Below are 576,716 nucleotides of genomic sequence, written 5' to 3'. Positions count from 1 at the left end.
TGTGGGGATATATATGTGTATGTATGTGTGTATCTGTATGTGTGTGCATGTACAATTCTAGATTATGTGAAATCAAAGTTTCTACTACTTCAGGGTTCCAATAAAGGAATGTATCACCTTCAACTATATGTCCTTTCTTTTTTTTTTTTTTTTTTTTTTTTTTTTGAGACAGAGTCTCGCTCTGTTGCCCAGGCTAGAGTGAGTGCTGTGACGTCAGTCTAGCTCACAGCAACCTCAAACTCCTGGGCTTAAGCGATCCTACTGCCTCAGCCTTCTGAGTAGCTGGGACTACAGGCATGCGCCACGATGCCCGGCTAATTTTTTGTATATATATATTTTAGTTGTCCATATAATTTCTTTCTATTTTTAGTAGAGACGGGGTCTCGCTCTTGCTCAGGCTGGTCTCGAACTCCTGACCTTGAGCGATCCACCCACCTCGGCCTCCCAGAGTGCTAGGATTACAGGCGTGAGCCACCGCGCCCGGCCTATATGTCCTTTCTTGAGCAACACCATTCATTTTGAAATCATAAGAGAGAGAACCTAACTGGCCCAACCTGGAACACATAATACTCACTGACTAGAAGAGATCAAGATATATTCCCTGCAATGAGGAAAAGATATCTCCTCAAAACAGAAATAGAGATGCATTTACCAAAATAAGAGGAGATGCATGCTGGCAAGGGTGAAATAACAGGTGTCCACTACTGTCCTCTAGATTTTCCCCTTAGCTTTCTTTCCCATACCATTGTAATATGTTGGGAAACAGCAAGGTGTAGGGCAAAGAAACCTGGACTTGGATTTAAAGACTTGAATTTGACTGTCAGCTCTCTATAACCTTTGACAAGTCATATATAACCTTTTTGGGCTTTATTTTCTTTATCTGTAAACTTAGAGGGCTTTAGTATATTATTGCAAAGATTCCTTCCTGCTTCAGATGTTAAGAATTTATCATGCAAACCTGGGTGCTGTCCATGGTTCTGCCAATTTACAGTGAAAATTTGATAACTGTATGTCAGAGACTTTAGTGTTTACCCTGGTTAACAGCAAGATTCCAAAGTCAGGGACCCAAATAGCCACTCATTTAGGGGTGACAGGGGGGTGTGGAAGAAATATTGGTCCAGGAATTGAAGGATGTAGTGCAATGCTCATCTGTGCTTTTGTCTGTGTGGCATTCAATGACCCTTCTTCAGTTAACAGCACCAGAATTTTCCTTTGGAAAATCATCCCTCTTCACTCCATGTGATTCAGGTAGGGCTGGCCTCCTCCCCATTTCTCCCCTGCTTGCTTTACTCTTCACTGCTGCAGTGAGGAATTGTAGTTCTGTATGCAATTCCAAACTGTACTAACCAAAGCTAGTGAAAGTCAGCCCTGGGATTTAAGCTGGAATTATTTTTAAAACTAACTTTCCTTCCTTCCTTCCCTTTCTGCCTCCCTCCCTCCCTCCCTCCCTCCCTCCTTTCCTTCCTTCCTTCCTTCCTCAGAATCTGGCCCTGGCACCCAGGCTGGAAGCAGTGATGCAGGCATAGCTCACTGTGGCCTTGAATTCCTGGGCTCAGGTGATCCTTCCTGCCTCAGCCTCCTGAATACCTGGGACTATAGACTTGCACTACAACACCAGGATAATTTTTAAATTTTTTCTAGAGATGAGATCTCACTATGTTTCTCAGGCTGGTCTCAAACTCCTCAAGCAATCTTCCCACCTTGCCTCCCAAATGAGGTCTGTCAGACATTCGTGACCTTCCACTGCCCTGCTCAAGTGGTCACTAATTTAGTTTGGTATGGACTTGTGTCCATAATACTTCTTCTGGTACAGCACCCTGTCTATTCTCTGAGGAACAAATTTGTTCCCCAATTCATGTGGTCCTGGAAGGACTGTCAGTCAAGGTATCCCACCACCCTCCTTCTCCAGCTGTTCGTGACTTTCAGAGGAATGTGAGTCCTGAGTGACACAAGCTTGAAAAAACAGTTGTAGCTGATTCCTTCTTTATGAATAATGAAAAATGAGCAATTTTTAAAAAAAACATTTATTTTGAAATATTACATACTTACAGAAAATTTACAAGAATAGGACAAAAATTCTTATATACCCTTCACCCAGATTTCCTAAATGTTAACATTTTGTCATTTCCCCTTTTATTTTCTGACTACAAAGACCCAGAAGAGATTACCACTTCTCTTTTGATCTATGTCTCTCTTTCTCTCTCTTGTCCATGTATCTCTATTTGTCTATGTATCTATTTATTTATCAATTATATATCTCTCTATCTATCATCTATCTACCTAATTTTTCTGGATCATTTGATAGTAAGATATAGACAAAACACTCCTTCAACTTTAAAGATGTTAGTACTTAAAAACAAGGCCATTCTCTTATATAACTACAGAAGAATTATCAAAATTAGGCAATTAAGATTTATACAATGCTCTTATGTAATCTACAGATTGTATTCAAATTTCGCCTATTGTCTCAATGATATTCATTACGTAGTGCCTCGCTCTGAGGGTGGTGCTCTAAAGAGACATCACCATTAGTTTTGTCTCCCAAGAAACCTGGAGTTGCCCCAATTTCCTGCCTTTCATATGGCCTGGTGGTTTAACTCTTCCTTTGAATCTCTGGGTCACAAAGGGTAGAAGAGATAGCTGTGTTTACCAAATATGCTGTATGCACTCCTACATTTCCCACACTCCTTATGTTTTGGTGGGGCCATCTTATTAGTTTTGGCCAATGAGCTGTAAGTGAAAGTGACACGTACTGGCCAACTCAGAAATCAAGCAGGGAAACTGAACTTTTGGCATGAGTTATTTGAAGCTTAGCCTTTCGGTAAAAGTGGAATTTAAACTAAAATGCAAACTACTCTGCATACTCAGGGAATTATGAACTAGTAGATGCTCTTCTATCTCTAGATTTTTTTTTTTTTTGAAAATTTCCTTTCCTTGTATACATTCATGGCAACAGAATACATATTGCATGAAGAACCAGTATGATCTCCTGATTTTGAATTTTTGCTCATTAGGAGAAAGAAAGAAAAATCATTTTAAAAATGAAAATGAAACATGCTCTTCTTGACTGAAGCGGATTTGTTGGGAGGCAGTTTTTACAAAGGTCAGAAAGTTACACTAATCCAAGTGTAGATGTTACTAATGCGACATGTTTTCCAGAGTATAAACATTTACAAAAATTGATCAAGCATTATGTCAAAAAGGAAAACTCATTAAAATCTCAAATGTAGAAACCTTCAGGTTACATTTTCTAAGTTATGAATTATGGTAGATAATATTTTAAAACCTAACCACCTGGGATTTTAAAAATACAATAAAAGCAACAATTTTCCAAATAATTCTTAAAAGAATGTGGAAAATAATTCATGGTGAGCTCCCATGTAGAAGCTATATGACTTCATAATCAACATTTTTGTGTGTATAATCAGGATAGGCTGGGTTGCAGTGACAAATAATTCCAAAATATTTATGTCTTTATAAAACAAAAGGTTATTTCTCCCTCAACCTGTATGGCCAAAGTATGTTGGTAAAATTTATCATGGTCATCCAGGGATCCAGGCTGTTGGAGACTTCGGTTCAATGCTTGTTGGTTGAATGATTCCTTGATTGTTGAGGCAGGAATCAAGAGGACATAATGATTCTTATATAGGCCTTTAGAGTTTCTGCCCAGAAGTGATCAAAGTTGCTTTGACTCATAGTTTATTGTCTAAAGCAAGTTATCTGGCCATACCTACTTCAAAGCAGGAGGGGACGAGCGTCCCACCATGTGCCCAGAAGAGACTAGAAATATCTCTAATGACAACCACAATGCACAAAAGAAAAAAACATGGAGTTAAAGTGGAGAGACCACTTAAATATCTGACTGCCTATAAGTTACTTTAGTAGCTGGCTCAGTTTTGAGAAGGGGCTCAACTTCTCTGCCATCAGAAGATTGTGCAGCTGATGAGACACCCTCAGCCACTATGCTCACAGGCATGGGGTTGAGTTCTGGCTGCCTGCATAGCTAGGCTGGCAGCTCTACTTGTGTGAGTTTGTTAGAAATGGATTTGCTCCTGGGTTCTCAAGTCCTAGGCACACACTAGATGAAAAGATCTCCAATGGATGGATAGACAAATGGGCATGGGGACTTAGCAGGGAGTCAGATTACATCTGCACCTAAGGAGATTGTCTTGGAAGACAATCAGCCTTAGGCTGGAGTAGGAAACAAGGAATCATAGGAGAGCTCTAAGGAGTTGACTTCAGTGACTAGCAATAGTCAGGGAAAGGTGGACTCCACTGAAGCACACATAGGACAGAAACAAACAGAGAAAAGTCATGTAAAAGGGAGCCAGGAAAAGAAGAACCAGAACATGGAACAGGCTGGTCTCAGGTGCTGAACGGCTCAGCTCAGGAGACTCACCACTTTCCATAACCTCTTATCAAAAGAAGAGGTAGAGTCACCTGCATCCCTGGAGGAAATGTTCTTCATGAAGCCATCTATTGGGGAAAAAAAAAATTCAGCATCTCTTCCAGAAGATCGGCAACACTTGGAGTCAAAGACCAGTCTAGAAGCAGAAAGAGGTTCAGGAAGGCAGGTCAGTAGTCTCTTCTGGGCAAGAATGAACAGTTTAATTTCAATGCAACATTAGTTGCGATTCTGGGTAGGACAACCGGCAACGGGCATAAAACAAGTACTTGCAGTGGCATGAGGTAAATGAAATAAGATGTGCAAGATATTGTGAGAATATAATGGATGGACATGTTGGGTGGTGGTAGTGTGGTGGAAAGACTGTTCAGAGACTATTTCCTGTGGAAATAATATCTGAAGTATCTTATAATAAAGGAAAAGGAGTTATGGCACAGAGGTTCATTGCAGGCATACGGTACGTTATGAGCAAGGAGTAAGGGGAGCAGAGTGAGAACCAAGCACGTATGCAAGAGTTGGAGGTGTGTTTGTTGAAGCACAAGCTGTTCAGTGCAGTTGGAACCTAAGTACAGGCAAAAAGAGGTAGGGAGTGAACTGGAGAAGGAAGCAGGGGCCAGATCATGAGATGCCTTTGACACCATGAGAAAGAATTTGGATGTTTCCCTATTGTCTTAATGCACTTGGGCTGATATAACAAACTACCTTAGACTGGGTAATTTGTAAATAATAGCAATGTATTTCTCACAGCTCCAGAGGCTGGGGAATACAAGATCAAGGCATCAGCAGATTCAGTGTCTGGTGAAGGATTGCTTTCTGCTTCATCAATGTGCCTCTAGCTGCATCCTCACGTGGTGGAAGGGGGCAAGGGCACTCCCTTTAACTCCTCTTATAAGAGCAATAATCCCATTCATGACTTCATCACTTCCCCAAAGGCCCCACCTTTTAATACCACCACAGTGGAGATTACGTTTCGACATGAATTTTGGAGGAACACAGTCAGACACAGCACCTGCAAATCAGAGAACACAAACTGGTAAACTGTGGGCCGATCTTGACTCTTGGATATTTTGTTTGGCAACATATTTTAAAAATTAAAATATCATTAAAAATTGGGAGATTTTACATATAAAAAAATCTAGATTTCTGGTCTTTCTGGAAAAGATAACATCTAACAATCCTGGGCCTATACTCTGATATGGTGAAAATTACCTGGAGACAAATATTAGCTGTCCTCTCTGGGTAGGGCAGGTCCATTTCCAGTTCCCCACAGTCCCCACCATGCTCTACTAATTCCCCACTGGCAGGCAGCTTTTCTCTCTCCTCTTATCTGCGTGGCCCTTATGGAGGAGAGAGTACCTGAGAAGGATTCAGACACCTGCATTGGAAGTCTGAGTTGCCCCCAACAAGCTCTATGTCCATCAGTAGATCACTTGATCCTTCTGGTCCTCTGTTTCCTCAGCTCTGAAATCCAGACTGGTTTGTTTCTAATGTCCCTTCCTGCTCCATCACTGTATGATTCTATCATAATGAAAATAGTGATGAAAAACTCTACAATACTTTACAGTTTTCAAAGATTTCATATATATTTTTTACAGCCTCTGTGAGATAAATAATATGTTCCTGATTGAACAGATGAATAAACTGAGGTACAATGAGGCTAGCAAACAAATCCTGCACCTTTTCTCCTACACCTCACTGCTCCACTGTGCTGTGCTTGAATTTTCCTCTTTCTAATATTCCCCAGGGCTGATGTATAATGATTAGAATAATGCAACCAACCAGCATGCGTGAGATAAAATGTATGAGATGTAACTCCAAGGCAACAGGAGAGATTCTATGTGAAAAACAAAAACAAACAAAAAAAATAGCCTTATATATATTTTTAACCCTCCTGTTTCTTGTAAAACGTTTTTGGCAAGAAGGAGCTAAACTGAGCCTATTAGAAGGTTTTTCACTTACCTCTTTTCAGATAATTTATCCAAGCATGAAATCTTTGAAGCAATTTTGTAATCAAGTCTGAAAAAAATTTTCAATCCCCAGATGCATTAAAGCCTTGAGCAGTTAGAGACAGAGTGTAGGTAGGGAATGCAAATGCCATTAGTTCCATATACCCCAGGGGCTTGGCTCTTACATGTTTATCTGAAGGGAGAGGAAGCCAGACTTTTAATGGTGGAATGGCTTGCTTTCTTCATGATAAACAACAAAGCAATCAGCATACCAGACCTGCGAAGTCAAGTCCAGCAGCCAGTGTCTTGCTTCATATACAGGTGAGTATGAAGTTGTTGGAATACAAAGGAATTCAGCAGATACAGTGGAATTACCAGGGGTCTGGCTTCATGATTCGCAGAGGACACACACACCAGAGCCAAGAGTTCATCATTCTGTTCATTCAGGAAAAGTGTGTGAACTGAAGATAATTGAGATAATGATACTAAATAACCCAGACAGAAAGACTAGAAAACAAACAAGCTTGGCATGTGATTATACATTACCTCTGATGGGGAGGCAGAAAGACATTGCTTAGGTATCTTTATTATCATGTACAAGAAACATAGTAATTATTATGATGCTCTTGTGAATTAAGATAAGTGCTGTATGTTATTTTGTAGAAGAGCCTTTTTATGTCTGAGATGCTGATTAGTAGAAGGGTGTCCTGAACTGAATGAAAACTTGGATCACATTTCAGACAAAATAGCTCCCATCACTTTCTCCTTGTCATCCCTCCAGTGATCACCTGCCAGATCAAGAGATTTCTTTTCTTTCGATCATGGTCCCATCCTTTCCAGGGCTCTTCCTTTGTAGCGAATCACCAAAACATCACACAGCCTTAAGGAATCAAGTCTTCCTGACTCTGTAGTAGAAAAGATTGGGGTGTAACTACCCTATAGCCAGACAGTAGATAGGGACACACACATTACAGAGCATCAACCTGAGACAGAGTAATACAATTTTGACTTCTTTGAGCCGACCTCTTTGACCTCAGGCCTGCTAAGCTATTTCCTCCTGTATTTGGAAAAAACAAAGACCTTTCTGAGTTCCTGGGGCAATTGGGAATTTAGGTGAAAGCTGTTTTGTTTTGCTTTTGATTTGCAATCACTTAACATATAAACTTAGTTTTTTTCCTGGCCCCCCATCTATGTCTTGGACTGGCTTCTGGAAACCAGTGTTACAAGTGATTTCTCCAACTGTGTGCTCTTGGTTTCTTACTCTCATCCTGTTCCCGTTTTAAACTTTGGGTATGTTCTTTTTCATCATTTCTCCTTCCTAATTTAGCCTCCTTAGCTGGGTGACACTTCTTTCCCTTGATCTTTCTCTTTGATCTTAAGCACTCTGCATCCTCATTTTTATTTTCTTCTGCTAATCAACTTCTAACTCATTATGAGTGAGAATTCTCTTTTAAGGGAGAGAAGAGATTCCTGGTCAAATTGGAAAAGGAAATTCATATTTTGACACATTCTCTCTCCTCTAAAATGCAGCTATGACAGATAAAATACGAAAAAAGAAAGCAAAAAATATTAAATTGAAACTTCTGTGATTGCAGCTTCCATTAAATTAAAATTTAATTAAAATTAAAATTGTCAAATTGTAGACATTTTATATGGTTCACCTTAAAATATAATTAGACTGAAAAAGTTAGCAAAATGTCCTTGTTTACCAGAAGTGAACAAACAATGTAAGCAGTGAGTGGAGCTGGAATTACAGGCTTGTTGGGCCCTGGGTCTGGAAGCAGACAGTAGCTTGTTATTGGAAACAGAGACTCTAGAATGTTCTATGAGAGTTGGAGGATGGGATACAGGTTTGTTACTTGAAGCCAGATACTGGAATGGAACTCAATGTCTCATCAAAGAAGGTTAGAGGGAAAAAGCTGCCACCAAGCAATGCTTGGAGCCTCTACTTCCTGGTAAATGCGTGATTTGGGAGGTAAGAGAACACAGACTCAAGAATTATGAGCCACAGCTGAATCAAGCTGCCTGCTGACTCAGTGACTTGATTTGCAGCATTTCAATGATCACCCTAGGGCATCTCTAAACTATCATTATGAGGTTGTGTTCTGGATTGCGGTCTGGGAGACCAGATGGCAGCAAAGAGGGAGAATGAAGGAAAGCAAAGAGGGAGAAAGAAATTGAAAACAAAATTTATTCAATTTAAAATAGGCCTCATTTTAATTATTGTAAACACATAAAGGAATCTAATGGTAAAAAAGACATGGATTAATTATAGGTGAGATTAATTTATACATTTATTAATATATGTTTAAGGTATTTAAGGAGAAAAAGGAATTCATAAAATTTATAAAAATAAGAAATAATAAAACAAAAGTAACAAAAACAAAATCTGAAATGAAAAGGAATGAATTAGAAATCTTGGAAAATAGAGCATTGTTTCCCTTACCATCTGGTGGAGGCTTTTCTTGGCTTTGTGCTCCAAGGAGACATCACAGCTTTGCTCCCAAGTTCTGGTATGTTCAAGGTGGTAAACCTGCCACTGGATAGTCACTAGTCAAAATTCTGCGGAGGGGAGAAGCTGGAGAACTTTTGAGAAAATAAACAAAATTGATAAACCTTCAGTGAGACTAAGAAAAAAAGGAAAAAGACCAAATGAATAAAATTAGAGATGAAAAGGGAGGTATTACAACTGATACCACAGAAATACAAAGGATCATAAGAGACTATTATGAACAAATTGAAAAATCTTCAAGAAATGGATAAATTCCAGGACATGTACTATCGACCAAGATTGAATTATAAAGAAAGAAAATCTGGGCAGTCCAATAATGAGAAGAAAATTGAATCAGTAAGAAAAAGTTTCCCATCAAAGAAAAGCCTATGACCCAACGGCTTCACTGCTGAATTCTACCGAACATTTAAAGAAGAAATGATACCAAATTCTCAAGCTATTCTGAAAAACTCATTCTATGAGGGCAGTATTACCCTGATACCAAAACCTAACAAGGACAACCAAAAAAACAAAACAAAACAAAACAAAAAAAACTACAAGCCAATATCCCTGATGAACATAGACACAAAAATCCTCAACCAAATACTAGCAAACCAAATTCAGTAGCACATTAAAAAGATCATTTACCGTGATTAAGTGGGATCAAGAAGAATTCATCCCAGTGATGCAAGGATAGTTCAACATACACAGATCAATAAATGTGATATATCACATTAACAAAATGAAGGACAAAAACAATTGATCATTTCAATAGATGCAGAAAAAGCATTTGACAAAAGTCAACATTCCTTCATGAAAAAAAACTATTAACAAATTAGGTATGGAAGGAACGTTCCTCAATATAATAAAGGCCATATATGACATACCCACAGCTAACATCATATTGAATGGGGTAAAAGGTGAAAGATCTAAGATCTGGAATAAGACAAGGATGCCCACTTTTACTACTTCTATTCAATATAGTACTTAAAGTCCTCACCAGAGCAATTAGGCAAGAGAAAGAAATAAAAGGCATTCACATTGGAAAGGAGGAAGTTAAATTGTTCCTGTTTCCAGACTACATGTTCTTATATATAGAAAACTCTAAGGAATCCACCCAAAAACTGTTAGAACTAATAAATGAACTCAGTAAAGTTGTAGGATAAAAAATCAACACACAAAAATCAGGAGCACTCCTATATGTGAATCGTGAACTATCTGAAAAAGACATTAAGAAAATAATCCCATTTACAAGAGCTACAAAAAATACTTAGGAATAAATTTAACCAAGGAGGTGAAAGATCTCTACAATGAAAACTATAGAGCACTGATGAAAGAAATTGAAAAAGACACAAATAAATGGAAAGATATTCTGTGTGCATGGATTGGAAGAATTCATATTGCTAAAATGTCCACAGTACTCAAGGAAATCCACAGATTCAATGAAATATCCATCAAAATATCAGTAAAAATTTTCACATAAATAGAAAAAACAATCCTAGAATTTGTGTGGAACCACAAAAGACCCTGAATAGTTAAAGCAATCTTGAGCAAAAAGAACAAAGCTGGAGGCATCACACTACCTGACTTCAAAATATGCTATTAATACAAAGCTTATAACCAAAATAGCATGGTACTGGCAAAAGCACAACCAATGGGACAGAACAGAGAGCCCAGAAATAAATCCAGGAATTTACGGCCAACTGATATTTGGCAAAGGTGCCAAGAACACACATTAGGAAAGGACAGCCTCTTCAATAAATTGTGTTGGAAAAACCGAATATCCACATGCAAAAGAATGAAGTTAGACCCATATCTCTCACCATACACAAAAATAAACTCAAAATGGATTGAAGACTTAAATGTAAGACCCCAAATTATGAAAATACTAAAAGAAAACATAGGGGAAATGCTTCATGATATGGGTATGAGCAAAGATTTTTTGGATAAGACCCCAAAAGCAAGGCAAAAAACCCCAAAATTGGGCAAGTGGGATTACATCTAACTAAAAAGCTCCTGTATAGTAAAAGAAATAATTAGCAGAGTGAAGAGACAACCTACAGAATGGAAGAAAATATTTCCAAACTATATATCTGACAAGAGGTTAATATCCAAAATATGGGCAGAATCAACATTATTAAAATGTCTATACTAACCAAAGTGATTTATATATTCAATGCAATCCCCATTAAAGTGCCAATGTCATTTTTTGCAATATAGAAAAAATAATTCTATGTTTTATATGGAGTGAGAAAAGACCCCAAAGGGCCAAAGCAATCTTAAGCAAAAAAGACAAGTAAGGAGGCATCACTTTACCCAACTTCAAGCTATACTGCAAGGCTATAGTAATCAAAACAGCATGGCACTGGCACAAGAACAGAGACTTAGACCAATGGATCAGAACAGAGAACCCAGATATAAAGCCATCCTCACCTTGGCATCTGATCTTTGACAAGGCAGACAAAAACATATACTGGGGAAAAGAATCCCTATTCAACAAATGGTTCATGGAAAATTGGATAGCCACATGTAGAAGACTGAAACTGGATCTGCACCTCTCACCACTCATAAAAATTAATTCATGATGGATAACAGACTTAAACCTAAGGCATGAAACTATAAGAATTCTAGAACAAGAGGTCGGAAAAACTCTTATAGATGTCAGTCTAGGCAAAGAATTTATGAAGAAGGCCCCAAAACAATCACAGCAACAACCAAAATAAATAAATGGGACCTGATTAAATTAAAAAGCTTCTGCATAGCTGAGGAGACAGTCAAAGAGCAAATAGACAACCTACAGAATGGTAGAAAATATTTGCATGCTACACATCAGATAAGGGGCTAGTAACCAGAATTTACAAAGAACTCAAGCAAATCAGCAAGAAAACATCAAACAACCCCATTAAAAAGTGGGCAAAAGACACAAACAGAAGCTTTTCAAAAGAAGTTAGACTAATGGCCAATAAACATATGAAAAAATGCTCAATGTCTCTAATCATCAAGGAAATGCAAATCAAAACCACAATGAGATATCACCTAACTCCAGTGAGAATGGCTTTTATCAAAAGTCCCAATAACGTGGATGCAGAGCGATAGGAACACTTATAAACATGTATAAACTGTTGGAGAAACTGCAAATTAGTACAACCTCTATGGAAAGTAGTATGGAGATACCTCAAAGAATTAAAAGTATGCCTAACATTTGGTCCAGCAATCCCACTACTGGGTATTTACCCAAAGGAAAAAAAAAAAAGACATTTTATTAAAAATACACTTGAATGTTTATACCAGCACAATTCACAATTGCAAAAATGTGGAAACAACCCAAGTGCCCATCAATACATGAGTGGATCTATAAAATGTGGTATATATATACCATGGAGTATTACTCAGCCATAAAAAAATGGTGAACTAATACCTTTTGTAACAACCTGGATGGAACTGGAGACCATCTTTTAAGTGAAGTATCACAAGAATGGAAGAAAAAAACCCATATGTACTCACTACCAAACTGAAACTTACAGATCAACACTCATGTGCATAGATGGTAGTAAAATTCAATGGAAATCAAGCAGGTGGGAGGAGGGAGGAGGGGATGGGTAAATAAATGCACACCTAACGGGTATAATGCATACTGTATGGGTGATTTACACACTTATAACTTTGACTCAAACTGTACAAAAGCAATTCATGTAACCAAAATATTTGTACCCCCATAATATTCCAAAATTTTAAAAAAATCCAAAATATGTAAGGACCTCAAACAACTCAATAGCAAGAAAACAAATAGCCCTATTGAAAATTGGGCAAAAGATCTGAATAGAAACTTCTAGAAAGAAGATGTAAAAATGGCCAACAGGTATGTGTAAAAATGCTCAAAATCACTAATGATCAGGGAAATGCAAATCAAATGACAATGACTTATCACCTCACACCTGTTAGAATGGCTATTATCAAAAAGAAAAAGATAATAAAGGCTGGCGAAGATGTGGAGAAAAGGGAACCCATACACACTAGTGGTGGAAATGTAAATTATTTCAGCCACTGTGGAAAACAGTATGGAGGTTCTCAAAATATTAAAAATAGAACTACCATGTCATCCAGCAATTCCACTACTGGGTATATATCCAAAGGACCTGAAATCAGTATGGTGAAAAGACATGGGTACTCGCCTGTTTATCACAGCACTATTCACAATAGCCAAAACATGGAATCAAGCTAAGTTTCTATGAATGGATGAATGAATAAAGAAAATATGGTATATATGCACAATGTGTAACCGAGCGCAAGTCTGGCTGCCTGCTGCTCGAAAATCCAGACTTGAGAAACAAATGCTGGTGATAGGAAAAGCAGTTTTATTCAAGAGCTGGCACCCTGAGGAGATGGCAAACTCTTGTCTCAAAGACCCTCTCAAATTCCTCAGACTGCCTGATGGGTCTCAAAGGGAAAAGGAGTTCTGGGAAACTAGGTGCAGGAGCTGGCTAGGGCAAGTCAGTATATCTTGTTCCAAGTGTTATCTTGAGTAGTAACTATCTGGCAGTCTGGCCTGCGTCAGCTAGACCACAACAGAATTGAAGGTTAAGTGTTCAGCACTTTCCTTCAAGGGAGGAGTCCTGCAATCTTGGTTTCAGGGTTAGATGTTCAAGGCCAGTTCCTGAGGACTTTTAAGCAAGCACACAATTAAGCAGCGTAAAAGAAAGAGGCATTAGTTAGCTTTAAGATGGAGTGACACTTACTGTTACAAATGGAATACTATGCAGCCATAAAAAATAATAAAATCCTATCATTTGTGACAACTTGGAAAAACCTGGAAGACATTATGTTAAGTGAAATAAGCTAGGCACAGAAAGACAAATACCATATGATCTCACCCTTATGTGAAATCTAAAAAAGCTGATCTCATAGAAGAAGAAAGTAGAATGACGGTTACCAGAGGCTTGGTGATTAGGAAAGAGGGAAGATGGAGAGATATTGGTTAAAGGGTACACAATCACAGTTAGACAGGAGGAGTAAAAGTAATGGTCCAGAATAGGCAAATATACAGAAACAGAAAGTAGACAACTGATTACCTGTGGCCAGAGGAAGAGGATAGAAGATGGTGGAGGTGCAGGGAGAGAAATGGGGAATGACTACTGAAGATAATGGAGTTTCTTCATTGAATGATGAAAATGTTCCAAAATTGATAGTGGTGATGGTTGCACAGTTCTGTGAACATACTGAAAACCACTGAATTGTGCATTTTAAATGGTGCATTGTATATGTGAATTATATCTCATGAAAACTGTTGAAAGAAGGAATCTTGGAAAATAGAAAAAATTATAGTCTTTGAAATGCAAAGTTTCATACTGGTAGGGATAATTGATGAATTGGAAGGTAGTACTTAAAAATTCAGTCAGAATGCAGCACTGAGAGACAAAGGGATAAAAACCTCAAAGCAAGCTGAAGAGACAGCAGATGCCAGGTTGCCAGGGATCAACACTGACCACCAGATTTTGGTGGCACACTATGATTCCATGCATATAATCCTTAAAAGCAGGCAAAGCAATGCTGTGTTTAAAGAAAATCTATATATGTAGTAGGATTACACAAAGCATGCAGGGAAATGATAAATACCAAATTCCAGATAAGCTGTTTTTTCTGAAGTGTGTGTGCGGCCAGTCAGGGTGAAAAAAGCTTTACACTTCTGCCATTTTATAATCCCTTTGGCTCATTCCACCCTCCTTAGGAAAATGATCACCAGGTGGGAGGGCTTTACTGGGACATGAACAGATGTAGGCTATTTGTTATTTCACCTTTCATTGCTTTTAATTAATACAATGTTCATTACTAAAACATTTTAGCTATATCTGCATTTTTTCTTTAAATATTATATATCTAAAAATTATGGCAAAATATTATGATTTACTAGTGTAGCATGATGGGTACCTGAGCATTCATCATTTTACTCTCATCATCATTCTTCTTTATAGAATGAAAATATTTCATGTGAAAATAAATTTATGAAATAAGAATTAAAAGCTGTGTATATTTAGCATATTTAGCACTGGTTCTGGACTTAGGTTGCTGGGGTCACTTCCTAATTCTTCAATTACAGTTGACCTTTGAACAAGGCAGGGGTTAGGGGTGGGAACCCCCCACACAGTTAAAAATCTGTGCATGTATGACTTTTGATGCTCCCAAAACACTTTACTAAAAGCCTATTAACCAGAAGCCTTACTATAACATAAACAGTTGATTAACACATATTTTACATGTTATATGTATTATATACTGTACTCTTATAAAAAAGCTATAGAAAAGAAAATGTTACTAAGAAAATCATAAGGAAGAGAAAATATATTTACTATCCATTAGGTGGAAGTGGAGCATCATAAAGATTTTCATTCTCTTTTCTTCACACTGAGTAGGCTGAGGAAGAGGAGGAGGAGGAAGAGGGGCTCGACTTGCTGTTTCAGGGGTGGCGGAGGCAGAAGAGGTAGAGAAGGTGGAAGGGGAGGCAGGAGAGGCAGGCACGCTCGGAGTAGCTTTTATGGAAAAAAAAAATCTATTTCAGTGCACCCATGCAGTTCAAACTCACGTTGTTCAAGTGTCAAATGTACTATCTTTGTGACTTTGGGCAAGTTGCCAAATCTCTCCTTCTATGCCTCAGTTTCCTCATTTGTAAAATAGCTGTCATCATGGTGCATACTTCTTGGAGTTATTTGAGAACTAAATGAAAAAATCACATATATAAACATGCACAGACTCATACCCAGAAAATTTAGAAAATATAGATATGTAAAAATAATAAAACCAGCAGTCCCTGGCCATTTTGGCACCAGGGACCAGTTTCATGGAAGACAATTTTTCCACTGAGGGTGGCTGAGCTCAGACAGTGATTTGAGGGATGGGGACAGCTCTAAATACAGATGAAGTTTGAAGCTTCGCTAGCGAACTGCTCACCTCCTGCTATGCAGCCTGGTTCCTACGTTTCATGGGAGGCAATTTTTCCACAGACTGGGGCAGGCGCTGGGGGCAGGGCTCAGGCAGTGAAGTGCCAGCGACCATTCCTAACAGACTGTGGCCCGGGGGTTGGGGACCACTGAATAAAACAGTTTCATTCAAATCACATTAGTATCTTGGTGAATACATCTGCTGTCTTTTATTTCCTTGTGGTTCTGTACATAAATATAACCCTGATAAATTCAAGACCCTCATACAGTTTGGGGTCCAGCAACCAAAATTAATATTTAAAGAACTCAGAAATATTAATACCACTTCTCTGAAACCATGAAAAGATTCACATACATTTCCATAACAAGGTTTCACAACCCTCTTCCTCCTCTATCCAATTTCCTCACACCCTGATGCTGTTCCACACCCCCTAGAAAACGCTTCCTGCTCTCCAGCTCTAGATTCCTTCTCCTTAGGGTGCAGCACTTTGTTATACGGACTTAGCTGCCCTTTACATAGAAATCCTTCTTTTTCTCCCTCTTTAGTTTGAGCTCTTTCTGCATTATTCTCATTACACATCACAAAACTCAAAAGAATTTGAGGAAAAACAGGTAAATTCTGAGCTTCTCTTAAGGTAAGATGTCATTGATGGGGACAATAAAGGTAGCTCGGCGTCCTGGCGGCAACGGTGTGAGGAACCCGGGCAGGCAGACTGAATTTGCTCTGCAGGTAGAGGGAAGAATGGGAATATTGTGATGTTATAATTTTTAATCCTACTTCTTATTAACATGAGCTCATACTGTTTATATTAATTTAAAATCAACTTTTCAAACTTAATATATTATGAATATTTCCCTTGTCTATATTTTTTCTATAACACCATTTTCTTTGCATAGTATCCCATAATATTAATTAAAAATTTCTCCATGGTTGTTTCCAATTTTTTATTACTATCCACAAAGCTTTAATGACCATCCTTATAGCTAGATCCATGGTCATACTTAAATTCTTATCAGAGGCATTGTTGGGTCCAAGTTTATACCAAATATCTAAGGATTTTTTTTAATAGTAAAAACATTTCTGTACCAGTATTGTGAGTCACAAATGAGCTTTTTTTAAATATTCACACCTACACCTAGTAACCTGTAGATAGCTACAAATCCACAGCTAATTTAGAGGAAGATTCCTGTTACAGGCTGCTGTCTCAGCTATCTCTGCGGAGATTTAAATAGCAGTCTTTTCCGTGGAGTGATAAATCTATCTTTAAATACTAGGCAGATTCAAGATCAAACAAAATTAATATCAAAGGACATTTGTAAGAGGATGCCTTTTGACAATCTTGTGACAACAGTCGGAGATGCAGACAAGGCAAAGGGACATTTGGTGTGGCAGACCAGGGAATATGTCCCACCCCCACGTGAAGAAATGAGGATCTGCTCAGCTTCTGGGAACTCTGCCTCATGACTTGTCATTGTGGGATTGTATGCAGCCTCCCTTGTGTCTGTCTCTGGCTACTGAGTTTCACAATGTCATTCAATTTACACTGCCAGCTGCAATTCTGGGCGTGAGACAGGAAATGGGGAGAGGAGAGAGTGATGGGGGTGGGGAACGAAGAAGGAAAAAAGCAAGCAAAGAAAGCATCCACCGGACCAAATAGTAGAAGGAGGAAACTGAAGTTCTTCAGGTTGGCCACATTCCTACCAACCTATCAACCAGCTCAAAGAGTCTTATCTCCACAAAGTGTTCCAGAGATTTATCTGGGAGAGGCAGAACTTTGAAGCTTCTGTTGTATTAGTGATTGTGAACGACCCAGATTCTTGCATAACTTTGAGTCCAAATCATGCAATTTGGAACTTGCTAGCTTTGTTCTGATTTATTTCTTGAGTGTAACTCTTGGTTCTCCAATGGGATGATAATTTGTTGGTGGCCCAGATCATGTATCCTTTGAAATCTCTCTCTAGCAGCCAGCTCAGCTCTGGGCTCATGTGGGTTACAGTCAGTATCCTATTTGCTTAAAATGGGCATTGGAATGAAAACCTCTCAATGTCAGGATTTTTAAGTTTTAACTTAATGGAGTGAGAAAAGCTAAATGTCTGGAGAGTTACAAATAAAGTTGAAACCAAACTTCAAGCCACAGAGATCTGTGAGGAAGGAGGGGCTGGCTTATGTCTGGGTAGAGGGGAGAATTGGGCAATACCCAACTTCTAAAGAAGGTCTCCTCACATCTTTCCATCCATTCATTCATCCACCTACCTATCCATCCCCTAAGCAAACATTCATTGACTGTACACAACACTCTATAATCATATGCCTTTGGTGTTTGCTGTTTTCTCTGCCTGAGATGCTGTCCTCTCATTGTCTATTTATCTTCATAATAATATCTCAGCTCAGATATTATTTCCTAGAAAAATCTTTTTTCTGATCCCATAGACAGTTTTAAATGCTTCTTTTCCTATGTACCATTTTGGCATGGACATACCCCCATAAAATAAATTATAATATTGCTGCTTTAGCCTTTATTTTAGGTCTAACTCTCATGGACTACCCCTAGCACCAGTATAGTATCTGGAACACAGCAGATGCTCAGATATACATGTGGAATAAATGAAAGGATAAATGACTGTACACATTAAATGTTAGAATGAGGCACTGGACTTGGGTCCCCCCAGTTTCGAGGCTTTCCACACAATTGCAATTTAGGTGGAACACTCTTGAATATCAGAACAGATTTCTCCAGCAGGAGGTGGAAGAGGGGATTTCTGTGCAAAAGGCAGCCACAGTCAAGCTTTCAACACAGATGGCTCCGACAAAGAAGCCCAACAGGTTTGCATCAGTTAGGGATAACTAGTTCTTTTTAGGGATCTAGAAGTGCAGGCCTATCTAAACATGCTTCTGACTTCATAGTTCCACCTTATGCAAATCATTTCTCAGTGTCCAAATCAGTTGGCAAAAAATTGAGTCTGTATTTTATCATGGCACACCCTCCCAGGAATTTCAATAGTTGGCTATAAATCTCTGTACATGTTAACTGAGAAACTTGTCCTATGAAAGCTCATTTCAGATTAAAACAGTGATAGAGCAACATTTATGTAATTCTATAGCTGAATAATTTTCTGGGCATGTTGGTTGAGATGTTGGTTGAGTAAAACAATTCTCTTTTGCATATACTTAAGGGCTATAAATACCTGAAAGCAGGCTTCTGTGGACCAGCCTGGGATTCTAACTCTTACTGCTTACACTATGTTAGGAAATATAGTCTGTGTTTCAAACAATGAATTTACAAACAGATTCTTGAAACACAAAACTGTGTACCCACTTCTCAACAACTTTAAATGGCTCCCTATAGTCACTGAATGTCTGAACTTTAAACCTGGCATTTGAGGCCTTCTGACCTTTCCAGGCTTATCTCCCATGATCCGTCCATGTAGCACAGTGTTCTGGCCAAACTGAACAACATGCACATACTCAACCTACAATGCTACATGTTTGTTTATGATGTCCACCCACTTCTGTTTGTTAAAATCCTATCCTAGCTTTAAGAATCAGCTGTAGCCTTTCCTGATACCCTTCAATTAAACATGACCACTTCTTCCTGTAAATATCAAAAGTACTTTATTATTTAAAAATGATGACAGTTGTCATTTATTGAGCTACTCCTATATACTGACCTTTGCATGGAGCACTTTACGTTGTGCAATAACATCCTCAGGACATTTGCATGAGGATAGGCATTAATTTTACATGTGTCTCTTGCATGGTGCTCTCTCTTTCTCTATACACTGGCTGAATGCACAGGAGGACAATGTCCAAGAGAAGATGTTGGCAAATGATGGTCCACAGGTCAAATCCTTCCTGCTGCCTATTTTTGTAAATAAAGTTTTATTGAAACACAGCCATGCTCATTCATTTCCATATTATGTCTGGCTGCTCTTGTGTTACCCTGGCAGAGTTAAATAGTTGTGACAGAGACTGCATGGCTCACAAAGCCTAAAATATTTAATATATGGTTCTTTACAGAGAAGGTTTGCTGACTCTGGACTAATAGGATGGTGGAACTGCAGGATAGAAGGATCCTGAGTCTCTGATTGGCTCCTCTGTCTCTGATTGGAGCAGAACTCCTCATCCTCCTATCCTACCAATCTGCATTGAACTGTAATAGAAGAAACACATTTGTATTCTGTTAATATACCAAAACTTCCCAGTTATTTGTTCTAATAGTTAGCCTAGCTTCAGTAAACACAAGAGCGATGTAAGTATGCTAACTATCCGGAACAGCAATCAAATGATTCTTCTTTCCATGATCCAGGAATACGTGAGGTTGTTGCTGAATTCGTCTATTGGCTTCTGATGCCTTTTAAAATTATAGATGAAGGCCAAGAGCAGTGGCTCTCACCTGTAATGCCAGAACTTTGGGAAGCTGAGGCAGGAGGGTCACTTGAGGCCAGGATTCTGAGACCAGCCAGGGCAACATAGCGAGACCCTGTCTCTACAAAAAATTTTTGAAAAATTTGCTGTGTATAGTGGTGCTCGCCTCTGTCCCAGCTACTCAAGAGGCTGAGGCAGGGGGATCCTCTGAGCCCAGGAGTTCGAGGCTACAGTGAGCTATGATCATACCACTGTGTTCCAGCCTGGGTGACAGAGCAAGACTGTCTTAAAAGAAAAAAAAAAATTACAGATGACCATAGGAGAAATTCTAAGACCTCAAATCAAGAATGTGTGCCACAAAATAACTTTCATGAAGTCCATGGTGACTGAGTTGCTAGTGATTTAACTGAGTAAATAACACTATAGGAAAAAAGGCTCCAACAATTTCTGATACATGTACTTGATTAGAGTTCAAGTGAGGAAGGACAAATTGAGAAAATGTGTGAAGCTCTTCTGCATGCCAGGATCCTCCAGAGTGAGAGGAACTGAAACTGAAAAGCAGATATTCATTTTATTAGAGCTTCTCTCTTGGAAGAGCAGTTGGTGACATCCTCTTCTTTCTTCAGTGAGAAATGCTAGGGAAAGGAACCCAGAGATAAAGATGAACTTTCCCATGATCTCTGGCATATTGAAAGTGACTATAATGTATGTCCTGGTGGGAGTTTGAATTAAATTAAGGGCTGTTACCAGCTTATCTTTGGATTGTATTTTCTTAGAAAGGAGAATGGCTTAGTCAGCAATCTGCACATTGTCCAACAGTGGCCATTGAGGTTCCTTATCTGCCTTGGGGGTCATGGAATGAAGATGTTTATCTTCCTGTTAGCTGTTGTTCCTTTGCTTTAACGGAGCACAGTGATCTTAGACTCATAAAACCAGTTATAGATTAACTGCTCCTAGCTTCTCAGAAGCATGGAATCATGAAAGTTCAAGTTGGATAACTGTTGCTAAGATTATTTATGAGGGCTCCACCCAAATATTTTCCATAGGTGGGTACTGACAGCAGTGCATCTTTACTGCTGATCTCCCATGCTTCTAGACTGGGGGCTACAGATTGGTACTCACAGCACACATTCCTCCTGCAGACACATTCTGTGTGTTCCACGTGGTGTTTTAACATCAAGACGATTTCATTTGAAAACCCAGGTTTGAAATTCTCTCAAAAAATAGGATAATCTAAAAATACTGAGCCCGCATTCCCATGCATCAACAATCAGTTAGAGCTAGAGTAGATGGGCGTGCACCTTCCAGCTCGGTGTGGTTCCCCCACACCCCACTTATCTTTGCCTGTCTCAGTCTTTACTTTATCTTTCTGGCATCAGTAGACATCAGAGTTCCTGGCTTGCATTCCTGGCCTCCTTGTTATCTCCATCGCTTGTCTCAACTTTTTTTAATAAAAAAAGGACTGAATTTGGAGTCAGATAGCCTGGATTGTCATCTTAGCTCTACCATTGTTTGACCCTGGGCATGAGTTATTTGATATCTCTGGTTTCCTTGTTTACAAAATCCCCAAAGCAAAAGATGGAATGTACAGAAGATTAGCCAAGGCAATACATGAAAAACACACCTTAGATTCAGGCCCTCGCCTTCTCCTACACCAGTCTCCACCCTTGTCGCTCTGCATGTAGTCTCTCCACTCTTCCCTTTTATAGTTTTAAATGTTTATTTGAAAACATGTTCAACACTTACTCTGTGTTTGGCACTGGCCTGGGGATTCAATGGTCAGTGAAAACAAATTCAGTCTCTATTCTCATGAAACTTACAGTTCTATTGGGAGAGACAGACTTAAATCAAATAATCATACACACAAAGGTAAAATTGTCCTGGCACAAGTGCTATGAAGGAGATGACCTTGGCATTAAGAGAATGTGTGACCAGGTTCTTGAGGAGGCCAGGAAGTTCAGACTAAGGCTCTTGAGGGGAGCATTGCTAAAGATGAGATCCAAAGCTAAGAAGAAATCGTACAATTGAAGAGGGGTGAGAAGAATATTCTAGGCAGTGGGAACTGCATGTAAAAGTCTTTGTGGGAAGAGAAAACCTGAGAACACAAGGCACTAGAAAAAACCCAGAGGGTCAAGAGGAGAGGGGATAAGGGAAGGGGGAGGCATGAGGCTGGAAAGAGAAGGAAGTTAGGGGCCAGATGGCATTGCAGGGGTGCTTAGGAGCTTTATCTTTAGAACAGTGGGAATGCCACAAAAGGTTTAGGCAGGGGGCAGGTGTAACCTGATCAAATTTCCTTTATGTAAAGGTAACTCTATCTGCAGTGTGGAAATCAGATGGGAAGAAATAGTAGGTCGAACCCTATGAAATTGCCTCTTCCAGACTGTTTTTGACCTACAGGATGGCAATTTATATGGTACCACCTGATAGAGTGGATGCAGGTAGACCAGTTAGGAGACTGGTGAGAGGAAAGTGGTTTGGACTAGGATGGGGTATTGGAAATGGACAGATGCCATAGATATTTACAAGGTAAAATCAATGAGCCTTAATGACGAATAGGTGTGGGATATCAAGACAACTCCTAGATTTGTGTGCCTGAATGGGAAGTGGTGTCATTCATGAGTAGGGTACCTTGGCAGATGACCTGGTTTTGTAAGCAGGCATGATTTCCTGTTGAGTTCAAAGTGGCCTCACAACAAGCAAGAGGAGAAAGCCTCTGAGATGTCGCTACAGAAATATCTTGCCTTGGCTATAGCTGGATTCCTGGGGGTTTGAATGAACCTATACTGTTAAATCACCAGTTCAACTTCCATACCATCAAAGTTTCGTAAGTCAAGGCCCCAAATCTGTGTATAGTATGGGATCAGAGTTTGATTTTCACGAGTGATTTTTTTTTTTTTTTTTTTTTTTTACTTCTCCAACCCTCAGGTGATGGTTTGTTTATACAAAGAGCTCAATTCCATTCTTTCCATCCTTTAGGCCTGGAAATTTTATGTTTTTTTTTTTTTTTTGTAGGTGTAAGAAACCTAGCTCCCTTGTCCTAGGGGCTCCATATGGCTTTCTGAAACTCCGATGGCCTCGTCCTGGGATCAGCTCGTATTTTTTCCTCTGATTTGATTTCATGCTATTACTGGCACCTGAGAGTTTCTTTTTTTCTGATCAAACTTGGTTGTGTGGAAAACATTTTTGTTACATTTTATTCAGCATTCCTATGAGACAAGGGGCTTGTCTGGGTCAGCCCAGTAGGCTGGGTGGTCAGAGGTGGTCTAGTAAATTTTCTACACATATTAGTACAATTATTTTATAATGAAGGATGACATACTGTTCTGCCATTTAACAGAAGTATGCACCTCTTGTCACAAGGGAGGGAAATCCTGCAGACCTCTTGTCATCTGGCACTGGCTTCAAGCTCATGAAATATAAAAGTGTGCATGTATCTTAGGTCCTGAGCTTGAAGTTTGATGGCAGATGGCAGCTGGTTTACTGGAACCCAAGAAAGACATCTCTAATTTCTACCCTTTACCACACTGACCCCCAACAGTTGCTAAATAAATGTCTGTGTAATTGAATAGGAATTGAAAAAAATGTAATTGAAAAGATAGGAATTCTTGGCATGTGCTTCATGGCAGAATAAAAATCCTAGGATTAGAACAGAGAGTTGCAATCAGGATTATCTTTCAAGATCCAGAATGATTTGTCGTCTCAGTACAACACGAATCTTACTATTCCATGGCCTCTCGCCCATTGATAAAATACAGATGACAACAATGCTGTCTAAAGTTCTTAGATAAAATGTTTATGAACAATTCATTTTCATTCAAATATCATGTTATGTGCAAAGCTGTTTTTGCTAGGTTCTGTGAGGTATGAAATGATGGCTAAGACCCAGGCTCTACCCTCTCACCTTCAACGACTTTACAATTTAATGGTAGTGGGTGTGGGCAAAACTATACAATTAACTAAAGTAAAAATAACTATTCCTTATCAAATGTTTTCAAAGTGCCACACACCGTGCTAAGAATTTTTCATGAATTAGCTCATTAAATCCTTCCACAATCCTATAAAGTGGAAACTGTTATTGTCTCCACTTTATCGATGAGGGAACTGAAGCACAGAAAGGTTAAGAAACATACACAAGGTCACACAGCACAAAAGGGACAGAACCAGGTTTGAAACCTAGTCATTCCAATTCCAGACCTCAGGGGTTCAAATATTCTACTGTATGGTTGCCCAAATAATCCATAAGGGAAGGTGATAACAGGTGTTCAAGCTCAGGCTGAGTGCACAAAGGAAGGTTCAAGAAAAACTTCATAGAGAAATCTATTTTTCCAGGATCATAAAGAATGAGTAACATTTTGACAGATGGCGATGGGCAAAGGTATCCTAGGAGAAGGAAATTGCTTGAGCAAAGGCAGAGTGCAGAAGAAGGCATGTGGCATGTTTGAGAAACTGCAAAAAAGGGTCCAAGATGGCTGAGTGTGGGTGGTTTGTCTGAGATAAGGTAGGAAAGGAGAGTTAGTGTGGACTTAAATTTCAGATGAAGAACTTTGGAGCAGGAAGTGGGGAGGAGGCATGTGGCATTTCTCTTACTGTTGGTCATAAATAACAGTAAATAAAGGCTGTGAACAATTGAAGCCTCTAAAATCGACTTAGTCTACTCTCTGTCAGGAGCAGTAGTGGGGAATTTGTCTCAAGGAGGAAATTAGGTGACTTTGGGGGTTTTAAAATCTGTTCTGAGGTCTTGACCTGGGGGCTCTGGACTCATGGGTGGGTGTCAGGGGGCTTAGAATCTTAGCAACTTTTAGATAAAGTTTCATGTTCCATGAACACATGTGTTTCTTGTCTAGAGAGATGGTCCATTAGATACATCACTTTCTCTAACAATTCCTGATCAAATAAATGTTGCAAACCACTGTTCTAAGGAGAGAGAGACAGCAGCCATCTCCCTGAAGCCTTCCTTAGAGCCAGAAACTGGAACCAATGTCCTACTGAGTATCCTATAGCTTCTAGATTCTGCAGAAGTCAAAACTGAGAGTTTAAGTCCCAGATTCACAAGCAAACTTTCCACAGAAATATTATCACTGTGCATCAGTAGATACCTGCCTTGTGTCACCCCCACCCCAGGATTGCAAGCTAACTTGGTTAGCACTCCCAACCTGGTAGGTATTAGGCAAAGGCAAATCTTATTGTGAAAGTGTTAGTAGGAAATAGGTCACTTTGAGCTTCTGTCCCGGGAGGTTTACAACAGTAATAGGAAGCTGAACTTTCCAGACTGATGACAGCTCTTGAAGGATCTCTACTCATTGCACTTTTAACCCAACCACAATCACTCAGCATTAAAGCAGTCTTGAGAACTATGCAACCTGTGGGCAAAGTCTAAGAGAAAATCCTTCATTTCCTTCTCTGTCATGTCATTTCAAAACTTGCCCAGCAGGCCCGGCCATCCCCGATACCAGCTGAGGTGACTGAAGGCAGGAAGGCAGAAATGCCAGTGCTGAAAACAAGGTTTCCAGTCAAATCTTGTGATTCATGGAAATAGTTGTGGCAGAGGGTGGTTTGGCCATTAGTGGCATGTTTTGCATAATGATACTCTGATAAACGGAAACAGAGTCTTGTGTGGATTAGTTAGGAGTAAGACTGTCTGCATGTCGCAGAAAACTCAAGACGATGACTTAAACATGACAGAAATTTGTATCTGTCTCATGTAAATCAAATCTGAAGTTGGGCAATCGGGGCTGGTTTGGCAACTCCACGGTTAGCAGGGATCCGGGCTCCCTCTAGTTTGTTTCACCAGACTTAGGAGGCTGCTTCATGATCCAAGGGGGCTCCTCAACTTCCAGTCGTAGTGTTCACATAGCAGGCTGAGGAAGGAGGAAGAGGGGAAGAAGGGAGCTCCCTTCCTTTTAAGAACACTCCCCCAGAAGTCTCAAGCGACAGTTCTGTTTACGTTCCCTTGTCTAGAACACATTGGCCACAAATACAATGCCTGACATGTTCTTTTAGTCAGCAAATCTCTGATTTAAGAAAAATCCAGAAACTGCTGAAATTTCCCAATGAATGTGACAAAGATCGGGCAACCCCTTGTAGACCACGTTGGAAGTTTGAAGATTATTTTCTAGGATTGTTCCCCTGAGGAATGTAGGTTAGAATCTGTTGCCTGGTACTTACAGGCTTATTCTACTCAGAGAGGCAGAGATTCATAGAATTTTAGAGCTCTAGGAGGCCTTAAAAGTCACCCATCTGAGCTCGTAATTTTATAGATAGGGAAACAGAGGCCCCAGAGGGACTAAGGATTACAAAATGAAACCAGTTCATCGTCATAAAGAGAGTTAGTGGCAGAGTGAGATCTGGAACCTACATCAACTGATTGTAAGTCCAAATGCTTCTCGCTACATTAGGCTTCCATTAAAATATCACTTAGGAAGGGAATACCTTTATATTAATGGTTCACTAAAAATTTAAGGGTATTGGGGATTTTCTCATAACTGAACTTTCTGCCAAAAGTCCTATTGCTTCAACCATTGATTTTGGAAAATATGTGTGTATGTGGATGTTATGAACAAGAGTAAGGCAATTAAAGGTTTAGAAATATCAGGAAAGGTAGCCTGATAGAAGAAATTGGCCCATTTTTCAATAAAAATGATCCGGTGTACCCTGTATGGTATTTGTGCTATAACTTAGCCAACATTTATTACAGGGCATTGGGCTGAACGTTCTGTGATCTTGTGATATCCCCTAGAAATCATTGGTTTTTAAAAAATAAATCCCTTATATGAGCTTGTTTAATGGCTGCTGGGTAGGATTTTTCGTGGATTTTGATAAGTTATAAGTGGTGTCTTTTAGGTAGATAGGAGCTTTGGTGTCATTTTCCATTAGGAAAGAGAGGGGTTTTCCTAAAGGCCAAAGGAAGAGGGCAAATGAGAAGCTTTCCCTGCATCCAGCTGGGAAGAGATGGGTTGAGTCAACTCTTGTGCCTACCAGGAGACCTTGGAAGGTAACATTGAAATGCACTTAGAGGTAAATAGCAGCCTTTCCCTGTGGTAGAGAGGTTATTCAACTGCTTTAGCGCTCTGAAAATCAGGGGTCTTCAGTTCTGTGATGTCAGGTCCAAAATTGAGGAGGATCTCTGATAATAGGAACTTGTTGTTTGAGAGGCAGATGGTGATAAACTGGGCTAGGAAAGGCTCAGAGGTGCCCAGAGTCAGGGAGGTGCCCTTCGACCTTCCTCAAGGCACCCCACCTGCAGAGGGTCCAGACACGACATGGACTCGGGCATCCAGTGCACATCCTGCTGCTGCCTCTGGCCTCTTGTGTTCATCCGTCCCTTAGACCAGCCCCAATTTTCTCTCCTGACTCCTGTGATTTGTTTCTTTCTCCAAAAGTAGGCATGGCAGGGAAATTGTTACCACAATTTGAGAGGTCTGGGTCCTGGGATTCCAGGGGACTGAGGGTTTACCTGTTTTCATCTCAAAGTCCCCCAAATCTCTTCCTCTAGGTCTCAGTGCATCAATCCCCTCTGCACAAGAGACCTTCCCAGTCCTCTCCCCACTCAGGGTGTCCCGCAGTACCCCTGGCATCCACTCTTTCTCTCATGACCCTGGTTCACTTTCTTCGGGGCTCTGATCTCTACCTGATATTATCTCGGTTTAGTATTTCTTCATGTGTGGTTGGTTTGCTGAGACTTCCCCGACTGGATTGGCAGGCAGAGATGCTATGTCCCCAGTGCCTACACAGGGCCTGGCACAGGAGAGATGCTTAATCAATATTTTTAACTGCAGAAGAGTATGGTGTCTTCCTGGGGACGTGGAATCCAGGTGGATCCCACTGGACGACTGGGGGTCATCTACCACCCCAGATCCCACTAGAAACTGGGCGACCACGTCTTCCTTCTTTTGACATCTCACATACCTGGACTTTTTCTTTAGAGCTCTTATCACTGTTGTAATTACAAATAGGTAAGATTATTTCTTTAACGCCTGTCTCTCTTACTAGGACAAGGATCCATTCTGTGCCAAGGTTTGCTTTGGTGTTTGGTGAAGCCTATAGACTCCTTCTTAGAATAATGTCTTTAAATGCATAAAATAAAACATATAGGATAATAAGGGAAACCAATTATATTGAAATAAAATCTCCAAAATGTTAAAATACAAATTCATGATATTGTTACAGATGTGCTTCTTCATCAACATATTAAAGAACAAAATCTGGTGGAGGAACGAAAACCCACCATAATTTCTGAGTGGTGATGGAGCACAATCAACTTTTTGAGATATCTGCAAAACTATGAATTGATATGAAAATGTCTGTGATTTCTATTGGTGACAGAGGCACAGGTACATTTAATACTGCTGTGGTTTGTTGTCTAGATTCACAATTAAATAAAATGCTAACTTTCCCCCATCCACTTTTAATGACTCCCTGAAGCCCACCCATTTCTAGGGTGTTCTTGGATCCCAGGTTAAGAATTCCTGTGCAGGAATATATCACTTAGGTTTGGTTCACCATTTTAACTTAAGAGGTAGTAGGCACTCTGTACATATTTGTGGAGGGAAGGAATGGAGGAAGAAAAGAAGGGAGGAAGGAAGGAAGGAAGGAAGGATGGAAGGATGGGAGGGGAATTTTTCTGTGCCTGACACTGTTCGCAGAACAAGTTTGTGGAATGAATGAGTGAATTCTACAGGCAAAGCAGGAGCTAGTCAGTAATAAATGAGAATGCTCCCTTCCCCCACCGTTCCCAATAGTGATTGTATCTTGGGTGAGACCCTTTGTATTCTAGTGAAACTCAGGGAGCACCTCACCCACAGCTGACAAGTATTTGAATGATGAAATGCCTCTTTAGCCGAAAGAGACAAACGGCCAGCTGTAATCCATCAGGTATGACGGACGAGTGTTTTGAGACTTCCTTTAGAGCAATCAGCTTTCTCCTTGGGTTCCCTTTCCCATCAGCAGCATCAGCAGCTTTTGTCAGCCACTGCCCTTTACTTGACAGCGTGTCTCAGGTGGAACCAGCCCTGCCTTCACCACCTGGTCTCAGTCTTGGGCGGACCCCTTTTCCTGTTCTGTGGGAAGAGATGGCCCTGTGGGACAGCAGGCTCACTGGGAATTTGGCCCTGTCATCTGACAGAGATTATTTCAGGTGCTCATGGATAGCAATTGGTGAGATCGGTGCTATGTGGATTATTGCTCTCACGGTGCGTTGCAAGTCAACAGTCACCAACAGGACCTAAGTGAAAATTTAGTGCTAGTGGAGACACCAAATTGAATGCTTCCTCCCCACCCCCCCCCCCAAAAATCCCCAATATCAGCAGTGCAGAAGCCAACATGCAACTCTTGGTCTTAAATATTTTGGAATGCTAAGACAGTTAAGGATAAGTAAATATCCATGCAAGTGCCATAAAAATGAAGGATTGATTTTTTAATAGGGGAAAGATAAATAGCTTAGGGGAAATAAACAGCAATTCAAGTTGGCTGTAAAAACTAGATGTTACTCATGGACCTGCTTTATTGTAATTGCACAGGGGAATCCATCTTTCTGTTATGATGCAGACCAAGCAGGAAACATGCTCTGCCCCGCCACCCTACCCCCCAAGTTGATTGGCTTGCTTAACCTGATACTTAGTGGTGATTAATGATACCTTCCTTAGATCACAATACCTTACAGGTAATAGTTGGGGGGCTAGAAAGCTTGTCTGGCTATATAATCATCTAATTATCCTTCTTCTCTTTAGGTTTGTGGGGTATACACTTTCTCAGTTAAGATATTCAAGGTAGTAGTATATGGGTTAAGCGATGGAAGAAAATGATTTCCCCTCTTCTTGAACTCCATAAAACTGGCCTGTTCTGCAAATGTGGCACTCAGCGGACCTGTGGATTCTCAGACTGCTTCTCCTTCTCCACGTGGGGTCAGTGGCCTCCTTTTCAATGATTCTTTGGGAATCTGTGATGTTCCATCCTGGTTGCCCATTAGAATCACACATGCTTGGACTTCACTCCAGGAGTTTATAAATGCTTCCCAGGTGGTTGCATTGAGCAGCCAGGATTCAGGACGACAGCTCTAAATCCCCACTACTCACAATGACTTTTTCTGCTCAGAGCCCTGTTGATGGCTCCCAGCCTGGGCCCTTGCTCCTTTTTCAAAAGAAATTTGCAGCTGTTCAAACCAGATGAGCACCTATTGGAATCTTTCTCCCTGATGTCATCAGAAGGAGTAAACATCTGGGAGAGAAAGTGAACATAGGTTTCTCATATTTGAGGTCAGAAAGCAATACTCATGGACTACTCCTTTCTAAGCATTTTAAAATTCTAGCCGTCAGCGCTGGTGAGATTATTGTGCAATTTATTGGATTATAGTCTAATTGCTTAATGACAGATTGCAAGGCCTACATCATATTTCCAAAAGATTCAGCTATTTGGTCTCCACCTTCCTCTCTAGCCTTATCTTGAGTTGACTGTGCTCCACACTCTGCATTTCTACCACTCAGGGCAGCAACCTGTTCCCTGAAGAAGGTCTGAGCCTTGTCACCCCCTGTCCTGGCCACATTGCTCCTCCTACGTGCAGTGCCTTTCTCCTCATCCCCACCATTTGAAATCTTACTCATCCTTAAAGACTCAAATACTACTTTTTCCATGAAGGCCTTTCTCCCTCCAACACCTGAATCTTTCTCCAATGTGTTTTTCTTTTCTTTAAGTTTGCACTATCTTGCAATGTGTTCGGTTGCATTGTTTGACCATTAGTCCACATTTCACATCTAAGTGTGGATACACAGACCATGTAGGAAAGAGATTAGCAATGTTTTAACAAGAGGGGCAAAATGCTCACTGATTTTCTTCTGACATTAAAAGTGTGTGTGTATGTGGATGTTCTGAACAAGAGTAAGGCAATTAAAAGTTTAGAAATATCAGGAAAGGTAACCTCATAGAAGAAATTGGTCCATTTTTCAATAAAAATGATCCGGTGTACCCTGTATGGTATTTGTGCTATAACTTAGCCAACATTTATTACAGGGCATTGGGCTGAATGTTCTGTGATCATCCCCTAGAAATCATTGGTTTTTAAAAAATAAATCCCTTATATGAGCTTGTTTAATGGCTGCTGGGTAGGATTTTTTGTGGATTCTGATAAGTTATAAGTGGTATCTTATAGGTAGATGGGAGCTTTGGTGTCATTTTTCATTAGGAAAGAGAGGGATTTTCCTAAAGTGGTTGTGATAAAAAAGGATAAAGGTGTCTCAGAGGAAGTGACACCAGCAAAAGTCTTCACATCAAAGGAACTCTTGGAGTTACTGCATGACACTGAAAGAGTAAAGAAAAGAATGTTAGAAGCTGATCCAAATTTAGAAAGAAATATGACAATTTATAAAGGCATAAAAAGATACTCCGTATCATTAAGTTATATGACAAAAGGAAAGCAAGCACTGTCCAAATTAATCTTGATAAAGTTTTTACAACAAAGAAGACACTTTAATTTTCAATATTTCTAATGTTTTAAATTACAGTGTACTAAATAATACTGTTATTATTTTTTTGTTTTCCCCTACACTTATAACCAACAGTAGGAGAGGTTTTAATGTTTTCACAAAAAAAAATTTTTTTTTTTTTTTTTTTGAGACAGTCTCACTCTGTCTCCAGGGCCGGAATGCAGTAGCACCATCATAGCTCACTGCGACGTCAAACTCCTGGGCTCAAGCAATCCTCCTGCCTCAGCCTCCTGAGTAACTGGGACTACAGGCATGCCCCACCATGCCCCGCTAATTTTTATTTTTTTATTTTTTGTAGAGTCAGGGTCTCACTATGTTACTTAGGCTGGTGTTGAATTCTGGCTTCAAACAATCCTCTCCACTTGTCCTCCCAAAGTGCTAGGATTACAGGTGTGAGCCACTGTGTCCGGCCTTGACAAAACAGTTTAAAGGTGACGGAATGGTTATAATTTTTCCCATTGAATACTAAGAGCACTTCACACAATTTCAGTTTGTAGTCATTTGGTCCCGTGCTACTGTAGAAAGTGAGGACTGCTTGTACATGTAAAATACAAATATATTTTATACATGTATACATCTTTGTTTTATTTTGCCTTTTTTTTTTTTTTTTGATACAAGGTATCGCTTTGGTCATCTAGGCTGGAATGTAGTGGTGTGATCATAGCTTACTGCAGCCTTGAACTCCTGGGCTCAGACGATCTTCCTTCCTCAGCCTCTGGATTAGCTGGGACTACAGGTGTGCACCACTATGACTTGCTATTTCATTTTTATTTATTACTTTTTTTGTAGAGACGAGGACTCACTATGTTGCCCAGGCTTGGTCTGGAACTCCTGGGCTCAAGCAATCCTGCCCCCTACTCCTCCTAAAGTGCTGGGATTACAACAGGGAGCCACTGGGCCCAGCCTATATGTGTATTTTTAAATGGCAGCATATAGTCAAGGAATTATTGATTACTTCCGAGGAGTGGGGCTGAGGAAGAGTGGAGGGAAGGGAAAATTTTATTTGAATTCTGTGCCTTTCTGAACATTTTGACTTTTGTCCTTTACTATATATTTCTTTTTAACATAAAACGTAATTAATAAAAATATAATGATAAGTTAATAAATAAAAAAAAATTGTGTATATGATCTGTGCTTTTGTATTTGTTTTTGCTTTCTGGGGACATAATCCAAAACTTTCATTAAGAATCCCAAAAGAATTCATGACACCAAAGAGGTTAAAATCCATTGCTGTAAGGTCACATTCACGCTGTTCCCATGCAGAAAGATTGCAAAATACGCTATTTCTTCAGGCATGAATATGATCTGAGTTGTTGATTTCTTTTATCTGTGGGAAAATTGGCCTGAGAACAAGACCAGCTGATGGTGATGTTCAAGTGTAATTTGCAAACAGATGCCCTAAACAAAATGCCTCTGCGGTCAGTGTCCGGTGACTAACACGCATCTGTGTAAAAGGTAACACAGTGGAAGAAAAGTATGACCTTGTGCATACTTTGCTGAAAGTTTACTGGCTGGCAAACAAAATGTCAAATGCGTGGTGAGGAGCATTTGGAGAAATCATATTGAGGTTATTGGTATATTTACCCTGCCAGGACTTAGATACAGAGAGAATAAAGGATCCCATGTGGGCGAGGCTGAGGACTTAACCACTGATGCGGGATGGGCAACCAGGACTTGGTCTGCGGGAGTTTACAGGGTGGAAAGACCCTGGCAGATCCCTAAATCCACTTATGCAATAGGTTTCCACCCTTCTATCATAGTCCCTGAGACCTCCTGGCTACAGGAGGAGGTACGTCAGGAGATATAAGTTTATTCTAACCAGTGTCCAAGAAAACCAGAGTCCAAGAAAACCAGAGTCCAACAGTAGTTTGAAATGATACAAAGAGATTTTATTCAAAATTATCACAATAGGAGAAAAGAGGCCTCGGAATAGAATGGGCTCAATTCCAAATACAAGAACAAGTGGGGATTTATAGCCAAGGAGCAGGGTGAGGGTCAGTGGATGAAAAATGACTAAAAGGAAACATCAGGGGTGATGGGGATTCCGGCTAAACCGACCCAACAGGATTCTTGCTGCAGATAGGCCATGGTGACCAGGCAGCCCCTGGGGGATGGTGGAGGATAAGGAACCCGATTAGATATTGAGGGTGGTCAGATAACAAGGATGGGGGATTCTGGCTAAACGATTCAGCACGGTTCTTGCTAAAACTGGATTTTTCAAGGAAGTACACAGATGGGCCTAGGAGGAGGTTCAGGAGCCTGTACAAAGATGGGTCAAACAAAGAATCTTTGTCACCGGAAAGAGTTCTTAAAGGACTAGTCAGTGGTCAGGAATGGCCAGGTAATTCTGAAGCATGCAGGATAAAAACCGTCAACTGGCATCATGCATGCATCATCTTATTTAAGCCTTAAAACGATCCTGTGATTGTTTTATCACCCTGGTATCACTGAGACAACTGAGACAACGAGTTTTAAGGCAGGTAAGTAACTTGCTTACTCCCACACAGGTGGTGAGTGGTAGGCCTGGGACTTGAAGGCTAATTCGCGAAGTCGTACACATCCCCATTGAACTATACTGTCTCCAAAGGGCTTGGAAACACCTCTGGGCTATGCCTGTTTTGCTGTGTCTTCCATTTATCAGAAACCTTGCTAATTCCAGATTATCTAATCTAAAATCTGCCCAGGCCTGCCACGTCATTCTGAACCATGCTGAGCTGATGCCTGCCCTTGTGGGCGTTCGAGCCTTTTGTCCCTGGATTTCACCCTATTGTGTTTCCCTCTTCTGGCCTCTGTGGCTGGGCATCATTTTGCTTTTGCCAGCTTCACATTCCACTTGGTACGGAGAAAATGTACATGAGCTTTTAGTGTTTCCACTGAAAGTACGGTGTGGTTCTGGCTTTCATTGACTTGGCCAAGACGTCTGCGTCTGCAAATAAGAAACATCTGACTACCATCTGACTACAGGTCTATAAAGGCAAATGATGATGACATTGGGTAGAGTTAAATTCTATAATCTGGCAAGGTTGAGTCTATTTGGATAGCCAGAACCTCATTTAGCAAAATCCAAGATTTCAGTTGGATTAAATTTTATATGGTCTTGGTTAATGGTTTGGAAAATGAAGATGTGTTCTTTTAGGGTTTTCTTGTTTCTATGTTTTACCAACCAAGAAGAAGCACTGATCTTTTGAGGGTATTTTAAGTAGTGGTCAGGATGGTCAGTGGAAAACATTCCCTACCAGGTATAAGACCCATGGGTCTTAAATGAGTCCCCCTTTTAATGTCATGTGAGGTCTAGATGGCAGTGTTCAAGATGCTATTGGGGTTCCTTCCTAAATAATGGAGTAAAATCTGGGCACTTTATGGAACTTTCCTTGTAAGAGCATTGAAGAGTTTGGCAATCTAATGATTGCCCATAAACAGCACATATTGAAGAGGATGATTCTTTAGAGGTAGAAACCGGAGCTTGCACAGCCTTTGAGATAATATATAGCTGAAAAATAATCAGAGTTCAAAATGTGCAGGTTTAGAAGGCAAGTCCAAGTCTCAAGTCTGGCAGAAACTCCTTTCTTAATTAGACCAGGGATTAAGAGCAAGACTTTGAGATTAGAAGAGATCAAGAATGAGTTAAGCAGAGAAGACTGTACTTCTCACAGCCATAGCAGTCACACCACAGGTGTGATTTAATGTGCTAGGCACTATGCTAGGATACAGCCATATGTGGTCTCATTTACTTGTCTCAACAACCCTGATTTGGGATCATGATGTTAAATGTACATCCAAAGTCTCTGAGTTAGTGGCTATCAAATCCAAAACTCAAGCTCAGGTCTAACTCTATTTAGCACACTTACCATTATGATACCTTGTCTTTAATAATGCCAGTAAAGCATCAGCTATTTAATGTGTTGTATTAGGGTAGTGCTAGTTGCTGAAGTAGACAAACACTAAATCTCAGTGGCTTAACAAGACAGAAATTTATTTCTTACTCGTATTAAGTCTAATTGGTAGAGGGGGCTGGCAAAGCAGTCTGTGCCCCACATAGCCACTCAAGGATCCAAGCTGATATAGGCTCTGCCATCTTCCACACTGGCTTCCAAAGTCACTCTACTCTGGGTGCCAACATCCAGAGGTAGATGGGGGAAGACAGATAGTGGTGGATCATATGATAACTTTTTATGGGCCAGACCTGGAAATGGCACATTCATTTTTGCCCATAATCTACTGGCCAGATTCTGTCATATGGATATACTTAACTGCAAGGGATTCTGGGAAATGTAGACTAGTTGTGGGCCCAGGAGGAGCGGGGAAAAGGGTTTGGTGAACAGCCAGCCAGTCTCTACCACGTTTATGTTTTTCTACAGTTATCAGAACTTAAGTATAATAAATAAATGTTGCCACTTACTATGTGCCACATACCGTCCCAGGTTCTGGGGATATCCAAATGAACAAGCATGAATCCCGGTCTGTAAGTCTAATAGGGGAATATACAGAGATACACACACAAGAGTGATATGGATGGATTCTTATATAGATAACTTTGTAGCTCATTTGTCTCTTATGTTGCATTTATATGTGGTGGGATACTCTACTCTCTAGCTCAGAATTAATGATTTACCCCCTTTTGAACTCCCAGAATTGTCCGCTACAGGATCAGAACTTAGATGCCAGTCTAGGGTAGCTTTTACCCCAATAAAAAACTTTGATTAAAGAAATCCATTTGAAGATACCCCAATGCAACACAAAAGTCACATTGTTCCCCTCCTGGGACTTGCTTTCCTACACCAGTATTAAGCTATGACAGCGGGGTAAGCTCTCCGCCTTGCTAGGCCTGGAGATATGCGTTCTTGGAAGAGTGCCACCTCACCTTCGGGCTGGCTCTTGGGCTGTGGGGGTGGTAGAATGAGTGATATACTCTCAGAATGTCACTGAGGACAGAGGTGCTGTTTAGAGACTCAGACAATTTTGATTAGATAATTTGACAACTTTCTCTCATGATACCCATATTAAGATTGTGTGCTGTCTCTTAAAATAAATATTTTCTGTGTTTAAAGCTCATCTGGCATTAGGCCAGGTTATTTTATCTAAACTAGTCAAGACTATACATGAGCCAAGATATTAAATGGCATTTTTAACAGAAGACATCTTTAAAAATTATTTGATTAGCTTTCTATGACTTTGAGACCACACATTGAAAGCTTGTAGGAGAGGAGGGCTGCAGATAAAAAGAGCAAAAATTTCAGCATAAGAATGTGGTGGATGGTTCTTTAAGTCAATTGCCCACAGGTTATTTCATTGGGAGCATGAGCTGTTGGGTTTTATTCTATTCTGTTTCAGAAGGAGTATTAAGGTAGTTTACCACAGAGCAGCGGTCCCCAACCTTTTTGGCACCAGGGACTGTTTTCATGGAAGACAATTTTTCTATGGACTGGAGAGAGGGGGAGGGATGGTTTGAGATGATTCAAGCACATTACATTTATTGTGCACTTTATTTCCGTTATTATTAACATTAAATTGTAATATATAATGAAATAATTGTACAACTCACCATAGGTTGGGGACCCCTGCTATATAGAGCACACAGTATCATAAACCAAAATATGGATTTTCTAAAAGTAAGGTCAAGTGGAAAAATAAAAGTAAAATGGGGAGATGGGACCAAAGAAAAAAAACTGATGTCACTAGCCTCTAAATCGGTGGTTCCCAAACTGGAATATGCAGATAAATTCTCAGGGAATGTTAGTTTTCTGTGAGTATTTAATTCTTTTGTATGTTGATTTTCATGGCAATTGAAACAGATAATGTAAGAACATTATGGGTCATCTGTATGACCACCTCCTAACCCAGTACTGCTGTGAAATTTTCATCCCTGGGATTGTGTTTATGTTTGCAGTCAGGTGTTTGTGTAGACTAATGCAAAAAGTGTAGAAATAGACCTAAAATCTAAATACTGTGTTTGCACCAAATGAAGGATAAAAGCTATTACAACGCATTGTATGAGTGAAGTTTTCACAGCAATTTAAATGGAGAAAAGTGTGAGAGAATTGAGTCATCACATCACTTGCCCTCCAGGCCCCTTTGCAACGTCCAGGCCACCAAAGCATCACCAGCCTGAGTGGTAAGGGAGGGTGGGGGTAGAGGGCACTTTAGTGTGCACTGGAATCCCCTGGGGATATTGTTAAAAATACGGATTCTGATTCAGTAGACCTGGAGTGGAGCCCGAGATTCTGCATCTCTAACAAGCTCCCAGGTCATGCTAATGCTGCTGATTGAGGGAACATATTTCGAGTAGCAAGGATGTGGAAAATAACCGCTTATGCTACCTCTTATTGCTAGAACGATATGGAAAACCCATTAGCCTCTCAGCTAGCAACTGTGTGAGGATCCCTTTGGGAGCAATATTCTGTGTGTTTGGGAAAAATACTGTGATAAATCACTTGGGGTTCAGGTGGGGGTGGATTGACTCACCAAAGCGCGTTGAAGTAATAACCGTTGATCTTACACTGCTTTCCCAGAGGGAGTCTCATTGACTTTGTGCATCAGCGTGGGTGGGGCATCTGGGTTTGGGGGCACAGCAGAATAGCTCTGCTTCGGAGAGGGGAGTCAGGGGAACAGAAGTTGAGTGGGGAACTGGAGAAACAGGGACCCACATTGGAGAAATGTCTATATAGATATTCAGAAGTTGGTGAGAACAAGGCCCCCACCAAGCATGAAAAGAAAGGAAAGTTTTGAATCCCTTCAGGGGAAGTCCTGGGCCACGGCTGGCCTTGAGAAGTGAGTGGGCAACCTAATTAGAACAATGGCCCTCCAAGCCAGCCAGAGTTTCCTATGGAAACTGAAAGTTGGCACCTTAACATGTTCTTGGGTTGTTTTTCAGAAACTCACACCTGAAAGCAGATAAGGGGGAACTGAGGGACTGAACTCTGACTGCCATTCTTTGTTCTAGATTTCTGCACGAGGGGCCTGTCGCATTTACCCTAACATTCCTTTTTGCTAACCTGAGAATCTCTGAATCCACCTCTGCACCCCTCCCCCTTCAAGATATTCTGCCCTTTGCGGCTAGGCCTGCCTGAAATGTGCACCCCTGATTTTGAAAATCCTGACTGGTTAGCCATCAGGGAGTTGGGGTTTAAGCCTCAGCTGCCTGTGCTGCTTGCGTGGCGCCCTGCAAGTCTCGCCTCCTTCCGCCACTGCAACTCTCCACTTCAGTGTCTGGCTTTACTGTGCCAGTGAGTGGACCCCAGTTTGGCTTGGTAACATTTGCTTGACAGTATATGCATCTTCCTTCATCTCTTTCCAATGCTTTTGTGCATGTGATTTCGTTCTTTATTTCCTTGCAGGGGGAATGAGCCTGGAGCTGTGGATGAGGGGGACAGCTCCCAGCAGGGTGTGACTAGCCTTGGAGGCCCCTGCTGGGTTCTCTTCAGCAGCTGCTGGTGGTGGGTAGACAGGAAAGGAGGGTGGGGCACATCCCACCTTCTAAGTAATATGACTCTACTGCTATCAGAATCAGTAATTAAAGCAAAGATCAATAATGGGTTGGCAAAATACAGGAGAACATAGTGACAAGGGACACAAGAGAACAGGCTGACTACGAAAAGGCTAACCCTGCCTGGGGCATTTACCTAGAAAAGAGGCCCCCAGGAGCAAAGCCCTCTGAAGTCTAACTTCCTCAGCTGTATTTAGATTTGCTTTATCCACAACCTTGCAAAACCAGAATTCAAGGCACTGGCTTTAAAACAGAATTTTAATCTGGGGTTCACGGAAGGGCTAAAGAGGGGGTATCCTTGAATCTCCTAATATATGCAAAATTTATATGTATATGCATGTGCATATCTTTATAGGGAGATGGAGAAATTGTTAGGAATCACTGACTTCAAGATGATAGCTAGTTAGAAATCTGTCTTTGATAATCTTGCTTATGAAAATAACAAAAAAGTGGAAAAGAGAGGAAACTAGAAAGTTTGTCAGTAAGAAATCAAAATAATCGGTCCAGAGGTAAATTGCCATTCATTTAAAAATAGTGAAGTCCAATCAGAGAATGAAGAAACTTTTATATCTGTTTAGAAAAGTAACAATAGCCTCTTTTGATATTATTCAATAGAATATCATGGCCAGTTATTCTCAATGTCCATAGCAAACAACAACAGAAACTTGACATCAGACTGTGGAAGAATAGAATCAAGTTAGGTCACTAGTTTTACCCCCCAGAGAGCATTTGACAATGTCTGGAGATATTTTTGATTGTCTTGACTAGGGGGATACTACTATAACCAGCTCCATGAATAAATTTAAATGGTCCCTATATGATTTTTATAATTATTAATAGTAAGTGAGAAGGGGTAAATATTAATAGAAAATCATGTCAGCAACTCAACAAAATATGAGTGAGACATCTGAGACTCATGTGAGACTCACCTTGCTTTGAAGGTCATATAAGAAATTACAAATAATGAATACATTTATATTCTACTTGTAAAATAGTGCCTTTTAAGGGAGAAGATGTGATTGGAGTTTAATAAGCTGAATTACTAAGATTTAAATTCATGGGCACAATTTGTAAATTTATGAACATGCTCTGCATCAAACCCTCAACATTAACCTTTAGTATGTTGGAGACACACAATAAATGCCCATTTTATTCTTAATGAATAATTAGAAAGTATTTTACACTGTTAGAGATATTCTAGAGTTGTGGTTCTGAATTTTTAAATCGGCAATTAGTCATCCAGTGGATATTCAGTGCAAGAATAGCACTCACAGTGTATTTTCCCAAGCCGGACTGATTAGGCAGCTAATTATAGTGCTAGCTGATGCAGCTATGGTCTCCGAGCTTGAAGATATTCATAATAGTTAGACACGGCTATATTTGGCAGCGTTTTGCTATTGCTGTAATACAGGGAGAGCTATATGAGGTTATAATCTTTCTCATTAGTGGTGAAAGAAGCGAAAAGTGTGCTTGCATAAGTCTGTGTTCAGTAAAAACAAATGTAGAGGCAGATGTGCAAAATCAGGTTTTCTTCAGAAAAATCAAATGAATGCAGCGGGCTGCCTTTTCTGAAACACTTTGGGATAGGATACGAAGCTTACTTTCAGCATGGCTATGAATTGTCTCTCACATACATTTCACCCAAGTGAAGGGTACGTCTTCCTTCCGCCCACTCAACAATACATAAAACCACTGAATCAAAGCTTGAAGTTTATGGTTTTCCTTTGCTTGTTGTTCAAGAACTACAACCGTAAAGAATTCTTCCATATTTGACACACAGACCCCAAAGCCTAGCCCCATGTTCCCTGAGAGAATAAAGGCTCAGAACTGTCCCAGGTGGCTCCTTTCATCCTTGAGTTAGGAGCTCTGAAATAATAAAAAACAATTTTTTAATTGAATCATGGTCTCCTGAAAAAATGATATGAAAGCCCCAAACTTGAACTCAAGCTGTTCTGTGCTTTACACTATAATTCCTTGAGATGAATCCCAGGTCCTCAGTGTTAGCAGCCAAGGGCAATCATAATAAATTTAGAAATAAATTCAGTGAAAAATAAAATCCGAGCATGAACTGTTTTTTTGTTTGTTTGTTTGTTTTTTAGAGAGAGTCATTTTCCTGGGATTAGGCCTTTAATGGAACTGGGTCTAGCAAGTCCACCACATTCTACCCCCTACTGGCTCACCCAGAAGGAACATTTTCTGTTCCAGTTTTGACAACTCTGTACTTACGGTGAAAAATTCAAATTCAGGCCCATCGAGCCATAGAGTTCACAGGAAAGATAATATTATTGGCAGCAAAACCAGAATCAGATTAAAATAGAGCCCTTCTTACATGTTCAACAATAACAGTAAAAAAGAACAAAAACTCCTCCTCTTAACTAAATGATCAAAGTTAGTATCACTAAAAACGGACAAACTAACATCATGCGCCTCCTGATATGATCTACGGAGAAGGACACAGCATTACTTTTTTTGTTTTCTTGCCAAAAATACATAACCTGAATCTAATCATAAAGAAACCCAATCCAGGGGACAGTTTTACAAAATAACTGGCTTGTAGTGTTTACAAATATCAAGGCCAAAGACAGAAAGAAAGACTGAGAAACTGTTCTAGATTAAAGAGGACTAATGAAACATGACAACTAATGCAATGCGGGATGAGATCCTGGACTGGGAAAAAACAAATGGTTAGGAAAGATATTAGGCAACTGATGAAAAATGGATATAGAATGTGGATTAGATAACAATATTGTATAAATGTTCAATTTCCTGGTTTTGAAAATCACAGCATGGTTATGTAAGAGAATATCCTTTTTCTTGTGAAATACACACTGAATTATTTAGTGAAGTGACATAGTGTCTCCAAACTTACTCTCAAATGACTTATGGGGAAAAAGTCATAGCGAGAGCTAGAAATAGAAACAGAAATGTGTGTGTAGAGAGAGGCAGACAAGCCTGTATAACAAATGGGGAAAAATGGAAAATGTAAGCAAAGGATGAATCTGTATAAAAGATATACAGGAGTTCCCTGTACTATTATTGCAAAATAAAAAATTAATTTATAACATAAAAAGGCTGCACTTATCTATGACAATAAACAATTTTACACACACATTTTATACATTATGCCAAAGTGATTTTTTTTTCTATCAAATCTTCCAAAATGGAATTGCTGGATCAAGTAAGACTCCCTTACTTTAAAAAACAAATTAAGGTCCAATACATCCAAAGCAGTGATTCAGGAGGAGCAGTGACCTAAAGAAGCAGTTCTGGATTTTTCCCAGCTATTTCATTCTGGTACATGGTTCCTATGTATAATCTTGTGTGGTTCCATTTTTCATGATAGGCACCTATAGGATTTACTCAGAGAACGGACCACTTTGAGGTACTTTCTCGGGTGATAGCAAAAGCAAATGATTCATTCATCAGGAAACAAAAGGATGTCATGAACAGTGTGTTCCTCCTCCCTTAATTTCAATACTTTATTTATTTCATTTTATTATTCTTTCTTTCTTTCTTTCTTTCTTTATTATTATTCTTTTTCTTGAGACAGGGTCTCACTCTGTTGTCCAGGCTACAATGCCATGGCGTCAGCTTAGCTCACAGCAACCTCAAACTCCTGGGCTCAAGTGATCCTCCTGCTTTAGCCTCCCAAGTAGCTGGGACTATAGGCATGCGCCACCATGCCTGGCTAATTTGTTTTCTATTTTTAGTAGAGATGGGGTCTCGCTCTTGCTCATGCTGGTCTCAAACCCTTGACCTCAAGTAATCCTCCTGTCTCAGTCTCCCAGAGTGCTAGGATTACAGTCATGAGCCACCACGCCTGGCCAGTTTCAATACTTTAGAGGACCTTGCATTTGTGGGGTGATCTTGGAGGGAGAAGAAAACATTCTGAAGTCCTGGACCAGGTAAGAAACAAAAAGCTGAAACTGTGTCCCCCAATAGAATCTGAGGTTTGGGACCATACTGAGAGGTAATTCACTTCAGTATCCCTTCCCCAGAAGAGGGTACAGACCCCAGCTAAGTGGGGAGGAGGTAGGTCCTACATAGACCAGTGCATCCTAAAGTCCCCTGGGGAGATGACATTTGTAAAAATAACAGTCACTAGGTACTGGATGTGTGTTTCATTGTGCTAAGTGCTTTACCAAATTCCTTTTGATGGTACAAGACTCCATCTGGATTCCCCGTCTACAATGGAAATGGAAAAATGTGATTTTTTTTTTTCCATTTCAAATAAATCTTTACATATCTGGTAGAATATGTAAAGAATAAACTGAACACCTTACCCTACAACCCTACCCATGCCTGACACACACACACACACACACACACACACACACATAAACCCGAAGAAACCTTGAAGAAACCTGGCAATGAGGAAGAAACTACTTGAACCTGGTGCCAGGTGGCCCAAGCAGAGCCATTTTTCAGATATTCTGGAAAACCTTAATGAAAACAGGGTCAAGAAAGAGGTCTAGTGCTACTGATTCAAAGGAGTGGGGTTAAAGCTATATTAATAAGAGAACACATCCCTTGTATAGACTAGACAAGGCAATCTTTGGAAGAAATTGCTACTCTCAAAGTTTGTCTTTAAGCAACTTCTGAAGGCAAACTAGAGGCATGGCTCTTCTGAAGGTGAAGTGTCCCTCCCATGAGATACGAGGGCATCTGTGGACGGTGACTCAGAGGAAGGCTCCACTGGCATCCGGCTGAAAACTGATGTGGCGGAATATTCCAGACTGAAGAAGTGACTGGGCCCAGGGCACTCCATCCTGGGGGACTGGGGGCAGTGACAGCCAGGGAGAGGGCAGATACACAGGAAGGGGTGGTGCCCAAACAGAAGGCAAGAAGACAGGAAGATGGGGAGACAGAGGAATGGTCAGGCAGGAAGTGAGCCTTCAAGGAGATAACTTCTCAAATGCCCCAAACATGGAGCATTCTGAGATACAAGGAAGAACATTAACTTTTTTTTTTTTTTAAGGCAAAATTCCCGTTTCTGCCTCCAGCTCTGTATTGCTTTGGGTTGGAAATGAGTCTGTCAGGAAGAGAATGACCATCTCCCAATAGAGTCCAAGGGCGGTAGGAAGTTACTCTAAGGAGAAGTAGCCACGTTGTATCCGACGGGCATTCTTCCTGTCCCATAGTGGACAACTGGGTGGGCAAGAGCCACTAACAACTGCAGACCCTCCAGCCTGAGGGAGACTAAGGAGATGGCCTAACTCCCCCGACCCTTCTCACCCTCTTCAGAGGGGCCCTGTTTGAGGCCAGAAAGGTCAGGCACTCCAGTGGGTAAGCATATGTACCCCACTAGCAGTTTAAGACTTTTATCAAACACCTGATACTATATACTGTCAAAGGAAAAGAAGCCAAACCCTGTAAACTAATTTTGAAGACATTTATTCTGAGCCAAATTTGAGTACCATGACCCAGAGCCACGCCCAAAAAGCCTTGAGCAAGGGGACTTGCTGTGGCTGGGTTACAGTTTGGTTTTATTCATTTCAGGGAGACAGGAGTTACAGGTAAAGTCATAAATCAATACACGGAAGGCATACATTGGTTTGGCCTGAAAAGTTGGTCCATCTCAAAGCGGGGGCTTACAGGTTACATGTGGGTTTAAAGATTCTTTGGCTTGTAATTGGCTAAAGACATGAAGCTTTGTCTAAAGGCTTGGAATGTTTTAAGATAAGGAGCTCTGTTAATCAGAGACAAACTACCAGACATTTATTTGTTGTATAAATTGAGGACCTGCAGGTTTGTCTTGCATAGCTTTAGGCCTGTTAATGGGTTACAAAGGATATCTCCAAGAAGGGAGGGGGGCATGATGAGGCATGTCCGACCTCCCTCCTCGTGGCAGGCAGTTTAGTTTTAAGATATCCCCTTGACCAAGAAGGGGTCCATTCAGTCAGCTGGTGGCAGGGGAAGCCTTAAGATTTTATTTTAGTGCATAATACAAACAATACCTGGGACTGTGCTGTTTCCTGCACATAATGTGATTTGTTGCTCCCAATACACAGTAGGAGTGATTGCATACTTCAGCCACAGCTGCTGCTCTTCCCCTTTAATTTTATTCTCCATAATTTGGAATGTCTTAGAGTTCCTCAAACACACCGTGATCTTTCAGGCATCTATACATGTCTGTGGTTTTCTCTACCTGGAATGTGTGTCTTTTCTTCTCTGCGGGAAATGTTTTATTTGTCTGGGTTTTAGCCCACTGGAGCACATACTATTTGTTCAGGAAGTGATTATGGAATGAATGAATGAATAAACGAATGACTCCCTTATCCCTATACCAAGTTAATTACTTCCTTCTCCACTATCTTAGAACCTTCCTTATGTGTCATTCATTTCACTTATCACACTGTGTTGCTTCTTATTTCTCGGCTGCCGACAGATTCTTGATGGCCGGCACTATTGCCTGGCAGGATAAACAAGAGAGTGCCTGAGGTATAGTAGATGCTCAGTAAATCCTTGTTGAATTGATTTGAAGCTTTGTTCACTCTTGGACATGTGCTTATCCACTGCACTTGGGCATCAGGGCAGTCTGTGTCTGTCCTCAAATACAGGCATCTTTTTTTTTTTTTTAAATATCAAAGTATTATGGGGGCACAAGTATTTTTGGCTACATGGATCACTTTCATAATGCTTGAGTCCATGGTTTTAAGTGTGCCTGTCACCCAGATAGTATTTATTGTACCCATTAAGTAGATTATCGCCCATCCCTTCCTCCCCGCTGCTGGATTTCTGTTGAGTTTTACTGCCCTCTGTGCACATGTGTGCTCGTCGGTTAGTTCCAATTTCATAGTCTTTCTGGCTTCACATGATATGATTGGTAAGTCCTTCTGATGAATTTTTCATATCTCATTGGCCTTATGCTTTGTCAGGGAAGATCTATGGAAAGCTCAAGGTATGTCCCAAGCCCCTCTAACCTGGCAGGACTCATCTTCTAAACTCTGTCTCCTCTGTGGATCTTGCCGCGGTTTTGCTATGGGCATTGTTAGGGCAGGTCCAGAGCAAGCCTTGCTCCAGATCATGCTCCTTGCTCCTAAGGCGTAGCCATGCTGGTGTCTCAGCTGGTTCCCAACTTTGTTAAAAGAGACTCAGCCTAGAATATGGTGAGAAGGGCCCCCAGTAGTGAGGACATTCAATGACCTATGATAGAAAGAATAAAGAAATGCCGGGCTTGAGAAAGACCTGAGTCAGGAGGGCGTGGGGGATGGACGGCACATGGGAGGACTGCTCCATCACAGGAAGGATGGTTATGTCCTTGTGCCCAGCACTGTGGATGGAGGCTAAAAGGAAATCATTTTTAGCTCAAAATAAAATGAATTTTCTAATTGTTAGAATTGTCCAAAGGTGAAATGTAAGCCAGGAATGGTGGTGAGTACCTGTAGTCCCAGCTACTTGGGAAGCTGAGGTGGAAGGATCGCTTAAGCCCACAAGGTCAAGTCTAGCCTGGGCAACATAGCAAGATCTCATATCTAAAATAAAAAAAAAAAAAAAAATGAAAAAAAAGAAAAACAAAAACAAAGGTGAAATGTCTAGGATGAGAGAGAGAGACAGAGAGATTGCTATCAGTAGCAATAACTAAATAAAAGTTATATAATCCCTGTGAATGTTGAGAGGATGATTTACATATCAGATGAGGGTTGAATTAAGCACTTTTGTGGCTCCTCCCAATATGATATCATTTGGTTCATTGAACTTAAGTTCTTTTAGTAAAAACATTACTCATGTATTCATTGTAGCATAGTGAGGGAATCTTCCTTCATGGGTATGATGGAAAGAGCATGGTTTGTATAAATAGATCTGAGTTTGGACCCCGATTGGTAATTTTCTGGGACACTTTCTGAGAGATTTTAGGCAAGTTTCCAAGCCTCAGTTTCTTTTTTTTTTTTTTTTTTTTGAGACAGAGTCTCACTCTGTTGCCCCGGCTAGAGTGAGTGCCTTGGCGTCAGCCTAGCTCACAGCAACCTCAAACTCCTGGGCTCAAGCGATCCTCCTGCCTCAGCCTCCCGAGTAGCTGGCACTACAGGCATGCACCACTATGCCCGGCTAATTTTTTCTATATATATTTTTAGCTGTCCATATAATTTCTTTCTATGTTTAGTAGAGATGGGGTCTCGCTTTTGCTCAGGCTGATCTCGAACTCCTGAGCTCAAACGATCCGCCCACCTCAGCTTCCCAGAGTGCTAGGATTACAGGCGTGAGCCACCGCGCCCGGCCTAAGCCTCAGTTTCTTTATATTTAAAATGAAGGTATTCCCACTATATCCATCCACCACCTAGAATTGTAAGTATAAAGTACTTGATAGAGTACCTGGCATACAGTGTGCTTAGTGAATACTAGCTGATTGTCATAATGTTAATGGCATTGTTGTGATTGCTATTGTTAGACAGATTAAAATTTTGATCCATCAATTCTACCAATTTATTTTTAAAAATATTCCTGGCTACACACAAAGATTTGGACATGAAAATGTTCATTGCAGTCCTGTAATACATATTTATATATACAATTTTTATTATTATAATGGGATAACACCATAATGCAGCTTAGTTACTAAAGTTACTAAAGAAGGGTGATTAGAGGAGATTTTATTTTTATTCTATTTTTTCCCCCCTTTAAATTTCTACTGTGGATATGTGTTATTATAATAATGAGAATAATCAAAATAAAGCATGTAAGGAGGGAGTCAGTTCCTCATCCCCAGGGTGGGGTTATTGCTATTTGGCTATGAGTAGTGAGATGGGGATAGGGATGAATAATCTTAAGGCTGTGGTCCCCAACCCCCAGCCCTGGAGGGTACTGGTTCATGGCCTGTTAGGAATTGGGCTGCAGAGCTCCACTGCCCTCCCACCCCCCATACCCCATCTCCATGGAAAATTTGTCTTCCATTAACCTTAGGGAGGGGCAGTGCACAGCAGGAGGTGAGCGGGTGGGCTAGCCAGTGAAGCTTCATCTGTATTTACAGCCACTCCCCATCGCTCCCATCACCACCCTCCCCCAACCCCAACCATGGAAAAATTGTCTACTGTGAAACTGGTTCCTGGTGCCCAAAAGGTTGGGGACTGTGTCTTATGTATTTATTTGTTCCTAAAGGATTTTATACTAAGTGTCACCTGGGTGGAACAGATGGTAAGTGCTACAGGAGATTAGAAAAGTGTCTGGATGGGCTCCAGGATGGGGTGAACTTCATGGACCAGGAAAAAGAACTGCCTTTTCTAGAATGTCAGGCTAAGTCTGTGGTCTAGGAAGGAGTCTAACATTTATGTGGCTTGGAAATACAGCTGTTAAGTATCAGGTAGCAACTTTTATCTTTGGGGTTGGGGAAATCCTTGAAATTTTTGTTTGCAAAGGGAAGCGGAGGAGAAACTGAGTGCGGGAAATACAAGGGACAGCAGAAACAGTCCTGCAGTCAACCTGTAACAAATGCTATCCTAGCTGCTATCAGTTCACCGGCGACAGCAAATTGTTCCTGATGTGCGTCAGGAGATTTTCCTCCGTTTAGAAATTCAAAACACTCTTCAAACTCTCTTGCTCCATCATCATTTCACAAGCAATTTCTAAAAGGCTGAGGCATCTGTCCATGGTTTCTGGTCCTCTGCAGGGCAACATTATGAGGCTGGAGGAGCTGAATGCTGACAGGTGAGTTGAAATGGCAACAAGGACGGGTTATAACCCAATATTGTGAGACAGCATCCGGACCGAGGCTCCAGATTCCTGGTTCAGATCTCAAGGAATGTAAAGCCTTTTATCCAATGCGTTTTGGACATCTGATAGGTTTTGAATGTGTTCAGAGGGCCGGAGGTTGAGTGAGTGGGAGTGAGAGCAAAGGGTGGGGGTAAGGGGGAGACACACCACTTTGTGGATATTAACCAGCTGGTGTCAGAAATTTTTCAAAAGCAAAGGTAATTTATTACCTAGCCCCTGAATTTGCAATAAGCTGGGAGACTATGATTAGGTCCGGGGTAAGGCAGTGGGTGGCATCTTGCTGTCCAGAGAAGAAGTGAGATAGTGACATTTTTTTTTAAGACAAGAAAAGAGAAAGAAAGAAAGGGGGGTGGAGACAGAGAGAGAGAGAGAGAGAGAAAGCGAGAAAGAGAATGAATTTTAATTGGCAAACAATGGCCCATGAGTAATAGTCCTTGTTAAAGACCACAAAGCTCATATTGACAACTTAAAAAATGAACTTTGAGCTATATTTGGAATTTATAGAAAGTTCTTTCCCAAAGAGGGTAAGTCTTGACTAAATGAAGAGTATTACCTGAAAAGTAGCTTCCATTGCTATTGTTTCAAAAGATCCCTCCGTGATGAAAGCACGTAATCAAGGCCCAGCACCCTGGATTCACTGCAAGTGTGGGCTCCACAAAGTGACCAGGAGGAAAATTTGTAAACGTCACAGGCATAATCTTTGAACAGAGTGCTGGGCAGCAACCCCCAAAGGCCACAACCTCTTTCGTACCAAGTGGGAGACAGGAGACTAGTCCCGTCTGCCCTGTAAGTGAAACGACTGATCGGTAGCCAAGGACACACAACTCTCCCACACCCCCAGCAGAGTATTGTGAAATGTAGGTGGAAGCTGGCTCTTCCCTGAGAAAGTGGGGGTAGTTCAATGGGTATTTAGGGGTGTAAGTCTTAAAGAGAGGAATCTCGGGGTAATTAGGGATTCAAGTTCTCTCTAGCACCACCCGGCTAACAAGGCCTTCAGACAAGGGGGGGAGCGTTTCTACAACTGCAGATCCATTTACCATTCAATACCTCCCTTTTAATTAAACTGTAAGCCTCTGAACACAGAATAATTTTGTGGTTAATCAACACAAAGAAAGGGCTGATTTTCCAGGAAATCTATTTTTCTGGAAGCAGGTGCTCAAATAGAGAAGATCAAGTTGCAGTGTTACTTAAGAAGGGTTATACAGGACATTTGAAGGCCCCTTTTGGACCCATAAATTTAGATTGCATTTCCTTTCAACCATCTTGATAGATTTTTAATATATCCAGGAATTAGAATTCGGAAATCCTAAAATACAGCTAGGTCTGAGCTTGTATGGAAACTGCTTTTGGAACACATGCTGTTCTCAACCTGTTAGTAATTACAAGTAATTACTAAACAGTTTCTGCCAGAAGCGAAGGGTTCTATGTCACCTTAGATGTAACATAATAAACAACTCATGGTAAAGCTACATTAGTTTGCTCATCCAAGAATCAGGAATGATTTAAGTCAATAACGAGAAAGTAGTAGACATAAAAGGAAAATTAAACTTTTAAACAACAGCCTCAAATGTGACTGAGAACTAATGAGATTACAAAAGGTGAATAAGAAATGCAATCTGGCTGGAGTTTAGTTTTGCTTGCAAGTTTGTTAAGAATTTGTTTCTGAAGCTTGCTCTTCAGAATGCTAATGCCAAGAACCTAGTGCAATGAAATTTTAGGCCTTGGGCCAATAAGAGGCCTACTTCTGCTATTTTCAGTTCTTGCTTTCTCACATGAAGCCTAGCAGCCTCAGGGCATGCCATCATTTCCTTTCAGAGAACCCAAGTTATTTGCACTGTTTGGGTTTTGCTTTCCTCTATCTTCCTGGCGAAGCTTATGCAGCTCCTTCTTAGGGAAGAAGACAGATGGGAAAGTGGATTCAAGTGTAGAATCGGTGAGTCCAGGGAAGGTCAAATTTTGCTGGGTGAGATGTTTTTCACTGGGCCAGAAATATTAATTAGGCAGTAGTGACACCACCTGGCCTTCCTGGGAATCTTCCCCCATTCGATGCATTGGAAAAATGGACAGATTTTTGTTGTCTGTTTAAACTGTATTAGGCACAGTGAAAGTGACGTAAGAAATAAGAAGGCCCTGGTCTTGAATGGTTTATTCTCTGAGGAATATAAAAAATATAGAGATGCCTTCTCTACCCCATACCACCCACCTCTCATTCCAGAAATTTTGATTCAGGAGATTAGGAGAGGCAGTGAGGTCCTGGTATCTGTATTTTTCTGAGAATTCTGATGATCACTCAGGTTTGGAGAGTGATTAGGGGAAGACTCTGTATGGTAAAATACCTGAAGAAATGCTCAAGAAATCAGAGAACCAGAGAACCATAGGAATTCAGAATAAACAAGATCAAGTTTGGGTGGGGTAATCAGAAAGGCTTCCAGGAGATTCTCATAGATCTGTATGAAAAAGCAGACAGGTTAAAAAAAAAATAATAATAACAATACTACTAAGGTAATATAAGCAGGGAGATATTCCAGAATGGAGGAAAGGCATTTTATTCCCTGTATGTGCATTTAATAATGATCTAATTCTCCAATTTATGGAATAATTTAGTTTTATTCTGGTGTCTTCTGGAACAAATGAAATATTCTCCAACCTGTGCTTTCAATACCTTGTGTGGTCGTATTTACCCTGGTTTTACTGGGTGTGTCATTCAAATTCTAGTCAGAAAAACAGAAACAACTCTAGAAGTTTCAAAGAGATTTTAATACAGATCTTGGTTTTACGAGTATTGGAACAGATGAGAGAACTAAAGAAAAAAAAAATGGGAGCTTGAGAAGCAAAAGAGGAACAAGGTAACATCCAGAAATTAGTATCTGTAGGAAGCAGCTACCAGCCTTAGGAACTGGGGGGACAAAAAGGAAGAGTTTTTTTTTTTTGTTTTTTGTTTATTTGCCTTGCGGGGGTAAGAGGAATTGCTATCAAAGCCTAAGAGCAGACTTCTGGGGATCCCGCCCAGCCAATGCTAGAACTGCCAAGAATGGTCTTCCAGCTAGTGCTGGGACCAATAACAGAAATTTGTGTCACTGAAGGGACACAGCCACTTTCAGAAGCACCAGCAGAAACAAGAGTATGAGAAACGAAATAATGGCTCTTCCTCTTGCCCGAACATAAAAGAAAGCTAGTAAGTGAATCTGGGATGTACAGAATAGCAACACAGAATAGGTGGAAGAAGGTTGTGGGTGTGCAGCTGAGGGACAACAAGTAGACAACTGGTATACCAAGTAAAATGAATCACAGTTGGACACCTGTAATACCAGCACGCTGGGAGGCCAAGGCAGGAGAATCACTTAAGGCCATGAATTTGAGACCAGCATGGGCAGCATAACAAGACCCCATCTCTACAAAAAAAAATTTTAATTAGCTAGGCATGGTGATGTGCACCTGTAGCCCCAGCTACTTGGGAGGCTGAGCCAGGAGAATTGCTTGAGCCTGGGAGTTGGAGGTTGCAGTGGGCTGTGTTAGTGCCACTGCACTCCAGTCTGGGTGACAGAGTGAGAACTTGTCTCAAAATAAAATAAAATAAAATAAATCAAGATGTACTTCCTTCAGGAAGACAAAAATGCCCCAGTCAGAGGTTCATGCATGCATGTGTCAATTCTAAAATATGCCCTAGTCCTGTGACAACCACTTAGCAAGCAGCTCAATCCATGAAGAGTAGAGAATAAAGCCTATGAAATTTTGTGAGTACTCTGTGACCACGCAATTCTTATCTTGTCTATTCCTGGCAAGGAAACTTGATTCATCTATTCACCCATCCATCCATCCATCCATCCATCCATTTGTCTGTCCTATTAGTGCCTTTCATATGCCAGACACTGTATTTGGCACTGAGGAGCCAAAGGTAATGCTATACAGCCCTATTAACTAGCTTCTAAACCAGGCAGGCAATGAACAAATTTAGTAATCACAGAAAACACTACAAGTAACTACTACTTGTTGTTCATTCATTCAATCACTCATTCTTTATTCTTTTCAAAGTACTTTCTCATCTTCTATCCTAATATTATAGGATATTTTTAAAAGAAATTCTCTTTTTGAACATATTTTTTTCATTTTTATGTATTGTCCCACAAACTTTCCATGAACATACTGTATAGCTTTTTTTTTTTTTAATAAATATAAGGGCACTCACATTTTTGCTGTTTTCTCACTCACTTGGTTCTTACTCTCCTTTTTGATGAGTCAGTTTTCCCCTCTGACCAGTGACTGCCCTAAATCTCTTCCATCTTTTTAGGCCTCAGCAATTCTACCATCCCAGAGACTATCCTGTGGCCCTCTCTGTCTGTCCTCATACAGTTTCCCTCTAATTTTATATGGCCTCTTTGGTTCTTGGGTTTTTCCATTTTCCTAAATTGTCTTCATCAACTAAATCTTGTAGATCCCTCTTAGAGACATTTTGAGAGATGACACTTTGTTGTGAATTCTCTCCTCACCCTACTCTTAGGAGGGTCTTGTCTCTTCTGTCCCAGAACTTTATATGGAATTAAGTGCACATTCTGCTTTCTACCAGTTTCTTTTCACTTCAATTTATTAAAAAATCTTGGGCTGCACACTGAGGAGATCTAGGCAGTAGAGGCTGCTATGGTGAACGCTCCGTGGGCCGAAGTCTGTGAGAAATTCCAGGCGGCGCTGGCCTTGTCACGGGTGGAATTGCATAAAAACCCGGAGAAGGAACCGTACAAGTCCAAATACAGTGCCCGAGGGCTGCTGGAAGAGGTCAAGGCGCTGCTCGGCCCCGCGCCCGAGGACGAAGATGAGAGGCCTGAGGCTGATGACGGCTTGGTTGCGGGAGACCACGCCCTGGGGCTGCCAACCGAAGTGGTGGAGGCCGAGGGGCCCATCGCCCAGCGGGCGATCAGGCTGGCGGTTATTGAGTTCCACCTCCGCGTGAACCACATCGACACTGAGGAGCTGTCGGCGGGGGAGGAGCATCTGGTGAAATGCCTGAGGCTGCTGCGCAGGTACCAGCTCTCGCACGACTGCGTCTCCCTCTACATCCAGGCGCAGAATAATCTGGGTATCTTGTGGTCTGAAAGAGAAGAAATTGAAACTGCACAGGCTTACCTAGAGTCATCAGAAGCACTATATAATCAGTATATGAAAGAGATTGGGAGTCCTCCTCTTGATCCTGCAGAGCATTTTCTTCCTGAAGAAGAGAAACTTACTGAACAAGAGAGATCAAAAAGATTTGAGAAGGTTTATACTCATAATCTATATTATCTGGCTCAAGTCTACCAGCACATGGAAATGTTTGAGAAGGCTGCTCATTATTGCCACAGCACACTAAAACGCCAGCTTGAGTACAATGCCTACCATCCTATAGAGTGGGCTATTAATGCTGCTACCTTGTCACAATTTTACATTAATAAGCTATGCTTTATGGAGGCCAGGCACTGTTTATAAGCTGCTAATGTCATTTTTGGTCAAACTGGAAAGGTGTCAGCTACAGAAGACACTCCTGAAGCTGAAGGAGATGTACCAGAACTTTATCATCAAAGGAAAGGGGAAATAGCAAGATGTTGGATCAAATACTGTTTGACTCTCATGCAAAATGCCCAACTCGCCATGCAGGACAACATAGGAGAGCTTGATCTTGATAAACAGTCTGAACTTAGAGCTTTAAGGAAAAAAGAGCTAGATGAGGAAGAAAGCATTAGGAAAAAAGCTGTGCAGTTTGGAACCGGTGAACTGTGTGATGCCATCTCTGCAGTAGAAGAGAAAGTGAGCTATTTGAGACCTTTAGATTTTGAAGAAGCCAGAGAACTTTTCTTATTGGGTCAGCACTATGTCTTTGAGGCAAAAGAGTTCTTTCAGATTGATGGTTATGTCACTGACCATATTGAAGTTGTCCAAGACCACAGTGCTCTGTTTAAGGTGCTTGCATTCTTTGAAACTGACATGGAGAGACGGTGCAAGATGCATAAATGCAGAATAGCCATGCTAGAGCCCCTAATTGTAGACCTGAATCCACAGTATTACCTGTTGGTCAACAGACAGATTCAGTTTGAAATTGCACATGCTTACTATGATATGATGGATCTTAAGGTTGCCATTGCAGACAAGCTAAGGGATCCTGACTCACACATCATTAAAAAAATAAATAGCCTTAATAAGTCAGCATTGAAGTACTACCAGCTCTTCTTAGACTCCCTAAGAGACCCAAATAAAGTATTTCCTGAGCATATAGGGGAAGATGTTCTTCGCCCTGCCATGTTAGCTAAGTTCCGAGTTGCCCGTCTCTATGGCAAAATCATCACTGCAGATCCCAAGAAAGAACTAGAGAATCTGGCAACATCACTGGAACATTACAGATTTATCGTTGATTACTGTGAAAAGCACCCTGAGGCTGCCCAGGAAATAGAAGTTGAGCTAGAACTTAGCAAAGAGATGGTTAGTCTTCTCCCAACAAAAATGGAGAGATTCAGAACCAAGATGGCCCTGACTTAATCTTTGTTTTTAAAGAAAGGAAATGTGCAATATGGAAGTGATTTTTTCCCTTAGTCAAACAGGCCCAATTCCATTGTAATATTTACCTGTACAGCCAGATGAGTGCAGTTTGAGCTTGAGATACAGTCAGATCAAGCGAGTCTTTGCCAGGACCTTAATCAACATAAAGTTAATTAATAATTGACAGCTAATTATGTAAATTGCCTTGTAAAAGTGACATGTGATTTGTATTTTGGATTGCTTGTTTCCTATTTAAATATAAACATTTCTTGCCTCAATTTCTAAATGTAGATTCTTCATTGGCTAGTACTTGATAGACTCCTAACAAAGAAAAATGCTGGGTAATGTACCTGGTAGAGACGACTGTTATTATATTAAAATACAAAAACTTCCTGTAGTTATTCTTTCTAAAATATTTGCTTTCCTAAATTCCCAAAGAAATCTTTCCCTTTTGAAAATACTAAAAACTAAGTTATGTTGTTGTAAAGTGTTGTAAAATAGTTTGTCTTAATTGTAGGGTGAAAAGACCTTCCTGGAAATACAAAAAATTGACTTGTTTCACTAATAAAAACTTCCATTTCCTCTTTTGTTTTCTTGTAAAAAAAAAAAAAATCTTAACTATATATTTATATTAATATTTGGTTGGTAACGACCAGTGTTTCTCAAAGGTCCTCAATGGACTACCTGTGTCTGAATCACCCAGGCAGCTTGCTAAATATGCAGATTTCTTGGCCAACTGCAGTCCTACTGATTCAGAATGTCTGGTGTGAGGCCCAGACATCTGCATGTTTAGCAAGTTCTCTGGGTGATTCTGATCCCACAAAAGTGCGAGATGTACCGATAAAGACCTTTGTCTTCAGCTCTGACATTTTCATTCTTGCCTCCTTTGGTGCTTAGCAAAAAAAGTTTGACTTGGAGGCAGACACAATGAAAGGGCACCAGGAGGACGGGTTTCCAATCTTGGCTTTGCAATTAACTAGTTGTGTGACCTTCCACAAAGAGGTAGGTGACCTGTGTGTGACAGAGGTGCTTATTACATATAATAGGCAGAAATCAAACAACAGCAGAGAGTCATTTAAAAAAGAGACAGTTAAATAATTATCTAATTAGCAGGCTCCAAGAAGGCAAAATTTATTCAATTAGAACTTTTTAAGGAAGAGTCCATAATGAACCAATGATAATCTTTCTTCTCCTACTAGCATAGAGCTAAGATGTCTTCTAGGTTTAAAACTTTGTCCCAAAATATTCCTGCGGAGTAGAGCAGATTTTGATGTGCTGCAGATGATGAAAATGAAGCTCACAAAGCGTAGGGGACTTGCGGGAGATCACACACTAGTTAATTGCAAAGCTGAGACTGGAACCCAGCCCTCCTGGGGCCGTTTCACTTTGTCTACCTCCAATTCAAGCCTCCTTATTTGATTTGGTGTCTGTGCTAAAACACACCCAGACACACGCTTGCGGGCACACACACATACTCTCCCACCCTTTGCAATATAATATTGGTCCTTTTTTGCACCCACCTTTTACAAAAGTAAAGTGACATTTTTTTCTCTAAGGCCAAAAAGATATTTGAAAATGCCTCTGTCATCGCTAGGGCCACTGTGAACTAATACATTTTATTCCCTGAGTGGTGCTGCTTGCAAACGGCGAGAGATAGTGCACACTGAAGTGAAGCAAGGAGTCATGATAATTTCAAGGTCCACTGACACAGCAGAAAACAAGTCAACTGCCACCACCCATGGAAATGAAGTACCTTGAGGTGCTGAAATCTCATCAACTCAAGACAGCTTATAAGCATTTACACATTTACTCTCCCATCTCTAGATAACTTGCACTAAAAGAAGAGACGAATGTCAATCTTCCAAAATGACTGAAAATTCCAAAGTCATTTACATTTGGTTTTGCAACATGTTTTTATGTTTAGTACTTTAATTTGGGATTAATGTATTTTGAGAAGATTATAACATTTTAAATAACACAGTAATGAGAACCAGGGAAATAATATCTGGCTTTCTTATTCTACCTCTGGATTTAGGATTTCCTCCTCACCAGGCATAGTAGCACATGTCTGTAATTCCAGTATGTTGGGAGGCTGAGGCAGGAGGATTGCTTGAGGCCACGAGTTGGAGACCAGCCTGGGCAACACAGAAAGACTCCATTTCTTAAAAAAAAAACAAAAATTAAATTAGCCAGGCATGGTGGTGAGCACCTATATATAGTCTTAGCTACTCAGGAGGCTGAGCCAGGAGGATAGCATGAGCCCTGGACTTTGAGGTTGAGCTATGATCGCACCATTGCACTCCCTCCAGGTGACAGAGTGAGACCCTGTCTTGTAAAAAAAAAAAAAAGAAGAAAGAGATTTCCTCCTCTACATAATCCATAGTAGGAATGATGGGTGATTTCCTATTGTACCCACCAAAATTGAATCTCCCTCCATTACATGTATAATTATTGTCCCTATTTCATAGGATTGATGTATGGTTGCTAGATAAAACACAGAATTCCCAGTTAAGTTTTAATTTCAGATGAACAACAAATAAATTTTTAGTATGTTTCAAATGTTTCAGATAAACAATGAGTAAATTTTAGAATATGTCCCAAATATTTCTGATAAGCATTGAATAATTGCATCTGAGATGTACTTAAACTAAAAAATTATTCATTGTTTGCCTGAAATTAAAATTTAACTGGCATTGTACAATTTTGTTTTCTAAAGCTGGCAACTCAGACTGAGGATTAAATGAGATAATATGTGTACAGTATCTGGCAGTAAATGTTTATTAAAATTGTTTTCATAATTGAGCTGCTACAGACCCTAACACACAGTAATAATTAGCATTTGTAGACTACTTTACTGTTTTCAAAGCTCTCTCATGTTCACAATCGTTCTGATTCTCTTAATGATTCTGTGCTATCTCCATTTACCAAATAAAGAAATTAAGCCTCATAAACATAAGTTTTACTAATTATAGAGTAATCCAGAGTATACTTTATAGACATGTATTTTTGAATAGTGATTTAATATTGATTGCTACTATAAATATTTTTAGATGACCATCTAAGAGCATAATTTTTTTAAACAACTACTTTATAAGCATCTTCAGTCAGAGATCATGACTATTTTGTTCTCCATTGCCCAACCAAAAATAGTGCTCAATAAATATTGTCTAAACAAGCACAACTTTTATTTTTTTTATTTATTTTTTTTTTCTTTTTTTTTTTTTTTTTTTGAGACAGAGTCTCACTCTGTTGCCCGGGCTAGAGTGAGTGCCGTGGCGTCAGCCTAGCTCACAGCAACCTCAAACTCCTGGGCTCAAGCGATCCTCCTGCCTCAGCCTCCCGAGTAGCTGGGACTACAGGCATGCACCACCATGCCCGGCTAATTTTTTTTTTTTTTTGTATATATATATTTTAGTTGTCCATATAATTTCTTTCTATTTTTAGTAGAGACGGGGTCTCACTCTTGCTCAGGCTGGTCTCGAACTCCTGACCTCGAGCGATCCACCCGCCTCGGCCTCCCAGAGTGCTAGGATTACAGGCGTGAGCCACCGCGCCCGGCCCACAACTTTTATTTTTAAACATATTTATTTATTTATTTATATCTTTTGTAGAGATGGGATCTTGCTATATTGCCCAGGCTGGTCTCAAACTCCCAAGGTGCTGGCATTGCAGGCGTGAGCCACTGCTGTGCCCAGCCAGCAAATACGACTTTTAGATTATTGCTAGCTTCTTCAAATAAGGGGAATAATAACAATAATATTAATGCCATTTTATGATGTACCAGGCATATTCCAGATGGCCCACATTTACGAATATAGTCTTCACCCTACTTTGTGAAATAGGTAGCATTATCATTCCATTCTACAGGACTCTGAGACATGAAGAGGTTAGGCAATTTCCTGCCCAGTTATTTGGCTGGTAAGTTGGAGCAGGGAGGCAATCCCAGGTGGTCTGTCTCAGAGTCTGCATTCTTTGCCATTGCACTATTCATCTCCCAGCAGTGGAATCAATAGCTCAAAGAACATGCACATTGGTGAGCATCTTGATACATATTGCCAAGTCACTCTTTAGAAAGATTGCACCTATGTACACATGAGTGTCTCAGTGCAGCTCTTCCAGCATAGGGTGTTCTCACTAAAACTTTTTTCCTCATATGTGATAGGTAAGAAGTAGTATCTAATAGTTTTTAAGTTGTATTTACTTGATTACAATAAGTTGAGCTTTCTTTTTCCTATGGCTTAAAATTATATTTCTTCTTTTACAAGGTGTATATTTACATCAGTTCCCTTTTGCATATTAGGACTAAACAAATTACCAACATGACTTCTGTTTTCGTTTGTTGCAAACGACTTGCAGAGGTCAAGTTTGCTTATCTTTTAGTTTTGTATTTGAACCTTTGGTTTATGAAGTTTAAATGTAAATAACGAGAAATATGTCTGCCTTTTGTGATTTCTGCCATTGCTCTTGTGTTTAGAAAGAAAGCATCTAGGTCCTACTTTTTAAACTGGATATTGCCCTCCATTGCTTTTTCAAAGGCTCTCCCTGGAAAAACCGTCTTCAGCCTCTGAAAGCTCTCCTGGGATCTTCCTAATGCTTTAAATGCTGGACACCTGAAAAGATGGGTTAATTTTTCTTTTAAACCTTTCCCCACCAACCTGTTTCCTTCCTAACAGCTTCCCCTGGGAGGAACACTTTGCTCTTCCTGCAGGACAATCTTTCTTCCACTAGGATCATGTCCGAGAACATTTAAGGAGCACACACTAAAGTATTTTAAAAATAATAATAGCAATAGTAATAAGGCTTTATATTATGTCTGGTGTTTTAACAGACTTCAGCACATTTCCCATAGGTGACCTCAGCAGCCCTGTGAAGCCCCCAGGTCAGGAACTCTCTTCCTTTTACAGACGAACAATCAGAGATGGAGAGGTTAAGTGACCCAGTGAAACCGTAGCTGGCACTGGAAATTGATAACTCTAACACCCGCTCTCGTGATCCTTTCGCTAGTCCAGAGTTTCTTAGGAATGACTTACTATCACAGCAGGAGAGCTAGATACTCACACAACCACTTTTCCTGTCAAGTACTAGGGTTTTAGACGGTTCTAAAACTTCCACTCACTCTGGATTGTTACCAGTTGGGAACAGGGAATTCTCCGAGCATTTGTTTTAAGTGCACACATCCTTAAATGCCAATAAACAACGATGAGCCCTTGCTATTACTGCAGAAGCAAACATTCCCTTCAAGAAGGGCTTGCAGTCGTACTTAAGCTGGTGTGTCTCACAACCTCTCGCACTGGAAAGCCACGTGTCCTCTGATTATCTTTCGTGTCAGCCACAAGATGGTACCATTGCACAGCCTAGAGGGAGCGCCAGTCGGCAGAGAATTCAACAGAAAGGACATGAATCCTAACTGTAGCACGAACACAGACGAAACCTTTTCTTTATGTTATAAAACAGCCCAAACTTGTTTTCATTCTTCATTAAAGGTATAATGGAAATTTGTATATACTATAATTTGATCTACCCCTTTTCTCTACAGCCACACTCTCACCCTATAAAAAGCCAAGTTTGTTTGTTCTACAAGAACATTATGATGTCCTTCACTTCTGCTGAAGGAGAAATTTGTCACTGTAAGGTTGGGAGTTGATTACTCCCCCACTCTAAGGTTGGGGCTTGATTGAAACTTCCCTTCCCTTCAAACCTGGGAGTGTTCATTCTCTTTCCGACAGGGCTGACTACAGGGGGTCAGCTCTCCAGAAAGAATTTTAAATTCGGTTTGACAACATGGTAAATGACTAAGGACAATGTGTCATGTCAGGAGAAGACAGGATTTGCATTTAAGATCAGTCAGAGAGAGCTATCAGAGGACCATTTATAATAGCGAAAAGTTAGAAACAATGCAAATGTCCAACAGTAGAGGGCAGGGTGGAGCAACCATCCAGAGGCATATTGCAGATAATAAATATCCAGTAGCAGAAAAATATTTCGTCATGTGGGAAAATGTTCAAGATGGATTGTTCAGTTGGAAAAAATGGATTGCAATACAGTATATTCAATTGTGTGCACGTGTATTAATGGGAGGGATGCACAGTAAATAACCGTGGTTCTCTCTGAGTGTAGCTAATTTACTTTCTTGGATCTTTGAGTATTACATACATTTTCTGTTATAAACCTGCTTTGTGTGTATGAGATCATTCAGTTAGGAGATCAGAGGGCTCTGCTGCCAGTGCTTTCCTCGTGAAGGGGGAGATGGGATGCTTTGATTTACAGCCTCATCGGAATCACACAGTAGGGAGGTGAGAGTAGTTACCCAAGAAAGGGACGTGAGGGAGACAGCTGCCATCTGTGAGCTTTACCTGGACAGGCCTAGTGGTCTTAAGAGCCTCAGGCTGGGCCTGTGTGAGATGCTGTTTTAGGGACTGGCCAATAATTGTTTCTTTTGGCTGGGTGCAGTGTCTCTAGCACTTTGGAAAGCTGAGGTGAGAGGATCCATTGAAGCTAGGAGTAGGAGACCAGTCTGAGCAACAAAGTGAGACCCCATCTCCACACAAGATTTAAAAATTTTCTGGGCTTGGTGGCATGTGCTTGTAGTCCCAGCTACTCAGGAGGCTGAGGCAGGAGGAGAGCTTGAGCCCAGGAGTTTGAGGTTGCAGTGAGCTATGATCATGCCTCACTGTACTCTAGCCCTTGCAAAAGAGTGAGACCCTGCCTCTAAAAAATAAAAAATAAAATTGGTTCTTTTGAAATATGCTATGAGGTGAGCAAGAGACCCAGAGAACAGTCAAAATTGACTACCAGCCCTTTCCATCTTTTTACTTTACAGGGGTGGGTAGAGCAAGGAGTGGGATATAGACAGTTTTGGCTATGACAGTCATTGCTGCAGAGAAGGAGAGTTGTTCTAACTCATTTTGTAACTTCCCTTGGAGCAGAAATACCTGGTAGTGATGGCAATGGCATCCAATTAGAAGGCAGTATCACTGGGGCAGTTTCAACAGGCAAATTCTTCTCTGCACTTCAGTAGCACAATTACATAGCAGAGGTATGTGTGTGGACTGAAATTTCTTCTTTTTTTTTCCCCTTTCCCCCAAAATGTCACTGTAAACCTGTTTGGATACCAAGAACGAATATTCCTAGTGACCCTAACATGATTCGAACACGCAACCTTCTGACCTGGAGTCAGATGCACTACTGTTGCACCATGAGGCCTCCCTGGAGATTTCCTATATTACCTGAAAGCATCACTGTGCCTGTTCCATTCATTGCAAAATGTCAAATGTCTCTGTCAAAAAGGTGCACATGTATGACGTCAATTGTTCAATAGTCACAGTTGGAAAATTTCATGTTTTTTCCCCAGATAACAAAAGATCATTAATTTTACACTGAGTGTTAAGGAATCTTTTTTGGGTCCCAAAAGGAGAATTTGGCCAGGAGTTTTGCATAACATTTATATAATTCAAATTGATTCTTGGTGTAAATTGAATGGTCCCAGAAATATACATGGCTTCAACAGTTTGTCATCCCAGAGCAGTTGTTTCCAAATGCTACTTGTGAATCAATTATATCAGAATCATGTGGAAGAGCTTTTTAAAAATCCCCCACACCACTCCAGATTCTGAATTAGTGGTTCTTAAGTGAGTACTGAGACTCCCAGCTTTCCCAGGTGACTCTGAAATACAGTCAGGATGGGACACTGCTGATCCAGACCGTGGGGACCTGGAAGCTGTCAACTGCTCATATGCCATGTTTAGTGCAGTGTGTGATCAGTGATGTCTGAGAATGACGTCCTGCATTCCCAGGTCCTGTCCCTGTGCTAGGAAAGTCCAGTTTTATGTAAGTATCATTTAAAGATGCATAAATCACAGAACCTCATATTTTCATGGGCTTGGAACTTAGGAAATAGGAAAGCCACTTTCCTCGGAGCAATGCCTATTTCTGAGATGTGGATTTGATATTCCAACCTGTGTTTTTCTTTCTGGTACATTTTTGCCTTCTGTAAACATTTATGCAGTGCCTACTAGTACCAGTCACTGCATGGGGCACTGAGGTGGCTAGAAATATCAGCCATCCTCCCTGTCCCTGAGAAGTCACTGTCCATTAGAGGCTGGGGAAGGACCGTGGAGTCCCTACCACTACACTTCAAGGGTTAGACGAGTTATTATAACTATAACTTCTTTCCCAATTCTTGATTCTATTTTGTGGAGTCTCTAGGAAAATCATCTATTTGAGCAGATCTGGGTCCTTCCAAGCAACAAGATTTTCTCCTTTTGGTCATCAGTCCCCCAAATTAGTTGAATCTAGGAAGTCTTAAATTTGAAACAACTTCTTTAACTGTAATAGTTAGAATTTTGGTGCAAATGCTGTGTTATTTTTTATTGGAGGGTTACTGCACATAGGTGGCCTAGCCCACGAGAGCCTGGCTACTCCTCATTAGCTTCCTCACTAGACCTTTGGCCTCCGTATGAGGCAGCTGCTGTGGCAGGACATGTCCTCCATGCAGGCAGCAATAGGCCTGACGGAAGCCTTTGGTGGACTTGCTTTCTCTTTTCTAACCAGATCCTGTTCTTACTTCCACTGACCAAAACACATCACATAGTAGGCACTCAGTAAGACTTCCCTCCCTCACATCCACCACTATAAGTGTACTTTGGGGCTCAGCCTTAATCACAGGGGTAAGTGACATTCTTTCCCCAGAGTTGGTCACATAGTTTATAGGTTCAGTGAAAAATAAAAGTGCAGGACCCCTTGTTCAAAAAGCAGAAAAAAAGTGCCATCAAAGATTTTAAACTGGGCCGGGCACGGTGGCTCACGCCTGTAATCCTAGCACTCTGGGAGGCCGAGGTGGGCGGATTGTTTGAGCTCAGGAGTTCGAGACCAGCCTGAGCAAGAGCGAGACCCCACCTCTACTAAAAAATAGAAAGAAATTAGCTGGACAACTAAAATACATAGAAAAAATTAGCCAGGCATGGTGGTACATGCCTGTAGTCCCAGCTACTCGGGAGGCTGAGGCAGAAGGATTGCTTGAGCCCAGGAGTTTGAGGTTGCTGAGCTAGGCTGACGCCACGGCACTCTGGCCAGGGTGACAGAGTGGGACTCTGCCTCAAAAAAAAAAAAAAAAAAAAAAAGATTTTAAACTATAAAGTGTTTTCCTTTCTTCCATAGTCTCTCTCTCTTGTCTGTCACAGTGTTTAAAATTTGCTCTTAAGTACCATTCCGGGTAATGAAAATTAACATTTTAAATTATTAGCATGAATTTTACCATTCATCTCTACATTGTGCAATGTCAGTTTTAAATGCAAATATAAGAGCATTTAACTTATATGTGAAATCAATGTAATTGTATAATTTGTATTTTTTAGCTTGTACATACATGTGTATTTCACTGTTATCACAGCAGTGGAAATGCTGCACAGAACTAACTCAACTTTTTAATTTCACTTCTTGATATGCATACAGTCTACCAACAACACTCTTTACCTTCAACTTATTGATGAGTAAAGAATGACTTGAAGGAAAAGGAGCTATGAGTTGCTCTATCTTTTGGTTTCCTTCTATGTCATCATTTTTAGCAAAAGTGGTTGGGTAATACGGGAAAGTAGCATGAATAAGAAAGGATATGATAAGGCCCTTGGTCGCTCATGTTTCTAAGAATGCCATTGCCTTCTTTGCCATTGCATTTGAAGCAAATTCCAGATTTCACATGCAAACAGTGGCCTCTCTAGACTGTCAGTGTACTCAGTTGTAGATGCAACATGCTCCCCTTGTAGTCTAGTTGAATCTTGCTGAACTCCCGTGTACGCAGTTTCACCAGGAATCTGCTCACGGCACATTGCACGTGCTGTTTGTGAACTGGGCTGCAGGAAGCAGTGGTAGACACGCATGCTGTGTGCATCTCCTCTGCTCACACTCACATGCCATTGTTCCATCAAGCTTCACTTATGTTTAACCCATTCCCGGGATTTATTTTAATCATGTATGGTAAGATAAGTACACGTGGAAATGACTGTCAGGAAGGAAGAAGTTTTAACACAGTTTCTTAGAAACAGGCGGCTTGGTGCACCATGCAGGGCCACATTGGGAAGCCCCAGGGTTGGTCAGGAGGCAGAAGGGGTGAAGGGAATACATGGACCGGAGTTTTTATTGTGATTTTTGTGACAAGGAATGTGCAAGGGAGGAGAAGGAGCTGAGCTTGGTTAAGATTATTTAGTTTTAAGAATTTTGATAGGCTCTGGGCTATGGGGGTGGCCCCTAGTTATACAAGACTGGCCCTGGGGTGATTAGGGCAGAAGATATTGCCCCCTGAAGTGTAAAACCTGGACAGGGCAGGTGATTTGGAGTGTTGGATCTGGATTGGCTGGTTTGCATACCAAAGGCATGCTCACAGGCAAGTTGTTCCTTATCTCTAGGAATTAGCTAACCACGGGACAGGCAGTCCTGCTCCAGGTCCACAAGGCCCTAAGGTGTCAAAGCACCATAAAATACAAAAAATAAAACACCATTATTAGTATAACTCATATAAGAGAAGTTCAAAAATAAAATTAAAATAAAAATTTCAAGATGGCAACAGCAGAGCATTGCACGTGCTGTATGCAAATTGGGCTGCAGGAAGAAGTTTTAACACAGTTTTAACCAAGCACTTCTGAGCACAGGGCCCCTGTGCAACACCGTGAAGCTGGCACTGTCTCTTCTTTTATGAGTTCTTTCTAGACTAATTCCTCCTGCCTGTGGACACTTCAGCTACCCTCACAGCGTAAGCAGAGTTGGTTGAACAGTAGTTACACAGTCACATCTTCAAAATAGCAGGGATCCCATAGGAGAGGAGGGGCCAAGACCCAGGACCAGGCTGCACCAGAAAGGGGCTGAAAAAGACCCAGGTGCGGCTATGTCCTGAGAAGGTGTAAGCAGACAGGCAGGGCTGAGCATCCATTGGGTGCTGGTGGGAGGAAACGTAGTTTGGTTCTACTCGCATTTATTGTGTGACATACACAAAGATTAAGATGTGGCCTGTACCTTTGAAGTAAAAAGTCAGGTCTTCAGGGGGACTTGAGCTGGGCTAAGGACTTAAAATTCATTTTGTAGGAAATGAGAAACCACTGAAGAGCCTGAGAGAGGTAACATGGTGTGATTTCTGTTTTTGAAAGATGACTTTGGCCACAGTGGAGCAGTGGGTGGCCCGAGAGACAAGGCCAGAGGCTTGGGCCAGTTGGACAGCTGCAGCAATAGTCCAGTACCTAGTGAATCTGAACGAAAGGGCCTCAGGAGGGGCATGGGCTGGGAGTGGTGGGCTGTCCCCATTGGCAAGTCCAGGCAAGGAAAAGCAGAACTGCCTTCACTGGGCCAGGATTTGTGGTCAGGACTCTTGCCCTTGGGTGTGGGAGTGTCCAAAGCAACGCAGGCCACATACAAAAGCTTGAGGGGAAGAATGAGTACATATGGGCAGGAAGAGCCTGGAGCTTAGGACTGAGGTGGTATCTGGTAGAAGAAGTGGTGGAGAGCTGCAGGGACAGACCATAAGAGGTTACGGGCACTGTGCTATGGCTACTTAAATGCCTCCTGTCCCAGTCAGTCGGGGTTTGTCCTGAGCATGCTCTCAGTCAGCAGGTGGAAACATTGTGCTTCCTCCTGTGAGGCACGGAGGGGCTGCCAAGCCTGGGAACCAGGCCTGACCAAAGGGTTTATGTATGCATTTTTTTAAAAATAAAAATTTATATTTTTGCCTATTACACAAAAATCAGAATTTTAGACAATATAAATAAGATGAAAAATCCAAAGTAAAATTCTCCCCATCCTGGGTCACTGCTAACATTTGGGGGTATGCACCTTTAGTATTTTATCTTTGCAATTTTTCCCTTCAATTTACAAGCACAGAAGTCTTTTACACTGGTGTGGAGGAGTTATTGCATCTTTTACTTTTTGAGGTTTCGCTAATTTGTGGTTCCTATATATTCATATGTGTTTATCTTGAGTCCCTCTCCTTAGAAGCAGGCTCAGGTCTGCTGTTTTCTTTTGCCTTCCCCAGAGCATTCTAATCCTCCCTCCAAAGTATCATGAAATGGTAAGTCTTGTTGACTAGACAACTAGTTACCTCAAGAAATGTACATTGAGTGTGGTCGAACTTTATACCTTAGTTGAAAGAAAGATATAATATAATGATATACTAAATTTAATTAATTAGAAAAATATATTTTATTTATATTATAGAAAATAATCAAATAATAAAATATAGTATTTTATTCTATGTATTGCATGCATGTTAGATACAGCATATTTAATTTTTAGAAATCTTGACACTAAGCAGCTCCTGTTCCTTCTGTCCTTCCACAGGAGCCACAGTCTGAGATCCACCATGATCCACAGGAAAAGAGGCTGTGACCAAAGCAAAATCCCCAGAGATCATGATGATTTGAAATAATGAACCAAATGAACCAAATCTAAAAAGATTTAACGAAGAAACATGAAGTCCCGTATTTATAGAAGCAGCATCGGACATTGGGGTAGTGACCAGGTGACGAACCGCAGCTCACGGGGAAGGGCTGGAAGAACAACGCGGCTGTCCATGGAGGAGTCTGAAGTGAAGCTGCTCACTCGCCTGAAGACTGTCATGGAGAAGAGAAGGCTCCCCACTGATCCAGAAGCCCATGACAATGTGACCTTTTGATTATATCGATTCTCCGATTCTTTTCACTATCTCCATTTGTGTTCTCCTGCAAGTGCATGTTTTCTTCTTAGTTGTCATTGCTTTTTGGCCATGAACATAGGACTTTATCTCTATTTGATAAACTCTCTTTATTTCTGGTTCATGGTTCCAACGTGCCAGGATCCTTTAAGATTTTGACCTTGTCAGTGAGCCTGCAAGACAAGTCCTCCAGTCATATGCACATTTGATCAGCATGCCATCATTATACCATAATCCTCCATGAACAGGTGAGAAATGGAGGCCTAAGACGAATGACTGCTTGCCCAGGGCCTTATGGCTAGGGTGTATCAGAGACAGGACTACATCCAGGTCTTTTGATTTTCAGGCTAATGTTCTTCCCCTGGCACCATATTCTCTCAAGACAGTTTGGAACTTACGGTAGAACTTACAGGTAAAGTCCTAGAAATGATGTAACAGAAACTTGCCCTTTGAGTAGGTCGTTCACAAACATTTTGTAATCAATACTTCTAACAACATTAGAGTTGGTATTATTGCTCTCATTTTACAGATGCGAGGACAAGGAAAGTTAAGCATTTTTATTTCATGTCAGAGAACAAATGGCATGCTATATACAATTAGGTTGGAAAGATATCATTCCTTTCTTGGATACTTTTTTTTTTTTTTTGAGACAGAGTCTCACTCTGTTGCCTGGGTAGAGTGCTGTGGCATCATTGTAGCTCATTGTAACCCCAAACTCCTGGGCTCAATGGATCCTCCTGCCTCAGCCTCTCCAGTAGCTGGGACTACAAGTACGTGCCACTACACCAAGCTAATTTTTCTATTTTAATAGAGATGCGGGTCTCACTCTTGTTCAGGCTGGTCTCGAAATCCTGAGCTCAAGCAATCCTCCCACCTCCAACACCCAGAGTGCTGGAATTACAGGTGTGAGCCACTGCACCTGGCCCCTTTCTGGGATTCTTAAAACATTTTTGGGAATACTTCTTTAGAAGTCCTAGAAGAATGGCTGAATAATCCATCAGGAATTACTAAAATGGAAAGACTTCAAGATTGGAGAAGATATTATACTAGAGAGTCTTTTAACAATGTGCAAAAATTCAAGATGAAACTGATTTCCAAAGAGATATATAACAAGAAAGCATGTAAGCACCATTTGGGATCTGATTAGAATTCTGAGTCCAGTTTCCTACATTTAGAATTAGAGAAGTGGAGAAAATTTTCAGGAAAAGTCTTTTTGTATCTTTTAGGATTTAACTTAAACACCATTACCTTCTGGAGGCCTTTCTTGATCCCCTAAACTACATCTCCTTTCTTGATCGCCCTTAGCCCCTGGAATTTCCTTAACCTAAGCACTCATAACATTCAATCATAATTGCTTATTTAATGCCTATCTTCCCAGGTAAAAAAAAAAATCAAAATTTTGGTTATTTTCATTGCAGAGCTTTGAAGAGGTCTTTTAACACCAAACAAAATTACCACCTTGTTTCAAGTATAAACCAGCAAGATTGTAGAGGCCAGTTTCACTTTGAATTAGAACAGTAGAATTTGAAAGGAAGAAGGGTCTTTGAAAATCCACTCTAATCCATACTTCCATACTATTCCTTTTAAAGATGAAGAACCAAGGTTCAGAGACATAAAGTGGCTTAGAGTCACACATTAGGCTTGGGCCAGTGTGTGGCTTAAGAATAGAGGCCTCATTGGTCTATGTTGCTATTTTTGTGCCAGTACCATGCTCTTTTGGTTACTATAGCCTTGTAGTATAGCTTAAAGTCTGGTAAAGTGATGACTCCAGATTTGTTCCTTTTCTTAAGGTTGCTTTAGCTATTTTGGCTCTTTTCTGGTTCTAAACAAAGCATAGAATTATTTTTTCTAGATCTGGGAAAAATAGCTTTGGTATTTTGATGGGGGTTGTATTGAATCTGTAAATCACTTTGGGTTGTGTGGACATTTTAACAATGTTGATTTTGCAAATCCATAAACATGATATCTTTTTCCATTTGTTTACATAACCTGCAATTTCCTTCCTCAGTGATTCGTAGTTCTCTTTGCAGAGATCTTTCACCTCCTTGGTTAGATATATTCCTAGGTATTTTATTTTCTTTGTCTATTGTGAAAGGTATTGAGTCTTTGATTTGATTCTCAGCGTGACTGTTGTTTGTGTATAGGAATGCTACTGATTTGTATACGTTGATTTTGTAGCCCGAGACTTTGCTGAATTTATCAATTCCAGGAGTCTCTTGGCAGAATCTTTGTTTTTTTCTAGACATAAGGTCATATAATCAGCAGAGAGTGATAGGTTGACCTCCTCTTTTCCCATTTGGATACGCTTAATTTCCTTCTCTTGCCTGATTGCTCTAGCTAGGACTTCCAGCACTATGTTGAACAGAAGTGGTGGCAGTGGGCATCCTTGTCTTCTTCCAGTTCTGAGTGGGAATGCTTTCAACTTTTCTCCATTCACTATAATGTTTGCTGTAGGTTTGTCATATATGGCTTTTGTAATTTTGAGGTATGTTCCATCTATGACTATTTTGTTAAGAGTTTTTATCATAAATGGGTGCTGAATTTTGTTGAATGCTTTTTCTGCATCTATTGAGATGATCATATGATCTTTTTTTGCTTCTGTTTATGTGGTGAATCACATTTATGGATTTACATATGTTGAACGATCCTTGCATATCTGGTATGAAGCCCACTTGGTCGTGGTAAACTATTTTTTTGATGTTCTGCTGAATTCAGTTTGCTAGAATTTTATTGAGGATTTTTCATCTGTATTCATAAGGGATATTGGTCTATAGTTTTCTTTTTTTGTTGTTGTTGTGTCCTTTCCTGGCTTTGGTATCAAGATGGCACTGGCTTCATAGAATGAGTTGGGGAGTATATAAAATCATCCATATATTGCCATCTGATCTTTGACAAAGGAGATAGCAGTATACAATGGGGAAAAGAATCCCTGTTTAATAAATGGTGCTGGGAAAGTTGGATAGCCATATGCAGAAGACTGAAACAGGATCCATATCTCTCACCACTCACTAAAATTAATTTAAGATGGATAAAGGAATTAAATCTAAGACATGAAACCATGAGAATTCCAGAAGAAAATGTTGGAAAAACTCTTCTAGATATTGGCCTAGGGAAAGAATTTATGAAGAAGACCCCAAGGGCAATCACAGCAACAACAAAAATAAATAAATGGGACTTGATTAAATTAAAATCTTCTGCACAGCCAAGGAAATAATCAACAGAGCAAATAGACAACCTACAGAATGGGAGAAAATATTTGTATGCTATACATCCAATAAAGGGCTAATAACCAGAATCTACAAAGAACTCAAGCAAATCAGCAAGAAAACATCAGATAACCCCATTAAAAAGTGGGTAACAGACATGAACAGAAGCTTTTCAAAAAAAGATAGACTAACGGCCAATAAACATAGGAAAAAATGCTCAACATCACTAATCATCAGAGAAATGCAAATCAAAACCACAATGACATATCACCTAACTCCAATGAGAATGGCTTTCTTCAAGATGGCCCAAAACAATAGATGCTGGCATGGATGTGGAGAGAAAGGAACACTTATACACTGTTGGTGGGACTGCAAACTAGTGCAACCTCTTTGGAAAATAGTACAGAGGTTCCTCAAAGAACTAAAAGTAGGCATACCATTTGATCCAACAATCCTACTACTGGGTATTTACCCAAAGGGAAAAAAGTCATTTCATCAAAAAGACACTTGCACTAGAATGCTTATTGCAGCACAATTCACAAACACAAAGATGTGGAATCAACCCAAGTGCTGATAAATTCTTGAGTGGATTAATAAAATTTGGCTTATGCATACCATAGAGTACTACTCAGCCATAAAAAAAATGAATGAATACCTTTTGAAGCAACGTGGATGGAACTGGAGACCATTCTTCTAAGTGAAGTATCGCAAGAATGGAAAAATGAACACCGCATGTACTTAGCCAGATTAAATGGGGTGAGGATGGGGAAGGGAAGTCACAATTATCCGAAACAGAGGTGGCAATCAAGTGTGAAATGCTGAAGGAAGAGAGTTCAAGAAATACAAAGTCTGAGGGAGAGTGGTGATTGATGCAGCTAGAGAGGTGAGTGGAAGATATATCATCAGCAGTTTACAAGCCATGATAATGATTTTGGAAGTTAATTTTAAGGGCAACGGAGAATCATTGGCGAGATTTATGAATTCAAGTGATATGATTTTTGTTATTGAAAGTAGAAGAAATATCAGCTGTCTGGAAAGGTATAGGTAAAAGCCACTATTCCAATTTGCTGACAGGATTGCTTTAGGAAGTGCCTTCATCCTTTGTGGGCAAAAAATTTAGCCATGTGTGCTCCACCACAAGAGGGAGCTAGTGGTCTTCCACAATCGTTATTTTCTCTTGGCCCATTGTCTACTGACAACAACATGGTGGCAGTGGCAGTTGACTCAACAGTTTGGCCATTTTCCAGCGACAAGGCCGTTATGGCAGTTGGTGGTTGGTAAATTCAGTCCCCGCTCTCTGTGCCCAACCATATGTCCAGACCCTACTGGCAGTCCTAGGCCTGGAGCCTCCAGCCAGCTCAGAACAAAGACTTAGTCTAAAAAGGCCTCTCCCCATCATCATCGCAATCACTTGAGCATTTATGCTCAAAACAGCTCTCTTACAGGAAAACGTTTGTGTTCCTGCAGAATGTGAAGGAAGGTTCATGGTTTTTAAAATTCATGAATTGCGTGGAATGGAACGTTCCTTCTCTGAGTACAGGAAAGAAACAGAGAGGCTGTGTATTCATGACACTCAAGCTGTGGGTCATCTCAGGCAGGAAAAATCTAGTAAAACCAATTATTTGGCACGGCATAGACCCCCTTTTCCTCCCATCTCAAGAAAAGGTTGTAAATTTTTTTCACTTATTTTAACTAGTTGCCTTGGATTCACAGGCTTAGGCAATCAGCTGAAGAAATTCAGTATTTCTTTTTTCCATTTTAAATTATTTGAAGACAATGGTTTTGTCTGGGTATATGATCAAAGAAAAATCCAATTAAAAGATTCAGGTGCCCTCATTTGCTTTGGCTGATTTAAATACAACCATGAAGACAGGGTAGACCTTGGACAATTGTGGTATTGGTCTTTAACCATCCTTATCACCTTTTTTATGCTCTGTGACGTCTCATTGGACCCATTTTTTGCTGTCTCCTGGGTACCCAATACCCACATGCCCAGGATCAGACCTCAGTTCCCCACCAAAGCATTTCCAATGGCCGTTCCTTCCCTGACAGCTCACTCTCTCTTACACCTTTGCATGAAACTTTGGAATCTGAGTTTGACACAAAGAAATTTGATTAAATTGATTTTAATAGACTCCAATGTGTCTCACTACACTCTCTCTAGCTCCTTGACCCTTTGAGGTAGGGAGTGCCAAATTTTAAAAGAAGATTTTGATACCCCAAAGGAATACTTGGTGGTGACATTTTAGATGTACAGTATAAAGTGATTTCCCCCCTGTACTATGTAAAAGAAATGCTTTGGCAGTCAGTGGAGGAGAGTGAGCTGGAGCAGGGCTCCTCGGGACTGCAAAGGGGTAGTTATCTACATTTGATGCTGTTTTTGGAGTCTCAACTTCTCTCCATCCACATGAAAAAGTCAGGGTGATAAGATATAACCAAGGTTTTTATTTTGTTTTTCTGTTTTGTTTGGTTTTGATGGGAGTAGGGGTCACTCTATTGTTCAGGCTGGTCTCAAACTCCTGGACTCAAGTGATCTTCCTGCCTCAGCCTCCTGAGTAACTGGGACTACAGGTGTGCACCACTGTGCCCAGCACACAAGGTTTTTATTACATCTGATTTGATCTTTCTGATTTGCATATGATCTTTCTCGTATGCTTAAGTCATCTCTATTCCAACTATCTTCTTCTCCTCACACACAACCCTTAGCAGCATGTCCGTGGAAACTGGAATTACTGTTTGATGATAGTGCCTGGGAAAGACCTACACCAGACAGGATTCTCTAAAGGGGGAAATTCCTCTCTTATAAAGAAATTGTCTTCAACGAGCATGGAATTTTTTGATAAGTTTAAAACATCTTATTTCTTTTCACTCCAAAATAGAAATCATTGCATAGTTTTCTTATTAAAAAAAAAAAAAAACATGCCAGATATAGTGGCGTGCTTTTGTAATCTCAGCTACTCCAGAGGCTGAGGCAGGAGAATCACTTGAGCCCAGGAGTTCAAGGCTGTAGTATGCAATGATTATGCCTGTGAATAGCCACTGCATTTTAGCCTGGGCAACACAGTGAGACTCCATATCTGAAAAAGCAAAAGCAATATGATGACAGCATAAAGCCATAAAATATATATGAAATGTAATAAAAATATAAAGAAGAAAATAAAAAGAGCAGCATCCTATCTTTAGATGATAATCATTGTTAAAGTATTAACATTTGGGAACATAACATTTGAGATATTTTTCTATGCATACATACATATTTTGAGCATGAGCAATATTACATTATGAATATTATTTTGTAACTTGATTTTATTCACTCAATTACTATTGTGAACATAATTTATGTCATCATTTTAATTAGTAGCATACAATTCCTTTGACCAAAAATACTATTTAAGCAATTTAAGCAATGTCCTATTAATGGAACTGTTCACATTGAAAAATGTCCAGATATCATACCCAAAGACTTACTCTTGCCCAAGGTATACTGCACACTGTTTCTGAAGTGTAAGCTGAAAATACCTTGGTTCTGTCCAGATTTTTAGAATTAACTTCAAAGAGAGGACCACAAAGGGCTACAGAGATTTGGGGAAGGATTAGTTGTCCTGTTTGTTAATAGTTCCTCAGTCGACTCAGGGATATCTGAAGATCAAATGAGAATTATCAAGTGTTTACACTCTTAGAATGAGACTCTTGAATATTTAAATTTTCAGCTGAGGTTTAACAGGGAAGGGAAGATTTTATAACTTGACCACACGTTTTGTGCTAATGGTATATGTTTTTAATATTTAATAATAGGTAAGTCTCCGTAGGGGTTCTATGCAGCCTACTGTTGAACCAAGGTTACCAAAGGGAAATTTAAGCATAGGATTGAGAACTCTTGAAACCTTTTTTGTAATATTGGACTAGGAGTCCTGCCCTGTTTCCTTATAACTGGAAACACTATTGGAGTCCAGCATGAAGAATTGCTTCAAGAGGCTGTAACCCAACCTATTAACCTCAACAACCATCCAGCTCTTGCAAGATTATTCTAGCTGTACTAAGGGTTGATCACTGGTAGTTACATATTTGTAGGCATGTATTTTCAGAGCAGAAGAATTAAATGAAATTTCTATGGGTAGAGCAAAGATGTGAATGGAAAACAGTATCCTCAGAAATGTGGCTGAGTGCCTATTTGTTGAGGATGTCATAGAGGTGGGGAGAATCCAGTTCTGGATTAAAAAGGGATCACTAAGGTCCCTTTCAATGCCATTGAGAGTCTAGGAAACAGCCTTGGACAGGATTCTTGCTGCCGCAACACATAGAATTTCTACTCTCAAATTTGTGTTTAGTTTATAAATACCTTAAACATATTTGGAAAAATTTAATTGTTTTTGTTAAAAAAAGCAAATTAATTTTGATCATTTATGCACTATCATTTCTCAGTTTCTTGGTGTTAAAACAACCAAGTGATTTAAAACCGCCTTTTTTTGTTATTGATTATTGCTATAGATCACTTCTATTCTTGGTGGTTTCCTAGACCAAAGCTGCCTCTTGAGACTAACGGAGCTGATCTCCAATTTATAGAGTAGATAGTGGAGCAGTGTTCGCCTCTCTCTTCTCTTCCCCTTTTCTCTCTTTTTCTTCTACCTCCATCTTCTCTTTGCATTACCAGTATTTCTCCTTTGCTACCCTTTTCCTTCCTCTAAATCCTCAAATTCTACTTCTTTCTGAGCCAGTCTCCTTGAAATTAGGCTTTTTTCTTTTTAATGTTTCCCCATCATTCTCCAACACAATAGCTGGGTTTTCTGGCGAGCTTGCTGGGTCCTACTCTACTCTGTTGTTTGTCAAATAAAGTGACTGTACTGACAGCTCAGTCCCTCTGTGCCTTCGTGCCCATCCTCTTCTTTGGTGGAGTGTTACCTGAGGGCCCCTAAATGCTTTTGATCTCAATAACACTGTCCAGGCATTGCCTCATGAGGTAAGATCCTTTCCCATCAGAGTCCTTGAAGGTGGCAAGCGCATGACCATGAGCAACTTTGAGGGAAATTCATCATAAAATGCCTGTTTTTGAGTGCTGTTTGAAAAATAAGCTGTTGCTATAGGATTTTAATAAAACTGGCCCCATGCCGAGATGGAAATCGTGTGGTCATCAACTACAAAGGGAGCTTCAGCTGAGAGGGCTCATTTTGGGATGAAAATTGTCTTCCTGTTTTCTTACTACATCAATGATACAGCAATTTCTTTTATAATTTCCAGTTGTGCACAAGCCAGTCAGCAGAAAAATGAGAGTTTTCTTTCCTCCCTAGCTGAGAGAATATTCTTTTAAAAGAAAAGGAAAAAGATAAAAAGAAAGAAGGAAAGAAAGACGTAAGGAAAAAAAAATCAGTAGATAAAACACATTGAACACCCCTCCACCTCCCCACCCCCACCCCGCCACTGGTTTCAGGGAAAAGAGACTGGTTTGACACACAGTGATCTGTCCTAGCTCTTGTCTTGGCAGTTGCTTCTCCAGGCATGAGCAGCTATTAGGAGGGAACTGATAAACACCCTTCAGTGATTCAATATTGTCTAAGTAAATGTATCCTCCTTAACTGACCATTTATGTCTTACTTCTGCTTTATAAGCTAGAAAGAGGTTATCAATTGATCATTGGAATTTCACTTAGATGTTTCTCATTAAACTGTTCACACATTTTATTTCTTTTGGATGGGGAGAAGACAGATAACATTTCAAGTTTGTAAAAACAAAATAAAAACTTCAAAGATGAGAAAAGCTTTCCCTTTACCATCGGGGAAGAAGCTTCATATTAGGCTGCAGATTTTCTGATCTGCAACCAGATTTAGGGTTTTAATATGTAATAAAATCATCATGCTACAACAAGGTCAGGGATGTGGTTAGAGCTTTCACTGACTTTTGATGCCAACTTTTCCAATTGTGTTTTCAAGGTCAGAGCAAACTCAAATCAGGACTGTGTATGGAGGGGCTGAGGTAGAAATGTGGGGATCAGGAAGTTGGGCTTCTACTTACGCTCTATCCCAGGGTTGATCTTGGCACCTCAGATGAGTCACCAAGGGAAGAGTGGTTCACACACCACAGTCTTATAAATCTAAATCTTGCATGTAGAACCTCATTGACACTAGAGAGTGCAAGCTCGAAAGAGACCAACCCTAAAATCAACTTATTTACAAGAACTGTTAACTTAGATTGGGTTCCATAGGAAAGGAAAGGAAACTACCTTTAAAAGGGTGAGGGAAGCAGGACTGGTTGGAAGAAGAACAGCGATGCAGTTGCAAGAGAGGCTTTAGGGGATGCCACCGGGAACTTTGGAACTGGGATGACCTGTCAGAGGAGTCCCTTCTTGAGACAAGGGGGTCAGTCCTTGGTACTAGCCTACATCCACCAGTCCTTATGTGAAGGCTGCCCAGAAGAAGGGGTGAAACTGCTCCCTTTAGCAGAGGGCAGTTCCCGAGGAGGGACTGAGTGCATCAACCCTAACGGAGGGACCAAAGGTGTTCCACAGCATCCAGTGACACCTGTGTGGAGTTTCACGCGAACTCTTGATGGATATTGCAACATGGGTCCTCTTGACAATGTCAAGACTAGGATAAAGGCATTGGGACCACGTGGGAATGAGGTCAAGGCAACTGGAGACATCTAGGGGGGAAATAAAGCCCCTATTTCCTTTTGCTTTGCCTCCCTTAGGAGTCGGCCAGCTCCTCTGCCTCAGCAGCAACCTTCCCGGAAGCCTGGGGCTAGGAAGTTCCTAGTCAGGGTTAACACCTCCTACAGCACCCTCCAAGGCCTCTGCACCTCCACACAGCTCTTGCTGTGTCAGGAAAAGGCAACACAACCCAATTTTAGGAACATAAGCTTTGGCATCAAACAGCATTGATTCAAATGCCAACTCTGACACTTAATAACTGTGTGGCCATGAGCAAAGACTTAATATCGCTCAGTCTCAATTTTTTTTCTTTTATAAAATAGGGCCAATAATATTGACCTCGTGGGGTTGTGACGAAGAATAAATGAGATAAGCCTTGTAAAAGGCCAAAGCTGGCATGGTAAATGCAAACGGCTTAATGTATGGCATCAGTTATTATTGAAATGACAGCCACTAATATTACTAATAATATTTGTATTAGCATTATTAGCCCCCAGCTACATCTGCCTGGGCTGGTGGGTATGATCTTCTGCGTGGGATGCAAGTGGACTTTGGCTGGGAGGGTGGCAATCTCTCTGAGACGGATCACGTTTTTCTAGTAACAACCTTACTCGGTTATATGCTCTTTTGTTGTTCCTCTTCACACGTGGAGGACATGCCGAGACACAGAGTGCTTTGATTTTAAACGGAGTAAAAGCCGGAGGTGGGTCAAATGATTAGGTGATGATTCCAATCTTTCTTGCTGCTGCCGAGCCGGGAGCAAACAGCACAAATTGCGTTAGGCAAGTGCCCTGGTTGAATAAAGACAGCAGAGGGAAATAATGACTTCATTATGAGACGGGGAATACCATTGCATTGGTGGGCTTCTGTGTTTGTAATTTAAGCTTTTTTGCAAATTCTGATATTCCATTAAAATGCTTAAAATATATATAAACATATGTATAACACATACATAAAATGAATGTATATGTAAACACAAGTACATATAAAATACATTTATATGTACATATATTCAATATTCACCTTAGCATGGAACAAAGGAGGAATACATATATTGGTGCCTGCTTTTATTTAACATCAAGATTAATTATTTTTCAAGGTAAATATTGACTAAAGTGGAGACCAGAGCAGCGTGTACCTCTCAGCTCAATAATTCTTGATGTTAACTTCAGCAGAAATCAATGTCTGCTTATTGTACTCCCAAGAGCCAATGCAGGCAACTCTACCATTTTAAATACATTTTAGTTTCAAAATTAAATTAAAATCTGGGTCTTGGATCTCACGGGTACCATGTACGCCCAAGTTTTTTCTACAAAATGTTAAATAAAACATTTATTGGGTATGTGGCTCCTATCAACAGTCAGAAGCGATTCTTCCTCCACAGCTGGGAAGGAATTGTTACCAGGTAGTTCAACAAGCAGCAGCTACTCAGAGGAGTCAGCAGAGACTGTGGGACATGGTTGCATTACAGTAGCAATAGCAGTCAGACGTCTGTCCTACTCTTTGCCGTGAAGGAAGGTAAGCGGCTGTTTCTGACTTCCTAACGCCAGTGGTTCTACAAGTTTGGGTGCAGGAAAGAGAAAAGTTTTGATGAGCCTCGTGCCAGTTCTAGCCACTCAGGCAATGGAGCTAGGAGGGGCTGTGAAGCGGGAGGTGCACCTGGAGATTCACACCTGTACATCTCTGTGTGGGCACAGTGGTGAGCTTCCTGGACGTGTGGGGTTTGGTACATACTGGAACAACTGCAGGAATGACTTAGCTGAAAGAAGCCGCTTTCAACTCTGGGAGAGTTGTAAACCAAGACAACAAGCAAACCAGAATGAGGTTCTTGTAACTTCTCTTTAGTTATATGTGGAAGCCTCTGTCTCTACAAGCTGCTGTGGTCTTACCAGTTGGGAATGTCAGAGTGTTGAGGACTTAGGGATTCAGCCACCTCTGGAACCGCAGCTGGCCAGAAGGGTTGGGAGTGGAGGAATGGAGGCAGCAGCAGTAGAGCCAGCCCACGTTGAGCTCTGTAAGATGATTCTGGTCATTGCTAAGATTTTACATGGGACACACCTACCTCATCTGCTCACTGTGCAGGGTTGTCTATGTGAATGCCAGTCAGACTATAACCTGGACACATACATGTACACACACATGAACACACATATGTGTACACATACACACATGTGTGCCCATCCCTCATTTGTAGAATGACTGCTTTACTGCATGAGGTATCCTAAGGCCACAGGCCTCTAATGCGTAGACTGCAAAATTTCTAATCTAAACAGGGAGACTGTAAGAACTATGAAGGCCAAGGGCTCTGTTTCTTCTTAGGCACTGATATATCCCCAGCACCAAAAGAGTGCTGGCACATAGTAGGTACACAAAAATATTTGTCGAATTTCAGCACCCATAACAGCAACACCAATTATACTACCAGCAACAACTGTACCAACAAATGAGAGAATTTCACTGGACAAGGAGCACTTCAATTTGTGAAGATACTTATTACATTGCTTGGTACATGATCCTTAACTAGTGAATGAATGGATGAATTTTGTATTAGTCTAGTTTTTTTTTAATTACCAAAGTAATACTTGTCCATGGTTTAAAAAAAAAAAACCCAAACATTAAAAAAGGGTATACAACAAAAAATAGAATTCCTTGTTGTTCTGGCCACCAGTCTAGTCTCTCTTTGCAGCAGCAACTGGTGTTTATAGTTTATGTGCCTTTCTAGAAATTTTCTTTGCATATATTATACACATATACATATATATATATATACATATTATATGTATACCACATATACATGTGCATACAAATAAATGGGAATGTACTCCACACACTGTTCTGCCCTTGTTCTTGCTTTTCTTATCTTGGACATCTTTTCTTCTCAGATCATATAGATCTATCTCATTTTTTAAAAAACTAAGGCATAATATCCACAGTATCCTGTCAAGTAGACGTCACATAATTTATTTAATCATCCTCCAATGGTGGAAATTTGCACTGTTCTGAGTCATCTGCCATTTCAAACTATTTAATTGTGAACATCTTTGTCATGCTTCAGAGGCATGATTAACACAGACTCAAAGGGAATGGTGCCTCCTGCTACACAATGCAGTGGCCCCAGTCCTTACCCTTAGTTCTTTAACCATGTCCAAGTATTTCTGCAGGATAAATTCCTGGAAGGCCAATTGCAGAATCAAAGGCTATGCACAATGTAAACTTTGATACCTAATCCCGCAAAAGTTGAATGATGCTAACATGAGCCAAGTAATGAGTTATTTGAGGGGTTCTCTAGAGAAAGAACTAAGAGGATTACATATACACACATACATGAATGTGCAATATATATACATATATATGTAAAATAAGGAATCAGCTCACGTGATTATGAAGGCTGAGAAGTCCCAAGATCTGCAGTCAGCAAGCTGGAGAGCAGGAGAGCTTATGGTATAGTTCCGGTCTGAGTGCAGAGGCCCGAGAAGCTAGAGAGCCATGGTGTAACATCTAGTCCAAATGTGAGTTCAAGTCTGAAGGCAGGAGAAGATCAATGCTCCAGCTTGAAGACAGGGAGGCAGAGAGAGGTAATTCTTCCTTACTTAGATTTTTGTTCTAGTAAGGCTTCCAAAGGATTGGATGAGGCCCACCCACTTTGGGGAGGGCAATCTGCTTTACTCAATCTACTGATTCAAATGTTAATTAATCCAGAAACATCCTCACAGACACACCCAGAATAATGTTTAACCAAACATCTGGGTACCTTGTGACACAGTGAAGTTGACACAAAATTAGCCACTATAGGGTTAGTCCCTAAAGATTTTAAATGAGAACGAATTCCATTTACTTCTTAATGCAACTTAAAACTAAAATAGGACCTTTTTTTAGTTCTATTTGCATAAGTAAATTCACTAATTTTCAATGATTTGTATGTGTTTGATTTCATTTTTAGATTCTTAGTCACTGAATAAGATTTAGTGCCAGTGAATATAGTCTACCTTTTAAACAATCATTAATATATTATAATAATGCCAACCCCAGCTCTTGGCATAATGCTCTCCCTTGAAAGTCCAATTTAACCTTCCTTTTACATGTGTAATCTTGCAAACATTGATGAGCATTTTACATCCAAAGGGCTTTGGGATCAAACCTTTAGAGACTTCCTTACTGCTATTTTTCAGCTTTTGGTTCATCAGCAAATTCCAAATTCATCCTTGAGGATTTTTATTGCCCTCACAGTCATCCAATTTCATTTGTAAATGAAACAAGTGGCCTTTGATCACATACTCTTTGCAAAGTCTGATGCACTCTGTAGAATCTGCCATGTTCCCTTTGTATTTTAAAAGCAATAGCTGCAATAGAGACAGCTTGACCTTACCGTGAGAAATAGCATTTTATCATGAAACTTGGCAGAGCCTTCAATTTCCTCCCATCTAATATTTGTCAGTCATTCCCATTGTCCAGGAAACATTTTCTCTGGTCTCCATGTGAAAATTCTTATCTCTGGTGGCAGATATAACTTTTCTGAGGCCAGATCATTCTCATCCCACAGCTCAATCATATTGCATTGCTAGATCCCTGCGGAAAGCCAATCGTGATCTTTAAAGTGTGTCTGCAAAGTTAGTGATGCAATAGAAAGACATTGGGTCCCTTGCCTATACCATTAAGTTACTGCTCACTTCCCCTAAATTGTGTGCCAGTCTCTCTGATCCTGCTGCTGAACCTACTGGGCATAAAATAGAGGCTGACGTGAAAGAAAGAAGTTCTGTTTACCAAATCCTATCATTGAGCTGGCATGAAGTTGGTCTAATTATAATCTTCATTATAAGGACAAGAAAGCTGAAGCCCAGAGAGTTGACTTGGATTGAGTTGGCCAAGACCACTCAGCTCATTAATGTCAGAGCTGGGGCTGGAAGGCATATTTTTTGATTAATTTAACTGAAGTATAATTTGTGTACCATAAAATGTACAGAACTGAAGTGCCAGTTGGTTCATTTTGATAAATGTATATATCTATGCAACTGTAACCAACACATGCCAATCAAGATACAGAATATTTCATCACCCATAGGAATTTCCCACATGCCCCTTTCTATGAATAGTTGGAAAGCAGGTCTTTGATTCTTGATCTAGGCTTTTGCCACCACTGACCCTTTCACCAATATATCGAGTACACTCATCATTTGGTGAAAAGAGCCCAAGGCTGGAAACAGGCTGTATGGGTTCTCATTCTGGTTCTTGCTCAATTAATTATATGACATTAGGCAAGCAGTTTCACTGAGTTAGGGTCTTAAGCTGTTATAGAATGGGGTATGAGTGAGGAGCCAGATTGCAAAGGTGTTAAAGCTTGTCTTTGGTTCATCCTACCCCTCTTTTCTAAGCTCCTTCTTACAGCTCCTGGGCTGTGAGGTGTCACTAGGACTGTCTAACTCCCCCTTCATTCTTCACCTGGTTTTGAGCCAGCTAGGTACTATTACAAAGTGAACTGAGTAGTCTATTTCATGTCAAGGTATTAATAACTGTGTTCCTAGAGTGCTTGTATTTATTAATCATAGTGGCACCTATAGTTCACTGGGTACCCATAGGTATCGGGCGTGTGTTTAGTCCCATATATACATTGCCTAAATGAACCCTGACTATAGAAGCCCTGTAAGTTTGTTGTATTTCGCAGTAAGCCGGTCTGAGGCTCAAGGACATTAAATCACTTGCGTGTAGTCACACAGCTGGTAAGTGGCAGAGTTTGCACTGGAAGCCAGATCTGCCCAACTCCAAAGCCAAGACACTTTCCATCTCTGCTGCGCTGCCTCAGGGAACTCTTAAAGATGACAGTGGCTTAACCCAAAGGAATTTGAGGTAGCCTGTCTTCCCACAGGGAAAGTGACACCTGGTCAGGGAGCTCACTGACATTTATGCATCACCCCAGTGCTGCCAATGGGGTTGCCGTCCTGCTCCCAGGACGACAGCGAGAGGCCTGAGAAAGTCCCATGAATGGTGCACTGTTCCACGTGAGTGTGACTGTGCTGAACTGTGGCTGGGACAACCTTGTGCACTGGGATTTTGACCTGAATGAGATGGAGCAGTTGGATTCTGGAGGGAAAGCAGTGATTAGAGGCAACATTGCCACAGAGAGGAAGCTTCTGGGCTGGAGTATGTAACTCTTGGTTAATTATAGCAACGGGAAAGAAATCATCACCCACTCACTCAAGGAAGGGACTCTTGCTAGGGACCCTATGCCTGCTGACGGGGAGCAATAGCCTCCTCCTTATAGCACGAAGAAAGGTGATCTGTTTTAAGAGTGTGAGCTAAATCTTATTCACAAAAAAATGCTTAGGAAGTTTGGCCTGAAAGAGTACTCAGAGATTCAGTTGGGGCATCTAATTTCACCTACTTGCCATTGTCTGACTTGCAAGTTTAGCATAGCACTCCTTTTTAAAAAGCCCTCTTATCTATTAAGAGTTTTCTTGTAGCGGTACATAGGAGATTGTGAGAAACAAAAGCAGCTCAACAAACACAGGCACCCAATTGAGTATGGCACATGTAATTCAGAACATATTTCTCTGTGCAAGGGCTAAGCAGGCCCCAGGGGAAACAACTGAGAGCTCTTCTGCTGTGTGGTTTCGGGGAGGGGTCTGGGTCTTTCTCAAGAGCAACAAAGGCTGTAGCCTACGCCAGATTAAGGCTGTTTTTTGATACCTTCTTGACTTTGAACCTGCTGAGAGATACTCTTAGGTGAGGAATCAGAATGCAGTTCTTAGTTTTGTTGGCAACACACAACAGTTTTGTTGGTACACGTGCCAATGCCCAGAGGCAGTTCTGGAAATGCCTTAATCATTTCTTAGCTGGGCTGAGTCCAGAGACAAACCCTGGCCCCTGAACTTTGGAAATCCAGAGGCTCAATAGAGATTAGTTTTGCTGCTGGTGAACTCCTCCACCACCTTTTCATATTTTAAAGAAAGCTGTCTGAGGTCAAAGGACTGAGACTTCACAAAAGCAGATCATATAGGAAGCAGTTTCATGAACAAGACATGGAGGCTCTGAGGGTTGCTGGGCCACAGACGTCTGTACCCGGCCTGTGGTTTTACTCGGCTGGTGGGGCACAGAAGTCTGGTCTCCTCTGCCACAGAGTTTTAGCCTTTAATGGCACAGGGATGTCAGGAGAGGGAGCTTCTCAGAGACCGAGAGAAATAGAGAGGTTGTTGGGTCAAGCTGTGTTGTTCACTCAGGGATGAAAAGACAAAGCTGAGCCTTGGGAGGTGACCACGATGGCCCAGGCTGAAATAACTTGCCAAAGAGCTAAGTGACCTCCTACCCAAACCAACGAGCCCACAAACCGCGATGGGCCGGAGCTTTGAAGAAGCGAGAGGACCCAGTATCTCAGCGTAAAGAGTGGCTCCTTACACCAGTTAAATGTGTAGAAAACTTGACTTTTCCTGTGTACTAGAGGATATATTTTTCTTTTAAAATTCACAAAATCTTTCCATAGTTCACCAAACTAAGAATATTCATTGTTGGCCAATGTCCGGGAATATTCATTTACGACCAATTCAGTATTTTGATCTGTCCATCAACGTGTTGTTTCCTAGAGCCAGTGGCGCGAAGGAACGAGGGCCAGCCGAACTGCTCGTCGCCACACCTGGCCCATTGGCTTTGGTCCTCTAGCCTGGTCTCTGCCCACAAAAGCCCCTGGTGGCCAAAGGAAGAAACCTCCCTGCACAGAGGAAGCCTAACCTAAAGCAGAGTTCGCTTAAGCGACCTCTGTAAGAGACAAGGCTGTTGGTTTCCACTCTGCGCTCTCTAATACTGGGGATCAGAAAAAGTTCTTGTTTTTACCCCAAGAAAATGCCCTGCCATGCTTTACCCTCTGTGTTCCCATGTCCTCACAGGCCAAAAGGACCCGGGGTGAATCGTGAAATATTGTAATTTGGAGCTAGATGACTGAGGGACCCTGCACTAAGAGCCCAGTGTAATTTTAGTAGTCACAGGCCTCCCTCAGGTGTCCCCCTTGTTCCTGGGCCATGTTCCTGCACGACCTTGAGAACATCAGTCAGCCACCTAAAAGGGGGCACTGGGTGTTGCCTGAGTTTCACTGATGTTGGCAAAGCTTAATACAATGACTGTATTTTTTATGTAAAGGATAAAGAGAGTGGAATGAGACTTCCTCTATCATGACAAAAATCTCCTTTCCCATCCCAGTTATGAGTCAAACTTCACGAACACCATACATAGCTCAGGCCTGTGCTGGCACTTACTTCATGAACAGGAGGAGATTTTAGAAAATGATCTCGTTTATTTACTTTTTAACCAAGCACAGCTATTAACCCTCTAGGGATTAAATCAAACCCTTTAGATCCAAAATACAACTCAAATAGAAGCAATTTGAGTTTCATTTTTTTTTTCTGCAGATTCAGAATCCTGCATGCCTTTTTTTTTTTAAAGAAAACTGTGCATTCATTTTCTCTGAAAATGACTTCTTTGTGCTCCAGTTTTCTAGCTTATAGATAAAATTGGATTCTTTGAATAGGTTCAGAAACTAATTTTAAAAATCTTAGACCCATCAGTAAGTAACAGAGAGTCCTTTGGGCACCGTTTTATACTCCCTGGTTCAAGGAACCACAATATTTTTTTCAAAACGAAATCTTTCCTTGTCATTTGATGTTCATCATTAAGCAATCCAAATTACATACTCTTTTCTGTTTCTGCTCATGAAAATTTCACTAATTCTGAGAAGTTAAATGGAATGTTCATTTTCAATTAATGTAAAATCTGAGTAATAAATAATTCCTAGAGAAAGGTATTTTTGTTTTTTTAAGTATTTATCCTATTACCTTGTAACAAGTTAAGCACTCAACATTTTATGGGATATGTAAAAGATTTCTCCTCATATTCCAAAATCTTGACTTTTTGATTAATTTTTGTAATTTTGGAAATTTAAAAAACATAGAACAGTATGAAGAATGATAAACAACCTATATACTCACTACTCATTAACACTTTATTATATTTGCTTTCAGTCTTTTTAAATAAAAAAAAAAAATCTGGGCACAGTGGCTCATGCCTCTAATCCCAGCACTTTGGGAAGCCAAGGCAGGAGGATTGCTTGAGGCCAGGAGTTTGAGACAAGCCTGGACAACATAGTGAGACCCTGTCTCTACAAAAAATAAGAAAAACTAGTCAGGCATGGTGGTATGCACTTATAGTCCCAGCTACTTGGGAGACTGAGGCGGGAGGATTGCTAGAGCTCAGGAGTTCAAGGTTTCAGTGAGCTACATTCACACTACTGCACTCTAGCCTGGGTGACAGAGTAAGACTCAGTCTCTTAAAAAAAAAAATTAAAATTAAAAAATAAAACATTACAAATTAAAGTCCTCTTTGTTCCCCATTCTGTCTCATCCCCTTTCCAGAGACAGTTAATGTTATGAATTTGAGGTATATTCTTAAAATATTTTTAATACTTTTTACATGCATTGTTATGTATCAAAGGACAATATATGCATATGTGTGTGCATGTGCTTGTGTTTTAAATGTATATAAAGGGCAGTTTACATACTTTTTGTGTATATTATCTTAGAAGTCCCTTTTTAGTCAACATTGATTTATCCATGAATATATCTATTAGTGGATGAGTCTTATTTGTATTATTTATGGTATCTGACATATTTTAAATCACCTATAACATTTTGGTTTGGTTGGTTTTGTTTGCTTTTTTCCTCTCTTCTTGTCTTCTTTTGAATTAGTCTGTTTTTCTTTATTTCCTCTTCTAGTTTGAAAGTTACACATTTTATTTCTAGTCCTTCAGCAGGTACCTTTAAAATTTTGTTACACACAATTCATATTATTTAAAAAAAATACTAAATTTAATTTATATTCTTCTAAATAAGCAAGAAATTTAGTACAGTTGTATTTTACTCCAAACAATCCCCTTCAGTCTCTCATATTACTGTTGTCTGTTTTATTACTACCTTGTTTTTAAAGATTGGTTATCATTATTAGTTAACATATTTTCCCCTATCTCACTGTTGTTTTTGAATTCCAATTTTCACTTTGGTTTCTTATTCTTTCTTGCAAAAGTCTCTCTTTCAGTAGTTCTTTTGGTGAGAGTCAATTAACTCTCTTGGGCTTTGGATGTATAAAAATATATATATTATTAATATTACTTTCACTCTTGAATGATCACTTCTCTGGGGATAGAATTCTATTGTCAGTTTTCCTCCCTGAACACTTTGAAGATAGAATTCATTCTCTTCTGGCACTTGCTGCTTCCAAGGAGAGATTTGTTGTCTGTCTGGATGTGTGATTTTTCATTTGGAGATGGTTTGCCTTCTCTTTCTGATCGCTTTTAAGATTTTCTCTTAATATTCTGTAGTTTCACTACATGTGTCTGTGGTTGGAATTTTTTTTATTGATCCTGCTCATGACTCAGTGTGGTTTTTATTTATTTATTTTTAAATCTTAAGTATTTCTTTGTTTCTGAGAAATTCTCATTCATTGTCTCTATTCTATTCTTCTGGAATTTCTATAATAGAAATGTACTGAATGGTCCCCTTTCTATCCTTCATATCTTTTAGTGTCTTGCTCCTATTCTTAATTTGTTTTTTTTGTGCTATGTTTGCTGGCTTTTTTCCAGCTTTCAGTTCATTAATTCTCTTTTCAATTGTTTATTTTTTGTTTCAATGAGTATATTTTCATTTCTTGGCTTTCTACTTAGTTCTTTTTCAAATCCAATTGTTCTTGTTTCATAATTTCCTAATCTTAGACTGGGGATTTGCATTCTTTTCCTTTATAACAAGGATCCTACGTTTAAAATATTTTCAGATGTATTGTTTCCCTATCCTGAGTCCTCACATTGCAGTGTGACTGCAGGGCTTCTAGAAAGAACTATTAGTTAAAAAAAAAAAATCAACCCACTTTTATCATCAAGTTAGATTTTGTTTGACTTCACAATAAAAAAATAATCTTGATGTCCAGTTTCCTGTAAGTACAGAGAAACCACCCCAACTGCCTTAAGGTGTAAGCACGAAGGCAGAATCAGAAAGGAAGAGGTTAGTATGCAGGAAAGTGAAGCCTGAAGCCCACCTATAGGTAGGACCGGCTTCCTGGGGATGTGCCCGGCACAGTCACACAGGACCCCACACTTGGTTTAATGCTCTGCTGTTGTTACTACCCTGAAGCCCTTAAGTATTTTGATCAAAGAGCCCTTGTTCATTTTGAATTGGGCCCCCCAAATTATGTAGCTGGTCCTGGTACTAGGGGAAGCCCTGAGGAGACAGGAAGAGGAAGTAAAAGAAAACTGACCTTTTTGACCCCAGGGCATTGTGGGCAGAACAGACATAGAGGCAGGAGAGGCGCATGGATTCCAAGTCTTCCTCGGTCCAGAAACGAGGAGGATATTATCTGATTTGAGAGAAACACTAAAGGTGGGTCCTTTTGGCCCATTTAACACTTTGGATTCTGGAAGGAGAATCCACTTCCCTGCCCCCCCACCCCTGCCGACTTGAAAACAGAAATAATAAAGCCATCTGAAAGGGACATTAAAACAAAAAAAAATTTTTTTAATTTAATGATATATAGTACAGTAGGATTATAAATTTACTTACACTGTGCTCGGGTGAATAGCGAAAATGTAGTTTAAGGAAATTTTCTATTAATTGATCTAATTTTCAACTAACATCCATAAAGAAGTGGGAGGAAAAAACATAAATTTTAAGTCAAATCCAGTAAGTACGGTCCAGTGCAATAATTGAAATAGTCCCTTTAAGTTTAAATTTCAGTCTTTTGATTTAAATATGCCCAGTTCCTCACATTTCCACCTACACCCCTTTTGCTCTCCGAGGTGGTGAATGCGTGTAGCAAACATGGCCATATGGTGGCAGAGGCAGGGAGTGTCCCGTCTCCACTGGGCCCTGGGGTGGGCTCTGGGTCTTCGCTGACCTCTACAGCAATGGCACTCCTCCTTTGCCTGGCCCCTCCTCACTGTGCAGCTATCAGTTGCACATCCCTGGAATCTCTCAGTTTGGTCAAAGTCAGTTTTGCCCCACTGCTCTTGACCCCTCTATGGCTCTTCCACATTCTCTAAGCTTCCTGGCCTGGGCTGTCCACCCATGGCCTCTGCAGCAGATTGTCCCATTCTTGCTAGGACAGGCCCCATGGGAGGCCCACTGACTCCCAGCTCAACTGCCTTCCAGATAAACTCAAGGCTGGTGACCAATTCAGGACACCCTGAGGGCTTCATACCTTCCTCTCCTCTTGCCGCTGTGGGTTTAGTTTCCTTCTTCATTTCTGGCATCAGGAGATTCCTCTTTTTTGCTGTCAAGCCATTCTTGAAATAATTTTTCTCTTCATTTTATTCAACATTTCTGTGTGCTTAGAGAGATGTTCTATCTGCCATCTTGTCTGGAAGTCCTGGAATCTTATTTTTTGCTAATTTGCTTTCAAGTCATCTTTTCCAGGGATAAAGAAAGGTAAGTACTTCAGTTTGTCCTCTAAGTAACCACAATCTGAATTAACAAAGCTTTGGTGTGTATATATATATATATTTTTTTTTTTTTTTTGGTCACCTAGAATACAAGGACATTTTTTTCAGTGCAATGACATTTCTCATTCGTCTCATTTATTATCAATATAAATCCTCGATAGCAATTAGACCCCATGAGAGGCTATTGTATATAATGTGCATACCAGGATACAAATAAAATTTTTCCTGCTAGTCATTAAGTAAGTAACTACGGGAGCATTTACTATTATAAGGCACCAGAAGGGGCAAATGCCCTGTCTTTATGGATCATATAAACTACTTGGAGAAATAAGGTTGCATGAAATATTTAAATAACCTTACAAGTCTTCAGTTTAGCAGGTGTCTGTACCAGTGCCACTAAAACCACCTATCATAAACTTGGAAAAGGAGAGATTACTGTCAACTGGGGTGTTCACTAGAGCCCTTATGGAGAAAGCTTGTCTTGAGTTGAAAGTTTAGGGATGAACTGGGGTCTAGAAAGCTTAGAAAAGGAGTAGTGTTGCATTCTCATATTCATTTAGCACTGAGTATCATAAATGTTTCCTTCTTCAGCTTCTTTTCCAATGAGAAATAATGTTTATTGGATACTTTCTGATGACAAATGTAACACATGTTTACTGTGGAAAACACGAAAAAGCATAAAGAAGAAGATAAAGTATCATTCATAAATTTTATTAATACTTTACAGACCCAACTAATAACATTTTGACTTTATAATTTCAGTCTTTTCTATGCATATTATGTTTTATAAAAGTAAAAGTTGGAATCATATTGAACTTATATCTTTTAATCTGCTTTTTTCACTTATGATCATAAGCATTTTCCTTTTTAAATAAAATTTCTGTAAATCATGACTTTGTTTCACCAATATCATATTGTGAGTCACTCGGGGAAAGTCAGGTAGCTGAGTGCTCAAGATTCATTCTCACTCTCTTTCATAATAAGAGAACCCTGATTTCATTTAGGAATATATTATGTCCAGTTAAATGTTATATCTCCCAGACTCCTTGGAGTAGTTGTGGCCATTGACAAAGTTTTGGCCAATGAGATGTAATGGAACAGTTACTAGCACTTTGAAGAAAAACTACTCAAAGGAAGCTGACTGAGTTGAGAGCAGCTCTCTTTTGCTTTTGCCTCCTGTCAACTTCCTATTGCATGGAATGAAGAGGTGATGGCTGGAGATCCAGCAGCATCTTGGATCATGAGATGACCTTGAAGGATGGAAGCTGCTTCCTGAGAATGGTGAACTGGCAAGATAGAAACTTTGGTCCTTGACGACACTGTGAAGATACTATATTGGCCCTGGATGGCCTACCTCTGAACTTCTTTTATGTGAGAAAGAAATATATTTCTATCTTATTTCAATATTCTCCTGTATGCAGATAAACCCAATTCTAATTGACACAGATACTTAGGCTGATTCCAATTATTTGCCGTTAGAAGCTATGTTGCAATTAACGTACTTGTTCAAACATCTCTGCACATTTGTCTCAGAATTTTAGAATATATTTCTGGAAGTTGAATTATCAATTAAAAGATTTATGAACTTTTAAAAACTATCTTGCCTAACTTGGGAAGGCATTCTTAGGTTCTTAGTGGAGGTCCTCCTGGACAATGGACAAATGAGATGTGAATATATATCCTGACTGTTCCCTCTACTAGAATGGCTAAGGAGGCACAGTCAAAATGATGAAAAATAACCCAGTAAAATAGTTGTGTTTCAGGCCTATCAGGTATTATTCTTAAGATTTGCATTTGAATTAAACTGTAAAGCAATAGACAAAAAAAAAAAAAAAAAAATCCCCAAACAAAACAAAAACAAAAGCTACCACTTGGAGTCCATTTCCTTCTTTGATTTTAGTTCACTCTGGGTTATTTGACAGATGATTATTGTTAGGGAATTATGTGAGTCAGAGGTTTTCAACCTTCAGCCCACTTAAAAGTCCATCTAAAGCCTGTTGGAAAATGTAGATTCCTGAGCTTCACCTGCAGGTATTCCTCAGTTGGTCTGGAGGGGGGCCTAGGAATATGCATTTCAGCAGGAACCAACTTGAGAAGCACTGATCCAGATATTTTAAATATTTTTTCAGCCTGGATGTATGTCTCAAACCTTATGTTGAAACCTTACGTTGGAATCTGATCCCAATGTTGTAGGAGGGGGCCTAGAGGTAGGTGTTTGGGTCACGAATAGAATAAAGCCCTCCCTGGTGAGGGGAGTGAGTTTTTGCACTAATAGTTCCTATGAGAGGTGGTTGTTAAAAGGAGCCTGACACCCCACCCCCTTGCTGCCTCTCTTGCCATGTGATTCCTGCACCAACTGGGCAGCTCCTGTGTGGCTTCTGCCACGAGTGGAAGCAGTCTGAGGCCCTCACCAGAGGCCAAGCAGATGCTGGCCCTATGCTTTCTACACAGCCTACAGAACAGTGAGCCACGTAAAATTCTTTTCTTTATAAATTATCCAGCCTCAGGTATTCCTTTATAGCAACACATAATGGACTAAGACACAGCTATTGCCTAAAATTCCATCTATTAGTAGATCTTGTTGTCTTTCTGCTTGTTAGTTCTTCCAGAGAAGCTGACCAAGGATGGACATAGACGTGCAACTGAGATTGGCAATTCTGCTCTTTTCCATCAGTTGATTGACATTTTGTGGCTCTGGATATAAAGTAATGGCCATACGTATGAATAATGGATATGATATTTTCAAAATTATTTAATGTATTTTTTATTCCCCTTAAATCAAGATGCCATATGGCTCCCCATCCTTTTAATCAATGCGTTTCAATGCTTCAGGGGCAGGGTAGTCACTGGCTCGAACACCAAAGTCATCACTCAGCTTTGACTGTCAAATGAAGCTTTTTATGTATCGTATCCCCAGGGAGAAAGTGCTGTTGAAAGCTAGTCTGTGTCAAGAGAGAAAAGGAATTTCTAAATTTCCGAAGTTCCCTTTATGTATCATTTATTTCTAATCTTATTGGATTCTTATTAAGAGAATGAGGTCTGTAAAAATCTCTACTTTTTGTATTTTCTTGAGATTTTCTTTGCAGCTAAGTACATGATCGATCTTTGTAATATGTCTCTCCTTCAATGGATGTCAGGTTCTTTAGCTATTAAAACAAGTGAGTTGATCATAATGTTCAGTTCCTCTGTGTCTGTATTTATTTCTTGTCTCCTAGATCTCACTGATTTGAAAGAATTGCATTAGAATCTCCCACTCTAACTGAATTTTATTCGTTCTTTTTGAATATTGAATATGCTTTTTGAATTCGTTTCATTTTTATCAAAGTAAAATTCTTTTGCAGCCAAATTGTACTCTGATGCTTAAAACAACAAGAAAAAAAGCCACATAGTCCCCTGCCTTGCTCCTCCTCCTCCTCCCCAAATTCTCAATCCCCGGAAGCAACCACTTTCAACTCTTTTTGCTTTATCTTCTTGTGGTTACCTACATATTTCAAAATTGCACATAATTTTTGTTTTTAAATTTTAAGTATTATCTATTAATTTGGAATATCAGTTTGAGGAGAAATGGAGATAAATACCTATATTCAATCTGCCACACTTAAAGTCTTTAAGGAGTGGGGAAATGAGGAACGAAGGCAAGTGGCAAGATATGTGAACCCTGGTTCCTCCTGTTGAGGCCAAAACCTCACTTGGGGTGATGAATAGAAATTATAAGATATATTTTTTTCTTTTCTTTTCTTTTCTTTTCTTTTCTTTTCTTTTCTTTTCTCTCTCTCTCTCTCTTTTTTTTTTTTTTTTTAAGAGAGGGTCTCACTCTGTCTCCCAGGCTGGAGTGCAGTGGCCTGATTATAGCTCACTGTATTTCAAACTCCTGGGCTCAAGCAATCCTCCTGCCTCAGCCTCCCAAGTAGCTGGTACTACAGGTACACACCACCACATCTGGCTAATTTTAAACTTTTTGTAGAGACTGCATCTTGCTATGTTGCCCAGGCTCGTCTTAAACTCCTGGCCTCAAGTGATCCTCCCTCCTTGGCCTCCCAAAACACTAGAATTACAGGTCTCAGCCATCATGCCTGGCATGATAAACATTTAAAAATATTTCTTGAGCACTTACCATTCCAGTGCAAATGCCCTCATGAGCTTGCATTCTGATGTGAGAGTCAGACAATAAAAAAATATGGAAAATACATGTCAATTGGTAAAAAAAAAAAAATGGTATGGATAAAATAAACAAAGTAAGGTGGTGGATAGGAGGGGGAGGTGGGGTTGGGGAGAGGCTTGTAATTTTAAGTAGGGTCAATATAGAAGGCCTGACTGAGCAGGTAACATTTGAGCAAAGTATGAAATAGGTGAGGGAACCAGCTAAGTGTGTTCCAAGAAGAGCAGAATGAAGGAAGGGCAGAGGAAGGAAATGAGGCCAGGGAGGTAATGGCAGGGTCCAGTGGTAGGAAGAGGTGAGAGTCAGATTGTGTAGGGTCTTTAAGCACTTTGGCTTTTACTCTGAGATGGAAACTTCTGGAGACTTTTGAACAGAGAGTGATTGATTTAACTTCAGTTTAAAGGCATCACTCTGGCCGTTGTATTAAGGATAGACTGGAGGGAGGCAAGGTGGAAGCTGGACACCAGCCAGGTAACTAATGCCATAAGCCAAGTGAGGGGTAAGTACGACTTGGACTAGAGTGCAATGGTGAAGATAGCGAGAAGTGTGAATTCTGGACACATTTTGAAGGTAGAGCCGATAAGATTTGCTAATGGATGGGCTTTGGCAATCTGAGAAGACAGCACATGAGGAATTTTGCCCTGAGGAACTGGAAGGATAGAATTGCTATTTCCTGCAATGGGGAAGTTATGGAAGGATCCTATTTTAGGGGCGAAATTCCATTGTGGGCGTGTCATGTTTGGGGTGCCTCTTGGTCATGCAAGTGAAGCTGTGGACTAGATGGTTGGATATTTGAATCTAGAGTTCATGTGAAAGGTTTAGACTTAAAATGAAATTTTGGAGTTATAAGCATAGATGGTATTTAGAGCCAGGAGAGTGGATGAGAACACCCAGGGGGAGTGAGGATAAGAGGGAAGAGAAGAGAAATGAAGAGGTCTCAGGACTGCGCTCTGGGTCACTCCACACTTAGATGTCAGAGGAGGAGTCAGAGAAGAGTTGATAATGAAGTCAGAAGAAAACCAGGACTTCCAGTAAAGAAAGCATTTCAAGAAGAAAACACAACTTTGTCAAACACTGCTGGTGCACTGGACAGGATGAGTACTGAGAATTGACCACTGGATTTAGCACTGGTGGCCTTGAAAGAAGGGGGTTCAGTGGCATGATGGTGGGAGTGGGAGGGAGGAATGGTGAGTACAGGCAAGTCTGGTCAGGAGCTTTGGTGAGAGGGGGAGGAGAGAAGTGGGGTGGTGGATGGAAGGGGATGGAAGAGGATGCAGGTTCAAGGTAGGATGCTAAATTGCAGTGCGTTTAAATGTTATGGGATTGAATCAACAAACAAAAAAGAGGCGATGATGCAGGAGGGGAGCATTGCTGGCAATGGGATCTCATGCTGGAGTGGAGGAGTCTTCCTTAGTTAGGAGAATGGATTGCTGGTCCGTAGTAACAAGAGGGAAGGAAGACTCTATGGGCACAAATAGAAGAGCTGGGTAGAGGGTGGTGCAAGCCTGAGGGAGCTTTTCTATCAGTTTCCATATTCTCAGTGAATGAGATGAGCTTGGATTGAATGAATTGGGTGGACTTGATGAAAGTGAGTATGGCTGAGGAAGTGCTGGGGGTTGGAGGAAAGAATAGATGGAGTGAAATAAGTCATGGAAGTGAGTGGGAGAAGAATGATCTAGGCAACATTAGGGCCTACTTGATATCATGACCTTGAATGTAAAATGAGACCAGTCTTTGCAGTGGTGAGTTTTTCTCTAGCCACACTGAGCTGTGTGCATGTCAGCCTGGAGCAGATGGAAAGTTCAATTTGAAGAGGGAGAGATGTTGCCAGACAACTACCTGTGAGTTTATAATCCCAGAGTAATGGGGTTTATCCCTCACTTCCTTGGGTGCAGACTGGGAAAACTTGAAACTCCTGTGCTGCCAGAGTAGTCGGTTGGGAATGGCTGAAGAAGCGTGGAGGTGGTTGGTAGAGAGCAGTCTTGGTCTCACAGAATGTAGCACGTGCCCATGGGGCAGCAAATGCCACTAGGAAAATCTGTGCCCTCAAAGGGAACACCGAAATGCTAAGGAAACCAATGGAGCAGAAGAGATAAGAGATCATTTAGATTAGAGAGAAGTAAGACTTGCAACCAGAGGCTACCTCAAGGATAACAAATGCCAGCTCTGGGTGTTAGTGCAGTTTCCAAAAGAATCAGGTGGGATCAGGTTCCCACAATGGTTTCCAGGTTCAGGTGTCCATGGTGGTGAACAGCAAGGACTTGGAGATCAGCACCTGGGCCATCCTCTGTACTCCTGCCGTCCTGCCACCACAAGTACACATAAGCTTACCCCAAGACCCAGGAGCCATCTGGGCAAGAAGAACAGAGAAGGAGCATGCATCCTGAAAGCTGGGGAATTTACTCCAAAGGCACTGGGGTGAGACAAAATAACAGTGTTTCATACTGGAGTTAACTGAGTTACCTTTTAATTGGTAAGTTGAAGTTTGCCCCTACCCTTCTCACTTCTACCCAGCTCAAAAATCAGACATCATTACTCACGGGAAATAAGGGAAAGTGACATAATTTTTTTCTCATTTGATTTGTAATTCATAAACTTCTACCTGGGTACAGATGTTTTGGATTATTCAGAGATTTAAAGCAGACATATTACTCCTGTTCCCCTGTGGTAATTAAAAGTTGGCCATGTAACAAAAGATTAAAAGCATGAAGAAGTCTGCAGAAAAAGGGAATAGATCCAGACATCGTAGGGGAATACCAACCTCCCTCTAGGCCAAGCCACGAAGATCTCGTGCATTCACTGATGAGCAAGAAGAAAAGCCACTTGTCACAGCTGGTATTAAATGTTGACTTCTCCCTGGTTTTTGTGTCTTGGTTAATACCAACACAAAAATGTCTGCTCTTAAGTTCATTCTAGGAAAGTAATCACCAAAAACATGCTTTCCTTTTCTTTTTTTTTTTTGAACAAAAACTGGCATGGTTTTTCAGTATCAGATGCATTAGGGAGATTTCCAGTTTTGAACTTTGCTCCTGGGGTGCGTTAGTGATCCCATCACCATCACCCCGCCCATTAGCTATTGGGCTGCATCCTAGATGTCACCAGGGCCTGAATGTGCAGTGTCCTGAGAGTTGATGGTGCCACAGCTGTTTGAGAATTTTGCCTTTTACTGAATTCCAGCCCAAGACCACCACAGCTCAGAGGAATCATGTGTACTCAATAGTAGAGGGGAAAAGAGCACAAAGTAGTTTTTCCACAGGCTCTGTGCAGAGCTCAAAGCTGTGTATTCATCCAGCAACCCAATGCAAAGGACAATAAGGAAGCTTCCCTGTGGAATGCAAGGCAAAAGCACTTGAGAAAATAGGTCATCCAGAACAATCTTGAGGTCACATCTCCATTTTTACCAAGAGCCCAGTGGGGCAGAATGTTCTACCTTACAACTGGAGCTGTTTCATGATACCTAGCATCTGGATTTGAACAAATCTGCTATTCTTCCTGCTGTCTTAGTCCATTAAGGCTGCTATAACAACATACCAAGACTGAGTAGCTTATAAACAAAAGAAATTTATTTCTCATAGTTCTAAAGGCTGGGAAGCCCAAGACCAAGGTGCTGGCAGATAGGGTGTCTAGTAAGGCCCTGCTTTCTGGTTCATAGAAGGCATCTTCTTGCTTTGTCCTCACGTGGTGGAAGGAAGGGATAAAGGGTCTCTCTAGGTCCTCCTTTGAAAGGGCACTAATCCCATTTATGCGGGCTCTTCCCTCATGACCTAATCATCTCCCAAAGTCCCACATCCAAATATTCTCACATTAAGGATTAGGCTTCAATGTATCAATTTTGTGGAGACACAAACATTCAGACTGTGGCACCTACTTTCCTCCCCAAATTCAATCTACCAAGTTTCTGTAAAGATAAGAAAACATGTATTTAAAGCAGCAGGCAATATTAGGTGCTCAATAAATGCTTGATATTTTAAACAGAAACCATGAGAATAGCAATGGTATATAGCTCTCAAAGATTTTCTCAGAAGCCCATGATAAAAAAGGGAAATTTAATTAATATCAATGGTCTTCAAATATGGTTATGCATCAGAATATCCTATGAGGCTATACATATACTGGTCTCAGTCCTAGACATTCTGATTCACTAGCTTCGAGGTAGGGAGTGGGCATCTATGTAAGTTAACAGTTCCACGGAAAATACTGACATACAAACCATTGGCTCTCAAGTCTGGCCTTATATTGAACTATTAAAATAACTGGGGAGCTTATAAAAATTGCAGGTGCCAAGGCCACACTCTGGATCAACTGAATTAAAATCTCTGGATGGGCAGACACTGGACTTTAAAGAGCTTTCCATGGGATTTAACGTGCCATTAAAGGTTCTATGCTTTGGATTGTATCATTATCTAAAAATGCCAACGCCCAGGCCCCATTGATATCATTCTGAATCAGACCTCTTTGGGTAGTTGCCCAGGAATCTGCATTCTAGCAAAGCCCACAGGTTTGTATGCACAATCAGCTTTGAGAACCGCAGTTCTAGACCAACAATTCTCAAACTTGGCTGCATGTGGGAAGCACTGGGATAAAAGTTCTGGTAGCCTGGTCCCACCTGCGGATATCCTAATTGAATTGGGAGGGGGTGGGCCTGTTCATCAAGATTTTTAAAAGCTCTCTAATAGCTTTTAAATCACCCCAGGTGATTCCCATGTGCACTAAGATTTGAGAACCAGGAGACCAGGCCTTGCTAATTAGCACTAATCAGTTAGCAAGGATGAATGGATCAGATTAGCCGGTTGGCACCTTGAGTCAAGGAGCTCAGCCCGGTCAATTTTGGTTGAGACAGTGTGGAAAAGCTTACAGGACACAGCCCTGGATGAGGGGTGCCCAGTACAATGCTGCTTGTCCAGACGTCAGCCTTGGGGTGTGTGTGGCAAACGAAGAGCTCTAATCTCTGCCCTGGAACACACTGGCTCTTCCTCAATTGAACCCTGTGCTCTGTAAAAAGAGAGCCCAACCCATCCTTCATTCAGGGCAACTCGAGAGCTCTCCACAGCTGTTCTGAGGCTTGGTGGGAACTAAACACTAGCCACAGCTTGCGGTGGCCTATTAAAATTCAGCTTCCTGAGCCCCATGCCAACAGATTCGGGTTCTCTGGGTATGGGATGCAAGGTAAACCAAAGGTGTATAAATCAAACTTTGAAAAACACTGGTGTACAGGCTGCTGTCTCAGGCTTTGTGAGAAAAACTTATGAGCCCTTCAGATCTCATCCGTGGTTCAGCTTTCAGAAGCTCTGGGCTCCTCCATCATTATATGGGTAGCAAACCCAGGTCAGGTGTGCAAAGCCACTGGCCAAGCTCTTCGTCCACCATCAGGTTCCAAAGCACAGTTTTGATGCTACTGAGAAGCTTCTTTTGTCTCAGGCTTTCCCAGTCCCATCACTGCATTGCTGCCTGGCTTTGAAATGCCACTCTGGCATCCCCACCCTTGCTTGGGAAACTTTGCTGTGTGAAAAGTCCCATTTGCTTCACCTGAGCCTAAATCCAAAACGCTACCCATGTTTGGCCTCTAGGCGGCGCCAACCCTTTGGAAAACAAGGCTGTTTATGTAACAGATTGGCAGTTGGAGAGGCTGTATAAATGTCATTCTTTAAAAATAAAGACAAAACTCTTGGTTAACTCAAACAGGAGCAAATTAAAAAGTAGAGTGAAGCATCTATTGCATGAACACAATTCTTCGGCTGTCTTTGGTACTTCAAAATGATACCTTTTCTCCAAATGATAACTGGCACCCTCCCACTGGCTTTAGCGACGCAGTGACAAAACAGATGTATTCGCTCACTTCGGTGAAGAAGAAAAATCCAGTCAGTGAGGAGGGGCTTCATGTGACTCACACACCTGGAGACAGAATTCTTTCAATGTCACCAAATATATAAGCCAAGCCACTAAACCATGACTGAGGTGTTGAATTTATTCCCCAAAATGTACTGAGGAAGTTTTGTATTGAGAGTCTCAGTTGTTTTAAACATAATTATTTTTCCTCATAACTCACCAGAAGGGTCCTTGAAATACCAATTTTCAACAGAGCTTTAAGGGTATGTCTATAACACATAAACCCATCTCATTTTGAGGGTTTTGTGTCCCTGGGTGCTAATGCAGAATCTCAACCTTAGCTTCAAAATGGAATCACCTGGGAGCTTTAAAAAACTCCAGAGGCTCAGGCGCATACCCGAAACCAATTCAGTAGGGATCTCTGGAGGTGGGACCCAGGCAACAGTATTTTTTTTAAAGCTCCTTAGGTGATGTAATGTGAGGCCACCCTTTTGGTTCCTTTACTTTCTACTTGCAGCTTTTTGCCCCTGGGGCTGGGTGCAGGGTCCAATCTTTAAGACTCACTCTGCTTTCCCCCAGTTCCTCTTGCTCCTGGGGGCTGCCCCAAACTTTACGCAGGCTGTTCCCTGTGAACAAGTCACATGTCCTCAAGATTCTGCTCAGACCTATCTGAAATCCAATGGTGTCTACATCTCGACCTCAAGTTTGGGACCCGACACAGTTATTGACTGGTGGATATGAACAGTAAGTACCTCGTAAGTCATCTACTATGGTGGCTTCCCAAATACCAGTCCTGAGACTAATTCTTATTCTGAATAAAAATATCCCAGAGAGCTTATTTAAAAAAAAAAAAATTGGACTCAACCCCAGAAAGTCCCATTCGGTAGGTCTGGAGAAAGTCCTGAAAGCTACGTTTTAACAAGATAAGCTTGCGGGGAAACTGACCTAGTCCAACACCTGTAACACGTAGAAATCACAGAATCTCAAGGGGATGTGGCTTGTTCAAGGACACGTGGCTAGTCAGCAGAAGAGATAGGATTAGAATCAGGTGTCCTGATTCCTGTGCAATGAAGTCATGCTGTAGACAAATACAATTTTTGCATTTCAAAATTAAAAAAAAAAAAACACAGCCAGTGAATTTTCTTGCCAGCCTTACCAATCAGACATCAGGGAAAGAGCAAAGTACCCTGGAAAGCCAGATCTTGGTTCTAGCCTTTGTGTGGCCACACATTAGAGGTTTGGGGAAAATATTTGTTTCTCTCTGAGCCCCAATTTCTTCATTTTTCAAATGGGGTAATGCTTGTCTCATAGGGTTTTGTGAGGATTAAATGATGCAACATATATAAAGGAACAGTAATGGAACCTGAAACTGAGTAAACAAAACTGGTTGGTACCATTCTATTATTAGGGTGATCATTTATGTTAATGAGAATTTGTCTAGCTTTGTGATACGGTAGAAAGAAAGTCAGAATGATGGCCCAAAGGGATGCACCATATTGTTTTAGCTTAGTGACACTGCAGACCCGCATCCAACTCAGCATGTCAGGAACAAAGACCTGCTGAGGTCTTTTTCGCTAGATATATTTTTCTGATTGCAAAGTAAATACACATTATTGTAGAGAACACTAGAAATGTTCAGAATCATTGAAAAATATCACCTTCAGTCTTTTAAGTAGAAGGTATGATAATACTGTCCAAAGAGTTTTGTATCTTTATTTTCAAATTAATACTATGTTGTGAGCACTTCACTATGTCATTTGTTTTTTGATTCTATCACTTTAATAGCTGCATAATATCCATTCCTAAGGCTGTATTTAATTAGCTATTTTCTAATTGTGAGACATTTATATTATTTCTAGCTTTGTTACAATAATTAACACTTTGATGAACGTCTGTGTAGGTAAATCTTTTTCTGAGTTTCTGGTTATTTCTTTAGGATTGAGTCCAAGAATTTTCAGGTTAAATAATTTGTACTTTTAAAGATTCTTGCTATGGGTTGCCAAATTACCTGCTGGAAAAGTTGTACCAGTTTGTGCACTAGAAACCAATGACACTACCAACTTCAAGTTTTTATTTTTCTAATTTAATAGGTAAAAAATAGTGTCTCGTTTTAGTACATTTAAGAACATTTACTAATGACATTTGATTTTTATATAGTTATTAGTCATTTATATTTAGTCCCCTGGGAATTGTCCATTTAGTTGGCCTATTTTTCTCTTGGAATTTAGCGAGTTAGTGTTTTCCTTTTCAGATTGAACAGGTATATCATACATAACTGACAGATGATTTTGTAGACCTTTCTTCATAGATCCTTTTAACCAACATATGATGCAATTAGTATGCACATGTCTACTATCAAAAAGGCTTGCTCACTAAATAAGATAATATATAAACTGTGTGGGACTTGGGGCATTAGCTCCTGAACAGCTAACACCTCATGCTTCCCATAAGTGGCTTGGTGTAATGGCAGGGTTTGCAGTTATATGAACCTGGGTCTAAATCCTGGTTTTGTCACTATGGGTCTTGCAGTCTTGGTTTTGTTTTTTAATCTTTATGAGACTTATTTTCCCTTTCCATAAAATGGAAATTATATATCTAATTTGCAGGGATCATATGAGGATTCCAAGAGATGGGCTTATATAAACATCCTGACACATATATCAGTGCCCTCAGGGTCAGGCACCAGAAGCTGTAGCAATGATACTAAAGTATTGAGGGCCCTGGTACAGAACTGGCACCCAGAGTATTGGTGGCCTGGTCTAGCAGTGGGGGTTTAGTAGACAGAAGAGCCCTTGGCCACGGAGAGCTCTGAAAGGATCCAGTACCAAAGAGGAGCAAAGCTGTGGATCCTCCATGACAGTTGAAGGGACTTCTTTGGAACTCACATGAGATACTCTTTGGAAACTCCTAAAATTAGGGCAGAGAGAGAATTCTACAGTGGGCTATAGCCAGAGAAATGCTGCTTTCTACTGTGATTGTGACCCCACTTTAACATCCTGCAGTGTGGCTTACAGGTAACAGATGGGGAAATGGAGGCCCAGAGAGGTGCAGCGACTTGCTCAAGATCACACAGCCCATCGTCTACAGGCTTAGGTCTCCTCACTCTCTGCTCCCTGCTCTTTCTTCTCCATTGCCCATCACCAAGTAAGTTTCTCCAAGTTGGCAAATTTTTACCTTAGGTGGTCATAAATCTGTATTAACTACTTGAATTTCTGGAAGGGGATACAGACTCTGAGGCTGAGATGAGGGAAGGATCACCTTGTCCTCTTAAATCTGGTTCCACTGAGGAGGGGACCCTAGGGCACTTTAGAGAAGGACAAGGGAGTCAGGGGAGACCCAGTGGGTTCTGAGACTTCTTGGAGGGGCTGGATCCTTCTAAGACAGGTCTAAATGGCTCCTGATGTTTCAGGTTTAAACTAAACCCTAAGTGATGTTGAAAATGCCTGTGTTTAACCCGGGGCTAGCTAGGGTCCTGCAGGTGAGATGCCAGGCGTAAGCTAGGTTAACATCATCCCCAGGGCTGGTGGGGTGGGGATGGACACCAGAACCAGCGAATTTTGCCTGTTTTCCACACTTGAGGGCTTTGTCTACACAGGAAAGCACATGGAGCAGAGGTGACATTTCAGGTTTGAGCAGAAAAGCTTTCTAAGTAGCATTGCCGGATATTTTTATTTGCTGAATCTGGCAACCCTTGAGCCACTGAGGATTTACTTTAACTGAACTGTTTGGTTTAGCTTTCTACAATTAACTGATCAATTTCACAGGTTAATTGGCTTAGGGCTTCATTTCACTTTGTGGTATAGACTTTGATCATCACTAGAGGTATTTCTTAGGCTTCTAATTTGTTTCAATTATGGCACTAAGACGTTCAGTAAAAATGGGTGGAAAAGGTTTCTCTGCAGAGAGCTGTCTCATTTTAGCTGTGGGTTGAAAGGAGCGGGCATGGCTGCTCATGGCTGGCCACGCTTTTCAAGGTCAGGAGTAGAAAAGGGCCATGGACAACCCCCCTCGTGCAAGTGGCCTTCTGTAGTGTCTTTGTGCATAAGAATGAGTGCTGCCTCTTGTAAAGGCGGTGGTGTGGATTCAGGGAGTGAGAGAGTGAAAGGAGAGGGCGGGCAAGGCAGTGTGGGGACAGCAGCTGCACAGGCCCACTGCTCATTGGGCCGGGTTGGGCTGTTTGGTGTTCACCTAGGAAACCTGTTGCCAGGAGGATAACAATAACTTCCCCATGACAACACCAGAGCAAGGTCCCTGGCATTGCAAACAGGGCCAGAAAAGTCTGCCCTAGAGTGGGCTGGCTGCTTGCTGAGCGTGCATTTGCACTGCAATCATTTCAGGAAGGGACAGAGGGCACGAAGCAGCTTCCTAGCCTCTCCAGACACCAGCTCCTTGACAACCCACCTTTTCTGTCCACCCACATACCCCGGACCTCCCAGTTTTTACTGTTGCTGGTTTTGAGAGGTTCTATGCTTTCTTTTTAATTTGTAGAAGGACTGAATGTTATATCCAGAAAGCTCCTGGAGAAAAAGATTTAGAACCTGCCTGGAACTTACCCCATCAGGTGATCTTTCATTGTCCCCTTGACTCAGTTTCTTCACCTGTAAAAGAATCAATTCCTATTTCCCAAATTTGGATGAACTTATATAAGATCACACTGCCCAGTCACACTCTCTATAACTGTTTATCTTGAGATTTAAATATAAACTGTCCCCCCACCCCCGAGTTATGAGACTAGTACATTATTGCCTGTCTCATGAAGAGGTCACTTTTGTTCTGAAGCGCTTAACAGGAACCCTAGTCCTTTCCTCTCCCTGCAGAGGTCGTCAGAGCGGACATGGTGGCAGCATTCCAGGTAGGATTTGAGGGATGCAAGAAATTCCCTAAGCAAAATGGTTTTCCCTGGCATTGCCTGAAATTCTACCTTTTTGTAAAGCATTATTTGGAGGTTTCTAATAATATAATTTCTCTTGGAGGGATATTTCCAATCAGGTGTAACATCTGGATGTGACGGGGAATGAAAACAGGTGGAACGGGAAGGTCGCTCATCTCTGTGCTTTGCAGTTGTGTCTAGAGCAGCCCTTCTCAGAGTTCTGGGGGAAGCTAACGCATTACCTGAAAAAAGGGTCTCATAGGCAGGTATGTTAGGGACATGTTGGGTTAAATCAAGTTGAACAGATCTTTCTTCTGGACTGTTGTTCAATGGATCAAATTTGGGAAACATGTTGAAAGGTCATTGAACAAAATCTTGTGTCACTCTTAACTGCACAGAAGACTCTAGAAATCACTCCCTGTCTTTTAAGATATTTGCTAATTCTTATGCAAATTAAAGTCAATTTTTTTTTTTTTTAAAAAGGCTTACTTTCTTTTTCTTTTCTTTTCTTTTTCTTCAGCCGTGGAGTCTAGCTATATTGCCCAGGCTGGTCTCAAACTCCTTGGCTCAAGCAACCGTCCCACCTCAGCTTCCCAAGTCGTTGGGACTCCAGGCACACACTGAGGCTTAGTTTTTTAATTTGTAAAATTGGAATAATAATACCAGGTTGTTCTGAAGATTGAAGGAGATGGCTTAGACAAAACGGCTGTCACAGAATATGCACTCGATGTTACAAAAATCAAGGCGCTGAAATCACTAATGTTGAACCAAGAGTCTCCTGGCAGTCACAATGATAAAGACTGAAAACAAAGATTAATATATGCCCATCTCACAAATATTGATGCCGCCACGTGTAAGGTTCAGAATATGGAGTGTCTAGCACCTAGTAGACATTTTGACATATTTACTGGATGGCTGTACAGGTAGATGAACCCCCAAGTCTACGTTTGTACCAAATTTGCCTATATGAATAGGGAGCACATGAGGCTGAGTCCTGCATTAGCTACAATGGCGAAAGGTTAGAGAACTTTCTTTCCATCTCATTTAACAGTCCAGAGGTGGGTCAGCAGTCTAGAGTGGGCAGACTGCTGTCTGCCACAAGAAGTCCCCCAGAGACCCAGGTGGGCTGTTCTGCCCTGCTGTCCTCACCGTGGGGCTTCCATCTCTGGGTGCAAGGCTGCTCCAGTTGTCACTGTTTCTAGCCAGCAACATAGGGAAGGGTGAAGACAAGAGTAAATGGATTTGTTAAAAAAGATTCTATGAACCAGAACTTATCACATGACTGCAGTCAGCTGCAGGGATGTTAGTCTCTGGCTGGGCAACTATGTGCTTGGCTAAAACCTGGGGAGCTTATATCACTAAGAGAAAGAAGGTGATACTGGATAATGAAGGCTAGTTAACAGTCTCTGCCTCAGAAACCTGGCCCAATTCTACACCTGGATCTAGGAAGGAAAGGTGCTGTCAGTGAACATTGACCATTAGGGTCAGAGTGTCGATCCTATAGTGTTGGGTTGAGGTACTGTCTTTTATTTGGGGATTTAGATAAGCTGGAGTGGACTTGCAGGACACTTCAACCAGGATAGTAAGGGAAGGGATGAAAATCCATAGCATATGGGAAATCCTTGGAGGAATTAAGAATATTTAACCAGGAAAAGAGAAGATTTAGGGATAAGAAGATACCTGTCTTTAGGTATATAAGGACTGCCAAGTTGAAGAAGGGCCAGGATTATTCTGTGCGGCTTCAATAAACAAGGACGGGGCTCGTGCTTTGGTCTCCCAGTTGCCCTTCCACCCCTACTCCTGCACCATGTGACAGCCCAGCCATTGTGAATTTCCTTTGCTCCTGTAATCAATCACATTTTCTCTCACTTTTCCATGTGCTCCCTATGTCTGGAGCACTCCCAGGTTCTCTGTTCCCACCCAGGTCTTCATCTGGCTATTTCCTGCTCATCCTTCAGGTCTTACCTTAGACATTCTAACCTTTGGGAAACTTTGCCGAACACCCAAGTCTGTGCCTAGTGCCTGTCTTCCGCATTCCCATGGTACTCCACGTTTCCTCATCATAATGCATCACACTCTATCACAGTTATGTAATGGGGATTTGCCACTGACCCCTCTCACCCAAGTACAGGCTCATAGATTTCCCTGCAACTCCGTCATTTCTCTGGTTGTCAAGAACCCCACCCTTTGTTTCAGGGACTAATGAATGTCCTGAGCTCCTGAAAAGAGAGAGAAAGGGAAGTTGAGTGATGGTAGTTTGGATGGTATAGTGGGTTGAATAGTGTGCCCCCAAAATTCATGTGCACCTGGAACCTTAGAATGTGACCTTATTTGGAAATATGGTCTTTATAGATGTAATCAGTTAAGGTGAGGTCATATTGGATAAAGTGGGCCCTAAAACCAATGATTGATGTTTTTACAATCAAAGGAAAGGACACAGAGAGACACATACAGAGAAAAAGGCCTGTGAAGATGGAGACAGATTAGAACTATGTTGCCACAAGCCAAGGATGCCTGTGGCTTCCAGAAGCTGGAAGGACAAAGAAGGTTCATCTCTAGAGCTTTTAGAAGGAGCATGGCCCTGCTGACACCTTGACTTCAGACTTACAGTTTCCAAAATTGTGACAGAATAAATTTCTGTTGCTTTGCCTTCTAGTGTATGCTAATTTGTTACGGTAGCCTTAGGAAACTAACGCAAATGGCTCAAGGCAAGGTGGTTCTCTTTGCTACTGGACAGTCTGCGGGTGACACACATGTAGCCACCACTACAGAGTCCTAACCATACAGCAATGGGAAGAACAGCTAACGTGGTCCTTCAGCACGAGTGACAAGCAGCTCTTGCTCAAATGGCAATAGGTGATCTGCAGGCAGCCACTTGGCTTCCTCCTGCTCCCCTGGTGCTTACAGTGGATGATTCTGAAAAGTCTCTCAGCACCAATTCCACTTTTTCCAAGTTATGCCCTGAGTCCAGCCCTTCTCCTCAGCAAGCTCCCACCTCCTCCCAGGTAGTGCCTCCCACTTCATCCGCACCTCGCCTACTAGCCCAGGTGAAGGTCATTTACTCTCCCCGGTCTTTTTCTTTTCCGTCAACTGTCGAGGCCTAAACTCCACAATGATAGTTTTCAAAGTGTGGTCCCTGGACCAACAGTATCAGCAACATCTGGGAAGGTTTTAACAATGTAAGTAGCTACTCAGGGCCTGTGCCAGCTGCACCGAAGCAGAAACTGTGCATGGGTACCCACAATCTGTGTTTTAAATGCCCCCCAGGGGAGTCTAATGTGCACCAAAGTTTGAGGACCGTTGTCTACACCTTGCTGTCATGAGAGCCCTGCTTCTTGATTTTTCTTCAGTTCTTTTGGCAAAATCCAGACATCACAAATCAAAAAGCATTTGGCTTTCAAAATCATTATTTCTGATGTAGGTTTCAGATGTGGCTTGGATATCACAAAAGTAAATTTTAACCATTTCTATTTGCATTTCTGCTACAAAAAAAAGTTAATTTTTATCAAAGATAAGTACAAACCTCCAGCTGACTTGGGAAGGGTCCTGTTCAGTGTCATATGGAAAAGAAAAGCACAAAGATTAATTGATATTCTAAAATAAATATAGTATCTCACTGCATTCACTTATTTATCTGTTATCTCCCTCTACACTATAAGCTCTTTGATGGCAGGAATTGTTTCAGTTTGATTCACCATTGTATTACTAGCACCAGATGCAGATCTGGTCACTTATTGAAGAAAAAAAAGTATTAATAGATTATAAAGATTGTGAGTTCCCTGTCACTAGAGGTGTTCAAGCACAGGCTAGAAGCTACTGGCAGGGGTATTGTGGAAGAAGTTCACATATCAGACTGGTGGTCAGACTCCATGAATTTTAAAGGTCTCTCCCACCCTGCAGAGACAGAGGGTGAGGTTGTGGCTTACTTGGCAGAGTGTCTAGCACATTCGTACTGATAGATGCTTTCTAACCTACTGACTTCTTCAAGGAGGGTGAGGTAGGTAGGGTTAGGATGACTCCATTATAGGTCCCCAGGCATGACCTAGTTCTAGGACAAATAGTGAGAATTGTTTGAAAAACCCATTGGGAAACATTTTAGCTTTCAGAGGTATCCTTTTCCAGTTTTCAACATTTATAAATTTGGAGAATTATCCAGACTTCAAAATTAAACATTGGTTATCAGAAACTAGCTGAAAAAGAAAAACAAAACAAAACAAAACAGAACTGAGAGTCTCAGTGGGAAAAGAATGGTACTACACACACGCACACCTGCAAAAGTGCCCCTGGCTAGTTCCATACAGATCTGGGGTCATGGACTCATAGAAGTATTATTGCTGGAGGGGGCCTCAGAGAGCTTTTGGTTCAAGGAAACTGAGGCCCACAGAGGTAGAAAACTGCCGACCCCACACAGCTGCCCATGTAAGCGATATATTGGTGGAATGAAAAAGGTTCAGGCCATTTCTTTGTGTTAAACTGTAGCCTGGCAAGCAAGCGAGATTTGAGAGAATCTTACTCATCTTCATAAGCCTTTTGTAACAAGTGCTGTTGGTGCCTTGCTCATGTCCCCTGACATACACTTCACAAGCTGTGGTCATTGGAGTTTATGAGCAGCAGGCAGGGAACTGCAACCTGTCAACCTGCTGTCTGTGGCCTGGGAGCTGTGAGCGTCAGACTCTTGTTCTAACAGAGTAACGACAGCGAACATCTCTTGGATGCTTCCCATGAGCCAGGCACTGAGCTAAGTGTTCTATGTGCCTTAACGCTTTCAATCCTCGTGACACCCTGTGTGATAGAGATGATCATTATTATCCCCATTTTATAGAGGAGAAAACTGAGGCACAGAAAGCTTAACAAACTCATCCAAGGTCATAAGCCATAAACAGGCAGAGCAGGATTCCAACACGCGCTGTCTGGTTTTGAGACTTCCTGTAAACTTCTTAACATATATGATCACATTTGGATTCAGGAGTTGGGAGCATCACCTTTCTTGGGGCCCAGGGCTTGGCTTCTCTAGGTTTCCCCTTCATGGGGGGCTGATCTGTCAGTGCACCATGGTTTGGGGCACAGCCACAGTTTGCCTGTCCACACCGGTGAGAAGGCAGGAGCAAAGGGGGAGGTTTAGGCTCCATCGGTTCCACCCAGTGCTCCCTGTTTTGCTGTGACTCTCTGAGGCGTGAGCACCTCTAACCGCTGCTAGTTCGTGTAGAATGGCTTCTGACTTTATTGAACTGGAACCTCGGGTGGAGCTGTGGCCAAGTCATTTTGTAAGGGCCCCGGCATAATCCAGGCTGCCTTAGAGTCCCTGGGGGACCCCTGGAGAAGTCTTCGTTCTCTTGCTCCTGCCCTCGTAAGCTGCAAGCGGTGAGTCAGCCTCAGGTCTTGGGGCAGATTCTAATGGGACACGACTTACTGGCACTGGGTCCCTGGAGTAGCAGCATCCAGGGCTTTCCCACCAGTGGAGCACATGACCAGACGACCATTCATGCGGGGCTATGCGACACTGATAACAGTGGGGAGTGGGGAGACAGCCAGCAGCCCGGGCTGTGCCGCCAACATGAGTCACGTGCATACCGAGGCTTTCGCCTTCCTGCTTCCCTTCTGCCCAGGATCCTCTGAAGGCCCAGGTTCATGACGCAGTTTCAGTGGAATTAATTTGAACAGCTCAACATGAGACTCTTGATCCCACTTGGCTTCAGGCGTGCTGGTCACTGATCACAGCCCTCGGGTACACCTCTAGGAGAGTGACACAGAGGAGGACGTTAGGCCCGGGTCAGGGGAGACACTTCTTGCTGAGGGCCTGCTGGTGGTGACACGTGGGCTGTTGCTTGTGCACAACTCCAGGGGCACCGTTCCCATTGACTGCAAAGTGGATGGCACCCCCAGGAGCTGTGCGGTGTGGTGACTGAGTTTGAAGGCCCTCTCCAGCCAGCGTCACAGAGCAGAAAGCTCTGAGTTATCTGTGAGCCCTCCTCTCTCCTGCTTCCGACCCAATTCATCTCGATTCATCCTTTTGGTTCCTAAATCCGCTTGGATCTGCCTGGTCGCTTCCTTTCCTGAACACTTCCCTAGTGGCCCCTTCCACCCTCCCTCTCCTAGACTACTGCAGCAGCCTCCTGGCTGGCCTCCGCACATCTCTCTTGAGCCCTCTGTCCAAAACACAAACCTGATGGCAACATCCTCCCCTCCTTCTATCCCTGACCTTACCCTGTGAGCACCACTCTAATGATGCCTCTTTACTCCACGGAGAAAGAAAGCCCACAGGTTTGAACATGGCGTCGTGCCCTGACCTCTGTCCCCTGCCCACCTCCCCGGAATCCCCCGGCTCTCTTTGCTCTCTGTCTCACTGCTCTGGCCTTTTTGCTCAGGTCCTCAGAGGCTGCCAGTCCCTCTGCAGAGGACACAGCACACTCTCCCTTCTCACCTCCACCCCCTCTCATTGCATCATTAACTCTCACTCATTCTTGCTCTCAGCTCATGTGTCACTTCCTCTTGTGACCTCCTTGACTCAGATCACACTGTAACCTCACTTTATGAGATTGTTTAATGTCTGCCTCCCCCGTGTGACTCTAAGCCATACATCTTGCTCTGTGCTGCACCCCCAGTGTCAGCACAGGGAACTCAATAAATATTTGTTGTTGTTAAAGGGATTGCTCTGTCCTCTGGTGGGGAGAAGGGAAACCTCGCCACCACCAGAGGACAGGCCAGACCACAGCACACGTGCTCCACAGCAGTGCCGGCCCCTGTGTACTCATCCCTCCAAACCAAGCCTCAGTCCTCCCTCCTTTGCACTCACTTCCAGCCTGGGTACATTTGCAGATCTCTCTTGTTCTTTGTCCTCCCTATTATTATAGATTCTTTTTTTTTTTATTTTGGTAAAATATATATAACATAAAAATTACCATTTTAACAGTTTTTAAGTGTATAGTTCAGTGGCATTGAGCATATTCACATTGTCGTGTACCCATTATTACCATCCATCTCCAGAATTTTTTATTGTCCCAAACTGAAACTCTGTACCTATTAAACAATTGCTTCCTATTCTTCCTTCCCCCAACCCCAGGAACCACACTTTCTGTCTCTATGAATTTTACTACTTTAGATACTTCATGTAAGTAGTATCTTACAGTATCTTTTTGTGACTCTATTATTTCACTTAACTTAGTGTCTTCAGGGTTCATCCATGCTGAAGCATGTGTCCAAATTTCCTTCCTTTTTAAGGCTGAGTAATATTCCATTTTATGTATATACCACATTTTGTTTATCTATTTGTCCAGTGATGGGCATTTGGGTTGTTTCCATCTTTTGACTATTGTGAATAATGCTGCTGTGAATGTCGGTGCACAAATATTTGTTCAACAGACTATTTTTAATGACATGCAGTAATGGTCAGATCAAAGGCTATCTCCCTCTTTTTCATATAATCAAGTCTTTAAAAAAAATTTTTTTTTTATTTCAGCATATTATGGGGGTACAAATGTTTAGGTTACATATATTGCCTTCGCCCCACCCGAGTCAGAGCTTCAAGCATGTCCATCCCCCAGACGGTGCACACTGCACCCATTAGGTGTGTCATATAATCAAGTCTTAAACCAAATATTTACTTCCTCCCGGCAAGTATCTGCTAACCCTTCCATCTAGCTGGCCCCACGTTAGATGTTCTGTCCCCTGAGAAATTAAACAAGTACAGGGCAGTCCATGCACTAAAGGGGTTCACGCTTGGATGAGGGAGCAGACTGTGGAGTCTTGAATGCTATGTTGTATCTTCAAACATAATCAAGATGCAGAGAAGGGGGAGATCAGTGAGGACCTGAGTATCAAAGAAGGTGTGTTAGTTTCCTATTGTAACAAATTACCACAAACTTAGTGACATAAAACAACACAAATTCATTCTCGTAGTTCTAGAGGCCAAAAGAAGTCTAAAATCAGTTTCACGGAGCTAACGTCATGGTGTCAGCAGGGCTGGTCCCTTCTGGAGGCTCTGAGGGGAAAATCATTTCCTTGTTTTTTCCAGCTTCTAGCGGCCTCCTCGCTTCCTTGGTTTGAGGCCCCTTCCTCTGTCTTCAATGTGCGTCAGTCCAATTGCTGCTTTCATCATCATGTCACCTTCTCCTCTGAATATGACTCTTCCTGCCTGCCTCTTAAATACGAAATGTCTGATTTTGAATCAAAAGTGTAGTTTGTTATATCTCAAACATGAAGCAGTACAATTAACCAAAGTACGCACCTAAACTGGCGACACAGTTTTGCCATCTTAACAGTAGCCTGTGTATACCAGCAGCAAAGAAGCCTGGAGAACGAGCGGGGATGAAATCGCAAAAGGCGTTTTTCCACCGCTTGCTGAGAATTGAATATTTTTCCTTGTAAGAAGTGGTCCAAAGCCTAGAAGTGGTAGTCAGTTGGTGCAAGGTCGGGTGAATATGGTGGATGACAGAGAGTTTCCAAGTCCAGCCTCTGTAGTTTGAGCAGTGTTGTTGGTGCGACATGTGGTCAAGCGTTGTCTTGCAAGAGGATTGGCCTATCTCTATTGTCCAATCTTGGCTGCTGAATCACAAGCATTATTTCATCCAATTTGGTTGCAGTGGACATCTGCTGTAATGGATTGACCAGATTTCATGAAGCTGGAGTAGATAATACTCGACCAACAGACACCATTAGAATTTTTTGATGAATATTTGGTTTTTGACTGTGTTTCAACACTTCATCTTTATCCAACCACTGTGCCAAATGCTTCCAATTGTCAAAAAGAATCCATTTTTCATTACACGTAACAATACAGTATAGAAATGGTTTGCCTTTATGTCATGACAGCAAAGAAAGGCAAGCTCTTCTGACGCTCATTTAATTCATGTGGAACCCATCTATCCAGCTTCTTTACCTTGCGGATTTGTTCCAAATAGTCCAATATTGTTGGACTAGTAATGTTACACCTTGCTGCTAATTCATGAGTCCGTTGAGGTGGATTTGCTTCCACTATAGCTCATCATTATACAACTTGGTCTCAGGTCACCCACACGGCTCATTCTCAAGATTAAAATCACCAGAATGGAACTTCTTTTTTTCCCCAGCATATTAAGGGGGTACAAATGCTTAGGTTACATATATTGCCTTGCCCTACCCAAGTCAGAGCTTCAAGTGTGTCTAGAATGGAATTTCTTAAACCATTGACATACTGTGCATTCATTAGCCACACCCTTTCCAAACACTCTGTTGATATTTTGGGATGTCTGGGCTGCATTGGCTCTACGATGGAATTCATAATTGAAAATAACAAGAATTTTTGTCTTATCCACGGTTTGATAAAAATTGCTCTTAAAAAAATTTGAAAGATAATCACAAGCCAAAAGGTGCATTTGAAAGACTGAGGACGTACCTTCACAATAAAAATACAACAGGAAGTATCAAAGTGAAATGTCAGAGATGTCAACTGTCAAACTTAGTACTTAAGGGAATCGGACATTTCATACTTAATAACCTAATATAAGGACTGTGATTACACCACACCCACCTGGATAATCCAGGGTAATCTCCCACTGTAAAATCCTTAATTTAATCACATCTGCAAAATCCCTTTTGCCATATAAGGTAACACATTCCACAGGCTCTGGGGATTAGGATGTGTGTTGTGTATTCTGCCCCCAACTAGACAGTAGGCTTTGTGGGATCCTCTTTCTGCCACATATGACTCAACAAACAACTGTGAGCCTGGCCCTGGACTCCCCTCATTGCATCCACTCGAATGTTCTGTGTTCTGCAAGTGCCCGGTGTTTCTGGCCAGATCCCTGGAAACACAGCAGCAATGGAGAGCGTTTGCAACAAATGCTTGTGGGTCTGTAACAAATTCACTCCTCACCAACGTTTATGGAGCCCCCGCAAGTGCCAGGCACCGTCCTAGGCTCTGTGGACACAGATAACTGAGATACGGCCCCTGTGCCCAGGACGTCTTTTTCTTCTTTATTTCTCAAGCTTCATAGTACAAACAGGATTACTTCCATAATTGAAAAAAATACAAACAAAACATGGTATGTATCTTAACAAAAGAGAAAAGGAGTTGATTCTGGCTCAAACTCTAGGTGAGAGTGAATCTCCAGATTCACTCTCTGGTTCCAGTGGTGGGGAGGGTTAAGGAGGGTAGAGGAGGCATCCTGGGGGCGGTTAGCAGAAATGTGTATGTTTTTCAGGAAAAGGAAGAATCTCAGGGAAACAGAGAGCAGCTAGAAGGTTAAGGAGGGATGGGTTTTGAGGGAAGCGGGCTTAGAAAAATTTTTGTAGGCTCTGAAAGTCCGTCACAAATGCTGATGTAAAGATGAACTGTGTGTTGTTCCTTAAACCTTTAGTTCTTTCATGTTTGCCCAAGCACATTTCTCAGGGTTCTAGTCACCACCTTAGGGGGTCCTCTACCCTTTAAAGTGGTTTCAAGGAGAACTTGTCACTCATCACGAACATACATACAGCCCCAGAATAGGTCCGGTGCTAGCCTCAAAAGTAAAACATAAAGGAGAAAAAATGTGATTGGGTTTGCAGAAAGCCCAGAGGTACACATTTGAAGGTGGAGAGAATGCTGAAGCTATGGGCTTTATAGATACACCAGTTGGGTTCATGTCCCAGTTTGAGGATTTACCAGCTATGTGGCCTAGGCAAATTATTTAATTTCTCAGTGATTCTGTGATCTCATCAATAAATTGGGGACAAAAATAGTACCTATGGCATCAGGCTGTTGTTGAGGATTAATTGACATATTACCCAGCACATAGGAAATTCTAAATAAATGTTAGCTGCCATCCAGTGCATAAAGATGCTATCTAAGGTTGCAGAGGCTCATCTTTTACTCTTTAAAGCAAGGTAAGAGAAAATGATGACTGAAGTTATTCCTTTCTTAGAAACTTGAAACAAATCACTCAAAGCCAAAACAAATCAAATGACTTACAGAAAATGGTTCAAAACAAATCAAATGATTTACAGAAAATGGTGCTTACTGAGTCATTGGCAAGCTTCCTGCTTCCTTGCGTTTTCTTCAGTGATTTATTTGAATCCTGGATTACGTGTTCAGATTGACCTCAGTCTCTTTGTGAGAAGATATTTCAGAGCCCAAATCTATTGCCAAACTTATGTGTAAAAGGAGGGGAAAAAGTTTGAAACCATCAAGGAAGAATATTAATCATAACTACCATAATACAATTAACATTTGTATTGCCCCTTACATTTGACAAAGAGCTTTTTCACCTGTTTTATCTCATGATTCTCAAAAAACTCCTTTGTGGTATTTAGGGCAGGTGTTATTATTAATCCTATTTTACTGATGAAAATACTGAGGTTGAAAGAGGTTAAATAATTTATCTAAGATGATACAGAAAATAAGTGACGGGCTTATGACTCCACATCCTCTGTCTTTAGAAAAAGTCAGCATCCCTGGCTAGTAGCATCCTTATGAAGTGATTTTAAAAATAAACACACCCAGTATTATGTAGCCCAGTGATTGCTGTCTTTCAGCAGAGGGCACAGCATAAGCAAAGGCAAGGAGATGGGAAATTACCTGGCACAGTTTAGGGAACAAAGAGTAGTGCAGCTTTTCTAAATATGAGTGTTGTGCGTGGGAGTCACATAGGGTTGAAATGGCATATTGGGGTAAGCACCATTTTCAACGGAAAATAAAGAAAAGTGAGCAAATGATGAGATACGAGGGATGAGGAAAAGACCAGAATCAGACCTAATATCAACAATTTTGATCCTGGGTGACTGAAAGAATGATGACGGTACTAACAACATAAGAAGATCAGGAAGAGAGACTGATTTTATGGTCATTTAGCTCTGAACGTGTTCAGTTAGATGTACTGTTAGTAGAGATAAATGCTTATTTTCATGATTCATTCATTCATTCAAGCAACAAATTCCCCTGAGCCCTTATGATATGCTAAAAGCTGAGGATTTAACAGCAATCAAACACAGCCCTGGGGCCTGCCCTTAAGGAGCTTATATTCATAGTTGAGTGGGGGAGACAGATCGAAACCAATCGCACAATCGCACAATCATGAGATTGCGACTGTTGTAATGGCTACTAAGGAGATACACATGTGCTTTGAAGGGGTCTGACCTAGTTAGGAAGGTCAGGAAACATCTACTGAGGAAGTGACACCCGTACTGAGATCTGAAGGTTAAGTAGGAGTTCACTAGGCTAAGAGGAGACAGAGCATTGTCACAGGGTGGAGTGTTAACACAGCAAATAAAAATGAATGTGTCCCCGCCACCCACAAATATGTGGATGAGTATGGGCCGCATAATACGGGGTAGAAAAAAACAACTTCTAGAGACTATACCCAGCATGATACTCTTTTTATGAAGTTTAAAAACATGAGGAATGAAACAATATATTGTTTAAATATACAAATACATGTGACAAAACCAAACAAAAAAGATAATAAAAATAAACACAAAATGTAGGGATGGTAGTTATCTTCAGAGGAGGAGTGATGAGGAAGAGTTGGGAGGTTTACAAAGGGACATGCAAATTATGGGTAATGTTCTAGGTGCTGGGGCGGACTGGGAGTTCTCAAAAGTTCAACGTATTATTTTAAACATATAAACAAAGAGGGCTATGCATTGGCCAATTTAATGGCGTGGCATAAAGCAAGGATTATGATTAATCCAACTCTGGGCACCTGAGATTTAAAAAAAACAAGGGGTCATGCTGATTATTAGGGACTTAAAGAATAGCAGGATGGCTGGAGTAGAAAGGCAGAGGGGGGAAGATAGGAAATGAGGCTGCAGAGATGGCTGGACCATGCAGTGCCTTGCGCGCATTTTCAAGCAATTTTCCCTTTATCCCAAGGGCTGTGGGAACCATTGAAGAATTTTTAAGCAAGAGACAGACTTCAAAATTCGCAGTTTGAAATAAAAAATTCTGGCTTCAATGTAATGACCAGGTTGAAGAGAGGCCAGAGCAAATGCAGATGAACCATTCTCTACACATAAGACACCGTTGTCTAGACATAAGACGATTGGTGCTTGTTCAACAGGGTGGAAATTGCAGTGGTAGTGGTGATGGTGGTGGTAATAATAGTGGTTATGATGGTGGTGGTGGTGGTGGTGATGCTTCTGGTGTTGATAGAGACAGTCGTGGTGGTGGAGGTAGTAATGATGGTGATGGTGCAGGTGGTAATGGGAGTATTGTTAGTGCTGGTGATCATGGTGGTTTTTGTGTTAGAAATAGAGATAAATGGACAAATTGGAGAATATTTAAGAAGTAAAATCTTCCTAGATTTCAGGAATAGATCTAATCTATGTGTCAACAGAGAGGATCACGTCAAGGATAAATTCCTCAATTTCTGGCTTGTCAATAAAGTCTGGGGGTGGGGTGGAAATTAAGAGCTCAGTATGGGGCATGCTGAATTTGAGATGCCTTTTCAGGTTCCAACTCTTTCTCAACCTTTTCCCAGAGATGATGAGTTCACTTTCCTCTTTATTCTTTATTGCCTAAAAGACAGCTCACAACTCAGATTCTTCTCAGGGCCAGGCAGGAAAGCGAAGTGAGTAAAGCAGGCTGGGTCACGTAGTCATTCAGAGTGGCTGGGACTTTGGTGACCTGTAGAGAACGTGACATATCAAAGGAGGGTGGCTGCAACTCAGATTAGCCCATTGGGAAGTCAAGTGTTGCCAGCTCTTGATTTTTCAAGAGGAGCTGAAAATCATGATTTTTATTTTTCTTAGATAGCAACTAATTCAACTCTCTCCCTCTCTCCCCCCCCCACACATACAAACACACACACACACACACACACACACACTGCTATTGACCTACTGTAAGGGCCAATCCTATGGACCAAACAAAACAAATCTGTGACCCATGGGTAGCCAGATTAGAATTTAATTATTGATCAAGTATATTTCTTTTCTTTTCTTTTCTTTTTTTTTTTTTTTTTGAGACAGGGTCTCGCTCTATTGCCTGGGCTAGATTGCAGTGGGATCAGCCTAGCTCACAGCAACCTCAAACTCCTGGGCTCAAGCGATCCTCCTGCCTCAGCCTCCCAAGTATCATCATGCCCAGCTAATTATTTTATTTTTTATAGAGACGGGGTCTCACTATTGCCTAGGCTTGATCAAGTATATTTCAATAACATTATTGGGATAGACATTTTCTGATAACATAGCACTATTAAGAGGTACTAGTATTTGGATTTTACCAAAATGCACTATATAATCAATTTTAAATCATTAAAAAAATTTTATTTAGCAAAAAATATAAAACCTTAGAAAAGTTGCAAGAATAGAACAATGAACTCCCATATACCTTCACTCAGATTCACCAGTTGTGAATCAGCATTTTGCCACATTTGGATTCTCTTTCTTCACCCCCCATCTGAGAGTAAGCTGTGGATACCATGACCACTAATACTTCAGTGTGTATCCCCTAAGTACAATGATATTTTCTTACATAACCACAACACAGTGATCAAATTCAGGATCAATATAATACTATTGTCTAATATACAGTTAATATTCAATTTTGTGATTTTTTTGTGATCCAGGATCGAGCCAGGACCACCCATTGCATTGGTTGTCATGTACACCTAGCCTCCTTTACCCCAAAACAGTTCCTCGTGTCTTTCATGACAAAGGCATTTTTGAAGAATACAAGCTAGCTGTTTTATAGAATATCCCTCAATTTGAGTTTGCTTGATTGTTTCCTCGGGATCGGACTCAGGCTGCACATTTTTGGCAGGACTGCTATGGAGTATCACTGTGTCCTCAGCACCTCCCCCCGGGGGGAACATGATGTCGTTTCGATGAGCCCCCTGCACCGGAACATCCCCCCTACCCCTGCAATCGGCAGTAATCTGTGGGGAGATAGTGTGAGACTCTGGAAATATCCTGCTCACCGACAAACTTTCACTAAGTGGTTTTAATACCCATTAAAGATTCTTGTCTGAATCTATTATTACTGCAGAGGCTGTATGTTTGTGATTTTTAAAAACTATTATTTCTTCTACATTTATTAGCATGCTTCTGTAAAGAAGAGCCTGCTTTTCCCCATTATTTTTTTTTTATATTTTTTAAAAACTCCTTTTGTGGCCAATGTTTTATAACCTATTATTGTTATTTTAATGCTAAAATTTCCACTATTGGCCGGTGGGAGCCCTTTCAAGCTGGCTCCTCTGTTCTGTTGACAAGGCCCCTGACACTTTTGAGGATTTACTTTCTGTCACAAGATGCTTAGGGCTCATTTTATGCTTTCCCTGCCCTAACCTGAGAGGCTGCTCCCTTTTAGGGGGGAAGGTGTTAATATTTGGAAACTAAACTCTGGGCCCTAGGTTTGCTCATGGCCACTGAGATGTCATTGATTCCAGGTGCTTTCCGTGAGCAGAACTGGGAGGTACGTACTTTTTAAAAAATTTGTGGATTCATACTGGTGCCTCTAATTCCAATCAAACACCAGAGGACTCTTCCTTGCTGCCCCTCGTTCCATCCCCGTATTCCCCTTCTCCCATAGTGAGTACCCCGGCTCCCAGAACACCAGCACATTGAATCACAGAATGAACTTGAAGCAGAAGTACTTCTCTCCTTTCCTTCCTCCTTTCCCTGTGGCTGAGATAACGTATTTTGACGTTTCTCATTTCTATAATTTTTTCTAGTTAATTTGCTCATATTATAAGCATGTTCAGGTTTTTCTAAGCATATCTTTGCAGAGACTTTTACTGCGTAGAAGCGCTATATGAATATTATTTATCATCAATCATACAGGGAACAATTCCCTGGGCTTGAGTAAGGCTGAAATGGGAGCTGTTGATAATAACATCCATCTGCTTGGCAGCTGACAGTTCACAAAGTACTTCTTTGCATGTACTACTCCATTCACTCTTAATGGTTTGAATTCTTTAGGTCCCAGACAAAGCAAACAATAGATAAGCTCTGAGTTTTATGAATGTTTCACGTAGTAGGGACTCAAATAATACCTGCCTAGTTTTAGAATCTACAACTGATGAAAACAGGTATCATATAAAAGCACGAGTAAAATTTTTTATGCTCACTTCAGCATTTCTTTTTTGCCATTGTTATTTCCCAGGAAATTTTGTGTCTTCTTTAGATTGATATTTTAAAAAGACATCTGCTTCCTAAAGACATACCAAATTACATACGTGTTTAAAGCAGTGGTTCTCAAATGTGGCTGCACATAGAACCTCTAGGGGACCTGGGAGTAGGGTCCACACCCCACAGTGATTACATTGGAATGTTTAGGGTAAGCATTGGTACTTTTTAAACCTGTCTAGGAAAACAGAGGGGAAAAAAAAACCCATCTAGGAGATTCCACTTAGCAGCCACTGCATTTGGGAGGGAAGACTGTGCTAAGGATTGGTGAGGGTGGCCTGGGAACTTGAGCACCTCATTTCTGGTTTAAAGACCGGTACTTAAAGTATGCAAGAATATATTTTGAGCTTAACCTTGCTTGCAGTTGAAAGGCACTGAATACATTCCTTAGCGGATATGATATTAAAAACCATTTTCTCTGTTTTCTAAGTGCCCTGTTTAGGCATCCTAATCTTTCATCTAGATTAAACTCCTTGAAAGTACAGTAAGTCCTCACTTAATGTCATCAACAGGTTCTTGAAAACTGCAACTTTAAACCAAATAGCGTATAATGGAACCAATTTTACCACAGGCTAATTGATAAAATAAGAGTTAAGCTCCTACAGCATATTTCTGGTTACAAAAACATCACCAAACTTCCAAGTAAAGACCAAAACACTTGAAATATTAAACATTGAGATAAATAGGAGCTATATGTACATTGAAGAAATATTAATAAAGAAAATTATAATATTTGCCCACTAATTCAAGTTCAGGGTGGTGGGTGGCCAGAACCTGGCAGCTCAGGGCCAAGGCAAAAACCAGACCCTAGCCAGGACGTCATTCCATTGCAGGGCACAGTCACACATACACCCAAACTCACTCAGACAGGGACCATTTAGACATCCTGATTTGCCAAACATGCGCATCTTAGGGATGTAGGAAGGAATGCGTACCCGGAGAAAACCCACACAGACATGGGGAGAATGTGCACACACCACACAGACCATGGCTCCAGCTGGGAATCGATTTTTTTCCTCATCAATGTTATAATGAACAGAAAGATGTTATTCAGGGTCGTGCTGTATGTACTACTCTGTCCCAGGCAAGTAGTCAGAGCTGCTAAAATATCTGTTGACTTGCAATAAAGTCAATTCAGTTAAAGACCCAAAGAAAATGAAAATGGATTTTAAAATCGAAACAAGTTGTTGGACCTTATGGGAAATCTGTGAAAAGGTTACATGAGCAATCATTGGATTTGCAAAGGTAACTAGAGGAATTTAATGATTATTCTTTAGAATTTAGTTTGTAGGAATCTTAACCTCTCTTCCAAAACTAGAAAAAAGGTGGGGAAATCCTTTTTGGTGGGGATAGAATGACAGTGGCCTTAGGAGAGGCGGTGGTGGGGAGGTGTGTGCTTCAGAAAGAGGATTAGCTTTAATGTATTAAAAAAAAAAATATATATATATATATATATATATAGTCACCCTAGGTAGCATGCAGTGGTGTCATGATAGCTCACTGCAACCTCAAACTCCCTGGCTCAAGCAATCCTCCTGCCTCAGCCTCCGGAGTAGCTGGGACTACAGGTATACGCCACAACACCCGGCTAATTTTTCTATTATTTAGTAGAGACAGGGTCTTGCTCTTGCTCAGGCTGGCCTCAAACTCCTGAGCTCAAACAATCCTCCTGCCTTGGTTTCCCAGAGTGCTAGGATTAGAGACATGAGCTGCCCCACCTGGCCAGTATATATATATTAATTGCCATTGTGATCATCATGTCAGATGAGAATGTGTTTTCTTTTAAAAATACAAAATAGAATATCTATTCTGGTTTCCTTCCAAACTTTAGGGTAGCAGAGTTTTCTGAATGACTTAGTGTTTCAGGACAACAGCATTCTAATAGGTAACATGAGACGTCTGGTCTGAAAGGCATGCATTCTAGAAGCCCATACCTGGAAGGGCCCGTCCAGGTATCTCTGAGCTAGGATCAGGGCTAATGCTGGAAAAAGGGCGCCACCTACTGACCAGCCAAAGTCACCCTTTTTCCTGCCAGGAACCTCCCATTTGGTTAGAGCAGATGTCCCAAAGAGGCTGGCCGGGGAGACCTAGGGAGGTCGTCTGCAGACCCCACTGTGTTTCATGGGGAAGTTCATGAGGATATAGTCACACAAAGTGAGGTGTTTTGAGTGTATGACTTCTATAAGAATCTCAGGAAAAGAGTTCTTTGAGGAAAGATACCAACAGCCTTGATGCAGAAAATGATAGAACCAATATTTGGTTGAATGCTGTTATGTAAAGTAAAATTATGGGTTCCACAACATGGGATTTAAAGACAATTGTGTTGTTAAGGGGTGTAAGGGGCAGAGTGTGAAGTTTAGGAATTAATTGTTTTAGAGGGGTTTGAATCAGTTTAAAGGTTTTAAAAAATAGAGCTTTATTTTATTTAAAAATAAAACTTTAACCTCTAACACATTATTAAATGGAGAGTTCGTATATAGAAAAGTGCCATTGCATACAGAGTAGAGTTTTAGAATGCTGACTGAAGTGACAAGGCACTGGGACACTAACAGTAAGGGCACCAGAGTCCTGGAAAACCATTCAGCCTCCAGCTCCTCATGTAGGAGATGGTCATAATCATTTGTCCTTTCAACACCACGTCGGGTCAACTTGAACAGTGTATTAGAGGTTGACAAGATGGATGCATGGGCTTTGCATCCTCCACCAGAAAATGCATGATTTTAAGTGTGAGAAAGGCCACTTTCCTAAATCAACTGAGATCCAAAATTAGATTCTTTTTTGTCTTTGACGGGAGTTGTTATCTTAAAGACAAGACGCTGGTTGAGTCAGTACACAAAAGAGTGGAGGAGAGTGGAAGGAACCTGAGGGAAGGGAAGAAATGTTCCTTCAGCAGCTAGAGAAGGGCTTCACAAGCTGTGATCTTGGCAAACGGGCTTGTGGGGGCTTCCAACTTTCACCTTCAGCAGCACTTAACCCCCGGAAACTCTAGCACTGCTTAGCCCATAGAGATAGGACTAACAGCAATGCTCACGGGTGCCAGGCACTTTTTCAGTGCCTTCCACACGTCAGTGCGTCTGCTCTCCCTCCAGCCCTGTGAAGCAGGAATCACACAGGCTCAGGGACAAACTTGCCCCATGTCTCAGCTAAGGAGTGAGAAAGCCGACATCTAAACCCAGTTCTGTGTGGCTCTGCAATCAGTACTTTTGTCTGTGTGATATTCTGAACCTCTCACAGTGGCTTTTCAGAAATTGCCAGTGGAATTATCTTGGTCCCAGAGAAGTTATGAAAAACCCTACGGCTCCCTTTTTCTTAGATATAAGAGGCTTATCCTGCACTGTGGGTGACAGAGGATCTTCCACTTTCTTTTCTTTTGTTTGATTGAAGACCACACAGCTTCATCAAGATTCTAGACTGCCTTAAATGGAAAAGCAATATTTACCTATTGACTTGGACATGCACGCATATATCGTTTGCATGCATCTCTTGTGCATGGAGTGGGGAGGTTGAAAAAAGGAGTAGGGACACTGAAGCAGCAGAGAGCAGTGAGTGACAGGTAGCTACATGGTATCAGAACATGGAGCCTGGTAGAGAAAGCACCAGACCGGAAGTTAAGGGTCCTCAATTCTAATTCTGATTCTGCCATTAGTAACAACAACAGTAGCTAACATTTGAGTGCTTACCATGTGGGAAGTATGGTTCCAAACATTTTATATACATTAATTCACTAAATCCTCATGACCATCCTATGTACAATGATAATTCCCATTTTACTGATGAGAAAACTGAGGCACACAGAGGTTAAGTTACTTGCCCCAGGTCGCATCAGGTAAGAAGTGACAGAAAGTGGGCTTAAACTCAGGCAATTTGACTTACTATATTAACTATTATGTAATATTCTCTGTTAACTAACTGGTTTGTCAGTTAATCTCTCTGGGGTCTTAGTTTTAAAATTCATATTTTTAAAACAGATAGTGAGGCCCAAGCCTGTGTAAGACCTTATAAATCAGACAGAAATGAAGAAGACCACGCACATAGATTCTTTTCCTCCCCGAGCACACACCTGGTGCAAAACGCAAAGGGGAGAAAGTCCATGTGTGGCTGAGACTCCCAGGGAAGCTGCAGGAGGAGTTGGCTTTGGAACTTGACCTTAAGGTGGGAGACTGGTCCAGAAAGGGCATCTCAGGCAGAGTTAAGGCTCAAGGTGAGTTTGGAGACTCTAGCAACTAGTCCCTTTTGGCTCAAGGACAGGATATTGAGCAGGGGACAGGCTAGAGGGAAGCATCAGAGTCTGCAGTTAAGGAGTCATATCTAAGATGACTAATCTGACAGAACTTAGCCAACTTTGTGTGTGGGGAGACTGGAGGCAGGGAGACCCGTGAGGAAGCCAGAGAAATGGCCATCTGGCTGAGAGAATCGAGGACCTCAGGTTGGGTGGCAGTGGGGAAAGGGGTCTGAACAGTGGGGATTGATGCCAGCAACATCAGGGAAGCAGATGTGGGGGGTGAGATGGGACAGAGGAGGTGGCACAGTGGACAGAATGGCTGAGTGAGAGAGCAGCAATGACTTGCAAAGGAAGACAGTTGCTCAAACTAAGACCCCTGTGGGCTATGTAGGCGGACACACTTGCACAGAGTTACTGGAGTTGTGTGGTGGAAACTTACTTAGGGTAATGCTCATTAGAGGACTATGATAATGACAGCTACCTGCTACGAGCCAGGCATTCTGTTCGTCCAGCATCCTCCCCTACCATGTTATCTCCAATCAGCAGAAGACTGCTGCTATGCAGGTATGTGGACTTACCTCATTTTAGAGAGTCTTTTCTTCCCCAAAGAGGCAGCATAGCATAGTACTAACAGGGCCGACTCTGAAGCCAGAAGACTAGAATTAGCAGAGGAGCTACTGTTAACATATCCTGGGCAAGAGAGTTAATCTTTCTGTACCTCAGTGTGTGAGTGTGTAAAATGGGCTGATGTTACCCAGCTCACAGAGTGATTGTGAGAATTAAATGAGTTCATATATGTAATGTGTCTGGCCTGAGTGAGCACGTGGGAAACACTAGCTCTCCCTATGGATGAGTAAACCGAGAAGCAGAGAGATGAAGTGATCCAGCCGAGGACACACAGAGGCAGAGCCAGCAAACCCTGGCCCGCCAGCCCCCAGGCCTCCCTCAGGTCCATGAAGCCACACTGAAGTGGGAGCAGAGCCACAAAACAGAGCTGAGGGAGAATTGAAGAGGACGGTGGGAATAGCATGTTCAGGTGGAGGCAGGAGGACAAGGAGTGCAAGTGGGATCAAGGAGAAATTAGGAAGGACAGGAATAAAGCACTTTAAAAAATCTTTTCTGTTTTCCTGATCGTTTAACTCAAACAGCCTTACTCTAAAAATTAAGACACCGCAGAACTACATTCCTGTTATCTAACCACCTCCCCTGCTCCCCAGTCAGACAACCACTGCTAACAGACTTTAAAAAGCCAACACCAAAACCCCAGGACATGGCCAGGTGCGGTGGCTCACACCTGTAATCCTAGCACTCTGGGAGGCCGAGGCAGGAGGATCGTTTGAGCTCAGGAGTTCGAGACCAGCATGAGCAAGAGCAAGACCCTGTCTCTACTAAAAATAGAAAGAAATTATATGGACAGCTAAAAATATATATAGAAAAATTAGCTGGGCATGGTGGCGCATGCCTGTCATCCCAGCTACTCGGGAGGCTGAGGCAGGAGGATCACTTGAGCCCAGGAGTTTGAGGTTGCTGTGAGCTAGGCTGACGCCACGGCACTCTAGCCCAGGCAACAGAGCAAGACTCTGTCTGAAAAAAAAAAAAAAAAAAAAAAGAAAAAAAAAAAAATCCCAAATCCAGGACACTACAGTATTATGGAAAGTGTGTGTGGTGGGGGGATTCAAATGAGGGGGATGTTGGCTAACAAGGCTGATGCAGGAGGGTTGGGGGCAGGGTTTGCCGACTTGGAGTTGGGAAGGAAGACCAGGGAGGTCAGGCCAGGGCTGGAGTGGGGGCGATGCAGACCCGGGGCCGGCTCTGGAATGAATCTGGCGTGGGAGGGAGGGCCAGTGGGCACAGACAGTTGCAGGGGGAAGAACATTCTTTGTGCAACGGACCCCTTTGGGAGTCTGGTGAAGCTTATGGACTGCTCCTGAGAATAAAGTTTTAACGCCTAAAGTGAAATACATGGGATTACAAAAAGTAAACACTTCTATCCACAGACTCCTTGGAATTAAGAACTTCTATAAAGTTCTGGCTGTAAGAGTTGTAACTTCTGTGATGGCTCCATCCTTGGAAGTTGCCCGCTGCCCTTCAAGTCCTCTACCCACTGTCCATATCGAAACCCGAAGGCGCACCCAGAATGCAGAACAGGTCCAGTAGCTCCGGATTAGGCTTTTAGGCAAGGATTTACCTTCTGCTAATTTGGATGCCCTAAAATGTAGAGGACGTGTGTAAAACATCAACCTCATAACCCCCGTTTTCTTGTTTCAGGGTGTTGGCAGAGCAGAAAGTGCTTCGGAGACTTTATATGCAGATCAAGCTTCATAGCATTCCAAAAAAAAAAAAAAAAAAATCCCACTGAGACCCAAAGGCGGGTAATCTTGGGTGATTGGCTCATTACCGGAGGTTCTTGGTATGTCCCACATGCTTGCAAGATGGCTGTGCGTGTCCTTATGGGGCTGGATCCGTTCCCCACATGTGCGCATCTTCACACACACAGTTTGGCCGTGGAGGCAGGGAGAAGCAGAGCAAATGAGATTCGGCACTGAGACTAATGGGCATATTTGGGGTTTAAGTTTGCAAATGAAATTCAGAAAACCAGCAATGACTCCTTGGACCAGGAGGAGGGCGGGAGGAAGATTGGCAGCAGGCACGGCTCTGGACGGGTTTGAGAGGCACACTGGGGCACGTTAGCTAGACAAGTGAGTTTCTGAAATTTTTCTTATCCCTTCTTCAATTGGAAACTGACTGAGCCTGCCTAAGAAGGCTATGAATACAATATAGAAGGGGTTTTACATCAAAGAATCCCATTTACTGTTCAGTGATTTTTTTTTTTTTTGTATATTTTTTAGGCCACGTGAATATATCAATAAGAAAAGGGCCCATCTACCCCTTGTCCATAACTGGATGTGAAATTATCATACCAACCACATCCATTGTTGGAAGTACTATTTTGGGTTGGCCCTATGTAATGTGAAATGGAGAGAAAAAGTGTGTAGCAGAATCCCGATATGGAAACCCAGACTTAAAAACATTCTCTGATGGTTTGGCATCCTCAGGATAAATTGGTCATAGTTTTCAGCAACTCAGATCAAAGCCAAATGCTGTTTGCATTCAGACAGTGATTCAGGGACCATGTCTTATTTGGTTTCTTTGAAAATAGAGCACAGACATTTTTTCATACCTTTGAGAGAAATTGCTTGGCCGCCAAATTTGTACATTGTAAATTTTATTGTACTCTAATACCAAGTTCTACATCTCGTCTCAAATGTCTCTTTCCGAGTTATCCCAGCATCCCCAAGCTGAGTTGCTTGTTGCAATGATGATCTCCTGATGTCATGTGAAGAAAAAAAAAATAGGCCAACTGGTAAAGATAAAAAATAAATGAGAGTAAATAAAACACATATGGAACTTCTATTTTCAGAGTTTAAATGTATATGAGTGTGTATGCAAATCAGCCATCTAAATAGAAATCTAGACTGGGCCAGACTTAGGCACAATTATGAAGTAGCAAAGTTTGCCTTCTGTGGCCTTTATTCCTCTGATGTGGATATTTTTCCATAACCTCCACCTCTCTTCTTTTCCAGCCTACTTTGTGGCCTTCTGTAACCTCAGCCAGAGAATCAGAATTGTCCAGTTTTGGTACCCACTTGGGGACTCTCCCCTCTGCCACACATTTCCTTTCACTTCCACGCCTCCCTCCTTAAAACCCATGTGTTCTGGGTCCCTTGTCCGTGGGCCTTGCTCATAAGTGGGAATTGTTTAAATGACTATTCTTTAAAAAATTATTAACTCCTAGCCAAGTCTTGATTTTAATGAACAGATCATAGGTGTTTTGGAATGACTTCCTGATTTTGCTTTGTTCACAGAACAGACTCCATTGAAATGCCTGTTATGCAGCGAGCAATGGCTTTGGTGCCGTGGGAACGACAGGAGGGTGCAGCTGTAAATGGAGGTGGGGGCGTTCATAAAAGGTTAAGCAGCATGACAAGGTAGAGGAACAATTCAGAGATGACACAAGCTGATTTCATTTTATCTAACAAATGCTTTTATGGTGCATTCTGTGTGGCAGACGCTGTTCTAAGCCCTTAACAAATATGAACTCATTTAGTCTTCAAAACAATACTCTAAGGCAAGTACCCTTACTATAGTCTCCTTTTGCAGATGGACAGATAGGCACAGAGAGGTTTAGCGACTTCCCCAAAGTCGCTCAGCTATTAAATGTGGAGCCAGGACCGAATCCCAGCAGTTTGGCTCCAGGGTCTGGGTTCTGAAATCATCTCAGTTCGGACTCTCCAGCTGCCAAGTGTGAGACACAGACAGGGGCTCTGAGTTTGTGGGCAGGAGACATTCCAGGTGAGCTGAAGAGGTCAAAGCAGGCTTGATGACAGTGGTTCTTCACCCTGCCTGCCAGGAGAGACACCTGGGAAGCTTAAAAAAAGGCCTGATGCTCAGATTCCATCCACGTGGACTGAATCAGAATCTCTGGGGGAGAGGCCAGGCCAATCACAAGCTTCTCTGGGGATTCCAAAGGGTGGCCAGCGCTGGGAGCCCCTGCAGGGAAGAGGTGCTGGCGCTGGATCCTCAAGGCTGGGAGAGCTTAGGGAGGAAGGACAAGGGGGTGTTCATGTGGGAGGTGGGGACACGGAGTACAAGGTCCCTGCTCCTTATTCTCCCTCTCCTCTGCTCTGAACTTCTCATCTTCCTCCCGCCCTCTTCCTTCGCTCCCTCCACCCTTGTCTTCTCCTTCGTTCCTCCCTCCCTCCCCTTTGTTCTCTCACCTCCTCTCCTGTCAACCCCTCTTCCCTCCTCCCCCCTTCATCCTCCTGCTGCTCTCCTTCTCGTTTCCTCTTTCTCCTGCCCTACCTTTTCCTTCCAGTCCATGGGCTTTTGGTCATTTCACTTACTAGTGCCCGTCCTCCCAGCAGAAGGTGGGCAGAGGCAGGTTAAGGCTCTCAGACAGTCAAGGAGTTAAGGGAAGGATGGGATGAACTCACCCAGGCCGCAAACAGTATCGTTAGTGTTAAATACTGTAAGGACCATGTTCTGCGGGGACCCAGAGCATATGGTGTGTGGCTCTGGGGGTGAAGGGAGAGAAGAAAGCTAGGAAGGTGCATTCGTTTTCTATTGCTGCTGTAACAAATTACCCTAAACAGCATCTTAAATAACCCAAATTTATATCTTTCAATTCTGTAGACTAGAAGTCCAACACAGGTCTCACTGGACTACAATCAAATTGTGGCAGGGCGGCATTCCTTTCTGGAGGCTCTAGGGAAGAATCTGTTTCATTGCCTTTTCCAGTTTCCAGAGGCCGCCCACATTCCTTGGTTAATAGCCCCTTCCTTCATCTTCAAAGCCAGCAACGTAGCATCCCTGTGGCCCGGCTTCCATGGCTATCACGCTACTCATCTGGAGCTCACTCTGATTATCCAGGAGAGTGTCCCTATTTTAAGGTCAACTGATTAGCGACCTTAATTCTATCTACAACCTTAAGTCCCTTTTGCCCTATAACCTAACATAATCACAGATTCCAGGGGTTACGATGTGGACATTTTGGGGGGTACAGTATTCTCCCTACCAGAGACAGCCCCACAGAATAGGAGGGAGGTGGATAGTGAAGGTCACTCCATGTAGATGGAACAGCAGGAGCAACGGCTTAGAGGCTTCGGAGAGGGTGCAAGGCAAGCTTTGAGGAGCTATGGTAGCTCAGTATCACCTGGTAGTGTCATACAACAGGTTATTACATATACAGTTTATACCATGTATTTTGTTCTTAAATTTTACATATAATTATATTTATCACATATCTCATCAAAATGTCTATGCAGTACTTTATGGAGGTGGGATAGTGTTACAGTTCTAAGCATGCGCCCTGGAGCCATGGGGGACTGGGTCTTAGTTTTACCTCTGCCACTCATTAGCCCCATACCTGTGAGAATTAAATGAGATCAAGAATCTCAAGTATTTTGCTCAGCCCTGGCACATAATAAGCCCCTAATAAATGTGAGTTGTTTTTGCCATAACTAAACTGTGTTTTAACCTGATTGCTTATAACTCGCCACCCACGCTTTCTCTTTAATGTCCACTTCTTGCTGGAAGGAAAAAGAAAGCAGTGACAGGAGCCCATTTCTGACCTATGCAACCTGCAGAGATAACATCATTATTATCAAGTTCAAATTGTCTAACTGCTCAGCCCTAAATTCAATCTACAATCTAAGGACTCTCTGCCCCTGCTGCTTATGCCAACAGCCCCGAATGGTATCTATAGCTAGAGTTTTAAATGCCATTTAGTTATGAAACAGAAAACAGAAAAGCCTGGGGGTGGGGAGGTTGTTCAAGGATGAACTGAAACCTTCCAAGGTGGGATTAATAACAACAGCAGCAAGAAAAAAAATACGTGGGACTCAGAGATGCCTGGGCAGGCACTTCTGTAAGACTCCTTTTCTATTTTTGAATAGCATTCCAGGGAAATCTTGGAGTCTCTGTTTTATCTGGGAATGAGAAAAAAAATCTACTTTCAATAGGAATTTGAGAATGCATATATTTCTTACTAGGTGCTGAGTTCCAGGACAACGTTTGTTAACCAGTAGAAATGGCCTCGCTTTTCAAGGCAGTTGTCTGACAATCAAATGGATAAGCTACTCTAGCTGACCCTCAAAGGTTGACCAGCTGATCTGAAAGGGGGCATTGTGTAATTACTGGGGAGGCAGAATTTCTCTTGCTTAATATTATACACCAAATGGTAGGAGGATCCTGAAGAGAGCATGAGCCAAAATTTAATTAAAAAAAAAAAAAAGGTCAAAATGATGCCACAAAATCTATTTTAAGTATTTATTAGGTGATGAGCCCCTTGAAGTTTGTCTTGATTATCTTTGTGTCCTTGATGGTGCCTTGACTATCTTAGGTACTTATATAAGTTGCTGTCAGCTATTTGTTTGAAAAATAAGATGGATTTCTTGGCTCTCACCAAATGAAATATCAAGAGGTCAGGTGGAGATCAGGTGTGGTTCCATCCAGGCTCTGGATCTTGTTCTCTGCAACCTTCTCTCACTCTGCCTTCCTCTGAGTATCGGCCCCCTTCACAAGCTGAGAAAAATATAGCTTCACTTTTTTCTCTCCACAACAGAGGAGGAAAGGCCACCTCTCCAGTGGCTCTCTAGAAACAGGAGAAGCCACCTTCCTCAGAAGCCATGGAAGAACTTTCCTGTTCACATCTCATTAGCCCAAATTGGGTCCTATGCCCACTCTTGAACCAATCCCTGTGGCCAGGGGATACCCTGTGTCGGTTGGCTGAGGCCCTGATTTATGAGCTGTTCACCTTGACCAGAGGAGTGAGATTCCTCCCAGAACCATCAAGCCCATCCCTGGAGCTGAGATTGGGATCAATTTCCCCTGAAGCTCCCGGCTGTGCCCCTAATCAATAGGGGAAGCCCCTGGCTGCACATGTGTGCTGGCCAGTGTCACAATTTCCGTTCAATCTTTGCAATAACTCAGGCAGTGGAACTGAAGTCCCCAGTGGTTCAGGAACCAGCCCAAGTTCTCACAGTAAGTGGTAAAGTTGGAATTTACAGGTTTTCTGATCCCAAAGTCCGGTATCCCTCCAACATACCCCCTGCCTGAGTGAATAAGCAAATAAATGTCTGGTGGAAGCAGGGTTTCCTGCCCTGAAAGAGTAATAGAGCAATGGTTAATATGGGAGGCTGTTTCTGTTTGAAGTCTGGCCATTTCCACATGAGTTAGGTGACACTGGGAAGATAGTCCACCTTCTACGCCTCTGTTTTCTCATCTGTAAAATGGAAGTTGTGCTGTGAGAATTAAGTGAAGTAATGCAGATAATAAACTTGGAGCAGAGCCCCAGCCTGAAGGAACTCTTACCCTGGGCAGGTCTGCTTTGGGATCAATTGGTCATTTGTCCAAGGCACAATAAAATCCCACTCTTCCTTGCTCTACAGGGTTAAAAGTACAGAAGCGTGTACATACGAAAACCTCCTGAGTGCTTTAACTGCATGGGGAGTTAGGGTTTGTAGAAAATTTCCAAGTTTATTTACACTCCTTTGCAGGTGTATTTAAGATTTGAGGTGAGTTGGGGAGGAGTCTGAAAAGCCACCAAATCACTTCCCCACCTCATCTTAATTCTATTCCAAACTAATTTGTTGCTTTCAATTCCCCTGATGGTGTCCTAATGCTGTCCTGCTTTCTTTATTTTCACCTTTTTTTATTTAAGAATTCACATTCCTCCCTGCACTCTTATTCTCTATTTTCCTTCTCTTTTCTTCCTTTTTCTCCCCAACAATTTGGTATATGTTTTTCTTTTTTTGTGTAGAATTTATGGCATGCTGCAAATGACCTGGTTTGATGTGGTGTGAAGGGGATAGTGGGTGTCAGAGAGGTAAGGGGTATTGTGGCGGGAAAGGGGGGTGGCTCTCCCCTAACTCTAAACACTGCATAGAGACTTTGAATTTTCTTCTTCAGAAACAGGAAGTACTATTTTAATCTTCAGTTTATAATAAAGAGCCTGGGGGCACAGAAAGAAAAGGACAGGTGTTCAGACTCTTTTGAGAGTGTTGACATGATTTACACACATACACGAAGACCAGTTGTAAGTGCTCGTCACTATCTCTGAAAGTAAGGAACCCATTCTTTCACTCCTTCATTAATTAATCCACTCATTTGATAAGCATTAATTACTTACTAGTGCTCAGTGCTATTGGTAGGCTGTGAAAGGCTTATGAGGAGAAGTTAAGCTACTAAAAGGCACTTACATGAGACACTTATAGATAAGATAGCATCTTGATTAGGTAATTACTTTTACAACACCTTACGTAGGTGTTCAGTATGGATATTAAGTGGTCAAAGAATAACTGACTGCCTGTGGAATATTGTATATACCTATAGACTTATTTTCATTTTGGTAAGCTCTTTATAGATACACCTTAGTACTATGTTGAAAAATATCCCATCAACCTTTGTAGAATTTTAGATGCATTTTAGGTGGGTTCGTATAAAATAGGAAGAAAATTATTACCAATCAGACAAGATTGAGAGACATTGTATGGAGGAAGATATTTCACATCTTGGTCAGTTGCATTTGGTGTGATACCTTTTAGAATGTGCTTTATGGTTTTGACCTTAGGAAGAGAAAACGATATGATGCTATGAATGTAATAGGTGTAAATAAACATTTTTAAAAATTGCATCACTGATGTGTAAGCCAAAAAGTCGGGCTGACTATATTTGTGGCAAATCAGTAGAAAGACTAACTTAAGTTCTATCAGTGTATCACATACTGATAGCATAATGTGAAATTTGCTGCATTCCACTGTTTGTACTACTCACTCAGGAAGGTAAAGTGGAAATTTTCCATCTTACACATTTAGTTCCCCTCTTAAAGCTGGCAAACACTGACTTTTTCCACCGCATTTCTACATAACTGGACTCTTGCCAGCTTGTGTGTCTGAGTGTGAGCGTGTGTGTATTTTAGTAGCTAAGCATACTATCACTGGTGCTGTTAGCTAGACTTATCTGCATTTTGGGGTTCACATTTGTTTCTCTCTAGGGACACATTATGAGAATAGGAATCTGATCATAGTTCTCTGTAAGTTTGTAAATGGTTTGCTGTCAGATCACTCAGACTGACACAAATAACAGTTCTCCCGAAGTTTTGCTATTGGGCTGTTCCTTCTGGAAGTGTTCCGTTGCTCTAGCTATGAGATTGTGAATGTCCCTATTTTGTACTCTAGCTTTGAGTGAGCTCCTACATAGGATCTGTGTCTGCTGCGCCCCTTCTGACGCTGGCTCCTCCACTTGGAACAGTCTCCTTTGCTTATCAGTTTTCTATGCATTCTTTGATGTCCAGCTCAAACAGCCAAGCTACTCTGTCACATTGTAGGAAATTATGCCTGCCTCCTCCACACTCCCTACACACTTAACTGCGCTTATCTGACATTAATCACAAGATGCCTTGCACTTTATAGGCCTGCAATATGCTTTGTACACATGCAAAGAGCATGCACAGTTTGTTTGCAGGACAGCAATGTTGAAAGCACTTGGAGCTGAGGAACAGTTGAGATAATATATGTAAAGAATTGCCATTTCTTGAAGGTTTGCTATGACCCAGGCACTGGGCAAAAAGCTTTATGTAACATCCTCCCATGTACAATGCCTGCAGGTGTTAGTTCCTTTAGTCCCAAATCCTTGGACAGAGTAGGTACTCACTGAATATTTCTCAAATGAATGAGAACTGGACATGAGCTGGCAGCAAGGTCCTGTCTGCTGAGTCAGCTGGCCTGAGTCAGCGGTTGAGGCACATACAACATAGGTCTCCAGAGAGTGAAGATACTGACTGGGTTGCAGTTCCCATCTATCTGGCTGAAAGGCTGCCAGGGTGTGATTCCAAAGCATAATGGAGAGCTCGCAGAGAGGGGAAAGTATATTTATGAAGGACATTATTTCCTTTCCCACTGTCTCTCGTTACTCCCCCTCCCCCACCCATGCTGACCAAGTCAGCCCAGAAGAGGTACAGATCTCATTCTGAGTCACTCCAGGGTTGTATTGGTACAACAACAAAACTGCATTTTTACTATATCCCATGGACTATAAAGACATTGAAGATCTACATTCTTGCACCCGCCCAAAAAAAGAACTCATACAAAGCCCTGTACCTATTTAGTGGTAAATGTCTTAGGAATATTAGAGGCTCATGAAAATCACAACTAAATAAAATGACATTCCTACCCTTAGGCTCTTATAAATGAAGAAATTTTGGGGATCTTCAGGTTGATGACTCATAACTTTCCCAGTGTTTTATTTCCATGAGCCATTGATTAAAGTAGGGTGTAGCACTATGTTTTTTTCTCCTCCAGCTAAGCTGTTCCCACCAAGTGGGAAATTTTGGAAGCTTCTGCAAGGCTCTAGGATACAATTTCATGCATCGTAACCATTGTATTTGAAACAGTATTTGAGGGACATTGGAAAGGTTTTTTTGTAGCCTCCACCCAAGCTTGTCCACAACAACTTCCTGGGGAGCAGTTGTATAGCACAAAATCCTGATGAACACAAGTTCCCATGATGCGTGGAAGGGTTAGTGTTCCCATCTTGCTCTGCTCCTGAAGGCCGGAGTTAATGAGGAGGAGTTTTTATGTGAATGTCAGGCATGTTGCAATAACTAGCCACAATGGAATAGTTATGGCAATTTCTACCACTTGGTTTCTTTGTTTTTGTGATGTTGCTGTATGCTTCATTTTATGAGTATTAATAGATGGGTTGAACCCATCTATTGCCATCTTGAGTTTGGATACTTGTATTTGCAAGGAGATGAAGAGCAGAGAGAGAAACTGGAAAATTGACAGAACGACATCCCCTAAACACTTACTAATTTATTTCCCTCCCTCTACTTGTGCTGACAAATATTCTGATGATGGATATTCTGATGAGTTTCTGTCCTAAGGAGAAGGAAAAGAGGATTATAACAAGACTATGTAAGAAAAAGTACTGTGAAAACTTGACTTCTTTGGTGATGTTAATATTAATCCAGTAATATTGCTGCTGAAATAAGATCAATGAAAATTGCCAACAATCTTTTTGGTTTGCCTTACTTGAGGGCTTCTGTCTTGATCATGGCATCTACTACCTGAACGCTAATTTATATTTGAGTGAGAGCAGTAGAACAAAATGTAAGGACTGCTGAAATTCTAAAAGCATCTTGTGACATTCCCATTCGTTTCATTCGTGAAGGCGAATTAAATACTCTCACTGAAGAAAGGTCTAACTGGAGGATATTGTGTGCGTTACATATACTGATTCCCAAGATGGAAGTCCTTGCGTATGTGGCAATACATACGGGTGCCACAAAAGCAGGCTTTTTGGTGACAAGCTTTTGAAGGCTCTTATCAAGCCAAATAGAAGGGCTGGAGGTCACGACTTAGGTGGGGAATGAGGCTGAGGATGCTGAATTCTTAAGAAGAAAGCACCATTATATAGCTGCAACACGTGCATGGAATGTGCCTCTGTTCCTAGCAGCCTGTGTTCAGAATTTTTCACCCTTGCAAAACTTCCATCACCTTTCTCTCTTCCCTGCCTATATTTTGAAAAGATGCCAAAGGTATCCTTTGTGCTTCATTTATCCAGTTTTGAAGTTGTCCTGCGCATACAATCCCTAAGAAACTCTTGCCACTCTTCAGTTTTTAGTTTCTGCTCTCTGTTTTACTTCTAGATATTTTTTTCCTCTTGTTCTTTATGATTTGACATCAAATCTTGTCGAAACACTCATACTTTTCTTGTTTAAAAAAAAGTCAGTTTAATAAGGCCAAGAAGAAGGCGAAGTGTCTCCCCACTGTAACCCGTTCTGGAGTTCCTCGACCCCCTGGCGCACGGGGAGTGTGCGAGTGAACGCGTCGAGAGGGAGACACAAGCTGGGCCTTCGAATTGGCCAGTCTGGTGACCAGCGAGCCCGCCCCCACTCCTCCCCCTCCCCCTTCGGCGCTCACACTCAGGAAGCAGCTGGCTACAGGCCGGCCCTCGCGGCCGCACACACATCCACACTCCTCGCCGGGCTGCCTCCCTCCCTCCTTCTTCCCCCTTCCCCTCTCCCTGCAGCCGCGTCCACACTGCGCCGCCTGGGCAGCCCAGAGCGCGGCGCGCACGGGCACCGGGTGCCGCCGCCGCCGCCCCTCTCGGTACCCCCTGCAGGCCGTCCGCGCCGTCCAGGGTCTCACCGGCGCTCCCCCGACGGAACCCGCCAGCAGCAATTAGCCAGCATCCCGGGGCCGGCCCCCGGACGCATCCCCCGGCCCAAGACGAGGATGAGCAGGACAGGCGAGGCACAAAGTCGCAACTGAACTTTTTAAAAACATTATTTGCGTGTGTTCGTGTGTAGCGGGGGAGAATGAGCTGATGCCTAGGGTCCAGCCACCCGCCTCCTGCCTCCTCCTCCTCCTGCCGCCGCTGCCCTCGCAGACGCGCGCGCACACACGGCACTTGGGCCGGGTTTCCGCGCTCCGTCCCCCGGCTTGGATGGGAGTTTTCATTTCCGAAGGAGGCAGAGCCGGTGGAGCGCGCTGAAGGGCTGGAGCCCCAAGTTACTACTCCTCGCCAGCGCTGGCCGCCTGCTGTCACTCGCGCAGGCTGGCCGGGGGAAGGGACCCGCACGCCCGGCTTTGTTGTGGAAATCCCAGTTACCTGGTAAGTGGATGCCATAGGAACTTTGCTCGCAGGCGAGAGACTGGGAGGACCCGAGCGCTTGGGAGTGTGGGGGGAGGTAAGGCTCGGAGACGCAAACTCGGGATTAGAAATAGTTTTCCACGCTGAGCCGGTGGCGTTCGCGCGGGTTTAAGGATGGGCGCACCCCATCCCCCAGATTCATAGGTCATTTAGAGACCTGAGCTTATGGAGGTAGATAGCAACACTCAATTAGGAATCAAGCTGTGCTCTTGTCAGTTGCCCAAAAGCGCCGAGGGTGGAAGACGGAAAGGAAATCAACAGGGTTTTAAAGTTCGGTTAATTGGGAAGAGTTTTTGTTTTTGTTTTTCCTTTTAAAGTACAGGGGCCAGAGGGCTACAAAATCAGGACAAGTTACAGTTATCACGGGCACGCCACCCCCGTGTCCCCACTGAAGGGAAACTTTGGCCAAGTGGGAATTGATGGGGTGACGTGAGGTCTCTCGCGCACACACGGGGCTATAGTTGCCTCTTCCAGTTCCACGTGTTTGTTGAGCTCCACGAAGGCTGTTTTCCACGCTTGCGTCTCATCCAAGCCGGTGTCCCCATAGTTCCGGGAGGTCATCGGGCTGAGGGTACCCCTACTCGTCTCGGTACGGGTCCAGCTACCCGCAGCTGCCGGGTCTGTAAATATAACCTCCCACGCCGCAAACGCGCAGACACATTCAGACGCGAGCACTCCCCGCCGGGTTCGTCACCTTGCGTTTACATTTTATGGGGCCGGACAAAATGTCAGCACTGTTTGGAAAATGTCTCAGTCTGAGACTCTGTCCTGCGCAGGGCTCCAGTCCCTATAAATGACCCTGTGTGTATTTTGAAGTCGTCCGGGGCCGCTCTCTGGAAAGCGTGAGTGAGCTGCCGGCTCTCTCCTAGACACACACCTTGCCCCGAGCGACAGTTCCAAGTTACTCACTGGAGCTGACAAGTCACCTCGGGGACGAGGAAGTCACCCAAGTGTCTGGAAATCTTGGCCCTGGCTGATTTGTCATCCTATGGGTGATTCAATTAGGTACCTGGAGGGAGAAACTTTGGGGAAGAGTTTCTGGCTCCGCCGGTCGCGCCCTCTGACTCGTTCGGGGTGTTTGAGAGGCGAGAAGCGAAAGGAGACCCGAGGTCAGGACTCGCTGGGTGGGGGATCGGGGCCAGGGACCGGCGACGCTCTCCCGGGGGCAGCGGGCCTGGCCGTGGCTCCCCGCTCCAGCTGGGCCGGGCGGCGCGCGCGGGTCCCCGCCACCCGGCTTCCTCGCTGCAGCGCCCTTTCGGCCTTCGACTTACTCAGGACTGGGTTGCACAACAGGAAGCCGGCACTAGTTTGTTTTGTTTTGCTGCGTTTGCTCGCTCGCGGACAGGGCCGAGGGTTAGGGGCGGAGGCGGCGGGGGAGTGACGGGGTCGCAGCGGCGCGCACCCCGCCGGGCGCTGTCGCCTCCGCCTCCGGACCCGCCCCTAGCTCCGAGCGGGGGAGCCCAGGGGCCCCGGCCGCCAACCCCAGGGGCCAAGCTAGTGGGGTAGGGAACCAATAAGGGCTGCCCTCCTCCTGGCTGGTCCCTCGCGCCTCTCCCCAGCCTGGCTGCCCGGTCACCTCTCCCGACCTCTCCGGCCCTTCTCCTAGCAGGAGAGGTCTCCGCCCCCCTACTCTGTGTGCCTCCCCATCCCCCAACCCCGCTGGGCTTCCCTGGCATCAGCTTGGCCCTCATCCCTGGAGCATCTAAACCCGGGGCAGGAGGAAGGGGAGTTACTTCCGGAATCTCAGGGAGCAGAGGCCGTAGGGACTGGACTCCTGCGATTGCGGCCCCGTTTTACAGAAAGGAAGGCTCTTGCACCCTCTCTCTGGGCGGGCAGAGTCACCTTCTTCCAGGACAGCAGCATCTCCCAAGTGTTGGGGCCCCTGGGGCCCTGGAGTTTGTGAGGAGAGGGAAGTTCTGCAGCTCCCCCCAGTGGAACAATTCCCTTTAGATTTATGGGACCGGGAATCTCAAGTATAGACTGTTACAGCTAGAGGGGGACCTTGGCGATCACCTACCGATGAGGAAACCGAGCCTCAGAAACTTTAGGGGTTTTGCCTACGGTCTCACAGCCAGTTGTTTCAGGCCCGGGACAAACACTTAAAATTCCCAGTTCCCAGTTCAGACAGCATTTCTTGGCCCAAAGGGCCAAGAACTCAAGAGAAATGCATTCTCATTCCGTCCCCTCTGAAAGCTTTTGATGAGTCATGATTTGGCCTTGGGAGTTAGCCAGATGTCTGTTTCCCCCTCTGTCTTGTTCCTCACCGGACCTTCCTTTTTAGACTAAACTGGGGGACTGTTTTTTTGTTTTTTTTTTTGTTGTTGTTGTTTGTTTGTTTTTTGGTACAAAATTGATGTGTGTTGGTTTAAATCTTCGTATTTCTTCTCTCTCCTCCAAGTTTGCTTCCAGTGGTGCTGTGTGAAGCAGGTGCAATCTGCAAAAGTTTGCAGAAAAGGGATCTGCCACAATGAAGGTTGTTCTGGGAAAGTTTGGAGTGATTTAGGGACAAGAGAGCGTGATATTATATGCTATTTTGTGCAACCAAGAACAAGCTGAAGTTTAAGGACCATCATTACACTTACTACAGTTTTTATGTATTTTCACTAATTGTGCAGCCAGACTAGCTCTGACACTATCTTTGAAAGAAAGGGTGGGGGACATTTCTTTCCCAGTTATTTCCAAAAACACCTTTCCTCATTGGTAGTTAGGTAACTCCTTTCCTTTCTTGCCCAGAGAACTCAGTAATCCTTGAGTATGAGAAGTTAAATCTAACTGCTGCTGTAACTTCCTCTCTCCTTGGTTCACCTTTGGCCAATTTGGGGAGGGCATCTTTTCCTTAATCCCCATATTCCACCCAAGTTCTGTAATAGTAGTCATGTTATCAGAGATTGAATACTTGTGATCATTATTTCAAATAGGAAAGGCAACTTTTTTGGAGGAGGAAGACTCCAGGATCCACCAGGTGGGTGAAATTCCTACTGGGCCAAAATAGTCAGGGTGGGGGAGGTTAAATAATATCAAATTAATGTTTTGTATCAGCTCTGCCTTGATTGACATAGCAGAAAATGGTCTTTCCATGGTTTCAGAAGAGAGCTCAGTGTTCTCAGTCTTTTTTCTTCTGATATTCTTTTCTGCTAGAAAATTAAGCCTGAGGACATTCATTCTTTCCCCTGTTGTCCCTCTCATGTTGTAGTTATTGATCTTTGGAGGTGGAATGTTAATAATTTGCATTTCTTCCAGATTATAGGAGTACTTCTTGAGGGAGATAATTTAGAAAGTGGCATCCCATGCACATTCTCATCTCTGGAGAAGTCATCCTGTGTTTCTGTAATTATTTTCTATAGAGGCTATTATATTGTACAGAAGGTGGAAATACAGAACTTAACTCTTTAACTTTTCCCTAAGTTGGATAGGTTCAGAGACTTAATCTATGAGACTGGGGGAAAAAGGCACACAGGAAATCTGTGCAATAAAATTATGTTGCCATTATCATTAAAGGAAAATGAGACAGAATGAAACTTTTAAAATGTCATTAACGCACAGTTTGATCAAAAGATGCCCAAGTTCCAAGTTTTCCTAGTTTCCCACTTACTTTAGGCAGAGTTGACACAAAAGCCCAATTTTTTTTTATTGAGATGAAATAAAATATCCTTACAGAAAAGCACATCAATATTAAGCTTGATGAATTTTCACAAACTGAACACACCTGCATAACTAGCATCTGGATCAGGAAACAGAACATTACCAACACACCAGAAATATCCTTCATACTCTGTTCCAATTACCACCTTCACCTAAGGTGACCACTGCCCTGACTTCTAACAGATATATTAGTTTTTCCTGTTTTAAAAATATCTTATGTAAATGGAATAATTCAATAGGCACTCTTGGGTCTGTCTGGCTTCTTTCTCTCTGCACAACAAACTTTTAGTAGGTCAAATAATTTGGACTCCCCTTTAAAGATGATGGAAACAGTTTGGCTTGCAGAAATGACTTGGTGAGGCATTACTTAATATGATAGAATTAAGGAAAAACACTAACGAAACATAAAGCCATATTTATATTCTGATGACAGTCTGGTCGGGGAGACCAAACAGACACAAGTGAAACGTCTCGTGTGACACCAGTGGAGGTAGAGCAAGAGTATGCTGAGGAGCTCCTTCCTCTGTGACAACCCAGAATGTATTTCACAGCCCCTTTGTGAGGGCCAACAACCCTCACAATGGGAAGAAAGGTACCTGGTCTCAGTACAGAAGCAACTCTATTTGTTCGGCTGCTTTGAGCCAGGATTTTAATTGTTCACCAGTATGCCAAGTTAAAGACAAGAGTAACATGCCTGCCCAGAAGAGTGCAATAGAATTTCTATGATACTTTTTCCCAGTAGAGAAAGGAATAGACTAGGAAACAATGCATTTGTAATTAAGTTGCATAAGCCACAGAACATGGGATTCATGATTATATGTTCGTACCTCACTTTTGTATTTATTCAGGCAACAAATGATAAATGTGGGTTATAATTACATATTTCACTTATACCATATTTTTCAGTATAAATGATCAGTGTGGCATGAATAATATAAATAGTAATAAATGTATGTGAATATATAAATAGTATAAAATATATATGTATGATAAATACAGTATGAGAAAATATAAATATATAGGTATAGTATAAAATAATCTATGTACATGTAAAGGCTAGGGAGAGTTCAAAGATAAATTAGACATAACCCCAAAACTTAATGAAATTAGAACTTAGGGAGATGAAACAGGCAAATAAGTATAATGCATTGTAGAAAGTTTTGAATGTTAATAGGTGTGTAGTGTAAAATATTTAGCACTTATTGGGTCCTTTTATGTACTGAGCAGCAGGCTAAGCATACAACACGCATTTTTCTCATTTACTATTCTGTGATGTTATGAACTGCACAATAGCATAATTATCCCCATTTTACAGATCAGAGATGTGGAGACTAAGAAAAATGATCAGGGAGGGCCTAATGTGGGTATTTGGGGTGGGCCTGGAGGTTAAATAGGATCTGAATTTGGGGAAAAAGAGGACAAAAGAAGGGAGGAGGGAAATGACCATCAAGGTAGAATCCAAGGCAATGTGTAGAATGAAGGGAACCAGGATCCAATCCTGTTGTTCCATTTGGGAACAAAATCAGAGTTTTGTCTGTAAAACTTGAATCCTGAAGGCTCTAAGTAGCTGAGGAGAGAATTGAGACAAAGAGAGCTGCTGGGGGCTCCTTGTCTGACGTGATCTCTTCAAGGCCAAGAACACGAACAACTGCACATTCCTTCAGACGCAGCCAGCCTTGCTGAACTGCAGATGGGCAGAAAGGGTCACAGTGCAAGGTCAGACCCTGTTCTAGGCTCCTTGATAAAGAGATCAGACTTTCTGAATACCAGTTATTTCTGAAGTTGTGAGCCAGATCTATGAAGTTTCGTTTCTAGACCTGCTGAATACTTTACACAGAAAATCAACTAGATGCCAGGGCTAGGTATGAATTCTTGTTATTCTTGTGTGTGAAGAAACGGATTAATGTTTTCCCAACCTTTTCAGCATGACCAATAGATTCCAGTTCTGTCTGTAACTTGGCTGAGTCATTCATGGGGGTTTAAAAAAATTTCTTTAATAAATATGTTGTCATGTTGGTTAAGGGCCTAGTCATTGTTGTGGACGTTCATACTTCTGTAGTGATGTCAGTGAACATAATTTAGCTTGTATAAAGCTTCTGTCTACCAACAGCCAAAAATAGTTACATTGGTCACTTTTAAGCAATAACTACACTGAAGGAAAAAATCACTCAGTTACATGTGTGATAGGTACATGTTAATATCCCTGAATATTTGGTTTAAGGAGTGGTAAATTTTATTTCTAGAATCTTCCATAGGTACATGTTTATTGCCTTTTTAAAAGGATTGTGATTTTTAGCCTTGTACACAGCTGTTCACATGGACTGAGTTGTTAGTTACACAGACTAAATGACAAAGAATGCTCTTTTCATTTGCTGTATTTTACTACCTACGTACCTCCTTGTGTAAGGATTTTTTTTTTTTTAAGAAAAATCTCCAGCTAGTTATTTTGCTTTTATATTTCTGAAGAAGAAGCCTTTGTGTATCAAACCATAGCCATGTGGTGTTCACTCGTTGCAATTCAGGTAATTAATTCAGCAGTGACATCATAGGGAATGTGCTCATTTTTCCATTTCAAATTCCTTTTCTTAGGATCTGATGGTTAACTCATATTAAGAACACATTTTGAAAGACTCAGTTCTCAAAGACATTATGTGTTAATTTAAACTTTTCCTTCTTTAGCTGTGTAAGAATAGGGGTTTTATTCCAGGGAAGATTGTCTACCCCCTGCAACGAGAAAGATCTAAAATTATCAGTCATTTTGATCCTGATTCTGTTAGTTGGTTGATCAATTGGTACTTATTGAGCACAGTTGATCAATTGGTATTTACTGAGTAAAAGGCACAGTGAAAGATAGCAGTGGTAGAAATGTGGCTTTGTATTATTTAATCTTTATTTTCTTATAAAGCCAAAAGTGTTGAACTTTTAGATCTTTTCCATTCTTCATTCCAGCTATATTTTGGTATTTATTTTACTTTGACTGTTTAACTCTGTCTTTACCTGCAGCTGTTCTTTTTAAGTACTTGGGTAGGCATGTAGTCTAAATGCTTTTATAACAGTGGCTTTTATGCTATTTTGATTGTGACTCACCCTAAAATATATTTTATATCTCACCCAGAAGACATATATGCATATGACTATGCAGATACATAACCCACAAATAAACTGAAATAAAACAAATACCTGACCATTAATCCATCTGATGCACTGATGGCTTCTATTTTATTCTAATAGTTCTATTTCATTAAAAAATGCTCTCTCTATTGAATGATTGAGTTCATAAAACATCAGTGAATTGCATCCCACTTTGAAAAACACGGCTTTAGAAAGGTTACTTCGTTGAACATAGATCTAGGAACTTATAGCATATTCATAATCTAGACTGGGCCAATGCATGGATCAAAGTATGGTGCTTTCTGAACTTATTCGTGTTGGTCTTAAAAATCTTTTGGTCCCAAGTTCATTCTCATTTTGTGTGATTTCTTATAGCTGACCAAGGAAATCCCTAATTATATTCCTCTCCCTTGCCATTTTTGGTAGGACCAGAGTTCTCTAGACCTTTCTGTGCTCATTGATGAGTTAATGACTGAAGCAAAGTAAATGAAACACTTCTAAGTAATTACCACTAAACGTAGTGACATTTAGTAAACTAGGAGGATATGAGAGTTGTATAGATGCATTGAAGTGTGGAAAGTGGATTCTAAGAGAGGTTATTGAACTTTTAATATTGCCCTCCAGCAGTGTTTTCCCGAAGGTTCTGAATTTCCTCCAGCAATCTGCGGTCATTGTCATTGTGTGGCGGGTTCTCATTGCTGCTTCTGATTTTCCAGGTAGGATTGACTGACTAGGAATAAATTCCTGAATTGGACTTGGTCGTTCCTTTTTTCCCACTCTCTTTTCTTTCCATTTCCCTTCCTCTTTCTTTCCTCTGTGTCCTGTCTATATTTACTACCTATATTTTGAATATCATAGCCATTAATTTAAATTTACAATGACACTGCCAGTTGTTTCACTCCATAAACTTAGGAAAGATTAGTTTTATTTTTTGAGAAAATTTTATAAAATAAAAGCTTAAACATGTATCTAATTAGGTAGCTAAGAGTTTGAATCCACAGATAAAACAAAGTTAGCGTTTCTATTAGATAGGATCCATAATATTCATTATGTTATCATTATTTTTATTATTATTTTGAGACAGGGTCTTGCTCTGTTACCTGGGCTAGAGTGCAGTGGCATCATCATAGCTCACTGCAGCCTTGAATTCCTGGGCTCAAGTGATCCTCCTGCCTCAGTCTCCTGAGTAGCTGGAACTATAGGCGCATGCCACCATGCCCAGATAATCTTTTAAAAAAATTTTTGTAGAGCTGGGGTCTTGCTATTGCCCAAGCCAGTCTCTATCTCTTGGCCTCAAGCAATCCTTCCACCTCGGCCTCCCCAAGTGCTAGGAATACCAGACGTGAGCCACTGTGCCCAGCCACATTATATTACCTTTTCTGACTGGTCTTTGGAAGAATGCTCTTGAATCTCTGGAGGGAACACTAATTTGTCTTCATATTTTTAATTGGTATACCTCTTTGATTTCATCTTAATGGTGATTATATTGCTTAAGTAACATCTGTACATCTCAGTGTTCAGAATAAATATGTTAATATTCTTAGAATTGCCAACATTAGACCTTGTGAGTACCCAAGTGAATAGGTCTATACATACTAGCTGTTAGGTGTAACCTCCCTAAGTTTTTCCTCCACATCTCATTAATGAGGAATTATCTTAGCTCTGTTTCTGTGTAACTTCTGTTGTAAATTCTTTGAATTTGTCAGTGTCACTGAATAAAGTTATAGAACCACAGTAATGATCAACTATTCCTTGTTGTGGGTTACTCTAGCATAATATAGTACCCTCCAGTTTCAATTTAGAGAAATAATACTGTACACATCCAATACGTTTCCTCTATAATATCCTCTAGCCTCACAGGCACATGTTTGCACTTTCCTCTTGTTAAAATTGCAGACAAGAATAATTTTGATTTATTGGTGACATCTAATATAGCTGTGTTTATATTGTTGCCAATAAAATGACTTACATGATTGGTTTTTGTTTATACAATCTTTTCTGAGGAGTCAGTCACCTGTGTTAGGACAAGGTACATTCTGCTTATTAAAATGAACTCCTGGGATCTAAGAACATTCAGCTCTCTCTGTCCTTGATTGAATTGCAAAATGTGCTTCACACTGCAGCCGTTCATGAGAATAACTTATATTATCTATCAATAGGCTTTTCATTTCTATATTCTTCTGGCTACAAAGGCTGTAACAAGAGAAGCCCATGGGAATAACATGGGCCTATTAAGGATCAAGGCAGCGGTGTTGAAAAGGCAGTGTTAATGAAATTATACAATCATGAACCTAAAGGGAAAAAATAAAAGAATCAATAAAAACTCCATTTTAGATGGCTTAGACATGTATGTACACGGCAGACTCAGGAGCAGTTTGTTTGCTCACCAGTATTTTGTGCCTCATTATCAGGTTTTATATGCAAAGTAAGAAATGCTTGTGGCATAAGAAATGGAAAATGTAACAAAGGCTAAATGTAGCCTAAGGAAATGAAATGATGTATGAAAATTAATAATTAACTGGCTCATCAGATGAATTATGACTCTAGATGAGTCTATTAATGGTATTTACTAAGAAAGGGCCTTTGGCTGTAAATAGGCATTTTGGAAGTCCTGTTTTCGAAATTTTCTTGAATGGATGAGTTAACATTGCTTTTTGTTTGTTTAATCTTTTAATCCATGAGGAACAGTGGCTGGAGCCTCGGGTAAAAGGTGGAGTCATGATTTGATATTTTGATTAAAGTCAGGCTTTTCCAGAATAGTAGTGGAATTATTAAATGGTTTGGTGCCTGAGTTTCCTTAGGGGTTAAGTAACTTCCTCTCTGACCTGATTTACAGGAGTGTATTTTAAGAGTTTGAAAGTGGTCAAAAGGAAAGATTTATTAACTCTCATGTTGACTCATATTAGTAGAATGAACATTTCCATTGTGTGAACTAACAGAGCATTAAAAATGTAAATAAGTTAATATGTCAGATCCAAAATATTCTAAATTTATACTTCTAGATTCTCCTTGAGTTTTCTTTTTCTTGTTTCTTTTGTTGGTGATGATGGTGGTACCCTGGGGTAGAGTAGTTGGATAGAGGATAGAGGAGAAAATGTTGGAGAATTTGATCAAGTTTTTAAATAGAAAGATGCCCTTCCAGTGGAATCCCACCAGTTAGGTTGTTGATACTGATTAGTTGAGATTTTACTTTTTTGGCAAAGTGTAATTTCAATCCTAAAATTCGTTCTTCATGGTTAGTGTTGCCTATCAGCATGTTGCTGGTGGGAGAACCTTTCTACCAGCTCTTGTTTTGGTGGAGTTGGCAGAAGTTGCTATTATTTTTGCTTCCTGGTCTACCCAATCCTCCTAGATTTAAGTGCCATAGGTATAAAATCTACATATTTATTCTTGGCAATAGTAAGTGGGTATTTTTGATAATCTTCCTTATCTAAATTGGAATAACAGAATTTAAAGAGAGCATAGTGAATATATCTAACCTCCTCAACCTTTTATGAATGAAAAACAGTGAAGTCCAGAGAAGTTGTAAATGATTTGCCAGAAGCAGAACTCAGGTATGTTGACTTGTTGAGTGCTCTCTTCCCCGACTTTATGAAGATGTGTCTTTCTTAAAAGTTAGCAGTTTGTCCCCTTTTGTTACCACGTAGACTTAGAATTATATCTTAATCATATGGCCTAGCTAAAAAGTATGCAAAAATGCTAGAATACATACTATTTTTGTCTATTTGTAACAGACAAAATTGATTTTAACATTCTGGTATCTAATGCTTGAAAAATCTGTTGGCATAATTAATGTGAAAATGGGAATATTAGGCATATTTTCACATAGTTTCTTTTATTTTTGTCTTGAGGCTGGTTTTGCTCAGCTCACATGCCATTGGCCTCTTGGTTTTTCTTTATGGTATTAATCACTTTAATTTCTGGCTGCTGCTTTTTTAGCAATAAAATTTAAGTACATTTTGTTGTTGTTCTTGCTTTCAACCTAAAACTATTTAAAACAGCAGTGTAGTTTATAAAAAAATAAAAATAAAATAAATATTCAGGCCAAGACAGGCAGGTGTGAGTGCTTGATACTTAATTAAGTTCTCAGTGCTTTAATTATTTTTCCTTCTTGAAGACTCACCTTCTTAATGATTGAGCCTAATGTTAAGTACCTCCTTATAAGTTTTTATCCAGATTTTTGATGAGAATTCCTGCTTGTATATGATCTTACTGCCAAAAATGACTCCCTTATTTTTAAAAACCTGGAAATGGGCACAGTCTGCAAATCTTCAGACACTTGTCACTTGGACCATGGTCTTAGTGACTCACATTTCCAGTCATGTTGAACAATTCTTCATTTTCAAAAAATTGCCAATATGACATATTTCTTTTGCCCTTTTTTTTTTTGGTTGCTTCTGAATAAGTGCTTTCTTCTCTAGGGTTTAGAGTGCTCAGAAAATACTATTTTATCAATGAGTGGAGGATAGATGGCCAATTTTATCTGGCAAAGCACAGAGACATTAAATGACTCTTGCTCACAGTCAACCAATGAATGAATCAGCAGACTGGCTGGTAACACACTTTAGTTCTCCTACATGGATACAACATAAAAGGCATTGGCATTTGTCCAGTGGAAAAAAATTTTTACAGCCACTCTTATTTCAGGGACTATTTATTATTGTTCCATAAACAAACTTAAATGATGCAGGTTTGGATAATCTGGACTTATTTGTCCATTCATGGCAATTATGGTAGAGGGGAGGGAAGGAGTGAGACCTGAGCTAGAGGAATACATCTAAGAATTAAGTATTTTTGATTTTTTGAAATAAAAAAGAAAAAAACTCATCACAAAATGTTTTGTGTCCTTGATATTCTTTTTTTGATGATTTATGGAGTATTTTTTTTTTTTTTTGGCAATTTCATTGAAATGTTCGTCCATGATTTTGAGTGGATCATACAGAAATCATCCAGTTGAAGCTATCTGGGTCCTGCCGCTTTGTACTCAGTCTCTGTTTTATGTGTTTGTTCAGCTTTGGCTTCTTTTTATGACTATCACGTCTATATAAAAGACAGATTGTGACTGTGTCTATCATACATTTGGAGTAGTGGCACTACCATGGCACTGAGCCACCTTGTTGCTTACATTTTGGGGAGTTATTGGTCAAGGAAGGGAAGGGCCTTCCTTAGTGATTTAGAACCAGGGATACTGACTGCATCACATGTGGGGGGATGAGGATGTCCTGCGGTTGCATCAGTACTTCTCTTGGTTCTCCCTCTGCCTCTTTAGTGGTAGGAAGCTTTGTGGGACTGTGGCTGATTTACTGTATGTCACGCATGGTGAACATACTGAACAGCTCACTTTTGGAAGTTCTTTTTTTTATTCTTTCCGTAAGGAGTTTTGCACAGCTTTTCCCTTTTCTAGGGTCTTAATGGAAGGTTACAGTACTGTGGTGTTGATTCTGTTTCCATCCCTGTAACTCAGGATCAATATCCAAGACTCTAATGCTGCTGTGAATATTTGTCTATATGGATATGTGAAATCTTTATGATCTTCCCAGGCTTAGATTTTAATCTTTTGTAAATCTAAGGGCTGTGAAAAGGTAGCTCTTAGAGTGAAATGGAGATGGCCTAATGTCCCCATCAGTCTCATTTAGAAGCCATGTCTGCTTTGTGTTTGTTTACTGGAAACTTTGAAGCCTTGGTCTGAGCTCATGAAGGTAGTGCTTTGGGTTTCCCAAGACCCACTGTAGCAAAAGTGAACTAGTATGGACAGATCACCGAGGGAGCAAAATAAGTTTCATTTTGCAAGCTGACACCAGTAGATTGGTTGTAGTTGCTATGAGCACTGTATTGAGGAGAGCTCAGTGGCTGACAGAACGATGCAGTGATCCATAATCCAAGTCTCCCATCAGTGCACAAGGGGAGACTGCTTGCCAAAGAGCCATGTATTTGATGACCCTGTTCTACGTAAAAGACCATTTTGCTAAGAGTGCTTCTTTTCTTCCTGATATGAATGCTACACAAGTTGAAAACTCACTGTATCTTATTTTCACTTTTACTTTTAAAAATGCCTGCATTTATTTTTTTAAACAGGCTTATAACCCACACCATGGATAACTTATTGGACTTTGCCTGAAAGGAGTCATTAGTGCCATTGGATATTTGACCATCCTGGCCACAGGTTTTTCAAAATGAATGGAAGGTCATGCAGCATGAGTCTCCACCGGACACTGGGGACCCCACAGGGGCCCGGGATGATCAGTGGCCAACACATTCCTCCCATCCGAGCCCACTCGGGGACTCCCGGCCCCTCGCCCTGTGGCAGCACACCAAGCCCCGCTATTGGAAGCCTTGCTAACAACCTCCATCTCAAGATGCCCTCTGGAGGAGGGATGGCTCCTCAGAACAACGCGGCTGAGAGCCCCATCCATCTGCCTGCCTTGAGCCCCAGGAGACAAGTGCTCACCAATGGGAAGCCGCGATTCCAGGTTACCCAGGCTGGAGGCATGTCAGGGTCACACACTTTAAAGCCAAAGCAGCAGGAGTTTGGAAGCCCTTTTCCTCCTAATCCTGGGAAAGGTAGGATTGTCTTTCTGGGATCTTTTAAAAATGGAAACACTTTTTTTTTCTTCCCCTAGCGCCTTCTCTGCCAGCAAACCCTATGAACCCTGTTATTCAATATCCGGGTCAAAGTTGATGGTGTCTTAATGACATATAGCTTGCTTGGTAAGAGGGTGGTTGTGTATGCATGTGCACGCAGAGTGTGCGTGTGTGTGTGTGTGTGTGTGTGTGTGTAAGCAAGGGAGCCCCCAGTGGTAAATGCTGGGTAGGAGCATGTGACACCTCATGGGACTGTGAAATGGTGGTAGTAGTGAGACAGAAACATCAGAGATAAGGAGGAAGGATGGGTGGTGGTGGCTTGGGTAAGAGCTAGTTTAGCAAGATCCTGCCCTCTGGATGCATGTAGCTGTGCCCTGGCTCCCTGGGGGCTGATTTCTCCAGGCCCTGGACAGAGGAGTGACTGGAACTGTCCTATCCTAGTGCTAGAAGTGCTAGAAGAAGAGGTGGTGTTTGGAAGGAAAAGGATAAAAACAGGAGAAATTTTAATAACCAATTAATTGAGGAATCAGTACATATAAATGATAACAGAAATTATTTTAAGAGCTAAGCCTATCATTTTTATAATACAGCTAGTAACAAGAGGAAAGCTAAAAGAGAATGATAAAAAGGTGCACTTGTGCTTGTGGAGAACTAGAAAATCTAGTTACTGTGAAGTGCAGAGAGAATGTGCTTTTAATTCAATAGTGCTTGAATTACCATATATTTTATATTAAAGAATAATTGTTGGTGAATAGCAAATTATTTGAATGACACGCTCTCTCTAGAAGCTGACATTGACTTAATGAGGTTATATCAGAGATGATATGTGTATTTAGGCTAAAAAGAGAAAGAGCAGGTATCCTATGTAAAATATAGCTTTGCTGTATAAAATAGCACAATTATATATTACTTAAGTTATTAGTCTTAAATGTTTATATTAAAAGTGCTTACACCACCAAATAGAATTACTAGCAGCCTTCAGAAGAGCCACTCACCCAGTTAATTAAGGTGAATAATGATTTATATAAGGCAAGGAGCCAAAAACTTGTTTGTCTTGGTGTCTGTGTATTTCAGTGTATGGAGAAGGTGTAAATGGGCAGGTGGAAAAAAAACAAAACCAGACCAAAACCAACAACACTAAGCATCCATGTAGCGTATTTATTTATTTTCTTTTAAATTTATTTATGGTCTAGATTTGGTTTTCAGTCATTTCATTTCTTAGAGGTACTGATATTTAGTATAGGTATAGGAAAAAGTTTCCCTGGAGGCTACATCCCAAATAGGTTTCTTGTTGTCGAGTTGCTGTATCCATAGCGTGGCAAGCTGAGCTCTTTTGTGTCCAGCTCAAGTGTTTGAATGTTCAGGGGCTGAGGCCCAGTAAAATCTTTCAGCTCATGCTTGACTGGTGAACTGTAGCTTGCTTGTATATGTACTTATGTTTGCAATCCTGACTGCCAGTAATAATGGTGATAATATTAATAACTTGCCTTTATTATAGCATAACTCACCATGTGTCAGGCACCGTGTTAAATGCTTTTCTATACATAGTCTCAGTTATTCCTCACAGCAGCCCTGAGTTGTGTGCTGTGGTTGATTTAACTGATAAGGGAACTAAGGTCTAGAAGGAAGAAGTAACTTCAGGGTCATTGGCCAGTAAGGAGTTTGGGAATATCACTTTGATGGTGACCAGAAATGGCTATGATATTAATCATATTTGTAAAAAGCTTCAGGTTCTTAAGGGATAGTGGATTTTCAGGGACAATACACTTTGAAATGCATGCACAAAATAGTGCTGCTGCCTGATTCTCCTCTCTGTGGCTTTGTGGCTCCTCTCCCAGTTCCTAGCCTACGGTGCCTGTCCCGGATCTGCATGGTTGGGTCGTGCATGGGCATGGGTAAGGGGCTGAGGACGGCTGTATTATTATCACTCCTGGCCTTGCATCTTAGATACCACTGGTGGTCTGAATGGTACCAGAAGTGGCTGAATGTCTCCCTTTCAGATCTTAGTTGATATTTCCTAAACTAAGCCAATAACTGGTTGAGGATGGTGATCTGAAACTTTGAACTTTAATCATTTACTCAACAAATAATTATTGAGCATGTATTATGGGTGAGTCACTGTTCAGGAGATACAGTAGCCAATAAAACAGAGTCCTTGCCCTCAAAGAGTTGGAGAATTCAGACAAATACGTGGGCAGTTAAAATAAAACACAGTAAGGACTCTGATGGGGATTCACTTGGAGTAATACGGCAACATTTGAGAGGGGTTCCTGGCCTGTGCTGGATAGGTGGACCTGGGGGGAGAGTAGGCTATCTAGGCAGACACCTGAAGGATGAGGTGTGCAACCATGCAATGCACATGTCCTGTGTGTGCTTGTGTGTGTGTGTGTGTGTGTGTGCATGCACACACATGTGCACATGGAGGGGGCTATCTGGCACTTGTTCTGGGTAGGGAGAAAAGCACACTCAAAACCTGGAGGGGCGAGATCATGGAGCATTTCAGGGACTTCCACCTGGTTCTACATGGGTTGGGGGTGTGGAGACTGTGCTGAGAGATGAAGCTGGAGAGGAACGAGTGGGAGCCAGAAGAAGGGTCATGAATGACATGCCAAGGAGTTTGGATCTATCTATCTTGAGGACACTAGTGGAACATGTGACTCTGTGGGTGTAGTAGTTGGAATAGGAGAATATCCTACAGCTACTAGGATGTATATGTATGTGAGTGTGTATATTTATGTATATAAAGAGATTTATTGTAAGGAATTGGCTCATGGGATTGTGGAGGCTGGCAAGTGCTAAGATCTGCAGGATGAATCAGCAGGCTGAAACCCCAGGAGAGCTGACGGTCTAGTTCCAGTCTGAGTCTGAAGGCCTGAGAACCAGGACAGCCTCTAACACAGTCTCTGTCCAAAGGCCCCATCCAAGGCAGGCTTGACGCCCAGGAAGAGCTGATGTTTCAGTTTGCGTACAAAGGCAAGAAAAAGGCTGATGCCCCATTTCAAAGGCCATAAGACAAAAAAGAATTCTTCCTTACTGGAGGAAGGGTCAACCTTGCTGTTCTATTCAGGCCTTCAACTGATTGGATAAGGACCACCCGCATTAGGGAGGGCAATATTGTGTATTCAGTGTGCTGACTGAATGGTAAGCTCATCCCAAAACAACCAGAACAATGTTTGCCCTAATATTTGGGCACCCTGTGGCTCAGTCAAGTTGGCACGTACATTTTAACCATCAGGATGGGTTACCATTGCACTGGGGCAAGGTGCAGTTTACATGGTGGCTAAAAAAAAAATGCATTTTCTAAGCCTTGAGAGTGATTATACTAACCCTTGGGGATGCAGTGGAGCTGTGTACAGAGAATATAAGGATTGTACACAGATAAGCATCCGATGTGAAGACATAAGAATCTTCAGTGGAAGCCTCATGAGAAGTATAAATTTGATAGTAATGTTTATATTACTTAAAGGTTGAGTTCGCCACAACTGGAAACTCAAGTAACAGTGGCTTTAACATCATAGGGTGTGGTTCCCAAACAGTCCACCAAGGTCATTGGGGTGCCACAATATACTCAGGGTGGGGGGGGTCACAAGATATTTTAAATTTTGAAGGAATCATGGGGTTATGTGACATCCTGACACCAGGAATACTACTAGCTTGAGAAGGTTGACAGTTTTAACAATAAATTGCACTATGTTCCTTTTGGTGATGTCCTATCTTTATGAAGCTCCATTTCCATGGTTATGATTAAAAAGAGCAAGTACTGTGTACACCTGTGTTCATGGCAGCATTATTCACACCAGCCAAAAAGTGGAAGCAACCCAAGTGTCCACTGATGGATGGATGGATAAACTAAATGTGGTCTATCCATACAATGGAATATCATTCAGCCTTAAAAAGAAAGAAAATTCTGACACATGCTGCAGCATGAACGAACCTTTAGGAAATTATGCTAAATGAAATGTGCCAGTCAAAAGAGGACAAATATTGTATAATTCCTCTTATATGAAGTTCCTGAAATAGTCAAATTGATAGAGACAGAAAGAAGGGTGGTTGCTGGGGGTCGAGGGAAGGGGGAGTGGAGAGTTGGTGTTTGATGGGTACAGGGTTTCATTTGACGAAGATGAAAGAAAAAGTTCTGGAGATGAGTAATGGTGACGGCTGCACAACAACGGGAATGTACTTAATGCCACTGAACTGTACACTAACCAGTGGTTAGGACAATCAATTTCATGTTATGTATATTTTACCACAATTTAAAAAAAATAAGTAGTAAGTGAAAATCCATGTGGAACAGGTAGTGGTGTCTAATCTTCAAAGTTTGAGAAGCAGCAAAGTGCAAAATTGCAACACATATCCCATTAGTAGTTGAGATTATTTAGGAACGAAATAAAAATACTCTTTTTCTTTTAATTTATGTGTATTTTTTCAGACAGCTACTAAGTTGTTAGTACATAAATGCTATTACGTTTTTGACACCTGACTGCTTAATAAATGCAACTGTTAGGTGTTTCTTTTCACCTGTGGGGCACTGTGAACAAAATCACTGAGCCACTAAGCATGCTATGAACTGAGAATATGTGGGAACCTCTGTCACAGAAGTTTATTTTTCTCACATTGAGAAGGCTGGAGTAGGTGATTGCTGCTGATGGTTGGCAGCTGGGCTCTCTCAGGCCCAAAAGGTCCGAGATCATGGGCTTTCCTAAGTCTTTACAACTCTTGGTGGCACAATGGCTGCCTCACTCCAGCACCAGCTATCGAGTCTGCCTTCTGAGAAGAGTGCAGGGGGAAGGAAGAAGGACAAAAGGCGAAAAGACAAAAAGGGCAGCTCTCACCAGATCCTTTCCACAGCTTTCCCAGACACCCCATCCAGCTATTCCCACTTAAATTAGCCAATTCTTACATAACTTCTTAAATATGATTCTTTCTTTGATCCTGAATTTATCTTTTTTTAAAAAAGTTTGATCTTGCCTTAAATTATTTTGTATTATGTTCTATTATATTATGTTGTATTTTACTTTTTTTTTTTTTTTTAGCATTTTTCCTCTCTCAAGGAAAAATGGCCTGCTTTTTCCTCTCTCAAGTAAGTTGAGCCACTTGAAAGTAAATTGCAGACATTGTGACCTTTTACCCCCAATTCCTGAGCAGGTATCTTTCTTTTTTTTTTTATTTTTTTTTATTTATTTTTTTTTTTGAGACAGAGTCTCGCTCTGTTGCCCGGGCTAGAGTGAGTGCCGTGGCGTCAGCCTAGCTCACAGCAACCTCAAACTCCTGGGCTCAAGCAATCCTCTTGCCTCAGCCTCCCGAGTAGCTGGGACTACAGGCATGTGCCACCATGCCCGGCTAATTTTTTCTATATATATTTTTAGTTGGCCAGATAATTTCTTACTATTTTTTGGTAGAGACAGGGTCTCGCTCTTGCTAAGGTTGGTCTCGAACTCCTGACCTCGAGCGATCCACCCGCCTCGGCCTCCCAGAGTGCTAGGATTACAGGCGTGAGCCACCGCGCCCCGCCAGCAGGTATCTTTCATGCTATCACCAAAATATATTAATCATAACCAAGGAATTTAACTTTGCTATAACAGTACTATTTATATATGGTTATATCTTAAAATATAACCATATTCAAATTAATTTTATATTATCATTTTATATTTTGATCTACTTATATTATCTTTAATATAAATTATTTTCTTTCCCCACTTATAATCAAATGTCCTTTATAGCTATTTTTTTTTCTTTAGATCAGGATATAATCAAAGGTCACGTATTACATTTGGTTGTCACATCTCTTTAGTCTCCTGAGTCTCGAACAGCCCTCCCTCCCTGCCTTTTCTTTGTATTTCATGACAAAATATGTTGATATTTTTAAAGAGTTCAGGCCAGTTGCTTGCTCCCCAGTCTGGTTTGTCTGATTATTTTTTCACAATTGGGGTCAGGTTAAACTTTTTGGCCAGAGTACTGCATAGGTGACTTGTGTACCACCCATTGCATTGTACTAGGAAGCACGAATGCTCTTTCATCCTAGTATTTGTGATGCTAATTTGATCACTTGGCTGAGGTGGTGTCACCAGATCTCTGCATTGTGAAGGACACTTTCTCTTTCAAGATTAATAAGTAATCTTGTGTAAATACCCTGTTCTCCACAAGCATCCATTGATGATCTTGTCTGAATCAGTTTTTATGTTTTGATTGCATGATGGTGATTTTCTGATTCTATGATTCAGTCTATGTTTATTAGCTGGTATTCTTCTGGAAAGAAGAGCTTCTCTCCCTTCTCTTTTTGGGAATCATTGTAGAATCACTCATGGATTCTTTTTTTGTTAATTTGCTATGCTATAATTCATTAAAGTAATTGTTTCTTCTGATGCTCAAATTGTCCCAAATTTGGCCAGCGGGAGCCCCTCGAAGTCAGTTCCTGTGTCTTTACGACATATTCCCCTTCAGTCCTTCCTTGCTTTCATGCATGACAAAATGTTCCAGGTTCACTTGTACTTGCTAGACCTAGACCTAGAATCATCCATTTCCCCCAGATGCTCAAGTTCCTTTTAGGGGGAAATGGTATTTGGAAAACTAGCTGAAAGGATGTTCTTGTTGACTCTGGGATATCATTGCTTTTAAGCCCTTTCCGTGGACAGATTGGGAAATATATTAGAAAAAGGTAACGGGTTCCAGTTAAAGTACAACATAACTGAGTTCTTCCTCACATTTTCTCACTGCACACTTGTCAGTGAGGACCCTGATTCTCAGCAACATCAATGTTTTTTTATTTGTTCTGTCCTACAACAGAGAAGAGTTACTTTTAGCTTTTGTGTTGCTAAGATAGTAGAAATTAGTTTTAAAATCGGTTGTTTACTACATGTAAATTTTTAATGTGGGGAGATAAACACGTCCCTATTTATCTGAGCCACCGAGTGAGCAGGGAGGACATGCTTCAGTTGGCAACTTACTGGCCTTGCTAGGATTTGTGAGCAAAGGATCCCAGTTATATTGTACCAATAATAGCATTTCCCCTACTTCCTGCTCCAACAGTTACTCATTGTAATTAGACTGGTAGAAATGTGTTTTTCAAAGCATCTGGGAAATCAGTTTTATGATCCCTCTTTAAGTACATTTGACACCACTACTTAAATATTTAAGACAATTCTATATTCCCGGTACCCAGAGGACTATATAATTGGGCAGATTTTCATTATAAAGGTTTTTATTTTACTTCAGGGCCTCTGACATTTCTTGTTGGGCTCCGCTGTCCTTGGAGACAAAGGGAGTTAGTTATTCATTAGTGTTTGTGGGTTATTCATTATTGTTGGCCAGAAAAAAAAACAACAGAATAATATCAACAAAAGGATACCAAACTAATTGGGATTAAACAATTCTTTTGTGTCACTTAAGGCTGGTGTCTCTTGTAAAGACCTGGTTTAAGAAAGATAGTATATTGTGTGAACCTGGGAGGTTGAAAAATTAATATACTTTACACTACACATCAAGTTTTATGTTTATTTTTTATTATTTGTGTTTGGCTAATTCAATTGGTTTTAATCTGTTATAGAACTTAGGTTAGAGCTTGATTTGTCAGTGGGTTAGCTAGCTTCATGCTTTCCTCCCACCACCACATCATAAATTTTAAAACATTGCCACTGATTTAAAATATTACTTTCCTGTATCATTCCTTTAGTTATGTTTACCCCTGGAAAAACAGCAGACAGTGACAAAAAGTCTGCTAGTGCCATGTTGAATGCAGCCATGTTAGAACCGGGACAGGAGTGGCGATTGGGGTCCCGCAGTTTGGAAGACATACAGTTAATATATCAGCTAGAGAAAGGTGGGGCAAAATACTTGGTTACTTTTTTCCCACTTCTGCTTTTTAATCATTTATATTTCCTTGCACTTCCAATGTGGCTTCCTGCAGAATTAGAGCAAATAAAGTTAATATTCCATAAAAGTTTCCAAAAATAACCAAACCAGCCGGAGACCAAAGGCGGCGTTTTCATTTTGTCTTGCCATCAAGGCAGGTGAAATGCAGTGTTTACTTTTGTTTACTCCCTGGGCTGCACAGGGTCCACTTTGTGTGATTTATTGATGCTGGGTATAAATCAAATTGGTGATGGATTTCCAAGTATTGCTGAATGGCCAGCATGATTTGTTCCAGTTATAAAAGCAGTTGGTCAGTTTTGTAGCATTCCACCTTTCAAAGAATGTACTCCATTAACACTCCCGCCACACCCTAAATGCTGTAGGACATGACACCGAGATGTAACATTCATTAGTCACCTATAGCGTTTTTCGAAGGCTGTTAAACAGGAACAGCCTTGGCTTTTAATAGTACTTTGTAGTTCACAAACCTTCATATTGATTATCCCATGTGCTTTGATCAAAGGCACCATCCCATGAGGCTGGGCAAGTGGAATTAGCCCCATTTTAGGGATGAAGCCACTGAGGCTCAGTTTTCTGGTGATCTCATTCTGTATGTGCTGTGTGGTTCTACACTGAAGAGGACCCTACAGTCTGAGAGCTCCTGCTATAGGAGTTCTGAGAAATCTTGCACCTTCTCTCCATTAGAGTTTAATGGTGCTGCCTTTCCTCAAAGAGTATACTTTTAAACACTCAAACCATTCAGCTGTCATTTCCATCCATGAGCTGAGGAAATGGAGCAAGCTCCTGTTTTGGAAGAGTTTACTTGGTGGCCAACAGTTGGCCCCTCTGAGCACGGAGAGCATTATCTACCTGGGGAAGGTCAGGCGACCTTTGTGTTTTGGCCACCTGAGTGACATCAGTATATGCACAAGTTCCTTTCCTTGCCTCTCTATGAAGTCTTTAAATCCAGGTAGGCAGATATCATGAATGTGAATAGATTTGATATTTGTTATTTCATCACATTTTAAAGACACAATGGATGATGACTTGTATTTAACACTTATTTTCATGACTGCCTTATTTGAATAAATGAAAGAAATGGAAGGTCTGTCATTGGCTCTGACATAATAAACAAGTGAAAAAAAATGAGTGTTTGTTGTAAGACCTTGCTACTGAAGTATAGTCTGAGGACCAGAACTTCTAGCATCTTCCAGGAGCTGGTTAGAAATACGCAGTCTCAGGGCGACCTCAGACCTCCTAAATCAGCATGTGCATTTTAGCAAGATCCCCAGGTGATTTGTGTGCACAGGGCTGGCTTCCTGGCTGTGGGAGCAGCCACCACTCAGGGTCCTGTGCTCAGAAGGGGCACCCTGCCCCTGGGCTGGAGCGTTCAGTGTTTGCTGTCCTGACGTCTTAATAATTTTGCCTTTGAATCTGTGTTTGGCTGGTGAAGTCAAATGGCACCCTGGAGCATGCAGAGGGGCTTGGAGTCTCAGTTCATGCGTGGTCCCACCTCCTGCCAGGATGACCGGTGCCCAGTGTTCCCTGCCGCCCTCTGCTCCCAATGGGGACGGGGACCTGAGCGTGGGTGTGAGGAGGGTGCAGTGGATATGTGTGCCTCCTGTGCCCAGTTGTAGGTGAGGCTCTGGGCATCTTTGAGGTTCTGCACTTGCCCTGTGAGTATCCCCACGCTGAGGGAACCTAACATTAACTAATAAATTACAAAACAAGTTGAGAGAGAGAGAGAGAGACCTGAGAAGAAAGGAGAAAGAATTTTTTCTTGCTTTTCAAACAGCGGACCCAGCATTTTCATTTTGCACTGGTCCCCACAAATTGCGTAGCTGACCCCACAAGTGCGTGTCGGAATTTGAGAAGCACTGCTGTGGGAGACAGTGTGGACACTGGGCCATGACCCACCCCCCAGTTCAGGCTTTGCTGGTGTGTGACCTTGCCAAGCTACCCGGCCTCCCTGCCTCAGTTTCCTCATCTAGAATGCAGGAGGGAATGTCTTATCTTCATTCCCAAATGGGCAGAGTCTAGGCAAAGGGTGGGCTTGGCCACTTGTCCTTGAGTAGGAGCATGTCCAGAGCACCTCTCATCGCTGGTTTTGTGAAGCTGATAAACAAAGCTGCACATTATGGCCTAAGGATGGGATGGAGGTTCAAGGCAGGGTCTAAAATGGGGCAAGAAGGCCAAAACCAGGTCTTCAAGTCCACGGGACTGGCTGGAAACTGAGAGTGAAGAAGCTGGGGAAGGCAGAGATTGGGGATTTTGAGTAGGGGGTGGGGAGAGCTTCAGAGAAGCCCGGAGCTACGTGGATTGACTTTTCAGGGGGTCACTGCCTTGTGCGGAAATCTCTGGTGCCTGAAAGATGGTGGAACACAAAATGGCATTTGCTTTTGAGGACAAAATTAGATGATAAATGGGAAAGTGCATTTTAAACTGTAAATTGCCAGAGGCACGTAAAGTATGGTCGTTCCTCGCTCCGCTGCCCTCTTCATTTATGTGACTTGTCCTCTGAATTGAAGGCCTGCAGCTTAGTCATGACTCCCGAGTCTGGGCAGTCGGAAAAGCTACTTGACGTGTGGATTTAGAACCTTACACACTCTTTATTTTCACAGTTGGCTTCAAAACCTAGAGAGAAAAAAATCTAAACCACAATAAATAAGCATTCAGGTGAAATAAAATATTTTAAAAGTTTATCTCCCATCTAAAGATTTTGCTTTATGTAGGTAGGATGAGCATATAATTTATTATCCAAACCGAAACACTTTTAAGAATGAAACAAGGCCCTACTGTTAATTATGCTCAGAACGATCCTACACAAACTATAATGTCAGGCCACCCTACGTTCAGGGGAAAGTTTGATTGCATTTAGGTTCAGATAAAGTAAGTTCAACCTACTTGCCAGGGTTAGCCTCATGTAAGTTAATACAAAATTACCTTTTGGGGCCAGTGAATGGTTATTAGTATATTATTATATAGAACACACAAGTTTCTGGTTATTCTAGGATTGAAAATAAACTAGCTAGCAATTATTTAGCATTTTCTATGTTCTAGAACTGTGTTTAGCTTTACATATCTTAATTTAATCCTCCACAACCCTATGACGTATCCCCACTGACAACATGAGAAAAAAGAGGCTTGGAGAAATTAAGAAAAATTGCCCGAGATCACACAGCAGAAGCGCTGGGTATTTTAACCTTGCTGACTCCAGAGCCCTAAATATCTCTATAGGGTGTTGTTTTGTTTCTTGGCACAGTGTTTGCCTCAAAAGGTTAGGTTCTTGGCAATTGAGAAGAATTTCCTGAAAGATACATTATGCCTACCAGAATTGCTACTGTGTGTGGTGGTGTAGTGTCTGGTGTATATTTATTTTGAAAAGAAAACAGCAAGCTGAAGCAGAGACTACTGCCAAGTAAATTGTTGCAGGTGTTTGTGTCGATTTATGTTAAAAGTGCCACTCATTACTTGCTTAGAATCGTAGGTTTTGTGCAGTTAGGTAAGCAGTAAGAAGTGGAAGGGTAAGGTAGAGACGTGGCTACCTTTTGAGCCCTTACTCTGGGCCAGCTGATGCCTTGGACAGAGCTGCTTGGCCACATAACTAGGGCACAGCTTGCAAGGCCTTCTGTGATGGCCCTGGAGCTCATTTTCTCTTTAGTTCTCATAAAAGCCCCGTGTATCATTAGATTAAGAAAACCAGGGCTTGAAGAGATGAAGTAACTTAGCAGCGGTTACACGGCCAGTATGTGGCAAAGCTGGGAATTGAATCCAGATTCTTTCCGGCCCCACAGCTCTGTGCCTTAAAGGATAGTGCCGGGATGAGTCAGGGAGCCTTGTTCCTGGAAGCATTACGGTGAGCAGAGAATAGTGTTTTCTACTGCAAGGCACTGAGTCCCCAAGTCCCTTATCCAAGACTTTTGGTTGCACGTACCTGAAGCCCACTGTGTTATTTTATGTAAAAGGGATTTATCATAAGGAGCCTGGGGTGTTTCATGGCACCTAAGAGGAGGATTTACAGCCAGATCTTTTGAGGGATCATAAGAACACACTACTTCCCTACACTCCTCCTAGGCAACATGATCTTTTATCTCTGCTCCTCCTTACACTTCACTCATTCTTCTCCCTGAAGACTACTTTTCTGTTTTTTAGTATCTATATTAATATGAGTTCTCCAGAGAAACAGAACCAATAGTGGAAACACACACACACACACACACACACATACACACACGACCCTTGGACAATGTGGGGGTTGTGTCACCGACCTCCCCCCATGCAGTTGAAAATCCACTTGCAACTTTTGACCCTCCCCAAACTTAATTACTAATAGCCCACTGTTGACCAGAAGCCTGACCAATAACAAACAGTTGATTAACACATACTTTGTATGTTAGGTGTATTATATACAATATTCTTATAAAAGTAAGCTAGAGAAAAGAAAACGTTATCAAGAAAATCGGCCGGGCGAGGTGGCTCACGCCTGTAATCCTAGCACTCTGGGAGGCCGAGGTGGGTGGATCGTTTGAGCTCAGGAGTTCGAGACCAGCCTGAGCAAGAGCGAGACCCCATCTCTACTAAAAATAGAAAGAAATTATATGGACAGCTAAAAAAAAAATATATATATATATAGAAAAAATTAGCCGGGCATGGTGGTGCATGCCTGTAGTCCCAGCTACTCGGGAGGCTGAGACAGGAGGATTGCTTGAGCCCAGGAGTTTGAGGTTGCTGTGAGCTAGGCTGACGCCACGGCACTCACTCTAGCCTGGGCAACAGAGTGAGACTCTGTCTCAAAAAAAAAAAAAAGAAAGAAAAAAAAGAAAATCGTAACTTGTAGCATAAATAAGAATCATGAAATAAAATGGACTTAAGTTCTAAATTCAGATCAATATTGGTGGGGTAAGTATTGTCACAAAATATGTGCAGATGACATAGAATATCTCTGGGCAGTGTGGAGTTTATGTATGGTTTACATTGATAACAGACTGAGAGGAGATCTCATCTCTCAAGTGGAAGAATTGAATTAGACATTAGGAAGAGCTTCCTACGCTGGCCTCACGTCTGTCATATCAGCTACTGGGAAGGCTGAGGCAGGAGGATCGCTTGAGCCTGGGAGTGCAAGACCAGCCTGGGGCAACATAGCAAGACCCTGTCTCTTAAAAGAAGAAGAAGAAGAGCTCCCTCTGAGTGACACAAAGATATTTAACATGTTTTAGGTGAAGAAATGGAGTTGCCGTCTCTGTCATTTCTAGTAATCGGGGTGATTATGTGCAGTGTGAGAAAGCTTGGGCTAAATGCCCATCAGATGGTGCATTAGCCAGGGACAAGTCAGGAAAAGAGAAGCCACTGTGGTTATTTTAACATAGAGAATTTAATATCAGAGATTTGTTAAACAGTTATTGAAGGACTGAAAAGCTGAAAAAAGAGAACTTTGAGGTCATGTATAGATAGTAAGTGCAGGAAGCAGCTACCACCCTGAGGCTGGAGGATCAAAGGGAAGAGTTTGGGGGTCACCAGGACCTAGAAGCTTGGAGCTGGGACCCAGACCCCAGAGGAGGGGCTGCCCAGCTGGTGCAGGTGCGTTGGAGAGCTGGACAAACTGCCCTTCCAACGATTCTCGCAGAATCAAACCAACAAGTAGGGGTCCCTAGTTGCTGTGAAGCATCCCCACAGATTCTGGGGTACCCGCTACAGATGTCAAATCAATAAGGATTCCCAAAACAGAAGTCGGGGATTATATCTATGACTAGTAGGACCTCAGGACCTTTCTTACCTTTTATTCTTGTTCTTAAATTGCCTAGAATAATAGGACTAGGCAAAGTACACAAAACCATACTTTCAAGTTCCTTTCAAAATACTCTGTATCAAATGAAGCCTGTGTATTTGAAAAGTGTTCAGAATAAGCCCAGAAAAATAAAGAAAAGTGAGACTATAACCTCTTTTTCAGGATTTCTTTATAGTATTAATCATATTTGAAAGAATAATGATAGCTAATACTTACTAACACTTATGATATGGTAGATATTATTCTAAGTGCTTGATATCTTAATTTTTCATATAGTAATGAGACAAATTATAAGACATTGTCTCATTGGAGCTGCCCCCAAACCCAGTGGAGTGGATACTGTTATGCTACTTATTGGTATTATTATTTCTCCTATTTTACAGATGAGGAAACTAAGGTGTAGTTGAATAATTTACCCAAGGTCACACAGGTAGTAAACAGCAGATACTGGGATATGACCCAGCCACTTTGGCTTCAGGGTACATGCTCTTAGTCACTAAGCCACACTGGCTACATTTGTTGTTCAGTTTTTTTAAAAAATCTCATTCTTACTTATCCATAGATGGATGAATAGCAAACCCATCCATTTCTTCAGCAATGATGTATCACTGTAGAAATAAATGCTGGCTTGGGGATTAGGAGAATGAGGCTCAAAACTACTAGGTCTTGTACTAACTTTGAGATTTTAAGGGAGTAACCTTTGCAATCAGGGCTCATTGTAAAATGAGTAAGTTGAATGAATGATTTCAGGGATTCATGTCTAGCTATCATTGTTTTATGATTCGTGAGGATCCTGGTCACCTTTTAGAAACTGGAAGCCAGAGGTGAAGCCTGACTTGCAGGGTGAGTTAGCAGTTTCCTAACATGTGCTAGACACAGACTTGGTAGTGCTGTGCTGTAGACAGCTAAGTAGCTAGGGATTGTCAAAGGCAAAGAGATGAAAGACTTGTTTTATTCAGATATTTGGGCGCGTGGAGCTGGCTGTTGTTTTAATTTCCATTTTTGCTGAATTTCCATTTTTTTCTGCATCCAGAAATTAATCTTGTGAGGAACTGGCAAAGCCCTGTTTAGAAGTCATTTCATCTCTGGGAATTTAGCCAAGAGAGAATGGCCCTTTCTGGTAGCTTCACTTGACCCTAAAGAACTATCTACTTTCCCAATAGTTAGACGGTCTGTCTGTAGATTCATCTTTGATCTGAAGACTGGCGACCTGGAGTCCAGAAACCAGAAAATGCCCAGGAACTAGAAAAGTCTAGCAAAAAGGCTCCCAGATTAGAAGATGGGAGATGAGTTGTATTGTCTTGAAAAACCTTATCATAAAGCTAAGGAGGGGACATGGGTGTGGGCGGCGGTATATCTGTGGGTGACAGCTTTTCTCTTATTCCCCAAGCAGTGATACACTTCCCTTTATGCTCAAGTATTCTCCATTTTTTTTCTATTCCTTTTCTCACACCCACATTTTCCAAGCCTTGATTTTTGTGAAAGAATTGAGTCCTCGAAGCCTTTACATAAATGGGGTCGTATTGCAGCATGTGGCACTTACCAGCAGGCCCATAAAAGTTAATGGGTTTATTTAGAGTCCAAACAGATTTCAAATTAGGTTCTGAGAGTTGGTAAATGTCACAGTTGATGTTGTTTTTGGTAAATTTAGAACAAAAGAATGGTTTTGGCTCACGTTCAGTGGTGAAGTTGAATGCAGATGCATAGTTTGTTTTCCAAGTAATTCTAATCTGTGAATTGCGTCAGGATTTTTTGAATGTTTATCATATCTTGCAGTGAAATAACTATGCATCATTATCATAGTGGATGCTATCCATCCCATACACAATCAAAACCCACGAGGTTGATAAGGAGGATGTGTGTATGTGAATGTGTGCATGTGGAAATTGTAGACCTACACTTGTCTATGCTAGAGCACGTGGGCAGCAAGAACCCATGGTACTATTACCACGTGGCCCCTTAGTAGGGTACCAGTGGCACCTTAATAGGAAGCAGGGATGGTTTGTTCCTCATTACAGGAGAAGAAAGAAACAAAAAAACAAGGTCACTACTGCACCTCAGAACTCATGGTGCTTGTTCTTAGGTCTTGAGCTGGTTCAGAATTGAGCTGGAGGATCCCAGAAAATTTTCTTAGAGCTTGTCATACTGTAAGAGGGGTCCATCTGAGACACTCCGTCCTGCACAATCAGTTACTAGAAGTTTGAGGCAGAGAGTTGGTTTGGTTTTTTCTGTATAAGCCAGACAGCTGCTTTTCCTGGTGACAGATGAAGTTAAGAATCAGGGTGAGTGCATTTTAGTAAAGTATCCTGCTTTGGTTGACTGCAGGTTGTGAAGGTGTTACCTTTGGCAGTTCTTGTTTAAATTTATAATCTTTAGGGAGGAGAATTCACAATGTGGGTAATACGAGTGATGAAATGGCATGAAAAATGTCTCGTTTGATGCCTCACCACCCTGCCGTGGCTCATGGTCTCTGTGCACGTTTCTGCATTAATCTGTGGCTAGTCACTGTATTTGGATCAAAGAGTTCTTGTGATTGAATCCAATTTCAAGCAAGCCAAGTGACAACATTTCTTTTTTCTGTGTTAGGAGGTAGAATTGAAGCATTAGAGGTCATTCTAGCTCAGTCACCCTATTTTCTAGAAATGACATACGGAGGCAGCACATAGCACAGCATAGCGGTTAAGCGTGTAGGTCAGGAGTGTGATGGATTTGAGATCGAATCACAGTGCTGGCCCTGACTAGCTCTAGGACCTTGAACAAACGATTTACCCGCTCTGAGGGGTAATATCTGTACCTACTCATAGAAACTTAAAAAAATTAAGGTAATACATGTCTATAATTTTAGCATAATGCCTGGTGCATAAGAAATGCTAATGTATGAAGTAGCATATTGTGAGATTAGCGCAGTAAACAATAGATGCTAAACCAGATAACCAGGTCTTTTGAGCCCAAGGTATCTTCCCTGTCATCTTTCACCAGATATAAACTTCGTGAAGGCAGAAGATTGTTATTTCACTGAGCACTCGAGAGTCCACTGTGTGCCCATGAGAACAAGGCACAGGTATCAGTTATCAGCACTCCCCTTACGTTTTTTTTTTTTTTTTTTTTTTTCAGCTCATTATGGGGATACAAAAGATCAGGCTATATACATTGCCCATGCCTCCCCATACCCCCGAGTCTGAGTTTCAATTGTGTCCATTCCCTAGACAGTGCACATCACACTCATCATGTAGGTGTGCACCCCTCCCCTCTCCCCACCCCATTCCCCCCAGTCAGAACTTCAAGCGTGTCCATTCCCCAGGCAGTGCGCATCGCACTCATCAAGTAGGTATACACCCATCCCTTCCACCCAGCCCCGAGCTCTGTCCGATACCCAATTGGTGTTATTCCCAAATGTGCACTCAGGGAAACCAGTTTGCTGATGAGTACATGTGGTGCTTATTTTTCCATTCTTGGGATACTTCGCTTAATAGAATTCCCCTTACGTTTTAATGGGAGAAGCAACCAACAAGTAAATACTGAAGACGTAATTTCATGGGGTAATAAGTGCTACAGGGAGAAACAAAGCTGAATGGGGTTCAGAGGGATGGGGAGAATATTTTAGACAAGGTGTCTGGGAAGGCTTCTCTGATTCCAGGGCAGAATGAACCATCTGAAGACCTGAGAAAGAGTATTCCTGGAAGAGAAAAATCAAGTGCACATGTCCTGATTGGATTCAGGTACAGCCAGATCATTTAGGTCCTTACAGAGTGAGGCAGGGAATTTAGAGATTTCAGGTGTGGTGGGAACTCTTTACATTTTGAAAAGGATGTCCTGTTGCTGTGTTGAGAATAGACCAGATGGGAGGGTAAGAGTGGAAAGGGGAAAACCAGTCGGGTTGTTGCAGCAGCCCTAGGGGGAGATAGGGCAGCTGGGAATGAAGTGGTGGTGGGCTTAGATTCAGGGTAGGTTTCCAAAGTAGAGTCAACAGGACTTGATGAGGATTGGTTGCGGGGCGATAAGAAACAGAAGAATCAAGGAAGACTTTTAGGTATTTGGCCTGAGCATGTAGTGAATGGTGATGGAGAAATCAGGTGCTGGGTGTCAAAGATCAGGTTTCTGTTTTGAACATGGTATATTTGAGATACCTATTAGTCCTTCAAGTGGGGATGTTGAGGACATAGTTGGATATACGAGTCTGGAGGTTTGCAGTAAAGTGGGAACTATCGATAGAAGTGTGGGTGTTAACAGCACAGAAATGACATTTGATGTCATGAGTCTACAAGGGACCACCCAAGGAGAGAGTGAGGTTGGAGAAAATGTCCAAGAACTGAGCCACGGTGTGATCAACACTGAAGACTGGGAAGGGGAAGAAACTAACTAGGTGCAACCAATGAGGTGGGAAGAAAACCAGGATGGGGGTGTCCTGGAAGCCAAGTGAACAAAGTGCTTGAAGAAGGAAGGAATGATCAACTAGGTCAGATGTTGCTGAGAGGTCGGATAAGATGAAGCCAGAAAATTCTCCCTTGGTTTGGGGAAGATGAAGGTCACTGCTGCCCTTAACAAGAGGACAAACGCCACATGGTGTCTGGCTTATTCACTACTATGTCCCTTGTGACACACACAGTGTTTGGAGTATGATAGAAACTTTAAAACGTGCAGAATGAATGGGTAAATGAAGGAGCGAATGGACAAGCCCAACTTTCCTCGTTTCTTTTGGTCTCAGTGCGATCTTGCTTGTTAATTAGACTTCATTTTTTAGTCTTACCAGGGACAAAATTATATGATTATCGATAGAACACACACATGACACTTTTTTCCTCTCAGTTTGCAGTCTTTAATAATAGATTCAATATTTATCTCCTATGTCGATTAATGACAAATGTATAAGCCATACTAGCTCCAAACAATTTTCTACATTGTTATACCACCAGGTGAAGTAGGTAAAAAAAAACAAAAAAACCCTGTGATCTACTCCATGAACACTGCATCCCCTGTCCTTCCTGTCCCAGAGCCTGCAGAGTCTGTCCCAGCCACTCGGCAGTTTATCACTTCCCCAGAGGCTGCTGTGAATTGAATGTAGAACCCTTTTATTTGGACAGGTCAGAGTTTTCTTCAAAGATCAAACCCATGGCCATTTTAGTTTGGACCATGTAGCCCTTTTTTTCTTATTGTGAGATGTAAGCCAGCTGGGATCCTCTTAATTAGTTACATTGGGAAGAGTTCAGCCTTGCAGTTTCCCAAACTGTTTCCTGAGGCAACCTGGGGTGCCACAGTGAATTCACAGGGAGGTTGTGGGATATTTTAATTTTTGAGGCAAACAGAGACAATTGGCATCTGTCAGCTACCATGCAAACTACAGGCTTGAGGTGGTTCATAGTTTCAGTATTAGATCACTACATTCCTTTCAATGATGTCATAAATTTGCAAAGCTAGGTTTTTGGGATTTGCTGTGATAAAAAGCCAGTACCATGTAAAAATCAATGTGAAGCAGGAAATGGGGTGGCAGAGTCCAATTTAATTCCAAAGTTTGGGAAGCCCAAGCAGCATGCACATCCCATTAAAAATTGTGGTTAAGAGTAAAATAAAAATATCACTTTCCCATCAATTTATATCTTATCGTTTTTTTTCAAATGGCTACTAAGTGGTTAGGACATAAATATTTATTAAGTTTTCTGGGTCTACCTATTTAACTCATGGAACTGTTAGATATTTTTCTTGGCCTAGAGGTACCATGAAAAACTGACTGAGACTCTAGAATGTCATGAACTGAGAACATTTGAGAACCTCTGATTTAGCCTCGTAGGCATCTAGCAGGAAGGAAAGGGTAGGGGAGGACTCATCCTACTGCCATCTACTGCTTGCCTGTTTGCTGCTCTGCATTGCTCCCAAATCCGTGTCACTCAGCACTCTAGCAAGTGTTCCTGTGAGTGTGGGTAAATTTGCAAAAATAGCGAGTATCAATGTGCTGTGCAGGTCCTCTCCAATGAGTACTTTTACATGACAGCTTGCCAGTGGCCCCTACTCACAAATGGCTTGTGTCACTTCTCATGCAAGAGGATCAGAGAGTTTTCTGCTCCTTTTCCTTTTTCTCCCTTCCCCGTGGAGCACTGCACCACGGCTCCGAGAACCATGGCTACTCTAAGTCGTGTAGTTGAGATATATGGTTAAAGAGACTTTTGGACTAGACTGGGTCTCTCTCTAGCCGTTCATTTCTATTTTAAGTTCCTCTCCGTGAAAATGTGTTCTGAGCACTGGAGAACTACCTTACTTGGGATCTTTTAGAACATGGCCCTTTGTAACATGGGGACTACCTGGATCTGTTGAGGAGCTCTCTTTGGAGACAATATTATAAGACATACTAGTTGTGATGTACTATAATTGGCCTTTTAAAACTCAAAGAAGTTCATATCTGTTCATAGCAGGAGTATCCTTTTTTTTTTGAAATTCAAGATAAGAGAGTGAAAAGGACTCATTGTCATGGGGACGTGAGGCAGTGCTGCCTGTTTTAAGACATTCTGAAAAGAGAATTGCACTCAGTGAAATTGCAGGTTTATGGCCATTGAGAAAGATGAAAGGTAGAGTAGTGTGTAAGTTACATAATGTGGCTTCATCCATTTGCTCAGGGGTGTTCTAAGGACTCACAGTGCCCAAGGGGTCTCCTTTACCTTCACTTTTGTGCTTTTCTTTGCTAGTGGAGTGACCCTCTTGAGTTGTCTGCTGGGCAGTTGTCACTTTATTCTTGATGCTAGCCTTCTCCGTTTCAGCTTTCAGAATTACTCTGAGCAATGAGAATGATGTTTGGTTTTATTCAACCATAGAGATATTCTTCCCTGCCTTCATCCATTTCTTCCTAATCTCCATCTTTCTATCCCTACTTTCTCCTCTCTTGTCTTTTCCTCTCAATCTACTGCTCCCCTCTCTCTCTTCCCTACCTTCTCTCTCTTCCCTCTTCTTCTGTCCCTGTATCTCCTTCTCTCCTCGCTTCCATCACGGCAGAGTCCTCAAGCCCCACATCTCATTCTCAAGTATCCCCCCGAAAAGAGAGGTGCTCACATTGAACTGGGGGCATTTACCCGAGACCTGAATGGAGCATCAGAGCTTTGCAGTATTTTCTGTGTTGAATTCATGGGTAAGGTTCACATGATCCTTATGAATGAATTTTACCTTGGGATGAGTTAATCAGGACTTAGTTCTCCAATTGGTTAAAATACCACAAAATTTAGACAGATTAGCTTATACTTGCTGCTGGGGTTTAAACATCTCTAGTTCTAGTGCCACATTATCTCCATAGCAGTGCTTACCTGCAGAAATATAATCACAGCCATAGATGTTAGCTGTACATGTAATTCTAACATTTTTAGCTGGCACATCTCAATTTGGCTAGTTACATTCCTGTGCTCAGTAGCCACATGTGCTAGTGGCTACTGTATTGGATGGTTCAGCTCCAGGTAGAAAGACATGGAGAGAAAGAGGTTTCAGGTTATTGATGAACCAAAAATATTTCTTGAGCTTTATGCTTCCAGAATTATTAGTGAATGGAGCAGGTGCTTGACAAGTAAGGTGGGCTTTTGGAGGCACCTTAAAGTTCAATGTCAGGCCAGGCATGGTGGCTCATGCTGGTAATCCCAGCATTTAGGGAGGCCAAGGTGGGAAGATTGCTTGAGGCCAGGAGTTCAAGACAAGCTTGGGCAATATAGCAAGACCTGGTCTCTATAAAATGTATTTTCAATGTCAGTCTTTTAATCACCTTAATCAGATAGCTATTCAGCTGGAGGGTATGAAGACTTGACCAGAAAAGAGTAGAAGCAATCAGTTAGCTCCTTTTAGAAATCAGCAACTGGAGACACTTGGATCTCATGAAATCTAAGGTCCCTTGGTAGTATTAATTTCTAGGTTTCTGAGTCTTGCCAAATACTAAACGTAGTGCTCTAGAGGTCACTGTCATTCCTTCCACATAACCACCTAATTTCCTTCCCCTTCTCCTTGTTTCCCTCTCCTTTGCTAAAATTTCCCTACTTCTTGGAAGTATAGGGCTAAAACAAAGGAAGACTAGTTCTGCTAGTGAAAATAACTCAGCAGTTAAGAGCTAAAGTAGGTCCTTTAAATCCTGGAAACAAATTCTCTTCCCTATTTTACACCTTGGTTCATATGGCAAAAGAGATTTACTTTTTTTTTTTTTTTTTTGGTAATTGCAAATGGCATCTTATTCCAGAAAGATTTGAAAGCCAGCAAATCTGATATATTTTCCTAGTTTGCATGTCACAGTGACAGGAGAATGCTGCCCACCCCACCCCCATCTGTGAAGAGAGCAGGTTTGAACAAGCCCTGCTTCCTTCGCCTTGGTTAAGCATTATCTTGTGTTCTTTGGGTTACTCTTGCATAACACCATCACAGGCACAAACCCAAAGCGCCCCTTTTAACTTTGGTCTGAGTTTGCCCTGAGGACCAGGGGAGAGGGTTAGGGGGATGGGGAGTTTGTGAGCTGTCAACAAGTAGGTAAATAAAATGGGGAATACGTCAACTTTACCTCTCCCCAACCTATTCCCCCCACCCCCAACTTCCATCTGTTTTCTTCCCTGTGATATGAGGAGTTTGAATTAGATGAAGAATCTCCAGTGTTTCATGGGGAAGGTCTGTTTTCCATTCCCCATACATAAAGGGAAGGTGGAGGGATGCTGATTACACTCGTGGTAGTTTGGGGTCTCTTGGTTCTGCAATCAGGTAGCTCCTCTTAGAAACGAACAGCTGGAGATCCTTGGATTTCATGAAATCTAATGTCCCTTGGTTGTATCAATTTCTAGGTTTCTTAGTCTTGCGAGTACTAGAAGTGTTGCTCCTCATCTGTGTTCTGGCAACAAAGAGCTAGGATCCAAGTGGTGGGGCCTCCATTCATGTTAGAGAAGTCCCTAGAAAGTTTGGAGAGGGGTTATGCAGGGAAGCAGGGGAGAGTAGGAGACAGCAAACCCACAAGGTGTTTCTGGAGTAAGATTGTTTCCTAAATGATATCTGGGGCTTTGTGATAGTGACTCTGAAGATCTGTGCTTAGAAATAGGATTGGAAAAATACAGAGGTTGAATTATTACATGTCAGGAATGTGGAAGGTTGCTTGGAGAAAAAAGAAAAAGAAAAAAGTGCAAGTAATGTCACACTGGGGTAGCCCAGTATTTTGTTTCCTGGTGGCTTCAAAGTATTACATACATTGCTACTACATTACAGTGTAGCAATTGAAAAGATAAATCAACAAGTGAGAACATAAAAGCATCCCTAAATGCTGCCACTCCCAATCAACTGGTCTAGTTTACTGGTGGTCTGAGGTTCCTAAGGGGTGATTTACAAGTAAACATGGTTCCTCTTGGTAACAATGTCCTCAGAAACAAAAGGCCATCTTTCAAATATGCTAATTCTTTTTTTCAAATATGTTAATTATTTACCCATTATGAATCTTTTTTTTTTTTTAAGTAATTTTTTATTTTGGGATAATTTTAGATTTGCAGAACAGTTGCAAAGATGAAAGACAAAGCCCCAAAGACAAACCCTCAACACTTCCCAGCAGGTCAGCTCTGACTAAGGTAACTAAATGATGTACAGTTGACTTTAAGGTGTTTCCCAATCCCATCTTATTCCCCAGTGTTACCTAAAATGCCTTGAATTACATTTGTCAAAACTAAGAAACCAGCATTGGTGTATTACTATTAGCTGCAACTCCAGACTTCATTCACATTTCACTATCCATTGTGTATCCTTTATCTATGAATTTATTTAGATTCTTTTTTGAATTCTGATATCGTCTATAGTACTTTATTTAAATAATGCTTTTCCCCCCTCCGAAAACAAAAACAATATACATTTTCATTGTAGAATTAGGAAATTACTGAAAAATATAAAGAATAAGATAAAATTAACTGTAACCCTATTCCTGTTCTAATTTTGTGCTGTGTGTATGTATATGCATTAGCAAATGAAGTTCATTGTATCTACAGTACAGTTTTGAATTTTGCTTTTTATATATTATCATCTTGGGAAAATTTATTTAATTAAAAAATCTTCAAATCTAATGTGAATGTGTGATTTTTTTATTGTATGTGTTTAGGGTGACAACATGATGCTTTAATGTACATGGTGAAGTGATTACTACAGTCAAGCAAATTAACATATCCATCATCTCATACAATTACCTTTCTTTCCTTTAGTTTATTCGTGGTAAGAGTACCTAAAATCTACTTTCTTAACAAATTACCAGTATATAATATTATTAATATTAGCTGTAGTCCTCATGTTGTACATTAGACTCTAGAGTTATTTATTCTACATAACTGCAACTTTTTGCCTTTTTTTTTTTTTTTTTTTTTGAGATAGGGTCTTGCTCTGTTGCCTGGCCTGGGCCAGAATGCAGTGGTGTTAGCATAGCTCACTGCAAACCTCAAACTACTGGGCTCAAACGATCCTCCTGCCTCAGCCTTTCAAGTAGCTGGGACTACAGGCGTGTGCCACCACACCCGGCTAATTTTTCTATTTTTTGTAGAGAGAGAGGTCTTGCTCTTGCTCAGACTGGTCTTCAACTCCTGGCCTCGAGCAATCTTCCTGCCTCGGCCTCCCATAGTGCTAGGATTACAGGTGTGAGCCACCGCATCCAGGCCCCACTTTGTGCCCTTTGACCTATATACCCCCACTTCTACTCTCTGTTTCTATATATTGTATTCTTTTTTTCTTTTTAGATTCCACATGTAAGTGAAATCATGCAGGTTTTTTTTTTTTTTTTTTTTCCCTGTGTCTGGCTTATTTCATTTAGCCTAATGTCCTGTAGGTCCATCCATGTTGTCACAACGGCAGAATCCCCTTTCTACTTAAGACTGAATAATGTTACTGTGTGTGTGTGTGTGTGTGTATGTGTGTATGTATGTGTGTCTGTCTTACAACTTGTTATTCACTCGTCTGTCGAGGGATGCTTCAGTTGTTTCCACACCTTGGCTATTGTGAACAATGCTGCAGTGAACATGGGCGTGCAGGTATCTGTACAGGGTGGTGAATTCATTTTTTTGTGGTATATGCCCAGGTGAGGTATTGCTGGGTCATGTGATAGTTCTAGCTTTTGATAAACTTCCATACTCTTTTGTGAATGTGTAATTTTTAAAAAAGTCACATTCCACTGTGTAATTACTCATTCCCTTATTGATAAACAGGGACTCTTTGTTAGACTCTTTCTACTTTTGGCTACAATAAGTTGAATTCAATGTGAATTGCATTCTGTAGACCTTCTACCACTTCTCTGATGATGTTCTCAGGTAAATTTTCTGCGAGTGGAATTGCTGGATCAATAGGCCTGATGTTTGATGTTTGATATATATCGCCAAGTTACCATTAAGAAAGATTATGCCAATTTATATTTCCAAAGTATCCTTCAAGATACTCAATTAACTTTTACTAGCATTCAATATCATAATTTTTAATCTTCCACAATGTAATAGGGTGAAATTATTTTAAATTACATTTCTTTGATTGTTACTAAAGTAACTAAAGTTTTTCAGCTAAATATTTACCTATATTTTCTTATAAAGTCAACATTTTATACTTAATGTTTTAAAGCATCACTAATTTAGTTTGCTGAATGGTATGTTATAAAGATCTAAAAAGACTTCTTTTCTACATAGTCAGTGTTCCCCAAAACTATAATTGAGTATTGCCTCTCCTGTTCTCATTGAACTTTGATAGATTTTAAAAATAGGAGTGTCTATATTTGAAGTTTCAGTGAATTCTCTGTATCTTCAGCCAGTATCATTATTATTTTACCTTTAGAACTCTTTTTAATAAGGCCTTGGGAAAATTCCTTATCTTTTTTTTTATCTAAATAGTCTTCATTTTTTTAGAACAGTTTTAAGTTCACAGAAAAATTGAGCTGAAGGTACAGAGACTTCTCATATACTCCCGGCACTCACACATACATAGCTTCCCACGTTTTCAACATCACCCACCAGAGTGGTGCGTTCGTTACAGTGTATGAACCTACATTGACATGTCATGATCACCCAGAGCCCATAGTTTACCATATGGTTCACTCTTATACATTCTATGGGTTTGGGCCGGGCGTGGTGGCTCACACCTGTGATGACAGCTCTCAGAGGCAGAGGCAGGAGGATCGCTTGAGCTCAGGGGTTCAACACCAGCCGAAGCAACACTGAGACCCCCATCTCTACCAAAGAGAAAAAAGAAAAAGAAAAAGGCAAAAAAAAAAGTACACATTCTGTGGGTTTGGACAAATGTATAATGACATGTATCTACTGTTATAGAATCACACAAAATGGTTTCTCTGCCCTAAAAATCCTCTGTGCTTTGCCTTTTCATCCCTTCCTCCCCTCTAGCCCCTGGCAATCACTGATCATTTTTTACTTTCTCCATAGTTTTGCTTTTCTCAGAATGTCATATAGTTAGAATCACACAGTATGTAGCCTTTTCAGACTAGTTTCTTTCACTTAGTAATATGCATTTATGCTTTCTCTATGTCTTTTCATGGCTTGACAGTTCATTTCTTTTTAGCACTGAATAACATTCCATTGTCTGGATGTATTGCTATTTATCCATTCACTACTGAAGGAATCTTGGTTGCTTCCCAGTTTTGGCAGTTATGAAGAAAGCTGCTATAAACATCTGTGTGCAGGTTTTTTGCATGGACATAAGTTTTCAACTCATTTGGGTAAGTACCAAGGGGCATGATGCTGGATTGTATACCAGAGTATATGTAGTTTTGTAAGAAACCACCAAACCATCTTCCAACGTGGCTGTACCATTTTGCATACCTACCAGCAATGAATGAGAGTTCTTGTTGCTCCATATCCTTGTCAGCATTTGGTGTTGTCAGTGTTCTGGATTTAGGCCATTTTAATAGGTGTGTGTACTGGCATTTCACTGTTGTTTTAATTTGCATTTTTCTGATATGTGATGTGAAGGATCTTTTCCTATGCTTATTTGCTATATGTGTATCTTACTTGGTGAGGTGTCTGTTAAGGTTTTTGGCTCAATTTTTAATCAGGTTGTTTGTTTTCTCATTGTTGGGTTTTAAGGGTTCTTTGTATATTTTGGATCCATAAGTATACTGTATATAAACAGTCCTTTATTAGATATATTTTTTGCAAATATTTTCACCCAGTCTGTGGCTTCTATTTTTATTCCCTTGAAGGTGTCTGTTACAAAGCAGTTCTTATCTTTCTATTCCAAAAACATTTTAGCTTTTCTAACTCTTCCAGATGGACTTTGGAACATTTTGTCAATTTTCAAAAAAAGAAAAGAAAAAAGAAACAGTTATTGTCAGGATTTTCATTGGAATTTCTTTATAATGGCTATTCTTCTCAATCAGTAACATGGTATTGTTAGACTAAAGATTTCTCTATTTAGTCTTTTAAAAATTTCTATATTTCTCAAGGTTATTTGTAATTTTCTTCAGGTAGATCCAACACATTTTTTATTAAAGTTGCTTTATGTTTTGATGTTCATGTTGCTATCATGAATGGAGTCTATATTCCTACATATCTTCTGATTGGTTTTTACTGATAGAGGCTACTATATAGGGCTTAAGCTGTATCTATCTCTGTACCCCTTGTGCCTAGCCTATTATCTGGCATGCAATAAATGTTAAATAAATGTTTATTAAAATGAACACTTGATTTTTGGAAATATACCTTGTTACCCAGTCACCATTGAATTTTCTTACTTAATTTAGTGTTTCAGTTTATGATCTTGGATTTTCTCAGTATTCTATATTCTATTAATACAAATGATGATAGGTTTATTACCTCTTTTAATATTTAAATCTTCTGTTTCTTATCAAGTTGTCTATATCTCCCCCAAAATGCTAAATAATTAGTATTTATAGTATTAGTGGTGGCAAGCATTCTTGTCCGTAAATTTAGCAGGGATACTTCCAGTGCTGAAATTATTAACATCCTTAGGGATCTATGGATGGCCTTTAGAGAGAGTCTGTTAACCCCCAGAACATATATGCACATTTGATTTGATGAGACTGTGTGTATGAGAGGGTATTTATATTAATATATCTACTCTTATACATAATTATATATTTTTACATACTTTATATTATGCATCTGTTTATAATTTTAATCAGGTAAATAATATAACCCTTTATTCTCTATGTCTTTTTACCATGACATTATTGTCCTTTATTTGAGTTTATCTTTCCTTTTATTTGTTTTAAAACAACTGTCCTTTCAGCATTAAGGATACATCCCCTTAACACAGCTAGTTTTGACAGATGATACTGTTAGCATAGGGGAAAGAGCTATTGAGAGAATTCAGGTGGTTGTGAGAGTTACACTTTGTGGAGGCTTGAGTTATTTCCAAATGGCAGAGGGAGGCTATTGTCATGGCACTTTGGTGCTCACTGAACTCAGGAAGACCTCAGCAAGGAGGACTGACAAAAGATACGTACAGCTTTTAAAACCCAAGGTGGTTTAAAAACTCAGCTGTTCGAGTGACAAAACATATTGAATAGAGGATTCAGCCACTTCTCATGAATGTATTGTATTATGCTTAAAGCAGACTAAATGTGAGCTGGCTTATTTAGAGTAAAGCTGGCTGGCTTTACCTCCTTTGTTGCCAATCTTTGGGTAAATGATGTGAAAAAAACCTGAAGAAAATGACAGACACTATCTCATTACACAATATTCATTAAAACCAATGAGACACAATTTATAGTTTATGTCAGGGCTTAAAAGGAACAGAACTTAAAGAGCCTGTTTAAGAACTCCAAGTAGATTCTCTAGCAGGCCACATGCAATTTCGTTTTAGGGAATGACAAGAGGAAAAGGATGAGACTACTCCTTACCTTTAACCTTAGCAAATTTCCTATCAGGTAGATGGTCTTAGTAAGCAGCAGTTAATGAGGATCCTAAAATGCAGGCTTGATTTGGAAAATGTAATATTACTACAGTGGTGGGCTATGGCTTCGTCAGTGATCATTCACAGCTTAAGTTTTAGTGGGAGAGGAGACATTAGATATCCTAAAATGACTGAAAGTGGCATTAAAGAAAATGCACATGAGTGGTGGCCATACAAGATCCCCCCTGGAGTTGTGAAAATACTTTATCTTAAACAAGATCTTGAGGAGACTTCGTATCTACAGTCTTGGGAACACCTCGTGGTCTGTTTCTTCCTCTGGGCAGTGTCTAACTTCATACAGTTTGGTTTGTGTATGCAAACACACTTCAAATGCTGATCAGCAAAAGCATTATTAACTATTTAAATGAAAGAGGTATTTTATTTTATTTTATTATTTTAATTTTTTTTTATTTCAGCGTATTACAGGGGTACAAATGTTTAGTTTACGTATATTGCCTTTGCCCCACCCGAGTCAGAGCTTCAAGTGTGTCCATTCCCCAGACGGTGCACACCACACCCATTAGGTGTGTATATACCCATCCCCTCTTCCCCGCTCCCATCTGCCCGACACCCGATGAATGTTACTACCATATGTGCACTTAAATATTGATCAGTTAATACCAATTTCATGGTGAGTACATGTGGTGCTTGTTTTTCCATTCTTGTGATGCTTAAGCCCAGATACTTAAGGGCTCCAGCTCTTAAGTATTTTAAGTATTTATTGCTTCTTAGCCTCGTGAATGAAATGGGCCCTACTCACAATGGCGTGTTTCCTTTTCTAGCAGATAGGGGAGGTAGAAACACAGCCAAGAATTACTTTTCCCTGATTATCCTTTCCAAGTTTGCTAAGTCAAACTGGAAAAGGAAAAACAAATGCCAGAGCAAGGAATAGAAGATATGAAAGTGAACAAAACTTGTGAGCTTTAATGACTTTGATAGTCCGTTGGAATTTTGCATTCAGGCCTACCCTGCCTTAGTATGGGGCTCTTTTTTTAATTATTATTTTTAACTGATGCATAATAATTGTACATATTTATGGGATACGGTGTGATATTTTGATACCAATATATAATGTATAATGATCAAATCAGGGTAATTAGCATGTCTATCACCCCAAACATCATTTAGAAATTACATCAGTTTTCAAAACAATTCTTTCTCCATGTTAGGGTCTTAGAGAGTGGCTTGTTTCCATCTTTTTTCATTCATTTAGGGGAAAGTATTTAGCATCCAACATTACATCCTTACATGGATATAGCCCCTTGCACTTTTCAAAATGCCTTTCTAATGTTGTCTGCCTTGTTTCCTGTACATACACGGTGTACTGTTATAGTTCCTATTTTAGACACATAGACACTGATAATTGCTCACTGTGGAAAGCTGGCAAATAATGAGTTAACATCAGAATTTGGGTCTTTGATTCCTTAAGCAAATATGACTTCTGCCTTTTGTACAATGCTTGCTTCTGTGTGGAATGGTAAGGGCTGTGGGCTACAGTGACATCTTCTCTGAGAGAGGGAATGATCTTTGCGGGGTCTGAGGCCACATACTTACAAAGCAATAGTATCCCTCTAAACCAGCATGATCTGGACTGGTTGTTGCTCAGATCATTTTTTAAAATATTGGTTCAAGTGAGAAGTCATAAACCTGTGACACATATATATTATGTCATGTCACAGCAACTTAAAGCATCTAAAGCCATATTTATTTACCAGTCTTTTGATGTAGGACCAAGGTCTTGTCTTTGATTAAGGATCTTCTTGGCATCCACATCAATCATCTTTCTTGCATAACTCTTCTATAATTTTAAAAGTATTGATTTCTTTACTGTGGAATAAGAACTTAAAAATATTTGTGAAGCATTCTTGAGTGTGCAATCATTTTAGATTTAAAAATTCTCTCCTAAAACCTTTTACAGATATCTACCCTACACCTAATTCAGAAAGTTTTTAAAAGCTGTTCACCTTTAAAAAAAAAAAAAAAACCTCCTTTCCAATGTACTTTTCATAGAAAAGCAACCTGCCTTCTTTTGCTACTCGTTTTTTGTAATATTTAATTAAATTATGTAAATACTAACAGCATACAGCTGTCAGGAGCATGTCTGTCATAACAGGTTTGGGAACAAACACAATGACTCTTGGTAAATATCAGTTGGTGGGAGCTGAAGTCCCCTGGCACATTAGAAAGTGACTTCCGAGCCAAGCACATTCACTGTGTCATGGGCAACTGTCAGTGTATTTCACACAGGGAACAGAGGACATCCGCCATTCTGGTGAGTTAGTTAAGAGAAATTCAGCTGCAATTTAATCTATAGCAGCAAACACCACTAAAGAGGTCCGGAGTCTGGGTGGGTGGAGGTGTTCCAGAAGGATTTATGGAAGGCTTGGAATGTTAGTTGGGGTTGGAAATGTGGGTGGGATTCAGGATAGGAAGGGGTGTGTGTGTGTGTGAGAGAGAGAGAGAGAGAGAGAGAGACAGAGAGATAGAGACAGAGACACAGAGAGAAGACAGTAACGAGTAGACAGGAATAGCCAGATGTTCTCAGCAAGGGAAAGAAGTCCATTTCTTTATAATACAAGAAAATGGCACAGTCAGATAGACCCTCTACTATTTGATATCTTTTTCTAAGTTCTATTAATACCTCATGAAGGAAATCTCAAACCAAGTGGGCTAGGTGAAGACTTTACTTCCTAATGTAAAATCATTGTAGTAGTTAGAAACTCAGACATTTAATCTCCTACCTTCAAGGTGAACAACACCTAATCTATCCCAGGCAGATGAGAGGCCACCCTATTTTAAGAAAACTGCCAGAGAAGCATTTATGATTTTCCTTAGTGACCCACACTGATGTCCTTACCCTCTGTAATAACTCTTCACATATTTGTGAAAATGATTCTTAGATCTTTCTTCCAATGTCTAGGCTGGGATATCCCAAAGTAATATAACCATCCTTTCACATATTTTTATTTTAAATCCACTAAGTAGAAAGAAAGAGAAATCAAAAAGCATAGACCCCGTATTTCCCATCCACAATTTTCAAGTTAACCATAAAGAGTGTCAGTGCTAAATGTGTGTATCTGTGTCAGTACTGTGTGTGTGTGTCTGTGTACATATGCATGTGTAGACATAAATATGTGTGTAAAACATAGTGTATGAATATAATATATACACACAGATGTACACAGACACACACACACTACAGTTGTGGTAGACAAAAAATAGGGACATCTGATCAGATAAAGGTGCCAAACCCATCCTCACAGGTGTAACCTGAAAGTTAAAATGTCGAGATTTTATCTACAGGGATCACCTGACTGCGGGAAAAATTGATTTTTTGATACCCTTTCACCTCAATCACTCTGACTGATCCTTTCTGGCCACTTCGTCCTCCTTCCTGTACTCTGTACTCTGTCACAGGTTCATCCAGATCTGACCCTCATATCAGCTTGCTAAACTCCCATAATTATTAAGTTGGTTTGCTACTAAAAATGGATTAAGGTATCAGTCTCCCTAGGGTTATTTGTTTCTTAATAGAGGATTCTGGGAGATGAAAGGACTTGCAGAACCAAAGCCTGGAATCTCCGAAGTGGGACTAGGTGGTGGCCGGGCTAAGCATGGCATATACCAAAATGCCAGCGATGTACACACAAGGCTGGGCTTTTCTGTATTCACGGCTTATTCAGAGTCCTAGTGTCCAATAGAAATACAATGTAAGGCACACATATGAACCACATATGTAGTTTAAAATTTTTAGTAGCCATATCAAAAAAGTAAAATGAAACAAGTGGAATTAATTTTAATAATATATTTTATTTAACACATTTATCTAAAATATTATTTCAACCTATAATCAATATGAAAACGTGTTAATGAGGTATTTTACATGTTTTACATGTTAATGAGGTATTTTACATGCTAAGTCTTCTGAATCCTGTGTGTATTTGGTACAGCACATCTCTAGTCAGATTAGCCATATTGCAAGTTCCTGGTGGCCACACACTGGGCTAGGGGCTACCCTATTGGATAAGCGCAGGTGTAGAGTGCCCCACGGTGAGGACAGGGAGCATGTCATCTCTAAGTCTTGGAACCCACTCAGAATGGGGAACCTGTTACACAACCTCCATCAGCCAGGGTGGTTCCGTGGTAGGCACTGGTCAGGCCCCCAGATTGGCTGGAATCAGAGTGCTCTGTGGAGCGTGGGGCTTTGGAATGTCACTGTGTTTGATCTCACCTCAGACGGAGCAGCTGGATTCCTATAGAACACTGAATAAAGGGAATTATTCCTCAGGAAGAGAATTATTGAGCAACAAGTATAGGATTTCCTGGATAATAGCCAAGCCTGAGCAGGTTTTCTGTAGCTTGGTTGGCACATTTTTTCCACTTCCTGGAGATGCCCTAGAATTAGTTCACAGCCCTGTGTTACTGTGGGCACATTAAAAGGCAGCATGTTTCCAAAACTGACTAGGTGGGAGCTGTTTCATGGGGTCCGGGATAGATCAGGAAGTGTCCACAGTGGCAACCCAGCTTCCCTCCCTGCTCAGACTCTTGGGACACCCCTGTAAACACCTTTCATTGCTGAGAAATCCAAAGCCACAAGATAAATATGGTATAATTTTACTCCAAGAGGTAGGCAAACAGCAATATTATTTTTGTATTAAAACAAACATGGCTATATTGTGAGTATAATGCAAAATTCTCTTGCATTTAAAATTTTTTTTAAATTGATATAGAAGTACGTATTTTCTGGTAACGTGATAATTTAATATACACATATAATTAGTAAAGATCAAATCAGTGCAATTGAGATATACATCACCTTAAATATTTGTCTTTATGTGAGAAACATTCAAATTATTCTCTTCTCGCTATTTTGAAGTATACAATAGATTATTGTAAATTACGGTCACCCTACTGATCTATTAATATCAAACACTAGGTCTTATTTCTTCTGTCAAACTACATATTTGTATCCATTAATCAACCTCTCTTTCCCTTGCATTTTAAAACATAAAACATAAGTCTTGTAAAAAAAGGTTTGAGCTGACAGTAATTTGCTTTGGGACATAACATCTTTTGCCTCAGGCTTAAAGTGCATTTTCTTTTGCTTGTGAGAAACACTTATATAAGCACTACCTTTCCTATCCACTCCCCATACTTCATCCAGTCTGGAGTTTAATGCACCTTCAGGTTCCAGAGTGCACACAAACAGGCAAGGAAACTCTGGCAAAGTCATATAATTATAAAGGGGGAGGTGAGTTTATTTGAAATCAGTATTTTGAAAGAAAAGGACAACCACCACCAGTTGAGATTAATTTCAGTGGAAATTTGGTTAAAAATATTTCTATACACATATGCATACACACACACATATACATTCATACCTGTTCTTTTCTTCAGAATAGCCAACCAAAGTTCTCTTTTTTCCTCCCACATCATTTATTTTTGTTCGAATATTACTTTTATGGAAATTTGATGAACAGGACTATGTGAGATAGTTGTCTTATTCTTTTTAGGATTCCAGCTTGTATTTGAAATCTCTTCTAACTTTTTTTGCTTTCCTCTGATTTTAAGATTAATGCATATTGAGTATATGAAGAAGATAAAGTTATCTATTAATATTATGATATTAATACCATCTTATGATCTTTTTTATAATTGCTACTTTTTTCCTGGGGAGAAAACCTTAGGACTAGAGAGTTATGCTTTAGATGGTGAATTAATTGTAAGAAAGATACAATATGTCTACTGCTTACATGTTATAATTTTATCTATTTCACAATTGCAGCTGAAAAAAGATCAAGTTAAATGGCTGCAGAAATAATTTAAAAGCACGAAAAAAACTGAAGTAGAAAAAAGTAACTTAATAATGAATAAATAATGCAGATGAGCAAGACAGAGGCTGTTACTCTTTATTCCTGTAAAGGTCTAATGATTCAGGGTTAGGAAATACACAGCACCATTTGCTGACACTCCTGAAATCTAGTGACCATGGCAGACAGTACCCATTGACCACAGTCCTTTTTTCCTACTGCATTTAGACATTGCCTCAAAGTACTTTTTAATCAACTATTGGTATGTTCAAATGGAAACCTGTTTATCCTAGATGTACCCTAATAAGGGAAGTAGGTACTGGAAAAAAATCAGAAAAACATCTTTAGATTGCTTTTTTAGTAATGCTTCTCTGAAAAGGAAAGAGTGGGACCTAATGATTATTCAGATGCCTGCCTCCCCCCGCCTCTGAAATCCAGGCCTTCTGTTACATTGACTTTAAAGAAAGAGAGCATTAGTGTAGTGATTCTCAACCTTGATACCAAGATCTCTACGACCGTGATGTGTCCGGCTGCTTGTCACAAATGTTTTCTCCTTAATGAAGAAGTCGAGTTCGCTTCCAGGTCTCTAGGAATGGCACAGAGCCTGCAGCCCTGACCTAGGTGTGCTTGTGGGACTATGGAATACTGAAGCCACGGGATCTTCGGTGTCTTCAGTCACGGAGCAAAAGAAGCTGCGAACTGCTGTGGCTTGAGACAACCACCAACTAATAGTTTGTTTTGAACTGGCTTCCTCGTGGTGAAGAATTCACTGCAGTAGCTGCTGGTCATTTGCAAAGTCTGACCCCCCGGGAAAGCCTGACTCACAGAATGCTTTGGGACATCAGTGCTGAAGGGTTTAATTAGAGAAAGCCAACTCTGGAAGAAAGATGTCAAGCAGGCACACAATACAGTGGATAGACGGTGTCTGACTCATGAGGAATGACACACAGGAGAACACTTGTTCAGAAAATTATTCATTTTCTTATTATTAAGAACTGAGAGAACATGGCTGGAACTTTTATTCCACTTCCCAGAAAGGGTTAAGCTTGCTTTGGTGGCTTCACAGGGGCTTTCTGAGTGCAGGTAGCCACAGCGGTTTTAGCACTGCAGGGTGGGGGAATGTTTGGCACTTTTTTTTTTTTTCTTTATTGTAAACTGGTAGGTCTAGGTATATTTCAGGAAGGAAGTTAGAATGTTGGGGGATGATTAACATCTTCTCTCATGTGGGTAGGCTCGCTCATTCTCAAACCAAGAGGAGTTTATTCACACTCATGTCCCTCTTCACTACCAAAATAACGATTCCCTCACCTTCTGTTGTCTATTCTGGGTAGAGGTTAGGGGTGGGGGAGGATTAAACACGGAGTGTCTATTAAGAGATCACTTCACTCCTTTTTGGTCCTCTTTTTAGCCACAGTGTTTCAGTCTCTCAGGAGGCTCCTCCGAGGAATAAACTTCATGGGAAGCAGGTGTGAGAAGTCTCAGTTCCTTTCTTGGGAAGTGGTCCTAAAGGCTTACTCCTGACTTTGTGCTCACTGGTATTGAAACAAATCAGGGTGGCAACAGGAAGTTCCTGGGGTAAATATTTGTTCTAGAACATTCTTAGGTAGAAATTCTGAGGAAGGAGTTCTGGATAGTCCCTGGTCAAAGGTAGAATAAAGGGAATATGCCAGAGACCCAGCCTGTCCAGGTGAACCTACTGGGCTAGTGAATTAACTAGAGGGAAAGTTACTTAAAACCACACCAAACTGGATAAAGCGCTGAAGTGGCAGAGAACTGGAAGAGAGAAAATATGCTTTCAGTGTTTCCAAAAACAGGAAGAGAGAAATGAACCTGTCAATAGTTATTCTCTCAATTTAAAGTTAATCTCAAGTGAAACAGTGGGAAAAATATTACAAAACAAAAGGCATGTGTGATTAACGAGAGGGTTAATCAGGTCATGAGAATCAACAGTTTGATAACTGTATTTTAAAAATTACATTTATGGATTTGGGGCTAAAAATGGAAATAGAATTTGATAATGAAAGTGCTACACTGCAATAGCTGGATTTGTGATTTAAAAAGTAATTGATACTGAATGATAAAGATACCTTTTGTGGGTTTTCAGCCATGCATTAGAGCTCACTGGAGAGCCTAAGTACAGATTTTTTTTCTATCTTTCACTTAAATCTAATATTTTTGAGTTTTTGCAAATCTGTTTAAAAATATTTGTAGTCATACTATAGAATTAATTCTATATTCTGATTTTTTCCAGTTAATGTGAAGTTGCCATAAGTGGTTAGTCATTCTTCATGTTGTCATAATTTTTTTTTCTTTTTTAAGAGACAGAGTCTTGCTCTGTCATCTAGGCTGGAGTGCAGTGGCCCAATTATAGCTGACTGCAACCTTGAACTTCTAGGCTTAGGTTATCTTCCTGCCTCAACCTCCTGAGTAGCTAGTACTGCAGGGTGTACCACCAAGCCCAGTTATTTTTTAAAACTATTTTTTATTTTTTTGTGGAGACAGGGTCTTGCTATGTTGCCCAGGTTGATCTCAAACTCCTGGCCTCAAGAAATCCTCCCACCTCAGCCTTCCAAAACACTGGAATTATGCCATAATTTTTATGGCTAAGTAATATTCCACCTAGAGACTGTAGGTAACCATGCCTTGTGTTAGATATCTGGATTATTTCAAAGGGTATTTTAGATTATTTCAAAAGGTATTTTCTTTATTCCAAATAACATGCTATGAACATCTTTGCATAGTACACGTTTTCCCTTATTTTGGGTTATTTCCTTAGAATTATTTTTAAAATAGGATGAGTGAAGGAAATGAACATCTTGGTGACTCTTTATCTTTAAATCTATTTCTAAAACATTTCTGTGATTTTCACATGGTGCAGTAAGAGTGGCCACTTGAACCTAATGAGGCTACACAGATTGAAGGATTCCCTAGATTTAGTGCAATTGGAAATGCTTCTCACTGGAGGTGATGTTGAGTCATCCCCTAAGGGAATCCTGGTCTTGAAATATATTTTTAATGAATTGTTACAGAAAAAAGCAAGAAAAGCATCTGCCAATCAGAAGAGAAGTTTTAGACAGCCTCCACTGGGTGGATTTGTTTTTTCAGGTTTGCATTGTCTGATGTAATAGATTTTGGGCCTGAAATCTTAGGATGTAAATGAAATCTTAATAAATTGAATCTGTTTTAAAGAAGACAGCACCTAAAAATGCCTTACACAAAGTGGAGGCTCAATAATATTTTTGAGTAAATGAAGTGGGGTGGGAAACTCGTCACTGACAGTAACCCTGAAGTGAAATTTTTTTTGGTCATGTGGTGGAAATGAGACTGTTCTGCTTGAAGTTTCAGATATTTTTCCACCCAGGTGTTCTTAAAATGAGGTATGCTTCTACAGTTCACTGTGACAGCCCATGTTTGCAAATACTGTGACAAAAAGCTTTTTAAACTTAATAACAAATATTCAGTCCTTCACATGCAAATCCATGTGGAAGAGGGGAATACTTTTAAAAAGAGGGAATTCTTAATATGATAAATTGGAGCAGGAACTATTTAAAAACTCACAACTTTAATAAGTGAAGGAGACGTATTGATGTAAACCACAAACATGTTTAGTGCATGAGATCATTCAGACGCCTTCTCACCTTCCAAACAAAAGGTTTCCCCTCTTCTCTAATTTTTTTTTTTTTTTGCTTTCCTTCTTTCTTTCTTTTCTTTTCTTTCTTTCTTTTTTTTTTTTTTTGACAACCACGTCAGATTTTCCTGGCTGTGGCCAGGGAGTAGTGCTCCAACTATTAAGCTGTGTGAGAACAGTGAACTTGGTCAGCAAGGATCATTTGTCTCCAGTTGTCAACAAAGGCTTGTTTTACTAGGAACAATGACTACGCAGGTTTGTGCAGAGTGTTGTGTGCAAAAGCGTTAATCAGTAAGCAGCTTGAGCCATACTCAGAATCTCTTTTACATAGTTATTTTGCTCTTCAGAGGTGATTGTTGTTTCTGTTAGTTGGCACCATCTGAAAAAGAAGTTCATCAGTATGCTGGGATGCTTTCTGCATAGCAAGATTGACTCGGTCCTCTGTTTCTTTCTTTTGGTTCTCTTTAATCAGTTTTCACCAGCGCGCAGTCCTGTTATTATTGATGTTTAAGTACAGCAAAGTGATTAAATGATAATGATTTTGGTTTCTGTCCAAGATGACAGATTTTTCTAGCTTGGGGAATACTTTAGTGCCCCGATGGAGTGCATATTTTACACACTTCCACTTATATTCACACATTCACACTCACAGAAGACCTTGGTTTCAAGGAGTACAGAAAGGAGGACTGCTGGCGATTGGAAAGGGTACAGGTCTAGAGCCAGCAGGGGGACCTGGGGGTAAATGAATTCTTCTGCTCTGTTTGGCATTTACCAAAAGTGCTAAATCACTACGAGGAACATTCTGAGCTTAATTCCAGCGTGGCTGAATGAGATCAAGTTGTTAGAAACTTAAAGTTGATAAAAGTTTCATTCTGAGTCTTCAGCAGTGGCACACACGTGAGCCTTCTCTCTGTACACACGTTTCAGGAGACCCTCCCCAACTTTTCCCATTCAGTGAACTCATTATCACATTTTCATTAAGTCCAGTGGGGTGCAGCTTGCCATGCCTAACTGAGGCAGGCGGGGCTGATGCCATAGAGTGTGTGCACTTGTGTCTTTTTGAGTCCTTTCAGCTCTAGGGAGTCTAGTCAGATAAACCTATCACTCAAATGACTGTAAGCAAGTCACTTAAGCTCTTATTAATAATATTGACAGTAAACATATCAATATAGGCATTCCTCATTTCATTGTGCTTCACTTTATTGTATTTTACAGATACAAATTGAAAGTTTCTAGCAGCCCTGTGTAGATCAAGTCCATTGGCACCATTTTTCCAACAGCCTGTGGTCACTTCATGTCTCTGTGTCACATTTTGGTAATTCTTGTAAGATTTAAAACTTTTGCATTATTATTATATCTGTTATGGTGATCTGAGATCAGTGATTTTCGATGTTACTATTGTAATTGTTTTGTGACACCATGAGCTGGGCCCAGATACGACTAAAATGGCAAACTTAATTGATAAATGTTGTGTTCTGACTACACCACTTACCAAATGTTCCCCTGTCTCTCGTCTTCTCCTTGGATCTCCCTATTCCCTGAGACACAACAATATTGAAATTAGACAATTAATAACTCTACAATGGCCTCTAAGTGTTCAAGTGAAAGGAAGAGTTGTGCGTCTCTCACTTTAAATCAAAAGCTAGAAATGATCATGCTTAGTGAGGAAGGCATGTCAAAAGCCAAGATAGCCTGAAAGCTAGGCCTCTTGCATCAGTTAGCCAAGTTGTGAAGGCAAAGACAAAGTTCTTGAAGGAAATTAAAAATGCTACTCCAGTGAACACATCAATGATAAGACGGTGCAGCAGCCTTATTGCTGATATGCAGAGTCTTAGTGGTCTGGACAGAAGATCAAACCAGCCACGACATTCCCTTAAGCCAAAGCCTAATCCAGAGCAAGGCCCTAACTCTTTTCAATTTTATGAAGGCTGAGAGAGGTGAGGAAGCTGCAGAAGAAAAGTTGGAAGCTAGCAGAGGTGGGTCCATGAGGTTTAAGGAAAGAAGCCATTTCCATAGCATAAAAGTACAAGATGGAGCAGCAAATGCTAATGTAAAAGCTTCAGGAGCTTATGCAGAAGATGTAGCTAAGATAATTCATGAAGGTGAACACTACACAATAGATTTTCAATGTAGATGAAACAGGCTTCTATTGGAAGATGATGCATCTAAGATTTTCCTAGCTACAGAGAAGTCAATGCCTAGACTCAAAGCTTCAAAGGAAAGGCGGACTTACTTGTTAGGGGTAATGCAGCTGTTGACTTTAAGTTGAAGTCAATGCTGATTTACCATCCCAAAGATCCTTGGGCTCTTACAAATTATGCTAAATCTACTCTACGTGTGCTCTATAAATGGAACAACAAAGCCTAGATGATAGCACATCTCTTTACAGCATTTTAAGCCCATGGTAGAGGCCTACTATTGAGAAAAAAAGGTTTCTTTCAAAATGTACTGCTTATTGACAATGCACTTAGTCATCCAGGAGCTCTGATGGAGATGTACAAGGAGATGAATATTGTTTTTGTGCCTGTTCACACAACATTCATTCTGCAGCCCATGGATCAGGATGCAATTTCAACTTTCAATCTTATTAATTAAGAAATACATTTTGTAAAGTTATATAGCTACTGTAGGTAGTGGTTCCTCTTGCGGTTCTAGGCAAAGTCCACTGAAAACCTTCTGGAAAAGGATTCACCATTCTAGATGCCACTAAGAATATTTGTGATTCATGGGAGGAGATTAAAATGTCAATATTAACAGGAGTTTGGAAGAGATAAAGGAATATTAACCCTCATGGTTGACTTTGAGGAGTTCAAGACTTCGGTGGAGGAAGTAACTGTAGATGCAATGGAAATAACAAGAGAGTTTAAATTAGAACTGGAGCCTGAAGATGTGACTGAATTGCTGCAGGGTTATGATAAAACTTTAAGGGATGAGGATTTGTTTCTTCTGGATGAGCAAAGAAAGTGGTTTCTTGAGATAGACTCTACTCCTGGTGAAGATGCTGTGAACACTGTTGAAATGACAACAAAGGACTTAGAATATTATATAAAATTAGTTGATAAAGCAGCAGCAGGGCTTGAGAGTATTGTCTTCAATTCTGAAAGAAGTTTTACGGTGGGTGAAGTGCTATCAAACAGCGTCTTATGGTACACAGAAATCGTTCATGAAAGGCAAAGTCCATCAATGCAGCAAGCTCCACTGTTCTCATATTTTAAGAAATGGCCACAGCCACCCCACCCATCAGCAGCCACCACCCTGATCAGTGAGCAGCCATTAACATCCAGGCAAGACCTTCCACCATCAAAAAGAATATAATTTGCTAAAGCCTCAGATGATCATTAGCATTTTTTAAATTAAGGTATATACGTTGTCTTTTTAGACATAATGCTCTCGCACGCTTCGTGTACTACAGTACAATGTAAACACAGCTTTTATATGCCGTGAGAAACAAAACCATTCTTGTGACTTGCTTTATTGTGATATTCACTTTACTGCCATATTCACTTTATTGTGGTCATCCGGAACCAAACCCAAAATATTTCTTAAGGTATGCCCGTAATGGATTGACATAAAATAGCTTAACACCATTTAACCTCTCACGATGTACTGGATACTGTGGCGGGCATATTATATATGCTGTCTCATTTAATCCTCACAACAATGCAGTGAGGTATCTTCTGTTATATTTTGATTTTGCAAATGAGGACATCGAGACCCAGAAGGTTAAAAAGCCTTGTTGAAGGTGACATAGCTACTACGAGGCAGTTCAATGAGTGAATCTCTTAAGCCATCATTATTCCACTGTGCCATCCTGCCTCTTCCTGGTGTGATGCCTTATGTGCCAGGGTCCCTGCTTCTGAAAGATTGAGTAGATGAGGTAGGGAGAAAGGATTGACCACGGATCTCCTCAGATTCTAAAGGTAACCTGTGCTTGGATTTTAACCTCTGATGGTTCTGGAGCAGGGGTGGGAGGACTAACATCCTAACTAATCACTGGTCAGAGTGGTTATGGTAGGTGGTCTAGGTGTACAGTAGTGAGAAATGGAAAGGCAAACAAAAGGCTGAGGCATCTCACAGAAGAACTTCCTTCAGGGAGGGACCATGAAGTAATGCTACTAGTGACAGTGCAAGAAAACCCATGTGAGGGTCTAGCGAGTCACTTCAGCCAAAGGTCTTTCACCATGAATATTGATGGTAGGAGGATTTGCACAGCTGGAGCACAACAGTTACACCAAGTCTTGGAGTGAGAGTCTTTGAAAATGCCCCTTGGAACATTCCATAAGCCCTGCAGGCTCCACTGTCCTTGAACAAACCTTCCCTTAGCCAAAGATGAAGGGGGTTGAAGGAAGTTCTGGACTCCTCAAGATTGGCAAGCCTGGGATACTGCCTGAGAGGGAGGGGTGGCTCCTGCATAAAGTGTGGGCCTTTATGGAGGGAGCCTGGCTAGTGCCTAGTTTGGGGTTTCTGTGGGGACGGTGGCCAGCTGTAGCTTTTGGGTGTTTGAATGGAGACTGTCACAGAGAAGCAGTAGTTAACCAACAGCATCAGGGAATCATCTCATCTGTCAGGTTTGAAGATTGAAGACAGTGTGGGAACATTCTTTCTTTGAAAAAGGTGTCATTTGGGTATTTACATCATTGGTACCAAAATTATGTAATTGGCTATTGGAGCTCATTCTCCTTAATATAGGGATTACTATCATGTGGTGGTAGTAGTGATCATGGGAGTAGAGTAGCTGATATTCTAGAAACAGAAATGAAACTGGCCCAAATGCAAAAACATTTTGCCCACACGTGGATTCCACCACTGGCAGTGTAGTAGGATTAACAGTCTACTCTTTGGGATGGCCAAATTTCGCTGGATAATTTTAACATCACTATTTACATCTTAGTGCCAAATGTTTAAATGAGACTCAGTAAATTGAAATTTTAGGAGAAAGAGAATAGGAATGGCATAGATAGTCTCCTAATTTTACATGACTTTACATAGCTCTTTCAACTTATTCTTTATTGTTGGGTACCTCCAGAATGCTCTATTGATAATAATAACTACCATTTGTTGTCATAGTCTACCTGTTGTTAGTCCTTGTATAATGTTTAGAAATTTTTTTGTATTAATACATTGACTTCCAAACAAACCAATAAGTTAGAGATTATTATCCATATTTTTGGTAGCACATTGGAATTCAGAGAAGTTATAATATTGCTTAAAGTCACATGGCCAGTAAATGGCAGAGTGAGGATAGGATTCTGAGGAAGTGTAGTATTAAAGGTAGGCTCCTTTGTTTCATTTTTAAAAAGAATCTTTTGAGTTGTAAAATTGCAAGTTAAATTTATACAAAAAATACTTTTTATTTTATTAATTGAATTAACTAAGTAATTAATTTTTGTTGAGATAAAATATAATTTACTACCATTACCATTTTTAAGTGTACAGTTAAGTGGTAATAAATACATTTGTATTCTTTTTATGCCCCTTCATCTTTTAAGAAAGATTTTAGAAAATTTGCTTCTCTTGATTTCTGGTAACTCAGAAAAAGTATTGTTTGGGCAAATTGCCTATTGTAGAACAGAGGGAAAGGCTTTGACAGGAACACGATGACAACAATAGGGCCCTGATCAGCTTTGTTGCAGACCTTCCATTAGGTTCACTTGAAGTACATCCTTTAATAGTATTTCACATGGGGGTAGAATCATTTACTAGTACTTTTATTTATTTATTTTTTTTGAGACAGAGTCTCTTTCTGTTGCCTGGTTAGAGTGTTGTGGTTTCAGCCTAGCTCACAGCAACCTCAAACTCCTGGGCTCCAGCGATCCTTCTGCCTCAGCCTCCCAAGTAGCTGGGACTACAGGCACATGCCACCATGCCCGGCTAATTTTTTCTATTTTTAGTAGAGATGGGGTCTTACTCTTGCTTAGGCTGGTCTCCAACTCCTGAGCTCAAGCAATCCTCCTGCCTCGGTCTCCCAGACTGCTAGGATTACAGGCATGAACCACCTCGCACCTGCCATTTACTAGTACTTTCTATGAGAGTCTGTGAGTGGTAAAAAATCTTGATCTTTGAATATCTGAAAATGTCTTTATTTTGCCTTAATGAGGAAGTGACACTCTAGTTGGGCATAAAATTCGTGTTGACAGCTATTTTCCTCAGAACTTTGAAGATTTCACCATTTTTGGCCTTGATGTTTGCGTTTAAGAAGTCTGCTATTCATCCAACTGTGTATTAAGTAGTTCCTTTAAGAGTTTTGCTTTATTCTGATGTCTTCTGTTTCATCACAGTGTATCTACGTGTGGATTTATCTTTATTTATCCTGCTCATGCTTTCAATCTAAAGGCATTTCTTTTCCCAGTTCTGGAAGATCTCTCCAAATATTCTTTGTATTAATAATTCCCTCCATTCTTTTTTTTTGCTGAAATTGTTATTTTTTATATATCTGTATCTCAGAGCCTGCCAGTTTGTCTTCCAGGTCTCTTAATTGAACCTTAATTTTAAAGAAGAGTCTTTCCCCTCTGTGCTTCTTTCTAGGTAAAGTAAGATAACACCTGCTTAGCATTATCCTCTAATTCACTTTTCTTTTTGAAGGTGTCACATATAGATTTTAACTCATCTGTTGAATTTTTCTAGTTCAATTTTACTTTGGTTTGTAAAACTGTGGTTTTACAGTTATTTTCACCTGGTTTCCCAGGCCCCATAATTAGGTATTATAATGGTGTTCAATGTTTCCCTGCTCTGTGATGACTTGGGAAATATCACAGATTCATGGAGCAAGCAGGCAGCCTGTCTCAATTCTTAAGATTTCCTTCTTCCTTCTCTAGGGCCACAGCTGCTGATAGACCTGAAGCCCCTGACAATAGGTCCTCCATTGTTTTGTATAGCTTCCTTTTATAAATGTGTGGGTTTTTGGATATTTGCAGAGGAGGGTGGGAGCCCTGCCTCAGTCCTTGGCTTCAGGGAGTTAGCTGGACTCCCACCCATCTCGTTCTTTGAGTTCTCACACCTCTCAGAAGTCCAGTGCTCTGCTGTCCTGCCTGCTTCCGGCTTGCAGTCTTGCATTTCTTTGACTTCAGCCAAATTTTGTTTCTGTTTTTTTTTTTTTTCCTGGTCAATGGAGATTGCCTTCAAGACTGATGATACTTACTGATTTTCTCTTTTTAAAATTAAATTTTAAAATGTAAAATCTGTGTTCGGCTCCGAGGGACTGTTTCAGAGCTTGAATTTACAGGACTTACTTGACCCGGCCTCTACCATTTTCACTTTGCCTGTCAAGTTTCTTTAAAGTCTTTTCCCCAGGGACGCCGAGGTACTGTTGTACGGCTGTCTCCTGTCCTTTCCTCCTTCTCTTGCAGAATTGCTTCAGAAATTAAGGGATTTACTTTCTTCCTAGTGTTACCTTGATTGGCAATGCTCAGAATAAATTTCAGAGCTCTACCTCCAGTGTAAATGTCAGTGTTATCTCAAGTTAGGGAGAATAATATTAAGAAATAAGTAAGTTTACAGAAATTATTCTTAAGGACCAATTTTCAGGAGATGTGACATTTGATATGATGTGTACTCAAGTATAAACTTCCACTTAGCTTTCATGTGCGTTGTTATAAAATAGCTGAAAAAATTTCACGAGTGGTTAGAGTTCTCCTTTTCCTTTTAAATAAGAAATAAATATTGTAATAAAAACTTTCTTTATAGCAAAGCTTTTAAAAAAGCAAATGTTAATAAAACTGGAACTATTTTATTTTTTTCACATCTTAATAAATCCACAGAACCAGAAAATATCCACGCTTCACGGCACTTTAAAAGGTACCCTGAGTACCTTAGGTTTAAGGGTAACATTGTGCTGTAGGCAAATTCTCCAGTTCTCCTTTAAAATCTGTTAAAGACCCACTATAACTCGCCTGTCGCTTAAGTAGGCTGTGCTCTAGGGCTCAGGTCCTGAACTCTGGTAACTGGTTGTGATCACCAACCAAAGTTAAATAACTTGAAATTCTTTCTTTATGTATAATAGTTTAACATCAACTATTGTTTTCAAATGATTATTTATATTTTAAAAATATTCTTTGAATGTTTTGAAAATATGTGTACAAAGTAAAGTTTTTACATAAAGTAAAAACATGTTTAGTGGAAGCAAGTCTCTAAGTCGGGCCATTCCTTCAGCCCTCGTCCTCAGCGGCAGCGAATGTTGTTTTCTTGTGTATTTTTCTTGAGGTTGTCTGTGCATTTAGATTACCTTTTTTTCATTAGTGGTAGCATATCATACACACTGTAATGAATCTTGTGTTTCACACCCAATAAATTTGATTCCCTATGGATATACACAAAACTGCCTCATGATTTTTTTTTTTTTTACATTAAAACAGTTAACTATTGCTAGAACCTTGTTGTACTCACCAAACGATTATGTAGGAAATGTTAAAGTCCATCCCATGTGTGTTTTATTTTAAAGTAGAGTGGACTCTCTGGATTCGGCTCTCCTGGTGGGTGGATTTTGAAGATTTTGAAACTTCACGTTCAAGGAGATAATAGAGCACAGAGTTTCGCTGTGTGCAAGTCGGCTAACAAGCTGCCTCTTCAGTTCTGTGTTTTCAACAATAGGTGGCACCAGCAATTTCTGTATTTGGGCTGGATGTAGATGGAAAGCATCATCATTTTGATCATTTTTCATTTCATATCGTTGTGTTCACAGATTGTTAAGAGCAAAGATGTGTTTACCTGAAAGCCCGGAGGCTTGCACACGCATGCACACATACTTAGAGGATTAGGAAGCACTTTGCAGAAAGGTACCTGTAATTCGATGCTTTCTTCCCTCACTCTGGCCTGTATTTGCAGTGGTTGTCTAGTGAGACCAGACATTTAGATAACACATTAGATTTAACTAATTATGAAGATGATTTTATATACAAAATAGATCTTTGCAGGTGAATCTTTTGAGATTTATTTTGGTGGAAATTTGGCCTCGGGCACACCACGAGAATGTCTCATTGCACCGGGGAGTGATGTCCTCTCAGAGCTCAAGCTGTCAGGTTCGCACCGACAGTTCTCCATCTCGGCTCCAGCCCCTCCTTGCCCCTGTCAGTTGTGCCTGGAGGTCCCATCAGCATTTAAAACTAAATTCATCATTATTCTCCAGAGAGCACGTTTCCTGTCTTTTGTTTTTATTACCACCTTAGACTACTCTTCACCAATTTCTAATTCACTCTTTTGTCTTTCAAAAAATGCTGTTATTTCTGTTTCCTAACAGTACATGGCTTTGATCCCTTTGTAACTGTGTTCTCCTGGCCACTCCCCTTTTGTTCTTGCAAACGTGGGGAGAACAGTTCTCCTGGCTTGAGGATAGAAAATTGATATTGGTCCTCAGCAAGGTTTTCTAAGTTAAACATGTACTGATCCCGACAAACTATGTAATCCTAAATAGGTTTGACAAAGCACAGTCTAATGTCACCACCCTCTTGCTCACATCTCTTGGGTCCACGGACAGACCTTGGAAATGAAGAAGTGAAGGGAGGTTCTATGGTCCTTAGCAGCGGGGGTTTTTAATCGAATCAGCATGGCTTCTCCCTTGCTTTTTCTTCCCCGCAGGAACTTCTGAGCTCCTTGGCTTCACCTGGCTTCCTGCTTTCGTTTCACCCCATGATGATACTGTTAAGTTTCTGTCTTCATAGAACCTTTGATCTTATAGAAGCCCCAGATAGGCCTGCCGTATATCTTTATACCAAGACCTTATAAATTCCACAGTTCCTCAAACCTTCCTTTGTCCTCCATAAAGTAGTACTGGGCTCTTAGAGTTACTGGCGTCTTAAGGTATTCAGGTCACTCTTCAGTCGGTAGTAAGACACACACAGAAACACCAGAGCATGTGTTCAGAATTATGAATATTCTTTGTACCCAAAGCTTCTAACTGGTATATCCCCCATTTTGCCAGTATGTCAGGACAGGGCTCCATACCAAAGAGGACAATACAATCCTGGAGTCACTGCCTTTTCCATAAATCCTGCTTTAAGACCTTTAATAGCTCTTCCTAATTTTTCACTCAAGACCATTATTACGTGGACCTTACTTGTTTTTTCTTTGTAACATAACATGACCCAGAATCATCTTTGAGAGTCTGGCAAATTCTGCCCTGTTTTTCTAGGACCAGGAAAGGTCACCTACCTCAGAGAGGAATACCCAACAGAGGGAGGAAGAGAAAAATAAGGGTGCTTGGTGAGGTTGTCAGCCACTGCAGAGACCCGAGTGAGACTGCAGTGCCTTCCTTGGCACCACTCCCCATCAGCAAAGCAAAGGGCAGAACTGCTGTGTCACCTTCTACGGACCCGTCTCCACACTGGGCTTCCTGTTTCCATGCTAGGACTTTTGTTTTTCTTCCAGGGATTCTCCTACTGATTATTTTCACCAGATTTCATTTCTGTGTGGCCAAGATCAGCTGTGCACCTTTTAAGAATGAATAATTCTGATTCCCTTTACAACTGGAGGATGGGTTGATTCTCTAGAAATGTACTTAGAAATAATTAATAATAATAGCCACCAGTTACTGAGGACATGGAATAAAACCAGACATTTGCAACCATTGCCTTTTTAGTCCTCATCAACAATTCTGTGTGGCAAATACTGTTACTTCTAATTCATTTTGCAGTAGAGGAAACCGTGATTCAGACGAATTAAGTAACTAGCCTAAGGTCACACAGATAAGAAGTAGCCAGACTAAGGAAACTTGGCTTTTCTCTTCATACCTTGCTATCTCCACGCTTTGAAGCAATGCTATAAACCTTCAGAAAGAAGCAGGAAGCCATATAATTTCTTATCTTGACTCCTGCTTAGCTCTTTCTTACCATTCACTCCCCCTTAGGCATAGCCAGGTTGTTTCTGCCATGCAGAGTTCCAGCCAAGGCACAGCACGCTTTAACCTTCTCTAGGGAAGAGCTGATATTTCTCTGTTTGAGTTTCATAAGTTGTCTCTGTTAGTAATTTCTTCATTTACTCAACATATATTTATTGTAATGACTACATGCCAAGCACTTGGTATAAGATCGTTAAAAAGATGTATATGGACCTATCTTCATGGAGTTTTATAGATTAGTTGGGAATATTGCAGGCTATATATAAGGAAGAAAAAATAATTAACCAAGTAAGAGACCACCATACGTCTGTTCATTCTTATTGTCAAGCTATTGGAAAGCAGGATTAACTCGAGTATCCATTACATAATCTGCTGAGAAGAGACACTTAGAATGAATACACTGTCTCATTGGTAGGAATTAGTAATTCAAACCAGTATATGTTTGAAGTTGATTAAAGGAAAATAGTCAGATTCCTGAATAATGATTTAAATGTGCTGGAACGTTACCTGTTACCCACACATTTATAAATATACCTTAAAATTCTGGCCAATGTTAAAGTGATGATTTTTCAGGTAGGTGGCGCTAAGAAGTGTTCTTGCAGTTGTAGAGTGTTGAGTTAGAAAATGTTGTGGGTTGCTTTGACCTTCTCCTTCCTCATTTTCCCTGAAGAAATTAAAACTCAGAGAAATTGCATATGCAGTCTTCCCCTTACTTCTCAAATTCATGACTCGTAGGATGAATAGACTCTGGTTTATTCAAGGTCTCAAGAGTTCAAGTTGTCAACATTTCACCCTCTTACACATTAGCAATGTCAATGACTTGGAAATTAATATGATTTGAACTTCATGATTCTTTCCCTTAGATGTGGTTAAAGTACTGTGAGCTCATCATTAAGATGCAGTTAGTTAGCTCTTCTCTTTAGCCTGTCTTGTCTAAATTTCATCTTCTACTACTAAATGGTTTTACTAGTTCTAGTGACTCAAGAGGCAGTTTTACTCCGTGTGACTACTTTAGCAGACCACATTAAAGCATTAATGTTCCTTGTTAGGTTGCAGGAATGAGTTTTCTTAATGCCATCACTGAATTCCAATGGAGGAAATAAATTACTCATGCATTTTCTAATGGTTAAAAAATTTTCCAGAGTCTTGGCTGTCTAGTTCCCATCATGCAGAGGTTCCATTACCAAAGAGTAATTGATATAATTTTGACTAGCAGGCTGATACTACTTAGAAAAACAACTAAATAAAACATTTGAGTCATAGATCCTAGGCCAAAATTTCAAAGAGTAAAATCAATGAGAGACAACCTTTTGTAGTTAGGGGGAAAATGCTAGACTTGGAGGAAAAAAACAACAGGTCTTGTCTTACAACTTATGAACTTTCCGTATGTGGGGAAGCTGCTTAACCTCTCTGAGCTCATTTTCCTCATCTCTAGAAATGAAGACAGTTGTAATAATTCCTGCTGTAACTATCTCTTATGATTGTTGAGGAAATCAAATGAGATCACAAGTGTGAAGGCTTGCTGGAAAAATACTATGAAGATCTATGTAAATAGTATAATATTGTAGTTTAAAAATATTGTAGTATTGATAATGATACTCAGTGTGACAACTGTGATCTAAATCTTGGCATAGAATTACGTATACCAGAATATTAGATGGGTGCTCAGATGCTTTTAGGTGTTGGTATGGTGACAGTGTTTGAAAAATGCAAGTCACTAAAGGAATGATTTTGCTATTCAACATTGATGTCAGTAAATGAAAATAGCTTGAAATACTTCTTTTGTTTCAAAAAAGGTTAAAAGCAGTTTTCAAAGATAGAAACAACAGAAAAAGATGAAAAACAGGTAAGTGAGGAAATGGGAGAAAGGAAAGTGGGATGAGACAAAGGGTGAAGTTAGGACCCAAAATGAATCTCATAAGGCCCTGTTCCGTGTGCTAGAGGTGAGTCAGAGATTTGGTTCTGGGTTTTCCTGTAGCCAGTACAATGAGAAAACAATCAGCTGTGTGAATCATGGTGCCCATAAGGTTCAAGAGTGAAGCAGGACTATTCCTACTAATGAGACACAAGGCCATGACTTTCCAAGAGAGTCCTCATAAAGAGGCCAGCGTGTGATGAACAACATCCTACAAAACATCTCAATGGTAAACGTTCATATACTTTTTGAAGCTGTTAGTGGTGTGATGGCCAGATGAAAAATTAGTGAAGAATTCAGTTAACACGTTTTGATTTACTTGGTTATAATCACATTTAAAGATATGTTAAGACCAGAAATAGTCTTTGAGATCACGTTGGTCCAGCCCTTTGTTTTATGGCTTAGAGAACTGAGCCCTGCAGTTGATCGAAAGCTCAAGGTTATGTTGTGGGTTTGTATCAGAGCACAAAGGACTCCACGTGAAAACGTGCAGTTTGCTCTGAGCCCATTGTGCGTGATCGTGGGAGCTTTTCTTGTCTCCATGTAAATACCATTTGGCACTTTCAGCATGTTTCTAATTGTGAGTTTAACAGTTTACTATGGTGGGGTTTTTTCCCCTGGATGTTTGTTACAGAAGTGTAGAAGCTATTGAATTTGATGGCATTTTCCCATATTGTTTGTTTGTTTGTTTTGTTTTCACTGTAGAAGCTACCAATAAGCCTGCAAAATTGGATCTGAAATTTGTAGAGAACCGGTCTTCGTATGTAAAATTTCCCACATTTGTAATTATACTGCCTGGGATGCCCCTCCTCATAGAGTATCCTTGGTACTCATAACCAGAAAATGTAGAAAAACATCAATATTTTAAGCAAATAAAAAACCCCAAACCTTAATTTTGAAACATAGATGGAATTTAAAAATATTGGCCAGAAGCCTAAGGGAATTTTGGGTTAGCTTCTAGAGCAAGCTTGTTTGCTCACATTCATGGGAAGTGACTTCTAATGTGTGTCATAGTTGTTGAAGAGGTTCCTGTGGTGTCTTAGAGGCTGATTAAAACAAACTTCTTTCATCAAGTAACTTAGATCAACCCTGAGAATATACAGGGGGCTCAGGTTCTGGGGAAAATCGGGGTGGGTCTCCAAAAGGGATCAGGCAGTGGGCTTGAGATATGGCAGAGAAACGTGGCTCTGTATGGGGACTTTTAACCTAGGAGTAGTGAATTGTAGAAGGTAAATATCAGAATTGATGATAAGTTGTGTGTCCTTCTCACCCACCAGATTAAGTAACTTGTCCAGAGTGACACAGGAGAGAACTAAACCTCGAGTCTTTGAGCTATGTGAGAATGTGCTGGGGCGGAGAGGACGAAGAGGCAGGGCAGATGTGAAATTCCTTTTTCCAGCTGTCTTTTTGTTTCCTAATTTTTAAATTAAAAATTTGGATGAGACTATCTCACAGCATATTCATAAATATCAAACGGTTTCTGCTCGTGAAGTGTACCTTCACAAGCAGAAATTTACGTGGGAGACGTAAGTACTGAAAAAGTGATCTTTCTCTTTCGTGGCAAGATCCCAGCTTAGCTAAGAAGGAGTGTTGTTTTTTTCCCCCAATACCCTAAGGAACAACAGTTAAAGGAGCAAACCTACCGAGATAAACAGAACAGAGTCATGATCCTCTTTTGCTCAGTATAGCCTTGTGAATGAACATGTTGGCCCAAGAAATGGAATGCTGCATCTTTTTAATCGTACTGACAGAAAAATGAATTTGATGTCTTTTATCTCAAACATATGCAATTGCTAAGCTCATTTGTTAAGATAAAAAATATATACCACATTTTTAAACTCAAATTGCTAGCCCGTAGTTCAAGTATAATGCATTCTCCTGGACTTGGTGCTGCCCAGACCTGGTCTGGAGGATGCTTTTATTCTTTCTTTTAAAGTAGCATTGTTCTTTGACCTTCACATCCAAAAACTTGCCTGCTGAATTAGTGATCTGTGCACGCACTTAACATTAGATAGTGACACTGTGACTTGAAACATTTGGCAAGCTCCAGCGCTATGGGGTTAAGCAAAGCCTAGGCCGGGTCTGTTTATGTTTGTTGTAGGTGGTGAGTGTTAAGTGATTCACAAAAGAAACGGACAGGTAAACACCAGGGAATAGGGTGGGCCCGTGCTAAGCATCTAATTTCTGCATGTCCATTTCGCAGGTCCTAAGATGAGTCATTGTAAGGCTTTCTGGAAGAACCTGAGTCATGAGGAATCTGATGCTGAGAGAAGTTGTCTTTTAAATAAGTGGGTAGTAGGAGTACACTTGAGAGATAGAATAGTGTTTTGCTTGGAGATTAACAGGAGAAGAGAAAGAGGAAGATATTCTTTGCTGCAGTGTCTGGAGAAGAAGCTATGGTCCTTAGTGGCTTATGTCTGTACGGCACTTAGAGCTTGCAAAGTGATGGCACACAGCATCTCACTGATGCTGGGTGGAGTAAAGGGAGAAGGGGAGAGGAGCCTAGAGTTGGCACTGGCAGCATCAGTGGGCAAAAACAGAGACATCTGGGGGCTCCTCTGGGACCTCTGGCAAAACTCCAACTCAAGAGCCAAAGTAGCTTCTTCCTCCATCTTTTTGGCCTGTCCACGAGTAGCTGATTGGATCCCAACATGCTTTGCAGAGCCATGTATAACATAGAGACCAGACTCCTGAATAAGTGGCATGAAGTCTTCTTGGGTTTGCCATGCAGATGGTCACCTTTGTCCCAAAAGCATTAATACTGTTTTGCATAGAAGATGGAGTATGGTGGCCTGAGAGGCAGGAGCTCTGGATTGTTGTCTCGAACTGGAGACAAGCCGTGGCCTGGTTCTGGTTTTCAATTCCTTTCCATCTCTATGGTGGGGAATATGTATGAGTGATCTCTGGAGTCCCTTTCAATAGCTCTTAAAGGTGGTTCTCAGCACTGGGACTTCCTTTTGTGCAAGGACAAAGGATGCTGCCTTTTCAGATTGTCTGATTCCTCTCATCACGTTTGCTTCGGCCACTTCTTCCTTTTATGGGAGGTACACAGTGCTTTTCTCTGTTTGCCCCTGGTGTTTCCATATGTTATCTTTGCCCCCTTCTCTTGTGGTGTAATCACATGGTAACCAAAGGCAAGTATTGGATTTCCCGTTCCATGTGCCGGTAGTTCTTTGTTAAGACATTCTTTGATATTAAAGGATGGTTGTGAAAAAAAATCAGGTCAGGTATCTGAATTAAATCTAAAGAAATTTCAAAGCCTCTTGGCCCACTAATTGTTCTTTACATTTCCATTCATCTAAGGAGAATGGGAGAAAAATATTTTCCAGCTAATTCATGAACCCTGTATTGTACATATGTTTTGCACATGCTTGAAGTTTCCAAGAACATGCCAAATAAAAAATAATTTATTTCTTTCCCTTTTCATTTGTTACCCATATATTTTTGCTTAAGTTTTTTATTTTTAAATAATTTTGGACTTACATAAAAGTTGTAAGAATAAAATAAAGAATTCCCGTATACGCCCTTCACCCAGATTCCCTGAATTTTAACATTCTGCCTCAATTTTATCTTATCATTTTCTCTCTCTGCTCTTCAAAAATGTCAAGAGTTTTGACCTATATATGTATTTTTCTCTGAATCATTTGAGAGTAAGTTGTAGACATGTTGTCCTAAAATCTCAAAATACTTCAGTGTATATTTCCTAGAAAAGGAAAAAAGCAAAGAAAATCTGTCTCCATTTTCCCCTTTCCTTTTTGCTGTAGGATCCAACCCAGAGTCACACATTGTTGTTGTCATGTCTGTTTAGTTTCCTTTAATCAGGAATAGTTCCTCGGTCTTCTTCTTCTTCTTTTTTACTTTGATAACTTAGCTTTTTTAGTTTGTTTGTTTGTTTTTGAGACAGGGATCTCACTAATTTTGCCGAGGCTGGCCTCAAACTCCTGTGCTCAAGTGATTCTCCCACCTCAGCCTCTCAAGTAGCTGGGACTACAGGTGTGTGTGCCACCGCGCCCAGCTTGACTTAGAATTTTTGGAGTGCTTTTTACTTATTTTGCAGAAATTGCTTCACGATGAGGCCCTGGCTCTATAGTTTGGGCAGGAATACCGCAGACCTTATGTATTTTCTCAGTGCTTCAGATGAAGAGACATCTATTTGTCCAGTGCTCATGATGTTAACTTCTGTCCCTTGGTTAAGAGAGTGTGTGCCAGGTTTCTTCACTGTAATGTTAATTAATAAATATTTTGTACCCATGAACTTATAAGTGATTAATACATTTCTGATGTGAAGCTATTTTGAGATTATTTAAATATCCTGTTGCTTATCAAATGTTTACCCTCTGCTTTTACTGATTATCAGATTAATCAGTTATACTGATTATTTTCTAACTCCATCATTTCTTCTAAACTTATTAGTTTTATTATTAGAAAGTAAAAAAAGATTATTTACTTATTTACATAGTATGTCATGGATTTATATTTTTACTTCAGTGCATTATAAACCATTACTGTCAATATTTATTTTGATGTTTAAAATGTCCCAGATTTAGTCAATGGGAGCCCTTTAAAGCCACCTCCTGAGTCCTTTAGAAATGTCACTATCATTCTTTGAGCAATTCCTTACTTTCTGGTACAGCAAGGTGTTCTGCACTCATCTACTACTTTCTTGTCCCAGCTCTGGAATCAGCCATTTCTGCAAAGAGCCTTGGTTCCTTTCAGTGGACAGTGGCATTTAGAAACCAGGATCCGGGTGCTGCATGTGCTTATTGCTACTGAGGCGTCATTGCTGCTAGGCTCTCTCAGCAGGAGAAACTAGGAAAATACAGCAGCTTGACAAGCCTCCTCCCCTTCTTTGCCCAACTTTGGTCTGTGGCACATGTTGACTATACCAGCCAAGCTCCCTGACTTCCTCATAGCTCAGCTGCACTATTTGTGGGTTTTTAAAAAACAGTTATTTATGGTTTTTTGTTTTTCATTGAAAGATGCTTAAAATAGTGATCGCTTTAACTAAAGTCAAATTAGTAACTGGTGGTACTTTATCTTTCTCCCTGTTCACTAAGGGGAAGAGAGATGTGACTGATTTTTAAAGATTCAAATGATAGTTTGAGATTTCTGGATTTGGTCACATTTATTGAGTAGGCTCAGTGGCTCAGTAGTGCTTCTCAACCCTTTTTGTATCCTATTCTGACGTGCATAGAAAATGGTGATACTTGTTTGCCATGCACAGTTAAATGGACGTGATTCATAAAGGATGCAGTCAACAGGTCTGGGCCTGTGGGTGTCTGGGTTACCCTTGTCTTGTTACACCTGTCACCCAGTAGGGACATATTCTTTTGAATGTTCTAGGCCAGAACAGGGCACTCCTAAGCTGCTAAAATAATTTGAAGACCTAAATCTCGTGTCTCTAGCCTATGTGCCTGATGTTGTCCAGGTCTCTGTGTCAGATTTGTGTCATTGGTCACAAGGGAGACCTAGACGAGGAAATAGATATCCCAGGACTACCCACTGGCATGTTAGGTTCAGAAGCTGAAAGCATTCAGCTGTATTAGCAGAGGATTCACTAATCACCTCCATTAGTGGAGTATGGTGGTAAATTAATCTATTGATTTCTGTTACAAATTCATTCATTCATTCATTCATTCAGCAGTTATTTATTGAGCTCTTATATACCAGGTGATGTTGGAGATAATGGGGATATAGTGATGCCCAGTTGGCTCTCATGGGGCTCAATATCCAGAAGAGGAGAAAGATAATAAAGAAACAAAGAGTTATGAGTGCTATGCAGAAAATAAAGGAATGAGAGTGTTTGGGGGTGGTGGAGGAGGCAGGCTGCTATGCTGTGATTTACATTTTTAAAAGATCAGTTGGATTTTGGAAGGCAAAGAGTGGTTGTGAGAGACTAGGAGAAAGATGATGATTATTGAGACTGGGCTGTCCAATATGGTAGCCACCAGCCATATGTGGTTGTTTAAATTTAATTCAAAATTAATTAACATTAAAAAAATCAATTTTTCTCCATTGCACTAGCCACATCTCAAGTGGTCAATAGAAACACTGGGTGGTATCTACCAGACTGGACAGCCCGTATAGAACATGTCCATCATTGCAGAAAGTTCTGTCTGACATCTCTGGTTAGACCATGGTGGTTGCAGTGGAGGTGGGGAAAAGTAGATGGATTGGGGATAGATTTGGGAAATAGCATCAGAGACTTGCTGATTGATACAGCGTGGTAGCAGAAGGGAAGAGACACATTAGGATGATGTGTGGCTTCTCCGCTAGAGCAGCTGACTGGGTGGATGAGTGTGGAGTAACAGGATTGGGCCTAGGAAGCAAGAGATCTACTTTGGATGTATTACGCCATCTCTGTTAGAGCAGAATCCAAGTAAATCTTAATGGAGGCAGAGGGAGTAAGAAAAGTCCATTTTGATGAGCTTTTCAATCTCATAGCAGATGCTAAATAAGTCCCATATGTTTGTAAGTCCTCATCTTGCTTTCATTTTAAAGAGGCCATTATTGTCTGTTGGTTGTTTTATTAAACACTATTTCATGCTGCTGCAGAATTTAATTCCACAGAAATCCCTTTGTTTATTTTAATTTTGTTTGAATTGTGATTTGGGATACCAACTGAAAGTGACCAGAAAATGAAGAGTTATCTTTGCTCCACAGTTACTTATTAAGGGACCACGGGGGTAGAATCCTGGCCTGGCCAGTGACAGGTAAATTAAACCATACTAGCCTTGCTTTTTTGGAGCTTAACACTCTAAAATATGTAGATAAGGCGTGCCTTCCAATGGAGAAACTGTGGGGAGAGGAGGGTACTGCCAAGTAGCCTACCTTAAAACCAGACGGCATTTCTTGATCTCATTGCAGACAGGTGATACTTGGAGACATATGGACAGTCCATGCTGTACACTGTACGTGAGGATATGCACCTCAAGTTTTTCATTCTTAGAAATCTCTATCAATGTTGCCCTCTGTTTGGAAGGAATTACTTGTATACCCATAGTTAGGGTGAGAGGCAATATACTGGTAGTAGCCTCAGGAGAAAGGCTGAATGAGTTGTTTTTTGTTTTGTTTTGTTTTGTTTTGTTTTTAAATATCACTCTGCTTTTATGGCAAATGGCTTACAACCAGGCATGGGGTCTGAGCCAAAGGAATGAGTACACATCCATGCACTGGATTCTTCCCGACACACACTCTTCTGAAGCATGAAAGTCCTCTCTGGCTGCTAGAGTTTTGGGTTCACCGCTGCTGTGGTCATGAACCAGTCATCCTGGTGCCCCACTTCGTGTATCCAGACCCCATTTAATTGATCCTTGGGAGCAGGAGAGATTACAGAAGGGGCTGACAAAGCAAACTGGAGTAACTTTGGAAACATGACCCTCTCTTTTGTTCACTTCACTCTTGTGTTTTACAGAACCGCAGCCCCTGGTAGCAGCAGCCCTCTTAACGTGGCTCCATTCCCCTTTGAATGCTCACTCATTAATGTATCGAGGGGCTCCATTCTCCTCCGCTGCTGTGTTAATCAGATCAGTTCCAAGTTGCTATTCAAGAAAGGAGGGTTTTGGTTTTTAATGTCATGCATGTGACATTCCTTGACTGCATCGTCCTTTTGCATTGTGACAGTCCCTCTCCCATATCCTGCTCCTCAGGTGGAGAAGGAATATTTACAGATCTACAACTTACAGGAAAGTGGGGGGAGTTTTGAAACCTGGGTTCTAGGCTACGTTGGACTTTGAGTGCAGTGGAAAGCCTGGGAACATTGGGATAGAACTAAAAACAAAAACCAACCAGGTGTGCATTGTGATGAAGTTGTAAGTGGCAGCTGAGCATCAGCTTTCTCTGGCCTTCCTCAGAACCCTGGCAAGTGTTCTCTGAGTCCAGTGAGTTTGCCAGTTCAACCCACATTTTCTTCTTGCATGGAATTAATTTAGAGCTAAGGAAGAAAAACTGCCCTGGCATCTGTCTATTTAAATAGAAAGAAAAGTCAAAGACTTTTTTTCCCCCTAACAATCTTCTCTGACCATATGTAATCAATTTATGGGGACATAATTTTCCCAAGCATTAGGAAGACCACAATGAGACCATCAGCCCAAGCAACATGGAGTCCAGCATCGAAAATGAGAGTTATATTTGAATTAATAATTTCATTAGAACCAGCTTTTTGATTTTTAAATTCTTGTATGTCTATCCTTATATTGCTTGAACCATTTTTGAAAAGAATTTTGAAAACAACTAAGTTTGCCTTTCTTTTAAAGGCAGGCAAATACCAACCGAGTATTGTCATACTATTGAAGAAGACAGACATTGAAGCTGGAACAGGACTTTGTAGTAACACGATGTTATGAGGAAACTTTGAAGTGGTTAAATTATACAGACATGTTTTCAGAGTCTACAGCTTTCAGTAGGTATTGGGAATGGGAGCTGATGACGGGAACATTCATTGCATAGAAATTGAATCATAGAAAGATAATTCCACGGCACAGACCCAGGCAGTGGCATTATAGTGACACTCCAGACTTTCTGACGGACACTTGGAAAACGAAAACAGAGCATTGGGAAATCCAGGGATCTTTTCTTAATAGGGTTGTGATAAGGCCAGATTTTTTTCTTCCCCCTAAATGATAGGCCATGTGTCATCCTCTGCAAAACTTGCAATTATAATTAACGGAAGAAGTGAACTTGCTCTCCAGCTGAAAGTGAGTGTATTTATAACATGCATATGTGTTTATACGTGCACACACACACTTCTCTTTCCCCTCATAGGCAAACGTATGGCCAATGACTGTGAATGCGGGAATCCTGACCACTTCTAATTGGAGACATTCAGAGGGGAGGCTGAGAGTTTTCACATAGATTTATTTGCTTGCTTATTAAATCCTTTCCTCCAAGGAGGAGGCTGGAGATGATCTCAGAGAAGTTTTATCCTTGTCTTCATGCGACTGCATTTCCAATCTCTCTTTTCTGCTCTGCTCTTTATGAACCTGTGCACTATTCAACTCATGCTATGAGGGCAGAGCCATTATTTTTATTTTAATGACTATAAAGGGCTTTTCAAAGTACAGAGTGCTGTCCCATGTAGTCTCACTTAACTCTCACAGCCGGGTGAGGTGGGGAAATACTTTTGAAGTCCAGGTGAGCCTGTCAGTGAATCTCCTCTTGGATGAATGATTAGCATAAGTTACATGCTGTTGACCAGCGTCACAAGGCTAATTTCCTCCCTGCCTTACAAAATGCACTTTATGTTCTAACATGTTTCCCAGCTACACGATCTGTAAGCTCCATGGTGTTAGAACCCAGAGTAGCTAAGGAAAATTTCATTTTATTCAAGATGGGAAGTTATGAAATAATCTTGGTCTTAGGAATGAATATAGCATCATTGGAGATTTTATGACCAGGGATAAAGAACATTAAGGAAGCTAAATGAAAACGAAAAGACGGGAAGTGATACACATGGCTGTGCCCACGATGTCTTTGGTGTTTTACGTGCGGTTTCTCTTGTTCTTCCTGGTGTGGGAGCTGCTGGAGGGCAGATGCCAGTGGGTTTCTATCCCAGGGCTTAGCACAGCCCTGGCACTTAGGCAGATGGTTAGTAAATTTGGGGTGAATTTAATTGCAAACCAGAAGACACACACTGCAGATGGAGATTTTGATTGGCTGCTGGTTCTGACACATGTTGTGACACTAAGTAATTCAGAAGATGTTTTTTTCCCTGAAGTTTGCAGAAATTCTCTGCCTGCTGGGGCTAACCATTTGACACATTAATAGCTTTGAAACAGAATATGGGTCAATTTTGCCACTGCCTGCTTTCCACAAAAATGCATACTTGAAAGCTTTTATGACAAGATGATCAGAGAGCAGAATTTATTTCTGAGCAATTATCCTACTTTCTGTTAAAGTTTGTTCCATTAACTTTCATCATGAGTTTGCTTGATATGTGCTAGAATGCAACCTAGGCTGGGACGGTAGAGGCTCTGGCAAAGGCTATTAGTGAGATGAAATGTCACTAAGACCACACATACTCTCCCCATCACTATCTCCTTATCTTGCTTTATTATTTTTTCATAGCACCAATCTCTCTCTGAAATTGCTTTTTTTTTGGTTTAGTTTTTGGGTGTTTCTTGCTTCCATGTTTAAAGCATAAACTCCACAAAAGTAAGGCACTCGATCTGTAATCCTGATATCTAGAATAATGCTGAGCACATAGTAGGTACTTGATAAATGTTTGTTGAATATATGAATGAATAAAAATATTGGCACTTAGAGCCAGTGTATATTATTCATCCATTCACAAGTATTTATCAAGTTCCTCTTATGTGACTAGTGCTTTTCTACCTACCAGCAGTTCAGTGATGAACAAGACACAGTCCCTATGCTTCAGAATATAATGTCTGCTGCTACACTGTTCAAATGGTAGCCACTAGCGACATGTGGCTATGTAAATTTGCATGTAAATTAACTAAAATAAAATAAAATAAACATTCATTTTCTTAGTTACCCTGGGCACATTTTAGGTGCTTACATGTAGCTAATGGCTACCATATTGGAGAGTGCAAATATAGAACCTCTCCATTATTGTCAAAAGTTCTATTGGATAGTCCTCTAGCTATAAAACAGATCAACATGTTGACACTTTCACTGCAGAGGGATATAATATGTGCTTTGTAAAGAATAAGTACATGTTTCAAAGGGAACATCTAGGAAAGGTTACTAGCTCAGATTAGAGTACGGATGCTTTTTGTAGGGCTTCTAAATTGAGACATAAAGTTACATAGGGATTAGAGAGGCTAAAGGAGACAAAGGAGAGAGAGTGTCTAAGTCAAAGAAAATAGTGAGGGGAGAAAAGGCTAGGAGCAGTGCCTTCCTCTGGTCAGCTGCAGGAGGCCTGGTATTTTATTCTGAGGTCTGGGTGTGGGTGGGTGGACAGCATGTAGGAACAAGCCGTAAGGGAGGTAGTTTTTTCCATGAAGCTTCTGCCTCTTCTTCAGCCCAGACCACAATCCCTAATGGCCTCCTAGTGGGTCTTCCTGCTCCTGCTTTGGCTCCTACCATTCGTCTCCAGCAAATCCTGCATCTGATCATGGTGCTCATACTTGCTGAGCAGCACTTCGTTGCCTCCCCATGCCATTTAGGGTACAGCCCAGACTCCATAATATGCTTATGAGGCTCTCTGTGGTCTGTCCTCTGTTTACTTTTCCGAAACTTCTCTTCTGCTCTTCCCCTCTCACACTGTGACCCACCAAGATAGAGTGGCCTCAGTTCCTCACAAGTCCCATCTCTCTAGCCTCTAGGCCTGTGCACCTGCTGTTTCCTCTGTGTAGAAAACTGTTCTTGTCTCCTGCCTCATCCTTATTTCCATACTTGCCCTTTAGACCTCAGCTGAGAGTTGGTTTTTTCAGGAGCCCCTGAGACTGAAATCAAAGTGAGGGGCCTCACCTGCGTGCCTGTGCACCCCTTCTCCCATGGGAGCACACATTGATCTGCATTATTTTGCCTGCGTATGTGTCTGTAACCCTCAGCCTTGGGGCTGCAAGGGACCACATCTGCCTTGTTTCTTGTTTCATCCCAAGTACCTAGCACAGTGCCTGGCACATAGAAAGAGCTCAGCAAATCTTTTCTTTGAATGAATGAATGAATTCCATGATCCATTTCCATCACAAGTGTGGCTCTGAAATGAAGCAGCAGATATCACTGTGGCACATTAGAGGAAGCCCCTAAAACTCAACTCCTGGGGGAAAAAAGAGATCTACTTTCTTCAGTCTTTGAAGAAAGTACATCAATGACCCGTGTTATTTGTTTTTACACTTAATGTTTAAAAATTGTGGTATAATTTACATATGCTGTTTACCCACTTGAAGAGTACAATCCAGTGACTTTAGGTAAGTACCAAATTGTGCAACCATGACCGTAATCGGGTCTTAGAACATATCCATCACCCCAGTAAGATTCCTTTGCACATTTACAGTTAATCCTCTTTCCCAGTCCCAGCCCCAGGCAACCACTAATCTACTCTCTGTCTCTATGGATTTGCCTTCTCTGGGCATTTCATACAAATGCAACCTACAATTTATGGTGTTTGTGTCTGGCTTCTTTCATTTAGGTCTATCCATGTTGTAGCATATATTAGTATTTAATTCCTTTTTATTATCAAAGAATATTCCATTGTGTGGATATATCACATTTTATTTATTCATTCATTAGTTGGTGGACATTTGGGGTTGCTTCCACTTTTTGGCTATGACGATAATGTTGCTATGAACATCCGTGTACAAGTCTTTCTTGGATAGATGCTTTCATTCCTTCTGAATAGATATCTAGGAGTGGGATTTCTGGGTAAGCAAACATAAATGTTTAACTTTTAAAGAAACTACTGAACTGTTTTCTGAAGTTATTGCATTGTTTTATATTTCAACTAGCAATGTATGCAGAGTGACCCTTGTTCTAAGGGCTGTTTTTGTTTGTTTTTCTCTAGAGATGGGGTCTCTCCATGTTGCCTAGGCTGGTATTGAACTCCTGGGCTCATGTGATCCTCCTGCCTCAGCCTTCTGAGTAGCTGGAACTACAGGCTCGCACCACGGTGCCTGACTGTTAAGGGCTGACTTTTACCAAGGCTGTGTACCCTTTCATCCCAATGTCTCGTGTTGTGTGCTGGCAGTTAGTAACACAATGTCTCTTTCCTTACAGAACAAGGTGTGTGCAGGATGGGTGAGATGGTGGCCAGGCTTGATGGGTCTCTTTCTGCACTGAGTGTGATTGAATTTAGGACCTCAGAGATACTGTGTCTTAGGAGCCTACTGGAAAACCCACTGTCTATAGCCATCCCACTGAGAATTCCGTTTTGTGGGTTTTGTTAAAATAGAGCCAAGTGGACCTTAAATTTGCACAGATCCCATGGAATCTATGGAAATATACATAAAGAACAGAGCCCAGGTTCATACATTTAGCACAATCTGGGCTAGTCCAGTGAACAAGTTTTTATTGGGCACTCACCATGTGTCCAGGAGCAAGCTAGACTCTGGTAGGGCATGAGTGGCACAGATGCTCAGAGAGTTTAGCCTTGTTGGGGAGACAGTTTAATCCATAGGAAATCACAGCCTAACCCTGCAAGACGGGTTTTTCTTAAGTGGAGGGGAGTGTGGTACAGATTCTAAATTTGTAAACGTGGTGGCAACTCTGAGCAGAGGACAACCTTGGGGAGCTGGAGCTATCAGAGAAGCTTCCTAGATGAGGGAGAGTAAGCGGGTGTGGGGTTTCCCTTGGACGAGGGAGAATGGGGGACATTCCAGGTGGGGGGACAACACAAGAGAAAGCCCGGAGGTGAGCAGGCCCGTGGCTTATTGGTGGGACCATGAGGAGTCCGGCTCAGGAAGTGAAGCTGCATTGAAGTGTAGAGCCACGGGGGCCTGCAGGTGCTCTGCTTCCTTGGACTAGCAAGACAAGCATTATATTTTTTTCTGTATTTTGCAGCTCTATCATTTCCCAGAGAGCCTTGCTTATTTTTAAACTGAAGACTTTAAGTTTTCTGGATTGTAGAATCCCCACCTCAGAAGAGAGTCCCAGGGCAGCTCACAAAATTTGGCACTTAAAAACAAAATCCCTGCTTAGCAGTCATAAATAGCTTGCTGGATATGAATTTAAGCAGGCCAAATTTGAAATTCTATTCTATTCTAATTCAAAGCCTGCTGTACGGCCCTGTTTTCAGATTGGCAATTCAAATGCTTTCCCAGATAATGCAGAGGGATGTTAAGATAAACTAAGGCCACCACAAAATAGGAAAGGCAATTGGATGCTGAACTCCACTGATAAGAAGAGGCATGGTAATCTGATGGTTACTTTCTGGTTGGGTTGTTCAAAGATGGAATGATTAACCACACCACAAATCCTTTATATATTGCAAGGCTATCATAATAAGTACTTTCTGATGTTTTCTCAAGAAGGTCTTTGGGGCTTCTGTTACTGGAATTAGGCTCATTTATTAAGGCTTGAGTTAATAAGGTATGTATTGTTCTGAAGAAGGCTTCTTTCATTCAGTAAATACTTATGGGATGCCTGCTACGTGCCAGGCATTATACCAGCACTGAGGACACCAAGCTGAACAAACATTATTCCTACATTCCATGAACTATGCAACCTGTCTTGACGTCAAGCCATAGACTAATATTGATAGAACACATTAAGGATGAGGTGATAGGATGTCTTGTCTCCTTTATGGTTGTACACAGATTTCCTCTTTGCAGGCTTGGCCTGGAGCAGTGGTTCTCATGATCTCTCAATATCTAGGGATATTTGGATTGTCATAACTTGGAGGATGCTACTGGATTCTGGGGCATAGTGGGCAGAGATGCTGCTAAACATCCTGAAATGCACAGAACAACCTCCACAGCAAAGAATTATCTAGACCAAAATGTCAATGGTACTGAGGTTAAGAAACCCTAGCAGGAAACAAATAAAATGATGGGAATTCTACAAAGGGTCTAGCAATGAGCCTCTTTTTGGCAAGTATTGTGATTAATGTTCAAGGGAAAAAGTGACATGGAATTAATGTAATTTATGAGAATCCAAGAGGATGGCAGGTGCAATGGGAATAACACAGACATGTCACAGAGGAAGTTTCTATTGGGGAAAGAAAGCCCAGCTTGAGAGGGTTTCTCTGAACAGGGGCTCTATTGCTACGTGGAGTCGGAGAGTTCTTTGGGTGACTGTTCTATGCACTGCAGGATGTTTAGCATTCCTGGTCCACACCCATTAATGCCAGTACCATGTCCCCACATTATGACAAACCCAGATAACTCACGTGCTTCCAGATGCCCCAGAAGGGAGGGAGCACAAGTCCCTGTGGAGAACCTTCGGGAACGAGCACTGATGGGTTAGGATGTGTGGGATCTACAGGAATTTGGTGACTCTCATTGGATGTAATTTTACCTCTTTGAGCATCTTTATCTATAAAATGAGGGGTTCGGGTTAGATCAGGGGCCTCCAAAGTGGAACATGAGCATCCATTTTAGTGCAGTAGGAACATCTTAGAGCTTCTGTAATTTTATTTATTTTTCATGTCATCTTTTATAATAGTACTTTTTGCATATTTTATGCTAACATCTGGCATGGGCAGTAGCAAGGGTACATAATTTATCTAAAGATGAATGTACATTATGAGAAGTGTCCTCAGTTATGTTTTATCATCAGAGAAGTTGAGACCCAGACCTCTTCCCCTCCCAGCAGCCTGAGTTATAAGAAGGAATATCATGGAAACTAGAGGCTTTCTAGCCACCCACAGATTCACCTCTGCTGACAGGCACACAAGGTGGTGGGCACGCATGTCACCAAGAAGCAGCCACCCACTAAGTTCCATCTCCAGGCATTTAGAGAGTGGCTTAGGGCTTTGGGCAAAAAGTTGACATGTTCCCTTGTCACAGAGTCAAAATTTAAAAGAAAACTGGCACGCCATCAGGGTTTTTCTAAGTATTCTTTCCCTGAGTGCGGAAAATACTATTCCCTGACAGACAATTTGATTCACACTTTCCAAAGAACATGGGGACGTGGTTAAATTGCATAATCACCTCTTACAAAAGGGCCCTGAGTAGAAGGGGCCTCTTCCAATCCCGTCCACTCCAGCATGAGCAGAATAGCACACTTGTTTCCAAACACTCACGCTACACCATGTTGAGCAACTTAGTATGGCTTTATGTTCTTAAGCCCACTCTTTGGAAGCTGTTCAGAGGCATGGTCCTTGCTCAGTCCCCTTGCATTGACGTCAGGCCGAGCCTCAGGCAGACGTGCCTGTCGAAGACCAGAAATTGTCCGTGGCCATTGCCTCTCGAGATTTGAAACAGAAATCCTCTCTGTCCCCTAAGCCCAAGCCCCTGAATGATCAGTTCTCTTTTTTATCGTTTAAAACTTGGGAAACTGTGTACTTACAGAAAGAAGTCATATTCTAGAAATCAGCTAGTTTCTTAGATTACTTATGTGTGGCAAGAATCTGCTTTTGACAAATAAAAGTTATTTTCCCAGGGGACTGAACTCAAATGAAAACTGCAGGCCTGCTTAGGCCTGCTCTTGGCAGGCACGGAGGTTGCTGTGACGTTCCTTTGCTGTTGGTGTGCAGAATGGTTATTGAGTCACACACGCTAACTGTGCTGTTTTAAGCACACTGTCGTTGCCCCCAGCTTTGCTCAAGAGACATATAGTATTTCTGTGGCCGTCAAGGTGCAAGTACTTCACATTAGCCAGATAAAGCAAAGTCGGAATCATAGAATCAGTGACCTAAACATGATCTTAAAAAACCATTCCATTTGCTTGCTTGCCTCATACCCTCCTGGGAGACAGTGTGGCCTAAGGGTTAGGGGCATGGGCCCTGGGCCAGGCTGCCCTCTCTGAATCCCCCTCGGCTACTCAGGACCTGTGTGGCCTTAGGCCCCTGTTTATCCCCGCTGTCCTGCCATCTCCTCATCTGCGATGCAGGCATAGTGACAAAGGTAACGCCTATGTCACAGCATTGCTATGAAGGTTAAATGCCATAATATCTGTAAAGATCTTACTATGTGTAAGGTACGTCGTGGCATGTTAGCTCTCATTAACTTTAAACAGGAATAATCACGAATCCACTCAGATTTGTAGCCTGTCTCTAAATTGCTTCTGAAGCCCCATTTTGAGGTAAAGGCATGATGGCAAAAAAAAAAAAAAAAAAGGCACATTTTAATCCTGCAAATGTTCCTTTTTGCATTCAGGGGAGGAACACCAATTACCAATGATTATTTAGCTTGGGCAGGATAGAAATTCCTCCGTGGAGAGAGCTCCTCTTCTCCTGCTGGCTGTCGTGCATATTTTGTGTGCACTTTTACGGCGGGGTAGGGCCAGCAAGGCCACGTCCCCTCCGCAGGGTGAGGGGACATAGGGGACAGCTCCAGCATGCGGCTGCTCTGTGTGAGCGGGGGATTTGGGGTTAGATCTATAAAACTGAGCTGGGTTACAAAGGAGGTTATGGATTCTTCTCCATATAGCCTTACAAATTGGGAAGAGTGACCTGGAGGTAGGAGTGCATGTGTTGACTTGCTAGGGGCCCTCGGGTCTAGGGATTCTGTAATTTGAAAAGGCCGAGTGGTCTTTGTCAGCTTCTAGCCCCTCTAGCTCTACAAAATATGTATTTGGCTTCAGTGGACGTGAATGACCAAGTAAGGGCGTTAAGCAGTTGTTGTTTGTCAGTATCATGGATTTAGTCCCCTCCCCCCTTCCTCCCAGTGCAATATGCCAAGTATCAACATTAAAATGTGAAAACTATGCTAATCTCTCAATTGTACCCAGATTTGACAGGTTGCATTTCAATAGACAGTTAAACAGTTCAGCCCTGGGTAAATTGACCCAGAGTTCATATCTATCAAAGATCTTCATTCAAGCAGTTACCACAATTCTGCATTTTCCACCAATATATCATTTCATTTATGAATGATTCAGACTTCTCATTAGACCTGAGAATTTAAGGTGTGAGGCCCATGGTTTTTCCAGCCCAGCAACATGCTGTGGGAGAGATTATAAAGTATTCTCTTGTTTCAGTGACCTCAAAGGCCAGGGAATATGGTGATTTCTTTAAATGTCCACAGCACATATGCTGCCTGGAATTTTCCTAAGGAGTTCAGAAAGCTATGCCTACATTTTCTACTGCTAGGCCTTCTGAGTTTTACATTATCATAACTTTCAGTTGAAAATAGTAATTTTATTTGTAGAAAATAGGCCTCTTTCAAGGTTAGGAGATGCCAGCTAGTCTTCATATACTCAAATTTGGTGAATGAGATCCTGCTTAAGCCAGTCTTTCAGTAATTTTTTGGAGCATCCTCATTTCCAGAAGGAAACATTTGACCTCTTTTTCATCTTCAGTAAAATTATAGAAGATAAAACTCATTTGCGATATCCCTTGATTGCTTTTAAGACTCCCTTTCCAGACAGTCCTGTTGTAGATTTCCTTAGGGCCAGTGACCAGAAAGCATATAGACTTTGCTCCCATAATTTGAAAGTAGAAGGATCTTGTACCAGTTATCTACCTTCCCTCCCATACGTTCAACTCTTCTCTCTCCTAGATCCTTTCTGTCAGTTTCCAAATCAGGGTTAAGTACCTTGCATCTTATAACAAGCAAGGAAGCAAATAAACAAACAATGAACAAAAAACAAACTAAAAACAATCCTCTTTTGGCCACAGCTGATCCTTTGAGTTCTGCCTAAACTTTCCCCTTTCCTTTTGTATTTCTTAAAAGAGAAGTCATCCACATTCAATGTGTCCACGCATCCCTGCCATCCTTATGCCTACCCCCTCTGTCAACCAGGATTCTTTGTCTTGTCTTGTTGAACCAACTCCAACTAGCTTAAACAGTAATGGAGAATTCTTGGCTCAGGTAACTGAAAATCTTGAAGTGGGTGCTGGCCTTTGGTAAGGCTTGATCCAGGGTCTAACATGATTCACTCAGAGCCTGGACGCTCTCCACAGCCATGTTTTGGCTTCATGTTTGGGCTCCTCCGTTACTACTCGCTCACCTTTCGATGCCCACCCCCCCCCCAGCTCTAGACTTTCCCTTCTTCTAGCACTATGTCTGGAAGCAGCTCCAGACATCACATCCTCACATCCAAACTTCCAGGGAAGAAAGAGAACATGTCTTTTTCTCAGAATCTCCAGCAAATATCTCCTTGGAGCCTATTGTTTCTGCTTGGGATCCTGCCTATCTGGGAACCAATCTGTGTCACTCTAGCTGGGGCAGGGGGACTATGGGGATTGACTGAAGCCAGTAGAGGACCGTCTTTGGAGCTATAAATCCACACCACACCACTGAGAGTGGGGAAGGAGGCAAATTGGAGTGCTGTTATTAAAAAGACAGAGAGGATCTTGGGCACCAACAGCAGTGGCTGCTGTCTGAAATGGTCGTAACTTACTCCTTCTTGAAACTTGACTCTTTTGGCATCAGCTTCCTTCTATGTTGGTATCTCTAACCTCCCTGGTTTTTTTGCATCTTCAGTTTCCTTTGTGGGCTTCTCTTACTCTGCTTGCCAGTAACCATTGGTTTCTACAGAATGCAACCCTTTCTTCTTCCTCCTTTTGCTTTCACTGGTTACTTTCATCTTCTGTGTCTTCTCAGCTTCTGCTTGCAGATGACTGCAAGGAGTCTCCCATTCTCAGACCTAATGAGTTCCTGAAAATGTATCAGATGGTTACATGTACAAAAGCCAAAGCCAAATATATTCTAGACAGCACTGGGATATGTGTGTGGAAAAAAAATCATTGTTTCCTTCTTTTATCCATCTTCTTTACCAGAAGTCAGCAAACTTTTTCCCGTAAAGGGTCAGATGGTAAATACAGGCTTTGCAGACCATCTGGTCTCTGTTGCAACAGCTCAACTCTGCCTTTGGGATAGCAGCCATTGACACTATGCAAACGGACAAGTGTGACTTATGTGTTCCAATAAAACTTTATTTATGGACACCCAAATTTGAATTTCATGTAATTTTTATGTGTCACAAAATATAATTCTTCTTTTGATTTTTAAAAACCATTCAGAATGTAAAGACCATTCTTAGCTTGTGGGTCATACAAAAGTCCCACAGGCTATAGAACTTGGTGATCCAAGTTCTATCTGGTTACCAGAATGAGCTGACCAAAATATGTCTGAACATTTAATTTGAATGCTTAAACCCATCAAAGGGTCTGTCTTCCTTAAAATGGCCTACTATTTTCTTCTTGATCAGAAGAACTCTAGCATCCTTTCTTCACAGTTCAAATCTTGCACTGCACTCTCCAGAATACTGTCCTTGCAATTTCCTGCCCACACAGAGATATTTCTATCTGAAACCTTGACCTCTCTTCCTGAAATGTCTTTCCTGTACATTTCTTTCTTCCTTTCTTTTTTCTTCCTTTTTCCCAATATATTAGAATCGTTGGTTTATTTGCTCCGCTAAGAGGTTTCCTCCTGGCACGACCATGTCTTACCTGACTCTCTGTTCCTGTCATCTCACTTCTAGCCCAGTGCCCTGCTGAAGTAGGCACTTAATAAATATTTGCTGAATGCATGTATGCGTGCATGCATGAATGAATGGACAAACGAAGCTGTGGAATGGGATAGTTAAATGAGCCAAGTTTGCTATTTTGTTAACAACCCTGACCGAAGTGTTGGTGAGTTCACAGGTTGAAACCAGTACAGGCAGTTCTTAACATAGGATTGAGATGGGTTCTAAAAGTTTGTAAGCTAAGATTGTTCAGAACTTGGAATACATTTACCCATATAAACAATGTTATGAATTATGCTTAACTGTGCAGCTTAGTCCACAAAAAGATTATTTGGTGCATCATGTCGCTGAAATAAAATTAGAAAATGATAATTTAGGTGTTACCTTTTAAATTTTATTAGAATATTATAAGCACACAGTTCATTTCAAGAAACTTGAAAGACATTTTTCTGGCATTGTATAATATTATAAATTAAAGAAAACTGAATTCTAGTAAAGGTTTAGTGCGGATAAAGAAGATAGAGAGATTTTGAAAAATTCCATGGGAATCAGTGTTGTTTTTCTTTTTTTGGATACAGTATCTCACTCTGTTGCCCTGGCTAGAGTGCAGTGGCATCATCAGAGCTCACAGCAACCTCAAACTCCTGGGCTCAAGGATCCTCCTGCCTCAGCCTCCCGAATAGCCGAGACTATAGGCATGTGCCACCACACCCAGTTAACTTTTTCTATTTTTAGTAGGGATGGGGTCTCACTCTTGCTCAGGCTGGTCTCGAACTCCTAACCTCAAGCAATCCTCCTGCCTTAGCTTCCAAGAGTGCTAGGATTACAGGTGTGAGTTACCGTGCCCCACCGGGAGACAGTGTTTTTTAAGAGCATCAGTTCTTTATATTTTTTTGTTACACTTCAGAACTTACAGTTTTCTTTGCCATGCTAAATGTTTATCATAACAACTTCTTTTGAGCTCATCAGAAATATTATGGTCTTTTTTTTTTTTGGACTCAGATGTAAAGATGCATAGACACATTTCAGAGACCAAAGCAAAAAAAATCTTAACCATTCACTTTTAACCTCCTTTAGCAAAATTCCATTCATCTTGGTTATTTTTCTCTTGCTTTAGAAATATTGTCTTTCCTTTTTAAATTCTTTCTCCTCATTTTCCTCTCTGATTCATCAGTATTTTTCTTGTGGTCTTTAATTTCCTTGTACCTTGATAGGGAGAGAGATAGGTACCAGTGGGGCCAATGATAAGAACACTAGCTTTGATTCACTTTCATTTATTAATTCACTTGTTTGTTAAATCTTTCCTTTATTCATCACATATTTATTAAAATGTTTTCTAAATATAAGGCAGAAGGCCAGGCTTTGTGTTAGTTAGAGAAAAGGGTTTGGAAGGACAAAGAGGAGTTCATAGGAATGAAAGGAAGTTTGAAGAGGAAGAACAAGGCCTGGTATTCAGGAACCATGAAGATCAGGTCTTTCTTGGTAATAGGATACACTCATTGTAGAAAATCCTAACATTACGGAAAATTTTAATGTAGATAAGTAAATTTCTCCTTAAACTCCCTTCCTTGCAGATGAGGTATATAAGTCTAGATTTTATTTCATACACATATGGACATATTAATAATGATTTTTGCAAAACTGGGTTGTACCTCATGTCATCAAATCTAAAGTGCTTTATTAAAGATGCACCATTATTTTGTGTATCACTGAAGAAGAAACCTCTACCAATTTAGCATGGACACACTGTGTCAGATACATATTCTGATTGTCCTTCCATATCTGTTCTCCACCTTGCTCTCTGCCTTAGAAGGATGGATTGTAGGGGTCATGTCAATGGGCTTCCTTGCCCTCTGGCTTCCAGTTGGTTCTGACCAATGGGGAACCCTTATAGGAGATCAGACAGAAGAAGAGTGGGAAAGGATGATTTCTTCCCCTAGCTTTGTCCCTGAAGGGTACATTGCACTGAATATGCTCCTAGTTCGTAGGACACTTTCTTCTCAAGATGTCAGACTCTTATCTACATGACTGACTCCTTCCTTGAACTGACCTTTACGTTTATATTTAGTCCCCTTATTAAACCTCCCTTAAAGCATCCTAGTTTGTGCCATCTGTTTCCTTTTGGGACTCTGACTTATACATAAACCATCCATTGTAAGGCACATTCTGATTTCCAGGGCGTTAAATGTAAAACTCTTAGAATTGATGATATTCTACAGATTTCCCCACATAAAAGTATATGTCAGTATGTCAACACAAAGACATGCATGTAAATGTCCATAGCAGCATTATTCATAGTAGCCAAAAATAGAAGCAACCCAAGTGTCCATCACCTGGTGAACGGATAAGAAAAATGTGGTGTATCCATATAATGGAATACTATCCAGCAATAAAAAGGAATGGATCCTGAAACATGCTGCAACAGGGACAAACCTCAAAAACATTATGCTAAGTGAAAGAAACCCTGCACAAAAGACAGCATGTTGGGATTTGCATTTTCCATTAGTACAAAATGTTCAAAAAGTTAAATCAATAGAGACAGGAAGTTGATTAGTGGTTGCCTCGGGTTAGGGATGGGAATAAGGATTTTTTTTTTTTTTTTGAGACAGAGTCTTGCTCTGTTGCCCCAGCTAGAGTGCAGGGGCATCATCGCAGCTCACTGCAACCTCAAACTTGAAGGCTCAAGCGATCCTCCTGCCTCAGCCTCCTGAGTAGCTGGGACTATAAGTGCATGCTACTGTGGCCAGCTAATTTTTCTATTTTTTGTAGAGACGGGGTCTCATTCTTGCTCAGGCTGGTCTTGAACTCCTGAGCTCAAGTGGTCCTCCTGCCTTGGCGTCCAAGAGTGCTAGGATTACAGGTGTGAGCCACCACACCTGTCTGGGAATAGGTATTAACTGTATATAGGTATCAGGGGTCCTATTAGGATGATGGCAATGTTCTAGTTCTAAATTACAGTGAGAGTTACAACTTGGCAAGTTTACTAATAATCATTGCATTGGATGCTTAAAATGGTGAATTGTATGATATGTAAATTGGACCTCAATAAAGTTTTTTTTGAAAAAGTACACATTGGTTATCTTTTTATGTCAGTGGTTCCGACTTTAACCCATACGTTTAATGCTTTTGTATAGATTAATAATTCTTTGTGTTTCTGCCATGTAATATTGATGGATACACAACCTCAGTTCCTTTTCACTCCCTCTTCCCCAGTAATCTACTTGCATAAAAGTGCTAAAAGTACTGCTGACTTTATCAAAGATTTTGCAGGGGAGAGTTGTACCAAAAGAGAGGTCTGCTGTCCCAAGTCTCTCCAGTCCTCTCCTCCAACCAGGGGTTCCCCTGCTCCTGAACCTCTCCCCCTGCATGGATGCCAGCCTGTGTTGGTTGCTCTTCTCTCTCTCTCTCAAGCAAACACATTGATCCTGCTTATTGCAGAGCAGTTCTGTCTATACCTCTCAGTCCTGGATTCTAGTGGCTCCTCACTCTCAGATGCCCACCAAGGGGGCTTATCCAAGCATTTGCCCAACAAAAACAAGTCACTCTCTTTGGGGCAAGAATATTCTAATGCAGCTGCTAAAAAATATGGTTATATTATTATGTTTCTTAATTTGTTTGGTTGCTGCATATTTCATTTTATGAATGAAATAAACTTTTATTAAGTTTTTTTCTGGCCGGGCGCGGTGGCTCACGCCTGTAATCCTAGCACTCTGGGAGGCCGAGGTGGGCGGATCGTTTGAGCTCAGGAGTTCGAGACCAGCCTGAGCAAGAGCGAGACCCCATCTCTACTAAAAATAGAAAGAAATTATATGGACAGCTAAAAATATATATAGAAAAAATTAGCCGGGCATGGTGGTGCATGCCTGTAGTCCCAACTACTTGGGAGGCTGAGACAGGAGGATCCCTTGAGCTCAGGAGTTTGAGGTTGCTGTGAGCTAGGCTGACGCCATGGCACTCACTCTAGCCTGGGCAACAAAGTGAGACCCTGTCTCAAAAAAAAAAAAAAAAAAAAAAAAGTTTTTTTCTTTTCTTTTCTTTTTTTTTTTTTTTTTTTTTTGAGACAGAGTCTCACTCTGTTGCCCAGGCTAGAGTGAGTGCCGTGGCGTCAGCCTAGCTCACAGCAACCTCAAACTCCTGGGCTCAAGCGATCCTCCTGTCTCAGCCTCCCGAGTAGCTGGGACTACAGGCATGCACCACCATGCCCGGCTAATTTTTTCTATATATATTTTTAGCTGTCCATATAATTTCTTTCTATTTTTAGAGGTGGGGTCTCGCTCTTGCTCAGGCTGGTCTCGAACTCCTGAGCTCAAACGATCCGCCCACCTCGGCCTCCCAGAGAGCTAGGATTACAGGCGTGAGCCACCGCGCCCGGCCAAAAGTTTTTTTCTGAACAACATTTTTGTGCAGTCCCTTATCTTTATGTAAGGATGTAAAGGCTCTCTTTGGTTGAATTTAGATTAGATTTAGTGTTTATCTACAAATTTGCTTAATCCATGCCCTCCATGTTGCCAAGGATAATCAAGAGTTGACTGTAATAACTTATACCCTTGATTTGGAATGTGTGATTAATTATATGTAAATATTATTTCCTGTTAATTGGTGTTTTCAGTATAAATGGCCTGAGTTAAAAAATTTTTTTTCCCCAGAGTTTCTTTCTTTTATTAATCAGAAGGTCATTTTTTCATGTTCCCTGTTGATTTCCTATGGACATAAAAATAAAAGACATTGAAATTTGTCACATGCATTTAAATTGCAATTGCAGCTAATTTAAGTATTTAATTAAAGTGCCTACTATGCTAGGCAGAAGCTGTATATTAGAAGAATCATTTCTAGTTCTCTACCCTCAAGGATCTGAAAGGTTAATTGAAAGTCAGACATGTAAATAACTAACCTATAAAAGATCCAAACAAACCTTCAGGATCCTGACAAGGCAGTAAGAAATAGAAGGAACTCCCCAATCAGTTGATACCAAAGCCAGAAAAGGACACAACAAAAAAGAAAACTATAGACCAATATCCCTTATGAACATAGATGCAAAAGTACTCTATAAAATACTAGCAAACCAAATTCCACAGCACACAAAAAAATAATCTACCATGACCAAGTGGGCTTCGTCTCAGGGATGAAAGGATGGTTCAACATATGTTAATCAATGATTCACCATATAAACAGAAGCAAAAACAAAGGCCATATGTTCATCTCAATAGATGCAGAAAAAGCATTTGACAAAATACCTTGCAAGATAAAAACCTTCAGCAAATTAGGCATAGAAGGAACATATCACAAGATTATAAAAGCCATATATGACAAACCCACAGTCAACATCATACCGAATGGAGAAAAGTTGAAAGCATTCCCACTCAGAACTGGAACAAGACAAGGGTGCCCACTGTCACTGCTTCTATTAAACATAGTGCTAGATGTCCTAGAACAATCACACAAGCAAAAGAAATAAATAGTATCCAAATTAGGAAAGAGGAGGTCGAGCTATCATGTTTTACAGAAGGTATGATCTTATATCTAGAAAACCCCAAAGATTCCACCAGGAGACTCCTGAAATTGATAAATAAATTCAGCAAAGTCTCAGGTTACAAAGTCAATGTACACAAGTCAGTAGCATTCCTATACACCAATAACAGTCAAGCTGAGAGTCAAATTAAAAACTCAATACCATTCACAATAGCTACAAAGAAAATAAAATACCTAGGAATATGCTTAACCAAGGAGGTGAAATATCTCTACAAAAAGAAGAAAATGTTGGAAAAACTCTTCTAGATATCAGCCTAGGCAAAGAATTTATGAAGAAGACCCCAAGGGCAATCACAGCAATAACAAAAATAAATAAATGGGACTTGATTCCATTAAAAAGCTGCACAGCCAAGGAAATAATCAATAGAGCAAATAGATAAATGGGAGAAAATATTCTCAAGCTATACATCTGATAAAGGGCCAATAACTATAATCTACAAAGAATTCAAGAAAATGAGCAAGAAAAAATCAAACAACCCCATTAAAAAGTGGGCAAAAGGTATGAACAGAAGCTTTTCAAAAGAAGACAGATGACCGATAAACATATGAAAAAATGCCCAACATCACTAATCATCAGCAAAATGAAAATTAAAACCACGGTGTGATATCAACTTACCCCGATCAGAATGGCTTTTATTAAAAAGTCCAAAAACAATAGATGCTGGCATGGATGCAGAGAGAAAGGAACGTTTATACACTGTTGGTGGGACTGTAAATTAGTACAATCTCTATGGAAAACAGTATGGAGATTCCTCAAAGAACTAAAAGTAAACCTACCATTTGATCCAGCAATCTCACTACTGTGTATTTACCCAAAGGAAAAGAAGTCATTTTATCAAAAAGACACCTGCACATGAATGTTTATTGAAGCACAATTCACAATCGCAAAGATGTGGAATCAACCCAAGTGCCTGTCAATTCATGAGTGGATTAACAAAATGTGGTATATCAAGGGTCCCCAACCTTTTTTGGCAGCAGGGACTGGTTCATGGAAGAAAATTTTTCCACAGACCGGGGGGTTGGTGGGGTTGGGGGAAGGAGACAGAGCTCAGGTGGTGATATGAGTGATGGGGAGTGGCTGTAAATACAGATGAAGCTTTGCTTGCTTGCCTGCCACTCACCCTTGATGGCTTCTTTGTTTCTGGTCTCATGTCTATATGTGTACTATGGAATACTATGCAGCCATGAAGGAGGATAAATGAAGGCCTTTGCAACAATTTGGATGGAACTGGAGACCTATCCTCAGTGAAGTATCTAAAGGATGGAAAAAAAAAACACCACATGTACTTTCTATTAAATTGGAACTCACTGATGAGCACACATGTGCGCAGAGGGAAGTAAAATTCAGCAGAAATCAAGCAGAGGGCAGGGGAGAGGAGTGGGTGGGCGAGAACCTACCTAATAGGTACAATGAACACTATCTGGGTAATAGGCACACTTATAACCCTGACTGAAGCATAACAAAATGGATACATGTAACCAAAAACATTTGCACCCCCATAATATTTTGAAAAAAATAATTTTTTTTGTAAGAAATAACATAATAAGAAAAGGTTGGGGCTGAAAGAGGCCTTTGATGTAGATATAATCAGTGCCCTAGTTTACAAATGGAGAAACAGAGGTCTAGACTGGTAGAGGGACTTCATAAGGTCACATGGTTGGAGTAAAGGAGCCAGGGCTCAGACAAAAATTCATAGACTTCCAGGATTGCTACTTCCCCGGGATCTCGTGCTGGACCATGCAAACAAAGCTAGATTAAGTTAATGAAAATGAGGTTAATAATGTTAATGAAAAAGGCAAGGAGTCTTTGCTCAGGAAATCTATCAAAGCAGCAATGAATGGCATGGAAACATTTGGGTGTACAAATGTGGGTTCCTGCAGAACTCCTGAGCTGTAAGGTTAATGTTGCTTTCAGAGAACCATGCACTCTCATGGTTGAAGTGACCCCCGGTGGTCACTGAATTTCTCCTTAAAGTTCTGTGTTGAATTTCAGTTTTTGTTCTTATGACATCTACCACCTGGTTCCAGCTTGGTTTTTTTAGAAGTAACATGGAAGTCATGTTACAGTATATGGAAGTCATATCCTGTTCTTCCATTATGGTGGTGCCTTCACAGCCCAAAGAGAGTTGACTGTCTTTCCAAGCCTCTCTAGGCCAAATAATAACACAGGAAGTGATTTCTAGACAGCAGATGGGCCTTGTCACCCAGTGTGCCAACCACCCCATTGTGTTAACCATCCAACCACCCATATCTGTCCTTCTCTAGGATTCACAAAGAGAGCAACAGAGTGGGAGAGACTGGGTGCCATTTACTAGCTTTTCTGTGGCCTGTGGCAAGTTTCATTTATTTGTGCTCCTCAGTTTCCCTATTTTTAAACTAGGAGTTGTTGTGAGAATCAGATGAGGTGTTACACACAAAGGACTTAGAACAATGCTTTTTTATATGCTAAATATTCAATAAATAGTAGCAATTGTTATTGCCCTTGAGTAATCCTGATCATCATTACTTTTGCTTTCTCAAGACGTTAGTGGTAGCTATTCTCCAAGACAGCCCTCAGTGATCCAATATATTAAGTTGTTCTTAATTTCTTTATTGGGGGAACCGTGACTCATGGAGACCTCTCCCATATAGAAGAGGAAGTAGAAGTGTGAGCTCTTGTAGATTGACCCCCTTCTATGAACATCCCCTAAGATGGTGGTGGTGGTGCTAATCCTAACTTTCTGTGTCTTCTTATTATTTCTCCCAGGTTTTAATCTGCTTTTCAATTCTATCTCTACCTTGTACTATCACTGACGATAAATATGCTCAACAGTGTAGCAGAGGTTCAGGTTTTCTACATCTGGTAACTCATAATTTATCACCCTAAATGGTCAAGACTGGGGGGGGTGGGGGAATCAGATGTCTCTGGAAGCCAGGCAGGAAACCTAAATGTGTTGAAGGAGTGTAGACTGTCCTGCTATAGAGCAGGGAAGGCTGGGGCAGAACTGAAGAGTACATGCCCAACATGAAGGGATTCACATGAAAAAAAATTCCAACACACCACTGCTCAGTTAAACTGTCTACATAATTCAGCCAGATGGCACCAATTTGATAACTCTGATCAAAATAAACAATAACATTAACAAACCCCAAAAAGCAAAAAGTGTCCTTATAGCAATGTTTTTACTCCCTCTTGTCTTTCCATTGGCACATAATAGCTCACCATCTATGTACTTAAAGAATGGATGTATTTGGATCTCCAAAAAGTTTTATCAGTTATCTATTGCGTAAGAAACCACTCCAAAACTTCGTGGTATAGAACAATACATGTTTATTATTTCTCACGGTCCCGTGGGTTGGCTGAGTGGTTCTTATGGTCTGGGCTAACTCAACAGGGGCTGATGGCCTCACATACCTGGGCCCTTAGTTTGAGGTAATTGGGACAGATTTTTCCCCCATGTAAAGTCTCTCCATCTCAAGGATGCTAGCCCAGACTTCTTCACATGGTGATCACAGGACTCCCAGCTGTGGGAGTAAACTCCAGTAAGCTCCAATGCTCAAGTGCTTTGCAAGCCTCTGCTTGTGTCCCATTGGCTGAAGCAAGACTCATGACCAAGTACAGCTTCAAAGGGTATACAGCTGGACTCTGCCTCTCGATGGGAGGAATGGCAACACTACTTCCATGTCCATGGGAAACTGTAGTACTTGTAGCTTCTATAGGGAAAAAGGGCTCTTCTTGGTTGGAAATTTTCCAAATATAGGAAGGAGATTAGGATGATGGTCAAGCAAAAGTGGCTGATGGCCACTACAGTGCCTTTTGGTACCACCCCTCTGTGTGAGCCAGCGTGGCAGTAGCAGCCTAGATGCCATGGAGCAAGCCATGCTGGAATACCTGGCTATTACCAGCAGGAAGCATAGCTCGGAGAGATCTGGAGGAACAGGCAGAGTAGCCAAGTGGCTGGAGTGGGCCTGAGGATGGTGCCCACGAACCCTGGAGGACCAGAAGAAAAAAGGGTATCTTCACAGAGTGAATGCTGTCCATGGTCAGTCCCAATGTTCAGGGGTTGAGGAGGGCCTGGCCAATACTCACAATCCTTAAGGGAGCATCTCTGAATGGTGCCTGCAGAGGGGAGCCATGCCTGCAGCCCTTCTCGTTACCATCAGGCAAAAGCATCCCAAGGATGGCTGACTACCAGGCATCTGCTCATCTTCCAATAGGACTGACACATACCTGTGCCTCATCTTACCTCTCTGGGGTGGACACCATGCTTCAACCTTCAGGGGCTCTTGTAAGCCCCTTATTCCCTATCTTGAAAATAGAGAGTGGCATTCTGGTTGCCCAGGGAGATGGTGGCTGTCATAGAGTGAAAGGGACCTGTACTTGGAACCAGCACCTGTACTAGGGTGGGTCTGGACAAAACCAGTGTGGGATTTTATTCATGGGCAGTTTGCCCCAGCTACTTCTCCACATTTCAGATTGGGATGGTGGTGAACTTATCTCTAGTTTTTGACTGTCCAGTTTATAACTCTTACATGTGTAAAATGAAATCAGTGCACCAAAAAAGAGAGGAAGTTGGCTTGCTTATAAAACAGGAGGATTTTATGGCTTTTTTTTTTTTTTTTTAAACAATCAACTATACTTGTCTTAAGGAAGGGAGAATAGGAAAGAGTTACATGAGTGGGGTCTGTTCTCTGATGGGGCAAGAAGGACAGAATTCTCTGATTAAAATTGGAAAGAGAAGGTTTCTAGAAACTAAAAACGTCTGATGATAGGCATTTATTGAGTGCCAACTATGTGTAATACTGGGCAGTATGTTATGAAGAATGTTTCATTTGATCCCAAAATAACTCTAAAGATTTATGTGGGGGCGTCCTCATTGTTAATGAGGAAACTGAGGCCTGGAGCAGGTAAACAGCCCGAGCATGCCCACTGAGCTAGGGCGAGGCAGAGGCTGTGTTCCTGTTGTTGTATTTCGCTGCTTCTTGTGACTAAATGGGTGAGCAGGAGTGGAGGTATGTGGACTGGGTAGGGTTGTCGCTGACCTAGGACTGGGGTAGCTTTGAGGATCATGCTGTTAGGAAAGACTCTGCCCTGGAATTCTTTCTCCCTATGTCTCCCCAGTCCCCACCCTCTCCTTGTGCATGCCCCTCCCACCCCCACACCCGTATCTTGTTCCCTGTCCTGGGATCTCTGTGGTTCTCTGACTCTGCCAGCTGAGCCTTGACATGGGGAACCATTGGTAACTTAGAGCTGGAGGAGTCTCCAAATGAGGTATCCATCAAATGGCAAAAACAATGTGTTGCAGGTCCAAGAATATGATGTGGGCTCATGGAGAAATGTCGAGTTTGAATTTCAAGCCTACTTTTGCATAGAAATGCTATCACACGGGTAATTCATTGCCGTTGCTAGAAATTCATTTTTAAATGATGATTTTTTTAAAGGCTTATTATATCTCTTCTCTCTCTGTGGGAGATTGTGTCTTGGGTTAAAACTAGAAAGACTTAATAAACAGGGTTTCCAAATCATTTATCGTCTAAACTGAGCACTTCTGAGAGTGAAAGGGGCACTATTAATAATACCCCAGGGCTATCCCAAACAAACAGGAACATATAGCTTCCTACATAAGGGAATTTTAGAGGAGAGCACCTTTGAAAGCTGGGGATTACTCACACATATTTTGTACCTTCATGACAAGTGGTTTTAGATAGTGTCTCAATAATTTTAAAGAAAATGCACACATATCTACAGGGCAAACTTTGACACAGGGAAAGAAGAGGAACTTTTTGGCTTGCTGGTTATTAATAGCCTGGGTGCTCTCCAATTGCCAGTAAGTTTCTCTTGTCTGGTTCGCACATTCCGATTCTGTCTTTCATACTGAACATTTGCAAACTATCCAAATATAAACATCTTTAATGAAGCAGTAAGATACTGAGGCGAAACAATGTCCAAGGTGTGAATTATTGCACCATCCGTAATTCAGACTGAAGTGTGACTTTGTGTGATTGCAGAATGGCGTTTGCCAAGTTGTATAATAAAAACCCTGGTAATTACAGCCCTAAATAATTCATATTATCTTTAAACATCTATTTTTAAGTTAGTAGAAACTGTAAAATAAGACTCCAAATAGTAAAACCTTTTCTCCAAATTTTTAAATTTATTTAAATAACTAGCATTTATGTTAGAAAGCCTCAAAGATGCTTCTTTCTTTCTTCTGTTAGTGATTTTTATGAAATATTATTAACGAACATCCGGTGGGGTGCGAGATAACTGAAAAAAAATCTTTCATGAAAGTCTTCTGATCAACCTTTGTACATCAGGGAAAATTCTATGCACTCAAAAATGGTGTAGTCAACATTCTGAATTTCTGTAAAAAATTTGAGTTTATATTTTCCTGTGCTTATCATAAACTGTGATTTCTTTGACATGGATCATATTTGCACTGACAGGTTTAGGACACCTAAGGTATGTGCAGATCAAGCCCTAGATGAAACCATGCAATAGGCAAAACTCAAAAATACTCAATAGCTATTTATTTGTAGTCAGCAATCTAGGAACTGGATGCTCCCTCCTGGCTCCAGATTTTTCTAGTGTCTTTTCTCCTTCCCCCAGCTCTTCCTTCTGTCTCTCATTGTCTTGAGTCTGATCTCTACTCAGGCAAAAGGCTGTAAATAAGTGATAATGGTTCACATTATCTCCTGTCCAACCTTCTGTACCCTCCTTTGCAGAATATCTCAGAAAAGTGACCTAGAAGAGTCAGTGGGTGTCTCAGGCACTGTGACAGAGTGAATTATGGGAGCAGAAATTTTGGGGGCAGGGCTGTGTCTTCCTCAGCAACCCTCAGATCTTGTGTAAATGTCTAGTCCACCTACCCACCCTGCATTATGCAACTGGCCAATGTCATTCTAGTTCACTTGAAAATAGGAACGTATCTTTAAGAATAAGAAACAGTCCCACAAAAAGATGTACTGAAACATGGGGCTTTTGAGAAAAGATGCAATAATGGCTAGCTTTGTTCCATAAATCACTTTATTTCCTGAAGGTAGTGATCATCAATGTTCTTTAACTCTCAGCTTCAGCTGGAAGAATCAAGGAAGAAATATTTCACCCAGGACCCAAGCTGTGATGGGAGTTAGTGAGTTCTGAATAATGGCTGATGCATCTGCTGGAAACATTCAGCATTTGGAATACTTTTGTCTTTCTGTCACATAGCTTACTCAGTATTACTTTCTTTGTTTGCATCAATTGCACTTTCAGAAAGAAAAAAAAAATACCATCAGACTCACCAGGAATACTTTCCGTATGAAGGCTTCTTGCTGTGTCTCTTGGATACTGGCTTTCCAAACTCACTTAATCTTAGTGTGGTCTCTAAAATTTTCTTTTGAACCCCGGGAACAGGGGTTCAAAGAGATCTTAGAAATCAACAAACGCAATAGTTTTTTATTTTATTCTTCAGAACCTTGGGGTTCCTCCACGATGTCTCAGAAGCTATGGGGGTGTTGGGTGTGGTGAAGGTGGGGCCCCTTGCTTAAGCTTCAGCACCTTCACTTTGATCTGTTCGTACACTGGGCTCTGTGTAAAATTTCTTTTGGCTATAACAACCAAAGTTCGAAAGCTTCTGATAGAGTGAAGTGATTAGTCCCAAGTGTTCCAACTAGAAAAGTCTAGGCTGGGAATATGTCTCCCAATCTTGTGGACCTCCTGTCTTGTCATATTGCTGCACCTTATGAAAAGATGATCAAAGTCATGTGCTGCCAACCAATAGAAAAATGTGCAGCATCGTGAAGACACCATTCATGAAAAGGAAACAATCCTTGGGAGAAAATGCTAACTCTCATTGAATTCAGGAACATAAATTAAAACAATGGTGATTTTTTTTAATCCCATCCAGTTGACCCAGATGTTAATACTCAATGGATAAGCAACATTCCTTGAGACAGGGTTTCCCATCCATGGGTAATGATGGTGTAAATTCTACGGGGATACTCATACTGTCAAAGGTTAAATGTGTTGACGTCACTCCCACATATGACCTAATAACCCCACTTCTAGAAATTGATCCTAAGAAAACCATTTGAAATTTGGTAAAAGAAATATGTTCTTTTCACTGTGGTTTTTTTAAAATAGTGAAAAAATGTTCCTACCCTGAATGCACAACAATAATGGAACAGTTAAGTAAACTTAATGTCTATATGGTAAAATATTAAAATCAAACTTAAAAATAGTTTTTTAGGGAATGTTAAGATAATTTTAATATATGATTAAATGAACATAACCTCATGAAAATTGCCTATAAAATATAGGCTGAATGGTTTCAAAATATGTATAGGTACAAAGGACAGACCAGAGAGAAATAGCCTAAAACGCTATGCTTACATCTAGGCAGTGGGATTACAAGGCATTATCATTTCATCTTTGACTTTAAAAATATTTTCCCAATTTTTCTCATTGTATGGGTGTTGCTACTTTTATAAGACAGGTAGAAATGAGTTTTTTCTCTACCTGACAAGTTCACTGAAAGTGCCACCAAATTCTTGGTTCTGGGTTATTTTCTGATATAATCCAGGAATGAGGAAAGGGCCAGAGCCCATCTTCCACTGCACGATTTTGGTTCTGTGAACCGAAAAGATTCCCTTGTGACATTTGGCGCCCTCAAAGTTCTCAGTATGCAGTGTCGGGGCCCAATGAAGACTCTGCAATGTAAAGACACTTTCTGTAGCTCACAGAAAGGAGTAGCCTTGGGTTCCAATCCTGGCTACAGCATCTGCTGTCTATAGGACTTTGAGCAAATTAGGAAACCCTTCTGAGCCTCAGTATTTTCATCTGTTGAGTGAGGATGATGATACTTCCTTTATGGTGTTGTTAAAACAAGAAGAGACACATAAAATGCCTAATACAATGTATGAGTTGACGTGAAAGAAATATTCAGTCCATGTTTGTTGCATTGCTTCACTTCCTCTGGGCCTCCTCCCTGCATTATGGGAGTTATGTATGGGGGAAAAGTCCTTGGGCTTTGAGAATTTATTCCTTATCGAATGCAGTGGGGACTTAGGAAGATACATCCTAATCCATAGTCCTAGGATGGATAGATCATTCTAGCAACACTAAGAGAGCAACAAATGATAGTTACCGATTTTCAGGGGCTGTGGGCCACCATGGTTAAGAACTTCGTGTGTTTATGTGTGTGTCTCAGATGTTATAAAAAAGTTAGTCATTTCTCTTCAGTAGGTCCAGCTTTTTATTATGTATTCCTGACTAGGAAAAGGTCTAACATGGGGGTAAGTTCCAGAACTGTGGAGAAGGAGACATTTCTTCTCAAACTTCTTACTCTACCTCCATTTACCCAGTGCCTGGAGCTCTAAAGCTTTCGATCTCTCTTCTTTGTGCTTTCAGAAAACTGCTCTCAGATCCTTGACTCTGGCAAAAATGACATTATTAACAGATTTTGATGTTACCTTTCTTTGGTGCATTTGCTTTTTTTTTGTTTTTTGAGACAAGTTCTCACTTTGTCATCCAGGATGGAGTGCAGCAGTGCTATCATAGCTCACTGCAGCCTCAAACTCGTGGGCTCAACCGATCCTCCTGCCTCAGCCTCCTTAGTAGCTGGGACTACAGGTGTGTGCCACCACACCTGACTATTTTTTTTTTTTTTTACTTTTATTTTTTGTAGAGATGGGGCTCTCACTATGTTGCCTAGGCTTGTCTTAAACTCCTGGCCTCAAAAGATCCTCCCACCTTGATCTTCCAAAATGCTGGGATTATAGGCGTGAGCTACCATGCCTGTCCCCACATTTGATTTTAATAAGGAGGCTTACAGCTGAAATAGAGGAATTCCTAGGTCCACTTAGCAAGGGGGCATTTTGGATGTAGGGATACCATCCAGAAAAACCTGGAAATAACTTCTGAGGAAACCTCCTGCTTAAACTATTCACACATTAAAAAAAGGAAGGAGTGACCTCAAAAGACCATGTGCTCCGGGAGGGCCTGCTGCTGTCAGTTCATTGCCCTCTGATATTTTTCCTTTTCCCTGGACCTACTTCTGAGTCATGTCACTACTGCCAACGTCATCAGTCGTATTTGCTGTGAAGATGGTCAGATCTAGATTCTTGCAGGCCTTATGGCTCATGTTGGAAGAACCTAAAATTAAACCAGGTCAGATGCCAATGTACAAATAAAATGCAAATGAATCATTAAATAATTAAAGATGGAATCAATGTTTACTGCCTCCTGGAACATAGCCCGAGAACCTGGATGCGAGATTGGCATACATCTCTAAGATGAAGCAACTGCAGCATGGGATTTAAAAGCCAGTATTTCCAAAGGAACAATTAATTAAAAAGGGAGGTTAATTCACAGTTTACAGACTTAGCATCTGCTTGTTTAGCATATGCAATAAAAAGCAAAGTAGCGGTAGATTTGTAAAAATGTCAGTTAGATAATTGATATGTATATATGAGAATCATTTTTGCATAATCCAGTTCTCTTTTCTCTCTCATGATCCTAAGATATTGTTTAGAACAGAATGTGGTATTTGTACCCTCTGTCTTTTATGATTTAAATATTCCAATTTGAAAGAATTTATATGTTTTTTATATGCCATATTTGTCATTAGAGTTTTTCCTGGAACTTTTTTTTTTATCAGTGAATTGGAAAATATCTATTTGTGTATTTTCTTTGGCATGTTCAAGCAATATTTTCAAGCTGAAGTTCACAAGTTATGTTGTTTTTTTAAGTAGGTATAATACACGAGGCCTGTTTAATTTGTTGATAACAAGGACTTAATTGTGGCTTTTTATACTATTAATAAATTCATGTTATTTCTTTATCCTTTGCATAGTTGTAGTTGCCTTTGTTCTATGAGAGCAAGCTATTAATTTATTTGCTTTTTCTCCTAGAGAGATATCTCTGCTGCAATAGGTTTTCATTGTCTTAGTAGTTTCCTATAGAGGTCTAAATATATTGAAACATGAGGGTTAAAGCTGAGCTAGAAATGTGGAGATCTAAGGTTTAAAAAAAAATTTTTTTTATTTATAGGAGTGTTAGATTATTTTTCTATATGGAAATGGTTGTGTGTGTGTGTGTGTGTGTGTGTTAACTGGGTACTCAGACTAGGGTTCGTGTCTTCTTTTGCTAAAGGCCCGAGAACATACATCATTTAAAGAAAGGATCTTCCAGTATTTTCCAGTGATAAATTTTGGATATAGAACTTTTCAATAATATTTATTGCTTCAGGATAATCTTACCCCTTGGGGATCACTTCTTGTGTTAAAAAAATATATGGTGCCTAAATATAGTAATACACTTGCCTGTAATTAGAATATCATGAACATCTGAAAGACTTTATTTGTTGAAATTTACTTATGCCCCACCTCTTTCCAAGAAGAATTTGAAGCTATTTACAAAAAGAAAAGAAGACATGTATAGCATGATTAATAAATAGGAAGAGTTAGGGGTAAATTAGGGGGTGAGAATGAGGATGATAAAATAGGAGGAAACATATTGCCAACTACAGTTTGAGCATAATTACTGAGATGGAGGGCAATTGAGAACTTAATACAACATGAGTCCTTACTGAAATTTAGCCACTTAAAGCTATGCTTGTTTTCCCCATTCGTATTCCTGTTTTGGCTGATTTCTTTGGTGACATTGGTATGACACCACCACCTCCAGCCCTTTGCCAGACTTGAAGATGAGGTAAAAATAAGCAATGAGTTCTTGATATGTGGAAAGATTTAGATGCAAGATTACAAAGGGATAGTCCACAGGTGGAATGTGGCCCACAGCTGTGTTTTGTTAAGTCCACATAGTGTTAAAAAAATAAATACAGAGCCAACATTTAGAAATGAGAGGATTTTACATAAAAATTCAAAATTTGGCTTCTCTTCGAAAATCGAAAGAGCAACCAACCATCTGGCCTGCTTTCCTACGTGATAGCTTGATCTTTAGATAGAGCTTGTTCTGTCTCCATTTGCCCAGCCTTGGAGAGTGTTTGTGAGTCTGGCCCCTGATTAAGACAGCCCTTGCTTGCAAAGAGCTTGCAATCTTTCTGACAGTGACAGGGGATAAGTATTGCATAGTTTGAGCTTGTTTCCTAGTGATTTTCTCAAGCTTTTTGCCTTATGGTAGAATTTCTGCATCCTAACTTATAGAGAGTACATATAAAGCCTTAATACCTCCCGATATAATATTCATTCACTTATTCATTCATTTATCTTACATTCCAAAAACATTTATGTCATGGTTACTATCAAAACCAAGATCCAGATAACTCTGCCTATAGTTCATATTTTAGAAATTGCTAAGAACCCTGTATAAAAGGGAACTTAAAAAATACTGTGCATCAGAATTCAGAATAATATCAGTTATTGAAAATCAACTCTAGATTCCCACTTCACGTATTGTACGACATGAGGAGAAACTGCTTTCAGTGTGTCATCACTCAGTATGGGGACCTAATGACCCGGGCATAGTGGACCATCCTATACCTGTGTTAGCGCCCAGCTTACCCTTAGGAATGGAATGGCGAAGGGGCTGTACGTATTGAGGATTGGAGCTGAGCCACTACCCTGCAAAAGAAAGCTCACTGATAGTAAGAAAGACCGATGCAAATACAAGACTTTCCAAGCAAATAAGAAAATATAGATTCACGTGGATTTATTCCAAGCCTGAATGTGATTCATTTTGGGGGCACATATTTTTTTTTCTCAGATCTTAGCGTTTGGAGGCAGAACAAAACTTCATTTTTTTATTTATCCTTAAATACAAGGTACCTGATATGAAAGAGGCATTTTACAAAAAAGATACGTTCAACCAATCTGTTAATTGTTGGAATTAAAAGGAAAAAACCAAACTACCACAAAACCCCTTTTGGTCATTATTACCTCGCATACAAACAAAATACAAAGACATTCTGCCATTTCTCTACCTTTGGTGGCTGTTTCCCTTTTAATGATTTTTAAAATCTATTCCTTAGGAGCCAGCCCTCTTCAGTCATTTAATCGTTCAGCCAATTGACATTTGAGTATTTGTTCTTCGTGGGGTACTATAGTTCCAAATTACACTCATTATAAATCTACAATGTTGAACCACTGTAGATCAAGTTTTAAGCTTAATCTATATCAAAGGAAAAGAGTTCAAACCATCTTAGTCAGATTCCTTTCATCTGATTGCTTTTGTCATAAAATTTAATACCATATGATAACTTATCAATCCATTAAAGGTCACAGTAAATGATGTAAGCATTTCTCCTTTCAGATAGCTAAAGATAAATTCTTTAAAGAAATCAACCAGCAAGAATCTTTCCTTATTCCAAATTTTGAAGTCTGCATCTGATTTTCAAATTAAGTGAATGAGGTTTATTCCATCTGTGTTCTGTTCTTTCTTTCTTTTTTTAACACTAAAAATGGAAGCCCAAAGACAGAGTTTAACATTTTTTTAAGTTGAAGAACAGAATGTGATAGGTTAAATTTTAATCTAATCTCTCTCTAAGCAGCATGTATGGAATCTTTCTTGTTACTAGGCTTGGATACAACACATTTCATTTTTGAAGGCTTAACTTAAGCTATTCTCCAGACTGTGTTAGTGAATAAATAGAACCCTTTTATCTTCATATTGGTATGGTGAATAGTGTACTTAAATGTATGTATACATATTGCCATGCCCATCCCTGCAAAAATTGAATTGTAATAAATAACCCTTCAATGACGGAAACTGATAGTATTTCAGGAGTGAATGTCTGGTATTCTAAATATGACTTACAGGTGATACTAATAAAAGTGCATTCACCATATATGTAGATGGTGATAAATCTCATTCTTAGATAGAAGCTTGATCACTCTCATATGACTCCCTTTGTGTGATCTGTATGTGCTAAGTAAGCATTTGGAGGCAGAACTAAAGTATGCATGAGCTCAGTTCTAAGCATATTATTTCTTAATTCAATAATTGTTAATCAAAATGAAATGAAAGAATTTTCTACTTTGTTGTGTTCCTTGCCTGACTCTGGGTGTGATCCCCAGTGATGAGGGTTCATGAGAATTTCATGAATGCTTTTTACTTAGTATTTACAATGGAAGCCTTTTGAATGCTCCTGCTTATGTGGATTTAGATAATTACTAATAAAACACACACCCTGAACATGTAAGAAAAGTCAGATAGAATATGGGTAGCCTTCTGAAGACTTCACAGAGTGAGGAAAGGAGTTCCACTCTACATTGTGTCCCAGTTGAGGCTTACTATTTTGGGGTCAGAGCAGTGTGTTGACTGCACACATGCTTGATCTTTGGGATGTTGTATTGGGTATCTGCTTGGAGAACAATATTGAAGTGTGCTCCTAGATGGCTAACTCAAAGACTTTAATACTCTGTACATGGCACGTTGAATTGGAGGTTTCCCATAGGACTGGGAAGGTATTCTAACACCAGCTCCCCTGCCTTGGTTGCAAACACATGTACAGCTTTGGAAAATTAATAGAGAGAGTGAAGATCGGTTGACTAGCCCAGCTTCACTCATCCTAGCCATACACACTTGCTTAGTTTTTCTGGCAGGAGACTTCCTTAAGGCCTACTTCCACACCTCTGTCAAAAAGAGGGGTGCTTCCATAAATTCCCTTCTAACTTTATTGTTCTTCATCTCTTCACTGCCTTTAACAGCCCATTTGGAACTCCTCTTTTCTACAAATGTGTCCCTCAAATAGCTTTAACTCGTCCTGAATACATTTCTCTATTTTATCACCTCAGCCTTTCTTTTGTTAGAAATCTTTTCTTTTTCTTTTTCTTTTTTTTTTTTGAGACAAGATCTTCCTATGTTCCTCGCCACCATCCCCCGTCCCCCAGTCTCCTGAGCAGCTGGGAGCACAGGCCTGTGCTACTGCATCGGACTCACTTCAGCCTCTTTGAAGGCAGAAATCATGTCTGCTACTATTATTACTGTTTTCTCCATATGTTGTAGGAAAATTACTATATCAGCGATTCAGTACTTATCACAGATTCAGGGACAGTTTGGGCTAGCTAGTTTTTTAAAAATTCTCTGGTTTAACCCTCCTTCATTTTTGCGTATGAGGATACTGTGTCCAAAAGAAGTTAGAGTCCCATTCAGGGAATATTTACTGATTGCCAATTACATGCCTATGATTTATTATTTTTTAAGTTTTTATTTTGATACGTTTTCAGATGTCACAGAAACATTGCAAGAACAGTACACAGAATTCTCTTATACTCTTTACCCAGATTTCCCAAATGTTAACTTTTTACCACATTGGCTTCATCATTCCCTCCCCCTATTTTTTTCTGAACCATTTAGAGTAAGTTGCAGACTCGATGCCCCTTTACCCCTAAATCCTTTAGTGCGCAGTTCCTAAAACCATGAACATTCTCTGTGTCACTGCAGGGCAATTATCAAAATATGGAAATTAACATTGTTAAAGATAATTAGTATACAGACCGTAGCGATTTCACCAATTGATAGCAAAAAAAAAAAAATTACTGAATATGTGCACAGTGTTTAAAGTCACACAGCATGTTCAGTGGCAGCTGTGAGACTAGAACCCAGGTCTTTCAACTCATTCTCTCACATCCTTTCTGCCTCACTAAACTAAAATGACATCTTTAGACCTCAGCTCTGACAAGACCGTGGAGTTGTGGGGAAGCCTTGGTAAACTTCTTAGGACTTTCAAAGCTGTTTAGTAACTTCCACAATTGGGGGCTAGTAATGATGTTATTTTTTTTTAAAGGTCAGCAAATACCAAGTGGAAATCTTGATGACAGTCTGCATGCTTTCCTCATGTCTGCAAGGAGTAGAGGTCTCATTTATGGTCATTTAAAATTCAGAGAACTACCAGGTGACAGTGTTGAACAGCAGCAAAATCCTTGGCAGACTCCTGAAATGTGGATACAGGGCAGTTACCTCTCCCGTCTTCCTTATTAAAGATGGTGGCAATGATCTTTGACCCTATAGGAGAAAAAAATATCAAAACACTATGTGAGACTTAGTTTAAATAGCTCATCACTTATAAATTCAACAACGCATGTTTTCCTACATTGCTACCATGATTTGCATAAAAAATTTTTCTGGTTATCTAACAGTTAGAAAAATCTAGATTAAACAGATTGATGTTTTAATGATTAGGCCTAAGAAGAGACCAAGGCTTATGTCTATTTTCATGGGGTTCCTTCTTTAATTTACTGTAGGCATCCCGACGTGGCCTCCAGCACTAAAGAGAACATAGCACAGCAGAATGTTCAGCTAAGAAAGAATTTGGCATTGTTCAAAGGTTTCGAGGACAATTACAACACTCATAAAACTAGAAAATGATACATAAATCTTTTTTAAAGTAAAAATGTTGGCTTATTTCTCAAAATGTTTTTATTACTTAATAATATGACTATCAGAGCCTTTGTTCAGCACATAATGTTCAGGATAATTTGGTAGACATGAACAAGATCCTTTAAACAACTTGCTTTTATCACAATTCAATTTTATTCCTCTATTCAAGCATAGTGACATTCATTTAGTGACTTTGTTGTGGGAACATTTCTTTGCATGTAATATACAGAGCCATTCAAATGTAGTCTGTTTTGGATCATTATCCATTTCTTTGGGCTTTCTTGGATAGAACAAATAGAGTCAGGTTAACAGCCTCAAGTCAAAAATATTTGAAAGACATGATTTCTCTTATATATATAATTAGAAAAAAAACCCTTTATTTTTGATATACTTTAGATAATCATTTACAACAGAGAGCTAGTCTGAAGCTTTGGCAAGTGTGTGTGTGTGTGTGTGTGTGTGTGTGAGAGAGAGAGAGAGAGAGACAGAGAGAGAGAAGAAAGAGAAGAGAAGAGAAAAGAGAAGAGAAGAGAAAAGAGAAGAGAAGAGAAGAGAAAACTTGTCTGATTTGCATGCTGAGTTTTCAGCTGAAAACCTTTGCTGTCAAGGAGATAAGGAAAGATGACATTTAACCTGGCTAGGTATATAATCTCCACTTGGTGGGAACAGACTTTGAACTGAAGCCCCAGACCAGTGTGCTCCTCCTGCGGTTCTGTTCCTCCTCGCTGCCAGCTCTTAGAATGTGTCTGGTCAGTGCCCTTAGAGCTTCTGATAAGGCTTGGCCAGTGGACAGAAGTAACCAGACAAAAACAGCACCTGAAACAAATGCCTTGCAAGAGGAAACACTTAAAGAAACTGGAACAGAAAAGGATGTGGTAGCCATAGGTGTGATATAAATCAGCCAGTCTGTATGTTAGAAAAATAAGTATTTTTGTTGGATTTGGAGAAAAAGTATATGAAAGGCAGCCTGTGCAGGGAAAGGAACAAGAATGAGCCGTGGTCTCAGACAATCCCAAATTCAAATCCCGACGCTGCCACTTTTACTAGTGACATGACCTAGTCATGATAAGTAACTTGAGTAGTTACTTAATCTCTCTGATCCTCATTATGCACAGGGAAAATCTTACCTTCATTCAGCAAGCATATATTGGGCACCTACTGTGTACCAGCACCCTATCAGGCATGAAAATTCGTTGATGAGTAAGATGCCGCCCCTCTCCTCAGTTGGCTCAGGACCTGTGAGGCTCATGTGAGAATGTACGTGAAACCACTTAGCAGAATGTTTGGCACATTGTGGTGGCTTAATGTATTCATTTTCCTTTCCTGTTTGTTCTCTCAGCCTTCCATCAACATGGGGAAATCTAAAAATTTCCTAAGAACCCAGTAATTTTAGTCAATTATTCTCATTAAACTCCCCCACAAAATTTCTTAGCAAGAATTGTCATAATTTGGAGTATGACCAGTTAGATGCATAGTTCTATGGAACTGTACCAGTCTGAGTCAGCAAACATGAGCTCCTATTCCAGCCTTGCCCTTGGGCAATTCACTTGCCTCCTCTGGGACATCTTTCTCTCAGTGGCACAGCGAGGGTTTGGGATTGTAGTTAGGCACGATCTTCATCTCTTCCAATCCAACATTAACTGATTTTACTTCTGATTCTCCACTTGAGTCTGTGCTATGTGCATGTTTGTCTTTCTTATATCGACCCTCTCCCTGTCTCCAAACTCTAAGCTTTGTTGGAATTGTCGATGAACATGGCTTTGGTTTTGAACCTTGATTCAGTTGCTTTTATCCTGTACTTTCCTCCCATCTCCAGTTTTGGGGAAAATGGAAGAGGAAAGAAAAGAGGAGGGAAGACATAGCTGTCCCTATACCTCATCATCTGTCTCCTTAATTCAACTTACGGTGATCTTGGTTCTCTGTTTCATGCTTAGAACACATGAGGCTGAAGAGCCTCTGTTCCCTAATGTCTTTATCAGTGTTGTTGCTTTTATTTGTAGGCACTGAATCCTTAAGCTAGATTACAAAATGCCAAAAATCATAAATGGTGAGAAGCAGAGGGGTCTTTAGTGGCTTCTTGGGAATCTATAAAACTGAAGTCCCAGAACGAGAAAGACCCATTCTAGGGATGGGCAGTTGGTTAGCAGTCGGGCCAGAGCTTGACCTCAAATCATTAGTGCAGCTCTCTTTTGCTCTGCCATTGCTATAAGAAGGGTTATTTTTATGTTTTATTCTTCACATCACCTCTTAAGTGACCAAATATTCTCTGGAGGCCCCTCATCTTTCTTGTCCTGTGGTCCCTCCTAGCCTTATGGCATTCTCCCCAATGTCTCCTGGGCTAAAGCTTTCCTTTCCACCCTTAAATATACTAAAGAAGTTCTAGGAAAGTATCTGAGATGCTCCTGGTCATCCTTAACCCCTATGTATCTCTTCTATTCCTATTTCCTTCTTAATAAGCATATTCATCATGGCTAACAGTTTTTAAATGCTTTCAGCATGATTGTGACACCATGTCAAGTACTTTGCATTAGAACAACTATGTGATACACTATTCTTTTCACCCTTTTCCAGAGGGCAAATTGAAGTGTAGAGGAGTTCCATGCTTTGCTCGAGGTTCCAAGTCCAGTAAGCAGTGGTTGAGGCCAAGTGGTCTTACTCTGGAGTCTGTGCCCTTAAATGCTGTAGTATTTTCCCTTCCCGCCATGCTCCCTCCTACTTCCCACTAGTCCCAACGTATTTTCTCTTTCTCTTTTGCAGATTCCTTTCTGCCTATCTCCTTAAACTTTGGAGATGCTCAGAGTTTCATCTTTATTCCTGTTTTACCATCCCCATATGTGTGATTCCTAAATAATCTCACCCATATTGAAGACTCTGTACTTACTGATATCCCCAGAACCTGGTTCTAACCCCATTTCCAGGCTCTTCTTTCCAACTGCATATGTCTAGTTCTATCTGTACCTTTGCACAGGCACCTCCTACTCAGCTTGTTCAAAACCACTTGGTACCTTAGGCTGCTGGAGTGATTGCCCTTCAGACATCATCCTGGAAGAGGAGATATTTTGGAGGCTTTCCTGAGTCTGCTGCAGTGAAATTCTGGGTGTAGCTACCTGTCAAAAGTATGGGTCTGGATATTAGAAACTATTTCTTATAAACATTTATCTATAAACAAATAAATTACAAAACCTTTGTTCTTCTATGGAAAAGAATGTAGTTTAAAAAAAGGATAGGATTTTTTTTTTTTTTTTTTGCCTTTGGTATTCAAAGAGGTGTTTATGTCAAAAGGAACTCTGCAGAGATGATGCTGGGAATGGTCTGTTTGCCATGTTTGAGGGTCCCCCCAGCCTCTGTTCTCCTGTATCCACAGACCCTCAGAGACAGAGATATGTTAGAACTTCTCACAATGTGAATGACACACAGTCCATGTGGGTTTCCACAAGTTCCAGTAACCCACTGTACCAAACCAGAGAATGATACCTTGAAAAGGAAACCAAGAATGAAATTTGGAATCAATCTCTCTTCACTCCCCTTCTCTTCCCCTCGTCTCCAGCTGCTCTGCTATCTTTGGTTTAAACAGTGCTATTTTTGTCAAGATTAAGCATCTTTTTGTTTCTTTTAAGTCTGGTCTCTGCTTTGCTTGGGAGTGTTCATCTGGGTTTTACTCTCTTCCTCCCTGATCCATAGATTTTTGTTCTTGAATAGGCCCTTCACTTTATACAGTATCTTTTGCGTCCTAATACTGTTTGTTCAATGCTTATAAGGATGTTCTTTGCCATCTAATTTTAGATCATACAGAATGCCCTCTAAGCAGCCTCTCCTTTGGCGGGATAAAAGCCATGGTTAAGATGTCACTTCCCATAAATCAGTTTTGGTGAAGATGAAGGCAGCTCTAGGCATCGGAGAGGGGAGCAGGAACTCCCCAAGTCTGACCCTTTCAAAGTCGACTTAATCCTCCCTCTTATCTGGCCGTCTCTGTGCTACCCTTTGGAGGGTGGATGGACCCTCTTTAACATGAAGGAATGAGCTTTCACATTGTTCCCCTTTGTTACAATAACAAAAGCTCTGGAAAATTCCAATTAATTAGCAAGTCTTGGGCTAATGAAAGAATAAAACCAAAAGAGAAATGCTCTAAGCTTTCAGAGAGGCATAAGCATATGAGGACAATGCTGATTTCAAATATTTGGAGCTGTTTGTATAATTTTCCCAGGGTTTGCCTTCCTGAGACTCACAGAGATAAGACGAGAGAGACAAGAGCAAGGATTTGTGAGAGTCAGGATGTAATAACATTGTTGGCTTTTAAGGACACTAAATGACCCACTGTCATTTGAAGAAGGCAGTTAAATATGGACTCACCCAATCAGGGAAATTAAAACCAGAATATAGACCTTTGTACATTTTGTGTTTAGAGGAAGACATGGCAATTGGATGGACATAAAGTAGATTATGAAATAAGGCTAAAGTTAATTATTGTGAAGGACCAGGAAATCACTATACCCACTGTGTCCTTGAATGAGGGCTTATAAGCACTGTGGCTGCTAGAAATGTACGGTGTTGAAAAACACTGACATCTCTCATTTGCAGCCCTTTTATTGTATGTCAATAATAATAATAGTAATGTAATAACCACAACAAAACCACCACCATCAACCAACATACTGAGCATTTACTGTGTACTAGTCACCGTTCTGAGCACATTTAGTTTTCTCAACAATCCTATGAGGTACTAGATACTATGTGACTGTTGCTTTTATTACCTCCACTGACTAGTTCAGAATATTGAGGCTCAGCTACTAAATGGCTCACATTTATAAGTGACAGGCCTAGATTTGAATCTAAGCATTCTAATTTCAGTGCCCATGCTCCAAACCACCATGCCACGCTGCCTGTGAAATATGGTCTTTCTACCTGGGTAGAGATACCCCTTGAGAGGCCAAATGTTGCCAGGCTGGACTAGGAGTCAGACAGTCTGAGGCCTTATTCCCAGTTTGGTCACAAATTATTCCTGTAGTCTTGGAAAAAAATCACTCACTTATCATTTCTGGCCTTCAGCGTATTCATCTGTAAAATGAAACTGTTGTATTAGATGATATCTGAGGTATCATCCAGCTCCATTACTCCATGGATTGAGAAAATTATGGGTTTCAGATACAGTGTAAATGAAATTGTCGTTTTGAAGGAGTGTGGTGTGTGTGTGTGTGTGTGTGTTTGTGTGTGTGTGTGTGTGTGTGTGTGTGATCACGTGCATGCTCAGACATAAAAAAAATGAGGTAGCAGCTTTGGACCCAGGCAGATCTGTGTTTAAACCCTAACTCTCCTGTATGGCTTGGAGCTGATTGCTTTATCTTTTTGAACTTTAGTTTCTTTCTCTGATGGAGGTAATGATATATACGTAGAGTCCCTAGCATGGTGCCTGGGGATTGTTAATTCCCCTGTTTATCCTCACATGGATGGTAAGAACTGGGAAGAGGGTACCCTACTTTGGGAGCTGGGTCCAGAAAAGAGATTAGTGTAGCCAGAAGGAACATTTTCTTGAAGAGGTGGCTGTGTAGGTATTTTTGGATGGATGGATCTGATCTGTTGGTGATTGATCTCATAGATAAGAATATTCAGTCATGAAACTACCTACTTTCTGGCACATTTCCTGTTAGACTTCTTCACTGAATTATAACGCCTTCCTTTCATTGTTTTTTCTTGGGCAATTATTTTGTCTGCAAGTGTTCTTCAGATTCCTTGGAACAAGTAGTAATTGAAAGGATGCTGGATTAGCAATCATACTAGGTTGAATAGTATCCCCCCAAAATTCATGCCTACCTGGAACCTCATCAGAATGTGACCTGTTTTGGAAATGGGGTTTTTGTAGAGGTAATCAAGTTAAAGATAAGGGTATACTGTATTAGGGTGGGAACTGATCCAATGACTGATGTCCTTATAAATCGAGAGAAATTTGGATACAAAGACCAGAATGCCACGTGGACACATAAGACACACAGGGAGAACACCATGTGACGGCAGAGGAGGAGATTAGGGAGATGTACCTACAAACCAAGCAGAATCAACATTGTTAAAATGTCTATTCTATCTAAAGTGATTTACAAATTCAGTGCAATTCCCATTAAAGTACCACTATCATTTTCGTAGATCTAGAAAAAATAATTCTACACTTTGTATGGAACTAGAAAAGACCCTGTATAGCCAGAACAACCTTAAGCAAAAAGAACAAACCAGGAGGCATCATTTTACCAGACTTCAAGCTATACTACAAGGCTATAGTAACCAAAACAGCATGGTACTAGCACAAGAACAGAGACCTAGACCAATGGATCAGAACAGAGAACCCAGATATAAAACCATTCTGATATTGCCATCTTATCTTTGACAAAGCAGACAAAAATATACACTGAGGGAATAGATGTCTATTTTTAAAGCTATCCAGTTGGTGGCACTTTTGTGACAGCAGTGCTACAGAACTAATACAGCAAGTAAGGTCCCTATTTCCAATCATAATAGCCAGGGCTGGATGAGAGAGAGGGAAGCAGATAGACACTGACTAAGGGGGAAAGAAAATGCAATGCATCCACAAAAGGGTATTTTTGAAGCCATTTATTGTCATTGTGGTTCCTCTTCCCAGTGAATCTAAAAGCTCTTTTTACTCTCCTTGTCCACGATCAGAACAGGTGTTGTGGAAATGCCAAAACAGAGAACTTGAAGAAAATCAGGTTTTTATTAGGCTAACATTATTTTTAAAAATTTGACTTTCATAAAATCAATGCACTGCTCACCAATATATATACTGTATTGTGTTGTCCACACAATGAATATTAAGAGAGGTGCCACTACTGGTTTACCAGTTGATTTAAATATTCTTTTGAAGTCATCTGCATGCTTCTTCTGGAAGTTAAAGTTGCTCTGAAACACTAACTTGGTTACAGAATAAGTTGGAAAGTACAGACTTCCTTAGAATTAGATTATTATTTGTATTTTGAGGATGAATCTTGCAATTATAATAAGAAAAGTAAGACTTAGTTACCTCAAAGACAAGGACTTTGAAGAAAATAACATGATAAGACAAAATCGTCAAACAGGCTTGGGCTGTGTGGACTCTGTTCCAGAAAAGCTCAGAGTGAAGACAGCTCGTGAATTCTGTCATCAGGCAGAGAGGCCCATATCACATGTCACTTTGCTTTGTTTTTAACATGTGGCTCAAGCTATGCCAGACCTGCCGCTGTGTGGGAGATGTACTTTCTGACAAAATAAGGCATTTTCCTGGCATTAGGCCCCTTTGGAATTTTTACTGGTGTGCATAAACCCTGCGAGTTTGTGTTTCCCACACATATCCAGTGCAGTCACTTGGCTTCACAGATTTATGGTGGTCTTGAAGGCTGTCAGTGCCAGCGTGGTCAGTTCCTTCTCTCCACTGGAGGTTATTCTGAAGAGATGGAACCAGGCGTTCATTCATCCACTGTTTAAAAATTGTCTCCTATCTACTATGCCTGTGACGAGGAAGAAATAGAGGAGACAAAATAGATAGACCAATTTTGGAAGAACTGAAAATATTTTGTAGAGTGTAAATGAAAGTACTTCTAGCAGACTGTCTCCTTGTCCTCTTTCTCCTCATCCATCATGATAATAAAGTGCATTGGAAAAGTTCATTGGTATAATTTCGTGTTCAAAGAGAGGATGACAATGATGATATTAATATTAATGTTCATTCTTGGTTGTCTGTTATTGGCTGAGTGGAAGTATTGTATAAATAAACAAGTCCCAGGACACAAGTCTGAGATACTTTTTGAAACCCTATTGGCTTGCCCTCTTAACTCCTGGTTCTTCCCTCCTGAATGTATTTCACTGCTGATCACAAGAGTGATAAGTGGAACTACATGGACCGCCCCCCCCCCCCCACTCCGAAGTGTAAATTAGTTATCTGTTATGGAAAAATAACTTTAATACTCCTCTCTAAGAGGCCATGGTGTGTTCTTTTTGTGTAGAAATGATAGAACACGATTATCTGTGTTGAAAGAGGGGGCAAAGACGAGGCAGAGATTACACAAAATGATAGAAAAATCCCCAATGTTTCATACATGACCCTGGGAGATGGTTCATCCGGTTCATTCAACCCACATTTGTTGATCATGTGAGTCAGATAAGGGGTAGGAACTAGAACTGCAAACTCAAGGAAGACACAGGCTCTGTTCTGTAGGAGCTTATAGTCTAATGTCAAGAGCCTGGCAGGTCATCTGCAAATTTATGTGGTACCACACTCTTCCTTGCTGAGTCCATTCCAACTAGCCTGGCTTTTTTTTCCTTCCTCCATCATACCACGTTGGTTCAGGCTTCAGGTCTTTGTACTCGCCATTTCCTCTGCCTGGCACTCCACCCTCATATTATTGCATAGCTGGTTTCTCTTCACTGTCTGTATCCCAGCTTATGAGACATCTCTTCCACAGGCCTTCCTTGCCACTCAGTCCAGTAGCCCCCTGCCTCATGATTCCCCATCCCATCTACCTGCTTTATTTTTTCCATGGCACTTATCCTTGCTTGAAATTATCTTGTTCATTTATTCATGCACTCAATATTGTCACCGCTCACCACCACTTACCACTAGAATGTACACTTTATGAAAACGGGGGTGGTGGGGTGGGAGGCAACTTTATTTGTCGTGTTTACCACTGTATCCTTAGCAATACATTTTTGCCGAATGAATGAATGACTATAATACATTGTCGTACATTCTGTAATGAAAACATTAACAAAGTGCTATAGGAAAATGAGGAAAAGAGTGACAGCTTCTATGTCTGAGCATGTTGGGGATGTCTTCACAAAAAAGACATGTGAACTGGACCTGGAAGGCAGGAGAGAGTGTAGCAGAAGGTGCTACTTCTGCTTAGGGAGATGAAGCTCTTCCTGCTTGATCCTGCCCCTCCCTGCTTGACCCATTTGATCCTGGCCTCAGCGAGCAGCCTGGATAATAATGCACTGATAGAGTTGACAGTAGTAGCTCGGTGACTGTGACCTCTGCCTTCTTTGGACACATGTATCAGGGAAGTAGAGAACACATGTTTACTGAAAACTTCTTTTTTATGCTACAGAAAGTTGCTAAAAGCTTGTCTTTCCAATAAAGAGAAACTCAGAATTGATGTAATGGAGAAAAGGAGCTTATGAAACATAAGTAGGCATTCTTGACGGAATAAAAATAGAAGCTTAAAAGAGGCATCGTTTTTGGAAAGGAAAAAAAAGATTTTTTTTTCCCCTTCTACTGTAAGAAAATATGTGTGGATGAGGCATGTGTGTTAAACCATAGAATAAAATTTGCATGTTACTTCAGGGTACTGCAACCATGGCAATTCAGAGTTTTGTCGGTCCTGATAGACATGCCTGCAATATATACATCCATTAACAAGATTATCACTTGAAGAGATGATCATATTTTTACTGAAAAGGTTTTTTGAGGATAAAATTTATTGATATTTAATGAAGCATGAAGTTTCTAAATGAACCATGAAAGCAATAGCTAAACTAATTAACTGCACATAAAGGCTCCCAGAATGCATACGTGATGTGGGCTGTGTGCTTATCAATCATGCCTGGTTATAGTGACATCTTGGATAACATGTTCCTCATATATGCTTTGTGGAAGCAACAGTAAATCTTCCGGTAATGCATGCACTAAAGGAGGAAATAACCATTTAGATTTCCTGCAAACGTGGATGGGATATTTAAGTCAAGCACTGCAGGGTTTATAGGTTATAATTTAGCAGAGTTAAGACTAGTAATAACAACATATTATTTCCACACACTTGATTTAAGCCTCTATCTATGCTGTTTCTTTGAATGATGAATCGTTCCCTAGTTCTAAAAATATGCATCTTCCTCCTTCCTCTTTCCCCACAAAGAGAGACCAAGGATGCTAAATAACATGAGATGATGAACATTTCATTGTGCAGCAGGGATTCATGTGGGCCTTTTTCAATTGCATGTAAAAACATGCCCTGCTGAGAGCTCTGAGAATTTTAAAAAGCAGGCAAAACCAGTCCTGCTTTGGCAGTCATTGTAAGTTCTACCAATTTAAGAGGCAGACAGCTTACCCTAACCAAGCTGTTAACGTTGACCTTTGCCAATGGCCATCTTCTTTTGCAGTCACTGCCTGCCTGCTTTTAGCCACAGGAACCTGCTCTTTGCCTTGTTACCCTAGAGCCTAGCTCTCAGGTGGCTTCTACTTCCCACATGCACCTTTCTGAAAATTCATACACTTGGAGTCTGACAAATCATTAACACCTGCAGCAATAATATACACTAATGTGGTAATGCAGGGGCTGTGAGAGACATTAGAGCAGTGTTTCTCAAACTTGAGTGTGCGCCAGCATCCCCCTCAAGGCCTGTGACAATGCCCCTGGATTGACTCCACCCCCAAAGTTTCTGAGTCAGTAGGTATGCGGTGGGGACTGAGAATATGCATTTCTAACAAGTTCCGGGGTGATACTGATGCTGTTGGTTCAGGCACCCCACTTTGAACCACTGGGTGGAGAAGGGCTGGTTTTCAGGGACACCTTATTTTTATACCCTTTTCTTCCTTTAAGGGGTGTTTTTATTCTTTCTCTAAGATATCTAGGGCCTTCCTCACTAGATAAGGGCACGAAACTTACTCACGTTTAGGTTTAATGGCTACAAGAGTGAAATTGAAGGAATGAAACCATGAAGATGGTAGCTCAAGGAAGGGTTTTAGGGGACATAAAATTCAGGTCTGAATTCACCATTCAGGCCAGATACACTACTTGCATGAACACATCTGCACCCCAGGAACCAGATGAGCCCACCTTTGCTTCTCAGTTCTCTCTCTAATATCTAACAGAGTCTGTTGTACGGTAGACAGCTGGTAAGTGTGTGTGGAGTGGATGGAGGGAGGGACGGATGGATAAATGTGTACTAGGGACAAAAATGATTAAAGCTTGTGTGATTCAGTGCTTCTCTCTCCTCTTGCTCTTGCCTATTAAGAAAAATGTAGTGTTGCCTGAAAAGAAAGATGTTTCTTGGTTTCCCAGGACACCCCACCCCATCTCACCTGTTTTGGGGGTTTAGTAAGCCAATTAGGGGAGAAAAACAGAGGAGTGGGAGTAGAGAAATGTTTGTTGGAAAGGGCTGAGACTGGATTAAAGAATGAAGAGACTAGAGGAAGAAGGGAGGGAAGAACTTTATTTCTACAGGAATGTTGGAGAGAGTTTGTTTTGTCATGTGGGAGAACAGAAAAGTGCAGGAAGGCTTCTTCAGAATTGCTGAAGGATATAAGAGGAATGGCGGAGAGTAAAGGTACAACAGGCGACTTTTTTTCATCCATTGCTGGACTTGATTTTTGCATGTACTGCTCCATCTGAAACTGGAATGAGGAGTCATGGGATTTATTTGGGTTATGGATAATTAAATGTGTTAACAGATTACAAAATAATATAATCTTAATGTGAATAATGGGGGGATACATGAAAAGCAGTAGCATGCAGTGGGAAGATGCTGAGTTGTTTATTTGAGAATCTTGAGCAGTAGTTCTCAAAGTAGGGGTCCCAGGTGTTATGTATGGACATTCCCTGGTCCTCTAATTCCCACTGTCAAGAATGAGGACTGGTACCGAGTTGAGCTGATGATGGAGTGATCACAGACTCAGAGCAACTTAATACAAACGGTTTATCATGTAAAAGAAAGAATGAAAATAAAAGAAGCTACACAAAGGGAAAATACATTCCAGAGAGAGTGGAATGGGTCAGTCTTCAAGAGTGGAGAAAGACACTGGAGACTAAGCACATTCTGCCTTTTATAAGCCCACCAGTTTGTCCCGCCTTTCCCCTGGTAGGAATGGTTTCCATTTCCTGCCTTTGGGGGTGATTGACAGGTTGGTGTTATATAACAGATCACATGACAGGTTACATAACAAGGTAGATTAATATAAGTTTCCCTTTCTGCCCATGTGTCCTTCTTTCTCCATGAAGCTCCACCCATGTTATGCTAATTAGATGGTTATGAGCTCTAAGACAGTTAAAGGTTACTAGGAACTTTTTACTATGTGTGTTCCCACCAGGGAACATTTCCTAGCCGCAGGTTCCTAGCTACAATTCGGTTCCCGCTCTCTCCCCTTAGCCACCTCCTTGTCACCTGTTTACCCTCCACCAGACCTACCTAACACAGGGACCTGCAACATCAGCATGAGCATCAACCTGGGAACTTGTTAGAAATGCAGATTCTCAGGTCCCACCCCACACCCACTGAATCAGAAACTCTGAGGTGAACCCAGCAATCTGGGCTTCTGCAAGCTCTCCAGGGGATTCTGCCACATGCTAAGGTTTGAGAACCGGGATACGGGGGAGTTGCTATACTTACGGTTCCTCTGTTTGAAGGGGCAGCAGAGACTGTACCTGACTAGGATCCTCAAAAATTCAGGAGGGCTCTTGGTTAAATGATAACTGGAGGCCAATGTTGCCCTATGTGTGAGTACAAATTTTTCTTACATATTTCATTTAAAAGGCCTATGAAGGCAGAAACATTTTGAGCTCAGCAAAGAAAACAAATGGGCTAAGTATCAAAAGGGGAAAAACAAAAGTTTAGAAAGTGGTCACACTGAATAACTGCATAGGAATCCATGCCATGGCCGGGTCACGAGCCTGGGAAAGTGACTTGGTTGTGGACCAAATGGGCCGTGAACTGGGTCGGCGGTTCCAGGTGTAATCCGGCTCTGATGTCACTGGCTGCACAATCATGCTTACTCCCCTGCTTTTTAACATGCTTTTTTTATCTTTTGGCAGTAACTTAGTAACATGTGGCCTTTTTAGTTTTTCGCCCATCAGTACTAGTATTTTTCTTTAAATAGCATTTTTTTCTGAATATAAAAATTATTAATATTATACGTGTTTACTGTAGAACATTTTTAAATACTGAAAAAAAGAAAGAATAACCTAAAGTCACTGCCTGTACTTCACAGATGCAGATATCAATTGTTAATATGTATATAACTTGTGATTTTGCTCTGAAGTTTTGTGTTCTCTTCCTCTACATTATGTGATGAACTTTCCTTCACCTAGTTTGGTGTTCTTTGAAAACATAATTTTTAGGTATAACAGAAATTGTTTTATGTGTGCAGAATTACTATACTTTGTTTAATCAAGTTTGCTTTCTTTTTTGTTAAAATTATATTATGACAAATATCTTTAAAAATGATGGTCTAAACCTCTAAATATTTCCTTAGGGGTAGATTATCGGGTCAAATGAACATTTTAAACACCCTTGACTGTGTTACTTAGTTGCTTCCCAAAAGGTTTATATCACATAATACACTCTCAGCTCAATCTACTAGCAGAATATTGAGTGTCCATGTTATGTCTAGTCTACTGGATTCTTTTTTTGTAAACTGTTTATGTCGTTTGCTTTATTCTCCCTATAGGAATGTTTGCCTTTATTTAATTTGTAAGGCCTCTTTTTGTATTGTCTTCAGCCCTCTTCTATAGAATGCTAGCATATTTCCTAGTCTTTCGTTTGTTTTTTTATTTTGTTTGTGGTTCTTTTTGAGCTAAAATACTTTTGTGGTTATATCTAGCTTTGCCTTCTGGGTCCTAAAATGAAGTAAAAATTCAAATACATTTTCCGTTAGTTGTTTTATATTTTATTAATATTTAGCTCTTTATTTCCCTGGAATTTCTTGTGGCGTATTATGGCTGATTGTATTTTCCAGTGATGACTGAAACCATAGCTTCCATTCCACGTGCTCCTCTATGGTAGGACTTTGCTGTTCCCTTGTCAAGAGGTAGAGTCTATTTTTCTACCCCCTTGAATTTGGGTGGGCCCCAAGACTGTTTTGGCCAATGATAGTTGGCAAAAGTGATGCTGTGCCTGTTTCAGGCATGGTTGATTAACTGGCCTGAAAGTCCCTCTTTCTGCTTCTTGGAAGCCAGCCTCCATGCTCTCAGAAGCCCCAGTCACGTGCAGAGGCCATGTGTTAGTGTTCCTGTTGATAGCTCTAGCTGAGCTCTAGGCGGACAGCCAACATCAACTGGGTGTGTGCCCCCTTAGATGTCCATTCAGTCCATCTTTCAGATGACTGCAGCCCTAGGTGACATTTGACAGCAATGCATGAGAGACTCCAAGTGAGAAGTGTCCTGATGAACCCAGTCAACCCCCAGAACCACAAGAGATAATAATCAATTGTTGTAAGGATGTTAAGTTGTGGAATGGTTTACTATGTAGCAATAATCAGAATAGATGCACAGGTAATGTGAATAAGGATTTAGCTTTGATTATTCCTTCCAAACTATAGTAAACTGTTGCCCCACTAACATTTGTTGATCTCTGTTTCCCCACTCATTTGTAATGCCACCATTTGCTAATTTTTATTATATATCTGGGGTCATGATCTCATGCTTCTGTTCTGTTTCTTTATTTAGTTTAATTAGTCTTCCTTCTGTGTTCCACAGTTTTTATTTTCAGAGCTTTATAATGTATTCACTTAACTTGTTTACCTGGAAGAATTGCAGTTTTGACAATTACCATTGTCAAAGCAGTGAATAAGCAAAGGCCCATTAAGACTTCACATTAAGTCAGTGCATCTCTGCCTGAGTGATGTTGCCTCTTGGGGACATTTGGCAATGACTGGACAGAGTTAAGTTTTGGTTGTCACAACTGGAGGTGCTACTGGCATCTAGTAGTTAGAGGCTAGAGAGCCTGCTCAACATCCCACAAGGCACAGAGCACCCCTGGCCCTGAAACAAAAAATTATGTGACACAAAATGTCAGGAATGCAGAGGCTAAGAAACACTGCATTAAACCTATAAAAATATTTGGAAGAATGAACATACTCACCATATTTCATTTTCTCACCAAGGAACATGTATATATCTGTATTTAGTTATGTCTTCAGAAAAAAGTGGTTTTCTTCATATTACGTGCTATTTTTAGGAATTTTTAATATTGTAAAATTTTTTCCATTACATTTGGGAAGTCATAATTGATGGTATATAGGAAACCTATTGCTTTTGTCATATTTATATTGTTTACCCTATTGAATTTTCTTTTCATTTATAGTAATTTTTAGTGGATTTTATTGAATTTCATAGGTAGACAGAATTTCTGAAATTTAATTTGTTAAAAAGGGGAGAGAGTAAACTCAATATTTACTCAGAAAATGTTTGTCCTGGAAGGATTTGAGAGATTATTTAATCCCTTGCCTTTACTTTAGTGATGATAAATCTGAGGCCTAGAGAAGTTTAAATTATCTGCTTCGTGTTGCATAGTTTGTGTAGCGCCCTAGAATGAAAAGAAGTACAGAAAATAGCCTTTGAATGAGGGCAGTGAAAATCCTCATCATTTACATAAAAATGTAAAACTCCACACTGTGTTTAAAGCCCTTGGGATGTCATAGAGTTGGGAATGACTTTAGACATTTTCTCCTCTGTTCCCCTCCCCCTACATTCTCTGCAATATCCTGGCAACCCCACTTTGTGTTCTTCCAGGAACAAGAACTCTGCTGCACAAAGTGTTTCCAGTCACTTCTGATTTCTAGAAAGTTCTTCCTTTGGTTTGTTCCTGAGGCTCACACATCCCTTATGGTTGAGTGGTGTTGGAGGAAGCAGAACTTTCACCAGCTCCTAAAGTGGCAACTAATGGAGAAAAAAATTGTGTAACTTGTTAGTTGACTGGGTGAGATATGGGTTGGGAGGATTTGAGGTTCTGGTTTCTTCATGTAAGACCTATGAGAACTGGGCATCCCATAAATACTTTTATATAGAATTGAATTTTATATGATGTTTTTGCATTTTCTAGTTCTTTTGTAGAGGGGCCTGTGGGTAAGTTGTTGGACCAGGGAAAACGGAATGGCCCCTTTCTGTCACCTTCCAAAGGGTCCCCCCTGCTGTGGAGGGTATGAGCAGGTTTAACTAGGAACAGATGATTCTAGATGATTCTTATGCTCATTGACATAATGGAAGAGCCCTTGCATTATTTTGGATTCCTGAAGGCAGAATTTCTCTTGAGAACAAAGGCAAAGAAAGGCCACAGTGCAAAGGAATTCCCTTAGTGCATAACTGCTAATTGGACAATTGTTCTGCAGTTATTATTATGCCACGATTATGCCTTAAAGCCTCACTCACTGCTTATAAACTTTCTTTAAGATGAGACTCTTTTAAAAAACTATGCTTTCAAGTTTGATATGATTAAATTAGACTTCTTCCCCTTTTCTTAGCTAGGTGCTTGCTGTTCCTGAACAGCCTGAATGTTGGTTCCATGGCAAATTGACATTTGGCATATAAATAAACAGGCACCAGTTCTACTAAAGCTGGTGGTGTAGCTGTGGTTCTACTAAAACCTAAGCTTTAAGGAGATACGAGAACTCAAGCGGAACCTCTTTTTGAAAATGTTGTAGTTAATCCACCTCATTTCTTTTTTTCTCCTGAAAAATCATACATTTTGTCTGATCTGGGAGGCTGCTGGCTTTTGTATCATCTAGGCTCCAAGACAAAAGGAAGAGAGGAATCTCTCTGGAGGTGTTTTCTGATTCAATTTGTGAACCGAAATGGAGTTGCTCTTTAGATGCAGTTGTAAAGTAGGGGGTCTCTTGCCCATTTTCATCCCTGACCCCCTCCTCTGTGATCAACCCTTTTCTCCTCCAGCTCTTCAATCTCTTCATGGATGCTCCTGTCCCAAACCCAATGCTCATTGTGTAGAAGGAACCTGCCATCTGCCATCTTCACTCTATTTTGAAGGTGAAAAACATTTTTAACTGCCTCAGAGGTATTTGTACCATTCATCATTATTTATAACTGATAGCCCAATAGAATTAGTGGGGTACAGTAGAAAGTGGGTTTAGTGGAACACCCAAGTACTTGGATTTTTGTCCTAATTCTGCCATTAACTAGCTGTGTGACCGGGGAAAAGTCACATTACCTCTCTGGTACTTGCGTTTTACCATCTGTAAAATAAGGAGGTTGGACACATGATTTCTAATATTCCTTCTTGGCATCTAAATCTGTGAAGTCAAAGCATGGTGGGAGCAGGGACACATCTTTTTCTCATGTCGGAAGCCCTTGCAATTGTTTCATCATCTATTTTGGCTTAAATACCATCTTTTAGATATGAGAGATTAAAGGTTTTCAGATGTAATCTGCAGGTGGGAAGGGGAATTAACATTTATTGAGTATCTGGTTTGTGCTGGGACAGGTACTAGATAGTATGGGATCTCACCAAGCTAGTTGAAATGATCTGGCCAAATTTGCACCACTACAGAGCCATCGACTAAACTTGACTTCCTGGCCTTGTGACTTGGCCTGGGCATAGACTCCTCTTGCCCTCTTGCCTCCATATGGCTGACCCCGCCCACCCCTCATCCACATCTCTCTCTTCCTTATGTTAACGTTTTGGTTGGATAGTGAAAGCAGAGCACAACTGCTTGTCTGGGGACATCCAGTGGCTGGTTAGACTCTGCTTTTAGGTATGCAGTTTTGCAAGATCAAAACTTGGACTATCAAGGCAGAATTTTAGAAAAGACCCCCTTTAGACTTTATATTGTTTGTAAGGTAGGCTGATTTCTAGTAGAAAGGGGCCCTGTAAAAGCTTGAGTTTGTCCTGTGTACTTATTGCACCTGATACATTGTATAATTTTCTTTGTGCTCATCTGTGCGCGTGCCCCATGTTCTTACACCCCTAACATATATCCTGATGAACCGTGTGCACTCAAGACTATTGTTGAATAAATAGTAAGTTAGTAAATCCCTTTTATAGTTAGATGTATGCAGAGGGGCATAAGATATTTCATATCTTGTTTCTAAATATCACCATCATTATCAATAGCTTTTTTATCATACATTTTACCAGACATCATTTTGTGCTGTGATTCTCTTGATCTCTGTTTCACCTGCTCCTACCATGCAGTTTAACCACTGAATGAGTGAAGGAACAAATGAATTTCATGTTATGCATCAAACATTCCTGAAAGTAAGAGGGGTTATATAATAGACATTTACCTACTACTGCAAAGGTTAGACTAGTGCCATCTATTTATACTTGCATGCCTGACAATTAATGGTACCTACACAGAATAAATTAAGATGTCATACCTGACTGTTCCTTATATATGGAAACCAAAACGTTGGAGGCTGTGGGTGAGTGTGTGTTCCAGCTTTGGGAAAAGAATGGAATTCACATTGTCCTGTGTCCTCTCCGTTTAGGAGTATTTGTCCAGTTGTGTGGAGGGTGGTGGTTAAGGGTATATGAGCTCACAGACATCTGCGTGCGTTTTTTGAATTAGACTCCCTGGGTTTGAACACTCACTTATAGCAAGTTACTATGTTTTTTGAACCCCAGCTTTCCTCCCCTGTGAAATGGGATGGTAATAAACAGGTTGTTGTGTGAGCTGCGTAGGTTAATCCAAGTATAGAGCCGAGCATCCTCTTTGACACCAAGTAAGCCTTCTATTAATGTTAGCTTTCATTTCACTATAATGTATAGGTGAATCACTGTCATTGTTATTATGATTAGTAGTGGTAGTAGCAGCAGTTGTAATAGTATACATTCTTCATAAGGAAATATGATCACCATGTCGATAGCTAGGTAACCTCTACACCTCCTTTGTGGTACTTACGAATAGCCAAGAAAGGGGAGAGGAGGGAGAAGTTTGTTATACTCCTGTTTCCATGGAGGGCTTCACAGAAAAGGCGATGAGTCAGTTTGAAAAGGGCTACATCGATAGGAACTGTGTGTGGAGGAACGAGGTGTGGAGTCCACCTGGTGAGGCGCGAGAGAGGAGAACAGGTTAGGACTGGCCAGGACGACAAAAAAAGAGGCAGCTCCTGCCACACTGCCCTCACTTCGGGTCTCTCAGCAATCTCCCTATTTTATTTTATTTCATTTCATTTTTATTTTTTCCCGTATTCTAGATAATAAAATCCTATTCTCCTGTTAGCCCTCCCACCACCTACCTGTGGAGAGAGGCCCTGTATGAAAACATGCTACAGGTGCAGTGCGGGCATTTCCTGTCCAGAGACATTTAGTGAGTGTCTCCCTCTGCAGGAAGCTGTGCCTGCCACTCTGGGGGTGAGGGGTGGGGAGTGAAGGCAGATAAGACACAGTCCCTGTCCTCACGGCGGCCTGCCAGTTTAGGGGGAAAGGCAAGATACAGGTACATAAGCTAGAAATGATCCGTAACACAAAAGATGCACAGATAATTACATGGGAGTTTAGAGGAGGGATAGAGAGAGCACTGTAAACTTGGCATAGGAGGCAGGAATCCAGAAGGTCTGTTTCAAGGAGGAGGTGGCATTTGTGCTGATCTTTGAGGGTGGGAATATGGGCGTGTGGGGGCTTGAGGGTGGGTGGTGGTCTGGGAGTTCAGGCTGCCTGGAATAGAGTACTTATGAAGGGACCGTGGTGGGGAATTCAGGCTGGAATCAAACCTCCTGTGAGTGCAGCAAGGAAACTGATGTAGCCAGATCGCATCCAGAATCAGCGATAATTAGTAAGAGTTTTCCTGAAGCTATTTTTGCTATAATAAGAAAAGTGGGGAGGGATTAAGAGCTCAAGCATTCCCAGTGCTCAAGTTAAATGTTAACTCCTTTGTGTAGTTAACGACTAACTTACTCTTTCCTATGCAAAAGAAAAAATGAGAGGGAGAAAACATAATGCCATAGTGGTAACCACCTCACTTAAAAAAAATCCTGGCTTGCTTATGTGGTTGCTTACTTTCAACATAATATACATATGTAGTTATTACAGAGATGTGTGCAAACTTGAACAACAGACAGTTAGATGTACCTTTGTGAATTCCCTGGGTGTCTTCTGCAGGGTTTGCAGAGAATTAGCTATTTTTGAATGCATTCCTAGTTTAGCCATTAGAAAATTACAGGTTTTATTGGTATAAACTCAGCAGCTGAAACTGTGCTTCCAGAAAGGTGGGTGAGCTCACCCGCCCACCTGCTCTGACCCAGGCAAGTTAATGACCTACCCAGTATTGTTTGCTCCGGCCAGCTCCGGCTGACTTCACCAGCAGTTCCACTTGAAGGGAGACATTGTTTCTTCCGCTGCATTTGTCCATTGCTTCCCTCTCTGCACACCAGCATTTGCTGAATGTCCTAGCAGTCCCTGAATGTTCCTGCTGCCTGTACTTTATGAAATCACAGAGCAAGTAGTTCTAGAAATGTATGCAAAGTGTTCTGCACAGCTGTCTGAGGCCCCCAGCAAAGAGCAAGATGTAAACACCTCTATGCCCACACTGGTACACAAGCAGACACTGCATATGGAAGCCCCACAGTGCGAGGACTTCTGCTAACAGTTTGAAATGTCAGTGGCCAAGCAGCCTGGGAACATGAATAATTTAAGCATGGGGTACTTTTGCTGATGATGGTGATCATTTTTCAGGAAGAATAATGGTAATGTATGGCATGGAGGTACGTGGAAGAAGTGGATTAGGAATTGTAGAATTTGTGTTTGCTGTAAGAAATTAAAACATAGCATGATGTGGAACTTTAAAGCCTTATTCGGATATTACTTGCATAATGTTCATTTTAGTGAAGAAATGAATGGCCAAAGGAGATTAATTGCTATGGGCTTAAAATTTTAAATGTCAGGTGCCAGGGCAGAGTGTTTGGAAAAGAAGAGGCAGATGGTGAAATCCCTTTAATTTGGTGTAAGATCTAATGTGTTTGAAGATGCTTTGGGGCAGACAATCAACATGGAGAAAGAATAGCAAGGTAGTTTTAAAAAGTCAAAGGGAATGCTCTTTAGAATGATTGCCAAATAAAATCCTGGTACATTGTCTCTGGCCTGTTTTAAATGAGTATCGCTTGCATTCTCCTCCCCTTTGCTGTGTTTATCTAGAGGATGGTTTAATTTTTATTACTAGGCTAATCCTTAAATTAAAGACATAAGAAATTCCATCTTTGGGTATGAGAATAGATGTTTGAGGTGAATTTTCCTCAGAGTTCTATCCTCACTGGAAAGGAACCTAATTCACCATTGAGTGGATTGTAACTGCAGTGGCTAATTTAGAAATCTGTTTGCCAGATTCAGATGACTTCGATAATACTTTTGTTCTTCTCAATCTTATGTATTTGTGAATGCATTCTTGGGAAGATTGCTGCTGGGTAGTGTTGCATGTCAGAGATGAGGGAAGTTTAGTTATTAACCCTAACTAGAGGGGCAATAGGCAGCCTGTGGAATGAGGAAAGGGCCAGGTTGAAACATTTCCAAACGGCATTTTTGCTGTTTATACTTGTTAATTATTAATATTAATTATTGATGAAAAACAGTTTTGAGTTGCATGCCGCACATTGTTTAGGAATAAATTATCACATTTCTTATCTGGAACTATAGTAGATATTAAACTGTTTCAAATAATCAATAGTTATTAATTTAGTAACATTTTTACCCCTTCCTTCAACATTAAAGACAAAGTTCCATGAATTTCTGGTGCATAAGGAGTTTGTTTCATGAAGGTGCACTTGCCCCTCAGCCTTGGATAGCTTCTAACACTAAATGAATGTGTTAAGAACTGAATTTGACCAAATTAAGTCAAGAATTAAAAAGTATTTTTAAAACAAAGTACCCATCTCATGTAAGACATGTAGGTAATATATAGGTTTCGTAGGTTAAAATTGCTAAATTAGTTGTGAATATCGTTCATGCCTTTTCAGATATGCACTCTATGATCATTTTAGTTTTTTGAAAGTGAAGCTTTTTAGGAGTTTGTGTATTTTGTAGTTTGTCATATAGGTTTAACTGAAATATGTTCTGTTGAAATTCCAGTGAGCAAGTGTACACGTGATTGAAGATCCTCTGGGCGTCAGAACTGGTTGATGCTCAAGGAGAGAGTGAGGGGAGAAAGGAAGGGAAGGGAAGGGAAGGAAGGGAGAGAGAAAGAGAGGGAGTTTGAGATTGGAGGTCCCTCTGGCAGACAGGAAATTGATGTGAGTTGGAGACTTTGCTCTTAGAGTCAGGCTGTAAAAGTCAATGTTTATCCTTCTTAGGCATTATGAGATTTTTCAATGTTATTAGATTCATTTGAGCCTCATTCTTAAGGACTGCGTGTGGGATATCCTATGAGCGTTACTCATTTTTAGTTTTAAATTGTGTCGTTCCAATTAATTGGCTCTACTGTATATTGCAGGAGTTGTGTGCAAAGGTACTAGTGAGAGCATTGGCAACCTGAAGAGCTTTTTGCTTATAGACAATAGCACACACAGTTGAACCACCTCTGTGTTAAGTTTTTCATTTGCCGGAGTGGCCTCCAGAGGTGCATTTTCTCAGAGTAGTGGCTTGAAAACCTTACCTAAGGAGGAGTAAGATCATTCCCTGTGTCATCCGAAAGACTTGCCCACTGACCTCATCCATAGCTCGGTGTTTGATCTAAGGGCAGTTGATTCCCTAGTTTTTAGAGGTCCAATCTAGGATCACAGGTTCTCTGGGGGATCTGGAAAGGTCTACCTTACCTTTAAGAAGGTTATGGTCAGTTAACCCTTGCTTTCAATGGGCTCACTTCACTATGGGAAAAGAATTCTGCAGTTGTTAAAAATGAAAGGACATTGCCTTTTCCAAGGAAGCTGACAGCTATTGGTTTCTCCAGAGAGGATTACTGGTGAAGGCAGTTATGAAGAACAAGTAACTCTTGTAAATGAACAACTTGTTCTTGCTTAAATATTTCCCAGAACAATACTAAAGAAATATAATACAGGTAAGTTTTGTTATGTTCTCATTGTGAGTTATGTTTACGAGAAGCAAAAAAACAGGATTAGAATTAGAGAGGAGGAAAAAAGCTTTTTCATATCAGTGGCTTATGTTTTACATCTTATGAATTCAAACCATTTATAAAATTATCTGGTTTCTTGCCCCTACTCATGACTGATTTTTTTCCTCTCTTTTTCCATCTAGAGACCTTTGAATTATTTTTATTCATAAGTGAAAAATGTATTACAGCTTTATTTCCTTTTATTAATAGTTCCTTCTTGCCCTTAACCACATCTCTGACTTTTTGGCATGTAGAGTCCAATGAACTCATGCTTAATCATGTATAAACAACCATCTAATTATATGGTTTTGAATTTTCATTTGACCAACTAAACAAAAATGACACAGAAACGAGAAACCTGACAACCTCCCTGTCTTTGGATACCTGGCCTTTCTCTCCCTCACTCTCTCTTTATGCATTTAGTAAAATGCATGTTATAACCTATCAAAAAAATTAGTTTGCATTTGCCAAGTTTCTGAGGTAAAATTGTTCTTTTCAAGGCTACGTGTCAAAAAACAAGTATGTTGAGCTGAATTATACGTCTTGTTTTCAGATTTCTTTTGGACTCTATTCTTTCCTCCTCTGGACTGAGGTGTTACTAGCATTCCTCGTGCCACTGGTGTCAGATAACAGAACAACATTCATGGGGCAAAGTTTCTCAATCTTTGTTCCCCTGAGGTACAATGACAGCTATCCCAGTTGCTCTATCGTCCCACCCTCCCCCAAACCACACTGACACATTTTTGAAAGAAGATAGTGGGAAAATCTTTCCGAACAAAGGTGCTCACTGTGTTTAAACAGGAAGGGAGAAGTTATCCATTCTCTTTTCTTTCTCACTGGCTTGAGCCTAGAATTCTGGGGATGGAGCAAAATCTCTTCTGAATATTTAGATGGTTTCACCATAGACAGCTCAGTATGTTTGATAGAAGATGAAAGAGAAAAGATACCACAGAAAAACAAATACTGGATGATCTCTCTTATATGTGGAATCTAAAATAGTGGAACTCATAGAAGCAGAGAGTAGAATAGTGGTTGCCAGGGGTTGGAGAGAGAGGGGAAATGGGGAGATATTGGTCAAAGAGTACAAGGTTTTAGTTATGCAAGATGTATAAGTTCTGGAGATCTCACGTATAGCATGGTGACCATAGTTAACAATACTGTATTGTCTACTTGAAATGTATTAAGAGGGAAGATCTTAACTTCTCACCACACGCACAAAAAGGTAACTATATGAAGTGATGGATATGTTAACCAGCTTGATTGTGGTAAGCATTTCACAATGTACGCATATATCAAATCATCACATTGTACACCTTAAATTTACACAATTTCTATTTGTCAGTTATGCTCCAGTAAAGCTGAAAAAAAGAAGAAAAGGTACCTCTCTTTATTTTTTTTTTCCAGGATATTTTGCAAGCTGATTATTTCAGAGAGTTGGTTTGGCTAGCTAGTGTTTAACAGCTATAAGAGAGAAGAAAGGGAAGGGGACACCTGTGAAATTTGGCCGGAGTGATTTGTTTCCTCACTAATCTTTCAGCCTTAAAAGATAATTTGATTTCTCAAAACATCTCTGAAACATGCATATCCTTAAGTGCTAAAATTTCATACACTTAGATGGGTTAGGTTTGGAAGGAAATTATCTCGATTCCATCTGAAGAATTTAGAGTTAAGATTACTGCCTAACAATCTTCCTTATTGAAAATATTTTTGCAATCTCTTCGTAATTTGTCTGCCCATTGTAAGGAGCTAATATTACTCAGTGACTTTTAGGGATTTATTGTAAGATTTTATTCCAAACTGTGGATTTGTTTCAAGGTTCATATTCCTCTCACTGTATAATAAGATCAAAGTGAGACTTCTGCCTGTAGTTGTTATTTTTGTGGTGTTATGGAATGTTTAGAACAGAGGAGAGTACGTACATCCTGGCAGAGCTCAGAACTTGGTTCACCTTGGAGCAGTCAGCGAGGAAGCACTCTAACCCCCAAGTTAAGGCCTCCACTTCACTGACCCTTTGATAATTGGGGAAGGATTTTATTTCTCTCCTCATTTACACTGAAAGCCACAGGGTCTTATGTTGCTTATGATGAGTTATTTATTCTCTTCTAAGAATTTGTATATTATTCAGGGAATAAGCTTTCAACTCAATTAGCATTCAACTTTTTATTCATATTTATTCTCAGCTGTAGTGTTCAAATTCAGACACATTACTACTCCTTTCACAAAAGTATTATTTTAGGGAGAACATAAGCCCAACTCTTAATTTAGAATTTTTCATACTGGCATCAATATGTATTATGATTGCTTTTTCATTTTGATGGGAAAGAATTTGGGTTGGAAGTGAGCACCTACTGTGTACTTTCTCGTTGTTTGACTTTTCAGATATTGTTATTTGGGAGTTATTGCTGGTACAAGATCAGAATTAGCTCTATTAGGTATAGAGATAAAACAGTCGTATTTACTTAATGCTAACTCATGTTCCAATCGTATTTACAGAGATGCTTAGGTTACTCTAGCTCTCTTTTAAGTTTAAAAATAGCATTAAATAAAAGAAACAGAAGGAAATTACATTATGTAGGCCCCAGATGGATTGCCTGTGTGTTGAGATTTGTGATGTTAAGATTTTGTTTTTATATTTTAGTATTTTGGTTAAAGCTATGTGATTTTATACAATGACAAGTTGCTTTAGCCAAAAGGTAGATATTTCAGCCTCTTCATCTCTCCAATTTTAAATGAATCTGTAGTGAGTATGACTTATTCTACCAATTTATATATGTAAGAAATGGTTCTTTAAATTATTTCCTTTAAGTCAAAACAAATCAGATGCCAAGACCCCATCTTGCTGATTAGTGAGAAATTTAATCTCAGCCATTGCTGCTTGGTGTCCCCTGATACCCTGCCAAGGTGAGACAGTATCCCAGGGACTTTGTATGGAGCAAAACATTCTAAGATCTTTTGGTTCTTGGCCTATCAGGTTACTGCTGAGATGCCCTTTGACCAGGCCCACATGATCTCTAGGAGTGTGCTACCTTGTACATTGCCTGGACACAGGAAGCTTTGCTGAAGCCGGGAGCCCCAGGCCCCAAGGTCTGGCCTTTGGACCCTTGCCATGCAGCCATACCTTCCACCTCCACTGCCTTCCTTGGGAGCTGCCTTGCTACTCTGGGGACCATCACACTGCTGTTACTCCCAGACGTTGGGCAGTCTTTTCCTGTCTCCTTCATAGAGACACTCTCCTCTTCCAGAAGGCTCTGTGGCCTTCACAGCACCTGGAATAACCTCAGTGAATTTAGGCTTCTACACAGGACTAAGAGAGGACAAATTCAAGTAGTGTCCATTCTCAGTCCTTTTATTATAATAACCCATCCTGAGACAAAGGAGCACAAAATACAAATAATGGCTTCCTGTATTTTCTTGCTATGTACCTGCGCTGCTGAATGGGCCTTGGAGCACAGAGTCAAGAATCTATAGTCTGGAGTAATAAAGGGTATCTGGCTGATGAAACAGTTAAGGAGGACTTCTGGGGAGGAAGCTGAGTACTTTCCATGGTTAGAAGGATGGGTGACTTAATTTTTAATGCAACAGAGTGTAATCTAGCCAGGTAGAGTGGCTCAGGCCTGTAATCCTAGCACTTGGGAGGCCGAGGTAGGAGGATTGCTTGAGGCCAGGAGGCTCAAAGCCAGCCTGAGCAAGAGGGAGACTCTGTCTCCACAAAAAATAGAAAAATGAGCCTGGTGTGGTGGTGAGCATCTGTGGCCCCAGCTACTCGGGAGGCTAAGGCAGGAGGATCACTTGAGCCCAGGAGTTTGAGGTTGCTGTGAGCTATGATGACGCCACTGCAATCAAAAAATGTAATCTTCATAACCATTTGCCTTTTCTCCAGGTCTGATGCTTCTGGGCATTCCATCTGGACTTACAAGCCCATGTAGAATATGTAACAGAAAAACTTACGATGATACAGTGTCTCTTTGGACAGTTCTAAGGAGTTACTATTTGGGGAAAAACAAAGTCTGGCAGCTTGTAATGATGACTGTGTAAGCTGTGCCTTTTAGATACTAAGAATTTATATTGAATATGAACGATTGACTGGGCTCTTGCCTGTGAACCAGCTCTTAGATACTGAAAAAAGTCCCACTCATTTATATTGAGTGGCTTACACGACGCTCCCTTCACGTTGAATGTGTATGTGTGCCTATGTGTGTAACAGGAGGGAACGTGGAGAGAGGAGGGAAACTAGTAGCATTTCCAGTTGTCCAGTAATTTAGAGACAAGGGCATAGCAACAATTGTGTCTCTTAGGAACCTCCATCTTTCTTCCACATCGCAACTCATGCACATTTCAGAGGAACTTTTCAACTTCATTTGTGGCCTTGAACTATACTTGTTTTATGAATTTTCCTAAAAGTTGTATCCTTTATGCATTCATCCAAGAAATATTTGGTGAGCACCTACCATCTGGCAGAGGGATCCCAGTCATTGCTTCATACAGTGAGTGTCTCACCAGCAGGCAGATTTGCTATTTCTCACCCAACCTCTCCTTTTGGTTGGCATGGGTGGGGGGAAGCAGCTTAGATTATATACAACCTGGATTTATGGAAGAAAGTTTGGAATCTAGTACTTCTTAAAGGCACTTCAACAACCCTCTTATTTGTTTTCTTAATAAGTTGGGGTTACCCTGTTTGCTCTGTTTGCCTCTGCCTGACCTGGTCTCATCCCAGATCATGGCAGCATCTTCCTAGCTCGGTTTCCTGCCTTCCGTCTCTTTGCTTTGCTTCCATATATGCTGAAAATGGTTAGACTGTTCTCTTCCTACTCTCTCCTCACATCATACCCATGCTTAAAAACCTGCTATATATAGATCTTTGGGGTGTCTGACCTTGGAGGTTGTGTGCAATCTGATAACACCTTTGTAAGAGTATGAGTGCCTACGGCTTCTGGAGTACATGCTATGTGCTGGACACTACTCTGAGTGCTTTGCATACGCTGACTTATTTAGTACTCCAAGCAGCCTTATGAAGGTGGGAGCAGGGATCATCCCCATTTTTAAGATGAGGAAACAGAGGCACACTGAGAGTTTAAGGAACTTGCCCAAGGTCACACAGCTGGCAGGCGAGGCCATTCCAGCCCTAGCGTGTCATTGTTCACTACTTCCACCATGCTGGCTTCGTAATACTTCCTCAGCACCTGCCCCTCGCCTCTCTTCTCCAGCCCACTCTCGTGCTGCCTCCTGCCTTCCTGCCATGAGAAGGCTCAGATCAAGTCTCACCTCTTCCACCAGGCTTCCTCCAGTTCATACAGGTTTTTTTTGTTTGAGCTCTTTTTGTACTCCGCAGTAAGGCAACTCAGTTTAAGCTTAGGTTTCCCAGTTGTTTCCTGTGTGAGTTAAAACTCCCTCCACCTGGTCGGAAGCTCTCAGATGCAGGGCTGGCCCAGTGGCCTAAGACTCCATTAGTGTATGGCACAGCACCGAGCCCACACCCAGTAAACGTGACCTGTTCATGGTCCTTGGGCAACCAAGGCAGTTTTCTTCTGTGAAAGAATGCTTTCTCCCTTCCTTCCTCTCATTCTTTTTTTTTTTTTTTTTGTCACCTCCCCCTTCATTCTTTCTTATGAGTGGAAGTCTTCTTTTTCTAGAGTAAATATAATAATTCTACCATCACATATTTTCACAGATTAATCCACTAGATAAGCCTTGGTTGGTTTAAGCCTAGTAAATTAGATTGTAAGTAAGAATTTTCTGACTCATCTATGTATTCATACTCCCTAGAGTATATACCATAGCACAGAGCAGGGACACAATAAATGAATACCTGATCAGTAAGCAATAAATTACTAAATTGTGCCTGTACGGGTGTTTCAGTTTTTCAGAGTGATCGTTTGCTTATTTAACCCATATATCTGCTCTCTTCCCATGGGACTGTTAGAAAATTTGTCGAGGGAAAAGCAGTAAAATGTGCTTACATTTCCTCCTTGGTTTTCTAGGCTAATTGTTGGTGAACTTTATTTAACATTCCTGCTATACTAAGAGCCTCTGTGGAGCAGAGCAGCTTTCAGTTAACTTGGCAAATCATTACAAGAGAGAACAGAAGGGTCAGCACAAGCATTCTGTACTAATTAGTTGATAATTGATGTACAATAGCTGACTGATGGGACTCTAGAATACAAACTCTGGGAATATTGTTTAATTTATCGTTCCATCTTTATGAGGTGGCTCAGAACTGTGTATTCTGAATAACATCTTATCAGAGGTGCCCAGTGGTGGGGAGCAAGACTGAGGCTTCACACATAGGAGTCCAGGGCACTGAGTGGTACAGAAAGGAATATATTTTCCAATCTCTCAGGGTATAAATGTGATTCCATTTAACGCAGGGTTAAGGTGAAATGAGTAATGCTGGTGAGTCCATACTTTGTGGACAACATTCCTGAATGCCGACTAAGGTTGGAAGAATGTTGGTGTGAAAGTTATGTTCTCTGTGGGATGAGCATGGAAGACTCAAGCCGAACTGAGAACAAGGTGGGGGGAGAGTGCATGATTCATGGGAATCTCCCTGGGTTCAGATTTGAACTATTTATTGGCTCTCTTTGGAATGAAATTACAAAACAGACTTTATATGCCCTCCTTACTGATGTTTCATTATAAGAATGAATACGTATATTATGATATTAGGTGTGTTATTTCGGTATGAGTTTCGAGAAATTATTCTTTGTCAAAACAGGCATATCCTGATGACTTCTCTTAAGAGTATAGGGGGCAATGTGTGCCTAACCCACTCTTTAAACTTGATCTCCTAAATCTTTATCAACCAATTACAAAAACCTCAGTCTTACTCTAACTTGCTTTGGTAACCATTGCTTTCTTATGTTGTCATTCACCACTCTGTCTCCATTTTAGAACAGGACCCTGAGGCACAGAGACCTTAAGGACCTTCCTAGTATCACACAGCCAGCGAAGGCAAGAGGCAGGACTCAAACCCTGACATGTATATTTCTGTTTCCACAGCACCGGGTGTATGTATTATTAATAGCTTGAACCACATAGAAATTGCTCTTACCTGATCATTTTTGACCTATTGGGAAAGCCATTTCATACGACCCAACCGAGTTTCAGGGATCACCTCTTTAATGATGAATGGTTGGTTTGGTGCACTTCTTCATGGCCTGACTGTGGGCTCTGTGGGGGACTGTGTCCCTCTTGCTCACTGTTGTCTCTGTGGACTGCCTGGCTTGTGATACAGTGTCAGTTGGATGAAAAGTAACAACCAGAAAAGCTTTAGTTACTTCTCTCCCCTGCCCTATATATGTTTCATTTTTGTTTCCCCCTCCATGCCATTTTTAGAAGAACCTGTGGATAAACATAAATAGTTCTAAAGGATGCAACCTTAGCAATGATAAGGGTGACATAATCAACTATTTGACTTCAAGAGAACCCTTTTAACTAATGAAGACATTAATTAAAAACATGCCCCTGCTAAGATGATCTCTCAGTTCAGAAATCTGAAAATGCAAAACGTTTGTGCTTCCCACCAGCATGCAGTGATTTTGGCCGGAATGTATGTGGCACCCAGAATGCCATCCACTCAGAGCCTCATTTGAGCAGTAAACACATTTTTAAAACATATCGTGTAGTCTCTAAAAATAAGCGGTATTTCAAAACGAAAACCAGTGCACAAGTAGTTGGCACATCTGGTAGTCAGAAAAGTTGTACGGTTTGTTTTCAGGAATGACAAGCCAAGGAACATTCAAACTTGGCCAACTGAAAACTTTTCTTCTATCTGTGACGACACCTGGTTTTTTTAAAAAAAATTTGGCTGTAGGCTCAAAGCAGAAAGAACATTGGAAAATAGGTAGAGAATTAAACAGCATCATTTACTATCTTGTTTTGTGCAAGGAATTATAAAGGACTGTTTTGTTTTTACTTGAAGAAACTTGAGAATGGAGCAAAAAAGCAATGACAAGCATGTAATAATCATAACAATAACGACAACAATAGCAGCTAACATCTATTGAGCACCTACTGTGTGCCAGACAATGTACTGAGTCCTCTGTGTGTGTTGTTAATACTAGATGCATAGTAACCTTATGAGATGTTGTTACTTTGATTTCTGTTTTGCAGATGAGAAGACACAGACATAGGCACACAAATGTTAAGTAATTTGCCTGAATCATACAGCTAGCAGATCCCAGAGAGACTGTCTCCAGAGCCCTCCCCCGAAGGCACTGCACGATTCCGAGTAGTCTGGAGGTCTAGGCGTTCATTATGTCTGACATTATGAAAAAAATTAGAGTAAGACGGCTGCATTGAGCAAAGTGATTCTTGGTCAAACTTGTTTGCCTCCAGTATGAGACAAATGTGCCATTTTTGCGAACATTTTCATAGCTACACCACAAACATTTACATGTTCCCAAGAAATTCACCATTCATTCTCATGCTTCAAGAATACCTACCATTTGTGATACCTGTCAGAAACTGTCACTCCTGTGTGGTTAGGTGAGGTTAAAGTTGACCAATGAATTTGGAAGTAGGAAGTGGTATAGTGAAAATTGATGAAGATGTTGGGGAGAGAAGGATTAATGTTTCTTTATTACAGTGCAAGAAAATAATGTGAATGTACAAATCCAGGGTAGAGGGTTATACAGGCAGCCTTGACCAGTGTAGAATTCTGGGCCAGAAAGATGGATTTATAATTACTATTCCCACTGGCTTAGCAGACCTGTGCAGTTTAGCAATACTGTGAGAATACCCGGCTTGGCAATACTGTGGAGAAGCATCAAAGGATTGAGTTAAGGTTTTTTTTTTTTTAATGGCAATATGTTTCAAAAAAAAAAAAAAAAAAAGCCAGGAGGATTTCAGTGGAAATAATTTGCCAGTCTTTAATATTCACTTATAACTATCTTTTATTTTCATTCATTAATTCCAACTTCCCTGGACAGACTTTATTGTGTACTGTATACCAGGCCCTGGGCTAGGTGCTAAGGAAGCACAGATGCCTCAAACAAGGGCTTTGTTTTCAAAAATCAATAAAGTATAAAATTGAAAGTTTGGCAGGGGTGTAAGCAGTCCAGTTCCTTGAAGCATTATAAGTGCTACGGTAGATGTGTAGTAAGAGACACACTGGGGAATGAAAGGAAACACTGGTCAGATCTGCCCAGTGGGCAGTGGGGGAGGGAGGTCACAGAGAAGGTGACCTCAGAGATGCACAGGAGCTCACCACCTGGAAAGTCAGGGTATGGTGTTCCAGGCAGAGAAAAGAGCATGAGCAAGACAAGGGTTAAAATAAATGTTTCAGCGATCTTATTGGTATGTATTGACTCTAAGGTGTGCATGTTTCCACATCACAACATCTCTGAAATCTGGACACTATGCACTAGTTTGATTGGCAGTTAATATTCTTACTGGCACCTATAATAATGGTATGCCTTACAATATATGGCATTTTAGATTTGATGAAACAAGGTATTAATATATTTTGCCATCAGGCAGTATTTCTTGGGTGCTGTTCCAGCTGCTATGTCTTTGTCTTCGGGGTAGATAGGCATTAATACCTTTTTATTGAAGAGGAAACAGGCATGAAATGACGAGTTCCTTAGATAAATATGTGACATTCAATTTGACAAAATACTTGACATTTGATGTTGTATTTAATAGTAACGGCTGGTAGCAATGGAACCTGGGGAGAGAATTCAGGTGTCTTATATACAGGACAAGGCTATGAACTATCACGTTGCCTTTTTCCAAGGTAAAAAGGTAGTTTGAAAATCACATGTGTGAGCTTACTGAGATTTATAAAGATATTAAATTTATGATGCATTACATAAAAATGTACCCACCACTCTTGTTGTCAAGATGAAGCCTTGCTGGCACAATACTTTATGAGTTTTGAAAACAGAATATTTATAACTGACTGATTTTTCAAGGGACAAGGAAATGGATCAGATATAAACTGCAATGGGAGGGGTAAAGGGGAGGCCCTGGTTTGCATATCTAGGAAAGAAAATCAAAGAAATTTCTGTTGGTGCTAATGATCTTACAAAGCATCCAAAGACTAACCCAAGCATATTAGAGCCTAAACTTAGGCACGTAGGTGTCATGAAAATATACTCCAGTAGAATCAGTTTCTGCTCTGTCATTAAATCCCTGTGTAACCTTGGGCAAATCAATTACCACTTAGATTTTAGTTTCCCAGAAGGCTGGACCAGACCAGGGTTCCTGCCAGCTAATGATGCCGTGACTCTCAGCATTTTTGAGACGTGGCTACAGTGATGGGAACATGGGTCTTGTTTGTCCTTTGGTTTTGGGGACTCTTGGAAGAGAATATTACAAAAGATGACAAGTAAAGGCACTTTTGGCTATTTATTTAATTTTGGGGAAAACAGAATAGGAAATCATGCTCCCTGGGGCTAAGGAAAGTTAAAGTGACACTTTTCCTCCTACTTTGATCCCAAATATATCAATGAAAAAGATGGGAAATTTGGCGAGAGAATTTTAAAGCGTAACTTGTTAAAAACTTAGATCATATTTATTTTTGTTTGCTAGAAATGGGAACAGAGTGTATAGTTACTGAGACTTGACCAGGTAGTTGGCAAAAAATGTTTGAAAAAGTGCATCCATGTGAAAAGAATGTCTAGAATGATTCAGCTATTATTATTATGTTTTTTATAAATGAGTCATGGCAGTATTTGCCTTTCTCAAACTCTTTGCTTTTCTCTTTTCCATAACAACACAGATTCTTGTGGGTTCCTATTTTTCCCTTTTCATTTGGGTATGTACCAAATTTTACTACATTGAAAGATTGTTACTAATGAGAATGTAAAAATCTAGGTCCAATGTGGTTACCATGCTATTTTTCAAATGAGTGTTTTGTTTATGACTCTATCATCCTGATTTTTAAAAAAAATTGGGTATATGTTCAATGATAATGTGTTGGGATGAAGAGGAAAATTCAAGAGTGCACAGAGACAGCCAGGCTATATCCTTTTAAAAAGGCTTTTGGAAGTTCAGATTTAGAATGAAGTAAACCAGTTAAACAGGTTTTTTTCAGCAGTGTCACCTTTCCTTGCTGGGTGATTCAAGATATTAGCTATTCTAGAAAAAAAAAAACAAACCTGGTTTGATACAGGTAATCCCGTCTACTTACTACCTTAACCTTTTAGGTAAGGATATTATAAAGTATGATTTTTAATATAACTGGACACTTCTACATAGAAGGGGTATAATTTAAGCACATTTTGTATGAGTGATGATTATGGAAGGATTTCTACTGTAGCATTATGGCTTTTTCATTGGAATTAGAGGAAGCTTTTTAATATCACCAATACTAAACAAAATAAAGAAATGATCTAAGGACAGTCTCTAAACATGGGTCCTGATAGAAGCGTGCACATGTCTGTATTTACTGATTTGTGATGTAAGGGACATGAAAGCTAACCTGATTCATTTGTTTTTAGGGGCTCTTGGCTTTGGGCCTCAGTGCAAGTCCATTGGAAAAGGCAGCTGCAACAATCTAGTGGTCACCAGCAGTCCCATGATGGTTCAGCGACTGGGACCCATTTCACCTCCAGCAAGCCAGGTCTCTACAGCATGCAACCAGATCAGTCCTAGCTTACAGAGGGCAATGAATGCAGCCAACCTGAATATACCTCCTTCAGATACCAGGTCTCAAGTTAACTTTTTTTTTCCCCCTTCTTTATGGTATAATCACACCCACAAGTGTTTTCCTTATTCTTCCTGAACACACACACACACACATACACACACATACACACTCACACAACTTTTTCAGTTTTAGCTTTATAGGGGAATGTGTCTGAAAACTAAGTAAGTGCCATAATATCATCTTAATTAGGAGGAATGGTTTAATACCTGCTGTCTGTGGAGTAACGGAAATGAATGTCCAATTTGAGATTTTTGGGCCTCAGTGACTGAAGCCTAATGTGTAAATTTGTCAGTTTCTGGTGGAGCAGATCACACTGTGGCCTAGCAAATTCAGATGTTCCATGCACATCTATCTTACCTGCTAGATTTTCCATGTATATGTTTGCAGAGTTTCCAGGCTGCTCTACAGTCTGTTTTCCTATCTGTCCATCCACCCATCTACCCATCTACCCAAATATTTATTAAATACCTACTGTCTGCATAATATAATAGTCTAAGTTTAGGTAGATAGTAGAGACAGTAAAGATAGAAATCATGAATTTCAAGACTTTATGACCTGTCTGGGAAGACATACTTTCATGTGTGCGTTACATAACATTTCAACACATGTCTGATTAGGTGTCAGAATAAGTAAGTATCATAAATGCCATGTTTCCATCTCCATGGGAGAGAATGGAAGAGAAAAGGGAAACTGTCCCCTCAGACAAATTTTTATCTCTCTCAAGGTTATTGGATTAGAAGTGGCATAAAACCAAAATACTGTGCAATGTTTAATATTTCTATGTTTGAAATAAATTATCTTCTAGAAGTGATCTTCTTGGAAAAACACAACCCAAAGTTTCTGTCTCTTAGTCTGGGTTCTGCTGTGACTATGATCTTGCACAGGAATTTTACTCTGAGTCTCTGCTTCCTCTTCTTTGGGGCTGTAACCCGCTACGGTGCCTTGCAGTTTGGGATACCGTTTCTTCTTCCTTTCCTTCCTCCTACCTGCTTTTCCCCTCTTGTATCTCTGTGCTGTTGTCCTAGCTGCTATTTGAGACTCTGAAATCATAGTTCCTGAATCATTTATTTATGCCAATTTTTTCCATGAGGTAGAAACTTGTTTTTCGCCTGAGACTTTTTGTGACTGGAAGCTGCTGTCATTTTCCCATTGATGATTGTGCCTTAAGGGACTCCTCAGACTTGCTGGGTGCTGCATGTAAAATTAACTGTGCTCATGGAGTGGGTGGCATTGGGAAGCCTTCAGCTTCCTGTCTGTGGCAAGTCCAGCCCGTGCCTTGAAGGCAGAAGTCATAATTAACGGAGAAATTGATAGTAGGCAGGGCACAGACTGCTCAAGCCACGTACCTTATGCAGTCCCTTTCATGGGTTGGCCAGAGAGGAGTCATTATCTCAGTGTTTTCTGGCATATTTGATTCCTTAGCATAATTTTATGTCCTTAAAAGACAACACCTTAACAATGCACTGACAAGTGTTTTTGACCATGTATTCTGTGAGTCCTTCTATGGAATTTTTTTTTTTTTTACCCCAGGATGAGCAAAGGAGTATGAACAGGGAAAATGGCTTGGTGAAGCATGAAACCTACTTTTAGCAATTTGGAAAGGTCGCATTTATTTGTGATCCTCAAATTGATTTTTGTGTTTCATCAGAGGAGAGAAAGCATAAGAGGTGAAAGTTTAATGTGAAGATATTTTACTGTCTAGAGGTAAAGGGAAGATGGAGAGAAAATCACTGGCTTAGTGTTTTATATATTGGGGCATGTTGGAGGTGGATGGGGGTGGGGGGTATGAACTGTTCAGTCTGAGAGATGCTTGCCCTATGAAAAGCTGTAAAATGTATTATTTTTCCTGATTATGTAATTCATAGTCATTGCAGAAATGTGGAAAATATGAAAAGCACCAGGCAGTAAATGATAGCCATCCTGAATTCTATCACCTAGAGACAACCATGGGTGGTATTTTGCTGTACATCCTTCCAGTTACATGCCAACACATTATAAACATAGGCTTTCCTTTCCACTAAATTGATCTAATAATATATATAGTCTTATAATCACTTTTTTCCAGTCAATATTTTATAAACTTTTGTAATTAAAGTCTTCTTTGTCATCATATAATGGTATCTTCCTGCCCAAGATTCCATTTTACAAAGAAAGTATATAAATAAAACTGTAATTTTTTAAATCAGTCTTTTATTACTGGGCACTTAGTTGTTTCTCTTTATTTCAGTATTGTAAATAACACTTTTTTGGATCAATCTTGTAAATTTGTTGTTGCACAACTCTGATTATTAGAATAAATTCTTAAAAGTAAAATTTCTTAGGTTAAAAGAAGTATATAATTTTGAGGATTTTTGTACGTATTATCAAATCACACAACAGAAAGACCTGCCAATTTATAAACTCAGCAACACTCTAAGAGAGTGCCGATTTTCTCAGACCTTATCCATCACTATGTATTATTATTTTTATAACTTTTGCCAGTTTGACATGTAAAATGTAATTTTATCTTAATTTGTATTACTTACTTATTGATAATACTGAATAGTTTTCATAGATTTATTAGGTGTTTGTAGGTTTTTCTTTTGATCTCCTTTGGAAATTTTTTTGGGGGTGCTCATCTTGGAAAAAAGCACTTTTTTTCCTTAGCTTTGTTGGGTTCTATTTAATCCAATGATGAGAATCATGCCCTAATGCCTTGATTAATTTTCCAACCATTTCTGACTATCCCTCCCAAATGATAAATGCAAACTATACCTTGCCATCTTGAAGATCCAGGAGCCACTCTAGTTTTAGGCATTGCCAAACCTGTAATACAGAGGCCGTTGTATGTATTTCCCCTAAAATGACAAGGCTGAGGTACTGATACGATTATCTTATACAGTAGTTTCATATACCAATCTAGCAAACGTTGAGCAGTAGAAGAGATTGGATGCTACTCACATGGGTTTTGTTTATATTAATATTTAGCTTTCCTAGAGTTTTTACATGCATTGTGATTCTGCATTTGTGATTGAATATTCCTAAACTACCTGCAATTATTATTCCTGTTTAAGACATAATCAACCCCAAGACATAGAAAGTCGAAGTGCTGTGCCCATTGTCACTTAGCTTTTTAGTCACAAACTTCAGCCATCACCTAATAATGTCATTCCAGATCCAAAAAGGCACTACATGTAGCTTTTTATTTTTTAAACCAGAAATTCTTGGAGGTGATTTCCTTTTGGTTTGGAATATGTCCAGAGACGTGAGAGGAGGATAAGGACGCTGAGGAGGGACTGTGGGCTCTCTGTAAATTCTGACATTTATAAAGCCATTCTGTCATCGGATGCAGTGCTGATTCTTTTGGGGGATTTTCCAGGGCACATGGACAAGAACTTCCAGATAGACTAGGACTGGTCTTCTTTTCCATGATCCATCTATCTATTTATAGGGAAATATGTAAATATATATTTTCATGTGTATTCTCTTGAGCAGTAGTTTGAGGAATTCCATGTGATCTGTAAGTTAGAATTTCTTTGGGGCCAGGCATTGAACCAAGCAATCCAACTTGGTCATCATGCTGCCTCTATGGCCCCATGAAAGTTACTGAGTTCTTGCTTTACCAGCCCCTCTAATCTTTTTGCTCCTGGTTTCTGAGTTTTTCACACGGGTTTTATTTTGTTTGAGATATACCTCCTTTCCTTTTACATATATCTCCAAACTAACCAGTCTCCAGAAATAATATCCTTAGGATCAGATGAACATATGCAAATGGAGATTGCTCTCATATGGTGGTACAGCTCTTTGTCACTTTCTTTCCCATGGGGCTGGTGTCTGTAGCACAAGGGTTCCACGTGAGAATCCTCTAGAACCCTTCACCCTTATTCAACATTTTGTTACAGAAAGAACAGAAAATTTGGGTTCCAGTCATAGTTTGTGTGACTTTAAGCCTGTTATACCAGGTCTTTCAATCAAGCAGAGGATTGTGTACCACATGTGGGGCATAATGTAAAGAAAACAATAGGGAATGTATGTGATCCAGCTACGTCACTGCCTAACAAACGCAGCTTTATTCGTATTTCTATAAGGACTTTGGTCCGCGAGAGTGTGTGTGTGTGTGTGTGTGTGTCACCAGGAGGAATTTCACAGAACCTCAGTTTTAAATTCTTTGTAAAATAGAAATTTAAAAAAATCCAGTTTACTTACCTGACAGGCTGCATCAAATGAAATATTATATAGGGAAAATGCTTTGTAAGCTATATGTAATGTTTAGTTATCATTATATTGATTATTTATTCACTTTCTTAATCAACAATTTTTTGAGTACTTGGTATGTATCTAACATTCTGGTAGGTATTGGGGAGATAAAAATGATCCCTTCTGTTTAAAAGGCTTTGAATTTTACTGAAGACTATAACACCCACGAATCCCTGAGGTTAGCTACCCTTAAGACACGATGCAGAAAGTATCTAACTTCTTTGGAAAGAGAACTCGTACTGAGAGCTAGTGTATTGGGGAGAGATTTCATGGATTAGAACTTTAAAACATTAAAAGATCCAGGTAATTGCACAGGAGGGAGACTGGCTACTAGGCAGAGGTCATTTTGGGAAGTTTTGTTCTTATTAGGCATTCAAGATAGAAGGGGGAGTTCTCTGTCCATATCATTGTTTTAATGAATAGAGTATAGAATTTCTTTTCTGACAAATATATGATAACTGTCTTAGAAAACTAAGATGCCCAGGGAGTTACAGAATATGCCTGAACAGGGTTATGGTTAGATTTAAATTGAGCCATAGTTAGGTATAATTTGAGAGAAATGAGAATCATCTTTCAACAATGGAACAAATGAACACATCTCACTTATCGACTGCCCTCAAAACAAATAATATAATTTTATATGCAGAGTATATACAGGTGGTTAAAATCATTTCTGTTAGTCACTGCTTTCAAATCTGAAAGTTCCAGTATGACTGACAGGCAAATGCACTGCCTGAGAATGTGCATTTACTCAGCCACATAGCTCTGGTGAAGCTCTGGTTCTTTATGTTCTATGAAGTTTCTCAACCTCAGGGTGTAAAGTCAAGTCAGTTGTCTGTGTCTCATATATGACATGACTGTGGATTTAGTTTGGGTCTGAAAGCAATTCCTGAATCTTGCTGGGGAAGAGACCAAAAGGCCCTGGACATCCAATCACCAGGAGCCTTCAGCTGAGCTCTGCAGGAAGAGCCACATACTGCAAGTGTGCTGGGAAAATAATTGAAAAGTGTCCATGGGGAATTAAAAAATCAAATGGTTCCGAAACCACTTTGGGGCTTGCAAAAGGACTTCAGCCTGAATGTAAGGATGTGGACCAAGAAAAAAATCTATGTCAAGGGCAACTGGATATAAATTCCTGCTGCGTTTGTCACTGGTCAACATTAATTCACTTGATGGTAGCATCATCTCCATCATGATCTCCACAATCTTATATTGTGCATTTCGGAGCTGAGATGTTTTCTTGCTAATATCTTATGCTCGTAGGAAATGGTGTTTGTGGCTTCCATTTTGTGACATGTAGTAAGAGGAACAGGGGGGATGAAAATGCTTCTTTTCCCTCAGTTCCTTTGCAACAGGTTGATGTTTAACAGCCGAAAATAGTTAATGTGCTCATATTGAGAAGACTCACATTTTATTATAACATTTTGTTGTGATTAATTTTTCTGTCAGAAAAAAGATCATGGTAGAAAGCCAATGCAAATACATATAAATAAACTAGGTTTTTCTGATACACACCATGACCGAGTCAGGGAAAACTGTGTTATGTCTTGTTGCTTTGTGACGAATTTTCCATCCCAGGGACATAGCTTTTCTTCTCAGTTATTTTTAAGGCAACAATGTCATAGTAAAGCAAAATGAATTTTAAAGTGGCCAGAGCTACATTATGAACCATTTTGATATGTAATAATATATTGAGACATAGGACATGTTTTGTAAAGGGTTTAAGAAGAACAGGGGAGGAATTGTTGCAAAAGTGAACTATTGAAAGTGAACAATTTGCTCTTGGCCCACAGTTTCTCTGATAGAAGGACAAGAGCTCATAAAAAAACAGACAAGCAAGTGTGATTAAACCCTGCATAGCCCCAATGCATAATTGACTTGATAATGTGACTTATTATCAGTTTGTTACTCCCTTACATATTACAGCTGTATTTTATATATTTTTTCATTTCCTGGAATGATTTGATGTTGTGACAACTGAATTCTGAAAGCGTGAATTACTATCTTTAAAAAAAAAAAATCATAATAATTCCTTAATATTAGTGAAACGAAGTTATGAAATTATTATTAAGACCCCCGGATTACCCTTTGACTTTGAGGATTTACTTTTTTTCAAATCAACATGAGTTTATATGTTACTGTACCAAATATATTTTACTTGAAGGCTGGGACTCTGTTTAGACTTGTATTCCCTGCAATTCCTATCATAGCATGCTGCACACAGTAGGTGCTTAACACTTACTTATTTGGTTTGCTGTGACAGGTATCAATAATTTCTCCCAGGGCTCTAATTTTTTCCCTACATTAACAAAGTTATTTAAAAATAAAGGAAGGACTACTTATTATTAAAGTATTAAGATTATTTATAACAATAGATCTTTTGTTATATTATTTCAGTGAGCATTAGGTTTTATTGTTCTTCTTGGTAAAATGCTATTTACCTGGAACTAAAAGCCCTGGATTTTTATCTTAGCCCAAGAATGTGTGTTTAGCAGAGAATGTAATTAGGGGAAATACTTAAGGGATTGTCAATGCAATGTTCTTTTAGCTCTTAAGCAATCCATATCCTGCTAAAATGTTTATCTTTTTTTTTTCTTCCCTTCTGGCTGCTGTTTTAGGTCCCTGATTTCGCGTGAGTCTTTGGCGTCCACGACTTTGAGTCTGACGGAAAGTCAGTCGGCCTTGAGTGTGAAACAAGAGTGGTCTCACGGCTACAGGGCTCTCCCTTCGCTTTCCTCCAACCACGGCTCTCAGAATGGCATCGATCTAGGAGACCTCCTTAGCCTTCCTCCCGGGACACCCATGCCCAGCAGCAGTGTCTCTAGCTCATTGCCATCCTACCTTTTTGGCATGGAAAATAGCCACTCTCCTTACCCTAGTTCTCGACACTCCTCCACCAGGTCCCACTCGGCCCGCTCTAAGAAGAGAGCACTGTCACTGTCCCCGCTGTCGGATGGCATCGGGATAGATTTCAATACCATCATCCGCACGTCGCCCACCTCCTTGGTCGCCTACATCAACGGGTCAAGGGCTTCCCCAGCCAACATGTCCCCGCAGCCAGAGGTCTACGGGCACTTCCTGGGGGTGCGCGGCAGCTGCATTCCCCAGCCGTGTCCGGTGCCCAGCGGCCAGAAGGGCGTGCTGGTGGCCAGCGGCGGCCTGGCGCTGCCGGCCTACGGCGAGGACGGCGCGCTGGAGTACGAGCGCATGCAGCAGCTGGAGCACGGCGGCCTCCAGCCCGGCCTGGTCAACAACATGGTGGTGCAGCACGGCCTGCCGGGCCCCGACGGCCAGCCGGCCGGCCTGCTCAAGACGGAGCGCCTGGAGGAGTTCCCGGGCGGCGCCCTGGACCTGCCCCCCGCGGCCCCGCTCCCTCCCCTGCCGCCGCCCCAGGGCCCCCCGCCGCCCTACCACGCCCACCCGCACCTTCACCACCCGGAGCTCGTGCCGCACGCCCGGCCGCTGGCCCTGCCCCAGGCCACCCTGGACGACGACGGGGAGATGGACGACGTCGGGGGCAAGCACTGCTGCCGCTGGATAGACTGCAGCGCCTTGTACGACCAGCAGGAGGAACTGGTGCGGCACATCGAGAAGGTCCACATAGACCAGCGCAAAGGGGAAGACTTCACTTGCTTCTGGGCAGGGTGTCCTCGAAGGTACAAGCCCTTCAACGCCCGCTATAAACTGCTGATCCACATGAGAGTCCACTCCGGGGAGAAGCCCAACAAGTGTACGGTGAGTTTCCGAAGCCCAACGGGTCACCTCCCTAGAAGGCCCGGCCTGCTTATCACGCGTGTTTTTTCCCCAATCTCGGCCTGTGGGTCAGGGGACATTTTCTTTTTTTACGCGGTTTAGATTTGTGGCGGTCTAGGTATCCATGAGATGGGACTCCTCTTCACTTTGAGGAAGGGGAAGGTTTCTTCAATGATTAGTGGCTTTCTATTTGTAGATTCTCTTCTGCAAAGGGACCTGAGCCATCCCAGCAGGGGAGGTCAATCTGCCACACTGTCTAACAATCTTGGAAAAGAAGCGCCAGCCAGGCACAAACTTGGAATTTCTTCAATGTGCATGGATGTGCGAGAGCAGAGGAACACACACCACACCACCAGCAAGCTTTAGCTCTTTTCCAAGGCAAATATTCAGTGATTTTTTTTTTCCCTTCGTTTCAATAACTGGGCAACATTTGGGGTGGGGGGAGGGGTGGTTTTGATATTTGGAAAGGAACTTACCACTTAGCAACTTGGCTAGGGAAAGTGTTGCTGCACGCACCCACATGCCTGCACACCGTACCTTCCAGGGTTGCGAGACTAGTTAATGATTTATAGCCAGCACTAAAAACACCCAAGGGATATCACAGAAGCAGAATCTCACAGGATCTCACCTAATTTTAAGAAGAGGTAGTTTTGTGCAGAGGTGTAAGGAGAAAGCACGGAGAAGGGAATGTACCTTTGGTGTTGCGGGAAGTGGGCCTGATATCCCTTTCTCCCCTGCCTCCCCCTTTCACAACACCCATCCTGGAACTCTTTTTGTTTCTTGGCAAAATTTACTATTTTTGAATAATATGATTCTTAAATGATTTCACAACAATTTCACACCTCACAGAAACCCTCAGGGTTTACTAGCAGGGCATCACCCTTGGGATCACAGGATGGCTTTGCACAATCTCAGCTCACTTAACTCTTGGAAAAAGAGGAGCATATGTTTTATATTAGTTTAGATAGACAGGAATATTTCTTTTGGAGTTCAAATCTGAGATTTCCATGTGTTTCCTGGATATTGAGTAGGGTGCAGGTCGCTGAATATGTGAAATATATAAATCAATTTAAAAAGAAACTTATTTGGACTATTTTCCCCCAGCCAGAGTCCCTTCTTTCTATAGTATGTCTTGATGATAAAGAATCTGTACCATGTTTATGTTTGATTGTAGATTGACCAAGTTGTCTGATTCATGTACAAGCAAACCAAACAGGTGATAGCAGTACTGCAAGTATTAGAAGCACTTTTTCATTGCTCAGTGGGTATTTTTGAAAGTTTTAAGAAATTCTAGTGGAATGGAATTGCATTTCTTGTGGTTACATTATGCCCCACATTATGATTTTTCTTAAGGAAAACCTGAAGCTGATACATTGTGAGAATGAGAATGCCAGGTTATATGAGTGAAAAGAATAATTACATTCCAGGTGGCAAAACCTTACTCTGTCACTAGGGTTCTGCATTAAAAATGCCAGAAAGAGACAAGCAATTGAAGGCAATTCCATTTACTCTGTTTGGAACACACCGGCCTATTGCAGGCAGGAAAGACATTCAGTCTCTGAAGGAAAACAGTCCAACCTTTTAGTTCTGACTAATCCTGGCTGAAAATAGTTTACTGGATTTGGCTTTACTGAAATAAACATAAAGGCTTGAATTATCCAGAAAAATATTTTTTGCATTGCAAAATTAATTTGTGTGCAATAGGATTTCCCCATTTTCGTACTGTTCCCAGACTTTGCAAAGACATATAACTTTATGAAGTAGACTTTTGCTAAAGTGCATGATGAATTTTAAAAATAGAAATAGTTCAGTGAAAGAATAAGCTAAAAGGTGAATGTTTGCAGGCCTCTGAATAGCTTCTCATTGTATTGTTCAGCATGGGTATGGGAGGTGATTTCTCTCTCCTAATCTGCCCACTCCCCACTTCTAGATGGAATCTTTACAAAATTCAGATTTCGAATTTAATAGCATATCAAATCTAGGACCATGAAGCATTTACTTACACATGTTATAATGCAAATATTTATATAAAACAGGGTTTCTTAGCTGACTAATGCTGGAATTCTAGTTCTGAGACTATATATTTTTAGCTGCAAGACATCCATTTTCTTATGAAACATCATATCATGGGCATTGTGTCTTCTGAAAACTGTTATGTTGCTACATGTCATCTGCTTGATTTGTAGGGCTATAGCCAACTGGCAGCAATTGATTTTGCTCTGAAAATTTAACAGTCCTCTTAAGTTGTAGTCCACTGATAGAAGACAGTGTTCTTAAAGTGAATGCATCCTGGAATAAATGCATTTTCCTGCCTTTTGCAAAACCAATCTTTATAATCTTGGAATCTAGACACATAGAACTGTTACAACTAAAATGTTTTATCTTCCACTGTTTTAAAATCTGATGGTAGTTGGTTCGAAGCTCAAGATACTTGCCAGGTAACATGGCCACATTCTTCTTTTGGAGATGGGAAGTGATCTTTGGGTTTTTGTAGCTGTGTGTTACGTGCTGCAAAGGCTAGGAGCAGTTTGAATGATAAGACCCAGACCATTTTTTGTTTTACGTGTAATTGCTAGTAATTTTCTGTGTATGATAGTTAGAGTTAGTCATCATTTTTACTTGCTTAGCTTATTGACCTAAGAAAGAAATGATGATCCTGTTGTGTTTGGTGACCATAACTACAAACAGCACAAAGATCTTCTGGAAGTCATGGTAAAAGAGGGGTGTGTGAAAGGGCTAGTCAGTGACAGCTTGCTTACAGTAAGAGGCTGCCACTGGTCTCTTCCCTTGTGCCAAATTCCATTTCATGCATGAGAGAATTGCGTTCTCAGAATCTCTGACCATGACTCCCCAGCCTTACCCAGAACCCTAGAATTCAGATTACTTGGGATTCTAGGTGGTAGAACTGGGGGAGGGTTGTTAATTTATTATTTGGTTAACTTACTGGAAGAAGAGAATACGTTCTTTTCCTTTTCCCACCCAAACGACTCCACCCTTCTGTAGATCTCATTCTTCCTGCTTCTGTGGAAAGCCCAACAGCTGTTCTCTTTCCAGGCCTGGCCTCGATTGCATAGACATTCCCAGCCAGTGGCAAAGGCCCTGAGAAGTAAAGCCCTCGGCAGGCAGACAGGCAGACCTCAGCTAAATCAGAAACCAGGATATGGCAATATTATATTAAAAAATACCCAAGTCCATTCACAGCTGTCTATGAACGAAAGCAATTTCGAGGTGCCGAATCATTCTCTTTTGACCTCCCTGAACTTCGACCAACCCCAGCCTTAGTAGTAAATCTCTGGAATTATCAAAACATTTGAGAATTCCTGGGTGTAATTGTGGGATTCTATAAAGTTTTTCTGAGGTGATAAGTTTCCAGATTCTCAAGTTAGAACAAGTCATGGAGTCTCTGAATTTGTCTCTTTCCCAAACCCCTGTTTCATGTTCCTAAAAGGACAACATAAAGTGTAACCCAAAACCATACAAGTACACTAACCATCCCTAACAGTATCCATAGTAATGGTTCCAACAGAGCGCACACCGAGAATGTTTTTACCGTAGGTCTTTCTGCCATTAAGTTGAAGAGTGTGCAACGCCCGGTCTGTTAGTGCCTCTCATGAGAAAGTCTGTCTGATTGGGGCAGAGTGAACAGGGGAACAGGGTTCTGCTGCCAGCATCAGAAACACTGATAATTTGCTTTCGAGCACAATTGAAAGCAGTTGTGCTAGGAGGTTAGGGAGTGTTAATCAGGGAATTAGGGGGAATGTGGGTCGCCACTTAAATTTTACTTATTTTTCCTGGATGAATTTTATCCAATAGCAAAAAGGAATTTTGCAAAACTTTTACCCACCCACAGATTTTTATGAAAATGTCCCTGACCAAAGACAGTTTTGAATTTTGTATGAATTGACTCATTTCTCCACAGGCATTTTGCCTGGCAAAATGCAGCGTATTTGCTTTGGCTTGAATATTGGGCAGTTTGCTTTGCAAGTAACATTGGATTATGAATACAAGAAAATAAATACAGAGCTAGGGCCCTGTCCGCATTCCTGTTTTATGGACTGATGTATGGGTTCATGGGCCGGCTTTAGCCATGTAAGACATTTCTTGAGGAAAAGTAAATTTATTGTAAGCTGTGGAAGAAGGCTTTTTCCACGTCTTTTATTTTGTTATTTTGATAACACTTGGCATTGATGGGTGACCGCAATTGTATGACCAGAAGGAACCTTAGGAAAATACCATCTAAAAATAACTATTAATCCCTACTTAATCCTCATATTGGCAAAAATGAATAAATTCTCATGGTACTAAGTATGATAAAGGTATGGAGAACTGGGAATATTTTAACAATGCTGGAGAAAGTACATTGATATCACCACTTTGGAGATCAATTCAGAAATATATAGTAGAGTTGAAGCATATACAACAAAACCATGCCTAGGTGTCTGCCCTAGAGAAAGTCTTGCATATGGTGCCAGGGAGACATAAAATATGTTTATTGCATTTCTGTTTAAAAAAATGAGTATAAATAACTGTTTATAGATAAGGTAAGTTAATAAACTGGTTTATTCCTAATGAAATATTATGAAGGAGTTTAAAATTAATTAAACACACACATACCCCACGTAGATATCTATCAACATGGATCAATCTCAAAAAACAATTTTTTGTGAAAAAAATATATACCAAAGGATATATGCATATGGTACAATTTATATATATTTAAGCACACACTGAGCAATATTATATAGTTGTTGTAGATGAATAATTATGTTATAAAATCATGTGGGTAGGGTAATCAGTAACCTTAGGATAGTGGATGCTTCTAGAGAGGAAAGAAATAGGAAGAAAGGGGATGTGGACATTTTGCTTTATCTTTTTTCAAAGAGAGAGAAAGAACTGAAACAAATATGGCAAAATATTAATTTCTTTCTAACTTGATGGTGGTAATTTACATGTCATAGGTGTCTGTTATAATATTTTGTATACTTGACTGCCTGTTTGAAATATTCAATAACTATATATTTTTATATAAAAATAAAAGAAAATCAATTAGTATAACAATTCAACTCCGTTCTACATGTAACATTTTTCAAATGAGAACAAAGCCTAGCACTGGAATTATCTGGAGAGCTTTACAAAGTACCAGTACCTTGGTCCCACCCCTAGAGTTTTTGATGTTGTTGGTCTGGGGTGCGGCTCCCTTGGTGACTCTAATGAGAAGCCACGGTTGAGGATAAGAACGCTAAAAGCTTCCAAGTTCTGACCTTGAGCTCTAGATAAATATAGAAGCCTACCGTGTTACTTCACTTAAGGTGTAGGGAGGCAGTGTTTAGCACAGGAGTACATCTTCATCATCAGCCATGCCCTGACAATGATTAGGGTAGTTTAGTATTCCCTTCGAATAAAATTGAGAGACAAGAGATAAGATACTAGAGCAACTCTGGTAGTGGCAGAAGGCTTTCAACCAAGTGTCCATTTCATATTCAGAATACTCTTTCTTTACAATTAATAGTCAGTTAAAGGTTGGGATGAGACTTCTGCCAAACCACATGTACGTCCTCTCCACCTCCTTGCCTCTCTAAGTTAAAAGTGGAACTGCCAAAACTGTCACATCTTTCCTATTTTAAAAGGTAAGATAGAGTGTTCTCCCTTCCAAACCCAATGCAGCCGTTCTGCTTTTAATATAAAATGATCTTCAAGACATTTTTGCTACTATGGACATTTCTGAAGAGTTGGTAAATTATCAAAATATTGAATTTTCTCTTTTATCAAATCTGCCTGATGTGATTAAATAAATAAAATTAACATTAATATCTTCTTTGTCTCTTGAGGCTGAAACACCACCAGTGAAACATCTGGTAAAGATCAGAGTGAATGTAGCTTCCAAATCGTATCCCACAAGGCATCAGTCTGTCAGATATTAAACGCAAACTCGATGATTTAAAAAAATAAAAACAAATCTCAAGATTTTTTTCCAGCAATTTTACATAAGAAAGAGATATAAACATGTTTATCTGTATAAATACATGTTCAACATACTGTAGACATATATATGTCACCATAAATTACAAATCCCTGAGTATAGGTAAAAGTGAGACCACAGAAATTCTCCTCAGATGGGGCATTAACCACAGTCTATAAAGCATCTGTCAAATTGGATTTCACATCCCAAAATACAGTTTAGAAACCTGCCATTTGGTAGTGGTTTAATTTGATTTCCCTGGAGAAGGCATTTAATCCAGTTTACCTGGGGAACTAGCCTTTCTTGAACTTTGTCCTGAAAATAAATTCAGAGCAGATTTGGGCAAATGTTTCAAAGCTAATCGTGGTTTATGTTTCTTTGCCCTGTGATTCTAGGATTAATGAAAAACAATAGATAATGAGAGCAACCCTAAGAGGTTAAATATTTGAGGCTTTAATCCTCATTAAACAAAATCATTAACTACATGATGGTTAATGTTCCTTTTAGTTCATATTTGTTTTGTGGTTTTTCTCTAATTCAATGCCCTGAAATAATGTTTTTAAAATTAGAAAGAATTATGTAAATCTTTTCATAAATGATCTGATTCAGGGAATATGTGTCAAACCTTTTGAGGTTTGTTCGTATGTAAATTTTAAAATGTATTTTTCTTAATTCTTTCAGACTGCACCATTGTGGAAAATTAGTTTGGCAATGTGTTAGAAATGTCTTTGGTGACCTTTGGAATATTCCTTGATTACCTTTTCTTTGAGTGGTCGTGTTGACATCTTTGAGTCCAGATAGAATTTGAGTGTGTAATGTGAAAGACCAAACACATTTATTTTTCCAAAAAAAAAGAGATAGTCTGATTTTCTTTGATCTTTCAGAAATGTTTTCTTCAAGTTCTGGGTAGAATGATTTGGAAAAGAGATGTTTATTTTCTTTCCAGGCAGCTTTATTAGTTTCTACTGTCATTACTGAGTCAGGGTTTCTAAACTATCAATAAGACAATGGATGTTGTAACCCTGGGCGGTGGATCTGTGGCTGGCAAACCCAGAGACTGAGCAGGGAAGGCTTGGTTTCACTTCTGCTCTAACTCTGGGCAACCACGTGTCTTTCATCCAGAGGGGAGATGGGTCGATCAGTAGGTGTCATCATCACTCTCCCGGGAGGTTGGTGTAGATAGGGATTTGGTGAGAAAGTGGAATGAAACCTGTGTGTTCTTATTTTGCAGCATAGTATTTACTTCTGTTTCCTTGGGCCATCAGTACCGGGCTTGAGTAGGGAGAATGGTTAATCCTTTAGAAGGAGAATTTTGAATAATTTTTTTAAAAGGATTAATTTGTTCAGAAATTAGAGAATGAAGTGATTAGGTTCTAGGCAGGCAGGGGCAAAATATGTTTCAGTACATATACCCAATGCTCCAAACTTAGGGTGACCATTATAATTTATTATTCAAATTGGGACACTTTTGTGAGTGAAAGGAATTCTGTTTCATTGGAATATCTGTCTAACCCAGGATTGTTCTGGGAAAACCAGGGTGTATAGTTACTTTCCCCAAATAGTATGTGCACTGATGTGTCTTCTCAATGCATATTCATTCATTCATTTGATCACTGAGTCTGAATCATGTACCATACCCTGTCCTGGGGGTGACAAATAAATGGAACATTCCTTTGAGGAACTCATAGTCTTCTAGGGGTGACTATTGTGTAAATAGTAAAATAAGGGCTATGATATAGGTCTATGCAAACTATTTCAGTGGGGAAGCAGAGGAAGAAGCTCCCAACTATGCCTGTAGAGTTTGAGCAGGCTTCTTAGAGGAGGTAGCTGCAACTTGAAAGAAGGAGTAATTCTTGCAGAGAAAGGGAAGGTGGCCATTTAAGCTAAACCACCATAATATGCAATAGCACAGGGGTATGAAAGAGTCCAGAGGAAGAAACAATCTCCAAGTAGCTTGGTGGTTTAAGGCTAGGTAGGAATGGAAGAAGTGAGGCTGGAAGGAGTTGTGAAGGATTTATCCTATCAAATAAGGATAATGTTATTAAAGCTTGAAATAATGACAAACCTGGTAAATGTAAATGGAAATCTAGTCAATACAAAAAACAAATCTTAGGAGGTGGCATCACTGAGGTAGCAAGCACTGTGTTTTAGTGCATGTGAAATGAAACTTTGACTTCCCCAAACCATTTCCATTATCTCTTAAAGTTTACAGTTTAATTCCTCATTAAAATGTATCTCTTGGCAGCTATCCTATGAAACACACGTTTTTATTATGCCAAGTGATCAGCCAAGGAAACGTATAAATGGGGACAAGCATAAAAGCATTTTCTGTTGTGGACTTTAAAGAAAACAATTAAAAACCTGGGGAAGACTAGAAACCACAGCTATTTGATCAATTATGTAGAATGATTAAGATGTGGACAGAGGCTGCATACATTATCCCGTGTATGAGTAGCTTTCCATTAGTTAAATATTTCCTTTTATAATCTGTAAAGAGAGTGAAGTATTGTACTGTTAAACAAAGGTTTGGACTGGCGCTCATTATGCTGAGTTTGTCAGCCCTTTCAAGATTTTTTTCCCTTACTGCTGAGATTTACTTTGGAATTTTTTTATTTTTTTTTTTTTTCTGCTCAGACTGAATTAATACAGAACAGAGCTAAATGCTTGAGCTGTTTAGAGAAGAACAAATTAAATCGATTCCCAGCAAAATGGTACCCAGAACACCTTAGGGCCCCTTGCCTCTCTAGACAGGGGAAGGCAGCGTGAAGGGAAGACTTGCTTTCTGTTCCTTGAGCTTCCTGCTCTAGCAGTACTAGCCTCACCTGGGTTTGAGCCGCCCAAGGTTGGGTCATTTGGCTGCATGACCAGAGAGCACAGCCTAGAGCCCAGGTCAGTGGACTCAGGCCTTCAGAGTGTTCCAGAGAGGGCATCTGATTGGTCCCAGATCCTTGCTTTTAATATTTAATGAGGCAGCCTCCCAAGCTCATCTCCCCAGAACAGTTTCTGATTTTGTGTTTTAGAATGTGTGTTTCAAAGTGCTTCCATTTTTAAGTTGGGACGTGGGTACTGGGCCTGCTGAGCATGTCCTTTGATGAGAAATGTCGTGACTGCTGACTCTCTTTCTTTTGTTGCCCTCTTCCCCCTCCGCAGTCACAGTTTCTAGTGTGAAAGTTGCCCAGAAAAGACTAAACGATTTATTAGCCAAGAGAATGGATTTGGGGTTGGGGAACAGTTGTAATGAAGGGAAAATGAGTGACTCAGCCTTAAACAAAATTTTGAAATAGAGATTTGTCTCCCATCTCATTTTTGGTGACCCCTGTTGTCTTCCCTTGGAGTTTCCATGCTGCCTCAAGGGCCCCTGGCCTCACTCCTTATTTTTCTTCTCTATCTAATTGAGGCTTGCTTTGGGAAAGAGAAATTCATGTATATAATGGTAAATGGCTGAGAAAAGAGTCAGTGTGCTGGCCCTCCCAGGGCTAGCTGCATTTTGACTAGGAAGGAAGTATTAAACATTTCTTTAGACCAAAGACTTTTCAGGGAAATGGAAGGGAAAGAAAATGACTGCATTATAAATTCTGAGCTACTAGATTACCTTAATCCTCATTATAGCCCTCAGAGCTGAGTAATTTGTGGAATTTGGGATTTAGACTCTTCTTTCTACTACATACTCAAAGTCATTTATTACTCACCTTTAAGTCCTACCAGCAACACCTGCCTCAGTGATTAACAAACAGTCGACCTCCAGTATATGTACATACACACACATATTCTTGAAGCTAGGTATTGGATATGTGGAGGTTCATTATTCTGTTATTTCCACTAATGTGAAGATTTGAAGTTTCCCGTAATAAAAAGTTAAAAATAAATAAATAAAATGTTTTTGAATGAATTTATAAGAAAGAAAAGAATAATTTGTTTCCTCCAACTCCTCAGAGAATGATGCCAGCCATTTTTTTCCCCTTAGGTAACCTATGTTCTACTGATCTGAAAACAAATTAATTTTTTCCATTGCTCTTGAAGGCCTCTGAAATCACTCTGCTGAAGAATGAGATGAGAGATACTCTTAGGCAATAACATGATATCTGAAAAGGCAAATGATAAGAAGGGAGCATTATTGGAATATATTAAGATAATCTAGCCTCTGTAACAGACAACCCCAAATCTCAATGGCTTGCTATGATAGAGGTTTATTTCTTGTTCTTGTTCTAATACAGCTGACTCCTTGCGATAGTATAGGAACTCAGAATCCTTCAATTTAATGGCTTCACAATCTGAGTCTAGGGCAAAAGAGAGGTTGTTGTGGACAAGGTTTTAGGAGCCAGGCCTAGAAGTGATATCTTGGCTTCTCATGTCCATTGGGTAGAACTCAGTCACATGACCCCAGCTAGCTGCAAGGGCAGCTGGGAAGTGTGGTCTAACTCTGTGTGTGGGAGGATACTTAAACACAGAGTACCAGTAAACACAGAGTAGTCTCCGCCACAGGGAACTAGAAGTGCCTCTTGCTGCACCCCTGACTTTTCTGTATCTCCTTGAAAAGAAGAAACATTTCAGTCTTGATCTTTGAGCTTTCCATGAGTGGTGACCCTGTCTCATCAAAATGATTTTGTTAAAGACCATTTCTTTTTTTTTGCTTATCAGTGCTGGCTCCTATAACTTGTTTTTCAAGGTATTAAATCTTTCCCAGCCCAACCATTTTTTTCTTATTTACTCTCCAAGGATTCCATTGCCATACAGTCACCACTGCTGGGGAAACTCTCCTTATCTCAAGTGGATTACTCAGTTTTTCCCACCTTGTCCAAATTACATGTTCTTGGTGCATAATTCCCCACTGCTCATCATCTTTTTTAAGTCATGAGGATGTGTGATGTCTTCGTGTCCCACAGGCACTCACCCTTGAGGGAGATCTGCTCATTATCAAGGGCAAGGTCATAAATGAATCACTGAGAGTTCCACCATTGTGCACAGAAATTTGGTGTGAAGGGCTGTTTTACTAGGACCCCAAAACACGATAGTCCCCATATGTTCATCAAGTAGCTTATTTGATATACACAGTGTGGTCATAAATGCTCCTCTATTCTCTGAATGCTTGCTTTTGACCATAAGCTGGCACACACTCAAGGAAAAAATGACAGTGTGCCTCTCTGGACACTTTTGGTCTATTTCCATAAATATATTCAAACAAAATGAAATTGCCTGGCTCTTTATATTATGTTCTTTAGCGTCTTTAAGCTTGCAAAATTACCCCCAAGGATAACAAATTGTAAACATCTTGCAATACCATAGTGCCCTGGTTCAAGGCCTCTCTCAATGTTCTGCCGACACTCACCCTTCCTTGAAACGTTTAAAGTGTTTTAGGAAAATGAAGCTAGGCAAACAAGCTTATCAGGAGCGACAATAAAATAAATCATTGATTCTAATTAGGAGGCGTCACATATACAGAAACAAAGCTGCTTTTGTGTAGTGAAAAGTCTACCTGTTCTCTGCAACACATGGAGTGCTTTCCAGGGGCTTTAGATAATCACGCTGACAAAGTTTCAGAGTCTGACCTTTTGGCCCATCTCAAGTGATTCAGCTGCACTTGTCGAAACTTGTCTGAGGTGTTGGTGGGAGGTGTGCTCGGATACAAGTTGTTATAAAGGTGTGACAATGGGACAGGCGCTGTTTGTTTCTGAAAGTCCCAAACTGCGCCATGGATTGAGGTGGAAAGTATTCAGGCTCTCAAGGCAAAGATCGAGTTCATTCTCTCTAGTTGTCCCTCCCTGTAGCAAGTATTTCCCCCAACAGCTTAGTGACCCACTGCTGGTGAAGACTCCAGCTTCTCACTGTTCGGGTCACCCTGATCCTGTTCCATTGTGTGTCCTGGGGAGGCCAGCTTTCAATTGTGACCCTGCTTTTGTGCTGTGCCCATAGAATGGGGCCGTGATGGTGGAACCAGGTAAGGAGGGAGCTGTATATAATCTGAGCAAATAATGGAGAAATCATTCTAATTGCTTACTCCATCAAGGTAGTAAATCAAAATCAACAATTATGTCACCGTCACTTTTCTTGAATTCAGAACTTCAGAAAAAATGGATTTCACTACACCACAGGGTCAGAAAAATAGATCTTGGTAAATCAATGAGCAATTTAGTTTAAAATTAAAAGTACATATTGACCATTTGCAGTGTCAATGATTTATTTTCAAGGAGGCATTTCATAAAAGGCGTTTTTAGTTGCCTGATTGTACATTTCCTCCAAAGATTGGCTTGCTAATTACCATCAGTAATAGGGGTTGCCAAAAAAAAAAAAGTAAAAAAGAAAAAAAGCCCATTGTGTTCCAAAGGAATGATGCTGCCAAGCGTCTTGACAGGCTCCTGCTGCATTTGTCAAACAGCTGTGCCTGGGAGTGAAATTTTGAAGTTGGATTCTCACTTAGCCGAGATTAGAATAGGCTTAATTGAAGGTGTCTGCAATGAGAGACAATTTCAAATTCTCAAATACAGAATTCATGCATTTCTAAAAAACATTCCACTGACCATCTCTAATTCACTTTGTTTTGTCTCCTCCTCCATTTTCACTCAGATAGGTATGATACAAAATGCAAAAGAGAAAAAGACATTAAAAAGTTGTCTTTATATGGAGAAATTCTAAAGTTATTCATGTAATTGTTTCACTTGAAGATATTTTAGATACTTAAATATTTGGTTTATATTTACATTTTAATGCAGAGTCATTCATCTAATTATAGGTGTGCATACTCTCTGTGGTCTCCAAAAGTGATCCTCAGGTGCGAAACAGAGAGGCCTCTGATTGCTGTCTCTGTTTTGTAAATTCAACTATTTATTGAATGATTATTTCGTGCCAGTCTCTCTTCTAGGCACTGGAGATACAGCAGTGAGCAGATCATACCCTAAACTCCTCCTGCAGCTTACACTCTAGGGAGGAAGATAGTAAATAATGCAGATATCTGGGGGAAGAAAGTTCCAGGCAGAGAGAGCAGCAAGTGCAAAGCCTTCAGGCAGGAATGTTGGCCTGGTGTGTTCCAGAAACATCAAGGAGTGCAGGGTGGCTGGAGTGGAGTGAACAGGAGAGAAGAAGGGGTGAGGGGAAAATGGGGGCTAGATTGTTTAGGGCCTTAGAGGCCACTGAAAGGATGATTTTGAGTAGAGGAGTGATAAGATCTGACTTATGTTTTAATAGAATCCCTAAGTGCTGTGTGGAGAGTAAACTGAAGGAGAACAAGGAGTAGAAGCGGGAAGACCAAACCTCCCAGGATTGGGAGCATTGCAGTAGCCTTCTGTCTGGTCTTCCTGATCAATGTCCAGTGGTAGAAGTTGGGATTCTGGCTATGTATATAATAGACCAGACAGGATTTCCCAGTGAATTGGATATAGGATGTGGAGACAGAAGTGTCAGGGGTGACTTCAAGGTTTGTGTATCTGGAAGGATGGGAGTTACCTTTAGCTAATGTGGCGGTGATCTGGGGAGATTTGGGGAGGAAGCAGATAGTCTGATTTTGGACTTGTTAAATTTGAGGAACCTGTGAGACATTCAGATGGTGATTCTGGAGATCAAAGGAGAATCTAGACTGATACAATTTTGGGGGTCATCTGTGTATAGGTAGTATTTAAAGTTACGAGATTGGCTGACCTAATTTAATGTGAAATGAGAAGTCAAGTAATGACAAAATTTGTATCTTTGCTCTGGATTCCATTGGGGGGTGTTGGGTGAAAGGTAAGAGAAGTAGAAGAAGGAGTAAATTCCTCTTTACCAAACACCTTGTATCTCCTTTGCCTTGCTTTTTTGTGTTACCCTGACCCTACTCTCATGTGTCTAGGAGAATTTCAAGGGGGTATTGAAGGCAAGCAGATAGGATCGAAGAGATTGTAGAGATTTTTCCAAGTTAGCCCGCCATTGAAATACCTGTATTTATGCTTCCAGACCAGAAGATAAGCAATCAGAAAACAAGGGGGACATATTCCAAGAGAATCAATCCAAGAAATTGATTTCTGCCATCATGCTCATATGCTCTTGAAATTAGGGGGCATCAGTGAGAGGATCAATATATCTTAGTTCCTACAGAACTTAACAGTGTGTAAGCAGACAGTCTGAGAAACAGTAATAAGTCAATTCTCCCATTAGGGTGACATGGGGGTGGCAAGGAGTCCAGGAACAGACTGGATGACTTCTTAGTCAGTGTGGGTTGAGGGGATTCAACCAGCACTTTTTTCTGTCTTCCCAATAGTGAGATTCTAAGATTTTGTCTTTTAATAAATTAATCTCTCTGTGAATTTTATAGTATCTTGTATTTCTGAATGCATCTTCTCAGTAGCCTAGCTGACTTCTACGTAGAGGGCTTGCTCTGGCGATGTCACCATTGTGTTGACAAGGAACAATATGAAGTGGCTACTGGCTGGAAGGTCTCATGACTTGTGCTCAAGTTCACATTCTAAATGTGTATGTTGCATGAAAGACTAAGGTGTTGTTCTTGGCCAGTGAAGCCCAATGCGTCTGTGGAAATAATTTTAATATCACACAATTATAGTTATTCCTACCATAGGAACAGCTTATTGAAAAACCTTTTGTGTACTGTGTGTTGAACTTGTTTGCTGTAGATTAGGATAGCTAGGGAACAAAACCTTAGGTTTTAGCTCTTGGAAAATTTTATGATGTTCATGTCTGTGGTAGTAAAACTTCGTAGGCTCCAGCGAGATGCCTCTTTTGTTTAACTGGAGTGTTATAGGGATGGTTTTTCTTTTCATATGTATTTTTCCCTTCTGTTGCCTCACATATCCTCCCATCTTCCTGGCACCTACTCATTCCTTTGTCTTTTCTTTCTATGCAGAGCTTTTAAGGGTGACAGTAAAGAGAAAATGGAGGTTGCAACAGTGCTGAAAACCTGTTCTTTGTGTGTGTGTGTGTTTCCATCCAGTGACTGTGAAGAAAGCATATTCAGTGCTTAAAAGCAATGACAGTTAATATTTGTCTATATCTTAGGTAGCTTAGATCTATTTGGAGACTGTCTTATTTTCTCTAGTAAGGATACTGACCTACTAGTTAGAACAGGGCTTTGTAACGTCAGCGCTGTTGACCTTTTGGACATTTGGACTGGATGATTCTTTGTTGACGAAGGGCTCTCTTGGACCCTGTAGGTTGTTCAGCTGTATCCCTGGCCTCTATCCACTAGATGCTAATAGCGCCCCCTTTATTCCCAGTAGTGACAGATATGTCTTCAGGCATTGCTATATGTCTCCAAAGGAGCAATATCACCCCTGATTGGGAATCACTGGGTTAGGGGAACCTGAATTTATAAGCTTTATTCATTGTTGAGACGGGGAAGTTACTTTGAGATTTCAACCAGTTCCTGAAACACAAATAATTGACTTAAACAAACAACTTCACTTGGCCACTTCCCGGCCTCACCAGGACCCTGGCCATGACTCTGTAGCTGCTGATGACTAGTTGATGGGAAAGTAATCCTTAGTGCTTCTAGGATTGTAGAGATGTAAACTGTTTCAAGAACCTAGTTTGATACTAGGATTTTTCTTTTATGTGGAAATACTGGTATAAATGGAGGGTTGTCCTAGAAGAATGGTTGTGTCTAGAATTTATCCTCTTCTGATGCGAAAGCACTAGGGCAGAAATAATGCAATATTTCAGGCCAGAATTCTAGCCTTAGATAGAGAATAATCCCCATCAATGGCCAATTTCTCACCAGCTCCAATATCCGTAAGTGAAACCATGATATACTGAGAATATACAGAAAATTAATGGTCCAAGTTTGCAGTTTTACCCAGTCTTTATTTTTGGATACTCTGTTTCTTCATTCTAGAGGTAAAGCCCACTTCATTCTTCTGTTTAGAGTAAGTCATTGAAAGGGTGCACCTTTGGTGCCCAAGATGGCACTAGATATAATGACTGATTAACAGGAAAGACAGTTCTCTTTTCATCATGACCTAACTTTGATAAGAAAAGGCAAAAAGAGACTTGAGGTCTACAACTATGTCAAGCCTGCAATACTTATAACATTAAACTTTTTTTTTTTAAATCAGCTAATTGGATGCAGTTCAAAAACAGCTTTCTGAATCTTAATCAGGAAAATAGTAGGTATAATTATCGATAGTTACATGTATTACCCTAGGAAAATGATTTCCAAATTGCAAGATTGTTTAGCTAACCTGTTCTACCCAGGAGACTTGAGTAGTTTGGGACTATTTTGTACAGAATGCCTAGTAGCAATAATCGACTTTGACAAATGAAAGCAGCTTTATATGGTTTATACAGAACAATAAAAATCCCACTATGCTCATGACAGAAGAAGATTAAGTAGGAACAGCTGTATTTGGACATTTGCTTTTGGACCCCAAAGTGAAAAAGAGTTTTCATGGTTTGAGACAGACTGTAGGGAAGCTGAATTCTACCCAAGATAATAACATCTTCCATTTATTAAGTCAAACTACTATCCCATGCATAATCTCACGGGATTCTCACAATAATCCTTTAAAGTAAAAAAGAGGGTTGCAGTTTTTATTTCCATTTTAAAATGAGGAAACAGCTCCAGTGATTTTATCTAAGGTATACGGCCAGTAAGTACTGGATTGTGAACCAGGACCCAGGGTTATTGGGTTCCTTGTGCAGTGCTTTTTCCATTCCATCACAGCCTCCCATAAGTTATTGTGAGTTATGTTTATCTCATTTCATGCTCTGCTGTTTTCCAGGACCCCCAATCCTAGTTCCTTCCTCCAGTCCCACCAGGGGTTCTACATTGATTAACTTCAGGGGTACTGGTTATTTTGTGTGTCCCATGATATTGTACAACTAGAGGGGCACTGTGCACCTAGACCAGATAGAATTCCATCTGTGGGCTCAGTTTGCACCCCAGTGTTAGTTAAAATTGTAGAGTGAGTCAGTGAATGAATGAACTGGCTCCCTATACCTGGACCCTTAAGAGAACCAAGACTTTTCTTTCTTCTTTTGTCCCCCTCCCTTAATATTAAACCACTTAAAACACTGTATAACTCTATAATACTACTTAAAGAGCCACTTGAGTCCTGCTAAATTAAAAAGAAAAAGGCATCACTGGTTTTATTCTTTTGGTTAAAGAAAGACCTTGGCATTTGACACAGAATCATTTCATCTTAAGATGATGTAATTTTGTACTTTTGAATTTGATTATTCTAGAAGAAGTGCATTTTTACTTAATACAAAAACTACACATCTCTGAATCGTATTCTCAAGGAGTATTGGAAGTGAGCTTTCCCCCCAACATTTGTTTTCTCTAATTATTCAGGTGTCTTTTATCCTATGTTGTACATCTCATTTTCAAAAAATACAAGATAATATATTCTCTGATGGGAAGAAGTTATTTGTCCTCTTTTCCTGGGACCAACCAAAATGCATGTGAAAAGATAAGGTTAGTGATTAGGATAGTCATAGTGTGTGGTTAACAGTTCAGCCCTGCCAGGAAGCAAGGTCAGTTTAGATGGAAGGGAAATGACCTCCCAGTGAAACTTCACACTCTTGTACTACTCCATGTGTTCTGGTTTCTGTTGCAGGAACTCTTTTACCAATATATAACAGAAAACTTAAGAAAGAGTGGTAATACTATCACTTTTCATTTTTATACCTTTTTATACATTTTGAAATATTCTGATATAGTACATGTCATTTTTATTGTTTCAAAATCCAATATGGAGAGCAGAATGATCAGTCTAATTGTTTCCAGTTTACAGGAAAGCTGGAAACATTGAACAATTTGGGGGGTACTGTTTATTTTGTATGTCCATTGAAATTGTATAAGGGACGCACAGAGGCTCAGAGAAGTTATGTAAGAGAATTGCCCAAGTTAAGAAATTATATGACAGAGTCTTTATATTATGGTATAAATCAAAATGATAGGTATTTGATAGTGAAAACAAACTTAAGGCAATTTAAATTCTTTGTGAGATGAGTTGAGATATACACAAAATGCGAACAACATTTCAAAACACGATATTTCTGTCCATACTTAATATGTAACTTAGGCCGGGCACAGTGACTCACGTCTATAATCCTAGCACTCTGGGAGGTTGAGGCAGGAGGACCACTGAGGGTCAGGTGTTTGAGACCAGCCCCAGCAAGAGTGAGACCCTGTCCCTACTAAAAATAGGAAAATTAGCCGGGCGTAGTGGCGTGCACCTGTAGTCCCAGCTACTGGGGAGGCTGAGGCAGGAGGATCACTTGAGCACAGGGGTTTGAGGTTGCTATGAGCTAGGCTGATGCCACAGAACTCGCCTGGACCAAAAAAAAAAAAAAAAGTAACTTACTGTGTCCTGCAAAACAGCAACCAATAGAAATTAGGTTTGGAAGGGACTTAAGAGAGTCAAACCCCATCTTGGAGCAGGACTTTGTTATGGGTTGTATTGTGTCCCCAAAAAAGGTATGTTGAAGTCATAACCCCTAGTACCTCAGAATGTGACATTCTTTGAAATAGGGTCTCACAGAGTGATTCAAGTTGAATGAATTCATTGGGATGGACCCTAATCCAATGTGACTGGTGTCCTTATACAAAGGGGAAAGTTGGACAGGGACAGACATGCACAGGAAGGACAACAATGTGAAGAGGCAGAGACGCAGGGAGAATGCCAAACGAAGGAGAAGGCAGAGACTGGAGTGATGCGTCCACAAGCTAGCGATTGCCAGCAAACCAGCAGGAGCTAGAAGAGAGGACCAGAACAGACTCACACCTTCACTCTGGACTTTTGGCCTCCAGAACCATCAGAGGATAGGTTTCTGGTATTTTAAGCTACCCAGTTCATGACACTTTTTCATAGTAGTCCTCGGAAAGGTCTCTAGACCTCCCGCTGTGCGGGCCACCCACAGGCTGCTGCAGGCCATGCTGTGGGATATTGGACTTTGTCTTGAGGGCAGTGGGGAGCCACGGGAATATTTTAAGAGGAGAAGGAAATGATCAAACCTGTGTTTTAAATAGTCACTGTGGCTGCAGTATGGAGAATGGATTTGTGAATCATGGTGGGAGCAAAATCTGGGACCAGTAAGGAGGGTTTTATATGGGTCCAGTTGAGAGATAAGAAGGGTGCAACCTCAAGTGGTGGAGGAATTGGATTCGTCAGCCCTTCCTTAGTCCCCCAAAGTGTCAATTGGCACAGCCTCATGTGGGCATGTTCTCTCTTAGCCCGTGGGTCACGGGGGTGAACCAGATGTCTCTTGGGGACACATTCTGGTCTGCTGAGTATCAGGGCTTCAGATGCACTTGTAGTGTTTATTTTCTGAAGCCAACTCAGGGGAATTTTGGGATCAGCACATTTTGACCTGGACATGGGTGTCCCTTACTTTGAGCTCTGCATGCGAGTTTATGTCTTTTGGTAGTATATGAGAGCTAATTTGAGGATATGAATGAGTAAGCTTCTATGGGAAATTAATTCATGGTCTATTTTTATTTAAATCATGATCCCTGGAATTTTATGTGTCAACTTTAATCATAACTTTTTATTGTAAAGAGGAAGTGAAAAGGTAAAGAAGTATGATGTTGCAGCAAAGGACAGGACAGAATATTTCAGTAATTAGACACTGGGTTAAGTTTAGAGCTATGCTGTTAATATTAAGGCACAGTTGTGTGATACGGAGCTGGAAGAAAGAAATGTTGCCCAGGCCTTAGTTCACATCCAATTAATCTCTCAGAGTAATTTGTTTACTAGATTCTGCTGCCAAACCTATAGGTTGCCTTCTTCAGGGGTGAGGGTTAGTTGATGAAGCGATTTGTTATGTTTCTGTTACACAGTGTATCGATCTTGCTCATGGAAAATGTTAAAGGTGTCTCTTCTATATCATTCATCTTCTACTCCCCCATTCATTATTCCCAGCCCCCTATTAGTAATTCTTGTGTCACAGAGGGACATCTCATTAGGAATATACCAAGGTCAGCCAATGACATGGCTCTGTGTTGCTGTGGGATTTTTTAAAGACAGTCATTACTGAAAATTGCAAAAGAGAATTAGCATTTAAGTAAGAAAATGTTATAAAGTTTTGAAAGCGAATTCTTCTAAGCTTCAGTGAGACTCAGAGAGACAAATTTGTTTTTATTTTCCTGTCTCTCAACTGCACCAGCTCTCCTTTAATCATCCAGTTTCCTGCTGTGTAGAAGAATCTATGGGCCTTTAGTGTGATGCTGAGACCCTGATTTTAAAAAGTTACGAACTATTTCTGACGTACATAAAGCTGTAAGAATAATATAGCAAACATTGAAATAGACCAATGGAACAGAATAGAGCCCAGAAACGACCCACTAATAAATGGAAACAATATTTCAGAATTCAGATTTTTTTTGTTTTGTGGGGTTTTTTTGTTGTTGTTGTTTTGTTTTTGCCTTGGTTAGTGGGCCTTCCCACTGCTTTTGTGGAGGAGGCAAATCCGGCACCATTGGGTTCTTAGAACATGATCCCAGTGAACTGCTCTGTTGATCAGAGTCGGGATGTAATGAGGAGATATTGTTGACATTGACATTGAGCAGTGTGCTTCCCATTCAACAACGGCACAGTGCACACTGATGGTTGTTTCTATTCTAAAATATTTTATCCTGTCAAAATATTTTGGTCAGTGTGTGATGCTGACAGAATCTCTGACACCTTGCATTGAATTACCCACCGATTCCTGAGGTCTTCAGTCCACAAAGTTCCAGAAGAGGGAGGACGCTTGTGGAGGTGGTCGTAGGAGGTGCCTCCTCCCTTCCTCTGCCTTCTCACTGACGGATGCGCAGGTGGCCTCTGGGAGGGAGTGACAGGTGCACCAGGTGAGCCCACGCCTTCTACCCCCAGGTGAGCCCTGAGGATTTCGCTTAGGCTCAGGGTAGAGGGCCTGTTAGTGTTATAGGTCTTCACTCAAGACCTTTTTACTCACTCATACCTTCTTACTCTTAATCCTGGAAGAATCTTTTCCTTTTCTCTTAATTTACAGTAGAGGCAACCTCGGTTCCCTGTGGCTTCAGGTGGCAGGAAATTCTGAGAGAGGATGTTGCTACCCCAACAGATTGGTGATGTGCAGCTCTGTAAAACCTATAGGGCTCTCTTGGGAGAAAGATTTCTGCAAACAGAAGCCCTTCACGTGGAGTGAGGAGTGACTTCTTTCTAGCTCATTCCACCTTTTGTTTCCTTTCCTCCAGTAATTTATAAGCTGTCTTCCCCTCCCTCCATGTCTGCCTCTCCCCTCTCCCCTCCAGTCTTGTCCAGAAGACTGGATCACGTCACAGATAACTCTCCTAAACTCAGGGAGGAATAGTCCCCACTAGGAATAAACTCAGATTAAAAGTAATTTCAATTTAATCCTTCAGCCACTAACTTTAAGTACGGACTCCACTCCCCGCAGCCCCAACCCCACTTCTAAAAAATTGTAAATGGTCACTGAATTAAAGAAAGGGCCATTGAGAACGTAGAGTTCTGGAGTTATTCATAGGATGAATGTGTTACTTTTGTTTTTGGTATGAGTTAACAATATAAGTGACCTTTCAGTTGAAACTATTCCTGGACTAGGTGTAGGAGTGATTCAGTCTACGTCCTTATAACACAACTGGTGGGAAAAAAGGACCAAACACCCATATTTACCTTAGTCTAAGTAGAGTTAATTAACAACACATCATCTGGTTATTTTAGTACTATGTAGAAACATAGATTTTAAGTCAGTAATTCAGAAAAGTGTTTTTTTAAAAAAATTATCTGCTTAATCCTCTGGTTAACAAATTTATCTTTGTTTTTTCCTATTATTTTTTGTTAAACATATATTTATCTCTTTGCTTTGTATTCAGATGTATTTATGTTGTGGCAAAATCTGTGATGGAGAAAGAAATTTTTTTTCTTTAAGTCTAGGTTTCTGGGTGTAGAAAAAAATACAGCAAGGAACAAGGAGCCCAGATTTGTATTAATAGTTACAAGCACCTGGTTTGATTCCTTGCCTGTCGCTTGCTGGCTTTGAAACCTGGACAGCTACTTCTCTGAATGTCAGTTTTCTTGCCTGTGAAAAGAAGTTAGTAATACTTACCTTGTGGAGTTGTTGGCAGGGTTAAGAGAAGTAATGGAGAGCTACAATGCCAAGCAATTAGTAGGAACTCACTTCTTATGTGTGAGTTCCTTTTTCCTTTTGTGTGGGCAGATAGAGGTTCAGCTCAGTTTAGCTGCAGTGTAGATGGATCATTAAACATAAAACAAACTTATAGGTAGTTCACTTTCATCATTCACGGATGAGGGAAATCAGAGGAATGAAGTGCCTTATTCAAGAGAACAGAATTGTTGGTAAAGATTAAAACCTGTATGTTCCTTTCTTAGACCCAGACCTTTCCCCTTGTAATATAGCTCAACCCATGATCTAGTAATCCTTACTCTTGAATTCTATAAAAATAGCAGCCACCTCTGCAAACCTCCCAGTCTAGTCCCACCAAAATGTCTGGACATAAGAGCAAATACAATCTCCATTTACTTGTTAATTAGGGCAAAGGTATAGTACATATAATTGGTAGGTCCTGTGGTTATGATGAAACCATTTCATTAATATCTCTCCTGAAATTTAGGAGTACTCAGAATTTGGGTTCTTTTTTGGTATAGCATGAGATGGCACCCAGTTAAAAGGTTTATGTCTAGAAGTAGAATGGCTTGTTCAAAGGATGTGTATATTTAAAATTGAATAGATATTGGCAGACTTCACATCCACAGGAGATTGTACTGATTTGCACTCTCAGTAGCCGTATGAATGTCAATTTCTGCCACACCTCACCAACACAGTATATTAGCCAAATGCTCTGATATTTGCTAACCTGGTAGGTAAACAATATTTATCTTTTAAAGAATTTGATGACCCAGCTTGTTTTCCTCTCTTGTTCCACAGTTCCTTCCTCTTCCCTGCCGTGTTCCTTTCTTATCTCTTTTCATCCATCATCTTGTGTTTTGGGTTAAGATTTTCGATTGCTTAGAGTCTTTAATTGGGAATAATCACTGAACAGATGATCTAGAACCCAGAATTCAAACATTTTCAGGAAACTGAATTCAAAGAGGATGAAAAAAAGCAATGAATCACTCTCAAGAATTAGTCAATAGCAAACTATTGATTCAACACACAGTTGACCTAAAATTCCTCAGTTTTTGGAGTGGGATTTTATAAGGTGAAGCCTCAGGGATGTTGAAGCCTTGATAAGGCCTTCTGGTCAATTTGCCTCTGTCATGGCCAAAGAATACATCCTTGACCTTAAATGGCCTAAAATTCAATAGTATTTAGTAGTCCCAAGTCCAGCACACCCAGCTGCAATATAGAAAAGTTGTAGAAATACAGCTCAACCTCAGCCGCTGGGTTAGGAGGGAAGCTGAAGATGCCTTGGCCTCCAATAAGCTTCCTCAGGACCAAGGTCCAGTCTCCTGAGTATCTGCAGTTCCTTATGGTACCATTAGAAGGCCAAGCCCATGGTAAGTATTGCTCTTTGTCAATTTAAAATGAGCTAGCAAACTAGGTGACTTTGGCTTTAGGGCCAACACCCTGAGTAGTTTTTGAGTCTTCAGGCCACTCTCCTGTTCAGGCTTTGGCCAGAAAGTGCCTGCCAGGCCTGAGAGAAAGGAACACCCCGTTTGCCTTCTTGTTCCCTCCCTCCACGTGCCTTGGTCCTCCCTTCGTGCACACTTTGCAGGAGTTGTCCGCACAGTGAAAACGTTGAGGTAAGAATGACCGACTCTTCTCAGTATTTTTCCAGCAGGAACATTCATTCATTATGTTAACATTTTTTCAGGCAGCATAGCAGAGTGATTAAGAGCACAGACTCTGGAGCCAGACTGCCTGGGTTTAAGTCATGACTCTGTCACTTACAGGCTGGAGGGCCAGCATGTTACTTATCCACTTGGTGCCTCATTTTTCTCATCTGTAAATGAAGATAATTAAATACACATATGGCCATGCACCACATAACGATGTTTCGGTCAATGAGAAGCCACATATACAATGGTGGTCCCACAAGATTATAACGGAGCTGAAAAATTCCTATTGTCTAGTGACATCATAGTCATCATAGCACAATGCATTACTCATGTGTTTGTGGTGATGCTGATGTACACAAACCCACTGTGAGGCCAGTCATATAAAAATGTAACTATGTACAATGCATAATGCTTGGTAATGATAATAGACGACTGTGTTACTGGTTTATGTATTTACCATACTATACTTTTTATCATTATTTTAGAGTACACTCCTTCTACTTATATAAAAAAAAGTTAACTATAAAAGAGCTTCAGGCAGGTCCTTTAGGAGGTATTCCAGAAGAAGGCATTGTTGTCTTAGGAGATGACAGCTCCATGCATGTTATTGTCTCTAAAGATCTACCACTGTGACAAGATGGTGGAAGACAGTGATATTGGTGATCCATCCTGACCCTGTGTAAGTGTAGGCTAATGTGTGTGCTTGTGTCTTAGTTTTTAACAAAAAAGTTTAAAAAATAAAATAAAAACTAACAATTAAAAAAAGCTTATAGAATAAGCATATAAAGAAATAAAATTTTTGTACGGCTGTGCAATGTATTTGTGTCTTAAGCTAACTAAGTGACTTTACAGGTGATACGTGTCTTGCTGTTACTGTCCCTTTTGTGTAATGGAGGGATGCATCCCCACAGAACCTGAGCTTCCGCTTCCACCCTATAATTACGATGAACATGGATATTTGAGTTATTAAAAGACATGAAAAATACTCTGGTTTCTCTTCAGATCGTATAAATCTTTCGCTTTTTTAAAAGACATGAAAAACAAGGCCAAATCAAAATATTTGAGATTGGTTTATAAAAAATAAAAGTAAAGCAAACATGTACATTTTGTTTAAAGCAAGTTGTGAAGGACAGCCTTTCTACCAGCTTTGTTTTAACACAGCATGTGGATATAGATGTTTCTGTCACAGTTAAGTCATTGATAACTCCATCCGAAGAGCTGTCTATTCCATTTTCTTTCTGAGGAATGATGACAGGCCTTTTGGGGTGAGGCCCTTTGGACTGGCAGGCTGCCATGTAGGATTTTGGCTGTGAAGTATTTGGACTTTTGAAAAGAAGTATTAGTATTTCCATTTTGGCCATTGTTTTAAAATGTAGGACTTCATAAATATGAAACTACATAAATTATTTTTCATCGAAAATTTACAAGGGACACCATGCTAGATTGTAGGATCCTTGAGGGAGGGGACAAGGTCTCATTTATCTCTCTCCTTCCTGGTGTTGGAAGCACACCTGGTATATAGATGATGCTCAATAAATATTTATTGAAGTAAATTTAGCCTAAAAATGGTGAGTAGCCAGTTTTAAGAAATAAGATAATTGTCCTATGAGCTTTTACTTATAATCTCCTTTCAAATTTGGTTTAAGTGAGGGGCACACTATCAAACCACTTAAGACCAATTTACGACAGTGAAAATAAAGGAGGATTATACTGCTTTTCTGTAGGCCTTCATTCGTCTCTTATTTCAGTGGGAACTAGTCAATGTGAGAACATTTTTCTTACCTTCTTCTTCCCTTTAATAACATGATTCACCAAATAATTATTTATTAGCTTAGGCACATGTTGTATGCCAAGGATTGGGCTAGTCTCACAGGACTGCAAAGGTAAATAAAATCCAATGCTTGCTCCCCAAAGGAGGCAGGTCAGTAAACTTGGTGTTGCAGGTGCCCTGATAAGGATTTATGTAAATAGTATTAATCTCTCTTCTTCTATCATCTCCTTTCTTTCCCTTCTTTTTTATCTTTTCTCCCTTTGAGAAGTAGACTTCTCGTAGGATATGTCAGGGTTGAGGAAACCTCCAGATCTCCCATGGCTGTGATCACACAGCCAGTCAGCTGAGTTCCACTGTGGCAAAGGCACGGAGGGTTTATTAGTGAATGAGAGGGGGAGTCTGTCCTGCAGGCAGTCTAAAGTTCTTTGGGGCCATTCCATGTCCATAATTAACCATAATGGAAAGTGGACAACAGTGAGATACACAAGGTATGGATAACTCTCTGAGTGTGTTCAGGAGCAAAAGAGAATAATTCTGTGTGGGTGTGGGTGGGAAAAACACTGAAGACTTTATAGAGGGGGAATGGTCAGGCTTGGATGGTGTAACGGAATTGGGTACCTCAGGACTCTTAGCTGTCAGTTCACATATGAATATGAATAATGAAAATTTCTGTGTTCGGTGCTTGATGAATATTTATTTTCCTATATGGAGTCTATGATGTTGTACTTCTCCCCCTTAAGTCTCCTGTTGTTTTCTAACTTTTAATGTGGTTGTTGATACAGTTGTATTTTAAGATCTATGAGGATAAAGCCCACATGCTATATTTTTTGCTCTTCTACCTTTGCATAGAAGGTATGTAAACCTGACCATAGAAAACCTACTAATATTTGTTGTTACTACCTACTAGTAGTATTTTAGTTTTTGTCTTCTTTGTTTCCATTTAACGTGGGTTATTGACTGTAAACAAGTATAATTAGTCTCTTTTTTTTTTCATTTCAAACTTGGCTATTTTTTCAGGGCCAGTCCAATTCATTTAAACAATTATAAGTTGACTGCCAAATGTGCACAGAGCACCATACCAGGACTTTGTAAAGGCTGCGGAGGTGAGAAGAGGGGAGCCCCTGCCTTCTAGGGGCTCACGATCCAGTGTCTATAAATCATCCCGTTATCAGTTAGATTGCAAAGAATGCTATAACTGAAGAACAACAAGGCTCTGTGGGAGTTTAGGGGGAAAAGCTAATCTACACAGGGGTTATCCAAGTTCCTGAATGTCTTTGGTCAATGAAGTTGTTCCCTGATGCTGAAAATCCCCGCTGTGCATGGTGCCAGGCACATACTGTAGAGCCTCTTCAGCACTATGTTGAAAAATATACACATATGTTGTAAAAAAAAAAAAAAAATCTAAATCTAAAACTCTACAAAAGGATTACAGTGGAAAGTAAGTCTCTTAACACATTCCGTCATCCTTCCTCTCTAGAGACACACATTTTTCACAATTTCCTGTGTCTGATTGATTGTTAAGCATTTGTTTCTGGAAGATCCTTTTAAACTTTTATTGAATTCAACCCAGCATAATAAACATTTTGCATATGTGCCAGGAGCCGTGTTAGGACCTAGGAATACCAAGAATGAGATCCTGATCTGAGAGCTCAGAGTATGTTATACATAAAGATATAACTTGGAATATTACATATTCAGTGATAGGACAGAGATACGGGGTAAGTGTTGTGATAACCCAGAGGAGGGAATGAATGACTCACCGCCCTAGGGTGGGGTTAGGGAAGTTTCACAGAGGTCATGATCCTACAGCTGGGACTTGAGGGATGAAGATTTCACTAGACTGAGGTAGAGGCAAGTAAGTTCTGGGCCAAAGGAGCCACATGTTCAAAGAAGTGAAAGACTAAAAATACATGTCTGAGAGTAGGATATGTACAGTAGTAGATGCATCTGGAAGTTGAGGCCAAATAAATTATCAGGTACATTGAATTTCTCATCCTGTGAAGTTTGGATGTCATCCTGTGTGAGGGTGAAGGGAAATGGTTGAAGGAGTGTGCACATAGTAGGGATGTGAGGCATAGCTGTGTTTTAAAAGGATAATTTTGATGTCTTCTGAAGGCAGGGGAGAAAGTGTCAGTGTGGAGATCAGTTAGGGTGGTAACTCTGGCTGTCACCTGGACAGGATAAAATGCGAAGGTGGCAGTGGAAATGAAGAGAAACGAGGTCTGAGAGATACCATAGAGGGAGAAATGACAGGCTCTGTTGGTAGTAAGAATGTATCAGGGGTGTACACTCCATCTCAGGATTTGTGCACCTGCAAAGGCACTTACATGAGTTTACGCATCATCTCTAGTTCTGAAAGAGCCAACCGTCTAGAGAGAAAAAGACCAACTTCAGAATGCAAAGGAAGAAATGAGAAGAAAAGAGAACCCTGAGAAAATATCACCGTTTAAATGGAGGGCAGATAAAAAAGCCATCAGTGATCGAGGCAAAGTGATTGATTATATCGGCAGAATGACTGTTGACAATAGCATAATGGTGGGAGTTGGAGCAAGCAGTGTTCTTTAGTGTCTGACCATTGCTTTACTTGGCTTGAAGCCAATTCAAGGAAAGCTTGAGAGAGAGCTTGGGCAGTTAGAAAGTTGGTGTTGACTTCTGAGGAAGAATATGACTTATTCTGGCAAGGCCATAGTGGAAGGCCTGGAAGGGACGGGTGATGCGCTGACTGTCACCATTGGCCATGAAGCGGGGATCACGAGAAGCAGGCCTGGGAATACCCTCTCTCTTTCTTTTGTTATCTATTCGGTAATTTTGCCCAAAGTGGTTGGTAAAGGTGAGGCAAGATGTGGGCGCTGGGGAAGAGAACGTTGGTTGCCTAGAGTGTGAAAGATGGTGGCCATGGCAGGGCAGGGGTGAAGGCTCAGCGGGGCCACCATGGGGCATGCTGTCCTGGCACTGAGCTTAGGTCCACTCCTTTGCTGGAGAGCTGTTCCGTTGTTTCTGTTGAGTATGTACTTTTATGTATAAACCCAAACATGACCATTTGCTATGGGCTTCTTTTTTTATTTCCCCAAAAAGTTTTGCTTGTAAAACTTGATAGTTACTTTTCAGCACAGATGGGATCACCCCTGCCTGCATCTTTTTGACCTGCATCTTTCTGACCTGCATCGACGTACATGAATGCAAAAGACTTCTTTGAAGAACACAGTGCCTGACTTTTCAGACGGTTCCTGTGTGTAGATTGAGATGTACAGATGAATGGCCACAGTCCTGACGTGGTGTTCTAGAAACAGCGTCACGCCACACAAGGAGGAAGCCAGGAAGTTTGTTAGGTCACCGGAGCCCGGGGCTTGAAGCGCAGCCTTACTGTATGGCGGGCTTCTGTTGTTTATAACTTTCTGTAATGTGTGATAACAAAGAGCAGTGTGTGGTAACAAAGAACACTCTGTTACCACGAGTTATTTTAACCACCATCCCTCGGCTGCTCAGCCTTTTTTCCCCTTCTTCCTCACAGCTCTGTTTCTGGCTCCATGTCTCCGTCACCCACTCCCACCTCCTCCCCAGCTGCTCCTCCTCGTCTCCGTGTGTGAAGTCCTCTGCCGTGGCCGCTTCTCCTCCGCCACGCAAACCTGCTGGAGGCTTTTGGCTGGATAGCATTAGCAATTTGCCATTATTTTTTCCTCTCCTTGCATGTGCATTTTATTTTTTTTTTACTAAGGGTTCTTCAAATTTAGAGAACCTCGAGATAAAAGATATCTCACAGGCCCCTCCAAGTTTAAGGGAAGACTAGGAATAAAGAGAGAGAGAGAGAGAGAGAGAGAGTGTGTGTGTGAAAGAGAGAGAAAGATCGCACATTTCTGGCATGACATCACTCTGCTGTTGGTTTTGAGGGCTTTCATAGTCTGTTTCTCTCTTCCCAAAGGACTTCTTGCTGCCTGTTTTATGCTACTAAGCCAAAAACACAGACTAAGCTTCATTAAACTGGACTTGGACAATTCACCATGTTTTGTTCTTGAAAATCTGACCTCAGATTCTGAATGGTAACTGCACCCCAAGTGACTCCGTTTGAACCCCTGGAGAGAGATGGGAAGTGACTGCAGTGGTATAAATGGTGATGAACTCAGAACGGTCAAGCAGGGGCAGGTTCTTTCTCTAGAGAGGATTTCTACTTGTGTTGCCTTTTATTCTGGCATGAAGTAGCAAATGAAGTCAGAAATTGTTCATGTAAGCAATGGTGGCCGGGCGCGGTGGCTCACGCCTGTAATCCTAGCACTCTGGGAGGCCGAGGTGGGCGGATCCTTTGAGCTCAGGAGTTCGAGACCAGCCTGAGCAAGAGCGAGACCCCATCTCTACTAAAAATAGAAAGAAATTATATGGACAGCTAAAAAATATATATAGAAAAAATTAGCCGGGCATGGTGGTGCATGCCTGTAGTCCCAGCTACTCGGGAGGCTGAGACAGGAGGATCGCTTGAGCTCAGGAGTTTGAGGTTGCTGTGAGCTAGGCTGACGCCACGGCACTCACTCTAGCCTGGGCAACAGAGTGACACTCTGTCTCAAAAAAAAAAAAAAAAAAAAAAAAAAAGCAATGGTACGTGGGACAAGAGTGTGGTAAGCTTTGCTGGTCATCTTGCACAGGTTTCAAGGTAGAGGGTGATTTTATATCTCCCCCTGCATTTTATGGCTTTTTGTTTGGTTGGTTTTTTGGCTCGGTTTATAGAACACACCTAAGATGGTTTTTCTTGACCCCTTTACTTACTCCTAAACCTTGTTGTGCACATCTTTGGTGTTATAAATCATACCAAAAAGAAATATAAAAAGTAATCCAAAGAGTTCAATTAAAAAAATCCCCACAGACTGGCTGTGTGATCTTTGAAAAGTAAATTAACATCTTCATTTTTCAGTTTCTTTACCCAGAGAATGGGGGAATTGAACAACATAAACTCTAACATCTATCCATTGTAAACATTCATAATGGGACAAATTCAAAACTGGCAACTGGGTGTCACTTGGCATTTCAATTCCACATGTCTGGTAGGAGCTACCTGGAGGGCTGTGGTAAGTATTATGGACTGTTGGGGTCAGTGAAGAGTGTAGGGTATTGATTAGTGATATCTGCTTTGAATGCTACAGTGAGGAGTGGTGGCGAATGTTTTGTGATTTTGCCATTCCTGCTCTAACCCTATTAAGAGGGACCTCAAGGCAATTTTGTTTTTATTACACACACACACACACACACACACACATACCACTTGGTGGTGAACCCATAGGCATAGCTTCTATTCCTTTTCTAGATGATTCAGCTTCGATTAAATCAAATGTCTGTTCCCTGATTAATATGTATTAAAACCAAGGGGAACAGAGTAAAGAGTGTGTGGATAACCCAGTTTAACACGTCACCACTTCAGACCCAGGTCTTCTAAAAATCTTGGCACTTGTAGAGGACAAGTTACTAAATTATAGCCAGTTACCCATCTAATACAGCATTGAACCCTAAAATGTTACTTTTTTTTTTTTTTTTTTTTTTTTTTTACCACCATGGGCCTAGCACAAAAAGAAATGTCAAGAAATATGTATGGAAAATGATATAAACTCCATCTATTTCAAATGTGGATACTAACTATTTTTAATAATTGCTTTAGAATGTCTGACAAAATTATGTTTTCAAAATATCCCAGTGAAGAGCGCAGAGCTACATACAAAACAGTGTTTCTAGAATGTGTGATGGGGATGGGTGAAGTTAATCAGATTTCAAGGTTCATCTTGACCCACTGCCTCTCGGGACACTGATCAAAGTTTCGTGAATCCTTCTGATGCGGAGTTATTCATTAGAGTTCTCAGCACATAATTACGGACTGTCAGAAGATTTCGGTTTTGTGTAATAAATGAGTAGCATGCCTGCGGCTTGCTGAGGTGCTAGCTTAATAACCTCATAAGGTAGGTTGTTTGTCTTCTCCCTCAAGACCTGAGAAAACTGGCTTACATCTTGCCCGTTCCATCTCAAATGAAGATGTAAAGTTTAGGACTTAAATTTCTTTAAAAGTTTATTTCTAAGAAAAAGAAACACAGCTTTTCATTTTATTCCGTTTTCCTTTGTTCTATCTTCTTTTGAACTGGAAGTGTAACAGATTTTGTTTTTATGCCTGAATCTTGGTAAGGATGTATAAGTTTTTCTCCTACCACACGCGGTTTTATACAGTAAGACGTTAGTAAATTGGTGCTGATAAGCAGTGCCACATTTAAATTGCTGCCTGCATGGTATTCTTACTCGGAGATGCAATTATTTCTCTTGGTTTTGACAAGATGTCAACTATGATATGCACAGAGCACAAACATATCCAAGACACCATCGTGCATTAGAAATCTTTCCAGAGGAGAACTCAAGTATGTGTCTAGGGCTCCCATTCTGATTCTGTCGTCTGTCTTAGGCTGTTTGTTTATATTTAGGTTATTATCTGATTATGCATATGAAGTGGCATTTAAGAGGCATGAATCATTATATTTAGTGATCATAATTAACATGGGTTTCCAGGAATATTTTGCCTTCGTTTTCAAGTTTGAGAGGATTAAGAGAAAGAGAACAGTTTATTATTGGTCATTTTATTGGTATGGTGGTAGAGGGGCTTGTACATAAGAGCAAGAGAAAAATCATGGTGGCTAATTTATGACAGAATTGTATTGCACACCTACTGTGTGCAGCCCACTGTTGAGAATACAGAGATGCGTTGGATACAGAGTCTACCAGGGAGGAGTTGATGGCCTAGTTGGGGAAGGATATTAGTTGAGTTAGGCTAGTTGCTATAACAGCCCCCTGAACTGCAGTGACTTAACACAATCAGCTAGTTGAGAGCGCTTTGCAAGTGTTTATCCAGGGACCCAGGCTCCATCTGTTTTTGATTCTACTATCATGGAGATCTACGGTGTTCTACCGATTTAGCCAGATGAGGAGTAAAGGAAAAGAGGATTACTCATGGGAGGATGAAAAATGAGTGAGTCCCTCCATTCACATCTCACCTTCAGGCAAACGGTCAAATAGGTGTGAGGAAGGCTGGGAAACATGCTCTGATTTACTGCACAGCCCGTAGCCTCTGCCATTGCAATAAGTATGTGCATCAGACTAGGAGGGGTTGAATGTGGTAATGACAGGATGGACAAAGGACTGGGGAGGCCTAGGAGGGAGGGTATAGGTGCTTAAGAATATTTTGAAAGTAACTCAAGTGGGCCATTTTTGTGTAGCTCTGTCTGGTAGTCATGTGCCCACATAGCATGGTATTCCTCAGTGATGTACTAGAATTTGAGTTCTTGGCCTGCATTGAATATGAAGCTCATTGTGTAACCCAGGAATAGCTAAGGGATTCCTGATGGCCAGACAGTTCTGGGGCAGACTCTGTCCTCTACTGTCACGATCAAAGACCAGCCAGCGAAGTTTGGAAAAATGCCCTCTGGAGTGGAAACCCTGCTTATGAAAATCACTTGCCCCATGGAACTGCATGTGTACAAGGACCGTGGTGAGCAGAGCCACCTCAAAGGCTGTTTTCTTGAGAAGGGAAAGGGGTATGAAGGTTGTATGACATGTGGCAAGGCGTAAAGATGATCCAACAGAAGGCCTGGTTTTAGATATTGCTACTCAAGAGCCTTGAGATATTTGCCCTGCCACTTCATCTTTCTCAGCCTTGCTATTGCTGATACATCTTTAATGCCCTCAAATGCCTCCCATTTGGTGACTCTATGGGATTTCGGGTCTCAGCCAACTACAAGATATATCTTATTTGGGGCCAGGATTAGGGTCAGAAATGTAAGGGAGTGCCGAAAGCTCATTTGCCAAGGTAAATAATGTTTTAATGTAATATTTAAAGTAATCAGTATTGATTTTTAACAAAATCAATGATAAACACAATATCAAAATTTTAAATAGGACAGGATGCGTATTAGTGATTTGCTTTTTGCCTCAGTTCCAGTATTGCTCAGCACAGCACTGTTAAATATTCTTGTCTTTATTTAAAATTTTGCTATTGTGTTCATGGATTTTTTTGTATTAATGTTGATTATTTTAAATATTGCATCAAGATGTTTTTGATCTGATTACTGAGTTCTTGGAGCCTCCTTAAGTTGTGCACCCAAGGGGAATACCTCACGCCTCCTCCTGGTCGGAGCCTTGGTCTTTACTGCTGTGTCCCCAGTGCTCAGCACAATGCCTGAGACACGGGCGGTGCTCAGGACATGCTTATGAATGCAGCATTTTCCAGCATTCTTGCTGGAAAAACGAGTGGATGAACAACAAATGAGGTGCCTTGGAGTTGGAAGAAAGGATGGGTTTGGTACGATAGTGTGTAGTCTCTAACCCAGTCACGAGTTTCAGGAAGGCCAGGACGGTCAGAGTGTTTGAGTTTTACAATTGGGCAGATTCCTGCTCGAACTGTTTTACAATAGCATTTTCCAAATGGATCCTTGTAGGTAACCTTCTTAAATCATTGTGCATATTTTCAACATCTTTAAGGAAGAGAGTATTCACAGTGTCCTCTGTCAAATACCTTTTTCTTTTTCCTTCTTTTCTTTCTTTTTTAGTTTTTTTTTTTAAGAGGATAATTATGTTTGCTTATCAGTAGCTATGATTTATTGAATTTTTCTTGTGTGTTGGTTGCTTGAAATGTTCACAGGAACTTTTTGAAGGTAGTTTTTTTTTTTTTTTTTCCCCCTCATATTCATCTTTCAAAGGTAGAAAAGGAGCCTCCTCCTGATTTTGAATGGTAAAGCCAGCATTTTAATCCAGGTTTCTCTGACTCCATAGCCCATTCTCTAGCCAGTACTGAGGACATGCTTGGGGATAAAGGCATTTCCCTGATTTTGACTTTAACAATGTCCCAGAGGCAGAGAAACAGGATGAGGACTTTCAAACTGCCCTGACCTCTCCTGATTAGAGGAGCTTTGCTGGACAGGCAGATGAGAAAAGCCCGTCAGTGGAACAAGTTGCTCCAGACTTGCAGAAGTTTCCAGCTGATGTGGCCCCCTTTTTGCTTTCTTCACTATGGTTTGCAGGAGTTTAGGAAGGGCAGTATACCTCTTAGAGCAAGGGCAGGCAGTCTTTTCCTAGTTTACCTTTGACCAGAATCTTAAGCAAGTCAGACTCTTTGGGCTTTGGTCTTTTCTTCTGTGAAGAAGGAATAATTCTAATACCTTCTCATTACCACCTTTGTTGACCATTGTGGAGAAGTATTTGCAAGTCATAAATGTCATCTGTGCAAAATTTAAATGTTTAGAATTTCCTCCAAGAGCAACAGGACTCAGTTTCAGGGTATCAGAGAAGGTAAAGACGTAAGCTGAAACCAAAACACAGTGGAACATGGATGGGTGCAGGACAGCCACCTTTAATATGAAATATCTTGTGTGCATTAAGCTGTTTTACTCTGGAAGAGTTTGAATATCACAAAGGCTTGGTTCTGTTTAGAAATTCCCTTAAGAAGCAAGGCTGTATTTTCAGCCAGTGACCTGGAAAAAGAAATTGTTTTTAAGAAAAGGTAGCGTGATAGTTTTTCTGGGGTAGTGGCGGGGGAGGGGAAAGGGGAGGCATTTCAAAGCACAGACTTCTCTTATTCAGAACTTTCAGTGCCCTCTCTGAATTCTAAAGTAGCTAAACACATTCTCAGTAGCGTCACTGAAAGAAAGTACAGCCTGGAGCCAAGAACTTTCATGCCAAACTTTAAGCTAGAGCAGATTTTTATAGCCATGTTAGAAACCTCTGAAAGAAGGGGGATTATAATGAAAAACGCTGACCTGTCCTTAACCTAACAGCAGGAATGGCAGCGCTACAATCATAGTGCTTTCTCCACTGTATTACCCCAGCCTGGCGGAAAAAAAAAATCTCTTGGTTTCCTTTTGTGGCCAGATCTGTAGGTGGGATAGCTAGGTGTGTATCAGGCACCCTGTGGCAGGTGTCTTTTGTTTTGCTTAAGCTGTTATTGGGGCCACATGGATCTCCAGAGAACCCCGAGGGCAAGAAGAATTGTGTAGTTTTGGATCAGAAGACATGGAAGGGAACCTGAGTTGTCTAGATCAGTGATAAGAAGACTGGACTCTACTGAAGGCAGGAGTTTGACAGACGGATGGGGCGGGGCGGGTGGAAGGAGGACTATGTAGAAGGAGCTGCTGGAGTGAGGCCAACAGGTAGGGACCGGCTGCTCCTCTTAGCCTCTTCTCTCCATTTTAGCCAAAGCACCACTGTTTTTTATATATTATATGTATTGAGTTTGGCATGAGATTATATTTGCAAAAAGGATTGTATTGATAAAAATAATTTTAAGACCACTGATCAGGTACAACTTTTTTTCAGTCCAGGAATTTCTTTTAGAATATCTTAGGACAGAGGTAATTCATCCTTAATTTACCCAGTTTCCTAGCAATGGGGGACTGGATCAGTCAGGGTCCAGTGAAGAGACTGGAATCATACCAGTCATTTAACAGAGAGAATCGGCTATAAAGAATTGTTAGCCTAAGCAAGAGAGAGACTCAGTCTCTACTAAAAATAGAAAAATTACCCAGCTTGGTGGTGCACACCTGTAGTCCCAGCTCCTCAGGGGACTGAGGCAGGAGGATCTCTTGAGTTCAGGAGTTTGAGGTTGCAATGAGCTGTGATGACACCACAGCATTCAAGCCCTCGTGACAGAGTGTGAGACCTTGTCTCAAAAAAAAAAAAAAAAAAAAATGTCAACTAGGTATTGGAAAACTGAAAAAATAAGAAGTGAAGAAGTATCACCTCTTGAGATAGGAACAAAGGGAAGAGGAGGTTGGAATTATTAAAATTTAGAAGCTCAGAGGGAGGTATGGTCCTGGGAACCAGATCTCTGAGGAAGAGACTGCTGGTGAGGCTGGTTCTGGCAATGTGGGGAAAATGACACACTGGAATCCACTGCTGCCGCCAAGATGAAGAACTGTTGTTATTGGGGTGATGCTGACAAGAGCAGAACGTGGAAGGAGCCAGCCTTTCTCTTTCCTTCAGCTTCCCTCCAGCGCCCCCTATTGGCAGAGGCTGATAGGGAACGCTGGCAGAGGAGAAATGTGGGTGCAGATTCCCAGCATCAGAAAGAACAGCATAGGAAAGGCATTTTTGAAGCCGAGATGTAATAACCAACCCAGGAACTGACCCTTTTCCAAGGTTTCTGTTCTCTTGTTCAATCAGCTTTAAATGAGAAACAAAGAAGCAGACAGGAAGCAAAATTCCCTTCCTCTTTTGTGGGAACTTATCTTTCGAAACTTCCTAAGTTTTCTTTTTTTTGAGGCCAGCTACACCCGATCCCTTCAGCGTGTCTCCAGGACACGTTTTGTACACATCTCAGTTGTCGTCCTTTGGACACCTGCCAGTTTGTCGGCGTCTCTTTTAAATATGGTCTTCAATTTGTCAGTACCTATAAGAATGCGCATACTTTTTGTCTTAGCAATTACACTTCTAGGAATTTATCTTTATGAATTTTTCTTGTTCTGCTTAGAAATTGAGGTATAGGATTATTAATTTCAAAGTTGCTGATAATTAAAAAAAACATGGAAAACCATAAATATTTAAGAATAGGGGATTGGTTTAGGTTGTAGAGTACTGAACAGGCATTATAAATGATGATGAAGAAGAAAACTTAAAAAGACAAAAAGAAAGTCACATTATAGTTTTGGGTAAAAAAGGCAGGTTGTAAAATGGCATGTGCAGCATTATTCAATTTTTGTAGCACATGCATGCATCCACATTTTCTTTTTTCTTTAGAAACAGGGTCTTGCTGTCACCCAGGCTGGAGTGCAGTGGTACAATCATAGCTCACGGTAACCTTGAACTTCTGGGCTCAAGCAATCTTCTCGAATAATCCTCCTAGTAGCTTGGACTATAGGGACACACCACCACACCTGCTTTTTTTTCCATTTTTTGTAAAGACCAGGTCTCACTGTGTTGACCAGGCTGGTCTTGAACTCCTGGCATCAAGTGATCCTCCCACCTCAGCTTCCCAAAGTGCTGGGATTATAGGCATGAGCCACGGCTCCCAGCCTTCATCCACATTTTTAAAGAAAGACTGGGAGGATATGTATGACAGGTAAATGTCCAGCATATGGTTGGTGGCTATTTAGAGGTGGAGATATTAATACATAGTGGTCAGTTTTAGTTTTCTCTTTTCTACTTATTTGTGTTTGAAACATACTTTACAATTTATAATTAATTAAAATACATTAATTGTAATACATTTCCTTTTGTAATGAAGAAAAATTAATTAGGTGCTAAGAACAACACTGTAGGTTTTAGGAGCATAGGCAAAGGCCATAGGAGCATAACACTATAGGTATGTTTTGACTAATGCATAGTATAACAGAATTACAATTTCCATTCATCTGAAAAATATAGTTCTAGTAAGACGACATAAGATGGCATTCTCTTTCTTTCTTCCTTCCTTTCTCTTTTTTTCTTTTGCAATTATGTTGTTCCATGGTAAATGTATAGTCATTTAAAATTCAATATTTTTTTTCACATGGGAATTAAGGTACTCATGGGATAGTAGGTGGAATCTGTTAATCAAGTTTTCCCATCCTCTACAGGTTTAAAATGTATTCTTTAGTCAATTTTATTGGATCATAATTTACATATGGTAGAAATTACCCATTTTAAGTGTAAAATTCCATGAAGTTTGACCAATGTATATACTTGTGAAACAACCACCACAGTCAGCATATGGAACATTTCCGTCACCCCGCAGTCCCCTTGTGTCCCTTTGCAGTCAGTCCTTCTGTCAGCTCTGGGCCGAAACAACCACTTTTCTGCTTTCTGTTACTATAGATTAGATTTTCTGTTTTTAGAATTTTATGTAAATAGAATCATCCAGTGTATACACTTCTGTTTCTTGCTTGTTTTGCTCAGTATAATGTTGTCAAGATTCATCCCTGTTGCCGCATGTTTAAGTAGTTCATTCCTTTTTATTGCTGAGTGGTGTTCCATTGTATGAATCCACCAGTTTCCCTATCCATACACTTCTTCTTGGGCACTTGGGTTGTTTCTAATTTTGAGCTCTTTCGAATAAAGCTTCTACAAACATCCTAAATTCTATTTTTAAAACCTATGCCTAGGACTGTGTATCGATTCTTAGTGAATATATTTTACTTTTTAAAAGTTTTATTGAGGTAGCATTGATAAAAATTGCATGTGTTTAATGTATACATTTTGATGAGTTTGGACATATGCATACACCGATGATACCATCACCACGGTAAAGGCACTAAAGATACTCATTTCCCAAAATTACCTTGTGTTTTTCTGAGCTTTTTGTGTGTGTGTGTGTGTGTGTGTGTGTGTGTGTGATCTCAGTCTTTTAAAAGCTCAATTCTATCACTGAATGTATTTATTATCTTTCTTTTCATATGTCTACCTACGTATTTGATGAGTATGTCTGTTATATCTTTATCATGAAAGTGGAATCTGTGGAAAGACTGCTGGAGCAGAATCAGAAAACTGTATGCTGCCCCTAACTATGTGACCTAGAGCAAGTCTCTTAAAGGGGAACTTCAGTTTCTGTATTTGAAGAATCAAGATTGCAGTAGATGATCCTCTTAAATGGGCTTCAGCTCTAAAATTTTGTAGTATGGTAAAAATGCCCAGTCACCAAATGAAGGCAGGATCTCATAACCAGGCTGGTTTTGAACTCATGGCCTCAAGATCATTGTGGCTTTGGAGGTGACAGAGATGGCTGAGACCAGGAGGCTGCAATGTAACTAAGTCCCATGTTGTTGGTTTAAGCTAATGCTATCTAAGAAGAGGTCCTGCTATAGGAGTAGGGCTCCAAAAGTGTCTTCATGATGATGGAGTTTTAAATCATTGGAACGGGAAATCAAATCTCCTATGATGTAATAGAGGATCAAGTTACAAAATATAGAGCCATAACAGAATATAATCCCATTAGGAAGAACCTCCGTATCTGACAAAGGAGGAAAGCAGTTTAGAGCATTGACAACAGAAGAGATTGAGAAAGGGATGGAAGTGTGTCTGAATCTTTCAAGATTGTGGGGCTTGAAGACATCAGCCCTCTAGAAATCACAGGAGGAGTAAATGTTTGTGTTTACAGGTAAGCAAGTAACAAAAGGCTTAGAAAACAAGTGCTCAGAAAAAAGGAGAACTGAATTCCTGGAATTTCTGTGACAAAACCCAGGTGATGAGGACACCAAGTCATGGCTCAGGTCAGGTGCTGTTTCAACCTGAAACCAAATCGTGGTTTGGAAACCCGCACTGAAATGACCCTGTTCCTCTGCAGACTCCTGATTCATGACATTGAACATCCCCAGCCTGGAGCTTGCTCCATAATAAATTAGTAAGAAGACTCTAACTCCATGAGTTGGGGAGGAAGGAGCACAAGCCAGGTGGAAGGGGAGATGGAGAAATAGAAATGCTAGAGAGTGGGGGAAATGATTAAAGTATACTCCTTGTACAAATTTAAATGAATAAAACTTCAGACATGCACCTTGACTCTCAGTTAGTATAATGGGGCAGAGAGAAGTTCTGTCATTGGTGGAGTGAAGGTTTGAACCCAGGCGGTCCGACTCCAGAATTTACACTCTCAAGCACCATGTTCGGTTGCCCTGTATGTGGTATGCCCTGGTTAGGGTTAGGGAAGAGTGCACCGAAGGAGGTAAATGTGCTGTGACAGCAACATCCTCCATTTGACAAAACGCTACCCAGTAGGGGCCATCCTAAGGTTTCTGCTTTGTAGATGTGCATTGTTTCCCTGTTAGCTTTGCTCCTGTTGTGCCACCCTGAGTGTCTTTCTGCCAGTTCTGTAAGCCTGGGTGTGGAGACGCAAGCTCCTCTCACAAGTGAGCCCAATGTGTGGTAGCCCATGGCTACTTTAGAATGACCTAGGTGCCTGTTCACATTTCTGGGCCTTATCCAAGACCTTGTGAATCTTCTGAATGTGAAAGTTGTGCAGTGAGATGTAACAGATTCCTAGATGATTGGAATCGTTGCAGATGAATGTATCTCTGTCTCCACTCTCCTGCAGAAGTCAGTTGGTGGTTATTTGAGGAACAGGTGTGCAACACAAATGTAGTGGTTTCAAGGTTATAAAGCTGATTTCCAATTTGAGATTGGCAGCCATTGTTGCCAAAAAGGGGGTATGTATTTAATTACTTAAGGGAACAATATTTTAAAAATCAAAGCAATAAACTCAAGTGAGAAAGAATTATAAATACACGTATCATGCTCTATGGCTAAAACATATGCTTTTATTTAAAAGTTATTTTACTATTAATTTGAGCTTTCAGTTCTATTTGGGGCTATACATGAACTATAAAATCATGAGTATGGCTTTGTTAGGCTGCTCGTGTGTATCACAAAGTTCTCTCTTTTTTAAATTCACTCTGCTAACACAGAAGAAAGAAACTAAACAGCCACACAATGATATAACAACAAAAAAAGCACAGTTCTTTCTAGAAAGCCAGTTCTCCCTCATGTGCAGAAATCACTGTTAATAAGCATGATGTCATAAAAAAAAGTTCATGCTTGGCTAGACTTTTCAGCAAATTGTAAAGAGGAAAAAAATGTCATGTTTTATTTACAGGGAATGCATTTCCTCTATGGGAACCAAATCCTGATAGCTGAATAATGGCTATTTAAAATATCTTTGCAAGTTTTATAAAAACCCTTCCCTGAAAAAGAATTAACCATTACTGCCCAAATTTTATCTGTCTGGACTGAAGACACTCTGACTTCATTGTCACGGGAGAGTGGACCTGCCATGAAACTGTACTCACCCACGTCGCGGGAACATTGTACACTAGTCCTTGTACACTTATCAACTAAGGGTTTTATAGCTTTACCCTTTTCATAATAGTTCAAACCTTGGAAGGGTTGTGAATAAGACAGAGAGCCCATCTTCGAGAGAGATTTGAGTTGTGAGTGAGTTCATACTCAGCAAATGGTTAAGCCTAAGTATTACTATCGAGATGACCTCTAACAGAGAATATGAGTAACTTGAAAGCAGTCCATACCATGGAGGAAAGAATCACCAAGACAGAGTGCATCACTAGAAATAAATGATGACGGGATGATTTCAATGACTTGAGAAGGCATCGCTGCACAGTTTTGTGGCTGAGACAATAGGAGGACCTGGCAAGTGGCTTTATGCTAAGGTTCATCCTTTATGCTGTACAGAGCTGTCTGCTTTACTCTCTGGCCAAAAGGGGTGTTACCAAGGCAAGTCAGTGTTACCTGTTGTCTTTCCTCTTCTCCTGTGTTTCTTGATACTGTATTGTTTTGCTTTGTTATGGACGAGTTCTTATGGCTTTTGTGACACTCTCACGGTGGCTTTTAAAAAGATATTTTAAGAAAGTACTTAAAAATTGTAAAACCACCTTAATAATTTTTCTCCCAAAGAATTAAAAATGCCAAATTAGGAATTGTGCATTCCAAGGAGGATGGCAAAGGGAAGAGTGAACTTTGTCCTTTCATCCTCTGGTACGAGCATTTCTGGGAGCAGACAGGTAGTAGTAAGAGTTCCTAAAAGGTACCAAAATTGTCAGCTGTCACTTAAGCTTTTGCATAGTATTCTGTTCTTTAATATGTAGCAGATATCCATGTACTCCTTTTAAAAGTTAAAATCTGATATCCAGAATAGAAAAGTAAATATTGGTGGAGTTTTCAAGGTCATAGATGAATTAGGAATAGTTTATTTCAAACCCTTATTCTAATCCAACCCCAGCATACTTCATTGGCAAAGCTAGTATTTAATTTGGCTTAGGGAGAGTTAATTCATAATATTTTCTGTTTCTCTGGGATGGTTTTGGGTTGTTGAACAGGTCCCTCTCTACCTTGGAAAGGTGACACAGAGAGAGAGAGAGAGAGAGAGAGAGAGAAGCTACAAGGTTTTGATTAAGGACATCTACTTGTGACTTATTTCCTTATTCATATTGACCCAGTGGTTACATAACAGAGATCTGCTGTGAATATTTCCCATCACACTGTACCTTTGAAATGTGTCTATAGGTGTTTGAAGCTCATGCCTCCCAGTGATGCATCATCTCCTTATTTAAATTCAAGAAGTACTTTGTGCCAATTGCTAATTCCTGAGTGGGAATTTTTGGTGTATTAGCATGCTTTGAAATTGAAAAGTCTTACAGATCTCTTTGCATAATGTTGGTCAGAGCATCATAAGCAAAGAAAAAGGATTCCAGTGGTGAAAGGAAAAAATAATGACAAAGATAGCTGTTTCCTGTGAGTGCACATGTGCCTATTTCTGAGTGCTAGCACACAGACACGGAAAGCAGGGTGCCTTAACCTTGCCACCATGTTGGGAAGCTCTTTCCTGTCTTAGCTGGCCTCCTGTGGCTGGCCTATACAATAACTCTAAAACACTTCCTTGTGAATAATTGGAGATTCACTGGCAACAGATGACATAATTAATTGATTAACTTATTACTTAATTAGTTAAATATTTGAGTGCTTATTACTTGCTTTGGGGTATAACAATTTGAATATTTGGGGCGGAGTAATAACTCTACCCATCGTCTTTCACCTCGGTGTGTAAGAGATAATTATGTAGAGCTTACGTATATTCACATGCACACATATGTACACACTCCTCTGTCTCTTGCTCTCTTTCTCTCTCTCTCTCTCACACACACACACAAACACAGACACCACACGCAGAGTAACTACCACCTCCTTTGGGGTCTTTTGGTCACCATGTATGGGCGACTGTGTCTGGGGACACAGTCTTAGATATCTGAGAGGTCTCATTTAACAAACAGAACTTCCCAGTAAATAGTCCTTATTTATCAGTTCACTCGTTATTCTTCCCTGGTGCAAACCTGAACTTATCCTAAGTCATTATCCATTAAATCATTATACCCAAGAGAGGAATTTAGCACAGAATGGATCTGTATGGAGCATTCTTATAAGGGAGAGGGTTAGCTAATTGAAGAATCTGAAATACTATTCTGTAAAGCTGCCTCAACCATAAATCTCACCTTAAGCAGAGGTAGTTAGAACAGAATTAAGATTCAATATGGAAATCATAGTCTGAATCACTTGAGTATCTTGATTAGGGATAAATGCAAGCTAGATAGACCCAATGGACTGTGGATGAAATGGCTGCCTCTTAGTCTTGGTGGTCCCTGGGTTGCTCCTGGACTCTGGCAGTCATGTCAAAGGCGGCTGGACAATGTCCAGAGCTTCTCTTCCTGACACCCACCGGCTTCTGCTCCCAGGTGGGAATTCTCAGAATTGCACCTCAAGCTGGAGAAAGCAGTGTGTCCTTGGGGTTGGATTTTCTTTTAAAATTCACCATAGTATTTTAGAACAATTCCCAAATCTTTCATAAAAGAGCTTTAGCAAAACAGCTGTAAAAGGCTCTTGACTAAACTTAATGTCTTAATTTCCCTGTAAGCAAGCACTGTAGACCAAAGGAGCACCCTTCCACACACACTTTCATTTCAAGGCACTTTCCCCTCAATCTGAAGGTAGGCATGCAGTTAGGAAAAAAAAAAAAAAAACAAAAAAACCTCTTGATGTTCTGGAAAAAGAAAAGCCTAGTATTTGACAGATAGGTTAAAAAGAAACCTTAGGTTTTGTAGATAGTAAGTATCTGTGAAAGTCACTGCAGGCTATTCCAAACTCAGGGACTGGTTCTTTAGTATGCACGTAGGTCCACGTGCTTTAAAATCTTATAATGACTTTGTATGTACACATCTTATCTCTAATCTTGCTCTCTCCTGGAGATGGCAACTGGAAGGTTTCTGAGCCTGAGGTTTGGATGGCTAAGGAGCTGATCCAAAAGCTTAACTACCAGCCAGGCAGACTTTCCAGTGATTTCAGGCCCAGAGTCTGAAGGAGACCCAAAAGAGCAACCTGTGAATCTCAGAATCTGGAAGACAAAGTAGCCAATTAATTCCTCCAACCATAAAGTTTTAGAGCTGGCCCATATCTTAGAAATCTACTCTGCTCAGCAGGTTCCTACATATTCAACAGGGCAGTTTATTGAGCCTTATCCAAGGCCCTCAAGGCTTCATAAAACTCTGAGTTTTATAGTATTCCTGCTAATCCCACACATTTATTGCATCTCACTCTGTTGGCTGGACATGAACAAGCCACTTGGTTTTCTGGGCCTTCGCTCTGTATGGGTGAGATGAGGAAGTTGCATTATAGACAATTCTTTTTAATCAGTTATTTTTCTGATATTCGCTAATCAATGATCAGATCTGGATTTATTGCTTAAGTCTGCAGTGCGAGAAGTTGAATAGATGTATTAAACACACACACGCCCCCTAAATAACAAAAACCTATAGTCATGTAAGAAAAAAAATCCCTTGACAGCTTTCTCTTTTGATGTTTCCACCCTTTGACTAGAATCTATCTGTCTCCTGGCAGGGTCTTTGGAGGGCAACTGTAGGTGTGTGTAGACTGACTGACTTTGCAGTTAATGACAAATGGGGATGTCTTTTCTGAAATTCTTGATCTTTGAGCCCCAGGATTTTCTCCAATATTAATTTTTTGTTTCTGATTATATAGGTTATACTTGGTCATTGTAAACAAAATAGAAAATTCAGAAAAATGTAAAAGTATATGAAGTCAAGACTCAAACACTTAAATTTTAGGGGATATCATGTTAGCCTTTTTTCTTTCTACATGTTATATAATGATGGACTTTTTGTTTCCCCTTTTGCCCTTTTGTGACTTGAAAGTTATAAGCCCTGTTTTTAGGTTACTTAAGATTGATTCTACAATTGAATATTTCGCAGCTTATTTTTCCCTAGTTACCAAAATCATGAATGAAATACTCTGTTGATTCTCCGCTATGTAAGATAAGAAACATAACATCTTTTCTACAACTTCCTTGCACTGGAACTTTAGGATTAGATTATTATTATGATTTAAAAATTATTGTTTTATTATATGGTACATTTTAAACTCAAAAACAATTTTTAAAATTTGCCTGAAGTTTTTACAATCTTATAAATGCCATTAAATTTTTAATTAGATAGAACATTTTAATTTCTGAACGCATGCTTCTTACCAGCTTTTTTATACTAATACTTTTCCATTTGTGAGCTCTTAATTTTGAGTCCTTTCTCTACCAATTGGAGGTTTTTTGAGGACTCTTTTTTCAGGAAGGATATGTAACATAATGCTTTCTGAGTTCATGCCTTCTTAAGACTTTTTCTATTATGTGTACCCAAGAATGATGACTCTGTTGGATATTGGATAATTAATTGCCTCATAATCATTTTATTTTACAGCTCCGTGGTTGTTGCTTCATCTTATTTCTAATTATTAATGTTGTGGAGAAATCTGGGATCAATCTGTTCTTTACTGCTAACCATTTTTTTTTCTTGCTTTGATGTTTATTTTTTTTCTTGAAATAAGACATTATTAATTTGTTTTTCTCTCCTAAAATCCAATCTGATATCCCTGTCCTTATTTATTGTGCTTTAAACGTGGCAAGCCTGAGTTTTCATCTCCATGCTGTCTTTAGGGGTGCCCCTTTTATGAGTGTTTGCTCTAGTTTCACACATGAAGTGCCCACTTGAATCTTGTTGAAGAGACAAATTAGAAGTTCTCAAAAATGTTCTCCTTTTCTTGCTCTGAAATTATTTTATAGGAACATTTTCACTCTGATCCCTTGTGGCTGTTTTCTTCTTTTCACCTATGACATCTTTTCCTGTGCTTTTTCTCTCCTTGTTCACTCCTATAAAGGAGCTCCTTTCTCTGCTAATGCAAAAGTAAGGGTTGAGTCAGTGTATCAGTCAGGTTCCAATCAGGAGACAAACTTTACCCATAATTTGAAGAGGGGAATCTTAAGATAAAGCATTACTAACCAGTCAAAGGTGTTAAGTACTAAAAAGGATAAAAGAAGATTCTAAGGATATTTGAATGGCAAATGTGGGGAGCAGTTACTTCCTCTAGGGTCAAAGGGGACCGCGCAAGGAAAGAACTGAAAATTTGGAAGAAGGATCACTTCCTGTCCAACTGAGGTTGAGAACGGTATCTCATTGGAGAGGGTGTGGCTGCATTTCACTGTGTGGGAGACAGGTTCACTGGGGTGCTGCTGGGCCATAGCTATTGAATGGGAAGCTGCCTGCCTAGGTGCCAGGGGCTGGGGCTGGTTCACAGGAAGATGCCCACTGGGGTACTGCAGAAACTTGCCGAACAGTAAGCACCACTGGGCTTCTTGGGCACTGCTGCAGTGATGCAATAGAAGCAAGAAGGAAAGCTCTCCAGAACCAGGAAGAGAGGCCCTTCTTCCACTCTGCCTTGCAGTGTCTTTCTAGCTGTCTCTATTGGCAAAGCCGAATATTTCTTCAGCTGGCAAAAGAGACATGTTTACAGGGTCCAGCTGTCGGATCACAGAATGGGACAAAGAATCACGGATTTGGAATTGACAGTCAATAATTTGATAACTGGCACAGATGGGTTCTCTGAGGCTCAGATGAAAGAAGGAATAGTTTTGGTGTAGTTTTATATTACTCAGCCAGAAATCCAGCAGCTTGGAGTAGTAGGGAAAAGCTGTAGCTGTAGCATTGGTGGCAAAGAGCTTCACCTTTGTGCTGGTAAGTTTCTTTTTCATTTTTGTTTGACAGCCAGGAGGTGCCTGGGAAAACGCCTTTGCTCTGCAGAGGGAGCATACGTCAGCATGAAGGATAGGCTGGGAATATGCACTCCAGGGGGTTTCCCACCCAGAGGACCTCCCTGCCTAGATGCTTCTAGAAACTCTAATGGATTCAGATAGGCTACCAACGGCCTCACAATAATGAATGTTAATGATCTGCTGGGGTCTCTTTCATTTACATCTGTGCCAGGGAGTTGCAGATAAGGTCAGCCTTACCTGCACACAAGTACTGTTTGCTCTTTCATTAAATAGAAATGCCTTGGAATTTCTTGGCCCGGCCCAGTGGCTCACGCCTTTAATTCTAGCACTCTGGAAGGCCGAGGCGGGAGGATTGGTTGAGCTCAGGAGTTCAAGACCAGCCTGAGCAAGAGTGAGAACACATCTCTACTAAAAATAGAAAAATTAGCCAGGTGTCATGGTGCACGTCTGTAGTCCCAGCTACTTAGGAGGCTGAGGCAGGAGGATCACCTGAGCCTAGGAGTTTGAGGTTGCTGTGAGCTAGGCTGATGCCATGGCACTCTACTTAGGGCTACGGAGTGAGACAGAGTCTCAAAAAAAAAAAAAAAAAAAAAGAAATTTCTGGTATGTGAATTTTCTCCTTCAAATTCTTAAAGGTTTTAAGTTTCCCATCTTTTATATTCTTCGGTCATTTTAATGAGATTCTGGAAGGAGACAAAGTGATATGTGCATAGTTATACCACCTTTTCACCAGGGAAGTCTCATATTTTTAAATGTGCCATAAATCTATTTTCTTATCCTTTTTTTAATCTTATATTAAAAAGTCCAGTCTTCTTAGCTTGTATTTCCTATGCCCTTTCTAATTGAAGCTAGAACTATGTGATGGCATCTCAGAGCTAAGATACACTGCATGCTTTAAATGTATTTTTATGAGTATCATCTATACATCTAGTGTAGTCAAACTCTAGCATCTTAAACAGACCTCTTAACCTGGAATATTCTATGCTTGTCAGTTTAGCTAATTAACATCACACTGATTTGTGGATTTAGAAACATTTGGATTTTGTTACTTCATTATTTTCTGGCCTGAAGGAAACTTACACGGTTAACACAGAGCATTCTATTTTAGTAAGCCTGTTTACTAATTGGTGGAACATGACATTTGTGTTACTTAGTACATTAAGGCAGAAGAGTTGGGAATTTGTATAAAACAAATTTGATATTAAATTTTGAAAAACGACAGGAAATTTCTCACTTTGGCTGTTTTACAGGGTTAGTCTGAAAAGATTCAAAACAGGTAAAATAAAAAGTGAAGGGCTTTTATACAGTGTGTGAAAATATAACAAATACCGTAGTACTTAAAAAATAACCCATTCCACTTGCCTTTGAATCATCCTTTGTTCAAGGTCTCTGATGCTCCTTTTGCCATCTGAGCTGCGTTGCTGGCATAGTGGGGCTGTGTGGAGGGGTGGCTGTGAGTTAGGGAGAGCCTGAGAAAGGGAACCAGAGGTGGCTTTTCCCCTGGGAAGGGCTGGTTTGTAAACTGCACGGGCTGGGGGAGTTCTGGAACAAAAATAGAAATCCAGGCCTACAGAAGAAAAAATAGCCAGCTCTTGTACTCTTGACTGGGAATGGGATTAAATTCATTGCCCTTCTGTAATTTCCAGAATGAAAATATTTTTCTTTTTGAAAAAAGTGGGAACAGTGCCAGTTTTAATCTCCCGGTCTCTCTGCCCTGCCCCCGGATGATGGGTGGTGGTGCTGCCGTCACATCTGTAAACATTTCTGCAGCACCCTGGGGCGTCAGGACCCATCTGTGCCAGGACACTGGGACCCAGGTGACATGCTCTCTTGCTACTTTTTTCCTTCTGAATTAGTCCTCAGTTTCATGGTTTGAAGCCCACTTCCCTATATGAGAAAATGGAAACGAAATAAGATTTAAGTAGTTTCCTCTCTGACATTGGTTAATTTTATCCATCTTCCCTGAGCAGAAGATCTGGAATTAAGTGCTGGTAAGAAGAGGACCAGTCAAATGGAGATATGGGTCTTGCATAGCCATTATTATAAATCCGGCATATATATTTTCTGAAATAAAAATTAGTAGTGCAGAAAATATAACAGGCAAGGAAAACCTTGAACTAATGCATAAATTTTATGTAAGTACTGCCTCTGTGCTTTGTTGTGTAAAAGCTTTATATTTTTGGTAGTCATATCCATCAATCACTTTGGTTGTTTGTGGACTTTAAATCTTATTTAAGAACACCTTCTTTATCCTCATATTTTTAAAAAGTTCTCTATTTTCTTCTAATACTTTTATAATTTTTCCCTCACCGTTATCTCTTTGTTCCTTGTAGAATTTATTTTTACATACTGTATAATGCAAAGTGTGAATCTAGTTTTTCTCCTCAATAAGTATCAGTTTTCTCAGCATAATTAAATAAGGTCTGTCCTTTTCCTATTGAGATAATATGCTACCTTCATGCTATATTTTAATCTTTGTCTTACTCTATTACTTGGTTCTCTCTTCTATTTTAATGGTCTACTTGTCCATTATTGACTCTCTGCATTTCAGAGTTTACTGAAAATGTCTTATAGCTTTAAAATGGTTGACATCTGGACCAGGACATTTTCTGTTTCATGAAGCAGGAAGTTTTATGATCTTCTTTATCTATGGATTTCACTTTTATTAGTAGGTTTATTATTGTATATTAGGTACACCTACACATATGCTGAATGGGATGAGATCCTATTATACCGTCACTTTTTAATTAGTTGGTAGTGTGTAGAAAAGTTATTTTTTCTATGATGATCTCGTGTCTGACCAACCTATTGAACTCTCATTTACCTTACTGATTTTTCAATTGATTTTCCTAGATTTCTTATGTAATCCTTTCTAGTATTTATACCTCATTTGTTTTCTTGTTTGTCTTATTTAGGATTTTTGATTCATTGTTGAGTTTTAGTGGTGAGATCATGGCACACATGCACACATGCTTATATCTTCTGATTTTAATGACTACATTTTTACTACATCACCATTTTTACACATTTTATTTTTTTAAATCATGAATTAGCATTGACTCTTACCCACAGCTTTTTTAACCTCAACTGAGACAATCATCTGGTTGGTTTTCTTATTTTGTTAATGTACTGAATTACATGAATACATTTTCACATTTAATCATCATCTGTTCCTGTGGTAAACAATTCTTTGTGGTAGGATTTGGTTTTCAATAATATTATGCTTTCCTATACCAACAAGCCAAGTATATCACCTTCTTTCCAGTGTAATTGTTACATACTCTGTTCCATACTGAGTTATCTATCATATTGCGTGTTTTATAAAAGGTAGAATTTCACTAAGTGGAAAATAAAAAAGAAGTATGAGTAAGAGGTAAGAAAGGGCATGTCTCATGCATTTTGCTCCTGGAATATTGTGAAATGCACAAATTATATCCCTAGACAGACCTAAGGTGGTATTGACTCAAATTTTTCTTCTTTGCATTGTTTTTGGAGAAATGGAACTCATTTCGCCATCTGTATATTAATCTGGGGACATAAGGATTCAAGAGACATAAATGAGTTTATTCTAAGTGCTTAGTCAATACAGCAGCAATAAAAATTTGTGTCACTTCTATGCTATACTTACTGTGTGCGTCACATTCTTAACAGCAATGATGATGTAGGCAGAAGAGTTATTGCCCCATTTTATAGGTATGAAACTAAGGCTCAGAGAAGATAAATGGCTCAACTTAGACTACACAGCAAGTAAGTGATATGATTGAGACTAAACTCTCCAGTCTTCTTAATCCCAATCCAGTATTCATTCTATCTTTGCCCTGGATTTTTTTTGTATGTTGAAAACTGGGCCTTGTATGTGGCAGAAACTGGCACAAAAGCAAAGAAAGTTTAGAATAATCTTTCCCTTCCACCTCTCTCCCATTCCCACCAGTGTTTCCAACATGAGGAAATTAGCAAGGAATCCTCAAAGAACATTTTCTACAACATCATGAAGACTTTCATTTTGAAACAACTTTTCTTGCTCTTTTAAATTAGTCACTAAGCCACAGGGGCAATGTATCATTTTAATATGACTTTTGCATTTGTTGAGTTCCTTTGCATCAAAGAACGCACAGTCCTTTACAGACATTAAGTTTCACAACCTGGCCATTTAGAGTGGGTAGGCAAGGAAGTAATTCAATCTCCGTATCACGGTAATGAAATTGTGTCATGAGGGAAGCTGGGACAGCCTGAAACCTTGGGACAACTGAAGTGAGAACAAGGACTCCTGTGGCCTTCTCCATTCTCCATACCCCCTTTTGCCACTTGACTTAAAGAAGCTCAGATCTCCTAGGCAGAGGAACTGTCCCAGGATGCCCTGAGCACTGATAAACCAGAAGGAGCAGAGTAACATGTGCAGTGACAATTCTTATTTCTCACTTGTGGCATTCTAGCATAATTCTTCATGCAGTCTATACAGCACAAGTTTTCAGAAAGAATAGCATATTGCTTTGTTCTCTAGAAATGTTTCAGGATGTCATTATGTTGGCTGTCATGGTGCTTTTGATCATTTAAATATTTTACTGAACTGTCATGTACACCTGAGACTTTAAAAAGAATGAACATCTCATTTTAAAAATTCTTTAAAATGAATCAACATCTCACTTTTACACTAAACTGTGCTAATGTATACCCTATGTAGTTGAGTCTTTACAAGGCCATTTTATGGCTACTTACATGAGGTTCCAAGTCTAGAATAGAAAGTCTTCCTTCTTATTCTCTTTTTATGTTGTAATATAAACAATTAATCAATAGCCATTATAAAACAGGGGGATGTGCAAGTCTAACTGAACCAAAAGAACAGGCTATAAACTGTATCTGAACCCTGAAAGAGATGGGCCAGAAAGTAGGAACTAGCAGGTAGATTCTGAGTCTAAAAAATCCATAGGCAAGGTAGGGGTGGTGGGGAATTCAAATGATACTTGTGAGTAGGGTTGAGACTGTGCAGAGGCTGGATCACTTACGGAGAAGAAAGAGAATGCTATCTAAATACCACCTGTCTTAGTCCATTTTCTGTTGCTTATAAAAGGATACCTGAAACTGGGTAATTTATAAAGAAAAATAATTTGTTTCTTACATTTATAGAGGCTGAGAAGTCCGAGGTTGAGGAGCTGCATCTGATGAGGGCCTTCCTGCTTCAACATGCATTTTGCAGGGGACAAATACTCAAACTATAGCACTATCTATTAATGAGCTAGGAGGGAGCAAGAGTTGAGAGGTACTATCACCCAAGGTTGTAAGAAACAAGTTGTCTGGGAGGGGAATCAGGAACTAGATTTGTGGTTCAAAAGACAGTGCTCGTTAAATTGGAAAATGGAAGTGAAGACAAAAATGGGAGACTGAGTATACACAGTTAGTCTTGGAGAACTGAGAACCTAACGAAGTGAAGTATGAAAATTCCAGTAAGTTAAAGGTTTGAGGTAGGCTGGAATTTTCAAACTGAGAGCTTGGCTGAGACATCTTTCAGGAATGTTCCTGATTTGTGCTATAGTGGCTGGCAGATGAACTCAAAGGAGTTGGCCAGGTTGGCCACGATCCTTAGGTTCCAGGAGGAAGGATGCAATCAGAATTTCACATACCTTAAAAGTAGGAGCAGGGTTCTGGTTCAGATGTAGAAAATTGTAAGGGACCTTCATACCTACCCTAACAATGAGAATAAACAACAAAATCATAGATGTTTTTGAACAGGTGAAAGAGTCATTGACACAAAGAAATATAAATAAGCTAAATTTCAAAAAGTGACAAACACTTCTTAAGATGGAAGAAACTAAGGGCTGCTTTCATCCTTGACAGAGTAATGGTAGAGGAAGAATCTGTCATAGTCAGGGTAAGAAGAAACTAGAGTTTGAATGGCTTCGTGTTGACTGGCATGACTGTTGAGAATCCTGAGGATCTCCAGCCACAGAGCAAGCCCTGCATCACTCTCCAAATCATTCCCATGGTTCTTCACCAAGTGCAGAAGGGTGGTAGGCAGAAGGCCAAGGGCAGGACAGAAAAGCTGAGATTGGGACTGTAAGGTATGTGTGGTCTTTCCCAAAAACAAGGCAATGGTCCGGTGAAGGCTGGGGACCGGGCAGGAGACCTAAGAGAAATCCTGTTATGGAACACCAGGAGTGTTCTCTAGTCACCATCCAAAGTACAAGGGTGGAGGAGCAGGACAGAGATCTCTAGAGGTACAGAAAGACAGGAGCTATAATGAAGAATGAAGAGAATTTCTTAATAACCCAAAAAAACAGTCTTCTAGGCTTTAAAAGTGAGAGAGCAATCCCCCCCCCCCCCCGCCCCAGTTTGGAAAACTATAAATCATAGAAAAATCTTGAAAATCTTGCCAGTGCTCAGATCTCAAGCCCTTCTAAACAGGAGAATCCTGATCCACCCTCAAAACATTGAAACCATTGGTAAAGTGAATCTAACTAAAGCCGGAGTAATGCCCAGATCCAGATCAACTATAGATTAAATAACTCAGTGCCTCCCTCCCCAACTACCTCCCTAACTAGTGGCCTGACAGAAGAGGGGGTGAGGCCTTTTCTATAGATAAATATTAACTCAGTCTCTTGGTTCTTTTACACAAAATTTTCAGCGCAAAATAAGTTATAAGATGTAAGAAGAAGCAAGCAAATGTGACTCTTGGCCAAGAGAGGAAATAGTCAATAGAAGAAGACACAGAGATGGCCCAATTTTGGAATTATCAGGCAGGGTTTGAAATTATTATGCTAAATATATTTTAGGATCTAATGGAAAAAAAATGGATAACATGCAGGAACAGATCGGGGATTTCAGCAGAGAAATGGGAACTATTTTTTTTTTAAGCAGGGACAGGAAAACATGTCTTGGAGTCTAGAAAGTCAAAGAGGCAAAGAAAGGCACTGTTGAATAGGGAGGTGATTCCTGAACCCAGAGCAGTGCCTACTTACTTTATGCCATGCTTTTGTGTCTCCTTTTGTATATGTGTGTTTCACAGTTGTTAATTATAGAAAAATAAAAACAAATAAAAAGCAAAACCAGAACAAAATCAAGAAAAGTCAAAGGCTTATAGACAATTCCTGGGCTGGGGCAATCAGTGGCCCAAGAAGCTAGGCTCATAGCTAAATTCTAGGCCGGGCGCGGTGGCTCACGCCTGTAATCCTAGCACTGTGGTAGGCTGAGGCGGAAGGATTGCTTGAGCTCAAGAGTTTGAGACCAGCCTGAGCAAGAGGGAGACCCTGTCTCTATTTTTATAAAAAAATTAAAAAAATAAAAAATAAATTCTGGATTTACTTCCTTTTCCTTTTCCCCAGGTGTAAGGCTTGTGCTCCAGGTACATTTGTGATTCAGTAGAATCTATGCATCAGGTAATGTTCACTTTATCCTTAGCTTTGTTTGGAGAGATCATTCATTCAAAAGAGCAGGTGCACCAGAAGAAAACTTCTGAGTTCCAAAGCCCAGAATAGAGATAAACACCTATAGATATTTTTAGAATATTATATTTTCTATACAGTTAATTTCTTTACATGTAAAGAAGATCAAGGTTCATAGCAAAGGCCATGTACTTTTTGCATAAGCCCACCATCAAGGCCTCTTTTCTGAAGTTTTCTCAGTGAAGACCATTTTTTTCTTATGGCATTAAAAGTATTGTCATGTCTTTTCCAAGAAGTGTCAAAAGGTCCTTTGGATATCATTGAAAAAGTTGAGTAAACTATTTTTTTTCCAAGGTTCATTCTTCTGTTCCCTAGGAAGTCAATTTGACCTTTCTTTCTTTTTTATTTCTTTTTCAATTTTTTTCATTTGAAGAAGAGTGAACTGGTTTACACAAAATGTGACTTTACATTTTGCTTTTTATTCAAGGACAAACAATGATTCTGAAACAGACCCCAAACGCCTGCTGAACTCAAGCTTTTCCAGGAAACAAAAAAAGTGCTACTTTTTATTTTTCTGTGGTTATCTATTTAAAAATTGTTCATTGTCATCTGTTTCTGTTCTTTCCTGTTCAGCTCTTTAGAATAAAAGTGTTGTGATATCTTCATTAGATTTATTTTTGGGGTATGGACCAGGGAAAATCACTTGAAATTAGGCAGGGCCAGTTCCATAATATTGAGGACCCAGTGCAAAATGAAAATGTGGGGACCTCTTGTTAAGAACTGACTAGGAATTTTAAGGTGACGACAGCAGAGCCTTAAACCAAGTGTAGACCCCTCCTAAGGTGAGACCCAATGGAACTCCAAAGCCTTGGATGCCCATGAAGCCAGCCCTGGAATTAGAATTATCTCAGCTTCTGGTTCCTTCGGGCATTACTGACTGTTCATGAGGCTGCTCATCCAGGTATTCTAGAATCATGGTCTTGAATGAGGTGGAATTTAGGAGCCTATTTGTAGTGGGGGATACATGGTCGGGATGTAAGGCTGTGCAGGTAATGCACTGTATAATTTTAGGGACCACAGTTCATATTCTTATTCACTAAGAATAATCATCTATAATGATTAATGTGGTTTTTCTTTAAATTTTTCTGGTAAATGGCAAAAAGGTGTCTTGCAGAGGAGTAGCTTTTTCTACTATTCAAAGATGATGCTATTTGGGCAATTAGCTGCTTTTGCCAACTCTCTTTGCCCTATCCATTAACGTTTTCTCTTTCCCTTTTCGATCTATTCCTCCTTGTGACTGTAAGTACCCACTTGCCCTTGCAGTTTGTGTGTGTGTCTCTGTGTGTATGCATGCACACGTGTGTGTGTGTCTGTGTTTGTCTCTCTTTTCTCCTTCCTGTTCTCTCTTCTCTCTGTTTTCTTCCCTTTGCTTTTTCCTCTCTTCTCTCTTTAATCTTTACTTTGCTCTCAAAGTCTGGCTCTGTAGAAAGTCTCCTGAGAAGCTGGCATCTGAACCTTAGGTTGAATTTCACTCAGTTTATCACCTGTCCCGGGGGTATTCCATTTGAGGAAACCCTGTGAGCAGATGGTACCCATATCAGCCACCCTTAAAACTAGTAGCTTAAAAAAGAGTTTTGTATTGGAAGCCTCATCCACAGAGAGTTTATACTATGACAGTGAAACAGGACTAAAATCCCAGGCTTTCAAGGTTAGTCCTCAAATACAGACTCTCTGAGCTGGAGGGCATACTAGAAAGAAATTAGAGATTCTACTTTCTAGGGCCCCCACTTTTAGGATTGCTATTGGGAACCTGTTGGGTGCCATTCCCATACTCTAGGATCCTCTCCTGAGCCATATCTAGGGTCCAACAGGGGGCTGGATGGTGCCTATGACAGGGACGGACACAGCTAATGTATGGGACTAAAACAGGACATGGTGTTAATTGCACACAGTCATCCCATCAACTCTTTACCATTCTCCCCATCACCTTGACAAAGGAGTAAGAGGATTTCATTTGCCTGCTTACCCTTTTCAGAATGTGGACTTCTTTCCTTCCTCGGTTGTTGCACTTAATGTTCATTTAAACCCAATTTTACCTGCAAAAGAAATAATATAAGGAAGAAAGTGGAGTCCTTTTCTGAAAGCCAGACATTCTGCAGGGCTCCTTTATACCCCCCCAACAAAGCTGCAATTTGGCTGTTGTTAAACAAGAACTGGTTTCCTGTTGTTTGATCCGTGGAAAACAAAAGCCTCTATGCATTTTGCCTTGAAGCTGATCACCAAGGCCTGCCAGGGAAAGTGCTACCACCACCATCCCTTGTTTCCTCAGCAGCCCTCTCAGCTTGCCACATAGCAACACATTTTTCTCAAATTTTAAGTTGAACCTTCTGTAGGAAGGTCCTGCAAGCCTTCTTAGGAGGTTTAACATCACACATTCTATGTGGTGTAATGATATGTTTTAAACTTTTGTGTGTCTCAAGATTGTAAGCCCCTGAGACTCAGCTACCCTGTCTGGATCATCTCAGAACCCCAATTGTCTAGCCCTGAACGTGGCCTTTGGTGACGCCAGTTGACATACAGGATCAGGAACAGGGATGCACAGAGGCACCCTTGATTTAGTTGCACCTGGAATGTAGAGTAATCTGAGGCCAGATTCTGCTTAGTCAGACTCGACATCTGTAGCTACATTTCTCAGAATAGCCCAGGAAAGAGAAAACAGGGACTCTTGCCAAGTCTATTGATGTCAAGGATGACAATTCCATATGCCAAGAAGCAAGAAGCCCCAGTTGCACTGTTCATTCTTGGTTCAGGATGCAGAAGTAATGGAAGGGAGAAAGATGAAGGATGTCTGGCTTTGTCTCCTCTTATTCTCTCCTTATGCCCCAGACCAGGAAAAGAGGAAAGCAGAATTTTAAAAATCAAGCATCATAATAATGATTTTTATTATAAAAAGCCCTAGGATTACATGTTAGGCAGATCCTTGTTAAATCCCAGAAAGGCTCATTTGTAGCTCCAGTAGGAAAAGTCTTGAGAGACCATTGTTTGGATCAATATTTTCATTTTAAAAAATGGAATCTTCTGAGTACGGAAAGCCCCTAGCGATCAAGCATGCTGAGGAGAAAGATTCGGAAAACTGCTGGTTTTTCAGATGCTTTGGTCAAGAAAACACACATACACAGACCGTAAACCAAACTTTTAAAAAATCAACTCTGGTTTCAAAATGTCCTGGTTTGGCTATCTATGATGTGCTATTACTTTTTTTTTTTTTTTTTTAGTTGAGAAATAGCACAGGTCTGTAGAGGAAGTGGCTAAATAAGTCCAGATCCAGGGAGAATGATAATTAGGTCTTCAAACCTGTGACCTGCCTCCACCCTGAGCAGACCTGGGCTTGCCTCCTCTTCTTGTAGCCAGCATTTCTGTACCTGCAGAACGCACGGGCCCTGAATGATGAATTTATTCCAGAGCACATCCTCATGTGATTCTCACCAAAGTGTTTATTGTCAGCTTTCAAATTCAGGTGGTTCCTTGGAGCTTGGGAAAATGTGCGTGTTTGCTCTGTGCCCTTGAGAGCTTGGAACCGTTCAGGTCCTGCAGAGCTGCAGAAACATCTGCTGAGTACACTGTTGGCAGGTCTAGTCTGTACTGAGAAGAGAGCAGTGACCAGGAAAGACGAGGTCTCTGCCCTCATGGAGCTGATGTTCTCCTGGAGAGTGTAGATGGGCTTCCTGCTCTTCTCCCAAGGTGTCCTGTGACTTTGGGCGGGCAGTTTAACCTCTCAGTGCTCTAGTGTCTTCATCTTCCACTCTTCATCTTCAAAAGAGTTACACCTTTTTGAAGGCTTTGTGCACACTCAAGCATTTTCACTTTGTTCCTCTTTCTCTTTCAAATAGCAAGAAGCTTTTCAAAGAGTAACTTGACTTTTTGTTTTGACCTTAAAGTAAGTACTTGGAGGCTTTTATTTGATAAACAAAACAGAACAAAATAAAATCAAAGCCTGAAGCAGACTCTCTTTACAACTGATTTGATTTTTTTTGTGTGTTTTAATTTTCTATGCAGCACAAAGAAAGGCGGAGCTTTAAATGCACAGTTGAAATCTAAGCAGTCTACCCCAGAGTCAAGGGTGCCATTAATTTGGTCGTCTCTGGGAACATGTCCCCTTCTCTTCTTGGGGTTTTGGAGCCAGTTGCCATCCAGAATTGTTTTTTATTTATGCAGGAAGAAAATGCATAGGTACTGAGTCTAGCTCTTCCTCTGTCTTGTAGGAATTCTCTTTTTGCCTTGAGCACCATTCAGACATTTATCCACTAAAGACTTATCCGCTGTGAGCCTGGTCTGTTTTGGTCACTGGGGATATTGTATTGAACAAGACTGGAAGAGCTCTGTTCTCATGCGTTTAAGTCTGGAAAGGGAGGGAGGTAGACAATTGACAAGTAAACAAGTACATAAATAATTTTAGAGAATCTGAAAGTGCTGTGAGGAGAGTGAAATAGGATGATGTCAGAGATGTTCCCCAGGTAGGAAGGAGGAGCATTTTTTTTGAGTGACCAGAAGGTCCTGTCTGAGGAGGTATGCAGGGAGCTGAACCTGGATGATTCAGAGAGGCCATTGCTCGACCCTGCATTGGCCACTCGTGTTATTTAATACCAATTATAAAATGAAATATAAGTGTAAAATGGGGTAGCTGCTGTGGAACGCAGTTTGGCAGTTCCTCAGTAAGTTAGAGATAGAATTATTATATGGACTGGAAATTCCACTCCTAGGTATATATACACTCAAGAGAATTTAAAATAGACATTCAAACAAGAACTTGTACATGCATGTTCACAGTAGCACTGGTCACAGTAACCAAAAGATGGACACAACCCAAGTGTCCATCAGTGGACGAATGGATAAACAAAAAGTGGTATATCCATACAGTGGAATATTTAGCCTTAAAAGGAATGAAGTTTGATACTTGCTGAAACATTGATGAACTTTGAAAACACTGTGATAAGTGAAAGAAGCCAGACAGAAAAGGCCACATATTGTATCATTTGGTTTCTGTGACATGCGCAGAATAGGAAAATCTATAGGAACAGAAAGCACAGGTTAGTTGTCGACGAGGAGACGGGGCTGGGAGGAGCGGGGAATGGGAGTGACTGCTGATGGCTGTGGGGTTTTCTTTAAGGGAAATGGAAAATGTTCTGGAACTAGATAGTGGTGATATTTGTACAATATTATGAATATATTTAATATCAATGGATTGTACACTTTAAAATGGTTAAAATGGTAAGTGGTATGTGTATTTTACCACAGTTAAAAAGAAATTAAGCCCGAGTGTGATGTTTCACACAAGTCCTTATTAGGGGACATTTATATATGCTTGGAAAATATTCTGAAAACTAATTGTAGCTGTCTGGCTTAATTCTTTATTTCATGGAGGATGGGGGACAAGTTTTATTTGGTATTTATTTAGGCTCACACCCTCTGAAAGGGGGCTTTCATGGGCTTGTCAAAATAGAATTGAACATAAACACAGGTGTGCAAATACTCAGATGTGTACATCTCTCCAATGAATCCCTTCTTTGAAGCCCTAAATCATTTAGAATTGAATAGGATGAGTTTCATACACGGGCCTCCCCCAATAATACACTCTAATCTCCAATTGTTTTCTGCATGTGAGCAATGAGACAGATTCAGCCTCTGTCTTGGGAGATGACTTTAGCATTCTGGTAGCAAGGAACATTCTCACCTGTGAGCTTGCTGCCTGTTCCTGGGGTCCCAGTGAAAAGAGAAGACTCTGGGGATAAAGAATGAGTGTGTGTGTTGGGGGGGTCATATTCTGTATCAAGACCGTCAGCCTTGGAGTTAAAACAGGTGGAGAGGGTTTGGACAGGCCTTCCAAGTCTAAGTTGAAGATGCGGCTGTGCAGTGAGGTAACACAGAGCGGAGAAAGAACACTGGCCTGGCATCTTTGGCTTGGTTTTAGTACTGGCCTTGCCTGCCCTGATCTGCTTTGTGCCCCTAGGACATCATTTCAATTTATATATGTATGTATTACCTGTAAAAATTAGCCTGGTACCTAAAAGAAATAGAAATGGGGGGAGGGAACCCCACCTTTGACCGAGCTTTAAAATGTTAGGCACAGTAGTTGTGCCGTATTTCTTAGCTGAGTTTGGTGTATCATCCGTCTGACGGTTCTTAGAATGGGAGAAATTGGTGAAAATTCTGTAGCCTAGAAAAATTATTGATGGCATCTAAAGAGATTTCAAACCTTTGGTAAGAATGATTGCTGTGTTGTTTTTTCTTTTAATTTGTTTTCAAGTAATATTCCTTTAGAGTCTCAAGTCTTTATCACCCTGTTCTTTCCTTGAGTGACATGAATAAAAAGCTAGCCAAGCTTCTTTGCCTTTTCTACCATTTATGTTTTTTTTTTTTTTAGAGACAGGGTCTCTCTCAGGCTGGAGTGTGGTGATGTAGTCAGCTCACTGCAGACTCCTGGCTACCAAATTTTCTGATCTACATAGTTATTAGGAGGTGGAGGTATGTTTAGGTATATTTTTGGAGGGGTGGATTTTGATATATTTAGGCTTAGATCCAAAGCATTCCACCAGACTAGTTTAGAAAATGTTGAGACTAACAATGCAAAATGTTCCTGGTAGGTTCTATCCACCTAAGCATTTGCCAGTGGTGACTCTGCACCCCGACCCCCACCACATACATCTTTCTTTTTCCTTTTCCTACCACGCTCCACATTAGGAAAAAAGCAATACTATGTCTTGCTTAAGCAATGTTTGGATTTCCTCATAAACAAACACATGAGAGAAGAGAAGCTCAGTCTGTTCTGTTTGTTTGAGGCCCATTGTCTAGTTTCATTTTGACCCAGTTTCTTTAGGGGCTGGGAATAGAAGGGGAATTTTAGGCCTCACAGGAGATTATCAATGGATGCTTTCAGGCAGTTCTCTGAAACATGTGCCTCAGTAGTAATTACTTGCCTAGGATCCTACATTCACCAGAAGGAGTTTATTGTTCTCCAGCAGGAGGAAAAATAGATCTTTTGAGTTTATTGTGAAACTTTCAGCTTTGCCCAACTGCAAGGACCCTGACTGCAGGTTTAGGATTTCACCTGCAGGTGTGAAGGCTTACTCTTTCTATCTCCTTTTACACGGAGGCCCATCTCTGATGGCCAGGGGGGGGCCGTTGGAGCCTAACCAGCCTTGTAAAAGTGATGCAGGTGACTTTCAGTGGACTCTAGTGTTTGAAGATTGAAATAAGTTACCACTAAAAGATTCGAATCCTGCAGGAAAGGTATGTATTAAAGGCCCCTAACCTGACGTAGCTTGCTCTGTATGGAGACAGGTACGCCATGTTTGTTAGATGTTGCTCAGAGGGTTCTTATGCAGGGAGCTTATTCCTATATGTGCACAAGTGTGTTAGAAATGGGGATATGTGTATGCAGGAGAAAGAGGGAAAGAATCAGAGTATGAATGGCCCAGCACGGAACACCCCTGCCAGCATCCCTGGGCTGTGGGCATTGATGATCGTCACAGCCGTTAACAGCTGGCCTGGCATGGGCACTGACCAGTCAGAATGGGTGCCAGCTAACGGAACAGGGTCCTGGACAGCCCATTTTGTACTGGGCTTTTATCTTTTAGCCATGATGTTGTGGGGAGGTGGGGGAGGCATCCTGCAGGAGGAGCCCAGGTGCCAGACCAGTTGCAGGCTTAGGTATTGGGGAAGGGCTTGTTTACCAAGCAGTGTGGATCTATTTGAATATTTCAAACACCAGTACATTAGCTGCAGCTCTGGAAATCTCTGTGTCCTAGATTTCTGAAGCAATTCCTGTCAAGATGTAGCCTTTTTGGTGTCCAAGGCAGCTGGTGGTGGTGGTGGTGGTGGTTAGGTATGTCTTTGCTTCTTGGATAGTTTGCTTGTGTGATGATTTGTGCAGACATCATCGATGTGCATCTGAACTGCTGTCTGGTTAGAACCCTGCCATCTGTGCTCAGCACTCTGTATGCCTGTGGTGTTCCATGGAGATCAAGGCCTGCTGACAAAGTCAGAACCCAGAATGATTTTGAGTCCTGTCCTGCCACATGTTGGTGACTGTTTCAAAGTGAAAGAATGCAGTAGAGTCACTGGCGCTTTAGAGGGAGTTTTTAGGAGGTCTACATTGCCCATTTCCAGAAAAGGGCTCAAACATTGGAGGTAACAAAAAAGTTGTTGGTGAGATGTTTGCCCAGGGATCCTAATGAGTGCACAGACTAGGCCTGGTCGCCTGATGCGTGGCTAGGTAGACAGCCCTGAGAGGGCTGAAATTACTGAGAAAGTTTGCTTCCTCTGAGTGCCACAGAGAGGACTTCAGTGCTGGAAGAGACACTGCCACCTATTGATCGTGCTCCTAGAAGACGTTTTCCTGCACTCCACGAAGAGATGCTTCTCTTCATTAGGTCATTGCCTTCAGAGCAATTTAATGCAATTTAAAAATAAGCACACGGTTGCATACCATAACATAGTTAAGCAAGATGTTTCTGACTGTGCAAGCTAACTGTTTTTTCTATTTATGAGAGCGGCTTATATTATATTATGCACATACTGAGCCATGACGTGACTATATGATAATATAATATAATGTTGGCACTTAAGGTGGACGGTTTAAGGAGATCCACAGGCTAATACATTTTCAGCAGGGTCCCTTACAGTGCATGAACCATCTCACAGCTTGACTTGTACCCTTACATCTCCTGCTAAATATGTTTTCTTCTCTTGATCCTCACGAATATCCTTCTGAATTAAGAAATACTGTTTACTTTCCATGGTTTGGTTTAAATGCTGCATTATGTTTTTAACTCTAGCATGCCTTTCATGATAGAATTTTAATTGTGAACACACACAACTGCAATAAATGGGCAAAGTCCCATTTTATTTAGGGCTCTGTAATCATGGATTAGCTTGGAGAGCACAGTGAGGCCTCTTCCCTCACTGCCTGAATCTTGAGTCTTCCCCACACTTCCTGGGCCAGATTGTTGGAAAAGTTGGAATGAGAGAACAAAGACCTCCTTGGGCCTACCAGGTAGTGAAGTAGAGTTCTCTTTGCACCTTGCCCATCCCAACAGAGTCCATCTCACAGAGGTTCATTGCCCTTGTCTACACTCGTTGGAGTTATTTTTCTGTACAACAGAAAGAGTATTCAGAGAGATCCGGAATGCTGGCTCTGGAGCCGTAACACCCAGGTTCAAGTCCTTCCTAAAGCCTTCCCGGCTCAACTAGGGCCCCCTCTTCTTTGCCCTCGTAGTGTAGCACAGTGAGCCAACTCCATCTCTTTTCGTGCTGATATCATTGTATTAAAACTTTTTCTTTCCCTAGATTGTGAGCTTCTTGAGGTCAGGGACCACGTGTAAGTCGTTTATGTATCTCTAGCTCCTAGCATAGTAGGTACTCAGTAAATATTCATGAAAGTAAAATGAAATGCAAATGAACCAGCTGATAGTAGGGGCTTTTAAATGACAGGTCAAAAGGTATGGATTTTCCTTTTCTAAGGAACACTGTGCAGAAAAGAAAAAGCTGTGGATTTAAGTTTGTTAGTAATCAGGAGCAATAACAGGTTTTCAAGACTAGTGAAATGGTGTAATCAGAAATAGAATATAAGACTTAAAAAGTAACATAAAAAATATAGATTCTTAAGATTTAAAAGGACTTTAAAAGATTACCCAATCCAACAGCCGAGTTTTTATGTTTTAAGAGACAGGGTCTTGCTATGTGGCTCAGGCTGGTCTCAAACTCCTGGCCTTGAGTGATTTTCCCACATCAGCCTCCTGAGTCACTAGGACTACAGGTGTGCACCACTGCACCTGGCCCAACAAGGCATTTTAAAGTCTACATTCTTTAATAACTTTTTAATAACTTTTCCATTAGTAGTCGTTTGGCTTTTGAACACCTGCCAAGGCCTATTCTATTTTCACAATCAACTAAAATATCCTCTGTAGCTTTTATCCCAACTTTTATCCTTTGGAGATGCCCAGACGAAGCATTGCCTCTCCTCACATCATGACCTTTCCTTTATTTCAAAACGAATCGCCATGTCCTCCAACCCACAGTTGTCAAGTAAACAAACCCAGATCATTCAACCATTCCTCATATGACACAACATAGAGTTCCTGCACTACCCTGGTAGCTAAACTCTAAGTATATTCCAGTGAATATATATCCCTCAAAAAATGTATCGCTAGAAGTGAACATGATATTCCAGGTATATCCCAGAGTAGAAAAGGGTTATTACCTCCATAATTCTAGAAACCACATTAAATGCAACTTATCTTATTAGCTTTATTGATGGCTTGGCTTTCTGATTCATGTTTAGATTTCTGTTGATAAAAACATAATTTTCCTTTACTGCTGCTTAAGCCATGTATCTCCCAGTCTCTACTTGCATAGTTATTATTTGGACCCAAGAACATTGGTCTACCTGTCTCTCATGCCTGTCAAACCTTTCTTTGGATTCATATTGTGCCATTCGATGTATTTACGACTTTTCTCAGCATTGTGGCTGTGAAGATTTGATGAGGTTACCCTATCTTCATCCAAGTGCATGATGAAAATATTGAGCTGGACAGGCCAAGAAAAGAGTCCTATGGTAAGCTCCTAGAAACTTCTCTTGAGGTGGATGTCAACTTTGAAAATGTGTTATAACACATTTTACATCCCCTCTCATAAATTATAAGACTGTCATAAGGGACCTTGTAAAATACATTGTTGAAGTCCATATTTTGGTACAGCAGTATAATCAAAGGGAAAAATGAGTATAGGCTCATGTGGCCAATTCTACATAAATTTTGCTGCCTCCTGGTGATTACACTTTTTTTTTCCTGGCTTCTCATGAGCTGTCTAATAAACCATTTATGATTTTCTCTAAGATCTCCCAAGGTGACCTCCGTATAAATTTTAGAATCTATCTTCTTCTTTAGTTTGAAAACATGAATGACATTTGTCAGTCCCTCAGCTTTGGGCACATCTTGCATTTTCTGTGATTCTTCAGAGATTTCTCACAGGGATGGAGCATTAATGATCTCTGTTGCAAGGACTCGTAATATCTAGGGCTATGATTCCGAGGCTATGTTTAATTTCACCTTAATTGTCTGATTTATTCCAGGCCTCAGATGTTAGGGCCAGAACTTGTGTGTTTTCTTTTCTTCCTACAAGTTGTTACATTGCATGTACAAAAGAAAAAAAAAATCATTTTTATAGCAAAAGTTCCAGAAAAGTTCATCTTCTTACAGTTTTTCTAGTTACGTGAAATGCACAAGGCCCAGTGTGTACATTTCTTTCCTTTGCAAAGGGAGTTCTTCAAGTAATATGTCTTTATTATAAGGATGCAGGTGGCAATAATGGCAAATATGGCCCCTTGGAAACACAAAATTGAATCAAGAAATGGCCAGGAGATTATTTTCTTGTATGTGTACAGGAGGAGGGTGAGAGAGGAGATATGTAAACAAAATAAAGAAACACAAAATAAAAGAAGACTTATCATCCAGTGAAAGGATTCTTTGTTCAAATCCTGAATATTTATTGACCTCCAAGTTAGGTGATTGAATTTCTTTTTACTCTCACTGGTTGGATGTAAAATACTCCCTGTCTCTCCTGAGTGACTGGGATGGGGATGGGACAGATTCCAAATAAAACCACCAACTACTTTCAACTTGACACCAGGATATATACTGGGCAAAATTGTGAAAAGATAAGCTTGTCTTTTCCTTTAACTTGTTAAAAAAATGTGATAAAATACGTGTAATGTGAAATTTAAAAAAAGAAGAAGAAGAAATGGCCAGGACTTGGAAGATCTAAGGCAACTCCGCAACAAGAGTTCAATGACCTCCTCCCGCCCCAGCCCTAAGCCAGGAACAGACTCCGCTGCCTTCTTTGCCTTGCATTTTATTCCTGTGCTACCAAACAACTCACTGATTCTTCTCTCCCCCAGAATTTACATTTACCCAAACTTTTGGCTTGATCAAAAAGTTTGCCTCACCCATTGCATTTTGTGATCTGTTTCTTACTCATTATCTTATCCTGGGGTACTTTGGAGATGGTGTCTGGAATAATTTAGGAATGGCTCTGCCCAAAGATGAAAATAAATGATCTGTGTTTGTTTTCAGGTTTTTGCTTTTCTTTTTTCCCCCCAAACAGATAGGAGAAAACTGTGACAGTGCTGTGAGCAGCCACTGCCAGTCACGCCCATGTCCTCTCTCTGAGGTAACTTACGGCTAACCTTGTGGCTCACCATGTTTTACTCCACCTGGCCCTGAACTACAGATATGCACCTGCCCAAAGACAGCCAGTCATGGGCTGGCCAGCAGAAAGCTCTTTCCCACACAGGATAAGGTGGACCCATCAGGTTCCTTCTCTCTGAGTAATATTTACTGAAAAACAGGAGTAGGAACAGGCCTAGGGTGGCAGGAACAGAAGATGAAAGAGCAATAGGAAACCATGAGAGACCATGTGTTGTCCTAGGCCATTAAATATGAAATTTCTGATTTCGAATCAAAAGTAGTTTATTATATCTCAAACAAGAAGCAGTACGATTAAAGTATGCGCCTAAACCATCAACAGAGTTTTGCCATCTTAACGGTAGCTCGTTTATGCCAGCAGCAAAGAAGCCTGGATAGCGGGTGGCAATGAAATCACAAAAGGCGTTTTTCCATGGCTTGTTTAGAATTGAATATTTTTCCTTGCAAGAGGTGGTCCAAAGCCTGGAAGAAGTGGTAGGCAGTTGGTGCAAGGTCTGGTGAATACGGTGGATGACAGAGAGTTTCCAAGCCCAGCTTCTGTAATTTGAGCAGCATTGATGGTTTTTGCAATGTGTGGTCTTGCAAGAGGATTGGCCTGTCTCTACTGACCAATCTCGGCTGCTTAATCGCAAGCCTCCTCATCATTTCAAACAATTGGTTGCAGTAGACGTCCACTGTAATCGATTGGCCAGGTTGCATGAAGCTGTAGTGGATAATACTAGCGCTGGATCACCAAACAGACACCATTAGCTTTTTTGGATGAATATTCGGTTTTGGACTACTGTGTTTCAACACTTCATCTTTATCCAGCTATTGTGCTGAATGCTTGCAATGGTCAAAAAGAATCCATTTTTCATCATACATAACAGTACAGTATAGAAATGGTTCACCTTTACATCGTGACAGCAAAGAAAGGCAAACTTTGAGATGATTTCTCTTCTGATGCTCATTTAATTCATGCGGTACACATCTGTCTAGCTTCTTTACCTTGCCCATTTGTTTCAGATGGTCCAATATTGTTGCAATAGTAATGTCACACCTTGCTGCTAATTCACGCGTAGGTAGAGATGGATTCACTTCCACTACAGCTTTCAGCTCAACATTATCCACCTTGGTCTCAGGTCACCCACATGGCCTATTTTCAAGATAAAAATCACCAGAATAGAACTCCTCAAACCATCAATGTACTGTGTTCATTAGCCACATCCTTCTTAAACACTTAGTTGACATTTCGAGCTGCCTGCACTGCATTGGTTCCACGATGGAATTCATACTCAAAAACAACACGAATTTTTGATTTACCCATGGTTTCACAAAAATTGTTCTAGAAAAAACTTGAAAGATAATCACAAGCCAAAATGTGCATTTGAAAGAAAAAGGATGCACCTTCACAATAAAAAAAAGAAAAACAAAATAAAACAAACGAGATGTCAAAGTGAAATGTCAGAGATAGCCACTGTCAAACTTGACACTTAAGGAAATCAGACATTGCATAATTAATAACCTAATGTTAATGTTCTAAGGGGTTGGGGAAATTATTTAATATCTCCCACAGTCTGTGGACAGATCCATATAATCATATGTATACATATTTTATGCCAATTTTAGAGAACTTGGCAGTAGAGGGTGGAATGTGGGTGGTTTTGCAGGTAGAGTTAAGAGCTACAGGTTGTCCCCAAAACTTTGATCTTTATTCTGTTGTAGAAGTTTTATTCTCCTCTTGTGTAGACTCCCTTCCCCACCTCCTTTCTTTTGGGCATCTCCCAGCTTCTCTGGGATACTGAAGGGTGTCTGCCAGTTTCCTCTCCTGTGCTGGACCATGTTGGCGATGTTTGACTACCCTGCCCTTTTGACAGTGCTCCTCCTACTGCCTTGCATTGTTGGTGAGCACAGCCAGCTGCCACCGGCTGCTGGCCAACGTAAGTTCTGCTGCTCCTGCAGCTGCTATACCTGGGAGCCCCCAACCCACCAAACACACATTGTGTTTTCCAGAACCACAAATGAATGGAAGCTGCATCCTGTTCTTGTCTTCATAGAATATCTTCTTCTCCCTTTTGTATAATTCAGTCATATTATCTTAAAGAGGTTACTGTGTCAGTTCCCAGTAGCTCAAAGATGGTGTGAAAACAGATCTTTCAGTTATTTCTTCAGGCTTCATTTGCAAGTCCATGGCTGCCAGGACTTGTGGGAGAAGAAGGTTTTCCTGGGAGCAGACTGAGTAATGGGCAGAATACTGTACTCAGAAACACAGCTTCCCAGCCCTCCGATAACTGGGGCATTGTTTGGAATCAAACTTGTGGGCCTGCCCTCCTCTCTCCCTAGGATGTTATGTCAAACCCTGTGCCCAGCCCTTCCTGCAGACTGACTGCTGGAGCCTTCAGCCTGTCTGTGCCCCAGGCCAGCCGAACCCGCATCCCACCTGGGACTACACCCAAGTCTCCAGCCAGGACTGCTCCCCACCCTCCCCTGGCTGCCTTAGTTCTTGGAAAAGAAAATACATCAAAACCTCAGTGTACCTCACCCTGATCTCCCACCTCAAAACTAAGAAAACCAGATTTCTTTCTCAACACTACAGTTCAAACTTTTTAAAACATTAAATCTGTCCGAACTACCTTTGGCCCCTTTCCAAACACATGAAGCCTCACCGAAAGTGATTGGGAAGAAAGGAACAAATGGGTGTTTAAAAGGATTAAAATGCGGGAGTTCAATTGGGACCTTGAGTGGGGTTTGGGGAAGGGGCGGGGCAGGGAGACTGTAAGTGCCCAGAGAACTGCAGCTGAGAGCGTTGTGGCTCTGAAAGTGGGGGAGAAAAAACATTTTGGGTTCTCACTAGAAGAAAGGCCATTTCTTTTGATATTTCCCAAATTGCCACTCTCAGGGTTCACAATCTTTTTCACCATACCTTTTTTCTTTTCAAGCAAGTGCTAATGATTTGGCATCCGAGCACATAGCTGCATTTTGCTCATAAATATGTGTACTTTCAAGTCTTTGCTCAAACTTAATATAATTTCTTTTAGAAAAAACGTTTTTAAGGAGCGCCGTATTAATTCAAGAAAGCCCTTGCTGCTTTTATTGTCACTGAAATCATATATTGTTTTCCACAGAATACCGCCGTTTGTTTATATTTCCCCACAGTTTTTGTTTTTTTTGGAGTTTTGTTTTGTTCTAGTGGCAGCTGAAGTGATTTTGAGTGTTTGCAGCATGATGTTAATTAACCAAATGTTTCAACCTGGAACTCCGAACACCTGGGCTGACATAAATGGCTCCGAATCAGCGTGGAAATCTTGGGAACAAGATTGGATGTGGAGGATTTGGGGTAAAGCAGACAGTAGATGGTGAGAAGTTTTATGCTGTACTCATTCTTTAGGCAAAATAAAAACAGATGAGTAAGTGGCGAGCTCTTTCATCCATTGTATTCTCAGCCTTAACAGGCATGTCTTATGTCTCACAGGTTAACCAGCAGCAACTCCCAGAATATATTTGAATGAATATAGCTTAGGTTTAGTCGGTTTGGTTGACAGCTGACCCTGTTCGTATTTCACTTCTCTGTTCTACCAGCCCTTGGGCTTAATAATTTTTAAAACTTGGATACTTTCAAATGAAGAGTCAGGGCTGGTCCTGGGAATTGTTAGGGTGTCAGGTGAGATTTTGGTACCCAAATCCCTCCATTCATCCTTTCTTGTCTCTGGGGTCCTGACCAACAGAGCATCTGCAGAAAGAACCTTATTGGAATAGGAAACGATGCACCATTTTGTGAACAACTGAATAGACACCTGATAACCTCACGTGGACACACATAAGAATGGGGGCTGTGCGCTGGCAAGGCTGAATTGAGTCAAAATGGCGGTGCCCGTGGAGCAGACCCAACCTTTCTTCCACTAAGTCTAAGGTGAAAAAGCTGAAACAGATTGAGATAGTTGATTTGCCTGAAGCAAGGTTTCTCAAAAGCAGCATTGCTAGCATTAAGGGCCAGGTAGTTCTTTGTGGTGGGGGCTGTCGTTTCCCTGTCCTCTACTCACACTAGATGCCGGTAGCAAACTCCCCCCATTCCCACCTCCTTGTTTTAACCACCAAAAATGTCTCCAGACATTGCAATATCCCCTGGGCTTTTTAATAGCTTCCCAGGGATTCCAATGTGCAGCCAAGTTTGGGAATCGGTGCTTTACAGTAAAATCACTACTATAATAGAAAGGGCCAAAATGCCTGACTGGCAAACGTCCTGTGTAGTGAACAGCTCTTGCTTTTACTTATTCCACGTAGCTGTCAGTCATTCTCAAGCTTCAGCACGCATCACAGTCACTTGGAGGGTCAGAGTGTTGAGAAAGAAATCTTTCTGATTCATTAGGTCTGGGGTGGGCCTTCAGGTTTTGCATTTAAAACAAGTTCCTGAGTGGTGCTGATGCTGCTAGACCAGGGACCACCTTTGAGAACCACTGCTGGTGGCCTCCATCACCTCTGCTCTTGCCTGAGGAGAGATGCCCCTGTTGTCCCCTGTCAACAGCATCACCTGAAGACTGCACTTGAACTATCTGCTGAATACCCCACTCCTTCAACACTTTTCATCTTTTCCTACTGTTTTCTCCATCTTTCATAACTCACTGCCCACTCAATTACATGGAAGGCCCTCTGTTATTATCGTCCACCTTAATACTTCTCAGAAGTGCTCAGAATTTTCATTTAGAATTTTCCCATTTCTTCCATACCTGTATTCATTGAATCTGTTTTTCTTCATTTGCTAGCATTCAAAATTTTAGGAAAAGACCTCTTATTTAGTTTTGTTGTTTTCAGATTGCCCTTATTTCGTTATATACCATCAGTGGGGATTTCTTCCATTTTTATTGTAAATGTAGCACTTTGTAGTAGTTTGTTCTTGAAATAGACTTTAGGGGCCAAGTTACAAATCTGACAACCATTATCAAACAATGAATTAATATTTTTTGAGAGAAAATCTTGGGAATTAGGGGACTATATATTCAATGTAGCAGAGGTTTTTTGTTTGTTTGTTGTTTGTTTTTTTACCTTGTAAGATGCAATGTGTCATAATTTAAACATATTACTTAAAATACAGTTATAGTGCTTTGGAAGTTTGCAAATTCTTTGAAGACCAAGGCTGTGACTAATGCCATTTATACCTTTCATTAAAATCACCATCCATCCATAAATAAAGAAGATGTTAATGGGTAAATATTTGGCCAGTGAAGTACCAGGACTATGTAGGGGGCTTTTCTGCAGGATGACCAGAGGATGTAATTTCATTACACAGGAGGTCTCAATTACCCTCCACTTGGAGTCTATTAAAGTGGGGCTGCCCTTGGCTCTTCTCTTAAAACCCCGATCTTCTCAGTTTTGGCCTGCACGTTTGCGATGGACTGGCCCTGGGCTTGTCCTGTACCCATTGGCTTTGCCAAGCTCCAGTTCACACTGTGAACCTGAATCCGACAGTGATACATCTGCTCCATTTGCTTCTAACTTGAGTGCCCCGACTCTCGTAATATTTGACCATCTTGGCATAGCACTGTAGTAATGATTGAAAAACACCCAACTTCTCCCAGATGTTTTTATGACCTTCACAGAGTCTGTTAGGACCAATTCTGGCAGAAAATACATGTATCTCAGGAAATGTAGTGGGAAAGAGCATTGGACTGGAAGCTAGCTGGGCTAAGGGCCAAGCTCTGGCACTAACTAGTGGTGTGACCTTGGAGAAGTCGCTTCATGTGCCCTGCCTTCATCTGTCTGGTCTGAAAAACTGAGGGAGTTGACCAGGTAGTCTGTAAGCTCATTTCCTGCTATTCTATGACTCTATGAAGTTACATATTCTGTGGGCTTGAGATCCGTGGGAGCAGAACTGCTTCTGAGAAGTGTAGGCTTCTCTTCACAGTCAGTAACTCAACAGGGGAATAAATTGGAAGACAGAGAGACAGGTACTTGGATGCCAATAGAGAATGTCTGGTAGCATCTCTGTTTTGCCCTTCAGTGGCTAAATAATGCTGTATCAGGCATCAAGGAAAAATAATTTTTTTCAACCAAGTCCTCGAATTTTGGTCTTCAGCACCAATTTTAACATTTGCAGAAATACCTTTATAAGTGAATATGCTGAACTGTCTCCAAAGGATAACAAGGTGTCCTAGTAAATTCCATGTAAAATAGGTAGAGTGTGGAACTACCCTAGGTGTGAAAAGAGTCCTTAGGATGCTCCTTTTTAAAAACTTCCCAAAGGGCAGGATTAGAGCAAGTTCTGATGCCCAATCTTGTTATATTGGTTTTCTTTTTTATCCTCCCCCAACTCCAAGTTTGTAAGATATTGATGGTTCCTAATTTTGTGGCAGGCTCTGTGACTTTACCCAATGGCTCCTGATGAGACAAGACATTGGGTTATCAGGAAATTCTTCAACTGGGCAAATTAGGCTGCCTCAGAGACCACTAGGGGAGAAAAGCAGGTGATCAGACTCATGAGGGAGCCCAGCCTGTCGTCTTCCTGATGTTTCTACAGACAGGGATATTTGTAGGCACGGTGTTTAATGCATTTAAAGGCTGGATCCTCACATTTAAGAAATCAGTATTAAAGAAGCTTTACAGATATAAATTTTGAAGGAAAAAAATGAACAAAAGACTACTGGATTACTATACCCTTGTAGTATAGTTTGAAGTCTGGTAATGTGATCCCTCCCAATTTATTCCTTTTGCTTAAGATTGCTTTGGCTATTTGGGCTCTTTTCTGGTTCCACACAAAGTGTATAATTATTTTTTCTAGATCTGTGAAATATGATGTTGGTATTTTGATGGGGATTGCATTGAATCTGTAAATCACTTTGGGTAGTACGGACATTTTAACAATGTTTGTTCTACCAATCCATAAGCATGATATGTTTTTCCACTTACTTGTAACATCTGTAATTTCTTTCATCAGTGTTTCCTAGTTCTTTTTGTAGAGATCTTTCACCTCCTTGGTTAAGTATATTCCTAGATATTTTGTTTCTTTGTAGCAATTGCAAAAGGTATTGGGTCTCTGAGTTACTCTCAGTTTGACTGTTATTGCTGTATAGGAATACTACTGATTTGTGTACATTGATTTTTTAACCTGAGACTTTGCTGAATGCATTTATTAATTCCAGGAATCTCTTGGTGGAATCTTTGGGGTTTTCTAAATGTAAGATCATATCCTCGGCAAAAAGCAATAGTGTGACCTCCTCTTTCCTGATTTGTATACCTTTAATTTCTTTCTCTTGCCTGATTGCTCTGGCCAGGACTTCCAGCACTATGTTGATTAGAAGTGGTGACAATGGGCATCCTTGTCTTGTTCCAGTTCTGAGCAGGAATGCTTTCAGCTTTTCCCATTCAGCATGGTATTGGCACAAAAGCAGAGACATAGACCAATGGAACAGAACAGAAAATCCAGATATAAAACCATCCATATACAGCCAACTGATTTTCAACAAAGCAGACAACTATATACACCAGGGAAAGAATCCCTATTCAGTAAATGGTGCTGGGAAAATTGAATAGCCACATGTAGAAGAATGAAACAATCCATATTGCTCACCACTTACAAAAATTAATTCAAGATGGATAAAGGACTTAAATATAAGGCATGAAATATTAAGAATTCTAGAAGAAAACATTGGGAAAACTCTTCCAGATATTGGCCTAGGCAAAGAATTTATGATGAAGACCCCAGTGACAATCATAACAACAACAAAAATAAATGGGACTTGATTAAATTAAAAGGCTTCTGCACAGCCAAGGAAATTATTAACAGAGTAAACAGACAACCTACAGAATGGGAGAAAATACTCGCAAGCTACACACCTGATACAGGGCTGATAACCAGAACACAAAGAACTCAAGCAAATCCGCAAGAAAAAATCGAACAACTCCATTAAGAAGTAGGCAAAAGACATGAACAGAAGCTTTTCAAAAGAAGATAGACAAATGGCCAATAAACATAGGAAAAAATGCTCAATGTCACTAATCATCAGGGAAATGCAAATCAAAACCACAACGAGTTATCACCTTACCCCAGTCAGAATGACCTTTATTAAAAAGTCCAAAAACAGTATATGCCAGCGTGGATGCAGAGAGAAAGGAATGCTTATACACTGTTGGTGGGACTGTAAACTAGTACAACCTCAGTGGAAAATGGTATGGAGATTTCTCAAAAACCTAAAAGTAGACCTTCATTTTGATCCAGCAATCCCACTACTGTGTGTTTACTGAAAGAAAAAGAGGTCGTTTAGTCAAAAAGATACCTGTTCTCAAATGTTTATTGCAGCACAATTCACAGTTCCAGAGATGTGTAATCAACACAGATGTCCATCAATTCAGGAGTGGATCAATACAATGTAGTATATGTAGAGTGTGGAATACTACTCAGCCATGAAGAAGGATGACTTAATGCCTTTTGCAACAATCTAGATGGAACAGGAGAGCATTATCGTAAGTGAAGTATCTAAAGAATGGAAAAACAAGCACCACATGTACTCACTATTAAATTGGAACTAATTGATAAGCACACATGTGCATAGAGGGAAATAATTCTCAATGGAAATCAAGCAGTGGGGAAGGGGAAGGACAGGAGGGGCAAAAACCTACCTAACAGGTATAATGAACACTATCTGGGTGATGGGCACACTTACAACCATGACTCAAGCATTATAAAATCAATCCGCGTAACCAAAAAGATTTGTACCCCTATAATAATTTGAAATAAAAAAAAAGTACTGGAGAGTTGCATATATGTGGCCAAACTATGTCACAAGCCCCAGGGCCATTCGTCTTTTATGCTAGCACGGTGGTTTACAGAATGGATTCTCACACCCACTACTAGGATAAAAACGTTAAAGGGACATGCCCAGGAAATTCCTTTTCCTTTTAATCAGTATAAAGCAGCCTATTGAGACCTGGGAAAGCATATTGAATATCAGTTTTAATCTCCCAGATGTCAGTCTCTTTACAAGTGGTCATTTCTCTGAAAGGTACAAGTCAGGACTGCTTTGGCATTGGGTTCCAGAATGGCCTTTATCATCTTGATGACAATTTTTCCAATTTCGTTAACAGTTTATTCAGTTGCAAAACTACAGTGACTCATGTAATTAGAGGTTTCCCTCTGTGTCAACAGAGAGGATTTTTGGAGCTTGGTAACAAGTTGGACAACTTTCCTGCTACACTTCAAAAGAAGTAGTCAATCATGGGATAATATTTTTAGAATGTCAGAACTGGAATATGGCTGGCTGCTAATCGTTCTAAAATAAAACCCGTGATTAATTATAAATAAATTATCCAACAGTGACAAAATTTACTTGGATCTCACTGAATTTTTACCAGGTTGCCTCCTTCAAGCCAGGTGAACAGGAAGAGGGGAAAGATGTTCTTCTCCCTCATTAATGTTCCGCTTAAACAAATAAAAACAAAACCACTTCCGAGCTCTCAAAGACAGATGGGCTATCTTGTAAAGGTTTTATATATTGAAGTGATTTTTTTCCCCCTTCCTGGATTTTGTGTCTTCCCTGAATGTGGGCAGCTGAAAGGTGTGTATAAAATATTCCTTCAGGAAAACACCAAAGTGAAATTTCTCAACAGCTGTCATAATAGTAGTTCATTAAATAAATGGCGTTTAAAAAAAAAAACAACACATGAACATTTTATGAGCATAAGTGAATCACAGCAACTCTTGGAGAGAGGCTGCAAATTAATTGTGACCAGAAGGGCAGGATGCAAATCTGAAATTCAGGAGAATTCCAGCTATGCATCCGTTGGCAAGGTTGTTATCTATTTTTCTATTCCTGAGAAGTTTATCTCCTAATGCTTAGGTCATAGGTTAAAGTAATGCCTGGTCCTGTGAAAGTTATACCAGGATTCACTGTGTGTGTGTGTGTGTGTGTGTGTGTGTGTGTGTCTTGCCTTAGCACTCAGCGTAGTACTTGTTTTGTGGGATATTCTACATCGAATACAAATGAAACGTGTGTAGCACATTATATGACACGTATTTCTTTAGGTTAAAAAATTTGGCTCATTTAATCCTCATGATAATCCTATCAGATTGACACTCTCATTATCCCATTTTGCAAATAAGAAGACCCAGGCACAGAGAAGTTAGTAACTTGCCCATGATCACAAAGCTAGAGAGTGATAGAATCAGAATTTAAATCCCATTTGGTTTTGGAATCCGTGATCTATATGATACCTTTTGCAATAAATCTTTGTTGAAATGGAAATAACAGTCTTGTCTATGGAGAGTTCACATGTTATTTCATTTGATCCTCAAAGTACCCAGTAAGGAAGGTACACCTATTCCCATTTTAGGATGGAGAAAACTGAGGCTCAGAGAGGTGGGTGATGTTCCAAAGTCACCCTGCTGGTCAGTGATAGGACAAAGGTTATAACTGTGACACTGCTGTCTTCAGCTCTGGCTTTTTTTCTGCCATAGCTGCAGGGGATAGTGACTCTGGTACGGACAAGAATCCCCTGTAGCACTTCCCCTTGGATTTCCAGCCCCTCCGTCGGTTTTCATTTCTCCTGGAGGTCAGTAGTTATACACAAACTAAGGCTCCGTCGGTTTTCATTTCTCCTGGAGGTCAGTAGTTATACACAAACTAAGGAGTGGGGAAGGATTTTGGCATCAGGATGGGTCTTCCAAACACCGGTGTTTCTGAGTTCCTCCTGGTATATCACCCACAGTTTTTCTCCCACCCCTGCCCCATGAACAACCGGCAATCACTAGAGTGGGAATTAACTGGGGAAGTCTGAGTCCAAGTAAAAAATTCTCAGGGAGTACTCCATTGACTGGGCAGCTATTTAGTATCTGGGCCTCAGTGCTCAAGGCTGTGGGTTTTCACGGCAGCTACCCACACCTCCCACTCCTTGTTTTTACTCTGGTATCCTTTGGGTCCCAGGGAGCAAACTACTTTCTTATTTAAGTCTTATATCCTCCCTTTGGCTAGTGATAGAGAGCGTAACCAATTTGGACTCAGTTCTCAACTTCTTTCTCAATAGGAATCTTGCTTTCAATTCAAGTTGTCAGTCATTTCTCAAAAACCTGCTCTTTATTTATGCATCTATTTATTTATATCTCATCTTGCTCCACAGAAATTAAGGTAAATTAAGGGAAACATAAAATAGTAAAAATGTAGGTATAAAGTAAAAATTGGAGAAGACAGAAATTAGTGTAGGGCAAGGTTTGAGAGAAAAAAGGAGGTTTGATTTGTTTTCTTAGCCAGAACAAAACAAAATGAAAAAAGCAACAAAGACGAAATGTGAAATACAGTCTATCTGAGAATTTTTGTTGATGATGGGGAGGAAAAAAGCCTTCAAACTCTAAAGTAACATTCTCACTTGGGGCTCCTTTCAGATGGTAATTCTCTGCAAAAAGCATATAGGCGCTTTCTTTATAAAGATGACCTTGAATTTTTCAGCCTAGCAGGGAGTCAGGCAAATTAAGACCTATAGAATAAAATAAATGCAACTCAAGGCCAAGTCCTCCGGTATGGGAGTGTGTAAGAGAGAAGGATTCGTTCTGACAAAGGGACCTGGGCAGGCAGCAGGAGATCCCACCTGACTGAGCCTTGAAGGAAGGGGACGAAAGAGGAGAAGGCATTCCAGTCCTAGGGAATGGAGTGCACGGTGGTGGTCAGAGTTGTGGGCTTGTGTTTCGGTGGGGCAGGGACACAATCATTTGCTTCAAGTACAGGAAGACTGATGTGGTGGAAGGCAAGGCAGGAAGGGAGGCCAGTTTGAGACTGTGCCTTTTAGGAAGCCAGATAGTTTCTGGGAAGGGCAGTCCTTGACCTGTACTATGGGAAGCTCATTCGGGCACCAGGGGGAAGGTTGCATAACAGAAGCTGGTGGAGGAGATCAGTTAGGGCACAGTTGCAATAACAGAGAAGAGGTAACCAGAGCCTCAGCTAGGCCAGTGACAATGGAAATGAAAAGTGTAAAATGGAGAATCCATGGGAGCTACAGTTAAAGAATTTGGCCAGATGTGGAGGTTTAATTAGGAGACGAAAGGGGTAATACTGGATGAATAGGGGGTAGCTTTGGGATGTTACAGTCTAAGACACTGGTCAAGAACTTTAACTTCAGTTGACTAGACCTGGATCTGAGTCATGGCTCACTGTCTATAGGATCTTCTAATAAGCAACCCGTGCCTTCACATTTTCATCTGTAAAATAGGAATAACATCTACTGTAAAGGATTGTGGTGAAGATTTAATGACAGCATGCATGTTTGAAAAGTGTTTAGCGTGCTGGACAGCTGTAGCAAGCAGTTGTATTGGAATTATTTCTACTGATGGTCTGTCCTTGTGTTTCTGCTTTATTGTCTCATCTGCTATTCTGTCAGGAACAGTTTTCTAAAACATTCAAAACCTCAGTGTCCTGGCTCATCTCATGACAATCGTACACACAACAGCATGGTGAGGTCAAGTGCTGTCTTGGTGCTGCTAGGGTATGTGAAGCAATGAGGACTGCCCCACATGCGTGTTTTAGCCCCACTCACTGCTAGGGGCATTCTAGGATACCAAGTGACGTTCAGGTTCTGAAGACAAGATTCCACACCCTGGGGTGTGAGGAATTGTGCTGTTCAACTCCTCAACCAAGAAGTGCTCAGATTGAGGATAAAGGGCCCTTGAGGATAAAAAGGCAGACACTATTGGAAAGAAGAGGACCAGTTGATGCCAGTGTTACATGGCTTCCCAAACTATTTCCTGAAGACTTGTAAATGTGACAGTCTACAAAAGCAGCAGCAAAAGTGACAACTGGGAAAAATTGTGGCTTTCTGTGAATACTCGAGGACAACCAATACTACCAAATGTTCCCAGGAGGATCAGTGAATTGTTATAACATTCCTAATTATCAGGTGTTGTGGGCTGAGCTTCTTATTGGGAAATTCTCTTCCTAATTAATATATTCCTGCTCTGAACATGCTTACAGGTCTCTACTAATTCAAGAAAGTGGAAAAACATATCAAGAACTCTGCTTTAATTGAAAATTTAATAATTAGATTGTGGAATCCTGCTCTTAATTATAGAACCAGACTTTTCTCTGTTTCAGACTTATTTTCTCATGGTAGTATGCCTTGATAGAATTAATAAAGTTTCTGGGGATCTGTTACAGTGGTTTTTTTTTTTTTTTTTTTGAGACAGAGTCTCTCTCTGTTGCCCAGGCTGGGATGCATTGGAATGATGCTAGCTTACTGTTGCCTCAAACACCTGGGCTCAAGCGATCCTCTTGCCTCAGCCTTTTGGCATAGAGTATATGGGCTTCCATTTGGAGTCTTAACCCTGTCCTGCAAATGTTGAAGCAGGCCTAACTGGAAGGTACCTCATAATCCCAATGCAATGAGATTTTTTATTCCTTCATCATTTGACGTTTTGCATGTATTTTCTTTGCTACACATTAGAAATACTTAAATTTGTTAAGCTGCTACATGATGTACAGTTTTACACCTTTAGTTTGTTTTATGGGCTATTCTGCCACCTTTAAATATATTTATCAGCCGACAAATTCTTTTAAAAATAAAATATTTTAAAAATGATAAAAGTGTTTATATAAAATTTTGAAAAAATTCTCTGAAGACGAAAATAAAATGCTGTGCTTTTATATTTTGGAATTTTCATAGACTTACATAAAAGTTCGTTTTTGGTGATTACACTGGTGAGGACTAAAGTTCCTAGCTGGGAGGCAGATTTTAGAGCTGAGTCCCAGGAACTTGGGAAGCAGTGAGGGGTCTTCTGATGAACCCAGCACCTCTTGCTCTGCCTTAGATGTTCTCTTGCACTTTTGAAACCTCCTTCCGTATGCAGTGAGTGTCTGTGGCTTTAGGGTCCCCACACCCTTATGACAGGTAATCTCAACAGGACTGAAGGCGGTTAGTATCTGCCTGACGGTGGGTCTCACTTGGTATCCCTTGCTCACAGGGCTGCCCGGATGCCATTGTCTGACCTCCTGAACCCTGTACCCTTCTTGCCAAGGTCTAGAGGACCTGGTTGGTTCCTTTGATTTTGCTGAATCTAACCTTTTATCTGTATCTGTCTAGACTCTTGCTATCTGCCAGGCCTTTCCTGGCTACCTAGAGTCTGGGCTCCTCACCACATACATGCTGGCATGAAATAAAAAATAAGGGTTTTAGAAGAATGATTTAAAACCTTTATTATATCACCCAAGAGAGAAGGACTGGAACCACTGGGGCAATTTCTAACTGACCTCTCGGTTGAATTACTTGGTTGTTCTGTCATCACCTTTATACCTCTAGGAGTATTATTTTCTTTGGTACCTATGAGCAGTGTCTTTTCCCGCTCCTTTTCCTTTTTATGTTTCTTTTTTTGACATTTTAAAAATGGAAGCGAAATTCACATGACATAAAATTAATCATTTTTAAGCATACAGTTTGGTGGCATTCAGTACATTCTCAGTGCTGTACAACCATCACCTGTATCAAGTTTGAGAACATTTTCATCACCCCAAAAGAGACTTTCTGCTTTTTAAGCAGTAATTACCCCTTCCTGCCTCCCGTCATCCTCTGGTAACCACTACTCTGCTTTTTGTCTCTATGTACTTGCCTATTCTGGGCATTTCATATAAATGGAATCATATATTATGTGACCTTTTGTGTCTGGCTTCTTTCACTTAGCATGATGTTTTCGAGGCTCATCCGCATGTGTCAGAACTTCATTCCTTTTTATGGCTGCATAATATTCCATTGCATGTACAGACCACATTTTGTTTCCCTATTCACCTGCTGATGAGAATTTGGGTTGCTTCTACTTTTTGACTATTATGAATAATACTGCTGTGAATATGCATGTATAAGTATTTGAGTACTGTTTACACTTCTTTGGGATATATATCTAGGAGTGGAATTACTGGGTCATGTAGTAATTTATTTGAACTTTTTGAGGATGATTTCCATAGCAGCTGCATCATTTTACATCCCAACCAGCAATGCATGAATATTCCAGTTTCTTCACATGCTGGTCAACACTTTATTTTCCTGTTATTTTCCATATTTTTGTAGTCATCCCGTTGGTTGTGTTATCTATTGTGGTTTTGATTTGCATTTCTCCAGTGACTAATGATGTTGAGCATCTTTATGAGCAGTTTCTTGATGATGTCAGCACATGATGCTAAGATACGTCCATAGTAGAATATTTGAAAACAGACTACTCAGCATTTCTTGCCTCATCCTAGCATCCTGTATTCTCTGTTAACCTCTCGGTGAGCATGAGTTATGTTAACTCTGAATCATGCCATCAAAAATGGGGCGGGGGGAGCACACAATGGGAAGAAAAGATCTGTTGGAATTTCTAATCCTGAGGGGAAAATACCATTATATTTGACTAGATGAGAGCTTCTAAAATTTAAGGATCCCAAGGATTTCAAAGATGGTTTTTAAGGTAGTGAGGAAGATATCAATGAGGTTTAAGACTTAGGTGTATTTGGGAGGAAATTACTGATTTGTAATTTGAGTTTGGGTAATGGAAATTACTGTCAGAATTAAATCTTCCTTTCGTCTTTCTACAAAATACACTTCCTCCTTCTTTGTCTTGTAGTAATATGTCTGCTTCTCAGTCAAGTACCACACCAGAAAGCAGTTACAATGTGTCTTGCCACCTGAATGTGTAAGATTTTAATGCTTGTTCTATAGTGCTTGCCTAAGGAATAAGAAAAAGGTCAGAACCTAACACAGTCCTAGCAACATTTATTACTTTCATTGCTGTCAATGTGTTTGTTTATTTTTAAAATTTACTATCCCTTTGACTCAGCTCATTAGCTGCAAATCCATATAAAATGTCCTGTATTTTTATTTGCCATTTGTTTGTGCAGACATTATTAAAATATTACTTGATTCAAAAGCAAGCAAAAGTAATCTCTGGTGTTAGGATTCAGTTAAGAGATTAGAGATGAGGAAGAATGGCTGGAATTGGGCCGGAGGGGGCTCCTGGAGGGCTGGTTATTTTCTTTCTTGATCTGGGTTACATGCTTGTGTCACTTTGTAAAAATTCACTGAGCTTTATCTAATGATTTATTCTCTTTGCGGTATGTATGTTATATTTCGGTGACTATTTTACTGAAAAATAAAAAGAGATAAAAACTTACTTCTTTCTCAGTGTCCTTATATGCTCTTGATTTTAATGTAAAGGCTGCATGATTTGAGAAAATGGGAAACCTTTTGTCTTAATAAGAGAAGAAAGCAAGGGAATCGGTATTTCATTGAGTCTCTCTTTATAAAGCCAAGCATTATGCTAGATGTCTTACAGAATGCATGATCTCCTTGGATCTTCATGGCAATTCTTTGAAATTATGTATATTATCCCTTTCTTGCCGATGGAGAAATTGAGACCCAGAAAATTTAAGATACTTGGGCTTCTGTAACTGTGTGTTGGAGAGTCAGAAATTGACCCTAGAAGCTGTCTGGTTTCAAAGTTCTCTTACGGTACATGGTGTCTTTGTGACCTGGTTGATGTTTAATTACTGTTTATTTAACGGATGAATGAGTTAGAGGAAGAAAAGTGCTATGCTGCCGCTATAGTGGATCTGGGTTGTGCTGGTTTTGCTGGTTCGGTCTGGCATACAAGTCTGCACATGGGTCTGTTGGAATGGAATTGACAGGACCCTCACCCACTGAGTTCCCCCTTCCTCGAGGCTCTGAGCTGGGCTTCAGATGGACAAGGCTGAGGGATCTTAAGAGCTACTGACAGATTGACGGCCTGTTAGCTGGAGCGTACCTCTCCTGCAAGGGTTCCGCCAGGGCTGTTCTCATTTAGAGATGGGTGTCTGAATGCCTCGTCTGCTTGGAAACTGGCAGGAATAATGGACTGGTTGGGAGGCTGGATTGAACAGGATCCTAGTGAGCTGTCAAATGTGATTGCTGAAACGATTTCAATATGGGCTTATCAGACTGTTTAGGAACAGAGAACAAGCACAGTACATGTTATTTATGGCATTCACACTCTTGCAGCTAGAAACAAAATATACCATGTCCCAGGCTCAGAGTTAAATTAGAATATTCTGGCATGCATGCACAGATTAACTGAACAATAGACTTGAGAGACAAGAGGAGCCTCAAACCGAGATGGGGGGTGGAGAGGGTATGTCTAATTTTACAGTGTATTTTGAAAATGTTTCAATTCTCAAAGGAACTAGTTGTCCTCTACCAACTGTGGGAATGCGAAAGGCATTCTAGTGTATCCAATTGTGAACTATTTTAGCAAAACTCCTGCTGTGAGCAACTGCTGAATTACACTGTTGCTGAATGACATCCTTTTTTGTGTGTGTGGCTTAAAGACCTGGTTGGATGGCTCTTTCAGAATCTTCTGGAGTCATATTGGTGACTCTGAAATGGCTATGGGTTGCTCAATTAAAGAAATGTGTCCTTTTAGCCAGGTTACTAAAATTGTATCTGGTGGATTAACTGCTACAGGAAGGAACTGATTACAGTGCAGCTGATCAAGTAGGTGTTTGTGTCCAAAGGTTTGGCCCATCTTTATTGTTGAGAGGAAGATGGGGCAGGGTTCAGATTTAAAGGAGCACCAGTGCTAAGACCCTCCTCCTCTCTCACATGTGACCTTAAATCCTGAGGACCCATGGAATTCAGAGTCAGACAGCCCTGGGTTTGAATGTAGCCCCGTCTCTTCTCAGCTGTGTTAAGTTTTAATCTTTCTGTTTCTTTCTTCTCATCTATAAGAGAGTGACAAGATCTATCTTGAAAGGATATTAAATGCGATAATATTGGCAGTGTTTGGTCAATAAAAGTTAATTCTGTCACTCACTTCATTTTCCCCTGATAATTTGAATGGATGAAATGATATTGGTAAAAGTGCTTTAATATATATTTTTGAAACAGTCTAATAAGTATACTTAAAGAAAATCGATGTTGAAGTAGCTACAAGTTGGGGGTTCTTTGGTTTGGAAGTGTATAAATCATTACAAAATGATTTATATTTTATTGTATTATTTATTTGAACTATATTAGATATGCAGATGATTCCCTTATTTTTCTCTCTCATATACATATCTAACATACACATATATATATATTTCTTTTTTGTCCTCCTTTTTTGGGTCATCTCAAATATTTTTGGAAAATGAAGAACAATAAATGTAAAGTACCTAGATTTTTGTGCTTTTGTTGAGGTTTGATACTTAAATGCCTATTAATAAAACTCACTGCAATCCTTGTTGCTTCATGATAACATAAAAGCATGGTTATTCAGATATACAATGATACAAGTAATTGTGTATTTACTAGGAAAAAATTAATGGACCTATGTTAATGTGGCTTGATAACTGAGACTTGTCTACAGTATATCTAATGACTTCCTATTTCTCAGTGAATACTTAGTGGGTAAATCCATTCTCTCCAACTAAAAGGGAGATTCCCTAGCTCCTGGAGTGGTATAGGACTATTTGGTAAAGTACCTGTGCATTTATAATCTTGATGTTGGAAGAAAGCCTTTGTAGACTAATCATATGTTCTCAAGTTTGTACTATTTACAAATTATAATGTTCTTGGGATCATGATTTGACCCAAAGCATAGATTGGATATGTTACAGTATTTGCTCTTTTCTATCATGACTTTTATTTCTAATCATTACTTGCAACATTTGGTCCTAATTGCAATACAGACTAACTCAGGTCTCTTTCTCTATTGATTATTCCAAAAAAAAAGAGTTGTTTCATTTATAAAACTCCCTATGAGCACGAACCATGATGTATGTATTCTCAGTATATTTCTCTTCTTTTCTTTTTTTTTTTTTTTTGAGACAGGGTCTTGCTCTGTTGCCCAGGCTATAGTGCAGTGTGCAGTGGCTTCATTATAGCTCACTGGAACCTGGAACTCCTGGGCTCAAATGATCCTTCTGCCTCAGCCTTTCAGCCTCCTGAATAGTTGGGAATACAGGTGTGCACCACTATACCTGGCTAATTTTTAATTTTTTTTTTTTTTTTTTGTAGAGACAGGGTCTTGCTATTGCCCAGGCTAGTCTTGAATTCTTGGCTTCAGGTGATCCTCCGAAAGTGCTAGGATTGTAGGCATGAGCCACCATGCCTGGCCTGCTCTCAGTGTATTTCTTACCCCTGAATTCTTCGGAATATTTTCTTTTGAGTTGATAATAAGGCCTCTATGGGCTACCCTCTCTTCTTAAAAATTTTTAGTAATTACATGACACTCATGATTAATTCTATTGTTTGTGTCTAAAAACATGTGCCAAAGCACTGTGTATATGGTCTGATATCTAGACACTTCATGTGTCCATCCAGTCATTCATTCACTCATCTCTTCTCTCAGGAAACATTTATTCGAGTATGTCCTGTTGCTAGGACATACTGTGCTTCATCACTGTGCTAGGACATCACTGTGCTTAAGTGCTGGGGACCCCGTGACGAATAGGACAGCCCTGTGGAGCTTACTGAACAGCAGAGGAGATGGATACTAATCAAAGACTCACAGAACTAAATGTATCGTATCTGTGATAAACAGGAGGAAGCAGTGTAATCAGGGAAGCTGGTGAAGAGTGTGGCAATTGAGCTGCCATATGAAAGAATACTAAGAATTAAGTATATCTTGCCTATAATCTCAAAAGTCCTGGCCTCCGTCTTCCCCATTTGAATCTGTACAGTTACATCGCGGTTCGGAGGAGGAAGCCTCCTCCCATGCAGTCCTTGTGCAGCATGAGGCAGATTATCTGTTCTACGCTCTGAACTTTCCACCAGCTAATCTTTGTGAAAAACAGGAGAAATGAAGAGGATAGAGTTTCCTGGGCTTCATTTAGTTCTCCCCTAAACAAATGTAAGCAGGGGCCACAAGGAGCAGCGCTGTGTGTCTGCTACCTTTGCTGCTCCGAAAACTAATGGGGCTGATTCATGAATAAGTATGTTCCTACAGGGATGCAAAAAAAATTAATTAATTCTATCCACAGTCATTATCATGACCTTCATTTTGATTCTTTTTTTTTTTTTTTTTTTTGAGACAGAGTCTCACTTTGTTGCCCGGGCTAGAGTGAGTGCCGTGGCATCAGCCTAGCTCACAGCAACCTCAAACTCCTGGGCTTAAGTGATCCTACCGCCTCAGCCTCCCGAGTAGCTGGGACTACAGGCATGCGCCACCATGCCCGGCTAATTTTTTTTTGTATATATATATTTTAGTTGTCCATATAATTTCTTTCTATTTTTAGTAGAGACGGGGTCTCGCTCTTGCTCAGGCTGGTCTCGAACTCCTGACCTCGAGCGATCCACCCGCCTCGGCCTCCCAGAGTGCTAGGATTACAGGCGTGAGCCACCGCGCCCGGCCTCATTTTGATTCTTGATGTGATGACAACCGTATTTGCAGCTTGTGCAGCCACGATACTAATTAGAATGGAAACATAGCACTTTGGATAAACTTCCTTTTTATGAAGGTTTATTTAATTCCCTTTACAATCTGAGTCTGAACACCTGCAGACAGGCTGGGGGTTGCAGGATTTGACTGGCTGATAGAGAGTGGCCTCTGTCTGGCTCTCACCATCACCACTTTGGGAAAAATTAACTTTCACTGACTAAGCAGCGCGATACAACTCTGCTTCTCAAACCATCTGTGGAGGAAGACCAGTTTTTTTTTTTTTGTTTTACTTTTAATCCACTGTAAATGAAACATAGTCCTATTCTTCACAACTAGACTCGACATCTGTGTTTGACAACACTGGGTCTGGTTTATACCCTGTTCAGCGAGAATGGAGTCCACGTAGCAGAGTCAAAATGTGATATGAGCCTCTAAACACTATAGATTTCTGTACTCATCTTACTGAGGTTCATTAACAAAGAGTTTGTGGATCAGCACTGGCAGTCATATTGATAGAAACTTCTAGAGCCTTGCAACAGGAAGGAGGTGGGAGCAAACCCAGAGCTGAGTATACTTTCTAGGCTCTAACCTCTTGTGAGATTAACTCTGTGTTGTTACCTTCTTTCTCCTGATCCTGTGCCTGGTAGAAAACCTGAAATTTCAAGCTCAGGATTGCACTTGGCTTTCAGAGGCAACACTGTCTTCATGGCCCACACGATCTAACATGTGTCCTAACATAAAGAGAAGTTCTGACGCTGTTGCAGATGGTTCTTCACCCAGAGTCCTGAGTTTTTGGCAATCTTTGTATGTTTAGGAATAATAGCAGACATTTCCCTTGTGACACTTTTTTAGTGGCTGATGGCCAAGCTAGCAGGCTCACTCTACATTCTACTCCCAGAATTTCTTCAGAAAGCAATGAAAAAGAGCAGAATTGAGTTTTGTTGAGATCAAATTTTCTGAAAAGTTTGCATTGCCTGATGCTGTGCTGAGTACAGCATAGGACTTAAGCTAAAAAAAAAAAAGAGAGAGAGAGAGAATTAGTTCTTGACTACCAGGAATTTAGGATCTAAAATAAATAATGTGGATAGCTCAAACCATGTGTAGTACCAGATAAAGACAAAAAAATTTTAAGTATGTTTTAAAAAAGCTTTGATAACTGGAGCTCAATATACCAATGGTTTCCTTTACAAACTTATATAATTTATTTTCAAATTTGTTGAGGTATTACCTATGTATAATAAATTACATTCTTTTAAAGAGTGAATGCAATGAGTTTTGCAGCTGTATATACCTATGAAATCATCGCCACAAACAAGATAACACGGCGCATTTTCATCACCTCTAAAAATTTCCTTATATCCTTTTTTGATCTATTCTCTTAGTCCCTGACCCCAGGCAACCACTGATCTGGATTTTGTCACTGTAGATTAGTTTGGATTTTCTAGAATTTTAGATAAATGGTATCATACAGTGTGTACTATTTTGTGTCTGGTTTCTTTCACTACTGTTAAATATAGGCACCTTGAGTTTCATCCGTATTGCTGTGTGTATCAGTAGTTCATTCCTTTACATTGCGGAATACTATTTCATTGGGTGGATATGTACCATATTTTGTTTATTCACTTCCTTGTAGGACCATTTCCAATTTTTGACTATTGTGAATAAAATGGCCATGAACACTTGTGTACAAGTCTCAGCACGGACAGATGTTTGCATTTCTCTTGGGCAAATTACTAGGAATGAGATGGCTGGTTCATATGGTAGGTATATGTGTAACTTTTTTAGGAATCAGGAGAGGGCATTTTTGCTAAATCCAGCCAGCAAGCAATGAATACGCATTTGCATTTTGGAAAGTTTAATTTTTCTACATAAATGGATAGAACCAGGTTGTGGGGCAGGAGAGGGTGGAGAGGAGGGGATAAAGATTTTCCATAAAAATTCATGCTGAAAATGTGCTCATAAATGTGCTTATAAAATATACTCTCAAAACAGGGGATATCTTGAGAAAGGAATGGAGTGAATTATAGAGATACCAAGCCAAGCAGAGGGACTTAAGCTCCAGCATTTTTTGGCCATGTGATGTGGAGCAGCTGCTCAATCTCTCTATGGCCTCCTTTTGCTTATCTACAAAATGGGCATGATAGTAGGGGGGTGATGTTTTGGAAGTTGCCCGTAAGAATTAAATGAGAAATTCTATCTAATGGTCTTAGCACAATGCCTAGGCATAGCAAATCTTCAGACATGTTGTCATCATCTGTGTTGTATTTAGGGAGGAATCTTAAACCATCTGAGAAATGCCTAAGTGCCTTGGAGACAAAACCAAAACAAAACAAAAACAAAAACTGACCTATTCAATCTGTTTTGTGATTGTGTATATCTGATTCCTCCTCTTTGGCTAAGAAGTGCACCAAAATGACTGCTCTGGGAGCTTCAGATTTTAGAGATATGTTGTCCCAGATAAACTGAAAAAGCTTCATTGCTTTGTGAATTACCTAGGTGAAACCCAGCTGGTCACATGCTTAGTGCCAGGAAAAAATTCAGAAAGCTTGGCAAATGCTTTTGAACTTGTTTCTGAAAGAAACCTGGAGACTTCTTAGAGCTAGGTAGAGGAAAGTGTCTGGGCTCTTAGGTATCTAGTTAGGAACATGGCAATAACCTCATTATGTTAAGTGCAATGTTGTATTAATATACTAATTGAAAATGAGATTCTACGAGTGTTCAGTTTTTGAACAGGAAATTTGACTAGGGTACAATGGATGCTTGCATTTGTAAAGCAAAAATAAAGAATGGGAAGTTACCTAAGGCTTGCGTTAACACGTATCAGCAGATACAAAGCTACAAATTACCATATTCTGTTGGGTTTTGCTGTACATACGATACAGTCTTGTCCCTACCTGATGGTGACATTAAATCATTAAACTAAGCATTAGTCAGATAAGTTTGGCTAGGATAGATTTTGCAAAGGACATTGAGAAATTCTGTATTCAGTTGCATCAAAACCCATGTAAAATGTTATAAATCATTTGAAAATGAATATGAATTAGTGATTCAGGTTTGTTCTTTGATGGCCTACATTATCTAGTTTGAACCATCCTCTAGATTTGGTCTTTATCCCTAATGTAATATCGTATAGTGTGTTTATACACACATACATGCAGATACAGACACACATATAATAAAGTATGCTATAGTACATACACTATATATAATATAGTAAAATACTTGGGGTGACAGTCTCAGAGATGTGACACGTCCTTTCAGGGACTTGTTCAAGAATTGCAGATGCCCAGTTCCTGTTACTCTTGAACAAGCCCTGCATCAGAACTGTGTCTTTTCCAATCCCTGAGACCCGTTGCTTTCTCTAGCACACAGAAATCTCTGCGCTGCTCTATTTTTGGAACTGTGAGCAGGTGGAAGTTGATTTGTGGTGAGTGTTACTGTGGCTGTGATCAGGAGATACATGACCGGTATCATTTGCTTCTATCAGGGTGGCAGCAAGAGAGAGTTGGAAACAGAATCCACCATGTGTGCTGCTGCTAATTATTTGCTTTGTTCTTGCAGCTCGGCACTAATTCTCACAATATCAGACATTTATAATGTGGTGCTACGTAAATGACTGGGAGAAGTCTAAAAAGCATCTCGTAGCTGGAAGCTCAGGCTTCCTGGAAAGGTTATTAAGTCTCAAGATTAGAACCAAGGTGAAAAGCCTGGTGACAGAATCCATGTCACTGCATAGGTATTTGGTTTGTGACTCTTAGACTGCACGTAAAGCCAACCTTTCATTGTTTTTAAAAATACAATATGTTTCTCTAATATTAAACTAACGATTGGGGAAATTCCCTCAAATTGACCAGTGTCTCAGTATGATGTAAATGTAAACAGACAATAGCACACTTGGTTCAAGAACGGCCTTTGCAACCCAAATCCTTGCCAGGACGAACTGCAGCATGCTCAGGGCACCCGGGCCTCCTTTATGCCTTATAGAACAAACAGAACTTCCCTTCAGTTATCCTCTCCTTGCATACCCACCCCGACCATAAGTGCACCCTGTCTGGCCCCTGCTCCGGCTGTCCCTCCTGCACACCAGGAAGAACCTTCCTGACTTAGCTTCCTTGCACTGGCTGTTTCCTTTACCTGGAACTGTCTTCTATGATCTGCTGACTCATCTCTGACCTCCTCCAAGGCTTTGCTCAGATGTCACGTTCTCCACAAGGTCTGCTCTTACTACTGTATTTAAAATTGAAGCTGGCACCCTCCCCTGACGCCCATAACTCCTGCACTTTAAAATTGTGATTGCTTTATGGGAAGAGTTTTGTCTCTTTGAATCTAAGCATGCGAAAATCTACGTGTTTATGAGGATACCCACAACACTGAGACATAGCTGTGCTTTAATCCCTCTTATGCGGCTCTGATTTTTCTTTTCATTTCCATAGCACTTACCAACTTCCAACGTGCTGTAGAATTTACCTATTTATTATGTCTCCTGCCCGTTGTTGGTTTCCCTTGCATTTCCTCCCCAGAGGTCTTGGCTGTATTGTTCACTGATGGATTCAAGTGGCACAGAGTAGGTACTCAGTAAATGTTTGCTAACTGAATACATTGATGGTATGAACACTGGGAAAAAAATAAGCATAGTGGGTGGTAAGGTTGCCAGACCGTGAGGCTGTGTGATGTAATCAGAGATCTGCACGTGGGATCTATTCCTACCTCAGTATTTCTTTGCTACCTGTGTGATGTCAGGCGAATGACTGAACCTCCTGGGCTGCCATTGCCTCCTAATAATCCCCCAGAATTGATTGTGCGGGACAAAGAAGTCACAAAAACGAAAGCACCATTTAAACTTTAAAACGCCATCCCGTATAAACTTCTATCCTTTATTATGGAGTTGTAATGTTCCAGAGAGGCAAGATTATCTATGTTTTCACCTAATTCCTCACCTCCATCCTTCACACTGCACCAAATGGATAGAACTAGCACGTATCAACTGCCTGGTAAATGACACTGTGCTGGGTGCTTGACTCGTGTCCCCTCTTTGCCCTTTGCCACGTCTGTGTGAAGTAACGGCCATTACCTCATTCCATAATAGGAATTTGAGACCCTGAGGGGGCACACGCAGGAAGCAAAACAGCTGGAATTTGAACCTCAGCCTGCCTCATCCAAAGATTATTCATACTTGTTTCTCAACGTGCGAGTGTGGGATTTTTCTTTTCTAGCCGTGGAGAACTGGTCTCATTAGCTCTCCCCCACTTATTTTCTATCCCTCTGTCGCAGTCGTTCCCCAGGGCCGGGGACCGAATCTCTGGGGAACTCTCCTTTCCCAGGTGTGCACACCTGCCTCCCAGGGGATCAGGCCTCACTGCCACAGCTGTCACCAAGGGACTGTCAGATCCCAGAGTGTAGGTCGAAGACAGTTCGAGAGCTGTTGCACTGTTGATTAAGAAACTATTCTGCGTCGCCCTCCTCAAAGCCCAGTAATCCCAGTCAAGATCCCAATTATAGCGAAGAATCTGAGGAGCCCCTTATATTTTTGTCTGTTTAACAGGCTTAATTAATTCAGAGATGATAAACTAATAAATCCCAAGTGTTTCTTTCGTTCATGAAAAACGACCAGCAAGAGAAATGATTCATCTCGTCTCCTTCCTCAGTGACTTCTCTGTCAACTGTGGGTTCTGGGGACAGGTCTGTGCATTCCCCCTGGTCTGCCAGAGCTATCCCTCTGTGTAACCTCAGGGAGAGAGTGAAGAAGCAGAGCTTAGGAACTATCCCTAAGCCTCGTCCTAACTGCTCGTTTTATGGTCAGCCCTCCTCCTATCAGGGCATCACAGAGGTCACTAGCAAGCAGCCAAGTTCACTGCGCTTTCCTTCCCTCCCTCCCTTTCCTCCCGCTTTCCTTTCAGGATATTCTTTAAAATTGTGATTGCTTTATAGGACAGAACTTTGTCTCTCTTTTAATGTGAGCTCCTAAAACTGTATGTGTTTATGAGGATTCCCACAGCACTGAAACATAGCTGTGCTTTAATATTAGAAGTGAGTTCCCAGGCTGGACCTGGGCCTGGGGGACGAGGCTTGCCCCTTTGGTTGGTGAGGGAGCAGCCAAGTTAGAAAATGTAACTTTCATTCAGCATGGTCAATATGTCTGACAGTCTTACTGCCGATGTTCCCATTATGCCCTAAACCTTTGTAATCACAGGGCTTCTGCTGAATTCTCAGCAGGGTCTTAGTGCCCATCCTTCAATATTGCTGAAAAGGCACCACTTTGGGAACATATATTTTTAGGAGGGGTATTCCTCCTGCACATTCTTGGACTTCTCCACTGACTCACTCTGACACCAGGCTATTCATCCAAAGAGTTCTATCTTTGCTTGTGACAATTCCCCTCCTGGGAATCCCCGCAAACTTCAGATCTGTGTATCTGACCTTTCCTAGCCTCCCTGATCATGTCCACTCTGGAATGATTTCTAAGGCCACCTCTGTGCAAAAAGATTTCTCCCTTCTCCAGATGCTTGTCTTCACCTGGTTTCTATCCCTCACATGATGTTTATGTTACTAGTTTGTGTGTGTGTGTGTGTGCACATGTGTGTGCTCTCACAAATAGATTGTCAACTTCTTGAAGGTAGGGACAGTGTATCTTCTGTCTCCTTTTTGGCATTCCAGCACCCAAATTGCATCATGTGTTGGTGGAAACAGGGCGTGCTGCCTGCTACTTCCTGCTGCAGAGTGAAGACTGGTCAAGGAATAGTTAACTCCTTGAACTGGTTATAGTTACTTTCCTAGAACTAAACCAGCATCTCTCCGTATGTCCAAGTAAACACCTGGCCACTGTACAGAGACATACACAGAGCCAGCCCCTAGGAAGACCTGACCTGTGCAAACATCTGGGTGGTGGCGTGTTAGGAAGAAGACTAGAACAACTTATTGGTTTCTGAAAAAGAAAAGGTTTTCAGAGAATAATAAAGGCCAAACTGCTTTTTTCAGAAGCACTCAGGACAAATGACAGGCACATGATAGCCAACTGAATGGTTGTTCCTGGACATTGAAAGCATTTTGCAATGTGATTGTTCGGCTTGTGGATCGGGTGTCAGAAAATCTCTTGGGCTGTGTTGCCCAAAGTGAGACCTCAGCAGTTCCTTGTGCTGTTTAAGTGTTTGTGTTCACTTTAGTTATCATCTGATCATATGCCAGCTGGTAATGGGATTGTAGTGGCTTTGTGCAACAATGGAGTCCTCAAAGGGCTGAGAAAACATGACAGAAATGGTGAGTGGCAGAATCTTTAGATGTCCCATTTAATGCTGGGTGATTGAGTGCATCCATGTGGAGGAGTTTTTTCAAGTCAGCATCAGAGCAGAGCAATTGTGGTAAAACATCAGAGCTTTGCCTGAATGAGATGGGATGGGTGGGCAAAGGCAATTATTGCAAACAAGCCCAGAAATCTCAAGGCAGAGGAGCTGCATTGTTTCTCAGCATTGGGGAACCTCTCTGTCACTGCACATGAAATCTAAAATGCCCCCTTGGCATTTCTGGCCTGATGTATTAGGCTGAGCTCATCCAGTCCCTTTGTTCTGTTTAGAAATACATCTTCTTATTTCTTTAATGTGAAGTAGAAATGAGAAAGTAAAGGAATTGCAAAACTTAAGGTCCCACCATAGAAAGACTAGCTTGGCCAGGAGCTTGTTTTAAGAAACAATGGGAATTTCAGTTGACTTCATAGCTGCCTCCATATAAACTAGTTTCAGACGTGCAAGGCCTTTTATTAGATGACAGCGCTATGTGACCATTGACTTTCTGGGTGACGGCTGTTTGGGGTTAGCCAGTCATTCGCTCCACTCAATTTACTTTTATTGTAATGAACTTGAAGTGCAAAATATGACCCATCTTTGAATTAGCATTTGGTGCCTTATCCAGAGAAGCAATGCCGTGTGTAGAAAGGTTGTAATTGTACCATACATATCATAGCCTTCCACAGAACAACCTTTGAATTTGACAGGCATGTATAATTGGGACGGAATTTATCAGCTGTAAAGTATTTACCAAATTCCTGTTTATCAGGGCCAGGTTGGTTATGCTAGTCATGAAGCAAAGTCTTTATTTTTGTTGTTGAACTTCTTTGTCCACAGGAAAGACATAGCTTTGTGTGTGGGGTGCGGGAGATTGGAGAGAGGGTATTCTCAGCTTCACAAAAGGTGAAATATTTCGGATAGAATGTCATAATATTTCTAGAGTAGACATGGGTAGTTCAGTGCATACAGCAAAGGAGAGTTTCCTTTGTCTTTTTCAGGCTGTAAATATTTTGTGGTTGACATCTCATTAGCATAATTTGAAAGGATAGTGGCATCGTCTTGCTTTGGTATGAGTTTCCAGGAAAGATGATTGAGAAGGTTAGGACTTTATCTGGAATATTCTTTAATTCTACTTTTTTATCCCTTCATGAGCCCGTTTAATCACATATCTGAACCTAATTTGTTCTTTAGATTTCCTCCCACGTGTCACTCACTCAGCCTCACTTTACCTGATTTCCCTCATAGGCTGTCATCAGATGCTGTATTTTCTCTGTGGCTTTTACCCTACTGGTAATTAAATAATTGATTGGTAAATAGGGGGCCATTGTGTATCAGCTCTATTAGAATGAAAGTTCCGTGAAGCAGGCCGGTATCTATCTTAGTGTTCTCTAACCATTTCCAGAGTCTAGCACGGGGACTTCCTCTGAGTCAGAAAGAGATCAACGAGTGTTTGTTGAAGGAATGAATGAATGAGTGAGTGAATGGTTGGATTGTCCCAGCTCTATCAGTATTCAGCCCTGTGACATTGGGTAAGTCATCCAAGTCTCTCTAGGTTTCGGTGTGTGTGTATGTACTTTGAAGGTATTGGGTGAGGTGATTTCTGTATTAGTTTCCTGTGGCTGCCATAACAAAGTACCACAAACTGGGTGGATTAAAACAAATTTATTCTTTCACAGTTCTAGAGGCAAGCAGTTTGCAATCAAGTTCATTGGCAGGGCCATAATTACATAGATAGCTCTGAGGGAAAATCTTGCTTTGCCTCTGCCTAGCTTCTAGTGGTTGCTGGCAATTCTTGGCATTCCTTAGCTTGTAGCTGTATCACTCCAGATTCTGTTCTTACATGGCCATCTTTCCTCTTTGTGTCTCTGTGTTTTCCCTCTTCTTATGAAAACACCAGTCATTTTATATTTAGGGCCCACCTATATCCAGTAGGACCTCATCTTACTAATTACATCTGCAAAGACCCTATTTCCAAATAAGGTCACATTTTGATGTTCCAGGTAGACATGAATTTTGAGGAGAACATGGTACAAACCAATATAATTTCTAACGCCCCTTCTCAGTTTTCTGATTCTGTAACTTAGCCTTCTGCATCCTTTTTTCCCATATTCCTGGCCCCATTCTCCTAATGCTGGTTTTAGAAACCCTGTAAGTTTCATTGAGACCAAATCCATGAATTGATGTTGCCAGCAGAAAAGCATGAATGCTTGCTGGCTGGGAGAAAATGTTGAATTCGAATGGAGGTCTTCTTGATTCTTGGGACACATGTGACATCTCTCCTCCAACTTGTCTGCCTTCCATTGCCCATGGCTCTCACAGAATCATGGTGAGCCCGTGTAGCACCTTTGCATGAAGAACTAAAAGACACCCCTTGTGACAAATGCCACTTGAGCTTCTTCTGTTCCTCTGCCTTTCCTTGCCCCTTCACAGTTGAGTCATCCAGGTTCCATCCACCTGCCTGGCCTACCTGTGACTGTACTAATTCTAGGAGTAGTTTTGGCTCTCAGACTCTTTATTCTTTTTTTTTTTTTTTTGAGACAGAGTCTCACTCTGTTGCCCAGGCTAGAGTGAGTGCCGTGGCGTCAGCCTAGCTCACAGCAACCTCAAACTCCTGAGCTCAAGCGATCCTCCTGTCTCAGCCTCCCGAGTAGCTGGGACTACAGGCATGCACCACCATGCCCGGCTAATTTTTTCTATATATATTTTTAGCTGTCCATATAATTTCTTTCTATTTTTAGTAGAGATGGGGTCTCGCTCTTGCTCAGGCTGGTCTCGAACTCCTGAGCTCAAACGATCCGCCCACCTCGGCCTCCCAGAGTGCTAGGATTACAGGCGTGAGCCACTGCGCCCGGCCGAGACTCTTTATTCTAACTTAAGACTTCTCTTTGCCACCGTAAAGATCAAGCACTGACTATAAAAGTGAAGAAAACGTGGCCTAATACTTCATACCCAGAGAACAACTTAAGCTAATAATAGTAGATCTGATCCTGTCTTTGTTCTACGTTTGATAAGGAAGCCAAATGACATTTATTGAAGTCCTGCTGTGTGCTTGGCCCTATATATAGGTTATAAATGTAAAAATGTGTACACAGATTCATCATCTTATTCATATTAACATATTTAAATGCTTCAATCATATAGAAAGAAACAATGAATCTTCAAGGACAGAAAATTGATTATATCATGAGAAAGTTATACTTTGAATCATAACATAATTATTATTGCTTCCTTGGATATTGGGAATAAAAATCATAACAACCTTCAAAAGACAAAGTATATAAGGAAGAAATGAAGTCTGCAGTGGAAGCAGTTTTTAAACTTGTCAGCTGTCTAAAAGGCTGCCACTTAAAGTCTGCAACAGCTCTTCCTCTGAGAAGTCCATGCACTGGCATTCGGGGAGGTGGCAGGGATGGGACATCATGGGCCACCAGAGGACCTGAATCCCTTCATAGGCATCATCACACTATAGTCCAAACTGTCCCAGAGAGCCAAAGATTCCCAAAGGACAGACACATGTTTTCTCTGTTCTTATGCAAGAAACCAGAGACAGGTGAAGATCCAACACATGAACAAGTATTGGAAGAAGACAATGATCAAGAGAAATAGTGGCTTGGGTCCACCAGATCCACGCTTTTCCTGACAGCTCATAAAGGGATGCGGTCATTTTCACAGAAATGCAAGGAAGAATGTTTCTACATACTAGTTAAACACATGAATCTCAGTGTACTCAAGAAATTGTATAAATATCGAAATAAAAGCATCAGGAAAAGTTTATGTACTCAGTATCCTTTAGAGAATTGTCAGAAGGAAGTTAGGCATGACCATCGACCATTTTGGGTTTTTTTGCCCTTGACACAGATCAAAGAATAAATACAACAATTAACAAAAAGAATTGCAGGCCCTACATTGGGTCTGCAAAATGTGCATTGACTACTTTTATCCACTCTCTTCTTACCATTATTGGCGATCCATAGATTTGTTTATTCATGAGGCATTTATCAACATTCCTAGTGCTAGGCATTTCAGTGACTGCTGTAGGGACATCAGAGTTGCAGAAAACACTGCCCTGTCCTTATGACATTTACAGACTAATGAGTAGGTATGATGAGGTAATGGGGCAGTGGTTTAGCCCCTATACTTAGGAAATTGCTTTGAATGACACATAGAAAGGTTAGAAGGGGTTTTGTTGTACGTTTTTACATTTTTTTCGTTCTCCCCATGATGTTTGTTTTACAGGAAGGCTTTCTGCAAATGGAAGAAAAATCTCAGTGCCTTTAATACTTCCCTCTCTCCTGTCACCTTTCTGACTTCTGCTGCCAAAAGTAATCATTTTTAATGAGAATTCTCAACCATAAAAATCTGACTTTTGAAAGCAGTGCTGGAAAGAGAGACCAATCTCTTGGCGGGTGTGTCAAAACAATAAAAAAAAAATGTTAAGAACAGATATGCCCAGTTTCCCATGAATACCTAGAATTTCAAGAAAGTCATAGCAAATGAAAATGAAGTGTGAGAACAAGGTGTCTGGCCCACTCAAAGCAAACTGGCCATAGGAAAGCAATTTTTCAAAAATCAATTCAAAAATAAAGATCATAGGGCAACACCCCACTAATCAGTGAGATCAGCTGTACCAGAGATGGCAGATCGGGAGCCGTTCAAGCATTATTTATTTACCAGGAAGACGGGATGCCAGGTCCTACGCTGCATGGACAGCTTTATACTCTAGACCCTTTGTGAATGGAAGGCCTGTCCATCCCTAGGAATCAGTAAAGTGCTGTGTGCCACAGAGCCCCGCATCTCTGCCCTAAAGCCTTGCTGTAGGACCAAAGACATGCTTAGGCCACTGAATGCCATGTGCCTCACATCAAGACTTATGCTATATGGGCCTTTGTTTCTGTTTTCATCACCATTTGACTATGGACTCCTTGAAGACAGAGACCCTGCCTCCTACTCACCCCCTGGTCCCCCCAGGGCATAGCAGAGCACTTTCACACACCAGATTCTCTAGCGCCATACGTCAGCGGTTGCTCGCTCCCTTTTCTGGGCACACTTCATTCGAACTTCTGTTGTAGCACTTGTATGCACAAAACTGGCACATATTTTAGGACCCTGCTCTTAGGGAAGGGATTTGCAAATAGGGTTTTTCAGAGTCTCAGGATTCTACATGTGTGGGGAAGAAAATGTAAGCAAGTGGTAAGCCAGCCTGGGCACTGCCATACCCCCATGCATCTTGAGTAGCTCCAGTTTTGTATTTTGAGATTATGTCTGGAATAAAGGTTTTACTGTAAGACCATCTGTACACATAAATATGTACATACATACATTACTACTCCCAGGGACATTTTTCTGATGGTGAGATTTTAGTATTTCCATCAAGTTAATGGGTAAGTAAGACAGAGTTTGGTCTGGAAAATGGGACCCACTGTGGGTATTTGAAGCATGAAGGGATTTAGTAAGAAAAGTATGTTTTATAGAACTATTAGAAGGGCTGGTGGATGAAGGGTCAGAGGAAACTGCATCTGGCTTTCTGATGATTAGGAGGCTGCAGAAATCAGAGAAAATAACCACAGATGATCTCAGCCACTTAATGGCACCAAAATAGGCGATTTGCAGGAGAAAGTCTGGAAGGCGAGGCAGAGTTTGTGTCTGTTCTTTTCACATGGCCCTGCCTGCCATTGCTGGAGAGGAACCCTGGCTTCTCCTTCTCTTCTGCTTTCTAAGTTGTACGCAGATGCCTCGCGGTAGTAGACTCTAACCTGGAACCCTGCCGTTAAGGGATTTGGAGGAATGGAGTATTCCTGGGCTTCTCGGGGGAAGAGGAATGATTACTATGGGCCAGGCACCATTCTCAGGGGCTTGCCTAGAGGAAAGCAATTAATATTTGCAACCACCCTGTAAGGTGGGTTATGTTATACTTCTCCCATTTTACAGCTGAGGATAATGAAGCATAAAGTCTGAATAACTTGGCAGAGGTTATGTGTCCAGTAAGTGCAAGAGTTGGGATTCAGAGTCCAGGCAGACTGGGAACTTGACCTCTTGACCTTGCACCAATGGTTCTCAGTTGAGAACTATTCTGTTTGGTCACCCCCAGCCCTTTCCCAGGGGGGATAGCTGGAGATATTTTTGATTGCCACAAGCTGGGGGGTGGTATGCTACTGGAGTCTAGAGGGGAGTTTGGGGATGCTGCCCAAAATCCACAGGACAGCCCCCCACCATGAAGAATTGTCCGATCCAAAATGTCAGCAGTGCTCAGGTGGAGACCCTCTCTCTGTTCCACACTCTGCGGAGTGGGCTGGCAGAGGAAAACCTGGAAGCAGAAGGGGGTTCTCCTGGTCTTTGGCGTCTACTACTTGAGAGCCTCCTCTGTGTCCTATGACCTGGGCCAGGGTAGCCAGTCCCCTCCTTGGACCCCTCTGTAGCTGTACAAGAGGCTGCTTCTCCACGTGCAGTGAATCCAGGTGGACCTGGCCAGGCTGGAGGATGGGAGGCTCCTCCTGTGCCTGAGACTGCCAGATCCCTGAATGTTCAGCCCACCCCTCTGGTGGTGCCTGGCATGTATTTCAGATGCAACACTTTGCCTCTTGTTTCTCCTCTCTGCCTGGTCCGGAACTGCCAGTCCTCTGCCAAATGCAGCACAGACCTGCAGGGAGCATTAGAATAACCTTTGGCTCCACCTGTGGCTCCAACCCCCTGGCCAGCTTGAATAGGCTGCCACCCCGAATAGGCTGACACCCCCTTACCCCCATCCCCAGCACAAAACTGGTCCCACTTCAGATCGCTGCTGGGAGGGCTGCAGGTCCCCGAGGTTGGGCCAGAGGGGCTGCACCTTGCTGGCCAGCAGGATGCTGCCCATCTTCTTGAGTGGCAGCTGGAGCCTGTCACACGTGTCCTGGTGGCGTCTCTGTTGGAAGTGAGGAGTGATCTGTGCCAGCTGGCTTGTCAGCTGTCACAATAAACAATGAGCACGAGCCACCTTGTGTCTACGGCACAGCTGAGGGGCTGTCTTTGCACACTGTCTGTGCGAGGGAGGTGGGCAGCCTTTTCATGCTCCGTGTGAGCAATTTCCATTCTGTTGTTTTCTCTCGCACATGGTGTTCTAGAACAGCTCTGGAAGGAAAGAGAGAGAGAGAGAAACTGACTCAATGTTGGAACTTAGATTCTATGAAATTCATATATAGATTCATCCATTTTCTCATGAGTAAGAGAGAAGGAATATCAGAGGGTCAGGTGGATGAGTTGCATGTGTGACTCAGGTACAGGAGTACATCTCGTGTGTTACAGAATGCCCACCCACGGAGAGCTCTGACGCTGCCGTGCAAAGAGCCCCGGGCTGTGAGTTAGGGGGCCTGAGTTCTAGCTCTAACTCTGCTGCGTCAGGCACATGACCATGGTTAAATCACCTCACTTCTCCCATCTCTGTGTTCTCATCTATAAAAGATATTGGGACAGTATCACCTCTAAACTTTCTTCCAACTGTGAATGCCACTAGCTTTAGAGCTCAATTCATAGCATGTCGACCAGGGTCAGAAGCCTCCAGATTCCCAGCTTGTGGCCCTTTCTATGTCACAGAATTCATGTAAGCAACAACATGGAGCATGTACTCTGTGGATTGCTCACAGTCTCGGTGGGGAGAGGAACATAGAGTCCTCTGAGGGTCACCTGCTGGCCACATAAATCAGCCCTTGCCTTGTGTTAAAATATGTCAACCTAAGGATAAGGGAGTGTCTGAAGGTAGTGTAACCTACACAGAATTTTGCTAGCCCCGCCTCTTTTATCCAAGGGGGATATATGAGGGGCTGGGTTTTGAATGTCCACTGGGAGCATTTTGAACAGACAAACTCTGTCCCCATCTTCGCCTTGATATAAAATGAGGACAAGGAAAGGCACTGGCCACTGTGGTCAGGACCAGCATTCGTGTTGGGGGCCGATTGCTACTTCTGAGCCTACCTGAGCTGCTGTGCAGTTTAGGGCTTATTGTGAGCCAACCACACAGTAGTATTGTGTGGGACCTGTGGAAATGAGCCTTGGGGATCTCATAGCATCTCCTCTGAGCCACGTAAAAACTAGGCCAAGCCCTATCCCAGTCACTCTCAGGCCTTTTATGGTTAACAAACTTTTTAGGGGCTGAGAGTGTTTGTCAGAGTTAAGTTTAGTTAGAGAGAATCTAAGAAACTGTGGAATGAAGGGCTTTCGTTGGGCAGGTGGGAGCTTAGATGCAAAGGGAATATGGCTATGCAGCCCTGGTGTGCACAGAGAAGCACACTGACACACTGACAGAAGACTGGCCTTTGGTGTCAAGGGCCTAAGCTGTCTGGAATGACCCCCCACCACCACCGCCCCCAACAGGTATTTAGAGGTAAGCAATGGCCTTAAGAATGTCTGTGATTGCTCCCCAGGTCCTCATTCCTCCAAAGCAAGAAGAGTACACATGAATATTCTTGATTTACGTGCTCCATATTTACTTTCTTTTATAATTACACATGTATGTTGTCTTTCTTTTATGTATTTCTTAATGTGTGTGTGTATATACCCATGTGTTCATATAAAGAGTTGTATATCTCATCAGTTTTTTTCATAGTATCTGAAATTCTGCCACCAGATATGCATTCCTTTAGTTTCTTTAGGCTTTTTTCTTTAAATTGTTGATAAATCTCCAGTGAAATTCCAACTATTTCTGGGACTGTTAGTACCATACTTCTTTTTTAACTGACATCTTAGCAGGGATTGATACATCTCTTACCTGTGACATCCAGGGAGAAAGATGTAGCTGGCACCCGGGTAAGGAAGGGGACCTTGAACCAGGAAGAGGAAGAAGGATACAGAGAGCTTTGGAGTTTACTTTTTCCTTTAGCCCAGGGTGAGGATAAGGAGGGAGGGAGATGGGGTCAAAAGCTCAGATCTTGCTGTCCAATCGGAAGGAAGCCCAGGGCTTTTTGCTATGGTTCATTCTTTTATGAAATGTCTGGTACCTCATAGCATTTCTATGAGTAAAGCAGCACCATTAGGAGTTTTTGATAGAACTACATTCTTTCATCCTTACCTTTGGCCTTTACCATTACTGAAATCTAATCATAAACTCTTACCTGGAAATGTTGATCATTTGAAGAAAGAGCATGGTAGTTTTAGAACCAGCCAACCTTGATTTTAAATTTAAAGTCTATCCCTTTCTTGTTAAATAAACTTGAGCAGTCTTTATGACCTCCGAACCCCAACGTTTTCATCTACAGCACAGAGGAGATAATACTTATTTCATAGGATTGGTCTGAGTATTTAATGTATTTAAAGGGGCCAGTGTTTGGTCATCAAGGAACATACCTACCATCCTCATCCTTTCCCTTCACCCATAAGCCATCCTAGGTCCTCACATGTTTCTCCTTTCAGTGATATGCTCAGGGCATGACTTGAATTAAATAGTGATACATTTTTATAATCTGGCCTACATCTAAATTATATTCTCCACTGGTTTTACCCCTTTGCTTTATTTTAAAAAATTTCATACGCATGGCCAAGTGTGATTTAGAAATACTCCAGTTTTTTTGAGACACTTGACTAACTTTAGTTAAAAGCAGTGCTCAAAATAACCTCCTTTCACACTGTTTACCTGTCAGGGAAGGGGTGTAAAAAAGAGAATTTACAGCAAAGGACCTAACACTGTAGATCCAGGCAGGAGAACATGCATTCTCCCAAATTATTTTGGCAGCTTTTGTGGAAAGTCGTTGAAAGCAGAGAAGAGAGGAAGGTGGCTCACATATTTTCTTCCCATAAGAGCTATGAATCGAAGAGTGAGAAGGCAGGTAGGAAGGACCCATGTGGGTCTGGAAAGACGTTATGTCCGTGTGCACATACATATGACTTTAATCTTCTTGGGTCTCACATTTCCACTCATCCTGAACCATTTCAGACCACAGTAGTTTTATACTAATTCAACAAATGGCTAGCAGACAACTGAAGGGAAGAAAAACCCCAGAGAGCCCCAGAATAGAATTCTTTACCTAACACATGTATATTCTTTCTCTTCTGGACAAGCTGCTCATATATTAATAGACATATTTAAGTATCTTTGATGGTGTTATCATTTTCTTTTATATGGATATGTCATCATGAATTTAGTCTATTCTTGCAGACATTTCGATTACTTTTAGGTTTTTTTTGCTATTACAGTGTTTGATAATCATAATGACAACAGCTAACTATATATAGTACTTAATACTTACTGGCCCAAGTCCTTTACATGTACAATTAATTTAATCCTTTCAACAAAGCTATGAAGTAAGACTGTTCTTAGACCCACTTTATTAATGAGCACACTGAGGCACAGAGGTCCACGAGGCCCAAGGTCCCAATTAGGAAGTGGTAGAAGCAGGATTTGAACTCAAGCAGTTTGGCTTGTAGGGCCCTATTCTTAGTCACTATGCCACTCTGCCTCCTATTATCCTTTTGTATGTATGAGTACGTATGTATCCATGGATGTATGCATGATTTATGTATATATGTGTGTGTATGAATGAGTGATTGAATGGCAGCACATACTTTTACTATATAGCAATGGACTAAATTCACAGCAGCAGGATTGTTAGATAAAGGGTATGTGCCTTTGAAATTTTGATAAGTATTGCCAAATTGTCTGCCCCCACCCTTACTCACCCAAAATAAAATGCACCGATTTACTGCCTTACAACAGTTATTTCAAGATGTATTTTGCAGCATTAGGTGCCACAGAGAATACTGAATGCAGAAATGGCACAAAAATGTGTGAAGGTAGGAGCTGTAGTTTGAATGTTTCTGATGATGGTTCAGAATAGACTGGAGAATTACCACTGGGGGCGTCATGATTTGGGGGCTAGATCACTGCCTGTAAATCGAGGAGCTGTGGATTTTAATCCTACTTTGGCTTTGCTGTTCTTCTTTGCGAAGGCTACTTTACTTCATTCCTTCATTCGATCACATGTTAAGCTTATGTCATCATAGAAATAATACGTGATAGAGCCAGGACTCAAATATAAGACTATCTAAAAGTTCACATTCTAAGTCTAGTAAAATGGGGTTACTAATAGGTACCGCACAGGGTTGTTGCAAGGATTAAATGGGTTAAAGTATGTTAGGATCACACAGTATCTGCTCAGTAAATGATAGTCTCCATCTGTCTCAGTGTTCTCTGAAACTATGTGGTTAATAGGCAGTTACCCCCACCCCGTTTCAGTGTGGTCCCTAAACCAAGAGGTCTGCACAATGGGCTGCCTCTGGATATGCCACAGACATGCTCAGTGACATGGAACTTCCCCAAACTGTACTTTTCCTGTACATCAACATTCCCAGTCTCTTGCCAACTGTTGCAGTTAAATTCGTACAACAATATCAGCCAGATCCTCCTTTCACCCCTTCGTCTTTTGGATGACTTTGTTACTAGCTGTTAACTCATTATCCAACCTTGTCGTCATAGACGTTTTTGTAATTTGTCGGGGGGATTTAGGTAACTCATGTGTTAAAGTCCTCCCCTTGCCCCATCGCTTCCATCCACTGTTACTTTCTTTACTTGAAACAGTCCTCCTCTGTTAACCTATCAAATATCAAGGAGTCTTTTTCTCTGTTTAACCCCCCGCCTTGTTCTGATCATCATTCAATCAATCAATAAAAAGGAACTGTTTTGCTCATGTTTTCAATCCATTCCCTTTTTCTCCCAAAGAACTTGTAATTCTCCTTTTATAACCCTTACTATATCATATTTATTTGTTCATGTCCATTCCTTGGATAAGCATCTGAGCTAGGGCGAGAACTGTGATTTCCCTTTGCCCCAGTTGCTAGCACTGTCCCTGCCATAGAGTAGGTTGACACAGGTTGTTTACTTTAGCCTCTGAATGTTTTGGTGCACTGGGACCTCACAGTCATAGTCATAAATGGAATATGCTAAAGAAAAAGCCCATTTTAGATCTCTGCCTTAATCACAAGAGATTTACCAAAGAACTTTAGCAAACCTCAAATCTTACAGGATAATCCATGATATGAGCACCAAAGAGAGAATTTTAGAAAGTTACTAGAGTAGTTTCATAGTTAAAATATGCTTCTATGTTCACCGACACTAATTTCCTCTAGACAGCTCACCATCGTCCATGTTATTGCTCTGGGAATTTTGTGTTATGTGTATTCTCTGGTGCTCTGGAGCAACTTATTTGGACTCAGCAGATGAAACCTCTTTTAGTAATTCACTGAGTCACTTTGGTATTCAAATTTGTAGAATGGTGATGGAGAAACTTAGAGACACTCAGTTCATTAAGCAAAATGTTAGAAGAAATCTCTGAAAGCTCGGAACTCCCAACTTTATTCTCGTTGCATTTCTTCCGTGTGTATTTATAACATGAAGTTTTTTAAGATTGAGGCAAAGTGGATGCCTCTCTATTCTTAAGCATTTCTTTTTCAAATTGTAGTTTGGTAGTAGTGACTCAAGTTTAGCTTTACATTTCTTCTTTCCTTCCCTCCCTCTTCTGTCTCCTTCTCTCTCTTTTCTCCTCTCTCTCTCTTCTCTTTCTCCCTTTTTATATATGTGTGCTTGTTACAGAGGATTCTGTTATACTTTCCTACACCTCAGTGGTCTGGTTGCTTGTGGTATAATGGGGGCTATCAGAGAAAGGCAGTAATTTTAATTAAATTTTAAAAAGTAATATAATACATGAGAAATGCTTTCAGCTTCAAGTAATACCAAACCCACATTACAGTGTCTTAAATAGGAGCTCTTGTTCTCATAAAACCAGAAGTTTCCAGAATTAAGCAACAATTGGCTTTAGCTCAGTGACTCAGCAGTATTAGAGCCCACGTCTTTTGACCTTGTGCTCATGGTTGCAAGATGGCTATTTACAGCTCTAATCATCACACTCATGTTTCAGGGAGGAAGAAAGGGAAATGGTAACACTGGTCACATCTTCCATTTTTATCAGAAAAGCAAAAGTTTTCCTCAGACATTCTCTGTCTCCCATCAGACATCCGATGTGTGCTTCATTTTCCAGAACTAGGTTGTATTGTCAGGAGGAGATGCGGAAGAGTGTTCGCCTTTCCGAGCCCTGTAGTACGAGGCAGCAAGAGAGAATGAGTTGAGAATGGCTTTGGGGTAACCGATCAGCAGTCTGTGCCACAGGTAACAAACCAATGCTAGGTTAATTCTGTTCTTACCAGAGTATAAAGGGATAACTAATGAAGCATGATGACAGTTTCAAATATAAGAGAATTGAGTATTATGTGGGGCCCAGAACAATGCTGGGGCAGGATGATGCAAGCAGGGATGAAGTCTAATTAGTTTTCTATTGATGCTATAACAAATCACCACAAACTCAGTGGCTTCAAATAATACAAATTTATTGTCTTAGCATATTTGGAGATCAGAAGTCTGAAATGAATCTTACTGAGCTTATTGGGCCGAAGACAGCAGGGCTGGTTCCGTTTGGAGGCTGTGAAGGGAGAATCTGTTTCCTTGCTTTTTTCAGCTTCTAGAAGCCACCTATAGTCCTTGACTTGTGGCCACTTTTTTGTTTCCCTCCAGTCTCTTGTTTCCATTGTCACATCTCCTACTACTAACTAGTCTTCGTTTTATAGAGACCCTTGTGATTACGTTAGGCTCACCCAAATAATCCAGGACAATTGCTCCATCTCAAGATCCTTAATTTAATCACATCTGCAAAGTCCCCTTGACCATGTAATGTAAAATATTCACAGGTTCTGGGGATAGGATGTGGACATTGTTAGAGGAGACATTATGTATAGAACTACAATGGTACTAGTGAGAACCACCCAGGAGGGCCAGAATAAGATGATGTATGTGGGAGAATGATAGTACATTTGTCCCACCAAAGAATAGAGGGCAGTTGGGGAAAAACTAAGTTGTATCCATATGGCATAGCCACATTATATAGATGATCCTTAGTTTTCTCTGTTTGGTTTGTTGAAAGCTGGTATCTGTAAAAAGCATCATTGTAAGTATTTGTTGACATGTAATATTCATAAATGGGCTGATAGGAGGACTGACTGCTTACTTATGCCTGAAGCTATTTAGAACTTAAAAACTTGAAAAGAAGTCTTAATTTTAAATCTTTTTTGGGAACTTTTTTCCTTTTAAAGAAAGGAAACGGCAAGTAAACATGTTTACAAACACATCTTCACATGGGAGAGAGGCCAAAAGGGAATACTTTCATTGGCATTTCCCATTAACACAGCTTGTCTTGTGTTACTGATTGGTATTGTGTTGTATAATGAATCCAAGTTTTAATTGATTGGCTGAATTTATTCTGGAAGTTCCATGAACATAATTGAAACATCCCCATTAAGATAAACATTTGGTGTTTTTTGCTTAGGTAAATTTAGTCTTTGACAGGCATATATAATTTACAACAGCCTTAAAAATCATGGAATAAAAGCAGTCGAAACCATGATTCATTGCCAGAAATTTTTTCTTTTTTAATACAAAAGGATAATTTATCCTTTATTTATCCCTTAATTTGTTTATTCATTGATTCATAAGACATAATTTAAGAATCTGCAATGCGCCAGGTACTACAATTAGCATAAAGAATACAGACAAGAGCATGACTAGATTACAAGCTCTTTGAGGGTCGGAAACAGGGCCCACCCCTGATAAATTTAGTACCTGGCATAGTGCATGACATAAAATTAATGCACAGGAAATGTTGAACTGAATTGAAAGTACAGTCTCTGGCTACAGAGATCTCGCAGGCAAGGGAGGGGAGATACATGAAGAGGAAAACTGACATACAGCTTTGTGAGAGTGCAGAGGAGAGAATGATCATCAGAATTGTCTGGGAAGACTCTCCTAAGGATCTGAGAGGTGCTGACTTTGGAAGTGTGGGAACTGGCCAGGTTGAGACAGGAGCATACATAGGTCTGGCATGTGCTTAGGGATCTGGGAATACAGAGTGTTCTTCGAATACAAGGAAGTGTCAGTGGTGGGCGATGAGGCTGCACAGGTCACTGGAGGCCTAGTTTGCCTTGCAAGGAAGTTGGGTTTTATTCTGCAGAGTAGACAACAGGAAGTCACTAGAAGCTTATAGGTAAAGAAGTAAGAAAATAATCTTTTCCTTTCTTTTAGTTAAACTTTGGGAAATTGTGAAATGTATCTTATCTACCAGAGAGTGAATGTAACATCTATGTATATTTTAAATAAAAATAAGGAAAATAACACTTAAGAATCTAACATCCAGCTTGAGAGAGAGATGACTCTTAATCTTTTAGAATCTCTGCATGTCTTCTTCACCCATCCTCTCCCTCCTTTCCCCCTCAGGGGAGATGACCATTTTGATTTTCATTTTGTATTAAGAATTTTCTTGCTTTTCCTCAAAGTTTTATCACATGTGTAGGTATCCCTAAAAATATATTGTTTGGTGTTGCCTGCTTTTGAAGTTTTTATAATAGAATTATACTGAATGTGTTTCTTTTGTGATTTATTTTATCACTCAGCATTATGTTTTCAAGATATATCCATGTTGATATGTGCACCTATAGATCATTCATTTTTACAGCTATGTAATATTTATCAAGTAATTATACAAAGTTTTATTATTCATTTTACCATCATGGATATTTGGATTATATCAAGATTTTTCTTACTCTGAATAGTGTTTTTCTATACTTGTTTACTGGAGGTATATATGCAAATGTTTACCTAGGGGAGAAATCACTGGGTCACAGTGTGTGTGCATGTTCAATTTTGACAACTTTTCCCACAATGAATGTATCCATTTATACTCCCATCATTCGATGAGACTTCTTCTTCAAGTCCTTGCTATGTGGTATCGTCAGACTTTTTAATCTTTGCCCCCTTTGGGGGTGTAAAGTATAATAATATCTCAGAATTTTAATTTGTATTTTTCTATATACCTAGTGAGATTATGCCTCTTTTGTATATGTTCATTGGCCATTTGTATTTCTTCTTCTGTCAAATACAGGCCTTTTTGCTATTTTAAATAGGGTTGTATGTCTTTTACTTATTGATCCATAGGAGTTCTTCATTTATTGTGGACACTATCCTTTGGTGGTTATCTTCCAATTTGTAGCTTGAATTTTTATTCATATTAACATCTTTTGATGAGCATTCTTAATTTCAAGTATCAGTTTTTTTCATTATGGTGAATGCTTTTATGTTTTATCTAAGTTACCTTTCCTACCTTAGGATCATCAAATTATTATTCTGTATAATCTAAATCTGTTAACCTAAATGTGTTAACATGTTTTTAATCTAAATGTATTAAATGTGTTAACCTGTTATCTTTTGCTTTTAAGTTCTTGATTTATCTGAGATTTTTTTTTTTTAGTGATGGGGCTTGGAATATATTTTCATTTTTTTCTCTGGATTATCAGTGTTCTAGCAGTATTTTTAAATAAAGTATATACTTTCACTGCAGACCTGAAATGCCATTCTGTTATAATCAGGTTTCCACATACAAATGATTCTGTTTTTGAGATTTCTATTCTTTTCATTTACTCTGTTTTTCTATCCTCATGCTTACATATTACATTACATAATGACCAAGTTTTATTATTTGATAGGGCAAGTCCCCCAGCCTGGTCCTTCTTTAAGCTTTTCTTGGCTGTTAATTTTCCATATACACTTCAGGATAAACTTATTAAGGTCCTTGGAAAACCCTTTTGAGATTTTAATTAAAATTTTATTGAATATGTGGCTTAATAATAGAATCATTGACATGTTTACAATAGTGAATCCTCCTGTGAATATATTTTGTCTCTCAATTTATTCATATCTTCATTAAGATATTTCAGTAAAGTTTTATGATATTTTTACTTAAAAATCTTACAACTTTTGTTAGTTTTTTCCCTATTATATACTATTTTTTGTTATTGCTTTTATAAATGGTAACTTTAAAAAATTCACATTTTAAACTCTTGGTGGCTGGTGCATAGAAATGTAACCTTGCTAAAAAAGTACTCCTTTGGAGAATCTAGCACAACAAGCATTCTGATTCACTACTAGTGAGAATGCAACATGATTACAACCTCCATGGAGCAGAATTGCATACAAATCTACATATTTATGTATCCTTCAAACTAACAATTTCACTTCTATTAACAAAAATTAACCTTGATGAAAACACCTCTACAAACATGAAACAACATTAATATCAGTTATTTCTTGTACTATTCTTTGTAACAGCAACACATTGGAAACTCAAATGTGCCCTTACAGAGACTGGTTGAATAACTATGGCATATCCATACAGTTGAGTGCCATGAAGCTATAAAATCATGAGGAATATTTCCATAAACTGATGTGGTGTGATATCCAGGATAATTTTTAAATGGAAAAAAGCAAGGTATGAAGAGCATGAAGTGTATGCCACCTTTTGTTTAAGAAAGAAAGAGAAACAAGTCTATATATGTGTGTGTATGTATGTATATATGGATGTTTATTTGCTTAATTCTACAAGAAGAAATACAGGATGGATTAGCCAAAAAGTAATGATAATGGTTGAGTAGATGGGATGGGTGGTAATTGAATTGAAAGTAATAGTGATTGGAGTATACCTATTTATATAGTTTTTATTTTTGAGCCATATGCATGTTTTACCTAATAAAAATAAAATTAAAATCATAAAGGATGAAAAATAGCAAACCTTAAAATTGAATGGAAACAAATAAAAGAATTCTAACTGTATGTCAAATAGATAACATAACCATAGAGCAAATGATTAATTCACACTATTTTTAAACATAGTGCTCTGAATGTATATTCTTATGGTATGTATTCTAAGGACAGAAAGATCTGCGAAGTCTTCTTTTAATTTTTTTTCTTTTTTTTCACACTCAAGTACAAGGACGAAGAAGTGCAAAGTCTTAAATTCTGCTTAGTGGGTTTATTATTAGTGTTAATATTTATATTATAATTATGAAAGCACATGTATAGTAGGATAAGACAGATAAGTAAATATAATCATTAAACCAAAAATTTTTACTGTAATAGAAAAGAGGTGGAAATATGTAATAAAGGAAAGTAAGAAAAACTCTTGATATTAAATTTGAGTGAACTTTGTCAGATGAATTCATAATTTAAAATAACATATTTCCTAGCTCTATACATTGAAAGGGCCTGGAAAATGACAACTCATTAACAATAAGCTCACTCAGTACACACATCTTGGTTTCTAAGTACCGCTCCCTACTAAAAGGAAATAGGACTCCTCATGGCTCATTTCCAGATCTGGAACAGGGAAAGACCAAGGTGAGCCTGGGTCATTTTGGGGGGCCAGAAAGAAAGGAAATACTCAAAGAGTAATGGGGATCATGTCAGAGGGACATAGGAACTGGCTTAAAGAAATTTCTACAGACATTTGGGACAATTTAAGCACTACAAAGAACAGTGACAATAATGAATTACCACATAGTGATAAAAGGGGAACAGACTTGTCCAAACTCTTAATTCTAATAATTTGTAGATTCTGTAGGGATTTTTATATGTAAGATTATATAATCTACCTACAATGATTTTTATTTTATTTTCCTAATTCTGATGCATTTTATTTCTTTTCCTTGTCTTACTGTGTAGACTAGAACCTCCAAGGTGGTGCCGAATAAAATGCTGATGGCACACTTCCTTTCCTGAACTATTTCCTTTAAGAGCATGCTTTTTTAAAAAATATTTTTCCATTTGAGTATGATGTTTGCTATATATTTTTTAACAGGTTAACAAATTCCTCTGTGTGCTTAGTTTGCTTAGAGTTTTTATCCTGAATGGCTGCTGCATTTTATTAAACATTTTTTTTTACAGGGATAGTCACATGATTTTTCTCTTCAGTATCTCATTGACATGATCAGTGAACCTTATATGCCTAGAAAAAAGTCCAGTCGGCTCATGATCTGTTTTTTATATCAAATGAGTTAGTTTTCCAATATTTGATTTAAAATTTTGACATTTATATTCATGAGTGAGGATTACCTAAAATTTTCATTTCTTTTCTCATTTCTGTTTTCTGATAGATTTTATATAAGTTTGAACTTTTCTGTTTCTTAAGTGTTAGAACTCAACTGTTAATCCCCCTAGACCAAGTGGGGAGATTTTAAATTTCTGATTCAACTATTTTAATGGCTATAGTATCATTCATGATTTCTGTTTCTTCCTAGTCTGTTATGGTCATTTGTAGTATTCTAGACACTTGTCCTTTTTATCTCAGTTTACAACTTTATTGACATAAAGTATTATCATCTTTAATCTCTGCTGCATGTATAATTATATCTTTTTCATTCCTATTATCATTAATTCATGTCATCTTTCTTTTTCTTTATTAGTCTTGCCAGAGATTTGTCAACTTTATTATTCTTCTACAAGAACCAGTGTTGGACTTCGTTCATCTTCTATGTTGAGTCTATGTTTTCTATTTTATTAATTTATTTTCTTACCTTTGTTATATTTTTTCCTTTTGCTACTTCAAGTTGTTTCTTCAGTTTTTTCCTAACTCTTAATAATTTCTCATTTGCTAACATAACCATGTCAGGTTATGAATTTCCCTTGAAAAACTGCTTTAGCTGTGTCCCACAAATTTTGACTTTTTTAACATGCATTTTTAAGTTAATAAAAAGTACAGTTAATCAATATCTTTACCTTTTCCCCAAATACCACTTTAACTCAACTTGCTCCCCATCAGAATTTCACCCCATCCTCCATAGTTGATCTACCTTTATTTTTTTAATTTCACAGATTAAATTTTCATGTTATTATTTTAATGGTTAATATTTGTATTTACCCAAGTTTTTCTATTTTCTCTGGCCCCCATTCTTTGTTTTATATCAGAACTTACTTCTGAGATAATTTTTCTTTTTTTCTGGAGGACATCTTATAGAGGTTCCTTTAGTGAAGAGCTCTCAGTTTTTATTTTCCTGAATATATTTTTATTTTATTTTTGCTCTTGAAAGTTATTTGTATCTTGTATGCAATTTTGATCGACAGTTATTTCTCACAGCATTATGAAGATATCATTCCCTCTGATGTTGCTGTTGAGTCTAATTGTCATTCTTTTGTAAGTAATCTGTCTTTTCTTTTGGGCTGCATTTAAAGTCTCCCCTTATCTTTGGTATTTAGCTACAGTGTGGCTAGGTATGAATTTGTTTTTATTAGTCTTGCTTAGAATTCATTGGGATTCCTAAAACCTAACAATCAGGAAAACTCTTATGCATTCTTTTTCAAAATGTTGTCATTCCTCCATCTCTGTATTATCACCTTTTAGAACTCTGATTAGGAGGCCATTGTATGTTTTATATATAACTTCTGGATATTTTAAAATTTTTTATCACTTTGCCTCTTTGCTACATTCCACCTAATTTATACACATTCATATTCCAGGTTACTGAATCTCTCTTCAGCCATGTCTTCTCTGTTGTTTAATTCATAAATTTTTATTTTTAATCATTACATTTTTTAATTTTTTAGAAGTAGATTTTAGTTTTCAAAGCATTCTGCTCAGTTTTTTACAACTTTTTATTTCCTTGTTGTACATTTATTTTTCTCTTTTATTTCTTCAAAATTTTTATTCATATATCTGGTATTTCCATACTTATATAATTGATAATCTTTTTAGATCTTGTTCTATAAGACTTTGTGTAGTTTCTCCTGGCTGTTTCTGCTGTTACTCATAGTGGTAAATTTTTTTATTATAAGTTCACATTCTTCAGAGTTTTATCTTTGGGAATTCCTTGAGGCCTAGTTTTAAATGCATTCTTCCAGGGATATTTGCCTTTGTTATTCCCAAAAGCCTAGGGACTTTATCAACTCTCTTTAACTTTAAAACATTAGCTTTGGGGTGTTTTAGATCACATGAGTAACATGAATTCAAGATCCAAACTCAGGTTTTGTGGTTATAAATTCTTTTTTTTATACCAGCATATTATGGGGGTACAAATGTTTAGATCACATATATTGCCCTTGTCCCACTTGAGACAGAGCTTCAAGCATGTCCATCCCCAAGACAGTGCACACCGCACCCATTAGGTGTGAATAAAACCATCCCCTCCTCCCCCCTCCCACCTGCCTGACACCCAATGAATGTTACTACTATAGGTGCACTTAAGTGTTGATCAGTTAATACCAATTTGATGGTGAATACATGTGGTACTTGTTTTTACATTCTTGTTATACTTCGTAGAATGGGCTTCAGCTCTGTCCAGGATAATATAAGAGGTGCTAGATCACCATTGTTTTTTGTGGCTGAGTGGAACTCCATGGTATACATACTCTACATTATATTAATCCACTCATGTATTTATGGGCACTTGGGTTGTTTCCACATCTTTGCAATTGTGAGTTATGCTGCTACAAACATTCTAGTGAAGATGTATTTTTTGTAGGATGTCTTTTGTCCCTTTGAGTATCTACCAGTAATGGGATTGCTGGATCAAATTGTATTTCTACTTGTAGCTCTTTGAGGTATCTCTGTATTACTTTCCACAGAGGTTTTACTAGTTTGCAGTCCTACCAGCAGTGTATGAGTGTTCCTATCTCTCCGCATCCACGCCAATATTTATTGTTTGGGGACTTTTTGATAAAAGTCATTCTCACTGGAGTTAAGTGATATCTCAGTGTGGTTTTGATTTGCATTTTCCTGATGATGAGAGATGTGGAACATTTTGTCATGTTTGTTTGGCCATTCATCTATCTTCTTTTGAAAAGTTTCTGTTCATGTCTTTAAGGGAACCTTTTTTCCCTCTTCACCAAGAGCTAATACATCTTTGCCTACTGTCTCACTCTGTAGGCCAGGTTGTTTTGTTTTCTTTTGTTCCTCTTAGTTCATTTGATGACTGTGTTGCCATTTACAAGTCCATGCTTTATGAGTAGGTATCTTTTTGAACTCAAATCCAAAACTGGACCCACACTTTGTTTCTTCTTCTACCCACTTCTACCTGGCCCCTTAGAAGCTAAGCTCTAGGGTACCTGGAATTGTTAGAATATCCCCAACTCTTGCTCACTACTCTTGACTGCTGGGTTGTTTGGTTTTTGTTTGTGGTCTTTAAAGCTTTCCCTCAGTCTATTGCTAGGTCAGCCATGCACTGAAAAAGATACTCATTTAAACATTTTAGCCACCAGTTTAGATGTGCTACATCAGAAATAGTTTCTCTGGACATTTCATTTACCATATTGCTGGGGACAGAAGTAAATAATCAGTTTTGGTTTTTAGAAAGATAAGGTCGGTGAGAGGGTGAGCGTAGGCTGACATCAGGGAGAGGCTGGAGGCCAGGAGACCACTTTTGGTTCTGATGATTTATTCATACAATAATGCAGAAATTCTACATAAATACTTAGGTCTCTTTATACAGACAAAGTGCATAAGACAACTCAAAATGAAGATATTTTAATAATCATTAGTTATAAAAATAGTTGTTTATCCCTTGTGGTGTTTCAAACTAAGTTTGTGAGTCAGAGTGTATTTTCAGTCTGACCTTAAGGAAGACATATACTTGCCAAATTTGAGTGAGAAAAATGAATCCCAAATCTAGGTGTAGGTGTCAAAACTGCCGCATCCCTTGCCAACATTACTTGTTTGCCAAACATTTTCAACATAAAGAGGTCACTTGTGCACATGCCAAGCCATGGACTGGACTGTGAAATGGTGATTGAAGCAGCTTTTTCTTTCTCAGTGGTAAAGTAAAAGGGGATGAGCCCATAATGAGAATCTACTCATTGCATCAGTTTCACAGATCCAACAGGTGCTTCTTTAGAAGGTGAAATATTTATACAATCTGAAGAGAAACCAGAATATAAAACAGGGGCTTCTTTAGAACAGTGGTTCTCAATGTGAGGTCCAGACCGTGGAACTTGTTAAAAATGCAAATTCTTGGGTCTGACCCAAGAAGCTTCTCAATCAAGAAACTCTGGGGCTGGGACCAAGAAATCTGTGCTTTAGCTAGCCCTCTGGGTGATTCTGATGTATACTAGACTTAGGAAACTTGAGACAGCCTTCCTAAGAAGGCTGGGTTGAAACAGAAGTGATTCAACCTAGGACGTGATTGTTCAGAAAAGATAAGCTAATATTTCAATAGTCAAACTACTCTTGAAATGTAGCAAATTCAGTTATTTATAACTGAGGAAAAAATTGACAATTTTTGTGACATTAACAACCTAAGTGTCTAACATTAGGGGAATAGTAAAATGAATTATGGTATAGCTATTTGATGAAATTATGCAGCCATCCAAATTTTTAATGATATTTAATAAATGAGGAAAATGCTTGTAATAGAATGTTTAAATACATGTTTGTATACACACACAAACATATATGCTTATGATGGCATATATAGGCATATATAGATATTCATTAAGATCCCAGGGAACTTCTTACTTGTTGTTGGAAATATATGATAATGATGTTGATTTTCCATGGATAGTGAGATTATTGTTGTTGTTTATGTATACATGTAATGTACATATACATTTATACTTTTATGTATTGCTAAATTGTCTATGATGAGCAAATATTAATTTCATAAAATACTATCCACAAAAAATTATTTTAAATGATTGAAGAATTGCATTGAATTGCAGGTTTCAGAAGATTAAAGGTTACACCTGCCTCGTTGACTTTTTCTGGGAACAGTTGGGGGAAGAAGCAGTATAAAAAGATCCTGATCTGACAAATGATAGGAGGCAATTGCACAGTGAGGTGTATTGTCATTGTCAGTGGGTTTTACTCTTGGGATATTTTCAGGCCAGTTCACGACACTGTTGACTGGCCATAAATCTTGAAAGTTTGAGAGCTGGAGTGAGAACACAGGAAATGCAAAAACCTTTCCCCCCATAATCCTGTAGCTCAGAAAATCCCCAACATCTGGCTCACGTGTAAAGCCAGGAAAGATATGATTTACCCTGGCAGCCAGCCTTACTGAGAGCCTTGGCTGGTTGGCTCCATGTCACACAAGGAAAACACTCTGCAAGGATTTGCTGAGGGTTTTATTCCCAAGTGGAAAATCTTCATACACATCAAACTAAACTAAAGAAAATTTTGTGTGGTACCTCCTAAGGGAGAAAAGTGTTTGACCTTATCAGAATTGGTCAAGGTGGAGGTTATTAGATGTCACGCTCCCTGATTGTTTGTTTTCCACCAGCTAAATTAAAACTGGAATAATATCAAGGGAAGGTACCTTTACAAAGATAATGAATACGCTGATAACTTTTTTCCTTTTATTATGGAAGTTCACAAAAATTATCAAAAGTAGTAAAAATAGTTATAATGAATATGCCCGTCATCCAGCTATAACACCGTTTACTCCTTAATAATGGAAATAAGTACATCTATTTATATTGAGCTTCTGGGTTAATAACCCTACCAACTCTATCCCATAAGTGAGCATTTCCTCCTTTACTTTGAGAGGGATTTGGTTTAGAGCCTCTATATAATCATTGTTTACTCGTAAGGAAAGACAGCAAAGCAGTTTCTTTGAATATTCTCAACAGAACCATTAAGAAGGAAAAGCATTTCTTTATTGTCCCCATTCCCAAAAGAAGCAACTATTAAAATAAATAGACAAGTCATTGTTATTAATTCCTTTTCTTTGGTTTCTTTAGTTTTCTATCACATTTTGAATAGCTGAAATACGTCACTCTCCTAACCCCAAAATCACTTCTGGAAAACATGTTTTTCTTTACACTCAGCATGAGTCTAGGCACCCTATGAGCTGAAAGTCAATGCCACTGCTCTTGTCCTCTGAATGTCCACATTCTAACATCATTAGTTGTGGCTGTGACGTGAATAGACAGGGCTGCCCTAAAACAAAGTTTTAAATGGAGTGTCCCATTTTCTCATTGACTTTGCACTATGAAATCTGACTCTAGTTTCTCTAAACGTAATGGATCTTAAGATACAATAAGTCTCATTAAAAAATTCAACCCACTTAACATAGTAATTGTGCACAATATAATAATAAAATGTTAGCAACTCCCAAGATAAACAAGTTAAAATATAAAAATATAATTAAAACAAAATGAAAGTATCATTAATTCCATTGATCACCATGTGAAGTATGGCAAGTGAAGATATAGGAATTGGAGTTAACAGCCTTCAAGACATGTATAATTTTCCTAAGTGTTCCCAGCATATTAAACCTTCAAATGAAATCACAACTGCAGCTGTTACCTCCAGGTTTTTTCATTACTCCAGTCAACTTTATTTCTGTTATCTCTTGTACTTACTAATCTCTCTTTAGACTTAGGCCCAAGGACATCTGCTGAAACTCTTTTTTGCATCTTTAATAAAGAGGCTTTGGGGGAAAGATAAAAATCAATGTTGGGCCAGACATGGTGGCACATGCCTGTAATCCTAGCACTCTGGGAGGCCCAGGTGGGAGAATCACTTGAAGTCAGGCATTCAAGACCAGCCAGCCTGAGCAAGAGTGATACCCTGTCTCTACTAAAAATTAAAAAAAAAATTAGCTGTGCATAGTGATGCATGCCTGTAGCCCCAGCTGCTCCGGAGGCTGATGCAGGAGAATCGCTTGAACCCAGGAGTTTGAGGTTGCTGTGAACTGTAATGACGCCACAGCACTCTAGCCTGGGCGACAGAGGGAGACTCTGTCCCCAAAGGAAAAAAAAAAAGAAAATTGATGTCAACATAGCCATTCATCTTACTGAGGGCTGCTAATGTACTAACTCGCACACTCATCTCCAAAGTATCTCAATAAAATGCCTTTCAATTTTAAAAGTAAACACACCTTCCTACTACAAGATGTCTGGTGGGTCACTCCGCTTTTTTGCCAGACACTCTCTCCATATAAGTAGTTCCAGGAGCTGGGTGTTTCTGCTGATATATGCTGAGAGCTACTTTCTGCTTGAGAACTAGTCGGGGTAAAGAGACAGTAAGATGCTTGTCAAGTTCCATAGCTCTAATTTTCTACGTGAGAAACATCAATCTGGTTTCCAGCTAAACAAAATTGTTTCACTTTGACATTCCGTACTTCAAAGAACCCCTTAGTTGGTTAGGCATGTTTTTCAAATGTGGGAGCATGCTTGCTGCCAGCGATGAACCTGTGCATTTTGGTAGAGAGGGAGAATCTCAGTTCTGTTATTAAACTTGTATGAATTTTAATTTTTATGAAATTCAACATATTTTTAAATACTAAAATAAACATGGATATACTTGGCTATTTGAAAACTAATTTTGATGTTATGGCTGGAGAGCTTAAGGGTAGTTATATCCTCGACTGTCTGGAAGTCAGGATTCCTTCACTCTTCTGTGTAGAAGAAGGCAAGGGCTAGTTTGGAGGGAAACTTTGAGAAGCAGGGGCTTAGACAATCCTCAGGGTGCCAGGACATTTTTATTTGCCCTATAGAGCCAGACTGTTGTAAACTTCTAGTTGGCAGGAACTTTTTTCACAGGCTGCCTTAGGTGTGAATTTGTTCCTTACTCATGAACCAACTCTACTGGGTTTCTGTCATGAGTCAGGGACTATGCCAGGTGCAGATCACCCTTTGGAGATTAAAACAGATGTGTCTTTTCCCTCCAGAACTTAAGACCTGTTGGGATCAGTAATTGAGAATTGATTGAGAGAATGTTTCCTTGAATCTGCCTTCATCCCGACTGATTCTAGTATTGTGCGAATGTAATATTCCCTCCCTCTTTCCCTTATAAAACAGTGGCTTTTCAGTGATGATTAACTGAATGATGAAAAACGACACACACAAAAAACCCCGTTTGCCCACAGTGCTTTCTGCACTGTACACCTGGCTTTGGTTGCCACATGCCATGTTTGAAAATGAACTTCATTACCTGGTTTCACAATTCACATTGTGACCCTCTTTGGGTTTTAAAATTCGAGTGTTTATTGATATAATTGTAGATTCATATGCAGTTGTGAAAAAAATACAGAGAAAGCCCTTGTGTACTTTCCCCAATGGTAGCATTTTGCAGAACTGTGGTATAATATCATAACCTGGATATTTGATACAAATCATCAAACTCAGTCAGGTTTCCTGAGTTTTGTACTCCGGTGTGTGTGAGTGTGTGTGTGTAAGTTCTACGCAATGTATTGCCATTGTAGTTTCTTGTATTCACCACCAGAGTCAGCATACTGAACATGTCCAACACCACAACTCTGTCTCCTGTTTCCTTTTCGTAACCACACCCACTTGTTCCAATCCCACCTGCCCCATACCCAACCTCCCTGGCAACCACTAATTTGTCCTCTTTTGCTAAAATTTTTTCATTTCAGAAATGAAAATCGTACATAAATGGACTCATACAGTATGTAACTTCTCTGGATTGGCTTTTTTCACTGGTGATTCATCCAAGTTCTTGTGTATGTTAGTATTTTATTCCTTTTTATTGCTGAGTCATATTCCATAGTATGTTTACTCCACAGTTTGTTTAACCACCTACCTGGTGAAGGACATCTGGAATGATTCCAGTTTGGGCTATTACAAATAAAGCTGCTGTAAACATTTGTGAACAGGTTTTTGTGTGGACATAAATTTTTCTTTCCCTGCGTAATAGCCCAGCAGTACAATTGCTGGGTCATATGGTAATTTTATGTTTAGTTTTGTAAGAAAATTATTTTCCAGAGTGGCTGTACCAGTTTACATTCCTACCAGCACTGTATGAGTGGTCCAGTTTCTCTACATCTTTGTCAGCATTTGGTATTGTCACCGTTTTTCATTTTTACCATTCTGATAGGCAAATAGTGATATCTCATTTTGGTTTTAATTTGCTTTCTCCTGATGGCCAATGATGTTGAACATCTTTTCATTTGCTTATTTGCCATCTCTATGTTATCTTCAGTAAAATGTCTTTTCTCATTTTCTATTTGGATTGTTTATTTAATTGCTGTTGAGTTTTGAGAGTTTTTATAATATACCCTATATACTGGTCCTTAATTGGATATGTGGTTTGCAAATATTTTCTCCCACTCTCTTTGTCTTCTCATCCTCTTCCCATGAGCTTTCACCAAACAATATTTTCAATTTTGATGAGAACAAATTTATCAATTTTATAGATAATGTTTTTGGTATTAAGTCTAAGAACTCTTTGCCCAATTCCAAATCCCAAAGATTTGTTCCCATATTTTTTCTTAAAAGCTTTATAGTTTTATTTCTTACACTTAGGTCTGTGATCCTTTTTGAGTTACAAGGTATGAAGTTTAGGTCAAGGTTCATTTTTTTTGTCTATACATGCTTAATTGCTCCAGCACCATTTGTTGAAAAGACTATTCTTCCTTTATTGAATTACTTTTTCACCTTTGTCAAATATCAGTTGAGCATTTTTATATAGGCATATTTCTGGGTTCTCTCTAATTCCTTTCACTTCTGGGTCTGTCCCTTCATCAGTACATTGTCTTGATTACTGTAGCTTTACAGTAAGCCTTAATAGCAAATAATGTGACTCTTCTTACTTTATTCTTCTTTGTTGTAGCTGTAGGGCCTGTGCCTTTTCATACAAATTTTGAGTGAAGTATGAAAACCTCACTCCCATTTATGTCTCTTTACCTTCCCCACTTTTAATTATCATTGTCTTGGGTATCAGATGATATTATAACTTTTATTTCAATTATCAAATGTGATTTATGAAACTTACTATATGAATGATAATTTATTATACATACCAATATTTTTGCTTTTTCCATTGTATCCTCTTCTTCCCTGGTAACCGTTCTCGGGTTTCTTCTTTTATCATTTCCCTTCTGTTTGAAGACCTTTCTTTAGCCAGTCTTTAAGGTTAGGTCTGCTAGTGCCAGATTGTTTGTTTTTCTTCATCTGAAAATGTTTTTATTTTCCCTTCATTCCTGAGGGATAGCTTCCCTGGATATAGAATTTGCAGTTGGCAGATCTTTCATTTTACCACTTGAAACCACTTGATTTTGGACTCCATGGTTACAGACAAAAAGTCTACTGTTGTTAGCTTGATTGTGGTGAATGTTTCACAGTGTATACAAATATCAAATCATCAAGTTGTACACATGATATATATATATATATATATATATAATTTTTAATTTCCAACTATACCTCCATAAAACCCAGTGGGGGCGGGGGAGGGGGAAGAAGATCTACTGTCATTTGAATTGGTGTTAGTGTATCCTTTTTCTGCAGCAGATTTCAAGATTTTTCTTTGGTTTTCAAAATTTTAATTATCGTGTATCTTAGCATGAATTTTTCTGGGTTTATCCTGTTTGAATTTACTAAGTTTTTTGTATCTGTAGGTTTGTGTCTTTTGCCATATTTGGGAAGGTTTCAGCCATTATTTCTTCATACACTGTTACAGCCACACTCTTTCTTCTCTCCTTCTGGAAGTCTGATGATACAAATGTTGGATTATTTGTTACTGTTGCACAGGTCCCTGAAGCTCTATTAATTTTTTTAATGTTTTCTCTTTTTTGTTGAGGTTGAGTAAATTCTATTTTCTGTCCTCAAGCTCACTGATTCTGTCCTCTATCATCACTGCTGTTGAGCCCATCCAACAAGCTTTAAGATTTGTTATTTTATTTTTTAATTTTATAATTTTCATTTTATGCTTTTTTATAGCTCCTAGTTCTTTTCTTAGATTTTCCTTCTTTTTTTTATATTTGTTTCAAAAGAATTTGCAGCTAGCTGTTGAAGCATTTTTATCTGCTTTAAAGCCCATTTCAGATCATGGTAAGATCTAATTCATTGATCCATTTTGGTATTAGTATCAGATGATTATCTTTTCACATTCAAGTTGGGTTGTCTCGGTTCTTGGTGGATGGGTGATTTTAGACTGTACCCGGGACAGTCTGTGTAACCCTGGGTTGCATTGCAGTCTTTCGTTTTAGTAGGCAGGGACCTTGATTAGGTTTAGCATGTGGGTCTTTGTCTACTTTAGCAGACAGTGGTTTCAATGGCAATTTGATTTTCAGAGGCTTTGTGGTATTTTTGGTGGCTCAGTGTATCTCGTGCTGCCTGAGGGGACAGAGACAGTGTCTCACAGAGTCAGACCCCAAGGTGTCTCTCAGTGGGGAGGGGCATGATGCTATTTCCCTATCCGTGCCCCCTGGTAAGGGAAGAGGACACCAGGCTGTGGGGACAAAGGCTCCCCAAATTGGACCACCTGCTGTATCTGGGCCCCTACTGCTGGTTCCACTTGCCCTCCCTGAGTATCCAGTTAAAAGCGTGTAGTCACTTTCTTAAATATTTTTCTTGTTTTGTGTCTTTATTACAAGTACTGGTGTCACAATTCTTTATGCATTTCTGGGTCTCATTCTATCCTTTCTTACTGAGGCAGAAGTTCCATTGAATTCGGTGGCATTTTGGGTTGAGTAAATGGCATTAGGCCTACAGGACCGTATCCAGGTTGATCTGTAATCATCTGCTAAGGCAGTCCCTGTGCTTTTGATTATGTGTTTGTTACTGCATCAGGTCCAGTTTGCTTGCCCCTGCAACATGCCCTCTCCTCTGTTCTCCCTCTCCCAGGCCACAGTGCAGCTGGTGTGAATGCATGGCCCTTCCACTTGGATGGCCTCACGTGAACAAGGAGCCCGCCAATGTGAAGCTCCTTCCTGGTCTATGCAAGTGGCATCACCTTGTTGGCCATTTATCACATTTTACTAAACATTCCACCTGATATCAAGATACTTACTATCTAATAAGGAGACCAGTGCTGTGCCTCTGAGGAAGAGCTTATGTTAATTGAGAACTTATTGGTACAAATGGAACTGGGGAAGAAAGATAAGATGGCAGGGTTAATGGTGATATAAAAATATTCCTAATTGTACACTTTTTCCATAATCTGATTGAGAGATCAGAATGGAGGTGGTGAGTGGGAGGTGGAATTCTGTGAATTATGATGGCAAAAGGAAAGTTCAGTCCATATTTAAGATTTGATTCATAGTCATCATCAAAGCCCCAGAGCAACATTATCTGCAGCAGGATCCACACTTCCTTTTCCCAGTCATGATGGGCTCCTAAACTGCTGAGCAAGCACTTTTAACTCCGTTTTGCTCACAGTGAGGTATTAGCAAAAGGCAGAGGGTATCTGGCCAGAGAAAGTGCAAGCCTGCAATGTAGAAATGCAATGTAGAATGCAAAACCCAGTGGCTCCAAGGTATTGAGAATGCATTTTGTAGCTTTAATTTTCTATAAATTATTCTATAATTTAACTAAAGAAGTCTTCATTTTCCTTCAGGGAAATCACTCTTGACAGTTTCTCACTTAATTTTTTTTAATTAGCGTGACTGATTTATTTCTCTTCTTTTTCTCCACAAATGAATTTATAATTGATGTGGGTAGAGCAAACTACATAGTTTATAGTTTAGCAATATTATAAAGCTTTGATTTTGATTGAGAATGGCAGAAACTAGAGGGAAATAGTAAGAAATAATTTGTACAGAACTAGATTGTTGCATCACTAAATTGTTTGGGTTTGTACATAATGTCCCTAACACAGATGACCTCTCTTCTGTTGAATGCTGAGTATCAGTAAACCTTTTCTTTCCCAGAGTAATCTTAGATTTCTCACATGAGCTCAAACCTTGTTTTCTTTGCTAAAATTTTCTAGTATTTTAAAAAATATCTTACTAGTTGACACTGTTTCTTAAAAAATAGTGAATCTAGTAATAGTTGTTATATATCCACACAATCTGTGGTAGAAGATGACATTCCAGAGAGGAACATACATCTGCCTTCTGGCCCCAGATAGTCATATACCGAGAATCAGTGCCATGTAATTAATGATCCCTCAAATTGTATAATTTCCCTTCTGATGGAAGACTTATATCTAATTTTTACTGAAATGGTAAAGAAGAATAGAAATACTTTTGTGACTTAAGCTCCATGTATAGGGAATGCACCAAGTACAAGTTAATGTTGTTTCTTGGCCAGAAGAGCTTCAGTAAATGCCCTTGACCTTGACTTTAGTTTCTTCTAATTCCTAGAAGTATGGATTCCGCATCATTCTTGTTTATGTTTCAGAGCCAGTGACCCTGTGGAGACTTAGGCCTTGATTCTCTTACCTTTTTTCCTGGCTAGCTGCCTGAAGCCTTCCATATAGGATGGAGAAAATAAGAGAAGTTGAGACGCAAGCCAATAGCCTTTCAGTTTTGGTGAAGAAAAGAGTTTGGAGCTATCTATTGGCTAAAAATAAGTCGGTGGATATGTATTATCTTTCCTAGGCTTGGTCCTTCTCACTGACCAGAAACAATCTTATATTTATTAGTTTGCATTTATTTAGATATTAAATTTATAGAGCATCTTGTCTTGCATTCGTAAAGGGCCCCAGCATTCCTCAACAAGAAGTAAAGAAACGTCTCCTTTGTTTTTTGTCATGGGCCGCTTGTTAAAGAGGAACGTAGTCAGTCACCATGACTTTCCTGAGCTAGGGAGATGAGGAGAGCTGGTGCCTCCGTGCCAAGGTTGCCCTGCATAGGAGCTGTATTTAATACAAAGGAGTAAAAAGAGACAAAAAGAGGCCGTGTACAGTCAGATGATCTCTTCTTTAAAGTATGCAGCTGTGTAGAAAAAAATCAACATGGAGGTAAAGGTACCCCATGCTGGTAGGGGAAGGGCAAGTCATGGGCAAGAGTACATTTTGGAATGTCATGTTCTTTTCTGTTCTCTGCATTAACAAGTAAATACAATAGCACCATGCAGAAACAACAAAGGAATTAAAATGTGCCATTCTGTGAAAGCACATAAAATTAGACAGGCCAATCCAGTAATTTTTAAGTGTAAGCAATTAATTTGCAGGTAGAATAAGATTAAAGCTGTTACATGACACCCGTCCCCCCACCACGTGGCAGGTATGTTGGCACTCAGAGCCAGCCAAAGCTCTCCAGAAACTTTTGAGGTATCTCTCGGGGTTTTGATTATCTTTCTGTGACAGCAGTTTGCCAGAAAGTTTGCTGAGCTCCACCTGGGAAGGTTCTAGTCTTCTGTACCTGCCTGGGAAGGTGAAATGATACAAGAGGTCTCGCAAAAAGGTATTAGCTATGATGCCTTCCACAGCCCCAGAAAACCAGACGGCCACCCCACAGCCCCAAACCTGTCAGTGTTCTTGGGTTGGGCTTAGGTTTGTCATAAACCATGAATGGCAAGATTCTGTTACGGAGTCTTTTGTTAGAAAACCTTCAAGAAGTACGACTGTGTTAGCTAAAAGGGTGAATTTGCTAGCTTCCATTCATCTGTCCATCCAACTGTCCGTCCATCCCATGTATTCATCCATCCAACCATTCATCCAGTGAGCTTTGAATTCTTTCTTTGTTCAGAGTGCTGAGGAGATGCACCAATGCTGTTGTCATCAAGGGGCCACAGACAGCTTTGTATTTTAGTGTGTATTGTCACCTCTGTTGCAGTGCTGTGTTAATCACCCAAGAAAGAGTTAAATACTTGCCCCCGAAAAAAGTGCTTCACTTAGCTATGGACTATTGATAAGACATGTTTTCAAGAGAACCATGTAAGCTTTATAATTAGTTGTTGGTTTCCAGAATGGCAGATAGCCTGGTACAATGACGACATATGGCTCCATACCAGCCCTAAAATGAATAAACAACTTCACACGTCTTGGGAAGCAGAGCTACACCCAGATAAACAGGACAGAAGTCCCACGGGCTTCCCTCCTTCCCTCTGCTTTGTCCCAACCAGTTGAAGATGAGCCTGGACAAAATATCAGGTCTTCAGAGTTTGAGTTGTTGACTCTCTGCTCCTCCTTTTCATTGTATTTTACCTCTGGGATTGAATGTCGGTGCCTCCTGTTTCACCCCCGCTCTTCTTACCCGGTGCCATTGAATCGTGTTTGCCCCTTGCCAGTTCCCTAACAGAAGTGATTGACACCAGGACTTTGGCTGTCTTGACTGATGAACATTTAATATGCATAGGTTTCCTGTCTCTCTCCTACTCCATGCATTTTAATCTTTTTCTTTCAGGTGTGGGTGAATGTCAAGGCTTAGGGGCCTCGAGAAGGGGCTTCCTTCCAGAAATAATTCCACAGCAGGCCCGTTTTCCCTGTTGAGGATCCCCAAAGTTTCCTGTGGGCTGGTGCTGGAATTCCTACCCTGTATGTCACACCTGTGCCTCCAGATCCCTCCTGTGCAGCTAGGCCCCCTCCCCAGCCCCACACAGCCCCAAGTGCCTGCCCTCCCCCCACCTTTCCCAGGGTCTCCTCCCCAGGTGAACTTTGTCCTTTATCCCCTGTCCTAGGAGATTGTTCAAGGCCTCCGCAATCCTTTCTCCCTTGTGACCCCTTCTCATCTCCTTTTTCTCAACTTCCACTGCCTTAACCTTAGTAGCCCCAAACTCTTAACATTTAATTATTCTGGGTTTCATGTGCTCTCATTTTGTCTCCCTAACAACATTGCAAGCTGTTTGATGATAGGAATGTTGGTTCTTCTTTTTATTAATTATTTTTTTAGTTGATAAATAAAAATGGTGCATATTTATTGTGTACAGTATGATGTTTGAAAATACATATACATTGTGGAATGGTTGAGTCGAGCTAATTAACATGAGGCTTGCTCACAGTGGCGGCGCAGTTGTGCCCAGCGGTGGGCCCTCACTGGGTACTGAGTGGAGTGCTGACTCCACGGCTGTGAGGAGACCCAGTTCTTGCCTTCAGAGAGCCTCTGCATCGATGAGGAAGGGGAACAAACGTTTGGCCCCATCTCCCTAATCTCTCTCAAGACCTGCTTCAGTCTCTTTTGTGCTGCTATAACAGGATACCTGAGACCAGGTGATTTTTAAAGAACAGAAATTTATTCTGATGGTTCTTCCTGGAGGTTCTTCCCTGGAGGCTGGGAAGTCCAAAATCAAGGCACCACAGCTTGGTATCTGGTAAGGGCCCTGTCTCTGCTTCCAAGATGGCTCTTTCAGTGCTGCATCCTCCCGAGGGGACGAAGGCTGTGTCCTCACATGGCAGAAGAGTAGGAGAAAGTGAACCAACTCCCATGAGCCCTTGGTATGGTGCCTTTAATCCAGTCATGGGGGCTCTGCCCAGCTCTCATTAGGCCCTGTCTCCCAACATTGTTGCATTGGGGATTTAATTTCAACATGAAATTTGGAGGGGGCAAAAAACATTCAAACTACAGCAAGGCCCTGGAGAGAAATAAGGAAAGTTGATTTTAAATAGTAATAAAGAGAAAATTCTTGGCCCCCACTTGAAAGTCAGGAGATTAGGATTAGTGTTGGAATTGTACCTTACTCATCAGAATCAATTTTGAGCCCTTTAAAGCATGAAAATGTAAAATACCCTTAAGCTAGGTAGCTTTTAATAAGATACACCTGGACCAATAATTTTCATATCTCTTTATATCTCGTTTTTCTTCTTTCTACCTCATTTAAATACTTTCTGTGTATGACCACATCTACTGATGGTAATTTTTCAGATTCATCTTTTCTATTAAATGGTAAATTCTGTAAGAGTAATGACCATGCCACTAGCACTACTCACTGCTCTGCCTGTAAAAACAGAAATATTTAGGGTCTGGTATCTGTGTGTCACTAGCTCTGCTGATTTTGTATTTAAAAATGCCAGCAAATAAATGTTCTAATTGCATTTCTCAATCTTGGGTACAGCAGTAGGGGCCTGGAGCTAATTCTATTCCATCCGTGAGGTAGGCTAGAGAGAAGATGAGGATAGATAACGAAGGAGTTTGGAGTAAGGAAAACAAGGGTATTTGCAGAATTTGACATTCCACAGATAGTTACTGAATGCCTACTGTGTGTCAGGAACTCAGCTAGTCATCTGAGAGCACAGCTATGAACAACATAAACAAGATCTCTAACCTCATGGAGCTTGCTGTCCTGTGAGAGAGGCTGAGAATACGCAATTATTTACTTAAAATGGGTTACGAGCCACAAAAGAAAAATAACAGAGTGCTTTGGAGGCATGTAAGGGAAGAGAGGCTTCTTCCAAAGAGTTTCACTGAGAGATCCATCAGGATTCAGCTGGCCTGAAACTAATCTGAAATGCTTTTTCTCAGCGTCAGGGAGAAACACCATTCTCATGTCAGGAAGAATTTTCCAGCATTGGGAACCAATGGCATATTTATAGCCTCTTTTACGTCAACTTGTCAGGCAGCATCTTTAACACAGCCTGCTCCCCAGAAACATCTCACGCTTATTGCAGGCTGTGGTGACACTGAAGCCAGACATTCTGTGGTCTGCATTTCAGCATAGCAGGAGATGCTGGGAGTTAGTGTGCCTGTAGCATACTGTTAGCACGAGCATCCTGAGTGAGTCAAAAGACAATAATTGTTCTGATTCCCTGGAGTCCAGAGGTACTTCCCTGGCCAACTGGTGTCATATGTAAACCTCTAGACCTTGGAACTGGATGCTGTAACTGATCAAGAGGCTTAATTCTATGTTCTCATTTGTGTTTTTTGAATGATGATGATGACAGGCAATTTTTTAGACTCTAAATACACTTCCAAGGGTAGATTGTTACAATTTTTTGTTGCATAATAGAGTGTCGCGTCTAATTTGGAGGTGCAGTCATGCTTAATGTTATTGGGGTGCTCCATGTTACGGAAATGTGCACATAAAAAAGAGTTGAGAAATATTGTGCTGCAGAAGAGTGACATTATTCACAAATGAAACCTCAAACAGAATATTAAAATGAAGACTATGAAGAAAAGATCAACAGAAAGCCAGCCCTAGTTATGCAGCTACCTGGGCTTAGGAGTCCAACCAGAAAGGTTCCACCGTTGACTAGGTTGAATTAGCTCTCATTAGCAATCAAGGTGATTTGACTTTGTGCACAACTGCATGTAGGAAAACCCAGGGTGAGAAATGATATAATGCTCTCTATGAAAAGTCACAGATAGCCTATAGCCCATCTATAAACCAAATCCCAGTTTACTCTGTGCAGAGAGAAACTGTATTCATGCAGCTGTTTTTTAATCCATCTCAGATCTTCTATTCAGAGGAATGGAGCTTTCTCTGGGCTTTGAGAAGTATCTGAAACCTGGATCCAGCATAATTGCCTTTAAATGGGCTGGCACTCTAAATCATAACCCACTCGAGAGTTGGAATTAGAGGGTACGAGTGCTTCCATGAGTCAGGTAAGGCTTCACTGACAAGGTGACATTCGAGCTGCATCTTTTATGCCCAGAGCACAGAGGTTGACAGGTGAGTGTTCTTTGCAGAGGGAACGGTATGTGCTAAAGCACAGAGGTATGGAATAGGTAGGAAACACCTAACAGCTAGGGGTGCCTCCAAGTAAGATCATGGCAGGGAGGTGTGGGAGAGGAGGCTTAACAGCTTCCTATGCTGGCCTCAAGGCTTTCTTCTGAAAGCAGTGAAGACAAAGATGCATGCAGGCTCCTTCAGCAGCAAAACAATAGACTCCCACTTGTTTTTTGGAGAATTGCAGTGGCAAGTGAAGAATCCAAAGACAGTAAGAGTTATGATGAAGTCAACACAGGAGGTACTGAAAACTTAAGGCCTGTGTAACGGGGAGTGGAGGTGGGAGCAGAGGGAAGAGCTGCTTAGGAGAGTTCTTGGTCAGAACCTTCATGGGCAGAGAAAACAAACACTCTGCAGAGGCATGGCACGTGCACTGCAGGAGGCCAGATACTGAAAACTACTGCAGGAGATGTATTCATCTATGACTTGCATGCCCCTTTAGACCTTAATACCTGGGGTCTGGAGATTTTTCTCTTGAGCTCCCGGACTGATGATGGGAGAATTTATTTAAGATTTATTATGCATCTAGCACTGTGCTAAGCATAAGCACTCTACTACTGGTGTTGCCTAATTGAATCCTTACTGCAAAGTAACCATACAGTGTAAGTATTAGTGTGCTCTCCATTTTGCAGATGAGAAAATTGAGGTCTAAGAGGGCTTTGAGCTTGGGTAGTAGACCTTAAAGCTCAACCTCTTCACCCCTACACCCACTGCCTGATAAAAACATTTCTTTGTTTCCCCATAGGTATATAAAAAAGAAAAAGTCCCAAATAGAACGTTCTGTTGCCTCGCTGCATCTTTCCCTTCTCCTTGGCTTACTAATGACCAACACCCGTTTCTTAGTTATCAGAACTAGAAGACATGAAATTCCTGACTCCTCCTCTTTCTCTCTCTTCCTCCTTGTGCTTCATCAGTTAGTCACCACACCTGAACTGTTTCTGCTCCTAAATACGCCACTATTGTGGTGTTACTTCACTGTGACCCAGTCCTCCCCGCTCCGCCTCTGTCCCTTACGGGTGCTTTACTGTTTTTCACAGTCTAGGAATTACTTCTCTCTTTCCTTCTCCATTGGAGTGTAAACTCCTCAAATGTAGGGACTGTGTTTTATGTAGGTATTTTGTATGTCTGATGGCCTCTAACATTCACTATTTCTTAGCAACAGTAGAAGCTTAAAATTACTTACTGATTGCTTTAGTCAAGGGAGCTCTTTATAATGAAACCTTTTTTTTTTTTAAGAGACAAGGTCTTGCTCTGTCATTCAGGCTGAAGTGCAGTGGCTTGATCACTGCAGCCTTGAACCCCTGGGCTCAAGCAGTCCTCCTGCCTCAGCCTCCTGAGTAGCTGGGACTACAGGTGCACATCACCATGCCCAGCTAATTTTTAAAATTTTTTGTAGAGATGGGGTCTCGCTTTATGTTGCCCAGGCTGGTCTTGAACTCCTGGGCTCAAGTGATCTTCCCACCTTGGCCTCCCAAGGTGCTGGGATTACAGGAGTGAGCCACTGCACCCAGCCTATAATGAAACTTTTATTATGTTTTACTATTTGTTTATTTTTTAGTTAACCCAGATTGTGTGTACAGTTGGGGATGTGTGTGCTGCAGAATGTCCAGCAGGTTTTGTATGAGTTTGATAAAATCAATAGGTTAGACATTGAACCAAGGATAGGTTTCTGGACCTTCTCAAAAGGACAGATTTCTACAGGAAAGACTTGGGAAAAAAGCATTTGGGCTTCATATGTGACTCGGGTCTTAGAAGTTTCAAGGCTTAGTGTGGGGTATGAAGCACTGGAGACCTCCAAAGTCAACAAACCCCATAGACAAGAGTGTAGAGAACATGTCCCAACTTCAGGGGATATAAGTTGGATCACTATTAATAGACATTACTCAAAAAGAAGATCTGTTCTTTTTTCTCTCACATTTTTCATTCACTTGGCCTTTTAAAATTACATGTGACATTATTTGCATTTTTAATTAAGAAGGGAAATAAGTTTTGGATTAAATTACTTTAAAATTTGCAGGCATTATTTTCACAATGAAGTAGCCCCATCTTATTTATAAGTGAAATTTTAATTGTCTCAGCTTTTCTTGTCTGTATTTAATGATCATTTTAAATCTATCACATGATCTCCATTTTTAGTTTTTCTGTCGTTTTGGAAACTTTTACTATAGCATCTATTGTCGAGAGCTAATGTCCTGCTCATTCATTAGAATTGCAAGCTGAGTACGGGCCTATGCTGAAGAGTTTTCATGCTGTAAAAACTTACTAAAATTTGAATTCCATTGCTTTAGATTTGTGATAATTTAGGCCTGGCAAGTGTGACTGACATTGAGAAGAATGTTTGGCCTTTAAGGTATAAGATTGTCATTTTTTCCACTAATTTTTGGAATGGTAGAGTTGAAGGAACATAAGCCTTCTTCACAGATGCCTCACTTGACAGATGAAACGAAAGTACAGAGGGTGAAGAATGCTTGAGGCTGGCAAAGCCCTGGTCCTCCAGCCTCAGATTCCCATGACACCATGTGCAGAAGAGATAACTTTTTCTTAATTCCTAAATCATTCTGACTTTGAACCCTGTATTGATATAAGCAAGGCTTTCTTTCCCACCATTTCTTAACTCCTACCACATCTCACATTATTCTAACTGTGAAGTTATCCTTATATGCTATCAGGGCTTTAATCAAGCCAAAAATAGTTTTAGAACCTTCACCGTACTAGAAATGTGGCCTCTCAGGTTATTTTCTTCAAAGACAGCCCTGAAGTGGCCACTTCCCAGCAGAATGGAAAGAAGGGAGAAACCTGCATGGTCCCTTCTCCTTCCCAGCTGATGGTACGGCCTGTATTTCACAGATGTAAAATAATAGAACATAATAATGGCAATAATAATAATATAATATTATTTAACTATATAATTAACTGTATTATTTACCATTGTTAACATTTATTGTTTGCTGTGTGTTGGGTACCGTTCTAAGTATTCTACATGTATTATTCCCGTTGTAATGTCCTTTTGAGGTAGAACTATTATTAACCATAGTTCAAAGGTGAGATAAGGCAGGCAGGATAGTGGGGGGCTCACAGGATCGATGCAGGGCTGGGAGACCATGCATAGAACTCAAGGCATCTTTCAGAGTTTGTGAATGAGTCTGATTTCTGGTCCACACACTTTCCCTATGATGAACAATCTCCAAGCAATTTTTTAACAATTGAATTATTTATTCAAAATACAGTGCCCAGAGGAGATTATCCAATATTGGCCCAACATTTAATAGATAGCATGCTCAAACCCTTGCTGAACTGGTCTCTTTGGCTCCTGGATTTATCCTTGTACTCATACTTACTGGAGAAGAGCTGATTCTCCCAGAAGAAGTTGGGGTGAATTAGGAAGGGAGAATGAATATTGGGCAGCTAAAAATGATAGACTGATGATCTGTTACTGTCCCTTTCAGCCATGGGATTTTGGGACCTGGTGATTCGGTGCCATCTCTTGGTAGAACAGTTGAATAATGACATGGTGATTGAGTCTGTGCCCAAAGTCTGGTGCCAGCAACTGGAGCTGTTGCTGCATTGACACCCTGGGCCCTAAGACCCCACCACATGCTCTTGGAAAGGAGATAGGAAGAAAAGCTCGCTTTCCTAAAAAAAAAAAAAAAAAAAAAAAAAAAAAAAAGTACTTGAGCTAATTGCCATATTAATGGAAGCTGTTTTCATGGGAAATGACTTTTATGTGTTGGGGTAGTGGGCCGTAATAAAAACTGTATTTTATCTTTAATTAGATGCTGGTTTTTTCGGATGCCTTGGGCCATACTAATGTGTGAAGAGTAAATTTGGAACATGTTGGGTTTTTATAAGGATTTGTTATGTGAAAGCAGCTCCTTGCTTCACTATAGTTTTTGTTAGTGCTTGATCACTTTAGCTGACACACACGGGACTGAATTTTGTACTCAGGACACAACCCCACATCTGTTCATGTGTTTTAGGCCAGATCCAATGTTTGTACAGGAAATGTCGTGAATATAGACCACCGCCCACACGTACCCACTTGCACACACTCCTCCCCACCTGTTTGGGCTCTGCAGTGAACACCATCTTGAGTAGCCGCCTCAGCTAGGCAGTCAGACTGTGGCAATGAGGATGTCACTGGTCATGTAGAGCTGCAGTCACGTGCCAGTGTAGAACGGACACATGCTTTGAAGCCACACATATCTGGGTTGGCTCACAGATGCTCTGTTCATTTTTTTAAATTTTCTTTCTTCTCTGTGTTTCATTCTGGGTATTTCCTATTCCTTTGTCTTCAGTTTCACTAATCTTTGCTTCTTCAGTATCAGCTCTGCTGTTAATCTCTTCCAGTAATTTTCCTATCAGACATTGCCATTTTCATCTCTAGAAGTTTGATTTTTAAAAACATATCTTCCATGTCTCTTCTTAAGTTTATGAATATCAGGAAGAATATAAGGAATACAGTTACAACAACTACTGTGCTTCACTATTCACCCCTCCCTCCCACAGCCCCTTTCAGCTGCTGATCTTTTACTGGCTCTGTAGTTTTGCCTTTTCCAGAATAATGTACAGTTGGAATCATACAGTCTTTTTCAGATTGGCTTCTTTCACTTAGTAATAAGTGTCTAAGGTTCCTCCATGCCTTTTCATGGCTTGATAGCTCATTTCTTTTTAGCACTGAATATTTCATTATCTATATGTACCACAATTTGTCCATTTACCTACTGAAGAACATCTTCGTTGCTTCCAAGTTGTACAGTTCTGAATACAACTGTTAAAAACATACATGTGCAAATTTTTGTGTGGGAATAAATTTTCAACTCCTCTAGGTAGGTACCATTACTGGATTGTACGGGAAGTTTTGTAGAAACTGCCAAACTGCCTTCCAAAGTGGCTGTGTGACTTTGCATTGCAACCAGCAGTAAATGAGAGTTCCTGTTGCTCTACTTCCTCATCAGCATTTGGTGTTGTCAGTGTTCTCAATTTTGGCCATTCTAATAGATATGTGTAGTGGTATCTCATTTGAATTTGCATTTCCATGATAATATATGATGTAGAGCATCTTTTCATATGCTTATTTGCCATCTGTATATCTTCTTTGGTGAGATGTCTGTTGCTTGATAATTTTTGATTGATTTAAATGATTACATTAAATTAAATTTAAGTTATTTTTGGATGCCAGACAATGTGAATTTTATCTTGTTGGGTGCTTGATATTGTTGGGTGAATTCCTATAAATATTCTTACACGTTGCTCTTGTATGTAGGTAAGTTACTTGAAGACAGTTTTGATCCTTTCAAGTCTTTTATGATTTGTTCGGCAGCTCTGGAGCAGTGGTCATTCTAGTACTAATTATTCCTTCCTACTGAGATGGGACCATTCTGAGAACTGTACCCAGTGCCCTGTGAATGGAGTTTTTCCAGTCTGGCTGGTTGAAGTAACAGGGGCTCTGAATGTCCATCACTGTTCCCTCTAATCCCGTGGTTCTTTCTTCACACCCAGTTTACTCACCTGCTTGTACTTCTCAGTTCTCTGCTGAATACTTGAGAGAGGTCTTCTGCAGATCCTCTCTTTCTGGGGTGATCTCAGTACGGTCTGCTATTCTGTCCCATGAACTCTAGCTGCCTTGGTATCCCCTTGCTTTATTTCCTTTACTGAAGGGGGTCTAATGCATTCTGCCTTGGTCCTTCTTCCTGTGTTGCTACCTGGAAATTTTCTCAAAACAGTAAGATGGGGCAGTAGTAGGTCTCACCTCATTTTTTTTTTCCTCTCAGGAATAACTGTATTTCATTGCCTGATATCTAGTGTCTTGAAAAATATTGTTTTACATATTTTGGGATGTGTGTGTATATATGTATGTGTTTCAGATCAGAGATTAAGTCCAGTACCATCCTGACTGGAAGCAGAAGTATATTAATGGGAAGTGAGGGGATGGGGGAGGTAGGGTATCATTCAAGGACTCGTAGCCTCCTGGCATGTTAGTTATTCATTTCACCCCCAAATAAAATTCTTATAGTAAATTATTTCTATGTAAGTTAGTGCTCTTTTCTTTCCTTTTTTTTTTTTTTTTCAAAAATAGAGTAGTGTCTTAGCATATTTAGGGTTTCTCATTTATTCACATTTTCACAAATACTCATGGAGCATCTACTAGACGCCATTTACTCTGAGAGGCATTGGCAGTACAGAGAGTGATGTGATGGTTCCTGCCTCAGACTAACTATGATGTGATCACTGATTGGCAGTTGCCCCAAAGGCACTCATGACCCAGTTTCTTGCATGTAGCCCAAGAACTGCCTTCTTGACTGGAGAAAGTACTCTTACAGGAGGACGAAAGAGAGTATTTGAGTAGCGAGTCCCTCGGGCAATGCCTGGGAAATAGAGAGTGCTCAATAAATACGTGTTGTTTGAATATATGAATGAATGAATTAAAAAAAATCTGTGAATTTAATAATCACATTGATTTAAGGACTATGGCTTAAAGGGCTTTAAAAATATACTCTACCATCTCACTTGCAAAGCAGTTTAACTGGAACTATGTATTGCACCCCTGATATGCTCTGGGCACTGTGCTTGGCATGGGACAGTGGCAGTGAGTGAGGCAGGCTCCTGTCCACTAGGCTTACAGTCTAGGACTATGCAAAGTACCAGCTGTGTCAGAGCCCCTAGGAGGGCACTTAACCCAGACTCATGGGGTTGGTGAGGGCTTCTAGGAGGAGGTGATGGCTAAGCTGCAGCCTGAACAAGTGATACATTTGGTGAAGAGACACATTTTGAATTAGGCAGCTCTTCTATGGCCCAAACTACAGCCTTGGAAGCTAGAGTCGGCCTTCTGCATATAATATCTACTTCTGTTCTGACTAATGGCTTTTGTATAAAATTGGGTGAGTTGTAAAGGTGAAATCACTTCTAATCATGTATAGTGCAATATCCTGGCGGTACCTGGTTGCAATGAAAAGACCTACAGTTCTATTCCTTTTAATACAAAATCCATTTTAAAAGTATCCCAGCAGAGGCTGGGCACAGAGGGCCAAGGTCTTAACAAATGCTTGTTTAATTGAAATGAGGACATAAACTCCAAGAGGTGGTAGGGAGAGAAGTTGGGGAATCTGCTGACTCCCTCCTCTCAGTTCTGGGCTGCTGCTCGAGTTCATCTTTCTTGAGTTCGTCCAGCTCTGCAACAAAGGAGAGCTTCAGTTCAGCAGAGCAGCATTGAGCTTGCACGCATGCTGAGCAGGAGGGCTGTCGAGAGAGACCATGTAGTAAATACAGAGCACTCATTGAAATGCCAAGTGTCACTACTTTGGCATTTAATTATCTGACTTGCTGGCAGCTAGAAGTAGGGAAGAAAGCAGGGAAAAAAAAAAAAAAAGGAGGAGAAGAAGAAGAAAAAGAAAAGGCAGTGAGGGAAGAAGGCAGAACTGGACAGTGATCTGATGTAGATAGTTGGGCCAGGAGCAATACTTTCTAGGCACATTCTTAAAAAACATTTACCTTGTGTTTACCGATTAGAACTACCTACCTACAATTTTTTTAAAAGAAATCTCAATTAAAATGCCTTCTTATTTTTTAAAAATAACTCTGAACATACAGAATCACAATCAATGAACTCATAAAGTGAAGATCATTTTATGTTATGTTCAGTGCAGGCTGTCAAAGGTGTCTAAACACACAGCAAGGTCACGTGGGAAAGAAACTTGAACAAAGCTGTACCAGTGCTGTGCCAGCTCCACCAAATTTGAATTAAAACGACTTGGCAGCTGCTGGCGCAGCTTACAGCGCAGCGTGGAGTGAGGGGTGTGGGCTCTGGAGGTAGCAGACAAGGAGTTTAGTCCCAGCTCTGCCACTTGGGTAGGGTGTGAACTTGGGCTTCTCAGTGTCTCAGTTCCCTCAACACTTAGGTACTTCCTACCAGAAGCTTTCATTGTTTGGGGAATTATGCTGGCTTTAAAGTCACTTTATTTAGTACCTAGCACAAAGCCATTTACACTGGGGGTTGTGTTTGAAAATCCTTTTTTTTTAAGCAGCAGAGCTCTTTTACTAAATGAAATATTATACACGGCACTGTGTCTGAAACCAGTAGGAAGGAGGCAGCTGCCCCAAGGAGTGAGGTTGGCCTCTCCCCACTCTAGACACCAATATGTCTGTCTTCAAATGTCACTTTTTCTGGGAGACCTTCTCTGACCCCCACACTCCTAAATAGCAAGTTCTCCCCACCCCATCTTCTCCCTGCCTCTATGGGAGATACCATGATCTGCCGTACTGTATATTGACCTGTTTAACTGTTGGTCTGCCCCTCCCGCACTAGGATATATGCCACATGACAGCGGGACTTCATCTATTGTGTTCTCTGCTGTATCCCTAGTTCCTCCAAAGAATATCATCTGGAATTCAGTGATTGTCTTTTTAAAGTAGGCATTCAATAGTTATCTTCTTCAGTGAATGATACTTAAGTAGTGATCAAGATTGATAGACATGGATCCTACTCTGATAGTCCAGCGTTAGGGAATAACTGGTAACCAGGCATCCATCAAACTGTGTGATAAGTGTTGTGCCCGGTGAAGTATGGAGTATTATGGGAACATAAAGAAAAGGCCTGAACATAGACTTAAGGGGTCCAGGAAGGCTTCCTGAAGGTGGTACTTGGAGCAGTTGGGAAACTGAGACACATAGAGGATAAGTCACTGTCCCAAAGTCTCATAGCCTGAAAAGCGGTAGAGCTCATGCAGAACAATGAAATGGTATTAGCACATGGGCCTTGGTCTCCATTCTAAGCATGTGATATTTAGGTATTGCAGAAGTCGGTCGGTGTTAACACGTAACAAGAAGGACTTTAGTCGTGTCCATAGGGAGTCCATACAGCCTTGGCTATATCATTGAGGATTGACCAGAACAGGGTAACCTGCAGGGATTGGGTCCAGATTATTCTGGAGAGTGAGGAACAGCATTGCAGAGGAAGTGAAGATGAAACTGAAGGTTTGCATGATGTTGTGAAAGTGATAGTAACAGGTTTAGGGTGTTTTGTCAGGATCTGATCCAGAAGATGCTTCTAAAAAACATATTCCATGCCCATTAAAACAGTAATATCGTATACAGTTGTGTCTTGGTATATGCCAGAGATTGGTTCCAGCACCCCCTTAGGATACAAAAATCTGTAGCTACTCAAGTCTCTGATAGAAAATAGTATAATATTTACATAGCACCTACATACATCCTCTTGTATACTTTAAATCATCTCTAGATTATTTATAATACCTAATATGATGTCAGTGCTATGTAGATAATTATACTGCATTTTTAAATTGTAGTAGTGTTATTTTTTATTTTTGAATATTTTCACTCTAAGATTGGTTGAATCCATAGATGTGGACCTCATGGATATGGGGGACCAACTGCATACAAAATCTTTTTTAAAAATGCAGATACTTTGTTTGGTCTAGGAGTTCCCAGCTCTAAGAATTTATCCAAAGATAATTTATTCCAATATAATAATCAAATTGTACATATATGTATGTATAGTACATGTTCATCCAGAAAGATTACTCTATATTAATATTAATATGTATATGTACATATATGCATACCATTGCAAAATATTTTGAGGCTACCTAAATGTCCAAAAAAAGAGGATTAATTAAATAATTTATGTATTATCCATACAATATATTATATAATTGTTAAAATGGTGACATTGATATATATTTATTGACATGCGGAAGATAATAACCATAGTTTATTGAGCAGAAACCCTTACAAGTGTGTGTAGTATGATTTCATTTTTAAAGAAAGGTATATATACACACACATACTTATATATTTCCATCAAAGTACAGAAAATATATATCAACATATTAATAGTGTTTCTATATACTAACAGTATTTATGTATGTAATCAATAAGTTTTTATTTATGTAATAAATGTGTTTATGCAATCAATAAGTTTTTATTTCTGTAACAAAAATCAATAGAAAGAAATACAATGACAACTCTTTATATACCCCTACCCCATTAAAAAAAAAAAAAAAGGCTTGGTCTTTGGCCAGGGTTTTTCACTCTGAGGTTACCGTTCACTTTCCCGTACGATAAGGGGCTGAAGAGTGTTCACGTTGCATGTGAACTTCTCCAAGGAGCGCCAGCCTTCCTCCCAGGTTGAGTGCCCCCTCTGCTCTCAATGAGCTTTTTATGAGAAAGACCCATTTGTCAGTCCTCAACCGAGACCTACCATTTGTCTCTCAGGTTCAGACCAGCCAAGGGTGTACCCAGCGGCATCAACTGTCCTTTTGCTGTCATGAAATATTACTGTTTTACACTCACAAATAAAAGTTAGCAGCATTTCATTGCTGTGTGGTGTGAAATTGGACCTTCTAACCAGCTGGATGCAACAGCCTGGTGTAGAAATGGTGATGACTGCTAGCGTTCGTGGTTCAATTCAATTAGGAATATTTTTTCCTCCTCTTTGGTGAAAGGGGTAGTCAAGATGAATGCCTCAAAAACTTCTGAAATATGTACTTGTATAAAAGAACTATTAAAGTAGAGTAACATCTCTATGATCTTTGAACTAAGCCGTCATCCTGCCATTATTGATGTGGCTGCTTTAAGCCGTCTAATTAAAATTGGAGTGACAGATTTGTTATTGAAAATCTGAAACCCAGCTCACATCCCGTACAGCACATCTGAGCAGGGTGTATATCTGCTGTTTTGATGGGCTCTCAAAATTGCTAAGCTGTGCCGGGTGCCAAAAGGAATTCAATAAATCTTTTCTTTTCTTACCGAGCAGCTCTCATTAGTCTTTTTAATAATAGCACGAGTGGATATCAACCTCAGTTCTCCAAAATAAATTAAGCGTGTCCATTAGGGTTGTAATTATAGCATCAGATATGAGTTTATTCTGCTACAAAGAAATGGCATTGCTCGGTGTGTAAAGGTGACGGGTATATTAAAAACCTAGACTTCTCCACTATGCAATTCAGCCACATAACAAAAAACCACTTGGACCCCTAAATCTATTTAAATAAAAAAATGTGGATCTCATATCTGGGTGGGGGAGGGGTGGCCTATCAAGGTCTTCTGTCATCTGAACTGACAATATTTCTCCCTCCCTTGGAATTCTGAGCATACGCTATCAAGGGGTGTGGATTCTGCAGATACTAAGTGAAAGCTGGTCACCAACTAGCAGTCCGCAGTTCACAGCCTGCTAAACAAACCACAGAAACCTCAGAGGAGGAGAACATGACAGAAGGCTGCGTTATCTGAAAATTTAGCTAATTTTTTTTTTTTAACTAACAGGAGCCATCTGTCATGATTATTCTGATTCAAGGGCTAAATTGGACGGAAGGCATCGCTGGGCGATTAAACAAGTTCTCTCAAATATTTTCATACCTTTCCATCTTCCCAGTATGTGTTTGTGTGTGTGTGTCTGTGTATGTGTGTGTGTGTTTAACTAAAGATGTCATCCAATTGTAGAAGTTTTTTTTTTTTTTAATTTGGAAGATTTCTGTCTTCCCTGCCATAGAGAAACCTTGTTATGCTGTTGGTACTAAGGAATGGGGTGAGATGTAAGTCAATGGTTGTATAGTATTTGAAGTTTATTCTGGACTTCTGGCTCTTGTGGCCTTATAATGTTATTCTCATTGCTGATTAATCCATTAGAGATTTCTGTAGAGGTTGTCAGAGGGGAACATTTAAGCAGAGTCCTTTTCTTCCTCATGCTTAAAAAAGGGGGAAGAGTTGCAGAGCAGGAAAAAATAGGCAAGAGGGCAGAAGACTGCATTTTACAGCAAAAATCTGTCATCCCTTTCCTGTCATTCCAGCTATTTTTCCATTTCAACCTCTAATTTGGAAGAAAAGTTTCTGTGATTTCCTATGTCATGAGCAGTAACACAGATTTTTGGAAACTCTATCCTCTTGGGCAAGTGTGGAAATATAAAGTTTAGAAAGACATTTACATCTTTTAAATATGTATGGAAGATAACCTCTCTTCCTTCCCATCTTCAACTTCATTATTAAAAGAAAAAAATGCACGTGTTGATGTGAAGGCAACTGGGTGTCATTTCCCTTTAAATAGTACAAAACATATGGGGGCAGGATTGCATTTGTCACAAATTGTCAAAATATTTTTTTTTAAGAAACCAAAATCTTCTAGGGATGGTTCCAAATGTGCCTGATTTCCCTGAGTAGTGAGCAACGCGACCTTTACATTAGCAGATATATTTATAAATACACATATGGCCTGCCAGGACCTGATTGGCTACTGATCTGATGAGACAGCGACAGAATTATGGTGTTTCACCTACATGGAGTTTAGTTTTTTAAAAAAAATTACTGATTTACCTGAGCAGTTTTCACTTACAGTCACCTAATTTATCTGTGTCTTATTGACAGGTGCAATTTTTTAATGAGGGCTGTGGAAGCAGAGAGATATTTTGAATATCTTGATGGTTTTTGTGGGATCTTTATATGATAATAGTTTTTTTTCCTGATGAATCTATGAGACTTGTCAAGATGGACCAACTACCAGTGACATAAAAAAGAGCCAAATGTGTTGATTTACGAGAGTGAAGGTAAAACCTTAAGAAGCGTTACTGGTTTCTAGTCTATTTTAGGCATTTTAATTAAGAGGTTTAGAAAATAAGCACATATAAGGTGATTTGGGCTTCTAAAAAGGATGCCATGCAAATGCAAAGACAAAATAAGAGTGCCTTACCCAGAGGTGAGCTAGGTTCCAAAAAGTACCAGGAATTGTATTCTAAAAAAAGTCAAGTGCCCCCAAGGTTACCTTGGCAGACAGTGACAAAGGCTTTTATTGAGTTGGGTTCTGAAGGTGTTAGTAATATTTCCCAGAATATCTTAGGACAGTGTTTTTTAATCTTTTAAAACCTAATGCCCTCTTCTGATAAGCATAAACCAAATCTCAGCCTCTCACCTTTTCCTGTGTCCTCCTGTGCTTGTTTCGTACGTCACTCCTCCACGTGCCCACTCCCTCGCCTGCCCAGAATCGGGTTGGCTGATGGTTTAGAATGGGCTTATCTCCATCAGCCAAGAAGATTTTGTAGCGCTGGACTCATTAAGGTTTGTGTTACAAAAATGAAAGGTATTTTTCCACATTCAAAATATAAGATTATACTATGTAATGTCCTTTTCAAGCTACATTGCAACCCCAGGAAATTCTAATCCTTCCCCACCCCAGCTGCAAATCCCTGATTTAGGAGGCTTCTCTGCCCTGGCCTGCTTCTTCCTCCAAATCCCACACATCCTCTGTATGCATCCTCACGTCTCTAATCCCATCACCTTTCTTTCTTTCTTTCTTTTTTTAATCTTTTTCTTTTGGATGTTAACATTTCTGGCGCTTTTTGATTTCTGAATATTCACCTTTCCCTAGCTGGTGACATAAAAGCACATTTTCCCCCACACTAAGACAATGAGATTGCCTGAGCGAACTGCATACTTTTGCAACTGAGTTCATTTCTCTTTCAGCTTCACAGGCATAGTGAAATGTGTAAATAGGGACCTTAATTCTCCCTCAGCTGCAATCCATAGTCTTTAACACCTCCTAGGTGGAAAAAAACATATGAATGCTGTTCTTTTAAACTTGTAATAGTTTCATTGCAGATTCCCCATGTGCTCTCTGACCTCTGCATTAGTGACCGATTGGTTCTTCTGAGGGCACAAATGGTGCTGATTGACTTTTAGAGAATAGCAGAGGCCCCATGTGTCTGCCCACAAGATAGTTTTCTACCCCCACTAAGAAATAAAAATTGCAAATGGAGCAGAGATCCTTTATGCAGATTCTTTATCTGTGTGGACGAGGTAATACAGCAGCTTCTGTTGAATGGAAACATAACCCCACCATTGACTGTGCATGTGAGGGAGGTTCCATATCTAGAGTGTAATTTGTAAAGAAGGAGAAAGGTGACATCAAACCACAGTCCCTTTGTATTCATTAAATTTGTTGACTGCAGTAGAAATCATTCATCAATTTATTCAAACCCAGTGCTTGACCTGCCACTGTATGTAATTCATAAAATTTCATGTTGGGGGGGAAAAGGTGTAAATCCAGAACTCCTGACTCTGTTTTCATGTGTGGTAGGGGAGGTCTTGAAGAGCTTTACACATCTCACTTGCAAAATAAAGTAGAAACGAGTGAGAATTTGTACCATATGTCCACTTATTTTTTGCACTTACATGAATTGTAAGTGATCTGAGCTCATAAATGGTTGATTTTTATAAGAATTTCCTTTTGTTTTAAGAAATCCAACAAAGGTCTGCGAGGCCTGCGACAGGTTACACTCAAAGACTTGAGTAGCTTTTAGCAGCAAAGTTAACATGTAAAAGTTTACAAAAATAAAACATTGAAAACTTTGATATTTCCCCTTCTTAATTATGTGGTTTAAAATGGTATGTATTTTTCAAACTCTTTCCCTGTGTCTCTCATTTTATTTTGTATTATTTGGAAGTTGCTTTCTTAGAGGTGATAGTCTTAATTTTATGTTATTAAGGATATTTATTCTTGGATTTAATCTGTTTCTCATTTAAAAATTTCCTAACAGTTTTGTGTGAAAATTATTAATATTTCCATAGTAAAGTATTATAGTAAAGAATAGGCTAGGATTAGCATGTTCAGTAAAAAGAGGCAAATAGTTTGTGTAAATTTGTGTAATAAAGAACCTGACTTGCCCAAAGAGGGTTCTTGCCTTCAGCTTCTGGGAGGTAATTTATATTCAAATCTAGTAGGAGTGTCTTTGATGAGTGTGGGAGCCAGCCATACCAGATCTTAGGTTGGGCCGTTCACACCCAACAGTATTAGGGTGGGACTAGCCATGCCAGGAAGACCAACCAAGTGATTTAGAGTGAGGCCTTGGAGTCACATGAATACCAGTCAACCTGGAGGCTGAGATCAACTACATGAGCCATCAGTGATGCCTGTGTAATGGAGTACTAATGAAAACTGTGGATACCAAAGCTCAGGAGACCTTCCCTGGGTAGCAATACTGCATGCATATTCTCACACAATCCTGGGAGGATGACATACTCTGAGGACATTGGAAGCATTTGCATTTGGAGTGATGCCAGACTTTGCCCCATGTGTCTCTTCCCTTGGTTAATTTTAATATGTATCTTTTTTCTGTGATAAACCATAACTATGCAGACAATAGCTTCAGTGAATTCTGTGGGTCCTTCTAGTGAATGATTGTACCTGTGGGTGTTTTGGGGAATCCCCCCCACAAGTTGAAGATGGTGTCAGAAATGTGGTGGACTCTGCCCTCAAACTCTACAGTTTGGTAAACTCTTGCAGTTAGTGTCAGAAGAGAAATGACTAGAACATCCTGACTCACTGAATTATGTGTTTTGGAATAATTATTATAATACAGAGATCAAAATCTGCTCTTCTATAAGTGAAGTCTCTCTTCAATATTTTTGAAACAAATTAAGGAATACATAAATACATACATACTTACTAATACCAGGAAAATAAAAATATAAGCTAAACACATAGCTAAACTGGCTAAACTAGTAGAGATAGGAAATGCTAACACACTTAGGGTGTTATGTGAACAGTAAGTGTCCTAGCACACCTTTCTGAACAAAAGCCCTGGTAGCATAGATGACAGGATCATGTCTGTTTCTCAGTGGTTTCCTGTTAGCAAACACATACCACTCAAAACAGCAGCCACTGCTACCCGGAATGACAAGGGTAAGATGTGAGACAGCTCTTTTTCTCCAACCTGGAAAGGCAACAAAATAGTCCTGCGTTCTAAAACGTAGTCGGATTTGATTGCCGGAGCAGATCGTCATTTAAATACAAGACAGCCCTTTTCAAAGTAGTACTATTACAGGCTTATGTGTAAATATACCAGACAGAGCAGTTTTTACTGTGGTGTGCCAACCAGATAACCATATGCCTGTCATGCTACTGTGTGTGCCGTAGGTCAGTTATAGTGTTTAGACCCAGTTGTGGCACCAGTACGACCCTCGAATGTCAGTTGAGTCTGTCTTTATTCTGTGATAGATCTTTCATTTCCCCTTCTCTGTTCTTCTCACAGACCTGTTATAACTTTCTCCAAATGGTTTACTTAGAATTTTCTCATTTCTGATGAATTCCATTTTTAGGTGTAAAGGATGACTGCGTAGAAACCAGATAATGACTTTTTTTTTTTTTTTTAAGGCTGAATAGTTTTACCTAGACCCAGCAGAGGCTGCTTTTTGTCATTGGCACCGTTAAAACACAAAATAGAATTCAGCCTCAAATTCCTTCTGATGTAGGTGACATTAGGCAGAAAGTGTCTTCATGTGGATGGGAAGGGTCTGAAGTGAGCCCCAGGTTTTCTTCACTTTGAGAGGGGTAGCACAGCTACCTTGCTGTGGCTCTGTCCTTTGGTGGTGATAGAAATCATAAGTCTTGCCCCTGCCTCCCTTTTTTCCTCCCTCCCATCCTTTTATGTTTTCCCCTGGAAGACCAAAGGCATATAGCAGGGCAAAGATAGCCAGTTTTGTACCCCTGAACCTACTTTGAACTCATTACTTGACTTTGGGAATACTCACCCTCTCATTCTTCTCTCTTCCATTGCCAGTTTCTCACTAGAGTGTTCACTTGGTAAATGTTCTCGGAAGTTTAGAAGAAATCGAACTGTGTTTAGTGGAGTGAGGGTTTTGTGTGTATGATCAAAGTGATCTCAGCTTTTGCTCCCCCAGAAAATCCTGCATCACCATGCCGGAGGACAGGGCTTCTCAGCCTCAGCATTGCTAATATTTTCAGCCGGAAAATTCCTTGTTGTGGGGGACTGTTCTGTGCATTGTAGGGTGTTTAGCAGCATCCGGGCCTCCACCTGCTAGATGGTAGTAGTCCCCCAACACTGTTATGACAACTGTAAGTGTCTCCAGACATTAACAGATGTTCCCTGGGGATTGAAATCACCCCTGATTGAGAATTACTGCTCAACCTAGGGTGATATAACAGTGGTGGTCTCTTACATCTCAGTTGTTTAAGATGGCTCTGGCAAAATTTCAGGTCGATACAATAATAATTTCTTCTCCAAATAATGCATTTGTTTGACCAAATTGGCTAGAAAAGAAAAAAAGATTGCATTTTGGACTTGATGTCCCAGAAATTACCAGAGTTTTCTGTCAAAAGAGAATCAAAATGATTCATCTTATAAGAACTGTAAGATTAAATTGCTTTTGAGTTTTTCCACCATTAAAAAATCTTGTTTATGACCATTTTAATCCCAAATCCTTACAGCATCAGTGAAACAAGCAAGGGTTTTGTTTACACTCCTCTTTAGGAAATCTCTGAGCTTAAGCAGAAGGATCTGTGCCAGATATTTGGTGATTATATGTGTGTACTAGCTCTGAAAACCACCCTTAATAATTGTTTTCAAATTACCTTATGTGCCAGATTTTTGCACTTAGGCAGAGACGAAAGCTAAAACTAAATTGCTGACTTCCTGGTTGTGTGTGAATGCAGTACATGTTATTCACTTGGAATACAAAACAACTGTACAATTCTAAATAAAATATTTTATCATAGTTAGCATTTATCCACCAAGTTACAAGACTTCTCCAACAACAGGAAATAACGGAGCCAATTTAAAGCACCTCATATAGCTTCCTTCCCTAAAAGTATAATATGAAAACGCCTCTTTTTGGACAGAGGTGCTGGACTGCCTAACTTTTCTGTCATTCAGGAGTGACTCTGAAAGCAGCCATTTGGGACTTCTGATAAGGCAGGCATGGAACCCAAAAACAAGGGACCGAAGTTATTTTGGTTAATTCATACACAGCAAGCTGAGTCTTTCACAGTGGTTCTGTTTGGCTAGCAGGAAAAGATCTTTAGAAGAATCAAAGAGCTATCCTGAGCTTTTGGAAGCTTGAGCACAACTAAAAGTGCCACTTGCTATAAGCAACAATCACTTTATGGTCCATCGTCCTGACATGTCTGCTTTCACGGAATTGATCCTGATTACCTGATATCAGTTCCGATCAAGTCAGCAAATAGCTATGTATTTGATGTGTGCAAGACCAAAAGAAGATCTACTTTGGGTGGAGACAGTGGGCATTAATAAATCCTTTCCCCAGATCTATTCTTTGGAGATAATTTCCTGCCAGGTATAGAGAGTATGGCACAAGGTCTGCTCATTTTTGAACTTCTGCATTTCTAACCTAATGTGAATTCTAGCCTAATGTGAATTCCAAGCAACCTTTTATTCAAAGAAAGAATAATAGACTGAAAAAGAGATTGATATTTCAGCCTCTGAGTCTTCACTTTGTGCTGACAAATTAATCGTCTCTTTTACCTTTTTTGAACAGTGAGGCTCATTGTTCAGTTTGCCAGGTCATATGCATTTCATTACACTACACCTTGGTGACAAAGGAAACAAGGGTAAAAATGAACCTAGAGATGAGTCAAGGGTTTGGCTTTGGCTCAGTGACTCAAACATGGACAAGTCATTGGTCCTGACAGTCACTTCAGTGACACAATGGAAAAAACAGCAAGCCTTGCTGACGGAGCCTGACACATTTTTCCAAGGGATGTTTTGTCTCTAGATGCTGTGGAGTCATATTTAAATTTGCTCACTCACTCATATTTAAATTTTACCTAGACAGCCCAGTCTAAACCCCAATGGATGGAGTAACTGCCTGGATGTAGCAAATGTATTTGCTAATTCAGACTTTCTTTCCTAGAATTAAAGATTGAATTTCTTTTAGGAATAATAATGAAATGTCTTATTTCTTGATCTATGGTGGTATAATAATTAACTGAATTGTACACTATCATTTGAGTAGTTTCCTGGATGTAATACTTAAATTAACAGATTAATTTTAGAAAGAATAATGATGAAATTGACACAAGAATAACAAAACTTTATTAAGGGGGAAAAAAGCTTACTCATGGGAAAAAAGGACCTTTGTGAGCTTTCTAATATGATTTGTGTAGTTTAATCAAATATCTTTGCAAATATACCTCTATTAAGCATTTTTATAGGAGAAGCATTTTTATCACACGGAAATGTATTTTTTCATATATACATATAGCTAGTTTCATTTTGTGATGCTGAAAATGCTATCGCCTTAAAGAAATCCTTCTTTGTTGCTTAACTGATAAGTTTTCTGTCTTATTTAATTAGACTACCAGGGATATGGAGACAAGAGCTATTAGACGACCAATCATCAGCACCAGAAATCTAAGCATTTACCATTATCTCCACTGTCCCAATCAGTTAGAAGAACTTTGAAAGCCAGTAAAGGGGAATCTCCATCATGAATATCACGATGCTCCTGCTACATGAGAAAATCATATTGTCAAGGTCTCGACCCCCTTGCACCAGTGACAGTGGATTTGAAATCCAATCTTGAAACCTCTTCAGTTGTAACCCAGAGATCCCAAGAATCCACATCATGTTTTAGCCCACACATTTAGAAAAACCATATAAATTTAGATTTATGGAAAGGCAGGGATAAGGAGGTTAATCCAAGTTCATGGAAAATATAATTATAGTTTTTAAAGATATGGTTTACAGGGTTTTTGTTTTCAAACAGCAAAGCAATATTTGCTCGCAACGATGTGCAAAGTGTCTTCCTCAGCTCCTGAACCCCATTGCGCTACCCCTGAAAATAGTGTTAAGAGTTTGGTGCATGTGCTTCTGCACACTCTTTATGGTTATAGAAACATGCAAACATTTACACATATGTGATTTTGTCCTTATAAAAAATGGGATCATACTATACATATTTCTCATGACATTGCTTTTCTCTTTCAGCAGTGTAATATGTATAATATGAGCATCTCCCTAGGTCATTTCTAGCTCTAACACATTCCTCTTGATAGCTGCATCACAGTCTGTTGATACTGATGTATTGTAACTGAGGATTCAGGCCTGTGTCCTGCATTTCTGCCCTTATAACAAATGAAGCAGGAAATATGCTGGTATATTTATTCTTTATACTAATACTGGTATTTCAATAGGATAGAGAATTTTTAAAGAGAAGTGGATTTAAAAAGCTCTTTTCAGGTAAACACAATAGGTGAAAATGAGCTAGCCAGGTGGTAGCAGATAGAGCTCCCCACTGGACTTTACTAAATGCCCAAGAAGAATTGCACATACTGTATCAATTGTGTACCTGATTGAGAAATCCTCAAAATGTCATTTATTTATGGAAAGTAGATTGTATGTTCTCTAGGGTTGGGGTGGGAACAAGGATTACCTGTAAATAAACATGAGGATTTTCACTGGGGTGATGAGAATGTTTTAGAACTGGATTAATGCGAGAGTTGCACACCTCAGTAAATTTACTAAAATCACCAAATTTCTCTTTTAAATTGGTGAATTTTATGGTATATAAATTATACCTCGGTAAAGTTGTTTAAAGAGGTAAATTTTTAAAGCAGTTCGTGTGACATCTATTTTATATCAATTAGCATTTTCTGGAAAAAAAAAAAAAGCATTGCTTCAATAAAGTCGATTTTAGCCCACCAACACCTGTTTGATTTATTACAGTCTCAGAATTCTTGGAATTTGCTCAATAATTTTCTGCATTTAATTGAATGCACTTTTTTGCTCCTGCCAATTACAATAGTCGTTTCCCAGAACGGCATCCAAGGAAGCCAGGACCTTGTTGCAACAATGGTGAATTTTATCAAGCATGTTCATTCATTCAATAGTTCCATAATGAGCACCCAGTATGTGCCAGGCAATGTTCTCGTCATCGGGAATAGATCATTGTGCAAGAAATGGGAGGATACGTGCCATCTTAAAGCTCATACTCTAGCTTAAAGTCTAAGAAAGGAGAAGAGACGACTATTTCATATTTTAAACTTGAGGTGTGCTGACTCGGGAAGCGGGGGTGGGGAGGGGAGGGATATATACCTACATCATGGGTGCAACGTGCACTGTCTGGGGAACGGACACGCCTGGAGCTTTGACTTGGGGAGACAGGCAGTACATGGGCAACGTATGTAACTTCAAATTCTGTATCCCCCATAATAAGATGAAATAAAAAAATGCAAATTCTGGCTCATTAGGAATTAGGTCTGGAATTCTGGATTTCTACCAAGTACCAGGTGATACCAGTGCTGCTGGTCTGAAGACCACATTTCACGGGGCAAGATTTTTAACATACAGTGATTTGTATGTGCAGAGTGGTCATGGTTACGTGAGGTGCTGGTGTATTTCATACCTTGTGTTCTCCCCAGTTCTCTCCATTTCATGGAGTCCAAATAACCAGCACAGAACGGGAGAGGGAGTTGGTGGCCAGTAGCTCTTGGTCATCATCTGGTACATCTGTACCTTGTCTTTGCTGGATAAAAAATGTGCTGCCCACTGCAAAGCCTAGAAACATAGCTGGTCTTGGAAGCAGCATCTTCTGGCTACTCCCTTCCACTGCACTGGCCTCCCCCATCCACAAGTTTGCTCAGTAGGTTAGGGAGCTGAAATTGTTCCACAGACCTTTTACAACTCTCCTCTAGACTCTTGATTAAGACACAGGATCTGAGTCAAAGTTACAAAGCAATGGATTATAGCAATGGAATTGGGAAAGAGGTAGGGTAAAGAATTCTTGTGTTTTTTGACTGCCTATTGTGTACATTTAAACATCATAGAAACTTCCTATGATCTTCGTTTTCAAACATGAAAACTGTGAAACTGTGGCCTTTAGAGTATTTTGTTTTGCTAATTTTTTTTTAGCTTGTCCAAGATTATACAATTGGCATTTAGCAGAAGTAGGATTAGAATAGGATTATTTGTATCTGACTTCAAAGAGGCAACAATACCTTTACCTCTGTACCCTTTAAGTTCTTAGTTCAGGAAAATTTCTTGTCTTTTTACGATAACCTTCATTATTCACACCTTTTGAAGTTGAAGCACCATAATTTAAAAAGCATCACCTCACACTCATGACCTACTGATGCCCAGAAACTCTGAAAATACAAGGGCCTTGACATTGTCTATTATAAATTACTTTACCTGATACCTTTTGTGAAGACAAAATATGAAAAGATTCTGTTGCTCTTTCTTGTTCTTTTCAAATATTCCAGCATGACAGGCAAGGTATGTTCTAGATACAGGCAACTTTAGAAATATGGAAACCTCATCTGTTGGAGAATAATTGATCCTTGTTTTATGCCTGATAATATTTCTGGCTAGTCATCTTCAGAACATCAGATTTAATTAAATGTAGTAACTAATTAAAGTACAGAGTGTGTGACTGAATTCCTGGGAAATTAGCAAAAGAAAATTTCAGATAATAAGTAGAATTCTCTTCATATGTTCCTTTTTTTTTTTTTTTTTTTGGTAACTTCTTGACCTTTTGTCAAATGCAGTGCAAAGAAAATGTAATTAATGCAAGTGTGTTTTGTACGCCCCGTAATAGATTTTTTCATTGAAACATAACCTTTATAAGATGCTTCCGTTATTACTGGCTGTCAGGTGAAAATTAAATGAGCTTGCTCTGAGCTTCAGATTTATCTTTGTGTCTACAAAAGGCTATGTGAGAGACTGAGGAGATACATAGCATTTACTGATGATTCTGTAAATTAGTCCCATCAATCTGTGGTAAACATAATACATCCTCTCCCTGAAGCTAATGGCTGGGCCAGCAGTGATTCTCTGCAGCCCCGCACTCTCCCTGTGTCTGCTTGGAAAGTACCTCCAGCTACCAGGAACTTCTTCCACTTAGTGTGCCGATGCAGTTGTTTACTTCAAATGCGCGTGGCAGCCTGAAGCAGTTCGTGCACCCTCACAGATTGGAAAAAGTGTCCAGTTTACCAGTGGAATAGAGTGTGCGGTTTGTGGCAGCTTCATGGCAACAAGATTCAGAAAACTGACTTAAGGGTTAAGGAAGGCACGTCCATGCACTGTCTCTGAGGGCTTGTTCTTTATACTTTCTGCAAGAGGAAAGTTATCTCAGCAAGCCCTGACCCCACCCCAGCCTCACAATAAGATTATTGATCTGGGTTGGCAAAAACACCCAGCCTTTGCTACCTTTGCTTTAACTGCATTTCTTTTTCTTTCCTTTCTTTCTTTTCTTTTTTTTTTTTTTTTTTTTTGGTTAGTCAGGTCTCGCTCTGTGTCTTGGGCTAGAGTGCGGTGGCACAGTCATAACTCACTGCAACCTCAACCTCCTGGGCTCGAGCAATCCTCCTGCCTCAGCCTCCCGAGTAGCTGGGCCTACAGGCATGCTCCGCCATGTCTGGCTAATTTTTCTATTTTTTTTTTTTTTTTGGTAGAGACAGGGTCTCACTCTTGCTCAGGCTGGTCTCAAACTCCTGGCCTTACCTGCGTTTCTAAAGCTGAGCAACAAAGGAGAAGTTAACTCTTAGATGACCCCCATATTTATGGGTGTTACACTTAGGGTCAGGGACAAGGCCTCCATTATTCAGCAATTATGGTTCCTCATACTTGATTCCAGTGTTAGAGGATAGTCCCAGTGAACACAGAGCTGACTCTGGCTGAGTCACCAGGATTTGGAGATAGGAACCCACTTGGCTGAACACCAAGAAGTTTTCAGTTTCCTGTGATAACTCAGACTTCGCAGGGGTGCAGAGTTTGCCCCAGCTTCTTAGGAGAAGAAAATGGCACATCTCCAGCAGGGCCAGTGACCCGGGGAGGGGAGCAGTCCCCACTTTGGTATTCCAGCACAGTCTCTCTGCCAGTTTTGTTCAGAGCTCCAGAAGTGCAGGGGATGTGTGAACACGTCGAATTAATGAAAAACAAAGTTAAACATTTCAGAACCTGCAAAAGGGTTCAATTCCAGAAATGAGCAAAGGTTTGGGAAGAGCCTTATTTTCTTTAGCGAGGTTTATTCATCCTCTGTAGACACAAAAATAAGTCTTTCAAAGAACATGCATATTTGAGGCACTTGGCAACATGCAGTCGCTGGCAACCTCTCCCTTATTTATACCATGTAATTATACTTGCCTTTATATGTGTGTCCTTTTCATTATTGAGCCTAACATGGTCTTTTGTCAAATTCCAGTTATTGATTAGCACTGGCAACTCTGAAATGTGGCTTTTTATACATCAATAAATTTCTTTTCCCCCTTCTTAAATCACAGCAGATCTTGTTGGACATTTGGGGAGCAAACAACTTAAAATTCACATCCAGATCTTGGCTGCCAATTCAGGACTTTGTTACTAAGCCATTTGCCAAGTTTTTAGCTTACTCTTCCCCAAAAGTGCAGGGTTTGGGGGTGGGGGGATCCCTGTTGCTAGAGTGAAAACCAAGTGACATCATTAGCACTCAGCTGAATCTGTGACTCCCATGAAATTCTGGCCTCCGTGTGCCCCCTCTTTTCCTTCCTTCTCCCCTCTTCACTGCTCCTCAGCCCATCCTGTAATCTCTTCTCAGATGAAAAGCAAACAAAAAACTGCTCAAAGGCATGACATCAGTGACAAACTATGAGCCTACAGATTTGTTTGAATAAATAAAAGTAAACAACCAAAGACTTGGCCCCTTTTCAAGAGATTTAATGCTTTTGTCAGACGTGTACTTACAGTGTTAATTTTCATTAGGGAACTGGCGCTCCCCTTTAAAGGGGGAAAATTAATATTGCTGGAAGAAACCAGTGAGGCATGAGTGTGGGCACTGGGTATTTCTAGCCTCCCCGTATCATGAACAAAAAGTATCATTGTGTTTAATCTAAAGTGCCACCAAGAAAATTTTGTTGTAGTCAATTATTCTAAACTCAGTTCTATTTAGGGTTGAGTCTTTTTAGGAAGAAAAGAACAAAAGTTCTTTTCTTTGGTAATGGTATTTTCATATTTCATGTTTGTATCAAGATACACTGAGATCGTAATTAATTTTTTTATTGGAGAAATTTCCATCAGTTCATGTATTAAATGGTACTCTTGAACCTGAAAGAGTTAATGCCAGTTTTCATGATGCTTGATTGGCAGTCACTAAAAATCTCATTCTTCTGAAATTAATAGATTTGTTCTTACCTTTGTCTGACTGTGCAGAGATTTGTATGTAGACTCACTAAACCTGCCAACTCTAGCAAATGGTTAGTAACTATTCTCAATATGGGTGAGCCCACAAAGTACTGTTTCAGAATAGGACACTGTTTCCTCCCAGGAAGTTTCCTTCTTCCTATTGAATGTTGGCAACCTTGATTTTGGAATATTTTTGCATTTACAATCAAGAAACTTTCAAAGGTTGTTATTCTGACTGGCTTATTAGGGACCTATGATTTATGGCATGTTTAATTCCACCTGACTTCCATTGGGTGGTTGCATGGAGAGAACGTGTAATATATTCAGATTTTTGTCAAAGCAGAAGAATAGCATATTTTTGTCACATATCAGATTCAAGCCTGTATTCTAAGCATTTATTCATTTTACTTGTTTATTTTTTTATAACACCAGAATGATTAGTACATGGGTTTTGTGACCTGTGTCACTTATGGGATACTGTTTCCACATCTTCTGGGGTCAGAAGGCCATTATAAACCATACAACAAGAGCACAGTGGGTTCTGATGAGCCATTTACTTTCTTGTAATGCAAGAGCCTATTTAGGGTGATCCTTGTGCTGCTGTCAGAGCAATGAGGGTCAGCAGTTGTGGTGACAAATTAGTTTTGACAAGCTTAATGACCCCAAAGAAGAAAAGTCTGTGGCTCTGATAGCAACTGGGGAATAATTGGTGAGCTCAGCCAAATGGGGAATGTGTTAAAATTCCCCAATTCTTTATGGCAGGCCAATTACACCATTCAGCAAAGGGGTGGAAGGTTGCCATCGCTTCTTTAGCCTTACAAAAGCATCAGCAGGCTATATTTCAATCAATTGAATTTGGTTTGGCGGGACATCAGGACATTGAAAGAAACAACTGGATCTTTCAAACTATGTTCGTATGAAAAACTTGGGCAAAGAGCAAAGCAAGAATTTTTGTAAGGCACCAGTGGCTGGTGCTGACCTCACTATTGGCGGCTTCTCTTTGTGTACCAGGGGCTAGCTTTCCCTCATCTGACCAGGGTGGGTAGGCCCTGTGACCAAGTGTAGGTTCATTAGAGTGCATGAAAAATAAATGCTTACCAATTATCCATCCACCAAAACATAATCTTTGTATTACTTTATTCAACAAAAAAATTATCGAACAACTGTGTGCCAGAACCATTCTGGGTGTCAGAGAACGATCAACAAAGCAAGAGAAGACCACTGCCTGCAAGGAGACTACATTCTAATGGGTAGGTACAGTTCACAGACAAGTAAATAAATAGACCAGACGATTCCAGATGGTGGCAAGGGCTATAGACGAATTAAATAGGGGATGCGGCAGATGTATTCCTGTGCAGGGGCTGCCATAGCAAAGTACCCCAAACTGGGTGGCTTAACTAACAGAAACTTATCATCTCACAGTTCTGAAGGTTAGAAGTCCAAAATCAAGGTATTGGTGGGGTTGGTTCCTTCTGAGGGCTGTGAGAAAAGGATCTGTTCCAGGCTTTTCTCCTTGGCTTGTAGATGGCCATCATTATATTCACATGGTGTTTTCTCTGTATTTTCACATCATTTTCCCTCTATGTGTGTCTCTGTGTCCAAATTTCCTTTTTCTATAAGGAGACCAGACATACAGGATTAGGGTCCACCCTGGTTTAACTTGATTACCTCTGGAAAGATCCTATCTCCAAATACAGTCACAGCCTGACGTCCTGGGGATAGGATTTCAACATATGCATTTGTAACACAATTCAATGCATAATAGCAGATAGGCCACCTCAAAGAAAGTGGTCAGAGACATCTTGGAGGAAGTGATGGTGGAGTTGAGACCTAAGGAGAAGAAACCGTCCTGAGAAGAGCCAGAGGCAGAGTGTTTGGGTGATGAAGAAGACTGTAAGAGACCCTGAGGTGGAAGGACATTATGTGTCTTAGGAAGAGTAGCCAGAGTGCTTGTAAGGACAAGGGAAGGGATTTTGTCAGAGACGTAGCAGAGACCAGATCACATGGGCTCTGTTGGCCAACTGCAAAGAGGTATTTGGGTTTTATTCTGAGTGCTGTAAAGAAGCCAGTGGAGCATTTTAGTCAGACGAGTTATATGTTCTGATTTTAAAGCTATCTTAGTAGTTTCAGGCTGCTATAACAAAATATCATAGAATGGAGGGCTTATAAACAGCAGAAATGTATTTCTCACAGTTCTGGAGGCTGAGAAGTCCAAGATCAAGGTTCTGGCAGACTCTGTGTCTGGCGAGGGCCTGCTTCCTGGCTGATAGACAGCACCTTCTCCCTGTGTCTTCACATGATGGAAGAAGCTAGCTACCACTCTGGAGTTTCCTTACTAAAGCACTAATCCCACTCATGGGGACTCTGCCTTCATGACCTAATCACCTCCCAAGGGCCCCACCTGCTCATACCATCACCTTGGGAGTTAGGATTTCAACATACGAATTCTGTAGGGACACAAACAGAATTCAGACCACAGCAACAGCCCACACTTACAGAGTGCCTACTGAGAACAAAGAAATGTGCGAAGGGCAGAGTAGGGCTTACGGATTTCCTGCAGTCTTTACTGTAGCCCAACCCAGAACTCTCAGCCTGTATCTTACCAGCAAGGACTTGTTGCTGCTTTCTTGCACCTTCCTCCCACAGCACATTGTCTGTCTTTCCACCTCTAGGCTTTGACCAGTGTTATTTCTTCTACCTGGGTTTCCCTAAGCACCTCCTCTGCACATTGAACTCCATTTATACTCTGACACCCACCTCAAAAGTTATATCTTGTATTGTATTGTATTGTCCCAGATTCACATGGTCTATCTCTCTTTACTTGTGTGTTTTATTGTGTCATATTGTATTTCATTTTTTTTGTTTATATACCCACCTAACCAAATACTAGGTGAGCTTTCTGAGGGCAAGGACTCCATTCCATTCATCTTCTGCACTGAGGTCCTACCCAGAATCCAGCCCAGAGTGGAAATCCAACACCCATTTATTAAATGAATGACTAAATGAAGTATAAGGTGTAGGGCCCTGCACTTAAGAAGAGAATCCTATTAAGAGCTCTTGGGCTAGCAGAGTAGAGTGGAGAGAATGAGGGGCTTTGCAGGCCCATCAGTCTAACTCCAATCCCAACCAGCAGTGCTTCCAGGAATTATTGCTTAACTTCTTTGTCCATTTCTTAACGGTAAAATAAGCCTAATTATCCATGACTTTCTCTTTTAGGATAGATTTAACAATGTTTTGTGATTGCATCTGGCCCATGGCCTAGCACAGACATAGTAGATGCTCAGTAAAATGCGGTATTCTTTCTCTCCCCCTCCACATCAGAAAGCCTTATTGTTATTACACAGGGGGGAAAAACACATGAAGACTCATGAAAACTCTGAATTGAGTAGTTGTTCACTTAAGGGATTGGGAGTTGTATATGGCAGACATTTGCCTCTGAAACATGTTTCCAGGAAACCAAGAGAATGGAAGGCAATGTTGCAACACTCTGGTGGAAAATCAGTCCAGGGGAGAGTGGGGTGGGATGACTGTGGGAGTCAGTCACAGCTTTCCATTACCAATCAGCTCTTTATAAAGTGCTTTAAGAGTGTAACATTTGCCACCACGGAATTCCCACACTGAAGGTATGATTCATTAACTATGATAATCCCTCTGTTTGGGGCCTTGCTTCCCCTTCCTAAGAGGCGGCCTGATTTGCAACATGGGTGCTTCAGGCAGAACATTTTGCACAATCTGGCAGTATCTACAGTGTGTGTCTTTGTGTGGATCTGAACGGATGATATAAATGCTTAATTTTTAAAACAAAAAGGAAGACATTAAGAAGCTCTTTCCTTTGTGCATCTGAGCTGGACTGGGAACGAGAGTTAAAGAAACCTCACCAAGAAGTCTGTTGGTGCTAAGATTTCTTTGTCTGTGTTTCAGAGTCGTGGTATATGTATGTGCCTAATAGCAAGGTTTTAAATATGGCTTCTATTTAAAATCACTGTTCTCTAGTGTTGACTCTGGGATGAGGATCTAATTTTCTATGTCAGTACTGCCCTGGTGGTATATCCTTAGGGCTGCTTGATAAGTCTCTTGGTTGACAAGTTTGCAATATGCAAATGCCATCTCTCTGTTCATCTCGCAACTCCCTGTAGTTTGAGTCTTTGTTCCTTCTGCGCGCACAGGCTCAGTCCTTCTCCTCACTGCCACCTCAGTAGCAACTTTTAAAATCTTCTTTTAAATGTGCTAATTATAAAGGTGAAAGCAAAGACATTAATTGGCTAGGCAGCCAAATCGGGGAAGTGTTATTCAATCCAAATACATTGATTACTGCATAAACAAGAACAGGTTTAATGTGTAGGCAGTGTAAAACACTCTCAGGAAAGGGCTCCAAACCCACTGCTTGATGATTATTTTATCCTGCTTTTCCATTTGAGACCCCTAGGCCACACCTTCAAAGAAGGAACAGATACATACCATAGATATGGAGCCACTTTGAGATTTTCTTCCAATTCCGCTGCACTGCGGGAGGCAGGTGGCTTAGAGGCCTAGTAAAGATTTCTCAGGTTTTAGTTCCTACTGCTTATGCCACGCTGGGAGTTCCAGGGCAAGTTCTCCAGGATGGAGCTCTTAGACAGTTTGCCAGGGAAGACGTGGGGGCTTAATCAGTTTGTGACTGCAAGTGTAGGTTGTTCTTCTTGTGATTGATGTGCCTGAGAGCTGAGGCAGAAACCTGCCCTTTCTGGGAAGCTCTCGTTGGTGAAGCTGCCGAAGAAAAAGCCAGATAAAGACTAAACATCCAACGTTGTTAAAGCCTGGTCAACTCTCTCATGTACGTGGCTGTTTCTGTAATGGAATTACTGTTTGGGGATTATTCAAAGTTGGCTCAAGGAAGAAGCTACTTTGGTAATGAAAGGAGGGAAAAAAAAATACAACTGGCCCATGGGATCAAAAGGGAAAAAACCCTCCATGTAATGTCTTTTGGTGCATCCTAAAGCTAGGGGTTGGATCCATTGTGTTTGAGTTACTAAAGAATGGGCTGAGAATCAGAATGTCCCCAAGCCCTTTGGCTTTCTGGGAAAGGCCTTTCTGTGACAGGCCAAGAATATTCTGCTTGAGGGTTGAGTCTCTGCAGAATTAGACAAAGGGCATCAAAGCCTGTTCCATGGTGATCTGAAGGCTTCTGTCCAGGACATTTCTGTTGATTTGGATACCATCTATAGTCTCAAACCTGTGGCAGTTGGTTGTAACATTTTAATAGCCAGCCTGGGTTTTTGGCAGGCTTTTGTTTAGTTTATTTTTCTCAAAGCTTGAGACTTAAGGAATTGAAATTTGAGAGCATCACCGTGTCTTGGAACTTGAAATGTGGAAAGTTATTGGAGGTGATTTTTTTTCTTTCAGCTGCTGGTGCACTGAAAAATGGAATTAAACTTTTATAAATTCCTATATTAGGTAATATAACCAGAACAGTTTTTTCATGGACAATGTAAGCAGGTAGTTTGATAGAGTTAAACAAGGGTTTTGTTTTGTTTTGTTTGTTTTTGTTTTGCAAAATCTGGAGAATGTCAATTGTAGTATGAAATATAAATGAGGAGAGCAGACTATGGTGTGGTCCTAGCCAATGGCTTGTGTGTATAAAACTACTTCATTCAGGTTCCTGTCTTTCCCATGATTGTCATTAAAGGGAAACTTCTCTTTGTTGATTATATTCACACCTTTCTTTCCCTAGATTTTGCCTCTTTGTGGTCTATCTCTTAGGCAACCAAACTTAACATGAGGATTTCTGAAAAGCTCGATATATTGAATCACTGGGTTAACAGTCTATCTGTATCTATAATTTTTCAATTATTATTCTCCATGGCTTTTGAATCCCTAAATGCTGGGAGGGAAAATTAATCTGACATTTTGGTACTTTTTATGCTTAGCTCTTTATAACCCTATTTGGTAAGAATCTGTTCCAAGATCCTGGAAGGATCTTGGAAATGTCCTGTTCTTTAATCCAGTGCCAACCATAACTACTGCTCATCACCCCTCTTTCACTGGTATGATGTTTTTAAGTTTGTAAAATATCATATTTATTATGTCTTCGAGCTTCACAACAGCCTCTTGAAGCAGGCCATTCATTCTTAGTGGCAGAAATTCCTTCTCAGGCACCATTACGCCTCCATCCTATCTTCCATGGAGTTCAAGTTCGGGGATTGTTTTGTTTTTGTTTCTCTCTTCTATCCACAGATAGAAAAGATCTGTAGCTAAGTTAAGAAACCTTGGTTGAATTGTCTTCCTTTATTCTTTAAGTACAAAATGACCTTCCACTTTCCATTTAAAACCTAAAAGAGGCAGAACGCCACGTGTCCTCGTGGGCACAGGGACTGAGGATGGAAAGACCTGACTGTCGCTCACCCTGAGAGGCCATGCTTTTGAGCCCTCTCTCTGATGTGTAGCTCCGTTTCCTGGGTCATCTCCATTAGGCACAGCTGCTAACTTCAGCCGTTTATGCTCCGTCTCCCCAGCCTGCCCCTTGTCCCCTCCACATCGCCAATTTCTCTCGCTTTTGCAGAACTTCTGCTCACCAGGTGGGTCCTTTTGAGCTTTCACATCTCTCTTTTATTTATTTATTTTTACCCACGGGCTTATTCCATGTGCACCATTGTCTGAATTGTCATGCATTTTGGATTTAATTCCAGATCGTCAAAGGCATGTTTTCAGCTGAACAAACCAAATGAAGTAAAAAGCTTCATCCCCCTTTTACTTTATTCTCATTACCCATCCCAGCGGGGAGGATGAGTAAAGAATGCATCCTCTAGATCCTGAAAGAATTTCTAATATTCGTTCTTTCTCCATAAGATACAGAGCTTAATCCTTTCTTTAGACATTTTCTTTTTTTCTAAATAAACAGGGCCTAATTGGAAAAAGCTGAGAGAGCTAAGCAGAAAAGAATAGAAAACATTTACTGAGCTTGGAAGTGCATATTGAATACCGCAGGAAATTTGCATATGGATTACTTGGTGAAAAAATAGAAACATTCTCAGCCCATTAGTTACTGTGATGGACTCCCACTGACAAAAATCCAAGTACTTTTGCCTTGTTTTCTCCAACTGTTCTTTTCTGTAATCATTTCTCTGTGACCACAGGGCAGCTATTCTGTTACTGCACTTTGTACTAAGGAAAAGACAAAATCAGGAATGTAGCTGTGCCTAGAATGTAAGCAGATGACCTCTGATTTAATCCACGAACGTTGTACCATTATTTCGAAGCTTTGGTGGAAGGGTTGCCTCTTTATCTGAGGAGCTCCTACGTCACATTTTCAGCTCTACACTTGTGTTAAGTGTGGGTATTTCTCCCTGGTGCCTCAGTTTCTCCAAATTCAAAACGGAGGGTAATATTTAGCGGCACTAATGAAGATGGAGGAAAACGAATGAATATTTATAAAAGTAAATTGAGTCCCTGGAATATGAGATCCCACCAAAATTCAAAGCATAATTAAGGTAGAGAGAACAGATTAGTGTTAAATATATGTGTGAAACACATTTTACATTTCCTTCCAACAAAGGCTGAATTTAATTTACTCCAAGTGAGGAGGAGAAAAAAGGAAAAAAAAAAGTGGTATTGTGAATTAGGCTTCTAAATTTGGGTTTTGATATGTTGATTGGTATACTACAGACATAAAGCTACATGTTGACTTTTTCAGCAAATGCGTGTGTGTGTATGTGTGTGTGTGTGGGGTGTGTGTGTGTGTGTGTGTGTGTGTATGAGGTGGAGGAGGGATAATGAGCGAATCTAATTGTCATTGGCAGTTTTCCTCCAGGAGAGCCAACAGCAAGTCCTAGCAAAAGAATTGTTATCAAAAAGATATTTTAAACTACTTACTTTTAATCCATAGAAAAGTCATTAAACATGGATCAGCTCTTTGCATTGTAGTATGAGGCAAGACCATTCATACAAAGAGATACTCAGATATTGCCCGCAGAAAATGTCTATGTATTACTGTGTCATTGTTTGAAGAAACAACTGAAAGCCTCACTGTACAAAGGAGTCATTGAATATTAAGAGATATGGCAGTTGGTGTAAAGAACAAAATATCAATATCCATCGGCCCATTTTAGGCTATCCACAATGGCTTGGAAACTGTTGGAAAGAAAGATCTGTGCAATATTGATTACATAAACGGAAAGAAATCCTGATAGAAAGAGGACCCTCTGGATATAATTTAAAAAGACAAATATTCTTGAGAGATTTTATCATAAAAGAGATGCCCTATACAAAATTTAAGTTCATTTTTATCTCTGGCCAAATTCCCTTGATGCAAGTGAATCTTTGACTGGAGTGTTAAAGACATGGCGACATTTTCTGGTGAGAGGCAGAATTCACCACAGACCGTAAGTAGTGCAGACCCCTAAATGCCAGAGAAACCAAGAAATGGTGACCTTCCCTCAGACCAAGAAGACATCCATGTGAATATCTGAAGCACCTAGGTAACAATCACAATGTAATTTTTTTACATGAAACATAAATGAGATTCACATGGGGGAAAAGCTGTGTTAGGGTCGTCCATTAGATCTTCTAAGACTTTACTATAAAGTGTGGCCTGAAGATCAGCTGCATCAGCACCCCTTGGGGACTTTTTTCAGAAATGTAGAATCGAAGCCCTACTCCAGACCTGCCGAATCAGAGTCTGCTTTGTAAGGAGCTCCCAAGGAGTTAAAGTCCGAGGACCACTGCCCTAGCATACCATCTGGTATATTATCATTCCAGGTCTTATGCATTGTCTCCACACAATAATTGCTTGATAAACTCTCAGTAATTGACTTTTGATCGTTGAATAAATGATGATCCAGAAAGTAGCTTTGACATTTGGAAAATCTGACCCATTATTACTCATCAATCACAGAATTAGTAACTTTCATGCATTGAATACCTGGCAAGTTCCAGGCACTGTGCTAGGCTCTGGAAATAGAGGGATGAACAAGATAGATGTGGAACTCAGGAGAGAGCCATTAGGCAGATGATTACTGACATGTTTATTTAATGGCAGCTCAGTAAAAAATTAGGAAGGAAAAATACAGTGTGCAAAGACAGTGCAAATTGGATGAGCCCGGTCAGGTCTGGTCTAGAAGATCAGAGAATGCCAAGCATCCCCTGGGAGGTGCTGCCTTTTGGAGGCTTCTGATTCAAATAGGCCACAAGTAGGTAGAAGGGCGGTGAGGGTGGATTATGATTTCCCAGTAGTAAGGTGATTAAGAAGGAAACCGGCCTTATTAAACCAACTTTTTTCCCCTAAACAAACATTTTTATTGGCCATATGATTTTATTTTTGAGGTATCAAAAGCTTACATGGTTTGCTCAAATTAGCAAAATAGTAAACAGCACAAGTCCAGGGAGCATGCAAGCAAAAGCTCTAAATAGGGCATTATTTCCAGATCTGCCTTGTTGATTGTCTTTCTCTAAATTCCCCTTGTCTGGGTGGACCTGTGGCTAGGCAGCTTCTGGTTTTCCCTCTCTCTGTCACCACGGTTGTCTTAGGGTTCGGTCATAGCGCCAGTGAGCAGCCAGCCGGGTCCCAGATCTGTCTTCACTGTGTCTTTAGCTAACCTCAAATCATCCTGAAAGGCCAGGATGTTCCCCCCTCACCCCCCCACCTCACCCCCATGCTTCTCCCTGTGTTTCTCTCTCTCCTCTTTTCCCTGTTGAGGTTGCTTTTCCATCTCAGTCATTTCAAGTTTGAATTTGATTTGCATATCTAAACTGCTAATTATACCAATTACTTGCAGTGCTTCTGCATTCTAAAAAGAAGTCTGAAACTGACCCCTTTCATTAAAGTCAGTGTCAGTTCACCCTGAAATTTGGAGCTATGGAGACAGGTCCATTTTTTTTCCCTTATAAATATATTTTTAAAAGGCCAGCTGCCAATGACTGCATTTTTCAGGTCCCAAATGCTCATGTTTCTGGTCATGTTTTTTAGTCCAGCATACATTCTTTAACTAAATACTACTCTTGAAAGATCAAAAGGAGTACTCCCTGCTTTCATTTTGTTCTTGGCTGTAGCTCATGGATGGCTTTCTTTTTCTTTTTCTTTTTCTTTTTTTTTCTTTCTTAATTTACAAAAAGCTTTCTTTCCTTCAGAAGAAAAAGAAGTGGCTCTGTGGATCATAAAGAAGATTGTTAGCGTTCACTAATACAGTATGTTCTTAAGTTGCTTTACTACCACGTCTTTTCAGTATTATTTACTGAGCAGCTGAAATAATTGGGCTTTGAATTTTTAGATTACTATAAAGCAAGACCTATTGTCACTTATTGCTGGGTGTAATTGCACCATATGTATTTAGTGAAGCTATTTATTCATCTCCCTGGTGGATAACTTTGTCAAAGTGAGTTATTTCTGTGTGTGCAGTTGGAATCTAGAAAACATGCATTTCATGTAGCACTTAGAAATTACAGAGGGCTTCACAAACATTTTTTGTCTCCAGACCTGAGGGTATCGTCTTTAAGTTCTTCTCATCTTTTATTATTCCCCATTGTTTGTTAGAACAAGTACTGTTCATATGAGTATACAGTTATTCTGAGTGGATTGTGAGCCCTAGAAGCATGGTTTTAAAAAGAGAAAGAGAGGGAGCAAAGGAGAGAAAGAAAGCCTTTAGAAATGAATAACTTGTATTTTAATTTTTAATAACTCATTTTTCCACTATTCAATAAATCTGCATTGGGTGCTTACTATACAAACTACTGCGTCATGAAGAGGACAAGCCTGTGTCCCTGTCCTAATGGCGTTCACATTCCATGAGGATGTTATAAAGGTGTATATGTAAGAGACTAAACCTAACCTTGGACAGAGAATGCTTTCCTGAAAAAGAAATGCTTCAACTAAGCTCTAAAAGATGCACAGGGTTTAACCAGGCAAATAGGAGGAAAACATTTTTCCAGGCAAAGGAAATAGCATGTGCAAATGTCCTGAGGTGAGAAAGGGCATGCATGGTACCTTTGAGAAACTGAAGCTGAGGGAGTGAGGGGGAAGGAAGAGGAGTCAGGATCAGGCTGAAGAATAGACACATCAAGCCAGACCTTGTGAGCCATGGTGAGGCTTTGGCCTTTATCCAAGGGCCATTAGGAAAGCTTTGAAGAATTTGACACAGAGGAGTGATGGGATTAGATTTCTAGTTTTCAAAAAATTACTGCGGCAACGGTGTGAAGATTGGATGGTGGGCGGGGACAAGAGTGGATGGAGGAGACCCATGAGGAGATCATGAACTAGACCAGGTGAGAGATGATGGCTTAGCCTTGGGAAGTTCAGATGTTGATGGAGAGAAGTATTGATGCTTGAGAGAGACTTGAGGACTTGGAGATGAGAGGTGGGTATGTGGGAGAGGGAGTTGTCAAGGATGACTTGCCAGGCTTTGGGGCTGCATTTCTGGGTGAACAGAACAGGGAGTGAAGACTCTGGGGGACAAGATCATTGTTAAGTGTTGGAATATGTCCTTTGAGGTGCCCATGGGCCCTTAGTATGGAGATATTAAATAGGCCTGGAGCTCAGAAGAGAGGTCTAGGCCAAGTTTAACAATAGCCATGTGTCTTCTGATATAATGCAGGTTGGATTCTTTTATCCAACAATGGGAAATAGTAAAATGAAATATTTTCCTCTTTCTTGAGGAATTTTGCCTCAAATGGAATTGGAAGTGCTAAAACAAATATTTAGACAAATATTCAATCAATTAGTCATTTTAAAAAAATATTTATGGAGCACCTTATATGTATTAGGCACCTATTGGATTATGGGACCTTTTCTTTTCTCTATTAGTAAAGTTACTTTGAAGAAAGGCTTAACTATGTATGCATGTAAGAAAGGACAAGTTTTGTCACTATTAGTAAGGTGGTAGTAAAATCCAGGATCTTACATTTGATAAAATGAGAAGGGCTTTTGCTATAAGGGCTTTTGGCTGAATGTGCAAACAGTTGAGGTCTTTCTAGAATTGTCGTGTTGGCTCTTATATCATGCCAGTATCACTTTGCATTTTTTTCTCAACAGCCCATTTCTGAGTGGCTCACAGATGCATACCATATTTTTTCAAATCTGAGAACTGTATGTTAGTTAAAAGGAAGACTATGCCAAGAACATAAGGCTCATAGTACTTTCTAGTCATTGCTAATGGCTGAACTTTGTGCTCAGACGTTGACGAGAATGATTGGTATAATTTAGGATAGTTGGCCCTTGTAAATTTAAATTATTAATATTTTTTTACTTTGTAAAGGGAAAAAAAGAAAGAGTACAACCAGATTCCTTCCAAGACATGTTTCTTTCCGTATCTCCTTGACCTCTTGAGAATTAAACATTCATTCCCTTGGAGTTGCATAGAGGGAATACTTGGTTAAATACCTGAGCCAGAGGCCATGATTCTAGTTGGGGCTCTGCCACCTACTGGCTGTGTGACTTTGGCCTCTCTAGGCTTCAATTCCCTTCACTTGTAAAATGGGAACAATAACAGTAGATATTTTGAATACTTAATGGATAAATGTTAGCCATTATCATCATCCTCCATTAAGATTTACTGTGTGCTAAATATTTTCCTGCCAGGATTGTTGGCTCTGTAAAATGACAAGGAAATAAAATAAGGGAAAAAACATATCTTGGAAACAACTCATCTTACTCATTCTTTTACTTCTTTGGGTTATAAGAAACAGTAGTAGTTTAAATTCAGTGCAAAGGCCAACTACTCTAAATAATTAGACCAATATTCTCATCAAATTGAAAATATTCGAGATGACGAAATGTCCACATCTACCCCAGACTTTACAGTTATAGGTAGAATGTTTCATAGACCTATCATTCTTGTTACAAATGGAGTCAAGTTCCAGAGAGAAGGGGTGGGGTGGCGGTTGCATTAAGTAGAATATTCAAGAGGATTGAGGTTACAATTCTTAGCCAAGGTATTTTCATAAGAATTATAGGGATCAGAGGTCAGCGCATGTGTGACAGTGATTGAATATCCTGTGGGTCTCAAAACCTAAAAGGTCGTCATTGGAAAGAGTTAATGGATTTAATGACAGCCTCTTGCCTGTGAGTGAACATGTAGGAAGCCGGGCGTGTGGGAAGAAGGGGCAAGGTGTGAGAGAGATTCCCTCCATAACCAAGAAGGGAAGTTGTTCGGATATGGGATAGAGTAGTTTAAAATCAGAGCAAGGAAGGAAAAGAGCACGTGGAAAGAATGAAGGGTTTTCTGAGCACCTGCTATGTATGTGCCAGTCAGGCTTGTGATGGGAGAGCCATGCAGAAAAGCTCAGTCTTGAAAGAAAAAGAACTGGAGGTGATGCATTTTGGAAGCAAGTGAGTGGTTTTGAGGAACCAGTGTGGGCTGTCACAAGAGATTGTCAATCCTAGTACTGTGGAGCTGCACTGAGTAAGCAGCACTCTGAGGTCATCTCTTTGTAATGGCCACCAGGGCTAATGCAAGCTTTTGGGTCCCCTTATTTTCATATCCTCCTTTTCTAAGCAACCAGTTGCAGATGACTTTTAACAAGAAGTACAGAATTTGAGCAATGCATAATGGAAATCAATGGTTTTTTGTTGAGAAAAGCACAGTGTCAGGAAAATATCCCTGCCACTCTCTTCCCCCTGTCACAGTGGTGGAAATTTTACATTCGAAAGTGAAAAGGCTTAAGATATAATTTTTTAATCCCATCTTTCCTGCCCACTTGCATCTCTTCCAAAGCTTGTCAGGGCCAGATCTGGAATAGCAAGAGCCATTAAAAATTTGGCATCTTGCACTCCAGTTTTTGGAATCAACTCAGTGTGGGCCAATTTATGGTAAATTATTCTCTTCGTGTGTGAATTTCCTTTTCTCTCTTGGCAAATTCATGCTGCTTCTACACCCCTGCACACAGATCTTAAACACACACATTTATTACAGAATCTGTGTGGGATATGTGTGCAAGTGTTAAAGTGTGTGCCCATGGCTGTACCCCCAAATGCATATGCACATATTTGCACCTATGTGTCTATATGATAAGCAAATTGACTTAAACAGTTTGTCTTGGAGGTTTGTGTTGCTGTATGTATGTTAGCATACATTCTGTTGCAACCCACAAACAGTTTCTCAGTCAAGAGATGACAGAATTCAGCAATCATTTTGGGAAACACCATAGTAAATAAATATATTGCTTAGCTCTGTTAAACCAAGCATGCCAATTCTTAATAAAACTGAAGGCAAGCAGTGGCAATTCTCATCTTTGTAGTCAAAGACAATTAATTACTGGGCAGCCAAGTTCACTGCCAACAGGGAAGACAGAGCCAAGATCTTTCTACAGCCCCTGTGCTTTGCACACAAACTCTGTAGCTAAGCTTACTTGTAACCTGGGACATGGATTGGAGTCTCTGTCTCCCTCTCAGCGAGGTTGTAAGGATGGTTGACAGAGGCATGGCATCATGGGAAATTGCTTGACCTGCTCTTTGGGGATATTTCACTCAGGGCAATTCAGGGCAAGGTCGCAACAATCTTTTCTCTTTGCATGAGAAACCCTGATGAGAGGCTCTTTCCTGGCATATTTGAGAGCATATTAGCTCAGCTTTTAAAGGGCAATTTAAAAGTTTCTTTTCCTTTATGTATGAAGAAAGCACACATTTATGTGCCTTGAATTATTGCTAACAACATGCTCCCAGTAGATCTGTGTGTTTAGCTCAAATTTAGAAAAGGGTGTGGTAGGAAAACAGCTCATTCACTTCATCAGTATTGCTACAAATTTCTCAGAACATCAATAAAGAAGTTAATGTATCAGATCCACACACACAAAAAATACAACCATATGTTGTTATTAGTATTTTCCCCACATGGTTAAATATTAAAATAATGAAACATGCATTTTACAGTAGTTCTATAGGCCATTAAAATGCAGCATCTAAAACCCATAAATACATTTTATAGCTTTTGCGATGTTGACCATTTGATGTCATCAGGCGCAGTAACTAGCCCTGCTTAATTAAAAGGCCTTAATGAGCTTACTACACAAGGAAGTCTAGGAAATCAATATGCTTTCTTACAAAGAATTCATTCTGTCCATTTCGTTTAGCATTTATTTAGCAAATAATCTACGATCGCTTGAGTATATGCCAAACACTATTCCTAGTGCTGGCAATAAAAGTATTAATAATACTGAGTACCTTGTCCCCATAAAGCTCACAGCCTAGCGGGGGAAACAAACAATCCAATTAGTGTATCTCCATGTGTTAGCAAGGCAGTAGGCAAAGCATGGCAGTCATGTGTGGGTACTAATCCTTTGTGCTTTGGTGACAACTGAAAGGAAGGCTTCCTAGAGGAGGTGGCACCAAACTAAAGGGTCAGAAAGATGCCACCAAGCACAGGGAGCAGCACATGCAAAGGAAAGAGGCAAGAAGCAGCATGCTGCTTAATTAAGGAACTGCAGTTGGGCTGGACTGGAGCCAAGTGGGAGAGACGGGGGGGACAAAGAAGGGACAAGCCTGATCACTTATCTACTAAGCCATGGGTCTCTCTCTTACTTTCTTCTTCTCCCTTCCCTTTTTGACCTGCAATGTCTCTTTCTCTTTCTGTTTTTTTCTACTTTTCCTTTCCTTTTACGTACTTAGTTCTCTTTTACTTCATCTATCCCTCTCGGTCTTCCGAAAGTTGAAAATATATTTCTGAGCCAGACCTTTCAGAGAAACCGGAGTTTCAGAGAATGTTTCTGACATTTAAAAAAATGCAAAAACTATTGCCTAAAATCCAAAGGACAATGCCCCAACTTCTCTCAGTTTCCTCACCTCCCCAGTGCTCACCTCACCTTTAGTATGCAGAAAATAATATGGGAGTGTTGGAACATGTGGGATCAAATTCCAAATTTATTCTGGGTGTATGTCTACTCTCGAATGTACTACGAATGTAGGATCGAGCCTGATGTTTCTTTCGTATCATCCACAGAGTCTAATGAAGTGCTGAATGTGCACAGTCCATTTGTGGAGCAGGGAATTGGTCACTTGGTATATTGCTTGTATTTAAAAAGTTTGAAAGAATTATTTAATGTAGAGCAGTAAAACACCTGAATGTTGTTTTTATTTGCATACTTTATGTATACTTCATAGAAGTACTGTGCTTGTGTAGACACATGAATATGGAATTATACCTGGCTGTGTGGTGGCCAGAAACACAGGCACACAGAAAATTAAATAATTTGGTTGCCTTTAGAAATTGCTATGGTTTGAGCATGTCCCCTAGGATTCATGTGTTGCAAATTTGTTCCCTTGTGTGGTGGTGCTGAAAGGTGGAGCCTTTAAGAGGTGATTAGGTCATTCAGAGGAAGTGATGCTGCTCCTGCAGGCCTGGGTTAATTCTCACAGAAGTGAGTGAGTTCTCTCTCTAGTGGGAGTGGATTAGTTACCTCCAGATTGGGTTGTTATAAAGCAAGGCTTCCTCTCATGCTTTGCCCCCTTTTCACACATGCCTGCTTCCCGTTCTGTACATGCCCACTTCCCCTTTTGCTTCTCCTCTGTATTATGATGCAGTACAAAAGTCCTTGCCAGGAGTTTCCACCATGCTCTTGTACTTCCCAGCCTCCAGAACCATGAGCTAAATTTACCTCTATTCTTTATAAATTACCCAGTCTGTGACATTCAGTTATAGCAACAGAAAATGAACTAAGACAGGTATGTTTATGCAGAACTAATTTTGTAACCATAAAATATATTTGCTCTACTATCATGTAATCATAATGCATTTCTTGTTGTCTGTCAACCCCTGAAGTATACATGCTCTTGTGGATATATATTCACAGATTGCATGAAATGAATGCTAATAAACAACAACAAAAACTTATTGTTATGTTTATATAACCCCCAGACAACCAGTTTTCCATTATTTACCCTCTCACAGAAATAATTATTTGCTTCAAATTTTAGTTTTCTGGTATTGTATTGATACAATATGAATAATATATGATATCTTATATTTGTTGAATAGCTAGAGAGGGCCACATGATACATCTTAAATATCAGTGTTGCCCTGTGGAATATTCTTTTTCTAGTTGTGAATATAAAGCCCATGATGAGGTTCCATTTGTCCTCAGATCCTTTCAATTGTTATAAACCAGACACTTGATAATTTTCATAAAAATTTAATATGGTTAAAATGTTGGCACAGAACATATTTCTCTCTACATTGTCATGTGGCTTCTTGAAAACAGTTTTTCCATTTTCAGTTTTTAAGCTGAACCCTCATTTATTTTGCTACATCATTTAAAAGACCCTTTTAAGGATCAACTACTATCTTGGGCCCAAAATGTTAAAAAGCAACAAATTCCCTTAAACCAATAACAAACACATAATACTGCCAAGTTAGATGACCTTTGTTTTATACGGATTTCTTAATCAAAAACAAGAAGCACAACAAGCCAGGAAATTGTATTTATGAGCTAGTTAATTGATTCATTTTGTACACTAGAATAACAGGGAAAAACACAGTAACTGGAATCTCTTTATTATAGTTTAGGAAAACATTACAGAAAAGTTTTATATTAATTCTATAACATTTTTAATAGTTCCAGAAAATCTGGATGCATGAGGACTGTAGGCCACTTCATTATTCCAGATGAGTAGTACACACTAAATTGGTTGACTCACTGAGACCAAAGTGTCATAGTCTCTTACCCACTCAGTCTGCCCCAGCCAAACCGAGGGGCAGGAAAACTTCGATGGGTATTGTAGGAAATGCAAGTGTAAATCTATTTAGATACTCAGAACCTTTGGAAACTCAGTTTGGGTTGCATTGATTTCCCTGGAGTTAAGAGGACTCTCAGACTAACCAGGTATAACCTATCATGACTCTAAATAATTTTCCAATAAGGATACTGTTATTCTTGATGTAAAACCTTTGAAATATTATAAAATCAGATATTACCTTTTAGCAACCAAAAGAAGACAACAGAAGCTCCTGGGTACAATGTTCTGTTATGGACAAGAGGGTGATTTGACTGCAAAATGAGTAAAATCACAAAGCAAGAACAGGCAGAGACATGTTCTCTGTCCTCGTGGAGTTATTAGGCCATTAAATATGAAATGCCCAATTTAGAATCAAGTGTAGTTTATTATATCTCAAACAAAAGGCAGTATAATTAATCAAAGTATGCGCCTAAACTACGCACAACACAGTTTTGTCATCTTAACGGTAGCTTCTTTATGTCAGCAGCAAGGAAGCCTAGAGAACGAGTGGCCATGAAATCAAGAAAGGTGTTTTCCACAGCTTGCTGAGAATTGAATCTTTTTCCTTGCAAGTAGTGGTCCAAGGCCTGGAAGAAGTGGTAGTCAGTTGGTGCAAGGCCTGGTGAATACAGTGGATGACAGTTTCCAAGTCCAGCTTCTATAATTTGAGCAGCATTGTGTTATACGTGGTTGAACGTTGTCTTGCAAGAGGATTGGCCTGTCTGTATTGACCAATCTCAGCTGCTTAATCACAAGCATCCTCATCATTTATCCAATTGTTTGCTGTAGACATCTGCTGTAATTGATTGACCAGGTTTCATGAAGCTGTAATGGATAATACCAGTGCTGGACCACCGAACAGACACCATTAGCTTTTTTGGATGAATATTCAGCTTTGGATTACTGTGTTTCAGCACTTCATCTTTATCCAACGATTGTGCCGAACCCTTGCAATTGTCAAAAATAATTCGTTTTTCATCACACATAACAATACAGTGTAGAAATCATTGCCTTTATGTTGTGACAGCAAAGAAAGGCAAGCTTTGAGATGATTTCTCTTCTGACTCTCATTTAATTCATGCGGAACCCATCTATCCAGTTTCTTTACCTTGCAGATTTGTTTCAAATGGTCCAGTATTGTTGGAATAGTAACTTCAAACCTTGCTGCTAATTCACGGGTAGGTTGAGATGGATTCACTTCCACTACGGCTTTCAGCTCATCATTATCCACCTTGGTCTCAGGTTGCCCACGTGGCTCATTTTCAAGATTAAAATCACCAGAACAGAACTTCTCAAACCATCGACGTACTGTGTGTTCGTTAGCCACATCCTTCCCAAACACTTTGTTGATATTTCAAGCTGTCTGCACTGCATTGGTTTCACGATGGAATTCATATTCAAAAACAACACGAATTTTTGACTTACCCATGGTTTCACAAAAATTGCTCTAAAAATTTTTGAAAGACAAGCACAAGCCAAAGTGTGCATTTGAAAGACTGAAGATGTACCTTCACAATAAAAATAAAACAAGAAGTGTCAAATGAAATGTCAGAGATAGCAACTGTCAAATAGGACTTAAGGAAATCGGACATTTCATACTTAAATCTTAGTCTGCAACAAGGAGCAGAAGGACTTCCGTATTATTCAGTGTAATGGATTCATGAACTTTTTAAAAGCTTCTAAACATCTGCATTATTTTTCTCCCTTTGTAACACCTTCTACAAACTGATATGGTAAATACTAAGATTTGCTGGAGCAGCGAGCACTAGTAAGAGTGCACTGGAGACAGAAACCAGCGCGGCAAGGAGTGAGGACTGAGTTATGTGTCTGAGTGCGGTTGACTGAAGGAGAAGCAAAATCAGATGGCCCCAGTGTTGTGCACTCTTTCTGTTTTGACCCTGTCCTTTTTTTTTTCCCTCTGACCTTTCTGCTTTTTTTCTGTTATCTTACCACTTAAATTTTAAAATTAGATTTTATTGTTTCATACGCTAAGAATGAAGCTGCCACAGTTTGGTTCATCAAAGGCAAATAAAGCCCTTTCTTTATTCTTTTATCCTTTCTCTGATTATTTTGGTTTTTATGTTTTCTTTTAAAAATCCCACCAAACTGTACGTTTTCATCATAGGGATCATTTAATGATCCCCAGAACATTGTTTCTCGAAGTGTAACCTTCAAACATTCAGCATTTAGAAGTACCACCTGGGAGATCGTTAGGAATGCAGACTCTCAGGCCCCACCCAGGCTTACTCAATCAGGGTTTGCATTTTAATAAGACCCCCAGGTGATTCACAGGCATATACAGCTGGGAAGCACCGCTCTAGGAGGAAACTTCCAGAACTAAATCCCAGCTGAATACATGTGTCAGATTTCTCACCTTCTCAGGTGTGTAAGGTGGCCCTCAGCTGTTCCTCAGCCGTCTCTTTCTGAGTCACAGGAGAAGCAGTCTTTCATTTACACCCTTTGAAGGTATGAGCTTGATAAAAGTGGACTTGAACTCTTGGGCTTACCGTGCAAGTCACCTTGATTGTATCTACCATGTTAGAAATATTCATGGACACTCCCAGCCAAGCCTTTCCTCTCTGTTGTCTTTGGGCTGTATGTAGCGATGTGAGCTGGTGTATAATCCGTCAGTCAATTCTTGCTGCATATCATAGCGTCAGCCAGCACTAATGGGATTAATTAGTCTCGACTGATGAAATTGTAAAATCGTATACCTCCAAGGGTCGTAAACACTGAGCCTTAATTGAAATCAAATGTATATTTTTAAAAAGCATGTCCAGCATCATAGTCTCCTTTCTGTTTGGGTTTTGTTGACATTAGCAATGGTATGGAAACCTGATCAGGAAAGGTTTGCTGTTATTACTGCTTTGAATACGAACTTATGCTTCTCAGCTCTCTAAGTAGCTGATTAGGGGAGGGAGGAATATTCTGCTTAATTATTGGTTACACATATGGAATAAATCCCATTTTAATGGTGTCTAATGAGCCTTTCATTTTTAGAACCTTACACAAAAGCCTCTAATAGAAAGGGAAAGTAATATTTCAAAGGTCATCTTAATGCCACTTAATGTCAACAATCCGTAATCAAGCCAATATATAGAGATGGTGATTACAGTCCAGTTGTGATTCTTTTAAATATGAAATAATCTTCTAAATTAGCAAAGTGGTGCAAGCTAAGGTTCTTTAGGTTTGAGGCAACTTAAACTTTCTAATTAGAGTTTGTTACTTGAAAACAGCCTCGGAGTTAAAGAGATGTTTCTCAGAGGGAGGCTTCATGCAATGCTGTATTTTCAAAACTCATGAAAGTTCTGTCACTTATGGTTTCATGCATGGTTTTCATGCGTGTCTGTAAAGCCACTGAAATGTGCAAATGGAAAGCGACGGCTCCCCGTCAGCACTGCTCCTCAATGGGAGTGCAGTGAGCTTGGAAATGTGGGGTGTTCTGTTGGTCAGGCCACGGAGGGAACTTGTGGGCACACCTATTTCCAACCAGACATCTGCCCCGTAGCAGATTTAAAAGGTGGGAATTTAGAGTCTCTGGTAAGAGATTGGCATTCTGGGATTTTGTCCTGTTTATTGTGTGAACAGAGATAACCCTGCCCCACTCCGGAATGGAGATGTTCCTTTTCAGTCCTAGGATAGCTGTGGCAGTGCTAGCCCCTATGACTCTTGCATGAGTTAGAATTGGGTAAATTCTGCAAAACGCTTTACTGTGTCGGAAGATTTTTGTCAGAAAATGGACAATGATTACAACAGGAATGTCATTCGCTAACTCATCCGTTTACCCTGCAGTGTGGCCCTGGTCGACCTGGTAACTGTCAGGTGCCTGTGCCCCACTCCCAGGGTTCTGATTCTGTAGGTCTGGGGTGGAGTCAGAGGACTTCTATCTCTGACGTGTTCCTAGGTGATACTGATGCCACTGGCTCAGGAGCCATGGCTTTGAGAACCACAGCTTGGGGTACATCAGTATTTAACCTGCCCAGCCATATGCATGGACCCTCATGTGAGTAAAGTTTGAGTTTTATTCATCTTGTTCCTCCCAGTGCCTAAGACACGAGTGCCATGCCCATGGGTCTTAGTCTTTTTGGGGGAAAAATACTATTTAGATAAAATTACTGATATAGGGGAAAATTCCTAGTAAGGAGCTTGGCATGGAATAAATACTGAATGAACACGGGGCCCCTTTTCTGCCATTGTGCCCCAAATTATCACCTTGCCTTGTCTGTCTTATATTCTATTCTTCCTCCCTCTGCTGCCCCCTTGGATTCTGAGAGTTAGTTTGTTTGTTGTTTCTTTTGTCTTCCTGCAAATGGTTTGTTTTTGAACCTCAGGCAAACTCTGGCCTGCTGATCCAGTTGTGTGTCACTGGGTCTAGGGTTCATGGTTCCACAGCCAGTGCAGGAAGTATAGGACCTGAGAATGGGATATTGGTCAATTTCGTGTAGGAGTTGGTCAGTGGCAGTGACACAGCAGTCGGTTGACAATTTGGACCTTAGATCTCAGAGTGAACTTGCACTTTAGCAACCGTGGTGAGAAAGCATCTGGCCAAACCCAAGGGAATACTGCTAACGGTCCTTGCTTTCCTAAGCTTAGATGTTCATTTACAAGGTGAGACATGCTCAGTAAAGATTTGGAAAACATGAGAAAAAAAAAAAATAAAAAGAAAGATTAAAGGCATCCATTTGCCCAAACTGAAAGAATCCAGTTTTGTTATATTTTGTAACAATTTTTTATAAGCCTACCTAAATGTTAGTTTATTTTTAATGCATTTGCATGTAACTGAACTTATAAATCTCGGGGTAAAACTGCCTGAGGGGAGAGGAAATTCTTGTGCTGAATTACAGGGTTATTCCCATAATGAATGATAATGATTCATTATAAAATTGTTTGCTTTCAAGTTTCATCCAGACGCCATTAGAGAAACGAACAGCACCTCCTTCCTCGTCTTGCAGAATTGTGTGACACGTTCATTCAGGTGTGGTGTCCTCCACACTCCTGGGATGAGTTGGGAGTTAGGTCCCCCACCGAGTGATCTGTTAATCCTTTAGTGCTTGATTTTACTGGTCTTGTGTTCATGAGTTCTTCAAGTGAATTACTTCAACTAGAGTGAGTGGGTGTTTTGTATACTGTGAGCTCCTGTGTGTGTGCGTGCAGTTGCCTTTCTCCTGCCTTAATTCATACAACTCAGTGAGGTCAAACCCTTCACTTTTAATCTTTTCCCCTGAAAATACTATAATATTACTTTGTTGTCTTCTGGCCTTTTGTGTTACAAAGGAAACATCTGATATCAGCTGGATTTTTGCCATTTTACAGATAATCTTTTTGTTGTCATTTTCAGTCTGGGCATTCATATTTTCCTCCATCCTTGCTATTTAAAAAAGGTATCCATGTGACAAAAACATTTGTACCCCCTTAATATTTTGAAATTTAAAAAAAAAAACTGAAAAAATAAAAAGAACTTCGCCTAAGCAGTAACTGGTATGGGTCTTTTAAAAATGTAGCTCCTGGGCATTCATTCATTTGTCCATTTACTCAGTACTTTACTAAGTACTTACTGTTTGCTAGCAACATCTACACTAGGCACTTAAGATCAAATGTCAAGCAAAACATTGGATGCTGACCCTCATGCATTTTATAAGAAAACAGACTTCATTATGTCTCTTTTTATTTAATTTCAAACCCTTATGTTTATCCATATTAATTGTTCTCATATATTTTTCCTCTTGATTTCTCTCTCCAAAATCTACATGGTGATATGCGGTATTTATTTGAAATTGAATAACTCTTGATTATAGAGTCGACACTCTAGATTTACAAAAGCATCAGATAAACATGCTGCAAGAATAAATACATCTGTATGAAAAAAGGTTTTTTAAATAGTCCGAATGTTCCGAAATGTTCATTTTTCACTGATTTGCTTGGAATGCAGTGAGCCCTTTGGTTTTTTATTATTGCTTCTGTTAACAGTAATAATAGCAATCAGTTGTGTTTTAACTGGATATTCAACTGGAAAGACTTTGGAAACGCTATTCTACATGTAGCCTATGTCTGACCAAGTGGACAGTTTGAATTAGTCTACGCTATGTCTGGGATTCCTCTAATCGCTTTATGGTAGAACTGGGGGTCCTGTTTTATCTGGTGCTCACAGAGACCTTATTAATCTATTCGAAAGTAGTTCTCCACTCCACGCTGGTGCAGAAACAATGCAGCTTTCTCCCTGACCGAGATCTGAGGCGACGGTGGAAAGGGGTGGATACTGAGGCCTGCCCAGGTCTGGGTCTGCACCCCTGGAGCTGGCCCCAGAACGGAATCCACCCTACAAAAGCGCCTTGCTAGGAACTAGGCTATAGACTTGGCGTGTCCAAAACCACAAGCTCATTTCAGACCTAAGTGTGGTCCACCAGGTGATTCCAAGTAAAATAAACTGAGCTCCAAAAGTTTGCTCTGAGTCGTCATTCAGAACCTTAAAAACAGAGGTTTGGTCAGCAGAAGCCTCTTAGCTATGAAGCGGGGGGTAATTTTGAGCCCCTTTATTCTCAAATTTGAGACCCATTGGAAAACCTGCAGGAACGAGCCCCTCAGCTCCTCCCTCCCTCTCGCGACATTGCATTGTATGCCTTTCACTCTGCTGAAGAAGTAGTTGGCTTCGTCAGCATTCATCTTCTGTTCAGGCTAAATTTATTTTTATGTGAAATAGAAATCAGGAAAACACCAAAATTATTTTAAGCAAAATATCAAAATCGAAATAAACCAACATATGTCTGTGAAACATGTATAACTCTCAATCAAAAATAAGTACAACTTTCATAAATTTCTTAAAATACTCCAGCATGCAAAATCTGGACAGCTTAAATAGATGAAGTTATGACATGTTTAATTATTCTTTCTACTTAGTTCATCCTTTACTTAAGGATGAAAATTCTGGTAACCAAAACCTGGCCAGCTCTGGACCATTCCTTCATGAACAATGGCCTCCACCAGCTATTGTAATAAGTAGGTGGGAAATGGGAGTTTTATAAAATTTCTTGCAGCAAGGTGAAGTTACACCTGCTAATTTTGAATGGAAATCATCTGGAACTTACCTTCTTCACTTATATTTTCATATTGACTTATATTCTTCACTTATATTCCACCCCTGGCCCCCACATTCCTTTCTAAGAAGCAAGGTTTCTTAATTGCTTTAAACATATTAAGCTATGTTCTGTGTAGGTTTTCCAATTTCTAAGTTTCCCTTCCAGTGGGAACTCAAATGGGATTAAAACTGTGTCAAAGTCACATAAATACTCTGGGGCTTAGTACCAAACAACGAGTAAAAAGATAAATCCCCATCTCACCTTTATGGTTCATTTTTAGGCTTTTTCTAACACATTTTATTTGTTAGATTATTACTTCAAGGATTGGAATCACTTTGACTCTGTAATAGTAGCTGCTATTTTGCCCACAGAAGACATTAAATAAATGTTACTATAAATAAATATTATTGACAAACCAATGACTGCATTTATTGAAATCTTCAGCCTTTCATTTTCAATTTTTTTGTCCATGAATTAGATAGCAAAATTTCTAAAAAATTAAAAAGATTAAACTATTACAGTACTTTATTTGGAAAATTATTTACCAGTAATGAATTGTCCTCCAGCTTCCTTTTTTAAAGCACGTTAAAAATTTTATCTCATGAGGCTTAGTTAGCATTACCATATATATTAACATAGTCACTCTTTTGAGAGTTGGAAAAACCCTACAAATATATTAAGGAAGTTTATGATCATATTGATCCAGTGGACACATGCCTTTTTCATCCTGGACTCTTGGATCTTCAATTCTCCTATTTTCTTATACATCGTTCTGATTTTTTTTTTGTTAGTTTATTAGTTGTCAAAAAGTTTCTTCCTTCCCAGTTCCTTCAATTTAGACCAATTTGGAAATGGAAAAGTGTGTTAATTTTTTAATAACTCTTTAAGACACACATTACTGTATTTTTATTAACTGAGCCAGATGGCTCACAGTGAATTTTCTCTGAATAAGTAATCACAGAAATCAGTTGGGGACCCAATTCTGGTACAGAAAGTGGCATGTATATTCAGTGGAAAAATGCACCTCACATAAACATATGGATGTTTTTAGAAGTAATATTTGTTACTGTTTGGTTTTTATTTTGTTTTAGGCTAAGTACACACTAAGGACATTTATTTTTTCCTGTCCCCCAGACCCAAGCATTCAAAGTCCTTCTCAACAACCAAAAATTGTTTTCTTTCTGCAGTTTGAAGGTTGCAAGAAGGCCTTTTCAAGGCTTGAAAATCTCAAGATCCACCTGCGGAGCCACACAGGCGAGAAGCCGTATTTGTGCCAGCATCCGGGCTGTCAGAAGGCATTCAGTAACTCCAGCGACCGTGCCAAACACCAGCGGACACATCTGGACACTGTAAGAATGGCAGGAGCTTTCCAATTTTCAGCCCAAAACCTGGTGTGAGAAAGTGCCCGCTTGATAGTGAGATGGTAGATGTGTTAGCTTTTATGGTCTGCAGGTTACAAGAACAATGCCAAGGGCAGCAGCGGAACCTAGTAAGGGCCAGAAGGGGCCCTGCTTAACTGTTCCATTTTTCTGTAGTCACAGATTATCCTAAATATTACAACTTCCTGGGACAAAAGGGTTACTCGGTCACCTCTGTGTACAAAGCAAAAACAGTTTAGGGGCTGTCATGTAGTAGATTTTAGTACAGAGAATGACTGCTAGAGATGGGGCATTTAAATAAGTATTCCAATATCAAGTAGATAATGCATGCTATTGCTAGAAATATGAAGTGGTTTTTTGTTTTTATGTATTTATTATTATTTTTACCCTCGTTCTTTTCTTCTTGATATAAGAACTTTGCGGCTGGCATGGTTTTTGAGAGTGAATCTGGCCTTTTGCTTTAGAGAACACCTGGGCTTTTCACCTTCAAGCAATCTAAAAAGAAAAAGCAAATCTTTCTCGAGGGTTCAGTTTCATCGTGCTTCCTAAGTGTTAGCAGCCCCCATATTCTTTGACATCAACCCTATGAGAACAATTGATTTTCATTAATACACCCTTAACTCCCTTAATGCTGCAACATTTTGCTCATTCCCAAATGCCTTTTCTAAGACTTATTTTCTCAATTATGTTGATAGCCCTCCTTTGCATTTCTCAGGATTTGATGCCATTTTCCTTGAATGAGGCCAGGTAGACTCTATGTAATTTCACTTCACTTAACAAAGCCATCAGGATAAATGTATTAAACACATCACAGATCTCTTATCCCATGTTCTTGCAAATAATGTATTCATGACAGTACTTTTTCGGTGTTAACATTCTGATATCTATTATTAAACTACACCAGAGTTTGAATTTTGAAAAGATACTGTTATTTCCACACACCTTCTCATACATATTTAAGATTCTTCTGATGTTATAGTTGACATATTTATTAAATTTTATATTAGTCTCTATTAGTCATATTGATAGAAGTCATTTTAGCTATATGTCACATAACCTTTCTAAACAGAATTATCTCCCAATATACATAAATGTGATGGGTTTGCCTAGTAAATATCTGAAATATAATTAGAGCAACATGGGCATAGGATAGACCCTTTCTGCTCTAGCTGAATTCCGTGATTTTAGGACCAATGGAATAGAATATTAAATGAATAAATTTGGTGAATAATGGGGTTTTTAAACTTAGAAAAAAGGAAAAAGAATAAATTATGTTAAAGTGTCCTATTTTGTTGTGTCTAAAATGGTCTTGGTAGAATCCAATAAATTTTCCAATTTGTCATTAAACTTTATCATGGAAGAATGAACATTTATGAGACAAGATTGTCTTGAGAAATTGCTTCTACTCTAGCTAGTTATCTGTAGTTTGAAAGAACTATTGTGAGGCTAAATGTTACGGTTCTACAATACCCTTCTTCGCCTGGGGCTAATTTTAGCTAATCAAACTAAGAGCATGTTCAAAAATCATTTTGGAATTAAAAAAAAATCTTTTTAAAAACTTTTGAGGAAAGCTAAGATAATAATTTCATATTAGTTCAATGCAATAGCTTTTAAAACTCAGCTATTTTTGTTTTTTTGAAAAAATTATTTCTCTATCAAATCTTTTAAACCATCATTTTTCTTTTAAGCTCCAAACTAGCTCCTGTTTAAATTTTTACTACATTTAACAAATTGGTGAGCTCTTTTAAAATAATATAGAAAGAAAACATTTGTTTTAAAAAGCAAACTGTAGTTGCTTGAAGAATTTATGATTTAAATTTAGGTCCCTGTTTCCTTTCATTAAGCACTCCTTATGCTAATGCTGTCAGAATTTTGGATACAGTATCTTTCTTAAACTCAGTGGATTCTTTACTTGTGTGAAAATGGTTTTCCCATAAAGATTACTGAGTTCATAACTCTACCCCTGAAAAGTTTTATTAATTCATTTCTCTATTAGCATCCTAATATCTAAACAGGGGTCATAATTATACAGTACAAATAGACAATAATAAAATGTATAATTAGATGACGTGTAGCATGCCATTTAAAGCTTAGATAATCTCATATAATATGACCAGTACAGCAAACTGCTTAGACCAGTTCCTGACATTGCTGTTTTGGCATACTTGTCCCAGGTGGCTTGACAGCAAGGGAACAGAGTGAAGGCCAGCTAGGAGGAAGAATGTGTAGTCAAGCTGCTTTCAAGAATATCTCAAATTCAAATACAAAATGGCATTACCAACCCATATCGTAGTTACCATTGTAATAATAAGGGCATCAATTTATGTAACATGTTCATAGTCATCATAAAGCCTTTTTTACATGCAACATCTCCTCTAATGCTCAGAACATAAGCTTACGTGGTCACAGTGGGACTGCCAGTGAAGACACTGGCTAGTTACTCTCCTAAAGCTGGGGCAGGTAGGGAAGGCTAGTGCAAGAAAGCCATGCAAACTCTGAATTCCCAGTGGAAATTCATTGGCAAGTGACTTTACTCAATAATTGGCTCACCATTTTGTAAAAACTATGAGGCATTGAGAGCCTGGTTCATCCATTGTTCACTGTTAGATTCTACTAGGGAACACAGTGGCTAGCACATCCTGGAAGCATAAGAGCTGTTGGATGATTCAACTACTCAGTCATTCTGTGAACACAGCAGATATCAAATACAGAATTCAAATTGGGTGTGTCAGCCAGGTGGGATGGCTCATGCATTTAATCCCAGCACTTTGGGAGGCTAAGCCAGGAGGATCACTTGAGTCCAGGAGTTTGAGATCAGCCTGGGCAACGTGGTGAGACCCCATCTCTAAAAAAAATAAAACAATTGGCTGGGCATTTTGGCTATGCTCCTAGCTACTCTAGAGGCTGAGGCAGGAGAATCGCTTGAGCCCAAGGAATCTTAAGGTTGCAGTGAGCTATGATGATGCCACTGCACTCTAGCCCGGGGAAAAGAGTGAGACCTTTTCTCAAAAAAACAAACAAAACAAAACAAAACAAAAGACTAAATTGGGTGTGTCAAATTATATACTCATGATTTTCCTTGTTCTTGGAATCAAAAATGGCACACACACAAAAAAGGAATGTGACTCATAGATGTGACTTCCAGTGAGGAAAATAATGTAATCCACATACCTGTTGGCCCACAAAATGACAAGCATGCACATAAAACAGAAACAGGAGCAAAATATAAATAGTAAAAAAAAAAAAAAATTGGGGCCGGGCACGGTGGCTCACGCCTGTAATCCTAGCACTCTGGGAGGCTGAGGTGGGCAGATCGTTTGAGCTCAGGAGTTGGAGACCAGCCTGAGCAAGAGCGAGACCCTGTCTCTACTAAAAATAGAAAGAAATTATCTTGCCAACTAAAAATATATATATATTAAAAAAAAAACCTAGCTGGCCATGGTGGCACATGCCTGTAGTCCCAGCTACTCGGGAGGCTGAGGCAGAAGGATTGCTTAAGCCCAGGAGTTTGAGGTTGCTGTGAGCTAGGCTGACGCCACGGCGCTCACTCTAGCCCAGGCAAGAGAGCGAGACTCTATCTCAAAAAAAAAAAAAATCTGAATTTTTTTCAATAGTGTAGCAGGTTTCTAGAGCAAGAATCCTGTTTTAGAGACACATTTCACATCGTATGGACACAGTTCTAATACCTTCCCTGATGATACTTAGTAGATCAGTGTTAATACTAATACTTAGATCACAGTTAATACTGTGTTTTTTTTTTTTTTTTTTAGTTTTCCAATTCTTGAAGTATACAGATTTTGATTTATTTCACAACTTAAGAGTCATATTCTCAAACTCTTGGCATGAATTTTATTATAACAGTAGGAGTAGGTATTGAAATTTGAATGGATGTGAGGCGCTCTCATTCATTCATTCGTATTATGTACCAAGCACCAGGGATACAAACATAAAAAGAGATCCTAGACTGAGCCTTAAGTTCCACACCTCGGACCGTAAGGGAATTGGAATAGCCAAAATTTGTGTTCTCATCGCACTGTGCCAAGAGCTTATTCACGTAACTCGGGTTCGGCAGCGGGACTCCTCTGCAACTAATAATATTAATGCTTCTCTGGCTGTCTGCTGTTTGAAACCTACTGTCTCTTACTCACTTGACACTAATTTTCTCTTCTTAATTCTCTCCTCTCTTTCTGAATCAGGTTTCTTCTGAAACATACCCAGTCTTTCCTGGACTTTTCTACAGCTTCTTTACCTGAACCCTTAAAGAATATGTGTTTACTAGTTTCTGACAGTACCAAAGATTATTCTCAGGGAAACATAACTGTAAGTATGACTGGAGATGCTTACTAATAATTTCCACATTAAAAAATGCCACGAGAGGTTTCGTGGTTCGAGTGCACTCTCAAGCAATCTCTTCAAAAGCGTCAAGGATAGGCCATCTCTTTGTGTTTTGAAAGTTGACTCTTCTCTTTACCATGCTGCAGTTACTGGACTTTCTAATTAAAATGCATGGTTATTACCCAGCATTGCACATCGGTCGGTTGGTACCAGTTCACGCTCTGAAGCCAGTAGTCTTTGAGTAAAACCGTCCCCAGTTACCTGTATGATTTGACCACAGCTGTTTCTTTCTTTCTTTCTTATTTAGAAACCTTATGCTTGTCAAATTCCAGGATGTACCAAACGCTACACAGACCCAAGTTCCCTAAGAAAGCATGTGAAGGCACATTCTTCCAAAGACCAACAAGCAAGGAAAAAGGTAATTTTAAAAGAGAATTTTCCAGCCAGGAAAAGTACACTTAAGTTACTCTTGCAGTACTTGGAGCTTCTGCGAAGCATTGGAAATTCTTATACTTCTCAAGATGTAACATGCTTTAAACTGTTTGAGGCGGTTGTCTCCCCCATGAAGTAATAGCACGGCTGTGGTTTGCATAACTGATATAGCCAGGTAATTTCCGGGGAAGGCCTGTGTAATAGGAATCAGAGAAAATAGTCACCTAAACTGGAAAGTAACAAGACTTTTGTGGAAATTAAATACAAATAGCTACAGAAAATTGAATTGGGAAAAACAACAACAACTCAAAAAGCCTTTCTGGAGAGAAGTGTTTTTCTGTTAATATCAATTCACTAAAATCATTTTAGCTCTAATGAAGAAGGTAAGTGAATCTCTAGGGTAAGTATAGAGTATTCCTTACTTTTTTTTATTTTTTTTTTTTTTGAGACAGGGTCTTGCTCTGTCACTCAGACTAGAATGTAGAAGCATCTTTATAGCTCACTGCAATCTCAAACTCTTGGGCTCAAGCAATCCTCCTGCCTCAGTCTCCCGAGTAGCTGGGACTACAGGTGTGCACCACCATGGCTGGCTGATTTTTCTATATTTTGTAGAGACAAGGTCTCACTCTTGCTGAGGCTGGTCTCAAACTCCTGGCCTCAACTGATCCTCCCACCTCAGCCTCCCAAAGTGCCAGCATTACAGGCATGAGCCACCATGCCCAGCCAGCATTCCTTTCTTTAATCTTAGGAAAAAAGCAGGTTTCTTGATAGGTACTGTATATGAAAATTTGCAAAAGGAATTGAACCTAAAATCCCTTTGACATCAATGAGGGACTAATGTAGTTTCAAAGTTCATAAAAATCATAGTATCTCAGATTTGGAAGAAATATTAAAGATCAACCAGCCAACCCACTCAACTTACTGTCCTAACTGCATAAGATCTGTAGCAAGTTGTTGGCCATGCTGTACTTGAACACTTCTAGAGATGGAGAGCTTACTACCCTACCTTTCAAGGCATTTCCTAATAACTGGGTTTTTAAATTTTTGGACCAATGAGTATCTTCTGTCCATGACAGAAAACATGTTGAGCTGACCTTGGCCTTTTAAATGTTTCGTTTATATTAAGATGGGTATCTGATTCATTTAAGGGCCGTTTTATAACAAATTTAAGGGCAGTTTAAGACTCAACTTATTTCAAGTGATTGAACTCCATGGAAAGGGTTTTCAGGTCACTGTGGCTTCTAGTCATAAATCTTGCATTCTTTCATGGTTTATATGGATTTAACACTTTTTTTGTTGGGAACTGTTCTATAGTCTTTTTGTTACTTAAATGTTCTCTTCTGTGAGAGGTGTTAACACAAAACCAGCCAAGGACAGATATATGGAAAGAATTTGATCTCTTCCCTGTGAGTTGGAAAAATGCTCAGTCAGAAGGATTTGATTGCTATTCTAAATTGCATACAAACCTCTTATAAATCAGTTGTTAAAAATCATTTATTTTTTGATGGAAATGTAGTTGAATCTCTTTAATTGGAATCCCAGTAAATTGATATCTGTGATTATTTAGCATGGATTGGATATGTTCTTGTATCAGAAAAGCAAAGGAACTGCCAAGGTAATTAATAATGTAAATAAAGTTGGAAGGAGGATGTTTAATCCTCTTAACACACCATTGTTGCTGTTGTATATTCTTAACTACTTTTAGCAGCACCACTGTGTAATGGTTTTTGTCACTATGTATATATGTCTTATAAATTTGAAGTAATAAATTGTATTTGTTAAAAAAAAAAAAAAAAACCTTTCTAGATGAGAGGTTTTTCTCCCAAGTCAGACCATTCTCTCTCTCCATGGTTGTCCCAAATGTGTGAGGCTTCCCTGTGATAGCAGATCTGTTGGTAACATTGGACAGTACCTTCTTGGAGAATAACAACTGTCATGGACGTGACAGAGTATAAGTCTCCTATCTGGACAAATAAGCAACAATGTGATGTCCAAGTTAAGAAGGTAACCTAGGTTGACAGGTATGGAAACATAACAGGGGATATTTTCAGGAATTCTTAATGGTTTCTGTTGTTCAGCCATAGTATGTTTCAGCCTTTATAAAAGGAAGAGTAGTTCTGATTGTGTGAAAGATTCTTGAAGTACTAATTGAAAAAAGAAAAACAGACCTTGAGACTACAAAATATAATTTTACTGACAATTTACAGATGGCCTTTAATAGACAGTCTAGATAACATTGGATGTAGCTTCAAGGACCAGTATTATAATCTCATGTCAAATATTGCAGAGTTCTCTTAATTTTTTCTTATTTAAAATGAGATATTGTCTCTCAAATGAGTTAGCTTTTGATGTTCACTCTGTTTCTGCAATGGTTGAATTGGATTTGGTTGACTTTCATTTCCCAGCCCTTAGTGATAAGTTTATAATGTTTACTTTCCGAATTTTAATGTTTTTGTCTGAAGACTGAAAAAATCCTTTATGAATCTGTGATGGATTAATTTGTAAAAATTAAGTGATGAAAGTTCCTCCATCCAACAGAAAGCGGAAATGTCACTCCCAGGAGAAGCTGTTGCTAATAAAACTGAAATCAGTCAATCCACATTTCCAAATCTTGTGCTGATATATCAGTGTGTAATATTTACACGGTACGATGTTGTTATTAGACCTTGGAGAGATTCTAATTGCTCACTCACATCAGGACTTGGTATTTGAAATATTTCCTGGCAGCAATAGTAAAAGAAAGAAAGAAACAATAAACCTTTTAAGGCAGAATTAAGATTATTTACGACTTTAATTAAAAATTGAAAACTGGCATCATTTCAAAAAAGCCCTTACAAAAATGTGAATTCATCAAAAATAACCATAAAAATTCCAAGGTGATAAAGGCACAGTGGAGTAATGGTCCCAGTCCTAGGGAATTGTTTTGTTGAAAAGAATAAAACCCTTTTCTGTCACACCCTGTTAGTCACGGACTCATTTAATATACCCTGCCTGCCTGCCTGCCTCTAATCCTCTTTGTAACCTCCCCCAGACACTAAATGACATTATTTTGGTCTTAGCGCTTCCGGCTTTAAGAGCCCTACTCTGGAATCAAGGCCAGTGACAAGGCACCCATAGCCATAAGATAAGTGTATATTAGGAGGGCAGATGCCCTGGCCACAGGCATGTGGCCCTTTCCCACACCTGTTGGATCCTAACGAAAACCAAGAAAAACCAGAAATCTCAGCTAAACATTATTCAAGCTGTTAAAAGAAAAAAGAAAAAAGGCAAAAAAAAACCCCACAAAAACTTCTGCAAAGGAATGGGGATAATTTGGTTCATTGCATGCAGAAGAGTAACTTTTCTCTTTGCATAATTCGTGCACACCCACACATCCCATCAGCCGATGTACAGGCTTCTTCCATGGAATGTGCTTTGCAGATCTTGAGTCCATTAAACTGAGGGCTACACAGATAAATGAGTAGCGAAATACTCAAGTCACCAGCTCTGGTCTCCACTGAGAATAGAATGTAGCCGATAGAGCAAAAGGCAGAATCTGTCCTTCAATTCTGTGTGATAATGAATAAGTGAAATAAGAGAAAACTAAGGCAATAAGCCACTTGAAATTTTCCTCAAGGCTATGAGCTTTATCAGAATTTTTCATTTTCACCTTGGAAGTGCCATAAGCAGGAAGGTTTCCTTCAACTCTAGCTTGTTATCGAAATGGACTTTTTAAAAAGTGAATGCAAAGAATACCTGGCCAGAAGTTAGAGGTGACATGAATCTTTCATCCGTTTCACACTTCCACAAAGATTCCCAACTTCTGTTGCAATTTGTTAAATGTTTGTGAAACATTGACCTTTGATCCCTGGAGATTGGTGGTTAATGACTTTCACTTTTGTGACCTCAACACAGGCTGTTATCTGCCAAACAGAGCATTTGAAATATGTGTGAATGCAACATATATTTATATTCCTACTTAGAGAACAGCTCTGTGTAGCTTTCTGGCTAAATTGGAGCAGTTTATTGGATGCAACTCTCTTCACGTAGAGTTGGCAACTTTTTTGGAATCTGTTCAGAGTCACCCTGCCGCAGATACACTCAAAACTATAAATAATTTCATTAAGTACCATATCGGCTCACCTTGCTTTGTGGAGTTCTTGGAATCTTGAAAAGCTATGTGAAAATATATTTTTTCATTTAAATTGAAGCATGTATTAAAAGGACTAATGAGGCTCACTTTTTCTATCAGTTGCTCTCTGTCATGGTCTAGAGGGCAGATGGCATGCACAAGTCAGGTACACAATCAGGGACCATCCCACATTTCACAATTCCGTTTCATTTTTCTTTATTGTTTCTGCTCAGGAATAAATTACAAATCATCCCTACTGTTAATGGCACATTAGTAATAGGCACATATCACAGACATATCATCTCAGGAGGACCTAGATTGCCCTCTCACATTGAAGAAACTATATTAGAATGCAAGTGAGGGACAGTGACGCTGTTACAGGGATGGCATTCCAACAACACTTTTTTTTTTTAAGTGAGTCTTAAAATTCTGTATTTTAATAATTTTTGGTGACTGATTATTTACCTCACACCTAAAAGTGATGGCGAGACACACCTGAATATCCTGATGCCTCAGCTGAGAGTAACTTATTTCAAGAAAGGCTCTGGGAGATGCTTTTGTAAAACAAAATTTTTTAGTTAAAAATAGTGATGTCAATAATTAAATTTAAATAAAAAACAAGTCATCTTAAATTTAACCCTATGTTAACAGCACTGATTTGGAGTTGAAACCAGCTGTTTAGAGGCTTCCATTTTAAGTAGGCCCAGCATGATGCAAGCTGTGCTTTTGAGCTCATTGTGACGCTACGTGGTGATAGCAGTTATTTAAAAGGAGGTGAAGATCCACGTTTGCAAGAGTTGGGAGAGGTTGTCAATGAGAGTGCCCAGTTAGTGAGAATAAACTTCTATTCCTTCCTTGAGTGATCAGAATAGCTGTCTTTGGCCTTATAACTTCAGGAAAATATCTGCCACCATCCTGGATGACAGCTTGGGGCCTTATTTAGCGCTTAAAGCTATTTCCCAAGGTGTGTTCTTTAGAATGCATTCTACAGGATGTTATTAGTTATTTCTTTTAAAACGCTTCTTTTTTTGCCTTGGTCATATTAGTGTAGGAAACACCAATTTACATAACTATTCAATGGTTTCTTTCTTGCAAGAGCGTTCAGCGCTTTGGATATACGAGTATTCCACAGGGCAGATAACATTAAGCATTACTCAAAATTATTTGGCCAACAAAACAATCTCCTTTTTCATCCAGAGAACCTCATCAAACTACTCTTCTACTAAATTATTTAAGAAGTACAATCTCAAAGAATTTCATGTATTCCATTCAACTTGTATTTATTATGCACCTCCTGTGTGTCAGGCACTTGGTTAGACCCATGGATACAAACGTGTATAAGGCAGACATGTTCTGTGCCCTCAGATCCACATTCTCTTGATGAAGCCCAATGACTATAAAAGGATAAACAGCAAATAAGCGGCATAAATGCAGGCAGGGAAACAATGAGGGAATTGATATGGACATCAACAGAGGGTGAGCTATTGAGATGAGATGGGCAGGAAAGGCTTCTCTGAGGAGCTGAGCATTTTTTTTTTTTTTTTAAGCAGGAACATATTCAAATAACCATGTTAGAAATGGGAAAAATGCATTAGCTGTGAAATTTTTAAGAGCATTGCTTCAGTCAAAATACTGTACCTTCCTGTTGGAGCATTTTTTTTTTTCTAAAAAAGAACCTGGTGCTACCAGACCACAGCAGTAGATGTCAGGATCATTAGCTTGCCATAATTGCACCTTTCTGCAGCCTGTCCTCCTTAATCAAGATGGCACAAGAGTGACTGGATGCTAGACAGTGAAAAGCATAGCTTATTACTTCTCCCACCTGTGAAAATGACTCAGATAGTCAGCATTTGTGATTCTCTGATTATCACAGGAAGTGCTCACTTAATGTCCTCGATAGCTTCCTGGAAACTGCAACTTTTAGCAAAACGACATCTAATGAAACCAGTTTTACCATAGGCTAACTGGTAAAACAAGAATTAAACTCCTGCAGCATATTTCTGATCTAAAGACAAAAACATCACCAAACTTCTAAATAAAGACCAAAACTCTTCTGATATTAAACATTGAAATAAATGTGAGCTATACATACATTTAAGAAAGATTAATAAAAACAAGTATGGTAATTATTTACCCAGTTAGTTCCAGTTCAGGGTTGTAGGTGGCTGGAGCTCATCCTGGCAGCTCAGGGCACAAAGCAGGAACCAGTCCTGGACAGGATGCCATCGCATCACAGGGCTCTCTCTTTCTCTCTCTCTCTCACAGACACACACGCACACACACACACTCACACTGGGACCATGTAAACACACCGATTCACCCAACATGCACATCGTTCGGATGTGGCAGGAAACTCACACAGACATGGGGAGAATGTGCAGACTCCATCCAGAAGGTGGCCATGACCAAGGATCAATTTTCTTTTTCTCATCAAGGTTATGATATGACATTATTCGAGGACCTGCTGTACTCAGTACAGGTGAGGCCCCTGTGCCAGCTGGGAGGATTTAGGAAGAAGTAAAACCTGGCCCTGTCCTCCCAAAGGTTATATTCTAACCAGAGACACATGGAGACTTTGCTTTCAGTACAGTGGGGGAAATGCTGTGATAAAGTCGCACAGAAAGTGCTTCTGGAACATGGTACGTGGGAGTTCCTTTGCAAATGATAGAAATCATTAAGGAGTGAAGTCTTAGGTTTTATTGTTTGAAAGCAACAGTGAGATCAATGGGTTTTTATATTAGTCTTGATTACATTACAGTTCTTTGTCATACGTAGCAAAGTAGTTTTATTTCTGTTCCCTTTGAAAATTCTTAATCAGGACAAAAAAAGATACAGGATTTTGGCACACTTGTGGCCAACTATGTAAGGAGTGGGGACCCTCTGACAGGTGCTTTAATGAGCAGTTCAGCCTGTACCATGCCTACCACAGCTACCTTATGGAAATAGTACCTAGATAATTGCTTTTCTGATTGATTGACTGACACACAGAAGCCTTCTAAGCTTCTCATTCCCTATCTTATTAAATTGTGTGCATTCTTGATGAAAATGATCTTGGAATAAAAGCATTTAGTTCAGACTCACTGCTGTGCTGCCTAAATATAGTATCCTGAAATATCATGACGTAGTTCACTATTGCCCTTCTCAGGAGTTCACTCTCCACTCCACCAAAGTATTCACACCTCTTGTGCAATTACCACTCCCTCTCTAGTTCTCTCTTGTCTCTCCTTTTCAGCTTCAGTTGAGCTTCATCTCTGATACCCAGGGGCAATAATTCCCCATTTGTTTGTATCTTGGCTTTCTGAGCTGTGAAGATTTATTTTCAGGGTGACTTCACACAAGGGCTTGGATAAGCCTAATGCAAAATCTTTTCATGGTGGATACTGGGCAGGTGGCCGTGTCTTAGAGTAATGTTTAGATTGGACGTCAGAAGGTGTGGGCTTCTTTTAAGCAGTGCCACGAATTGCTTTGTGACTTAGCTTAAGTTACATCCTCCTGGTTTTTCCATTTCCCCATCTTTGCAACTTACTTGAAAGGCAAACATGGGGCCCCAGAGGTGAAAGGGGAGCTATTTCAGTAGAAAGTATTGTTGTATCACATACTTGCAATCCACGGCCGTCTACTGTTACTAACAACACACCAAAGGCATCCTTGGAAATATCTTCTGTTCTGAGAACTGAATATACTTGTAGGTGGAGTCATTTTGCAGTGATTACCATAGCCAGTCTTTCTGGGTCATATGGATGCTTAGACGATAGTATGAAAAAGACCCAGACAAAGGAAAGGAAACTGGAAGACAAACTAGAGGGAATTAAAATAAAAATTTGAGCCTGTGATATTTGATCTATTCATGGGTTATTCACTTGGGGTTCATAAACCACAGGGGGGTGGTCCATGGATGCATGGGTTTTAGAAAGCTCATGAACTCCCAGAAATTATATGCAAAATGTATTTTTCTGGGGAGAGGCTCCATAGATTTCACTGACCCTCTGAAATTAAGAATCTTTGGGCTAAAAGAAATGCAGGACTCCTATTGACTGTTTCATCTGGCTTCAGTTATAATACCCCAGAAGACTTTGCCCAGCTAAGAAGATTCTGTGCCTCTCATGCCCTGGAGAGTTGACTCCTACTGGTACAGATTTCAAATTATTCAGCAAACACTTATCTGATATTTACTGGGTGTCTGATATTTTGCTAAGTGCTTGAGTTACAAAAATGGTAAGATAGGCTCCTTTTCCTTAAAGCAGTCAGAGATGTTAAAGCTGGATTTGGTTAAGGGGCAGGTTAATTGAATAGATGGTGAATTGAAGGGAAGGTGGAGATAGACTAGAAGCAATTGCACCAGTTAGGTCTGTGTGCACTTTGACAAGATAGAATAGCGGCTTGGACAAAGCTAGTGGCAGTTAGGATGAAAATTAGAGGACAGGAAGTGGTGATGGATTGAATGCCAAGAGTGATGGGAAGGGAACAGTAGAGATGGCACGAGAGTTACTAGTGTTGGAGATTGACCCAGGTTATCAAAGAGAATCTCTTTTACCTAAAAGTAAGCTGACTGCAGATGTTAATCACATCTAAAAACTTCCTTTACAGCAATACCTAGATTAGTGTTTTGTTGAAAACCTAGGGACTGTAGGCTAGCCAAATGGACGCATAAAACTGACCATTGCACCTACACACTAAAATCCTCTATGCTAAATTTTAACTGAGGTTACTTTATTTGAATGTAACGCTAGCTGCATGGAAATGGTGAATCTCCAAGTGTCCTTTATATTAGTGAAAGTTGATTATTCACTAGAAAAACAGAAGGAACTTAATTATTGGATATACCTGGTCCCATTCCTTTTCATTATGACATTAACTATTCAGAGCAAATATGTTCGTGACAATTAAGTTAAAGATACCATACTGGGAGAGTGAAAGTGGATTACACTTGAAGCAAAAAAGTGGATATTTAGTGGGGTTTTTTTAAACTAATATTTTACAGTATATATCAGAGAATTTACATAATCATACAAGTTTATCATAATATGTTAACTTAAAAATCATTCATTTTGGCCATAACTTTATATATAATGTTTGCTAATACAGTGCATTTGTATCTTGTTAAATGAGATAATGATAGTAAAACACTCAGCATGGTATCTGACATGTTACTCATACCCAATAAAGGTTAGCTATTACTACTAGAATTACATGTGGTCTATTAAGGGTTTTTAAGAGGGAAGACAAGTGGTTGTTGAAATTTTAGTAAGCTGGGTTTTTCTACTCCAGACTCCTCCATTAATTAATTTCCCCCCAGAGAGATTTTAGCTGTTTAAAAATAATTAATGAAACTGAGATTATGGTATAATTGTGAATTAATTACATATCTACTTTTCCTTCACATAAGAAACACATTTGTGGTCATGTCTGTGTTTGTGTTTTAAAATTTTAACTAGACATCTGATTATCTTAGTACCTATTTTCATCCAGAAATCTGTCTTTAGACCAGAAATTCCTGCCATTTGTCAGTCCTTCCATAGATGTATGAATGAGAGATGTATGGGTCTAGATTTCATGTTGAAGAGTTTTACTTTTATGGCCTTTAGGCTGTGGTTGTTTCCTCAATTTGCCTTTTCTAAACTGACAGAAGACTTACCATTATTTAATTATTTGCTATTTTATTTCCTCTTACGTAAGTGACCTGCTCATTTCTTTGTCATGTGGACTTCTGAGTCATGGACTTCCTTACTCACCAGTTTTAATGATATAACTTTAGATGAGTTATTTAATATCTCTGAACTTCAGGCCCTCATTTGAGAAGTCAAGATGGTAACAGCAATCTTGTAGGATTGTTGTAGAGATGAATGAGGAAACACATGTGCTGTACTTGGTGCAATCCCACACACAGATGGAGCTCAGTGGTTGGAGGAGAGGGCAAGTGGCCTTGGATGGTGGTGGTGGTAGTTATTAGAAGGTGTCACAATATACAGGAAAATGGATTGTCATCTTCATTTCTGCTGAGGAAACGGACTTTAATTAGTGGCATAAAGGTGAAAGTCAGATAACAGTAAGAATTTTCTAAGGGGAGAAGAGTTTGTTTTTTGGGGGTTTTTTTGTTTGTTTGTTTTGTTTTCCTGCCCCAGCTGGTTTAGTTGGATTCTGGCTTATGAAGTTAGGGGAACTTGACTGATAGATCCTTGAGCCTTCTGCAGGCTCCATTTGAATTGCTCACCAAGTGGAATCCAATCTCTGTGATTCGGATGCTTTAATAGTGATCGTGGTAATAGTGATAAAGAAAGGGCCTTATTTTGCCTATATGTAATGCTTTAACATTTCAGAGCCATTTTGTATTTATTATTTTATTCTTTTGGCCTTTAGATTCAGGATGAATTTTTTATTACTACTTCTGCTCTCTTTAGTTCATTCCTGAGGAATGAGAAAGTTTAGAAGTGGGAAGGGAGCCAAGTATGATGCCAAAAGGTGGTATGCTGTTTTCCTGCAGGCCAAAAGACCTACAGAATATGCACCAGGGTTAGTTAATACTGCCTAATGCAAAGCTGTCCATTGAGTCTTGGCATATTGTTTGCAATTGTGGCATTCCACAAAACATTTTAGCAAAAGATTATTCTCCCACTTGGCAATTCAGAGCCCTCTATATAAACTCTAGTGAAGTGTCATGTGACATCTTAAAAGCTTACCGTATCCTCTGTTGAGTAGGGACTAACTCAATTTAATTGTTCAAGGACCACAGATAGTTGCTGCCTCATTAAGGCTGTTATTTTAACTAGGATAGGAAGATGTTTTTCCCACAGGGATTCTTACGATGGGTGCTTGCCATACTGCCACTACGTGGGGCCAGCTGCAGACACAGCTGAGGTCTAAACCGTGTCACCCATCAGCATTTTAAGGATCCTTAAATGTCACCTTATCCACCTGCAGCCCAGTATGGGAATCACATTTATAAAGTCCCAAAAGATAGTCATAAAGCCTCTTCGTGTAATCTTAAGCTTCTGACTTTTAAGGTGATCTTTTTGGTGGTGGTGGTTATTTAGCATGTCTCATATGTCCAAACATTCTTTATAGAGTCAAAAACCTACCTTTCTGAAACATCCGCACATGGGCTCAGGTTCTGTCTTCCAAGGGTGATTTGTCTTTTCCATAGTGACATGATGTATGTAGAAATCCACCCCTAGTTTCTAATTACCCAGATTCCAGATTTTTTTTAAGCATATGGATCTCATTCTTCTGTATGCTCTCCATTTCATTCATGCTGTAGAATGTAGTTTCAGCAAGGGTCACACGAGACTTGCAGTGCCATTTATTGGCTATTGAGGTTGAAAAGGTTGACAAAGAAACTGACGCTAAAGGGCATTATATGCCCTGCTGAAGTGTTAAACATATTTGACTGTGGTCAGATCTATGATTTATAAAGATAATTATGGTGGCAATGTGTGGAATGAATTAGGGACGTAGAGTGAATGGAGACAGGGCAATTAATTAGGTTGGCATATTTCTATTAATCGACATTCTGTAGGTACAGTGGCTCTTCCAACTACGACTACACCCACCTATGCTATCAGCAGTTCTAGGTTTCTCAGTCTTTTCCAAAATGCTATCATGAGAGACTTTGCTAAATATCTTGCTGAATTCTAGGCTCAGTACATATGTGGCTTTCTCCTTTACTCTCCTCCCCTACCTTATCTCCAGCAATTATTTTTTTAATGGCTGAGTAGTAAATACTCCGTGGTATACATATACCACATTTTATGAATCCACTCGTGTATTGATGGACACTTGGTTTGATTCCACATCTCTGTAATTGTGAATTGTGCTGCAATAAACATTCGAGTGCAAGTGTTTTTTTGGTAAAATGCCTTTCCCCTTGGGTAAATCCCCAGTAGTGGGATTGCTGGATCAAATGGTATTTCTACTTTTAGTTCTTTGAGGTATCTCTATATTACTTTCCATAGAGGTCGTACTAGTTTGCACTCCCACCAGCAGTGTGTAAGTGTTCCTTTCTTATTTCTGTGTTCCTTCTCTTTGTCACTCTTATAAAGGCCAACCCGTTGTTCTGCCATTTTCATTAAACTCTAGCTTTCTCCATTTAATTAAATTGCTCCTTTGACAGTGGTAGTTCTAACTTGTTTCTCATGGAAGAGCAAAGGCTTTGGACTGGTGCCTGACTGAGTTTGAATCTCAGCTCTGACTCTGGGAAAAATTGCTTACGTTCTCTGAGCTGGTTCATGTTAAAACAACCCACCTCCACAGGGCAATTGTGCAATTCACAGGAGATCATGCATGTGAATGGACTTAGTGGAAAACCCAGACTGCAGAATATAGGAAATGCTTAGCAAATAATTTCTTCTTTTCTCCTTGACACAACATTGTTAAATGAGAAGGGCACTTTCTTATGAGTGATCTGAATAAAATTTTAACTTTTCTCACTTTGAGATGCACAGTACAGGCAGCTTTTTGATTCCACCCCTTACCTTGAAGGAATAATGCATGACACCACTGTGCACAATCAATACTTCAGCTCCGATTTGTTTTCAAATCAGTGATAATCATACTGCAAAGTGCTGCAGGGTTGTGACCCGAGATCACTAAGTTTTGGTGGTAAAAGTATAAATTACTACCATGAGAAGTGTTTCTCATTCTGTACCCCAAGGACATCACTGGGCTCTGAAAAATGAGACTGAAGAGGGAAAATGTAGGTACAGAACTGGCAGGGCACAACACACAAGCTGTGTTTCACAATAGTGCTTTGGGCTAGCTTAGCACTCAAGTACCAGCTATAGGAATTTGGATAATGCTTACCCATTGTGGACTTTGAATAGAAACTGTGTTTTGAAATGATAGGGCAAAGAACATCCTTGACATTTCCTCATTTGTACATAAGCAAATACAGAAATCAGATTTTATTTCTGTGTACTCAAAATAGCAATCAAGGATGACCCATTCCCCCTCTCCTTTTTAAAGAAAGAAAAAAACTTTGTTATTTTATATTCAAAAATATGTCAAGTTCCCCAACTTTCAGGTCTTAAGACTCAGACATATAGGGGGCCCTAAATCATGACATAAATAAGCAGAGAAACCTAATGCTTCGTAATACTTTCCCTACCTCCATCTCTACCCTAATTATGATTTCCCTTTTCCCCAGAAAAATTAAGCTTAAAATTGATCAGAAACTTCAACATAGCAAGAACACTCACAAACTCAGTACCACTTATATCCTCTTCAGCCATCAGAGAAAGCAAGGCAGGGTGAATTGGTTTTAAAACATCCAATAACAACATAATGGTGAGATTTCTCATTTTTATTCTCAATCTTCACAACAATTCTACAAGGTTAGTACTACAATTATTAGTGTGGTCTTCTGTTAGAGACGGTGATGGTACCCTTTCCAAAATCCTGTAAGCCCCTCCTTTGGTGGCTGGGCCAATAGTACCACCCAGTTGGGGCATCCTGATCCCATTTCATCTCATTTTAGAGATGAAAGACCTAAGGTTCAGAGCAGCTAAGTGATTTTGCAGAGCACACCCAGTAAGTAGGAGAACTATACCTGAGCTGAGTTTTTCTGACTCCACATACAGTGCTCCTTTGTCTTCATCATTCTTACCATGGCTATCTGATTTCCCATCATGGGGAATTTTGTAAATTGTCAACAAGTTCTTGGTGTGAGGGTCATTCCCAGCAGTTCTATAGTGGTCTTCTCTTAGAGATGGTGGTAGAGCCCTCATACTTTGGAGTACTTTCCTCAAAATTCTCTAAGCACCCCTTCTTGGTGCCTATGCCAGCAATATCATCCAAGTGGGGCACCCTGATCCTAGGCTGGGATCTACATGGGCCCCCATTTCCCACCTTCAGGGCACTTTCCCACCTTCTGCCTCATATGTGGGTTCAGCTAAGTACCTGAAGGAGCTCTGGGACTCATACCTGTGGGACTATCCTGGGGCTCTGTAAGCAGGCCCTAATTTCTAGAGAGCAGCCTGATGAGCAGATAACTCCTGCTGGGCCTTGTGGCATTTTGTTAGCTAAATTGCTTCAGATTGCACCTCTAGAGTGATGCTGGCATACTGATTTGGGGTGACTCAAATTGATTACATAGAGAAGAACCCCACAAACAATTTTTTGCCCAGTTCCAAATGCACCCTAGGGGTGGCCCTGTAGGTGGCAGGAATTGCAAAGAGTCTGTGAGATTTTAGCCTGGTTACAAACTAGCAAGTTAGCCTGTCACTGCTTCATGGATGCTGACAGAAGACATGAGCTTCCTGGGTCAAAGACAAAGGACAGATGTTACTTATAGCAATAGCAGTAGCTAGAGTATCATCATTTTCTTATGTCAGCTTCTTAAGTCCCAGCTCCCACAAAGTAACATGGAGAGGACTAGGCACCTTTAGTGGATTGTGTTACAGGAGGGGAATTCTGAGCTTAGAGAACTTGAATCTTTTATAATGGACGTAAGCATGCCTGATTTTGGTCAGGAGGAAGATACCGTCCTGGTTTTTCAAAGCTGTTTGGTATATAAACATCTTTGAAAAGGCAGTCCAGAAAGGAAGTCCGTGCCTCTGTTCATAAGACAAGTAAAAATGAGAGACTCATGGAGAACTGCCTCTTAGCAGTAGGGCCCTGTTGGTCCCTCTTGATTGCAAATGTGCAAGGACAGCCAAACCCTAGCTTAAGCTTGCCCTGGAAGGACCTGAGTCTTCAGGATAGTCCTGAAATAGAAGTAATTTCCAAAAGAAAAGACTGAAACGAGGAAAGAAGGAAGATGGATATTTGGAAGACATGATTCTGTATCTTGCCAGTCTGTATTGTACTCTGACCATCGACATCCACATTTGTTTTAGATTCTACAATCCTGCCCATGGGTAGCATCAGTTATCTCATAGTTTAATGTGGGAATTCCTCACTGCCCCCCCCCCCCGCCCCTCACCACTTAAAATTATCCATGCCACTAGCCTTTCATAATGCACAGAATTGCCACCATTGCAGTCATTCTTTCCAGTCATGAGATTATCTCCAGGAGATCCCTATGCAATTTTTTTGGTTATATAGCAAAGGCAATGCAGCTGTTCCTTCACTTCCATTAATGTGTGTCAACATGGCTCCAATTGCCAGTTTTCACAAAGCAGCTATGTCTGTCCTCCATAGATACTATACAGGGAAGGTGGTTTTAATAGGAATATGGGATTAGAAGAAGTAAGAAATAATGAGTATTCTTGGACCTGGGTGGGGTCATTTCATTGGGGTGCCCGGAGGAATTAAAGGAATAACTCAAAACTACTGGATGACAAGGCAGAGAAAAACCCAGCAGTAGGGAGCATTGGAAAAAAATGGACGGAGTAGTGTTTTAGCAGACACTCCACAATTTATATCAGAGCCTATCTTGCTATTGGGCTTTAAGACAAGAAGTTAAAATGGAGTTTCATTATGTTCCATCTCCTCAGTTTTCCTTGGCTTTTTAGAGGAATGTAGGCAGTATATTTTAAAATGAATGTCAGTGGAGGGTTTTTAAAGGAACAACTCAAATGGAGTTGTGTTTGCTCACTTGTCAACCTCACCCTTTCTTCTGGAGGCCTAACTCAGCGTCACCCATGTGCACTATATATGCAGACATCGTCAGCCCTGACAGCACAATGCTGTTCATGGGAATGGCCCCTTTGGCCACACTCCTAGAGATGCTGCCACCAGGATCACAAGCCACTTGGATACAAAGCAATGGTATTTACATTGATATGGTCAACTCTGGGTAATGAAAACCTCAGTTTTTCATTTCCTGGATGGTATTTCCAATTTGAAATTGCAACACTGCATTTACGTGCATTTTTGCCTTTTAAATGTTCTGTGGTATTGCAACATTTGAGAAATTCCCAGGGACCCTTAATCTTCATACAAACACTGGTTTGTAATCTCAGGACCAACTCACTATCTCAGAGTTTTCTCCTTGTGCCCCTGCTAAATGATTCTGATTTTGCATTGCACATCTTTAGATTGTCCCTGTCTTTTAGTTCAAGTTTTCATCTTGAAGATACCAAAAAAAGGACAAAGATAAAAGATTTCTAAAAAATTCTAGCTGCTTCTTTTCAAGAGCAATTGAACTTAAAGCTACTTTCTCTATTGTTTTTCATGAAGTCTTACTTAAAATATTTTATTAATGCAAAGAGATGTGTATTCAGGGCTAAGGACCAGTGAACAGTAGCCATGGCAACCAGGAAGCCATTCGGGAGGAGGAAAAAATGCAGTAAAGAGTAAGTGTTTTAATCCTTAACTTTAATCCTTTTACTTCCTGTTCTCAAAATGAAATATAAATCAGGCACCATGCAGTGCTGCAATTTTTCTCTGAAAGGGATGTTGGCAAAAGAGGATTAGTAATGGACAGACGTGTTTAAGGAATTTAATCACACAATTTGTTGTAAAACTTTTGAGACCACGAGTGACCAGTTCCTTTGAGTGGCGTCAATGAGAACCAACAAAACATACTTTGAAACTGATTAGAGAGTTGGCTCAGGGGGACACCCCTGTTTGCTGTTATTGCTACATCATTTCAGCCTGTGGTAATGACATGAGAAACCAAGGAATTTGCTTGGTCCCCCAGCAGGGAGAATGAAGACTGGGGGTGTCTCCGTGGTAGAATAGAGATATTCTTTTGATCTTCACTTTCCTAGGGAAAAATTAAGTCGCCTGCCTGTATTTCACATACTACCTTTCCTTGATGTTTGATTACTAGGGGAGTTTTACAAAGGCATGTGCTTTCTATTGTCAACAGACTCGTGGGTTTCTGCTAAGAAGCCCAGGCTTTAGTTGCTGTGGACAGTAAAACAGGATTCTCAAAAAGGTAGCTTATTATTTCTTAATGTCTCTACTTTTTGTTTCTAAGATTTTCTTCTTCACAAGCTAGTAGACTTATTCTACTTGTTAATTTGGGTTTTCTAAAAAAAAAAACCTGATTTTCATTCTTTTGTGTCAGATAAAAACTATGGCCCCCACACTTGAAATGTTAATTGTTTGACTCTACAACACTTCATTCTTCCCTACTTCTCCTTTAGACATGGTTGGGGAAGAAAGAGAGTCATATCTTTTTATGGCATTTTTACTTTCCTTAGCATGTATTTAATATGTAAGAGTATTTTCTTGATAAATTTATTTATAATGACTAAAAGTTACCAGTGCACAAGGCTGTTTGCAGAGCTCTGAAGTAGCTACAACTTGTACCAGCTTCCTGCTGTTTCAGAATGTGAAATTACTTCCAATAATAGCATCTTCCAAAAGGGGTGCTGATAATTATGACAGACAAGCAACACGAGGCCTGGAGCGTTTGAGAGTGGAGTTAGACACAGTAGACCGCTGAGTCTGGAGTTCCTTCTAGACCCCAAGAAAAAAGTATACATGCTAAAACCTGCAAAAGCACAGATATCTGGGGGAGAAAAATAGCATCCTATTCTCTAGCTTAGAGGACAGCGTTTAAGGTTGATAACACCTGTTTCTGCTTCCTCATCTCGGCCTGGTCTTCTCTGTCTCCATTCAGTTAGAACCAGCAAGAGTAACGTAGTCTATGAAAGTGCTTCTGAGATGGAATCCTGGCATCATAGTGGCCACTGGCAGGGCTCATCACCCTTGCCAACTTCCCTTTAGATATTTGGCTTTCTAGTCTGGATTTCTAGGGTAGGGTTAATTTTTTTTTTTTTTTTGAGAGGGGATTGAGGTTAATTGCAGGACATGGCTGATAAGAAGAAAGACAAAATGGTGTCAGTATCCAAAGGAGGAATAGTGGATTCTAAACATGAAGATGATGTTGGCAGAGGCTACGTAGACTGTAGGAAGGCTCTAGAAGAGTTCAGTTCCTATCTCAGGGTTTACCCTAAGGCACTTCTCTGAACCAGGCCTCCTTTCTGATGACCAAGGAGAGAAGCTTTATTTCACCAAAGCAGTAAAAGGTCATGTGATTCATGAACCACACTAACTAAGATATATAGTCTTCAGACAAGAAGGGGCAAATTACTGGCAGTAAAATGCTTCTGTCCATCGACAAAAATAATACCGTGGGCAAGCTCTTATTTTGGTAGCATTACATCAAGGGGAAAAAGGCTCTGGAGTGCTATTGAAGACTGGGTAGGGACCAGTGGCCAGGGTGTCCAGGGCTATGGCTGGTCACTTACTCAATCTGGAGTCAGAAGAGAGAGGTTCTTATCTTGGCTCTCTAGGTTGTCAAACAGGGGTCTAGAATGTGTAATTTGGGACCCACTCAGCTTGAAATTTCTGTTTTCTACTTATCAAATATATACTAGACATTGAATTTTAAAAGCAAGGTAGAAAATTGGACTTGTTCCCAGCCCTTCCAGATGAATGAGAGATATGAAATATAAAAGTAATGAATTAGCATTTCCTATTGGAAGAATTGCTCATTTGCACATTCCAAGAGGCAGTATATAAATGTGAATGGTATTATCTAGCGAAATTTGGCATGAATGGGGACTGAGTATTATAAGGAAATAAAATTCCCAAATGTCTTTTTAAAAAAAAACAAAAAACAAAACTTCTGTTAACATTTAACTTGGTGATTTTCTGTTTTATGCTTAATTGATAATTTAGGCATGCTTAAACAGCCCCACCCTTTTCTTCCCCTCATATTGCATGAAAACATGACTTCATCTGTCTTTGGGACCTGCCCTAAAGGATAAGCATGGATTAATGAATCCTTAGCAGCTATTGACTCATTTGTTATTCATTCATTTATTTGTTCATGCATTCCCCAAACTTATAGAGTATCTTTCATGTGAAAAGAAGCACTGTTTTAGGTTGCTGATCAAACACTCCGGGGTTCTGTTTACAAGACCCTTTTTTGTCTTCTATGATACTCACACATATAAATATAATTTATAAATAACTTTTACAAAACATAGAAAACCATAAGCGCCATCAGCAAGATGAAGGGAAATTGCTCTTTGAATGTAAAAAAGGAAGAAATGACTTTGGAATGGAAAGACCTGGGAAAACTTCAAGGGAATAATGACATTGAATTAGATCCTGGAGAATATGCAGAATGTATTGTAGATATGTGGAGTCTGGAGAAAAAGGGACTCCAGATGAGGGAGGTTTGTGGGCAGAAGTACAGCATAAGACACGAATGAGAATGAACAGAGATTACAGGGGAAAGCATCTTGGCTCTGTGTAACCCCAGTTGTGGGACATGAAGTTTCACAGCTGGGTGAGAGCCAGCTTGTTAAAGCCCGTGAATTTGGGCTGTGGGTAATGTTTGAGGGGAGTCACCAAAGGGCTTTGAATGGAGGGGATGGCATTGTCAGTGGTGTACTTAAGGAAAACTTAAACTGACTGTTGAGTATAGGGTGGTTGGGAGTGCAGAAAGCAAGTGCTCGCCATTGAAATGACAGCCTTCAGCTTTTAGAAGGAGGTATTTTTAAAATTGTCCAAACACTCATGCACATTAAAATCAGCCTTAAATCTTCGTCAGTCAATCTGTTTTAATTAACTGAAAAGAAGGAATAAAAACGAGATCCACTGACTTCTGCAGTAAGTCCCTCCCCACACCTCCTAAACTATAGCATGGGCAGGGGCTGTAGTCAGAAAGCAATTCAAGGGAAGACAATACGGAGCTGGTAAGATGGACGGGGGAAGTAATTACTAGATAGCTGGCTGCTTTAATTAAACCTTGAGAATACTTGAATAGAAAGAAAAATGCTACACTTGAATGGACAGGCTGGAATGTGTGTGGTCACATTAGTGCAATGAGCCGGTGTCGGAGGAATGTATGAAGCGGTGATAAAAATAATCCCTTCATCTTCACAGCCCCATCACCAGGTCCCAGAGGGTGAAGGAGGATGTTTTTCAAGTGAAATTCCATATTAATATTTCTCTGTTTGTCTTAAAAAAAAAAAAAAAAAGGATCCACCCTTCAGTGTAGTGTTCTGCTTTTGAGATGTACTTTCAGATGTCGCTTGAATCCACCTTTGACTATGTCCATTTGTGTATCATTTTCTAGTCAGAAAAAAATGTGAGGTTCTTGGTGTCAGTTCTAGAAAAATATTGACTTAAGAAGAAAATGGTGTTTGTACAAATGTAACAATACAAAAAAATACATGTTGCATGCCTTTCTGATGTCAACATTTTTTGAGCCTCAACTTCTAGGCTTTGTCCAGGATAGCTAGACGGTGGTACATATTTTGGTAAATAGGACATCTAGATCAAGTATTAGCATCCCCAGAATGTTCTGAAATGTTTCATTGTTGGTTTGGTGTATAATATATTTCTGTCTCTTCCAAGAGGCTATACACGAGCTACATTCTCTGGAGATAGAATAATTCCAGGGTAACATTAATTCTAGAAAACTGCACTCATGTCTTGATTAGGACACTGTTTGGCCCCTGGGCTCTGATTCTGAGGCTAACTGAGTAATTATTGATGCAGGTATCACTTTTAAGAATCATAATAGCCTCTTCTTCTTGAGTAAAAAAAAATCATATGTAACACTAGCCATTGTCCTTAGGTTACCTCATGCAAACCTGTAACAACCTGACAGAGTTAGTGTTATCACCCCATTGTATGGGAAGGTTCTGAAGCTTTAAGAGGTTAAAGATCTTACCAAAAGCCATACAGTAGTAGATAGCAGAGCTGAGATTTGAACTTGTATCTATTGACCCCAAAGTCTCCATTCTTTTTCCTGTGTTATATTGCCACACTATGGTATACAAAAAGAAGAAGTTGATATATATATATATGTAGAGAGAGAGAGAGAGAGAGAGAGTAAATATCCCAAAAATGGATGGTAGACAAAAGAAAAGAAGAGTTCGTGTTATGGAGCGTAACCATGCTTCCACACTGAATGTTAATGAAATAAAATCATAGAAATAGCAGTTAACATGTATTTAACATTGATTATATACCATGTATTGGTGAAAGGCTTTGTTATCTCATGTTATCCTTAACAATAGCCTTATAAATTAAGTGCCATTATTATCTACATCATACAAAGAGAACTAGGCTAATGCGATGTTAAACACCTCTTTAGCAGTAGTCTAACACTTCATAAGTAAGGATACAAAAATTCAAATCCAGGTAGTCTGGATCCCAAGCCCACATTATTATGTTTTATGATCCATATCATAGATGAGCTATTATTTAAGTGGTTATTAATGGCTTAGTGTTGTTCATAGAGCAGAGGCTGTTTTTCACAAATAACTCACTCTTGAGCAGAGATTTACCATCATAGTGAGTGCCAGAGGATATTTTTATCAAGTTTGCAGATGGCACTGAACGGAGCACGTGGTGGCCAGCTGAGTAGTTGACTTATATTACATGCAACCAACAAGAGGTTCTACACCACCAAACAGCAATGGAGCTTTAGGAAGTTAGCTTCCCAATACAAAGTGCCATCAGAAATAAAGAGCATCACATATGAAAAAAACATTCAGGGATTTTACTTGATGATGAATTTTATTTGTGCCTCACTACAAACTCTGTGACGATAGGGAACTCGGTTTTCTTAGGCACTACTTTCTCTCCTGGGCCTAGCATAGTTTTGGGCACTTGGTAAGGAAGCAGTAAATATGTGCTCAATTAATAAATGAATTAATGAATAAACATGGATTTTAAAAAGCTATTGACCACTTTGGGCTGTATTAATAGAAGTGGAAAGTCTAGACCAAGAGATCTGTTTGTTCTGTTGTACTCTGTCCTGATCAGATAGCTGATTCACTCCACTATATTAGTATGTGGATATCATTTACACGTAAGCCATTGAGATCCAATGTTAAGAGTAACGGAGGTGGTGAATGGAATAGTGTGCTACGTGGGAAAGCAGGGACTGACATTTTAGTAAGTGACTTTTGTGTGCCCAGCATGGTATTAGGTGCTTTCTGTATCTTATCTGATTTAGTTCTCAAAGCAGCCAAGATAGCTAAATGATATTATCCTTATTTTGCAGGAAGGAACCCTATACTTAGGAAAGTGAACATACATGCCCAGTATCACACAGGAGTTGCACTACAGTTTGTCAGACTAAAAGGCCCAAGCTCTTCCTACTTAAGTATCCTCTTATCTAGAAAAAACTCAAGATGTTCAGCCTGAAAAAAATGTGCTGAAGGAGGGCTGACAAAGAAGCTAAACCATGGCTCATTCCAGGGGTGAAATTCTACAACACTACAGCATTTTGAAGCTTCTCAAATATTAAAAGAAGTATAAAAGTACACTGTGTGGTCTGGGGGAGGAGAGGAGGAATAAACCCCCGCGGGTAGATTTATAGTTGGCAGATTATAGTTCAACTTGAGGCAAAACTTTTCTAATGATTGGACCTATTTAGCAATGGAGAGCACTGGGTGGTAAGGAAGTGTGTTCCCTGTCATCAGCAGGATTTAGACAAAGGCTGAATTGCCACCATGGTGTGCAGTAGTGCTATGAAGTTCAATACTATAAATTTAAATGAATTACAATTAAATAAAATTAAAAGTTTGCTTCCTCAGTTGTACTAGCCGCATTTGAAGTGCTGGTTAACCATGTGTGGCTAGTGACTACCAAGTGGTACAGTGCAGAACCTCCCCAGCATGGTGGGAATTTCAGTTGGATAGCTCCGCTATAGAGTTGGTGGACAAGATTTTTGGACCTTAGTTCCTTTGCACTCTGAAATTCTATGTTTCTGTGAATAGTTCCCCTCTGTCGTCAGTTTTGGCTAAATAACCATTAGTTTTGTTATGTCTATCCTGGCATTTTTTAATTATATCTTACTGAGATATACCCCAGCATGTATACCCATTCTAATATCTTAGAATGTTCATTAATCGGCTATAGATAAAAACACTGGGCCTTTGGCATCGCTGTAAACCAAATAGATATCCCCTATACAGAAGCTCAGGGTGCCTAGTTGCACACTCATGTTCCCAAAGAGATTTCTTCCAGTGCTATTTTTCTGTCTTCACTCTCATTTCTTTCCCTCTTTGCAAATTGGTCATTCCCAAAGGAAACAAATTGATAGCAGATTGTAGGAAATTAATTACCTATGATATGCCAAAGCCACTTCCTAAATGTCAGTGCTAAGGAATCCCCTAGAAACGGAATTCTTAGATTTAACTGAAAATTAATTGTAATTAATATAATAGGTTAATTCATTGTAATTGTTTCTAAGCCTTTTGGCAATGAGCTAATTCCCTGAGATCCGCATTGCTTGAAGTGTCGTAGAGCACTTGATGAGAACATTCTGGTAATAAACCTTAACCTTGTGGGGAAAACTCCTCCCTGTCTTGCCTTCTGGCTGAGTTTCTTCTGAGTTTCTTCAACTTTGGTGGCATTTGATTCTGGAGAACGGAGGAACCGCTATATGGTGATCACAAACATGCAGGGCCCGGGTGGACTCTGCTCACTGGAGAAGGGAAAACAAAAGGCCTTTGATTGTGCCTCTTTTTCTTTGGAAGTAGGTCTCCCTTCAGACTAACAGAATGCCTTTGCTCCTGGAATTCAATGGAATGGAAATGAAAATTGAAGAATCTGGGCCTTTTTCCCTTTTCTGATTATTTCCACTTGACTCACTTAATCTTGGGCAATTATTTAATCATATCTGAAATGAGAAAATGACGGGAGTAGAATTTCCATCACCTGTTTTGAGAGCTTATAAACATTAACAGAATAGTCTGGAAAAAAAAAAAAAAAACCCAAATACAAATCACAATGGATGGTGTCTTGCCTTGTTTTTATATATTAGGAAAAATCCCTGCATTGTTAGGGAAGCAGCTCACATTTCTGCATGCAGGAAACCTTGTCAAACTTGATGGGTGTTTTCACTGTGAAGGTTGAAAAACTCTCATTTGGAACAAATTTTCATAATGGGGGAGTGTACAGAACCTGAGGAGCCAATTTGTTTACTTCCACCTGGATAGGCTGAGAAATTAAGCCCTAAAATGGTTCATTGAAGATCAGAATCATGAACACTCAAAGACTCACAGATTGGTTTCTGAGACTCGGAGCTGTCTCATATCTGTCCGTGAGCCTTACTGCAGGTTTACGGATAGAAGGATGCAGGCAGTCCTAACAGCTGACAGCTAAGTCAGGATTCAATATACAAAAACTTTCTGACAATCGGAACTGTCTGAAACTGAAGTTCATGGCCACAGTAGAAAGTTGCCCCTTCCTATAGGGTATCAAGCCACAGAGTCTGGAAGAGCCACATACTGGGGTCGCTGTCAGGAAAGTCAGACTCAGACAGAGGTTTGGACACCGTGACATCTGCAGCTCCTTTGAATGCTGATTGTTCTTGTCAATTAGGGTTTTATTTTTAATTTAGTCTCCACAGTTAGCTTTTTAGTATTATCCATAATGGTCCAGAACACCCCACTTTCATTAAACATCTGATTACCTTACCCCTGGTGTGTGGGCAGAGTGGGTACAGAGGAGAAATGAATGAATGTGCATTCAAGCGTCCTTGTAAGTGCTTCTGATTTCTGATTGGTTCTCAGCTTTCCTGAACCAAATTAAACTGAGTGTGGAGTGTTTACCAAGTCAGGTGCTCCACAAGCCCCCTGTGAGCCAAGGATTCAGGTGCACGTGGCTTAGTAAAGAGAAATCCCAGGGGTGGATAGGTGGCCTCAGCCTCAACCCGATCCCACAGGAAGCTCTGGAGCAAAACTTAAACACCTCAGAGTTTGTCCCACTTCACGGCAAAGGAGCACTGTTTAGTCATTGACATGTGTGTGTTTGGGGGGGCGGGGTGCTAACTAGCTGTTGGCTCTGAAGTACACAGAAGCTGGGGGATGGGCACACCAAAGCTGGGGGTGGGGGTGGCACATTACTAATCAGAGGGGTCAGAGGGGAGCTGGGCAGGGCATCGATAGTCTCTCCACCACATTTACTATTATCTGTGTTTTTGAGATTCTCCATTAGGAGGGCAAATTAAGAGATGACCACATTGTATATTTTAGATATTTTCACACACCAGTAGAGATTGTAACTTCCTCCGATAAAGAATTGTGGCTCATTCTTACAAATCCAGTTGGCAGTTAGTGACTAAATGATATACCACAATGCTGCTAGGGTGCTGAGGGGTTTTAAAAGCTTGAGAGGCAATCAGCCCGATCCTCATGGACTGGGTCAAGATCATCTCATCTCAGGGTCAAAACGTCAACTCTACAGTGTTCCCGTCCTGAGAACCAGGGCTGATCGTCGAGGGAACAGAGATGGTGCCCTGCGACCACTGGGCCTGTGTTTAGGATACAGGAGATAAGGGATGATGAGTGCCATGCTTTATTCAGACACTCAAGTTACTGGGCCAGGACCAAGCCAGGTGACAAACCTGCAGGGGAAGGTACAGTAAAACCAAGCAGCAGTGGTCTGTTCTGTTTCACTACTTCAATCTCTACTCCAACAAAGACTGTTTTCCCTAACGGGCGTGGTGTCAGAATACACACGGTGGTGACAAGGGGTGCTGGGGACCTTTCCAGAGAACCTGGCTGCCCTTTGTTCTTTCCTTCCTAGACCAAGATCTGAATGATAGGCTCCTGGTGATCAGAGGAAGGGAAAGTATATGAGCCTGTCAGTGTGGTATGGTGGGGGGAACAAGAAAGTTGGAGGAGAATTATTTCTTGAGCCAGTATAATGTAAAGCCTAAGAGCCTGACTTTGGATTCTAACACACCTGAATCCGAGTCTGACATTTACTAGCTGTGTAATTCTATTAATAACGTTCTCATCTCCACCATGGAAATCACAGTAGTATGGACCTCATAGAGTTGTTGCGGGGCACACAGTACCGAGCACATTGTAGGGATTCGGTGTGTATTTACTGAGTTGAAATGCAGTCTCTAGCAGTGTGTCATGTTCATTGCACACATCCAGCCCTTTTCCGTGGGACTCATCTGTGGGATGCTCTTTCCTTCTTGACCCAAAACAGATCGTCATATGGTAGTGGTTTTAAAGTACGTTGTAATAGTATCTGTATCAGTCAGGGTTCCCCAGAAAACAGAACCAGTAGGAGATGTACATATTTGTAATATGTGTGTGTGTGTGTGTGTGTGTGTGTGTGGAGAGAGAGAGAGAGAGAGAGAGAGAGGTTGATTTCAAGAAATTGGCTTACAGGATTGTGGGGGCTGGCAAGTCAGAAATGTGTGGGGCAGGCTGGCAGGCTAGAAACGCTCGGGCAGGAACTGTTGCTGCAGCCCAGAGGCAAAATTTCTGCTTTTTTAGTGAAACCTTAGTTTTTTTGCTCTTAAGGCCTTTCACTGATTGCATGAGGCCCACCCAAGTTGTAGGGATGATCTCCTATATTTAAAGTCAACTGCCTGTGGATGTGAACCCCATCTACAGAATTCCTTCACAGCAGCACCTAGTTTGAATAGCTGGGTACTAAAGCCTAGGCAAGTTGGCACATGAATCAACCACCACAGTAGCCATACCTCACTGATCATATGGGCTCTCAAAGAAGGGGAGACAATGTGCCTATGAGACTGTGGATATAAACAGGGGATGAGATGAGTCTCCCAGGAAGCCAAGGGTAGAGACCCTGCAAGGGTTTCCCAATGCACTAAGACTAAAAGCCAAAGTCCTTATTGAGGGCTATACAGTCCTGTGTGACCTGGCCCTGTCCCCACTCCACCCACAGACTTCATTTCCCACTTCTCTCCCCACATTATTCCACTTGAGCCACGCTGGCCTCCTTGTAGTTCCCTCCTTCTGGAACTTTCTTCCCCTGGATATTCACTTAGCTAAGTTCTCTAACTCCTTCGAGTCTTTGCTTAAATAGGTCTTCTCAAGGAGGCCACAGTTCTCCCTCTCACTCCCAATCTCACTTACCGTTCTCTTTGTTTTCTTTTTTCCATTGCACTTTCCACCTTCACTACAATTTATTTATTTTAGTTTATTATTGTTTATTGTCTCCCCTCTCTAGACTGTAAAGGCCTCTGAGGGAATCGTTGTTTTGATGGCTGTTGTATCTCACGCCCCTAGAACAGCGCCTGGCACATAGTTGAGGCCCAAGAACTGTGTTCAGTGGATGGATGCGGAGGAGAAAGCAGGGCGGTGCTGCTCTGGAGCGAATGGTGTGGTGAGGGCAGCTCAGCTGAGTGATTGCAGGGCACCGTTCACATAGACCACAGCATGAGCAAAGGTCCCTGCACCACGCAACACAGCTGTCCTTTAAAACAGATGAATTAATGATCAGTGGATCCAAATTCCACTTCTTTCTACAAAGAGCAGTGAAGATTTCATGAAGGACAAGTCCTTTGCTGTCCCCTAAGGGCAGGTATTAAACTAGATTGACTTTTTTAAACCAGTTTTATCCTTCCAAAAGAAAATGCATGTCCAAATTGTTTTTAAGAAGCGATCCTCATTTGCCATCTATTATTATAAGATCTGAAGAGAGACAGTCGGAGGTGTATATAGGGAATTTAAGAATCTTCTCTGTGATAACCCATTAGTATTTAATTAGTGCCACAGGAGATGACACTACACTTTTAAGGTCCAGATGTCCCAGGGAGGCTTCTTACAAGGTATTTTATGATGAAAAGATACAAAACATGACACATTCACCCCTACATGGGTTTGAATTTACTTTCCCAGTATTTCCAAGTCTAACGACCTGCAAGCATTCCTAGCATTTGTCCTTATGGTCTCCTCCGAGTGGCCTTTCCTAATACCTACTAATTAAAGGCCTAAAATCTCTGTTCAGAAAGATTTTTATTAGCAACAGCTAATCAAAGAAGATAAGATGGTAAGATTTCAGTTCCGACATTAAAGAATACTAGGTTTTTATAATTCCCTGTTTCCACAATTCCTTTCCTCTTTCCATAATCAGAAAAATCTTAGTTCTCGTCAAAATTCTTAGAGGCCAGTGATTCTGAAAGTGTGGCATCCCCAGACCAACAGCATCATTACCACCTGGGGACTTAGAAGTGCACCGCAGACCTACTGAACCGGCAGTCCTGGGGTGGAGCCCTGCAGGTGCATGCCCAGGTTTGAGAACCACAGTTAGAGACCCCTCCCACCATGAAAAAATTTCCCTCTCTCTTCTTTATGTCTCCCTAGCAGCTAAGAAGATGTTAAAATATGCATTATTTAATTGTTTTATGTGAATAGTTGGGCCTCTTATTGCAAATATAAAACTGTATTCTATTGAAAGACACTCCTCCCAGAAGATTCTTCTTGCACATCCTGCCTCACCCATTAGATAATTTCGATACTGCAAAATGTTTAACAACCTTAAATGATCTGGAAGGCCTTTTCCTGGTCTAATGATCTGGGAGGGGTACTAAACTTAACATATCGTGACTACATTTCTGTGCATATGGGCCTCCTTTGGAAATTTTGCATAAGGTCAAAATTTAGGCTTGTCCAATTTAAGAAGTACTTTCTAGAACCATGTCTAATCGCAGAGAAAACCAAATTAACTCTCACCACAAAGTCATATGGAATCACACTCTTGGAAAACATGAATACTTATTAAAGCCTAAGGAAGAATTGTTTGCCTTTGACGTCAGGAGTAACCGTGGCCGTGAAATTTCTTGGAAATACCTCATTGGTACCAATAACTATAAAACCCTAGAGTAGGTGGTAATAGAAAGCAGAGAAGCATTCATGTCTGCCCTTAGCAGAACATGTGGACCCCAGATCATATTTTAATGATGGAAGATAAATTAGAAGTGATCACCAGAACTCATTCTAAGCCTTGATTTTTTTTCCAGTTTTTCCTATGCAGCATGTATTAGGTTAGTACCAAAATAACAAACACACCTTCCGAAGGCCCTGAGAGGGTTAGACATTAAGGCAGACCGTCTTGGTCAATGCCAGTGTGCCAAAGCTGAGGAAATTATAATGAAAGTATGTCTCATTTGCTACATGTGTTACATGCTCCTTCCCTTGGTGTGTATTCTTGGACTAAGACCTGGACACATATTTGTCTCTTTATGAAGCTTTTGAGATCCAGGAAATACTATTCTTTAAATAGTAACTTACTGATAGTGTCTCTCTGTGTGTGTGTGACTGTGTATGTTTCTCTCTGATCAGAATGTGGTCATAGTCATTGTCAATAATGCACTGGGAATTTTTAACAACCAGCTCTCCAGATGAAAAAGCCCCAGTTTGTAGCATTTTCCAGTTTCCATTGTGTAAATATTTTCATCATAACCAGTTTCAAGCTATCAGACATCATTACATAGAAAGTCTGGAGAAGAAGCACACAACTGGCACTCTCAGATTAGTATAAGCCAACTCTAGTACATCATTGGAAGGTAGAAAATTCAGAAAGCAAAGGAAAGGATAAAAAAAGTGAAGGAAATAAATTTATAATATTGCTACTGAGAACAAAAATAAGTTTTAATACTGGATTATATTACTTACTGATATTTTGTGTATGTGTTTTTATGTAATTATTGTCATTTTATGTATATAATTTTGTGTTTATGAATATCATTTTAATGGTTGCATAATATTCCATCAAAGTGATGTGAGATCAGTTGTTAGCTCTAAGTGTGGACATTTCAGACATTTAAATAACATTTCCTGATTTGGTATTCCTATAAATAATACTATATATCCTCGTGTGTGTGTGTGTGTGTGTGTGTGTGTGTCTAGGTATAAATCTTCCTTAACATTTCTGGCTATTTCCTTAAGACAGGTTCTAGAATCAAAATATTTCAATGATGGATCTTGAAAATATATACCCAGGTAACATCTAGAACATTTGTACCAACATATGCTCGTACCAACAGTGTTTAAGATTGCCTCCTTCATTATATCTACTACTACTTCTTTTTTAAAGCTTCGGATAATTTGATAAGTGTAAAAAATAGTTTTAACATTGCACTTCTTTGCAAGTATGCTGAACATTTTTCATGGTTATTACCATTTCTCTTTCTCCTTTTTAACAGTTTCTGTTCACGTCAAGGCTTTATCCAGCCTCTCCTCCCCACTCCCCTGACATCTCTGGTTTCGTCCTCGGTGTCTCTTCCCCAGGCCCCAGGCTCACTGTGCCCCAGCCTTGCTGCTCTTCATGTCACCCAGGCACACAGCAGGGCAGCAGGTTCTTCCCCCACAGGTCTGCAGGGCCCATTCCTCACTTCTTCCAAGGCTTTTTACAAATGTCATCTCCAGGAGGCTTTCCCTGACCCCCTGTCTAAAGTTGCCACCCCTCATTCCTTACTCACTGTCTCCCTTCTCTCCATTACTTTTCTCTATAGCATTTATCTCCATCTGATGTTGTATATGTTTTATTGTTCATCATCTGCTTCCCCACCTAGAGGGTAAGTTCCATAAAGGCAGTCAGTATTTCTAGGGTCTAGAGGAGTGTGTGACACTCACTAAATATTTGTTGAATGTGTAAGTATACTCTAGCCCTGAATCTAAAGGTTTAGTATTGTCTTTATAAAAGTCATACCCTCTTTAAATACCGAAGATGATAACACTTTGTAATGTTTGTAACAAATGTATCTCTATATTGTTTTTAAGGTATTATGTTTTTGTAGAAGCGCAAGGTTTTATGTCACTAAATCTTCTGTGATTTTTTTCTCTGTTGAATTACACTCACAAAATTCTTATAAAGAGAGGAGATAACCTTTCATGTACACTTTATTCTAACGTTTTTATGGCTTGATTTTTTACACGTAGCTCAATATGTAAAGAATTTATTTTATTATATGTGGCAAATGAAGATCTGAATTGTTTTATTTTCATGTAACTTACTGCTGGGTTTTTGTTCCTGTTAATGATATTGGCTTTTCTTCTAATCATGCTCCATAATATTTTAAAATTTAACTAGAGTATTTTCCTTTCATGTAAAATCTATAGGAGTCAAATCTCAATGGACATTTCTTAATTATCTCTGAGATATTTTCATGACAGTGTATCTGTATTTTAAAAGCACTTTCAAACATAGACTAAATCCACTTGAGTTTGTTTTTGTTATCACTACAAGTTCTGATAAGATACAGAGCAAATAAAAGGAAATATAATAGGAAGTTGAGTTCCCAGAGGTGGAAATATCAAGCACTGAAGTCCAATCCGCCTCTAGCCATATTTTCCTAAAGCACCTGCCAGGTGTTACTAGGATTGACGAACTGACCCTTTTATTAACGCTCTGTGCCTTGCCCATACTTGCTGCTTGATAAATTTTTGAGGGTTGAATTGTATCAAACCTCAGGGCATGATGCATTTTCAGGAAAGTATGCCAAGGACCAGCTTACCTTATCGATATCTCTTCTGTTCTCTCCTTCTCTTAGTTGCGTTCCAGCACAGAGCTCCATCCAGACCTGCTCACGGATTGCCTCACTGTGCAGCCTCTGCAGCCGGCCACTTCCCCGAGAGATGCTGCTGCAGAGGGGACTGTGGGATGCTCCCCTGGGCCTGGGCCTGACCTCTATCCAGGTAAAGACAGCCAGGGCAGAGCCAGCCACAGCTACCCTTCTTTAGACCTTTAACCCTGGTTAAAGGGAATGCTCACATGAACAAAAATTCTCCTAAGATCATCTGTATTTTGCTTTATCAATGGGCTGCAAATCTGTCTCCACTCCTTCTGATTCCCTAGCTGGGTTTGGTAACAGACTGTTCTTTCTCATAAAGAAACAAAGTAAAAAAGTACATTAGCTCTTTTAGTTCTGAACTTCTGTGCACCCCACCCTATCCCATACCTTAAATTTACTAACTTGATTTAGACTCAAAGGAAAGGGTTCCCCCTCAAGCAGGTAGCACGCTGCATGTGGATTTCTTAATGGAATAGTCATTGTCATCTTTGTCTTTTAAAAAGAAGCCCCAGGTCTCTGAGAAAATTTTCACATCAGTAACTAGAAATGATTGGGAAATGGCCCAGCACCCTATATAAATAGTTTCTAGCGATGGGTTAGTCTTGCTTGTTTAAACCTCTTGGAAATTGATTTGCGAAGCAATGATACTTGTATCTATGGAAAACATTAGCACCTTTGCCGTATGTGGCATACGGCATGAGCATATTGCTCATGTTCCAAATTGTCACATTCATTTTGGTGTGTGTGTTTGTACGTCTGGTAGTGTTTTTAAAATTTTAGAATTTTAAACTTTGAATGGTTTTGTCATTCCCAATAGATACCCACTTTTTGTTTAAGACACTTTTGTATATTTGTTCCCCAAAAAGATTTTGAGCTCTTGGATTTGAATCTCCAGCTGTGGTGGGTGAACCGCCATAACAGGTGAGGAAGGCTGAGTTGCCACAGCCATCAGTGAACCGTCTTCAGGTTGGACCCCATTTTCTGTGACTCTGACAACACTTGAAACAGGCAGAAGGCCATCTCGCTCAGCTTTGTTCCTGGAATTTTTCTTCTCCAGGTAGCTTATAACCGTCAAAGTTTATCCTCCCTGCTTCTTTCCTTATCCCTCCTTCCCTTAGGTCCTATTTTACTTTCTAAGTTCCTGCCTTTTTTAAAAAATTAATTATGCCTTTTGTTTTGCTGGGTAGGCAACAAACCCAGAGGCAGAACCAGACAGGAGGAAAAATGACAAAACAAAAATGATAAGCCTTCCATTAAAAGTTCTAGAAATGCAGTTGTCGAGTGTGCATGTTCACACCAGCTGCAAGCCTGCCCTGTAGATCTGTGGAAAGACGCCAAACTGTAAAAAATGCCAAAGGTGCAAAAGGAAACTTCATCAATTAGGTACATGTAAAATCTGAAGTGTTAAGGCAATTTGACAAAGATTAAGACTTGGCTAAATGGCAAAAGTACTTGGAGTTATTCCCTTTACCTTCTATTATACAATATCAAGAAAATATTTGTTTAATGATTGTCAAGCACTTTGCCTTTAAGTGCTAGTACGTTAATTTATCACAAAAAACATTTTGATGGAAACCTGTTGAGTATGTATGGGCGTAGGATAGGAAGCAGTTAAAGTTGGCATTAAACACCACGATCTTTCAGAAGGCAGGACGATGAAGGACGCGTGGTCTGAAGAAGTCACGGTTTTGCAATGGAAAATTTTAATGGCTACTAGATGATGATTTGTACGATTCCAAGAGAAGGATAGTTTGCACAGCATTAAGGTGAAGAGGGAAGATGGCAGTTGTGACACATACAGATCTTATCTTGCAAGTCTCCTGAAATGTTGGCTTCCTTTATTGAAACAAATTTCTCAGGTTGATAAAACAGAGCTTGATTGGAAAGGATTGCCCAAAAAGACTTATATTTCTGTGGAAGAAAATAGCATCCCAGGTTAAAGCAGCCAAATATCACTTGAGGCCACACTGAAGATGATTTTAAATTGAGGTGTTTACTTGTCTACTATTCTGGAAATCCCAGGGCTCCCCAGGCCTGCTCCTGAGCTAACCTAAGAGCAGTGTTGTGCTCTAATGGGAAGGCCGGGCAGCGATGAGCAAGCCTCAAGGATGGTTCGCTTAAGTTTTCTGCCCTTTTCTTCAGAGGGTCTATGCCCCAGATAGACAACAGTGCAGAGCAGCCTGTAAATTTAGGTGATTTATTAGATAATCTGAGAGAAACTGTTTCATAGCCAGTAGATTGAGGTGTGAATGCCACTTTCATGCCTTAGTACTTGTATAGATCTTCTGGTTTGCTCCTATGATGAACTGGTGGAGCCTGTAAGCCTGCAATTTAGTGAGGCAGTCTGCAACACCATGGAAGGCCTGGACCAGTGCCTGGTCTTGGCAGGGGGTCCATTTGCTAATAAAGATCGCTCTGTGGAAGATGATCTGTCCTATGGGTGATCACAAAAATTATGGCTCCCTCCAAACCAGAGCTGTGCTATGGAGTCAGTAAAACATGACTTTAGCAAATGACCTAAGCCATGAAGACATCACGAAGGCCATCGTGGTTGAGAGATTTGAGTCCCACAGAAACCATCCATCAGGGAAGAGCTAAAGCAATTGTAACAAAAGGAATCTGCACGAATAAGGGGGTTTTATCGGTACCACTTCTACTGGATTGTAAAATGATTGTATGTTTCGGGCTTACAAGTCCTGTTGAATTTTCCAAATTTAGAATGTAACCTTAGATTTTTCAGGAAAAAGATAGGTGTTTTGTTCAGATATGGAAATGTAGAAGGAAAATAAAAGACTTTTTTCTAGAGCAGGAATTTTTGAAGTAATATGTTGTCATTTCCTTTGCTCCACCCTCATTACTGAGAGGTGAGGTCTTCTTCCTCACAATATCATTATTTTTTGTAATAAATAGCACCATATTAAATCTATACAGGATTTAACGTATTTCTTGAAATAGTTAATGTTTCGTTTCAATGTACTTTTATGGTATATGTTTTAATGCATTTTTCTACATTCTTATGTTGAGTATATTTGCTGCCGTGGGACAGCTTGCAGAGTTGTAAGTGTTAGAAATAATTTTCTATAAAAGTGCCTTATGTAGTCTGTTCTCAAAAAGTGGTTGTTAATTTAGAGACTTTATTAGAGAGTTCTAAATTGACACACAAATTTCCCAGTAGGTTAAACTTTATAGGGGAGTTGTGAAGATTAAACAACATGATCTATATAAAAGTCTTTTAAAAGAGCATTATAAAATGCATAGTTTTTACTTGCATTAACTTCAAAAGCACTGCTTTGCTTGGAATTCATGAAGTTGAAAAAGCAACAGAACAACTTGGAAATGGGTAGTGGACAGAAGAAGATGGAGATTCAGGGTACAAAAGGGACTTAAAGAGAAACATTTGGCAATAACCTCTTTGTGACATCTCTTCTAATGTTGCCTTGAATTGCTGTCAAAATCTTATATTGTTTTTGTAACATTTCTTGCATCTGTGGTTTATCCACCAAGTTGGATTAGAGACTCAGTGAGGGTAAGAGCAAGCCTCATACTTCTCTGTTGTAGGCACTGATACCTTTAACCTGTTACCTGAGCCCTCCCTCTTCCTGAGCCAATCCTTTAGCGGGCATCAAATCACCTGGAAGGCTTGTAAAAATACAGTTTCCTGGTCGTCTCTCTCCCCAACTCTTCCTCCCTGATTTTCTGATTCGATAGGTCTGAGTAAGTCCCAAGAATTTTCATTTCTGCCAGGTGTTTCTAACAAGTTCCCAGGTGATACCAGGTGCTGCTGGTCCAGGGACCACACTTTGAAAACCATTGCTCTGGGTGATAAAATGTGGGAATATAACTTCTGGCAAAATGTGATCTGAATTTTGGCCAGGGCGTTGGTAGACTAAGACTTGTGCTGTAGTGTGTATTTCTGTTTGTCGCTACAGAAAGCCTGTAGGCAGATATTTTGCCACCCCACACCAGTGTTATAGTGGCACTGCTTCTATTTTGATTAAGAGTGAGATCTTATAACCACTCATCTAAAAAAAATTAAAATTCTGATTCCCAGCCAGCACGGGGCACATTTGCATGTATGTGGCTAATGTTAATGGCTTTATATGTTTGCAAGCTTGCTTAATTTAGTGCTTTAATTTTCCATATCCACTTATTCCCTTGTATTCATGTTAGTTTTTACGCAAGATTAAGCTGAATTACTCAGTTTTATAATATGCACAAGTTTTTGCTGTAAAAATATTTTTGTGGATGAGCAAAAACAATTCCACACCTCACTGAGGAGGAGTGGGAGTAATGAGGCTGGGCAATTGTAGCTTTATTCCTATTGGGAAAAGTATTGGTTATCTTTATGCTATTATTTCTCCTTTTCCTCATTTAATATTATTTTCCCAGCACTCAAATGGGATATGAAAATAGAAGTTTGGGTCTACTTTAAGATGTACTCCAAGTACATCTTAAGGGACAGACGGATGGCAAGACAGAGAATTCAGGATAGAATTTCTGGAATGAGAAGCTAATACTTTTTGTAGTTAGGAGGTTATAGGTCAAACTTCTGAGTCCAGAGTTCTGACTTTCTGCTTCAACTGAATTTACCTTCCAAGGAAAGAAAGAAAGAAGTAGTTATGTCTCTTTCAAGTGAAGAATAAAGAAAAAGAAACTGGACATTTTCAAGGTGTTTGTAGTCATAGTGAAAGTTCCTCTTTTACATTTGTGTGAGCACTAAAAATAAATGTTGAGAATGGCAAAAGACTCTAAATCGAAGGACATTAATGAATTAACTTGGAGATTGCTTGTCATATCTCACAGTAATAAGAGAGGATATTGCAGGCACTGAATAAAGGGAGCATTGTGGAATCTTATTCATTCCCTGCAACCAGCAGCACTGTCTCAGAAAACTGGCTTTTATAGTGTTTTCCTCAGTATTGTCAGAGACTGATCTGCCCCGCTCAGGTGCCCTGGCCATGACTGGAGCCATCCCTGGTTCCGCCTTAACAGCAAGCATTGATTCATCGGAAGTTACAGCTGCCTCCCTGGAGTCTCAGGCTTCCCACCTAGGTTTCAAGGCTGCTTTTGCCTAACTTCCAGGACCCCCTGTTTCTGGTTGTGCCCAGAGCTTGCTCCTGGAACCCCAGCCCTATTCTCTCGTAGGGGATTTAGCTGCTCATGTCTGCTCCTGCTCTGACTGTCCACGGGCTCTGGATTTCAAAGTTGAGTTTTACCCTGGAGTTTCTCTTAACACCTAACAACACCCTAAGATGTCAGGGGCTTATACACTTCACTGGAACCTTTTCCCTGGGGGTGCAGAGAAGTTCTTATTCCCACCTTCTGGGAATGGGCAGCTGCAAAAAGTGAACTCTTCAGTGTTCAAAAGAAAAAGAGAAAAATTCTCATCAATGTGCATAGGAGTTTACTCCTAAGCTGGTTCACAGGGATGCTTATCGAGCATTTCTGAGAAATGGATGTATTTCATTAAAAATGCAATGCATCAACTGCCCCAGAAGACTTTGTGTTAGGAAAGCACTAAGGAAGTTTGGGGTTATATCTATACAAAAGGTAAAGATGGACAGTATATTGTATTTTTTTTCTTAAATTATATTACTAACCCTGTTTTGTACAGTTCTTCTGATCATCTGTGTAGCCAGTCTACACTCAAATGTAACATTTATAAGTGTAAATGTTATTAATACTCCTTCCTCTAACTCAGATTTTCGTCTTACTGAGATCAATTGCTGAATTCAATGACATAAAGAGTTCTTAAAACATAGTAAGTGTTCAACATCTATTAGTTGTAATTATTGTTGCTTTTATGTAAATACTAGAAAAATACATGTTAAAGTTTTATGAAGCAGATAGGGAACAGGTGTCACAAATCACCCACAACCCTCATTTATTTTTTCTTTCTGGAAATGAGAAGAAATGTAAACCTAAACAAATTGGGAATTTAATCAGCATCATTCAGTAGAAATGAAGAAAACTAAAATATATTTCTTTACATTTTGTTTTGCAGCATTTTGCCAGTAGTTCACATGACATTTTTTAATTAAAGAAATCTACCGTAGGTCTCTAACGAAAAACGCACTGGGATAAGTAACCCATCACTTGGGTGGCAGTGCTCCCAAGCTCGCACAGTCAAAATTGTGTTTTGATGGTTACTAGGGTATGGGTTTTCAAGCCCACTTGTGTTTTTTATTTTGTTTTGTTTTTGTTTTTTAGAAATGTGTGTGCTATGGCAGAAAGACAGTGGTTCCCAACCTTTTTGGCACCTGGGACCGGTTTCATGGGAGACGATTTTTCCATGTACGGGGGTTTTGTGGGTGGGTGGCAGAGCTCTGCAGCCTGGTTCCTAATAGGCCACAGACTGGGGTTTAGAGACCTCAGAGAAAGAACATGGAGCTAGATTTAAACTCCAGTCCTGGCTCTCTACTTCCTAGATGTTCAGTTTGGGGAAGTTACTTTTCCTTTTCTATAAAATAGTGGTAATAATACTGACTCCATAGCACTGTTGTGAGAATTAAATGAGATAGCACGGGAATTCAGTGCACTCTCTGGCAACTGGGAGATACTCAACCCATGTGCCTTCCTTTTCTTCCTTCATCTTTCCTTAAAAGCTTAAAGAATTACTTGTGAACCAAGCTGATGTCTATGACAGGGAATAGGACCCGTTCCTTTTATACTGAGTGCTACTTTTGGGGGTTCAGTAATAGATGTCCTGAGATAAACATTTCCTTCCAAGAAGAATTCAAATCAAGGTGAGGACTTGGAACTTCCATATTGTAAGACCCATTTTTAGGTCTGTAAATTAGACTTCTTTTTTTCCTATTGCCATGCACAGTAGAGGTGAGCTTAGACGGTCATACAGAGTGCCAGTGTGCCTGCTTGAAAGATGAATTAATGAACAGTGAATTTGTGAAGGTGAGGCAGGTGGAGCAAAGAAGAAATTGGACTGATGGCCTCGACCAACGCGATTTTACATAGTCATTGTTTTGGCGTTGCCTTGGTCCCTTGATGTCATTTTGTAAAAAGACTCTCCCAGGCCATGCTGTTTATCTCAAAATATACTCCAAGGTGTCTAGAAAACTGTTCTTGAATATTTTCTTACCTCAAATTTAGTTTCCACATTTCAAAAATGGTTTCCTCATCTTTTCATGAGAGTTTTTAGTAGTTAACTTGCAACAATTTATTACACCAAGGATCAGCAAACTACAGCCCAGAGCTCAAATCTGGCCTACCTCCTGCTTTTTTGTGGCCTGAGAACTAAGGCTGGTTTTGAGATTTTAAAATGTAAAAATGTAGAAAAGGTTACTAGCCTTTAGGTGAAAACACGTGTTTCAAGAATGTAGACATCGCCTCTTGCCTGCAAAGCATAAAATCTTTACTATCTGGCCTTTTACAAGAAAGGTTTGCCAACCCCTGCTTTATACTTGCATCTGGGACATTCATCAAAATGACTGAGTGACATCAAGGCAGCTGTAAAGTGAATTAATTAGAATGAATTAAAGAGGAGAATGTATTATAAGTTTAGGATTGTGAGATACATACGGGTTTTGTTGATCTCCATGATGTTTGATATTTGGCAAATGCTTTAGTAATCTTTTAGCCCATGAATTTTCAGAGATTTTATAAGGCCCAATATTTAAAACAGATAACAGCAGAGCTGGTGCCATTGAAAGGATTTGGACCATTTATACTGCCCAACACTCCTAGTCCTCCCTGCAGCATTCTGTAGAACCCCAAAAGTAGTGGCTCTACAATGGAAGAATTACCGGTTAAAGTCATCAGATTGCAAGAAGACAGAGGCAGCATGGACCATGGTGGGAGGGTAAGTCATGAGTATTGTGGCTCCTCTTTGGGAAGAGGTTGCCAGAGGACAGGAAGGGCTCAGTTCTAGTTACGATGAACCAAAGGCTGACAGAGAGATCACAGGGAGAGTCCTGGTTTTATTCTGCCCCAAGTTTTTCCTAAAAGTAGAAGTATCTCAAACATTTGAATATCAAGGATTATGCTTTCCAAAATCTAAGTCTTTCGTAGACATATAAATTAATTCCCAGGAGTAAAGCCAAAAATTGAAATACTGAACTCTAGGGACCCATTTGGTTACATTCTAACAGGGATGATGCTTGCTTCCTCAAAATACATTTTCTACCAGCAACAAGGTGGTTTGAAATTAGTATAACTGAATACTGATGCCTCCATTCCACAGGCAGAGAAGAGCCTTTAAATAAAAATTGCTTTAAAAAGGCTGTATCTGAGCATAAATTCATTATAGCATTGAGTAATTTATGGGCATCTATCTTGAGAGTAAAGTAGGAAGTAGCACTAAGTGCCTGAAGGCAAAATGGAAGAGTGTGGTCAGAGTGTGAAAAAAGGAGGAAAAGAGGTTCTCTGGAGTCACAACAAAGCCAACTTGATCCTATGCAGTTTTGCCTGGAGGAGGGTGATAATTGAAGACTTTGCTTCCTCACTGTACCGTAATTCCCGCGCAGAAGGGCTGCTGTTACTCCATTTTGCAGATCTAGGAGAAGGAGAGGTTCCCCTGAGAGAGTTCAAACAGAGTTGAAAGTTCAGCCCTTGATTTTGGCTGGAATAATACTGCATCAAAAATTGGATTGGCTGTCTGTGCTAAAAATCTGTTTCCAAGGAACCTTCACAGTGAAGTGTTTTCGAAAGTCATGTGAAGGCAGAGGGATGGGATTGTCCCAGCAGACTCTGTAAGGGAGGACACATCTTTCGTGGTCTACATGGTACAGGTAGGAGATAGTTAAGGGGTGAATAATGAGGCATTAGAGAACCCAGTATTTTTTACTAAAACTGTTTTTTGTGGCCAAGTCGAACTCTATTTCCAAAGCAAGAGATGAGGAGCCTTCCTATAAGAGCTTCCAGAAGTAGTTGGCCATGGCTGCTTCATCTTTGTTCTTTTTGCCTTCCTACTCTGCCCCAAATGGGGCTTGATATGACAGAGAACAGGAGGAAATGATGGATTTCCTACAGGGTAGCCTGAATCTTTGGCTTGTTCACATTATTTTACTGACTTTCTGTGTAATGACCTCTTTGAGGATGAGTAGGTAGGTCGGGAGGAGGAGGGAGGAAAGATAAGGACTGAGGTTTGAGGTTAGATTTGCCATGCGTTGTCTGGAAAGATCCAGAGAGCTGCATGAAATGTTGCTCCCAGAGAAGTTGAAAAAGCTGCCAGGTGATGCCATTCTCCTTGTGATAAAATGTCTTTGTCTGAAATGCAGATGTTTCAGGAGCTTTTGCTAACCTGCAGTTAATTACACTTGGTATTTCAGAATGTTTGATGGTAACCATTGGCATTTATGTGGATGACATCAGCCATTATCTGCTAGTTGTATCGCAGTGTATTCCAAAAAGGCGTGTAAGCGTGTATCCTCTTCCAAACCCTAATAACTTCTTCCCTGGCTATAAATCCAAGCTGCATGAAGTGGAAATGTAATTGGGTAGCCTACACAGAAGTTTGGAGCTCATGGGAGAATATTTATTTGTGAGAGAACCTGAATATTCATGTAACTGTCCAGACATCAATAAATTCTCATTTTAGCTTATTTATTTCTGTTCCCCAGTGAACAGCAGCACTCTTAAGCTCAAAGTTAATAGGCATGTTCTTCAGAGTTGTGCCCTCGCTTACCTTAATAGAATGTCTCCCTAACACATTTGTTTATCCGTTGCCAGGTAGCTCTCCCATCAGGTGACATGAGTATGTTTTCTTTGTCTACATGCACGGGAGACAGTTGCCATTGTTTGCCATCAATTAGCTTGGGGTAGCATGTCAAGGATGTACGGGTGGTGTCATTTTAGTCTGACAGCCACCCGATCCAGTTGAGAAGGGATTGTTTCATTATCCTCTTATAAGGGCTGCTGGATAATGATACTCTACACTGCAACGTGGGGAGAAAAAAAAAGACAAGCAGAAAGAATAGATTTTTAGGGACTGGCAGTATTAAAATTATTCATGCCGCAAGGAGCAGGGAAAGATTAGAGAGATGACTGTGCAGACCCTTAAGAAGCTACTTTTTCCTAATACAGGTGGAATGTGGAATGACGGCCTTCCTGATAGGGAGGGAGGGGGAGGGGCAAAATGCCCAGACATTAGGAGGAAAGAAAAGGAAAAACTAGCTCGTTCTACTCATAGGTAACAAAGCAAAGATTAGCTGAGGCATCTCTCCCGTTCTGCAGTCAAACTCAATGTCAAATGCAGCCTTTTAAGTGACCCTGATGGGGCGGGGTGGGGGGTTACCTTGCTAGAAAACTCATTCTGGTTTGTGAATTTAGGTCGAGAGAGCATTCTCCATTGAAGGACAGCACAATTAAATTGCTCCAAGGTGAAATGCAAAGAACTGCAGGTGTTGGGACCTACATTTTCACTATTAGGACCCAAAACTCTTGTCACCTTCAATCTTGGTCATTTTCTTCAGAATGCCTGAAGGGAAGTCTTTCTTCAGTCTTTCTTAATTCTGAAAATCAATCAAGGCTGGAACTTTATGCTCTTAGAGAAACAAACAAAAAGAAGTGCTGAAAATGTAAAAATACTTCAAGATAAACTAAGCTTCAAGAGGGACAATTGTGTTGACATTTTAGTAACAGCCCATTTTCGCTCCTTAACGAAGTGTAGTCATGCATGAAAATGACTTGTTATCTTTTAAACTGAAATGTATTATGGGTTGTAACTCAAAGGTGTGTATAACTTGTGCAAAATAAAGTACATTTTAGCCTGATGAGGATTCTTTCGCAGGCCCTGAACACTTTATAGCAACTCATATAAAAAATTGAACAATAAAAAGCTTATTGAGTATAATGTATAAACCCCTCTGCATTTTAAAATAACTCTAGTTTACAGTTTATATTTATATGCATTCTCCCATCTGTAGTTTAGATCAGAAAACCATACTTTTTTGGCAATTTACCATTTTGGAGCAACATATGCCTTTGTCTTTCCCTAATCCTATTAAGAATGGTAATAATTATAATAATATAAATAGCCAAATAACAGCAACAGTGGTTTATTGAGCACTTAACCACAGTTCAGGCACTATGCTAAGTGTTTTCTACACATTCTGTAATCTTCCTTATAATCCTGTGGGTAATATCCTTCCTTAAGATGAAGAAACCGAGACTTAGGTTAAGTGACTTGCCCAGGACAACATTGCTAGTGATTGCTAAGGCTAAAATTCCAATCCAGGTCCACCTGACTCACCTTGTGTGCACTCCTTTCTGTGAATAACCACCCTGACACTGTCTCTACAGAGTGCCCAGTTTCTGCTGAAGCCAGCCTAGTCAAAACTTTCACTGCAGTTCAACTGTTCCCTAAACCCTTCCCAGGTCCAAATTCTCCTCTAGGGAGAAAGAGACAAGACTGAGCTCCCTATTTACATGGGTCTTCTCATTCTTTTTAGTATCTCTGTGAAAGCCAGTTTACCCTGATTTCATTGATTAGTTTACCCCTCTGTGCCTTGACCCTGGAAATAATGTTCAAGAGCTGAATGGTGAGCTTGTACCTCTTCCCATGTACTAGCCTCCAAGCAATTAATGTCACTTGTCAGGATCCCAGCATTACTCTGGCACTCACAAGTGAATTCCTGGGCCATGGATAAGATTGGTTCCCTCTTTCCTGTAAGAACAAGCCTGACAAGAGGGAGCAACGCCATAGCTGTTCAGCAGCCGGAGTGGCTCCAGATGCAGATTCACAAAGCAGCTCAATGGCTGCAAATCTACACAGTAAACCTCTTCTTGGTGCATTGCTGGCAGGTGGTGGCCTTTTGGCCCAGAACAGGGTAATTGCATGTGGTAAAGGGTGTGTATAACTGATTGCTTGTGAATAACCCCTCCCTGCCTGCCTTCTTTTCCCACCAGTGGATCAATATGTCTCTGACAAGCATCTGAAATCTTTATTTGGAAAAAAAAGCACATTTTCTACCAGCTGTTTGTTTTCCAAACCAAATAATTCAGTTAATTTCTTGCCTGAATTAATTTTCAGAGCTGTAAAATTTCTCTCATCAATGCTGAGTTGCTTTTAGGATGGGCAGAACCTGAAATGGGAATATCCTTTTTGCATTCTAATCTGCAGTTTGATGGTTCTGGCCACTTGTGTGCATTGTGTGCGGTGGGGGAGGAGTGCCTATTGACTCCAGGAGGCCTTTGCAAACAGTGTTCAGGGCTTCCCATACAGTACCAACACTCTTGTGCCTTTACTTGAATGAGAGGCAATATAGGCTGGCGGTTAGGGTCATGTGACCTGAAATCAGGCTTCTTGGATTGGAATTCCAGCTCCACTATTTAACGACCATGTGACCTAGGCCAGGTAACTTAACCAGGAAGCAGATTGGGCCTCAAGTTCCTCATCAGTCAGCTGGAGAAATGTTTATGAAGTACTTGACATAAATAAGTACTCAGTAAATCTTAGTTATTAATTCTGAGGTATGGGACAGCAGGAAGATGAAACGCAGCTGAAGTGTGGTCCAGCACCTACTACTCAAAGTGAGGTTTCCAGACCAGAAGCCTCAGCATCACCAGGGACTTTGGTAGTTTGTTTAAAGTTCAGAATCTCAGCACCCTCTGCCCCCAAGACCTGGGACTCAGAATCTATATTTACCTCGTTGATTTGTTTGCACAGTAAAGTTTGAGAGGCAGGGCTCTAGCTGCTGTCATAGTTTTGAACAGGGGTGCATATTGGCTGTTTTTCATATACCTTAGTCTGACAAGGCAGGTCTTCATCCCTGCCCTCTAAAATGATAAAAATACAGTCACCAAGCAATGCCTCTGGAGGCTTTCCCTTGCTCTGGTGATGGGCCTGGGACAAGTCGTCATTATTTGGGGATGCTACTAACCTTCCTTGTCTCCCTCTGTTCACACTGTGCATACATCACAGCTGACGTAACCCCAACGGTGCCCTGTGCTTACCCATTAGAAATATAGATTAATAGTTTTCATTTGGACAAAGAGAAAGCTACTTATTAATCTGAATTAACCCGAGCTAGTTAAAGGTGCCAGCCTAGAATGTCCTAGTCCAGTAGCCAGTGAGATGGCATCTGAGAACCATGTAGATCCACAGATGCTGCTTTGTTAAAATTACAAAGCCCAACTAAGTCACCTCCACCTCCCTCTACCGGAGATGGGGTGTGGGACTGCAGTAAGCCAGGCCCCAAAGAGAGAGAAAGCCCAAAGCAGCAGGGAGGCGGGTTCCTGGTCCTCTGCTGAAGGCAGGGCTCACATATTCATCTCAAGGCCAAGCTTTTATTTCCTTGGGGAGTCCACCATCTCTTAATCACAAAAGCAATAAGAATTTCCAATATGTTCCTCTGCCGTGCCTAATCAGTTGTTCCAGCTGCCAGTCATCAGCCAAGTCTGGAAGTTCCCTTAAAAGCTCTCTCCCAGCCTTGAAAGCAGTAGTGACCCCTGAGTTGACACAGACAATGAAGGCCGCCCCCGTGGGCAGCCTGTGTGTGCTGGTTGATTTGATCACACAGTTTTGTTAATATTGCCGGGTATTCTGGAGGGATCAGGTCTCTTCCCTATGCTTTGATCAATAGGCTACATTGTGTGCCCCATTGGTTGCATTCGGAAAATCATTTTGAGTATGCTGGAAGGAAATTCTTCCTTTTGCAAATGACGTTACAATTTTACTTTAACTTGGAGATTTTCTTCCTGAGGTTAAAAATCACTCGGCAAAGCCCGAACATTTGTCTGGAAGCATATGTTGTGGTGGGCAGGTCTGTGTGAAGTCAGCAGGTATTCAGATTACGGCAGTAATAGAGCTGAGCACCTGCCTGATGCGAAGTAGGTGCTAAAAAATCGTGTTTGAAAGGATGAATGAAGGAAATAATATTCCTAAACTATAGGAATTAAGACTGAATCCTGGATGTACAACTGGTATGGTCAGAAATTCCTAGAAGTCAGTGTAAGTGGGCGAGGCATGTCCTGTGCCATAGTGACAATTTCTGAGAAATGTGGGTCTTTGCTAAAGGCCAAAGACAATACTATTGAGGCCACAATACTATTGACTACAGAGAGTTGTTCATTCTGTTGGAAGGGTATGGAATATAGGGATCAATGCTGGAAAGCCATACTTGTGTCTGTTGTTACTTCCTCCAAATTTCTGGCCATTATCTTGGTCATAGGCAACATCTACAAAGAACAGTCATGGCTCAGACTCTACATGCAAAGTGCTTTGTGTAGACACTGACTTACAAGCTCCTACTAGGTTGTAATCTCACCAGAAGAAAGATTTTCCTATACTCCTCCTCCCATTTGTTAGAAAACAGAGGCAAATCACAGGTCTCATTTGCAGAGACGTGTTTTCCTACACCCTACATAAGAAACTGTTCAGTATATTTTCCAAATCCAGGCTGTAAATTGAATCCTAAAGCCCTCCCTCTCTTACTGTCATGGGGCCCCATCAGAGGACCACTGCCTGTTTCCGTGCCCTTCAGCCGCTGTAGCAGATGAGGGAAGGGCTGTGTGTTTGACTATTGGTCAGTCAGCACTTGACTGTGTCCAGCACAGCCGGGGGCACGTTCCTGAGCCTTCAGCCCTGTACCAGAAACCTCATGGGACTCACCTCATATCCTCCCCACCACCTGTTTCTGCTGGCCATTGCTATGGCAACCAGCTGCACCAGGCACAGCTTGGCAGCACCTCCCTGCAACTGTACCACGTTCAATGCTCTACTCTAGTAAGTCTAAGTATTTTGGTAAAATTAATATATAGAGGTTTGTTCCCCTCACTGAATTGCAAGGGCAGGAACTCATAGAGTGGCTAGCATTTAATAAATTTTGAATTAAAAAATTATTGGTTGGATGATGTATGGATGGACAGATGAGGTGGACAGATGGATAGATTATTGATGGATAAATGATGGATGATTGTTCCTGTATGTTATATTTAACATAGCATGAAGGAGAGCCTCTAAACCAGGCCTGACATTGAGTGAGTGACATGCTACAGACAATATAAATTTCCTAGCCTGTTTCATCGCAGCGAATGCCAAATGTAGCTAATGTAGCTAATATACACCTCTGAGAAGCACCACACTTTCTGTTGAACCATAGAGCAGAGCATAGAGTGTACACACCAAGTTTTCCTGTTGCCCGGTGGGTTGTACACACCAGGGGCAAGGCTTCTCCTGTGATAAACACACAAAAATACATACAAAAATACCTCCAGGGGAAAATAAGTGATGGGTGCATTCAGCAACTACAACAAAATAAATAGGGGAGCTCACATTTCTACACTAAGGCAGAAAAAAAAAAAGTTAGCTGTGTTTTCACAATGTCTCTGTGACCTCTTATTATTCCATTAGATTTTGGAATAGTGTATAAAACACCAAGCTCCATGCTGACAAACACCAATATTGAAAACTACTGCCACAGTCAATCCAAACAGCCTTCTCCCCTGGGTAAAATTATTATTTGGAATACAAGCAGAATTGTGGTTCCCTGAGCTAGCTGAGCATAAATGAGGGTAGTGATTCATAAGGTGACTCTAGCGAGTTTGCAAATGTGCAACTTTTATGGAGGCTGACGCACACTACAGAAGCTCAGCATTGCCTTTCTGAGCTGGTAAGCATTTTCCGGCCTCACTACCTTTTTAGGACTTGGAGGGCTGTGGTGGATACAGGCTTCTGAGGACAAGAGTTAACCTGACAGAATGCTGATTTACCAGAAATAAACCCTTCAAATCAGATCACACCCCTGTCAGTAGCTTTTTGAGCGGGAAGATGGTAATTCTGCCTCTTCACATGTTCCTTTAAATACTTGAACTCTTGTTCCATTGGATTAAGCTTTTGGGGGCTGGGTCATCTGGGGTATTATTTCTATCCTGGAGAGGTCGGGAAAATGGTACTGGTCTAAAAATACAACTCCCTGAACTTTTAAACCCTCAAATCTGTTTGATAACGTGGCTTCTCTTTCTTAACCCTGAACCTGATTTCTTTTGTTTTTTTAGAAAAAAAATCCCTTTAGTCTTTGATATTGGTAGAGTAAGTTCAAAAAGAGCAGAAATGGGTATAAAGCTCAGCATAGGTTTGTACAGAGAAGGAAGTTAAAGAGAGTCAGCATAGTGTTGCTGGCACGATTGCAGTATAATGAGATGTCTACTGAGTAGGTCCCAGACACTGAGAGAGCCTCTCCGATAAAACTCTGAAAGTGACAAGCCCTAGTTTCTTCTGTGACATCGCACCAATTAGCTGATCTAAATGGGCACGTATTCATGTTTGGGGTCACATACAGCTCTCAAAGGCTAGGCTGCCCCTACGAATGGGGCCCTAACTCACTCCCTGTGTCATCATAGGCAACAGTGGGGGGAGATCCTGGGGCTGCATTTGAGGCCCCCCTTCATATTTTGAGGGGACCCCATTTTGATGAAGATCAAGTATATTTATCACACCATCTGGGAAATGCCTGGGGTCAGTTAGACTCTTAAGTTAAAAGGGCGTAGGAGCCTACATTTGTGCCAGGATTAGGGAAGCTCCATCCTCATTACACTGATTCAGCAGTGACGGAGAGGGACCCCGGCCTGACCCGCAGGGGCTCAATGCCGCAGTGAGAGGAGGAGGAAGGCCCGTGTTGTGCCCTCCGTGGTCAGCTGGCCGAACAGTCTGTTACCTGATGACTCCCATCCCCCGTGACTTTAAAGCTCTAACACAGAGACCTTCGCACAGATGCAAACAGTACAGGATTGACTAATTATCCAGTGTCCAGACAGGGAACTGGCAAGGCACCGCCACACCCAGGAGACAGACCGTGAGCGGCAGCCTGGAGCGAGCTGCACGTGCGCTCCCGAGGAACCTGTTCCACCATGAAAACAAAAGCTGTGTATATCCAAGGAGGGGAGAACTGTTCCCTGAAAACCACCCGGAGAAAAACAAACAAGCCCCTAAAATATGCATGCTGTCAGCCTTCGGTATTTAAAAAAAAATGCGGGCTTCATTCGGGGCGCAGTCTCATGCTTGTTCTCCCTTCATTTCAGCTCCCATTTTCTCCAGCAATCATTCAAGCCGAAGTGGAACAGCTGCTGGGGCCGTGCCACCCCCACATCCTGTCAGTCACCCTTCTCCGGGACATAATGTACAGGGGAGCCCGCACCACCCCTCCTCCCAGTTACCTCCACTCACAGCTGTGGACGCGGGAGCTGAGAGGTAAGGCCATCTGTCTCTCTCTCCTAATAGGTGTCGCCGCCAAGCCTCCCTCCACGGAGAAGTGCTTTGACAGTTGCTGAATTTTATTAATAATCCATTGGTGGGTTGAGTTACCCAAAGGTGACATTTTAAAAGTACATCCACAAAGCACGTGGACCAAATATCTCATTATCTGTTTTATTTTTCCATGGAAAAACAAATGAAATGATATTGGCAATCACCCGCTGAAGTGTCGGGTGCTGGAAAAAGGCATCAGAATTTCTGTCTTTCCCACCTTTCCTCAATTTGTTATAGGGACTCAATTGCAGGTTGGAACACTTTGCAGGTGTAAGCCGGTGCCCTTGTCACATAGATCAGAGTATAAAAGGGCACAGGATTTTATATAGGTGACCAGAACGGGGCTGTACACTGAATATACTGATATCACCCTCATAAGTTTCCTAGGGAAAAATTTTGAACAACTATGAACTTCATGATATTTTTACTTCTGGTTTCTCTGTTGGCTCCAGAGGCCTTTGGGGCCTTTCTCATATTCTGCTCCCTAATATCGTGTGTGCTGTTGTGGACCACAAAGCCTGTTTTGGGAGCAGGCTTTAAGTGCACTTCTCCTGCTCCATGGCAAGTGTGTGGCTGAATCAGTGCAGGTAGCTTTGGAAGGAGGTTGGACACATCAGTCCCTCTCTGGGAACTGCCCAGACCTCCTCCAGCGATGTAGAGATCATGCCCATAACTCTCGTCACCTCTCTCCACTTGTCACCTGGCTTGAGTTGGCCTAGCTAGGGTTTACTCCCAGACATCTACAGGGAAAACAGTTCTTGTGGAGACCTCTGTGCAATTGTGGAGTAGTAGGCATTTGGTGAACAAAATATTGGGTTGAATAGGCAGCAGGAGTAAAAGTTTTGAATCTTGGATTTTACCAGCAATCTGCGGTTCCATCATTTTGGGCTTGGTCTATGAATTTGTTAATAGGTATTTTTGAGTCTGATAAACCAAATATTTTATGGTTCATGCCTTGCTCCCTATTTATTAATATTATTTTGTTTAATGAACATCTCTTGAGTACCTGCTATATATTGGAAATTGTGTCAGGTGCTGGGGAGAGAAAGATTATTGAAACATGTTCCTACCCTTAAAGGTAAGGATAGACACATAAACAAAGTATAATAAGGCTATTTGGATAAATGATGTAATAGAGATGCCACAGGGTCCTAAAGAGAATGTCCCTGACTCTGCTCAGGGAGGAAGAGAAAGAAAGACACAGTGATACAGGCATTGAAAGAAGACTAGGGCCTTTCTAGATGGATAAATGGGGAACAGTATCCCAGACAGCAAGAAGGACATATGCAGTTGTGAGAAGGGAGAGGACAGACATCAAGGGAGGCCTCGGTGGGTCAGGATGGCGCATCCAGGGGCCACCTGGCTGATGAAATCAGATACTAGCAGGCTTGCTTATGTGGAACCATAAGTTTAAGGCATTTGCCCCTTATCCTACCAGAAATGAAGAACCATTATGGGCTCTTTATTAGGAGAGAGACACAATCAGATTGACATAACATAGAGAAAGAATTTAGGTGACAAGATGATAGAGTAATTGAACCTGGAATAAGAGGAAATGAGCTGGAGGCTGTTGCAGGAGTCCTTGTGAGCTACATGACTACTTGCAGTAAGACAACCCAGTAAGAATGGGGATGTTTTATTCAAGAGCTGTTATTTAGGAGGCAGAATCACCACGTTATTAATATATATGTAAAGTAAAGAGAAAGAGCCAAAATTCATTCTTGAGTTTCATACCTAGACACCAAGATAGAAACGTGTGTCGTTAACAGAAATTGAAAATGCAGTAGAGTGTGGTAGTGTGAAGGTGAAAAGGTGTTGAGTGGAGGGGAAGGGGAGGAAGAGGGAATGATAAATTCACTTCAGGAGTTCAAGTTTTAGGTGGTTATGGAAGATCCATGTGGATATGTTTAAGCAATTAGAAATATGAATCAGAAGGTATCAGATTTGTTTTAACAGTTCTATGTACATGGTATAGTATAAACAAATCATTAGCCTCCTCCCATAGGATCTGTCAGCAAAGCCATGCAAATAGTAATCATCCACTAAAGGAAATCTGTCCTTCCACTTACCTGATATAGTCCTAAATGTTGAGACAATCAGGTTTTTTTTTAGCATTTTATATAGTTTTCAGTTGGGTTTTAAGTAATATTAGCTGTGGGCTTTTCATCATCTCATCTCACTCTGCCTAGCTGAGAATCAAACCACACAAGGTGGTGAAGCTCAGAAACGCTCAACGGGAACCTCCCGTCTTCACGGCCTCTCCTTTCCAGTAGTCCAGACAGTCCTGAACAGGAGTGTAACAGAAGAGCAATCATTGTGTTTCTTTTTTGTACACGGCCTTTAAAGGAATACATGTAGACAAATAGTGTAAACATTATTGGAGTCAAAAACAACCACCACAACCCAGACACCTGAAGTTTGCATCCCAGGTCTGACAGTTGCTAACTTTTGGCTGTTGGCAAGTTCCTTAGCTAATCCTGCTTGAGGTTTGTTTGTTTGTTTGTTTAACATTTTCTTTCAAAATTTTTTAATTTCTCTCTATCGAAAGTTTGTAAACATATAAAAAGTTTCTAGAATAGTACAATGAATACCCATACACCCTGCACCTGTATTCACCCATTGTTGGTATTTTGCGCATGTTCTCTCTCTCTCTCTCCCTCTCTCTCATTCCTTCTCTCTCTCCCTCTCTCTCACTGACTTGGGAGAGTCTTAGTTTGCCGGCTTGCTTGCCTTTTGTTTCTGAACCATTTGAGAGATAGCTGCAGACATCATTGAGCTCTAGCCCTAATTACTTCAGTAGAGATCTCCCAAGGAGGACAGTCTCTTACATAAATCCAGTGTCATAATCACACCCAGGAAATTTAACAGTTAGATAGTACTGTTATCTAAGAGTCAATCGATATTCAAATTTCCCCAATTTTCTGAATAATGCCCTTTATAGCTGGAATTTTTTCTTTCTTTCTTTCATTTCCTTTTTATGATTCAGGGACCTAATAAGGATCACACAGTACATTTAATTTTCATTTCTTTTTTTGTCTGCTTCAATCTAATGAAGTTCCCCAGCTTTTTATGATGATGATGATGACGATGATTATTGTGTTTCAGGATATTGACAGTTTTTGAAGGACTCGGGACATTTATTTTAGACAATGTTCCATGGTTTGGATTTGTTGAATTGTTTTCTCCCGAATAGATTCATTGTAAACATTTTTGGCAGGAATACCACATAGGTGATACGGTATTCGTCAGCTTTTTTGAGCCTTAGTGTGTATGTACCTCATGGGGAATTAGGATTCAAAGACCCTAAGCAGCTAAAGCGCCTAGCAAGTTATGTGGCATGAGGCCGGCCTTCAGCAGCTGTGGATCTAATAGAGAGACAGGCGACCTTGGCCCAGTTGAGTGATTGCATTTAGAAGCCAGAGGATGTTGTTAAATGATCACAGTGGTTGATAGTGTAAATAGCTGTGGAAGGGGAAACGGAGAGGAAGGAGACGGTCCTTTACGTGAGTGGGTGGCCGAACTGGACATCTGCACCGTGGCGGTTTTGCCTCGCTGCTGCTTTCTCCCCCCAGGATGTGCGCTCCTTCCCCGCACCGCCCACCCGCCGCGGGCAAGTGCGACTGTGGTAGGCTCTCTCTTCCCACCAGGTCTGGAGAGGAGGATGACATGAAACAGCCCTGAATTATTCACTGGGTTTGCATTAGTGTCCAGCATAAAAACACTCGGAGGAAATGTGCTTACCTTCCGCTTTTGGTTTATGTATCTTTGCCTCTGTTTGCCTGGGAAATCCCCCAGTAAAAACTCCAGCAGTTTTCTTAACGGAAATAGGTTTATCACACTTTGCGATTTTTAGTGGGAAACTGGCATCTTTTCCTGCTTTGTGGGCATTGATTCATCATTTACTTAGCTTTAACTTGTTTAAAAAAATGGGCTGAGTCACTGTCAGAAGTCAGGAAAGGTCCACCACATCTAACCAGTTAGCATCAGGTTCTTTGATCCTTCCATCATAAAATAAAATAAATGCAAGTTCTCTCGATTTGACACGGTTCCGTTTTTATTTTGAAATATTATCTGAATGACACATCATTTCAGTGATTTAAGCAGTACCACACCACATCACCTCATGTTGATTCAAACTTATTATGGGAAGTACTGTTGTACTATGTCATATTGAACGAGCCAGTGGTACTTTATGTTTATGACAGTGGCTTCCCATGAGAGGAACTCCGTGTCTTTGGAAATGTTAGTTCACTGGATTTCATGGTAAGCCTGTTAGACCAGAGAAAACAAAAATACTGATGGGGGTTCCTTTTTGAAATGGAGAAATCTTACAGTCCCAAGAGTAAACCTGCAGGATTAGTGTTGCACATCTTGTGCAAAAGAATGTCAGCTTCCCCTCTTCATTCTAAACATGGTGTGCCCTGTCATGCAAGGGACAGAGCTTAAGGAGACTTGTAGATTGACCACAGTGAAGACACTTATAAAAGGGCTTCCTATAAGCCCCACTTCTGAACCAGAAAAGACTAAAAAGAAAGGGCGAATGTAGGGGGGAAAAACACAATGTTTTTGCTGTTCTCTCACCAACAATCAACATAGAACACTTCTGTGACCAGATATCTGGGCATTTTTTCCCCACCCATCAAGCAAAAAATCCATTCTGCAGTGGACACTGGGTGTCCTCTAATTCAAGTCTATTCTGACCTTATCTACTTGGAAATAGTGTCATATCACACAGGGTGAGGACTCAATCTCCAAGACTGTCCCCCACTTCCAGTGTCAATCTCAAGCCCAGGTTATTTTGCCTGTGCATCTAACCAACTGGCTATAAATTGGGGTTCCCACAGCCCCCTTCTTGGGTTTGATCAAGTTGCTAGGACAACTCACAGAACTTAGGGAAAACTAACCTCTATTTACCGGTTTATTTTACAAAGGAGAGAGATGAAGAGATGAACAGGCATGTGGGAAGGGGCGTAGAACTTCTATGCCCTCTCTGGGTTCGCCACCCTCCAGGAACCTCCATGTGTTCTACTGTTTGAAAGCTCTCTGAACCCAGTCCTTTTGGGTTTTTATGAAGGCTTCATTAAATACACATGATTGATTATATCATTGGCCATTGGTGACTGGCTTAATCTTCAGCCCCTCTCCTCTAGGAGGTTGAGGGTAGGGCTGAAAGTCCCAATCCTCTAATCCTGCCTGGGTATTTCCAGGTGACCAGCCTCCATCCTGAAGCTACCTAGAGGCTGCCAGCCATTAATCAGCTCATTAGCATACAAAAAGACACATCACTTTTGAAGATACCAAGGATTTTAGGAGTTGTATGTGGGGAATAGGGAGGAAGACCAAAGATATACTTCATAACGTCACAGAAAGAAAGAATGTAGTGTCATCAGGGAGTATGCAATCTAGTACATGAATCAATAGCAGAAAATGTTAGAAATAATGGTTTTTAGAAAGCAGTCAGAGTATCTTTACCAAATAAGGAATGCCAATTTCTTGAGTCCCTATGGAGTATTGAAAAGCCCATTTTTCATTCATAATGTGTTATTTAGATGTGGCATTGCTAGAATTCCAGACATTTTCATACATGTGTGGTCTTTCTATGCCTTTCAGTAAACAAGACTAACTTTCACAGATATCACTGTCTGTTCTATCACTGGAAATGTAGGGTTGCTTGCCTGGATGCTAAGGGGCCAGCGGCAGCAGCCATTTTTGATTTAATGGCTTTGCAGTTCTGTACGGTTCTTTAGTTCTAGTCAAACCGGTCTGTTCAGTGACTTCTGACTTAGTTCGCTTGCTTCTGCATCGTAATTCAGGCTTTATCTCTATCTAGAGACTTCCCTTCATCCTGGATCAAATGTTACCAGCCTTTGGAGCTCAGCTTAGTCTTAACCAGGAAGCCTCCTCTGCCTCTCACAATTCACAGGATTAAGCCTCCCTGATGAATCCAGTGGTTCTTATTATCTGTCTCCTGTATTGACCATTTACCAGATGTCACCATGCTACCTAGATTATTAGCTTTTGGAGGGCAGGAACCTTAAGTCTCCTGATAACCTCTAGAGGGCCTTGTACTGAGTAGTACAGTGGTGGGTGCTGAGGAAGATTTGACAAGGGAAGAGGCCCATGAGGGGAATGCCTGGGAAACAGGAGGTCATTGTCAACTCCCACTGTCCGGGTGGGAGGTTCCCACAAAGCAATGGTCCCCTTGATTTATTGGTCAGAAAGGCAATGACCCTACTTCTCAAGGTTCCCACCATCTTGTGTAACCTGTATATTTGATACAAATAGTTCCTCTGACACATACATCCATGCATGCACACACATTGCCAGGAGTCCCTTGCCATCATCCATTGCTGGTTCCCTGCATTGCTTTCTTGTGGTCTTGAATACTGGAGGCTCCATACTCACCATTCTCTCTTCTTTGTACAGGTAGCATCTGAACAGCTCAAAACTAGGCCTGCTGCTTAACTCTTCTTTCCTTCCCAGGACTTTCTGAGCAATCAGGGACATTGGTATCTTCACCCACTCAGCTTTTTCACAGCCATATATATATATATATATATATATATACACACACACACACACACACACACGCACACATAATCTTTCCTCTCTCTTCTTAATCTAGTATATATGCAATAATCATGAACAGCATATCCAATATTAAAGCTTATGAAAATATATCCAAGCATCAGGGGTTTATTTGTGCATTGCTGCTTTCACTTAGCTGGTATTTGTGTACCAGGCAATATGCTGGACACTAAATAAGACTTAGCAAGAGTCCTGCCCTTTCAGGACAACCGAGTCGATAGGCACCCATAATTCAGAGCATTATGAAGGAGGCATACAGAAAGAGCACATAACCCGAAATGGGGAGGAAGGACTAGAGAAAGAAATATCTCCCTGAAATCTGAAGGTCTACAGGCAACAATGGTGTGTGCAACAAGGGGTGTATATTAATGCAAAAGCTAAGAGGAAAGAGAGCTAGCAAGGATGGAGCTCACTGTGTAAATGAAGGAGTAACCTCATTAGCCACGTTAAGGAGTTGGGGCTGTATCTTGAGGACAAGAATTTGTATATTTGGCCAATAAGGGCACTTTTGCTTGTTAATACAGTTCATAAAGACACTTTTGTCCCTTGCAATTCCAAGCTTATGTGTTATAGTTATAACCTACCAAGGCTTTGAAGAGTCACTGAGTGCCAAAAATAAAAATTACCACCATGTTAGAGATGAAGGGACAAACATCTAGAAATCTGAATTTTAATATCAACAACAACTTGACCTCACTTGTCTCTGTGATACCAGAAAGGACTTGGATATGACTAAGAGTTATCCACATGGCTGTGTGTCATCCTACAGTTGCATTTACCCGGTGAGCACCACTCTGAGGGATCCTTAATGTGTGTCACAGACCCCATCTCACGAGTATAGAAACATACCTAACTTAGAAGACAGTAAATAAACTCAGGCAATAAATAAAGGTTTTCAGTCTTGATCATTGGAATGATTGAGAAAAGCCATAGTCAAAACACAAATATAAGCCTCAAATGGCCATTTTTATCAGCCTGCATGTTGGTGTCCACATCATCCTCTGGTAGAGTCTGTCACTGTGGTGCCCATCAGTGTCAGGTGACCGTGAGCATCATTCTTTCTCTTTGGTCTACAGCACTTTCTGTTTAGAAGTCAAGCTGTTATCCTCATTTACCATCCCATGAGGGGATCAATTTCTTTCCAGAAAGGTGACTTCCATAGACATTCAAAATTAGGAGAGGTGGGATCCAAAATCCACTCTCTACCCCAACTCACACACACGCACCCTACTTGAGAATTACTGAATGTGATAAAAGTTGTTCCTGATGTCAATGTGAACACTACAGAGGCGGAAAATTCCCACATCCGAGCCTTGAAAGCGAGATTAGAGCTTTGGGTCTTAGATTAGAAAAGGCTGGTGGCCTTTTCCTGTTTTGTGTTCTTTAAATCTGTGGAAAGTTCCTGCTACTTCTCAATGTTTATTCTAGAGCAGAATGGCCCACCAGTCTCTGTACTTCTTAATTGTTGAGGGTCCATGACCACAGCCACGCTCCATTCTCTGTAGCCAACATCAGTGGGGTCATTGGCCTTTGGAATGAACTTTCTTTTCACAGAGATCATCACCTGACTAATATCTCCTTAAATAAAACCCCCTCATGTACTCCAGGAGGCACACATACACTTACAAGGAAATCGATGATATTGGTTACTTTCTTCTTTTTGGCCTAGTGATTGTGAATAGCTTTATGGGAAAAATAAAATAAAACAATAACAGCAATAACAACAACAAAAAAAAAAAACATCACTGAACTGGCTTCCCTAGGCTTTTCTGATCTATCTTTGATTTAAATGTCCATATGGTCTGTAAAACTTTTGTGAACATAATATTCAGAGTCTAGTATGTTTCTTTTTTTTATATATATTTTTTAATTTTTCCTTTTTTGTTTTCTCTCTTTACCGCACTCTGAGGATGTAAATGTTTCTTGATACTGGAGGAAAATGAAGAATTTAATCTACATGGCTATCTTCAATTTACTGTTAAAAAACTAAAAAGCCCAGGAGTTACCCTTGATTCCTCCCGTTGCCCAAACACTCTCACATTTAATTCATCTGTTCATGCTGCCTTAAAAATTCAGTTCAAGCCTAATGGACTCCATCCGAGTTCTAGCCACCAGCCCCTCCCATCTCAAACGTAACAGCCTCCTAACTGTTCCCTCCACGCCCCATCTTTCCTACCCACGGTCTTCTACCCTCCCCCACTAGCACACACAGGGCCTTCGCTCCACACCACAGGAGCTACCCTTTGCAATGCTAGTGGATCATCTCTTTCCTGCTCACACCTCTCCTCCCATCATACTTGGAATAAAATCCAAACTCCGTTTTGTAGTGGATTTGGCCCTCTATGGTCTGGCCTCAGCCAAATTGACCTACCATTGTTCCCTTGTTTAATCTGCTCCAGGCATACTGGCCTTCTTCCTGTTTCTAGAAAATGCCAAGTAATCTTAACTAAGGGCCTTTGCACTTACTGTTCCAGAAATCTGAAAGGTACTTTCACCAGAACTTCACGACTTGTGCCTTCATTTCTGGTGTCTGCTGAAATATTACCCCTTTGGAAAGAGGCCTTTCTTGACAACATTTATATAAAAGTTTCCTTCTTCAGCATCACTTTACTTCCTAATTCTGCTTTATTTTTCTCCATCGGCATATCACTCTCTGAAATTAAGCTTTGTTTACTGATCTGCTCACATTCCACTACAGTGGAAAGTCCCTGAGCAGAGACTATGTCAAATTCATTGCTACCTTGTCCACAACCTTTACCCCTCAGTGCTTATAAGGGAACCTGAGGAATTTTGTGGAATGAATGAATGTGGATGGAGGGGAGGAACACTGCTATGATCCCTTTATTATTTCTGGGGAAAGTGACCCTGAGTATGTGATCGTTGTACTTCCACCTCCACACTCTCCTCTGGGTCAGTTCACGGGAAGGTAGGAGACGTTATATGAGCAGGCACTCCCCCAAGAAAACAGCTCCACTCCTGATTCCAGTATTTGTTCATATCAGATTATTCACCATATTTATTTTTTATTTTGAAAGGCACTGGTTCTTCATTCTAGATTAATTACAAGCACACATGAAAAACCAACTATTAGGACGCCTGTAAAAGGAACTGTTTTTTTAATTGCCAGGGAAGTCATTTGGCCTCTGAATGCCAAATCAACCATCTTTATTTTGTTCCCACATTCCAAACAAATCCACCTCATGTTAAGCCCAAGATGATGTTTTCTTAGTCCCCTTGGATTTTTAGTCAGGAAAGTGAGTCATGACAGTAACAAGGAAGGCTTGGGTGAAATAGAGGTGGTTTTTTTTTTTTTTTTTTTTTTTCTTGCAACCTCTACTTCAGTGCATTAGCATGAAGCAACAATGGAGGTTACACTAGGCCATGGTAGTACTCACATGTGTCAGTGTGCTCTTGTCATATGCTGTCTCTGAAACAGCAAGTCATATGGAGCCGGAATTCCCAAAGTGAAAGCCCTTAAGTCCAAGTCTTTCTAACCCAAGTCAAGACATCCACCTATTCCAAAGTGCCTCCTCCCTGCCATACAACAGGCTGTTCAAAGGGAAGCCTCTGCCTACTGTTTTAACCGCATGATCTAGAAATCATCGTCTTTTCCCCTTCGAAGTAGGGGCAGCTGGGAGACTTAGCTGCTAAGAGACTGTCGTTTTGCAGGTGAAGGACTGTTTATCTGTGGTCAGGAGACTGTTGAGGTGAGCTAAAACCAACAGGCATAGTTCTTTGGATGAGTCTTTTTGTGTCCTTTTCTGAGAAATAGTCTGTGGTAGCTTTTCTGTTTAGTTCCAAGGAGAAGAGATTTTCTGTTTTAGTCATCCTATAACCGAGCTCAAGCTCATACCACTCACCGCAAGACAGTCGATAAGTTGAGAGGCAAGGCGTTGGGGAAGGAAAGCGACTTTTTAATTCTGAGGGCCAGCAAAGCAAGAAGATGGCGGACTAATGTCCTAAAGAGCCATCTAAGTTAGTATGAACTTTGGGTTCCTTTTATCTTAAGGGAAGAGGAAGGCGGGGAGGTGGATTGCAAGAGGTACCTGAGGACTGCAGACATTTGGGTGTTATCGAGGATCCAAGGGGTGTGTAAAAACTTCTCTGCTCTTGGTCAGTTAACTTTGGAGGACAAAGTTCAGGATGTCCCTAAAAATCTTTTAACATAGCATTGTTACTTGAGTGTATAGCTCTCTTACCTCCTCAGGAGTTAATTTTGGAAAAGGGACAGATGATTGTCACCTTTCTTCTAGCCTATGTGCAGAACTAAGCAGAAGCTTTTAACCTAAAGGATATTACTGCAGGGGGACAGAAGAAAGGTGGAGCTATAATAGCTATGCTAAGCTTCCCTTGCACTATTACAGTCCTTCTTCTAAGAATAAATGACTGGGCTCATATTCTGGAATAAATATTCTCCCTTGAGAACTACAAATGATGCAAATATAATGTCCACTTGGACATCTGCACTAATTGGGTAAATGTAACATCTACCTGGGCACAAGAATTGGCACCAAGTTGGAAGCCAAGCCAACAGAACCAGTGTACAGAACCTCAGCACATTCAACAGAGTAGTAGTTCTTCAATAGCAACGACCAATATTTATTAAATAGCTATTTTTGCATAATACTAGATAAGGTGCTGGAGACACAAAATAGTAGCAAACATTTGAGGATTTATGCTTATTCTATCTATAAGAGCCAAGAGCCCTTCTCCAACTGTGAATCTTAAAATATATGCTATTTCCTTCAATTCATTTCTATAGTCAAGTGTTGAGTTTTACCTTCAAGAGAAGGTGCAGAAAATTCCTTTGTGGTTACTACAATAGTAACCTGACATCCTGCAGATGAAAAAAAAAAACCATGTATAAACAGGACATGTTATTACTGACTGAACCACCACCAAGCTAGTTTCTTTTCAAATGTATGGATTATATTGCCTTTTGAAGTCTTGTTTGGCAGTGGCTTCCAAAGGCACCTGGCCATACTTGGCAGGAGTACTGCATTTGAACTTGGTTCTCAGAGTTCTTCTGGTGTCTTCAAGAGACTCATATTTGCATTTTGAAACCATGAGAAAGGTATGGGATAGTCCATTTTTGATGGGCCTATGCCTCCCTTTCTCCTGTTTAGACAAAGAAAACACTTATTTTTTTTCTCATTTCTCATCTGGCATTCTCATTACATTCACTTCTGAATGTTTTTCTTTCATCTAATGCATTCTATTATTGCAAAGCAGATTGAACACTGTGTCTGACACCATGCTGAACAAGAGAAAGATTGTTCCCTTTGCTGCAGGACCATGAGTTAATCCCCTTGCTCTAACCTACTGTGAGCAGCCCAAGGGGTGATATCATTGCAGATTTTTTTTTTTCATAGCAGATTTTTTTTTTTTTTTTTTTTTTTCTACATCAAATGTCCGGGACCACTCTGGATACGTTTTCTTCTGGTTGGTGCTTTTTTAAAAAGAGGATTTGGCAGAATCAGACTTTTCTTCTCTCTCTCTCCCCATCATGTCAGATTCTGAAATAGACAAACAACTGAGTCAAAGCCAATTCTGCAGTCAAGTTATTCCAGAAAACTCCCGTTCTTGGTCCTGCATAATTCATTTCTCTGACATACCCTAGATGTTCCCCCCCTCCTCCCATTTCATTTCCACAGGGGAGAAATATTGCAATGTCCTGGGCCCTGATTCAGCATTTACCAGAAAAAAAAAATACACTTCTCTGCCTTGGGCATTGATTACTTTGTTTTCTTGACTTACAACTTGCTCCCTATACCCAAGTGGAGAAACTTTCCTCCAGAACACTCTGTCCTTCCTATTTCCCACAACCACTTACTCATTCTGATATATTTGAGAGTCTCCTTTAAGAAGCCTTGTTGATCGTTTCTGCTACAGCCAACTGCACAGCCCTCATTGGGTCGTGCTCAGTGGAGGCTCAGGCAGTCATTTTTGAGTCTTGGTCTTGTCCAACCTGATGAATTATTTGCAGTTAAATTGACCCAGCCTTTTGTAAGGAGACAGAAACACTAAGCCCTTCTCGGGCACAGCTTCCGCTCTTTGACTCTTTGGGGACAGAGTCCTCAGACGGACATACAGCTCTGGGCCTGCTTTGGTCCTGCCCAGATGGACAGCGTTGCAATTACCCACACTTCCCAGCGGCCGTTTCTTCATTACTGAAAGCTGGTCTTGATTGTCTCAGAAGCCGAATTCAATTTGCAGTTCCCCCAGTAACGTGCTGTGATTCATTTGGGGACAAATCTGGATTGAACTGAGTCCAAGTGTCTCTTTTGTGAGACAGAAGGGAAGTATAAGTAGATACTATAGTCACCCAGATGAGTCAGCCAGGAATTCATGAAGTGATTCATAAATCGTTATAAAGACCGTTAAAGTCTGCTAAAATGGAGCGCTGGCTGGCTATACAAAGTGGGGTATTATCATTGGGAGGTTTTTTTCGATGTTAAATCAGATGTGAAATCCTTAAAACTGTGCTTTTCTTTTCAGGTTTTGAAAAGGATTCCTTTTTTCCCCCTCTGCAGTGGGCCAACTGCTAAAGCCATTTTTCATTGATTAGTTTTCACAGATGAATTTTAAAACCACCACAGATGATACCCTACAATTCTTTGGGGAAATAAAAAATACCTCCCCAAATCCATCGTAGACTAGTTTGTATCCATTATTTCTGCTCCCTGGCAGCAAATCAATAATATTTTTTGTGTGAATACAATGAAACAAGCTGTTCTAATGCATCCTTCCTTCTTCAGGAGGTCTATGGCCGCTGTGGAAGAGAGAGGGGGGAAAAACTATCCAAAGCACATACCAACGTTTAATCTATTTGATCATGTAAACACATAAATTCCTTCTTTTCAAAGTGTTAACCCCCAAAGCAGTGCTAAACCACACAGTCCCACATTGTTGGCGAGAACTGCTTGCAAATATGGCACAAATGAAGAAAAGTAGGAAATATTTATGACACATGCTTGACTTGCAACACATTCTATTAGCGAATTTTGGTAAAGAAATCAATTTATAAGCCGACATAGAAATACTCTGGACTTACAGACAGGGGACTGAAAGAGTAATGGTATGCGCCAGCTTGTACGTGAAGAACTGCAGTTCAGGATTGAGCAAGTTCACCAAAGCGAATTGAACGGCACTTGCACTGCCAGATTTTTGAAAGGTAGTAGGTTGCTGATAGCCCTTGCAGCAGCCCTGATAAAGATGAAAATCTCACATGCCCTCGAGAGTCCTCTTTCACTCCTCCCTCACCCCACCCCTCTAGCTTGCTTTGCATCTCCAGTAGAGAGGGATTTCCTACCTTCCTGGGATACAGTGGGACCTGGAGAACCAGCTTTCTGACTTTGGGCAAATCATTTCAGCTCTCCAGACCTCTTTTTTTTTTTTCTCATCCAAATAAGTGATGCTCCGGTGCCCCTTCCAGCTAGAACATTGTACGATTGTATGAAATCGTGAACTTGAAATACTCGGCTGGGAAACCCACTACCAAGAAATGAGACCCTTACACAAGATCAAGACTAACTGCTCCTAGAATGAGAAAATTAGCCAGATGAGTTAATGCTTCACTTTCTTTGAGCTTTGGTTTCTATATCTGAATATGGAGGAAAGAGTCCTGAGATTTTCTTAATAATTCTACCGGTGCTCTGATACAATGCCGAAACCACAATCTTTTACAGCTCTCAAACACTGGGATGCCTTATATCTACATTCTGTTTAGACCAGTCACTTCATAAACATGTATTGATCACCCAAAAGCCATCAGACACTCATTGTCTTAAGTACTTTGATATCCTTGACTTCCCATTTTAAAATTGTTTGTAATGCACCCCACCCTTGACTTCTCATGCTTTATATTTCTCCATAGCACTCATTTCCTCTAGCCCAATACATAGTTTGCTTACTTAAATTTATTCACTCCTGCCTCCCCTCACTAATAAGTCCACAAAGACAGAGGTGTCTCCTTTGTGGCCCTATACCTAGTACTTTAGAACAATGCCCCATACTTGGTTAGTGTTCAATAAATATTTCTTGAATGAGTAAATAAATGTTACCTCAGAATTTAGAATCCTCAGTAAGAGTTGAAATTTTATTTGTTTATTTGTTTGTTTAGTTAGTTAGTTGAGACAAGGTCTCACTCTGTCCCCTAGGCTGGAGTGCAGTGGCACGATCATAGCTCACTGCAACCTCGAACTCTTGGGCTCCAGCGATCTACCTGCCTCAGCCTCCCAAGTATCTGGGACTATAGGAGGTGCCACTGTACACGGCTAATTTTTTAATTTTTTTGTAGAGACAGGGTCTCACTATGTTGCCCAGGCTGATCTCAAACTCCTGGGCTCAAGCAATCCTGTCTCAGCCGCTCAAAGGCTGGAATTATAGGCATGAGCTACCACACCTGGTTGAGGTTATCTTTATTTTACAATTGAAATCAACGCTGGGAAAAATTAGGGAATTTACTCAAGATTACCCAGCTAGTGAGGGATGTAGCCAGGATCCAAGCCCAAGGCGGTGTGACTTCTGACCTGTCTTCTACTTTACCCATCTGCTTCTCCTGCCATTCCCACTTTTTCTGCATGTGAACCTCAACAGTCGTGTCTACATTGGGACCTACTGCTCTGCAAAATAGTCTAAGACTGAATGCTGCTGGCCTGCTTCACTGCAGAGGCGGGGAGCTCCATGAGAACAGAGGGTGGGGGCCAGGAAGGCAGAGAAGGAGGAGGGTGTAGAAGGGAAGGAGTGTGGCCAAGAAAGTACCCCCAAATAATCAGACATCCTCTAAGGTGGATTTGCAGAAACCTTTTATATGTTCCTCCTCCCCCAGAGGATTTTTTTATGGAGTTTTCAAACCTGTTCCTCACCCTTCGTTTTTTTCTTGGCAAACCATTGCTTATGCTAAGGTTATACAAACTCCTCCACCAAATGAGTGGAAATGGTTGACTCAGTTCTCTGGTTTGCTTTTGTGCAATCTGTTTCCGGTAAGCAGTGATTTTTTTTTTTTTCCCCCAGTCTGTTACTACCTATTTACAGAGCAATCATCTATTGTTTCAAAGAAGTATAAAAGGCCAAAGATGAGACTTGTAAACTATGTCCAATGAAATCTCTGAAATGTCCACTGCAGTTCAGCAGCTGGGGGACAGGATTGGACCTGAAAAGATTTCAGAAAGTCTCTCTTCTTGCTCTTGGACACGCTGTAACTCAGCAGGAATGAGAGTGATGTCATCTTGGCCTGACGTAATTAGGGAATGAGATATTCCATAGGGTACAAATGGTAAATAACTACAATTGATCCTCAGTGTTGAAATTTTTTAGGTTAGCATCAAAAAAAAAGTGTAATTCACCTTCTTCTGATTTAAAAAAATTTTAAATTTCACTTAACATTTTTTGGGTAGAATATTCAGAGCATATTCATTTTGATTTGTGTGTGTATGTTGAAGAAACAAGGTTGGAAAGTAGGTGTGGCACATAGAAAATGGGAGTCTGAGTAACTTTAACAGCAGTAAGAACAGTTTATGTTTTGCTTAGTGAATTTCTGTTTAAGTATGCATGTTTTCTGTTTGTTTATTGTTTGCTTTTGCATGAAAGGGCCTCAAACTACTCCATTTCTTGAGTTCTTTTGGCTTTTTAAATCCCTTTTCTGGCATCTCTCTTACTATGAGTTGTCAGTGATTGTTTTTGGACACTCCCAGGGGCCTTGCCTCTGACAGTGGACTCTCTTTCACCTTCATGCCTCTCCTTTTCCCTTGCCCCTGATTTTAATTTACTGTTTCTACTATACTATGAACTGGTTAACAAGTAACCAAGTTTATACAAATTAAACTTAAATTAATAGAGGCATTGTGAGAGATTTTTCAATAAAATACTATATAGTGTTTTTAGGCAGTAACAAAATTGATTTTTATCTTCTGTATTTGCAAATCGATCTTACTTATACACTCAGTTCTTCTGCTGGGCTTTTGAGCGATTAATTCTTATTTGTTTTTTTGGCCTTAGTCTAAATAATTGTGGTCACATCTTGTCACATTTCATTCTGTACATGTAAAAGTTAAAATTTTTGTACTCATTCTTTCCTTTCCAAATCAAGTCCTACTTTAGGTATATATTTATTTCACCTACAGTAGTTTAAAATTTTTATTAATACTTTAAGTGACATTATTTTTTGAAATTATATTAACTTTATACCATATAACCTCATTTATTTGAAGAACATAGAGGAAAATCCAGTCTGAATTAGCAAAATGCTAAATGTAAATTCAGTAGAAGGCATGATATTTCATCTCTCCAGGCCTCTGAGATAGCAGTGCTAAAACTTTGGTGTGTGCTCAACATAGTTTTTTCTCTACTCAATATTGTTATTTTCCTGAGTAATATTTGGTAGCCAAGACAGTGTGGCCGAGGTTTGGAACTTGCATGAATAAATGATGAGATAGAATTAGGGAGCCAATCGAAAGATCTCACTCCTTTCCCCAAAATATAAAATGGAATTACCAGTGACAGTTGTTTAATAGTGACATAGTTTGCCTTGCAATACACACCCTCCCTCTTTTTGTCCCTGGGGACCTTTAGGGACCAGGGGATCCTGGGATTGGGTGGTAATGTAATTCCTCATCCATCTCCCACCACCTCAGAGTGACTTGTGAGACATGCTAAGGACATGCTGCTCCAGGAACTGGCCTCCATATGATGAACCCTGGCGTGTGAATTTTACTAGATGTCCTCAGGGCAGTGTTAGGTAGGATTCATTTGCTGTGTTTTCTCTCAAGGCCATTCGGCACATCTTCCTGGATAATTCTGATTAAGATGATACACTTGGAAAACATATATTTGTCGGGCCCAGGACACTGAGTTCCTATTCTCTTTCAGCAAAATGAAAATGTACACGGTCAATGAAGCAGGCATCCTAACCCAGCTGGTTTGCTTAAGCTCCCCTGACTTCTTTGAGGCTAACAAGTTTAAATCCTCCCTTCTTCATTCTTACGTCACCTTCTTATGTAGCCTCACCATACCTCATAAGCAAAAAGCCAAAGAACACGAGATTTTGTCCCATGCTTTCTTAGTGCTGCAATACAAATGTATTAATAGAGGCTCTGCCTTATTAAATATTCCAGTTCAGAACGTTTCTAATTACTTTATAACCTTGACTGGTTCATCTTCCCTTTTTATCATCTATGGCCCTACACCAAGGCCCAGCAAAGTGAAGTTATTGATTCCTGTGAAATACACAATGTAAGCAGATTGTAGAATGACCTGTACATGTTAGTGCAAAACAAAGCCTTTCTTCACAGTACAAGAAACAGCCGATTAAAACTTTTCAGCTTAATGGGACTTTTGGGGGAACTAAACAATTCATTGCTACTGTAGTTTTCCTCAGAGTTATTTTGCTGCTTCATTTCACTTGTGGCAGAGTCCCTGCGCCTTTCTCTGCTATATTTGTGCCTGTCCTCTACTGAACTGGCATCGAGGATCATTTTGATAATCTGTGGACATTGCCAGCTTTAACATTGTTCTCACAAGTACACCTTCCCGTCAATGATAGAAAGCATAAATTGGCGTTTTAAGCCTAGTAAGTCAGATCCTGCCAATTTTCCCTTACAATTGGAAGATCAATGTACAATCGTCTATTTTATATCCCAGGTTACTTGACAGTGTCACGTTATTTAAACACCACTATGTCCACCCTCAGAAACTACCAATGGTCTTATTGTGATTGGCACATATGACTATAAAAGATGTCCCACATGGTGTTCATGTTACACCCTCAGGAATGTTCTTTGCCAAGCACAGAACCCACACAGATCTCTTGGGTTCTGGGTTTCAAACCACACTTGACCTTTGAGGTTTAAGTTAATTTATTTTTGGCAAAAGAAAATGTGTTGCTTAAAGAGAACAGGATTCGAGAGGCTCATAATAAAAACTTACAACAACACTTCTTGGACCTCAGATATGTCTTACAAAACAAAATGTTTATGAGCTAAGTGTAAATGATTCAGAAACATACGGATCAAATTTCCCCTAAAATGCAAATAGATTTTAAAAATTAGCAGAAACAGGGCTTGGCAAAAGATGGGCTTTGAATTTCACCAAACCCTGTGTATTTGTAATGCAGTTTAAGAATCTTGACAAATCCAAACTATGACTAGGTTTTCCCTTTGTTGGTCTCTTTTATTCCCTCAGATTCTTATTTGAGAATTCAGTGGTTAATAAGGAGAGAGAAAAGTCCTGAAGGTTTTTTTAAAGGGCTGGTTGTCACACTCTTGGACAGCCAGAATGGGAATTTAGAATTTGGCTTTGGAGAGTTTGTCTTGGTTCCTGCTGTTTTACGTCCCTTATGTTTCCTTTCATAATTATTTTCTCAGGTTTGCACCTCCTGCTCCATCTCCTCACCACATCAGCCCCCGGAGAGTCCCAGCTCCTTCTTCAATACTGCAGAGGACACAGCCTCCCCATACCCAGCAGCCTTCAGGCTCTCACCTGAAGTCCTACCAACCAGAAACAAACTCTTCTTTTCAACCAAATGGTATCCATGTCCATGGTAAGCGTGGAGCTGGCAATCCTTTGAGTTTTGAAAACTGACGTTGTGCTGTTGCTTTTAATCAAGTGTCTTAGTTACCAGTTGCCGATGTCACATGTTCTGTTGTTCACCAGACTTAGGCTTTTATTACTTTCCTCTAAAATTTCACACTTAATAAGCATGAAGTCCTATAGTCTCTTCCTGGCGTTGGTCCTAAGATGGTATGATTTATGACACCCCAAACTGGTCAGCTCAAGGCAATGATCCGTTCATTAACTGGTTCTCTAAAACCTAGCAACAGCATTTTGTTCCTAAACAGTCAACAGCCCATGTAAAAAGACACGACAGGAGTCCTATGCCCAGGCATGCCTCTCGTCTCATAGGTCTTTGCCCTCATTCCCATATGCCCACATCCTCTCCATCCTTCAAGGCCCAGAGGAAATGACACCTCCTCCCTGAAGCCTTTCCTGATCCCCCAGCTGACATAATCGCTCCTGGCTCTAAGCTTGGATAGCATATCACCTGTGTCTCTCTGATAGTACCTATGCTCACTCTACCTTGTGATTTACTTATGTATGAGGAAAACGTACCTTGGCTGTTAATGTGCAAGCTTCTTTCTGAGGTTAGAATTTTCTGACCCATTGTCATATCTTGTAGGGAACTTCACAGAGTTCTTCGCATGTAGTAAAGACACACAGAGGCTCGTTAGGTGAATGGAGGAAGAAAAGGGGAGGAAGAAAGCGAAAGAGATCACAGTGGTTTCCAAAATGTACAAATCTTGTGTTTAATGGGGAACGTGCACGGAGAACTAAGTCTGGCTTAATATGTTTTTTTATTTAAATCCGTTTTGCCAATTCAGGCATATAATGTCTTAGTGAACATCCACAGAAGGTTGAATTGCCAAATCATATAGACCCAACTGTCTTAGCCTTTTACTTCCTGGGGCAGTCAGTCCTTCTGTTACAGGCAGAAGAGATGCTGTCTAGTTAGGCTAAGTGTTTGAACTTCTGAAAAATATGACTGTCCTCCATCTGCCTCTTCCTAATTCCTGAATTTTCTCTATATGAGTTATTACTTGAAATCAATGGGTGGCATCCTCAAACAAATCTAAATCAATATTCAACCGGCATGTGAATAAGTGTTAATAATTTCCTAAGATGGCAGAACCAAGCAGTGCTATGGAGCTAGGCTTGGCTAAGAACATCAGAGCAAAGGCCTGAACAGCAAAGCGGAGGCAATATAAACACAGTGGCTGGCTGTAGGAAGGAAAAGACTTTAAAAAGCCAGGGCTACTTTCTCTGGCTCAGTGTCCCATCCATCTCTTCTCCCACATCTGCAGTGTAGCCACACAAATCCCCTGTTTCCCGACAAAACTTGGACTTGTACCCTTCTTTAGACCTGTGATAATTTTTACCTTCTGTCTATAAATTTCTTCTCAAGCTTTAGTTACATATTTATTCAACCAAGAAATGTTTCTTGAGTGCTTACGATGCACATGGCAAGGCATGTATAAGAAAGACAAATAGAGCCCTCTCCCTTCCGAGCAGGGCCTGCCAGCCCCGTCAAAGGAGCTCGTCTACTAGGGGAGACGCTGGGCTTCTGAGCTGTGAAGCCATCCTCACCCCTCCAGGCAGGAGGCTCACAGCGCGAGAGTGGGCTACGTGGAATGCCGAGGGGGTCGTTGATTCCGAGTCACACATTTTTTACCTTCACATTTTAGCATCGCTGAAATCTGGACATATCTCACAGTGAGTGGCATCGTATAATTGGCAGTGATTTTTCTTTCTGGTACGATACAGAATAATGGAGCCTTGCATAGTCCATGGTGTCACAGTTCCAGTGAAATGCAGTATAACACACTTTGATTGCAACTGTGAAACACATTTTTAAAAATTTAAAAATTAACCTATGTGTAGGAAAAAAATTGGAAGAAGACTCTCTAAAATATTGATGGTTTTGTATCAGGGTGGTAGGAAAACAGGCAATTTCTTCTTTTTTCTGCCTTCTAAAGAAATTTTTAAAAGGGTTTTTGGAATGAGACCAATTTGAATGCAAATACTAGTCTACTCTGAACTGGGTGACTGGGGGCAAATTATTGAGCCTCAATTCACGTTTGTTAGATGGGGAGAGTTTTATCGATCCTCTCATCAACTGTAGGGAGGCCTTGACAAGAAAAGCACCTGGCACAGAGTAGGAGCTTAATTAATTTAATGCTTTTTCTTCTACGCCCTTCTTTTTTTTTTTTTTTTTTTTATGAGACTCTCTGAGAATAGGGATGATGTCTGTAGCTCTGGGCAAACATAGTACTTGGTGCAAGGTAGGAATTTAGTAAATATTTACTGAATAAGTGATTGATACTCTCTCATTCAGCAAATGAATAATGAAACAAGAGGATACAGAAAATGGGATCTGCCTTACGCCTTTGCCCTACCTCTTGGCAAAATACTCTTCTCCTGTATCTCCGTTTTTTAGTTAAATAATGAATATGTTGTCAACTTGAAGTTGTTGGGGTTCTTTTAACTTTCATATTTTAATTGTTAAAAATTCCCATGGCCAGTGAGAAACTGCCAACATCAGCCCTAAAAATAAATTCAAGATACAGTTTGGCAAATTGGGAAATCATGACTTTCCCGGAAAGACGGGCAAGGGGGTGAGGGGACTGTGATGAGGGCACAAAGGGAATGCCCATGTGTCAGCCACTGGGCCACGGCTAGGAATTAGAGGACAGGAATGCAGATGCAACCTTACTCCCTCCTACAAGCATTTTTCTGAAAATGTTTTTCTGCAACTTTCTAGGCACATGCACTTCTCATCAACTACTCTTTAGAATTAGGACAAAATTCATCCTCAGTTTTTCAAGTGGGTGATACAATGCTGGGAGTGAGACAAGACCTTAATTAGTTGCATTTATTCATCATGCCTTTTGGCTTTTGTTGGACGAGTTTGCTGGATGGAGTTATACAGCATTCTGGTAACAGGGAACTTCGTCTCCTAATAAAATCCAATTTTTAAAGCCTCAAGCAGTGCCAAGGCTGCTAACGCTGTAGCTACAGTGGTGTTTGTTCTCTCTTTCAAGAAGTTCATGACTTTAATGAGCATCGTCACCCCCATCTCCTCTGTACTCCCTGCAGTAGGTAGAGGTCAGGGATAAATGTCATCACTGTATTTTTAGAGATGAGAACTGAGACATATAAGAATATAAAATGTCTGGGCATCACTACCTTGGCAAACTACGCAGGCACCTTTAACAAGAGGTCTACATTTCAAGCCACATCTTTAATCAACAACATGTTTCTAAGTTAAAGGCACACCAAAGTAAATACGTGTTTGTATTTTTCCATGGGGAAATTTAGATGCCTGTATGTAGATGCTGTTGCATTACTGAAAACCTCTGAAAGTTAGAACTCAGAGGGGCTTTGGTCTTACAGATGAAGAAGATGAGGTTCGTTGAGTTTTGTTAATTGTGCCATACTAGGTGATACTGAGCCTAGACACTGTGTACTCTATGGATATTTTTATTAAGAGGCATTTTGTAAAAGGCATACTTTGAAAAGATTAATAGCATCGCCTTTTCAAGTTTACTCGTCTAGTGAATGACCCAGGACCAGAGCTCAGTTTTGTTGATTCTGCATCCACCTCATTGTTTCATGTTGCCTTCATTAGTAAGGGGGATAAAGTATTGTTTCTTTTAATGTTTGAATGTTGACAGCATTTATGGTCTCTGTTTGGGTGACATCTCCAAGGCAACTTCTGAGTATATTTTAGTCCTTTATTTTAGATGTAAACATGAAGGCACTCTTTCCAATCATGTAAGCTTGTTCTTTAGTCTTTTCTTTCTCATTAGGACAATTCTCTTGCCCATGTAAGCTTCAGAATTTTGCCTGGATTAGTTGCCCAAGAGTTGATATTTGTATATTTTGTTATGGTACTAATGGATTTCTTTTTAAATTCCCTATTCACTCTGGGGTATTAGCATGCCATGGGAATTCCTAGAACAGCATTTTCACAACCTTCCCACTGCTGGACCTGTCAAGGAGAGGCCAAGTTCAGTTCAGCAAGTTTTTCTTGGTCACCCACTATGTGCCAGGCAAACATGAATGCCATTTAATCAATGCAATGTGATCCGTGCAGTCGTAGGTGTAAAAGGCACCTGATTTATTCAGAGGAAAGTGTCAGAAAAGACTTCTTAGAGGCGATGCTTGAATAGGGCTTCCAGTGTTCATTGGACAGGCCAAGTGGGGAAGGGCATTCCAGGGAGAGGGGAAGCAGAGTGCACCAATGACAGCGTGGTGTGTGCATAGTAGGAAGAGCCAAAGGGAGTTTGCGTGTGGCTGGAGTGCTTAGGTTAAACCATGGAATGGAGGAGGCAATGACTAGAGAACTAGCGAGGCCAGCCCATAAAGGATTTTGTGACATGCTAAGTGTAATGCTACAGAATAAAGAAGTCAGTCTCGTATTTTAGGAGAGTCAAGTAGAGCGCCGTATAGAGAATGGGATGAGAGAGGTAGAAACATTAAGCTGTAACTGTTGGGATTATATTGGGCTACATGTATAGAACAACCAAACAACAGTGACTTAAAGAGTTCATTTCACTCAGATACAACTGGTAAATAGGAGAACGATGTCAGGATAATGTGGAATTGTATTTTTTCCTAGACAAAGAGAGCTGGAATAGCAAGAGAAGAATTGCAAAAGCCTTCCGCCTACCTGCTTCACAGGCAGGAGCCCTTTCAGCTCGATCTTAATAAAATTTGAAATAAGCACAACCCCAGAGAGGTGCACAGCCAGCCTGGCATGGCCCTCGGCTAATGGCAGATCACACTCCCTCCCATGTGCTGGGCTCTGCTGTCACCTGTTGTCTCAGCACCTGCGAGCCAACGTTTCCAGTTGATTTTTTGGTGCATTTGTAATGACCACACAGCAGCCTACAGCCACATTGAACTAGCCACCCTGGCCGCCCAAATTCCCCCTCGAACATTTTTGTTACTGCTGTAATTAGAAGGTTTCATAAATTTTGAGTGGTCTCTCCCAATCGTAATAGTTTCCCCAAAGATCCTGTTGTTGGTGATACAGATTTGTGCAGGGCACAAGCCTCTTTAGGATTTATTTATCATGTTATAGCAGCAACACCAGAGTATGGATTTACTCTTCTGGAACAAGATGTCTGGGGAGGAGAAGCAGCTCCACAGTCTATGGTGTCTAAGCCTCCTCTCATCTTCCTGCTTTGTCCTCTTTAACAGACAGTTTCCATCCTCCTGGTCACAGTATGAAGGCTGACATTCTACACATCTTGCCCCAGTTTCAGGCAGAGAGGAGGGTGGAGAAGCTTAGTCACGTGGCAAAGGGTGGGGGGAGACGGATGTTTTAGTGCATTGCCATGCTGAACAAAACTGGAGTTCTGTTAATAATGTTTACTGGATATGCACACTGTAGGGTCTGCCAGACGCTCTCTGGGATGGTTTTCTGATTTGCAAAATGGGCCTAGTACTACATGCCTCACAGATTTATGCATACGCCTCTTAGAAAGCAGTGGTAGCGTTCAGAGCCCTCTTTCTGAGCGTTCTGCTGCATTTTCTGCGCTGCTCATCCGTTCTCTTAGGTTTCTGTACTTTCCTCTGCTAGCTCTTGTTTTCACCCCTCTGGAGTCTCCAGTGGCCAACACAAAGATTTCTGTCATCCATGGTCCAGTTATTAGATTTCATTAGGAAAACACCATGGAGCTGCCTCCTCAGCCTGGGCCGTTTGATATCAGCACAGCAGCAGCAGGAAGTGGGAGCCTTCCCTGTTGGTCACGGCTCCTGTGGTTCCTAAGCTGTCTTTCTCATGATTTAAAGCGTGCCCTGTCTGCAGGCCCCGAAAAAGCAGGCCAGTCAGCTCCCAGACAATGGTGGCATTTTCCTACCTCAGTATGGAGCTGTAAGCTTGTCAGCCCAGTTCAAATTGACTGCACCAGAAAACAAAGGGTTCCCAGCCACCAACAGGCCTCCAAGAACAAAACGCGTTGTACGTGGCTTGTCCTACCAAAGAGCCAAAGCATCTTTCAAACTATGGAAGTCTCAGAGCATTGATATTTAAATGGCAGTGAGGTGGCAGGTACAAGTTTAACTAACGGCTTCCTCTGTTGGCTGTTTACTCGCATCGATTGTGCAATGGTACCTTCCAGTACCTTCCGGGAAGAGGCCTATGGGTTGTAGCCACAACTGATCTCATTGCTGGGGATTTATAGTGTTAAATCTTTAAAGGTTATATTTGTATAGGGAGATTTTAAAGACAATAAACATACTCCCCTCCACAGGAAGTTTAGTCACAACTGCATGTGTGAGGTTGTGAAATAACAAAGTAGCAAGTCTAGAAATTGTATTGCTTAGAACTTAAGCATGTGTCACAACTTCTTGAACTCTGAGGAAGATAAATATAAGTGATTGTAAATCAACAGCGGAATAGACTTCACTGAGAAAGTTGTGACATAGTCACAAAAGAAATGAGCCAGCGAGTGCACTTCATGTTATCTCGATGTTGTCATCAGCAGTCATAATCAGGAATAATTTTCCGTTCCAGCTATGATGCTATTAATGTTCACATAGTACTAGGATTGATGATTAGATTCAGAGAAATCCTTAATTACTTTTATATACTTAATTACTACAAAATTACCCCAAGAACAGTTTTACATAAGTAGCACTTGATAAATTCTGACAGTGTGCTAATGCTAAAAAACAAAAGTTAAATTTAGGTGTGTGTGTGGGGTGCAGTCAGCATTTCAACATGCTGGGTTTTGTAGGAGGGGTGTGAGATGGTCATCTTACCCAGAAAAGCTGTTTGAATGATTGATCACGGAAATGACTGAACCATGAATAATCTGCATCCATAATTAAGCATTTGCACACACAAGTGCGTAAGCGCGGCTTGTGCACGCGCGCACACACACACACACACACGCACACACACACAGATGAACCCCACCAGATTCATGTGCCATTCGATCAATAAGGATATTAAGACATGAGTCTTAATTAAATTGTCAGTTGCCTCAAGATAGGGACTGTATCCTCCCACAATGTTTTGCACACCGTAAGTGCTTAATAATTGTCCATTGAATAAATGTGAATGAAAGGAAGAGAAAGAGGCCAGGCCTGGTGGCTCATACCTATAATCCTAGCACTCTGGGAGGCCGAGGTAAGAGGATCACTTGAGCTCGGGAGTTCGAGACCAGCCTGAGCAAGAGTAAGACCCCATCTCTACTGAAAATAGAAAAAATTGGCCGGGCGTAGTGGCGCATGCCTGTAGTCCCAGCTACTTGGGAGGCTGAGTCAGGAGGATTGCTTGAGCCCAGGAGTCTGAAGTTGCTGTGAGCTAGGCTGATGCCACAGTACTCTAGCCAGGGCAACAAAGTGAGACTGTCTCAAAAAAAAAAAAAAGAAGAAGAAGAAAAAGAGGAAGAAAGGGATTTTGCTCATGGCTTCTTAGACTGATGGGTACAATTAGCTTTTGTCAAAATTGTGGCTTCCGGTCAAGTTCCCAGGGTCCCTCTTGTATCCGGGCACCTCCCTGCCCCCCTCTTTAGATACCCAGTGCTGACTAACTTTCTGAGCCCGCTCCCTACAGGAAATGGTATAATTTACTGATTCCTTTCCACATTAAGGTAAATGTAATACAATACGCCTTCTCCTGGGTATTTGCATTTTAAAAAGGGATACCTGAGACACAGCTGGTGTTGGGTATCTAGTAGTGAAATTCCTTTAGTTAGTAATGTGATTGAACATCTTTTCATTGAACACCAAAGGAAGTTTTAATAATAAGAGGGATTAAATAACAGGAACTATGACTTGGTTTTTTATATTATTTAAGCAGTTTACCAGTCAAGTTTTGTCATTTGCAGCATGATAGTTTGTTTTTTTAATTGGAACTCAAAAATTTATTGATGAGTATGGAATACCCAGGAAACCTCCACTTCTTTGACTATAGTGACTTCTCTGTCAGTTACCTTAAAGACACCTGTAGAAAAGTATTTCGTGAACAGTCTTATAAATTTAGTGCTTTTTCACTGTTTTGGGGAAGTAATGACATCCTTCCAGAAGCAAATGTTCTGTCTTATATCCGAAAACACATGAAATTTAGCCTTTAAGGAATGGAGCTCTTAAAATCAATTAAATATTTTTCTTATAACTCCATTTTAGGGCCTGCTCTCTGTTGGACTCTTCAGAGCTAAACGTGTTAATGGCAATCTGTGTCTTGTAATTCTTGTATTTTTAATTGGAACTTTCCTTGTAAATGTGATAAACAATTGCTGGTTTAGAGGGGGAAAAAAAAAACAAAACATGAATAGCTGTGGGTGGAGCTTCCTTAAAGGAAAGGGGAAAAATAAACCACACATCAGGAACATGTGGGTTACTGGTTGGTGAGGCCACTGTGTTAATAAAACAGAACAACAAACACAATAAAACACCAGAACTGGCTTGATCTGTTCCCATTCAGATCATCTGAGCTCAGCAACATGTTGCAAAACAATGCCAGTTTCCTTTTCATTTCTCGTTGGTTTACTTAAAATTCTGAATGCTCCTTCTTATTATAGGATTTTCCTTCTCTAACCAGATTGTTCAGACTAAACCCTCTGTTTCACTTTTTTTTTTTTTTTTTTTTTGTACAAGGTCTTTGAGAACTAGACCTTACGAAATGCAAGTCCGTTGAAATATATTCAGGCATTTTTCTAAATCATCTAAGGTGACTATTATAATACCAAATTCTCCCTTCCTACATTTTTGCACCAAGCCCAACCTCATATCACACATGCCAAAGCAAGTTCTTAAATTTTCTTATCATTATAGCAAAATGATTCAGGGACTCTGAATTAGCCGAGTAATTACCCAGGGTTCTTTGCCTCTGTGGGTCTGGGCTGATGCCACATTTTTATCAGTATTAATCAGGTCAGCGGCAGTGCCTACATTTATATTTTAATATATGTTTTATAAATTACTCTTACAGACATAATTTTTTATGAGTGCTGCTAACTATGGGTATATAGAAACTGCTCAATAAAATATTTGTTGGATGAATACCTGAATCCTCATTATAATCTTGTGAAGAGAGTAAGAAATACATTTTTACCCCAGTTTAGAGATGAAGCTCAGAGTAGCTGAGTAAGCTCTTTGATGTTGGCATGGATGGCCCCATCCCAACATCAAAGATCTTACTCAACTACTGAAATCACGTAAGGTGTTCTGTGGGTGAGTTTAGTTGTTCAGTTTTCCCGCCCACTCTGTTTTCTCTCTTCAGGCTCAGTGGCCTCTCTGTCACCCAGCAGAAAAGGGAGACTCAGAGCAGCAAAACCCTCCAGGTCACTTGGATACGACCTGTCATATTTCCATCACCTTCGTTTCTTCTTTCATTTAAGAAATCAGTGAGAGAAAGGGAAGTCACATTATTTTCTGAAACTTGATAGACTGTTGTGTAATAAGGTTCATAGAACAGAATGTCTGAGCTACATTGTGCTTTTTCTCACCATCACATTTTAACCAGAGGCTCTAGCTGTGGGTGTCATTCACTCACCCATTTATTCATTCTCAAATACTCAGTTCCTACTTTGTGCCAAGTCCTGTTCTGGGTGTGAGAGCTACATCAATGAAGAAAATAAACAAGAATTCCTTCCCATCCTAAACGTATATCTAAGGGGTATCTGGAGTCTGTGATATTAGTTAGTAGGGTGTATTTCTTGACAAGCAAAGCCTTTGAACACAATCATCAAAAAATATTCCTCACGGACCATGTGCAGGCATGGAATCATGTTGTCTTTGTGTTCCTTACAGCACTTGGCATATTTTGAGATGCCTACTACATACTTAAAATTAAGAGTTTAGTGTGCAGTGGAACGAGATTAAGCAGGAAAGGAAGGACCGTGTAGACTAGACATACTCATCAGAGTGGGCCTCCCAGGTGGCAATGGGTAGAAGTCTGCCTAACAGGAAAAGTGGAGCAGAGATGATAGATCATAAATCAGGTTGTCCGTATTAATAGTTAATGTCCACAAGGTCTGACAAGATGAAAAGGCAAGTTTCCTGGCAGCCAGATGGGAGGAGTGATGGACATCCTGGGATCTAGTGACATTTGCCAGGTTTCACAAATACAACATCTACTCTCCTATCTCAAAGCCACATATATAGACTTCTGTACTCTTTTACTTCAAGCCTAGATGTAATCTCGACATAGTAGTCCAGATGGTATGTTTTGGGGAGGCCTAACAGTGTCTAACAGAGCATTAGCTATGAGGCAGAGGTTCACGGGGAGAAATAATTAAGTCACTGGATCACTGGCAAGGGTGAGATGGGGACTACTCCTGGATTAGAGTGCTGGAAAATTGTATAATCACAGACTTGGATTCAGAGAAGCAAGAAGCTACCTAGTTAGTAGAGCGGATATGATGTGGGAGTTTGCTTACAGCTAGACAACAGAAGTCTAGGCCGCAAGATCAGTGTGGGGCCAACAGTGAGACCAAGCCTTCTGAGTCATTCAAATGAGGTCCCATGATTTCACCTTGACCAAAAACTGACATGTGAGAGACAGGCGCTGGGGGAAGGAGCCAGGCAAGTCATCTGGATCCAAATCTGCTGAGAGTGTAATTCAAGGCCACTTTGGAACAGTCATCACTTTATCCCCAAGAGCCCCAAGGCCCAGCAGAAAGGGCTGGGAGCCAGCCCAAGGGAAAGAGATGCCCATGGGAAGAGCTCTCCTTCCCCATTTCAGATGAAATCAGAGCTGGCCTGTTTTTTGTTTTTTGTTTTTTGTTTTAATTGGCATTTCATTTGGAAAGCTTTCAGGTGTTTGTAAATCATCTAAAGATGTTCTTAGAAGCTCTCAAACATTAATGTAAGAAATACCTTGTTAAACACACAGTTCTGGGCCCTTCCTTCCGAGCTTCTGATTCACTAAGTCTGCTGCAGAACCCAGGAATGTGCTTGTTGAACAAACCTTCTCAGGTGGAGCTGATGCTGGGGGCACCCTCTTTTAGAATCACTGGCCTAGACCCTAAGTGTAGGGCTCAGTGCCCCCTCCCCATGGCTTTCCAATCAGAGATGATCCAAAGGAAGCGATTTGCCTGCGGCTGGGGAGGTGAATACTTTCTACCTTCCTTCTCCCTGTATCTCCTGGGAAGTCCTTGAAAAAGCTGGAGAGAACCAAGATGGCTCTCGTGGAGCTCAGGGCAGGCTAAAGGGAATTGAGATGCAGCAACATTTTCTTTTCACATTCCTTTAAATCTCTGCCTGGAATCTTCTTCTCTGCTAGACCTTTCTTCTCTGCTGTAGCTTTCTTGGAAAGAGAAGGGCACATAGAATGAAATCTTCATTTTTTTGCCATACTTCCCTTGTGCTGGTTTAGGTCCAAGTACCCCTGAGTCCAAAGGTTGCCTTATGGGAAAGGGCCTGAACTAACCATGGGCAGATTTACCTCCATCTGCCAAGAAAGTAGGATGAGAAGTAACATCAGGCTTCTGACAAGACAGTAGGAGCTAGAATTTTCAGTGGGTTTTATTGTTGGCAAAATATTTTCACACTTATTATTTCATTTGGTCCTTGCAGCCACCCAGTAGCAGTGTATAGACCAGCAACGAGGGGTCTCTGCTCATAGAAAAATTCCCAGTCCATCCTTACTAACCTTAAGCAGTGGGCAGTGTTTGCCTCACAACACTATCAGATCTATAATGTCCGAATCCTCCATCCTTCATTCCAGGTCTTGCTTGTATCCAGAATTTCTGATTTACAGAGAGTAGCTGGCAGGTGACAGAGTGTGGGTGGCTACTCTTGGGCAACCGGGCACTGAATCATTTGTTCTCTGTGATGCTTCTTCTTCCTACTTTGAGGATGGTGCTGCCACATGAGTATTATTATATCCTTTTATAAACAGGGAATCATAGGGTCAGAGAGGCTATGGTTTGCTCCAGGCCACACAGCCAGTAAATGGCAAAGCTGGCTTCCAAACCTGTCTCAGACTCCTCAGGTCTTCTAGGTTTTGAGAGTCTCTATTTTATGTCATTTCTGAATGTGCATGATCACTGTCAGAATTCACTGAACCAGGACACTATAACTGTATATATCGGTGCATGGCAATTTCTGAGACACATTGCAATTAGTTTACTTTGGCAGCTTATCATTTTGAGAATTTGGAAACCATAGGCCACCACGTGCTAGGGTTTTGGGTGGCTTGGCGGGTGTTTAAATGAGAATCGATTACATCTTTTAGCCAAGAGTGTTTCACGCATGCCTTGTTTCTCACTCTGCTCTGTCTCCTTTCCTTATTGTCCCTTGCAACAAATGCTCTGCCCACTCCCGTCTTCTTATTTGAGCCCTTTGCAATTATCAGTGGCAGACCCTCCCCCTCCTCCCCTGCCTCATCCCTGGAAATGAGAATACAAGCCCGAGGGCCAGCATGTGGCTCACACTGATAAATGCTCTCACCAGTTCCCTGCAGACCAGGTGAAGTGCTATGAGGGGCACAAGTGGAAAGAACACCCAGAGTGTTCAGAGTGCATGTCACCGTGGCCTGTGAGCTGGCAGCAGGAGCTGTAGATGGAAATGGCCCCGCATCTTGGAACCAGGTGGACTTTTCTAACTAGATAGAAGCCCTCATGCTGGAACCCATTTGTCCAGGGGCAAAGGGACCAGGCGGTTGCTCTGGCTGTCAGGGGGCTTCCATCAATAGGAATGTGCCAAAGTGGAATTTTAAGGGTTATTATTTCCATTATTTTCCTCTTTCTTGGTAGAGTAGTTGCTTAAATGTCAGTCGTAAATAGCTCGAGTGCTTTGCAAGCTGGTTCAATTCTCAGCCCGAAGAAAAATCTGTCTTCCTAACACAGTCTGCGAGCTGTTCCCGCAGCTTCCCCATTTATAGACTCTGTATTAAAATGAAGAGTCAGTTTCTCTACCTCTTCCAGAAAGGAAGCTTAGTAGAGTCCTAGCTCAGGTGAAAACCTGGGTGCTGTTGGTGGCCAAGACCAAGAGCCTGGGCAAAAATGACAACCAAATTGTGGAGATTTCACTTTTAACAGCAGCATCTTTTCTTTTCTTTTTTTTTTTTTTTTTTGAGACAGGATCTTGCTCTGTCACCCAGGCTGGAGTGCAGTGGCAAGATCACAGCTTACTGCAGCCTCAACCTCCTGTGCTCAAGTGATCCTCCTGCCTCTGCCTCCCAAGTAGCCGGTACTATAGGTGTGCACTACCACATCTGGCTAATTTTTAAAATTTTTTTGTAGAGATGGGATCTCACTATGTTCCCAGTTAGTCTCACACTCCTGGCCTCAAGCAGTCCTCCCACTTCGGCCTCTCAAAGTGCTGGGATTACAGGCATAGACCACCATGCCCAGCCTAAGAGCAGCATCATTTTATACTTAAGGGAGGTGGGTTATGTGAGAAAAATTGCTTAAGAACTGCCTATGTGTTACATATAACCTCTAAATATTTCTAAGCTTATGTCATGGTCATGTAATTGCTACTGTCCACTGACAGCCTACTGTGTGCCAGGGAATACACTAAATGCTTTTATAAACGTTGTCATACATAATGTTTTCCACAACCCTATAAAATAGGTATTATTTTCAAAGAAAATGAGGCTCAAGAAGGAAAATCATTTATCTAAGACACATAGTTGACTAATGGGTCATCTGGGTTTAAACCCAAATCCAAGTTGTTCATGCAATGGATAGAAATAAAATAGTGGCTAAAACAGAAAATTGGCCATAAAACATTTCTGAAATGTCTCTGTTTCTACTCTTGAGAATTTTTAGAATTTTTAGAATTTTTTAGTGATAAGGTGATTTGATCAATTAATTCATTACTTTTCCTCCTAATGAGAATGTTTGTATTTTCTAAAATGTTAGTAACTTTGCCTGTAGCCTGGCAGTGAGAGACCTCAACAAAAATGGTAAGATTTTGTTAAAGTTGATTTGGTCATGAGCTTAAGCCCCAGTAGTCTGACGTGAACTGTGTCCCCAAAGAGACCATGGCTTAGGTCTTGGTTCTGAAACTTGGTAGCTATGAGGATTTGGGTAAGTTATTTTTAACTTCACTTTTTTGTCTATAAACTAGAGGCAATACTACTACTAAAAAGTTGTTTTAAGGATGAAGATTTTGTATGTAAAACACCTAGGACAATGTTTGTCTTCAAGCAATTAAATATTAATTCCTTTCCTTTCTTATGACAGAATTCTGAGTAATTGGTATAACACTAACCAAATATCTTATGAAAATGTCAAAGCAGGAGGACCGCCAATGAGCAAAGTCTGGACAGTAGGAGATCATGGTGATCACTATTTTAGTTCTGCTTCCCATTTGTTTTAAGATGAAGGCTAAATCCATGAGTATCTAGATATTTAGAAATATCAAAGTGGTTGGATGAATTTTCCACTTTTATTGGCATGGTATCATGTAAACAAAGGTATTGGTTATAAAGGCAAGGCATTCAACAGTTCCTCTGCTTCCATCTCTTTGTCTGTAAAATGGGAACATTTGTTTGAATTACCTTTTTATCAGACAGAAGTGTCAGCTCGGTACCTAAGAAGGAAGCTTTAAGGTGTCTCAGTACTAAGGTACCATGTAAGTAGTGCATGTAGGATTCCCTGGGCTTTTCTCTGAGTAAAAAGTTTGAATACGCAGAGTCAGGCTGAGAAGATGTAACCCAAAAAACTATATCCTGATGGTCCTTAGGAGCTTTACCAGAGACTTACTGATGTTTTCCCCTTTTTTCCTCATTGGCTTCTGTCATGGATTACAGAACGTATTCAAAGCACGCAGATCATGGTGAATTCCCCAGAGAAGACGAGAATCCACAAATAGCCAGAATGTTGGAGAAGAGGAAATTAGGGGAGCCGAGGGAAATGAGGACTTTTGTCTTCTTTCTCTTTCTCTGTATTTGTATTTTCAGAGATTGTTTCAGTGTGGTTGGATGGAGTATTTCACAATCTATTGTTAGTGATTGCAAGCTTTAACCTTGGCAGGGAGCATTTGAATCACTCAGAAAGGGCTGGTTGACCCAAGTAAATCTCCCACTGCCAGAGTGTGGGAAGGGATATTTTTAGCAGGGATTCTTCTTAGACTTGCTGTTGTCTTTGTCATCTTCTTTCCCATGTTCATTTAATTCACCAGGAAGCAGAATCCCTGGATTCAGCAAACCTTCCTCCATTCCACCCTCCAAAGTTGCATCCCAAGGCTGAGTGAAACCAGAGCACCTTCACAGCGGGAACAAAGCATGGGTTGGCCAGTGATGGTCTGCAGCCCCGCACAGTGTGCTGAGGGGTGCAGGCCTCTTTTAAGTACTAGGGTTTATGGAAAGCAAAAAGGCATCCCATCAGTAAAGGCCTATAGCTTAATTATGATTAAATTAACCAAGATGTACTGTCATTCATGCACTTAACAAATATTTATTGAATGCCTAGTATATGCCAGGGGCTATTCTTGGTGCCGTGGATGCAGTAGTAAACAGACTGGATGAGTTCTCTGCCTTTATGGAACATGTAGTTTAGTGGGGAAGACATATAATATAGATATTCATAACATCAAGTCATATATGCCCACTCATTTTTAAATAGACTGTTATTTAGAGTAGTTTTAGGCTCACAGCAAAATTTAGTGGAAAATACAAGAAGTTCTCATATGTGCCCTGCCCCCTCCATACCCCACCGTACACATATATAACCTCCCCTGCTATCAACATCTCACACAAGTGTGGTGCATTTGTTATAATCAATGAACCTACATTGACACATGATTATCATGTAGAGTCTGCAGTTTATGTTAGGGGTCACTTTGACTGTTGTACATTCTCTGGGTTTTGACAAATGTATAATGACATGTATCCACTGTTACAGTTTCTTACAGAGTAGTTTAACTGTCTTAAAAATTCTCTGTACTCTGTTCAGCCCCATCCTGGAAACCACTGATCTTTTTATTGTCTCCGTATTCTACCTTTTCTGGAATGTCATGTAGTTGGAATCATGCAGCCTTTTCAAATTGGTTTTTTTCACCTAGTAATATACATTTAAGTTTCCTGAGTGTCTTCTTGTGACTTGATAGCTCATTTCTTTAAATACAAAGGGGAACAATTGCTGAATGGTATGGTAGGAGTATGTTTAGTTATGTAAGAAGCTGCTGGCCAATCTTCCAAAGTGGCTGTACCATTTTGCATTCCCGCTGGCAGTGAGCGAGGGTTGATACCAGTCCACATCCTCACCACCATTGGTGTTATACTAGTGGTCCAGACTTTCACCATTCTGATAAATGTGTAGTGTGCCCACCCATTTTTGAAAGATAATATTATCTGTGGGAACGAAGAATCCTTCAGCTTTTCTTAGTTAGCTGTTTGAGGGGCCTTGAGCAGTGCTAGTCGGTGCTTACTGAAAATAGCCACCTTTTCCAGACCGTCGCAGGTCAGTGCCTTTGGTTAAAATAGTTGTGGCATATGAGTCTTGGTTGAGCCTAAAGTGGATTGAACAACAACATCCTCATTCTCTGGGGATATTCCAAATTGTAAAGCAGTTCAGAGACATAGAGTGAGTTCTTCTCCAGGTGGCCAGAAACCTCTAAACTTGGAAATTAGGTTAGCTTAACTAAGGGAGGTTTGCTTAACTAAGCTTAACTAAGATCCAGGTTTGCCTAACTAAGGGAGAATGATGAGATTGTTCCTTAAAATCGGGGACACAGGAGAAAGAAGAGGAGGAGGAGCCAATGTAGGGAAGGGGATAGTGGTGAGATGATTGAAGTCATGGTGGAAGTGTGATCTGCCCGTGTTTGGGGAATGGCAGTCACCGCATGCCCAGAGGGCACCACCACTGTCCCTGAACCAAGCAGTAAGTGGCAGCAGGAGCTTGACTGGTGATTTACTATCCCTTCCTCTTCTCTTTCTCTTGACTTGGTTTACAGAGGTATTCAAAGGTCGGCCGGGCGCGGTGGCTCACGCCTGTAATCCTAGCACTCTGGGAGGCCGAGGCGGGTGGATCGCTCGAGGTCAGGAGTTCGAGACCAGCCTGAGCAAGAATGAGACCCCGTCTCTACTAAAAATAGAAAGAAATTATATGGACAACTAAAATATATATATACAAAAAAATTAGCCGGGCATGGTGGCTCATGCCTGTAGTCCCAGCTACTCGGGAGGCTGAGGCAGTAGGATCGCTTAAGCCCAGGAGTTTGAGGTTGCTGTGAGCTAGGCTGATGCCACGGCACTCACTCTAGCCCGGGCAACAGAGTGAGACTCTGTCTCAAAAAAAAAAAAAAAAAGAGGTATTCAAAGGTGGTGGGCCGGCCGGGCGCAGTGGCTCACGCCTGTAATCCTAATACTCTGGGAGGCCGAGGCGGGTGGATCATTTGAGCTCAGGAGTTCAAGACCAGCCTGAGCAAGAGCAAAACCCCATCTCTACTAAAAAATAAAAAGAAATTCACTGGAAAACTAAAAATATATAGAAAAAAATTAGCTGGGCATAGTGGTGCATGCCTGTAGTCCCAGCTACTTGGGAGGTTGAGGCAGAAGGATTGCTTGAGCCCAGGAGTTTGAGGTTGCTATGAGCTAGGCTGACACCACGGCACTCTAGCCAGGGTGACAGAGCGGGACTTTGCCTCAAAAAAAAAAAAAAGGAAAAACAAAGGTGGTAGGCCAAAGGTCCCCAGAGGGTAGGGGAATCCACAAAGAGCCACAAGAATATTGGAGAAAAAGAAATCCAAAGACCCCAGGAGAGTAGGGTTATGCATCTTCTTTATAAATCCCTGTCTCTTGGCTTCTGATTTTTTTTTTTTTTTTGAGACAGAGTTTCGCTCTGTCACCCTGGCTAGAGTGCCGTGGCATCAGCCTAGCTCACAGCAACCTCAAACTCCTGGGCTCAAGCAATCCTTCTGCCTCAGCCTCCCGAGTAGCTGGGACTACAGGCATGCGCCACCATGCCTGGCTAATTTTTTCTATATATTTTTAGTTGTCCATATAATTTCTTTCTATTTTTAGTAGACACAGGGTCTCGCTCTTGCTCAGGCTGGTCTTGAACTCCTGAGCTCAAACGATCCACCCGCCTCGGCCTCCCAGAGTGCTAGGATTACAGGCATAAGCCACCGCGCCCGGCCTCAGCTTCTGATTTGAGCCCACCTGCTCATCACTTAGGCTCATCCATGCCCCTGCGTATGCAGCAATCATATGACTGAGGCCAAAGATGCTACACTTCCTAAAGTAACCCACAAAATTGTAGAATCTGTGGAAAAATAATTAGAGTCATAAGGTTCATAAATATACATCCTTCCTTCCGCTTGGCTAGCAAACAGCCATGCCACCAAGAAAGCGAGGGGCTGCCAAGTCTGCCCCTGCCACTAATACCTGCTTATTCTCCTGCCCAGGCGGGAACTGCCTAGCGCCACTGGCAGAAAAACCGCTCTGCTGGGGCTGGTCCTCTGCAGAGCTGTGGGGTGGCCTCCTGCCTGTACCCACCCTCGTGGGATTGGGTCAAACAAAGGGAACCAAAGTCAAAATGTCATTCGTTAAGTTTCATTCTTCCTATCTTGAATGCATTTTGGAGAAAAGAATTGCATCTCTATACATCCTTTAAAGAAAATTTCCTTTTCATTGTCATATGTAGTATGACATTACATTACTTGATTTCTCATTTATATATTTATCATCTTTCTCACTAACACGTAAGCTCCGAGAAGGCGTGGAGTGTATTTAGTCACCACTGTAGCCTCAGCACTTGAGTAAGTGCTTAGTAAACAGTAAACAGTTGTCATGTGAATGAAAGCATAGAAATTGAAATGCTTGTGTTAGAAGAATAGGAAAGGAAAAGTGAAAAGTGACATTTATGGAGTGTGAGCTCTGTGTTAGGCATGTGCTCAGCACTTTACATTGGATAGTCTCTATTAATCTTCTGTAATCTCTGTGGTTACTACGCAAGTAGATACTATCACATCCTCATTTTACAAAAATACAACAACAGCAGTAAAGGCAAGCACACACATTAGTCACTGTTTCTTCCGAAAAGTCAAAAGAAACAGATGACTCCTGAGATTTGGGTAGTGGCTGAAAAACTGCAGTGCTTGGCCTGGATCCCTGAATTGCTACAGTCTGGACCACACGGGAGTTGAAGCATTTTTCCATCTGAAGCTACTCAGGGGTCTTGGGCCCCCAACACTGTTTTGGAGGAGCCTCCCAGAGGGTCCTGCCATGCATAATTAGGCCACACCCTGGTTGGAGAAGTGGTTCTGGGGGACCTTCCTGATATCTGTGAGGGGTGCCTGCTGTTCTGTGTGAGCCGGAACTGTCAGTTGTCCTCGTGGTCCAGGCTGAGCCTAGTGCAGGGAAAGGTCAGTCTCGGTTATGAGTGTTGTCCATCCAGCGTTTTTCCAGGTACCCAGAGTTTGATAGTGGTTCTCCAGCCTCGCCTTAAAGGAAAACAAGAATTTTGTTTTGCAAAGCCATCTGCTGCGTAAACAAGCCTACTCAGTACACAGATCGTGACTTAACACCTTTACCGTGCAGGCTGGTGGTATTCATTACCACACGTGTGTATCAACAGTTGGGTGGGCCCTTCTGTGTTGACACACCACCATCATATGGGGTGGAAGATGGAGCCCCGCCCTGGCTCGTGGCCACTCCCAGTGTGCACAGTGAGCGAGGCCCACGGTCTGAAGTCAAGAAAGTAGGGAACATGCTTCCTTCTGCTTCCAGAAGAGAAGGTGGTTCCTCTAGGAGAGTTGAAGTGCCCTGACACTTTAGCTTAAAACACTGCTCAATTTCTTTAGGGTTGGGAATTATTTACTTATTGATGTATTTATATTCTGGTTTCCCCCACAAAAATTAAAGTGGCAAATTTGTAAGGAAAAGACAGATATGATATAATGGAAACGCTAATATACTTCCTATCTTGAAGGCCAGGAGTCTAATCATTTATCTGGCTTTTATTTAAAATCTTGGTGGGTCTTGTGTTTTCCTTTCAGTAAATTAATCAGAAACATTCCTGATTAACAAAGTCTGCTCTGCTACACCTGGGAATTCAGATTGTACTAGAGCTGTGCTGTCTGATACAGTAGCCACAAACCAAGTGTGGCTATTTAAATTTGAATTAATTAAAATCAAATAAAATTTAAAAGTCAGCTCCTCACTCGTACCAGCCACATTTCATGGGCTCAGTAACCACATATAGCTACTGTATCGGACAGTACAGATAAAGCACATTTCCATCCTCACGGAAAATTTTATTGGATAGTGCTGCCCTAGAGAATATTCTTTCTATTATCATATTTAGTCATGCAGTTCCTTTCTCCTCTAACCTCCCCCACTTCCCTTCCACTTAGGGAAGGAAATCTACACCCAGCTTCATGGGGCTGCTTTATCATCATTAGCAGCAAGAGTGACCCTGAACTCGTGATCTAACATATCATCACAGAGACACCAGTGACCCCATATGACAAAGTAAAGAGAAAGGCTTTTCAGGAATGAATTTTAGTGATATGTGATGAAACCCAGAGTTAATATTAGAAGAGAAAACAGGATACAAAACAGTGTGTGTGTGTGTGTGTGTGTGTGTGTGTAAAACATTCCAGTTTTGTGTATATCTGGCCATTTCTGATTCGTGAAAATAAAGACAATTTTTCCTTTCTTTGTTTATACTCATCTACATTTTCTAGTTGGTATAATTAGCTTCAAACATTTTTATAATTAGAAAAACAAGTTTGTTTTTAGAAGAAAAAAAAAAAACTTCCCAAAACTGAAAGGAGGAGGAATGATTCTCCTTGACCTTCAGGAGCTATAATTTAGGTAGAATGAGTTTATCTGCAAATACCTCCCCTCCTCCACTCTTGGAGATAAAGTAACTTTTGAAGTGGAGGGGTGATTTTGTAATCAATGTGACAACTAACATTTATTGCCAATATATATTTATGTGTATGTTCTTATGCTCTCGTGAATGTATGTGTCCTCACTTCAACTAGATTATCAATGATCAAAGGCAAGGATGTATCTTCTATTTCTTTGCTCTCCCTGACAGCACCCTAACCCACACTTGATAACCCTTATTGACTGACTGGCTGACTGACAGATTGGCTGACCTTGCCATCACTCTTAGGTTTTATGCCCACAAAATGTGTTAACATCTTGCCTCATTTTGCTTTGGGTCCGAGAAGTAGTATTCTTTCCAAATTTGCTACATGAAATCCAGCCGCTGGAATACAGGAGCCATTCATCAGAAAGTGAGTTAGGCTTTCTCTGAGTCCGTGTGTGTGGCAAGACCCTAATGGAATTTTTTTTTTTTTAATTTTGTTAGTTTTATGGAAATAGCACTGGGAAGAGAATATGTTAAAACTCTTTGATTTGAGTGACCACAACCATCTACACCAGTGTATTTGGCACCTCTAGTAACCGGCTACTTGGAGGGAGAGATTTAATAAGGAGGATTTTCTTTTCTTGAGTTGGCTGTTAGAGTGATAAAACATGCTTGCGGGGCCATTCTGGTTTTGACAGTTTCTTGTGTTAGCCAAGACACCCACAGGCAGGAATTATAGTCTACTCTGCCCTCTCACTCAGATCCAGACCAGGAGATGGAGCCCAGAATGTGAGGTTTAATATTTAACTTCACTGGATATATTTTACCACATCACAAACCTTTTATATTCATGCATATCACAACACTTCAATATTGATTGAAGCCATGTAACATTTCTGTTCTCTCTTAGAAATAGGAGAGAAGATAGGAAAGGGAGAATAAATTGGTTTTCACAAAAAGCCAGTGAAAGTCTCTATCATTGTCCCTGAATGATTAATGTCCCTGTTTGTGGAGGTGTGGGAGTTTAGTGAAAAATGTCTTCTCTTCTTGGAAGGGTAATATGATACTGAGGAGTGCTACCAGGGAATTTATGGGTGACAAACATGAGCAGAGCTGGCATGCGGGTATAGATAGCAAATATTGTCTGTTTTGCTCAGTGAGGAGATGTTACGTTTGAATAGAGACCAGCTATGATAGTTCATGGTACTGTTTTCCTCCTGATGGGTATGCCATGTTTCCATGTGCCTGCCCACCAGGTACCCAAAGTTGAGATCAGTCCAAGAAACTATCCAAACCACACAGCCCACATTCCAAATTCCTCCAGACCACTCAAACATGTTGCTGTTTAGAGCCTCCACTAGGGTGAATGAAGAAAACAGAACATGTATCAATTAGTGCAGAATCTAGGAGCCATGGGCAAGAGATACACAACTCAGGTCTCCAATGGTCCAAAAATGCTCCAGAAGATTCCACCTGGGAACTGGGGATGTGTCACATTCCTGCTGCTGTGTTTGCTCTTACATTTGGTTATTGTGGAAGGACTTACTGCCTTTTCAAAGATTTTATTTCCCTTAATAAACTTTATTTTTAAGAACTACATTGTCATTGTAAAATAATTACTTTTTATTTTCCTTTATTGAGCAAACACATGTATTATATAAATTATGTTATTAAAGTATATTAAATATATAAATTTTAATTATATAACTAAATATAGCATAAAAATTATATTATATAATATGTAAATATTAACTCTTTATAACTCAGAGATGTAGTTACTACTATTAAACCCATTTTACAAGTTGGAAAACTGAGACACCAAGAAGCTAAGTAATGTACAAAGACCAGACAGTTGTTAAGTAGCTGAGCTAAGATTTGAACCCAGGAAGTCTGGATCCAGAGTGCTTGCTCTTCTCCACTATTAAAATTCAAAAAAATATGAAGGCAAAAAATAAATACCCAGAGACAACTATGACATGGGACTTTGCCATCATCATCCTGTACATAGACTTCCATATCGTTGAGCCAGTCTTTATGTTCAATTTTGTGTCTTGCTTTTTTTTTAAATTAAACTTGATAATGGTCTTTCCATGCTGTTAAAAACTCCTTATAAATGTTGTTTTAATGGCCATTTAATATTCCCATCATGTAAATGTACCACTATTTGTTTAACCATTCTTTTATGGGTGGCCATTTCAGCTCTTCAGTTTTCTGTTGTGATCACTAGCACTGTGATGATGGTCTTGGTGCAGAATTTCTTATATTCTGCATAAGAACGTAAAATTTAGTGTCTGTGGAAGGACTCCCGGGGCACTTAATTTCTCGTTTTTTCCATCAAAAACAGAATAGTGGTATCAATAATAACTGACATTTACAAAGCACTTTAAAACATTTTAGATGTACTTCCTTATCCAATGACTCATTTAATCTTCACAATAGCCCTGCGAAGTAGACCATGATACTCATATTTTACAGCTGAGGAAACAGACACAATGCAATACAGAGTTAGAAAGCAGCAGAGCTGCAGCTCTCCCTTCAATAAAGTATAGAATTAAGATTTCATTATTATATTTTTGAAAGCACATTATACCCTAAGAAAATAATCCATTGACTTAAATTTATCACGAGGCAAGGAGAAAGAAAGAAAAGGTAAGGTATCTTGAAAGGTTTGAAGGATCATCGAAAAGAACCATATAGGACCCCCAGGAAAACTCCACTGAATGGGAAAAAAATTGAAAGAGATAGATGAAATAAGATTATCAAAAGATCATTATTTTCAAATATTTGAAAATCTTTCTTGATATTTCTTCATTATATTATTCACTTCCAGTTTTATCATTTACTTCAAATAACAATTATAATTGTTAAGTTAATTGTAGTATATCCAACTGTGGAATACTATGTACCTATTTAAAATAATAAGGACCATATAAATGTATTTGAATTTCTGTGTTGGAAAGACAGATGGATACATTTTTTTTTTTTTACATGGGCCTTGTTCAAGGTTAAACATTCTGCATTCTTCGGATTTTTACCAAATGTGAAAACAAAATATAGGATAAAGGAAGTTCAGGAAGATGCATTCAAAACCTGGTGGGAGGGCCCCGGGTAGGAACATCCCCTGAAGGTCAGGCCTTCTGTGTCCAGGAATCTTCAGAGAGTTTAAGGAAGATAAGAAACTCTCCCATTTCAGATACTAAAGCACAAGATAAAAATGTTATGAGCGAACAAGCCTGGAAATCCGTCTGAGGTAGAAGAGCTTCAGCCCAAATAGTGCATTCCAGATGCTTGCTGGGAAGATTTTACAAGTGGCCTTAAGAGTTAATGGCATTTTATCCCGTGAAGCCAGGCTGGGTTCTAGCTGGGTTGGAGCGGCCTGTGGAACTTGTACCCTGAAGGAGCTCAGTGCCATGCTTGCATTTCAGGATTTTATGGGCAGCTGCAGACGTTCTGCCCCCCACATTACCCCGAGTCCCAGAGAACCGTGCCGCCTGGCAGCTCCTGCAGTGTGGTGCCTTCCTTCGAGGACTGCCTGGTCCCCACATCCGCGGGCCAGGCTGGTTTTGATGTTTTCCACAGAGCCTTCTCGACTCACTCGGGCATTACAGGTGTGTTGGGTGTCTGTGACTTAGGCACTCGGGCCAGCGGGCAGGAGAGACCAGGTGGGTTTCCTGTGACTGGCCTGGACTAAACCCAGCACGTGACCACATCAAGTCCTGTTGAACTGTCCCTGACATGTCTTCACCTTCCTCTTCAGCCCTGCTCTAGCTCCACGTCCCCCACCTAGTGCAGCAGCCATCTTGTCTCCCCACCCCGTGGCCATAACCTTCCAGCAAGTCTCGCTGGATCTACTCCTCACCTTTATCGTTCTGCCCTCCAAAAAGGAAGGATGCAATGTGCCACGTTCCTGCTCAAATACCTTAAATAATTCCCAGTTGCCTAGAGAATAAACTTTCCTGTCCAGCATGGGGCATCCACAGCCCCCACAAGCTAGCCCTGCTCAAGCTCCCCAGGTCTGCCCGCAAAATGTTTCCCTGACATGCCTTTCACCTGAGCTTTGCCAGCACCTTTGACCCCACCTGCCCCTCCCTTTCTGTCTTTGCTCCCTGCTTCCTCTTTCTGGAATGTTCTTTCCCTGCATCTCCATCTGTGAAAATCCCATTCTCTTTTATGACTCAATTTTGATATCACCTCCTCCTTTTGAGACCACCCTCACGCTTCCCTTAAACGCTTTTCTTTTGTTTCTATTTCTTTTGTATTTTGTGCCGGGTCACGTTTTAGCCAGCTGTCTGCAAGCCAGCCTCCTCTCACGCTAAGGTCCCTGAGGACGGTGCCCCGCTGGAGGGCCTAGGTCCCTGTGGGTGCCGCCCTGACCCCCGGCTGGCATTTGCTGAACTGCAGCACTGCGCTGCACACTGGTGGGCGCGGTGTAGATTAGGAGTTTCTGACTTCCTGTGTTCTTTCTCTTCCAGTGTATGATTTGCCTTCCGGTTCCTCAAGCCTCTTCGGGGAGTCTCTCCGCAGCGGTCCTGAAGACGCTGCATTCTTGCAGCTCAGCGCTGTGGACCGCTGTCCCAGCCAGCTCTCCTCTGTCCACACGGAAGGCTAAACGCTCCCTGGGCCCCTGCTGTGCATCTGGACCCGTCTTGTTGCTTGCCACCTTCTGTTCTCACACCCTCACAGGCTGCACGAGGAAGGATGTCAACCCGATCAGCAGAACCTGCGGAGTCGCTGACGTGCCCTTGGAAGGCAGGAGCGGACGGTCAGAGCTAGCTTTGCGGGAATGTGTGCAGTTGCTCCTTTTCCTCTCTGGGTCTGCTGGACCCGGTGACCGGCAGGACTGTCTTCTCAAAGGGAATTTAGAATCTCAGTCGACTGGATACCTGTTACTTCCTGGCTGGCGACCCTCAAAGGACACCAGTGAAATGATGTGCGTGTGAAAATGCAGTTGGGGGATGGCTCTGGCTGAATACTCCAAATAGGGAAGGACAACCCAGTCGCCAGAGACACAGAGGGCTGCCTCACCCAGCACCCGCCCTCACTGCTGGCAGGGGCAGAGCCAGGCAGGTGAGGGAACTCCACGTCCAAAGCATCGTGTGGTCTCGACTCCTGGAAACTCCCCGGATTTCGCTTTCCTCTTAGATAATCCCATGCTAACCCATTGCTTCTCGGTGTTTCTCCCACGGCAAAATAAGGTTTTATATTTTAGCGACCTATGGCTGTTTTTAAAGACTTGTTACACATCTACTTTAAAAGGAAAACAAATATTTAGAGGTCTGTTCTTTGGATGGAAATTGCTATTATTTTAATCACCTCAGTGCCATACATTTTGCACAGCTGTAGCTCTGCCTGGCCCCACCCTGGAATGTTGGTTTTGCAGTTAGCAAAGGCTACCTGGGAGACGGGGTGGGCACACCCCTCCCTCATGGCCAAGGCTGTAGCAGGAACCCTCCTGGGTTGACTGTTCAGCATCTCCACCTCAAAGACCTTGTTCAAAGAAAAATCTTGTTTGACTGGTTTTCCCATTGCCTCCCCTCTGATGTTCCACCCAGAGAAATGCCGGAAGACGTGAGAACAGGGACACGCTGAGCTGTCCCTGTCTCTCGGAAAACCAAACAAGGAATGCCTGATGTCCAGTTACTTTGCATGGTCTCTACTCCTTCAGGACGTCCATTCATCTGTCTGTCTGTCCCTCCCTTACACTTCTCCCCACCCTGTCTCTGCATCCTTCTCGCCCTCTCCTTGACTGTGGGTCAGACATGCCCACCACCGCCATTGTCTCACCATCCACTCTGGGGAAGGTGGGCGGAAGAACGCAACCCCTTTTCTAAATCTCTGGTTTGAAGGCCTGGAATTTTCACAGAGCACATGGCCGTTTTATATCAACCCTAAATAGAAAGTCATTTAAGCTATTAGAAAGATCCCAAGTCCTAGGGCATAGGCTAGAAAAATTGGCCAACCCCAAAGACCCGGTAAATTCTGACATTCTGGTACTGTGACATTTCAGAGTTCCTTTTATCTCTTTCTAAAAATGTTTTCGGAACAAAAGTGAAACATGCTGTTTGTCAAACTGAGATCATTACAGTCTTCAACAAGACCATGAAACAGCTTGGTGTTGGACTTAGGATCCTGTGACGGTTTGTATCCTGACAGACGGGTCCTTCCAGTCTGGCTGCACAATCAGTAGAGTTCTACCTGATTCAGGAGTTCATTCCAACATGCAGTAGAAGGAGGTGAATAAAGAACCAAATGTGGATTTCATTCTTACAGCGCACTTGGTCAGTCCAGATTCTCTGACTAGTGGCCCGTGTGCTAAGTTACCGTGCAGACGTTGAAGTCTGCAAGAGATGAGTTGTCTGCTTTACAATAGGGAGCACACCAGCCTTCCTTTATACAGGCTGCATACAAAACACCATACTTCTTGCAGACTTTGTGCCCCTTGGCCTAAGCAAGGACACATGCATACATACACTGGCTTCATCGGTCACATCCGTCATATATCCTCTGTCACGCTCTAGAAAGAAAGGAAAACTCTGGTACCTTTAGGGAGACCATTCATCCTTTCTTAAATTTGGAAGCCTTTGTGAGGAACTTAAATACCTTTTGTTTGTGCAATGAGAAAAAAGATGAAAAGGCTAAGGTGTTATTGCAATTGATGTTGTCAGCCCTGCCTGTGGCTGTATATAATTTAAAGTAGAAAGGGGGGAGGAGGACAAGACAAGAAGCTGAACCTCAGAAACTGTGGACATCACCTCCCCCTTTTGGACTTACCAGGGCCTCTCACAGTCACCCTGCCCCTTTCTTGCTTTACCTGGCCTGGAGGGAGCCAGGGAGGGGCAGGCAGCAGACCTGCAGCCCCTCCCTCCTCAGCAGGAACTCGGAGGCCCAGCCCCTGAGGGGCACTCTTGTCCAGCGACCCTGCAGGAAGCAGTGAAGCCCCTCAGGTGCCTCTTCCTGTTCACTGATGGCTGCAGGTTTGAGATTAGGGCTCAGGACGTGGCACATTCAGGTTCCTTTTAAACTACACAGACTGTCCTCAGTTTCCAGAATCTCTCCTGATCTTAAAATTTGTCCCTTGCTTACTTTCAAAGCATTGCAGAAGATTTGGATATGCTTTCCTCATTTTTGTAGCAGTGTAAGTGGAAACTTCAAAAAATAATTCCCTTCCATTTCCTGGCTTTTTTAGTCGTGATATGTAACCATTTTCATAAACATCCGAACAGAGATTGTCATTCCCCTTTTTATAAAAAACTAGTGCTTGTGAAAACACACACAGCCCAAAGCCAATTATCCTATTATGTTAAAAAGAAAAAACAAAAATCAGTATGCCTGGAGACATTTAATTTGCTACATTGTCTTAATTCCCTAAAGGGGCTGCATCAAAATGTCAGTTGCAATTTAGCCTCTGATCAGCTGTTAAATATTATTTAAATATTGGCTGGTCCTGTGGGGTATCTCCCTTTACCCATGTCTCCCCCAAATTACATAAGTGATTGTAAAATAGAAAAAAAAAAAAAAAAGGTCTTTAGTAGATCACAGCATAGTTCCCCCTGATAACAGAGTGTTGGTTTTGTTCAGTTGTTTTTAAATTACCAGCTGTCAAGCACACTAGGACACTAATACCAGTTCTGAACAGGGATAAATTCAGCTCCCCATTCTGAGAACCTTGACTTTCTAGTTGCCTTGAAGTATTGGGAATAGTGACTGTAAATGTTCAGTTTAATTATTTGCTATTTTATTGGACTGTTTTGACCATGTCATTTTATAGCAGCATTTTTTAATGGCACTTTTTGTTGGTGGTGTGGAATTTCTGCGGTTACTTTTTTTTTTTTTTTGCAATGGATAAAGCAAAAAAAAAAAAGCACTCATCAGAGAAATGGTGAGTGTAAAACAGAAGAGATTTATTTTGTACAGACAGCAAAGCATCCTGTGTAATGTTGCTGACATAAAGCACTTTGGGGGGGAAAAGTGGAAATCTGTTTTCCATAAATCACACAGACTCTTGTACATAGTTATATACACTCACGTAGAGAAATGAACTGCGTATATCATACTGGATATGGGGCCAATTTTACTCTAGAGGCACATCTGGTGCTTATTGTCATAAATCTTTTAAAGAATTAGGTACACTTTTTTTCTATTAATATGTATAGTTTTGTGATTTGTCACAGTTATGTTTCATATAATCATAAGTTATTTTGTCTTGTTTCATGAAGTCCTTTTTTTATGTCAAAAGTAAAATGAAGGGATTGTGCACTTGGTACAGAATAAAACTGGAAATAGAGGATACGCCCTCCTGCCTGGAATCCTCCTTCAGCATGTCGCTTTAAAACACAACGGCCACAACTGTTGTTTGTTTGTTTGTTTGTTTGTTTTATTCTGTTTTGTTTTGCCATCAGCCTGCTACGGGGGATGGTAATTATAATTAAAAGCAGATTGGGGGGTAGGGAATGTCCAAGGCCAGCTTTAAAATGCCGCATTGCTTTGGGCCAGAGCTGCAGCCTGGATTTAATTATAGATATGAGGACGAAATGGCAGTAAAATGAATGTCTCCCTGAATCCTTTACATGTTGGGAGTGTCCATAAATAAAACATGAAGTTTTATTTCATCAGATTTAATTAAAGCTTTTATACATGTTTTATTGGTTATTCTATTAATCCGCCTCACAAACTGGATAAATGTGTGCTAGGGTTCGGGGTTTATTTGTGCCTTTTCAACGTAGCGCTACATCATGCTTCAGAAATGCCTCTAGCGCCTGGTACTCCAGGTGCCTGGGTTTCAACAAGCTGGCAGTTGGAGGAGGGGTCTTTTCAGCCCTGTTTTCCTAAAACCCTGCAGAAAAAGACAGAAGCATTAGCTTCCTGTGAGCTTGTTCCCTGAACTTTGCAGTCCTCTGATTCCCCAGAGAAGGGGGCTGCTACCATTTCCCTGGTTTTCCTATCCTGTCAACTCTGCAGGCTTTAGAAGCCACCTGACCCTTCGACTGCAATGAGCTTTTGTCCTCCGCTCCCATCAGCAGCTGGAGAGGGTGGTCAGGATATTCTTCCACTTCGTTGACCTGCTAGCAAAGCATGTGAGTCAAAGAGAGATCACATCTCCAGGATCATTCTTAGAAAAGTTGACTGTTTTCTTGCTACGTTTTTAAGACTGCAGAATTATTTTAAGGGAAGATACAAAGCAGAAGGGACCATGGTCCCATGTACCTTGTCTGGTTCCTCAGGTGAGAGAGCAGGCACCGTTGGTTCAGGGTTGTGGAGGCAGAAATAGTGCTGACTGATGAGACACAAAGAGCTCTTCAGCTTCCTAAAAGGAGAACATTGGTGGGAATGTAATTTGTTCCAACCTCTTTGGAGAACAGTTCTGCATTAAGTGGCAGAGGAGCAGGTCCACGTACCCTACAACCCAACAATTCCACTCCTTTCCAGAGACTCTTACGTGAGTGACAGTTGAGATACAAGATGTTCATAGCAATGTTACTCAATAGCCCAAACTGGAAATGACCCAGCTGCCTACCAGCAGGACAATGAATAAATGAATCTTGCCCACGTAACATAGTAAAATGCCATGGAAGTGACAGCAAAGGAAATGACAGAACTATAGTCACACACAATAACTCAGAGTTGAGTCTACAAAAATCACGAGAGAAAGGAACAGACACAAAGGCAAATACACAGTGTTAATCTATGTATGCACAGTTCAAAAACAAGTAAATTCAATTATAGAGTTTAGATGGTAGAAATGTAAAAAACAACAAGGAAAATATTATCACAAAGGCCCAGGTACTGATCAACTTTGGGGAGAAGGGGCACACGGGGCCTTCTGGGGTGCTGACGGGCAATGCTTTATTTCTTGACCCAAGTGTTAGGTTATACAGGTGTTTGATTTATAATTATTTAACTGTGCTTATATGTTTCATAGTTTTTATTTCAAACACCAGTGAGAGCCAAGTCTTACATTTCCTGCTCCAGGGATCTACAAACTTTTTCTGCAAAGGGCCAGATAGGACTTATTTTAGGCGTTGAAGGCTCTGAAGGTCTCTGTCTCAAGTACTCTGGCACCGTAGCTGAAAAACAGCCATAGACAATATACAAACAAATGGATGTGGCTGTGTTCCAATAAAACTTTATTTATGGACACAAATTTGAATTTCATCTAATTTTCAGATGTCATGAAATACCGTTTTGATTTTTTTCAACTCTATAAAAAGGTTTAAAAAAATTCTTAATTCACAGGCTGTACAAAAGCAAAAACAAAAAGGCAGCAGGCAGGATTTGGCCCGTGGGCCATAGCTTGCTGGCCCTAGCCAATGGAGGAGCCTTCCCCAAGCCCTTCCCATAAATAGCCACTCAAAGAAAACCACAGATAGGAGCCCCTCTGCTTATTCTTCTGCTAGGTTGGGTCCTGCTCCTAGAGGAAATTCATGAGTTCTATTGATTAAGCTCTTCTTTGTTTAGATCCTGGGTTCTGCTCCCCGGGATACAGATGAATGCGTAGAGCCTGGAGTGCCATTCGACTTTATCTCTGGATTTAAAGTTTTTAATAAAAGGAACTGGGCATAGAGAAATCTGTGAGAATTGGAAAATGAGCACCCGTTCTTTCCAAGCTAACCAAATATTTGCTGGGTCTTGGCAGCCACAGCCAACCTTTTTCCTCTGAAATGCTGAGAGGTTATAAGTAATGGGAGACTTCATTTTTCTCGGGCCACAGCTCTTGTGAGAAGCTGGAGCTGCCTCTCAAAACCTGCAGGGTTCTTAGGGAAAGGAAAATCAGGGTTTTATGCTCCAAGACGCCTCTGAAAAGTGGTTGCAGCAGAGTCAGGGGGTCCTGACCGTGCTAACGGTTTGCCCCCTCCACGCCGTAGGAAGGCGGCCGAACACCCCGGCCCCTCCCTGGTCCATGGTTTCCCATAATGCCTCGCTCCCTAATTCCCAAACGCAGGGGCTTGTCAGTCCTGACAATGCTGCTTGTTGAACTCACATTTACGGGAGAGAATGAGACTGAGTTCACATGGCACAAGTGTATATCTCTCTTTGTGTCTCTAGCCTGTGATAAAAGTGGTAGTTTCAAAAATATGGTTATTCATGAGTCCCGGTCATTGGCTAAATATTAGCTTGGACTAATCGTCTTCAGCAGGTCTCCTTGGTGGTCTTATGTGCTTGAGTTTGTGTATTTTGTATAGTTCTGATAGTAAAGCTACTAAGAGCGTAGTATTTTGGGTGCAATAACTCAAATTATATAAAGAAAAGTTTAACCAGAAGAAAGCTTAAAGAACATCCAGTCCAAGCATCATTTTACAGAGGAAGAAACTAAGGTTATTTCATTCATCCATTCATTCATTTGCTCACACTTCACTCATTCAACATTTATTGCATGCCTGCTGTGTGTTACATAAACAAAGGCAGAAGTGGCTCTGATTTTCACAGAGCTAAAGAGGACTACAGGAATCATCTGCCTGAGAAGACTGGCTGGGGCTTGTTAAGAATGTACATTCTAGAACTACTGAATGCCCAGAGCTACTGAGTTGGAATTTTTAGTGAGATGGAGGCATCTGCATTTTTAATAAGCTCTCCAGGTGAGTGGTTGCTTGTGCAAACTAAAGGTTGACCAACTTTGGTATAGGGAGGAGGCAGACCATTTAACAGGGTGACATTGCATAATAGAAGCTCGCAAATCCTGCCTGGGGAGATAGATGGCTGGGTCAGAGTTTCCATAGGAAAGGGGAGGAGAATGTCTGAGCTAGTCCTGAAGGATTAGTAGAACCTCAAGAAGCAAAGAAAGGCTATGTCAGGCAGAGAACAGAGCATGTGCAGAGACGCCAAGAGAAGGAAAGGCACCCAACAGGACAGTTTGAGGGTGGGAGGTGGTCCCATCTCTGTGCTCTAATTCTTCCATGACCCTGGGGCCCTGAGCCACCGCCCTTCCTGTGTCTGCCTGCTGAGCTCAGAGCATTGTTTTCCAAACCAGCAGGGGATGGTATGCTACTAGTTACTCTGCAAAAACAGTTCCATCATCAAATTAGTTCAGGAAATAGTGGTCAAAGTTGCACAGGTGTCTTCACTGAAGGACCTCTCGGAGCCATTTCTGTGCCAAAGTGCATCGTGACCCTCCAGGAGAGAGTCAGGGGGTGCAATCTGTCAACCAGAGGACGCAATTTCCAAAAAGCACCTTATGAATACTGTGGAAACAGTTTAGTGTTTCCTCAAAAACTTAATCATTTAATTTCCCTATGACCTAGGAGCTCCACTCTTAATTCAAAAGAATTGAAAGCAGGGACTCAGATACTTGTATACCAATGTTCATAGCAGCATTATTTACAATATCCAAAAAGTGGAAACAACCCAAAGGCCCAACATTAGATGGATGGATAAACAAAATGTGATCTATAAATACAATGGAATGTTATTCAGTCTTTAAAAAAAGAGAAATTCCAATACATGCTACAACATGGATGAACCTCAAAGACATTATGCTAACTGAAATAAGTCAAACACAAAAGGACAAATACTGTATGATTCCTCTTATATGAAGTATCTAGTCAAATACATAGAGGTAGACAGTAGAACAGTGATTACCAGAGCCTGGGGGAGGAGGAGAATGGGAAGTTATTGTTTCACATGTACAGAGTTTATGTTTGAGAAGATGAAACAGTTCTGGAGATGGATAGTGGTGATGTTTGCACAAAATTATGAATATACTTAAAACCACTGAATTGTACACTTAAAAATGGTTAATGAAACGGTACATTTTATGTTATGTATATTTTGCCACAATTTAAAAAAAAGAGAGAATGCAGGCAGAGCACCTAATATGATGCCTGACACCTAACAGACAATTAAAAAAATTTCAAAAGCACCTTGTCAGGCCAGCGTACCTTAGGATGCTCTTTGGGAACATCCCCCACTCTGAGGTGGGATGGCAGCAGAGCCCAGCCTGGATCTGCATTTGCTCCTGCCAGGTAGAAATGGCAGCTGTAAAGGGGCCCTGGCTTCCTGAGAAAGAGGAAGAGGAAGAGAAGCTGAGCAGGAGAGGGGAAGGTGGTTGGAGGAACTGCAGGAGGTGTTCTGAGCACGGAGAACTGTGCCTCATATGAATTCCCAGGAACTGAGGAAGGGAACGAGAAGGAGGATGGAAGGGGTATGCATGTGTAGCAGGAGGAGGAGGGCGTGAACTAGGGGGAAATACAAGAAGAACTAGTTTAGACCCAGCTGATCCCAATGTGAGCAAATGCAGAGATTTGTTTGGATTTCATTCATTCATTGAGCAATTATTTACTGAGCTCCATACCCAACAATATGTGCCAGTTCACTACTCTAGGTGATAGGGATGGTGCAGAAAAGAAAATATCCCTGTCCTCGTGGTGTTATATTCTAGTGGAATGGCGTTCCAAATGGTTTATTTTGTTGTCCGTGAAGTATGAGATTCTGCAGAAGCTGGGTTCTCCAGGAAGCGGCTGCTGAGACAGTTGGGTGCACAAAAGGTTTATTGGAGAGTTACACCTGTGAAAGAACAGGGAAGAAGCTGGATTAGGCAGAGGGCATCATCATACGTGATGCCACCAAACAGAGGCTCTGCCAGCCCATCTGGATGCTCTGGAGCAAAGACTGTAAGAGTCCCATGTTGGGCGGAAATAGCTAGGCTATGGTACCACACCCTTTCTGAAGATTGTACCCCTCCTGCCCCCCTGACTCTGACACACAGACATACACAGAATAGTGTCTTCGCTATCGCTGTCTTGATCATTCATTGGCTGGGTCCCTCCGCAGAGCTGAAAAGCTGAGGCAGACCTTGAAAGAAGTAATGCTGTCAACCAACCACAGTCTGTGTAGCTGGGGATCTGAGCAGCATAGCTCTGTGCCTGCCCATGGGCATTGGGGAAAGACATAGGCGCCCCATCACTGTCTCCCAGTTTGTAATAACGAATGCACTGGGCGCACACACTCACAGACACGCACGCACACAGTCACTGGGATTTCAAAATCTCAAGACTATTTTCTTTCAAGGCTGGCATACTCCTCCCTAGGGAACAGTGATGAGATTTTTTTTTTTCTTTTTTTGGAGAGAGGTGGATGACCTATTGCTTTTTCTTTTCTCCCAGGAGGCATCAAGTAAGGTCACAGGCTTTGGTGTCAAGCAGACCTTGTTCTATGCCACTTATATGCTTTGCAGTGCAAGAAGCATGTTCCTAAACTACACTGCTCTGAGCCTATATTCATCTTTCAGCAGGAATCATAATGCCTGTCTCAGGCAATGAGATAAATATGTAGATTATCTGACATAGTCCCAGGCACGTGCTAAGAACTCTCTGAAGGGTCACTG

General features: G+C 40.5%; 1 protein-coding gene and 2 pseudogenes across 1 annotated transcript; all 3 read left to right on the top strand.

Moving 5' to 3' along the window:
• Positions 1 to 53,440: 53,440 nt before the first annotated feature.
• Positions 53,441 to 54,262, top strand: LOC138387247 (KIF-binding protein pseudogene; annotated as a pseudogene).
• A 141-nt stretch (positions 54,263 to 54,403) lies between these two features.
• Positions 54,404 to 55,306, top strand: LOC138387246 (KIF-binding protein pseudogene; annotated as a pseudogene).
• An 82,653-nt stretch (positions 55,307 to 137,959) lies between these two features.
• Positions 137,960 to 571,039, top strand: GLIS3 (GLIS family zinc finger 3). The gene is made up of 11 exons (XM_069474177.1): positions 137,960 to 138,612; positions 151,480 to 151,965; positions 278,654 to 278,861; positions 285,717 to 286,833; positions 469,050 to 469,211; positions 473,884 to 473,994; positions 505,304 to 505,448; positions 522,299 to 522,467; positions 541,475 to 541,650; positions 565,825 to 566,007; positions 566,872 to 571,039. Exons 2-11 carry the CDS (start codon positions 151,578 to 151,580, stop codon positions 567,006 to 567,008), a joined length of 2,796 nt encoding a protein of 931 aa, XP_069330278.1. The 5' UTR covers positions 137,960 to 138,612; positions 151,480 to 151,577; the 3' UTR covers positions 567,009 to 571,039.
• The last annotated feature ends 5,677 nt before the right edge of the window (positions 571,040 to 576,716 follow it).

This window comes from Eulemur rufifrons, chromosome 7 (genome assembly GCF_041146395.1).
Source record: "Eulemur rufifrons isolate Redbay chromosome 7, OSU_ERuf_1, whole genome shotgun sequence".
Classification (NCBI taxonomy): Eukaryota; Metazoa; Chordata; class Mammalia; order Primates; family Lemuridae; genus Eulemur; species Eulemur rufifrons.
Note: the sequence above shows the minus strand (reverse complement) of the source record. Positions and strands in the feature narration are given on the sequence as shown.

Excerpts from the sequence above, each read along its gene's own strand:
- GLIS3 (XM_069474177.1), top strand. The coding sequence starts at position 151,578 with ATGAATGGAAGGTCATGCAGCATGAGTCTCCACCGGACACTGGGGACC. Across the intron at positions 278,862-285,716 it reads ATACCTCCTTCAGATACCAG|GTCCCTGATTTCGCGTGAGT; the intron begins GTCTCAAGTTAA and ends CTGCTGTTTTAG. Across the intron at positions 522,468-541,474 it reads GTGGACGCGGGAGCTGAGAG|GTTTGCACCTCCTGCTCCAT; the intron begins GTAAGGCCATCT and ends TTATTTTCTCAG.